Here is a 576,716-nt window from a genome sequence, read left to right as displayed (position 1 = left end):
TCTCTGCTTGTCTGTTACTGGTGTATAAGAATGCTTGGGATTTTTGCACATTAATTTTGTATCCTGAGACTTTGCTGAAGTTGCTTATCAGCTTAAGGAGATTTTGGGCTGAGACGATGGGTTTTTCTAAATATACAATCATGTCATCTGCAAACAGGGACAATTTGACTTCTTCTTTTCCTAACTGGATACCCTTGATTTCTTTCTCTTGCCTGATTGCCCTAGCCAGAACTTCCAACACTATGTTGAATAGGAGTGGTGAGAGAGGGCATCCCTGTCTTGTGCCAGTTTTCAAAGGGAATTTTTCCAGTTTTTGCCCATTCAGTATGATATTAGCTGTGGGTTTGTCGTAAATAGCTCTTATTATTTTGAGGTACGTTCCATCAATACCGAATTTATTGAGCATTTTTAGCATAAAGGGCTGTTGAATTTTGTCAAAAGCCTTTTCTGCATCTATTGAGATAATCATGTGGTTCTTGTCTTTGGTTCTGTTTATATGCTGGATTACATTTATTGATTTGCGAATGTTGAACCAGCCTTGCATCCCAGGGATGAAGCCCACTTGATCATGGTGGATAAGCTTTTTGATGTGCTGCTGAATCCGGTTTGCCAGTATTTTATTGAGAATTTTTGCATCGATGTTCATCAGGGATATTGGTCTAAAATTCTCTTTTTTTGTTGTGTCTCTGCCAGGCTTTGGTATCAGGATGATGTTGGCCTCATAAAATGAGTTAGGGAGGATTCCCTCTTTTTCTATTGATTGGAATAGTTTCAGAAGGAATGGTACCAGCTCCTCCTTGTACCTCTGGTAGAATTCAGCTGTGAATCCATCTGGTCCTGGACTTTTTTTCGTGGGTAGGCTATTAATTGTTGCCTCAATTTCAGAGCCTGTTATTGGTCTATTCAGGGATTCAACTTCTTCCTGGTTCAGTCTTGGGAGAGTGTAAGTGTCCAGGAAATTATCCATTTCTTCTAGATTTTCTAGTCGATTTGCGTAGAGGCATTTATAGTATTCTCTGATGGTTGTTTGTATTTCTGTGGGGTCGGTGGTGATATCCCCTTTATCATTTTTTATTGCGTCTATTTGATTCCTCTCTCTTTTCTTCTTTATTAGTCTTGCTAGCGGTCTGTCAATTTTGTTGATCTTTTCAAAAAACCAACTCCTGGATTCATTGATTTTTTGGAGGGTTTTTGTGACTCTATCTCCTTCAGTTCTGCTCTGATCTTAGTTATTTCTTGCCTTCTGCTAGCTTTTGAATGTGTTTGCTCTTGCCTCTCTAGTTCTTTTAATTGTGATGTTAAAGTGTCAATTTTAGATCTTTCCTGCTTTCTCTTGTGGGCATTTAGTGCTATAAATTTCCCTCTACACACTGCTTTAAATGTGTCCCAGAGATTCTGGTATGTTGTATCTTTGTTCTCATTGGTTTCAAAGAACATCTTTATTTCTGCTTTCATTTCGTTATGTACCCAGTAGTCATTCAGGAGCAGGTTATTCAGTTTCCATGTAGTTGAGCGGTTTTGATTGAGTTTCTTAGTCCTGAGTTCTAGTTTGATTGCACTGTGGTCTGAGAGACAGTTTGTTATAATTTCTGTTCTTGTACATTTGCTGAGGAGTGCTTTACTTCCAATTATGTGGTCAATTTTGGAATAAGTGCGATGTGGTGCTGAGAAGAATGTATATTCTGTTGATTTGGGGTGGAGAGTTCTATAGATGTCTATTAGGTCCGCTTGGTGCAGAGATGAGTTCAATTCCTGGATATCCTTGTTAACTTTCTGTCTCGTTGATCTGTCTAATGTTGACAGTGGAGTGTTGAAATCTCCCATTATTATTGTATGGGAGTCTAAGTCTCTTTGTAGGTCTCTAAGGACTTGCTTTATGAATCTGGGTGCTCCTGTATTGGGTGCATATATATTTAGGAGAGTTAGCTCTTCCTGTTGAATTGATCCCTTTACCATTATGTAATGGCCTTCTTTGTCTCTTTTGATCTTTGATGGTTTAAAGTCTGTTTTATCAGAGACTAGGATTGCAACCCCTGCTTTTTTTTGTTCTCCATTTGCTTGGTAGATCTTTCTCCATCCCTTTATTTTGAGCCTATGTATGTCTCTGCATGTGAGATGGGTCTCCTGAATACAGCAGACTGATGGGTCTTGACTCTTTATCCAGTTTGCCAGTCTGTGTCTTTTAATTGGAGCATTTAGTCCATTTACATTTAAGGTTAATATTGTTATGTGTGAACTTGATCCTGTCATTATGATATTAACTGGTTATTTTGCTCATTAGTTGATGCAGTTTCTTCCTACCCTCGATGGTCTTTACATTTTGGCATGTTTTTGCAATGGCTGGTACCGGTTGTTCCTTTCCATGTTTAGGGCTTCCTTCAGGGTCTCTTGTAAGGCAGGCCTGGTGGTGACAAAATCTCTAAGCATTTGCTTATCTGTAAAGGATTTTATTTCTCCTTCACTGATGAAACTTAGTTTGGCTGGATATGAAATTCTGGGTTGAAAATTCTTTTCTTTAAGAACGTTGAATATTGGCCCCCACTCTCTTCTGGCTTGTAGAGTTTCTGCCGAGAGATCTGCTGTTAGTCTGATGGGCTTCCCTTTGTGGGTAACCCGACCTTTCTCTCTGGCTGCCCTTAAGATTTTTTCCTTCATTTCAACTTTGGTGAATCTGGCAATTATGTGTCTTGGAGTTGCTCTTCTGGAGGAGTATCTTTGTGGCGTTCTCTGTATTTCCTGAATTTGAATGTTGGCCTGCCCTACTAGGTTGGGGAAGTTCTCCTGGATGATATCCTGAAGAGTGTTTTCCAACTTGGTTCCATTTTCCCCCTCACTTTCAGGCACCCCAATCAGACGTAGATTTGGTCTTTTTACATAATCCCATACTTCTTGCAGGCTTTGTTCATTTCTTTTTCTTCTTTTTTCTTTTGGTTTCTCTTCTCGCTTCATTTCATTCATTTGATCCTCAATCGCTGATACTCTTTCTTCCAGTTGATCGAGTCGGTTACTGAAGCTTGTGCATTTGTCACGTATTTCTCGTGTCATGGTTTTCATCTCTGTCATTTCGTTTATGATCTTCTCTGCATTAATTAGTCTAGCTGTCAATTCTTCCACTTTTTTTCAAGATTTTTAGTTTCTTTGCGCTGGGTACGTAATTCCTCCTTTAGCTCTGAGAAGTTTGATGGACTGAAGCCTTCTTCTCTCATCTCGTCAAAGTCATTCTCTGACCAGCTTTGATCCGTTGCTGGCGATGGGCTGCGCTCCTTTGCAGGGGGAGATGCGCTCTTATTTTTTGAATTTCCAGCTTTTCTGCCCTGCTTTTTCCCCATCTTTGTGGTTTTATCTGTCTCTGGTCTTTGATGATGGTGACGTACTGATGGGGTTTTGGTATAGGTGTCCTTCCTGTTTGATAGTTTTCCATCTGACAGTCAGAAGGACTCTCTGTTGGTCTGTTGGAGATTGCTTGAGGTCCACTCCAGACCCTGTTTGCCTGGGTATCAGCAGCAGAGGTTGCCAAAGATAGAATATTGCTGAGCAGTGAGTGTACCTGTCTGATTCTTCCTTTGGAAGTTTCCTCTCAGGGATGACTCCACCCTCAGTTGAAAATGCAGAAATCACCGGTCTTCTGTGTTACTCGTGCTGGGAGTTGGAGACTGGAGCTGTTCCTATTCGGCCATCTTGCTCCGCCCCTCCCTGTTTTGTTTTTAAAGAAAGGGTCTTGCTCTGTCACCCAGCCTAGAGTGCAGTGACAGGATCATAGCTCACTACAACCTCAAACTCCTGGGCTCAAGAGATCTCCTGCCTCGGCCTCCTGAGTAGCTAGGACTTAATCTGTATTTTGTTATAGAGGCCTCTGCCATGAACCTTGCAATGGACAAGAAATTTCTCCCTTACACTAGGACTAATCCTACATTTTAAATGTGTTTATTGGTGCAGGATACTATATCTGGAAGTAATTTTTTCCCCATGAGCCATTGCTACTCTTATTTTGTCATCAATTTTACCATAAACTGACATAATTATGAAAACTTTTTCTGTTTATTAAAAAACATATAAAACAATAGAGAGTTGGATCTCTTCATGCTTGAGTGAATCTGCCTAGTCTCCACAATCATTTCGGCTTTGATGTGTTGAGTTTATTACTATATGAACTGTACTTGTGTTGAGGTTATTTTAGAACTTTCCTAAATAAATAATTAAAAATTATCTCTTGGTGATAATTTTTATTATCAAAGATGAGCCAACCCTAGTATGTGTTAGGTAATGAAGAAAAATAGATGAAAACTATTGCACAACCAATAGAGTTCCATCTCTATTGATCTTACTCTGATTTTGAGTTGACACCCAGAATAAGGGTAAGGTGGATGGAGATGGACGGAAAAGGATAGATGTGAGAGACACTGAGCAATAGAACCCATAATGATATATGACTTCCTGGATATGAGTAATGATAATAGGAAGAGGTCAAGGAAGATTATGAGGACTTAGGTTTGACCAAGTTAGATAGTGGGGAAATGAAAAATAAACATTTAATGAATGAAAATAAAAGCCACATCTACCTAAGTTCAACGTAAAGTAGGCAAGGGCAGCAGGACTAAGTCGGTGGTTCCGTAAAGTTGAGAATATTGTCAGTTACAGACATTCGAACTCTTATGTTTGATTTACTTGGAATAAAGAGAAAATTATCATTCTTACAGAAGGCAACTTACAGATTCCTGCTTTGAGATGCACCCTTGTGTTAGAATTAGCAATGGTGGCAGGCTGGGCATGGTGGCTCATGCCTGTAATCCCACCACTTTGGGAGGCTGAGGTGGGCAAATGCTTGAAGTCAGGGGTTCGTGACCAGCCTGGCCAACATGGTGAAACCCCATCTCTACTAAAAACACAAAATTGTCTGGGCACGGTGGTGCGCACCTGTAATCCTGCTACTTGGGAGGCTGAGGCAGGAGAATCGCTTGAACCCAGGAGGTGGAAATAAGTATTTAGCGTCAATTTTTAAAATCTAGTTCAAAAAAAAAAAAAAAGATACTTAAGTAACTTTTGTTCAGCAAATAATTACTTGATGATTTAGTCCTAGATTTGAGCTGGAGTTTCTCTCAAGGGGAATTATAATTATTCAAGAACCCTAAGACAGTAGAGATGAAGCCGATTATTGTAAGGAAAGTACAACATTGAACCAAGGCTTTCAAATAAGGTTACAACACTTTTATTTAGAGATATATAGAAGAAAAATAATTGGAAGAAATGGCATTTATGAGGAAAATTATGCTCTGCTCCTTACCCAATGTAAGTCCACTGCCTTAAGTCAGCTGAAAAGCTTGTCTCAGGCTTGTGAACACCTAAGTGTGGAGATTCAAAGGGTTTAGAAACATTTACAACAATTTGAAAATGTGTTTTGGAAGCAATAACAAACTGGAGTTGTGTAAGTTTATATGTGTTGTGCAGTATTGTTGTTGCTTTTTGTTTTTTGTTTGTTTGTTTTGCAATGTTGGATTACCGCTAAATAGAAACTTGCAAAAACAGTCTTCCACTACAGGAAGTCTTTTTAGAAGCACTGTTAGAAGACAAATAACATGTCTAGGCAGCCATGGTGGCTCACACCTGTAATCCCAGCACTTTGGGAGGCCGAGGCACGTGGGTCACCTGAGGTCGGGAGTTCAAGACCAGCCTGACCAACATGGAGAAACCCCGTCTCTACTAAAAATACAAAATTAGCCAGGTGTGATGGAGCATGCCTGTAATCCCAGCTACTCGAGAGGCTGAGGCAGGAGAATCACTTGAACCTGGAACACAGAGGTTATGGTGAGCCGAGATCACACCATCGCACTCCAGCCTGGACGACAAAAGCAAAACTCCATCTCAATAAACAAATAAATAAATAAATAAATAAAATAACATGTGCACTTAAACATGGGGGGCATTCCAAGGTTTTTGTAAAGCAAAGCATTGTACAGGTTGTAGAAACTCAAAGTCTAGTTTCATTGAAGTATAATGTATGTAAACGTTTAAAGAGAGAGGTGTAAATTAACTTTAGGTTATAACTTAGGAAGTCTTGAGTGCTGTAGTTTAATTAGTAAGTAGTCCCAGAAATCTTTCCTAATCTTTAGGCAAGAAAAGGTTATTACTGAAAATAAGACCATAATGTAGATAAATATGCTAGTTCTAGTTGCAAATTTTTTGTGAAGATATAATTCTAACTGGTGATCTTTCCTTTCTTCTCTCTCACTCTCCTACCAACAACACAAAGCCTGAAGGAACAACCAATAACAAATAGTATGTTATATTCTGGTACATTTCCCTATATAGCCAACGAGTTGTAAAAAAATTATTACTTCAAACCCAAGTTTCACCAAACATCTCAGAAAATGATGTTTTTAATAGCTCCCCATCAGATATTAAATATAAGCTCAAGTCATCCCATTACTTTTTCATACCAGAGAAACATTGACCCCCATTCCTCTTCCTTATTGCTGAAAAACAACTTATTAATATTAAATTTGGGGAAAAAAAGGCTTATAATCTTGTCCTGGGAGGATTTATTCTGGTTTATTAAGATGTGCTATATTTGACTGATGGCGGGGAAAAAGAACTACCAAGAAGGAAGGAGAAAAAACGTTTCAGGAAGCCAGATTCCTAAACACTCATGATTTATCAACTGAAGCCCTTAGCATAAATCTCATTCAAGTGAATAGTTTGATATGATGTAAACTTCAAAAATATGTTCTATGATGTATTAGCTGAACTCAGATCTTTCCTTTACTCTTAGTCAAAAATACCTATTGGAGAATATGTAAGCTGTAATGAAGCAGATGTATTTTAAAGAACTAATTCAATAATCTCCAACATTCATTTATTTTTCTTTGGTTCTAACTGTGATAACATTCATTACAGTGATGTTGCATCAAAGGATACAAATAGAAGACTTCTTTAGAAGCAATCATGACGTTTCCTACCTGAGTAACTCCTTATATTGTGAAGGATTAAAGGGGAAAAAAAAATCTAATCCTATATCTTTGCTAACCAATGGTTTTAATTATAATCTCAAAAGTCGTGCCTTCAGCTGAAAATGAATTTGGAAGAGATTCAGCACAGATATTATTTTGAAAAACTGCAAAAACAAAACCAAAAATACTTCTGTATTGATGCTAATAAAAGACACATTTTTTAAAAGTTGGCATGATAACTTGTATAAAAACATAAAATGAATACGTGGCAAATATTGTATTGAACTCATTAGTGACAGCACCAGTAAGATGTTACTATGGGTTCATAGATTCAATTGTTTACGTGTATACAGACAATCAAGAATGCTGAAATAAATTTGCAAATGAATGTAATATCCACATGGCAATAATCAGTTGCATTCTACTGGACAAAATTTAATAATTTGTATAAACAAGAATGATTTGTGTTACTAAATAGCTCAAAGATGTAAGGTACAAGGCCAAACAGAACCAGATCACCAGGAAAGGTGTGTTACACGGGACACTCAATATCTTTTGGGTTTTGTCCATTTCTATGCCCTTCACAAATTTTTCCCTACAATGCTGTCAACTGGAGCCTTCTATTTTTGTATATTGTGTGCTACTGCTGTTCTTGTTGTTATTCTTTTCCCAGTGTATCCTAACACCAGAAGAGACAGATGGTTAAGCTTCCTTAAAAGTGAAATGTCCATACAACTGATTTTCAAAAAGCTTAGATGCAAGGCATTTGAGAAGGGGATCTATCAGGTCACCTGACTCTGTGCCTATTTTGATGACATGTATAAGCAGCCATGTGCTCTATGTATAGCTTTCTTTGCATTCTCCATATGAAAAAAATGCATTTGTTTTTGATCCACTATCATTAATTGGTGCTTAAAAGAGCATGCTTGTTTCAGGAAATCTACTTGACAGTCTATGGTGCCGAAGAAAAATTCCATAGACACTTTGCTCCACAAGCAGAGTGTAGAGTAAGCATATAGCCTTTCAGATTAGGGACTGAGTGAGCATCTAGCCTTTCAGTACATGGGAGTGCTAGAAAGCAGTGGGATGAAATGGCTTCTGTGGCGGTGGCCCATACCTTACTGTGGCTACTCTATCTTATACTGTCAATTTAAAGCTCTGACCGAACACAACTTAAAGGTGATTGGGCTGGGCACGGTGGCTCACGCCTGTAATCCCAGCACTTTGGGAGGGCAAGGCGGGCAGATCACGAGGTCAGGAGATCGAGATCATCCTGGCTAACACAATGAAACCCGGCGTCTCAACTAAAAATGCAAAAAATTAGCCGGGCGTGGTGGCGGCGCCTGTGGTCCCAGCTCCTCGGAAGGCTGAGGCAGGAGAACGGCGGGAACCCGGGGGGCGGAGCTTGCAGGGAGCCAAGATGGCGCTGCTCAGTCCAGCCTGGGCGACTGAGCGAGACTCCGTCTCAAAAAAAAAAAAAAAAAGTGATTGGTGCCCTCTGAAAAGGAGCTACTCATTTCCAGAAAGGCCCTATTAAGCAGGCATCAATCCTTCCTGGAAACTTGAAAGGGATACCACAAGCCTGAGGGTCCTTCTAGCTTACTCCTCTGAGCCTTCTTGGTTGATTAAGTCTGAGGTTCTTGTGTGAAGTGCTTTGGGGCAGTCCACACTGTGAGGCTGGCAACACAATACTTCTTTTTGTGATTAACTTCCCCAGGGCTTTCAACTCAAAACCTTGCACTTGCACTCACTTCACTTAAAATTTTACAAAAGCCAGAACCCCTGAGGTCTCATTGCCTTCTACTGAAATTTGTCTTTTCTGCCAAAAATTTATCTTCTTTAACAGAAGCCTATTTCCTCCCACCCATCCTCCCTTTGGGAAACTGTCCAGCTGTGGATCAGACCTCATATGCTCTTCTTCTGATATCCAAGATAAATCTGACTTTGTGCGTACAATCATTCTGATTCAAATAATTACATGCTTGGTTTAGTAGGGGATGCCAGCCACAAATGTGATAATTTCTTCTTCCTGCAGCCTCACACAAAGAGGTAATTTGTTCCATGCCCCCAGCAACAGGTGAATGGCACAAAACATGAGCAATGCGTGCGTGGAGAGAAAGCCACGTTTTATGGATAAAATGGGTGACAGAGAAATGATCCATGTGCACAATTACTAAATTTGCATTAATCGTTTTGGGATGGATGCTTTCATTGTATGAGTCTTGGGAAATTTGGCAGAGGAAAACTGTTGCCTAGAGAATAAAAATAGCTTTGTTCTTGCCGTCATAAGCCTGAGCACTGGGGGATTCAATTCCCTTGCCAACTTTTTGAAACTCCAGCCCAAGGCACTGGAGTGTCACTTAAAGCTCTGCACTTCTTAATCAAATTCCAAGTTTTTTCATTTCCCAAATACTTAGGTTTTATTTACTTTCCAACAACAGTATCAAATAAGCTTGGTTTTCATTCTACAATTATATTCTGTTTCTAAACTGGTATGAAAAAAAGTTAAAAGGTATCCCTGAGGTAAATATTCAGGTGAAATATAGTTATTAGTGTTGGTTTTTTTGGAAAAAAAAGCTTTTATGTTTCTTACAAACCATTCATTCTAGTTTATAAATTGGCAGGAAGAAATGGTCACTCACTTGAATGTCACCGAAACCAATGCTTAAGCCAGGTGAAAGTGAAATAAAATCTATGCCAGCAAGCTTGCATGAAGAAAAGTATGTATTTCCAGCTGTACTACAACTAAATGTCAGCATTAAAGGGCTTACAGGAGAACAAACTGAAACATTATGGTTGGTGAGTTAGGGAACAAATCAGTATTTATAATAGTTGTATAAATAAAGGTTACTATGGTTAACTTTCTCTTCCATTAATTATACCCAAATTGCAGATCTTTTTTTTTTTTTTTTTAACTTGGGGTATAGTTCTTTCCATGCCCACAAACTCAGACTGTCATTCTTGAACATCTTCTCCATCACTCCTACAAGCTCACAGCCTCTTCTTGCCTTATCATGACCTGTCTTCACTGCCCACACACACATATTTCTTTAAGGCTTTTTTTTTTTTTTTTTTTACCTCCACCTCCTGTATTTGCTTGTATCACGTTTGTAAGCACTGGCATAAATCCTTTCCATTGGATCCAGTCTTTTTCCATAGACATTCCCCTAAAAAAAAAAGAAAGAAAGAAAGTCAAACTTCTTCCGTTTGAGGTTACTCTCACTTGCAAACTGAACTTCAGTTCTCCTGTGTTCTGCCTGCCGATAACATCTACAGTAGGCCAAGGAGACGTAGGGTGTGCCAACAGCATTTATCACCCCTTTCAACTCCAATGTGTTCCTTCCTCTATATCATTCCCCAATTTTAAAACTTTTTTTCTCCCATGAAACTAGCAAAGACAAGCAATATGTACTGGTAGAAGGGATGGTAAAGAGGGGGAATGCTAATATTTTACAAAAGAAGTTAGACTATCTTCAGTAGGTAGAATAAAGGTTTTCAGCCAATCTAAAAGTCATAGCTAAGGCCCACAGATGAAGGCACCCAGTTGAGATCAGTAAAGCTGCCTGCCCATCAGGGAAAGACACAGATGAATGATGGAACCCAGTCATAACCAGAAGAACTGCCAAGCTAAGTCTCATCTAAATTGTCAAACTGCAGAATTATGAATTAAATTCTTACTGCTGTAATTTACTAAATATTAAGGTGATATTGCACACCCATAGATAAATAATATAACATTTGCATCGCCATCATATTACTCCACAAGAAGAGTTTGCATCTCTGGATCCTTGCATACCTACTTCTTGCATTCACAGAAGTTTTTCACAAGCAAGTTGGTAATCTTTGCTAGTTTAGCTCTCAAACTGTTCATCTGTTAAAAAAAAAAAAAAAAAAAAAGAAGGTGTTTGCTGGGTGCAATTGCTCATGTCATAATCTCAGTGCTTTGGGAGGCCAAAATAGGATAAACATTTGAGGCCAGGACTTTAAGACCAGCCTGGGCAACATAGTGAGACCCCATCTCTAAAATATATATATTAAAAATGAAGGTACTACCATGTGATTTACAACACCACATTAGCTCCATGACTCTAAGAATAAAAAGAAAAAAGGATTTTAAAATATCCTTTTCTTTAAAAATAGAGCATGGCTGGTACATGCACCAAAGACTACTACTTCTTATTTAACTGGATGAGTAAATTTTAGCAACTTTTAAAATGAAATTAATCTCTGAGCTGAATATATACGTTTATTTCACACTTGCTTTTCTCATTATATACTACCACAGCGAAAGAAACTGAAGGATGTGGTATAGTAACAAAAATAAACAGTAAACAATAGAAAAAGAAGGAGTGTTTGAATGATCAAACATCGAGCCCCATTACTAACCCCTAATTAAAACACACACACACAGAGCACTGTAGTCTCTGTTTCTATATAATATAAATTTAATAACTTTGTCTTTGTGTTTAAACATTCTAGTAAGTTACTGTGATAGTTCATACGGAGTGTCGACTTCATTGAAGGATACAAAGCACTGATTCTGCGTGTGTCTGTGAGGATGTTGCCAAAGGAGATCAGCACTTGACTCAGTGGGCTGGGGAAGGTAGACCCACCTTTAACTGGGCGGGCACCACCTACTCAGCTGCCAGTGAATATAAAGCAGACTGATAAACGTGAAAAGGAGAGACTTGCCTAGTGTCCCATGCTGGATGCCTCCTGCCCTCAAACATCGGACTCCAAGTTCTTCCGTTTTGAGACTCGGACTGGCTCTTCTTGCTCCTCAGCCTGCAGATAGCCTATTGTGGAATCTTATGATCATGTAAGTTAATACTTAATAAACTCCTCATATATATATATATATATATATATACACACATATATATATATATGTTCTATCCCTTTAGAAAACCTTGACTAATACAGTTACTTTATGCTTTCTAAAGTAGAGTTAATCACAACAACTAAATTTAATAGATGCTTTGCTTTAAATGCAAGATAAACATACATTTTGTGTGCATTGTCAATTTATTTCCTCTCAGCTCCAAATTTGCGTGTCTTGACTCTTTGTGATGTTGAAGCCGGACTCCAATGTCAGTTTCCTCAAGGTAGCTGGCACAATGTTAGGCTTTGTCAATAGAGAGTGCTGGCGGGATGATGAAAGACAAAATCGAGGAAGGAGCTTCTCCTCCTGGTTCAGAAGTTTCATCTGGCCGGGTGCCATGGCTCAGGCCTGTCATCCCAGAACTTTGGGAGGCCGAGGCTGGCAGATCACCTGAGGTCAGGAATACGAGACCCGTCTGGCTAACATGGTGAAACCCTGTGTCTACTAAAACTAAAAAAATGAGTTAGGCGTGGTGGTGCACACCTGTCATCCCAGCTACTTAGGAGGCTGAGGCAGGAGAAGCACATGAACCTGTGAGGCAGAGGTTGCAGTGAGCTGAGATCCCACCACTGCATTCTAGCCTGGGCAACAGAGCAAGATTCTGTCTGGAAAAAAAAAGAAAAAACAAAAAAAAGGTTCTTGGTACAGCTCTCAGTACTTGGGTACGTAATTGAGCCAGCGCAATCAGTGCCTAGTTAGTTCCTAGACCACAGAGGTAGGACACACAGTGAATGCCACAGTGTTGCGCCTGATCCTGTGGGTCAGCTTAGTCTGCTGACTCTGCAGCCAGTCCCTCTGCTCCCAGCTGGCTGCTTTCTGTGAACCAACTCCAGCTTTTAGTGTTTGTATTAACTAAGTTACACAATAAGCAATAAGTGCTATCATATCATTTTGATCCTGTCTGACTAGCAGTCAACTATTACATAGAAAAAACACGTAAAAATTAACAATTCATATATGCTTTCTAAAGTTTCAAAAATAAACTTCATAGTGGACAGTATAACTGCTCTATCAAATAATAAGCAAATGAAGGGAGCTACATCCAGTCTGACTTTTTTTTTTTTTTCAGGAGAATGTAAGTTCATTTACTATAGTAGAAAGAAAGTAACATTATTCTCAATATGTAAAATATCAGTTATGGTTTTCAGAAGGTAACAATCTAAAATAATATTAGTACTGTAAACACTTATACAGTCTTATAAATGTCATGGAATTTTACTAAAGAGGACTAAATTCTCTAGAAATTCATTGTGGATATGGACCAGAAGCAGTTGCAATTTGGCTCATATTTTTTATTAGACCAGGTTCCCCAGAAGCAGATTCTAAGAAAAGGATTCTTTTGCTAGTGATGTAGTAAAAATGTATCTCCAGAAGATGACTAAGAATGGCGATGTAGGGAGGATGGAATTCGAAGAAACATAGGACAGAGAAGAAGCTAACAAATGGTGCTGTTGCAGACAATATCCCAGAAGGGTGACATCGACCTGCTACCACAGAATTCTGGCATATTAATCGTAAGCTAGGCTGTCATAATCTTGTAAGTTCAGTAATTGGCTAAGGGCAATTGAGCAGAACAACAGTGTGTGCTACTTAGCAAAAGAAAATAATTCTTCTGTCTTTCTTGGTGTCTTTATTTCAGATGCTTGTCAGAACTATTCTGAACAACATAGAAAAAATAACTTATCAAAAGATCAGGCACAGTGTAAAATCGTGATGATCGGAGATGGATTTAGCAGTACCATGGCACTCTCTAAGTCAAGACCCCTTTCTTACAAAACAAACAGCCATGTTCTGAAGAAACAGAGTGAATCATGAAACTCGGATATTACATTAAGTTCTGTTTAAGTATAATAATTGGAGGCTATAAAGGTGGTGGGGTTTTCCAGGGACCTCTTGGGCCTCTTTTTCTTAACCGTCTCACCTTATGTATTTGTTTGGGACTCCAGGCTGAACGCAAATATTTAGGTATGTTTTCCAATTTTGGTTCAGAACATTTCTCTTTGATTCTATGCAGCCTGAATCTTAATCATGTCAATCCTCTGACAAAGGTATAAACAATGAAAGTAAAAGAGTAGACAATAAACTGCTGAGCCAGAGAATAATAGCAGGGAAACAAGGTTTTGTAAAAGGCTGCAGCTAAAAAGAAATTTGGCAACTGATAAAATTATGATATGAAAGATCTGAATTTTACTCTCTCGTAAATGAAATATGAGGACAGGCAGGATAACTTCAGCACAGTTTAATATGACTAGGTAGGGATAGTTAAGAATTAGAGAGCACCAGTATCTGTGTTTATGCCAGGTAATGAAACATCAGTCATATCCAGAAAGTGCATTTACCTGAAAATAAATCTCAGTTAGCTTAAAATTACATTCTAAGAAGTTAGATACACAATGAATGCCAAGAATGATGTGTTACAATGTCAAATGGTTTTGTTTCTGCCAGATTTTACCCTACATAAGGTAAATAATATGTATTTACAGTTTCATCTTTGGCAAAAAAAAAATGAAAATGAAAATCAGATTTCACTCCTTTTCAAAAGAATTCAGGATATAGCAAGACTAATCAGGGAAGTCAAACAAATCAGGAAAACTCAGTCTCAGGTTCACAAAGGTAAAATAAAAGAAACATTAATGACCTAGGAAACAATGAGAGAGTTTGAAATAAGAGAAACAGCAAATAGAAATTTAGTTATACTATAAAGACATTTATTTATTCTTTTTTCTCTCTTTCCCCTTCTTCTTCCTTTCTCTTTCCTAATGAGGAATTAACTACATACAATAAAGTATACTAAGTGCACTAACTTTTAGCATACAGCTCAACAATTGAATTTCTACACACACACACACACACACCCCATTTTCAGCATCCAGACACCCAGTAAATTTCTCTAGATGTAATGATTATTCTGATCTCTATCACCATACATAAGTTTTGCTCCTTTTTAACTACTTGTAACTTGAAGCATACAGTACGTATTATTTGGGTCAGGCTTTTTATAACCCAGGATTATATATTTAAAATCATCCATGTTGCAGCATGTACCAGAAATTTATTACTTTTTATTGCAATGTGTGTTAAATTGTGTGGATATACCACATTTTAACCGTTTTAATTAGGAAGAAATTACAAATTGTTTCTTTTTGGGGGCTAATATGAAGACTGCTGCAATAAATATTTTTGTAAATGCCTATTCGTATACATAAGACTCAGTTCTGTATGGTATAATCAGGAGTGAGACTGGCAAAACAGAGGGCATGAAACTTGGATTTATAGATACAGACAAACAGGTTTCCAAAGGGGCTACTTTCATCTCTACTTCCACCAGCAAAGTATCAGTGTTCAACTAGTTCACTTTCTTTTTGGCACTGGTATTTCTCTCCAAGTTTTTTAACCATTCTTATGGATTTAAGTGGTATAACTTTGTGTTCATGATTTGAATTTCCCTTGGACTAATGATATTAACCGCATTCTCATGTTTATTGACTTTTTTGTTGTTGTTGTGTTTGTTTTTGAGACAGAGTCTCGCTCTGTCACCCAGGCTGCTGTAGTGCAGTGGCGTGATCTCAGCTCACTGCAACCACCGCCTCCCAGGTTTAAGTGATTCTCATATGTCTCAGCCTCTGGAGTAGCTGGGATTAGAGGCATGTGTCACCCTGCCCAGGTAAGGTTTTTTTTTTTTTTTTTTTTTTTTTTTTTGTATTTTCAGTAGCCACGGGGTTTCACTATTTTGGCCAGACTGGTCTGAAACTCCTGGCCTCAAGTCATCTACTCACTTCAGCCTCCCAAAGTGCTGGGACTAGAAGCGTGAGCCACCACGCTGGTGGCTGTTTGATATCTCTTTCATGTGGTGCCTGTACATAATATTTGCTCATTTTTAAGTGTATTGTCCATCTCTTTTTATGATTTGTTTATCCTGACTTGGCTAAGGGATGCCCAGACAATAGGTCAAACATTATTTCTGGGTGTGTCTGCTAGAGTATTTCTGGAAGAGACTACCTTTTGACCTGGTGAAATGAGGAAAGCAGATGGCCTTCCCCAATGTGGGTAGGCATGCTCCCCATCATCCATTGAAGGCCTAAGTTAAACTATTAATAGAAGGCTGAGGATGGGCCAATTTCCTCTGTTCTTGAGATGATATAACCATCTTCTCATTCCCTTAGACATTGGTGCTTCTGTTTCTTCAGCTTCTGGACTAAGGCTGTGACTTACACCACAGGCCCTCTAATTCTCAGGCCTTCGTACTCAGACTAAATTACACCAATACCTTTCTTGGTTATCCACCTTGAAGACAGCAGATCATTGAGACTTCTTAGCCTTCATTACTGTGTTAGGCAATTTTGGTATGCTATTTCGCTCTTTCAATAGTTTCTTTGTAAGAATAGATGTTTTTAATTTTAATGAGGTCTAATTTTCTTTTATGGATGGTAATTTTATCACCCGATTTAAGAAAGTATTGCCTACCAAGTACTCATGAAGATATACCTCTATTATTTCTTGCAGGCAGTTTTTTATAGCAATGTGAGAATTGACTATAATAGAAAATTGGTACCATGAGTGTGATATTGCTGTAAACATACCTGAAAAATGTAAAAGCAACTTTGGAACTAGGTAACAAGCAGAGGAGGGAAAAGTTTGGAGGGCTTAGAAGACAAGAAGAAGAGGAAAAGTTTAGAACTTCCTAGACACTTGTAACCAAAGTTACACTTGGTTGTGACCAAAATGTTGATAGTAATATGGACAGTGAAGTACAGGCTGAGGTTGTCTCAGTTGGAGATGAGGAAATCATTGAGAACTGAAGAACACTCTTACTTTTGCACTGTGCCTTTTCTCTAGAAATCTGTGGAACTTTCAACTTGAGATACATTATTTTGGTATTTTTACCTGGCAGAAGAAATGTCTAAGCAGTAAAGTGTTCAAGAGGTGACCTGGCTTGTTTTTAAAGCATACAGATATACATGCTCACAAAGAGATGGTTTGAAATTGCAACTTATATTTATAAGAGAAGCAGAGGAAAAATTTGGAAAATGTTTAGCCTGACCATGTGGTAGAAAACAAAAACTCATTTTCTGGGGAAGAATTCAAACCTGCTGCAGAAATTTACATGATTAAAGAGGAGCTGAATTTCAATAGACAAGACACTGGAGGAAAAATGCCTCCAAGGCATTTCAGACTTTTGTAGTAGCCCCTCCCATCACAGAACTGGAGGCCTAGAAGGGAAAATGGTTTCATGGGCCAGGCCCAGGGCTCTGCTACTCTGTGCAGCCTTGGGACATGATGTCCTGTGTCCAGCCTCTCCAGGTTCAGCTGTGGTTAAAAGAGACCAAGGTACATACAGCTCAGGCTGCTGCTCCAGAGAGTACAAGCCAGAAGCTGCCAAGGCTTCCACATGGTGTTAAGCCTGTGGATACACAGATGACAAGAGTTGAGGCTTGGGAACCTCCACCTAGATTTCAGAGGATGTATGGAAACATCTGGATGTCCAGTCAGAAGTCTGCTGCAGGGGTAAAGCCCTCATGGAGAACCTCCTCTAAGGCAGTGTAGAGAGGAAATGTGAGGTTAGAGCACCCACACTTAGTACCTGCTGGGGCACTGCCTAGTGAAGCTATGAGAAGAGGGCCACCATTCTCCAGACCCCAGAATGAAGCTGTAAGATCCACTTACAGCTTACACTATGCACTTGTAATGGTCACAGGCACTCAACACCAGCCCATGAAAGCAGCCAAGGGGGCTGTACCCTTCAAACCCTTCTATTGACAAGGGTCAGGGTTGCCCAAGGCCTTGGGAGCCCACCCTTTGCATCAGTGTGGCCAGGATGTGAAACATGGAGTGAAAAGATTATTTTGGAGCTTTAAGATTTAATGACTGCCCTATTGGGTTTCAGACTGGTATGGGTCCTGTAGTTCCTTTGTTTGGATGAATTTCTCCCACTTGGAATAAAGGCATTTACCCAATGCCTGTACCCCTATTGAACCTTGGAAATAATTAACTTGCTTTTTATTTTACGCGCTTATAGGCAGAAGGGACTTTCTTTGTCTGATAAGACTTTGAACTAGTACTTTTGAGTTAATGCTAGAATCAGTCAAGATTTTGCAGGACTGTTCAGAAGACATGACTGTGTTTTGAAATGTGAGAAGGATACGAGATTTTGGAGGGGCCGGGGTGGAATGATATGGTTTGGCTCTCTGTCCCCACCCAAATCTCATGTTGAATTGTAATTGTTGATGTTAGAGGTGAAGCTTAGTGGGAGGTGATTGCACCATGAGGATGGTTTCTAATGGTTTACCACCAACCCCCTAGTGCTGTTTTGTGATTGAGTTCTCACAAGAAGTATGGTGGCTTACACTTATAATCCTAACACACTGGGAGGCCAAGGTGGGAGGATCAGCTGTGGCCAGGAGTTCCAGACTAGCCTGCAGAAAATGGTGAGAACCTGCCTCTATAAAAAATTTGAAAATAAAAATTTTATAGCTAGCCAGGCATACTGTCATATACCTGTAGTTTCAGCTCCTTGGGAGGCTAAGGCAGGAGGATGGCAACACAGGGAGATCCCATCTTTTTAAAAACAGCATAACCAGGAGATATTGCTCAGAAAGAACTAATACCTTGTTGTTTAAAAGCATGTAGCACCTACCACTACACTGTCTCTTCTTCCTGCTCCAGCTGTGTAGGATGTGCTGGTTTCCCGTTCGCCTTCCACCATTACTGTAAGTTTCCTGTGACCTCCCCAGCTATGCTTTCTGTATAGCTTGTAGAGCCATGAGTTAATTACACCTCTTTTCTTTATAAATTATCCAGCTTCAAGTATTATTTTTAGCAATGTGAGAATGTACTAATACAAGGTGCTCTAAACACATCAGTGTTTATACACACAATGCCAAGAAAAAGACTGGTGTAATTTGGGGATGATTTGTATAATGTTAAAATTTAAGCTTTCATGCTCCTTTGTATGTGGACCAAATTTTTTACTGAAGACTATAAATATATGTAAAGTTAGTATATAACTTTATTCCTTAATTGAAAAAAAAAATTCATTAGTTACCACCTAGCACCAAAAATAAGAAAGAAGAATCTGGAGCTGGAACTACAGGTATATGACAGTATATCTGGCTATCTATAAAATTTTTATTTTCAAATTTTTTATAGATGTAGGTTCTCAAGATTTGTGCAGGCTGGTCTGGTATTCCTGGCCTCAAGTGATCCTCCCACCTTGACCTCCCAGTGTGTTGGGATTGTAAGTGTAAGTCACCATACCTGATACATATGAGCTTTAATATCCTGACATGAGGAATAAGTATCTCATTGCCATTTTCTCAAAAGTAGGATAGCTTCATTTATGGTACTGAAATAAACATGGAATTAGGGTACAAAATTGGAGTTTTCGCTTTTTTTGTCCTTGTTCCCTTTCAACTCCTCACTTGATGGTGTATTAAAAAGGTACAGACCTTCACTTTATGTTCAATATATATTAAACTTTACAGAATATGCTGGGCTGCTGGAATTCAAAAAGGTTCTTAAAACATCTAAGAACTTCTTACTGAATATTTAAACTTAACTCTTCAAACTTTAATGTTTCTTAAATTATTTTGAGTGATTTTTAAAATATAAAATTATTATATCAAAATGTATATGTATTAGTAAGAGGAACAATATGAAATATTAATTTATTTTACTCTTATGTTTATACTTTTTGGGAACTAAAGAACAAACTGTAAAATACTGAAACACACCATATGCAAATATATGCACATCACTCTACTAAATATAGGAACCAAAGTAATCTATTTAGAGAAAATGTTGGTATAATCCAATAAAACAAATTTGGGGAATATAATAATAATTAGGCTCATAGTAATAATGATGTAACAATTATTAAAATGATGAGGATGACAATAAAACCATCTGAAAACCATTTAAAGCTAAGCACATACAGTTAATTTTCCATATTCATGGGTTTTGCATCCATGAATTCAAACAACTGTAGATCAAAAATATATTTTTTAAATCGTGTCTATACTGAACGTGTACAGGCTTGTTTCTTGCCATTATTCCCTAAACAATACAGTCCAACAATTATTTACATGATGTATGAGTTCATTCTCTCACTACTATAAATACCTGTGACTGGGTATTTTATAAGGAAGGGAGGTTTAGTTGACTCACAGTTCCACAGGCTGGACAGGAAGCATGGCTGGGGAGACCTCAGGAAACTTTCAATCATCGTGGAAGTTGAAGGGGAAGCAGACAAGTCTCACATGAACCCTAGGAGGAAAAGAGAGAGAAGGGAATGTGCTACGTGCTTTCAAACACCCAGCTAACATGAGAACTCTATCACAAGGAACGTAAGGGGTGTAATTCCACTCCCATGATTCCATCACCTCCCACCGGGCTCCTCCTTCAACACTGAAGATTATAATTAGATATGAGATTTGGGTGGGGACACAGAGCCAAACCATATCACATGGCATTTACATTGTATTAAGTATTGTAAGTAATCTAGAGATGACTTAAAATATAAAAGAGGGGCCAAGGGCCATGATTTATGCCTATAATCCCAGCATTTTGGGAAGCTAATGACAGAAAATTACTTGAGGCCAGGAATTTGAGACCAGCCTCTAGAAAAAAATTAAAAATTTAAAGAATTAGCCAGGTGTAGTGGCACATACCTGCAGTCATAGCTACCTAGGAGGCCTAAAGAAGGGAGATTGCTGGAATCCAGAATTTTGAGGCTTCAGTGAGTAATGATCATGCCACCGTACTCTAGCATGGGTGACAGAGAACCTGTCTCTACAATATTTTTTTAAAAATTAAAGATTTAAAAACTAAGGCATACAGGGAGACGGGAATGGTTTATTTGCAAAAGCTACACCGTTTTTTATGAGATGAGCATCCACAGGTTTTGGTATCTGAGGGAGTTGTAGATTCAATCTGCCAGGTACCGAGGGACAACTGTGCCAGCATTTTACGTTATTCATTTATTTCTCCTACAAACCTTAAAGGTTATGTATTATATAATGTTTATGTCTTTTTTGTATAAAAAGGAAAACTCAAGCACAGAAAGGTTAAGAAAGGTGTTCAGCGTCACATAGATACTTAATGTTACAACCAGCATCTAAACTGAGGATCTTACGGTACATAAGAATGACTTCACGTGCCTATACTCTTAACCATCACTCTATATTACCACTATTTTGTCTACTTGTATCCATTGTTTTTAAACAGTAAATAAAAAATACTACCAATGACATCTCCTGTTTGATGACTTCTCATAGAAAATAAGGTTTAAATATGTGTGTGTGTGTGTGTGTTGGTGATGGTGTTATTACAATAACCTGACCCTTATCTACTGGGTTTATAAAACCAAACATTGAACTCTACTTAGGGATTTAAGAGCCTATTCTTCATCTTTTCTAAGCTTGGAAATAAAATGTTTCTTTCTCTTTCCCTTACAGGGGTGAGAGGTGGCCTTTTTACTAATCTCCAAGAGTGCTTGTGAATTAATTCAAACCTGGTAAAACCTTTCATTTGAAAGAATCAAGGTTGTTATGTTATGGGACCTCTGTTAAAGAAACAGAGGCTTTGAAGGCACTGCCCTGTCTTCGCAAGTTATTTATTCTCAGGAAGAGAACATCAAAACTGCTCCAATTCCTTTCAGAAAAAGTGCTTATTTTATGTGTTTTATTTTGAGAACCAATCTGCCAAAATGACTTTAATCTTCTGAATCATTCTTAAAAACTTTAAAGAATTAAATTCTAAAATATTCTCTTTGAAAAGGAAAAGAGAATGAGGTGACAGTTCCATTGGGCCATCAAGGAACCCTTCAAATAGGACACTCAGGGCGACAAATGAGAAACATTGTATAATTAAAACTTTACTGATCTTCCTAAATGTGGTCCTTTAACTTCCATCAGTTTGCAAATTTGCATTTAAAAATGAACATAACCAAAGAATTGAAATAAGATTTTTTTTTAAAAAGACAATCAGTTGAAACTCATATTTAAACAAATTTCCCAAGCTCTGGGGCAGTTCTTTTTCAGTGTGAATTATTTATTTTATTTTTCCTTTGAATGACACAAATTTCCACATGCCTACTTTGAAATTGTGAGAAAAACATGAATGCTTCTGTTTTATGCTAAATGAAACAAAAAGCTAACTACAGACTTTCAATTTTTAATACTACATATTCCCTTACAGTTATGTCAAGTGTTTTCCGCAATAAATAATATTCCTTCCAAAATTGAAAAGTACTACCATCTCCTGGGTATTCATAAAAGTTGCATAAATGATGAAAGTGTTCATTGTAACAACTCCCAATATATTAAATATAAACTTGTTGATTCCTCCTCCTCTGGGAGCTCTCATCCCAGTTAGCAAGAAGCCACAATGCAAAATCTGTGTTGAGACTTCCCCAACTTTTTCAATCAGCCTGTAAAATAAAGTGAAATGATTTCACCAGTTTCAGCTAAACACTTCCAAGTAAATCAAAGTATAAAATGATTGTTTTTAATCCCAAGACATTTTCAGGTCATGTAAAAAATGTTTGTCAAAGATAATTGTTCTCTGTCCCTTTTTAAACATCATGGTGTTTGGCTTTGAAATGTATTGACTATACTAAAATTGACAGTACACAGCAATTTATATGGAGATTCCAAAACGGGAGTACAAAGACCCAGAACCTCAAAGAGAGCCTGCAAAATATAATTATAAGCTGGAATAGAGAGTATCCTCAGTTTCTGCAATCTACCTAGAGATAGTACTAAGTAGGAATATAATATAGGATATTGCAAATATTCAAAAAACTACTCCTGGAAATGCACTTCTATTTCTAAGCTGCCTTTTCCCACTAAGGAAGCTATCTTTGCTCTTCAGGCATAAATTATGTATGTAAAAATAATACTCCTGTATTATGTGTGCTGTATAAAATACACTATACACACACACACACACACACCACACACACACACACTTGTTTCTCAGTATCCACAAGGAATTGCTTTCAGGACCCCCCCAGATACAAAAATCTGCAGATGCTCGTGTCCTTTACATAAAATGACGTATGTAGTACTTGCATATAACCTACATAGTTCAAATCGTATCTAAATTACCTATAATACCTAATACAATGTAAAAGGTATCTAGATAATTGTTATACTATATTTTTTATTTGTATTTTTTTATTGTTGCATTATGTTGTATTAATTTTTTGAATGTTTTTGGTCATGTTTTACAGATCTGGAACACACAGGTATGAAGTGTGAAACTGTATAAATGCAAAATTTAGAACAAAATTATTTGTGATTGATATTATTAATCCCATCTCCAGATGAGGAATCCAAGGCTCAGTAATAATAAATTGTCTAAAGTAATGTAATTAGTAAATGTTAGACCTGGATGCAAAGTTAATCCTTTACAGTTGAAATTCTATGCACTTTCCAGTATACCAGTGAAGAAAAGCTATCTTAGACTTACTAGTTATAAAGACATGTTGGTACAAAGAGGCAACCGAGAAGATTCCGGAAATAGAGTTAAAATACTAAAATGTCATACGTAGGGGTTGCCACTGCTGAAATGTCCTTGTAAAAGCCACCTTTTTCTACTTCCTCACCAATCAGACCTGCAGTCTAAAGTGATTGCACAGAAAGGTGAAGGAGGTAAATCAATTCTTAAAACAAACCACAGGTGAAACTATACAAATGACTACTTTCAAAGGTTAATTATCTCTCCTGGGGAAAGACTAGAATCCCAGAAGGAATTTGGAAACCCTAATATATCATGGATTAAATTCATGCCTTCTGAAACTGGAGTGATTTTCTCCACCCAAAGATAAGCTAAATGGAAGAACACGAGAGGAGACAAAAATAGAAACTGGATTTACCAATTTTTTAAAAAATAAAAAGATTGACTCTGCAAGCTTTTTACTTAATCATCTCCCATTGACAAACGTAAAGGTGTAAAGTGTTGCAATGGGAGTCATGTTCAAAGATTTACAAATAAGTCCTGGTTTCAAGGCATATCATATATTTCACATCATTCATGCTCTTCACTGTCAGAAGTTGTATTCTCATCTATTCGATCATCAGCTGGATGATATTTATTGCTCAGAAGTCAATCATCCTTCAGCCATTGTTCCCTTTAGAACATTTACAAACATCTTTCCTAGCTGGCCAAAAAGAAAGAGGTCTAAGAGATTAGAAAAAAAAAAAAAAATACTGGAGAAGCGATGCATTTGAAATTATACCAACAGTTTGACAATTCATAAATTTGTGTGAAATGATTCTAGTAGTGTCCAAGATGAAGTAAGTTTACTACAGCTTATAGCTTGCCATGATAATAACTAAAACTCTTGATGGAATACAAAGAGAAACAATGCAAAGACTTTTAAAAATAGGCTGTAACAGACAGATTGAGTAGGAAAGTCAAAAATTGAATAAAGTCCAGTATGGCAGCAAGTTAGTAGGGTTTTTTCCTCCTTTATCTCTGACATTTGATCTGAAAGTAAGCTGAGACCAAGAACTTCACAGAGAGCATGGGTAGCACATTATCTTAAATAAATTATATTTTTAAAGCAAAGGAAATGGGAAAAGGAAATTCTTCAGCTACAGAATGCAGAAGAAAGCTGGTGGGTTGGTTGTTTTTTCTTTCTTTTATTTGGTTTTTGTTTCTTCCCTAAACCTACTTTGAGTTCAGCCCAGTTGTTCTGTTACAGTAGCATAGACACCTCAAACTTTAAGGGAAATGTATCACTCATATATTGCTGGTGGAAACGCGAAATAGTACAAACACTCTGGAAAGCAGGAGAGTAGTTTCCCATTAAATTAAATATGTGCTTACCACAAAACTTGACATTTTCACTATAGAAATGAAAACATGTGTTTACACAAAAATTTGTAGAGGAATATTTATAGTGTCTTTATTCACAATGGGCCCAAATTACAATTCAAATATCCTTCAAAATAAAACGTTTGGTACATCCATGTTAAGAATACCACTCAGCAATAAAACAGGAAAAAGGTAGTAAGAAATGCAACAAGCTGGATGGATCTCAAGAGAATTATGCTGAGTGAAAAAAACAATCTCGAATTGTCACAAACTATATGGTTCCACTTATGTCACATTTCTTCAATGACAAATTATAGAAATAGCAAATAGATTAGTAGTTGATAGAGGTTAGAAAGCAGGGGAGAGTAGGACTGGCAAAAGTAGCTATGATTATTAAAGGGGTAGATTACAGATTCTTGTGATGGAACTGCTCTACCTCTTGTTATAATAGTCATACAAATCTACACATGTGAAAAAAATTGCATAGAAGAAATGCACACACACAAATTAGTGCATGTAAAACAAGTGAAATCTGAAGAAGACAGGTGGATTATCTCAATTTCCTAATTGTGATAACGTACTCTAGGTATGAAAGATGTTACTATGGGGAAAAACTAAGGAAATGGTGTATGGGATTTCTCTATTACTTCTTACACATTCATGTTAATGTACAATTAGATCAAAAAATGTTTAAAAAGTAACCTCTGGGAAAAAATCTGTATAGCCATGTAGAGGTAATTTCTTGCTTAGCATTGCCTTTACTGCATCCCTTAGGTTTGGGTAGTTGTGTTTTCATTTTTATTTGTCTCTGATTATTTTCTAGCCTTGTGATTTCTTCTTTGAACCACTGGTTGTTGAAAAGTATGTTGGTTAATTTCCATGTACCTGTGTATTTCCAGCTTTTTTCCTGTTATTTATTTTTAGATTAGTTCTACTGCAGTCAAACAACATAGTGTATATGATTTCAGTCTTTTTAAAAAGTATTGAAACTTATCCCATGGTCTATCATTTATCTTTAGCATTTGAAGTTGTTTTCTTGTGATAGCATACATTTTATCTGATGTGACCATCTCTGTATCTTAATTGGTGTGTTTCAAGCATTTGCATTTATTATTACAAGCCAGTCCTCCAATGTATATGGAATCAGGCATAGAAGAAATAATCTTGAAAAATAACAAAGCTGGGGGTCTCACACACCCTTAGTTCAAAACTTACTATGAAGCTACAAGAATGAAAACAGTATGGCACTGGCATAAGGATAGACATATAAACAGATGGAATAGATTTGAGAGTCCAGAAATAACCCCTTACTTCTATGACTAATTGAGTTTTTTACATTAAAATGTGCATTTAATAACATCTATGATATGTTAAGTTGAACTTACAGAAATAAAAAGTAAAACATTTGGAAATTAATCTGAGAATACAGACAGATCTATAGGAAGCAAACTATAAACACAAAACCCAACGAGTTTGGTGGTGACAAGAATTAATATTTAAAACTCAATTTATATTCTAATGACTCTAATTAGGTTAATTGCATCGTAGAATGCTCCATATTTTTCTTCTATGATTTGTATAATATTTATACTGTGAACAAATGTGAACCTAAAGGAACCAATCATTCAAGATGGAGCCCAGGTGGCCAAATGAGCCTCAATTTTAAATAGAGCCAAGTGGCCATTTGTTGACTAGACATCACACATGTATTCTTTCTTTGAAAAGAATTCTTTGAAAATCCACATGTCTGTTTAACTTTGAAACTTCAGAGATCACCTTTACCAACCACTCAGGCCTCAGTTTTATCAACCAATCAGGGCTTAGTTGTATAAACCAACCATTCAGAACTAAGCAGGTTTGAATTCCTTATTTGAATAAACAGACCTCATTGGGAATCTAGGAAGGAACTTTTGCTACAAAAACTGAACCCTCCCTTTGTTCTCTGGAACATACATCTTCATTTGACATCAAAGGCTGCATCTCTCTGGTTTGTAAATCTTTCAATGGAATAAAACCCCTTTCTTCCAAATTCCTTTTCAGAGAACTTTTGTTCACAATACCGAGCAGAAAGTTTCTGGGTCTAACCAACAAGTAATTTTCTGTTTATGTTTCTTTGCAGTGGAGGTTTATTCATCCTTCCCAGGATGGACTGGAAAATTGGCAGTGCCCAGGTTCATCACAGGACAGACACTCAGGACACACTGATCTAGGAGAGCTGAAGGACCAAAAAAAAAAAAAAAAAAAAAAAATGGATATGGCAGCTCCTCAGAAGAAACATGTGGGTGTAAGGATTTGGGATCCATCTTCTATTTAGGAAAATAATTTTTTTCCATGTTCATATCCAAGAAAATCCCCATTTGCTGTAACTTGGGGTCCACATGGGGGACAGGCCTTGTATTGGCAAAGAAGTAGCCTCCTGCCCTCAAACTCACAGTCCAGGATCCACACTCTGAAGTGTAATCTTTCCTTGTTGATCAAGAGATTTGTTGCAAATTGCCAGGTCCCATTCTTTGCCTGTTCCCATACCCACCTCCCAGTCACGGTCACCAGAAGTAAAAGGAGGAGAGCCCAAGACACAAACTGTGAAGTCCAATCTCTCTGCAAGCTCTTGCTGATTCTGTCTGATATGCTTACATGGGATGCTCCAGAGGTCATCCGAAATAGTAAGGAAGTTATGGGCCGTGCCAGCATCCAAGGTCACATGCACTTGGAACTTCAGCATTCTAGGGTTCATCTGTAGAAAAGCTTTCAGCTGGGGCTCCATTTCCTTGATATTGGGCATCAGCTTTCCTAGCTGCCAGTTGTACCTGATGTCATTTTTCTGAGAAACCACTATGCAAAAGAAGAACAATAAATCTTTTCCACAGGGCTCTTTCTGCAGTGAACTGACACTGTTGAGGCAGAAGATGCATCCATGTTTCAGGTACATTGGTTTCTCAAGATAGGTTGACCAGATGGGACATCTGCTTAAAGCTTGTAAGAGTTTTGTCCACTCTTCTGTGCTAGAATCTCCTCTATACTCCATTTACTTCCACCAGTAGTTTAGGTCTTGTGAGGAGGAGACACAGGGGAGCCTTTTATTGATGAGACTCATTCCTGTCTCTTTAGCCACACCCTGCCATGCCTCTTTCCCCTAATCAGATTTTGATTTTTAATTATATCGGATAATTAGGGCTTGCTTATATTGTATTTTTTGTTGATATATAATAGCTGTACATATTTTGAAAGTGCAGGTAGTATTTTCATACATATATACAATGTGCAATGATCAAAGAGGGTAATTGTGTTATCCATCACTTAAAACATTTTTCTTTGTGTTGGGAATATTACAATTCTCTTCATCCATTTTAAAATATACAACAAGTTATTGATAATTATAACTTCCCTATTGTGCTAATTTATTTTTAACAAATTTTCAGAGTTTATTCAATGAGGCAAGCATAGTGACTTCAATTGATGATACAGGGCCAACTGGATTTCCACATGTAAATGAATGAATGTGGATTCTCACCTCACGACATATATAAAAATTAACTAAAATTTTATTACTAATGTAAGTGTAAAAACTAAAACCATAAAACTCTTAGAATAAAACATAAGAGTAAATCCTCATGACCTAGATTTGGGCCATGAATTCTTAGATATGCCACTGAAAGCACAAGCAAAAGCAACAGAAATAGATAAACTGGACTTCATCAAAATTAAAAATGTTTTCGTATTAAAGATCAAGAAGTAAAAATACTACCCAAAGAATGGGAGGAAAAAATTGCAAATTACATATCTGATAAGAGTTTCATTTTCATAATAGCTAAGGAACTCCCACAAAACAACAAAAAACACAAAATCCATTAAAATATGGCCAAGGAGCTTGAATAAACATTTCTCAAAAAAAGTTACAAAAATGGCCAATAAGCACATGAAAAGATGCTTGACATCATTAGTCATTAGTGAAATGTAAATCAAAACCATAATGATATACCATTTGATTCTTACTAGAATAGCTATAATTAAAAAACACTAAGTGTTAGTAAAACTGTAGAGGGATTGGACCTTTGTACATTGCTAGTACCTTAACAAAAACTTGTTAAGAGGGTAGATCTTATGTTAAGTGTACTTACCACAATTCAAAACAAAAAAGAATGTAATATGGTATAGCCACTGTGGAAAACAGTTTGCTGGTTCCTAGAAAAGATATTCAAAATAGCCAAAAAAATAGAAAGTATCAAAGTATGTATCAACAGATGGATGGATAAACAAATGTGATAGATAACATACAATTAAATATTACTCAGAAATAAAAATGAATATCCGATACACACTACAGCATAGATGAACATTGAAAACATTATTCTAAGTAAAATAAACCATACACAAAAGGACAAATATTGTATAATTCCATTTATATGAACTATCTAGGATAGTCATATTGCTAAATACTTCAATGATTTCCAGAGAGGCTTCCTTCATCGTATGATACTCTTTTTGTTTTACTGGGACCATTTTCTTACAATATGAAAATCTTTCCAAATGATATGTTTCATTTTGGGGAACCTTGGCCATCTTCCCAGTTTATAGCTATAATTTACAGAATGTGCACCCAACATATAGCAATTATAAAAATTGAACAAGAATATTATTATTAAGTAGCTCATCAAGCCAAAGGAATTTCATGATTTTCTAATGGAATGGGTTGGCTCAATCTCTAACAGTCGACAGGCCAAGTCTATCATCATATTTAGACTTCTACTTTGCCTCAGGTTCAATTCTGTTCCTTTTAAAGGACAATGACCATTGGTGCTCTGACCCTTGTCATTAATCATTTTAGAAGTTATGCCACTAAAATTTTTAATAATTTCCATAAGACTGAAGAAGTGCTCTTTTTCTGCACAATGATGAAACTCCAGCTATTTTCTTTATTCTGTTTCTTCCTGAAGATTCATGAGTCACATTAACTGTAACTATTTCTGATTTTCCATATTAGGAGTAATCATTTTTCTCCCAATGTATTTTTAATAAGTCCAATAGTGAGGAGTATTACAATTTCAATCCTTTCAAAGTGTCTAAAGCGAATAATGGCCATGCCTGTCACAACTGTCTCTAAGACTTCGAGTTCTTTACCTGACTAGAGGTTCAGTTACTTGCAACTTCCAAGACACTCCCTTTTTTCAGGAAATTGTTCTATATTCCATCTTCCAATTCCACTAACTTCTCCTGCCTGTTCTCTGCAGCAGAGCTTTCACTACTGATGCAAAATTCTTCTAGAATTGCCCCTTGGGACTTAATGTTTCCAAACTTACAGGATATGCAAAAGTTTAGAACCAATATAATGCACTCTGTATTTACTGTGATTGCTAGTCACTCAAAACCAAAAATCTAACTTTTGTAACTAAGAATTGCATTGAAGTCATAAATGTTCCTTTCAATACCATACAGAAACATCAATCATCATTGGTCTCACAATAACCATACAACAGGAGATTTGTAGTAGTAGGTGTGACCTTGGATGGTCTGTAGTAAGTATGTCGTATTTATTGAAATCCCACTGGAAAGAAAACTCATGTGTATCCCTTTCCATTAGGTAAGATTCTTTTATTTGAAATATTGTTCACCAAACTAAAACTATGCATAGTGGTTTATTGTACTTCGTGTATAGGTTTTTGCAGTTATAATCTAATGGTAATAGAAGCAGAGTTATCAACATGCACTAACGGTCTTGTAATATTTTCCTCTGTCTTCTGAGGCATAGGCCTATTACAACACATTTACATCTTACATTTGAAACCTTTTAAATTATGCATTACATATTCATAGCTTTTAAATTATCTGCATCTACTTGAAATAATGTAGACAAATGTTATAGTCCCCTTTGGGTTCTTAATAGATGTTCCTCTTCCCTACCACTGGGATTTAAACAAAGGTCCATAGCTAGAAATGTCTACCTATATGTTCTTTCTGCATTTGTCATGCAGGGACACACATATACCACACCACTCTAAGTGTAAATGTAAAATAAAATAAGGTTTATTGGGGAAACTCACAAGCAGAGATGCAGCAGAGTGCATGACTCTTCCATTCTCTTGACGGCAAGTAGAGAGGCATGCTTGGGTATAGCACAGCGGGACAGCCTCTGAGCTTAGCTTCTGGTATCAGACTGTTTTACTAAGTCAAAAGTGTTGTGCCAGCCACTTGCTAAACCACCAAAAGTGTGTAGGTGTTTGTGAGGGGGATTTGGGAGGAGGATGAGCCTCAAAAACATCCAAAGTTTTTTCTCCTCAGTCTATCCCGTGGCCCTTGGTGGTTCATTAAATGTGAGCCTTCCTACTAGCTCTAATGGATCCTGAGTCAGAGTCATTCTTGCATAGTTGTCTGGGAGGTCTCCTGCTGCCTGGATAGCAAGTCACTGCTTAAAACATTGTAAAAAATCATTTTGGCCTTTGCATCCATTTGTGAAATGGGAAATTTACACCCACTGCACACTTTCTGGGATCAGAGATATTAATGCCTAAGGTCTGTCATCCCTTTTTGATTAAAAGCCAGGCTTTATATATACTTTTAAGGAAACAAACAAACAAAAAACGTCCTGCAGGGACTCAGGAATCATTCTTATTGAAAACAATCTCTGGGGGTAAAAAATGTAGTTGTACAACCATAAGAGGCAATGTCACTATCTAGATTCATGTCTCTTCAGGTATCCCCAGACTGAGCAACATACACCACCCATCCACCCACCAAGGTCATATACCCATTTACCCACCAAGGTCATACACCACCCATCCACCCACCAAGGTCATACGCTGCCCATCCACCCACCAAGGTCATACGCTGCCCTTCCACCCACCAAGGTCATATACCACCCATCCACCCACCAAGGTCATATACCATGCATCCACCCACCAAGATATATGCCACCCATTCACCCACCAAGGTCATATATCACCCATTCACCCACCAAGGTCATAGACTGCCCTTCCACTCACCAAGGTCATACACCACCCATCCACCAACCAAGATTATATACCAGCCATCACCCACCAAGATTATGTACCACTCATTCACCCACTCAGGTCATACACCACCCAACCACCCACCAAGATCATATACCACCTATCCACCCACCAAGGTCATATACCATGCATCCATCCACCAAGGTTACGTATCACCCATCCACCCACCAAGATTATGTACCACTCATTCACCCACTCAGGTCATACACCACCCAACCACCCACCAAGGCCATAGGCTGCCCATCCACCCATCAAGGTCATATACCAGCCATCCACCCACCAAGGTTATATACTGCCCATCCACCTACCAAGACCATACACCACCCATCCACCTACCAAGGGTCATAAACACTCATCCACCCACCAAGGTCATACACTACCCATCCACTCTCCGAAGTCATAAACCATACATCCATGTACCATTGTAAAAGCAAACATAAATTCTGAAAATATTGAAGATGGCCAAACTGTTTCTGCTCAAACTGTCCTGGCTTATTACCCTATGAGTCCTGGATATACTGTTGCTCAGCTAAGACAGAGGAGATAGGGCAGTATACAATTTTTACAGAGCAGGAGGGAGCCAGTTCAGCTAACCTTTTAGATGTTATTAATCGAGAGGCTAGAATGGGTGACAAATACAGGATTCTATTAATGTCAAGATATTTTCCATTGGTCATCCTAGTCAAATATGGTAGCTCTGTTACTATGATGAGTGCAAACCTGGGTAAAACAAGCAGGGGTAGAGATGATGGCCACATATATCTGTTCGGATTTTTCAGCACAAACTGCAGTTCTCTGCATCAGCCCCCTGAGTAACTGTGTTTACAGGTGCCTGTCACCACACCTGGCTAATTTTTGTATTTTTAGTAGAGATGGGGTTTCATCATCTTGGCCAGGTTGGTCTTGAACTCCTGACCTTGTGATCCACCGCCTCAGCCTCCCAAAGTGCTGGGGTTACAGGCATGAGCCACCACACCACGCTCAAATTATTTCTGTTAAATGTGGTCACATCACATGGACATGTACACATGTAACACTAAGATTGAGTTCATGATTGAGTTGTTTCAATGAGAGGTAGCTGCTAAAGGCAGCACTTTCTTGCCTTTAATAGTCTAGTCACGAGTGACTCAAAGCCAGACCATATATTAACGTACCATGTCTATAATAACTATACCATGTATCTATATAGATTTTTATTTCAGTCAAGTATAATAACGTACCATGCATCTATATCAATTTGTATTTCAGTCAATTTCAGATGGACTATTCCATGATCAAGATGACAAAAGTTTAATTTATTGTATAGAACCACAAATGCCGTGAGTTATCAACAATTTACCATCATTATGTTTGGCAGATGATTGTGTCATTGCATAGGATTTATCCACCTTGGAGAAAAGTTTTTTTTTTTTTTTTTTTTTTTTAAGTCAGTGACTCATGCCTTTTCCAAGGTGCAAAGTCTTATTGGCAAAACTCCTACTGTGCTAAGGGTTTCAGTGAACAATCTTTCAAATTTGGGTAAAGGTGTGGGTGGGACAATTGATGAGAAATGAGTAGGGAGTTGCCTGTTCATAAAGCTGATTCAGGCTCAGAAACCAAGTCTAGCTATTGATCAGTTGTATCATGTCCATTTTCGACAGATTATTTTTGGGCTTACCTTACCTTAAAATTCTTACATCATCTTTGGTTTGGTAAGAATGCTTTGCAGGTAAAAGTCACAAATCTTCCTTTAGTGAAAATGATTTGACTTCAGTAGGGCCCAATCCCAAGCTAACAGTTGTTGATAAACATCAGAATAAAGTTCTCAAATCCAAGAACCCAGAAGCCACTGAACACTGGTGGAGGTTATCATTGTTTTCGTTTGCTTGTTCTTGGTAAGGCTCTAAATAGCTAAAGATTGGTCTTAGGAATAAGCAATTTGGGCCCTGAAGTAATTGATAGCCCAAGAACAGGGTTTGTCTCACTGATTAAGGAGGATTTTCAAGGTTGCGGCCTGCCCATCACGTTTGGACAGTACCTACAGCCTTGGGATACAGATTGTAGTAACATGCACAAGTATAGAATTCATTTTCTCCAATATCCAAAGAGGTCAAACAATTGATGGGCCTCCTTCTTTCTGGGGGGAGACAGAAAGGTCATCAAATGTAACTTAATAGACTGAATTATCTCTAAGGATTGAAGTCTAGTTAGCTCCCAAGTGTGCCAGTCTTCCACATTTAAGGTCTATCCAGATGTAAGGTCCTATGCATATTTAGTCACTTGGGCTTAGATGCTATGTAATGCAATGAGAAGAGGTTTTTCTTTTTTCATTGGCGACAACTATCAAAATAATACCCATACCCTGGAATGTTTAGACCTCATCTATTAGTCCACAATGTATTCAGATTTGTCCAGTTTCACTTGCCAGGGAAGCTTGGACAAGTAACAACATATTGTGTTGCTTGTCAACTAAAGAGAAACTGATGTGGGGGTTTTATTAAAGGGGTATGGAAAAGAGAGCATTAGCAATACCCAAGGATACGTATAAAATATCATAGGTGACGGCTATTGGTTCAGTCATTGTAATGAGATGCTGCATTACAAGAATAACAGTTTCTTATTTGTAAGCCTCAACAGACCACAGTGAATCTCCCAGTACCAGTGACTTTCAATGACTTTCAGTGGCCGGAATAGGAGATTGGTTTTATAGCACCCTTGCCTCCAGTGATGCTTGGATGAGAAGAGTACCTTTTTGTTTTTTTTTTAAACATCTCGCCAGAAGTGACATTGTTTCAGTGTTACAACCATTGACAAGCTTTAAGCTATTAAGCAGTTCTGAGCCAAGCATTCAGCTACTAAAGAAGCCACCAACACCAGTCACAATGAATGCACCTGATCAGTAGGTCCATGCGCTCAGAACAATCATACTGATCAAAGGCAGGATTAACAGAGAAGAACAAGCACAGTTCAGAGCCCCTCCCCTTTCCAGGATCCTCCTCCAACAAAATGATCAGTAGCCAATTGAAATGCGATTTAATCAACATTTCCTTAAATCAAATAGTTCAGGTTTTCACTTCAATTCATTGAGTTGTCTGCATGTTTCACAGAAGAGGCAGCCAAATACTTTCCAGGCACTCAGGTCAATCAATCTGGAAGCATTTCTGAGCAGCTTCTGTTCTTGGCTTATACCTAGTATTTTCATTCTCTCTAAAAAGCCTCGACCTTCCCTCCACCAAAGTGTTGCTAGTTTTTGTAACATTTAAAAATACCTTTTAGTTCCCCTCATCCTCAGCCACTGCCCTCAGTGTAGCTCCTCTCTGTAATTGTATCAGCCATCTGTCTTTAACTCATTTACAACCCAAGTAACCACTCCCAGCCTATCACCCTTCCTGACCATCTCAATGCTCCTGAACCCCACCTTCTTCCTACTAGTTACCTACAGCAGCCTCATTATGTTGTGTTGTATCTTTCCCAGGAAATCCTCACTCTGAGATTTCAGGTTGTGGATTTTGCTGCCACCTCCCAATCACTGCATAGATCAGACACTACAAAGAACCTACTGCCTTTCACACTTGGTACACATTACAGTTTAACTCATCCAATCTGTGTCTACAGAATATTCAGTCATCAGCCCTTCCACTTTTCTGCCCCAGAGAAGGAATAGAGCTGAACTCTGCTATTTCCAAGCACATAAAGCCCAAAATAGAGTGTTGCATGTTCCTTCATGGTTGCCTGTTATACAAAAGAGTCATTGACCCACCACTCAAATGTAACATAAAAGCTTTTGGGGAAAACTTGAAGACAGGGAGAGAGAGGAGGTGGAGAAATTGCAGGCCATTTGTATTTAACGGACTTTACCCAATTAAAGAAAAAGTAAACTTTCTTGTATCTTCATAAGAGGTAATAATTTTACAACTTGGAGCAAGGTATTTTCTGCTTAAGTTAGGATTCAGCTTTCCCAGAGAGAGTGGAAAATAGAAGCAGTTCTATTTTCTTTTTTGATGATTACATTTCAAAAGGGTGGCTCCCACGTCCTTGAGAAAGATATTCCTGGCTTATAAAAAATGGCAAGAAGGTTTAAAAAGATTTCTATCTAGAAGGAGCAGAAAAAAAATTACAATTACAATTTTCTAAAGTAAATGCTCTAAGAAAAGGGAGGTAGGGGCCTAGAGTTAAGAAGAAGCTTGTCTAAAATTAAGCTGAGGGAAATGTTAAGGACTTCTTGGTCACCAGGTGTCCTTCCTGGACATAACAATCATCAACTTGGGGAGCTATGAATGAAAGGAGACCAGCTCCAGCTCTAAACTATTCAAATAAACATCTACTATTCAGACAGACACCATAGACGGAGCCAGTGACACTAAGCCTAGGAAAGAAAATGAGTAAAGAAAAAAGAAACTAAGGAGCGCGCATCCAAAAATTAGCTTCTTTGGACAGAAAATGGAATGTGAGCCAAGCAAGGGACCCAGATATTAATATGACCTCTTCCTGACTCAGGCCACTACATTATTCTGCCAGCCATTGGATATCTCATCGATGGCAGGTGTTTAAAGACTCTGGCATCAAAGTAGTTTCTCTTCCCAGGGATGTAATAATTCACCACCCAACAGCTGCGTTTCCTTTGACTGGAATGTCCTTGACCTGAAAACGTCTTTGAAAAACACTGGAACTGATTCATCTGCTTTGTGCTGACAAAGTTCTCCATTTACTGAGTTTCACACATTTTCTCCAATGCTACCAAGCAATAGAAACTGATGCTTTCCTCTGAGGCAAGCCAGGAGTCAAGCACAAGTCAATAGGGCATTTGGATGGAGTAGCCAGAATTACTGGGAAAACAAAATTAGCAGATGGGCACATGAAGTCAAGCAGAAAGGGAGTAAGGCACGCCAACTGCCACCCTCTTTTTTATGGCACTCATCATTACCAGTTAAATCAGCTGACTCTGTAGTCATTTTTTCTACCATAAATGTATTAAAAACATTTAGTTTTACCTTATCAAAAACTGAATATTTAATAACCTGTCTTTCTCCTCAATTGACTCTCAGTGCTGCCATTTAGCTTTTCAAACCTTGGAAATATTCCCATCATTCATTTCTGTAAAAGTTTTAGTGTCTCTTCTCAACTTCAGAATAAAGTCAACACCAAACCCCTTAACCTAGCAAAGAAGATTTAAAAATCTCAAACATATGTCTTCCCAATCCCACACTGGTGGGGGCTTCATGTACTTATGGACATACGAAAGGCAATCACTAGAATTGTGCTGTACAGTGAATATATCCAACAAATTTTTTCCAACCATTTCCAAATGGAGCTGCCTTCCCTCTCACAAACTGTTACTATATTGAAGCCAAAAAAAGAGTTTTCACGGTTGGGGTCAGAGTCTCTCATCTGATCACCCAATGAGCAGAATGTAACCCCTTTAGGACATGGATATGTTACATTCATTTTTATTGTCCACACTACCTATAAGACAGAGCCAGACTTAAAGTTGATTCTCAGTGAAAATGTACCAAATGACTGAAATTAATTAATTACAAATAAATGAGTGGATAAATGACCATGAAGTGACCACTTGGAAATAACTTATAGCTCTGAAAAGAGAAATGTAAATCTGCACTGGAAGGGATGAAAGTTGTGGTGTTACCCTAGATTAATTAGGCTGGACCACTGAATTAACCAACCACAGATTCATCCTACCAAATACATAAAAACACTGCATAGGATACATGGCAAAAATGGCATGAGGATTATTTTATCTTATTCATCAAGTTCTCTGGAAAGTAGGAGAAGGCATTCTGTTTCCTGAAATTACTTTACTTCAGAATCTTTTTCAGTCTCTAGTATTGACTGATCTTCATCAATTTTAGCCTTGAAATGATAAAAAGGGTGAAACATAAACAAAGAGCCACCTCCACAATTTAGGTGGAGAACATTCATCAGTGTGAACAGCTCTAACTTAAAAGCAGTGAGGAAGAGTAGTCTCTCAATGCCGAAGTATAGTTCTCAGCTTTAATGAAAAAGAGACAATTAGAACAAAGGCACTTGCTCAGTTCAAGTCACAATTCATCAAGCTGTCAAAGACAACAAAATGCTACATACCTAATCTTTCCTGTTAACCATAATGTAGGCAATGCAATTACATTGTTGCAGCAAATTGGCAAGAATTAGAGGAAGAATTAATGTAAAAACCCTGTGAAATTTTCTGTTCCAGTAAATGGTGTCATTCATATTTAAAAATCTGCTAAAGCAATATTAAGTGTAAAGTGAATTAGCAATAAATACTTCTTATTAGGCCAATTTTCTTTCTCAGCAGTTTTAGAGACATGTTTTTAAGTATATAAGCAAGGAAAAATCAATTAGCACTACAAAGTTCACTATTAAAATTAAAACCTAGTGATAATTAAAACGTAGGTGAAATGGAAAGTAGTAACACAAATACTTTATAATACATGGAAATGAGAGAGGACAGATAAATTTAATTTCAAAAGTAGTCAGAATGCTTTGAGGACACTTTATCCGTAAATGGTGGTTTCACATGCACACAGAACAGGAAATTATAGATGACTATGAAATTGTATTATTAAATGTAAAAAGCATTCTAAATGACCTCTGTTTGCAAAACTCCGTTCTGTAAGGAACACAGAAAAATAAAACAAGTTTCCATTCTCTAAAGGCACAATTATTTATTAAAGACCTAAAAATGCTAGGCCTAGGGATTAAAAAGATGAGGAGGGGGCCAGGCATGGTGACTCATGCCTATAATCCCAGCACTTTGGAAGGCCGAGGCGAGGGCATAACCTGAGGTCAGGAGTTCGAGATCAGCCTGACCAACATGGAAAAACCCGTCTCTACTAAAAATACAAAATTACTTTGGCATGGTGGTGCATGCTTGTAATTCCAGCTACTCAGGCGGCTGAGGCAGGAGAATCGCTTGAACCCAGGAGGCGGAGGTTGCAGTGAGCCAAGATCTTGCCATTGCACTCCAGCCTGGGCGACAAGAGCCAAACTCTGTCTAAAAAAAAAAAAAGAAAAAAAGGAAAAAAAGGAGGGGTCAGGTATAACCCAGTGGAGCCCCAAATTATCTGAGGATGTATGAATAAATCATTGCAATTTATAGCCTTCTTTTCATGTATGGCAAGAAAATGGAAGACATTTATTTTCACATTTGATCTAATCCTGCCTTACATTTTCTTCTTGGTGCACAGCAGTGATGAGACTGGTTCTCCAGGTTTATTTGACATTGTCATTTAAATTTGCTCATTATGGAATTAATTCAAAGTTTAAACCCCATCATTGCTGTTTCTCCTGGTTCCACCTTTCTCACCCACCCCCCCCAGCCCCCACAAAAACCAATGCCTATTTAGAGACATGGGCTCTATTGCTAAGTCTAGAGGACTCCAGTAATGTGGACACTCTCTCTGAACTGCATTCTGTCCAGTGGATTCTGGCTCCACTTGCAGAAGGTTCAGCAAACTGATTTCTCCTTTGCTATTTCATCACTACTTCGATTCTTGCTGCCATTTGGGTTCTCTCTGTGTTCTCACAGCCTAGGCCATGTGTATACTTTGCCCCACCAGATCAAGCCTCCCCTTTCATTTCCCTCCATGGCAAGCGTATCAGCCAGCAGTATCAGTCACTTGCATCCTGCAAAAACCATGAAATAAGATCTATCTATCCTTTCCACATGTACCAAAACCATCACTACTAGCTCTAGCACTATTTTTTACTCTTACTTTCTCTGTCTCTCTTTCTCTCACTCTCACTTTCCGTCTCTTTCTCTCTCCTTGCTTAAGTAGAACACATGTCTATTTCTACTCAGATATATCTACATCATGTTGAATTTTCGTTTTTGAGTTCCAAATAGAAAGTAGAACAAAATCATTTCTTCCCTTTTTTTTTTTTTTGCTTTTCTTCAATAAAACACTCTTACCTCTCTCGCTCATGTGTTCTGTAATTCCCCTCCTTCTCTAGACAAAAAGAATTGCTTTCTGATTATATTTTCTGTTAGCAGATACATACCACATGTTTACTATTATTATGTTTCTTCCAGGGAGTATAAATCCACATACTTTAGGGGTTATTATAGACAGGTTTCAAGGAGATAAAACACTTCTTTCTGGTGAGCAAAATATTTACAGAAGTTTATCATAAGAATTGTCCCTATTAGACTCATGATCTTATTATAAGTATGGCATAAGAAGATAATGTTATGCTGTGAAAACATAAATAAGAGATTAGATTAATTTAAGAGACTGAAGAAGGTTCAGAAAAACCTGAGCATTTGATTAAAATAATAAGGGTGAGCAGAATTTCCAAACATTGAAAAGACAAATATTATAAATCAAAGTTCATTTATATCTATAGACATACTTGTTGACCAACAAAACGCAAAAGTTGTATGGTACAGCTGCCTGCCAAGATGCCAGCCCCCAAATATATTGTGTCCTGCCCAAGAACCAATGCTACAGCTGCCGCCACTGCTGCCTCCACTGGGCCAGGATGGAGAAGGGAGGCTGAGCATGCTCAGCTGTCCGGAGGACAAGTATCACCGCTAGTGCTGTGGGCTGCTCTGCCAGGGAGTCATGGGCGGGCTGTGTGCCACACAGCTGCCTGTCTGTGCTGCTTCCACTGAGAATGACCCTGCCCTCACCAGTGGCAGGCCTTCAGTGCAGCTGCCACTCTCCCCACCTAAGCACTCAGCCAGCAGCCTAGGGACCAACCTGCCCCTGCCTTAACAATCAGTACCTGAATGAACGACCAAGGGGCCTGACAATAAGTCCACTGCCTGGTCCCATCTCCCTAGTACATAAGCATGACATCTACAGACCTGGAAACTGCCCAGACCAGCCCACAACTATTGGCACTTCAGCACTTTCCCAGAGTATAAGTTTGGGCCAATGCAACTTGTGGATACCATCAAAGTTGGCACCCACTTAGATGTGCCACCAGTAGGTCACAGGACTGGTCCCCCAATCTGATATAGCCACTGCCAACACCAGCCTGGACAGCTTGGTTTCCAGTGGGTTGCCCTACCACTGGTACTGCCATCACCCACATTATGTACATTGCCCGGGAGCCCAAGATCCCCCACCCACATGCTCAGCCCACTGCTGCCATTACTGGTATTTAAGCAAGCCACCTGGAGGTGCAAGAATTGGTGCACCTGGACCCATTAACACTGGATCCAGTAAAGCATCCTGTCCTTCATGCTTGGGACTGAAAGACAGGCACGCTGAGCTCACCACTGCCACCACTGGGGCCCAAAGACTAGGCCACCTGGAATTCCAGTCCCCAGCAAAACTTCCTCTCAGCCTCCACTAATAACTGCACCCTAAGCTACCAAAGAAACAGCAAATGCCACTGACACTGTTTACACTATCCAATCAACATCACAGATACATCTTCAGGAAAAAGTCCTTCCCTAGATAGAATATTTTAAAAATTGGAAGAAGTGGTTGTTACATCAGATGTGCAGATATAAATATAAGGACACAGAAAACGTGAAAATGCAAGAAAATGTGGCATCTCTAAAGGAATAATAATTCTTCAGCAACAGATCTCAATTAAAAATATTTGCGGAATCCCAGATAAAGAATTCAAAACACTCACTTTTAAAAAGGACTGCAAGATACAAAATAATTCTGAAACATTATACAAAACAATCAGAAAAACCATCCAGGGTATGAATGAGATTTTATCAAAGAAATAAATTTAAATTAAAAAAGAAAACACTCACAGGAATTCTGGAACTGAAGAATTCATTGAATGAAATGAAAAATTCATTTAAAAACATTTAACAATAGAGGGTATTAAGCAGAAGAAAGAACCTCAGAATTTGAAAGTAGGTCATTTGCGATAATACATTCAGATTAAAAATAAGGAAAAACAAATGAAAGAGAATGGGCAAAGCCTTAGTGACATTTGGGACAACATAAAGTGACAAAATATTCAAAGTATCAGTGTCCTTTAAGTCAAAGAGAGAATGAAAGGATTACAAAAGCGATTTAATAAAATAATCAACAAAAACTTCGTAAGTCTTGCAAAAGAATTTGGCATTCAGACACAGGAGACTTGGAGACCCCCAAGTAGGTAGAATGCAAAAAAAGATCTTCTCCATGGTACATTATAGTCAAACTGTTTAAAGTCAAAGACAAAGATAAGATTCTAAAAACAGTAAGAGGTAAGTATCTACTCATCTACAAAGGGACTGCCCATTGGACCAAAAATGGATTTCTCAGCAGCAACCTTACAGGCCGTACGGGAGATAATGAGATGGCATAATGAAAGTAATGAAAGAAAAAAGAATTGCCACACAAGGACACTACATCCAGCAAAACTATTCTTTACAAATGAAGAAGAAATTACATCCTTGCCAGACAACAAAAACTGAAAAGATATATTATCACTAGACTAGCCCTACAAGGAATGCTCAAAGGAGTCCTACGCCTGGAAGCTAAAGTATGACATTATCATCATGAAAGCACACACACAAAAAAAACCATAAAACTCACTAGTAAATCAAACACACAAATGAGAAAGAGAGAATTCTAGTGGCACCACTGTGTAAAACCATCAAACTACAATAACAAATAATAAACTTTAGAAAAAAGGACACAGAATATACAAAACACACAGAAAGTCATTAGCTTGTGTGTCAGGACATAACCTCACAAATGTGACAGGAGCATAATATGACAGGAACATAACCTCACAAATCAATAATAATTTTTAATATAAATGAATTAAATTCTTTACTCAAAATATATAGACTGGCTAAATAGAATTTTTTTTTTTTTTTTAAAACATGATCCAACTATATGCTGCAGACAAGAAATGTACTTTACTATGAAGACACTTAGAGATCAAGTAAAGGGGTGGAAAAATATATTCCATGCAAATGGAAACCAAAAGCAAGCAGGAGTAGCTATATTTAAATAAGATAAAACAGACTGTATGTAAAAAAACAGTTTAAAAAAGACAAAGAAGATCATTATATAATGATAAAGAGATAAATTCAGCAAGAGAATATAACAAATCTAAATATACATGCACTCAACCCTGGAGCACTCAGATTTACAAAGCAAATATTACTACATCTAAAGAGAGAATCCAATAAACTAACAACATCAGAGAACTTCAACACCCCACTCTAAACCTTAGACAGATCATCTAGTCAAAAACTCAACAAAGAAGCACTGTTTTAAAACTGGACTTTAGACCAAAGGGATCTAATAGATATTTACAGAACATTTTATACAAGGCTGAAGAATACACATTTTTCTCATCAGCACATGGAACATTCCCCAAGATAGACCATATTTTAGGCCACAAAACAAGTCTCAACAAATTTTCAAAAATCAGAATTATATCAAGTATCTTCTCAGATGGCAATAAACTAGAAATCAATACAAAGTAGAACTTTGAAAACTATACAAATTCATGGAAATTAAACAACATACTCTTGAATGACCACTGAGTCAATAAAGAAATTAAGATGGAAATAAAAATTTCCTGAAACAAATGAAAGTGGCAACATACACACCAATATTTGTGGAACACAAAAACAGTGCTAAGAGGGAAGTGTATCAAAATAAATTCCTACGTAAAAAAGTAGAAAGATTTCAAATAAACAATCTAATGATACACCTCAAAGAACTTGGAAAGCAAGAACAAAACAAACCCAGTAGTAACAGAAAAAAGGGAATAATAAAGATCAGAGCAGAAGTAAACAAAATGGAGGCTAAATAAACAATTAAAAGGATCAGTGAAATGAAAAGAGGTTTCTTTGAAAAGACAAAGAAAGTTGATAAACCACCAATTAGACTAATGAAGAAAAGAGAAGACTAAAATAAACAAAATCAGAAACAAGAGACATTACAATAGATATCAGAAATACTAAAGATCAACAGAGACTATCATGAGTAACTATATGCTAACAAATTGGAAAACTTATAGGAAAATGTTAAATTCCTAGAAACATACAATCTACATAGACTGAATCAGGAAGAAATAAAAAACTTGAACAGGTCAATAACAAACAGCAAGATTCAATGAGGAATAAAATATTTACCAATAAAGAAAACTCCAAGACTGTATGGATTCACAGTTTAATTCTACCAAACTTATAAAGAAGAACTAATTTCAAACCTCCTGAAATTATTTCAAAACACCAAATGGGAGGGAACCCTCTGTAATTCAATCTATGAGGCAAGGATTACTCTCATACCAAAACCTGAAAAGGACAAAATTTTAAAAAAGAAAAATATGGGCCAGTGTTTTTCATGAACATACATGCAAAAATTCTCAACAAAATACTAGCAAACCAAATCCAATTGCACATTAAAAAGATGATACACCATGACCAAGTGGAATTTATACCAGAAATGCAAAGACAGTTTAATATACATAAATCAATAAACAGATACACAAACAAATCACAAACATACGCAATTCAATAAACATCTCCATCAACAAAATGAAGGACAAAACCATGCGATCATCTCAATAGATGCAGAAAAGCATTTGATAAAATTCAACATCACTTCATGATAAAAATTCTTAACTAACTCTATAAAGAAGAAACATACCTAAAACAATAAAGGCCATATATGACAAGCCCACAGCTAACATCATACTGAATGGAAAAAAGCTAAAACTTTTTTACTAAGATCTGGAAAAAGATAATGATTCCTGCTTTCAAGTCTCCTATTCAATATAGCACTAGAAGTCCTAGCCAGAGCAATCAGGCAAGAGAAAGAAATAAAAGGCACCCAAATTGGAAAAGACAAAGTCAAATTATCCCTCTTTGCTGATGATAGGATCTTATATCTAGAAAACCCAAAAGATTCCACCAAAAATTCCTAGATTTGATAAATAAATTTAGTAAAGTGGTAGGATACAAAATCAGCATACAAAAATGAGTAGTAATTCTAGACACCAATAACACACTAGCCAAAAACGAAACCATGAAGGCAATTCCACTCATAATAGCTACAAAAAATTAGATACAGCTTGCTATAAGAAAAACTATAAAACACTTACAAAAGAAACTGAAGAGGACCCAAACAAATGTAAAGATATCTCATGCTCATGGATCATATTAATATTGTTAAAATGACCATATTACCCAAAGAAATCTACATATTCACTACAATCCTTACCTAAACATCAACATCATCTTTCACAGAAATAGAAAAAAAATCCTAAATTTTGTTTGAAACAAAAATAGAGCATGAATAGCCAAAGAATCCTGAGCAAATAGAACAAAGCCAAAGGGTCACACTACCTGACTTCAAACTATGTTACAAGGTTATGGTAATCAAAATAGCATACTGGTATAAAAACATACATATAGACCATTGGAATGGAAGAGAGTTTAGAAATAAGTGCACATATTGACAGCCAACTGATTTTCAATAAAGGTGACAGAACACACACTGGTGATAGGCCACTCCCTGTGATTACTCTGGGAAAACTGGACAACCAATAACTATATACAGAACAATGAAACTGGACTTCTAACTCTCCTCTTATCCGTAAATCAAATCAAGATAAATTAAATACTTAAATGTAAGACTTAAAACTCTAAAACTACCAGGAAAAAAAAAAAAATAAGAGAAACATTAAAATATATCAATCTAGGCAAATATTTCATGACCAGGACTTTAAAAGTACAAACAACTATAATAAAAGTAGACAAACGGTACTATGTTAATCTGAAAAGTTTCCATACATCAAAGGAAACAATCAGTAGAATGAAGGGACAATCTGTTACATGGGAGAAAATATTTACAAACTATTTATCTGTCAAGAGAATAATATCCATGATATGCAAGGAATTCAAACAACTCTACAAGAAAAAAAAAAATTAAATCCATTAAAAAGTGAGCAAAGGGGCCAGGCACAATAGCTTATACCTGTCTTCTCAGTGTATTGTGAGCTGAAGCAGGAAGACAGCTTGAGACTAGGAGTTCAAGACCAGCCTGGGCAACATAGCAAAATCCCATTTCTACAAAAAGTTAAATATTGAGCCAGGCATTGTAGCGCATACCTGCTGTAGCCCTAGCTGCTCACAAGGCCAAAAATGGGAGATCACTTGATCCTGGAGTTTGAGGCCTCAGTGAGCTGTTATTGTACCACTGCCCTCTAGCCTGGATGACAGAGTGAGACATTGTCTCTTTAAAAAATTAGGCAAAGGACAGTTCTCCTACGACATTTCTCAAAAGAAAATGTACAAATGGTTAGCAGGTATATGAGAAAATGTTCAATATCATCATACCCCAGTTACAGTGACCATTTTAAAAAGACAAAAAATACCATGCTGGTGAGAATATGTAGAAAAGAGAATTAGTGCACTGTTGGTAGGTATGTACATTAGTCAGCCAGTATGGAAAACAATATGAAGACTTCTCAAAAATCTTAAAACAGAGCTACCGTATGACCCAGCAATCCCACTACTGAATATTTGTCCAAAGGAAAAGAAATCTGCATATCAAAGAGATACCTGTGTATTTATCACAGCACTATTCACAGTAGCAAAAGTATGCAGTCAACATAAATGTCCATGGATGGACAAATGGATAAAGAAAATACGGCATATATACATAATTGGCTACGAAATACTATTCAGTCATTAATAAGAATGAAATCATGTCATTTTCAGCAACATGGATGAAACTGGAAGTCGCTATGTTAAGTGAAAAAAGCCAGGCAGAGAAAGATAGATATCACCATATTTTCACCCATACGTGAGAGTTCAAAAAGTTAATCTCATGGATATAGAGACTAGAACAATAGATACTAGAGAATAGGTAGGGTGTGTGGATGGTAGGGGGAAATAAAGAGAGGTTGATGAGTCGGTACAAATATACAGTTAGATAGAAAAAATAAGCTCCAGTATTTGACTGAGCAGAGTAGGGTGACTATAGTTAGCAACAACCTATTGTACATTCCAAAGTGGCTAGAGGAAAGGGTGTGAAATATTACTATCACTTAGAAATTATAGATACTCAAGGGAATAGATACCCCCAAATACTCTGACCTCATCTTTACACATTCTATGCATGTAACAAATACTCACATGTACCCATGTAAAATCTTTTGTATCTTTTTTTGGTTTTCTTAGGTTCTGTAGTAAACACAGATCTATGCTGCCCAGATGCATCCCTTCAAGAATGGACTTCCTGCACATTCAGTAGATAGTCCTCAGCTCTCTGCTTTTTCAGTGTCTACCTTAGTTTCAGAAGTCACACTGTTTCTGAGCCCAAATATAATGACTAAGTAAGGTGAGGGCATAAAGTCCCAGGAATTCTGCTCTGATATGACACAGCCTGATGGCCGTGACTCACTCCAGAACTCCCTGTCACATTGGCTGGGGTTTTCTGGGTCCTTGTGGTTTAACTACTTCCATGGCCAAATTTTGCCTCCCCCCTTTCTTTTCACACAAATTGACCCTTAATATATATCTTATGCCCCAAGCTCCACTTCAGCACCTGCAAAAACAGCCATGGGGTTCCAGAAAGTAGGCCATACAATGGGAGTTTCAGGCTGGATGACTCAGCGTCCAGCAGACAATGAGAACATTATCATCAGTGGTAGGTCAAGAATATTTATCTAATAAGGTGATAGTTCATGCTGTATTAGCGGTAACTTGAGAGGGTATACCAGAGACACGGGGAATAAATTCGCACATGTAAGATCAACCATTGCAATTTAGGAAGGATCTAGAAGGTATAAAGATACCAGGATAGGATGGCTGTGGCTAAACACCATTTATGCTCTATTTAGAAAGATAACATGCAGTTAAAGTAACAAGTAACCAAAAGCCAGGTGTGAGAGCCAGAGGTTTGGATGTCTACAAAGAAGCTCTAATGACCTGCAGTGGCAGGTCAGAAAAAAGCTAAAACTAGCTACAGGACCTAATAGACCAAGTGGTTAAATGCCCAGAATCAAGCAAGGGTAAGTGCCCAACCAAGGCCAGTCAGTTTTGCCACATCAGAGCTCCAATTAGGAAAACCTTGGATTCTGACATGTGAAATGGTGCAGCTGTCCAAAGAGAGTTGAGGCAGAACCTAGTGAGGCAAGGGGTATGCTGTAGTAGATGCGAAGATGTGCCACTCAGATCATTCTTAAATGAAACACCTTCTGTGAAGACTGTGCTCAGCACATTATCCAACTGTCAGTCTCTTCAATATTTGTCTCAACTGTAAAAAGCAGCCTAGTCTGGGACCACACCCTTTCCAGGGCAGCCCACATGCAGTTACTGAGGGAGAAGGGGGTGTAAAGTTTAGGCAGTTCAGCCTCATGTAAAACACTCTAACGAATTTGCCTCCAGAGCCATCTGCTGAATTGCTGGAAGCTTTGTTAAGTCCATTCCACTGTTTTCTTTGCCCAAACCAGCCTCCTCTCTTTTGCTTTAATGGGTGTTCCGTACACATACTGAATCCCAAATGCCAATACATTTTTCTGATGATGCCAAGTTACAACTCAAACAGTTCACAAAGAAAACTATAGTTCAGGCATTAAAATGCAATTAGAAAGTATTTGTTTTGTTGTCTCTAGATTAAAGTTAATGAAATATTTGATAAGGAAGTATTTGAGATGATTTCTTGCATATCTAAGAAACGGAATTTTTGGCATCTACAAAAATTATCAATTATTTTAAGTGCTAAAACAAAATATTGCCTTTTAATCTTCCATTTTAATTATCCTTTGGTGTATTTCTATGTCTTTAGTTCAGGCTTAATATATTGTTCATTCCTAGCCTGAAAATCAGCAAAATATATTGATTCTCTGTTGTGTCTGAGCTAAGTGGAATAAAGTTCATATTTATAAAGTAGATAATGCATAAGAATTAACTGAGATACAGTATTTGCTTACTAAATCATCCAATTATTATTTATAATCATTATCTCTAAATATCTTATTGAGGTTCAACAAATGAAGCCATAAAATTGGACAATATTGCAAAGGGGGTAAGCATAGAATGAAAAGAGAAGAAATCTATGGTTTTTCATCATTAAAACATCAGGGAGGCCGGGTGAGGTGGCTCACGCCTGTAATCCCAGCACTTCGGGAGGCCAAGGCAGGCGAATCCCCTGAGGTCAGAAGTTTCAGACCACCCTGGCCAACATGGTGAAACCCCATCCACCAAAAATACAAAAATTAGCTGGGTGTGGTGGTGGGTACCTGTAATCCCGGCTACTAGGGAGTCTGAGGCAGGAAAATCACTTGAACCCAGGAGTTGGGGGTTGCAGTGAGCTGAGATCACGTGAAACTGAGAATGACTAGCCAGTGAAGAAAGGGTGAACCAATAGAGAACATGTGTCATAAGCCAAGTGTACAAAACACTTACAAAGGAAGGACTGGTCAATCATGTAAAATCCTGTGAGATGTAAACTAAGATAAGAATTACAATAGGTAATTGGATTTTGCAATGTGGAGGTCATTGCTGGCCTTCACAGAGCATTTTTTATGGTATAGTGGAATTAACATATTAATTGGAACAGATAAGAAAAGATAAATTAATGCATCTATAAACATCTCTTTTTTGGATTTTTGTTACACAAACAGGACGTAGAAATGGGAAAGTTTGCTGAGCATAAAATAATGGAAAACACTTTCTTAAAAAAGATGGATAGAAAGATGCAATAAATAAACTAAGTTCCTTCGCAACTTCAAGATTCAGCATTCTAATCGTATGAAGAACAGCAATGCAAATGCGCTATACTGCCTTGCTAGGTCATTTTTTTTTAATAAAGAAATTTTAACAAAGACTTTAATACATAAATGTAATGTTTAAAGATTCCTATTCTTCAGTCAAGTACTTTAAATTATGATCCGCTCTCTTAAACACCTGCTCACTTGTAATAGTTTCAAAACAGCTCATTGTTAAACACCCAAGTTAACTTAACAATCTCTTAACAGGTTAAACACTAGCACTTAACTCGTAAAGTATATTAGCTACAAATTGAACATTAAGTAGAAAGCACTCAAGGCTATTTAAGGCTTTAGTGCCTTCTTATAAAGGTATGATATTTGCAATCACGTATGGTTTTCATTAGCTATTACGGAAATAAACCACAGAATTTAATGTTTCTAATTAGTATTATAGGGTAATGTGTCTCTGTAATCTGAGCATTTTGGGGAATAGAGGGGGGAGGATTGCTTGAGGCCAGGAGTTCAAGAGCAGTGTAAGCAACATAGTGAGACCCCCGTCTCTCTACAAAATTACAAAAATTAGCTGGGCATGGTGTGCACACCTGTGGTCTCAGCTACTCAGGGAGGCTGAGGCAGGAGGATCACTGGAGCCCAGGAGGTTGAGGTTATAGTGAGCTATGATCACACTACTACACTCCAGCCTGGGCAACAGAGGACCCTGTCTCAAAAAAGAAAAAAAATATATATTTCTCTTTAGTCAAGAGCTGAATCTAATCAAAGGTTTAGGTCGAAGTAAATAGATCCCTTGCCCTTTCAGTCAATTTATTTTTGTCTCTCTCTGGTTATTTGGCCAGGAATATGCAGGGACTCTGGAATGCAGATGACATTTAATTGGCCATCCTTATCAGTACTTGTTTGCTTCGGGAGCAGGTGGGCGTCTGAGCACCTACTGCCAGAATTAAGTACACATCTAACTATTCCTTTAGCTCCTGGCAATAACTGCATTACCACTCACCTTTCCAATTCCCCACCCTGCTGCCCAGAGATGAGTTCTAACTGCCCAGGGCTCAAGGTGAAGAGATTGAAGCTAAGGCGAAGAGTTATCCCAATTTCCAGTGAATTTGTATTGTTAACAATTTAACTTTTCAAAGGATTTTGGAGTAAAGCAATCAGCTCTCTGCTGGAGCTGGTCAGGACACGCGGCTGAGATTGCTGAATCAATATGTGGAAACCTGACTGACAACTTAGGTAATTCAATGCAGGATTTGGGACAACAACTGGAGATAAATTACTTAACACAGTTGGGAACCAAAATTGTGTTCAGAAAGAGAGACGTGTTTTCCTCAGAAGAGTGAGGAGAATTGTACTGACAGGAAAGTGACGGGAGCAAACAAAACTCTTACAAACATTATTCCATATGCAACTGTAAATGTTCTGGTGAATATGCTTGAATTGTCTTTGTAGGGGGTGGGGAAGTATTGTGAAATATATGTAAATCAACAGTGATATGAACGTCTTCTGTTTAAAGTATGTAACTATAGGAGAGTTACATACTGAATTGTAAGAAAATACTTATTTTGTGGAGAGGAAACTGCAGCATACAAAAAAATATTTTTTTTACTTTCTGAATCATAATGAAATCCTTTCAGAATTCATTTTGACGTAACTAATCTGTGTAAAAGTTCTTTTATTAAAGTTTATTTGAATTTTTAACAAGCTTGTATTTCTGTACTAAAGGAAGGTTCTCCCTCTTCACACTCCCACCCTCACCCACTAACCTAACATCCCCCTGTAATGTGATATATTCAGTATTTGCAATAACCAAGATGAATAGATCTGGCCACTTGGTCACCCCTAGAATGTGTGAGATGAAGAGGAGGGAAAGGAGAATGCAGAAAGGGGCAACCTCAATTATTTTTTCACGGTCACAGTCACTGCCACCTGCCAACTCAGAGAAGATGCTTTCTTTTTCACATTCACTATGATACAGAGGACCATAGTTGACTGGCCCTAATTCTGGCAATTCCATCATGGTTCTCCATGAACATATCTGTGTGTGTGTATGTGTATGTGTGTGTACGAGAAACCTCATTGTGAGCTCTCCAACACTTGTGTTACCTTTGACCACTTCCTTTAATGTCTTTGGCAACATGTGCATATCATTATGGTAGCAAAACTGAATCCTTTCCTTTGCTTCCTTTCTTGATGAAATTGATCAAAAAGAGTACAGTTACAGATACCAAATACCGAGGAATTATCCAAAGACCTTCCTCTACTCTACTGCCTTTATCCAAAAATTCACCAAGTCTTCGTGATTATAGCTTCTAAATATCTCTCTAGTCCAGCTGCAGGACCCCACCTCCACCATCACTGCTCTGGATGATGGCTGTTTCTCATCTGAGCAACTACAAGAGCTGCCTGATAGCTCTGTTCATAATTACTTGTGTTCCTTTCCATTCTATTCCTCACATATGGTCACCAGAACAATCTTAATGGAATGATAATTTATACATCTCACATCCTGTTTTTAACACTTTAGTAGCTTCCAGAGGCCCTAAGGCAGTGTCCAAAATCATTAGGTGCCCTCTAAGCCAAGTAGTCTGAGATCCCTCACTTAGCTCCTTATTTCACATAACATCTGTAGTCCATCCACACCTTCAGCAAGGAGCTATGATTCCTTTCTTCACAGGGCCTCTTTCGCTGCTTTTATACATTTTGCTTCATAGTCCCCTCTGTACTGTTTTCTAATTAACTCTTAAGCATCCTTCAGATATCAGCTAAATATCATGTCCTCAGAAATCACTTCCCACTCTTACTGACTAGATAAAATCCCCCTAGTATGCTCTTTTTAGAACACTAAGAATTTATGGACACCAGCTATCCCAGTTGTATTTGTACTGTAGGATTCTTTGATTAAACATCACTCCTTGCCACTTCCCAACAATAGAGTACAACTTACGTAAGGGCAGGGACTGAATCAATCATTTTCATCATAACCCACCCAGCCATAACCCACCCAAGATTGTTACTCTTCCAAGAACCCTGCTGTGTTTCTTGCCTTTATAGCTTTTGGGACTAGCTAAGTCCCAAAAGAACTAAGTTTAGTGTCTGACACTGGTGTTTCATACTTGGTGATGAGTGAATAAGGTCAGTCTTTCTTGGGAAAATATGAATTCCTTGAGAACAGGAAATAAAATGTCTAACACAGGTACTCAAAAATATGGTAGTTAATATATCTTCTACTTGGATTCAGTAAGGAAATTTTTCACCCTGACCACTGACAAAGGTTCTAAACATTTTCTTTATTACTCAAAGTCTTGTATACATTTTGGACACAATCTGACTTTCCATAACTTTAAAAAACAAATTTATTATCAGACTCTCATTACCGAATCAGGGTCAACAAGCCAGGCATGGTAGTCAATAGTCTTTCTTAAACAGTCCATGATACTATTTTTCTTTCAACAGGGAACATTTTAGAAAATCTGAAATAATCAACTTTAGCAAAATGATTAACTTTTCCTCTAGCAGACAGACTACTTTATTTTAAATGTTTCTTAATACATTCTTAAGATATTTAAGGAAAATCCTAAGTTACATAACAACCCTACCCCAATTAACTCTCAGACACGCGCCTTTGATTTTCTGGTGGCAATTTAGAAGTATAGATTTAGACTAAAATCTCAGCCCCTACATCCACAGTCTTCCCAAGGACCCCTGTGTTTGATGAGCCTCACTTGATCTGCTCTCATTTTCCAAGATTTTCCCTGGTCCTCTGATGCTAGCAAATGTTGGCAATTGTTTCTGACTGAAGGTTAGCCACCTTTCCTTGTAAATAGTGGTGGCTTCATTCTACAGACAGGCAAGTCTCTTTCTCTGGTCATATTAGTCCTTACTGAATTTCAGAAAGATTCAAAACCAGAAAACACTTAAGTAAACCAAAAGACTTTAAAATATTCATATGATTCTTAAAGCCAGGAAATATGTTTGTATTGTGTATGTTACATAGTAGGCTCTTAATACATATTTGTGGGATTAATAAAGAATCTGTGAGCTACGTCATGACTCCCATGTCTTGTTAATTCAAACCTGCTCTACAGAACTATTTCCCAACAGCTGGATGAAATAGAATGCTGACTTCTCTCCCCCACAACTCTTAGATAATAAAATATGCTATGAACAACCAATTTTTAAGAGCTAAACATATTTTGGGGTTCTGTAGTCATGATAGCTTATCTATCACAGCTTATGCTGATCTCCTCCGCCTATCACAATTGCATTAGAGGGTATCTTCCTGGAGCTCCTTTGGGTCAGCAGGAGTCAGACCTCCAGATGACATGCACATTCTTAGAGACATCCTGTAGGCATTCAGGAAAATGAATCTTGGAATAGTTGGCTGTGCTTTTCTACAGGAAATCTGGGAACTTTACTAGTTAGTATCCACATGGCAGTGAGGACAGATAACCCATTTGTAAACTGAGATTTAGCTTTGCTTTTATCAGCAAGAAGTATGTATAAACAGTATCGGCCCTCATTTTGTGTTGCTATAACTAGAATATCTGAGACTGAGTAATTTATAAAGCACAAGAGGTTTATTTTTAACAGTTCTGGAGGTTAGAAGTCCAAATCAAGGAGGCCATATCTGGTGAGGATATTCTTGCTGTGTTTTCTCATGGTGGAATGTGGAAGGGTAAGAAAGGAGAGAGAGAGAGTCAGTCAGACAGACAAACAGAGAGAGCACACATAAACCCAAGAGATTGAACTCACAGCTTACAGTCCTTTTACAACCAGCCCTAATCCATTCATGAGGGAGGGCCCCTCATGATCTAAACACCTCCTGCTAGGTCCCACCTTCCAACATTGTTTCATTGGGAATTAGGTTTCCAATACATGCTTTTGGGGGACACATTTAAACTATAGCAGTATCTTTCAAGAGTGAATTAAAAATGTCATTCTTCCCTAGTTCCTTATCAGTGTTAAACTGGACCCAGTGAAAAAGACTAGGAAAAGCTTTTACATTAACTAGTTTTATAAATCATTGTACTAATTTTATAATTCATTGTCATTCAAGATTAAGCAACAGCACCACAGATACTCTGTGGCATAGGCCTCAACAGGCACTGATAAGAAATATGGAAACGGGGTTCCAGTCATCTCCCACAAATAGAGGGCTTTCTCCCCTATTGGAAGGGGGATGTCTGGCAGCCTGGGGTTTTTTCATCCTGGAAATCACAAAATCTATGATTTCACAGCCCTATATTTATTTTTGCTCCTTGCTACCCTAGATAACGAAAGTAGATGCATAAAATGTTCAGAAGGAAGATTCACAGTTCCAAGTAGCAAGAAAGAAGTAGTAGTTTTCTCTTAGTAGATGTACCCTTTTTTTAATTTAATTTTATTTTTTTAAGACAGAAGATATTTACCCCAGAGACTGGAGTACTTTATAAGGCTACGGTTTTAGCATTGACAGCCATATTGTGACATTTGTACCTGAAGGAAGCCAAAACAAAGATAAGGAAGTCAAAAATATATAGAATATTTAGTTCCTCATTAAAGTTTCAACCCCAGACAAAATTGTTCCCAGATCTATTCAATAATGTGAGCCAAAATTGTTCCTTTTGTACTTACTGAAGTTTTAATTGGTATATTAGTCTCGAGTATGATAAAGACATACTCGAGAGTGGGTAATTTAAAAGAAAAAGAGGTTTACTGGACTCACAGTTCTACATGGCTGGGGAGGCCTCACAATCATGGCGGAAGGTGAAAGGCACATCTTACATGACAGCAGGCAAGAGAGAAAAATGAGAGCCAAACAAAAAGGGAAACTCCTTATGAAACCATCAGTTCTCGTGAGACTTATTCACTACCACGAGAAGACTATGGGGCAAACTATCCCCGTGATTCAATTATCTCCCACCGAATCCCCCAACAACAGGTGGGAATTACGGGAGCTATAATTCAAGATGAGATTCCGGTGGAGATAGAGTCAAACCATATCAATTGGTTTTTCAGTTCTATGCATAACTGACTTACGATCAGGCATGAATGTCCAAGGGAGACATTTTCCAGTTGACTAACTGTTGCCTAGAACATAGGCTTTACAGTTATCTTACCCTCAACTCCAAAGACACAAACCGTCTGCCAGACACAGTGGCTCATACCTGTAATCCCAGCACTTTGGGAGACTGAGGCCGGCAGATCACTTGAACCCAGGTGTTTGAGACAAGCCAAGGCAATGTAGTGAGACCTTGTCTCTTAATACATTTTTTTTTAAAGACACAAACCTACTCACCGAAGAGCTAAATAGTACCACCTCTTCCAAGAACTCAAAGAAGGCCGCTAGAGGGAAAGCGTAACAGGAAGGAATCTTCTGCCCCTCTTCCTTTACTTCCAACCCTGATGGTGAGGAGGTCTTTTGATCCTGCAGTTTGATTATTTCGAAAGATACAGGCCTACTCCTAACCACAGACACGAGGAATCGTTTCTGTCACTACTCAGGTTACGCCTGAATCTATGCAGGATTTTCTTCATGACCTTGACGTTAAAGCTCCCAGACAGGATGACGTCAAGTCCCTAAGATTCCAGTGCAGAGGACACAAACCACTGGATAAGACGTAGAAGAAACTAGGGTGTCGGGTGCAGGGAGAGGTAGAAAACAGTAACAGCTGTGAGAGAAGGAGATGGCTTCAAAGTGAGCTTCTTATCTAGGCACCCCTGGAAAGGTGACAATGTGAAAAGGAAAGAGTGTTTTATATCAGCTACCTGTTTCCATGTGCACCTTTTTTTGTGAAAAATGAGATTGTTTTCCCTTTGCTGACAAATTGTTACTACAAAGCCTTTCAAATTGTACCAAAAATACCAGAGCAGTTAGAAAACAAACGGTCCTGGAACGTGTTTCAATGTCTCCTCTCCATTCTTTCAGTCTTGAACCCCATATCTGGCTCCCTTTGGGGGTGACTCTGCCTCTTTACAATAAATCAATTACTACATGTAAAGGCTCTATATGTCATTCTTTCTAGTAAAAGCTTAAAGTGGGAAAAAAACTACCTGTTACAGTTTTTGGTTTTTACATTCTCCAGGTGTCCATCATAAAATTTGTGCTGGAATCTACACTTACTCTAGCTTAGGAAGGACGCACTTCTCTATGTTTTGGGCAAATTTCTTCCCATTCATCCGCTTGTTTAATACTTCCTCTCCACCCCTCCCTGCCTTTCAGAGTTGTTATGCAGTGGGATTTTACTTAGAAGCTAAACTAAGTCATCAATATTTTATTGCTGGTTTAAACTACAATAATTAAAATTAAAATAACTATACATATAATGTTCATTAATAGCTCAACATTTTACAGAAAGATATTAAAGAAGCTTTTCCCAAGGAGCAATGAACATTTAAATTACTTTCAAATACAGTTACTACTGATTCCTAAAAACCTGGAATGGGAAGAAAGGAAATGGGAATATATTGTCTGTCCTGGGTCTAGAGGGCAATTGTTTTTTCCCCACTTGCCAAGAAGAGAAGTGAACTGAAAGAATGTGCTTACCCAAAGCTTCCAAATACCTTTGGAATTTTTCCAATGATTTTAACCAAATATTCAAACCATAACAAGTATTCCCTGTGGCATCGTTGAAGCACGCTGCAGTTGCACATTATAAATGGAAGCCAAATCACACACTTGTGTCAAATGAGTGGTATAGCAGAAAAACAAGTTATGTATTTAATAAGCAATCTCAAGCTTGTAATGTAGTGAAACCCACTTGTAATTTCTTTCATATTTTTTTCCTTCTGCACACACTGTTCATTTTTAAAGCTCTCTACAAGGTTTTTATAAAAATCAACTTAGCCAATAACCATCACTCCAATTTTCTTCGCCCATTCCTTTGAAAAACTGCACCCTGCTCATGAATATTTGTCATATCACAATGCATGAAACGCGGTTGTACAGCATTCCTGAAAGCATGGTTTTTACTCATGAAATATTGATGTTAATGAAAGAAGCCCTCAATATGTGTTTATATTCCATATAGGCATGCTTTCTATTTTTTCAACCTGTGGGATACTTTTACAAACAAAAGCCATTCATTCATAGCTTGTCTACCAAATGAGGGTTATTATAGTTTCTCATACTGGCATTTACTGACCCATGACTCTGATTGCCTTAATAAAGTGGCATCATGGGCATTTTTGCCCATTAAACATAAGGCTATTGTTAAACATTCAAATATTGGATAGAGCAGTCAATTCCAAAACAGCCTAATCTGAAATCTCGCCAGAAAATAGAAACTGTCCGTTCAAAGATGAAACTATCTATTGTTGCCTTCGGCAGACCCTTTACTAGTTGGGTTCCCTCTCTACTAAATTAGTTTATGGGTTCCTGTGACATTTCACATTTCTTTAATTAGATAATTATCTAACTCCATTGGAGCTATTTGTAAATGTGTTTTCATGCATCCAGCTCCTCAGAATGTATTGTATTGTTTAACAGGCATCCAAACACACTGTCCTGTATCAGACACGTTTAAATATTATACTGATACTTTCCCCATGAGATAATGTTAGACTAAATTTTTCTTTAATCAACTTTGATTGAAAATAAAACAAGACAGTATTTTACCAGTGAGGGCATATTGGCTTAGGTATTCACTGCATTTTAGATCTGTTTTTAACCTTGGCTTTATGTTTGAGCCAAAAAAGATCATCCACTTCCTGGGGATTTTTCTCCCCTTTTGCTGATTAGCTATAGAACGAGAAGAAGCACCTGACAGGCCACATTAAGAAGGATGCTAAGCCGTTTATAAGTCTCAGTAATTAATGACTATTTTTATCACAAAGAATATAGACTGGCTTCTTCCATCTACCCGAAACTCAATGTAAGCCCTTATAAGCCTCAATGCAGCATAATTGGTGCAATAGAGCTGAAAATGAGATGGAGGATATAATGCAGCTTCAGTAATCCTGCCTTTAGCTAAAATGGAACAGTAGAAGCCCCCGGCAGTCTCCAATGTGGCTGCCACTAACATTTAAAGCCAGCCAGCTGTCTACAGCTCCTTGTGAAACACGCATCACTGTTTATATCCTTAAATAGAGTTCAAATGTTGAAAATAATTATATTTATGAGAATGATTTACTGTGGTAAACAATGTGTTTCTCAGTCTTTTGGCTGTAATTGGATATTTTATCCAATTAGGAACAATCATGGACTGTGTACTTGTATCAGTTTTTATTCGACCACCGTGTGCTTATAATGTGTTCTCAAACCTCTTGGGATGAACAAATGGGTTTTGCTTTCTCAGTGTTGTTATTTTAAAAACCACTCTCTTGTAAATCATAATATGCTAATAATAGGTCTGGGGACTCGGTTGGGAAAATGAGAAAAGCTTCACACTCACGAAAGCCTGCTAAGTGAGACCACAATAAGTGCTGGGTAATGTGTGTGTTTTAGATTTGTGACTATCGCTTCAATAGCCTGGATAGCATCTCATTGTCTAAACTACCCACAATCACAAATAAACTCCTGACAGGTTTATACCACATGGTTGAAAAAAATACTAACCCCCCCCCCCAAAAAAAAAAAAAAAGAGACGGGGATGGGAATTTCTTCTAGGAGATTCTGAGACTAGTTAGGGTTGTTTTCAGCAGCCTGTCTGAACAGCATATAAGCATTTCACTCATGTTCTTCCTCAGAGTACCAGCACCACCCACCATAAAAATAAAAGACTGGTTTCTTTAAAAGAAGGCTACATCTGAAGATCCACTAGCAGTATCTTCCATGAGTGTTACATAACAGCTGAATGCCACCTTTCTCGAACGTTAGAAAGTCTTTCTGAAAAGTTTCTCTTGAGATATGTTAAATATCCAGAAATCAAAAAAAATCATTGAAGAAACCAAATAGAATCCGATTAATCCGGAGCACGGAGCACCCCACCTTCAGGGGTCTATGGTGGTCTTAGTTAACCAGCATCACCAGAGGGCGACTTTCCCCTTCCATCTGAGTCACTTTCAAAGTTGAATTTTAGGCACAGTCTGGTGTTCAGGCTGCTTGTGCTGGCAGCACCTTTTCAAGACATATGGTGGGAACAGACCAGGGGACTGGGCCGGAAGCAGTCAGAGGTCAGATGACAGTCAGTCACGGAAGAGTCTCAGTCTGGAAACCATTATCAAATTTGGGGGATTTTTCTCCTATTCTGACACCTATATTCAGCCTGGGTCAGTTACTAGATATTTCTTTCACAAAAGGACTTTAAGCTATTCTAGTAAGTGTGAACTTTATTTTAAGCTTCATCAAAGTTGCATTTGTGCTCAAGTAACCTTGTCTATAATACAATCAGGTCACACTGACCACACTGTTATAGAAAGCCCACAATCCTTGGGTCAACATTGGAAATCTTTAGGCCAGGTTACATCATGTTACTAAGCGACACAGAGTGCAGGCCCTGGGAGATATATTAGTGGGCCTTAAGGGTTTCATTAATCTTAAGGCTCTGATATGTCTCATAGTATACTGCAGTTAGATTTAACGTCATAATATGGACAAATCTAACGAGATGGAGAAACCAGTTGTAATTCAAATCTTTTAAGAATAACTCTAAATGATGAAATCTTATGCTTGAATAGGAGTCCAAAACACTACCTATTGCATTACTACCTATTGCATTACATTACATGTGACAAAGGGCTTTCAACATGAGTTACAGTCTTCTAATATTGTTTATTATCTACTTCACATACTCTTTAGTAGGGGTAACAAATTTCGTGAGATTCATAGATGAAGGTCCAAGAATGACTCCAACTGTTAAACAAATAGCAAAATGAAACAAAAGTAAAATCTCAATTCACTCATTGCAAGCGGGACACTAACCATAACAAAACAGATTAGGTATTAACTATTATTTTCTTTTGACTATTCTTACCAAGTTTAATATTTTGCTAATTGAAATTACATATTTTCCTGAAATCTAGATTTGGACATACAACATTTTATTCCTCCTAAACATAAAGCTGAATAGTATTAAGATCCAGAGTGATCACATATAGGCAATATTACACAGGAGATGTAGCAGAGTGATGAAGGGTGCCGGACTCTGGAGTTAGATATCATGGGAGTAATTTCTAATTCTTGCAATTACTAGCTATGTAATCTTAGGAAAGTTGTTCGTTTTATCTGTAAAAATGGGGATAGTAGTGAAATGAGCTTATTAGTTGATGCATAGAAATACTTAGAATGCTAAAAATGTATAGAAATAACTCAACAACTATTAGCTATTATCTCTGCCAAAAAAAGGTATTGCTAAATATTTCAGTGTCTGAGTATATGTGTATATATGCACATGTGTGTATACTCTGTATATATGTGTGTGTATATATGTGAATATATATATATGCCCATACAAACCCCCACTGCAAATCACATTTTACATATATTATTTGATCATCATCAACCAACAAACTTACAAGACAGTAAGCATCAATATTATTTAGTAAATGAGTAAATAGAATCATAAATATGCATGTTACTTTCCCAAGATCACATACTCAAAGTAGTGGAGGCAGCAGCATCGGCATCCTTTCATTCTGACATGTACTTCAAAGTACTTTCACTTAAACCCTGTCACTGGTTTTCTTTTTTTATTATTTCCATAAGTTTTTGAGGAACAGTTGGTGTTTGGTGACATGAGTAAGTTCTTTAGTGGTGATTTGTGAGATTTTGGTGCTCCCATCACCTGATCAGTATACACTGTACCCAATTCATAAACTCTATCATTGGCTCCCTAAGGGTGCTATTATTTTGGTAAGAGTAATTCTGGTGATGGCAAAGTGCAAGTGAATGTAGGAACAAGCAGTTAGGAGGGGGAAGATTAAATTTCCCTGAAGCAAGTCAGAGAAACTGGTTCCCCTTTCCCAAGGTGGGTCACAGAAACAAGAGCACCTCTTTCCCAAAGACAACCATAAAAATTACAAGTTTTACGTTAACTTTTTCCTACCTTTGTGTTTAGGAGCTGGTTATAAAAAAATTATCTTGTTTGATAGGTCGTAAGACCCTCATTTTAGAGGGGTTCTCGTTTATACTTGGGAAGAAGGAATGCTACATCAGAGAGGCCAGTAAGAATCTGAATAGACAGGCGTTGCTGGGTTTATTCACTCAATCTATTAGTGTCAAATCATACCCTTTGTCCATCACATTTCTATATGGTCCATTCTTCATTCAACCTAACCATAAAAATGGATAGTTTTCCCTGCATCTTTTTATCTTCATTTGGCTTCTGTGTCACATAAAACTTCAGTTAAATGAAGTTGCTGGGCTATTCTCTTATTAATCTCTCTTTTGATATAGGAGTGTCAACTATGACTCTTACGATGGGTAAGGAAAGCTATCACACCCTTTTCACTCCTCCACTGTCAAACACTGTTTATGCCAAAAATAGATTTTATTGTTTTATATTCTCCAATGTCATGGAACATTTTGAAAATACTAATTTTTTCAGTTTGGTACCCCTGCATCCGATGTAAAGTTATTTCCTCACCGGATAACCTTGGCTACGTCTGACACAGAAACATTCTCTGCGTTTTCTATAGGATTGCCATGGTATTACGTAGTTCTGTTGCTACAATGCTATTGCATTAAACTAATAATGCACCCCAGATAGGATTCCAAATTATATATCTTTTAAGGTAAGAAAATAAAATCGTTTTCTCAACCACTCCCGAATAGAAAAGGCTCATAAATTTATTGTTATTTGTGTTTAGAATACCTATACATCTAGGTTGAGTTTTCTCTACTCCCTTTTCAGTCTCACATGTTATATTAAAATACTTTTCACTTTTGTGACTCAATCTGGTTATTACAGAATTGGAATCAATGGGTGTTAAAGAAAGCAAGTATCTGCTCGGTAATAGAGGATAAAAAACTTAAAAATTATAGTGGTCTTTGATTGACATATATACACATGTGACTTATCAGATCAGGTGTTCTTTGCTATTGGAAATGTTTAGAAGAAGCAACACATTTATCTATCACCAATATTGTAGTGAGGATTCCTGACTCAGACAAAATGTTACTCAAAGGAACTTCCAAGATTCCGTGATTCCAAGGAAGCTCTCAGTAGATCTGTCTCATGAGATGGGCTAAAAAGTTTTCAAGAAAATAAATCATAATTTTCAGTATATTTTCCAATGTATATATATGTATACACACATAAATGTATATATACACAAATATGTAGATATATAGTGCATGTATACATCTATGTGTGTATATATGCATATTTCAAAACATCATGTTGTACACCTTGAATTTATACAATAAAAGACATGTAAAAAATAAAGGCAGTGATGTTGGAGGGTGAAATTATTGGATCGTAACTGTGTAAAGGCAATGGCCAAGGACTCTGGAGTTCTACGGACTTGGCTACGAATGCCCGCTCTGACGTTTACTAGTTATACAGAATTGGGAAATTTACTTAACCTCTGTAAAACTCATTTGTGATTGGTAAAATGAGATTAATACAACACCTATTAGACAGGGTTAATGTAAATACTGAAACAACATTTTTAATGCTGATACCAATCTCAGCATAAAGTGAGTGCAAATTACAGTTGCTATTATAACACATAAAGCAATGGAAATAAAAGTTTTAAAAAGCTGTATTAGCCAGGCGCAATGGCTCATGACTGTAATCCCAGCACTTTGGGAGGCCAAGGTGGGCAGATTACTTGAGGTCAAGAGTTCGAGACCAGCCTGGCTAACATGGTGAAAACCTATCTTTACTAAAAATACAAAAATTAGCCAGGTATGGTGGCACACACCTGTAATCCCAGCTACTCAGGAGGCTGAGGCAGGAGAAGCACTTGAACCCGGGAGGCAGAGGTTGCAGTGAGCTAAAATTGTGCCACTGCACTCCAGCCTGGGCAACAGAGTAAGAGGCTGTCTCAAAAAAAAACAAAAAACAAAAAAAAAACCCCAAAAAACCTATATTAGTGAGATTGTTTGTAAAAGTCATAAAATGCAATTGTGCCATAGTTGTGTATAAAAATTGTTCACTTATATATGAAATGATTAAATCATTTTTATCAGATTAACACATTTATTCTTGTGTTTCAGTTATGACTTCTTGATCTGTTAATATTTCTTTCCTTGTTTATGGAATCCAACTCATTTATCTTGACATCCTCTGAAATGACTTTAAAATGAATCAAGCAATGTGTTTTTCTTGTTTGGCAGTTTTACCTTTTTGAGCTATAAATTCATAGATTATTACCTTTTGGTGGAGGATCTGAAGGAAGGAGGGTGGGGTAGGGAAGGGGAAATAGAAGTGTTCACTGGGAAAAAATGTGTTTAGTGTTGAGTATGGAAAGAAATGTTAGCACATACAAAATGAAGATGCTAAAAAAATGCAAGGACAAAAAAAGCATTAAGACCCCAAACACTAGATAGAAAACTAAAAAAACTGGGAACCCAACAAAAATAGCAAAAAGGAACTTATTGAATATTTGGTTTAGGCTGGGGATTGTGATCTTTTGAAACGTGAATTTTAAATCCATTCACTATTATATTTGGATCATAGAATCTTAGCATGAAACTACCCAGTCAGCCCTTCCGCCTACATCAAGATTGCATGCTCTGTGGAGACTGATGAACGCCGGCCTCACAGTGGGTTACAGAGAACATTTGCCTTGACCCTAAACCACTGCAGGAGCTACTTGTTTGAAGAAAAGCTACTTAATCTCAGTTTTACAAATTGCCATCAGATAACAGTTATTTTTTATTTACGTAAGCGGTAAACAATAAAACCTTATTATTTTTATAATTTTTCATTGATCTTCCTAGTCAGCCACTGTTGAAAAGAAGGGAGATAATCAATGTCTCCAAAGAGCAGTTATCTAGTGTCCTCTATTAAAGAAAGTGAACTTCACTTAACCAGAATACAAACTCAGATTCATATCTTTTTTTACATTCTTAAAAATTCATTTCTTTCTGAGTTCCAGTCACCAAATGTTAATAAAATGGAAATAATTTGTTCTCTCTGATCCTATACTGAATTCCTTAAGTAGTCCATTGCTGATACCCACTGGCTTGCATACCTCTTACGATCTTCAACTCTGTTCACCCATACTGGTGCCTGAAGTTTGTGGATTTTAAAATAAAAATAACAACAATTCCAGTTTTTTCCTATGCCCCCCCCACTAAAGATGTTTTCGGCTCCGCCTGCCAAGTTTGTTCCTTTATCTCAAATAATACGAAATGTTCCAAGTCCAAGCAGATCTTTGCGTTACTGTGACACACAATTATGGGAAGGTAAGAGAATGAAATTGCACTGGAGCATAAAATATTAGGGAAGACATTTTGCAGGAAATTTGGATGTTGAGGGTTGGTACTGGGCTTACTAGAGGCATTTAGGAGAGGAAGTGTTACAGTGGACCTTATATCTTCTTCATGGAGCTTGAGACATGTAATCAACCAACTTCTTTTCTCTATTGCTCTCTTTCTTTCTGTCTCTCCTTCTCTTTTTCTTTTTAACACATAAGCCTTTATTCTTTACATGATTTTTATTGTATAAATCCAAGGTATACAACATGATGTTTTGAAATATACATATGTATACACACATAGATGTATACATACACTATATATACCTACATATTTGTGTATACATACATTTATGTGTGTATACATATATACATATATACACACTATATACACACACTATATATACCTACGTGTGTATACATATACATATACATACATGTATATGTATACTGGTGTAAGAACAAGGGCAGCAGTATCATTGTTAACATAATATGCCCCAGACTAACTCACTAAAAGAAAATCTAAAATCTTGATTGATATAAAACAAATTACCCTAACAATTAGGGTTTTTTCCCAAATGCAAATAGTCAGAAAACTTAAACTCTTAATTTTCCCCCCAAAATATATACCTATATACATATATATGTGTGTATACATACATATATACACGTATACACATGTATATAGGTATATATAGTATATGTATATATAGTGTGTACATATATGCACACACATATATACATACATATATGTAGGTGTGTGTATATATATATAAAATGAGTACTAAAGGTAAACAATTTAACATATCCATCATCTCATGTAGTCATCCTTTCTGTGGCAAGAGCAAGTAAAATATACTCCTAGAAAATTTCCAGTATATAATACAATATTATTAACTATAGTCCTCATGCTACACTTTAGATCTCTAGATTTATTCACCCTACATAACTGTACATTTTTACTGTTTGATCTACATCTTCCAATTCTCATCCTCCTTTCTTCTCAACTCCCCACCTCACCTCTGATAATCACCATTTTATTACATTTCTATGTATTCAACTTTTTTAAAGATTCCACATATAAGAGAGATCATACAGTATTTTCTTTCTGTGTCTGGTTTATTTCACTTAGCAAAATGTCCCTCAGGTTTATCCATGTTGTCACAAATGGCAAGATCTCTTTTTTAAAGCTGAATATTCAGTTGTGTATCTATACACTTAGATGTATACATATATGTACACTGTGATTTCTTTATGCAGTCAGCTGTTGACAGACATTTAAATTTGTTCCCATACCTTGACCATTGTGAATAGTGATGCAATGAATATGAGAGTGTAGACTTCCCTATGATTTCATTTCCCTGGTATATACACCCTCAAATTAATTTATTTTGACATTTTCTTTTAGTGGCCAGTCTTTGTTTTTCTTTACCCATGACAAGGCTAAAGACCACTTACTTGAATCATGACTATATTATTTATATGACAACTGCTTTCTAATGCCAGTATATTGAATACTATTATGTGTATGGGATGGGTAGTAGGGGTTAGTGGAGAAGAGTCATAGCCAAAATCTATCATATTGGAGCAATAGCAAAAAAAGAACCAAAATTGGTTAGAGAAGATATTAAAAATTTAAACATGTAAATGAGAAACTGTACAAGTCGGCAACAATACAAAACTTGTGAAAATAATACAAATCCAAGAGAGAAACAATCAGACACTGCATAAGATGTTTACGTCCATACAATTGAAAAATGAAGAGAACCATAAAGAATGTAGAAGTTGAAACATGTTTGTGAGATTTTCAGTAAAGACTTCTCAATGCAGACTCCACTCCCCTTAACTGTGACAATGGTACCCATCTGTGTGGCAATGCTTTACTAACATTGCCTCAAAATTCAGTGCATAGTACCGGTTGAATCACATGGGGTCTATTTAGATCCACCACTGTGGGTTAGGTTTTGAAATGAGATAGCAGGGATTTACATTGTAGACAAAAAAGAAAGTTCATTATGAAAAGAATTTGAGTTAAGTACAAGAAGGCCAAGTTGCACCTGTAAGTTCAACTGAGCTCCAAGGCACTGTGCACAATGTTCTTTGCTCACTGACTCTGGTCATATCAGTACTCAAAATAAATTATGAGGTTGTATACTCATGAAGTTTCTCGTGACCTACTGGTTGGCATCTCTGCCTGGAAGGAAAACCCGAGAAATGAGAAATGGAGAGATTTATCTCTTCTGAGGCCTTTAAAAGTAGTCTAGGATGAGAGGAATTGGCGCATCTTAACTTTTCTATCACCTAAAATGTTAATGGGAATAGAAACTGACAATACTCCATACTCTTCACATATACCTTCTCCTTTAACCTCTGCAACAAGCAAATGCAATATGTATTGTGTTTTATATTTTATGAATAAAGAAACTGTGGCTTTCAGGAGTATGTGCTCCAAATCACTCAGCTAGTTGAAGGCCAGGGTTGAACTAGGTCTAACAGAGTGCTTTCTTTTTCTTTTTCTTTTTTACATTTCTTACTGAACTACCTCCTTTCAGATTGCTTTTCTTTCAATGATTTACTATCTATAAGAATATGTCTCCCTAGACTTCATGCTCCTTTGTGTCAAAACTGTTGTAAAAACAAGGGCAGCAGTATCATTGTTAACATAATATCCCTCAGACTAACTCACTAAAAGAAAATCTAAAATCTTGATTGATATAAAACAAATTAACCTAACAAGTAGGGTTTTGTCCCAAATGCAAATAGTCAGAAAACTTAAACCCTTATTTTTTCCCCAAGATTACAATACTATTAATGAACATCCTAAACTAATGCAGGTTTTCTAAGTGACTTGGAAACCAATAAAACATTAAGGTGTCTTGAATACAGCATCAGTGTTACGTATATTTTATTGTGTGATAATACTTGGAACAACTTTCAATTTATTTATGATGCATATTGTTACTCTCAGCCAACTTCCTAATCATGATGTGTAAAGGAAAGTTTAATAGAATTATCTTTATTCAAAGCTACAGGGTCGATTGGCTCCTTTGCTGCTTTTCTGTACTAACATACCCACTTTTAAAGTCCTAGAAAATATAATACATCATGAGAAGAGAAGTGTTTCTTCTACCAGGGTTAAAATGTTTCCAAATATAAATCTAAGTAGAGGCCGGGCACGGTGGCTCAAGCCTGTAATCCCAGCACTTTGGGAGGCCGAGACGGGCGGATCACGAGGTCAGGAGATCGAGACCATCCTGGCTAACACGGTGAAACCCCGTCTCTACCAAAAAATACAAAAAACTAGCCGGGCGAGGTGGCGGGCGCCTGTAGTCCCAGCTCCTCGGGAGGCTGAGGCAGGAGAATGGCATAAACCCGGGAGGCGGAGCTTGCAGTGAGCTGAGATGTGGCCACTGCACTCCAGCCCGGGCCACAGAGCGAGACTCCGTCTCAAAAAAAAAAAAAAAAAATCTAAGTAGAATATGCATAAATATCTAAATGCTCCTTGGCCTGTTACTAGCCTTGTGTTCATAGTATGAGATTCATCTATGAAAGAAATCAAGGCACGAATTTGAATTCTCTACAAGGATAATTACCCATTGCCTCTAATTTTAAGGGTAAGTTTTTAAAGAAATTGGGGCCATCTCATAGAGGACAGACATTAGCAAAAATCAAGGTATGGCCCGTCCTGTCCTATTTTAAGATTAATAACTTTATGAACACCCTTGTGGTTTTTTTCACTTGCTTTCTTGCCACATTAACCAACAAGTTTCCACAGTGTTGACTGAGAACTGATATCTACTCACATGCAGATTCTTACTGTGAGAAGTTATGTGGTCATGATTCAGAAATAATCCTGGTAGGTGAATGTGGACATACCAGTATTCTCTGGTGATGTTTTAAGAGATTCTGAAAGGGTCTGAACTCACAGGCTTTTAAAGAATTTCGAATCTGTATCTACTCCTGGATGCTGTCTGCCAGCTTCAATTTCTTTACTTTACAGGACTAATCTCCTTTTCAGGAAGGGCATTAACTTACGAAAAGGGAAACGGTGTGCTTGTAGTGACAAATGAACATGACTCTTCTCTTCTATTTGATAGAAGGGCACTTGTTCTGCTTAAATTGTGTATTCTTTTGTAAATAGACTCTCCAGCCCTCCAGCTAGAGGAATCAGTGTCCTGTGCAGATGGTGCCAGACCTTTACTTAGAAATGCATGCACTTGATTTATATTAAAGTTCTGATATTTAACCCTCTGTCTTTACTTTAAATCAGGGCCCTAGGGCAAGGACAAATGTTTTCATCTTTTTAAATTTAAAAATTTGTTTCACACTATAGAAGGGAAATTAAATCTCAGAATGATTTGAGTCTGCGAGCATAAAAATAGCCCTCTAGCATAGTATGCATTTATAACAAGAGTCATAATCTGAGGATCAGTCTCTCAAAATGAGAATGAGAATCAAAAGAATTGGAGGAAAAAAGTTGTGTCTGCAGAAAGACATATATAAAGCCCTATGAATATAAAAACCAAGCCAACCTAATTAAAATTCAAGCTTTTTAAATATATCTCTATACCAATTCCTCCAACACACATACAAATATACACATAAAAAATACAATACAACCTAAAATTATGCTATTTAGAATTTTTTAAAAGTAATTATAGGACTTAACTCATATAGCAGCTAGAAAATTATCACACGTTGTAGCTACTGCCACCATAAGAATTGATTTCAACTCAGTCTTTAATGAGATCAGCAATTTCTATTCATTTTCATGTGCACCTACTCCTATAATGAAAAGGATTAATTTGAAATTACTAGGAATGCATCACCTAGCTCATGTTGGACGGTTGCTAGTCTGTGGGCCATAAATATAAATTCTTCAAGTACTAGGTTGACTATTTCATCAAAACTGATGATGTTTCAGTATTTTATATGCAGAGCCATGCTCAGGTTGTGTAAAGCGGGGTTTTAATATAGAATGTATTTGAGGTGAAAAAGTTGTCGTAGAAAGGTGATCGTCTGTTACTCAGAGATGCACTAGTGAGCATGCAGGAATACTTCCTTTGTGCAGTAAGTACAAAATAATCTCTGAATCACAGAGATTATCTCTTCGGGATAAAATAGGCCCAGGGAACATAGCCCCATCTCTAAAACAGACAATTTAAAGTCAGAAGACTTTATGCCATAGCTACTCTTTGAAGCCAATGATATTGATTTATGTTATTTCTCCCTAAGTAAAAATCATAACGGTTGGAGGTCAGGGTTATAGGTTTGAGAGAAAGTAATATACGTATTGTGGAACAGGCTACTAGTCTGTCCCCTGTGAGTTGGCCCCTTACTGTAAGTGAAGATTTCCCCGTAGTCCTTCTCCAACTCCATAACTAATGCCATTCAGATGGACGATTTTGACAATGGCAGCCTACTGTCAAACTAAATGCGAGGCATGCTGCAGAATTTTCAGCAGGCCCACAAAGCACAAGTCCACTCAATTCCTGAAAAATCAGCCATGAGCAATATCCCTGGGTAATGTGAATTATGCACATACAATGATCAAGCAAATAATTTAATCCCAATTTGATCAATTCACCGAGGAAGAAAAAAAAAAAGATAGCCAATTGGGTTTCACAGAGAAACAGGAGCAATTCGTCTTCTGGATGTTTCACATTTCAATTAGGAGTGTTATAGACAGGTTTTTCAGATTTCTATTTTACGTTAAAAGAAGAGTTCATTAGAATTTTGAGACTCAATCATTAAAAAGGCTTAAAATACCAAGAATTATTTGTAAAATGGTGACACTCTAATTTTTAAAAGTGAAAATCATGCACAAAATGATTAAATGTATATTTCTTTGAAAATTATTTTCAAAGAACGTAGTACTCGTCATTTCGCCAGTGGAATAACAACATCTAATGAGTCTCAGCCTTGCTGCAGAAATCTCACTTTGGGATCAGTAACCTCTGTGACATCCATGAAGTAAAGATAAGACAAGATTGCCAATAATGATGTCCTGGACAGCAATCTGCCATAATGCACTGAAGTCCATCCAGGGTTATTGTTCTCCCGGAGCCAGACTGGTGAGAAGGGGGATGCGTAAATGATGTATGAATCCTTCTGTTGTACCTAACAGAGGCAGGGTGTTTATCTTCCAAAATATGTGTAAGACTCCTGTCACTTAGACATATAACACTGCAGGAAGACAAAAGGAAGAGGGAAAAAAGGAAGTTTTTTTTTTTTTTTTTTAAAGTAACTTTCAAGTCACTGTGCGAGGGAGTGTGGAAAAAGAAGACTGCCAAGTTTAAGTAGTTCTAGGCTCTTCAGAGGACGTGTTTATGTGAAATAAAAACCACAAATTAATTCAATGAGAAGAGAACAAAAAACTCTTAGTTATTTCCAAAATTCAGCCCAAACCACTGGCTGACATTTTTTATTCTCAAGTTTTCACCTGGTTTGTTAGTGTCATGCTAATCAAAGCCATAACTGATAGAATATTATGTGCAAAGGAAAAACATTCTTCTTCTCTTAATGTCCAAACTTGTATGGACCTTGATTTTTAAAAGAAACATTTATTCTACCTCTTGCTTAGCATAGTCCTTTTTACTAGTGACCATGACGATTTAGATTCTTAAAGGGCCTGTAAAATTCATCTCATAGAATTCTGCTGTTTGAAAGAATTTGAACGAATATTTAGATAACATATTGTGCCATAATATCTAACTCTACCTCAATCTAGAATTAAGAGAAGGGCACAATAACTAAATATAACTTTTAAAATAAATTATTTTTGCCCATGATATACAATGCATAAGGCATATAAACTTTTCTCAGTTAATGGTTGTGTACATTCTTACAGGTGCAAACAGTAGCCCCATCAGCATTTATGACCTCTATATTGCCAGTTCATTTAAGTGGCTCAGGATGATGTATGTAGTGATAAAATCTGGGTTTGATGTTAGACCTAGTTTCCTAAAACTTTGCCCCCAGTTCCTAGGACTGTAAGTTCAGGCAGTTAGTTTATCACTCTGCCCCTTACTTTCCATCGTAAAATGGGATAAATAATTCATAGAGTGGCTCTAAAGATTAAGTAAAGTAATATATGTACAGTGGCTAGTGCATTGCAAACACTCAATAAATATTAAGTGTCACTATATTTTTATTTCTACAGGCACAAAATATTTTAGCGAACAAATCAGCAAAAATAAACTTTTCCTAAAATTTGTCATTGAGGCATGTGTCAGTCACAATTTGAAAAACATGGGACAGAAGATGAGAAGAAACTGAAGATCCAGATACTGTTACTCACTATAGTTGAATTTCCATATGTGATTGAACTTCGACTTCTTAATAATTGACAGCATACTAAGATAATAGGTCATAAGATTTGTTGTGCCTATCTCCACATGTAAAGACTGGTTATTTCCGGTTTCAAGGCACCAATGTGTTTATATTATACTTTACAATTAGTTAGAATCCTAAGATCAGCTCCTAGTTAATATGTGAATATAGGAGAAAAAACTTGATCAGTTGCCATCCTAAACAGCTTGCTTTCTTATACAGTTAGTCACTGCTTTAGCAAATGTATTTTGAACGCATATGCTATGTGCCAAACACAGTGCTAGTGCTAGCAGGAGAGACAATACAGTTAATAAAACAAGATAGGGTTTACAATTGACACATATATTCTCTCACACACATTTGTAATAAATCGAAAAACAAATACTCAACAAGATTATGAGCTACAGAGTCCAGTGATACAAAAGAGATACAGTAGATACAAAAGAGAAGGGAATTGTTAAGAAAAGTTACGTGAACAAATATACAGAGAATAGAAATATGAGGTCTGGTTTATTATTCCCTCCTTATCTGTCAAAATCCTACTCGTTCTTAAAGGCCTAGTACAAATTGTAAACTGACTTCTAATTTTCCCCCACACTCTTAACTTTTGTCTTTCCATGATGCTTTTTGCTTTTTTTTTTTTTTTTTTTTTGCCTTACTTAAGTGTTCATCTAAATCAGGAACAATGACTTGGCAAGACTTACTTCCCTAAGACCTGACATGGTGCCTCCCTTCATATATTATAATTCAATAAAATGTTCTCATCTTAAAATATGGGAAGTGAGGAAAAATGAGAAGTCAGGGTTGCTGCTGGAATTTTAATTTATGTCTAGAAAGAGCACAGAAATGTGGAGTCCCGGAATAAAGGGGTAGTTTAAGTGTTTAGGAAGAAGAACACTTATTGGTGATTTTCGTTTTGATGACGACCCAACATCTGAGCAGAGGAGGTTCTGACCAACGTTTTCACATACAGGATTAGAATTTTAAAAGAGATCATGACTTTAGACAGATATATAAGAGTCATAACTGTGTGTAAAAAAGATGAGGAGTGATCTAATTAAAAAATAAACAACAAACAAAAAACAAAAACAAAAAAAGCCCTAAGGAACAAGTCTATTTGGGGAAGAAAATGAAATGCTAGAACAGAAAATTGAGAAAAATTAGAAAGAGAACTAGGAGAGCTTATTGTCAGAGGACTCCAGGGACAAAATGAAAAGAAAGGAGAGAGATCAAGGAAAACTGAGAAAGAGCTGTATCTAACGTATCTTACATCACAAATCTATTGTGACGTAAGGGATCACGGGTACCATAAAAAATTATTTGGGACCTGAATGAAAGTCAGTTTATCTGAAGAACTTTTTTTTTTCATGTTGCATACACTTACTTACACCTATGAATACCATCAGATCACTGAATAGAGTCTGTACAAAGTAGTATGATATATCAATGGCTTTATGAAAGGTGAAAAGCAAGTGCTTATTTGAAGCTATTTCAAGATATTACTGTGATTTCCACATAGCGACCTCATTTTAATAGTACATTAAATAATTTTGCACTTATTTATGACTTTATAATATGAATTATTTAAAGCCTATCATTGACATTTCTGAAAGTTAGGAAATTTATACTAACTATCACAATTAAACTACAGCAGGAAGTCATTCTTGATGCACGAATAAGAAGCCCACATACTATTCTAGAATCAGTGGTTACTATTTTTATGAAGAAAAGTGGATGTATTACAAAATGCAGTAGGAGGAGAATCAGACTAACCAAAGGTAAATTAGCTTGTGGGTAGTATGAATGCTTTGTATTTTGGAAATTATGTATAGGTTTGGAGGGTAAAAGTAAAACATGAAGAAATGAATATAGATTACCGGCTTCCCAGAGAAACTGCCTGATTCAGTTTGCAGAATGTATGTAATTACAAAGGATGAGATCTGGTTGGTTGAGCTAGTCTTAAAAAGACAATAAACGCATACTGAAGATGAAATTTCTCTCTCTATTATTATATAATGAGAAAAGAAAACATTTGCCATAGTATATGGAAATAAATACATTTTCATAGAGGAATTAACTTGGTTATCTAGATTCATACTCTGTCAGTATATTATCCCTTTTCCTTTTGGAATATAGATATTCATCCAATCATCCACTAATTTCTCCAGTTAAAAAATAATTGAATGCTTATTATAAGTCAAGCACTGTGATAGGCACTGATCACACAATCATAAATAAGACTTATCCCTTGCTCTCAAGAGCTGAAAACCTAGCATTCTGTATATATTTCAAAAATCAAAGAAAATTTATAGAGTGACTTTAAAAATCCAATACATATGCTATTTAACACTACTTAAAGCTCTCATGATATGCTATTTAACAGCAATTAAAGATCTGATTAGCTTGACATCTATTCACTCTATAGTATTATTCATATCTGATATCCATATATCATATCTGGTATCCAAAACTTACGGACTTACACCCAAACAAAGAGGGGAGGGGCAGTATTATTGGTTTTAGGTTAATAGAAAATTTCTAAAGAATGCATATAACAAATTATTACATGAGTTCTCATTAGAATCTTTTTTTTTTTTCTTTTTTTGAACGGAGTCTCATTCTGCCACCCAGGCTGGAGTGCAGCGGTGCGATCTTGGCTCACTGAAACCTCCACCTCTTGGGTTCAAGGGATTCTCCTTCCTTAGCCTCCCAAGTAGCTGGGATTACAGGTGCCCCCCACCTGGCCTGGCTACATTTTTTTGTATTTTTTTTAGTAGAGAGAGGGTTTCGCCATGTTGGACAGGCTGGTCTCAAACTCCTGACCTCAGGTGAGTCACCTGCCTCAGCCTCCCAAAGTGCTGGGATTAGTAGGCATGAGCCACCGTGCCAGATCCAGTTTTTTCTTTTCTTTTTTTTAAGAGTGCCATTCAATGATAATTTTCTATTTCAATTTTCCATAAGACAATATTATAATACTTTATGAAAATATTAAGTTTAGGCTACCATTATTCATTTTTAAAAAGTGTGCTAGAAGGCTCCTCTCGCCAACTTCCTTCTTTTGATAAAGGTTAACTTCCACATTAAGACATTGAAGATGAAAAGCTGTTGGAAAAAATCTTCAAATGTCCAAATTTGTTTATTTTTCTTGGCAATTTAAAAATCAGAGCAATTTAAAATGAATACACATTAAGTTAGTGTTTCATCCGTACTATACAATTGTTATTATATAAGGAACTGCTCTATTCAGTTCAAACCTAACGAATACCACCAACATTTCCTGGCTTACTTTCCTGATCAGATTTAGCATATACACATAATGTTGTTACCCTTTTGAATATGCTTTGAAAAGTGAGAATATCACAGTTCACATAAAGCCCTTTAAAAACCTCATGTCACCAGTGAATAGTGACAGCACTCTTCTTAGGAAGACCCTCTTGACAGAGAAGGTCAATACTAAACAGGTTACAGAAACAGAAAAAACAACCACAATTTTTAGTACCAGAAACATTACCAACTTGCATGAAGTCCAACTGTCACATTTTTAAATAGTTTGAATTTGAACATATATGCCATGGCACAGAATTTCAAATTTAATGATTAAATCAGGTAAATAATGATAGTTAACAATTATATCCTGAAAACAGAAGAACCTAATGTAAGGCTTAATTTCAGGTGTGACTGTATGATATTATTTTATAGCATGTACACCAGACCTTCATTTTATTTGCCAGGTGCATTTTTTCCTCTGCTAGACACTTAAACCACTAATGCTGCTATTCAAATTTGTAGTTTGAAATTTTTGAGTTACTCTTAAAAACCAGTCTTACTTTGTGTGTTTTACTTTTGGGTAAAATCTGTCTCCTTTTCACCACTGTTAATATTCAGAATAAGTTTTCCTCCCCAAATCAACTATTTATTATATTCTAAAAGGAAAAAATATGTAATCCCAGCACTTTGGGAGGCTGAGGCGGGTGGATCACGAGGTCAGGAGATCGAGACCATCCTGGCTAACACGGTGAAACCCCGTCTCTACTAAAAATACAAAAAACTAGCCGGGCGACGTGGCGGGCGCCTGTGGTCCCAGCTACTCAGGAGGCTGAGGCGGGAGAATGGCGGGAATCCGGGGGGCGGAGCTTGCAGTGAGTTGAGATCGCGCCACTGCACTCCAGCCTGGGCGACAGAGCAAGACTCCGTCTCAAAAAAAAAAAAAATTTTACCACCATTAGGCAGACTTTAAAAGTGAATCTAGAGTCAAACATGATTTGAAAGGTGGAGTTCTAAAAATGTTTTGCATAAAAGCCGTATCCCACCAGAATGAACGTGAAGCCGTAACATTTCATTATTTGGAACAAATAATACCCATTTAGTGTATAAGAAAAATTAGTTTTATAGTTATACCTTATAACTCTTAAAAGTCTGAGAACATAGCTAAGTGAAGAGCTTTGAGTGCCAGCAAAGCCAACTTTTTTTTAAATTAATCAACCTACTAGCCATCTAACTTGCACTGGATAGAAGGCGTTTTCCTCTGCCAGCCACAGACCACAATCCCAAAGATGCAGGGAAAGAGCATAAGGCTGTTATATACCAACTGCTTATATAGATGGATATCATTTTGCTACACTGAAACAGAAAAAGATTGTTTTGCCTCTCAGTTTAAAAAGGACAGTAAGAAGGGATGATCCAAATTACAAAAAGACAATCCACAAGAACCAAAACTACCTTACACATGCGCATACGTCAATTATCCTATAGAAACTAATGTATTTGATGTGCTACATAACACCACCCAAGCTCTTGGAGATCACCTAATGTGTTATTTAAACTCTGTGCTTAGGTGAATATTTCACTTAAAAGCACAGGTTTCGTTGGATAAAAATAAGAGCTTGAAACTTCATAGCCCTAAGGCCCTGTTTTTCGCTTGCTTCTTAAGCACAATACTTTTCCCCAGTTGATGGATAGAAAGTACAAAAGGGAGTCATGAGTGGGGTAGCACGTCCCTGGAAAAGAATGAGATATCAAAGTTTGAAAATTCAGTTCCTGTTTTAAAGGTTGCGTTATTTAATTCTCAGTGATTCCGGGTACTGGTAAATGTTTTTACTTGGAATGTACATCCTTGAATAATACATTGTAAAAATGCCTAGAAAATGGGTTCTGAACAAAGCCATTTTCTACCACTATATACTAATAAAACAAAGTAAAACAAATGTATTTATACACTCTATGGTTTATAAAACTACCACGATATCAGTTTTGCCTGTGGAATTTTTATGAGAACATTTTCATGTTTTGCTTACTCACACCAGACCACTTAATCATCCCATTTAGTCCCCAGTCATTAGCAGGCTTACTGACTTAACTTGATTACAACATAAAATTTAAAATAACAATTTATTAAAAACAAATGATGAAGAAAATTCTTTGGAAGGTTTTCTCTTATGAATCTTTGTGCAAAATTTGGAAGAACTGATATACTCAGTTATTTGGCGTAAAAGAGATTATACAATTCAAATTATGACTTATCTCTTCCATTGTTACTCTTCTGTTTTATCCCAGTAGTGGACTTAATAAAATAGCCACCTTATGTAGCTACCTCCTCTACTTTAGCTTTAAATACAATTGTTTTGTCAAGTTTCATTGACTCGTTCTTTCTTCATCTCCTTCACAATTCTCAAAGCTACCACCCAAGTCAAGGCCCTCCTTGTCTGACACCTGGATGAGGACAAAATATGTTGAGTATTTACTTCAACTTTTGCATCCTTTTGATATCCACAATGCACCACAACACTTTCAGACGAATCTTTTCATACATTGTTTTCCTCAGTTCATTCTTCTGCTTAAGAATAAAGTGGCCGGGCGCGGTGGCTCACGCCTGTAATCCCAACACTTTGGGAGGCCGAGGTGGGTGGATCACAAGGTCGGGAGATTGAGACCATCCTGGCTAACACGGTGAAACCCCGTCTCCACTAAAAATACAAAACATGAGCCGGGCGTGGTGGCGGCGCCTGTGGTCCCAGCTCCTCGGGAGGCGGAGGCAGGAGAATGGCGGGAACCCGGGGGGCGGAGCTTGCAGGGAGCCAAGATGGCGGCGCTCACTCCAGCCTGGGCGACAGAGCGAGACTCTGTCTCAAAAAAAAAAAAAAAAAAAAAAAAGAATAAATAAAGCAACCTAGTGATAACATCATTTATCGAAATGCCTCTTCTTATTCCAAGTCTTCCTTAATCTCTTTCCACCCAATCATATAGTATAGTCTCTTCTAATCTGTTTTTAAGTAGCTAGGGATTTGAATGTATAATTCCTTAAGATCAGCATAAATCATATAACTTAAAGCAGAGATCTGGAAACTACGGCCTGTGGACGAAATCTGGCCTATCATTTGTTCTTATATGTCCTTATGGGCTGAAAAAAAAAAAAGTCAAAAGAATAATATTTTGTGATGTGTAAAATTTATTTAAAATTCAAATATATATATATATATATAAATCATGTACCATCAATGGATTTTTATATGTAAATACATACATATATCTTTTTTCTTCCTTATTTAGTAATGTACATTAGCCATGTTACATTCTATTATAATGAGCTATTATAAGCATGAATCTCTTTTTAGCAAAATTAGAAAAAGTATTTGCAGGCCGGGTGCAGTGGCTCATGCCTGTAATCCCAGCACTTTGGGATGCCAAGGTGAGCAAATTACCTAAGGTCGGGAATTCGAGACCAACCTAGCCAACACGGTGAAACCCTGTCTCTAGTAAAAATACAAAAGCTAGCCCGGCGTGGTGGCAGGCACCTGTAATCCCAGCTACATGGGAGGCTAAGGCAGGAGAATTGCTTGAGCCCAGAAGGCAGGCTCACTGTAAGTGAGCCAAGATTGCACCACTGCATTCTAGCCTGGGCCACAGAGCACGACTGTGTGTGTGTGTGTCTCTCTCTCTCTCCCTCTCTCTCTCTGTCTCTCTCTCTCTCTCTAGATATATATAATGAATATATATAGATAATGAATATGTATATATATAAAATAAATATATATATTCATTAAAACCCACTAATAGTTCAGATTTAGTGAAACATAACAGAAGAAATGGGAATGGGAAGAGAACAAAAGATGAATTTAGTGAGAGAGAAAGGTAAAAGCGAGCAAAAGGGAACAGTATGTAGAGACATGGAGAAAAACTGAATCGGAGTTGTTAAGGGTATATAGAAGCAGTATGCCCACATTTAGCTATCTCCTCCCCTGTGGCTTCTTCTCCTTGTTAAAACAAAAACAAAAACATTACTTTTTGGCTCTTTTTTGTAAGATTTAATTATCCATCTCAGTTAACCCTCACAGCAACCCTAATCAAGACAATAATACTATTCTAAGTTATAGATGAGGAATAAAACTGAAAGACAGTGACCAAGAGATGGCCTGTAATCCTAACTTTGGTACGATGCTAACAACAGTTATTCTAACACCGCCTTGGTTTTATTCTTCTTCAATATTATCCTTCTTACGAGTGTGTATTTAGATCTTTAGAAAATCACACATTTCAAAAATTGCTGTAGAATACTGTCATGTTGAAACTCAGCTTGCCTCTTACACTTAAAGGCCTCAAGATCTTGTAAAATGCAGGGGTTGATTTTCACTTAAGAGTCTCTTGTCAGGGAGAGTAATAGAGATTTTTGTTGACATGGGGAAATAAACTACAATGGTAGGTTTCAAGGCTATTGACTGGTGAATAAATATCATTCTAATAGTGAACATTTATTGGCCTCTTATTAGGTTTCAATCATTCTTTCCTCACAATAATCCTGAAGGGTATATACAGTTATTATCCCTATTTGCATCATAGATCATTGCATCACAGAAAGGTTTAAAGTAACTTGCCAAAAGTTATAGAGGTAGTTGGGTAGGGGAGCTGGATTGTGAACCTCAATGGTCCAATTCCAAAGCCATGCAATTAACCACTATGCTAGGCTGAGTACATTTTTTAAGAATCTAAATGTATTGAGACTTATAAGCAGCTAAACATATTAGACTTAAATTTGTGGATTCCATTTTCAAAAGACAACGAATTCCCTTCTCTTGCAGAGGCAACAATTTGAACATATAAGACTATTAAAATATATAAAATGCTATCTTTGAAGACAAAGCCACAGAGCATCCCACCCAGCAAACACACATACGCACACATATATGTGTACAAAAGCATGCACAGATAATTACAATCACAGTGGTAAGATGTGCTCCTGTAGTCAGAAAAACCTCACACTGCATTATGATGCTTATCAACACCTACCAGTAAATAGAAACTCTTCCTATGACAAACTGCATGTGTTGACTGTGGAGGAGTTGCTTTAAGTTCAAGAAGTGTCTTTTCTTCAGGCAACGCTCACAACCAGCTTTCCTCATCATAAGATCTTGGTACTGTTAACATAAAATGGTTGCTATCATTAGTGGCTGTGAATGGTGCATAATGAACACACAGCCTCCAGTAGCCACGATTCACGTGGTCCCCAAACACTGACGAGCACAGAGATTGAGCTATCTTCTCAACCTTATTACTGTTTTTAAGTCGATTTCCAGATATAAGAGGTCCCTGGAATGAAGAGGAGGAACTTCAGTGCTGCTGGCACAACGTTTGGCAGTGAATTGCCTTGGGCATTTTATCAACACAATGCACTGCGTTTCCCAGGAACTAGGTTACTTTCAAAAACAAATTCTAAAATTATATTGTAATATTTAGACGTTCTTTTCCTGGAGGTCAGTGTAATGACACCAGGTACATTATACCATGACGTAAGATGCTTAAAGACAAAGGTACGTGTTATCACTACGAGATAATTTTATAGGAATTTCTCATTTCTAAGAAACATTGTTTTCCCTCATTTAGGGATTCTGACACCTTAACATCCTGAAATCACATGTAAATGTGCACATTTAATCAGCTGACACCCTCCCCCAAATGTTGATTTTAATTCAAAGTTACCTCTTAAAAGAAGGTCTCTTAAAATGGAAGAAGTGAAATAATCTAATACTGGTATGGCATAGACGTAGTTTTTAAAAATTAAAAAATGCTTTTTCAGTGTTTCCCAGTCCTGTTAAGATATAACATGTTTGCCCAGATCACGTGGAACGCTCGCCACCTCCTCTTGACAAAGCATGAATAACGGCAGCAGCCACACATCTTGTCTGTCTTGCTGCCAAAACCATCACCCTGTGATGTAGTGAGAATTAAAAGTTCAAAACCTTCAACTCAGTTGATTGGAAAGTTTTCATTTGAAGTAAATTCTATTGTGGCCCCATAACCTACATTTTAAAGCACATTAAACAAGGCTGTTTTAGCCTTGATGAGCTGACAACTGTAAAACATTCATAAGAACACAATTGCAGTCTTGATAAATGCTTCCACTGTGTAATCTATCGTAGCAATGATCTACGCATTACAACTACTTCTTAAAGTACCAAAACATCACAAAATCACATTGTTTACATAAACACACACATATATAGATTACATATGTATCTAAGGATGTAATAGTAGGCCTTACTCTTAGCTTTAGATTGATGCCCTTCACTTTTATTATCAGGGAGTTTTTCCTTCCATACTGTTATAATTATTTAATATGAATAATTTCATTTTTCCATCCATCAAACAGCACTACTCACCAGGAATGCAAAGAACCCTAAAACAATCAATCTTGATAGTGAAAAAAATGTTAATCATCATATGCACCCTGGTACATTATCAACTTCTAATGTATTGTTTTCCTTTTTCTCAAATACTATAAAAAAAAAAAAATAAACTGGATTGCCTAAAAGATTTCTTATAACATAGCTACCAAAATGATTAAGTAAGAAAAAAAAGAAGCAAACTTGTGTTCTTTCAAGATTAAAGTGCCAACATTTGTAATGTCAAGTGTAGCTTCAGTAGTAAGTGAAATGTTCTCCTTTTATCTTAATCTTCATTTAATACATTAAACATATACATATCAGGACATTAGGTTATAGAAAATGTTTCTAAAAGTACTTTCCAAAGTATACCCCTATAGACCTCTAGATGGCAAGCTTTAGTAAATTTTTATGACTGGCCTGAATTCAGTTTCTTAGCAATTCTGTGTAACCCACCTATTGAAATGATTTTCAGTTTAATAAGCTACTCAGATACATATGTGCTTTTAAGGAACAAAGCATTAAAAAGTGAATTACATTTTTTTCTAAAATTTAATCTTTTTCTTTGTGATTACCTAATTGTAAAAAGATGGTGTCCCAGTGACTTCTAGCAGTGTCTCTTTAGTGTGCTGGATGTTCTGGAAAAGTTTTACCTAATTAATGATTTCAACTGGCTTCTAAAAAGAACTATTCCTTTATAATGATAAAGATTAGTTACAGCTTTTGTTATAGGAATTTTGCAGATCTCAAAGGATAATAATAAAAGTCCTTTGAGAAACATAAAGTAGAAGATAGGTGCGTGAGTCTGTCATTAGAATTTTCTCCACCTCAAACATGTCCTTTACAAAACAAATATCTCACATGGCCAATTTCCAAAGAGTACATGTTTTTATAAGATATTATACATATCTGTTCAATTCTATAATCACTGCTATTCCTTTAATCAAGGTTAGTCATATTTATTTTCAATGCTAATTACATTCAAGGGTTGTCACGGATGAACTGAAATAAAATTAGTAGGAGATGATAATTAAAATTAGTGCAAGTGGCATGAAAACGGACAAGTTCACTTTGTGTGTCACGTTATTAGCACTAATGTTGAAGAATAAAATCCAGTTATAGCTGGGTACACACGTTAAAGTTGTACAATCCCCTAAAGTTAACACTGCTGTGGAAAATTCCTAGCAGACTGAATGTTGCAGAACCCTCTATTCTAAATGATGATTCCTCCCCCATATACATGATAACTACAGGGACAATATTTTATTGTGATATAATACTGGCTGCCGACTACAACTGGGTATCTGACCCAATTGGCATAAGCATTTGACAAAAGCTGGGACAAAGTTCTTTTCAAATTCCAACTTTTGTCACCAGGCTAGGTCCCTGACCCAATATGGATAAATAAGAGTGTTTTCTAAAGATTTATAAATCTGTGGAAAAGGAGAACAAGTATCTCTCCAGTGGCTGAGGCCTCTCTCCAGTGACTGAGGCTGTCATATATATACATTTTATGAGTTAGTGGCAACCATATTTTCCTCCTGTGGGGGCTGGAGAAGTTGAGGAAACGGAATGAAAGACAAAGAGAAATATTAAAGCAGGTGGCTGGAGTTTCTTGGGAATTTGGCTCCTGATTTCAGTTATTTCTGAGGCTGAGCCTTCTTATCTTCCAAACTGTGAGAGAGTCTAGCAGCCACTTATTAAGTTACCAATTTGCTTAAGCTTGGACAAGTTCTATTTTGAACACTTGAAACCAATAGAATCTTAACTAATGCTCTTTGTTCTTTTTTAGCTGTGTTTTGAAGGAAAATCATTTCAGAGCTAAATTAAGTTGCTAGGTTTCTAATTCATAGTTATACAAATACTGAGAGTGAATACATCTTTTAAAAATACGACAGATGCAAGATATATACCTTCTTATAAAATCCAAGCACTTTAATTATTAATGGGTGATAAATAAAACAGTACCTTTAACTTAAGAGACTTCCATGCAAAAAAACATTGTGCCATAGAAATGTAAACAGAACCCAAATAAAGAGAGATGAGATTTTCTTTTATTTATAATTATAAATATAAATCTGTTCTTTTGGAAAATATGTGCATTTTTCATCCAAGAAATATACAAAGACTGATCAAATAGTGCAGGTTAAACTACAATGAAATACAAAAGGGAAACTGGCTTGAGTTTGGCTCTCTAATTCATAAGCCCCAGATGCTCTTTCAAAACTCCTTATAACTCAGAGTCACATTCTTTTCAGGCCTTAGACTTCCTCTTTTTCAATGCAAAACCTTGAGTGTTGCTTTGCAAATGCTTCTTAGATGCTCACGAAATTTCTTTTAATTTTGGATGGTAACAACTGCCGATGGTTTTTACTAGGAGTTCCTAAAGCCCGGCAACATAGAGAAAACCTGCCTGAGTAAAAAGTCAATTCACGAGACGTGAAACAGGTGAAGAGAGAGGCAGTGTCACGAGGATATCACTTGAGCACATGGATCCACTCATGCCTGAAGCCTGTCCTGCCGTTTGTCTTTACGTTTATGTGAGCTAATAATTTTCCATTTCCCCCAAACTAGCTTGTATACAATTTTATTAGGAACCAAAGTAGGCTTGACAAATACAGAGTCAAACCCTACTATCTGACTCATACTTTTCAATGAATCTCATTCTTCATGGTTGCAAAAGGCAGAAATCACAAATAGAAGAGAAAAAATTGTCTTCAAACAATTAATATAGATGTATTAGTCCACTCTCACGCTGCTATAAAGAACTGCCTGAGACTGGATAATTTATAAAGGAAAGAGGTTTAATTGACTCACAGTTCCACAGGGCTAGGAAGCCTCAGGAAACTTACAATCATGGCAGAAGGGGAAGCAAATACGTCCCTCTTCACACGATGGCAAGAAGAAGAAGTGCTGAGCAAAAGAGGGAAAAGCCCTGTATAAAACCATCAGATCTCATGAGAACTCACTCACCGTCACAAAAACATCACCATGGGGTTAACCATCTGCATGATTCAATTATCTCCACCTGGTCCCTCCCTCAACACAGGGGGATTATGGGAACTACAATTCAAGATGAGATTTGGGGGAGGGACAGAGCCAAACCCTATCATTAGACGTGTAGAGGAAACCTTAATATATTGATGTCTGGATGGAATCACACACATAGAAGCAGCACACACTTCCACAGATCACATATAGAGATGATTGTGTTCAAAATGTTATTGGCATACAGTGATTGACAGAATAAAGCTTTCAGAAATCTTGAGGAACTTAAAGAAAAAGTGGATTAAAACTTAAAACATAAAATATCAAAAAGATTTATCTTTTGCAACATAAAATTAGAGTCCCACCTAACAAATCTTCAAGTGAAAAATACGGAGGAGTTTTAGATTACAGCAGAGATGTTCAGTACAATTAATGCGACTTAATTGAAGTATACATTAATAACATTTTGACTATTTTTCCTCGGTTTCCATGTTCTGTAATGTGCTAAACTCTAGGTACCAAAATATTCATAAATTTAATATTTGTGGAAAAGTATAATTGAAAGATTATATTAAACATACTTAGGTAAAAACTGGCTAGAAAAAGAGACACCTCTGGAAAATATTTAAAAAGAGACATGGGCCAGAGACCTGAACCAAACTTCTTGACCTGTCAACTGCAAGAGACACTGTCTTCGATAAATTGCCTCATATCTCTAAGTCTCAGCTTCCTCATCCCTAAAATTGGATTGATATAATAGATAGTTGTGTGCTGTCTCCCCAGCAGCCTTTCCTAGAAACTATCCACCAACCATATGAGATCTGCAACATTCCAACTCCACTTGGTTGTTGCAGGTAAAGAAACATGATCCTGGTCTGGCTATCAGGCCCATTACTGAAATTCATGAACCAGAGAGGGCAGAGGGTCGTCAATAGTCTAAGCTGGAAGATGAGAGCTAAGAAGCTGCTCTTGGTGATAGTTACTATCAAACAAAGAAGCCAGCAATAAGAAAGATGCTGATAGAGAGATACAGTTAAGAAACAGTGAGTCACTTTCTGATATCCAAGTCATTGTGAGCTCATCTGCAATACCTGTTGCTTGGTTTTCCAACCTTTCCTTGAAATCACTAGGCAGCACACTTTCTTTCCTTCATCTTGTAAGTTGGCATCTATCACTTTCTGCAAGGAAAACTCCTAATCTGATTAGCTTCTCTAATTTTACATAAGTTTTTTTTAGAAATAAAAGATGAATATAACAAGACTTTAACAACTTTGAAATACTACCCAAATATAAGACAGAGTTACAGTAGTTATTATCTATAACTAACTCCAAATGTTAGAGGGACTGTCACATTTTTTTAAAAAATGATTTCTTAGTAGTAGTAGTTTCAAATGGCAACACCAGAGAAAATGGTTTGGCAAAATTTAAAGGAAAGAGGATTTCAGCTCTGTGTAAGAAAGGACATTTTAAAAACTGGAGTTTTCTACTTTTTTAGTGTTCAATTTCAAGATTGTATGGCACTACATCTCCATGACTCTGTTCCAAAGACTGAATTCCTTCTAATTTACAAAAATATTTCTTTAGCTCTATTTTTCTTTGGACAAAAATCCACCCTTTCAAGTTCTGTATCACCTTTGTTTTAATATAGAAGGACACACAGCATACATTATTGATAGATGCACATACACGCATGTTACTTACATACATTTTAATTTAATCTAAATTTATTTATGTAATATGTATATATATAGTTTCCAAACCAGTGTTTCTCAAAATGGTAAAATCAATGATTGATTGCATTTTTTTCCCCCAGCAACTACTTTCCCTTCTTTAGGCAAGAGCAAACAATTATGATTTGAGGGAATCATCCAACTCGATTCTTTGGCCATGTTTTACAAGTGAAGGTGAATCCTGGGCTGGAATTGTTCCGGTGTAGAGGACACAATCTCTATTAAGCCCATTTATGTACTGAATTTCCTGCTCATAGAAATTGCTAAAGAGACAGACACAATACCCAAATTAGACCAATTAATGCAAAAATCAGAAAGTTGCTCTGGACCAATTAAAGGGGCCGTCAAGACCTTTGCTGGGAATTCTGGGACCAAGATTCATTTTCTCCCGTTGTAAGCATTTGGCCTTGAGATCTACTGGCAGTTTTTATGTGACCATGGGGGAAACAATGGCAGAGTAAGGGCTAATATCTTAGAAACAGAGTAAAGAAATGAATGCAGCTGGGTCCTTGGTGACCAGGTTGAGTCACTAGATTAAACCTAATGTTAAACCTGACAAAGGTAACTTTTATATTCCCATTACGTGTTTAAGATAGTTTGAGTTTAGTTGTCTTTAACTTGTAACTGAAAGCATGACTAATGCAAGTGAGGCGATTAGAGGACAAGATTGCTCCTCATTTGTTTGTTTTATTTTAGACATGGGATCTCACTATGTTGCCCAGGCTGGAGTGCAATGGTTATTCACAGGTGTGATGATAACACACTGTAGCCTTGAGCACCTGGCCTCAAGTGATCCTTCCCCTCAGCCTACCTAGTAGCTTGAAAAACAGGCAAGTGCCTCCATGTTCAGCTTTCAAAGTGCCGCTACTATATTTTTTCAACGGCTACATATCTGTGCACTCAGACATTTTACTCTAGTGACAACATTCACAAAATCCACCATAGCAAGGGTTGAGATGGAAAATTTTTTTAAATAAATATTTAAAAGTTTGCATAAAATATTTACTGACCTGTCCGTGAACTATGAATTGCCTACTAAACTGACTGAAGAAAATTCTGAAAAGTCTGGAACTCTAGGTAAAATTATGTAATACATAAAATTTGGCTTCAAAGCCGTATTCATCCCCTATCACTCTCAATCAACGTCCTCCCCTCCAAAAAAGACATATACAGAATATTTATCTTTGCCCATCAGTAGCCAACACATATTATGAATACTTTATGAATTCCAACATTTTTTTTTCTCTGCAACATCTTCATCTGGAAAAGCAATGGGGTGGGGAAGGATTTTTATGTTTTAATTCCCAGAGTTCTCTACACTCTAAGAGTGGATGCCTATGTGTACTGATGGGAGACACACTCCTGCAACAGAAGTTTATAAGGACAATTATAACGGAATATAGTACAAACTACTGTAATAGATCTGAATCTCACAAACCACCAACTCAGGTATAAAATTTAAAAAAACAAAAAGAACTTTCTTTTCCATCACTTAATTTAATTTCTACCTTCATTCCTCATTCTGCCCCATGACAAAAAAACGGACTATATTTTTGCTTACTCTCTGCCTTCTACTATTATCTTCCAGGAGCAGGGGAGAGGAGGTTGTAGATGCCAAAACTAATTTAAAAAATAGTTCCAGGAGGCCAGGCGTGGTGGCTCACGCCTGTAATCCCAGCACTTTGGGAGGCTGAGGTGGGTGGATCACCTGAGGTCAGGAGTTTGGGACCAGCCTGGCCAACATAGTGAAACTCTGTCTCTACTGAAAATACAAAAATTACCTGGGTGCTAATTGAGTGCTAATTGAGAATTCTCTGTTAATCTTATTGCTACATCTAACTGAAGCTTTATCTTAATCTAATATTCTATTTAAAGCCTCACTTTACCAAAATAATAGGGGTGTTTGGATAGACTTGGAAGGACAATGCTCAGGAAAGTGAGTAATGCGTGAAATCTCCAACATCAGTGATTAGAAGACAGGAAACATAAAATTCACTGTATGCTAATGGAATGATTCAGAAAAGGGGAGAGAAAGGAAGGAATGGTTTTCAAAGAGAATGTCTGAGAACCATAATTTGCATATAGTTTCCAGAAAACAGGTTTGATAAAGCAAGAACAGAAGATAATGAGCTGGGACATTTTCTCCTCTCCTGCAAGTCTGTGCAACCTCATCAAGATCAAACATAACCTGGCCTGGCTAGAAGTCAATTGGTAAAATAAATTATCAAAAATAAAATTAAGTAAGCAGAGAGGCCTGGACAAGCTTCTTGGACTTTCTCATATCAAAGCTGTAAAAATGGAGCTTTTGGGGGTCATTCTATCAAAATCACTAACAAAGCCTACATCTGGCTTGACTCTGAGCAAAGATCACTCCTCGGAATCAATTAGGGTAATTACAAACTAGTGGTGCACAAGGGCACATCTGCGGTTAATTGAGGAACACACAGTTAATCAACCTTTCTGAGTAATAAGTATGTAGAAAATCAAAATCCCTGGTGTCCATCTGTGCTTTGTCTTAAGCCCTGCTACTTAAAATCCGGTCCGGCTCTTTTATGGATATGAAAGAGAAAATGTGTGAAGGAGGAGAATGGACAACACAAGATGATTTTTGTGGCATGAGGTGCCACTGGGGAGTCCACTTCCTATCACTACTAAACATTTTCTGTCTCAGAAGACTGCCTTTGTGCTCTAGTAAGAGAGCAAAACAAAATTAATCAATCAAAAGCAGCTAATCTAGAAACTGTATTGGTCAGTAAGCTAAATGTGAGTTTTGATCCAAAACCCTAGCTCTTAGAATTTTTTACAAGAATGCTAATTTATGATCACTTCCCTTCTGAAGATACATTCTGAAAACTAAGTTTAAAAAATAATCCTTAAACATTAACTTAGGTGAGCACTCCCTTTTATTTCCAGGATATTTCAAGAGGCACAGTCCATGGAGTTCTTGCTAACTTAAGAGAGCAGAAAATACAACTCATGCTGGAATCCAGCCATCTCCAAATGATATTTCAGAGTCATTCTCCAATGTGTCTGGTTTTCTTGAGCACAGGTTTGTTACAGAAATAATAGCCAAAAACTATTTCTACTGGCCATGGGGGAGGGAAGCTTAGAGCTAATTATGAGTTTGGGTTAAACCATCAAAGTGTATAGATTGTTACCCAGCAACACAATTTCTAACCTAAACTACTTGCAGAGTGAGCTCCTGGTGTCTATGGAAAGTCTACCTTCTAATTGTTATTTAAAGCACTGGACAAATAAGCCAGAACTATTTTAAAGAACCCAAACAGCTCACATTCTTCACCTGCTGGGTATGCTTCTAACAAATTGGCATTAGCACACACCTTCCTCTGAATGGAAGAGAACAAAGAGAAAGAACAAACGCGATATAACACAGAAAACAAAAATGCCCTAGGGTTGTTCTGAACTCCAACGGCTCAGCCCAGGTGAATGGTGCTTCATCAGCACAGTGGGAAGTTCCCAAACACACAGGTCCCATGCCCGAGAAAATGTCTCTGATGTGGCTCTCTAATCAAATTAAACAAGAATTTTAAAGAGAGGATGGAAGAAAAAAAGTGTCGTGTTTTTTGGGAAGAATATTTCTTGCCCTGTCCGCTCTGGAATCAGTACTCTGGCACCACATAACTGTCTGGAGTGTTCTCTCCCAGCAAAACAAGACTGGAATTATTTACGATTTCATCGTGTCACATAACGTGAGGCTACAATGCATAATAATCCACAAAAAGACGCCTCAGGTGACACAGATGGTAGCACCAATTGTTTAAGAAAAAAAATCCTGATCACAAGCTTTGCATTAAAACTGCTCTGAAAAATGAAATCATCATCAGAAGAAAATAGAACTTTGATTGAATAATAATTCTAAGTAAATGTCAATGTTCCCCATATCCAGATTCATCTTTGCCGTTAAAGATGGCTTCTGCATAAAATAAGGAGCTCGTTCCTTGTTTCACATGAATAGACATTAAGCACTATATGACCTTTTAAGAATCAAGACTCCCTGCAAGGTGTAGAAGCGGTCACATTTTAGAAAATAGGAGTACATGTATGTGCAGCTTATCAACATGCCATCATACTCTTCATATATGCACTGTTTCTAAGTGTTCAGTCTCTCAGATATGTGGGAAACAGAGGCCAACAAGCTAATACAGACACAGGGACAAGAAGATGCTGACTTCAGCTTAAAGATATTTTCTCATTTTTTTCATGGCCTACATGGAAGTGTTAGCTTATATAAAAATAACAGATACATAGAGCATTTAAACAACCTTTTCTGAAATGGTTGCCATCTCATGCTGAGAATGTCATTTGTATAACCTTAATATTTAAGATGTCTCTGCAACTCTTTAGTTTCACGCCCTTTATATTCAACAATACACAGATGACAGTGAGAATATCAAATACAGCTGTCATGTTTGATACATAACCCAGGGTCCTTCGAAACCCTGGGTTCAGATGGATATAACCCTGTGTTCACTGCTACAGGCTTCCTGGGCAGGTCTTATCTCCGGGTCTGGCCCTGCCCTTTGCAAAGCCATCGTAGCCTCTCTGTTATTCTCTTTCTGTCTGTCTGCTTCTAGAGAGCTAAGCCAAAGATTTCTCTTTGGTGAGTTTTTTTAGGTTTTGTTGCCTGCCGTTCCCAGTCTGCCCCTCTTTCATACTATCCATAAGCGATTTCGGCATCTCGCTGCCTTCCCTCCCTCGTGCGTGACTTGCCTCGTGAAGCTCACTTTACAGCTCTACATTCTCCATGCGAGCTGACAGGCTGAGCTGTAGGATTTCATTTTTAGTGAGCATTGTGGTACTTGATGTCCCTGCTGATGTAAATAGAGCCCTGAAGTTTCTGGGGGGGGGAAATGGAGCCTTGTGAGTAACGGTGGAAGGCTTAAAGGAGATGAATGAACTAGTCCCACCCAGGAATTCTTCCCCAAATGTACCCAGAGTGAAAAGTGGGCATCCATGACCTGTTCAATTGATTCATTTTTCACCACGTTGAAGGGCAGTCTTGGGAAAGGGAATAATGTTTAATAACCCCCATGGATTTCCAAGCTATTTTTGTATCCCCAAGCACAGCCAGAGCCTCTTCTCTCACCTATTGCCATCAATAATTATTTGTCAGAAAGCTTACGAGGCAGCAGAATGTCCCATATGACAGACAGCTTTCATTTCTGCATCTCAAAATCATATCTTCAGTATTGTGAGTGGTCACCATGGCGTAAGGTGGGACTGTGATTTCAGTCTTCTTGCACATGAAGACTCTCTCCTATATGACGCTGGTGTGTATGGCTGGCTCCACACTCCCACTGAGGTATCATGTATGCAAAAGTGGTTCCTGAGGCGTTAAAGATACCCATAATTTTTTTTAGCTGAAAGGTCTTTCCCCAGAGGCTACATTTATAATCTAATAACATAATCATCATTTTTCATCTCCCTAAACAGACTTTCAGAAAAAGATGTTTCTGAAGCCAAATCTACACGTTACGCAACACTTCCACACCATTAGTAAAGGAGAATGGCCCTAATACAACTCCTGAGTTGTCATCTACAAGGCCATGTCCTCATGTACTAACTTTGACTCATAATGAATTATACTCACATCCATATCCATTTAGCAGCACCACAATTCTGGCTTGCTAATGATTGGAAATATGTCAATGAAGAGTTCTGAGAGATGTGTACAGACTATTCACATGATTCTTTGCATTTCTCTCCTATCAGGAGGATAATGTTTTTACAGCAGGCAAAAACAACAAATGACTCTGGAACAGTAATTTAGCAGTGCTCAGTTACCGACTGAAAGCAGCTCGTTCAGGGATTGTGCCAGTGCTGAAGAGAGATGAGAACTCCAGACGACTGCTGCAGTCAGCATTTTGACTCTTCTTTACAGATGGTGATGATGGTCTTCCTACATCCCAAGGCACATCGCCAGTGCTTTATGGGAAGAATTCTTCCAGATGTCTGTGAAATTATTTTCTTATTTAGGAATTCTTGGCAAGGATGTCGTAAAGTCCAAGGGCTTCACTATTTTTTACTTTGCCTGCCTTGTCAAATTCCGTCAAAGTTGAATATTATCCTTTGCAACTTCTTGAGTATTCTGTATCATAGAGAGCCTCGTGCATAATGGTAGAAGACTTTTAGGAGATTGATAAATTATTACCACAAAAAAAATCCTTCTCCAAAGTTCGTCATGCTGAAGGGGTAGAATGCTTGCTCTTTCTGTACCTTGATTCATAAGATGCTCCACAGTACCAATTAATGGCAGCCCAAAAGATGCAAGTGAACATACGTAAGAGCCAGAAATCATGAAAATGCAGTAGGTTTTAAGGTTAGTCTAAGGTTCCTTAACCCTTGAGGGTCTGTCAGGCCTGATCTGCCTGTAGGGAATGGCTCTCTGGATAGCTTCGAGAGGAAGTGAACTTGGGGAAGGCGATTTCGGAGTGAGGGCATTTGCTTTGTCATGAATAGGCTTCACCTTCTCAGCTTCTAAGTTTTCATATTTTAGTAGAGGATATTATGTGTGTCTATCTCTGAAAATTTCTGTCATCATTACTTTTCTAGTTATGTAAATGTGCTTAACAATTTAGGATTCTGCCTAGTTCTCAGTTTAAAAGAAACATATTATTGAACAAAAATGATAAAACATTAGTAATTTAACAATCCTTCATAGATATATAGAACCACACATTATGGTAAACATAAACATAGCATAACATTCACCAAGGGACAGAGTAATGGGTAAGTTTATTAAACAAGATCTTATTTGCACATAAAACAATAAGTAAAAATTCTTAAGCATTTATTCCATGCCAGGCACAGTCCAAAGTATTCTACGTGTATTCACACATTTAATGCCCATAACAAAACTTATGAGGTATAGGCTATTTTCCACATTTATAGGTTAGAAAACTGTAGGATTTTGTAGGTTAGTATTTTGATCGACATCGAACTGTTAGTAAATGGAAAAGATGGGGTTAAAAGTCAAGCAGTCTAGCTTTGGAGCATGCTACCTGAACTATTATTTTAGACTGCCTACGGTCAAAGCAGTTATACTGCTTTGCTTTTAACAGAAGTATTGCTGGACTAAGTTTACCAGTGACCATGGGTGTTACCAGCTATACTGCGGCAATAATGCTGCATAATAGACCACCCAAAACTTCAGTGGCATGTAAAAATTAGCATTGATTCTTAACATCACTGATCATCAAAGAACTACAAGTCAAAACCATAATGAGATACCCTCACATGCCAATCAGAATGGCAATTATTAAAACGTCAGGAAACAGTAGATGCTGCTGAGGCTGTGGAGAAATAGGAAGGCTTTTACACTGTTGGTGGGAGTGTGAACTAGTTCAACCATTGTGGAAGACAATATGGGAATTCCTCAAGGCTCTAGAACCAAAATTACCATTGACCCAGCCATCCTATTACTGGGTATATACGCAAAGGAATATAAGTCATTCTACTATAAAGACACATGCACATGTATGTTTACTTCAGCACTATTTACAATAGCAAAGCCATTGAACTAACATAAATGCCCATCAATGATAGACTGGATCAAGAAAATATGTACATATACGCCATGGAATTCTATGCAGCCATAGAAAGGAATGAGGTCATGTCCTTTGCAGGGACATAGATGAAACTGGAAGCCATAAATCCTCAGCAAACTAACAGAAGAACAGAAAACCAAACACCACATATTCTCACTCATAGGTGGGAGTTGAACATTGAGAACACATGGACCCAGAGAGGGGAATATCATACACCAGGGCTTGTTGGGGGGTGGGGGGTAGGGGGAGGGAATTTAGAGGATGGGTCAATAGGTAAAGGAAAAAAAATGAGCATTTATTTATCACGCATCAGTGGGACGTGGCTGATCTATACTAGGCTTGGCTGGCTTTGGCTGAGCTCATTCATCCTCCACAGAGTGGTTGTGCTCCATATGCCTCAATTCTTTGCTTGAATTTTGTTTGCCAACGTTCCATTGACCCAATGCAAGCCACATGGTAGAGGTCAAGAGTCAGAGTTGAAGAGCTCTGTGAAAGGTATATGGCAATGAGTATGAGTACAGGGAGAAGTAAAGAATTGGGTCATTATTTCAATTGAGTTTAATTAGTTACAAGGAAAATGAATTGGGTTGGAGCTAAATTGTATTCTACTCCATTCGTTTTTTTTTTTCAGTAAACTCCCTTCAGTTTCATATATAAGCACCATCTTTACATCTTGGGCATACCAAGATAAAATTCTGGTTGCTCCTTCAAAAAGGCTTGCAATCTTATGGGTAAGATAAACAAGTCAACAGTTACAACACATCATAGTATTGTAAATAGCATTATAAGAGCAAAAAACAGAGTCCAAAAAAGGTTGTATTTCAGCTGAGGAAAAGAGAAAGGTTTGGGATGACTCCCTCAAGACATTGTTTGTGCTGAATCCTGAAGTGTAGATGGTTTAGATTAGAGACTGAGAATAGCAAATGTGCTTAAAGCATTCATTAGATGCAGCAGGATGTCAAGAGATGAAGATATGACAGTCAGACCATAAAGAGATGTGTATATCACCCTAAACAGCCCAGAATATATCCTAAAGGCAATGGGAGGCTATGAAAGATTTTAAGCAAATTACCAAATTTTGTATAAAAAGTATACACAATGACTGACAATTTTCTGATGGATACTTAAATAAGAAGGTAAATGGTATTATACAAAGGAAAGCCTTCTTCAATATGTCTTCATTTTTATATCCCCAAAGACTCTTCCCTTTTTATGTCTCAGAGTAGCATCAACCCCTGAAGGACTGATCCACATTTAATAATCAATAACATGGGAGATATATACCAAAGGGTTGATTTACATGTATGCACTGAAAAATATCACTTTCACACAAATCACAAATATTTGAGTCAAAAAGGTTGGTACATTGACTCTCAGTGGCCAAATTATGTGGTCATGCAGTGATCATAATAAAAGCCTGTTTTATTAATTTACTGTGAAATATTATAGTGACAAGAACCACAAAATAGAAGGGAGGCAAACTTGGGAATCTGATTTCTTGATGAGCATGAAATCAAAATAATGACAAGTAGATAAATTAAATGTTTAATGTTAACAGGCGAGGATATCTGATGTTTTCATCTCACGATAGAGTTGGTCTTTTCACTCAGATTAGAAAAACTTAAGACTTCCTGGCTCCAAATCCAAGATTTAGTCTTGCCAGTGGGACATAAATAACTTGATGTCCAATGACAAGTGTACCCTCTCCATTTTGTGATCATTACCATTTCTTCAAATACATGGCCCCTTTTACTTTATTTCCATGGTTGACTGATGCCCCTTCTGTGTGGCACCCTTTATCTTTAAACATGTTAATACTTCTACCAGAAGCCATCTGGCCTGCCCTAAGTCTACTGATCTATAATCTAATATTGATTTTATCATTTATTTCCAAGAAAGGCGATTATTTCCTCCATTGTAATATTCCTAGTGGGCTCCTTATTGTACTCCCTTAAAACTTAAAAACACAGACACTAGAAGGAGCTGTCTACAACAATTATATAAACATACATATGCAGTCAAGTGAAAAAAAAAAGAAAACAGACATTTTTGGTTATTTAATATGGTACTCCTCTTGTGAATTTTGACTTGCAATAAAAGCACATATTTTCTCTAAGGTTTTTAGACCAATATATCCAGGAAAACATGCCTTTAATACTTATGAAATTTTAACTTCAAGTCTTTCTAATTATATAGTAAAGGGCAACAGATCCCTCCAGTTAATCTTTGAAACAGGAAAAGAATTTGTTTTTTCTCTGATTTCCCATTATTTTTTCTTGTGTTCTTTATTACCATAATCAAAATATTTGAGTGAAATAGAATTTTTATTTATTGATGACTGTCTTTTGTTAATGTTGAGAAACCCTTCTGACACCTAAATAATACTTTGATTACAAGATTCCTGTTTTTTGGCAACAAATTAAGGAAAGGAAATAATTAGTCTCCAAATTACACACTGATATTAGGTGTATATGGCTTTAACTATGTTGAGGCAGCATAAGCAATTAAAATTAGGTATTGCATGCACCCACGATATATGAGTTAGGCAGAAAGTCAGAAGAAGTTAACACCTGTGTAGAAATATTGCTACTTTGGTTTCATTTCTGTTTTTTGTTGTGTTTTACATCTGAGTTACGGATTGAAAGATGCAAGATTACTATTTTTAACAGAATGCTTTCATTTAAAAATAGTAGAAACAACTCAAACAAGCTTAATTAATATAGATAATTTATTGCTTTAGTGATTGAGAATAATTTCAGGTAGTGCTTTAATGACAGCTCAAAAGAAATTCCCAGGACGTGTCTTTACACTTTTTGCATTTCTCAACTTCTCTTTCTGGGTGTTTGCTTCACTCCTTGGAGGCTTCTCTCTCTTGATTCAAGATGAATGACGGTGGCTCCCCCAAAATCATAGTTCTGCATTGCTATGAAGCAAAAGCAAAGAAGGACATTTCTACCACAGTCTCCAACTACATGCTCTGAGATTCACTCTGATCAAACCAGCTAAACAACAGGCCATCTGGGAACAAATATGGCTAGGGAGCCCACGTGCCATGACTGTTCCTAGCAAACATGTTCAGTTTCTTGTAGCACATGGTTGTCGTGGGAGCAGGAAGGAGACGTTCATTAAAATCAGAGTAGTGTACCAAGATAAAGGGAATAAATTTAGAGGTAGATAAATGACCTTACACTCTGCTTTTAATATCAAATATATGCATTAAAAATATTTCTGCCCAGAGATAAATCGACACATTTGTGATCAGTTGATTTTTAACAAAGGTACTAAGAACACACACAAAACACGGACAGTCTCTTCAATAAATGGTGTCTGGAAAACTGGATATCCACTTCCAGAAGAATAAAACTAGACTCTTATCTCACACCATATATGAAAATCAGCTGAAAATGGATTAAAGACTTAAACACAAAACCTGAAACTATAAAACTGCTAGAAGAAAATATAGAGGAGAGTTCCATTGGTCTGGGCAATGATTTTTTTTTTGATATGACTCCAAAAGCACAGGCAACAAAAAGAAAAATAGATAAATGAGATTATGAAAAAAAATAGTTTCTGTGCAGCAAAGGAAACAATCAGTAGAGTGAAAGACAACTTATGGAATGGGAGAAAGTAGTTGCAAACCATACATCTGATAAGGCATTAATATCCAAAATATATAAGAAACTCAAACAACTCAACAGAAAGAAAATAAATAAACTGATTTAAAAATGGGCAAAGGACCAAGAGAGATATTTCTCAAGAGAAGAAATATAATGGGCAAGAAATATATTTAAAAATTCTTGACATTACTTAACATCAGAGAAATGTAAATTAAAACCGCAATGAGATATCACTTCACAATCTTTGAATGGCTGTTATGAAAAAGACGAAAGATAGCAAGTGCTGTCAAGGCTTGGAGAAAAGGTGATCCTTGTACACTGTTGGTGGGAATGTAAATTTGTATGGTCATTATGGAAAACAGTAAGGAAGTCCCTCAAGAAATTAAAAATAGAGCTATAGTATGATCCAGCAGATCCACTACTGGGTATATATCAAAAGAAATGAAATCAGCATGTTGAAGAGATACCTGCACTTCCATGTTTATTGCACCATTCTTTACAATAGCAAAGATAAGAAATCTACCTAAGCATCCATCAATGGATGAATGAATAAAGAAAATGTGATATATAAATATGACAGAATACTTTTCAATCTTAAAAGGAAGGAAATCTTGTCATTTTTCACAACATGGATGATCCTGGAGATTAAGTGAAATAAACCACACACAGAAAAGTGATTACTGAATTTCCTCACTTATATGTGAAATTTTAAAAAGTTAAACTCATAGAATGATGGTTACCAGAGGCTGGTGTAGGGGTGTAGGGGCTTGGAAGATTTTGATCGAAGTACAATGTGGGTTAGATAGGAAGAAAAAGGTCAAGAGATCCACTGTAAAACATGGTGACTATAGTTAATAACAACATATTGCATTTTGAAAATTATATTTTTCTCTTCTCACCATTAAAACAAGATGTTTGTGATGTAATGCACATGTTAATTACTAGATTGAGTCATTCAACAATGTATACATATTTCAAAACATCATGTTGTACACAACAAATGCATACAATTTTTATTTGTCAATTAATAAAATAAAATATTTTAAAATTTCAATTCACAGTTAGTATGTTTAGGTAATATGAATAGGATACACAAACCAAAAATAAAATTTTAGTAGATTTTTCAATTAAAAAATCCCATTAATCTAGTATAAAAGGATTAACTAGATTGAAATTATTAATATATGCTTTCACCCTCAACAGAATGCCAGAACCACTGCCTTTTGCCCTTAGGATATCTCCGAAGTACCACTGCTAATCAAAAGCAATTGAGACTGCTAAGTTCAGCTTTTCTTTCTAGAAAGCCACAAACTCACAAACTCACTCTCCAGTTTGCTGTCTTCTGTCATTGCCCTTCTCCATGATAGTAATATGGTGAATAATAAGTAGCCAGAAAGAGCGTGAACACATTACCAACAAGGAACAAATGGCTCACCCAGCTCCAGGGTGCTGAGCTTGCAACCCACTTGTGATATTGGGTTATTTAGAAACTAGAAAGCAAATAACACACGCAAATTGAAACATATATTTCTGCATTGTAATGTTCTCTGCCTTTTTGCTGTTTTCTCCATGTTTTAACTTGTTTTATATTGGCTCTATTGAGAGATTTACATCTCACTTTTTTTCTTTTTCTTTTTCTTTTTCTTTTTCTTTTTTTTTTTTTTTGAGATGGAGTCTCGCTCTGTGGCCCAGGCTGGAGTGCAGTGGCCGGATCTCAGCTCACTGCAAGCTCTGCCTCCCGGGTTTACGCCATTCTCCTGCCTCAGCCTCCCGAGGAGCTGGGACTACAGGCGCCGCCACCTCGCCCGGCTAGTTTTTTGTATTTTTTTAGTAGAGACGGGGTTTCACTGTGTTAGCCAGGATGGTCTCCATCTCCTGACCTGGTGATCCGCCCGTCTCGGCACTTTGGTCTCGGCCTCCCAAAGTGCTGGGATTACAGGCTTGAGCCACCGCGCCCAGCCCCATCTCACTTTTTTTCTAAAAAACTACTAATTATCCTTTGGTAGCAACTAAACCAAATATCTGGATCTCCTTCTCCAGGGATCTTTAGATCTGCTATATATTTATTTGTTTCTGTTTTCTAGCATTTATTCTATTTCAAGTGGCATAGACACCTTACTGGCTTTTGCAAAAGTAAATATTTTATCCCCTTTCAAGATGAATTGCAATTTTCTACCAGCCTTGAGCGGTGAGAAAATTTAAAGATGTCCACCTTATAGCATCTAGATTTCGACGAACTGAACCATCAAATTGTTCTGTGCATTTAATAAATTGTGCATTGCCAATGAATATTTCTCTAGTCAAGGTTGGTGTTATAGGAATTTAAGATACAGGAGCTCAGCAATAAAATGTATATATAACCAATGGCCTTGGAAAAGAATTGATTGAATGTGGGTTTAAAGTGAGGTTTACTACAATCTTATGAGTGTTTTAATGAATTATTAGGTATTTTATTATAACAAAAATTTAACTTACATGCTAAATAGCCAAGGAAAGATATATTTGCTTCATATTAATATTTCTATATAATGGAATTTAACTCACTTTCAAGAGCTCCTTTTTAAATCACTACCCGCTTGTGCATAATAAAGGGGGAAAAACATATTGTGAGTTACAGTTAACTATTTGAACTGGTAAAATATTCTATTCCTTAATCACGACATAAAACTCCTGATCTGTAAGTATTTGTTGTAATCATAGTTGACTTCAGAGGAGTTGTTGATATTAAAAATACTTAATTGTATGTGTAAGGTGAATAGTTGATATAAAGAAAAGGCAATAAATGTAAAAGAAGCTTCATAGTCCATTTTCATAATTAATATCCGAATACTTTAGTTTTTCCTCTATGTCCTTCCAACTAAAACTGCTCTCAGTATTTCTAACTAAAAATAGAAGACACTGCGTCTCGCCTAGACTTTCTGACTTTTCCTACTGATGAGGCAGTGGTAGGACCCTTATTTTTCTCCTGCAGGAATGAGAGACTCGTTTCCCAGTTGCTGAATTACTGCTGGCAACTTTCAACTGAGTCTGCCTCAAAATGTCTTGAAGCCCGGACTCTCAAACTTTGAAGTGTGTTGGTTGAGCTTAAAGCTCAGATGGCTGTTCCCCCAGACTTCTGATTTAGTAAATCTGGGGTGGAGCCCAATATTTTGTCTTTCTAGCAAGCACCTGGGTAATGCCGATGCTACTGTTCTGGGAAGCACACTTTGGGAACCAGGGTCTTAAGCTGAAGAAAGCTGCTCACCCAAGGTGACACTCCCATCTGGAGCAGCTCAGATCCACTGTGGGTGCATAAGCCAGGCCTCCTTGCCTCAAAAGGATAAAGCGAAAGGACTATCTCAGCTCCAGCTCTCCCACTGAAACTGGCTGAGCCATTTATTATCATTGTTTGGCATTTCAACAATTCTCTCTGTCCAATCCTACTTCCATCCTCCCCCTTCCTTATAGGTGTTGATCCTGTGGGTGCGAGACCCAAATCAATGTGTTTAAAACATTTATCTAACATTTTAATGGCTGGCCAGCATTTGTAGAAAGCCATCCAAACTTGTGTCCACATTTTGCATTCTCCAATTCTAGGCGGATAAACTTCTCAGCTTCTACTGGCTGTGGAATGCGTCTACAGAAACGTGCACAGATTCCTAATGTGCTGATCAAAATGAGTCCCACATGGGTGAAACCAGAGTCCCTGTCCAGGTAGATTTCTCTCCTGCTCTTCCCACTAATATCTTTCCATTTTCTTCCTGCTTCCTATTCCACCATTTCTTGACACACTGTCAGAAGATGGCCAGTTCGTCTCTAGTTACCTAGTTACCTAGTTACACACAACAGATGCCAAAGTCATCACCCACCTCTTCTTTCCCCTTATTCTCCAAACCTAGCCTAATATCCATTTCTGTTGATTCTACCTAGAAAATCTCTCCAATATTTCCACACTCTTCTTTCTAACTGTCCATTTAAACCCTAGTGCAGACAAATAACATTAATCACTAGATAACATTAAAGCTTTCCTAACTAGACTCAGGTTTTTTGTTACCACTAATCTATTCTGTACCTTGGCAATGTCTCTTAAAAAAATCTGATTTTGTTTCTTCCTTTTAATGCATTCCTTTTATCCTCTTCTACCACAAATGTGCCCACAGCCCACACCCACTCTACATACACAAATTGATCTCTGGATAAAGTTCAAAATTCTTAATTTCAGGCCTGGCGCGGTGGCTCACGCCTGTAATCCCATCACTTTGGGAGGCTGAGGCAGGTGGATCACTTGAGGTCAGGAGTTCCAGATCAGCCTGACCAATATGGTGAAACCCCCATCTCTACTAAAAATACAAAATTAGCTGGGCGTGGTGGTGCATACCTGTAATCCCAGCTACGTGAGAGACAGGCAGGAGAATTGCTTGAACCTGGGAGGCAGAGGTTGTAGTGAGCCGAGACGGTGCCACTGCACTCCAGCCTGGAAAACAAGAGCGAAACTCCATCTCCAAAAAAAAAAGAAAAAATCTCAACTTAGATTACAATCCTGCTCATGATCCACTCCCTCTTCTATCTCTTATCTCATCTTATATCCCCATATACAATACAATATGCTCCCATTATGCTAAACAACTGGAAGTTTCTGAGCCTTTGCAAAGCCACTCATCCAGAAAAATGTCCCTGGATTACCCAGGCTAAGACAACAAACAAACAATGTTTATGGAAAGACATTTTAAAGTTTTCGTTTCCTTGATAATGAATTAGATCCTGAGAGGCTGGTCATAAAATCCTCAGTTGAGAAACACTGGCATAGATACAATCCTTGAATATAAAAGCAAAGGCAAAGAATTATAGCCTTCGGGGGCTGGAATGGACTTTAAATAAAAGCAAGGCCAACTCCCTTGTTTTCCAAATACAGAAAATGTTTTCTCATAGAAGCTAAATGGACTTGTTTGGTGGATAGTAAAGGAGTCGGAACAAGATCAGAATGAGTGTGGGTAAAGTTGAAGGAAATCTATAAAATATCAAAGAACTAAAAAAAAAAAAAAAAAAAAAAAGATGCTTATGGAGGTGTCACCATTAATTTTGAAACTCAATACAAATACACCCAAAGTGTGTATGGTGGAGAGGGGGACAAACTGGGAGCCCAGAATCCCACACTGATTTCCAAGGTTATAGTCTCTTTCAGAAGGCATTGTTGCCACTGTTTCTTTATGGAGGGCAATAGAGACTGAGAATGAGGGGTTTACATATATCTTCATCTCTTTGAGTGTGCCAGTTGTAACTCCAATAGCTCATGTCTCAGGAAGAAAAGTATTTAATATTATTAACTTGTATACACATGTGAAGCAAACATTCTTATCCACAACTAAATAATAAAAAATGTCATAAGCAACCTCTAATATTTTCTACTCTATTTTATTATATGCTAAACCATTAAGAAAAGGACTGGCTGTGATCTGCTTAACTGTTTTCTCAGTCTAATAGTGGGTTGTAAGCAACAGTTTGAAAAATAATGTGTTTAATTTCTCATTATTTGACCCCTGAATTTGTGGTCTTCTTTGTGTTCTTTTGTCCGTAACATCAACGATGCTTTTTAAATAGTACCAACATATTTTGCCTTCTTGGTAAATTGCATTGGTCAATTAAGATTAAGCCATATAGCAGGAAAATAGAATATAATGTTTCTTACTCAGCTGAGACTGCCATAACAAAATATCACAAAGGAGGTGGTTTAAACAACAAGTATTTATTTTTTTTTCACAGTTTCTGGAGGCTGGAGTCTGAGATCAGTGTGCCAACATGGTCTGGTTGTGAGAGCCCTCATCCTCGCTTGCAGATGGCCTCCTTCTCACGGTGTCCTCCCGCAGCAAAGACAGAGCGAGAGAGAGAAAACCTCCTGGTGTCTCTCCTTACAAGGGCGCTGAGTTCCTCCTGAGCACCCCACTTTCGTGACTGTCACTAAACTTATTCATCTTCTCAAAGCCTCCTTTCCAAATACCATTACATTGGGGGTTAAGGCTTCAACATATGAATTTTAGGGGAACACACTAGTCCATGGCATCATGTAAACCAGCTTACTTCCACATGGAAAGGGCTTTCCAGTCCCGGAGGGAAGAAGGACCTGGGGAAAGTGGAAGTGAAAGGTAGCAACTAGTGTTTCATCCTCGGAATCAAAATTCGAGGAGAGGTTGTTAGAAATACTTTTATAAATGGAGGAGAGTTTATTCCTTATTTTCATGTTAAAGTTCATAAAATTTCAAAAACCCTTGGAGAAACAGCTTGACAACATAAGGTAGCTGCCACAAAGCATTAATGATGACATGATGTGATTAGGCAGAGAACAGATCCTGACACGGTGACCTCTCACGCTCCACAGCCAGGGAAAACGGGAAAGAAATTCAAAAGTTTTTACATGACACTCAGTGGGTGTTTGGTAGATAGCTCAGAGTCAGACACTTTGATATCCCAGTGTCACGAATCCTGGCAATAACTGAAGTGTGTGTCCTGGGTAATAGAAGGAAATTTTCCTGCACAGACAAAGGATATTGATACACTACACAGAAGATGTAGCAAGGACAGAAGCCAAGGCCTGAAAGTAAGCAAGATTGATGACATCTCAGCTGGAGGTACCCAGAAGCCAGTAAATAAGAACAACATAACATTATGTATGTTCTCATGGTACCCAAACATCACCCAGAGACAGAAGTAGGAGAAGAGGATGGAGAGTGATATGATTTGGATATTTGTTCCCTCTAAATTCCATGTTGAAATGTGATTCCCAAATGTTTCAGGTGGGGCCTAGTAGGAGGTATTGGATCATGAGGGTGAATCCCTCATGAATGGCTTGGCACCGTCCACTTGGTGCTGAGTGAGTTCTTGCTATATTAGACCCCAGGGGAGCTGGTTGTTGAAAAGAGCTTGGCACCTCCTCCTTTTCTCTCTTGCTCCTTCTTGTCATGTGCCTGGCTGACTCGCCTTCACCTTGCACCTTGATTATAAGCTTCCTGAGGCCTTCCCCAAGAGCAGATGGTGGCACCATGCTTCCTGTACAGCCTGCAGAATCATGACCAAAATAAATTCCTTTCCTTTATAAATCAGCCAGTCTCAGGTATAGCAGAGACAAAGTCTCAAGTCCAGGTATTTAGCACAAAGATATTGAGAAAGGCAAAAAGAAATTGTTATTAAACTACAACAGGCTGCAATATATTTAATTATCAAGTTTGTAACTTAAAATGTGACACTGTTATACTTCAGTTTATTTTCCTTTTTTTTTTTGTGTGTGTGTGTGTGAAAAGGAGTCTCGCTTTGTCACTAAGGCAGAGTGCAGCGGCCTGAACTCGGCTCACTGCAAGCTCCGCCTCCCGGGTTCACACCATTCTCCTGCCTCAGCCTCCCAAGTAGCTGGAACTACAGGTGCCCGTCACCACGCCCGGCTAATTTTTTGTATTTTTTAGTAGAGACAGGGTTTCACCATGTTAGCTGGGTTGGTCTCAATCTCCTGACCTTGTGATATGCCCACCTTGGCCTCCCAAAGTGCTGGGACTACAGGCGTGAGCCACCATGCCCGGCCCTGTTTTCATTATATACTCCCTCTCCATTAAAATATTTTGACCTGTCATTATAATTTAAGAAATGTATAGGGTGATTTCTAAAAATATAACGTGGGTTTTCGTGAGACACTTGGGTCAAAAACTATGTGATTTTTGTGCTAATATATTTAAAACCAAGTAACTAACTCTTCCCCTTTCTCTAAAGCTGATAATGGACTAATCTATACGCCACATGTCGATATCATACTTGTTGCACAAAGTTTCACACAGTTATTTATTTATTTGAGGCAGGGTCCAGCCTTGTTACCCAGGCTGGAGGAGTGGCACAATCTTGGCTCACAGCAACCTCTGCCCTCCTGGGCTCATGTGATCCTTCTACCTCAGCCTTCCAAGTCGCTTGGATCACAGGTATGCACCAACATGCCTGGCCATATTTATTTATTTATTTATTTATTTACTTACTTACTTACTTACTTATTTTTCGTAGTGACGGGGGTCTTACCATGTTGCCTAGGATGGTCTTGAACTCCTGAGCTCAAATGATCCACCCACCTCAGCCTCCCAAAGTGCAGGGATGATAGACGTGAGCCACCACAGCCACAGCCAGCCACAGTTCTCATTTATAAAACAAATGTTCTTCATACTATTTTACATAAATATTATTCTTTTCTTGGAGTCCTCCAAAATATATGAAAAGAAACATGTATAGCAAAGGCTAAGTCTGAGATAAATAGTCATTTCTGGATAAATCTGTAACTAAGAATAGGATAACCTTCATTTGGCCACAGAGAATTGTAATACCATAGTACTATAATTGTCATGCTATGCTTAGCTATTTTTAAGTGATTGTTGACTTTTACTATATGCCTACCTACCATATACTCATCACTGAGCTACGTAGGCTCTGAGAATACAGACTAAACCGGGCAAATTTTTGCCCTGTCAAAGCTGGTTGCCTAATTCATGAAAGAAAATTAAACATTTACAAACAACAATGCCAACTGTGGCATGTTTTGTATGTTATAGGAGCGGCGGGGAGGGTCTTTTTAGTTGTGCAAGGGGTCTGCATGGGGGAAATTGTGAGGGATAAAAGACAGTTACCCAGGTGGCCTTGGACTGTCCCTGTTCTCCCTCCTTTCTCACTTATAGTTCCCAGGAATATCTGTAGAATGTGCTGTGAATGTAGTATCATGAGACAGATGGGGACTGGCAAGCCCTGGTTCCGTTCCAGTCTCCCCCACTAGAAACAGGATGTCCTTTAGGCTTTATAGCTAAATGAGCCCTGTGGCCTGGGACATAAAACCCAGGGTGGGCTGCCTTCCTGGGTCCCTCAGCTGCGGTACAAGTGGGGCACGTGCAGGTCAGACTCCATCTGTACTAGACAGCTTTCTTGAAGCTTGGGGGAGTGGCTTCTGAGTCTTAGGTTTCTGTCATCTTTGCTGCCTATCTGTAAGTAATAAACCCACTTCATGGCACTTGCATGCGACTGTTTCGTCTCACCAGACTCTGACCACTTGGTAACCAGTGCACCGTGAATATGCTTCACAGTAATAACTGGGCTCAATCTTAACTTATAAATAGGAATTTTGTGTGTTTTTAAAATATTCCTTTCTTACACTGCAGAGGCCTGACTGAATCTGCTAGAAATATTAGAATGGAGCAAATTGGTGCCACAAAAATATCCGAGATTTAATTTTGAGGTTTTACCTCATGATTTCATATGTTGGGCACTAAAATAAGTCATTTAAACATAACTTTTAAAAGCCAGGCAGTGGTTGCTTATTTTGAGGAAATTGCAATATGTGCCTACAAATATGGATAGATACCAACGATCCTAATATTATCAGAATTGCTCCTGTTGGCTTGGAAGAAAATATCCACAATGATCACATACCAATTCAAATTTTTTTTACTTCAAAATATTTGGACAGGTCTGAACATGAGGTAACTCAGAAAATCCCTTGATCATTCAAAAATTGGCTCGTGATGTTGAGGGGATGAGATTACAAATGCATGAAACCCTGACCTAGATTAGACCAATCGGATTCACTCTCTCAAGAATTTTAAGTTCCAACAGATTCCAAGTGCTGAACTCTAAAGAACTTGTAAAATAGGACTGGACGAACCATGGTTACCTATCAGCTTGGTTGTAAGGCAAGCAGTGAAAGCTCACCTGCAGAAGAGTCAAGTGCTGAAGAAATTCGGATTAAAGGTCAGGTGGAACCAAGAGAGGCAGGGAGAGATTGGGATAACTGGGTTGTGTTGGTTTCTGGGTTGCCCTGATTGTCTTGTTTGGGTGCTCTGAATTTCAGTCCCTTACAGGGCCTGGCTGCACTTTTTGTCCTTGGATTTTATGGGATCCACCAAGATTGCTCCAGGTACTGACTAGATAATTATGAATGACTTTTGTTACATCCAAGCAAATGATTAACACGTTTGTACTAAAAAAAAAAAAAAAAAAAAAAAAGAAAGAAAGAAAATGAGAAGGCAGCCTAAGACCAAGTAAGAAAAGGTAAAATGTTCTGTAGCACAATATATACATCTTTATCACAGTGCTATTTACTTCTGGACTCCATTGAATGAAAAACAATAGAATATAAACCAATTCATATGCTGCCTTCATATTCCTCTGGGGTACACAGTAGCACTAAAATCATATGTAATTTAGCTGAGTGAGATGGCTCCATAGTTTCATCCATGATATTCAGTTGAGAGAAAAAGTTATTCATTTTATCATTTCAATGTTTACTCTTTTTTGAAATAGATTAATTTAAATTGCTCAGGGTGATCTTGGAATATCATTTGACATGATGATTTTTTTCCAGTCTGCAAGAAAGTTTAAAACAACAGTAGTTGCTAGCCATTTATTTCCAAATGCCCAAATATATTGGAAGTCAGATTGAATTTTTTGATAATTATCCAGATGTTGAACATATGTAGAGTAAACGTTAAAAATAGAATAAGCGACTGCCACTCAATAGGTCATAGGTTAGGGCAGCATTTGGAATAGAAAAATCTTTGAAGAGCCAAAATGTCTTTAATGACATCACTGACATTTTTCCATTGAATGCCTGCCCTCACCATCTTATTCCGTTATGCAGTAACTTTATAGAGGCTCTCCTTGCCAGTGGCCCCCTCTAAATTCCTTTTCTTATTAACTTTTCAGAAATTCTTTCACACAAAAGGGATTGACAGTTGCTCACTGTAAGCTCTCCCAGGAGAACTGTCATTTTAAGCCTTTAATTAAACAGAGCAATCTTTTACTTTAGGATTTTACAAAAAGTAGTCAATAGAAAAGGGAACGTTTGAGGAACAAAGAAGTTTCCTTGAATCTCTTACATCATACCAGGTAGGTGACTGTTCTATCCAATCTCCTTAGCAAATCAGGCCTTGCTTGGCAAAAGAAGTACTAAATAGAGATAATTCCAATACTTATTCAGTCTTATCTTCATGATCATTATCATTGCTATTCTCCTTCACGAATCATCTTTTTTTCTTTGAAATCTTACATATTTTCCCCCAAGCAGAAGAAAACAGAAAAGTAAAATGAGCTCAAAGAAGCATTAAACATATTCTATCAAGGAGCTATGTTAGCAGCAGCAACTTTTATGAACACATATAAAATAAAATAATAATACAAACAATAATGTACATACACTTATTCAAACATTCTCTGCAAGTTTTAATGAAAGTTAAAATATACAAGTGCTTAAGGCAAATAATGTTGGCAGAATGCTAAAGTGGTGAATAGATCACCTCTGCCACATCAACATAGATTGCCTATCTATGGGATCTCATTGGGGGTAGCACCACAGATGGACTCTAGTCCATGATTAAGTTAGGAGAGGACCTGGTGCTCCCTAAACTAAGGCAGTAGAAGTGGTAGGTCATGCCATTACTTAATACACCAAATAGCTGCAGCCATAAGAGTCAGACTCCTGACCATGACAGGGAGAGGATCAGTGCTTTTTAATCATGCATCTTAAAACTAAACAAAATTAAACTAAGGCAGCAGAGTGGTAGGTCATGCTATTAGTTAATACACTAAATAGCTGTAGCCATAAGGGTCAGCCTCCTGACATGACAGGGAGAGGATCAACGCTTCTTAATCATGCATCTTAAAAATCACACAGCATTAAGAGCTGAGATCTCTCTCCCAAGTCAGATATCTGTCCTAGCCAAAGTGCAATGGACAACACCAAACCCCACATCTGCTGCTTCTATTACTTTGTGAATCTTCTCTGAAGAATTCTTCCTACCATAAGATGAGCATGTATGAGGTCTGGCAATTTGCCTTTGTTTTTATGAAAATATAAAAATATAACATACAATGAAATAATTTAATAGATGTATACCTATATTGATATATCATATACTTACTATTCATTAATCTTTCAACAAATAATTTTTGAGACTAAGTCTGTGCCAGAAACTGTATGTAGAACATATACACAGCATTGGGATATAAGATAAAGGTCAAGACTGGGCTTTGAAATTAGGATGACTGAGTTAGAATTCCAGTGTTACTTGTGATTAGTAGTGTGAGGTGAGCAAGTTCTACTCTCCGACTCACATTTTTTGTTCCATAAAATAGTTACATTTGTGAGGTTGTCATGGGGATTAATGAAAATGTATGAATAGTACTTCATATAAATATGACAACTATAAAATTCCACTTTGGTCAATATATTATCACACTTTTCTTTGAAAAAGAATCCTGATAATGAGGACACATAAATGAATTCTTAATTTCAAAAATGCAAATGATTAAGCAATAAGTTAGAAGAATATTAGAACCAGATTTTAAACAAACAAACTTCTTAGTAAAACACGGGGGTGTCCCTTATTAAAATAGTCTGTTTAAGCATGGATGCATAAAACTCACACAGTATGTGTAAATATCTTCGTCCAAAATTCACACTGATAATCATTAATTATTAGGCCATTTATCAGTGGGAAAAAATATCAGCTCTCAGTGACTAAAAACAAAATAGAGGGGGAAAAAAAGGCTTCTCCAGTAATCTCCTCCCATGCAATTTCATAGAACACATCTAAATAAGTCAGTTGTGTAGGTGGGTTGCTAGGGAATGCTGTAGTTTAAAGGACTTATATGATAGCTTTGAAAACATGAGTCCATGTAGAAATTAAATTTTAAGAATTAAGTGGTCATATCCAGTCACAAGCATCCATTTTGAAGACATTACATAATGTCAGAGATTGTACGGAATATCCCACTGGTAAGCTGTAATAACCAGGTGACTTCTGCATGATAGAGACACCCATGATAAGGCTGAGAGGATGTTATTAATAGAATAGCCTTTACCATGTCTTGCTGTAGATGCTGTTTAAAGTTCCTTTAATTGGCCGGGCGCGGTGGCTCAGGCCTGTAATCCCAGCACTTTGGGCGGCCGAGACGGGCGGATCACGAGGTCAGGAGATGGAGACCATCCCGGCTAACACGGTGAAACCCCGTCTCTACTAAAAAAAATACAAAAAACATTAGCCGGGCTTGGTGGCGGCGCCTGTGGTCCCAGCTCCTCCGGAGGCTGAGGCAGGAGAATGGCGGGAACCCTGGGGGCGGAGCTTGCAGTGAGCCAAGATGGCGCCGCTCACTCCAGCCTGGACCACAGACCAAGACTCCTTCTCAAAAAAAAAAAAAAAAAGTTCCTTTAATTTAAGCAAATAAGCCAAAAGCTTCTAGTTCAGAGCTCTGAACACAAGGATTATGCCAGGAATGTTATGTAATAAGTTAACTAAACTGGTTTGTTCCTGAGGATGTTATTCCTTTTCCTATATATTCCTGAGGAATGTACTTCTCTCCCCATACCCCACCCTCAGTAATGGAATAGAATAAAGTGGCTTTGAAGTATATGCAAGGGAAAGCATAAGAAAAAAATGTATTTTTAAGAAAAAAAAATGAATTACGCTGGTTTCCTATTTTATGAGTTGAACTTACTCCAGAAACAAGACAAATACTTTCCTAGTATGCTCTTTGGGGAAGAAATTTAAAATTTGAATAAATAGAATACATCATCCTCACCTAAGTACTAAATGTAGAATAAATGAATGAAGGAATGAATGTTTCCCAAGTATTAGATGATTTAAATACATGATTCAATTTCATATCCATCATAATTCCATTTTAAAGAGAATGAAGCTGATACACAATGACTCTTACTCCAGAAGGCAGAGATGGGATGCCAGAATTCTAAACAGAGCCATATCCTCTAATCAATCATCTTTTCAATGGCTGTAGGTTGAAATTAAGGACAATTGATAAGATACATAAAATATATTAATGCAATCTAATCATGAAGAAGATTACTAAAACATATTGCCTGTTACTGAGACAGAGTAAAGAAAAATGATCCAATAAGCAGCGTCTAACTTGACTGGTGAAAAACAGAACAGGATGGAAATAATTGAACTTCTATATGAATCTGCATAAGCTGTACTTGTAGAGGTATTAGGTATTGCTTTTAAAAACAATGAGTTTCACCTTGAGGCATTGTCATCTATTCTGCTTCCCTCCTTAGCTGAAGATAGTTAAATAAGTTACTTTTTCCTATATTAAAATAAATTTTGTAAAAAGGAAAACTTTTTAAATTAAAATCTATAATAATGAATGAATTTTACTGTGCTTCTGTAGTTTTACCATCACTTCCAGTGTATACAACTAAATTGCCTGAAGATGGGAAAAAATCACTCCAGGGAGTCATTCGGCATTGGCTAAAGACACAAACCATGTTTTAATGTTTCTTTGACCGTTGTTGATTTCATCACTTGTTTTGAAAATTTGTTTCAAAGCCCTTGGAAATCCTGACTTCTCAGTTTCTTTCTTGAATTCTATGGGACTGCAGAATAATTTAAGCTTTTCATCTGAGTTAGAATCTGTATTTCTGTAGTTTATCAACCTCATCTGTCACGTATATGTCACTGAAATGAGAAAAACGTTAGAAGGCAGAAAAAAATTAAAAACAAATTAATGTGGGAAGATGATATAAATCAAGTGGTGAAGCCAAGAGTGAATTATCAAAAGATCTTTCATCAGAAGTGAATACATTTTCCTCTCTCTCAAGAGGAACCCATTATGTGTTTTTGTTTGCACTATTGTACTTCAAGTGGCATATTAAAGGAATAGATTTTTTAGGATTTAGAATGTGTTTTACTCTGATAGGAAAGAATAGTGGTCTTTTAAATTTCATTTGAAAAGACTTAAACCTTGAAAGTCGACATAGGCCCTGGCTAGTAATGAATGCCATGAAAAACAAATACTGTTTTTAACTTAAAATACATGACTGAATCATCCCCCATAAGAAAAGAAAATATCACAACAAGACCAGCTTAGAATTAACATTATTTATTCTATCTAAAATCCTTATAGTTTATTCAGTCAAATATGACAGTTTGACATTTTTTAGCAAACGCATACTCTGTTTACTGAGAGGGAAAAGAAACAATTAAAACAAGGATTGCTTACATTTTCTAAGCTTGTTTCCCTCCGAGTTAAACTAACTGGCTTTACCAATGGGTTTTGAAAGACACATCTATGTCAAAAAGAAATCTCAATAAGGGGTTTGGAATTGCCAGGCAATGAGGAAAGATAAAGATAGATAGAAATTCAACTATAAAGAAAAATTTGTTTTTTAGTAGCTCACCAACCACCACATCTGTATTTTTTTAAAAATCAGAGAAACATAAATTGCAATATTGTAGTTTTTTTTGGAAGAGAGAGAGAGAGAGAGAGAGAGAGTGTGTGTGTGTGTGTGTGTGTGAGACAGAGAGACGAGAGAGAGAGAAGAGAGGATGAGAGAGACGGACTTGTTAGGAAAGCAATGTCTGGGCATTTACCTTGGCCTAAGATACTAATCAGTGGTATGATTTGGGGAAGGGAACCGTTGTAATAGTAATAACGTTCTGATCCTGAGATCTGCAAATGTCTGTAACAACAGGCAGAAAGGCATTTTTTCTTTTACAGACAGGAATAAATAAGGCTAGAAACAACCAGGCTTGGAAAAATGGGATAAGGGGGACCTGGTGAGATCAGAGAGGTCAGCCTATTCGTGGCGGGGGTGGGTCCTAAGTGAGCAGTTGTATGCTGGCTCAGGCAGAAGGTGCTTCAGACCAGGTTCGAGGAAGAGGGAAGGAGAGAAATGTCACACATTTGGGTAGGGAGAATTTTGTTCTGATTAACCAGTTGTAACAAGTTGTTCAACTAATCATTTATGAGTGTCTGGCCTAGTCATAGGTAAACAAGGGGGCATCCATGAGTTGTATCTAAGGTAAGTGGGGGATGTGGGGTTCTTTGCAGTGGACTATTTTCTGGAACACAAAGGATGGGGGGATTTCTTGAATGTTCACTCCTTTCCAGGACTGAGTTAGGGTGAAATTCAACATTGTCAGTCTTGATGTCACTCCCAGCTCTGAGCCTTTTTTTTCTTGCTCTTGCCCTAAACAAGAAAGGTTCTTTCTTTTCCTCTCTTCTCACAAAGATCCTGGAAGAACCAGGTCACTGCATGGAAGTATTAGGGCAAGGGCTGGGGAGGAAGAATGACATGGGAACGTCTTTAAAGAGGAAAGAAACCATCTGGGACAACAACAGCTGAGCTGAGAATGGTCTCTCAGGAACACCTAAAATCAGACCATGAAGTCCCTCGGCTAATGGGAAGGTCCTGGCTGGATTCTGCGGTTCGTTTCCAAAGCTCTGAGCCTAAGAAGGGCGCCCTCTGGATGGGCTGAAACAGGAGAAAGTAGCATACAAGGTGGTAAGTGTATGTCTGAAGCTCTTCCAGACAGATATTGGCACCTGTGTCTGGCCTGAACATAAAGGGTACATCTTACAGCAGATCTCATCAGAGTGAGAAAGTGACAGTATACACTAGTGATTCCATCGTGCCCCATAGGGTCAGGGTGAGGAGGCACGTGAAATTAAGTGGGTGGTGATTTTTTCCCTCCTGGGAAATGGTGTATAAATCTGAAGTGCATGAAGTTCATACATCTTTGGACTCTGTCTCATTTTCTTAAATCAAAAATGCTACTTATCACCTTCATGACTTGTAAGTTTCTCCTGTGAAATCATAGGACAATAATAACTTGAGAAAAAAAGTTCTTCCAAACAAGGCACCATGGATTGTTACCGTTATACATGCTACTACCATCAAAAGCAGTGAAGATACATCATACATTCTGTAATTAATTCCATAACAGTGAAAAAAAATTAGTTCTGCTCATCACTGACAAAGTGCCAATAACTCTCATTTAAATTTACTGTTTAGGAGCGGTCAGATCTTTTATCACTATTGTGATAAATTAGAAGTGGGAATGAAGCCTGTGTTTTCTGTAATTAAGTAGTAATAATGCCATTTCTGACATACTTTGTCTCTGTCATCAAGGTAATATGATTTGCTTCTTCATTACACTTCTGGGGAAAGTGAAATAACAAAAACAAACACCAGTGAATTCATCTCCTTATAATACATGTTACAGTGAGACTTGATTAATGCTAAAGAGGTAGCAAGGAAAGAGGCCTGGTAAACCACATTAGATTTTCTCTTCCTCTTACTTGTCCTAGTATACAGGATGTTATTATTCTGCATTCCATAAATTACATGTAATTACATGTTAGTGTCATCTCCATTTCTCAAAATGTTGAAGTGTTCATTGTAGCTTACCAAGAAGCCTTCAATGTGGGTGCATGGGAAGTGGGATGAACAAAATGATGCTAATCTTGATTTCTATATGCTATCATCAAAGCTCCATTTAACCACTCTTCTAGAGGTGGGGCAGTCACACCTGAATTACACCATCGACTAATGGAGACCACCTAGAGAGACTCCAAAAGTCTTATGGGCAGTAATTTTTAGAGCTATTCCATTATGCTTTAGGCAGCAATATTCACAAGACCCATCTTAGCATCTGGTGAATGATTCTGAATCTGAAGGTTTATTTTCCCCCTTCTCACCTAATCATAACAGGTAAGTTCTGTCACCCTCCGGGTCTCTTCTAAAAGCTGCCACATCTTTGTACTGCTTACAGCTTTGTCTCCAGCAAGCAGTCCCAGCAACTAGAAAAAGATCTTTTTCCTCCTCCACATTCCCAGTTTGGAAGAGCCAGCTGAGAGCAATATGGTGGAGTGGGCTGACCTCCGCTGACGCTCTGCAAACATTTGCTTAGCACTGTGCTAGATGTGAAGAGAAATAAAGATAAATAAAAATAGGGCCCAAGCCCTTCAGAAGCTGGCAAAGTATTCATTCACTTGGGAAGATTCTGATAAGTTTATTCACACTAAACTGTTATTAGCTGACAAGTGTTAGTTCCGTCAGGTGTTATTACAACAGGTTCCTTAGCAACCCAGTTTCTCCTTGTGTGGTTGGTAGGAAGCAGGGGGAGAAGCTGAGGTACTAGGGTATTGCTGTGTGGGAACAGCTTTAGAAGAAATCTGTCAGAGAATTATAAAGTTGCCCAACTGAAGCTCCAGAGAATCACCTGCCAACCTATTTCATCCTGGGGCTTTTATGGAATGGGCTCCCAGGAATGTCCCTTCACAGATTTGCTGCCAACCAAGAAAGCAAGTATGCAGAGCTGACCTCAGAGCCAGGAGCTTTGGGAGGTTCATTTTCTGATTAAGAATTGTATTCCCTTTAAAAGCACCATAATGTAGCTTGAAAAACTGCTTTCCTTTAAGAGCTTGTTTCATAGCCTGATACTTTGTGGAGTAATGGCCACAGAATTTAGGTTCAATTCACAGTGATCCTAAAGGGCACCACCGTATCAAATGTTTAGAATGTTAGGAATTTTAGGCTAGAAATCAAGTGGCCTCCTGAGTGAATTTCACATTTCAATGAGTGTATAAATGAGATGTGCCCTGAAGAAAGGTTTGGGGTGAGGGGGGTGCGGTGGACAAATCTTAGCCTTTTTACAGGAAATGTCTGTATCTATTTCTATCTATCTATCGACAGATATTTGTACATATAGCATATGTGTGTATACATACATAATTTCTTATATTTAATTTGTGATTATATAACAATGAACAATTGAAAATCAGGGACCAGTCTACTCACACAAAAAATTATACAACATTACTTTTATTAATTCTATAATCATCAAACAGTAAAAATGAAAACTAGGGCTCAGAGTACTTACAGAAATCTTCCTGCAGAAAATTATGGTGACTTCTACTATCATTTAGACAGGATTTTAGTAAGTTCGGGTTTAAAATATATGAGGCATGCTTTGAAGATCAAGGCCTGGGCCCGTTGGCTTAGAATAAGGTTCATCTGCAAACATAGCGATTCAGTGAACTGTCACTAGCCAAGGATGGATCTTGCCTTCATCTGCCTGAGCACCAGGAGAAAATTTATTTAAGGAGAAAGAAAACAAGAATAAGGAGCATTCTGTGGCTTACATGTCTTGTAACTTGAGATGACATTTTCTGCATACTTTCTGCTGTATAATATCCAGTAGAAGACATGGGATGCCCAGATCTCAGTGGCTCAAATCGCAAGCAAAAGGCAGTAATTGGATGTCCACACTGTCCATCATCTCAAGGACAACAAAGACAGGTGGACAACCTCAGGTGCAGAAGCCAGATATGGTGAAGGGACTTGAGAGGCTATGAATCATTCTTTACTGAGGAGGGGTGGGGTGGGGTGAGCAGTGAGGATGAGATTGGCATGTATTTCCCATTCTGCTTGCAGTCTTTTCCACCGTGGGATTAGCAATGGGCATGGACCATATCTGAATATTAGTAATTTACAGGATAAAATAAAGGGATGCTAGGAAACTCTTCTGATATTCTGTCTCCTGAAGTTCTGAAGATTTCACTCACGGTCTTAAAAAGAGAAAATATTATCAATCAGAGCCTGATGAGAAGAAATGAGAGTCCCGGACCTTAACTAACAAGTTCCATGGAACAATAGTATATGTAAAAATAAATAACACGTGATAGGCACTCAAGAAATGTTTTCACTGATAATAATAATAGACCACATTTTGGTGGGAACTTACATGTGTCAAACACTTGGCTAAACAGTATACTCATGTGGTTCAAGCTCTGAAACTTATTTTTTTTCCATAACTCATTTGGCAACAAAACCTGACTCTACCTGAATTTGTGTGATGCCAGAACTTGACGTGAACTGCTGTGCAGCTATTTCTAGTGTTTATTTATTCAACTTAGTGGAAATATTTCTATATTTCCCTGTAGAATTTTTTTTTTTTTTTGAGACGGAGTCTGGCTCTGTCGCCCGGGCTGGAGTGAGAGGCGCCATCTTGGCTCACTGCAAGCTCCGCCCCCCGGGTTCCCGCCATTCTCCTGCCTCAGCCTCCCGAGTAGCTGGGACTACAGACGCTGCCACCTCGCCCGGCTAGTTTTTTGTATTTTTTAGTAGAGACGGGGTTTCACCGGGTTAGCCAGGATGGTCTCGATCTCCTGACCTCGTGATTCACCCGTCTCAGCCTCCCAAAGTGCTGGGATTACAGACCTGAGCCACCGCGCCCGGCCTCCCTGTAGAATTTTTGATGTGTCTGACTATGAGATGTTTCCCAAACTCTATTATGAGGTATTGTTTAATATATAATATATACTCCATATAATCTTTCCATAAAAAATAAAAATTTCTTATTCTAGGGTACATCTGGTCTCAGAGGGTTTAGACAAGGGTTGTAGAGCCTGAGTCTTTTCAACATCCTTTGATTCAGCAATATAAATTATGTTTATTTTGTGGCTGGGAGATTGAAGCACAGAGATGTTAAATAGTCTCTCTAAGGTCACACAGTTGATACTGGTTGAAGATACAACTTGATTATAGTCAGTTTGCCACTAAGGTTATGGTCTTAAGTCACTACTCTGTACTGCTTCTTGTATGGATAATGACACATAATACAGAAACAATCAAGTTAACTAGTAAGGTAATGGAAATGCCTACAAATAGCAGTAAGAAAATACAGTATTATGAACAAGCAAATATAGTTCCTGTCAGATATTTGTCAACCAATCTAATATGTTGACTAAGAGCTATAGGCACAAAAAAGCAATACTGGATAGAAAAGGAAAGGGGCAAAGTGTACCTTATCAGTGGCGGGGCTTGGGAAATTCAGGATGTCAAACAAGAAACAATACCAAAAACATATCTTTGGAATGTTTGTGTTAGAGCCTGGGCAAACCCCGAAGCAGGCACGAGGACAGGGATCATGGCATTGGAAGTAGGAGAGCCACAGTCCTTGTGGGTCTCAAAAGACATTTGAGAATCTCTGCTTGCTCTGTGACCTTCACTTAGAAAGGGATCTTCCACTTGAGGAGCCCATCACATTGGGAGTGTATGGGTCACAACCAGTTTGCTACTGGGCGCCCTTCCTCTTATTTTCTTCTGCCTGGTAAACAGAGTTTGTGTTAAGGAGCACTGTCAGTGTAGAATGCTCCTCATTCCTTGCATATAAATATCATAATCTGTGGAGGCTGATACAGAGGTGCCTGGGAGAAATAGAGAGAGGAAGAGCTTGCATGTTATCTATATTTCATAGGTAATATAAGTCTATACCTAGAAAACCCCATAGACTCTGACCAAAGGCTCTTAGAACTGATAAACAACTTCAGCAAAGTTTTGGGATACAAAATCAATTTGCAAAAGTCAGTAACATTTCTATACACCAATAACTTCCAAGCTGACAGCCAAAACAAGAATGCAACCCCATTCACTTTGTGAACATCTCATCGAAAATGATCCCTTCTAGTCATTTTTAATATCTAGGCATATACTTAATATAATAAAAATAAAGAAGAGCTTCAACAAGTAAAACATTGAAACTACATACCTCAAAATGATCAGAGCCATCTCTGACAATCCCACAGCCAAAATTATACTGAATGGGCAAAGACCAGAAAGATTCCCCTTGAGAACCAGAGCAAGACAAGGATGCCTACTCTCAACACTCCTATTTAACACAGTACTGGATGTCCTAGCCAGAGCAACCAGGCAAGAGAAGGAAATAAAAGGCAGTTAAATAGGAAGAGAGGAAGTCAAACTATCTATTTTCATAGGTAATATAAGACTATACCTAGAAAACCCCATAGACTCTGACCAAAGGCTCCTAGAACTGATAAACAACTTCAGCAAAATTTTGGGATACAAAATCAATTTGCAAAAATCAGTGACATTTCTATACACCAGTAACTTCCAAGCTGACAGCCAAATCAATCAAGAATGCAATCCTATTCACAATAGCCACAAAAGGAATAAAATACATAGGTATACAGCTAACCACGGAGGTGAAAGACCTCTACAACGAGAATGACAAAACACTACTCAAAGAAACCAGAGAAAATACAAACAAATGAAAAAACATTCCATGCTCGTGGATAGAAAGCATCAATATTGTTAAAATGGGCATACTGCCCAAAGCTATTTACAGATGCAATGCTATTCCTATGAAACTACTGGTGACATTTTCACAGAATTAGAAGAAAATATTCTAAAACTTATTTTGAACCAAAGGAGAGTCTTAATGGCCAAAGCAAACCTAAGTGAAAAGAACAAAGCTGGAGGCTTCACAATACCTGACTTCAGACTATACTACAAGGCTGTAGCAACAAAAGCAGGTTATTACATGATACTACTACACAATCAGACAATATAGACCCATGGAACGGGTTAGAAAACCCAGAAGTAAAGCTGCACGAGTACAACCATCTGATCTTCAATAAAACCAACAAAAACAAGCCCTGGAGAAAGGACTCCTTATTCCACAAATGCTCCTGGGCTAACTGGCTCCCACAGGCAGAAGATCGGTACCGGCTCCCTACTTTTCACCGTACACAAAAATCAACTCAAAATAAAGACTTAAATGGAAAGCCTAAAATTAAAAAGGCCCTAGAAGAAAATCTAGGAAATGCCATTCTAGACATTGGCCCAGGCAAAGACTTTATGACAAAAAAACTCTAAAAGCCATTGCAACAAAAACAAAAATTGGCAACTGGGATCTAATTAAACTAAAGAGCTTCTGCACAGCAAAAGAAACTATGGACAGAGTAAACAGACAACGTACAGAATGGGAGAAAATATTTGCAAACGATGAATCCAACAAAGGTCTAATATCAAGAATCTATAAGTAACTCAAATGAACAAGCAAAAACCAAAAGCCCCGTTAAAAAATGGGTAATTTTAAATAAACAGACACTTCTCAAAATAAGACATACATGCAGCCAATGAGCATATGAGAAAATGCTCAATACCACTCATCATTAAGGATAGACAGATCAAAACCACAATAAAATGTCATCTCATGCCAGTCAGAATGGTCATTATTAAAAAGTAAAAAAAAAAAAAGCAGATGCTGATGAGGTTGTGGAGAAAAAGGAACACTTACACACTGCTAGTGGGAATGAATATTTTAGCTCCACTACTGTGGAAGGCATTCTGGAGATTCTTCAGACTTAACCCAGCAATCCCATTAATGGGTACATATACCCAAAGGAATGTAAATTGTTCTATCATAAAGACACATGCACATGTATGTTTGTCACAGCACTATCCACAACAGCAGAGACATGGAATCAACCTAGATGTCCATCAGTGGTGGTCTGGATAAAGAAAATGTGGCACTTATACCCCATGGAATACTACACAGTTATAAAAAATGAGTTCATGGCCTTTGCAGCCACATGGATGGAGCTGGAGGCCATTATCCTAAGCAAACTAATACAAGGACAGAAAACCACATGCTACATGTTTTCACTTATGAGTGGGAGCTAAACACTGAGTACACATGGACATAAAGAAGGGAACAATACACACTGGGGCCTATTTGAGGGTGGTGAGCAGGAAGAGGGTGAAGATCAAAAAACTACTTATCACGTATTAGGCCGATTACCTGGGTGACAAAATTATTATATACACCAAACCCCCATGACACACAATTTACCCATGTAACAAACCTACACATGAACGTCTTGAACCTAAAAGTTGGAAAGAAGCAGAAAAAAAAAAGAGATAGAGAGGTTGAATGAGTCAAAGGGATGTTATTTAAAACAATGGAGAAGCAAAGGACTCTTTCAATATAATTGGTGACCATGAAAGCAGATATGGGGGCCAAGCAGGGGGAAAGCTGAAAAAAGAGATGCTAATGGCAATGAGAGAAATTAGTGTTCCAGAGAGTTCTGTTATATTGCTCTGTGTTATAAAGCTGGAAAAGGCTAAGGTGAAATAACCCTACCAGTAAGAAAGAATAATTGAGTTTGCTAGTATCTGAGCTAAATGCTGGCCAAGTAGAATGAACTTTTTAATGTACCTTCTGGAGTCATTTTCACATTTTTTTGTGACTCTCAGGCCTTGACTATGAAATTAGGAAGGTGATTTCTTAAAACCAAATAAAGTTGGTTATTGAGGTACATAATGTTTTATTTTCCAGCATGTTTTTACAAAGCAATGGTGTTAGAAGATCACCCTTAGATTATGAGGGTGGTGATATATTATTTGGACAGTGATGTATTGCTGTAGTCACATTGGTCCACTGAAATATAAAACCATTTTATCCAGAGATCAAGAGGTGATGTTAGACCACGCTTGCTTAACCTTGAGGTAACGCTGGAGTTAATTTATATGTGAACCATAGGTGATTTGCATCATAAACTAAAATATAACTTCAAAAAGATTTAAACTCTCCGTAATCTCCACACATATAAAATGACCCTTCTCCTAAGAATTCTGATGAGTTTCTAACAGCAAGTTCTTACAAGGCTTACAAATCAGCTAAATGGACTTTTTTAATCACTATAAAAATGAAGCATACTTACAGCAATCAGAATGCCAATTATTTGATCTAAAATTTCTTTCAGAGAAATTATCTTATAAACTATCGAAACTCAGAATAGAACTGATTATAGTACGGTATTGCATTGGTGGATCTCTCATCAATGGCCAGGAAACATGACTGAACAGTCAAATATCCACAGTTTCATATTCTACCACATGTCAGAAGTTTTGAGAAGACAAAGGTGATATGATTTCAGTGTTTTCAGAAAAACTCCGAGGATTCATTTTATATCAGAAACCTATGGAATTATGTTGCAAAAAGAAACGTGCCATCTTCTTGTTCTGTGGTAGAAGGCAAAGAATAGAGGAAAAAATATTTGGCATAAGACTTCTTTTAAAAATAAGTACTTCAGTATGATTATCTAATTTAATGTTTTATCTGTTCAGCATGGATTTTTCCTTTTTATTACATTACTGTTCTATTTTTCTTTACAAAAACAATTTTGGTAAATCTGACTCCAAACCATCTTGCTCTGAGGGATGGAAAGTAATCTATATCCAAACAGACTTATAATGAGAGGTTCAGGGACAGGCGTGTGACTGCACCTGAACTATGGTACAGTGAGTTAATCCCAATCCTCTTTTAAGTTTTAATTTTTTTAGAGATGAATGTTTCACCATGTTGCAACCAACTTGGTCATAAACTTCTAGGCTGAAGGGTTCCTCAAGCCTCAGCCTCGCAAGTAGCTGAAACTACAGGCACACATCACTGCATCCAGCTAAGCCCAAGATTCTTTCAGATATCATTGGAAAGACAAGTGAAATTCCTAAGTCAAGACCTGCCATGGGTCTCTGTATAGTTAGAGCGCACCTAAGAATCGAGCCAACACAGAACAAAAGAGCTAAGAGATGGATAGAGGGAGGGGGTAGTGGAGACAGGAGAAGGCTGATGAAGTACTGATGACATTCTTTGCATATAGATCCTCCTGACACTGTCTCTCTTACTGCTGGATTTTTCTATTGTGCAAACTAATAATAACCCTTTTGTGTGTAGGTATTGTTATTGCTGTAAGCACATTTATAATGGGAAATATGTCACTTAAAACTTAAACATTTAAGTTTACAGAAGTTGATACTTCAAGGTGGGATAAATTATATAATTTTGAATTGACTGAGTCAAAGCGTAATATGAGGAAGGTACAATTTGTCTATACCAGGGAGACCACTGACATTACCTGTAACGCAACAATAAAGTAGTGGGCTAAAATATACTTTGTTATATTTTAGGACTCTGGTGATGTACCCACTGTAACTGGAATTTTAGGTTAGTAGGCATAAAAATGTCAGTAAGACAGCTAGCTACATCTTTTATCCTACATCCTTAAAGAGAGACCAAGGGTGTGTCTCCAAATCTGACACATCTGAAAGCAGAAATGATGGGAAAATACTGTTATTTTTAATTTTTTTCATTTAGTCATTTGTTTGTTTGTTTGTTGCTATAAAGCTACAATTATCAAGTCAGAAAGATACTGGCAGAATAATAAACTAATAGGTTAATGGAAGGGAAAAGAATGTGCAGAAATAGATTCGGCTTTCCCTCAAAGTCACACCCAGGCCATTCAGTGGAGATGCTAAGTCTTTCACCAAATAGTCTGGAAAACTGGGATAAACATATGGAAAAAAATAGCAATTTCAACCACTAATCTCCCATTAGCAAAAATGTAATTTAAGACAACTGTAGACCTAAACATTAAACGTATACTGTAACATTTCTACAAAACAACATAGACAAATATTTCTGTAAACTTGAGTTAGGCAAGGATTGCTGGGAAAAAAACAAAAAGAAAAAAGAAAGCACTAACCACAAAAGATGAAGAAATAATACATTATATTTCATCTAAATTAATAAAACCTTCATCAAAAGACACCATGAGAAAACAAAAAGGCTGGAACAATATTCATAATACATATATCTGACAATAGGTTTGCAGCTAGAATATCTAAACTACTGCAACTAAGTAATAAAAACCCACAACACTTAAACATGGGTAGAACATGGAAACACACTTCACAAAAGAAAAATTTCTAGTAGCTAATAAGCATATAAAAAGATACCCAATATCATTAGTCATCAAGGAATTGGCAACTGAAATCACATCATGCCAAGCAGAACACAATGGAAAGAACTGATAATAGCAAATGTTGGCAAGGATGTGGGGCAACTGGAACACGCACCCGTTGCTGGTGAGTGTGAAATAGTATAACCACTTTAGAAAACTGCTGGACATTCTTATGAAGCCAAACATTTGCTTACCCTATGGTTCAGAATCTTCTCCCTTCAATATTTACCAAATAAAAAGGAAAAAATATTTTTAAACACAAAACATTGCATATGAAATTTTAGAGCAGGTTTATTCCCAGGTAACCTCAAACAGGAAACAGCCTAAATGCCCCTCAGCAGATATATGGAAAAATAATGTGTAGTCATAACACTGGAATACTTTTCAACAACAATAATAATGATATCAATACAGAATTACTGATGTATGTAATAGTAGTAAATTACTCTCAAAGATATTATGTTAAACAAACAATAAAACCCTGACACCAAAGATCATCTACTGTGTGTTCCCATCTATATGAAGTTCAGGCAAGGGTTGTTTCTATGAATCACGTACCTCAAAGCACTTAGCTTAACCCTAACCCTAATCCTAAAAATGTTACTTCCATTTCAGGTTCAATTGCATTCAGGGACTTTCCTCTGCTTTACTCAAATTAAAATCTCCCTCCTGCTTCCATTCCACCCACTTCCCCGTATATCATACCCTAGGGGAAAGGAGAAAGAAACAGGAAGCCTTGGTTTGTGTACCCTGTATGACGGAGTTTGTAAGATGGCCAGCAATGGACAGCCTTCACCCTACATTAAGTAGACATGTTTTTGGGGGGGTGTGAGCAGCAGTAAATCCTTACATCTTTACTATTTCTGACCTAGATAAATTAGCAGGAGCAGAAAGCAATAAAACTACTGACCTATGGTGATAAAACCAGAACAGTGGTTGCCTATTTTAGGTAGGGACTAACTTGAGAAGGGTTCAAGGTAACTTTCTGGGGTTATACAAAGGTTCTAGACTTTGACTAGGGTGTTGGATATGTAAGTGTATATATCTTCAAAACGTACTGAATTATAAAACTAAGATTTTTGAATTTCCTTATATCTAATTTTTTCTTCACTAAAAAATGAAAATTGTTATGATTAACAATACAATCTTCCTTCCTTCTTTCCTTCCTTCCTTCCTTCCTTCCTTCCTTCCTTCCTTCCTCCCTCCCTCCCTCCCTTCTTCCATCCTTCTCTTTTCTTTCTTTCTTTTCAGAGGTGATCTCACTCTGTTGCCCTGGCTAAAGTGAAGTGGCACAATCATAGCTCACTATAACCCTGAATTTCTGGGCTCAAGCAATCTTCCCACTTGAGCCAAAGCACTGGGATTACAAGTGTGAGCCACTGAACCTGGCCATTAACAGTATTTTTTTCTCAGTGTAGGGAACAACAAGCAAATATAAGCTCTTAAGACCATAGGTGGCTGTTTGTGGCCAGTAATCTGTGATTCCTGAAAATCAGGTAATGTTCAGTTTTATTGGACTGGAAACATTGAATTCTTTGTGAATAATATAGTTAGTTCCGAGAGAGAAAGCAGGATATTAGGTTGAAACCAAGGAAAGCAGAGCTTGGATCTCCATTCTCATTCTTCTGTAAAATTCCTACTAGAGAAGTTGGTGGAGCACCACATTTAAATTTCCGAAATGAAAAGGCTTTCAGCCTAACATCTATATTCAGCACAATGATTAATACAGTGAATGTCTGGAATAGAAACATTTTCTGATATGGAAGAAATGAAAATTTAACTCTGAAGAACCCCTTCTTAGGAAGCTCTTTGAGAATGTGCTTCAAGGAAATGATGTTCTTAGGAACACACAGGATCCCCTCTGACCCCACGCAGGATCAAGGAAAGAATACAAGAAAAGTCTCAGCATGGCCATTGTGCATGCCAGGAGATGAAGGCATCCAGTTTCAACTGAGCAGGATGAGGGCTGTGGGAGAGGATTCTCCAAAAGCGAAACAAGTGTGTGCCAGGGGGTTGGGTTAAAGGAGGGGTTGTGTCATGAGATGACATCAGAAAGAAGGTTTCTCATGTCAGGCAACTGTGCAGATTGCAGATTACTGCAGGCCCTTCAACAAAGCCTTTAATGTGATCCCCAAGAGAATCAGCCTGTGAATATCTGCCACACAGAAGACACCAGTGGCTGGATTACAAAAGCACCGATGATATAAGACATTTGCTACATTTCCCCCAAACATCTCACTCCTTTGCAGGACCCAGGAAGTATGGGGTTGGTAGGACAGTTGAAGGAGAAGGGAAAGGACAGACTCTATTGTAAGTCTCTGAGTCTAACCTGAGAGAGCCTGAGCTTGTTTAGAAGGGAAACTGAGAATTCCAAATGATTCAGGTTTAACTTGGAGTAGTCTGGACATAATACGTAAAGATAGTCATAGTTAATTTTTCTTCTAAATGAAAGTAACTGGAAAGGGATGGGGAAGGAGAGTTGACAGATCATGTTTAAACATAGTGGTTAGAGAACAAATCACCTCTACTCTCCCTCGCTTTCACCCACTGAGTTCGAATTATTCAACAATCTACTTACAGTCTCTGCCACCTGCCTGTTCTGATGATCAAAGAATAAGCATTTTTTTCTTCTGTTACAACCAGCCATGTTTCATTCCCGGTCACCAAATGGAGGTACACCACAGCATCTGACTCAACCATATTAGCTGTTTACATCATTGTGCCTATGTAAATATTGTTCTTGTGTGAATCTACATAGACCAATATGATCACATTCTCAATCTGATAAAGCTTTGCACTTTCCTTTAGTTATATTTTGCCTTAACTTTTCAAGACTCAAATGAGAAATCAGCAACTATGTTTTTAGCACAATAAAAACTGGTAATAATTTGTTAAAATACCGAAGTATGTATTAACTCACTTGTGTTTATTTGTATTGTTTATTTGCCTGCTTGTGTTTGAAATTATGGTGTTGTACATTCTGAGGACGGTGTAGTGTTAGGATTTTGATTTTTTTTTTTTTTTTGCTTAAACTTAACTTCTGCATATTTTTGTTGGTTTATTGAGTGAAATAGAGTGAGTCTTCTTACGTAGGCTATACGGTAGCCATGTTTAACCAGTTCTGCATCTACTTACATTCTGTGACCAGCAAAAACAGATAGATGGATGATAGGTAAGTAGGTAGAGATATGTAGGTAGATAGATATAATATTTAAATGTAACAATAAACATAAATATTTCCCATATATGTAATATAAATTGTCTAAAATCGAGGCAAGTTACTTCTTAGTATTGTGAAGATTTATTGAAATAATTTATATAACAATATTGCCTATCAAACAGGTGCTCAAAAATATTGCTTGTTATTTTCAGAATAATTACGCAAAGTTATTCTCTCATCCTATAGCACATTAAGAAATATGGACACATTCCAATTATAAAAAAGTGGAAAGCACAGTATTGGGATTTAGAAGAACTAATTTTCAGTCCTGCCTTCTGCAACAAGCTAAATTTATGACTCTTACCAAAATGGTAAGATTCTATGGGCCATAATTTCTTCATCTGTAAAATTAAAGGGCTAATATATACTTTCTCTCAATGTTTACTTCAGCCTTAAATGTCCATGATTGTATTACTTTAATAGCTTTTCACTTAGAGAGGTTTTGTTAAACCGAACTAATTAAAAGGGAAATTTGGAGACAAAGACTAAGTTAAAGAAATGTATTTTTTCATGGCCATATATGCAATAGACTTGGGCAGAACAGATTAAACAATAGCTTGGAGTTGTTACATTTAACAAATATTTACTGAACATTTAGTATAAGCAAGATTATGTAGTAAAAGACTAGACTCAGAACTGGGACACAAAGGGATTTCTGCAAATTTGGGGCACCATATCTCCAGTAAAGTAAAAGTAAGATTCTGTATTTATTAGTAATTTATCTGGAAAGCTATAGCCACAGCACAGCACCTTATTTGCACAGATTTAGCACTTTATTTGTATAGCCCTAGTACCTTAAACTTAGACTGATATGGGAACTAAATGCTACTCGTGAATATGCTTTTCTCCCTGGTGACATTTTGGAGCCAAGTCCATCTGTCAATGGCCGACCCTGTGGCAGCTGAAAAACCACTTTGGGAACACTGCCAGCTCCTGCTTCTGGGCTGATTTCTAATAGATTTCCTACCTTTGTGAATCCCCCCTCTTTACTTCAGCTGCCATCCTGTCCGCTAACAAAAGGAGCCTTTCAGCTATTTAATGTACGTGTGGAAAGCCAGGTGGCCCAGAAGATGGAAGCACATCTGGATTACCATTGCCTTTTCCCACGACATGCACACATGTAGTACCTCATTGCAGCTTGCTAGCCTGCTTCAGAGTTGCTTGTGAAGGGCCAGGCAGTTTGATAGGTTTAATACAATGACTTTGGGTCATAGAACCACAGAAGTGATGTTAAAGCATTAGGATGGATGTAAGATGTCATGACTCAAACACTTCACAATTGACCACACACAAAAAATTTACCTGGGATAACAGAAGTACTCAAGTGAAGAAACTGAAGCATTCAGGAACAAAGCACATCTGCTCCCTTTGGAATTTGATGACACCTTCTGATGAGGATGTGACTTCAGATTCCCATTTTTAGGAAGGTTTCATTAACACCACCAAATGCGGGCCAAAAGTTAAAATAAGACATGTTTATTTCATATGGCACATAATTTCATCTGGTAAATGCTGTGTTCTCCCGCAGCTTGACAATAAGTACAAAGCTAAATAAAAATGGTAATTATTTTGTAAGCTTTCCTCCAACTTACAAAAAAAAATGAAAGAAGATACCTTGGGACTTATTTTCGAGATACAGATTCTTGAAATTCTTTATTCTTTCATCAGCTCTGTTGCCCAAGGGGAAATCTGTACAACAGGCATCATATGTCTTTAATAATGAAGCAAACTACTGTAGCTCAAATCTTTCAAGCAGCTAAGAAACTCAGTTGTGTGTAGGAAATGCCAGAAGAGTTTGTTTTACTAGAGCTATAAACTCAGCAACATTCAGGGTGTAGGCTCATTTCAATCGAAGGCAGCAAGACAACACTGATGAAAACATTTTACAGGATAATCCATATGGACTGAGTCTGAGGGAGATTTTCCATGAAGCAAATACCTTCCTTATAAACCAGAGAGTTCTAGAACTCTCCTACTCCCTTTTTTCCATGTGTCTGTTTAAAGGTTCAAACTCCATAGGACTTCTCAAAACAATTAAAGTTTCATCCTTCTTGAAAAAGGGAAAGGATATATTTTTTAAGTGTCCTATAAAATTTCTTCAACTGATAGGTTTCCCCTATGATCTAATTTACAAATCTGCATTTCAGATTGAAATTGTGGAATTGCAGTTAGCAACGTGACAAGATGCTGTTTCTAATCACACTTTATTACATGCGACAGCACATTATATGTCTTCCTGGCAAAGAACAATAACTAAAGGATGTTATTAAATAAAATAGATACATTGAAGATAAGGATAAAAATAATTGTATTTAAAGCATTTTGTATACATTTTAGCCATCATTTCCATATGGTCTTCTATGATCTTCAAGTTGATGTTCTGTTAAGTACTATCCTTTAAGATTTAAACTAATCTCAACCCAAAAAAGTCAATTCAGGGTACTATACATTCAAACTCACTTTTCTTTAAAAACATCCATTCAGCAGAAACATGTGTAGTTTTAACGAAACAAAGGAGCAGGTTTACTTAGATATTTTTATATGGGAGACCTCGGCACTGTGGACAGCATCGTCCTGAAAACAGACCAGCTTTGTCCTTAGCTGGGTCAATTAGGGAACAGCATTGAAACTACTTGGTGCCTTCGGTAAATTGAAAGATCATGTGAGATCTTAGCTAATGTGCTTTCCAGCTTTAAGACTCATCATAGGTCTAAAATTTACATGTCACTTGACAACAAGCCTAATTCAGGGCAAAATCCAAATGAACTCAATGTAAATACTGCTCAAAATAATACCTTATTTTGAGAGGTTAATCAGATTTAAGATTCCTTTTACAAGTGACCTCTTTTATAACTTACAAATGGTAAGACTCTATCTGTCCTAAAGTATCTGGACAGCCCAACTGAAATAACTCAGTGTTCCTGTTTCAGAACTTAGTGTATTAGACAAATGTCCTTACTAAAAACTTTTTTAGATACAGTTCTAAAAGGCATGCTTATTTGACTTTCTAATCTAGAATAATTTAGAAGCAGAAAATTAGAAGGGGGCATGACCGTATTGGCAGGCCATCAAAGAGCAGCAAGAAATGACAGCTGACAGCCTGACAGAAAGGGCCATGTCGGAGGAACCATAATATACACAAAATCGTTTTAAAAGTAAGGACAACAAATTGACCCCAGTATTTGAAAAGCACAGCCTTTGGGACAAATGTCTCCTGGAATAATTACTTTACTAGATACTATACAATTGATATGCACAATGATGACCCTGAGTTGTCAGAAAAGCATTACGTTATGCACCCTGCTCCAATAAGGAAGGAAGTAGTGAACAGGTCAGAGAAATATTCTTATCAAAATACTTAGCTTACTTTTTATAAGCATCAGTAATTCAAGAGGTTTATTTTGTGGAAAATCTCATTCCCAATGACATTAGACCACTAAGAACCAACTATGTTTACAGGAGAATATAAGATACTTAATATTCCTGCCAGATGCTGACTCATAGCTCAGGAAATAAAAGGAAAAACAGATGATTTATTCGTAAACTAAAAAGTGAAATACAGCTACAAAGTCTTCATAATTGTAAGATTTAGTATCTTCAAAATATTTCTTTGAATACCTGAACATTCATTTTGCACTCTTCTTTGGTCCATCACTTATGTTGTTTCCAACAGCGTCCTAACTGAAACTATGCTATCTATCTCAAGATGCTTTGTAGAATAAATACAGAAGAAAAGGCCAGAGATAAATCAGAAGGACACGTGTTTGTTTAGGTAGCTATGGAAAGGAAGGACAAGTTTCCATTCTCTTAACACAGTGGTGCTGGCTTTGTTTCTCCGTAATTCCTCATCTGTGCCAGACCAGGGGCATTTGGAATGGCTCCCTTCATGGTTGCAAATGCCTTTAGCAGTTCCAGCTTCCCGTGTCCACAAACCAAGATGTGTCACAGAGCAGAGAACATTTTCTTTTCTTAATTCTCTCTCATAGAGGCTCAGAAGACCTCTTTTCTGTTATCCTCAAAAAGACTCTCTCCAACTGCACTCTCATGAATTACATAAATCCATGTACCTGAGGCCTGTGGCTGGCAGAATGTCACTCGGTAATTGGCTTAGGTCTGGATCCTTGACATAATCACCATGCTATGTGGCATGAGATTTGCCTGAGACATTCGATCCCACCTTTGAAGCTGTGGTAGGGGAGGTGACCCTGGAGGAGTCAACATCTGTCTAAAAATTGGGTTTTTGTGAATTTGAGGGGAAGTCTAGGTAGCGACAATCATTGATTGCTGCAATAAAATAGACATTGTATGTATAGAATTTTCCCTTTCCTTTTGATTTTTTCTTTGGTATGGTTTGCCTTACATAAGAAAAAATATTTTTGATTTAATAATGGGAATTTCTTGGGTCACAATGACTGGAATCCATTTAAATTGTTTAAGCAAATGAGGAAACACTGGAGTATAATTAAGATACATTGTCTTGTTTTCCAGAACAGTATACTTTCCCTTTTTCTAGGGAAAGTATGTTTCATGGGAGCAGCCTTACTTCGTTTTGACATGCACTTACACTTTTCCGGTAACAAGCACTGGTTGAAAGAGGAACAACTGATTCAAACTCAGCCAATCCTAGTTTCCTCTGTCCCTGCCTGGATTGTAATTGAGGGCATATACACATGGTCCGAGCCAATTCTGCCTGCCTTCCAAAGAGTTTTATAAGTAGGAATTGTGAAACTTGAGGGAGGGTGATTGAAAGCCCATTTTGTTTTATCTTGAAAAACTGTGCATGCCCAGAGCTGCTGGTGGTCATTGCTTCGGCCTTGTGGAGAAAGCAGCTTTCAGAGAATAAAGCCAGAACTCAAAGATCAGCAGCAGAAAGAGGTGGAACAAAAGAATCCTGGAGATATCGCAGCACCTGATTCTAGTTGTTCCAGCAGCATTCTTAGCCTTCCAGTTTATTTGGGTAGGCAGTTTCCAGAAGAATCTTTTCCCTTTGTTTCTTCTATAGATTGGCTACATATTGCTAATTTTCTTTTCTAAAATACTGAACTAATTTACACCATTACTGACATATTTCATGATAAGTCAGCATGGGTTTATTTTTTAAAAGATTATATACCGGATACGTTTTAAAATGCGTGTATTACAGAAAAGTAGTGGTTGTGAAGGAAATCTTCTGTAGCAAAATATACATAGCCTTTAGGGTCAGGCAAGTCTGAATCCAAAAATCATATCCTCCTGCTTGCTAACCACATAATTTGTGGACAGTTACTTGAGCTTCAATCACTTCCATTACAAAAATGGACTTATCAATGCCTCGCCCGCATCCAGTTAAAAGCCCAGTATTTAATTAACACCTCTTCCTTTCTTCCTGGAAGGTAAAGATCTGTTTTATTTCTACTTTAACCACAGATTTTTTTATCTAGGGAGTTCATGTTACTCACCTTTCTGCACATCATCTTAATTTTTACCAGAGAGATTTAAAACTCTCTGTAAAACCTATTTTTATAATGTTTAATATCTCAAGATTTTTAAAACACTGTTATATCTTAAATTAAAAGTGATTCATTGGACCAGGCTCCTGTAATCCCACACCTATAATCCCAGCATTTTGGGAGGCCAGGGTGGGAGGATCGCTTGAAGCCAGGAGTTTGAGACCAGTCTGAGCAACATAGTGAGACTTCATCTCTATAAAAAAATTTTTAAAAATTAGCTGAGCATGATGGTGGGCACCTATAGTCCCAGCCACTTGGGAGGCTGAGGTAGGAGGATCACTTGAGGCTGCAGTGAGCTATGATCATGCCATTGCACTCTAGCCAAAGTGACAGAATAAGACTGGCTCGAAAAACAAATTTTAAGTGAACAGTTTGTATCAATGCAAAAGAAGTAGCTCTTACCTTTAAAATTACCATTTGGAGAATAATAGTACTTTTTGATATTATTCCATTGCTTTTTGAACCATTCATGAGTTAGACTTTTTTTTTTTTTTTTTTTTGTTAGTGTCATTAAGTCAAGTACAAGGTGACAAAACGGACTGGGGCTTTGGTATTTCCAAGAAAGCCACTCCCAATCATCAACCAGCAAAAAACCTCAGAGACAGGCTCTCCGGAACAAATTACTTTATTTGGGAATAGCAGAGGGTTGCAATCCAGGATTTCATGCTGTCACCAAAATAGGCATATTCAAGGGAACAGGAGCAAAAGGAAGATTTGTAAAGCCAAAAAGAATAAATCCACTTAAGTTGCTTTAAAACAAAGTTCATAGGTCATAGAAATCATTGCAGCTATTGGCATTTGGTCAAAAGTGCACCCAGCCATTGCTAGTTAAGTGACCTTGTGCAGGTGGCTTATCTGGAATATGACAGTCTTGAGGAATTTCTTGTGATAAGTGCTGCTACTGGTCTATGTGCAGAAAAGTCTTGTGAAAAGTCCTGCCATAGGCATATATGCATGAAAACTCCCTGCCATAGCCTCTCAACTCCACTTTGTTAGAATTTGAAATAAGTGACTCCATTCTGGCACCAGTAACTTTCATGTAATCTTTATATTCTCTTGGCTTTGCTCAGTAACACTTTGTTGCAATAAATTGGTATCTTTGGATATTTAAGGGTACACTTAGAATAATGGAAAATCTACCTGTGTGAAATCATTGGCTTTGTGAGGTTGCCAATTATATACTAAATATGTATATAACCATATAAATGTCATGTATTAATGAACTTTTATAGCAAAATCATGACTCTATATGATTTATCAGAATTCCTATATTGATAGTTATGTCTTTGTAGACTTTTTAAACTTAATTTGCAAGTTGTATAGGAAATATTCATTAGTATATATTCTTGCAGTTTGAATTATTTTTAAGGGTTTAATGAATCATTTCAGCAAGTTCACTTTAATTCAAAGAGAATACTTTATTGCTTAGCCTTAAATTTTAAATTTATACGTATGCTCACTTCAGAAAAGCACCTTAATTATTTAAAGCTTTTCTTAACATATGCAGATATAAGACAATAGTGTTTTGAAAGCCGAAACATTTTTACATCAGAAGAGACTAGAAGAAATGGTTAAGAGTAGAAACACTGCTGGTTTTCATTTCCTTAACAAGCATTTGTCAGCTAAAGGCTACTTTTCAGATCAGGAAAACTTGTATGCTAATCCCTTCTGATGAGAGAATGAAGGAACCATGTTGGGACGGTGGCTTTTTTAAGTAAAAGAATATTGTAATATTCAGAATGGTACAGATGTGTGTAAATATAACCTTACATTTGATTTAAAATTATTTTCTTTTATATTTTGGGGAGGTATAAATATCTGTAACCCACAAATATATACACATATACATCTTTAAACTTATCCTTATTTTTTTCATTTACCAAATTTTTCTGAACAAGGAGTGAAGTTTTCAAATCTCAAATCTCTTTGTAATTATTTCACCATGACACTTAATCCAGAAAGCCTCTAGACACTTACTCCAGGAGAGAAAGGATCAGATATTACATAAGGCTAGAGTTGTACTCAAGAAACTTGAGAAGTAAAAGGTATTAGAGGAAATCGGAAAAGGGCAGAATGTTGAGTGTTACTTGACACTAAAATAAGCAATTTGATTTCTCTTTCATTGAATCCTTATTCTTCTCGAGAAACATACATACACACACGCTTATATACATGAACATGAACTCGCAGAAATCACTGTAATTATAGAAACCTTAGCCAGTTGGCAGTTTGCTGCTTTTTTTCAGTGGGCAGAGATAACAAAAGTGAAAGACATATGTCTTTAGTTTTTCCTCTAGATCTGTTTTTGAATTTGAGGAACCCGCTGAGGTTAACAGTCATGGATATTCTCATTCTATGTCTCAAGTAGGTAAGGAGGAATGGTAGATTATGGCATACATTCAGGATGGGAGTTTTGTTTCATTGGTATCGGGGAAGTTTGTGAGGAAGTTAAATATAAAAGTAGTTATGAGTGTTTTTGGTAAAGGCAAAAGCAACTGGTAGTCACTGAGAAATTATTAGCATCAGGAGGAATATAGGTGTGAGTGAGACTGAAAGAATGAGAGACTGTGATCATAAAGGGGTATATGGGATTTCAAGATTTCCGAAGGGTAGCAGCAGCTCCTCTTCCCAGATCTCAGTATGTAGAGGAAGCAACGACTGTGGTATCTACGCTTCAACACTTTTTTTAGAGTAATAGAAGATTAGAAAATGACAGCTATGAGGAGGGGTAAAATATGGTATGAGACTCAAAGAAGTAAGGGGCTTTGCCCAAGGGTAAAAGAATAAATGTTTGGAAACTGCAATGCTTTCTATCATAATGAAAATGATTTAATCTCTGTTTTGCAGTCAGGAGGGGCATTCTGCAAAACATAATGGGTATGCATTCTGTTGTCTGAGAGTAGTGTCAGGTGAGTCCACTTTCCTGTTATTCGCTAGCCTCCTACATACTGGCTTGACGTTGATACATTACCTTTTAATGAATACATTCATTGAACAGTCAAGATGGCGAAGCAAAATAAACACACTGAACATTTTATTACTCATTAGAGATATTTGGTCATTTGTAAGGTTGGCATATGGCTGTGTTTTCACTTCCATTTTCTTCAGCTAAGTCATAATGCTTAATTGTGTCTTCCTTCAAAATGTCTCTTATATTTATACATTCCTCTCTTTTCTCTTTTTCTCAGGAGTAGTTCAGTTGGAAATCTGAAACTATTTTCTCCAACTCTCACCTTTCTTCCCTTTCAATAATTTTAATGCATTAGTATGATTAATCTTTGCAGAAGAATGATGTCATGATCTAATTTTATTGCTCAAGAACATACACAGTATTGATTCTCCACTGGGTACAATATTCATTTCTATTAAGTCCTTCATAAATCTATGTCTTTAGCCTTATTCCCCACCACACCCCACTAAGCATGGTCTACTCTACTTTGGCTGTTGCTCTCTCTGTCCTGTGGCATAAAATGTTTACATTCTCATTTGTGCATTTCCTGATCCTATGTCATCTCCTTCGATTCACCTTGCTTTTCCCATCAAGGAATTCAAAATCTGCTCTGCTTTGTGTCCTAATTATTGGCCTGACTAAAAAAAAAAAAAAGTCATTTGCAATATTCCCACCTACCATGACCTTGTCTCACTTTTATGCATATAACTATTTCCTTGTTTTGTCTCTCAGGATAGGTTTTAAGCTATGTGAGGGAAAGTGCCATCTTGAATGGCACAATCGTGTCTACTGCCATTGTGCTTAGGAACATGATATTGGTGCTATATAGGCAGTCATACAGAGCTGTTATTATGTTCTCAGTTCTTATCATTGTGCTCTCAGTATGCCATTAAAAACATAACATATTTCTCGACTAATTGTCTTGATATTTTTCAATGAGTTTTATCAGATGTTGACTGCTTAGTATGACATTTGTATGTTGCCTGATAATTTTCCATATCAGAATTTGCCAAAAATGACTGCCTCTTCTGAATTAGTCACCTGCTAAAATAAGCTCATAAGAAAGCCATCACTAAAATTACCAAAGCCAAAGCACAAATGGACTTTGATTACAGGTGGATGTGAACATTCAGATAAAAAGTTTGACTATTCAATTTGTAAGTCTCCATTAAAAGACACTCCAATGACCTCAGCCTTAAGCTTCAGGAAAGCCAATTCAATTTGTAGTTTCATAACCTAAGAAGCCAGACACTAGGCTACTCAGTGCTATGGCAGAAAGTAATATTCAGAATCATCTGAAGGTCAATCATGAGTAAAAACTCTGGTTCAATAAAAGAAATAAAAAATGAATAATTTTAAAGCGATGCATAACATAGCATTTCGTTGCAGTTAATTCTATTTTCCACCTCTTCACTAGAAGACAGTCCAAACACGAGAAATTATAATTCTCTTTAAACCCGGGAAAACATTTTTGTGAAGAATTAAGTGTGAAAGTGACTTAGGTTCAAAAGTAATGAAATTATTCCTATGCCGCAAACTTATATTGAAAAAAAATCAGACAAACTAAATTTCTACAGTCAGGAGAAGGGAAGTCAGGCAACACATTTTGAGGTAGAAGACAACTCTGCTTAAGTTTTGTGTGGCGTTTGCTCTGGCTGCTGCCATTCTTTTTCTCCATTGCCCTTCCATAAGTTAGAGTAATCTGAATAAGCATTCTTGTGTCCTCACCTGCAAAATGAAATAGTTAAATCTGCTCAGCCCTTCTATAATGAGCCACTACGTAACAAAAATTTGATTATCGTTTCAGTATGTTGGAGTTAGTGAACTGCCTTGCATGAATCTTTTGTAAAACAGGCAAGTAAAATACGAAGGGGTAAACTATATGTTTGGGTACAAATTCTTCTATGGGAAAAACTATTTGTCACAACAGAAATTAATTGAGCATATTCTCTGTACAACCACGTGGCACTGATATGGTTTGGCTCTGTGTCCCCACCCAAACCTCATCTTAAATTGTAATCCCCATGTGTCAGGGAGGGAGGTGATGGATCATGGGGGTGCTGTCTCCATGCTGTTCTCATGATAATGAGTGAGTTCTCACGAGATCTGACAGTTTTATAAGCATCTGGCATTTTTCCTGCTTGTACTTCCCTGTCCTGCCACCAGGCAAAGAAGGTCCTTCCTTCCCCTTCACCTTCTGCCATGATTTTAAGTTTCCTGAGGCCTTCCCAGCTGTGTGGAACTGTGAGTCAATTACATTTCTTTTCTTTATAAATTACCCAGTCTTGGGTATTTCTTTATAGCAGTGTGAAAATGGACTAATACAGATACACTGCTTTGTGGTTGGGAAAAAAATGAAAGCAAGCCATGGAATATAAAGACTTGAGCGCTAAAGAAAGAAGACACACAAACATGAAATAATCACAACAGCGAAAAAACATTGCTTAAAGATAAGTCACCGAGACATGTAACATGCTATGAGTTCATGAGTACAGGAAATCTGTGGGTCAAAAGACAAAATTCATTTCACTTATTGTGTTGAAACACAGTATTTGTCTATGTGCTCGATGCTCATCTTATCTCCTTTGAGGGAATTTAAAGTGGGCTTTGAGCAGGAAGACTTTTCGCACAAAAGGAGTCATCAAAATCTGAGGTCTGCAAGAGGGAGAACAGAAGCATAAATAGGCTAGGTAGAGAAAAGAAAAGTTTGGAAACCAGGGGAGTGTGGAAATTATTCAGGAGGTGAATGCAAAACTGCCAGTTCCTTCAGGGAAGCCAAATGATTGTCCTTCTGAGGCCCCTTCACCAGCTCATCAGTTTTGCTGTTAATTTTAAGGCATCTTCCTGGATTTCAAAAGCAGCACAGAGTGAGTGTCCTTTCCCTGCAGCTTTATGCAGCACACACATAGCAACTGACACATCCAAGGCAGCTTCTAACCAAAGCTTTGACTACTTGTGAATTGCTGTGTAACCCAGTGGTGAACATGGGAGAGGTTGAGGGTTGTACCTAAATAGATTTATTGTGTGTGCACATTCACTTATAATTTTATTTATTGCCCTTAAGCCATTTCTTTTTTACGCCAAGTCTCTTGATCTGCGGCCTGAGCATGGCCATCTTTTCCTCTCCCATTTTCAGTGTCATTTCATTGTGCTGTGAAAAGGATTTCTCTACCCACATGCAAAATACATTCTGGCAACAGAGTCGTTGAATATGAAAGTCACTGGTGTATCAGCTTCAGCAATTATATGAGGTTCTTAGGTTGACCATGACTATTTCCACTTTTCTTGAATATATTAAGGTTCTAGTTCTTAACCTTTAATATTTAATTCTGATTATAAATAATTTTTTGGTCAGTCTCCAGTTTAGGACTGTGATGTTTTAAAAGAATTAATTTTTCTTTATATTCCTTGGCTCAGAGCTTAATTCAAGTTAGGTTTCTTCTTTTAATCAAGTATTTTCTTTTTTCTAGGCAGTTTCAAAGCAAGAATTGTACACTAGTTGATAGAACTGATATATGTGCATCCACACCAAACTCACACAGTGAACAGATAAGACTCAGAGCCAGTTCATTGTTTATTAAGAACCATATGCCCAAATGGAAATAATTATATAGAAAGAAAGATACTTATAACTTTTTCCAGTTCACTCACCAAAAGGCACCAAGCTATTAGATTTTATTTCTTTTAAAAAATGAGGCAAACTCTTTCTTTTCTTAGAATAATAAGTTGGATTTTTTTCTCCACTCTGGAAAAATCAATTTGATAGAAAAGAAATTATACACTGAATAATGTCAGAAATGAGCCCACGGGAAAAAAACCTTCCCAAGAAAAAAAGCAGAAGATCCAACAGTCTGACAAAATTCTCAGAAAAAAGATAAGTACAGGTAGGGCTGAAGAAGCAGGCTAGAGTATGAATCTAACAATGTATTTGAATTTGAAGATAAAGTACTCGACACTGGTAAATATCTACAGAACTCTTGTAGACACAGACTTCTTTTTTAAACAAACAATGGCTTGCCACTCCTTAATAAACTTGGTATTGACCATCACTCTGTAGTACAGTCACTATATATTCTCAATCCTTTCCAACTGGTTTTACTCCTCCTATGCAGACACCCTTTTTAACAACGCTGTTTCTAACACGAAAAGATTCCTTTCCTTCATTCCACCTCTCAGAACTTTTCTTAGCTAAGAACTAAAATCGAAAAAAACATAACAAAATTTTGGCTTATCCATGGGTCAAGTTCACGCGATTTAACCTACCAGTTGAGATAAAACAACGAGACAATTATTTTAGCTATGTGTTATCAACTCCTGTAGTGAATATTGCAAATCATTCTCAGCTCTTCACAAGTTCTCAATTTGATCCTCCCTCTTCCTCTTGGTGCAATGGACCTCTCCATTCAACTTTAAGGTGAAATGATATGCCAATGAAGGTCCACTGGTTTTCTGCTTCATCACCCAATAATCTAAGTTGACACTTCCTCCTTTTTACCTCCCTCTCAGGAAGAATTGCCCTCCTCCTGTCCAAGACACCCTCAATCCGTTCTCTCAATCCCAACCCTCTAGCTGGGTTCAGTGGACCACACCGGCAATCCCAGCCACTCCAGAGGCTGAGGCAGGATCACTTGAGCCCAGGAGTTCCCGGCTGCACTGAGTTATAATTGCATCACTGCACTCCAGCCTGAGGAGCAGAGCCAGGCCTCCATCTCTAAAAAAGAAAAAAAAAAAAAAAAAAGACATTTTAACTCTCTCAATCTCTGCTGGACTATCATCCTCAAATTTTATCTCTCTACTATCTCAAGGTATATTAAATTTTCTCAAGGTGTATTATAAAGCTATCCTTTCTTTCTCTCTAAAAGAAAAAAAAAATTAAAAAATATAGTCCACATTTTCCACATTTGCCAGTCATCAACTGCTCACTCACTTCTCAGATCTTTTCTACCTCCTTCTTTTATTTCCAAGCATTTTATCATCACTTTTCTATAAAGAATCACTATTAACACTCTAAATGGTAGATTTAATGAGTTTTTACTTAGGACTTATCCTACTTTTCAGCAATATTTCTTACCATTGCCTGTCTTTGTTATTATTGCTGTTACTTTTGTTCTAAAATTCACTGCCCTTTGTTACATAACTTTGCATTTTCTCCATTCCTTATGTCTCTCTTCATACTACCATCTACCCATTCTCTGGGCTTATCTGCCTCATACCATGTACTTGGGAGCTACTGGAAGGGTCTGAGTTCAGCAGTTTTATTTCCTAACTTCACTTACCACTTCTTTGTACATGGCATTTTCATTTGTAGCTCTAGTTCCTGACTCTCTTGAGATGGAGATTGAAACTTTAGCAGCACGCTGGGTGTTTCCACATGGATTAGCCTCATGCACTTAAAATTTAAGAAGTTTGAGATCAGACTCCTCACTGATCCTTGACTTTTGTACTGCTTGTCTCTATGTCAATTATTGGCATCAGTATTCTTCACCTTTAAATTTAACGGTTATTGTTAATTTTTATTTTCCTCAAAACCTCTTCTTGACATTTTATACAAAGAAAGAAAAAAGGCTAATTGTCATTGTTTCTGATGGTTTAAACTACCATGTACTAAATAAATGTTAGTTTTACTATTTTCTCATTTTCCTATTTTTTTCATTTTCCTATTTGATTTTTAACTGATAATAACAGACTAATAGTTTGACAAAAATGTTTAAAGGTTGTGAAGCAATTACGTCTTTTTTTCTTTTTGATTAAGATCATTTTGCATGGTTTTAGCTTATACTGTCATTTTTATAATTCCTCATTACTCTGCAAAGCAAGAAGGCCTGGGTGCACTCTGAATTCCGTTTCAACAGTCTTTGCACACGTGCTGCACTGTGCATGGGGTGCCCTTCCTCAGCAACTTCATGACTCTTTTTAGAGGAAGGGCATCTGCAGATGGCAGAAGGGAAGTTTCGCCATTGGCTTTCAACCATCCTCCTGAGAACTAACCACTTCGGTGCTGTAGGCAGCTGAGGTAATCAGCAGCAGCTTCTAGCAGTATCTGGGCATCCTCCTGAGAATCACACTGGCTTTAGTGTTTCAGAGAGCTATATTTATTAGCAATGGTTTTTCTGTAGTTCTGTCATTTCTGGAATTTCTGAAAGCCAGAAGTAACTTTTTGACATTTGCTTTACCAGCACTTCCAACATTTGTCTCTATGCTCCTATAATAAATCATGTTGTGTTTGTAATACCTTTAGTGATGTCTGTTTTCTTGTCTGCCCCTGACTGATACACCATTTGGCATCAGAAGCACTTCCTAGGTAAAGAATCACCTGAAGACAGTATTTTTTATTGGCTATTTCATTTAGTGAGATTTGTAGGCAGTAATGACTTTACCATTGGTGGAAAATGAGATGAAAGTCCATAAAATGCAGACAAAACAGTTACTTAAATTGTCACTTGTAGTTACCTGGCATACAGAGCCTAATGAAAGTGAAGCTGGAGAGTCCAAGTGACTTGGAAAAGAATGACAAGGAGGCGATGAGCACAAGGACTGTGGGAGAAGATGTCTACACTGAAATTAAAGGATGAAAATGCTCAGGATTTTAAATTCTCAGCTCAAGGCATGATCAGAACACTAGAATGCCTATACCTTGACTGGAATAATCTTTTAGCTTCTGTAGCCTCAGGACTGATGTATTAAAAAATCAGACCCAAACTTTGAGGCTGCAGCCTGCAAAATTACCATGCAAGTTAAATTCACAGCCTCAACAGCTCTCTTCAGTAAAAGGTAGGGCATTGACCATGAATAAGTCAGGATGCAACCAGAAACAGAGAAACTGTTCTGAGAGCTTAAAGCACAAGGAATTAAAAGCAGAGGTTTGGTTACGTTGTTGATGAAAGCGGCTTAGAATCTGTTCAGGGTCACTGATACACATCCCTCACTGTGTAGCTCCACTGAAACGTCTCTGCTTTCAGCCCATCACCCTCTCTGGTAGAGCAACTGACGTAGGTTATCATTGGTAGCCCAACCCCTGACATTTATTTTCTTCAAAGTACATTTCAGAAGATCTTAAAGCACATCTCTGATTAGCACCGCAGCATAATACAGAGATTGGCCAGTGTTCTGTAGACCTGTGGTCAGGTCTTAACTCACAGTGGGATGATGGGCAAAGACTTCTCTGAGTCAAAATTTTCCAATAAATAAAATTTTAACATTGGCATAGATTGGTAGATTTCAAATACTATTCACTTTGGAATATTTTGTTAGAAGCATTACTATGTGGGATTATAAACAGATTAAAATAGAGTTCCTATGAATGAGGGCTCTCTGTGCCGTGAAGCCATGCCCAGTAAGCAGCCCCAAACTCTGCTCCAGCCCCCTCCCTGCCAACCATGTAGGTGTTAATGAGGATGTCCCCCAGCATATTTTGAAAATCACTACATTAGAGGATTTTAAGCTTTCTTCAGCTCTAAATATTATTTTTCTCTCACTTTGTAAACAGTCTTTAAGGACTTTATAATCCATAAGAAATTCAGTCTTCTTAGCTTAGACATTGAAGGCTATTTATAAACTGGTTCTAACTTACTACACCTTTATTTTTAAATCATTTTCTTCACAGACATTGTGCTTCCATCATTTTGGACTAGTTCATGTTGAGGGAATTAATGTATGTTTAGAAAGCATTAACGTAATCTCTTAGTTCTAATATACTCATGTGCCTTCTTTCTGTGTGCCTAGAGCCCCGCTAATCTACCTACTTGAATCTTATGTATCCAAGGTCAACTTCTTGATTGATTTATCAATTGAGATCATTTAGTTTCCTTGATAAGTGAACCATTTAGGATTGTATTGACTGCAAGTAACAGAAAATCCTAAATATATTAGTAAATACATAAGGCCTTTTTTTTTTTTTTTTTTTTTTTTTTTACGTATAAAGTGGGTAAAGGCAGCTCATAATTATATGATTAGTTTAAAATTATCGGAAATCTTGCATCCTTCTATCTTTCCCATCTGCCACCGAGCATGTAAAGTTGTCTCATAGCTAAGATAGATATAGATCTCCAGCATTTTATACACATTCCAAGCAGCTGAAGGAGAAGCTTGTTAATAGTAAATGTTCCCATTTTCTGTTTTTCCTTTTAAGCAGTAATCCCAGAAGTCCCACCCAACTTCCTCTTTTGCCTAGAATTTAGACACATCGATGAAACGTGTCATTTGGCACCTGAATAATGGTTCTATTATTGTGGAAGATAGAAGAATGGACATTAGATAGGTAACTCTTAGACTCTGACACAATAACAAATCTATTTGCTCCTTTGTGACTAGTCAATTTACAAAACTGTGAAATTCTATCTTATTTATCTTTACATTCCAAGAACCTGGCACAGTATCTCAATATATGAATGAACAATAATGAATCAATAACACAATTGTCTATTTTAAACTGACATTTGACTAGCTAGTCAGAATGTCAAGAGTAGACCCAGTTTATGCTTGTACTAGTTCTATGAGAAGCACTAGGAGTAGCTGTCCAGGAGAGACAAAAATAATTTTTATTTGAGAGTGATTCTTCAAAAGAACAGAACAAAAGCTGAACATTATTAACTTCATTTTTATGACTGCCTGTCAAAAAAGGCAGGGTATAATATACATTCCTGTATCCAATATTATTTTTATTTTGTCCCATATTAAGAGCTTCTCTTAACTTTTCATATATATCTATGTAAATGATATGTAACACATTTTTTAATGATTTAGATATATAAAGGAAGTTTGATTAAGCACATATAAGCATTTATTATTTTGCCACACCCAGAACATTTATTATGTTTTGTATAAACTTTCCAACGTTTTACACATTAGAGTGAGATATCACATCCTGTTTTCACAACATTAAGCAGAAATCTCCATGATTTTAGAAAATCCAGGTTTTATCCTAATAAAATATCAAGGGAAGCGCCTGCACTTCTCTCTAGCTTTAAGTGGTTCCTCAGCAACCAGTCACAAAATAACGAAACAGATCGCTGTGGACTATGTCATCACCACAACAGAAGCCATATTTAAAACATCTATTCATCTGTCTCTCTGTATATCTGTGTACCTATCTATGATCTATCTATCCATCATCTATTTACTACCTTTCTCCAAAAATAATGCAAATAGTTTACAAATATACATATACTGCAATAAGTGATATAAAAATGAATTTTAAAATATAGGCAACAGTAATCAACAAGAAAACATTAGGCTGAAAAAAAAGCAGATCAATCCAGCAATTAAGTAATTAAATGAAATGTTTACCCTAATATCCTACTCTCTTTCTAGAAAATGGCCGTTAATCTGGTTTTCAGATTTCTCATAACCCAGGAACATTCATTAAAGAGAACTTTGAGGTCAGTACTTGGGGATCCAATTAAACACCTCTCATGATCCCATAGAGATAGAGAGTAGAATGACAGGTACCGTAGAATGACAGGTACTGGAGGCAGGGAACGAATGTCTGGGGAATGTCTGGGGGCAGGGGCAGAGAGACTGGCTAATGGGTACATACATACAGTTAGATAGAAGGAATAAACTCTAATGTTCTATAGCAGAGTAGGGCGACTCTAGTTAACAACAGTGCATTGTGTATTTCAAAATAGCCAGAAGACAGGACTTGAAATATTCCCAACATATAGACATGATAAGCGCTCAAGGTGACGGATATCCTAAATTCCCTGACTAGATCATTACACATTCTATGCGTGTAACAAAAATTACACGCACTCTATAATATACTGTGTACTAATGTTATTTATCAATTTTTAAAAACCTATCAAGAGATTTCTGAACCTAAAGAAATAAGATCGTCCGTGAACAGTTAAATCACGAGATCATCATTCTAATAGAAATGTTGACTCCTAGATCAGGTGACCATGAAGGAAAATGGACTGCAAATGCACAACACACACAAAAAACGGAGTTAGAAGGAGGGAGTTATTGGTCATAGACACACTAGAAAAAGAGAGATAAATTTATCTTTGTGTTACTGTATACTGTGTTTAGGAAAATACAGCTTTATACCTCCAAGATGATATTGATGTTCCCTGTGAATGAGGACTGAGTTGAACACTGTTCAATGAGTTTGGGAAATATTGAATTAAACAATACTAGAAGAATTTCCTTATTTTAGGAATTTTCAAGGCCTTTAATATTTAATTTGCATCATGATTCTGTGAGGGGGAATAAATATGTAAGATTTCCCAGACTTTGTCGGCAATGACGGCAGATGGCATGCTGTTTTCACTGCGCGGCTTTCCCTCTTGGACACTGGAAGACCCAGTCCACTCTGCAGTTAGGTCAGGACAATATGAATGAGTTTTGACTGACAGGATGGGACAGAAGGGACAGTGGGAAGAGGACAAACCACTTCCACGCCTGGATTTTTTTTTTTTTTTTGAAGTTCTTCAGTTTTCTCTTTTTCCATTATAACTCTGGAGGCAATAGATTAAAGAGAGCATAGCTACAGGATGGATGAGAGTCCCTCGCTATTCGGTAATGAGATGTGATATAAATGAAAAATAAACTTTCGTTTTGTCCAGTTGTTAAGATTTTAGGATTTACTTGTAAATTCGTCCTAGCTTCTCCTAGCTGAGAATTGCAGTCACAGTTCCTAATTTTGAAGATTTACAAACATCTTGTTTCTTAACATGAAATGTAGCTCCAAGATACCTGGCTGAAAAGTATACGCCCTAGAAGCTGTTACTCTTTATTTAAGTTACTTAAGAGTAACTTAAATGTGAAAGAAATTTTACCAAATATCCTGAGTTTTGTTTCAGAATGTTTTTATTTATTCACCTGTAAACCAATACCCAAATAATAAGCACAACATCTTAAAGGAAGTAATCCAACACAGATCAACAAGAGGCCTAAATTTTAGACATTTACTTTCATGCAATCGTGATTTTAGACCTTTGCTTTGTCTGTTGGTCAGGGAAGATGTTGAAAAACAATTGGCTGTCATTTTTCCAGTCACTTCAGAAAACTGTGTTCAGGCTCCTGATCCCAGTGTCTTTCAGCCCTGGTTTGTCTCCCTGGGACATCGGATGTAATTTGTTGTAACACTATACTTCTCCAGTAAAGGAGAACTATCTATTCAAGTACCTGTTTTTATTTTACACACACACACAGTTAAATTCCACATCTGATTTGGATTTCACTAGTTTCCATAATGTCCCTTTTTTGTTCCAGAGTCACGTCTAGGATACCACATTACATTTAGTTGTCATGCCTCCTTAGCCCCCTCTGGACTGTCTAGGACAGTTTCTCAGACTTCCTTGTCTGGCATTTCTTTGTCTGGTCAGGTATTCTGCAGAATATTCCTGTGATAGTTACTCTTATGTGTCAACTTGGGTAGACTACCATGCCCAAGTATTTAACCATATCCCCATCTAGGGGTTGTTGTGAAGGCTAACACCAATGATGTTGTGGCTAACATCAACCATGAGTTGGCATTAAGTCAAAGATATTACCCTCGATAGTGTGGTTGGGGCCTCATTCAATCAACCCACTAGTTTTATTAAGCTTCAATTAACAAATGAAAATTATATATATATGATGTGCAATGTGATGTTTTGATACATGTATACATTGTGAGATGATTAAATTAAGCAAATTGACATATTCCTCATCTCACAAACTTACCATTTTCTTGTGGTGAGAACATTTAAGATCTACTCTTTCAGCAATTTTCAAGTATATAACAACCTGATATTAACTATAGTTACTATGCTATACAACAGATCTCCAAAACTTATTCCTTCTAACTGAAACTTTATATCCTCTGACCAACTTCTCCCCACCCTGCAACCATTGCCCCAGTTCCCAGAAACTACCATTTCACTCTGCTTCTATGAGTTCAACCTTTTTAGATCCCACATATAAGTGAGAACATGTAGTACTATTTGTCTTTTGTTTGGTATCTGACTTATAATTTTGTTTCTTTATAAATGAGTGGAGTGGGGAATTTAAGTTGAGAAATAAAGATAAGATAGAAGCATCATTCTCAAAAATTTTTTAAGAAATGATGAGGATAAAGGAGAACCATAAACAGTAATTCCCAGTTCTTATGGTAGAGACAATAAAGAAAATGATAATGACTTGCTGAGGAGTCAAACAACAGTATACAGTCATCATGAGGCAAAATACCCAACAAGTAAATGAGGCAGAGTGTGGCAGCATGGGCTGAAAATGGTGAATCAATGCAGATAGAGGATGAGCCCTGGCACAAGCTCTCAGTCTTTGGGGCAGTCCTCCAAACTCATCCCTCACCATCTCACAGCAAAGTGGGGCATCCCACCCTCCCACATGGCTTCAAGTGCCACCCTGTCCTCCAGCAAAGACATTCAGATTCAATTAAAGGCAAACAACCAAAAGAATACAAAAGAGACAGCCAACTTTTGATCCCTGATATAGAGATTTCCGGTGATCCTTTGTGCAAATAGCATAAAAGGCAGCCGAGAACAGTGAGATCAGCATAACCTAGACAAAAGGGGTGCAGTCATAATAATTTTGCAGTTTAAGAATAAAAATGTGCTCAGCACAGGACACAGTAAAAAGAGAGGGCTCAATACATGGTAGCCAATACAGTATGTCTTTCAAAAAATAGATGTTTCAGTCAAGAATTAGGTATTCTGCTGCTTTTTCTACATAGAAAAGTTCCAGTGAGTGATGCCCACTTACCATAAGAAAGAACAAGAGGGAATATAGAGTGACTGTGTGTCTGCATGTGTGCAATATCATATGATCAGTTTTAATCAATAACTGATAGCGTGGCTTGGGGTGTGTGTGTAATGAAATTGCAACAGTATTTTTCATGTATACTACTGGAGTCAATGGAAAGTGACACTACAAACAGTTAAAAAAGAATCCTTATTGGATATAAATAAAGAAGTGATAAAGTTATTTCAACTGCTCCTCCTTCCTTTCTAAAGGAGAAATAGAAGACTCATAGCTAAATAGTTTGAGGTGAGAAATTTCTAAAGATTTGAAACATATATATTGCATCTAGAACCTTCTTTAAATCCAAATAAAATCATTTGTTTGGGTTTGATGCTTGTGTGTAACCAGAAAAATACCTAAAATTGAGAACAAGTATCACACACAGAGATCAAGTGATTCATTTGTTCAAGTTAAATATTAGAATTAGTGGACTTGGTGTGTTTTCAGTTGACTTACAAATTATATATGTCTATCTGTGTTTTTTCACACACTTATATGTGTTATAATATGTATGTTGGATGAGTTTGTTCACACATTTGCAGCTATTTCCTGCATTACCTTAGACAAGTATGCATAAACAATTTGAACACTTCATTTCATTCAAATTCTTGTGTGGCAAAGTAATTTGGTGTGATAGCTTTTTTTGGTCAGTTTTCTGTTTTGTATTGCCTTACTGTTACTATCAGACGGCTGTTGAAATTTCAGGCCAACGGTTGATATCTCTCCCCCATCTTCAAGAAATTAACGTCTAGTTGTATAAACATTTATTAATAACAATGTGTTCTTGCGAGTACAGACTTTCATAACAAAAAAAGTTGAACCAAATTGTTTCTACCTATGAGCTCTCTTTCACAATTCTTGTTTTCTCTGTCAATTATTCCTTCTGCCTGTAGTCTAGCTAGGTTGTGCGTTGGAGGGAAGAGGGAAAGAAATAGAGAATCTCAGCACTCGGTTGCTATGATGGGGTCTAGACTATTTCATTTTGTATATAGTTTACATTGCCCTCTTGGTTACTGTAGAGAGACTGTTAAATGCCCTTCACAAGGTTGGGCTATATTAGTGCAGAGCCTGAGAGTAGCTGAAACACTAAGGGGCATTACACTGACCGCAGGGGAAAGGAATTCACTGGGACATCTGTATGTTCCAAGAGGAAACAAGCAATGAGGAGGCACTGAGCATGAAGAGCTGTAACTTGAGCCCACGTCTCCTGTCCACTGTATCACATTATTCTTTTAAAATACAGTTCAGGCTTCTGGGTAAAACAGTCTACACAGCATATATGATGGCTAAACACCTCTCTCTGGTCCAGCAGAAATAACAAGAAAAACTGTAAGTCAGAAGTAAGCTTCTGAATGACATGTCATTAGCATAAGCATATCTAACACAAAATATATTTTTTAATGTATATAAACGTTGCTTCCTCTGCACAGTTTTTGCTGAGAGTTAAAATCCAGATGTAACATCTTATGGAGACAAAAACACTTACAGCTACTGTGTGATAATTCCTCACACTACCAGTTAAGAAACTCTGCCCTAAAATATGAATGTTTCTCTGAAATTCTCTACAAATCACCATTAATAAGATAATAGAGTAGAAAAATTAGCAGGGAGTTCATTTGATTTTTTCCCCCCTAAAGGCTGGCTTTAGTTAGAAAATTTATCTACATTTCTATTCTAACACATTGTGAATGATAAATGAACTCCACTGCATAAAGGACATGACATTGCTATGCTATTTTCTTTCATCAGAATATTCTACCTAGCAAAGTTCATAGCTCAGTGCTTGTCCCCTTATAAGGAATAGAGAAAGAAATGAAACTCACTACTCTGAAGACCTCAAGCTTAGGGCATGACTCAAAATAGCAAAACGAAATAGTCTGAGAGGGACAAGGCCAGCCAGCAAGCTGATTCACTGTTTTGGTCTCTATCAGGTCTGTCTGTTCCAGCTCATTCTACATAGGAAAACCAATAAGAAAGCTATTTTACATTGCTTTCATCAACAGATTCAATGGCTTCAGGACCAGAGACAGTGAAACGGTGTTTTTCCAGAAACTGAAAGCTGAATGCGAGAGGAAAACACATGACCCTTCATCGCTTTCCTCCAGATCTGTCTGTACTCTCTTCCGTATTATTTGAAGAACAGGCTTCTTATTCAGACAACCTCCTATATGATCCCCATAGCAATGGCTATAACCCTGATGGGTGATAAATGCTGAATTGAATTGGTATTGCTAAGGGGAGTGCGTCAGTCAGAGAGAAAAAACAACAACAACAAAAACTTGCATTCTTTTATAGCTGCTACAAGAAAAGTCAATTTATTGTCACTGGTTACTTTTTGAACTTGAGGAACATGGTGGCTAACTCCCTCATTTTAGGTTAGAGATAAACACGTCAGCTAAGAACAGGGTAAAGTGAGAAACATTATACTTATAGAAAAGAGAATATGAGAGAAGTTGACCCTCAGAGTTCAAGTGGTATAAAGTAGGAACCATTCTAGGAGAAATGTTTGCAATTCAATTTTTGGCTATTACGAGCTGTGGTATTTTCTGAGTAGGCTACTTATTAAATGAAAACCTTATGCATCACTAGCATTAGGTGTAAATCCTATTATGGGTAATAGGGCAACTACTAGAACTCGTTTGCTAATATTAGAAAATGATGGCAAGAAATCTGTACTCAAGTTTTCTAGAACATAAAAAACTGAAATAGCAAAATATTTATTTTTAAAAAGTCAACAAAGACAGGTCACTCTCATTTCTGATGTTGGTAATAAATATGTCAGAGAAAAAAACAATATAAGGCACATTATAAGAGTAAAATGTTGCAACTCTCTGTTTTGATTGTTGAAACACTTAGCCAATAAAGAACTTCCCACAAGATGACATAACAATGAGAATGTTACTGATACGTAAATGAAAAGTCCTATAGTAAAATATATTAGAATATTAGAATGTTCCATAAAGGTCATCTATGCTGTGATATAACCCAACTGCTTTCCATTTTGGACTCTTAATATTTTATTTGCTTGTATGGGTTTTTGTAATTCCTACCTAGCAACATGCATTTATTGCTCTTCTGGGTGGGGGAGAAGGGCACTTGACAGGGGCAATTAACTTACATTACATTGTTAAATCCTAACTTTAGATTCTGAAATTAAAGAACCTTTTAGCAAAATCAATCAATATAATACGAATATCGTATATAATTAGTCTGGTCTTCCTCACTCTGCCACAGAGGTCAAAATGAAAAGTAAATGGGTTCTAGATGTTAAATAATTTATTGTAATTTAAAAACTATACCTAATAAACGGTATATCTCTTCATACATAACACATGCAAAATCAAGGAACTAAAAATTAGAACATGATAGATATATCATGCTTCAGGGTTCTACGCTGTGTTTTTATCAATGATAGTCACAGTACAGAGATCATGCCAGTGCGAAGATATTAATAATGTCTATGCAATGGGAAAACCATTACAGATGACTTTCAGTAATTTTCCCCAGCACGAATCATTATCAGCTGGCACTGCTGATTCTTTCAGGAAATCAAACCACTATTCTGTTTAGAAGTTAAAGTAAATAACACCTTTCACACTTAGATGCTCAAGGCTTTATTTAAAAACAGTTTAAGGATGATGGTTAATACACAGTATAGAGTTGGCTGTAAAAATGTTTATTGCTTATCTCTCCTACTGAGTTTTTAATGAAATAACACATTTCTAATTAATCACAAATAATCAGGCTAAAAACAAAAAACACGCAGTCAGTATTAATATTAGGGAAAATTAGATCTTTTTAAAAAAGTAATAGATACTTTATGTCCCATAAGTACAATATAATCTGTCAGTTATGAATCAATGATCTTAGACCTGTCTTGGTATTTAATTAACCAAGGGGTAAATTCATGAAGAATTATTCTACTGAGTTGAGATACTTAATTTAGCTTCTAAAAGTGTTCGGGTTTACAATGAAGGAGTAGCTTAGATATCAAAATTGGTTAGTGTGATTTCAAGTTACAAAATTGTGCCTAAAAAAAAAATATTAATCTCCATGCTTCCTAGTCCATCACGTAGATGTGAATGTATGTGGAGAAGGTATTAGAGTTGAGATAAGGCACAATAATATTCATTTATAATCAAGCCCTATAATAGTATAGCAAAATAAACATTAGCAAAGGCAATTTTACAAAAGCTTTTTATTGATTGAAAGGAAAGACATTTTCTGAAATGCTACAATTACCATTTCAGGGCTTCAGAAAGACTGGGGTAATGGCATTTAACAAGATACTTAGTGGACAAGAGATCACAAAATAAAACTTACACAAAACGAGACATGGATGAGTTCATACATAATGGCTTTTATATTATCTTGGATATAATTCTTTATTTTGTATCACTATTGCATATTTATTACAGTATTTCTAAACACAATTCAAAAAGAAAACAACAAAGAAACAATCTTGGTACCTCATAATTTAGACCAAAAGATATCAGAACAAATACAGCCGCCAAATATCCATCTTAAATACTGTGTACATTTAACAGAAAAAATCATACATGACAAATGACTGAAATTAGAATTTAAAAGGATCAAATAATTAGCCAGGAAAGCAAAATGTTTTTAACATATTATATATAACACTTCCATTTGAGAATCCTAGCTGCTAAGATGACTTGAAAATATGGTCTAGGATTCCTAATATTTTAAACATATTCTCCCATCTACTTAAAGAAAAGTTTGCTGTATTTGCATAAACCAATATTGAACTTCAGATACCTGACGGTTTGGCTAGACAACTGTATTCTGAAAAGCATACATGTTATAGCTGTGTGACAGTGATAACAAGAAAGCAAAACGCAAATCTGCATCTGGTGGAGCCGAAATCAGGCCTCTTCAATTCGGCAGATCCACATTCTGAAGGATGAGCGCCACTCTGCTTGGAATGTACACCTACGTCAAAACAATTATGTCAATGCAATTGAAGAGAGTACCAAACGGCCTGTCATTATGTCAAAGAGATATAGGCACGATGCAGCCTCACATCGGCCTAAAAGTTACAGTTCCCTTTACAATTTTACATGCTCTTAGAAGGCTCAATTGCGCAGTTCCTACAGTTGTGGCAGCAACATGACTATCATAAAGCAACCACCACTAGAGGGCTCCATACGACTTAATGAAAACCAATGCTCCTCACACAGGAATGATGTAAACGGCCCTGCTACTGCCATGTTTAGGCTCTATCAGGTGGTGAAGGAAGGCTGCCAGTTTGCAGTGTTACTACTTCAGTTAGATGAAGAAAAGCAATATACAAAGCACTTGTTTTGCATCAAGACACTTTTATTTGTAATCTTGTCTCTTTTTGTTTCCTTACAAGAACAAAAACTGAAATGTAATATAAGGAATCCTAACTCTCAATTGAAACCAATGACTAAGCTTGCCATTGCACTTCAACTAGGATTCAGATTCTCTCCATGGTGTGCACAGCCCTGACTCGCTCCTCTCTGCCTACATCTGGTATCCCAGCTCAGCTACTTGCTTGCATCTTCACCCACTACACTCCAGCCGCAGGAGCCTTTCAGGTCCTTGGACACATCAAACACTCCTCTTTTGTTGAATCTTTGCCTATGATGTGCCTTCTGCTGTAAACACTCGTTGCCTTGCTGATTCCTTATCTCTTGGAAAAATCCCAGCTATATGGAGAGGCTTTCCTTGACAACCCTAGATATGGTAAGTTCTTCTTTTCTAATCATGGCAGCTTTTTTGTTTCTTTCTGAACACTTAACAGAATTTGTGAATGATTTTTCAAGTTTACCATCTGTTTCCCTCATTAGACTATGAGTTTTAGAAAGGCGGAAGTCATACGTTTATCTTCTAACTCTCAGTTGGTGCCATTGGACAAGGCAGATGTTGATGATGACTGAATTAAAAAAATGAACAATGAACAAAGGAATAATAGTGGATCAATAGATGCGTATTTAACAAGATACTCTCTAATATATCTGAAATCTTTTTATAAAATTGAGAAGTGATTTGAACTGCTTAATGCTTATTTATATGCTAGTTCAAACAATGTATCTAAGTATTAACAAAGCAAACAGTAAAAATAATATTATAGATGGTTGTCATTGTGACAATCTCTCTTCATTTCTGACTTTGCTGATATTTTACTATTTTCAGTCACTTTATCTCTAAATGAAAGCTTGCCTGATGGTTAAAAAAAAAAAAAAAAAAAAGGCTTTCAGAGGTTAGAACCAGAATGAAGGCGCAAAGCAAACATGACTTTAGGGAAAAAATAATTAAAGAAACAGAACAGTTGATTTTCATTTAATGAGACTTGTATGTCCAATACATCTCAACTCTGCAAATGAACACAATGTTTTCTCTTAAGGTTTCACAATAAAGAACCAATACTACTCAAAAAAATCAGATATATTGATACAGTTGGTTAGTTTTTAACATCAAAAGTTAAAGCAGGTTTAAAATGGTGGCACTTAAAGAAATTTATATTTTGGATTTAATGGCTAGAGAACGGTTTTTCTAATCTTCAATTCAAAGTAATAGTGATTTAGGAAATGAAGATCATCTGAAAAAGATTAACAAATGCTAACAGTCGCTGTGTAGCTCAATGTCTCATGGTCTGTTTTGCAATACAGTATTTCCAAAAAGATAAATATTACATCCGTGCGGTCACTAAGTGTGAGAAAACCATGTATTTCAGTGCTACAAGCTGTTTCCCTATAGTTTACACATTGTATTTTATATCTTATAACTATCACACCACATCAGAATTTCACTGCTAATGCAATCCTTTCTATGCAACATTTTCTCTTTGTCATACGCAAGATGTTATGAGAGTGAGTCAATAAAGGGAAGCTGGAGTTATCCACAAATAAAGCAGGACTATTACCAAAGATCCTGACAGACCCAGTCCAAAGGAGAGCACATTTCCATAATGAAGCTACAGACAAAATGAACACAACCCAAAGCAAAGAAGGAGAAATAAAAACAAACAAACAACAAACAAACAAAGTGTGATTCAACCCATTCCCTCCCTACATCTTATCAAAACAGGTATAAATTGAGAAAGTGACCTACCCTTCTAAAGGAGTTTCCCATGTACTTATCAGGGGGTCTAGTCTAGTCTACATATTTCTTTCTTTCTTTTTTTTTTTTTTTTGAGATGGAGTCTTGCTCTGTCACCAGGCTGGAATGCAGTGGTGTGATCTCAGCTCACTGCAATCTCTGCCTCCCGGGTTCAAGCCATTCTCCTGCCTCAGCCTCCTGAGTAGCTGGTATTACAGGCACGCAACACCATACTCAGCTAATTTTTGTAATTTTAGTAGAGATGAGGTTTCTCAATGTTGGTCAGGATGGTCTCAACTCTTGACCTCATGATCTGCCTGCCTTGGCCTCCCAAATTGCTGAGATTACAGGCGTGAGCCACCGTGGCTGGCCATAGTCTACATATTTCATTTTGGGGATCACAGTAACTGGATTTAACTAATCAGTGGGACAGAAGGTTACAATTTGAATGGTTCTGAATTGTTCTGCCATGAGCAATCTAACACTGAAAACCAATCTAAATATTTCAGTAGAGCCAGAAACTAGACAAAATAATTTCAGTTCCCTCTACATGGAAAACATTTCTCTTATAGAGTATTGTCCTACAATGCAGGCAAAAAGACTCTGATAAGTCCAAGGTTCCCAGGAAAGTTGCAATGAAACACATTAGTCAGGTCTAGGATAAATAATGAGAGGTCTCTGTAAGTGCATGTTATAGTGCTATATCTCAGATTTGGATCCTAAGCAATTGTGATATCTACTGTTTCATTCATAACCTCATTATATCATCAATGAAATATAATAATAATTACATAATGATAATTTAGAACCAGTCTTACTCTTTGATGTTTTGGCATTTTCACTTGTCTAAATTTAAGAGGTTTTTTTTTTTTTCTTTTTAGGCAGATTTTCACTCTTGTTACCCAGGCTGGAGTTCAATGACGCAATCTTAGCTCACCGCAGCCTCCACTTCCCAGGTTCAAGTGATTCTCCTGCCTCAGTCTCCCAAGTAGCTGAGATTACAGGGATACGCCACCACACCCGGCTAATTTTTTTTTGTATTTTTAGTAGAGATGGGGTTTCTCCATGTTGGTAAGGCTGGTCTCGAACTCCCGACCTCAGCTGTTCCGCCCGCCTTGGCCTCCCAAAGTGCTGGGATTATAGGTGTGAGCCACCGCACCCAGCTGAGAGGTTTTTTTTTCAAAGGATGCCATAACAAAGTTCCAGGGTTGTAGTATATGCACTGCAATATATTGCCATTGTGGCATTTGATGGTTAAAAAATGCTTCAAGAATATTCACTAACAGATACTGGTCTTTTCATGTAAGGAGGTTTATAACGACACTTCCATCATACTTAGAGACCTCTTAATGCAATACGCTAAAAACAAACACCTTCGGTTCACAATTGTATAATATCATTAACAGAAATACTTTGTAATAATATACATATATTTCACTGCAGTGTTAGTCATCAGAATGTGTTTCTATGGCTCCAGAGCCCTTATGGTACAGGCAACACAGAAGAATTTCCCTAAGCCAGTGATTTTTCTTAACTATGGCTATTTATGGAATTTTGAGTTTTCTTCTGAGTATGTAAACCAATTTTTTTAGTGGTTAGGAAATTACTACTAATTATACTAAAGAACTTAAAACAATCAGAGATAACCCTTATGATGAGATAATTACAGACACGAACAATTTGGGGTTCCTAAAATTTAGTCTAAGTATTGGCTCTGTAATTCTCATTTTATCATTTTAATTCATACAACAGTTTTGATTAATATGGCAAGAGAAAAGAAGCATGAACACATTTAAGTAGATTTAAACACAATCATTTAAGTATATTTAAATATAAAAAGTATATTGACATACCTGTATATAGAAGGGACTTACTATGCATAACATGCATGCTGATAAACATATCTCCTATGTCCATTTATTAGCCTGTAAGCCCTAAACATTTTATATCTAGAATCACCTTAAGAACATGAGACAATGTAGTATATAGCTATGAGTTTCATTTTTTTCTAGCTATATTAATAGTCTGCTCTTCACAAAGAATCAGAATAGCACAGTACAATCTAATTCATTTATTAAGAGAGTCAAATGCATGCTAATCTACTCAGTTATTTTGATGACTTTAATGACTTAATTATTACACTAACCATGAGTGTGGCTAAAAAAACAACTGTTCACACAATGGTCTATTTTATGTCATTCAGGCAAAATGTTATTTTCCTCTAGGACTATATTTTCCTCTAGGACTAATAATTGACTTGCAAAATTTAATTACACAATTTTTGAAAACACAGTGTCAAACATTTTAAAAAAGAAAATTTTAAAATTAAAAAAACATTTAATACTTTAAAGGGTAATTTAAAAAATTCTCTTAGAAATTTTTAAGTTTAGAAATAGCATATACACATATAATTTTGGAAGAATGAAAACAGCATTCAGTGGGCCGGGCATGGTGGCTCACGCCTGTAATCCCAGCACTTCGGGAGGCCGAGGCAGGTGGATCACCTGAGGTCAGGAGTTTGAGACCAGTCTGGTCAACATGATGAAACCTCATCTCTACTAAAAATACAAAAATTAGCTGGGCATGGTGGTGTGCAGCTGTAATCCCAGCTACTTGTGAGGCTGAGGCAGGAAAACTGCTTGAACCTGAGACGCAGAGGTTGCAGTGAGCCAAGATCGTGCCACTGCACTCCAGCCTGGGCAACAGAGTGAGACTCCGTCTCACAAAAAAAACAAACAAAACATCATTCAATGAAAAAGTCATTAGATTCCTTCATAGTCTACATACACATTTTTTCATAATAAAAATTACACAGTCTTTTGAAAAATAAAAGATGATATAAAATAATTTTAGTTTTCACATACATGCTTTAGTTCATAAAATACTTTTTTAAGAAAAAATAAATTGTATTCTTTTATTCTAATTCTCATTATTTTGCATTAGGGTTGGGAGAAAAGTGATGCTAGTGTTTCTGTATAGAAATGTGTATTAGCTCATCTAACTTATATACATTAAAAAAGTAAACTAAAAATCAAGATTTTCTTTCTTCTAAAAAGCTATTTTCATAATTTTGAATAGAGCAAAATATATTTTCCAACTGTTAAGCTGTATTAAAACTTACAAGTGAGGGGCAATAAAAGTGATACATCTATGCCAAATCCTACATTTAAATCAAGTCTACTTTTGAACCTCCAAATTTAGAATGAGAGTAAATACATCTACTTCTTATTGATAGGAAGCCTAATTGTCAAAGTAATTAGTGCTACATCTATTGCTTTATTCTCATTTTCATCATCATCATTCAGTTAATGTAAAGAAATCGAATTCATTTAAGGCTCAATAATCTCTTTTCTCCCATTTGTGCCATGGAATTGGATTTTATGAATCAGAGGAGGGAAAGGAAGCCCCCTGCCTCCAGTGCACTGATTAACATATAGGTTAACATATTAGGTTCCTGTATCAGGAATCAAAATATAGAGAAATGATTATGCTAACATGGAGTTTCCAATAACTGCCAGTAAAGCAGACTGGCGGAGCTCTGTCCCATCGCTTTTGGACATTTGTGACATACTCTGACCTTAGCAAATACGTTTCAATGGCTGTATACATGCAGTTATCCCCGGCTTCACAGTTTCAGCTGAGGGAGCACACAGAGACAAGGCTAGAGCAGTACCTGCTGATGCTGCAGCATGTATGGCTATTACAAAATTCCTTTGAGCTGTTTGTTGCTATCTTTGAAAACAGATTTGACACTTATTCAGCGATCCTTTGGATTATTAAGCTTGCAAATTAAGCTTTGGCAAATGCTGTGTACTAGTTATGATGGGAAAAATTTCATAGAAGGAAAAGTTATATTTTGTTCTTCCTTCCTCCTTTTAGTCTGCGAGAATAGGAGGTATGAGTGATCTCACTGGAAGAGGTATAAGACCTACAGCACTCATGATCATGTTCAAGCAACTCCACTGGATCCCAGCACATATGACTCAGTTTAATAAGGAGTTCCCTTATAATGAAGCATTATTACAGTAGGTACATTTGTTAATGTGATTTTTTTTTTTTTTTCTCCTCTGGCTCTTTGCTGAATAACTTAGGTAAAAAGAAAACCTGTTTGCCTAGATTTTCTGTATTTTACTAGTCTGTGTGGACTCCCTTAATCTGACATTAAAACGAGTGATCTTATCATCTGGAGCCTAAAGGTGTATTTAAAGGAGTAATTCCTGAAGCACTGTAGTCATGGAAAACAAGATGCCGCTGCTGGGAAGACAGGGCTAGCCCTCACCTCATGGGCTGCATTGGATTAGAGTTCTGTTGCAGGCAGTGTTCAGCTCTTCTCTGTTGGCCATGTCCTTGCAGGGCTGTCCTCCTCTACGTATTATTGATACTTATGAGATCTTCTTTATTCTATCTGATAATTTACAACTGCATTTTCCACATTGGTGAGATCAATTCGATTAGTGCTTGAAAAGTAATCTCCTGATGTTGCTGTCACTGGTTGGTTGGCTTGTTTTAATTATGCCAGCATATCTTCACTCTTACAAAATTGAAAGGATGTCAAGATATTTTCTGCCCACCTCAAAAGAGTCTGAGCTGTCGCCTATGATTATAATTTCCCCAAAGTTGGGAGAAGGTATTCTTAATTACGTGTCCTCAAAACACTTAGTATTTTGACATGTTTAAACTACTATATAATAATTGCCTATCCATGACAATAACACCTTTAAAAAACATATGCAGTAGCATTTTACAGTTTCCAAAAACCTTGGGCATGTTAAAGAGTTTCTGCTTCCTAAGAATCTCTTGCTGTAGGGAAGATAATATGAATAATCTTCATTTTACAAGTGGGGGAAACTGCAGTGCAAAAAAAAAGTTAAATCACTCAATTTCTCAGTGAGTAAATGGCAGACTAGGGTCAGGATCCCAGGTCCTGTGCCGCGGCATTTTGTGATATTTTCACTATACCTTCAAGTTTTTTATAACAGAACCCTGTTGGGGTACACAGACATTTAGAAAAGCTGGCTATGTAAGAATTTTGCGGTCTGAGTCTTTCCAAGTCCTTTCATTCTAGTTCCATCAGTGAAAGTTCAGTTTTATTGCAATCAGTTGCTCCTTCCCCATGACTCCCCTTTGTGAGCTGAATCATCTTTCCGAAACCCTAAGGGCATCTAACTCTTTTGATTATTTCAGAACTTTATGGTAATTTTCTTATTCACTTCCTTGATAAAAAAAACTATTTTTATCAATCTTATTTTACATGTCAAAATTGAATGTTCTCACAGACTACAGTAATAATTCCTTGAAGAATGTGATAGCACCTTTGAGTCCTCTCTCTTAAAAATATATATCTTTCTCCAAATATATCTAAAGCTGGATCAATGTCATCATCAACACACACTCATATGCACACACATACATTTAGGGCAACACCTAATTCTCATAGGACTTTCCATTGCACTTTCCTCACAACCCATAATCTAACAACTCACTCTTTGTAATCCCTGCTCTTTTCAGTGATTTTATGCTGTGATCTTTGGGATATCACTTTTATGTATAATATGGCAGCTTTACGAAGCTGAGTGCTGGCATCACTCTGAGAGGTGGGAAAACAGTAGAAAGATAGAAGGCCGAGGGGTACCATAGAGATTCTCATGCCTGACTTCTATCTCAACTTTTGAAAAGTGAGAGAATTTAATGAAATAAGAATGTTAACAGCTATGGTAAAGTCATGTATTTGTTAGGTGCCTCCTAGAATTAGGAATGGTAGATGTGGTTTTGAACCTACTATATGGCCATACATTAAATAATGAATTCCTCTGAATCTAGAAACTTACTAAATTCTACATATTTTAAAGAATTTAAACATAGTAGTTTAAAGCAACATTCTAACATTCTATTTGTGTGAACACTACAATGTAAAAATTAGTTATGTCATATAATGCTTCCTTTAGTAATATAAAAAATCCAGAGAATTTTATAGCTAGAATGAATTCAGTCTTCAATTTACTACATGAAAGAAAAGAAAGATACATTTTTCATTGACTCCTTTAAGGTGTTTTAAATTAAACTTCATTTGCTAGTCCATAATGTAGAAATCTGCTTAATATAAAATGTTATGGAGAAAACAAGAACAGAAGGAGAGTGAATTGTTGCATAAAGAATAGAAATGTTCATAATTGAAAGAAAAATAAAAAACTGCCTTCTGCTCATTTCTTGAGAAATAGTTTTGAATTCTATTAATATTTAATTTTTGCCAATTGTCCCCTAAATATCCTTTACTATTAGTTTTTCCAAAACACAATTTAGTCCAGTACCACACATTACATCTGGTCAAGCGTAGTCCCCTCTCCCTAATCCCTTTCCTTCATGCTTTTACTCCATGTTGCTTATTTGAAGAGTTGTTTATTTGAACAAAAACATTACTATAAGAATAAAAGAGTAAATTAAAATAGCAGGAAATACGTTGAGAAACTTACTTACCAAAAGAGAATAGGGACGCCCATTATGTTCAAAAGCCTCAGAGAAAAAGTCAGTGCTGTGGTCGAGTCTCTGATGCCCTCCGTATTCCGCTGCATCTGAATCTAGCACAATTTTGAATGTACGGCTTTTAAGGAATTCACAACAGATGAGGAGTTGAATGAGACATTGTAAAATATGTGCTGAGACAGCAATTTAAAAGTGAGTTTTTGAGCAGTGTTAAATCATAATTTGTACTAAGCACTCATTTCTTCTTGTACAGTTTTATGTTTGAAAGGGGCTTTACCGGCTATCTACTGCACACACCCATGAGACCCCTGTTATACTCCCAACATGACTCAGCAAGTGATCACCCAGCCTGGGACGAAACCTACCTAATCCACTTTTCTCTTCAAGCAACCTATTCCACTTGTTATAAATTCTTCTCCATACTGAATAGAAATTTTGCTCTGTAAGATTATATTACTTCTACCAAGACAAGTTGTAAATAATAAGTCCAACATGTAGTCACCTTTTAAATATTTACTAATAGTTATACTATCTCCATGTGTCTGCTAGATATATTAGTAAATACAGTCAGTCCTCCATATCTGTGGATTTTGCATCTGTGAATTCAATCAACTTCAGATAAAAAAAATTCAAAAAAGGAAATGCCTCGTTGCATCTGTACTGAACATCTGATTTTTCACAATAAGTTGTTAGATGGTATTAGCATATTTACAGCAAAATTAAAAGCTATCATTATGTTCAAATTTATTAGGCTCAAAGTATCTAGAAATGGCACTTGATACAAAAATCTACAATGATATATGCATTGGTATCTTAGAAATCTTAAGTTTCTTCTAACCTTAGTAGAAATGCAGATAGTTTAAGTGCTTTTTGTTTTGATTTCCTGGAAAATATATCATTAATCTCAGAAATGTTAGTATATTACCATTACTGCAAAAATTATCACATTAATAGAACCTGTGGGCAAGGAACAATGAGCCATCATTGTCAACCCTTGAAAATCTTTGTCTAAGTCAGAAGTGAAGATGGACATGCTACGGAAACTCAGAAGTGAAGACGGACATGCTACAGAAACTTCTGCTAGTAGTGTTGCCTCCATTTTAGTGAATCCAGGCCAGCCTTCTCTAATTCAAACTGAAACTGATAATCAGAATATTACTGTATTGAGAAAGAAAGACCGAGATTCAAATGATGACTACTAGGCACAGGGACATTTAAAGTCACTCAGTATAGCTGAACATGATTTGAGCCTACCAATACATTTAATGCTGAAATACGGATAACGAAAATAAATAATCAAAGACATGGCAAATAATGACTACTGTGGAATAAAAAAAAGACTATTCAAATAGAAGTTTAGCTTTTGTTCTTCATTCCAGTTCACTAAATACTGGGATAAATCTTCCGAAAACTAAAACAGTACAGTTTAGAGAGTAATGTTCTGGAATACTTTAAAAACAGCTGAATTAAAATATCAATTAATGAATTACTGGTTGACAACATAGGCTTTTGATAGCAGTGGCTAAATAAGGCAAGCATATCATCAAAAGCAATGGTTTCCAACCTGACTGGTAGTCATGTTATTGTAAGTTCTCACTGAGTGAGTAGTTATGTGATTGTAAGGGGCTGGGAATTTATATACGATTAGGCGTTGTCTAAAGACTAAATTATGTCATTATACACATTTGACACTGTGTTTCAAAGAATGTACATGTTTTTACTATTAAAATGCAGATTATATTGTTCCCTTCTTTGTGTCCATGTGTACTCAATGTTTAGCTCACATTTGTGAGAACATGAGGTATTTGGTTTTCCATTCCTGCATTATCAGACACCAGAGCCTACTTGAGGGCAGAAGATGGGCGGAGGGTGAGGATGGAAGAACTACCCATCAGGGACTATGCTTATTACCTGGGTGACAAAATAATCTGTGCACCAAACCCCCACGACATGCAGTTTACCCACTAACAAACCTGCACATGTATCCCCTGAACCTAAAAGTTAAAAAGAAAAAAAAAAAAAATTAGGTCCAAACATTTAATGTGCCTTTTACACAATGAATGATCAATTATGGGAATGTGACAAGACACAAGAGCCTGTGCTGGGGGCAGTCAATTGTGGGAACACAATGAGGAAATATATGGGGGAAATTGATGGAAGACAGGGTTATTTTAGTAGGTTTGTTTGTACCGGTCTATTTTGACTTCCCAATCTCTGGTGATGAGAATGTCCTCCTATTCCTGGCACAGGAAAGACACCTTTTTCACGGGCAATTTTATGATTTGCTTTTTGGTAGAAAGGAGGAGATCAAAGAGCTCTTTCTGCATCTGTTGTTTCTCAAACAGATTCAGCTCAAAATAATCAGTAAACCAAAGTGGCATATTTTGGGGTAGCACGTTCTGAACCCCTTCCTAACCAACTTCAACTTCTCACTAACACTAGAGATGACTATTTCCTCCTATGAACACTTTCATTTTAGTCACCTGAATTATAATTTTTAAAATGTTATAGGAAAATTATTCAAGGTTGCAAAACTAAAAATAATAATTCCCTCATTTATTTAGGGGCATTTTTTTTTTTTTTTTTTTTTTTGAGACAGGGTCTGGCTATCACCCAGGCTGCAGTGTAGTGGCGCGATCTTGGCTCACTGAAACCTTTGCCTCCCAGGCTCAAGCAGTTTGTCCCACCTCAGCCTCTCAAGTAGTTGAGACCACAGGCACAGGCCACCAAACTGATTTTTATATTTTTTGTAGCAATGGGGTTTCACCATGTTGCCCAGGCTGGTCTCGAACTCTTGAGCTCAAGCGATCTGCCCACCTCAGCCTCTTAAAGTGCTGGGATTAGTGAGCTATCATGCCTGGCATGCCTTTTTTTCTTTTTCTTAATAAAGGAGAATGTTCTCAACAAAATTATTTTTCTGAAACAGAATTAAATAATATTTAAATGTTATTTTCAATGTTACAGTAAAATAAAAATCACATGTCCATCATTTTACATGCTTTTCCCACAATAAAGTACAGGCTGAGCTTCGCACACCAAAAAATGCAATTTTAAAGTCACAAAATTTAATAGTTTTTGTGTATACTTTTTTCGATCAAAGGACAGTAAAAGAACCATTGCTATACAAGGATTCATTTCTCTTTGACACTGAAAGAGATCGTCATATTGAAAATGTTAGAATCTACTTACTTTATATAATTGGTAGCCATACAGGAAAAGCGTATAAAAGCCATAGAGAAAGTTTCAAAACATCGGTTTAGACATGTTTTTCTGGCCTATAATTTAAAGAAAAAATTTTTCTGTGTCCAATCGCGCAATCACTCAGTTCTGTGTCTATATTACCCAGGGAAAACAATAGCTTCCTTTAGAAAATGTGGCCTTTAAAATCCAGAAATTTCTACCAATTTAAACACTAAACAAGAGGTGATGTGTGTGAAAGAGCTTTATAATCATGAACTACTGCCATATATTATTCAAGTATCAGGAAACTACATGTTTTAGGAATGCTGCTTAGAATCAGAACAAGCCTTTTCAGAGAGATTATCTGAGCAACTGATTTGTTTGTTTTTCATGTTCTCTCTCTTGGGTACTCCCTCACTCTCTCATGTGCATGCACATACACACAGATGCACACATATGTACATACATGATACGGGACACACACAGCACCACAATTCCCACATCGTCCTTTTTCGGTGAAAATTTACCTCTGAAAATATGACTCAAAGCCAATTTATACTTATTTTCAACTACCATCATTATATGGTTTCCAATACATAGTACACAGGATAAATTTAGCAGGACACCTTAAAAGGTCATCAGTTATCCATAGCTACCTCCATATTCCTAGCAGAGGACCTTCTCATAATAGGTTCCCAATAAAACTTGGAAACTGATATTCAGAATGACAACACTGACTTACCAAGAAAAGCCAAATTGCATATATTGTTTTTTATAATTGAGGAAAGTACAGTAAATTATCTTTACTCCCCCATTCATTTACTAAATACATACAATGTACAAGATATTGTGCAAGAAACAAAAATAACTAAGATATGGTCTTCATTTACATGTAGCTTACAGCCTGTAAAAGGAGATTAGGCATACATATGAACCCGCACAAGTAGAGCAAAAAGCAATATGCAAGGAAAGAGAGAGTCAAGGAAGAAAACTATGATGGCCAAGCTGTATATGAAGACTTTTGAAGGCTGGGCTAAGGTCTTAAGACTTATTTTGTTAGTTAAGTGTGATAGTGTTTAAAATTCTTGAGAAAGGGTTTTACAATCAAAAAAATTAACCTGGAGGTTGTAAGCAGTATGAAACAGACAGTGGAAAGACTAAGTCGGGGAAACCAGTCAGCAGTCTAACAACAGTCCAAGGATAGTTATGTATGTGTAATCTCTGACAGTGGGAAAGGAGAGACATAGACTGAGTTTTAGAAGTACAAGTGACAGTACTCAAAAGTAAGGAAACTGAGGCTGAATTAGGGAAACAGAAGTGGAAGGGGAGACGAGTTGGCCCAAAGGCAGACAGCTTGTTAAGTGGTAGAGCTGGGAGGTGTGCGTAAGTCAAATGTAGATCTGATTACCTTACTGTCTGCATGTGGCACCAATTTTACGCCAAGAATAAGGCAGTGTTTTCATATACAGTTTCTTGTTTATTTCTCACGTTGAAATTTTTTATATTGTTATATTTGAGACTTTGTAATTCATAAAGGAAAGGGGTTTATTTTGGCTCATGGTTCGGCAGACCATACATACAGGAAGCATGATGCTGGCATCTGCTTTTGGTGAGGGCCTTAAGAAGCTTACAACATGGCAGAAAGAGAAGGTGTCCAGGAATGTCACATGGCAAGAAAGGGAGCAAGGGAGAGCGAGGAGGAGGAGTGAAGCTCCTTTAAACAACCAGCTCTCATGTAAGTGAGAACTCAGTTGTTACCAAGGGGAGGGCACCAAGCCATTCATGAAGAATCCTCCCTTGTGTTCCAAACACCTCTACCAGGCCCCACCTCCAACACTGGGAATCACATTCCAACATGAGATCTTGAGGGCACAAATATCTAAAACATATCACATTCCAAGCATAAAGAGGACAGAATGAATATGACAAGAGAAGAATACAAATAGGAAAGTCAGATAAAATGATATCCATTTAAGTTACTGACAGAATCAGATATACAAGATTGCCATTTCTAAAAGTAATGTTGAGGTCTGAATATCTGAGATTTACTATACTTGTTCTAGTCCATTTCTTATTGATTTGATCCATTTGATCATTTTATTAGTAAATACAAAACACTAGGCCATAAAATTTACCTTGTTCAACGGGAAAAAAATACAGTAGGGAAAGAATGACTATTTTTTAATAGTTTTTTAAAAAGGAGATCAAATAGGTCCTTATCAATCTGGATAGCATTTAAAAATATTATGATTTCTTATTTTAAATTCAAGAGCTTCCTAAGTATTTGATATATCTATCAACAGGTTGAAGTAGATAAGAAGTTTTCAGCCATTATTTTATAATCCAAGTCCTTAAATTTGAACCAAGGAAGAGCCAGTGTTCTGAAGGAGGCATGTACTAATAAGATTAAAGAACAGTGAAGGCATGAAGACTCTTAAATTCAATGGCTCTTCAAATACTTCAAAAGCTGCTGTGTTTGCTCAGCCACTTGATAAAGTGTCTGTTCAAAGTATAAGGATTTTGATGTAAGAAGTACTATCATTTATATCATTCTGCACTAAACTCACTTCACTCCCACTGATGAAGCTAAGGAAATTTATTGTAAGGTACAACCCTTGAGGTTTCAAATTGAGTGACAAAAAGACGAGTTCTCCAGTGACTAGATGACTATAACGATAGCAGAGTGGGTAAGTTACCATATATCTTCAAATCTAAGACATCATCCATTTCAAGATGAATTATTTTCTATATCTCTAATAAAGAGAAAAAATATCACTACCACATCAATATTGTAAGATACTTTCCAACTGAAGACAGGCTAAAATGTGAAAAAATGCAGGTTTTTGGAATATGAATTTAGTATAAGTTATTTTATATCTAATTCTTTAATCAATCCATTCATATTACCATGATTAAAATAATGCCCAGGAGCTAAGTGACCCCAGGAAAGAGAATTTATACTGAAAGTAGAAAATATTAGGTTCAAAATTCTAAGGAATGTTTTAATTAATGTAAATGTGAACAAATGTCTGGTAGGGTAAGAACAGCTGCTGAAAAGCAAGGAAAGTTTTATGATTTTAGTAATATGAAGAGATCTATACAACACAGGGCTTGCCACAATGTTCTAACACGATCCTTCCCTTTTTATGTTACATGGATTGAATTTTATTTATTGCTGGTTATAATCCACAAAATCTAAGGTTATAGCTATCTAGCATCTCAAATAGATCTGTCCATTTATTTTATAAACATAGCTAAATTATGCCTACTTTATTGTCCTGAATCACAGAAAAGGCTATAAACTACAACTTTCAGTTTCTCTCTCTGTTCTCTTTCCAAATGCAGGAGTGGCAAAGACTTGTGATAAATTGTTATATATATATAATGAATGTGCCAGTCTGTTAGTGTGTGGTGGAGCGGTCTTGTAGGGGTGTGTGTGTGTGTGTGTGTGTATTTGTGTATCTTATTTAGGTAATTCTATCTTTACTTCTGTGATCTAAAATATACATTAAACTTAAACAGTCATCATGAAAAATGTTAGTTCTGCCAGGTAACCATTTGTAGAACATTGAAACTGGACTCCTCCCTTACACCATATACAAAAACTAACTCAAGATGGATTAAAGACTTAAATGTAAAGCCAAAATTATAAAAACCCTGAAAGACAACCTAGGCAATACCATTCAGGACATAGGCAAGGGGAAAGATTTCATGATGAAGACACCAAAAGCAAAAACTGACAAATGGGATCTAATTAAACTGGGGAGCTTCTGCACAGAAAAAGAAACTATCAACAGGGTAAACACACAACCTACAGAATGAGGGAAAATTTTTGCAAACTATGCATGTGACAAAGTTCTAATATTCAGCATCTATAAGGAACTTAAATTCACAAGGAAAACAACAAACACGTTCATTGAAAAGTAGGCAAAGGACATGAATAGACATTTTTCAAAACAAGATATACACATAGCCAACAATCATATGAAATAAAGCTCAACATCACTGATCACTAGAGGAATGCAAATCAAAACTACAAAGAGATACCATCTCACACCAGGCAGAAAGGCTATTATTAAAAAGCCAAAAAATAACAGACGCTGGCAAGACTATGGAGAAGAAGGAACACTTATACACCATTGGTAGGAATGCATATTAGTTTGAACACTGTGGAAGACAGTGCGGCAATTCCTCAAAGACCTAAAGACAGAAATACGATTTAACCTAGCAATCTTATTACTGGGTACATACTCAGAAGAAAATAATTCATTCTATTATAAAGACACATGCAGGTGCATGTTCACTGCAGCACTAATCACAATGGAAAAAATCAGGTAATAAACCTAAATGTCCACCAATGACAGACTAGATAAAGAAAATGTGGTACACATACACCATGGAATACTATGCAGCCATTAAAAAGAATGAGATCATGTTCTTTGCAGGGACATGAAAGGAGTTGGAGGCCATTATCCTTAGCAAACTAACACAGAAACAGAAAACCAAATACTGCACGTACTCACTTAAGCAGAGCTAAATGATGAGAGCACAAGGACACACAAAGAGGAACAACACACACTGGTGCCTTTCAGTGGGTGGAGAGTGGGAGGAGGGAGAGGATCAGGAAAAATAACGAATAGGTACTAGGCTTAATACCTGGGTGATGAAATAATCTGTACAATAAACCCCAACAATGCAAGCTTACCTACGGAACAAACCGGCACTTGTACCCATGAACTTAAAACATAAATTTAAAAAAATGAGAGTTCTGATATTTTAATTACTTTTCAAAACTATTTATGGCCATGTGACCTTTATGATTATATTTCTTTCAATGGAAAATATCCAGTTAATTTTTTTAATCTCCCTGACTTTAGTTTTAAAAAAATCCCTCAATATTATAATATTTGTAAAATAAAATTTATAAGAAAGTAATGTGGAATTAAAGAGAGAACTTACTAATGAATGTAATCAAAGCAAATTTTAAAATAAAACAAAAGCCAAATCCACCTTTTTTCTTTATATATATATGTGTGTGTGTGTATATATGTGTATATATATGTTGTTATTAGTTTACCTTAAAATTTTAATGACCTTGAAAAAAGCAAGATCTTCATGCATAAGCTTCATGCATTCAAATTTGTGAACACTGTCTTCATTAAAAGTTTATATAACAGCTGTACATTTTACTTAAGTGCAAAACAGAAACATATTTCTATTATATTCTAGGATGTGCTCATTTTATCAACAAAAGCTTTCTGATTTTAGACTACAAAATAAACTCCAATCCCTGCAAGTATGCTTCTTCGGCCATACATTTTTAGAAACTGTACAATGCAAAAATAGCAATAAAACAAGCTCAAAGGATGAGGGGCTCAAATGTCATTATCTACCAGGTTAATTAATGGATTACCATGCTTTTTGAAATGTATTTTCATGCAAATTATTAGTTTATTTTTAAGCATGCTTAATGACACACATCAGTAAATAGCAAATCAAATGGTAATACAAAATACTGAGTACTACATATTTCTCTCTGCAAATAGGACAATTATTCTAAAGACTTTACAGAATACTTCTGACAACCTACTTAGAAACGTTTCTGTATCCTAGAAGATTATGTAACTTAAACTAAAAAATGTCACTGTTCCTCAGTAATTTGAGAAGGAAGAAAAATAGAAAAATAGTGCTCACACTTCTGCACTAACCTCTCCCCAAAACTGTTGCTCTCTGTGCTATTAGGATTATCCAAAGAACTTGTAAATTCAATTATCTGATGAAGCGATGGCAACTATTTAGAACTGAAAAAGAAAAAAATAACAGATTTTTATTCACCTTTTTAACCACATCTTTTATTATCAAAATGAGTTTACACCCTGCAGACTCAACACTTTAAAAAAAAAAAAAATTGTGCTTTTAAACTCAAAAAAATTTTGATTCAGGCTATAAACACCTTTCCCCAAACAAACTTACTCTGTGAATAGCCTTTAATGTAGTCAAGTGCAATATATCTAAATAAAAATACAATTGGAAATGGGGACGTCTCTGAAAAATAAAGACAATCATAAGCAGTAAGAAAGCATTATCCGAGCCATTTCAGGCAGAAAGTCAGGGATAGGAGATAGCATTCTAAAACACTAAAATATGGTGAGTGCCTCCATGAGCTTTAGGGTCTAACAACTGCATTCTCATTCCAGTCCTACCAATTACTAACTGTGTGTCTCTGAGCAAGCTACTTACTTCCTGGAGGCTCAGTCTCTCATTTGTAAATGGAGGTAACACATCAGAGGATGGGCGTAGACATTAACTGAAGCAATCTATTATTGAGTGCTTAACACTGTCTAGCACCGGGAAAAGTGCTCAAATTATTAGGTGCTGTGGCTATTATTACTATAGACCCTGGCTCACCTAAACTGCTGTCTCAAGAGATGAAAAATATAGAAGTGGTTCTATTAATTCTTTATTTTACTTTTTATACTTGACTTGGCCTCTTCTTCCTTTATGATCTTTATTTCTATTCCTCTTTTTCTGTGTCTTTGTTCTCACTAGAATTTGCTATTTAAAATTTTTTACATTAAAGTTTAAACATACAGCACATAGAACTCTTTGAGGACTAGAGTCTTTTTTTAATTTTGTCTTTTTTAAAAAAAAAAACACAAAAAACAAAACAAAAGAAGGTACTTCTCAAGTTTATGAGAAATACTGAGAGAGCTCTTGGTGACAATCCTACCTGAAAATTAAATACCTCCACACACTCTCCTGAACCTGCCTTGATTTCTCACCATAGCATTATCAGCTTTTAACTTATTATAAATTTAATCATTATATTTTTGCTTCTCGGCCTTTCGGCTAAGATCAAGTGTAGTATCTATTCTCATCAGTTTAATTTTTGTTTCTCATTATTAAAATACAATCTATATAAGAAATTTCTTTTTTTTTTTCTCTGCCATATAGGACCTAGATTAGAACCTGGCATTTGGTGAGCGCATCTTTTCATTATTTTCCGATTGCAGTTTCCTCCTTGGGTTTTAATTTTTAATCTATGCATGTTTTTGCTAAACTTTAAGAAATAATTTCATACCGCTTTGGTCATTAAAGACCAAACTTGATTTTTCCCTTTGTTTCATAGAGCTAACGTGTAAGATCTGTATAAATATAACTTCTATCACAATTCCATTTCATTACCTATAAAGTTTAACTTAGACATTTTAAAAGATTTCATATTCTTTATGAATTTATAATAGAATATTTGTAATACAAAAAATCCTTCATTTTGGATAATTAATAATAAATGCATGTCACTTTGAAGCAATTAATTCTCAAGTTAACTACTCTGATTGGTATGAGCCTTGAAGATAAACATTTTATATAATTCTTAGTTGACATGGAACCATGATTCCAGGTTTATTCAAGTCAGCACAAACTCAAAGACTTTCCATATCTACTTTACTGGTTAGCTTTCTCTATAAAAACAACTGAACTTAAGCACAGAACATCAAAGGAGTTTGTCAAAATAATATATCCAATACTTTGGCAGGGCCAGAATATGCTCTTAGGTATAACAGTTTCTACCACTCTACTACCATCTTCCAGATAAAGCTTGCAAATTTGGAAATCTGATGATTTTAGCTGTGGTGGAAGAAACATCATTTTTCTTTATTTGAAGTCTCAACTTATTTGGAGTAACATATAGTTACTGTATAGTCCTCTTTCTCTTTTAAGACTAGATAGAAAATCCCAGTACAGGTCTCACTCAGTGCTTCAGAAAATCAAAGAACAGGGCCTAAAGTAGTGTACCACGAAAAAGTGTAAAGCAAAGCTTGCAGGTGCGCATATCTGCACCATCACTTCAATCTTTCTGAGCACTTCTGGGCACACAGCCCATAACTACATCAGATTAATTATTGTCAGGAGAAAGATTCAAAGTAAACATTTCCCCACATGCATTTAAAAAACTGGGTACAGTTTATACTGTTTGGCTGATGGGTGCACCGAAATCTTAATCACCACTAAAGAACTTATTCATGTAACCAAACACCACCTGTCCCCAAAACCTGTTGAAATAAAAAATAAGGAAAGGGAGTTTTAAACACATATCCATGGGGATACTTTAGTCAAAGGTATACACTTTCAGTTATAAGATGAATACGTTCTGAAGTTGTAATGTACAATATGGGGACTACGGTTAATAACGATGTGTTATACACTAAAATTTGCTGAGAGTTGACCGTAAGCATTCTCACACACACACAAGAAAATGTTCACTATGTGAGGTGAGGAATATGTTAATTAACTTGATTGTAGTAACCATTTCACAAGGTATATGTATATCAAAACGTCACACTGTACTTTAAATATATATAATTTTTATTTATCAGTTATGCTTTAATAACAAAATAATATAACAAAAATAAACAATGGGAAAAGGACTCCCTATTTAATAAATGGTGCTGGGTAACTGACTAGTCATATGCAGAAGAATGATAATAGACTCCTACCTTTCACCATATACAAAAATTAACTCAAGATAGATTAAAGATTTAAATGTAAGAACTCAAACTATAAAAACCCTAGAAGAAAACCTAGGAAATACCCTTCTTGACATCAGTCGTTGCAAACAATTTATGGTTAACTCATCACAAGCAACTGAAACAAAAACAAATAGTGACAAGTGGGACTTAAACTAAAGAGCTTCCGCACAGCAAAAGAACCTATCAACAGAGTAAACAGACAACATATAGAATGGAAGAAAATATTTGCAAGCTATGAATCTGACAGATGTTTACTATCTAGAGTCTTATGGAATTCATAAGGAACTTATGAGTTAAACACTCAACAAGCAAAAACCAAATAACCTCCTTAAAAAATGGGCAAAAGACATGACCAGACACTTCTTACAAGAAGACAGACAAGCGTTCACCAAAAACATGAAAAAAAGAAAAATGCTCAACATCACTAATCTATTAGAGAAATGCAAGTCAAAACCACAATGAGATGCCGTTTTACACCAGACACAATGGCTGTTATTAAAATGTCAAAAACAACAGATGCTGACAAGGCTGCAGATAAATGGGAACACATATACTTTTGGTGCGAAGTAAATGAGTTCAGCCCCTGTGTGCAGCAGCTTGTAAATGTCTCAGATAACTTAAAACACAACTACCATTCAACCCAGAACTCTCACTACCCACCATATACCCAAAGGAAAATAAATTGTCCTACAAGAAAAAAAAAAAAAAAGACATATGCACTTGTATGTTCATCACAATACACAATACAATTTACAATAGGAAAGGCAGGGAATCAATCTAGGCACCCATGAATGGTGGATTGGATAAAGAAAACGTGGTGTACATACACCATGGAATGCTACACAGCCATTGAAAAGATGAAATCATATCCTTTGCAGCAACATGGATGCAGCTAGAGGCCATTATCCTAAGTGAATTAACACAGGAACAGAAAACCAAATACTGCATGTTCTCACTTATACGTGGGAGCTAAACATTGGGTACATATGGACATAAAGATGAAAACAATAGATACTGCGGGTTTCCAGAGCCGGGAGAGTGGGACACAGGCAGTGTCTGAAAAACTACCTATGCTCACTACGTGGCTGATAGGATCATTTACAACCCCAAATTTGCAACATGCAAACAAAAACAAAAACAAAAAGCAAACAAACAAAAGAACCTCATGTAACAAAAGTGTACATGTATGCTATAAATCTAAATAAAAGTAGAACTTAAAAAAATATATATACATATAGTTGAAAACATTTTTCTACTTACATTCATCTGTGCTTTTGAGTGTCAGAAACCAGGATAGTATTACACTGCAGAAAAACATTTAGTCAAAGGCATCATTAAACTCTACAAATATAAATTGAGAAAAAAACTAAAATTAGTGAGACACACTTCATGTACTTCAATGGCATTTCTAGAGGGCAACAAAAAGATGAATTACCTGGTGACCAAATGTCAAACTGTACTGAATTTACAGAAACTAGATTTAAATCACATTTATTCAATTACTAGAAAGACGATCTTGTGAAAATTATAAATCTTTCTGATCCTCAAATGTAGACTGAGGACAGACGAAAAATGCTTGCCCAACCAGTATCACTGGAGATGATGTGAGGACAGGTGGGTTAATGTAAATCAAAGTATTCACATATTGTAAATTGCCATGCAAATTTAACTTTTGGTACTTATTTTGATCTCTTAAAATAAGCTTATAGATATCTTAACCCAAGTGATTTTGTTTAATTTGAATGGGCTGAGCTAGGTTACACTAGAGTTTTTCAGTTTCAAAAATTTATAATTCCATGCTGCCCAGTTTTGCCTAAGAGTTATTAAACATCATAAAACTGCCCACTGCTTGGTGAATAGGGCATAGGTCAAGGTGGGGAGAATCATTAGGGAACATCTTCATAGAGCTAATAGTTGAAGGGTGGGTGAATTTTTCAGGGAAAAGCACAAGGAAAATGAATACATGGATTTAGATCTAAAAAAAAACCAAGATAACACAAAGAATGGGTGGAAAGAAAAAGAAATCAAGACAGTGCTGCAGGATACAGAGAAAGGGAAATAAGAAAGAAAGGTGGGCAAATAGTACAAGAGTGAGGAAGGGATTTAATAGGGAACAGAAGAGTTTCAATTCCAGTAGTGTGAAAGGACTGAAAGGAATCACCGTGTCGTGGTGAAATGGGAACTAGGACATGCGAAAACACAAAAATCAAAAACAAAACAAAAAGTAGGACAAGAGGGTGAAGACAACAGACAGGATTAGTACCTACTTGTCTTTCATTTTTATGAAAATTCCCTTTTATTGTAAAATTTCTAATGCATTTTTAGAAGATGATGACAGTAAGGATGTCCATTACCCTTACCACTTGCTAAGCTCAAACGCAGGCGACACTGTTGTTAAGCCTTGCATGCACATTAACTAATTTAATTCTGACAACAATTCTATGAGTAGGTGTTCTAGAGATGAATAACCAAGAAACAGGTTATTTTCAAAACAAAACTAAGTGGTAGACATGGAACTTGAACCTCAGATAGTCATATTCCAGAGCACAAGCTCCTAACCACTATCCTTGCAATGAGAGCAAATTTCTTTGTTTACAAATATAAGAACAAGAAATACCTATTATCTCTGGAGACCTGTGTTACATGAGTCAATGGGAAATAGAAATGTTAGAATAAGAGAACAAACTGAAGAAAATAATGTTTCAGAATTAGAAAATAATGCTACTACCAGAGAAGATTATTTTTCCTTTGTTTTCTTTAGCTGGAAAAAAGGAAAGATGTTAGTAGGGAAGCCTACAAAGTGAAAATTGGCTCTCTCCCTAAATAGTAAAGAACACATGACAAAAAAAAACACACACACAGTAATGTTTATAATTTTACATACAAATATAATTTTTCATTTTAATTAATGTTCTGGAAATAAAATGATCATTGTGTGACAATAAAAGGTACTGAGTGTAATCACTTCATTAAGTTATATGTTAATTAAATAATTTTATTTGATATTATCTAAACACTTTCCTTATTCAACAGCTGATACCACATAACTACAAAAAATAACCATAATTAATCTTGCAAATTAATTCTTATTTATGGGAATTAATTATGCATTTTCCCATCATTAGGCCAAGAGAAGCTACATTAATAGAAATAGAGATGGTTCTTACACATGATTACAACTGAATCCACTGCTTCCAAGAACACACTGTTTATGGCTCTAATATTTCCAATTTTCTCTGAGAAACAGAAACTTATTTTGGTTGTAGCTTTCAAAAATGCTTAGGAGCCCTTAGGTAATTTTAGTGAGCCAGTAATTATATCATGCCTTAATTTTAAGAAATCATCTGGGATACTCAAGTAATACTTTTATATAAATAAAACACTGACCACTCAGTTTGATCCTGTGAGATTCTGATTAAGAAGAGCTTAATGGAAAATGTCAGAAACACGAATAATATCTCACTTAGGCAGGCAGGAGATACTCATTGAAAAAGTTAATTTTTACTGAACAGAAGGAAAAGTAATATAACATCCATGTTAGAAATTTAGTTTAGACATAGAATGCTCTATTTAAAAAACACTGGTGTCAGGTATAAAGATGACTTATTTATTTTTTAAATAGAAAAAACCATATATTTTGGATAAATTAAGTAAAGCCTAACTTTAAAAGGAAAGGCTCAATGTGAAATCTTTCAGGCCAATGATACTACTGCACCAGCATAACTCGTTTTACAGCACTTTATTGCACTTTACAAATACACATTTTTACAAATTGAAGATTTGTGGCAACCCTTTATCCAGCAAGTGTATTGGCGCCATTTTCCAATAGCATGTGTTCACTTTGTGTCTCTGTGTCACATTTTGGTAGTTCTTTCATTATTTCAAACTGTTTCATTATTAATATATATTAATACATGACTGTTTATTCATAATTATATTATTTTTACATCATCATTATGTCTATGATGATGATCTGTGACCAGTGACTTTTGTTGTTACTATTATAATTGTTTTGGGGCACCACAAATCATGCACATATACAACCACAAACTTAACAAATACTTAATAAATGTGTGTGTTGACTCCTCCAACCTACTGGCAGTTCTCTTGTCTCTTCCCCTTTTCTTGGGCCTCCCTATTGTCTAAGACCCTCTTGAATTTAGCCCAATTAATAAACCTACAATAGCCTTTAGGAGTTCAAGTGAAAAGAAGAGTAGCATGTCTCTCACTTTAAATCAAAAACTAGAAATGGTTAAGCTTAGTGAGGAAGGCATGTTCAAAGTTGAGACAGGACAAAAGCGAGGTCCCTTATGCCAAAGAGTTAGCCAAGCTGTGAATGCAAAGGAAAAGTTCTTCAAAGAAATACGAAGTGCTACTCTAGTGAACACATAATTGATAAGAAAGTGAACACCAGCCTACTGCCGATTCGAAGAAGTTTATGGTGGTCTGGATCTAAGATCAAACTAGCCACAACATTCCCTTAAGTCAAAGCCTAATCCAGCAAGGCCCTAGCTCTCTTCAATTCTGTGAAGGCTGGAAGAGGTGAGGAAGCTGCAGAAGAAAAGTTTAAAGCCAGGAGAGACTAGTTCTTAAGGTTTAAGGAATAAAGACATCTTCATAACATAAAAGTTTAAGGTGAAGTAGCAAGCGCTGATCTAGAAGCTGTAGCAAGTCCTCCAGAAGATCTAGCTAGGATATTGATAAAGGTGGCTACACTAAACAATAGATTTTCAATGTAGATGAAGCAGGCTTCCATTGAAAGATGCCATCTGGGACTTTTGTAACTACTGGGAAGACAGTGCCTGGTTTCAAAGCTCCAAAGAAAAGGATGACTCTCTTGTTATGGGCTAATGCAGCTGGTGACTTTGAGTTGAAGCCAACGTTCATTTACCGTTTCCAAAACCAATGCCCTTATGAATTATACTAAAGTCTACTCTGCTTGTGCTCTATAAATGTAACCACAAAGCCTGGATGACAGCATGTCTGTTTATAGCATGGTTTACTGAGCCCATAAGCCCAAGCTTGAGACCTATTGCCCAGAAAAAAAATTCCTTTTAAATATTACCTCATTGATGAAGGTCACCCAAGAGCTCTGACTGACATGTACAAGGAAACTAACGTTGTTTTCAAGCCAACTAATACAACATGAACTCTGTACCCCATGGATCGAGAAGTAATTTCAACTTTCAACTCTTATTATTTAAGAAATGTATTTTGTAAGACTATAGCTGTCATAAGCAGTGATTCCTCTAATGAATCTCGGCAAAGTAAATTGAAAATCTTCTGGAAAGGATTTACCATTCTAGATGCCATTATGAACATTTGTGATTCATGGGAGGAGGTTAAAATATCAACACAATAGGAGTTTGGAAGAAGTTAATTCCAACTCTTATAGATGACTTTGAGGAATTCAAGACCTCAGTGGAAGAACTAACTGCAGATACAGTGGAAATAGCAAGATCACTAGAATTAGAAGTGAAACCTAAAGATGTGACTGAATTGCTGCAGTCTCATGATAAAACTTTAATGGATGAGGAATTGTTTCTTACAGATGAACAAAGAATATGGTTTCTTGAGATGGAATCTATTACTGGTGAAGGTGCTAGAGATGGCAACAAATTATTTAGAATATAATATAAATGTAGGTAATCTTTATCAACTAAGTGGTAGGTTTGAGAGGATTCACTCTAATTTTGAAAGAGTTCTACTGTGGGTAAAATGTTACCAAACAGCATCACATGTTACAGAGAAATCTTTCATAAAAGGAAGAGGCAATCCATGTGACAAACTTCATCATCGTCTTAGCCACCACAACCTTTAGAAACCCCATGCTAGGCCGGGCGCGGTGGCTCAAGCCTGTAATCCCAGCACTTTGGGAGGCCGAGACGGGCGGATCACGAGGTCAGGAGATCGAGACCATCCTGGCTAACAGGGTGAAACCCCGTCTCTACTAAAAATACAAAAAACTAGCCGGGCGAGGTGGCGGGCGCCTGTAATCCCAGCTACTCCGGAGGCTGAGGCAGGAGAATGGCGTAAAAACCCGGGAGGCGGAGCTTGCAGTGAGCTGAGATCCGGCCACTGCACTCCAGCCCGGGCGAAAGAGCAAGACTCCGTCTAAAAAAAAAAAAAAAAAAAGAAACCCCATGCTGATCAGTCAGGAGCCATTAACATCAAGGTAAGAGCCTCCACTACCAAAAAGATTATGACTTACAGAAGACTTAGATGATCATTAGCATCCTTTAGCAATACAGTATTTGTAAATTATGGCATGTACATTTTTTTAGACATAATATCGCATACTTATTAGACTACAGTATAGTATAAACACAACTTTTATATGTATTGTGAACCAAAAAATTTGTGTGACTTGCTTTATTGCAATATTTGTTTTATTGCAATGGTCTAGAGCCAAACCTGCACTATCTCCAAGGTATGCCTGTAGACTGCCTTCTTCCATATTTGCAGTCTAGGAAAAGAAATGGTTAGCTAATGTGGTAATGACTGTAAAGTGCTTTCAGAGAGCCTAACATATAAATTTATAAGAGATGGTAGATCTTATTATGAACATCTGCTCAGCAAGCACATCATAGTATAATATATTAATTGTGAATTCTATAAAATTATGGTGTATTTTATTGATAATACCTTATCAATTTTTATATGATTTGATTAAATTACTGTTTTAAGCGAGAAGCAAATCATTTTAGTACTATTTGTGTTTTAATGACATAATTTTAAACCTTCAGGAGTTATTTCACAACTAGGTAGCTACATACTCCATTTATCCATCCATCCTTCCATCTGTCAGACCGTCTATCAGTTCATCAGCCCTCTATACATCCTCCTATCAGAGATTTAGCTCTCTGTTTACAGGTGCCTAGTGTATTCTAAGTAAACATCATTGTTGATATATGGGTAATTCTCTGTCTTATCATTCATCTTGAAGTCTACAAACACATAATAGTTTCACCTTTTTTAAAGCTGGTGAAAATGATCACCTTGGGCACAAATGTTCCCCCTACTTACCCCAATGAAGGATACTATTACTAGGTTATTATGCACTATCTTTAAAGGTTATAATAACATTTCTGATTTATTTTTCCTCCAGAAGGGCAAGAAACAGAAGACAGAAATTTGACTGGGCTATTGTTAGATGGTTTCTGAAGTGAAGAGACCATCACTGCACAACTGAGCTATGAAACAAAAAAACAGAAATGCTGTTAAATATTGGACAGCACTGTGATGGCTATTCAAAACAGGACCCTGAACCCCCTTCAAGAAAAAAATCCCCAAACTAAATACATTTGTGTGCAGTAAGGGCTTACTCATTATTCATTACTGCCTATGATCTTATGAATATATATTAAGGCAATCTAAAAGTGTTATAGCGTTGCAATATTTTAATCATGCAAAATATTTTTCTTACTTGCTGATTCATCCCTAACTCCTGGGTAGAGAAATGAAGCTAAATCATAGGCTTTTTATGACCAAGGGAGGGGAGGGTACTGGTCTGTCATTATCATTAAATCATAGGGATTGTTAGACAGTGTTTAGCAATGAAAAAAATGATTAAAAGGACCTCTGTGTTTAAAAGTATTAGTCATTTCAAAACTAAAGAAAGTGAACCTGAGCAATGAGCATACATTCATTATGAAGCTATTTTTAAATAGGAGGACCTATATTAAATATAAAATTGTTAGTAGGATCATCTGTCTCAGCTCTCATAAAGCTCATCATCAATAAATTGCAGCATTAACATAAAGGAAAAAGAAACATGCTTGTATCTGGTGAAAGTCACTATGTCAAACTTTTGGAGAAAACCTTGAATTTGCTTTTTACCAAAGTACCTACAACCTGGAAAACTAGAAAGTTGAGATGCTCTATTTAGTCAGACCAGAAATTAACCTTTACATATATAATCTGGATAGAATGTGGTAGTTAGCGAATCCTAAATTAAGTCCTTTGTTTTTATTTGTTGCATAAAGCATAGATTCTCATAAACATAAGAGTGTTACATCACCACACTTCAAAGCCTTCTGTAAACCAAGCAACTCACAGCAACATCTCTGCCTTCAGCAATCACACTCCAGTAAATCATCCAAGTGACCTTATTTGCTTATTAGAAACTCTGTGTACAGGTTGCAAATGTCAGAGTATGAATTTACATTTTAAAAAGTGCATCTTGCAGTGGCTTAATGAAAATATTTCAACAATCTCAGCTCAAATTCAACTATTTATACCTCTGCTCCCTTGGGTTTAAAGATTTTGTCCTAGATTCACATATTCTTCACAAGCCATACTTCGTGACCACTCCTCTTAGCATGTCAACATTGTAACAGTTTGAAATGCCATTTGGAAAGGGGGCTGTTACTACACTACCATTTCTACTCCCACCTCAATAGTATGCTGATAAATAACTTAAACATTTGATTCTTGTGTTGTTTATGGTCTCAGTTTATGATATTTATCTGATATACCAACACAAATACCTTATACATAAGCTGGGAGGTTTTAAATTTATATTGTATATCATGTATTAACTTAAACTCTGAAAATAGAACCATGATACCTTCATATTCTACTCTAGAATATAGAAAAAAAATCACAATAATTGACCTTCGTATGTATGTTTTGCTTTAAAATTATTTTTCTTCTTGTGGCAGGTGGCAAAAAAAGATCATTAAGAAGAATTTCTGGGGACAAATTTGTCAGGGGTTATGGCAGGGCAGTGAGAAAAGTGAGTGGATTAGAAAGAAAACTGCCTGGGCCGTAAGTCTGTATGTAATTTTCTCCTTCTACCTATATTCCCAGAAGTATTTTCAACATTATTTTGAACATTAGAGAAATAAATCATCAATAATACCACCATTGCTCCCACCCCCAACCACATGTACATACTCTGGGAACAGAAAGAGGCACCGGCGTGTCACAGAAAGAACATGGGCTGTGGAATACACTGCTTACCTTTACCTGCCATGCGCTGAAGGAAAGCCTTCAGTGAATTACAGGCCTCAGCCTACAACCTGCCGTGTAGTGTGGTCCGGAATACAGTCACAGGTTGTTTTACGCACTTCACTTTCTTGTGCTTTTCAGATACTGCGTTTTTCTTCAAATTGCAAGTTTGTGGAAACCCTGGTTGAGCAACTCTGTCGGTGCTGTCTTTCCAACAGCATATGCTCACTTCATGTCTCTGCATCACATTTTGGTAATTATCGCAATGTTTCCAACTTTTTCATTATTACTACGTTAAAATGAATACTTTATAAAAATAATTAGCAAATAGAAGGCCCGCAAAAGAGGGGTCCTAATACCTTCTCCCCACATCCTTTAAAATGTGGTATAATCATTTGTATTATTCAAATGGACTTGAAAGAGCACTCTGGCCTTGGGAACACAGTTTTCTTTCTAATTTAATGACAACTTGATAATGTCCTAGGTGAAGAAATGCCACTAAAGAAATATAATAATGATTCTGATGATATAAAAGGCACTATGTTCCTTTCTTTACAGCTCAACAATGTGAAAACTTAAGTGAATATCACACATCAGGAAAATGTATTTTATCTTTCTAAGCATGAAATATGAAACCTGCCTATTTATTAAGTACATTTAGGTCTCAGCATTACCCACATTTCTATCTATTGTATTAAAGAATGTTGGTCATTATTACACTAAAGATTAGCAGCTAAAAAGACAAATGTGAGAGTATATAGGTAAAAGGTTGTTGCTGTTGTTTTGGTTTTTGGTTTTTTCCTAGAATATGGCTGTAGATTCTATTGCAGAAACAATAAGATGTGCTTTGGCAGTCACCATGAAGGCCACATTCAAAGCCTTATTGATACAAATCCGTCTTGCCTCTCAGTTTTCCAAAGGTATCCTCTTATTTTGAAGAGACAGTTAAAAGCATCATTAAAGTGTTTCTTCTACCTTGCCTGGCATTACCTCCAAAACGGCTCCCCTTCCAACAGTTTTTGGGATGGCAGTCACCATCTATTCTCCACAGATTTGAGTGAAAGTTGATGTCTTGCTAGTTGACATACAAGATCTACAGATTCAAAAAAATGGAACTGCTCAAAAATTCAGACATGTTACCTATAGCAGGACTATATTTCCTAGTAACAGAGGAAGTTTAAGTGGCTTCTTTAGAAAAGTTAAATTTGTTCTGGCACCACATCCTGCTTCCCAGGGAATTAAAAATTTGATGAATTTTGTTACTTGATTAACACATGCAATCTTGTCACTGTAGACTCTTCACAGTAAAAATCTGTATTCAATTTACTTGCTCAGTACTTAGAAATACCAATGGCATAGAATATTTTGCCAAAGACAGAAAATATACCATTGAAATCCTAATTTTTAATACTTTGTATATCTGAATTCATTCTATAATAGTGAGCTACACTGTAGGTTAAAAGAAGAAGAAAAAAGTCAGAAAGATAAAGGGCCAAAAACAAATGAGACAAAAAAATGCAAGAGAGAAGAAAAAGGGACCTGAAAGCTAAGCTTGGAACAACAAGTTAAAAGGAGAGATCCATTTGCCGGCTATTGGAGATGCTACAGTCCTAACAGATTCATGACAGAGAAGTGTCCTGTAATACTCTTTTATCTTTTCTAATATGTTAGAGGGTCAAAGTTAACATTGTACTTTTTCATGTTTAATGTTAGATTTAGGGTTTTAGGTTGAAATTATTAACTGAATAAAGAAAAATGAAGATATGACATAATACTAGGATACAAAAGAAAAACTCAAGATTTTTATTTGGATACAAATACAATGGGAAAGGAAAATGTGATGGCTGCCAGGAAAGCTGATGTAACTTTAATGATACAAATAAGAGAGTAGCATCACGATAAAGGAAAGTAATGGGGCTCTGTATGTCATACTTGCCAGACCGTATCTAGAATACTCTGCTGTTAGTGTAGGAGGATTGTGAACAATGCTGGGTGCATTTTGATAAGGGAGATGCAACGGTAAGACGTCTGGAAAGTATCATGAGAATTTATTTAAGAAATTAGTGGTATCTGGTCTGGAAGAGGAAAAACCAGGGAGAGGTGGTAATCTAAGAAGCATGTTAAAAACCTTTCTGATTTGAATAGCTGGCACATAGAACAGGTGTTAGCCCCAGAGTACAGAATTAATGCATTGATTTTAAGATAACATTTTTAACTATTAAAAAATAATACTGTTTATCTTGTGAAATAGTGATATTCCTGGCACTGCAAAGTATTCGAATAACAGGTGATTATTTGTAAGAAATTTCTAGATGGGACTTCTGCACTGAACTGGGAGGGTGGAGCAGAGTCCCTCACAAAAGGAAGATGTTGTGATTTCAATCTCAGAGTTATGGCTGGCGTTATTAAAATATACTTAATTAGAAGGTGTGTTGTAAATTACGTTGGAAATGCGCCCCTGCTTCCTTCCTGCTCCCCAAAACTTAAAATATATAAAGTAAAAAACATGATACAATTCTCCCACCACCTATATAGACCATTACATCTTCAATACTTTGTGAGTATTCAAAGAGAATTATTAAAATGGAAATGTTCTCAGAGAAAGCAACAACATATGTGAATTTACTACTTGTTAACAGAAAGACATGGAAGAGATGGGTGGTAAGAATAAGGTCCAAGTGGGCACAAATCTGTAGCAGGCAAAATGTAGGAAACAGGTCAGCAAGGTTTCTTCATGTTTCTCTTGGAGACCAAATAGATGACTGAGGATCCAACTATAATTTCTATAAAGACATGGCTCAGTTTTCCAATGTCTGTATCATTACAACTTATAACGAGTACAGCTTCCAAAAGAGGTGACTTATGTAAAAACATTCAGTATTTATTTAAGTAGAAAATTTTCGTGTTAATAAGTACCTATAGACGTTTAAGCAGATAACTAAATTTCAAAAAGACCGAATTTGTGTCAAGATTTTCAAAACCGAACCAGGCTTTCAAATATAGTGTAATTCTGTGTCAGTATATATAAACTAACATTTGGGGGTCTTACTGACTTATAGGGGTCACAGTAATACCCTATACTATATAATATAAATATAATACAGATATTACTATGTATGCTTTCATAATATTCACTACTTGTTAAAGTTAATATATTAATGTATTTTAGACAGATCCTTACAGCTTGCCCCAAGATTTTTCTCCTAAATATCATCATGGAAAACTCTATACATTTCCATTTGTTGACAATGATGAAATAATTTTTTAATTAAAATTTAAAATGTTTATGAGTATATAGTAGGCATGTATATTTATGGGGTGCCAGAGATATTTTGATATAGGCATACAATATGTAATAATCACATCAGGGTAAATAGAGCATCCATCATCTCAAGCATTTATCCTTTTTTGTGTTACAAACATTCCTATTCCACTTTTAGTTGTTTTAAAATGTAGAATAAATTACTGTTGACTGTAGTCACCTTGTTGTGCTATCAAATACTAGGGTCTTATTCATTCTGTCAAACTATGCTTTTGCAGCCATTAAGCATTCCATTTCCCTCTCACTAGCCCACTACACTTCTCAGCCTCTGGTAACTATCCTTCTACTCTCTTATCTCCATGAGATCTACTGTTTTAATTTTTAGCTTCCATAAATGAGTGAAAACATGCAAAGTTAGTCTTTCTATGCCTGGTGTATTTCACTAAACATAACGACCTCCAGTTCCATCCATGTTGTTGCAAATAACAGGATCTCATTCCTTTTATGGCTGAATAGTATTCCGTTGTGTAAATGTACCATATTTTCTTTATTCATTTGTGTATTGATGGACACTTAGGCTGATTCCAAATCTTGGCTAGAGTGAACAGTGCTACAATAAAAGGGGAGTGCAAATATCTGCTCCATATACTGATTACTTTTGGGTATATACCTAGCAGAGGGATTGCTGGATCATATGGCAGTTATATTTTTAGTGTTTCTGAGTAATCTCCATACTGTTCTCCATATTGGTTGTACTAATTGATGACCCCACCAACAGTGTATGCGGGTTCTACTTTCTCCACATCTTCACCAGGATCATTATTGCCTGTCTTTTGGAAAAAAGTTATTTTAACTGGGGTGAGAAGATTTCTCACTGTAGGTATCATTTGCACTTCTTTCGTGATCAGTAATGCTGAGCACCTTTCCATACACCTGTCTGCAATTTGTATGTCTTCTTTTGAGAGATATATATTCAGATCTTCTGCCCATTTTCAAATAAGATTATTAAATGTTTTCCTATACTTTGAGCTCCTTATATATTCTGGTTATTAATCCTTTGCCAGATGGATAGTTTGCAAATATTTTTTCCCATAATGTGGATTATCTCTTCCCTTTGTTTACTTTCTGTGCAGAAACTTTTTAACTTGCTGTCATCTCATTTGTACATTTTTGCTTTGATTACCTATGCTTAGTTTAGGCATAAACTATGTCTAAGATTTCAGCCTTTAATCCGTTTTTTCTTTTTTTTTTTGTATATGATGAGAGACAGAGGTCTAGTTTTGTTCTTCTGCACATGGATATCCAATTTTCCCAGCACCATCTATTGAAGAAACTGTCCTTTCCCCATTGTATGTTCTTGGTACCTTTGTTGAAAATGAGTTCACTATAGATATATGGATTTATTTCTGGGTTTTATATTCTGTTCTACTGGTATTTGTGTCTGTTTTTATGGCATTACCATGCTGTTTTGGTCACTATAGCTCTGTAGTATAATTTGAAGTCAGGTAATGTGATCGCTCCAGTTCTTTTCTTTTTGTGCAACATAACTTTTGCTATTCTGGGTCTTTTATGTTCAAGTAAAATTCAGGATTGTTTTTCCATTTATTTGATGAATATCATTGGTATTTTGATAGGGATTTGTAATTTCTTTCTTGACCTAGCCATGGATTGGTATGGTCATTGGTATACGGCCATTCAGGAGCATATTGTTTTATGTGCATGTGTTTGCATAATTTCTACAATTATTCTTGTTATTCATTTCTGGTTTTATTCCATTTTGGTCAGAGAAGATGCCTGATATTATTTCATTTTTTTTTTAATGTTTTAGGACTTGCTTTGTGGCCTAACATACGGTCTATTCTTAAGAATATTCCATGAGCTGACGACAACATGCCTTTTACAGCCATTGGATGAAATGTTATCAGGTCCACTTGGTCTATAGTGCAGATTACATCTCATGTTTCTTTGTTGATTTTCTGTCTGAAAGATTTGTCCAAAGGTGAAAGTAGGGTATTGAAGTCTCCAGTTATTATTGTATTGGGGTCTATCTCTCTCTTTAGCTCTAATAATATTTGCTTTATATATATGGATGCTCCAGTGTGGGTGCACATATAACTGTTATATTCTCTTGTTGAATTGACCCTTTGTCATTATATAATGACCTTGTCTCTTTTTATAGGTTTTGTCTCAAAATCTATATAATCTGATGTCAATGCAGCTACTCCTGCTGTTTTATGCTTCTCATTTGCACAGAATGTCTTTTTCCATCCCTCTATTTATTAGTCTATGAGTACTTTTATGGGTGAAGTATGTTTATTGTAGGCAGCAGATATTTAGGTCTTGTATTTTTATCCATTAAGCTACTCTATGTTTTTGGTTGGAAAGTTCAGTCCATTTACATTTAATGTTATTACTGATAAGGATTTATTGCTGCCATTTTGTTATTTGTTTTCAGGTTTTTTTTTTTTTTTTTTGTCTTCCTTCTTGTCTTCCTTATTGTAAAACTGATTGCTGATATGTTTTAATTTCTTGCTTTTCACTTTTTTTTTTTGTCTATCTGTGTGGAAGGCTTTTTGATTTGTGATTCTCATGAGGCTTGCAAGTAACATCATATAACCCACTATTTTAAACTGATGACAACTTAATTCTGATTGCAAAAACAAACAAACAAAGAGAAAAACTGATACCAACTCTACCCTTTAACTTCCCCCACCAGTATTTTAACTTTTTGTTTGTATTTATATCTTATTATAATGTCTATGTCTTAAAAAGCTGTTGTAGTTAGTTCATGCAACACAATTGAAGCCTTATCATATTCCATATTTGTCTGTGTACTTATGATAACCAGTGAGTTTTGTGCCTCAAGGTGATTTCTTATTGCTCATTAATATTCTTTTCTTTAAGACTGAAGTACTCCCTTTAGCATTTCTTGTAGGTCAGTTTTAGTGTTAACAAAATCTCTCAGCTTTTGTTTGTCTGGGCAAGTCTTAATTTCTCCTTCATATTTGGAGGGTATTTTTGCTGGATATAACATTCTAGGATAAAAGTTTTTTTTTCCTTCAGCACTTTAAGTATGCCATGACACTCTCTCCTGGCCTGTAAAGTTTCCACTGAGAAGTATGCTGCTAGATGTATTGGAGCTCCTTTATATGTTATTTGTTTATTTTCTCTTGCTGCTTTTAGGATCCCTTCTTCATCCTTGACCTTTGGGAAATTGATTTTTAAATGTCTTGAGGTAGTATTATTTGGGTAAAATCTGCATTGTGTTCTATAACCTTCTTGTCCTTGAGTATTGATATCTTTCTCTGGGCTTGGAAAGTTCTCCATTACTGTCTCTTTGAATAAACTTCTAACGGAATCAATCCCTCTCTCTTTCTCTCCATCTGCTTTAAAGCCACTCACTTTTAGATTTGCTTTTTTGAGGCTATTTTCTAGATCCTGTAGGCATGCTTCATTCTTTTTTGTTTTCTGTCTTTTCTATGCATTTTCAAATACCTTGTCTTCAAACTCCCTAATTTTTCTGCTTGATCAATTCTGCTGTTGAGAAACTATGATGCGTTCTTCAGTGTGTCAACTGACTGTCAGCCCCAGAATTTCTGCTTGATTTTTTTAAAAGTATTTCAATCTCTTTGTTAAATTTATCTGATGGAATTCTGAACTCCTTCTCTGTTAAATTGCATTTCATCAAGATGCCTCAAAACTGCTATTTCTTTTTTTTTTTTTTTGTCAGAAAGGTCACCTATCTCTGTCACTCCAGGATTGGTTACTGGTGATTTATTTACTTTGTTTAGTGAGGTCATGATTTTCTGGAAGGTAGTGATGCTTGTGGATGTTTGCCAGTGTCTGGGCATTGAATAATTAGGTATTTATTGTAGCCTTCACAGCTCAGGCTTGTTTATATTGGTCCTTGGGAAGGTTTCCTAAGTATTTGAAGACTTGGGTGTTGTGATCTAAGTCTTCAGTCATTGCGGTGGTATCTATATTAAGGGGCTTCACTCTTGTTGACTCATAGAGGTACTACCTTGATGGTCTTAGTTAAGATCTGAGATAATTCACCAGATTATCAGGCAGAATCTCTTGTTCTCTTCCCTTACTTTCTCCCAAACAAAGGTCGTCTCTCACTCCATCCTGGAGCTGCCTGGAATTGGAGGAAGGGGTGAAACACGCAAGTTCATTGTCAACACCACTGGGACTGTGCTGGGTCCCACTTGAAGCCAGCACAGCACTAGGCCTCACCCGAAGTCTCCAGTGACTATTGCCTGGGTACCAGTGATGTTTATTCAAAGGCCAAGGGTTCTTTAGTCAGCAAGTGGTGGGAGAGAGCATCCTGCCAGGCCTGGGTCTTTCCCTTTAGGGCAGTGTGTTCCCATCTGGCCCAGGGTAGGTCTAGGAATGCCATGCTGGAGCTATGGCCTGGCACTAGGAACTTTAGAAACCTACTTCATGCCATATTTTACTGTGGCTGAGGTGGCACCCACATTGCAAGCAATGTCCTTTTCACTCTTCTCTTTCCTTTTCTCAAGCAGAAGGAGGCTCTCTCACCATGGCCACCATCACCCCAAGGCCATGGCAACCACAGCCTGGCTACTGCTGATGTTTATTCAAAGTCCAAGGGCTCCTTAGTCAGCAGCTGGTGAATTGTGCCAGACCTACGTCTCTCCTTTCAGGGCAGTGGGTTCCCTTCTGGCTCACGGAAGGTTGAGAAATGCCATCTAGGAGTTAAGGCCTAAAACTGGAGACTTTAGGAGTCTGCTTGGTGCTTTATTTTACTATGGCAGAGCTGATCCCCAAGTTGCAAGATAAAGTCCTTTTCACTCTTCCCTCTCCTTTCCTCAGGCAGAAGGAGTCTCTTCTCATGGCCAGCATGCATATCTGGGAATGTGCTGGGTTACAACTGAAGCCAACACGGTTCTGGGTCTCATCAAAGGCCTGCGGCAATTGCTACCTGGCTACTTTACCTCGGTCATTAGGTAAAGAATTCTGCCAGGGCTGTGTCCTTCCCTTCAGGGAAGCAAGCTCCCTTAAGGCATAGGGTGGGTCTAGAAATGTCCTCTGAGAGCTGGGGCCTGAAATAGGGGCTTTAGGTCTCTGCTTGCTGTTTTATTTTACTGTGGCTGAGCTGGTATCCAAGTTATAAGAAAAAGTCCTCTTCACTTTTTCCTCTCCTTTCTTGTGTACCCCATGTCCACTGGCTCTAAGTCCAGTACGACACCAGGACTTGCTCAGGAACTGCAGTCCTTGTGGCCTAGACTTTCAAATTTATCTGGAACCCCAGGGTACTTTAGCGTGCAGTGCTGGGCCTAGCTGGAACTTAGGTTCTGAATGCTGGGACAGACAATACCCCTCTGGCTAGGGCTGGGCTAAAGGCTCTCTTTGTGGGTGCTCGCTGAATTCTGCCCATGTTGTCTTCTGCTGTGACAGGGCAGCAATGAGTTCCAATGCAAAGTCCCACAATCACTGTGCTTTCCCTCCCCCAAGCAAACAGATTCTCTCTTTCCATGTCCCACGTGGTGCTGCCAGGGCGTGGGAGAGGGTTGGGATAGGGAATTCAAGACAGTCCTTCTTACCCTCTTCTGTGCCTCTTTGCTTGAAATAATGTTAAAATGAGGTGCTGCGATTGCTAACCTGATTTCTGGTTCTTATGAAGGTACTTTCTTATGTGGATAGTTGTTTAATTTGGTGTTCCTGAAGGGAGGACAACTGTTGGAGAGTTCTATTCAACCATCCTGCTCAAATTTATATTTTCTATCCCCCCAACTGGTTACTTCTCCTGGCTTTGCTATCCTCAGGAATAATACCACCAGCATTCTTTCTATTGTCCAAAGCGAAACCTTACATTTTCCCTTCTTTACTCCATGTTCAAACAGATCCTGAGTTCCTTTACTACAAGGGCTTCATAAACTTTTTCTATTCTGTTGCCATTATTTTAGTTCATGCCTTAATTATCTTTTAGGTGTACTGCAGTTTCTCATAATTAATATCTGTACTTCCAATCTCTTTCCTCATGAAAGCTCCCTTACACACTGGTACATGAGAACTTTTACTAAAGCCTACATTTTTATCAAGTAGCTCCCTAGTCAAAAACCTGCAGCAACTCACTATAAAATCATAGAAAAAAGACTAATTAATATGGCATTAAAATCTTCTATTATGTGATCTCCATCTATGTTTTCAGCTTTATCTCTTAATACTTCTTTCTATAGTCATCATTCTCCAATTAATCCATTGTACTGTCCATTATCTAAGAATAGTCTATGATTTCTAATAGCTGAAATGGTTTTCTTCATTTTTTCCTGCTATAATCTTGTCCATTTCCCAAATCTAGGCTTAAAAGTCTTTGTCTTAATCTCAGTATCTCTCCCCTCCTCCCCTGCCATTTATTTTTTCATTTTTCTTGTCCTTTGTTCTCCCATGGAACATTCTCGCTCCTTGTTCCCTTTCTATTTATTGCATTAAGACTTACATCACAGTTTGGGTTTCATACATCTCTTTCCCTCCACTTAAGGGTCAAGGACAGTGCTGCAAAGATATAATAAAGGTTGCATTAGATACCAGGTATTCTGTAAATGTACTTTGGTTTGATTATATTACACTACCAAGTATAGAAGGGTTTAGTCTAGGAGCACTACTTTAGCACTCTGGAGGTGAGAAGGATCGCATACAAATTGCTACATGTCTAGTATTTGTTTGGATTTTTTCATGGAAATGAAGAGGACATTTGTTTCCCAGAATAGTACTGTACTCTTTAGTGTAGATAACCTATCACATTGATTTATTTGTAGGCATAAAGAGACAGACAACACAGCACATTCTGTAGGTTAACTGGGGCACATTTGTGCTATCTGTCACGACTACAGCTTCCTCTCCTAGATGCTCTGATGTTATGTGGAGCTGGGTGGGAAGAAAGTAGGGAACCATCTCTCTCTGCCCTCAATGTCATGAGCAGCACAAGGTGGTGCAGGCTACTTACTAAAAAGCACTGGCTCTTTTCTTCTTACTGTCAGAGTAAAATTCTGTCTGGGTGTGTTCACTTTACCAAGGGATGTCTTCCTGAGGCTCGGGGGTAATTCCTGATTAAGCTACTCATGGTAATAATCATTTTTCTTCCTAGAAAATTTTTCTGGGAGATGTAAGACCCAACTCTGGTCAATAAAATATGGAAGAAATTTTGCTAAAGAAGTAACTTCACTGTTGAAGAGATACACACAAAAAAAAATCTGTCTGCATTTTGTTGTGTCTGAAGGTGGGTGACACTTGGAGTCATGGCTCTTATCTAATGATTATTAACAGGGGCCACCGTTTGGACATTGCTGGCACCCTGAGAACTGAAAGCAAAAAGAATGAACTGGGGAACCTGATACTGTCACAGTGCTGGGGAAACTAGACTTTAGGATTTTTGTTAAGTGACAAACACATTTTCCTTATTATTTGAGCCAGCTGAGTGGGAGGGTTTCTTTACTGTAGCTGGAGACACGCTCACACATAGGACTTCATGTGGGCATCAGGCCCCTTGCTCAGGCAGCAATGCTAATCACTGTTAGGGCTTCAGGGCACAAGCACATTACTTCTACTGCATGCTGGAAAAATTGGGCTGATTTGTTGCTAGGTCCTGAATCTGTCATTTTTTTCATGGATCTAGTAATGTGTCTTTAAAATATACTGTACATTTCCTTTGTAATAATTATCAAACTTACAATGACTAATGTTTATCTCCTTTACTAGTTGAAAAGCTCTATGAGGGCAGTGACTGTATCTGCTAGGAGAATTCCTGTATTTACAGTAATTAGCTCAGAGTCATCACAGAGGTGTTCAGTAAATAGGTACTCAGTAAGTATCTGTAAAATGCATGAAAGAAAGAGTAAATGAATACACAGAGAACATCAACAACATTCTCCCTTCTCCCTGGTTATTTCTATTGCTCACACCTCCCCTGCCTTGCCTTCTTACCAATTCAGGCCTACAAAGGTATGCCATGTCTTGAATTTTAAGGGAAGAAACAGAAAAAGGAAGGAAGCTATCATTACAACTATTGTTTGCTCTCTCCCACCGAGTGGAGGAAAGAAAACAAGTCTCAGAGGTAACTTACAAAATATTTTCATAGAGTAAAACTACAGCCGTATCCCATATTGCTTACTGGATCTAAACAGCATTTAAGAAATGTTATTTAAGAAATGTTCAGTTACACTTTTTAAAGCCTGGTCCCCTAAGTCCAGAGCCTCTGTTATTGTCTCAGGAGACTTACATTTGCTGTCTTCTGTGTTGGTGGATGTGGGGACCTGGACAGCAGGGCTCTGTATTGAAACCTTCAAGACAGAAAGATCCACAGCTCTTTCCTTTGATGTGAACCACGTCTGCACTAACCTCTCTGTTTAAAGCTAAAAGGAAGCTTAGGAATAATTCAGTATAACTGAGCTGAGCAAAGATTTATCCATCGACTGTTTCAAGTTCCTCATTTTTCAGATGAGGAAAATCAATGTTTCTGTCATCAAGAACAACCTTAGTCTTTTTTTTTTTTTGTCCTATAATATAATAAAGAAGTGAATGTGGACAGTTATATTCACTTGTAACAAAAGGATATTTCCCTGGCAATGCTGTTCCAACTCGGTAGTCAGTGTAGCTCTTGCTCGGATGGAAGTTGAAAATGAAAAGAAGACCTGCTCTTTCAAAAGCAATGATCTTATTGCCTTCATGTTTTTCACTCACATAGGCCTGCAAGAATTAACACACTTGTTACATTTAAATAATATCTAGATGCTGCTACAAGTACCTTATTTTTCGTCTTTCTCAACAGTCTGGTTATTAAACCCAAAATGAGTATTTCAGAACACTATACATTTTTGAACATGTTACAATTTTGCTATACCTAACTGTGAACCAAGAACAGTCTCAAAAATTGCTTAGTGGCGTAAACAAAGCTCACTAACCACTTGCCGACCTCATAGCTCAAATAGAGAACTAGTATTGTGGCTCAGGTTTTAAGTAAAACCATGGTACGTATACATACTACAAAGTGTTTGTATATATTAGATCTACTTATAAGTGAATTTTCTTTAAGACTTTTAGTCTCGAGCTTACTGCGGTTAGGTATATAAAATTACTTTTCAAAATTCAATGTAACATTGTTATTTTAACATAGTTTCTGAAATTATAGCTCTCTTAACCATTTTCCATTTTTACCCAACTTTGTCAGATTCAATGGCAACTAAAGTCAATTACAATACTTTTTTTCTTAATAAAAAGATAAGGTCTGAAAAGAAATTATATCTGTAAACTCTCTTCTTTTATTCATCATCATGTATTTTCAGTTGGCTGTGAAAAGCCTTTGCTTTTCCAACATCATCCTCACTCAGCCCGAGCTCTGAGAGGACTTATTGCCATGCATATCATCATCAGCAGCACTCTTGGTAATTCAGAAATGTGAACTAAAGCTCTAGAGTAAATGGGGTGCCTTTTGGTATTCAACATTGTTCCTATTTTTTTTTGAAAAGATCAACAAAATTGACAGACCGCTAGCAAGACTAATAAAGAAGAAAAGAGAGAGGAATCAAATAGACGAAATAAAAAATGATAAAGGGGATATCACCACCGACCCCACAGAAATACAAACTACCATCAGAGAATACTATAAACACCTCTACGCAAATCAACTAGAAATTCTAGAAGAAACGGATAATTTCCTGGACACTTACACTCTCCCAAGACTAAACCAGGAAGAAGTTGAATCCCTGAATAGACCAATAGCAGGCTCTGAAATTGAGGCAACAATCAATAGCCTACCCACCAAAAAAAGTCCAGGACTAGATGGATTCACAGCTGAATTCTACCAGAGGTACAAGGAGGAGCTGGTACCATTCCTTGTGAAACTATTCCAATCAAGAGAAAAAGAGGGAATCCTCCCTAACTCATTTTATGAGGCCAACATCATCCTGATACCAAAGCCTGGCAGAGACACAACAAAAAAAGAGAATTTTAGACCAATATCCCTGATGAACATTGATGCAAAAATCCTCAATAAAATACTGGCAAACCGGATTCAGCAGCACATCAAAAAGCTTATCCACCATGATCAAGTGGGCTTCATCCCTGGGATGCAAGGCTGGTTCAACATTCGCAAATCAATAAACGTAATCCAGCATATAAACAGAACCAAAGTCAAGAACCACATGATTATCTCAATAGATGCAGAAAAGGCTTTTGACAAAATTCAACAGCCCTTCATGCTAAAAACACTCAATAAATTCGGTATTGAGGGAACGTACCTCAAAATAAGAAGAGCTATTTATGACAAACCCACAGCTAATATCATACTGAATGGGCAAAAACTGGAAAAATTCCCTTTGAAAACTGGCACAAGACAGGGATGCCCTCTCTCACCACTCCTATTCAACATCGTGTTGGAAGTTCTGGCTAGGGCAATCAGGCAAGAGAAAGAAATCAAGGGTATTCAGTTAGGAAAAGAAGAAGTCAAATTGTCCCTGTTTGCAGATGACATGATTGTATATTTAGAAAACCCCATTGTCTCAGCCCAGAATCTCCTTAAGCTGATAAGCAACTTCAGCAAAGTCTCAGGATACAAAATTAATGTGCAAAAATCCCAAGCATTCTTATACACCAGTAACAGACAAGCAGAGAGCCAAATCAGGAATGAACTTCCATTCACAATTGCTTCAAAGAGAATAAAATACCTAGGAATCCAACTTACAAGGGATGTCAAGGACCTCTTCAAGGAGAACTACAAACCACTGCTCAGTGAAATCAAAGAGGACACAAACAAATGGAAGAACATACCATGCTCATGGATAGGAAGAATTAATATCTTGAAAATGGCCATACTGCCCAAGGTTATTTATAGATTCAATGCCATCCCCATCAAGCTACCAATGAGTTTCTTCACAGAATTGGAAAAAACGGCTTTAAAGTTCATATGGAACCAACAAAGAGCCCGCATTGCCAAGACAATCCTAAGTCAAAAGGACAAAGCTGGAGGCGTCATGCTACCTGACTTCAAACTATACTACAAGGCTACAGTAACCAAAACAGTATGGTACTGGTACCAAAACAGAGATATAGACCAATGGAACAGAACAGAGTCCTCAGAAATAATACCACACATCTACAGCCATCTGATCTTTGACAAACCTGAGAGAAACAAGAAATCGGGAAAGGATTCCCTATTCAATAAATGGTGCTGGGAAAATTGGCTAGCCATAAGTAGAAAGCTGAAACTGGATCCTTTCCTTACTCCTTATACGAAGATTAATTCAAGATGGATTAGAGACTTAAATGTTAGACCTAATACCATAAAAACCCTAGAAGAAAATCTAGGTAGTACCATTCAGGACATAGGCATGGGCAAGGACTTCATGTCTAAAACACCAAAAGCAACGGCAGCAAAAGCCAAAATTGACAAGTGGGATCTCATTAAACTAAAGAGCTTCTGCACAGCAAAAGAAACTACCATCAGAGTGAACAGGCAACCTACAGAATGGGAGAAAATTTTTGCAATCTACTCATCTGACAAGGGCTAATATCCAGAATCTACAAAGAACTCAAACAAATATACAAGAAAAAAACAAACAACCCCATCAAAAAGTGGGCAAAGGATATGAACAGACATTTCTCAAAAGAAGACATTCATACAGCCAACAGACACATGAGAAAATGCTCATCATCACTCGCCATCAGAGAAATGCAAATCAAAACCACAATGAGATACCATCTCACACCAGTTAGAATGGCAATCATCAAAAAATCAGGAAACAACAGGTGTTGGAGAGGATGTGGAGATATAGGAACACTTTTACACTGTTGGTGGGATTGTAAACTAGTTCAACCATTATGGAAAACAGTATGGCAATTCCTCAAGGATCTAGAACTAGATGTACCATATGACCCAGCCATCCCACTACTGGGTATATACCCAAAGGATTATAAATTATTCTACTACAAAGACACATGCACACGTATGTTTATTGCGGCACTATTCACAATAGCAAAGACTTGGAATCAACCCAAATGTCCATCTGTGACAGACTGGATTAAGAAAATGTGGCACATATACACCATGGAATACTATGCAGCCATCAAAAAGGATGAGTTTGCATCCTTTGTAGGGACATGGATGCAGCTGGAAACCATCATTTTTAGCAAACTATCACAAGAACAGAAAACCAAACACCGCATGTTCTCACTCATAGGTGGGAACTGAACAATGAGATCACTTGGACTCGGGAAGGGGGACATCACACACTGGGGCCTATCATGGGGAGGGGGGAGGGGGGAGGGATTGCACTGGGGAGTTATACATGATATAAATGATGAATTGATGGGTGCTGATGAGTTGATGGGTGCAGGACACCAACATGGCACAAGTATACATATGTAACAAACCTGCACGTTATGCACATGTACCCTAGAACTTGGAGTATAATAAAAATAAATAAATAAATAAATAAATAAAAAAGAAAAGGAGCATCATTTTGATCTCTCTTCTGGAAACAGCATTACTAAGAAACGTGATTAGGGCATTCATGTCATGGAGCAAATCTTACTGAATATATAAATACCTTTGCTCAGCCATTAAAAAAATAATAATCATAGACACCAAAGTAAAAACACATCAACGGTAATTTCAAATAGCCCCAGTATAAAGTAAATGGATTATAACAAAGACGTATTATATGTTAATTTTTGCCAGGAAAAAAAGAAGCCTGTATAAAATTTTCACTTGTTAATTACATTTTCTAAAATTTGTTGAAAACTGAGACGTTAATTCAAGAGGACAGACAGTCTCATGAAAAATACAAAACAGCATGCAGGTATAATGGCATCTATTGAAATTACAAGTTAGAGACCAGTAAAGAAGAGAAAAAAAAAGGAATAAAGAAATCTACATGTTGTCAAAGTAGTTTATGACAGCATAATTATTTACATAAAAAAGTGGTCAAAACAATTAAGATGTTTCCACAGCAATTTCCAAAATGGGTTCCCTGCAGAACTTTTATTGTTTATTTTAACCAATAAAAATACAAATTACTAAATTTAAATAGTAACAACAAACAAACCAGGAAACTAAGCAGGCCATTATGTTTAAGATTTTCATGATCAATTGGAGAGACTTCAGTGGCATGTTTTGACAACCTGAAGTATGTTACAGGACACTACACACTGAATCATCAAATGCTGTTTAAAAGACCTGCATATGGATTTAAATCGGTTACCATTCTAAGCATGTTCATCATTGGTGACTAAAACACAGCATTCAGAGTCAAGAGCTTACCTGTGGAGCTGAAAGCCAACCACATCTTTCTTCCAATCTATTCATATCCCTGTCAAAATTATTTAGGAACTTGTAGCGAAGAAGGTCATCATCAGTTAAATGAAACTGCCGTCTGGCATAATGGTAACTCTCATTATTTCCTTTTCTTGGGAAGTCTAACCATTCAGGATGCCCAAATTCATTACCTGCATTAAAACACAAACGCAAATGTCACCTTGTAATATTAGAATTTCTTACTACTAATAAATCAATAATTACATGTTTTTAATGTTTTTAAAATTCAGTTTAGGCTATCATTTACTAGACCTGTGTCCTGCGAATGATGTACAGGTGTAGCTCAAAAATAGCATGGTCTAGCACAGACAGCACCACATTTGGACTCAGAAGCCTGGGGTCCAGCTTCAGTTTGGCTGCTCATTACTTGTGGCACATCTTGGTTTCCTCAAGCACAGACTGAAGACAATTATTGATGCCATACTTATTTCATTTCTGAAATAAACTCTGAGCTCTCAGAGTAATTTCTGAAATCTCTATTTCTATAATCTCTGAAATCTGTACAACGTTTGACAATTGCCAAAGGCTTTGTATGTAGGTTATTTTTTGATCCTCAGAGGAACTCTCTATTATATTCATTTCACAGATGAGAAATCCAAAGCTCTGGCCAGTTAAAAGACTCGCCCAACTTCACACAGTGGGAAAGCAACCATTAAAATTGAGTTCCTCTCATTAAAATCCAGTTTTTCCTACCACATCACATTAGGCAAATACCTTGTAAACTTCAGCTGCTAAGGAAACTCAAGCCATTACTTTTATTATTAATTTTCCATATTTCTTTTTCAGATCTATTTGTTACTACTAGATATGTACCTTTCATTTCAAGTGTGCCCGCATGCTTACGCTTATTCTTGTGTGTGTATAGCTGAGACCCCTGGCTGGGGATCTATATAATATTATCTCTCACTATAATGATCAGAACCAGAAACCCAATAAACTTAAAAAATAAAATAAAACAGTAACAAATATGTAGTTTCCATTCTGAGAAGCAATTTTAGATATTAGTCATCTAATCAATTGGTTCTTATGGCTACCCTCAAGTTCCATTTCTACTTTAAGCCTTCTTTTCTTTCCCTAAAAATTAAATGCTACTTTCCAAAATTTTCTTTCATGTGCTACAATTAATTATTGCTGTGATTTTCTAATTAGTGCTACAAATTTCTAATTAATGCTGCAAATTTCTAATTAATGCTATAAATTTCTCCAATGAGTCAGAAAGTATCATAGCCAATACAAACGTGTCCTACTTCAAATAAACTGCATATTAATATTATAATAAATAAAAACTAATAAGCTAGGATGTAATTCAAAGTAATTTACTGCAGAGGTGCTTTAAATAGTGAAGTTTGCTAAGAAATTCTGCAACTTACATTTAACTTTTCAGGACCACATTCATCCAAACAAAAATATCATCCAAATAAATAGGTGTATAGCAGTTTCTTAAAAAATTAAAGGGTCTACAAACATTTTGCTTAATTCCAATTTCAGTCTCAATGATATTTCTTATGATGTTGTCCACAGCATGTCATAGCAGAGAGCCGACTTTATGAGGCTATATTTACTTCTGGATGCTTTAAATTGACATGAGGAATGTCCCTCTGCTATATTTAAAGGTCCTGCCTAGGTCTAAAGTCTGATTCACACCAGCCCAAGGTATACCCATGGCACAGCTTACTCCTTCAACCATGAAACTAGCAAAAGAATGTACCTCCGGAATTGCGACTGGAGCAATCTTTACTGATAATGAAGGGACTTCCAGTCTGGGAACAAGTATATGTCCACATGCCAATCCAACGACTAGTGGGATTTTAACTAGTCGGTGATTTACGAGAGACTAGAAATGCCATGAGGTAGCGATAGTATGTTAGCCTACAAACTGGATCCAGGCTTCCTATAGGCAAAATACTTTTTTGGGGGGACAGCCATGGATCTCTGGGTTGATCCCAGTATTAATAAGCAATTCCTCTAGCCCTCTTCCATGGAGACTGGTACATCATTGTCATCATGATGACAGTAGAAGCAGCAGCACAATAAGCAATTCCTTTAGCCCGTTTTCATGGAGACTGTTACACCATTGTCTTCAGGATTATAGTAGAAGCTGCAGCACATGCTTAATTTCTGTTTAATATGTGCCAGGCACCATTGTAAGCACTGCACATGAATTAACCCTATCTTCGACAATTGTCTAAGGTAGGTAATATTATTATTTCAATTTTACAGATAAGGAAACGGAGGCACAAAGATGTTACACAGTAATTAAGGAGTTGGGCCTTGTGAACCAGACAGTCCGGTTTCAGCCCCTGACTCTTAATTACTACTATAGCATGTTGTGCCCAAGTAAATTCTATGGAAATCCAGGGCCAAGAATGACCAACTTCTCATACCTGGACAGAGATTCCAAATTAGTGGAATGACATGCACAAATGTATCAGAGTGAGAAAGTGAGATGTAGTGAAAAGTTTAGTTTAGCCACAAAATAAGACTTGTGGTAAGGAGATAAAGCAGGACCATTAGGATGAACTGTATACATTTCGTACTTTACATTGCAGGCATTAGGGAATCAAAGGCTATTTTAAAGTAGGGACATGAGAATTTCAAATGTGTTTCTTATTAAAATATTTCTGGTACCATGTGGAAAAAAGACTGGATACCAGGGAAAGTTGAAAGGTCGGAAAACCAGTATGGAATCCAGTGTAAAACAGATGATGAAATTCTGTGGAAATAGAGAAAAGAATGATCGATTCAAATGGCATTTCTGAGATGGAAATAACAAGATTTGATGACTGACTGACTGAATAGAGACGGTGAGGAAAAGGAAAGTCGGAATGCAGTTTTGAAGTTTTGAGTTCAGGGGGCTGAGTAGTGACAGCGTTAGCTACATTAGAGGAAAACGGTGACAGAAAGTTTGGGGTAAGAAGATAATGAGTTCAATTTTAGGCCTGCTAAATTTAAGACGTGAAGGATACATCAGCATCTGTAGATTTAGAAGAATGATAAAAATAAGGTACTGAAACTCGAGAGAGAATTGTAGGTGGGGAGAGAGAGTAATTTATAAAGCCTCAATAAGCAAAGATAATGAGGGTCACCAGAGGAAAAAGGCCAGGCCAGCACACCAAGGAACTGAAGGCAGAGAGAAGCCGTGTTCGGGAAGACTGAGAGCAACGGTTAGCAGGGTAAAGGGGACATTAGAAGAAAACACAGAAGGCTAAGAAGAGTCCCAAGGAGGGTGGTCAGTAGCATTAAATGCTACCAAAAAATAAAATCATAAATAAGAACTTGCTACATGATCTCCCCTCTGAGGCAGAAATAAGCTGGTGTAAAGCTATGCTTTTCAATCTATATTACATTCCAGAATCACCAAGGAAGGCTGTTAAAAATGTTCACCCCCTACCGCCAATGATATGGATACATTAATTCTGGAGTGATTACTAGGCTGGAATCTATATCTTATCAACTTTTCCATAATCTTCTGAAAGTAGTCAGTTATACAACACGATGCCCATGAATGCAGATTCCCACATCAGCAAGACTTGGGTTTAAATCACAGCTATGCCACTTATGAGTGATGTGAATATAGGCAATTTAATCTCTCCAGTGCTCAGTTTCCTGCTCAGTTTCCTCATCTATAAAATCATCATTCTGAGGAGAGAATCAGCTGCCCATACAGGTAACAAGGATGAATCCAAAGAGTAGCTAGCTATTTGGCTCTTCTTCATATAGGTTTTCATGGAATGGCCTTATTCCTTTCTTTAAACTGCTGAAGTTCTGCACAGATGCATTTATTCATATTTTAATAATACAAACACATATCCCAAAGTCAACTATTAATGTGCTTTGAATCACCTACTGTTTTAGATCTTAAATGACAGAATTGAAAATAAAAATAACGTTGTTACAAGATACCCAGACTGATAGGGTAAATCAGATAACTATGTTAGGAATCCCATATCCACCCTCATGGAAGCTAGAACACTCCTGGCACCTGCTGACCTCCCCAACTCCCGTTTCTTCCTAGCCTGCTTGAAAATGTGGCCTGAGGTCACGCTGTTGCTGCTTGCTATCTTTACCAACTGCCTTGGGCAGATTAATGAGGTGAAAACAACAAATTCATTTTCACTGTATAGTTTCACTTGCTCTTAGTATCTTGCCTTGGTAGTGGAGTTTTCAATAGTAAAGAAACGAATGGTGAGTTTGACTAAAACTATCAGAGGAGGGTATTAACTCATCCCACAATCTGATTAAAAGCTAAGTAACTGCTCCCCAGGAAAAAACACATACACACACACACACACACACCATGATACAGCCTCAGAGGGTCCATGGACTCCATAAAAATGTGAAATCACATTATTATTTATTTCTAACATTCCAGTGTGAAACATTCACATGCTTATAATCTACAGCATAAATAATGGTGATGGGCTGCAATTTGCCCCCTCCCCCCCGCCCAAATTCATATGTTGAAATACTAACTCCTAATGTGATGGCATTTAGTTGATGGGGCTTTGGGAGGTGACTAGGTCAGGAGGGTTGAGGCCTCATGAACAGGATTGATGTTGTTATAAAAGAGGCCCCAGAGAGCTCCCTTGTTTCTTCTGCTGTGGAGGATACAGTGAGAAGACAGCCATCTGTGAACCAGGAGGTAGGGCATCAGCAGACATCAAATCTGCCAGTGCTGCGATCTAGGACTTCCCAGCCTCCAGACTAGGAGAAATAGTTTTTGTTGTATAAGCCACCTAGTCTATGGTGGTTTGTTACAGTAGGATGAACAGACTAAGATAATAAGGACTGAAGAGTAGCAAAATTACAATTAAATAGGTAAGGCATGTAAATTATTTAGAAGCATATAAGATACACGGTATATGCTCAATAAATATTGACTTCTATTATAATGTTTTGTTTTTCTTTTATTTATTAATTTATTAAGTAATCAACACATAGAAATATTATTAAAAATCACAATTACACACACAGATGTTACAAAATAATCTGTTTTTCTCTTGGTAAACATTGTATTTATTTTTGTCTATATCCACATCTGTATATTTATATCTATATCTATAGTGATAACTATACATACATTCATACCTATCTACCATCTACCGACAACTTGTTTTTGGACAAAGATATATTATTTTGAAATTTAAAATGAGCATTTTCCATATCAATAAGTAAGCATCTCCATGATAGTATTCCATTGTGGACCATGTAATGCAATTTTATTTAACTAATCACCTTAAGTTAGTAATTTTGACTTTTGTAATATTTCCGTATTATAAAAAATCACCAGTCTTTTAAATGTATCTTTGTACACCTGTCTGATATTTCCCTAACAGAAACTGAATAAATATAATATCTGCTCAAAGGCAAACAGCAGATATTCTAGGATCAAACATTTCCTAAGTTTTGAACACTACTCATGATTCGAAGATACAGGCACAAATTAGCAGATTGCTCCTGAAAATAATTTTCAACACACAAATTATATTCCATAATGTATATGTTTAGGATTCTACTTTAAAAGTATTTTTCATCATTTATATTTAATGTTTCATTTTAGTGCCCTCTAAGATATATCAATTTAGAATATTCATGCAATACCATATAATGGTATTGAAAAATTAGTAAGCATTAAGAAAACCATTCATCTGGGGACTACTAGAGGAAGGAGAGTGAAAGCAGGGAGTGCTGACAAACTACTTATTGGGTACTATGTTCACTTCCGGGGTGATGGACATTCATATCCCAAACCTCAGTGTCATGTGATACATCCACATAACAAACCTGCACATGTACCCCCTGCAGTTACAATAAAAGCTGAAATTATTTTTAAAAAGTAACTTTTTTTTTTTTTTTTTTTTGAGACGGAGTCTCGCTCTGTCGCCCAGGCTGGAGCGCAGTGGCCGGATCTCAGCTCACTGCAAGCTCCGCCCCCCGGGTTCCCGCCATTCTCCTGCCTCAGCCTCCCCAGGAGCTGGGGTACAGGCGCCGCCACCACGCCCGGCTAATTTTTATTTTGTATTTTTAGTAGAGATGGGGTTTCACTGTGTTGGCCAGGATGGTCTTGATCTCCTGACCTCGTGATCCGCCCACCTCATCCTCCCAAAGTGCTGGGATTACAGGCCTGAGCCACAGCGCCTGGCCAAAAGTAACTAATTTTTAAATGGAGTAATTTAATTACATGAGGTTAATTTAAGTACTTGGAAAAATCTGAGAACAAGAAAAAAAGCACACAAAATATTTGGTAATGTAACTCAATTTAAGACATTGTTTATATTTTAACTTTTACTTCATTTATCTTTTTCAAGCATAAATTCACTACTTTAAAGAGAATCTCAAGAAGCATATTCATATAATGTGTAATATGAAATTAAATTTCTAAGTTAGAAAATAGAGCTTTAATTAAAAAAATTCAAAATAGGGTTGATTCTATTTTATTAGAAAATCATTTATTAATTTCTATTAGACATTTAGGTTTTCTGAAAATGTTCCTTCAGAGAGGCCTCTTTTTAAACTGAAAAATATAGAAAGTTACATACAACAAAGAGAGACAGAAAAATTGTATCAGTGATTGTAGACAAAACATTCTGCAGGTGGCTCTGAATGTTTTCTCTGTTATAAACGAGCTGACAAGGGGCAAATTAAGTTTAATGCACACAAACGCAACATTAAATTTCATATTTGGTTCAAAACCATAAACACAAGCATACAATAAATGGAAGCAAATCACAGAAAGACTTTCAAAGTGACCTTGGGATAATAGTGAACCATTCTTAAGTCTGGAGAGAGAAAACTGGAAAATGCCTGCTAGTATCCTACACTAGCTCACAGCTCACAAACCTAATGAAGAAAAATACTATCATTAAAACAAGTTAAGAATGTTCTTCTCAGCTATGGTCTACAAATTACTTAGGATACATGGCAGTAATTGAGACAGTACAGTGAAATATGGTGACCCAAATGAGCCTATAAATAAGGGCTACTGTGTATAAAAATGGATCAGAAATCTAAATTTATTCAGTTGATGGCAAATAATGTAATTGATGTAGTTTAGTATAGATAACCTGACAGAATGCAAACAATATGATCTGAATCTGCATTTGAATTTAAGCTATATATTCCTAAACTATATATGAATATGATAGGTATACATATGCACATAATATTTTTACATGTTCCTCAATGAATGCAACAGGTGTCCACAACTTGGGTTTCATGCATTTCTACTGATTTTCTAACATTTTATGCAAAATGTTGTATGTATGTTCACATGCATTTTTCAGAGGAGAGAAATGTGTTCTTTGGATTCTCCAGGCATCCAAAGATTAAATGCATTTGTGAAAGAACCATTCACTATATTAGAATGTCAGCAACTAGAAGAATGGGTCACAAGTAAGGGCTTTTAAGCAAAATAAAAAAGAAAAGTAGAAAGCTAAATTAAAGGAAGCATTTTTAAAACCTTTGGCTGGTTTATTCAACAGATAAGAGGCTTAGAAAAGTCACATTTAAACTAACTGTAGCACACAGAGGCAATGACTGTGACACTTAAGAACAATAGTTCGAGTCCAAAATACGCATTACAAGTAATCTGGCACTAACCATCAAAGCATGATCGTTCTGCTCATTAAATTATGATTATGATCAGTAGTGTAATACATAGAATGTTCCTCAATTCAAAATGAAGGGAGGATAATAATTTTTTGAGCCATCACTTGGGACCTTTTCTAAGAGAATTCAGAATTCATGACATGATTCATTGCACTCAATATAGTAACAGAACTGGGTGCTTCTAGAAATGAGAAGTCTGAAAACTTCGGTTAAACCTCAAAACAAAATCAGGGAAGCAGGGGACTAATACTGCTATAGTTAATGGTTCTAAAACAGTCTACCAAGTTCCTTCTCTCTAGTTTCATTTCTTCTTTACACAGCCCCATTCATATCCAGTTAACTGTGAAAAACCTCTAAGTGCAAAATTCCTATTGGGACTCCTTCTCCTGTAATTAATTTTTTTGCTGTTTGATGTAAAGGTCCAAACTATAAATTGACAAGAAGCCAGCTGGTACAGTGATGAAATTCAAGGCAATATAACTAATGAAAAAGCCCCAGCTCTGTTGGCTGAACATTTTGATTAGCAGGTTTGTGTATTTTGTTTCTCTAAACTGTAATGCATACTAATTTTACCTAGGAATTAATTAAAGTCTATCAAAGCCTCCATGCTGTGGATGCTACATAATTTGTTATTGTTTCCAAGTTTACATGTATATAAAAATAATGTATAGTCCTAATGAGAATATAAAAAGGTTAGCTCCTACTCCTCTTTACTGTACTAAAGACTAACTTTTAAAAGAAAATATCTATATTAAAATGACATTCTTTGGCTTTTCTCTGGTATTGCAGTGGGTACTTAACTCACCAAAGTGTGAGGCACAGCACAAAGCAATTTTTTAAACCAAGGCCTGTGATTTTTCTTTTTTAAAAAAAAAATAAACTTGCAGTCACCGCCCCTGCTCCCTTTGATACTAATCAGTATGGTTGTGGGAAGGGGCCACATCTAATGTTTCTCTTTCATTCTCCACAGCAAGCTCCAGTGCACTGTACCTGCAACAGAGTCTCCTTAAATATTTGTTAAGGTTTGATATTTTCCTCTATAATTGTTAAATGTCCAACGTAATTTCTCTGGAGGCACAGAAGCAAAATATAGTGATCAGATCCAGAAGATGAGAGAAAGGATGACATGCTAGATATGGCCAACAAAACAGAACTCACTGCTCAAGAGAACAGGATTTATCACTACAGTCTGTCACAGCCTCCCTTTTGCCTCCAGACTGTGAATGGTATGTAATTCTTTGTTAATATCAAGCGTGTGTGTGTGTGTGTGTGTGTGTGTGCGCATGCCAGTTGTACAGCACCAGTCCATTCTTATCCATGGTTTCGCTTTCCATTGTTTCAGTTACCCATGGTCAACTGTGGCCTGAAAATATTGAATGGAAAATGCCAGATTCAATTCATAGGTTTTAATGCATGCCCTTCTGTGTAGCATGATGAAATCTTGTGATGTCCTCCTGCATCCCACTCCAGATGTGAATCATCACTTTGCCCAGCATCTCTGCACTATCCACTACCTGCTCATTGGTCACTTAATAGCCATCTCAGTTATCATACAGACTGCCATGGTATTGCTGTGCTTGTGTCCAAGTCACCTTAATGTTATTCTGAATGGCCCCAAAGCACAAGTAGTGATGCTGACATACTGTTATAATAGTTCTATGATAAATATCTATATTTATATCTATCTTTATTTATTATAGATATTTATATATTTATTATATATTATATATAATATTTATTATAGATATTATATATTTATTATATATTATATATAATATTTATTATAGATATTTATTATTGTTGTTAATCTCTTACTCCACATAATTTATAAATTAAACTTTATTATAGTTATATATGTAAAGGAAAAAAACAGTGTATATAGGGTTCTACAACATGAAGTTTCAGGCATCCACTGAAGAACATACCCCAGTGGAAAAGAAGAAACCACTGTACACGCACATACACACACACACAAACTCACACACACTCACTTTAAATACACACACCTATCCACACTTATAGGCAACAGTACTGCTGAGAATATTAAAAACAAAATCAAACACCTAACTCCCATTCCCCTTAACTGTACCAGGTTTGTCAGGGGTGTCTGAACCAGAGCAACTCCATCTTGAAGAGGGGCTGGGTAAAATAAGGATGAGACCTAGTGGGCTGCATTCCCAGAGGGTCAGGCATTCTAAGTCACAGAATGAAACAGAGGTCGGCACAAGACACAGGCCATAAAGACCTTGCTGATAAAACAGATTGCAGTAAAGAAGCCGGCTAAAACCCACCAAAACCAACAGGGTAATGAGAGTGACCTCTGGTCTTTCTCACTGCTACACTCCCATCAGTGCCATGACAGTTCACAAATGCCATGGCAACGTCAGGAAGTTACCCTCTATGGTCTAAAAGCGGGAGGCATGAATAATCCACCCCTTGTGCAGCATGTAATCAAGAAAATAACCATAACAGTGAACAACCAGCAGCCCTTGGGGCTGCTCTGCCTATGGAGTAGCCATTCATTCATTCCTCTACTTTCTCAATAAACTTGCTTTCACTTTACTCTATGGACTCTCCCTGAATTCCTTCTTGCCTGAGATCCAAAAACCCTCTCTTGGGGTCTGCATCAGGACCCCTTTCCAGTAACATCTTTCTGGCCACCATAGCAGGCACAATACTAAGGAAACTCCTGACCCAAAGACTAACTTTGGGTAAGTGGTGGGGTCCAGTAACATCTTTCTGGTGGTCCATGGAAAAGATCAAACGAAAGAGATTCCCAAGCCAAAGGAAAATCACCTGCGTGTATCAACTGGCCAACTTTGGGTAAGTGGGGTACACATACCTGAGTGAAGAGTGGGGTTGGATTAGAGGCCCAATTTAAGGGAGTCAGAGTCTCTCCTGAGACAGGTTTAAAGGCTCCTCTCAATAAAATGTAAGGGCACTTGACTGAACTTGGGTTCGAGGCCCAACTTAGGAAGGTTAGAGTCCTTTATAAGATTTAGGGGTTAGTGGACCCTCTTAGTAAAGTCATTCTCAGATAAGAACGGGTTCAGCACTATGGGATGTTAATTGCTATGCTCTTTGGAGTAATCTGCCTTGCAGTCTTTGCTGACAGTAGTGGGTGACAGAATTACACAAGTACCGGATCATGGGACATGAGGAGTTTTATCGTCCCTCAAAGAGAAAACTTGATGATCTTCCTCTTTGTTGCAGCTTGGCCGCCAGGGCTTTGGTGCAGTCAGCCGGGTCACTGGGGCCACTCAGGGAAAAGGAACCCAGAAGCCTGGCATGCCAGCAAAATGATAAGAATTTCTTACTATTCAAACATCACTATTTATCTCCTTTGTAAAGTTCTGATTAATGGAAAAAAGGATATGAGAGGCTAATCTTAAGCCGTAGTGAATCTGGCGTGCTTTTTGTGTCTTTCTGTGTTGTTCAGTCATAAAGAGGGGTATCTTAGGATACAATGCTGGCCTAGTACCCCATAAGCCTGCTGTTGAAGATGGCCCAGAAAACTGGTCAGTTACAAACTTCGCTGCAGTTCCCTGAAACAAAACTGGATGAATTTCTCCTCTTCTCTTCTTCTATATCCTTGGGAGCTTGACCTTTTAACCACATGGCAGTACTTTCTCTTGGTCTCCACTATCACAATGCCTGCCCAGGTTCAGGGTTCAATTCTTGGCTTAGGAAATGGGTTCTTTTTTTTTTTTTGAGACGGAGTCTTGCTCTGCTGCCCAGGCTGGAGTGCAGTGGCCAGCTCTCAGCTCACTGCAAGCTCCGCCTCCCGGGTTCACGCCATTCTCCTGTCTCAGCCTCCTGAGTAGCTGGGACTACAGGCGCCCGCCTCGTCGCCCGGCTAGTTTTTTGTATTTTTTAGTAGAGACGGGGTTTCACCATATTAGCCAGGATGGTCTCGATCTCCTGACCTCGTGATCCGCCCGTCTCGGCCTCCCAAAGTGCTGGGATCACAGGCTTGAGCCACCGCGCCCGGCCGAGGAAATGGGTTCTTTCTGGTTTGATATCGGTGTGACATTTGCCATTTTTTAATTCTCTTCCCCTCCAGGAACCAACTTTGGAGTAATCTGCCTTGCAACCGAAATTTGGCTCAAAACAGGTTTTTCTTAGAGCACTAAATAACCCTTTAACAAAAAATTGTAAAGATTATAAAAATTGAAAGGGTTAAAAAAGGTTTATGAGTATCTTACCTTATGGTCAAACATTAAAATTGGGTGGATATGTCAATGAGTTTTATTAAGAATTGGTTTTAACATTAATAGTACACTAATATAAAGGTGAAATTTGGCTTATTGGTACAAAAATCATACAGGAAGCACTGTCAAATGTGAAATAGTGTTTGGCTTTCTTTGGACTGTGTTTGTGTAAATATGTTATTGGTATGTGTTCCAAAATTATGTAACATTCCTCTAATTCTGATAGGACTTACTGTATGTTACTGTAATTGTTATGTAAAATCATCATATGCCACAAAGGTAACCAAATTTCTTTGTCAATCATGTTTTTAACTGTGGCTGCCCTAAAACATTTTGTCATTCACAGAAAATTGTTGTGCTGTTTTGATTCTCTTCAACAGATGGTTTCATAATCAGCTACAGGACTTTGATAGTTGCTCTTAAATGCAGGTTTCTGATTACTTTGTATAACTTTAGAAGAGAGAAAAAACATTAAGGACTCTCATGGAGAGCTGAAATGTTTATGACTATCAAGCAGAACAGGAGTTAACTGCATGGATTAAACTAATGTAAGATTAAAAAAACTGTTTTGACATTTTGCTTAAAACATTGCTGATCCTTTGCTTTGTTTTTCAGAGTCAAGGTAACTTCTTTTAAGCTACTTGCAGCTTTTAACAATTAAGTAAAGTATACTCCTGTGAACAAAATTTGGAGCATATTTGTTTCTCTCTACCTAATTTCTCCAGAATTTGGAAACTATTTATAAGTATTCTTTTTTTTGTTTTTTTGAGATGGAGTCTCACTCTGTCGCCCAGGCCAGACTGCAGTGGCGTGATCTCACTCACTGCAACCTCCGCCTACCTGGTTCAAGCGATTTTCCTGCCTTAGCCTCCAGAGTAGCTGGGATTACAGGTGCCCACCACTATGCCCAGCTAATTTTTGTATTTTTAGTAGAGATGGGGTTTCCCCATCTTGGCCAGGTTGGTCTCGAACTCCTGACCTTGTAATCCACCCTCCTCGGCCTCCCAAAGTGCTGGGATTACAGGCATGAGCCACCATGCCCGGCCAGGTATTCTCAACTTATGGCAATACAGTTATTTGCATAAGAGCAAGAAGAATCTGTTTTCTTTTGTAACAGGACACAACTGGAGAAGCTGGTTATTTTACCAAGGCATTGACTGGAATGGTGTGATTTCCTTTAAGGAATTGAGCTTGACTTTAAAGACAATAAAAGCCTTTTGGGAAAACTGGCCTCACACCTTGTCTACACAGTCTCCATACAGGGTTCTTGAACAGCGATAAGCAAGAATGTCACTTTCTGATAAGCCCAGGAGCCCCAAGCTATCTTGTGACTTCAAGAGTAGAGGAATTTATCCAGCTCATAGATGTTTGAGGTTACAAATCCATGGCTGGGCTCAACTTAAAAAATAAAAGTCTTATGTGAGATTCCTTGTGCAACAGAATTCCATCAAAGCCAATTAAAAAGTCTGTATCAAAAATAATTATTCTTGCTGTACTTTATACAAATAAACAGGACCAATATAATAAAGCAAATCAGTCTTACCATAATTTGTCTCTAGTAAAAATGGGAAACTGGAGAGAGAAATTAAGTTTCAAGAACTATAGTATACCTGTTATTATTAATAGATTCTAGTCTCATCAGTTGTTTTGAGTTTTTTCCTGCAATTTAGGCTGACACTGCTTAATCCTGTAAACCAACCAGTGATCTCTGGCTGCTGCTCAAAAGAAATAAAAAGGTTGAGTAATGTAAAAATCTGGAGTCAATATTCTAATTCTGGGCACACTGGAACTGGCTAGCAACCCCATAACGGCTTAGTTCCAATAATTGCCCAGTTCATGGAAAACCTTCTAATTCAGTTTACTTGGGATAATTTTACTTATTTTACCTTACTCTTGTGGAATACATTGCTGTTTTACTCCACGTGTAGGAATGCAGGATAAGCTTACTCAATGTTCTCTTAAACTGAACACTTATTAATCTTCCAGATATCACCTTTTTTTCAGAACTCAAGAGTTATGAATGGCTGTCACCATACCATACCAATGCTTTCTGACTGAGCTCCTCTCTACCCTGAATGCAAGAGATCTAACAGTTAGGCAGAAATATCGTTGTCCCTATTCAGCCTGAAGAAGTTACAGAAGATGGATCTTCATCCCTCTATAACGCTTAAGAGTTCTCTTATAAAATGGAGGGAGAATATATGTCAGAGGTATTTGAACCAGAGCAACTCTATTTTGAATAGGGACTAGGTAAAATAAGGCTGAGACCTACTGGGCTGCATTCCCAGATGATTAGGCATTCTAAGTCACAGAATGAAACAGAGGTTGGCACAAGAAACAGGTCATAAAGACCTTCCTGATAAAACAGAATGCAGTAAAGAAGCCAGCTAAACCCCACCAAAACCAACATGGCAATGAGAGTGACCTCTGGTCATCCTCACTGCTACACTCCCACCAACACCATGACAGTCTACAAATGCCATGGCAATGTCAGGAAGTTACCCTAAATGGTCTAAAACGAGGAGACATGAATAATCCACCCCTTGTTTAGCATATCATGAAGAAATAACCATACAAATGGGTGACCAGCAGCCCGTGGGGCTGCTCTGTCTATGGAGTAGCCATTCGATCATTCCTCTACTTTCTTAATAAACTTGCTTACGTGTTACTCTATGGACTCTCCCTGAATTCTTTCTTGCCTAGATCCAAGAACCCTCTCTTGGGGTCTGTATAGGGACCATTTTCTGGTAACAGATTCACTGTTTTAATGCAAAATGCTTTGGTCTTCACGTTCTCTCATGTCTTTCTCAGGCACACTCCTCCTTTAAAAGATACAAGCCAAAGAATATGTTCTAAGCCCCTGTTTGTTAAGGTGGTCATATGTTTAACTGTAACAGAAGAATACAACTTGAGAACTACTTAAGTGTATCTGCGTATCAGATAACATGCTTACTCGCTTAATATACATCAGCATCATCCTGTTCTCATACAATTTAATAGGAGAGATTTTACACAACCATAAGAATATCCTGTCCTATTACAATTTAATAGGAGAGATTTTACACAACCATAAGAATATCCATTTCCTTAACATGATTGGGGGTAGTAGACGAGAGGGATCAAAAGAAGGTTTAAAGGATCTGTAAAAGTTAAAGAAAGTAGTAGGAGGGTGTGAAAGGAAAATAAACCCTGGGGCCCCCAAACCACTAAGCTAAAGGAAAAAGACAAGCTGGGAACTGCTTAGGGCAAACCAGCCTCCATTCTATTCAAAGTCACCCCTCTGCTCACTGAGGTAAATGCATAGCTGACTGCCTCCTTTGGAGAGGCTAGTCAGAAACTCAATGCAAGCATTTTTCTCTCATCTACCTAGGACCTGGAAGCCCCTTCCCCACTTCCAGTTCTCCCACCTTTGCTTCGAGTTGTCCCGCTGTTTTGGATTGAACCAATGTTCATCTTACATATGTTGACTGATGTCTCATGTCCCCCTAAAATGTATAAAACAAAACTGCTCTGACCACAGGTCGTCAGGCCCTCCTGAGGCTGTGTCACAGGCACACGTCTTCAACCTCGGCAAAATAAACTTTCTAGATGAACTGAGACCTGTCTCAGATATTCAGGGTTCACCGTGATATAAAACAAATGCTCCTGTTCCATCCAATCATGTCATAGTGACAAATATCCATATCCTCAATTTCAGAAGAGCTGAAAGGGGACAGGAAGGTGGTGCTGAATGTTAGAACAAGGGAAGTGTGCTAGGTCCATACCCTCACTCTACCCCTGCTCTCCCAGTCCTCCTCCTGATAAATTATGTGTAACACCTTGAGGCAATAGTCAAATGAGCTATGGGCACTTGGAAAACAATTTTCAACTTGAACTTTGGTTGATCTGGCCAAACTCATCAATCCCTTATGTTATCTACATGATTACAATTGCTTTGGGTGGTTACGTTCTTATCAACAAGGCAAAGAAAGGATAGTAGGTAAAGTAAAAGTTTAGGTCCAATGTTAAGAAGGTTGTCAAAACAGGTCAAGCGTGGTGGCTCACACCTATAATCCCTGCACTTTGGGAGGCCGAGGCGGGTGGATTACCTGAGGTCAGGAGCTCGAGACCAGCCTGGCCAGCATGACAAAATCCTGTCTCTACTAAAAATACAAAAATTAGCTGAGCACGGTGGCAGGCACCTGTAATCCCAGCTACTTGGGAGGCTGAGGCAGGAGAATCACTTGAACCCAGGAGGTGGAGGTTGCAGTGAGCTGAGATTGTGCCACTGCACTCCAGCCTGGGAGACAAGGCAAGACTCTACCTCAAAAAAAAAAAAAAAAAAAAAAGCTGTCAAAATAAACAAACAAAAAATGATCTTCATCAGCAATGTCCATAAGTGCAAAATCAGATTTCTATATTCCACATAAATGTGATAGAATGAATATAAACACACTTATAAACCAGTTTTATTTGAAATGCTAAAGACTTATTAGCATTACTATATTGAAGGGTAATTATACATCTCTTAATACTTGTTTTTTAAATTAAGAAAATGGAATATGATTTTAAATAAATGGAATGTAAAATAATCACAATATTACAATAAAAGCAAAGTCATTTACTGAGAGCCTCCTGTATACATGGGCTGTGTGCTACAATTATTAACAGTTACTTCAAAAAATAATCTTCACAAAAACCCTTCAATGTGGGAGGGAACATTATTTCTGTTTTCAGATAATACATCAGGAAAGTCATGTGACTTTCTAAGGTTATACCATAGGAAGTATCAAAATAGCATTGGAACTTACATCTCTCTGTGTATTTTTCATTGTATTGGCAACTAAGTACATAATTTGAACAACATTAACTAGAAATCTATTATGAATGTACACGCATTAGGGAAGGTCATGAAAGAGCTATAAAAAGATGTGTAAGAGTGTACTTCCAATTCCATTATCAAGTGTACAAATGAAGTATATTTATTACTGACCTCTGCTTTCTTTGTACCTTGCATGTCCTGCTACTGTTGGTGTTATGATTCCATGTCGCAGCTGTTTAATCTCTTGAGAGTTTTTTTTTTTAACTCCTGCAAAAAGGCTTTAGTGTTCTCCTGTGCTTCCACTTGAACTTGGGTATATATTTTTTTCTTTACTAATGAAAGTATTTAAATAGTGTTATGCTGTGTTTTGTATGTGTGTGCTTGCATTGTTTTTGCCTATCTTTCTATTAGACTGGGGACAGATAGCCTATATTTTCATCTGTGATTTCTACTACAGCAAGCACTCAGTACACACTCAAAGATTTATTAAATAAATGTTGAAAAGAAAAAAATAAAGTAAATAATGTCTGCTTCCATTAGTAGACTATGTATTCCTCATGGAAAATGTCTTTTTTTTTTCTTTTGAATACCCAGTTTGAAGTATAGAGACAGATAAAAAAGTGTCTAACAAATGTTTCTTTACAGACGCAAAATTGGTTTTTATGTGAGCCATAAGGAAAACAACAACAACAACAACAACAACAACAACAAAAACAGACAGAAAGTGCAACGGGGTAGAAAGGGGGTGGATACAGAGGAACATATCTATATCTATACCATCAGGGAGAGAAATATTTAAATCAGAAGAGGACAGATAAAGCACTTCAGTTGTCTATCAGAGGTTAGGTTTCCTTTTCTGAATGCCACACTAATAGCAGATACAATTTCAAATGTTCATGTTGCTATTGATACCTTGACCTATATGCCATTTTTGGCACATTTTAAAATTTAAAATAAATAATAAAAATGTAACAAAGCCAAGGATAAGACAATGAACAAAGAAAATGAGACTAAATCAAGAATGAGTGTTATACTTTTGCAAACAATGCTGTAAGAACTAGATATTATTTTCTTAATACACATTTTCATAGCAACAGTAATGGACTTTCACCATTCATTCTGAAGCCATTTTGATACTGCATGAAACAGAAGACTCAAAATGCTCTTTTGGGAGAAAATTAGCCACACAACGGAAACGGTGGGGAAAAATGTTATTTTACAAAATTCAAACTGAATCCAGATTTTTTGCAAGTAAGTTAAAAATGACTCCGAAAATAATTTGCTAATGGAGAACCTTGTAAAAATGTATAAATGTTCTATATGTGAATAGGGCACCAACTGAAGGATTCCACACCATTTTAAGTAGTAGAAAATAAGGCAGAAAAACTGGATATGAAAGCAAGGAATAAATTAGCCAACTATGAAATTGATTCTACACATGTGGCTTTGTGGCTATTGTAACTTTAGGTTTAGACTCAAAAGTTTAGTAGTGAAGACAGACTGTGCTACTTTGTTTGCCTACAATTAGGATATGCTACTGCTAAGTCAGAGTGAGTTCCTGTGGTCACAGCAAATACACATCGTGACAGAGGTTAACAAACTTCCCTAGTCAATTACTCTTTTAGAGCTAAGCACAGACATTTAAAAGGGAAGCACATAGCTATGGGGGGGAAAAATAAAAAAGATTAGTAAGAACATGTTTCCTTAAATACTCAGAATTTGATAACTGACGTCGGTTTAACTGAACACTGGTATCATTCCAGGCTAGTGGAGTGTTTTTGTAAGAATCCAAGGCTTGTTCGAGGCACAGCCGGCTGCTACTTTTCTAGGTTTCCATCTCCCACAGCCTTTCTTCTGTAGTCAGAGCTCTAACTCCCCAAGTAGAGAGACTTAACTACCTGCTTATAACTTAATCAAAGAGCCTGTATTGGTTTGCCTTTGGATGATGCTTCTATTGCTCCAGGTTCCTGCCAACAGCTAGTTAGCCTTGTCTGCTTCCCTGCTATCAGCTCTTGCTTCCTCTCAGGCCACTGGTGCCAAAGAAAGGAGAAAAAAGTTCCATAGCAGCATGACAGCTGGTGGGAAACACTGTGAGCTCCTTCCCACAATAAGAATAAAAGGTTCTCAGTGTTTGTACTTGGCTTGCCTCAGCCCTCTTCCTTTGCTCTGGGTAATGCTGATTTTGATTTTTGAAAAATGTGACTATAAAGTTATGAATTGGGCTATCAAATGGCTTTGAAGGCAATAAAAGGGAGAATTCAAACATATATAGGTTGAACATACATAAACAAATAATCTTAGTGTCTTCAAGATAACAGCACTTGAACACAAATCTTTTCCCACAACATACAAAGTACCACCCTCCAGACAGGTAAACCATAAACTCTTCCATATGGCTAACTCATTCTTTGTACATCTACAGGAGACAAAGTTCTAAATGAGAGAAATCGTATAGCGAAGGAAGGAACACAGATGTGAAGCAATACAGTTAGTAACTTAATGGGTGTTGCATTTAACTTTTGTCATATCTAACCGTTTCCTTACTTAAATTACGCCATTTGGAGATGCTCATCTCTACTACTCACACCGGGCTGAATAAAGGTTCTTCGCTATCTTTGTACTTTATCGCCCAATATGCAGACCCTGCTTCAAAGATGACATGTAGTAATCTGATCAGGACCCGAGTTTCCTGCTTCTAAGCCTTCTCTCCAGTTAGTTCTTTGACTTGCAATGCCCCGTTTTGCCTACAGAAATTCTGTCCATTCTTTACTAACCAAGTTAAATATCCCCTCCTCTGACTGAGACTTACCTTTCCTTCAGTCACAAAAACATAATTTTTTTTAGCTGGATAAACTGCTTTCTAGAGAATAGCCATTTCCTGATGTCCCTTTATGGCTCCTTGTCTTCTCCAATGACATACAAACAGGGTTGTTATGTGAAAATTATTTCAAAGGGAGCTAAGTCCAATGATAAATAGTCTCCTTTTGCTCCTCTTCTTCCTTACGGTTTAGAACTTTGATCTGGACTATGTAGCAAGGACATTTCAGTTTTGTGCCTTACTTTGTACGGTGAGACGTTTTGTACATGTAGATATACAGTAAAGTCTAGTTAACATAATTGTACCAAAACTTGTAAATTTCCAGTCTTCCAGTAAGAAACCTGGGTCGTGCAGAAGGAGACTTAAAATATGCTATTACCACAGAACAAATATCTTATGTATTTAATGTTTACCTAATGTCAAATTAACATAATATATTCAACTTTAAACAAAATAAACAAAGCTATTCATAGATAAATGCAATTGCTCACCTAGAGAGTAAAAAAAATATCCAAGAGACTTGAATTACCCTAAAAAGATTAAAATAAGAATCCAGAATTATGGCACAACAGTTGTTGGAGTGCCTCATAAATTGGCAAACGAATGTATAAAAAAGAAACTTTAACAAAGTTTTCCTTCTTGAAACTTTACAAAGAATCATTAAATGTGTCAGGTATTGGGGGTAAAGAGAAACTTTTAACACTCCAAGTGACAGATGTCAAGACTCATGAATATCTAAATATTCATAACTCAGGAGACATTCTAGACTACTATCCAGGAATACACACATACATACTTCAATGTTATTCCTGAGATCCATTAAAGAAATACTTTGTAGGAATGGTGGGAGCACAGGGTATAAACATCAAGAAGGCAAACCCTGTGAAATGATTTATTTAATTACAAATTATATTGCAGTTTTATACTTTCAAATAATTTTCTGAATATAAATTAGTCCAGTCTCCAGTTAAATAAAGAATTTCTCCTATAGAATTTTTTAAAAGGCAAAATGATGTGTCATACAGTGGGTGAGGCATGGAATATGGATACAAAAGACATAAATTTTAGGACTTACTTAAAATTTGTAATATGGCATTTACAATGTGTAACCTCCTGCTGCGTAACTTTTCGTTTATAGAACATTTATTAAATAAAAAGCATTAACATAAACTCTTAACATCATTAAATATGTTAATCCTTACAAATGCCCAGTGAAATAGGCACCATTATAATCCCATCTCAAACGATGAAGTTGAGGCACAGAAAAATTGAGTAACAAGTCGAAAATGATACAGCTAGGAAGCTAAGCAGCCAGGATCGGAATGTAGGCAGCGGCTCCAAACCTGAACTTTTAACCATTAATTTTTGCTGTCCCAAAATAAAAATTATAAAAAAGACACTGGCCTTGCAGGTTTTTTTGTAAAAAGTGACACTATGCATGCAAAAATGCTTCATAAACTGCAAAAGTCTATACAAATGCAACAGACATATAAAATTATGTGTAAGTGTGTACGGGGAAAGGGTCACGAAGAATAAGGATACTGTGACTTAGCTACGGGCTGGATGCTAAAAACAAACACAGATAAAAGGAACAACTAAAATGACTCCTAGATTTCAATGGTTAATTATCAGAATAATGAGGAGAAAGAAGAAAGAAGAAAGAGGAGGAAAGAGGAAGGAAGAGGAAGAGGGAAGCAGGAAGGAAAAGAAGAAGAAAGAAAGGAGAAGGGAGAAGGACAAAAAGAAAGAAGAAGAAAGGGTATCAGGATTTATAGGGAGGATGACTTCAGTTTTGGATTCAGTGACTTAAAGGAGCCAGGAAGATAACCAGGGAGAGATCTCAGGCAGCTTCAAAATTTATGTTTGTAATTCAGAACAAAAGGTTGGATTTTGAGATAATGATATAGGAGTTATTTACATTAAAGAAATGGTCGAAGCATAAAAGTAGATGAGCTTTCTGAGAGAGGTAGGGAAGCAACAAAAGAGAACCAGGAGGACACCTGAGAAAGATGTATTAATACATTACAGAAGAAACTGAGGAGAAGGAGTCTGTGAAGGAGACAGCACAATCATAACATAACAAAGAAAGCCCAGGAGAACCTGAGGAGTCAAACTGAACCCAGAGGTCAAAGGAGTTCAGGTAGTGGGTGCAGAGATCTACAAGTCAATGATGATCTTAGAAACCAAAGTTTCTGAATTGTGCGACGGCATCAGGGAAAGTGCAAGGGTTTGAGAGGTGGGTAGAGTATGAGGAAGCAGGATCAGCACACATAGCTATATAATGAAGTTTGGCAAGTAAGAGAAAAAATGATAAAATAGTTATAAGCTTTACAGGTTGGTAACCTATTTCTCAATTTGTAAAGTATGCATTCTAAGTCAATGTGTGTGTGTGTGTGTGTGCGTGTGTGTGTGTGTGTGTTTTATAGTTTCTCAGGTTCATTTCCTAGTTCTTTTATTATAATTACCAAAACAATTAAAGCAAATGAGTATTAAAATCATGGTTAAAAAGAACCATCTTCAGTCCAATGCTTACTGCTAATATTGCATATTTTAGCCACCCTAAAAAAGAAGACATTTACTGTTTTATTTAATTACAATTTAAAAACAAAAACAACTTAGGTATTACATATATATCATCTATCTATCTATCTATCTATCTCATCAAGTTGCAAAGGTAATTCTGGTTGTTATAAAATATTTTTTGCTAAGGGTCAGAAAATAGCAAAATGTCTGCTAATTAGCAAAATTCAAAAATTCAGTTTTCTAACTTTAATTCCTAATAATTATATCAGCTTCTTACAATTGATCTTTCCATGATAAAACAAGACAGCAGTTATGAAAGTATGTGTGACTCATTAGGAAACAAGTCTTGCGTGTACCCAAGGTACTGATTTTAGGAAACAAAACCATGCTTCAACATACAGATTTCAATATATTAAATGTTGACATGTATAATGATTATTTTCTTCACTAAAAAATAATTTCATTATATCCATATAGTAATATTTTTTATTAGACCTTTTTATAATTTAAACATGTGACCTTGAAGTCAACTGATTAAAATGCACAGATGTCCTTGTCTTTTACTCAAAAAATGATGGGTGTCTGTAGGAAAGAAAATTAGAATTTAAAAGTATCAGCTCTTTATCTTAAGCTGCCTGGCCTTTGATGTTATATTTGCTCAGGCAACTCGTGCCCTCATTTAGTTGGAGGCAGCATATATTAGCAAGAGAAGGAGAAAAGGAAGGAAGGATAAAGGAATTACGCTGGAAGTAGGCTGGCCGTCATTGAGATTTTTTTTTTCATTTTCAAACTAGTAAAACATATCTTAACTTTTAGCTACTTGAGAAGTATTTTCCAGAGAATAAGTATTCTCAATGCCAATGTAAGGAACAATATGAGGACAAAGTCTTTGTTTAATTTTACAAAGTAGAACATTTAGTAAAATGCGAATGCCTAGGCTGGGACTAAAATCTTACCCTTCTGCTCTAAAAGAAGAATTTACACATCAAACTAGAAAACTGAAACGATTACCATTAAGGTACTATTTTCAGGTAATCAGACTCTAGTGGGCAACCCTTGAGTAGAAGGCCCAGAAATGACAATATGAATAATGCAGTGTTTCTCAATCCTTTTTTCATTATGTATCCTCCCTACCTACTCCCTCACTTACCCTGCAGAAACCTCTGTAGGCATTTTTTTTCCAAATTGTGCCCAACCCATGAAGTTTTGATGCTCCAAATACTACTGCATATCTGTTTATATGCTGTGGCACTCTGGAGAGCCACACACTATTGTATTATCTAAGGTTTTATTTGTTCTACCAGAAAAATCAATTTTTGCCCCTATTGGGGTTATCACCCTGCTGAGGATGCACAGATGATATACACGTGAAGATAGCCACGTTGCTGGAATTGGGTTTATACACCCTGCTTTACGTGTAGAGGAGGTGCTCTGCCTGCATCAGGTAATCAAGTAATTGTTTGATTATACCTCTTCAAAGGGAATACAAAAGGAGTATACCATCAAACTCTCTTTAGGAGCTATCAGAAAAGTCTGCTCCAAAAATACTTGGGATGACTAATGAATAACAAAATGGTAGCTTTCCAATGTTGCAAGCAAAATAACATGTTCAACTTTTCATTTATTCTACTAGTATCTATTTGGCCTCATTTATAGTACAGTCCATACACAAAGGATTTTAAAATATCCTAATTAAAAGAAAGAAACAAAGAGAGATCCTCATATGTTCACATAGCTTTCATGAGAGTCTTGCTTTAATAAATAAAACGTCCTCTAAAAAGTCAATAAATGGATTTCTCAGAATGCACCAGGCTTATGAATGTTTATTTGTTCAACACATAATAATTAAGTTCTCATCATACCACAATTTTAGTCTATAGGTAGGTATCAAATAAGCTGATCTTAAAAAAATATTTTTAAGTGCACAGCATTTCTACATTATAACAAAAAGGCAAATAAAATTTTAAATGTGGAGAAAGTCGTAGTACTTTAAAATAACCTTTTTAACCACATAGATCAGATAATGTTTCTTACTAAACTATAAAAAACATATTGGAATAATCTAAGCTATCTGAATGTCTTCTTGTTTATAGAAAGGTGATAATACAGCTGACTACTATGCTGGGAAGGAAAGACTATAAAAATAACTCAGTGTAACAATTTCATAATAAATTTACTTGCCAGTTTTATCAATTTGTTATCAAGTATACCATGGAAGTTTTATCTATGACCCACATAAAATGAAAACATAATGTAAAAAAGATTCAAGCACTGAAAAGGTATGCATTACCTAGGCTTTCCAGCTCATCTTTGTCATTTCATCTTTTTACCTCCACATGGTCATCTCTGTATATTTCAAAATGGTATCTCTGAAGGATGGTTGTGTGTGTGTTGGTGAAGCTCAAGCACCTATCACATTTGGCTTTCTTAGATTTAACTTGGAAGAGTCTATTAGACAATTGTGTGCAAACAAAGTTGAAAAGCTGTTTCTGGGTTGTTTCTCTTATGCTATAAAATTCCTTTGTAAAAACTGAAATTAGGCTTATATTTTTAAGCTTAATAGTACAGTCTTTTTTGTTAATTGTAGATATATTTCCTAAGTGTATTTTTAGAGGAAAGACAAGTATTATAGGCATTTCTACAGAACTGTTTATGGTTTTAAAAGTTAGAGTATTTTTTTTTCTCATTTATAACTTATACTTCCATGGGTACAACTTACTTTAAGAAACATAGTTATATAAAATGTTTTTTACAAAAGATAAATCAGGTTGTAATTTTTGCTGTATTACAAAATTCCTTAAAAAATGAACACATTTTTCAATTGCACCTATAGTTACTCGGTTTACAAACACCAAATTAAAAAAAATTACCGAGGATAACGCATAACATGTTATACCTATACTACCTTATGTTTTTAAAATTGCTTAAATCAAGTAGCTGTGTCAGTTTAGAGTTGTGAAATACAATGCAGAAGATGATTCAAACTTGTACAAAGAAACACAACTCGTCTCATAGACTAAAACAATTTTCTAGTATTTGATTACCTAGAATACGAATATACAGCAAAAATAATTTACCTGAAATAATGTAATGGTATTTTATTCTGTACATGATAAGTTAGGCACAGTTAATGAATATCTCTTTTATTTGAGTCAACAGAGGGATCCTAGTATTAGTGAGGCCCTGGAAAATAGAAACTTTATTTCCTTCGTAATCTTTAGCGAGATCTTATATTTTTAAAAAAATGAAGTGGGTGATTTCAAACTCATCCAGAGTGGCGGTATATAAAATTTACTGACTGAAGTGAAGAGTGTGGAAAGAATTTAGACCCACAACTTTAAACCAATACGAAAGAATTCTGGTGGCAAAAGGTCTTTCATTTATGTATTTAGTTTGAGGTGACAGCCCCTTCAAATCCGTCTTTTGCATTATCAATCAAGTAACATATCTAAACTGTGGGTCTGACCATGCCGATCTCCTGCAAAACCCTTCAAAAGCCCTCTATGATCTGGCCTCTGCTTCTAAGCTCAGCCTTTTATCTCATCATTCACGATCTCAATTAGTCTGGCCTTATTCTGTTTCGCCTTCTCAGCATTGTGTAGCCACCATTTCAATGATGGGACTACACAGAGGATCAGGATGGAGGTGAAAGGGATACTTGAAACTTAACCTCTTCTTCCAAACCAGTCCTTTCTTCATGGCCTGCCACTTCCTTGCCTAAGTACTGGTTTCATGCTCTTCTTGAAGTACTCACAGTGCTTTATGCAGATCTTGAAGGTCAAATTTATTACCTAACACACTTGCATCTGTCTTGCTCTGTTCCCTCTCTGGAGAGTGAGCTCCTTGAGTTAAGACTAAGTGTTCTCTTCTGTTACCCAGTTCCTAGGATAGTGCCCAGCTCAACAGTAGGTGACAAATTAGAGTAGAATGAAGAAATAACTATCACAAGTAAACAAAGAGAACCATTAAGTAGTGTGTAACACTGGTTCATAATTTGGAAACAAATTACTTTCTCCCTTGATTTGTTTGATAGACCACAGCACAACATAACATTTGATCTGCTGTTTTCCTCTTTGTAGCATCTCCTCTGGATGAATGACTGTAGCGATGCACCAACACCACTACTAACATTAGCATTCATTTCAGGCAAAATAACACTACTGTCTTATACAGGGTAGTGATGCAGAGCCTACATTTTGGAGACAGACCAGCTGGGTTCAAATTCTGGTTGCTTTATAAATCTGAAAGCCTTAACCTTACATTTCCCTAAGTGTGAAGAGAAGGGAATCCTACCTACCTCTCAGGGGTATGACAAAGTTTTAAATGAGATATTATATGTAAAGCACTCAGTGTCCTGCCTTTCTCTGAGTAAATTATCAAGAAATTATAGCCATTTTTAGAGTAGTAGGGTGCTAAAAGACTGTCAAGTTGAGACAAGTCATCGAAATAATCTGTATCCCCTCAACCTCTCAAAAAAAAAAATATATCGCCAAAGAGAAACCTGTCTCTCTTAGTGAGAAGGAAAAATGAAAACTAACTGTATTTTCCAAGTAACTGAGAGATTCTCTTTACTATTTTGAGATAGTATGTATAGGTCATTTTCATCTTTTTTTTTTTTTTTTTTCTTTAATGGGAGGTGGGCCATGTTGGAATGGAGAAGTAAGGACTCAGGTAATAATCTAAAATTTTAGAGGCAGAGAAGTTCATCTTTTAAACTCCTAGTCTCCCATTGTCGAATTGTTCCGGAGAAAGGTTGCCAGAGCAAAATATCTGTGTTTAGAGCACTCATCACTACATTCTATGAGATGACAGTCAAATAGCTCACCAGTTTCACAACACATCATCAATGACATTTTTCAGCCTATGGATTCTCCCAGCCTGCATGGATAACACCGGCAGAGTCAGGTATTCAGTCTTTGAGCTAAAATGAAGCCTCTGATAAATTCTTTTTGGAAAGAAGATCTGTAGGTTTTCTGGTAACCTCTAGAAACTTACAAAAAGTGTGCTAAGTGGCTGTGAGCCAAATAACGAGCACTACTAATATAGTAAAATTAGAAAGGCGAGAATTAGTGAAGGTGAGAGATGATTTAAGAACTTAACAACACGGCAGAAATACTGTGAAGGAAACCCATACCATAGTATTCTGTAGAGTGATGTGGGGGAAAGGGGAGGGCTATTCACTTATTTGCATGTCCAACAATAAAGTGAGGCTCTCACTCAGGTGGGTCTTTAGGATCAAATCAAGGGAAGGCTTAATTGAAGATGTAAAAAAAAATTACAGACTCAAGGCTGGAATTAGTGCCCATTATATATTAATGTATCTTTATTCCTAGGGTAGCAATCTATTCCCCTGACCAGCCCTTAAAGGTGACCTATCCAGTTCCCTGTATTTAAAGGAATCTTTTGTGAGTCACTGGGGCTCATGGTTAGAAAATGAAACTTTGAGGTGCTTATAAAATGCTAGGTAATTAAGTAATAAATAAGGCTTGATAAAAATGTATATATTTCTATATAATTGTTAAAGTACACCGTATCTCCACTCTGCAAACTCAAGTGTCTATAACCTAACAATGGAGCTGGAGAGGTTTAGATACTACAAGTATCCTTCTAAGCCAGAGTTGTGTGGATAATGAATACATTCAGCCAGGGAGAGAAGGGAAAAGGGAGGGAGGAAGGGAGGGAGGGAGATCGAGAGAGAGAGAGAGAGAGAGAGAGAGAGAGAGAGAGAGAGAGGAGAATTGCTATAGTTTAAATGACAATGTCCCCTCTAAAATTCCTGTTGAAATTTAATCACCAATGGAACAGCATTAAGAGATGTGGCCTTTGGGAGGTGATTAAGTCCTAAGGGCTCTTACATCACAAATGGAAAAAAACACCTTTATAAAAGGGCTCAAAATTTAAAGGAACACTTTCTTGCATCTCTGTCCATTTCTCCATGTGAGGATACAATGTCCATCCTCACATGGACATTGCCTCAGAGGCATAAGAACAGAGGTGGACCTAGCTTACATGGATGAAAAACAGAAAATATCTGCACCAGGTCACATCTGGACACTGCAGTGGGTATATTCCTGTGGCTTCCACTCTGTCTTTAAAAGGGCCTCAGCTGGATACAGCCCAACTGAGGAGAAATTCAAAAGGAGTCACCACCACAGCCACTGACAATCCCAAATATCCCAAAGGAAGAAATGTAGCAGTATTTCCTGAGACCAAGCCTGAAAGAATTAGAGATAGTTCAGTTCAGCTGCTTCTTTTTTTTTTGTCTCCAGAATATTAGTATAATCTTTTTATATTTGTAAAAGATTTTCTGTATTCAGTTTGGTAAATGTGGGTGGGTAGAAAAAAATGTGGGTAAGTTACATAAGCAACGTTCTCTAAAGTGACTCTTCTCAAAGGTTATGATCATCAGGAAGGATCTGAGATGAAATTGCTCTTGTGAAAGCTAACCTGGCAGGAGTTTTTCAGTAGTGGGCATTTAAATCACCTGGGAAAGAGGGCTAAAGACATTCTCTCGCCTGGCTTCCAGTGATTCCAGCACAACCCAGGTCAATCTGTCTCTGGCCCAACCTTCATTTTTGCATGTTCTTCCATCAGTGGATCTCTATGTTGTACCTTCACGAATTAAAATCATTTGGTGTGAGTTTTCAAAACAACTACTGCCAGAGCCTTACACTCAGCAATTCTGTCTCAAATGGTTGGGATCAGGCTCTTGGGCTTCAATATGTTAAAGCTCCCCAGGTAATTATAGCAGCACTTCCTTAACTCCTAGTGCAATGTCATGCTCATGTTAGGTTCTCATTAAATGTCGGCCAACCTTGGTTAACAATGTGCCGTGAATCAAATTAGGGCCATCACTTTTAAGTCTGTGCCATTTGGAATATATGCTATTTGTATCTCTGAGCATTTTAACAGAGCTTCAAGCCATTTACAACTGCTCATATTGAGAATTTTGCAGTTTTTTACAGCTCAGTTTTATAGACTTCTATGAGTCATGTTACATTCAGTAAACTTGCCTCAACAAGCTAAAAGAAAATGCCAAAAATTAGCACTCCCACTGTTCTGGAGAGTGTATTTTGTCTTTCTGTAACTGCCTCAATTCCAGCACTTAGCAGGAAGACATTTAAATCTTTATTGTATTCCTGTCTATCAGAAAAATAGAAGAATTTACAAGTTTGACACTAAACAACCACAGATGGAAGATCTGAAGTAAGATCACACATTTTATACTGAAGTCTAATGTAGTGATCAACAAATGCAGACTGACACTTAGGACAAAATCCATCTGACTTCCCCTGTGGCTTTGGGGAGAATGTAACATATTCATTAAAGAATGTCCTACAGAATTTTCAAATGTCAAAATACAATATAATTATATTGAGAAAATCCTTTAAATTTAGTAATGGAAATTTCTTAATACTGCTGAGAGAGAAAATTGCCAGTTGGTAATTATGCCTCTTTCTCCACAGGTATCACTCATTACAGAAACTAGAATAACATCATGATAATGAGAGTCCTAAACAAGAAAGCTGGAAAAACATATGTACACATGTCAGATGACCTACATTATAAACAAAAAATAGTTTGTTCTCTATCGCCATGAATTTTGTTTGTATATAAATCTATTGACACACATTTTGTATATATTTATATACAAATCTATGTATATACTAAAAATATAAGGAAGGCAGAAAGGCTTCTGATTTAAACCTTATTTACTGATGAAAATATATTTTAGAAAGCTTCTCGATAATACCCAGCAGCAGCCCCATTGGGGTTAGCTTTGTTTGTTACGGGAAATCCAAGTTCAGCCTCCCGGCCAGGCACTGATAATTGAACTCATCACATATCACAATCTGAACTTTTCTTCTCTTCCTCCAAAATCCTCTCGCTAATCTCACTATAATTTCTGTTCTAAAACTGGAGAACTTTCCTATACCTTTCACGACCTCTTAAAATTCTCTCTTCACTTCCTAGCCTTAAGAATCACCTGGGAATCATTTTAAAATTCTTTTTCAATGCCCGAGCCATAGCCAAGACCAATTAAATCATAATTTCTAGGTATTTGTCAAAGACGTCAGTGGTGTTGAGACTCCCCAGGTGATTCCAATGTACAGGCAATTTTGAGAACCAGCTGTCTATTGGTTCTTTAATATGTTAGCTATTTGCTAGTACTTTCAAAATCTTTCCTTTTTTTTGACAGGTGGGTGCCTGACAAAACTACAATCCTTGATCAACACTAGCCCTCTAGGAAAAAAAAGGCACACAACCAAGAGGCTGGATCAATTTGTACTCCTGACTACAAATATCTAATGAACACGCAATATCACCTGGACATCCTACTATAGTTCTCTCGTATTTCCACTCCTAGAGATGTCTATTTCATACCTTGTATTCTTTTTTCAAACATCTCTTATTCCTTCCTCCTTTTGCTCTCAAGTGATAATCTCACTGAGAATATAAAAGTTATCAAACATGAACTTTTTCATCTTCACAAAATCTCACTTACAACCAACCTGCACCTGTATTCATTTTTGTCTTTTTTCTGGGGAGAAGGAGGACTTCTAATAAACATTTACCTCTCCACTTGTGCTTTGGAACTACAGTTCTCCTTTAGGCAGCCCCTTTCCCTTCTACATTGATCTTGCTCTCATCACGGAATCATCCCCTCTGAAGAGGCCTTTTCTGAACACAAACATGTTCTTATATTTCATAAGAAAACAAACCTCTCTTGATCCTCATCCCACTCCAACTGCTATCTTATTTATCTGCTGCCTTTATTAGACAAACACCTCAAAAGAGCTGTTTGCAAAAGCATTACTTGACTTTCACTTTTAAACCCACTCCAGTCTGGCTCTCACGCTCATCATCCCCTCAGAATCATTCTTGTCTAGTTCACCACTGGTAACTTATTTGTCCTCATTTCATTCAGCTGCTCAGCATCATTCACCATGGATGGCCATCTCCTCTTTATTCAAATACTATATTTTGGTTTTCATGGTGTTGAAATCTCAGGATACGTCTTCTTTTTGCCCTATCATTCCTTCTCAGTCTGCTTTTATGCCTTCTCTTTGTTGAGATATCAGTGTTCCTCTGGGATCGCCTCTGGACTTTCTTTACTTCCTGGTTCACGGTTCTCAATTCCAGGAGCTGACCTCATTAGTATCATGGCTCTAGCAAAATTCTTATGTTGAGAAATACCAATTTTATTCATCTGAGTTCAAACTGTTTGCCACTTCATGAGTATTTCAAAGAAACATGAAGATAATATACCTAAAACTAAACTCCTCAGCTTCACTTCTAACCTGACTGTAGACTTATATGTTTCATACAAAGTGGTACCAACAGGTAATGGCTGCTTAAGCCAAAAACCTGAAGCCATTCTTTGATTCCTCTCTTTGTCTTATGGCCAAAGACTATTACTAAGACTTCTTGATTAAGTCTACCTCCAAAATTATATCTTGATTCTTTTCACCTCTTTCTATCTCCACTGCTATCATTGTCACTCTTTTGATTACTTCAACCACCTCCTGAGTGGTATCTCTGCATTCACTCTTAGCCTAGTCAATCTTTAAGAAGCAATAAAGGTTATCTTTGCCAAACAGATTGCACCTTCATATGACTGTCTTTAAAATGCACCTGAAGCCATAATGCAATGTCCCCTAAGACCTACAATAACCTTTATGATCGAACTCCTGCCTGCCTTTCCTATTTCTTGAGTACTAAGTTACAGTGACACTAGTCTCCTTTCATTTCCTTGAATTCCCCAAGCATTTTCCCCCTTCTGAGCTTTTGAACATTCTGTAACCTCTCTTTAGAGAGTGTTTTTCTGTGATCTTTACAAAATATGTTTCAAATATTTAAAGATCTAGTTTACAGCCATCTTTGGATTCTCAATTTTTTTTTTTTTTTTTTGAGATGGAGTCTCGCTCTGACTCCCAGGCCTCTGCCTCCCGGGTTCAAGCGATTCTACTGCCTCAGTCTCCCAAGTAGCTGGGACTACAGGTGCGTGCCACCATGCACAGCTAATTTTTGTGTTTTTAGTAGAGATGGTGTTTCATCATGCTAGCCAGGTTGGTCACCAACTTCTGACGTCAAGTGATCCACCTGCCTCAGCTTCCCAAAATTGTATTCTCAATTTTAACAATATTTCTGTTTTTTTTGTGTCACTTATCATTTGCAGTTTTTTTTTTTTTTTTGGCCATTTCTCTCTATTGCCCCTAACAGAAATTAAGCTTCCTGAGGAAAGAGACTTTATTTATCCTGACCACTTTGCATCTCAAGCATTTAGTAGAGTAACTGAAACAATTCCGAGTACGAAATGTATACTTAGTAACTATCTGAGTTAATGAATGAATGAATGAAAGCAAGCATTCCAAAAGTTCCCAAATGCTTTAAGGACTGTTTAAAAGATTGACTTAAGGGAGGAAATAATACTTTAAAAATATTGTGTGTCTATGTCTGTGTTAGACATGAATGTGTGTGTGTATGTGTGTATATATGCATGTGAGTATATGTGAAGACATATATGAGTATGTATGTGTGTGTACATATATCTACACATATACAAATGGAGAGATAACATTTATACCAGATTGTGAGCTATCCAGAAGAAACTATTGACTATTAAAATACCGTAACATTCCAGCTACCGCCCCCCAAAACATGAATGACATTTTAAAGATCTAAAAAAAATACCGAAGGAATAGCATGTGACGAACATTAGAAAGGAGCTACACTTAACATGTTACTTCAATTCACTAGTGACACAGCTGTTTTATGGAACATTTATATTTATATGATAAAAATGTAATGTTTCCCAAATGTCCAAATTACATTTGAAAACTAATTTTTTAATGTTTTGAGTATAGTTATTATTGACATTCGTATTAATAAGGGTAAACAATAGGGGAATTAAAAAAATTAATTTAAATGTAGGACAATAGGAATTAAATTTTACTTTGGTTTCAGCGCTAAGATAGAAAATGTTATAGGACATGGAAACTGTGAAATATGCCATTTAGAAATATTTCTCTTATAACAGTAATACATAGCAATATGTAAAGGCCAGCTAATATTTTTTGACCTTGTTGTTCTGCCATGTGCATGATATGGTACTCCACCAGTGAGTAGAAGAAGATGTGGCAAGGGGACAGATGCCTTGCCATTTAAGAGCATGGCCCAGTGGTTGCACATACAGCACTACCATTAACATCCTACTGGCAGTAACTGCTGGTCACATGACCTCAGCAGGCTTCCAGACAACCTGGGGAATGTGCTTGTTATTCTGGGCATCCATGTACCCAGTTAAAATTTGGAGGAAAAGTGTTAATGGAGAAAACTAGCAGTCATGACCATAGCAATGAGAGAGCAGATGGAGTATCTATTATACACATACAACACATTAGTAAACACTTAACTGAAAAACTGTTTCAAACATTGAATTCCAATAAAGAAAATAATTGCCACTTTTCCTTGCTTATTATATTTTATTTTTTTAATTTCAAGACTTTCGTTCTTGTTGCCCAGGCCAGATTGTAATGGCGTGATCTTGGCTCACTGCAACCTCTGCCTCACGGGTTCAAGAGATTCTCTGTCTCAGCCTCCCGAGTAGCTGGGATTATAGGTGCCTGCCACTATACCTGGCTAATTTTGTGTATTTTTAGTAGAGATGGGATTTAACTTGCCAGGCTGATCTCAAACTCCTGACCTCAGGTAATCCACCTGCCTCAGCCTCCCAAAGTGCTGGTATTACAGGTGTAAGCCACCACGCCCGGCCTGCTTACTTATTTTTATAAAGCCAAAGACAATATTAATTTTCAGACTAAAATATATGAGTCAGTAGGTGTTTCTTTTACAGTGATAACTTCTAATTAACCTAAGAAACAGAATGTTAAATTAGAAAAAAAATTCTTAAAAGCATGCAGTTGACATATTTTACATAAATTTATGGGATTAAGAATTTGTACCATTTGTTCAAAGTATCCTGATTGCCAACACTGATTCAGAACTTATAATTGATCTATTGGCTCCCAGGATATGATTGTTGTACTAAAATTTCAGATGTTTCCCATAAGCGTGAGCAAGATGTTATGAATCTCCAAGCATGAAAGATATTCCCAAATCTTAAGAGGGAGAAGATGAAGGCTGATGGATTTCACACAAAGTAAAGTTGCATAAAGTCACCACATGTGTTTTCAAAAAGTGCATGATTTTTATGATTTTACGCCTGCCTACTTTTTACTTCCTTTGTATCAGGAAATGAAATGGAGACTGGGGTAATTGTAACTCAGTACTTAAGAACTAGGAGGCAGAAATATCTGGGTGGAAAGGTAGGCAGTAGTTGGATCATAAAGGATGTTATAGGCCTTCATAAAGGGGTGGGCATTGCATTATAAGTTCATTGATCATGTGTATATAGTATGCCTTTAAAAGTCTGAATTGGAATACCACTAGTTCTTAATTCTCTTAATTCAGTTAGAATAAAAGCAAGTATGGGTTTCTAAAGAGCCTAAAAAACCATAAACATAATTATATTTGTAAACGTGTTCCCATAAATGCTGGAAAGTGGAAAAATAACTCCATTTTTATTTTCTACCAAGTGCCCTGTATAAAAGATAATGATAACATGATTGCTTTTAATGGTAGGAATTAGGCTTTTAAAGTCAAGACAGTATACACTCAGGATCTAAAGTCTTTCACAGGAAAAGCAACATATTACTCTGAAACAAACAAAAAAAAAATGGAGGGAAAAAGGAGGTAAATTCGAGGTGGAAGGATAGGAAAAGAGACAGAATTCCAGGAGTCTGACTTCCTACATCACCTCCCAGAGCGTTATCTGCACACACAGTTCCTCATATACCTTTTTACTTATGTCCTCCTTTTATTACTTTTCTCCGTCAGACAGGGAAGAGATTAGGCATGGAAATAATGAGTTTGATTTGAATGAATTAAGGAATGAAGGAGCAAAGAAATAAAGCAATGGGCTCAGTTGATTCCAGATTTCTTCTGATATTTCAACTTATGTGTTAACATCTGATGTCACGGGGAATATGTTTTATGATGACAACACAGATTTTCAGTTATCTGGAGCAATGAGCTACATTACAGAAGTGAAATGTTGCTGGTTTTGTTTATCTAACTGATAGTTCAGTATTTATTTAAACGAGAAATGTGAATCATTTATGTTTCCAGGTATACATGGAGAGTTACACAAAAAGCATTAAATTTCAGAGTGAAGCGTTACTCATTTAAAAAGTCCTCTTCTATAACACTATAATCCCCATGAGGAAGAAGAAAATGACAACTGATGAAAGTAAAGCTTCTGTTCCAAGAATAATTTTTACTTTAGTTCAAAGGTATTCTGAAGAAGTGGAATATTAACATGACAGTACTAAAAGTGATTCAGGTCACTCTACGTTTGAATCTTTACCTGTACTTTCTGAAACTAAAGAAGGAGTCAAACCAGGGTGGAAAACAAAACAATTTTTTTTTGAAACCAACTGGCAGTAAGCCATTGATAAAAAAGACTGCAGTACCCATAAAGAAACCTAAAGGTTATTTTTTAAAAAAGATTCTTAAAGTAATCAGATAAGAGACTTGATTACTTGAGAACTGATATGGTTACGCTTTGTATCCCTACCCAAATCTCATCTTGAATTGTAATTCCCATAATCCCCACATATCAAGGGAGAGACCAGGTGGAGGTAACAGAATCCTGGGGGCAGTTTCTCACATGCTGTTCTTGTGACAGTCAGTTCTCACAAGATCTGATGGTTTTATAAGGGGCTCTTCCACCTTTGCTTGGCACTTCTTCCTGCAGCCTTGTGAAGGGGCCTTTACCTTCTGCCTTGATTAAGTTTCCTGAGGCCTCCCCAGCTATGCTTAACTGTAACTCAATTAAACCTCTTTCCTTTGTCAATTACCCAGCCTCAGGCAGTTCTTTACAGCAGTATGAAAATGGACTAATAAAAGAATGAAGAAAACATGTGGATTTAGCTGTCCAGTATAACTTTCTCCTTAGTATTGCCCAAAGTAGTACAAAGTTATAAAGATCTTTCTGAGAAGCCAGAAAATGTTTCACAGAATACCATTTATGTCTCAATGATAGCAAGATTTTTAAGCAGGTTAATTTTTAAATTCCCATTTAAAAAGCCATTAGACATTATTTCATTTTCAAATTTATGATTAATTTTTAAATTCTGTTTAGCTAGCAGATTCTTAAAATTACATTCTAACTTTCCTGTCAATATTTAAATCAGGAAGATATGTTCTTAATTCTTATATTTTAATTTATGCTTTATTTGATATTTTAAAATGTCTGTACATGTTTATATATTTAAAATGAATATAATATTTGGTTTCTTCTCTTGTTTTTTATAATTCTATGTAGTGTTTAATATGAAAATCCTTTAATGCCCTTATTTTCATATTACATGGAATTAATATTGTAGTATCTGGGTTGGTGTTTTTTTCCCTAGTGTGATCACTGGATATAGTAGTCAATTTGCCTGCCTAAACCAACATGTCCATAGCAACATTCCTGAGTTCATGTATTAAGGCCACATGACTCTAATCCCTCTGCCTCAGCTGACTGAATTGGGAAAGGACAGCATTTCCATGATGACCAAATAAGCTCCAGAAAACTAAGCAAAATACATTCACTGAGGTCATCCTATGCATAAAGTTGACATGTTTTATTTTATATTTATTTTTGAATATGAAACATACTCCGCCAAGGATTATTTAAAAAAAAAAAATCATAATGCCACATAACCACTGATACTAGTTCTAACTGAAGAGTTAACAATATTTTAAAGTGATTTAAAGTGATTGAAACGCATCTTTTCATTAAACTTACCAATCAGAATGGCATGTAAATTCTTTTCTTTAGGCCCCAGTTTTTTTCATTGATTTAAAGTTTAATAATCTTAACTGGTTGTAATCTCAAATTATCAGTCAATTGCTTCAAGTCTACTCTTACTTAGATTTTTACTGATCTCATACATAACTTTCTTGTGGCTTCCTATTCCAAGTTGGTTTGGCTAAAGCATCTCATGTATTTCACCAACAATCTCCAAAACAAGTTTCCTACATATTTACACAGCATTTTCTGCTTACTTGTATCACTGACCTAGTGCATGTATTAGTATAAAGATATCTGTCTATTAATTGCCTGTATTGCCTTTTGGGTTTTAAGGCCTTGAGGGCAAGAACTATTTTTCATCTCTGAATATATACAACTTAGTAATACTTGATATATCGTAGATACATATAAATGTCTTAAGCATAAAGAAATTTTATAAACTGTGTTAAAACACATTTTAGAATGCATTATGAATATATTAAATTTATAGTTTAAATTAATATATACCTCAAATACACTAAATTTTCAAATTGAATTTGCCCTAAGTCAATCTGCCTTCTCTCTCTCTCTCTCTCTCCTCTCTCTCTCTCTCTCTCTCTCTCTCTGTGTGTGTGTGTGTGTGTGTGTGTGTGTAGAAATTCTGTGCACAGGTACCATAAAAACAGTAAATTTCATCTGATGCTCTATCTGATGCATATATACACACATAATTATATACACACAAAGCAAACAGTCAATTCATAATAAATGTTAACTGATGAACATGATATTGGCTTATCCCAAAAATTAAAACAAATTGAGGCAACCCTCAGACTTCCTCATATATGAAAGCTAAGGCTGTTTCAGCAGCATCATTCAGTAGAAAGTCATTTCACCCTCAAAACAATCTTATGAAGCAGGCACCCACTTTATCACTGAGCCGATGAAGGCAGAGTTGATACATCTCACCTAGATCACACAGCTAAAAAGGGAAACGCATAGATGCCAACCCAGCAGTATTCTTAATCACTCTGCTCTACCTTTTTTCTAAAAAGTATTCATAAACCATGTATTTGTGGCTAACTAATCTAGATACTGATCTAAGAGTAATTTTCATTCCAATTTTCTCAAATTGGAAATCAGACCAGCTGCCGAAATTTTCCGGTTGTGCAAACTAAGGCATGTCCCTATATGTCTCTGAGTCGAAGTTTTAGCAAAATGCACTTAGAATGTCTACGTAGCATACCTTATTACTCTTTTAATTTTTGGCCCCAGGTTTCTTTTGAACAAATATCTGGTATAAAAAATAAAAAAGAAATAGAATGTTCAGTTAGATTATAGATATGAAGTGTTTCAGAAAGTATAGTATGCGGCTGGGTGCGGTGGCTCACGCCCGTAATCCCAGCACTTTGGGGAGCCGAGGAGGGCGGATCACGAGGTCAGGAGATCGAGACCATCCTGGCTAACACGGTGAAACCCCGTCTCTATTACAAATAGAAAAAATCAGCCGGGCGAGGTGGCGGCGCCTGCGGTCCCAGCCACTCGGGAGGCGGAGGCAGGAGAATGGCGGGAACCCGGGGGGCGGAGCTTGCAGTGAGCTGAGATGGGGCCACTCACTCCAGCCTGGGAGACAGAGCCAGATTCAGTCTCAAAAAATAAATTAATAAATAAAGTATAAAATGCTATGTCAATGTTACTTACTTTTATTAGTATTTATTATCTTTCTATGATTAATGATATAAAAATACAAAAATAATTTAGTCTGATGATCCCCCTTCTATATTCAATTATTTCATGTAAGTATATGATAGAAGAATAAAAAATACAAATCTATTTCTTCCTAAAACCATTCAAAATAAGCTAACAAATCAAAAATGCATAGTAAATATTTCACAGCTATAACCAGAGTAAAAGCATTTTTTTTGAAATTCAAAATTCGAATACACAAGACAAAAACAAAACAAAACAAATCAGCCAAACTGGTATTCTGAAAAAATCTACATTAATCTTAATGATTTTTGATAAACAGAACATATATCTGAATGCCTGACAAATAAATTTACGTAAACATGTTTTTATAAAAACGTGCTATAAAAATGTATAGTTGTTTTATATCTTTTGACTCACTGTTTCTCTTCTGGAGGGAAATAAAAAATAAAATTCCAGAAAATTAACAAGTTTAGAAATGCCTAAAAGATGAGTAAACAATCAAGTTGCTTCTTAGTTTTGGAAAATTTTCTTAAACTGTTCTTTTTAAATATTAATTTCTATATGCCATTCAAAAACATTACCTTGCTTATAACTAAAACTGGTTATTGCAGTTAATGAACTAATGCTAAAACAGTATTACAAGGCAATACTCCATATACACATGCACACACACACACGTATATACTATATATGTGTACATACACACACACACAAACACATACATATGCAGAGTCATTTGATGGAGGATAACGTTTCAGTCAACAGTGGATCACATATATCTCGTGTGTGTGTGTATCTTTTTAAGAAAACTGGCCGGGCGCGGTGGCTCAAGCCTGTAATCCCAGCACTTTGGGAGGCCGAGACGGGCGGATCACGAGGTCAGGAGATCGAGACCATCCTGGCTAACACGGTGAAACCCCGTCTCTACTAAAAAAAAAATACAAAAAAAAAAAAAATTAGCCGGGCGAGATGGCGGGCGCCTGTAGTCCCAGCCACTCGGGAGGCTGAGGCAGGAGAATGGCGTAAACCCGGGAGGCGGAGCTTGCAGTGAGCTGAGATCCGGCCACTGCACTCCAGTCCGGGCGACAGAGCGAGACTCCGTCTCAAAAAAAAAAAAAAAAAGAAAACTGTGAGAGCCTTGTGATGTGCTAGATACTGTGCTAATTCCCAGATACATAAAATTGTAAATAAAACAAATAACAACTGTTTTCACTGGGTATTAAATTGACTTAAAATGTCATGTATTCAATAGTTTTCCAAGTACAATTTTCTTAAATTCCATGAAAGGTAAGGAGATACTGTATAAACATGTATTGCAGGGAAAATGAAACTAGTTTGAGGCTTTACGGAAGACTCCCTCAGGAAATGACACTTGAAAATAAAGGATTTGGTCAGGTATGGCAGGGAGTGTTTGAGTGGGATGATTCCAGGTAAGGGATCAGCAAAATGTAGAGTGCAGAGTGGAAGAAGGTTTGTCCATTCAATGAACGGAAAGGCAGCTACCATAGCTGCAGCAGAGTGATGAAGGGGGAGACCCATGAGAGAGCTTTCCAAGGCTCACAGGTCAAGTGGAGAGCATAAGGGTCACAGAAGGCTTTTTAAGCAGGCCATGATCAGAAAGGGAAAAATATATTTAAAATCATGACAGCTCATGAGGACATATTGAATTTCATAAAACACCACCAGTAATTAGAAATTATTCATCCATTAGAAGATTATTGATTTCAAAGTTAGTAGAGAAACACTGTATTTAGGTAAGATACTAAGAAAAAAGATTTAAGTTGCTATAATGGAATTTAACATATTCGAAGGTATTTGTTTCAATGACAAAAGATTAAAAGATTATACAAAAGTATAATCTCAAAATCCTATTTGATGTAATAAATATGGTCAATTTACAAACATAGAAAGATAGATGGTAGAAATAGCTATATTTGTTGTATTTTGTTACTATTGAAAGTTCCATGAGAAGAGTGTCTAACACTGAACAGACGCTCAGCCTGCCCTCAGTTGAAAAGATACAGTTTAAAGTGATATTAATATAAATATTTCTGAAATTTTATAAAGTTTCTGTAGATTTGTCAATGTCCTAGCTCTCCAGAACATGCTTTATCCTAGGTAAGACACTACCCAAAAATCAAGAAAATAAGTCACATTATAAAATATCATTAGGACTTTCTTCATCGACAAGTTACCAATTTTACATTGGCCATGACCATTAAATGTCTGTCATGTGCAGATAGCTTGGTTTTACTCTGATGCTTGCTTGGAGGCTCTGCTGTGCACCAAAGGCCAGATCTGATATCTTCAACAAAGGACAGCATCAGGAAAAGGAATCTATTAGGTACTTCCTGATAAATTCTAGACTCTGGTTGAGGCATCTGAGTTGATGTCACTTACATAGCTTCCAGACTAGAGCGAAAGACTGAGTCAGGATTGCTCTATTTTCACATGTAGTGGGCTACAAGGGTTAATGCCTGTGTGAATTAGGTGTCCATTTTATTTTGGTTCTTTGAAAAATTGTTTTAGTTTACAGATATATAAGGATTTCCTTCTGTAGGTTACAGTAATTTTGTACTTTTGTAAATGAAATAAAGCATTTAAAATATCTCACTAGGTCCTCAGTTTCCTTACTTTACATGGTGACATGGTTATTTGCATAGGTTCATAGAGTCTACTTATTCATCAGGATATAGTTAAACAAGTAGGTTGCATAACTAAGGCCTTATGAAGGTGCCCACATTGGAGAATGATGCATACTGAGTCAGGTAGAACCACTGCTTTTAAGGAACCAAGGCTGACTTTATTTATGGAACCAATCATTGCAAAGTCCATCCAGGAAACTTGACCTGATACCTGGCTGGCGCGATGCAGGCTCACAGGTCAGGAAGGTCATTTCCTGGAAGGCGAGGGATGGTAACAAATTTCGGCGACCCTGACAATAGAGATACACCCAAAGGCACAGGTAGCACAGGTGAAATCTGTGTCTGCTTTTTGGGGGTTGGCTTCCTAACCTCCAGTTAGTAAACAATAAAGGCTTTTAAAGTTCAATCTGAGATTTCTTACAAAAATTTCCAAGTAGAAGTGAATAACTCAAAGATCCAGGGCTTTTTTAAAATTAGAGATAGGGTCTTGCTTTGTCACCTTAGTTGGAGCGCAGTGCCATGATTATGGTTTACTACAACCTCAAACTCCTGGACTCAAACAATCCCTCTGCCTCAGCCTCCTGATTAGCTAGGGTACAGGCACGTGTCACCACACCCAGCTCATTTTCTTTTTCTCTCCTTTGGTAGAGATGGGGCTTTTCCATATCGCCCAGGATGGTCTCTAACTCTTCGCCTCAAGCCATCCTCCTCCCTCAGCCTCCCAAAGGACTCAGATTAAAGGTGTGAGGCACCACCCACCCTGAGTCTTCTATTGTAGAAAAATAAATCAGCCTTTCATATGTATTCCCCAGTCTTTGTGTCTTTCTCTAGTCTAAAAGCTGTAAAAATTTCCTAAAACTCGAATGTTTCAATGTCTGCTGTTCACCAAACAGAACAATTTTTATATTTCATTTCAAGAGTTTCAGACAAAAATGATCTTTCAGTATTCGTATTTTTCTATTTAAAAAAATAAATTTCTTTTTGTCCATCACAATATCTCTGAACCTAAGTTTACACATTTATAACACAAGTATACTGGTATAAAATTATCTCAAAGAATACCAATAATACTAGCTTACTATACTATAATATGATAATTATATATTTTTTAGATTTAATGTGCAAATATTATACTAATAACATTAACTCAGAATGATTAAATTCAGAATAATAATTCTGGATGTTAACAGTAGGTAAGCCCACTTGACAGCAATATTCAATTAAACATCAGCTTTTAGACTATACTTTTGTATCCTATATGAATATAACAATAACCTTATAGTGATTTAATTTTATTTTTGCAATTTACACATGACAGTATATGAAATAAATCGTTGTAATTTTATATTCTAAATCTGAAAAGCCAAATCAAAATATTCTACATGATTTATCTCACTATAAGTTAACATGTTAAACACAAATTGGATATGTGTTTAACTCACACTTACCCATGAAATTGAGATAGCCTTCTCCACCAAGCCCATGAGTAATGAGTCGAATCATTTTATGAAGCTGTATTCCACGATCAATAACTGGAGTAAAAGGAGTCAGGACACTCATGTTTGTATACATTTCAGCATCCATCAACCAAAATGCCACCGTCTTATCCCCAACCAATGCCTACAGAAATAAAAGTAATAGCAATAAATGAAAAAAAAAAAAAAAAAAGCGCTAAGTAGTTGTGATTTACAATAGAACAGCACATGGTTATGAATGATAGGAAACACTGTAGTTGTGATTTACAATAGAAAAACACATGGTTATGAATGATAGGAAACACTGTAGAAGAAGTGTGTAGATTAATATTAATTTCAGGTATTTTCCACTGGTGATTTTCTAGGCTCAAGGTAAGCTGGTAAAATATGTTAGAAATCAACACATTTGTTTTCAGGACTGATTTTTATTTTTAAAATAGGTTGGTGAAAGATTCATGATAAGGTACCTGAATATCTGTTATGTTTGAGCTGACACCTCACATCTTCTGAAACATTTATTATAATGTTGAGAATATTAAATAGATTTTTTAAACAATTTGTATATAATGATTTTATTTGCTTTGAAAGAAGTTTCTGAAAAACATTGATATATATAATATGCATATTATTTTGCTCATATATATGAGTAATGTAATATTATATGCGTGTAACTATATCATAATAGTCCCTTCCTGCCCTCAGCAGAGAAAATAAGTTGAGAACTTTTATTTAAACATAAATTTGCTTTCTCATTTTATTTGCCATTTAATCTAAAATTAGTTTGTTTTACCTGAAAATGTAATAATTATTAACTGGGGCAGGTAACTCAGAAATGCCCTGAGTAACAGAAGAGAGACCTCCTAAAAATCTGAATTATTTACAGTTAAAAACATCTAATGCAGTGTTCATGATGGACAAAACAATAAATAACAGAGAGTAAAATGTGTAATAGAAATTAACCCATAATCTCAGTACCCTATTACAATTCTTTTCATTTTCTAAAAAATATTTTTGTTTACAATCTTTTCTATCTTTAACTTACTTTAATTAAAATGACTTTTCTTTAAATATTGTTGTAAGATTTGTATCACTACTTCTTAAACACTTCACCTTCCTACTTGCTTTGAATTCTTTAATTATGTTTTTAGCTATAACTATTTATTTCTATAATCTCTGATTCTATTATAAAATTATTTTAATAACTTTTGATCAGATTCATAGATAAAGCTTATTCTCATATCAAGTTGCCCTCTTACAAAATCCTGTTGAGATACTGGTGAAATTAAGTTAAAATCCTGTTGAGATACTGGTGAAATTAAGTTAAGTTTACAAATTTAATTGTTAAGGATTATCTAGAAAGTTTAAAATAATATCCACAAACATTTTTACTATAAATTATATGTTTATTCATTTTTATGTATTCATATACATTTATATTTTTTATCTGGCTTAAGAATCAAAGTACATTTGCTTTTAGAAAGAACTAGGCACCTTGTATTATTTCTGCTATCCTGAGAATTCCTGAAAATATGAGACAAGATTACCTGAATTTTTAAAGTATGAAATAATTCTTGGTAAATCTGTTTCTTTACAGATTAGGCAGAAAGTTATGTAAGAAATCTATCTGTTTCATCTTCCATTTGTTCATGCCACTCACTTGTTCACTCTCATTCATACAAAATAAACATATGCTGGGAATTCACTCTATGCTGCAACTTCGAGGAGTTTGCAATACAAAGCTATAATTTATGCATACATTTTATTTTTCAAACTGTTGTGTATTTGGTGAGTTTCTCCCTCCCCACCCCCATCACTCATCTATTAAACTAATACTATTCTTTTCTAGACTGGGTTCTTCCTTTTTAGATAACTATTTATCTTATCTGCTCTATGGGCAAGGATACTATAAATTTAAGTTGATAAGAAAGCAAAGCCCCAATTTGGAAGATGCAAAATTTAACATGCGTTTACTTCAGAGGTCATCAAGTTTCTCTAAAGGTGAGCCACTTTCTCTGTCTCAACTACTCAAATGCATCATTTTGACACAAAGGAGAATATGTAAACAAATGAGCATGGCTGTGTTCCAAGTAACCTTATTTACAAAAACAGGCAGCAGGTAGGACTTGGCCCCTGGGCCTTGGTTAGCCAACCCCTGCTCTGCTTACACTTTCTTAACAATTACAGGAGACACCTAAAAAAATAATGTTTGCATTAAATGGCTAAAATCATAGAGAAACTTAGTTTCAATTTCTTAATAAAGATACTTTAAGTAACTTCATTCTATTGTCTACATTTTAATCTACACAAGTAAATTTTATGTTGATGTGTATGAGGATGAATATGACTTTGAATAAGTGGCCTTCTCCATTTTAAAAATATATATTAAGTGATTACTAGGATCAGTCACAGTGCTAAAGGCTGGAAATAGAAAGACAATAAAAAAAAAATTCTGTTCCTAAAACATCATGGAAACTTGAAGGATGGGACAACTTAACTTTTCCCTACATGACCCAAGGAAGGTTCATATAGAATGTGATGTCACAGCCAGGCAATTAGGTCTGAGCAGGAACTTCCCAGATGCAGATGTGTGGGGGGAAGCACAAGATTGGAAAAAGCTGACCTATTTGGAATGGGTGGGGGTTTCCAAGTACTGAAGAACAGGAGGCTTGGAGAGTTGGGCAGAGAATGATGCTGGAAACTTCCGCTTGGGCCAAAATAGGAATGGCTTTGAATTACAGGCTTTGAACAATATATCTGGGTTGACAAGATGAGCTTTCCTCTTTGGAAAATACCTTAGGCTGTATTAGAGAAGACAGGCTAAGGCTGGAAGGAACAGGGGTCAGGGAGGTCAATTAGCAGCAGACTTCAGTGATTGAGGGGAGAAAATGAAGAATGCTTGTCACAAGCATACAATAATACCTCTAGACGGCAGCCTAAGATGGAAACTAAAATAACCCTGGTCCAGCACCAATACTCTTCATTTTGACAAGGGAAAACATATAATACTTGCAACTACAATGTCTAATCTATTAATTATAGTTTGGCAGGACAAACATACCACTGCATTTTGAAACTGGAGTTTCTCCATCTACAAATTTAACATTTTTTCCAATATACTTAGTTGTCCTGTAAAGACACATATTGATATAAACACACACATACATTATAGTAACTACAGAGGTTTATATTTTGGTATGTTTATATTTAAATGTTATTAAGGAGAGGGAAAGAGGAAGAGAGAGAGAGAGAAAGAAAGAAATGAATTTATGCACATATTCATTTACCTGATCATGGCTCTCTGCATAAGCAATGCACTTTTCAAGGTAGCGCCTGTTTGTGAGAGTGTATACTATGTCGCCCATATTCCAGTCTTCATCTTTAAACTCTTTAAGTAGCTAGAAAAAAGAGAGAAAAATAAGCTTCTGAGTAAATCATTACTTTTCTTATTTTAAATCCCAATCTGAAGGGATGCATTATATCTGTGCAAACTATCCGATATACACATATTAGCCCACCCACATAGCAAAGTTATCACTGTTTAAACTTTTACTGAAATCACAGCTTTTATACACAATGTCCAAATGACAGTGGTGTAGACTGTGTGTGTGTGTGTGTGTGTGTGTGTGTGTGTGTGCGCGCGCGCGCGCGCTTTTGTCCAGACAGTTTAATCATTATACTTTAGGATCTTTGCAACTTTTTTTCTGTAATAACTGCTACCTCTTGATTAATGCCCACAGTAATGTGTTATTGCACGGCACGACTTTCTATAACTTGCACACGGTAGAGATATACTTGTTACATTTTTTGTTTATATGAAAAATATTAGTAAAAAGAAGGTTTCACTTCATTTTTACAAAATGATAAAACAAGAACTGTTTCAAAATTTAAAGCTAATTATCATGAAATAATTACCCTCTTAACAGACCACACATTTTGTGTCTGCATTTCAATTTCTATTCAGTCTTCAGTCTGGCTCTGTTCCTCTAACACTATACTTTTATGCAACTGAACTTGCTGAGGTTAAGCTTGTGGTCTAAGCTTAAGTTAGTAATTGCTCTCTCTGAAGTAGATACTTGCTATACATATTGACACTGTCCTATCTCCTGCCCATGAACTTCTCTATGAAACTACGGTTTTATATTGTTTTGTTTTTTTCTGCCACTCCTGACATACTGTAAATTCTCTTCCTCTGTTTGTCCTATAAAGGCTAATGTTCCTCAGCATTATGTCCTACATTTACTCTCCCTCTTTAATGCAACACACTTATACAATTATGAGAACATAAGCAGTTCTCATAATTGCAGTGCAAATCTTTGGGCACCAGAGGGCAGAACGTGGAAGGCAGAAGAGCAACCATCCATAAATCCCTAATCCACGAGAATCTGTCTAAAAAGCAGGCATGAGGGTCAAAATAAGAGAGAGATTTAAAGATGGTATACTGCTGCTTTGAAGAGAGAGGAAGGTGCCATGAGCCAAGGAACATAGGCAGCTTTTAGAAGTGAGAAAGGCAAGGAAATGGCTTCTCCGTTAGAGCCTCCAGAAGAAATGCAGCCCCATTTACGCTTTGATTTTAGCCCAGTAAAACCCATTTCATTTCTGTAACACATAGAACCGTTGTGAATTTGTGCTGTTTAAGCCACTAAGTTTGCGGTAAATTGGATATAGGAACAATAGGAAACGAATGTATAGACCTACACAAATGTGCCAGACTTATTTTTGACAAAAAGGCAAAAGCAATGCAATGGAAGGAGGGCAGATGTTTCAACAAATGATGCTGAAAGAGTTAGATACTCATGGGTAAAAAGAGAAAAATGAAGAACCTTGAGCTACGCCGTATGTATTGCACAGAACTTAACTCAAAATGGATCATGGACTTAAATACAAAAAATAAAAACTACAAAACATTTAGTAAAAACCATAAGAGAGTCAAAGTTCTTAAACTTGATACCAAAAGAGAGACCTATACAAGGGAAAAAATGATAAACTGCCTTCATCAAAATGTTTAAACAATTGCTCTGTGAAAGCCAATATGAAAAAGATGAAAGAACAAGCTTCCGACTAGGAGAAAAAATTTGTCAACCATACATCTGACAAAGGAGTTGAATCTAAACTATATAAATAACTCTCAAAACTCAACGGTAAAGAAACAATGAAGTCAGGAAATGGTTAAAAGACATGAACAGAGACCTCACCAAAGAGGACATGCAGGAGGCAAATAAGCACATGCTTGGTATCCAGCATTATAAATCATTCAAAAAATAATGAAACCACAATGAGATATCACATACGCTGATTATAATAGCTAAAATAAAACACACTGACAACACCAAATGCTGGTGAGGCTGTAGAGAGGCGGGTCTCTCAAACACCACCAGTCGGAATGTAAAATGTTACAGCTACTTTGGAAAACAGTTTAGCAGTTTCTTAAAAAATTAAACAGGGAATTACTATATGGTTCAGTAATTGTAGTGTTTGAGCTTTTATCTCATAGTTATGAAAACTTGTGTTGACAAAAAATGAGTACATATACGCATACAGTAACTTTCTTCATAATAGCCATAAGCTGGAAGCAACCTGGAGGTTTTTCAGTGGGTGAATGGTTAAACCGTGGTATACCCCTGCCTTGGAATCCTATTCAGGGCTGTTGAACATGCTACTGATACATGCGACAAGAATGCTGGATGTAACAACATTGGAGGTTTTCTTGGATAATCTCAAGAAAATTTTGCTAACTGAAAATGCCAATCCAGAAAGGTCACAAACTGCATGATTCCATTTATATAATATTTTTGAAATGATGAAATTATAGGAATGGAGATCACATGAGTGGTTACCAGGGGTTTAGGTGTTACTAGAGGCAGGCAAGATGAAAATAAGTAGGTGTTACTCTAAAGGCAACGTGAGAGAATCTTGTGGCAAAGAATGTGTTTTTCACCTTGAGTATATCAATGTAAGTATCTTGGTTAAAATATCATCCTATGGCTTTGCAAGAAGTTACCACTGGGGAAAACTGATGAATGAGCATACCAGATCTCACTATATTATTCCTTACAACCATATGTGAATCTACAATTATCCTAATATCTCAAAAAAGTTTAATTAAAAAGCTATATTTATCTTAGGTGCTCAGTAAATATTTGGTGGAATTAACAGATCAATGAATGACTTCATTAGACACATACATCACCTTAACACAAACACCTCAAAAATGATCAAATAAAATAAAAGGAAATACAACAAATTTGGCATAATTTAGATAGTCAAATATTTGTTCAGTAATTGATTAAACTAAGAATGATATTTGAAACTAATGATTTTGAAATAATACAACTAGGAAATGATACATAATTTGCTTTTGAACTACAAAAAAATGAATAAAATCTAGCATTCTAATCTAACTCACACTGTATGGGTAGACAACATCGCAGGCCATATACATTCTGAGTACAATTGTCATCTGATTTAATAACTCTTGAGTGTTTTATTGACATGTAAGGAAAATGGGAGCCACTTACTGAATTGTTTTTACCACTTATAAAAGTAGAGGAAAATCACTGTGTCTAAGGGTTTTGTTGTAATACTATTTTAACTTTAGTTTTATTAACTAAGGGGGGGACCCAATTTGGTGATACAATAAGAATTTTAAATAATTACATAAAATAGAAGATGATAACTGCTTTTACAGAACTTACAATCTAAAACAGGATGGTCATATCCTAAATTTAGGATAAAATATTTTTCTATTTGATAACTATGATTATTATAGTTATCATGTATAATTAGTAAGTATGATACATTGCCTAACACATTACCTTCAGCATACAACGTAATAAAATGTTTATTAGGTTAAATTTCAATTTTTTAAGCTGCCATGAATACTGAGAGAGAAAATATCTCACTTTGTGCTATTACTGACTGAAAAATAATTCTAGGTTGATGTACACCTTAAAAGATTATTGAATGTGAACAAAGAATGATTAAGGCTTTTAGCAGGAGGTTAAAAAGTAAGATTTGTCACTTGTGAGGGAAAAAAATCTACATGAAAAAAACTAGAAATAGTAAGAGATGGGGCCGACAAGGAACCTTATACCAAGGTGAGAAACTTGAAGACCACAGCATTTTTTTTTAAAGTAACAAATACAAGGCTACTTTCCCATGTATGAAAGAAGAATACTCCTTTGTTTGTTTGTATGTTTTCTAAGTAATAATCTTTATAAAATATTTGCTTTTGGATCTGATAATGTTTAAGGAACCATTATAAATGTAGGAGCAGAAGTTATGTTGATCAAAGTCAGTAGGCTCTATGGTTTTTCTACACAAAATTAAGCCCTTCCACAACTGTGGTCTCATGGCACCAGTTCATGTCTGAAGTAAAGGGCTCATCAGAAAGCTATGATTATTTATATACAATCTGACTCCTTATACATATTCAGCCCATGAACATCGACATGGCTGCTAAGAAATGCTCTGTATCAAACCTAAGTCTACATAATGACTTTAGTCCTTTAGGCAAACATTAAATGAAAAAAAAACCCAAACTACTTGAACTGTCATTAAATTTAATAAAATTGTATTGATAAATGACGTGCAAAGTACCATGTATTCATTCCTAGTGTCTGACACATGGTAAGGACTTTTTAATGCTGAATAAAGGAATGGATGAATCCAATCCAAATCTGTTGAGGAAAAACCATACTATTAAGCAAGTACTGGGAATTAAGGAGTAACTTTTACATTAATGCATGATCTGTTGGCATAAATGAATGCTTTAATGAAGTCTAATGTGTATTAAATATAGAGCACTGAAGTTTCATATAATTGCATTGATAATGCAAAATTCCATTTATACAGCTAACATTATATTAATCATATTTTCCCTTTGCCTGAATAAGTATGAATACTTTAAATCAGAACTTTTAACATTTTGAGAAGCACCTTATTAAATAGCATAAGAATCGACAGACTAATGAAATAATTTAATACTTCAATTATAATATCTGTAACTAATGATCACAACTAAGAAATAAAGATAAATGAAGCAACATAGTATTCGCAGAAACAAAAAATATTTACATGGACTCTTACCTGAATCCACTTATCTGGAATTGCCATGGCTAGTCGATAGTCAAAACCACCCCCTCCCTGGGAAATTGGAGAGCACAGAGCCGGCATTCCTGATACATCCTAAAACAAAGAATGGCAGTTCATCATGATCAAACTTTTAGTAAATATTCTGACAGTAAAGCCCAAGTCAATAAATGAAAACAATAATGGGGCATATATTTTGGGGCCCCTTTGGTAACATAAAAGTCGATAAAATTGTGATAGCATATCTCATTTCCCAGAAAGATTTTTGCTTAATGTTTTCACTCCAGGCAAACTTTGATCTCATGAAGCTATTTGTTTCTTTTCTTTAGTATCACCTAGAGAACACAAAAGAGTAAAACTATTATTGCTAAAACATAGTTTCTTATTTTTGAACTACTGTAGAACATTTATTAGTTTTGTTGCTTTCACCAAGCACCACAATACATGTGGCATAAATCTGTTACAGTTGTTCTTTCTGTACATAGCCTGATAGGGAGTGTATTTTTGTGAACACTAGCTTTTGATGAAATGGAATGTAGAGTTAGTACATTAACAGTGAAACAGTGCAGCAGCTTTTACTAAAGTAGGTTGCACTTAGAAGGGGTCTTTGAGATTAGGTAGGGATTATCTTCATTTAGCATATATAGAAACTGAGGCGTACTGAGGTGAAGGGATCTCGCAAGATAGACAATCCTTTTTTTTTTTTTTGAGACAGTTTCACTCTTGTTGCCAGGCTGGTATACAGTGGCATGATATGAGCTCACTGCAACCTCTGCCTCCCACGTTCAAGTGATTCTCCTGCCTCAGCCTCCCGAATGGCTGGGATTACAGGCGCACTGCCACTCCCAGCTAATATTTTTTATATTTTTGGTAGAGATGGGGTTTCATCATGTTGGCCAGGGTGGTCTTGAACTCCTGACCTCAAATGATCCACCCATCTCGGCCACCCAAAGTGCTGGGACAACAGGCATGAGCCACCACGCCCAGTCGAGATAGAGGATTCTTAATGTAGAGCCAGATTCAGATATCAGGCTTTTTGACAGAGGGTCCTTTCAACTCTAGACAATTAGTAATCCAATAATTAATCAAATAAAATTAATTTAAAAATGGGTTTCAAAGATTGGTACAGGGACTCACATGTAACAAAAGATAGTATTAAGACAATATTAGGAAAATATGCACTAAGTATTATCAATTCTAATTCCACAATATCTTTCAAATAAGTTACTTTCCTTTGGTCCATTACCACAGCCACAATCTTATTTAATCTTCATTACTGCTTGCCTAGACCATATTCCCCACCCCCCAAATGGCATTCCCCACCTCTACCTTCCCTTTATACTAACTGTTGCTAAATTCATATCTTATGAGACATTCCGCCCTTCAATAGATTTCAATAGCCAACAACTGAAAATTCAAATTCCTTAGCTTAAGATTCAATTCAACAATTACACATTAAGCATTTACTATATGATTTACTATCCAATTAGCTACTCCCCTACTCCCTGTTCTAGTGTAAGATCCACGAGGTCAAGAGTTTATAGTTGTTGTTCACTGATATACCCCAAGAATCTAGAATAGTTTAATAATACTTGGCACAAGCAGGTTATTCAGTAAGTATCTGTTGAGTGAATGAGTGAGGTGCTCTGAAGGATTAAAAGATAAGACATAATATCTGACTTTCATAGATTAATAAACTGGGACCTAAATACACATAAACATACTTATAATTATGAACTGACAATGTGATGTAGTTGTGATCATTAACTAAACTGCGCAGAAAGTGAAAGGAAAGACATCTTTCCACCATTATTTCCTACTATTTCATTTTAGTTACTAAGTACTTCAGCCACTTTGAAATAGTCACCCTTGAATGTACTTGTTACAAGCTTTTCTCTCTCTGTCAATGCCCAAAGTCTTCCTCAGATTATGATCCTCACTTCCTGTAAAAGACTATTAGATACCATAAGCTCTCTGAGACTCAGGTTAAATGCCTCTTTTTTATTTTTATGGAAGGAAGGTATAAGTAAATATATTATATGGTAGAATACATCCGTAAGAAATTGTTTGTCAGTAATATCTTATTTCTGCATAGCTCTTTATGGTTTATAAAGTAGAAAAAAATGATCAGTAGAAAAGAAGCCATTTCAACCATTCTATTTATCAAAATATAAGTCATATTTCCACAGACAGGATTGGATGAATATGTATTAAATATCAGGCACCATATTAGGAACTAGAATTACAGACACAATGCCTTCTGAAAAAGAGTTTCCAAAGACCAAACTGTCAAGAATGACTGGTGATGGGCTGGTATTAAAGATCAAGACAAATTTTCTCAAGAAAATACTAAGGCATGTTCTATATCCAGTCTCAATGTAGTTTTAGGAAATAGCATCTGCTAAGAAAAACATATGGTCATCATGAAACCTAATCATCCCATAGATAGATTTTTTGGATAAACGTAGAAATTAATCCTTTTGAAAAGCCTGAAACCTGTATTTCTCTCTCAAGCTTCTCAAAAAAATGTATCAAAGAACTGAAGTTCACCAAATCACAGCATGCAATGAGATGCCAGACCAGTCATTCCTCATGATTGCTTCCTCACCCCTCTCTAATTCTGTTTTCTTACACATTGTTACATTTATTTCTTACCATATAAACCTCTAATTTTAGTTGGTCAGAGAGATGGATTTGAGACTGATCAAAGTCTTCTCCGGCGATAATCATTGTCTCAGATAGGCTTTCTGTGCAGCAAGCAGCAGGACCTAGACTGCACCCCTGGTGATTCGGTAACAATCATATGGTCTTGACTCCTAAATCTGATTTCTAGAAAGCTGCCTCATTAATGCATATGAATTATTTTGGCCCTCCTTTTGAAAGTGGAAAGTTAGTGACTGTTCTTTTAAATTTTTTAAGAAAAAAAGGTAAATCATAAAGATCATCAAAATAAACCTACTCTAAATATAAAACAATTGATGCCTACTCATATGGCATATGAAAATGATTCTGTGTTTGGGATGAAATTAAAATAGTTCTAATTTTTTACTATATAAAGAACACTTACAACCATCCCAGAGGGAAAGATATATCAATCAAAAATGTTTTAATATAGCAAATATAATAATGTAAAATGGTAGATACGTTGAGCAAAATACAAAAAGAAATTCAATTTTTTGTTATTGTCATTATAAATAAATTCATATTTCTACTAAAGGAATTTAAATAAATTTATATTGCTTATCCATTCAAACACATTCCTTTTCTTAAAAAAAAAAGTTCATGGGGATCAATTCTACATTTGGAAGAGACTCCCACTAGACAGAAAAGCGATGTACTGAAATTGAAGTCGTTTTCAATTTAAGTAGAATAAATTGAAAGTACATCTTGTTTTTAAAAAAATCTAAAACCAAGTAATATAAAGTAGGCTAAAGTCTCAGTTTCATTGGCAGAAACACTGATAATCAGACCAGAGCTCCCTAGATGATGAAACTATTTTACTTGAAATGAATGGAAAGATCAATGTAACAATTTTAACTTTCATGTATTAAATCATTGCTTCTTTTCCTTCAGTACCCACTTTTCATTTGTGCTGTCATTAATTGTAATTAATTGTAATTTGTCATTTGTAATATCTCTTTGGATTGTCATAAATATCACTGACAAACTAATTACATTTTTGATGTTTGACAAATAAAATTCAAATATACAGAAGACAAAAGTTTAAAATACACTGAATGACGATAAAGATATTCAGTGCAAAAAGAATTAGCACAAGTGTTAGTAAGATGTGCTGTGATCAAATGTAGGTAGGTCATGACTGTGAAGTAATACTGGGTGTCTAAATTGTATGATAGGTTGTTGTTTTTTAATTGTACATAAGAACCAATTTCAGGAATTTAGGGCTACTGTTCTATTCCCAGAAAATACTTAGAAAGTAAAGTGCCTGAAGGGAATAAAACTATTCTCCTCTATTCAAGCAATGAAATCATACCATTTATAAAAGTAGAGATTTCTGATTTTGAGAAATGGTGTATATAAAAACAGTCTATACAAAAAATATATACTACAGGAAGGAGACTATTTATTCCATTTCATGCCAATAAACTAAACGCCGACAATGTAAAAACACACCTTAATTCTAACTCTTTTTAAAAGTAGTCTTACTATTTTTATATGCCAACCACTATACTTTGTATAGAACAGTTTTAACACACTAAATTCAATTTTAATAATAATTCCTAGTCAGAGAACTTAGAAAACCAGAGGGATTTTAGCACTAAATCTAAATTAGCATAAGCATTTAACAAACTTCTTAATTTATCACATTTATCACCAAGAGGGGAATTGTCAATTATGCATATACAGAATTATATCATTACAGTGCAGCTTTGGGACAGTTAATCATGAACCTTCAAGAATCATGAATAACTAGTGAACATTTGGCAATCTGAGAGCAATAACATAAACAAGAAAGGTAATCGCATCAGAACAAGAAAGGCTTCAGAGGAGCTTGCAGGCAGCGATCCATCCTGTCTCTAATGATTGAGCCAAGAAAGAAAAAAAATAACAAATGGACAGACACACATTAATATTCAATTCTTTTCTCTGCTGAAGGTCTCATAGTGGAAGGGCCTGTCCACTGATTAGGACATTTAACTTTCTAACCACTGGCATTTTCTTTTTTAACAAAAGAATGGTGACAAGTAATTAGTATACATTATCTTCTAATAGGGAAACAGTGAATTCTAAATAATGTGCCACCCATACAAGATAGCTGCACTATACACAGGGTAGAATTTCATTTATGCAATTATTGACAACACGAGATTGATTAGTCAAATACTGTATGCTGACAACATGCTCTCTATTAAAGGGGGTCAGAAATTAAGACTTCACTGTGGCTTTACCTCAGCTATTGTTATAGAATCTGGACACAGTGTGTGAACCAAATGATTTGCCAACATGAGGTAAGTCAAGGCATCTTCATCTACTTGTAGTCCGAAATATTCACTGTAATCACCTGAGAAACCTTGACCTTAGAAAAAGAAAATCAATACGGATATATTATGTTAAAAAGCAAGTCTTAACTCTGCACAAATACATCCACTAATTAGTTTTTTACATGAATTTTGTTATTGTAGCAGTTTAATAATATAAGTATGAGCAAATATACTGACTTAGAAAAGTACTACACGTCAACATTCAGAGTTCAGACAATCCTGCAAATCAATTTTGTTTGACAAATGCACAGACATGAGAAAAACAAAGCACTTTAAAGGTTTAATTTAATTTTGGCTAAATTATATGGCAAAAAAGTGAAATCATACTAAAGGGAATTCTAAATATCAAATAATTTTCAATACATTTTCTGTCACATTAAGATGTTAATGTTAGCTTGTATTAAATCCCTTTGTGGTAAGGAAAAGAAAATAGGAAAACCATCATAAAATTGAGCACAATATTTACATTATTTCAAACAGGTACTTCAATTTATGCAATATGGAGTTCCCTATGATAAAGAGATTATATATTCTCAAACTTCCTCCTGCCTCCTCTTCTCCCACCTCCTAACCTTGGTAGGTTATAGCACAACTTACTTGGGTTATACCATTTACTTTCTATTCTTTCAGTAATTTACTCTTATTGTTATAATAAAATCAAATGTGTGCTCAACATCAGCCTTTTACCCTGTTTCTCTATGTCTACGTTCCATTGATTTTTTTTTCTGTTTGCCGGATTCTATCGCTGAGGGATATTTTCAAGTGTAATCATGGAAGTCTTATTCTTCAAGTTCTTTCCTGTTTGTATTTCAGCAGCAATATAACTATCAAGTTTCTCACTTTTGTTTGATGCTGTTATTCTTTAATTTTAAAATGTTTAATTGACAAATAAAAATTGTATATATTCAAGGTTTCCAAGGTACTGATTTGATATTGGTATACATTGTGCACTGATTACTATACTCAAATTAACACATCCGTCACCACCCATAGTTGCTGTGTGTGTGTGTGTGTGTGTGTGTGTGTGTAAGGATACTTAAAGTTGGCTCTCATCAAATACCAACTAATATTATTAACTATAGTTACATTAGATTCCACATAGCTTATGCACCTTAAAACAAAAGTGTGCCCTTTGATCAACATCTCTCCATTTCCTCCACTCCTCAGCCCCTGGCAATCATCATTCAACTAGCAAATGTTTGAGTCAGACTTTGTAAGAATTTGGCAGACATTGCTTCTGCAGATAAAATACTATGAGTCCAACCATTTTTTTTTTCATGCATGCAAGTAAATTGCAGGTAAATTCATCACCTCTTGATAAATTTCTCTTTATTACTGAGTTTATAAATTAAATACTGTGCTTGATATTAATTGCCTTATCTCAACTTTTCTGGTATTCTATTTAATCTTTTGCTGTGTGGTTTCAGGAATTTTGTTTGTTGCTTTCTCCCTCATTCCAAGGGAGAAAAAAAATGTTAAATAACTCAGAATGTTTTTCTTTAACCATTTCTTGGATTCTCTATCCATGAAAAGCACATCCCATATCCATAAACTTTGGTTCACTCCTCTAATACCACGAGTCACCGGAATATACTCCTCTCTCAGTGAGGTAGTTTCTGCAGGGGCATGTAGGTGTTTAAATCTAGGAAAAGATTTTTCTAAACTTTTGCCATGCTTGTCTTTGCATACCATAAGTCAGCTTCCCCGAAACTGGAAAATGGATATCAATGAAATCTGTTGTGTTTTACAGATTCAACTTCTTTCCTAGGAACATTTCAAGTGGGCAGCATCATGAGTAAGATCAAGCAGTAGCACACTTTGAATGTTTAGCTTCTTTCCTTGGCAGTCAGTTTTCAAGATTTAGTCAATTAGTCAAGTTTTTCACCCTTTTTCAAACTTTTTTCTGTTTATTGCTGGTGAATATTTGGCCATTGAAAAACAATAATAATTGACTGGGTGCGGTGGGTCACTCCTGCAATCCCAGCCCTTCAGGAGGCCAAGGCGGGCAGATCACCTGAGGTCAGGAGTTTGAGAGCAACCTGGCCAACACGGTGAAACCCCGTCTCTACTAAAAAAAATACAAAAATGAGCCGGGTATGAAAACAGGCACCTGTAATCCCAGCTACTCAGGAGGCTGAGGCAGGAGAATCGCTTGAACCCAAGAGGTGGAGTATGCAGTGATCTGAGTTCACACCACTGCACTCCAGCCTGGGCAACAGAAAAAGACTCTGTCTCTAATAATAATAATAATTGTTCCCATGTCATCTATTGAGGGATTAGCAAATTCCACTTCTTTGTCCAACTTTTATTTTTATTTTTTATTTTATTTTTTTTGAGACAGAGTCTCACTCTGTTGCCCAGGCTGGAGTGCAGTGGCCCAATCTTAGTTCACTGCAAGCTCTGCCTCCCAGGTTCATGCCATTCTCCTGCCTCAGCCTCCCGAGTAGCTGGGACTACAGGCAGCCATTACCACACCCAGCTAATTTTTTTTTTTTTTGTATTTTTCGTAGAGATAGGGTTTCACCATGTTAGACAGAATGCTCTCGATCTCCTGACCTCGTAATCCGCCACCTTGGCCTCCCAAAGTGCTGGGATTACAAGCATGAGCCACCACGCCCAGCCTGTACAACTTTTAAACTGAGAGTGATAAATACTTTTAATTTCAAATTAATTTATAATTTAATTTTAACCAGGTAAATCTATAATTAAAATACATATTTTATTCCATGTGTAATATGTAAAAACCTATGCATTCACAACTGTTCTCATCTATTATTTTTTATTTTAATTGGAAGTGCTGTAGTGTTCACATCCTGAAGGTGTTATAATAAATGGTTTCGTCAAAAAAGTTTTAAGCTACACAATAATGACAGCATATTCAGTAGATAAATTTCAAAGGAAATGATTATCTTTTGTTTACTTATAAAACGTACTTATACTCTACCTATTGCCAAAATGGGGTAATAAATTACTACGAAGAGAGCATATGTAACGGAACTAATAAAAATCAAGGCATAATGGCTATTGCAGCTTCTTCAATTAACCCCAAACCTGATTATATCAGGTTACCCACCCATTCCATGGTGATGATAAAGCATGGATGTAACACCATCAAAACGAAATCCATCAAAGCGATATTCTTCCAACCACCATCTTATGTTTGACAGAAGGAATCTTAAAACTTCCCAGCTAAAATATAAGAGAAATATGTATTTAAGCAAAATGTAAAGAGCATTTTCCTTAATTGTTATAAATGTTTGCTATTAACTAAAATTATAGGGCTCTATCTCAAGAATCATAATGTTCAAGAAATATAACATATATAAAAGTCACGAAACTAATAAGAATCTCAGTTGGCTGATGAAACTCATTCTAAAAGGAAAAATTATTAATTTTTATAGTTCACAAAGTCACTTAATATCTAAGAAAACTTAAGGAAAAATTTTTTTTAACATGAACTCCAAAACCAGAGACTCCGTCTTATTCAATGTCGTGTTCTCAGCAACCACAAAAGTCATTACTATATAGTAGTGCTCAAAAAAAGCAAAGGAATAAAATCTATTACCAGTCCCTGAATTTTTAAAAAGGATTTTCAGGTAATATAACCATAATTATGTGATTTTTTCTCCTTTCAGAAAATGCATTTTCATTATCAGTACAAAAAGTACTTTCAATGACTTTTTGCTTAAAATAGTTCCTGCTGCTACAATTTCAAACAGATATGATTCAGAATAAAAAGTAAAAGATAAAAACAGAAAATCAACCACATGGTAAGCAACATTACATTGACTAGACTGTTGTTTCATGGAGGTAAAAAAAGAAAACCTAATTACTAAAAAACACGTTTAATAAAGTCCAAAGTTTTACGAGTTTCAGAGTCCTACATCCATAAAAAGAGAAGGAAAACAAAGACACTGTATAACTCAATTAAAAACACCACACAAAACAAGTCTGCCTAGGACAAGTGAAAAGAAGGCATCATCAATTAGTATTTTCTTTAGTCATAGAGTATGGTTGAGTTCTCTATCTTATTATAACTGTGGTTTTAAGACTTTAATACCTCATTTAGTTTAATGACAAAGCTCCGTAATAGTGTACATGAATCTTTACCCCAGTTGAAATTTATGTATTTTTTAAACTTTGCATATATTAAAGAACAATCTGACATAAATGAAGATGAAGTCATCAAAATTAACTTCAGAATTGTAAATCCAAACTTTGGGGGAAAATGAGTGTTGTTAGTAATTAACTGTTTTAAATAAGTTACTTTGAGTTTTGAAAACTTACTAAGTTAAAAAAAAAAAAAGAAAAGAAATCCAAGCAATCTAATAGATATAAAAGGGAGACAGGAGGCTCAAGATTTTAAGGTTAAGCAATCTTGAAGGTAGTATTTACTTATGGTTCTATAATTGCACATTCATAACGGTTTAAGGGGGAAATCCTGTTTAACAGAAGAAATGAATAGAAACAAATAGATACACTGAACTGTATAAGATCAAAATCACTCTATTTTGCATAGGAATTTTCATTACTATATTGTTTCTAGTTTTCTGATAATTAATAAATTTTATTTTTCAGAGTTTTCGATTCACAGAAAAATTGAAAGGTAGATACAGAGAGTTCCCTGTCCCCAAACATATATCTATATTTTGTAACAAGTTTGCTATGAGAATTTCAGAAAGAAGACTTGAATACAATTGCATACAAATAATCCTTTGAAAATAATTTTTTGAAAATAATACATTCTTCTAAGTAAAAGGAAAGATAAGTGAATTATATTGCAATTCAATGGAAAACAGAAGAAGGAAACGATGTGAACTTGATCATTGAAAAGAAAGAATTGCCTAGTGTCACAGCAGGTTTCATTAAAGTCAAAGGCAATGAAAGTCCTATTGATTCCTTTTACTACAATATTTAATCTATTCTATTCTTGATCAAAACAGGAAATAAACTGTGTTTAAAATATTAAAATAAACAGACACATTTGGGGATAACTATGTCACTAGACAGATTCTTGGCGTGTATGAACAACAAAAAAATTCCCGTGACAATCAGAAAAGAAACAATAGTGACCATGGAGCATCTAATTGAAAAGTTCTCATGGGTTAAAAGCTGCATTCTATTCTTCAGATCTCTGAAATACTGTTTCACATTGTCTAAAAATGATAAACAGTCTTTTAAAAACTACTACAAGATTAAAGTGATAAATCAAATTTTTACTGCTTTTAATGTCTTTTATATTTTATGAATCATTAATGAAATAAAATAGACAAAATTTTATGAAAGTAAACTATCTAGAACAAAATAGTAAAGAACAAAAATCCAAAAAGTTTTATTTTCTAACCAAATATCAGGAAATGGATTTAGGAAAAAGCCAAATATAAAATTTTAAAGTCAGTAGCAGCAAGTACAAAGCAAAAGTTTAAAGCATGAATTCTCTGGCTAAGTCGACTTTCTAAAACTAGATTATTAGTATCAGTTATGCAAAAATAACCAGTCTTATAAGGGTAACATTTTATAAATAACTAGCCTTTGTTGTATAAGAAAAAATAAATTGTCAGTTTCTAAGGACAGTAGTCTTAGTTATGCTATGTTAAATTTTCTGCACGAAAGTACAACCTTTTTGTATATAATTATAAAATACTTAGTACACATTACTGGAGAAAAAACTTCTTCCCTAATCATTTTGTCTCATAGGTACCCAGACCTCAAAATCAAGTGGAAGATTCTTAAATTCACATTAAAAATCCAAGGATGGAAGGACATCCAGCAGAGGTACCCTGTTCTGCAGCTCACCCTCCAGCAGTCACATGGACCATGACAACAATAATCTCATACAGGAAGGAACTAGTTCACTGAATCTAAGATTTGTCTTTGAAATAGAGCAAGCTTAAAGAATAAGTCACCAGTCAAAATACTGATTTCTGAAAGACGTTCAATATTACTTCTACTCTCATAATTTCCAATTTCAAGCTCATAGATTCCATTTTTCCTTTTTGGGGTGTTGACAGAAAAAGGAATACGAAGTATTCCAGACTATGACTGAATTAGAAATACTGTTCAGTGTGCTCTCTAGTAGTAAATGAACTGAATCACCTCAACCCAATGGTTTGCCTTGAGTCAGAGTATGACAATGTCTGGTAAAAAGTACAATAAAAAAGGCAATTTACTTTTTCTACCTCAAAGTGTCATCAAACAGCCCATAACACAGTTGATATATCCAGTTGATTAGAATCTCATAAAAATATACAGCAGAATTTAAGACAGTTTTATTTTGGTGTGTTCCAACAGACAAGCCTGGACTTAGATTACTCCATTGGCATACAGCGTTTAAAGCCTGTCCTTACAAACCACTTACTGGCCAGAAGCCTAATTTCTGAACAATTGGAGGAGCTAGATGCTAACTTTTAGATGGTGATGCCAAATATATATATATATACACACACACATATATACACACATACACACACACACACACACACGCACACCTCATTGGGCAAAATGAATGTGTTTAAGAAGTAACCCATTTTAGTTCTTAGCTTTATATCTTAAACTAATTAACACATATATTAGAAACCAGCACTGCGTTATTCATATTGTGCATAGTCAACTGATTAGAGCACTCCCAATTTATTTTTTGGAGCAAAACAAAATCTCTAATATCCAGCAAAAAAAAAATGAAATGCAACTGACTTTCTTATGAATCATAAACCACTAAAAAAATGTTTAAAACAAAGGTGCCTAATATAGAAACTGAATACATCGATGGATAATTCATACATTTAAGGATTTCTGGCAATCAAAATGATCATGATTCTAATTGGCTTAGATGTTTGAAATATTCAACCTGTAATCAAGTAATGAGGATTTATTAAGGAAATTTTGTCACACAGATAATTCCAGTATTAAGGTTTTTAGGAAATATCCCTAAAATCAAAAACTGTTGATTGTCTCACATTCTGTCAATAATCTTTATAATGAAATATAGACAAATTTTCTCAGTAAGCAACTATCATCAAATAGAATGACATTTATTTAATAATGTTACATTTTGTAATCCAAGCTTATTTGCCTAATGTTCTATTTATTTGTGGTCCAGAAAAACCTCTGAGATTTTCAAAATTTGCAACTTAGTTCACTGGATGTTACTAAACCTACTAATGTTGTACATTAATAAATAAGAGACATTACTAAGCAGCCGCTAAATATCAAAAAAATATAAAGGAAAAAATGATGTTCCTCTTAGATATTCTGTAGGCTTTTAGGCTGAATGTGTATTAAACAGTACATCATAAAACCACGAATCCAAAACCTCAGGTTTTGATCTGTGTATTTCAATTGAAGCAGTAGATTGTGAGGAAAAATGAGAAAGGTATAGAATGCCCAAAAAAAGCCTTAAATTATAATAAAAATGACATATTTTTAGAAAGATATTCTAAAATATCACCGTTTAATATAATAACGGGTAACATCGAACTACCGGGTTTACTTTAAAAAATTAAAAGAATTCATTAATCAACTTAATTTTAATTAAATTAACCAACAATTAAAAATATTATGTTTTGCTCATAATTTGTGTAAGTTATATTACAAACTCAGCCAACTGGAATTAAGAGAAAACTTGAAATGATCAAAAAGTAGTAATTCATATCCAGTAGCAGATAACAGCATCATCAATAATAAAATAAAACATATCTAGATTTTTAGACACTGAGAATAGAGGCTATTGTATATATTAATTTCAAATACTATTAGATAATGAGTAGCACAAAACTCTAGTGAGACAAACTGTTCATTCAACTACTAAAAATCTGTAATAATGGAAATTTCAGAATGTAGGTAGTTATTATAAATTATGGTTTTGAAGTTCTTTTCTATATCACATAATTTTCTGGATTTTATTCTGTGCAACTTTATTTTATGTAAATTAATATATTGTTTAATCAGATTACATCCACTGAGCTCCAGTTATCTATATCCATTAACAAAATAAAGCATTTTCTTCCCATAAGGCCTAAATTGTACTTAGCATATTAAATACTTTATTAGAATTAACTCTATTTGTATTATATATAATTCCAATCAGGTATTCTCCAGGAAATAAGTAGAAAAGGATGATACGGTGCTTTCATAGGCTAAAAGATTCCAATCAGACTTTTACTAAAATAATAAAATACTTGAGAAATTTCCAAGTCATGTTCTTCTCTAATTTAACCTGTATTCTTAAAAATTGGTTATCTGTCAAGTAAGATTAGCAAAAGGCAAACCTGAAGTGTCTGTGATGGTGAGTGTGTGAACATAAAGAGTGTGTGTGTGTGTGTGTGTGTGTGTGTGTGTAGGAACTGACAGTGGACAGTAGTGGGAACAAAAGTGAAGGCTAATAGTCTGATATGATGGAAAAAGACAAGTGTAAAAGGACAAATAACCCACTCTAATAGAGCACACCTATGCAAATCTAGATGGGCTAGCCTACTACTGCACACATAGGCTGTATGGTATATAGTATATTGTGCCTAGGCTGCAAACCTGTATAGCATGTTACTGTACTGAATACTGGAGGCAATTGTAATGCAAGGGTAAGCATTTGTATATCTCAACAGAAAAGGTACAGTAAAACACAGTATTATAATCTTATGAGATCACCATCTTATATGTGGTTGCCTGCTAAAATGTTATGTAGTACATGAATGTACATACATGTAGACATAGGTATACACAGACACTCATGTTTTTCAAACAAGTTTTAAAAAATCCTACTTTATCTATAAAATAAAGCGAATGACTAGTTCAAATCAAGTGACAGTGACTTGAACATATGTAATATACATCATGACAAATCTCATATTAATACCATAACTGGTAATCAGCTTTTAAGAGCTTACTTTAAAGGTAAAAGTTTGGAAACATTAACAATTCATAGACTCCTTTTTCATTTTTTCCCTTCTGATTTATTTCTAATAGATTAACTGTCATATTTAAATAAGCGATTGGCTGGGCCCAGTGGCTCATGCCTGTTATCCCAGCACTTTGGGAGGCCAAGGCAGGAGGATCACAAGGTCAAGAGATCGAGACCATCCTGGCCAACATGGTGAAACCACAGATACAAAATTTATCTGGGCATGGTGGTGCACGCCTGTATTCCCAGCTACTCCGGAGGCTGAGGCAGGAGAATCGCTTGAACCTGGGAGGTGGAGGTTGCAGTGAGCTGAGATTGTGCCAATGCACCTCAGCCTGGTGACAGAGCGAGACTCCATCTCAAAAATAAATAAATAAGCCATTAAAATAATTTTATGATTGAAAAAATATATCCCTCAATTTGATAATTTCCCATTATCTCACTTAAATTTACAATTTTGTGTATGTATTTATTTACTTATATTTAGCCAGTTTTATTTTAAATGATGACTTGAGGCAACTTACAGAAATACATATATCTCAACAGTATCAGCCTCCCAAAGTGCTGGGATTATAGGCCTGAGCCATGATGCTTGGCTCTAATCAGCATCAACAATAAATTAGAATAAAGATCTTATACAAACATAAAGTATCTGGGAACTGATTTTTATTCCAGTCTGAAATAATTATTTTACAGACTACTGACTTTAAATATACTACAACAGGATTTTCCTTCACTATCACCTCAGAATGATATTTTAGGACAATATTCAAAGAAAACTCTATTATAATGCATACAAAGATGCAGACATTTAGGATAATACTATGTAAGTTATTTTAAAGATGCAACAATGTAGTTTGAGACCAAAAAATAGATAAGCATTTTAGAGCGGAGATGAACTGGGAAAAACTAGCTGTACAGCAGTTGAGGTAGGGCAAGGTGAAAATACAAAGGCACTTAGTTCTTCAAAAAATGAATGGTGTGTGTGCGCATGCATGCATGTGTGTGTGTTCTAGGAGTGGGAAATCAAGGAAAATATATAGGGTCTGCTAATGATTATATTTAAATTTCAAACATCACTCTTCAATGGTATTTTGCATTAGCTTTGCTAAATAATATATATCTTTCTAATTATATTTGGATACATTCCCACAAGCAAAAGGAGCTAGCTTTCAGTGGGCTTTCTGGAGTGGAGCAGAATAGAAAAGAGAAATGTGATATTATATAGAAAGAAAAAAGGAATTCAAAGTCACCAAGTGTCTACTAGCTTCCAGACTCCACATGTTACACAGCCTCATTTAACAAGGCTGTGATATGGTATTTTATAGTTTGGGAAACTGAGATTTAGAAAAGTTAAAAAACCACGTCCAGGGTCACTCAGGTAATAGATACAGGTGCAGCTCAACCTTTTGAATCTAAAACCTTGCCTCTTAACTACAATTTTATACTCCACATTCAGTGTGACTATATTAAACATTATCTCTTGTTTTTGGCAATTTCCCTGGTACAACATCTTTTAAAGCCCTGTAATTCCCACATATCCATAATTTTAATATGTGGTCATAGCAGCTGCATTAATCTTCTCTAAGCCTCAGTTTTCCACACAGTAAAATGGAAGATAATTTCTGCACCCTCCTGAATGGGGATTAAATGGAATGGGTATAATGTGATGGCAGTGTTTGATATACTGCCAATCCATGAGAGTTCCTATCAAATAATAAAGAAATTTTGAATATTTGTTTATTACATATAAATTACATTTATGGCTGTAATATATCAACTTGTTCTATTAGTTCTGATTTTCTCATCCTGAAATAAACCATAAAGATAAGCATGTTTTAGCTAATATCAAAGCTAAATAATCCCTTTTTAAAATTCAGCATTTACTTTTCCTAGAGTTTTATTGTATTTACCTATTTGTACATTCAACATGCATTTCCTTAACTACCTGCCTTGTACCAGGCACAATGCTATGAATAGCAAATACATAGTATCAATGTGTGCTGAGTTTAGGGTCTAACAGGAGAAACAGACGTTTTATAACTACAAACACAAGCACATGTAATTACAATGGTGATAAATAACACAAAGAATAAACACGGCAGTGTGAGACCGCATTGAGAGAGAAACGGTTAATCTATTCTGAGGAAGTGAAGCTAAGCTTCTCAGAAAGTGATAGTGAAAGTTGAAGCCCATAGGATAAATTGGACAATATAACACTCATTCAAAGTTATTGGAAATCACCTTACATTAGTTCAGAAAAGCCCCCGATCCACTTTTGACAGGCAGAGCAGGAATATATTTTTATTATATACTATCAGTTCACTACTGTAGTCCTTAACATAGGACTTCCTTTAAAGATAGATTCAACATGGTCAACAAAATCAGATTTTGTGGAAAGGTATCTATTAAATTACCCATCTGTCTTAGTTTAAGTTCCTATAACAAATTGCCAAGACAGAGTGGGTTATAAACAACAGAAATTTATTCCTCATAGTTCTGGAGGATGGAAGTCCAAAATCAGGGTGCCAGCATGGTCAGATTCTGATGAGGATCATCTTACGACTTGCAAAGTGCCCACTTCTCACTGTCTTCACATGGTAGAAAGAGAGTGAGGGAGCTCTCTGGGGTCCCTTTTCTAAGAGCATTAAACCCATTCAGAGCGTGCAGCCCTCCCAAAGACCCCACCTCCTAATATCATCGCCTTAGAGATTAGAACTCCAACATACAAATTTCACAGGGACAGAAACATTCAGAAACAAAAGGAAGCGAGGAAGAAGAAATAAGAAAGGGACATTTTTCTTTCTGTGTTAATTTTGTGTGACTGACTCCCTACATAATGCTTGACTATTCTTTCTTATTTTAATCACATTTCTCCAGAATTTTTCTATTCTAAGAAAATACTTCTGAGACAGTCTTTCCAGCAGCAAACATATCTAGGAACTCCCCACTTGATACTCCTTCTGTACCAAGTCTCATCTTTTCTTGGCTGACTCATGCCCCAATTCTTGCCCTCTTCAGCTCAGACTCTGCTCACTTTCTGCCTTGAGAATGCATTCCTTCCCTCCTTACTCCCTGTGGCTCCTCTATTCCTGAACTAGCTATCCATATGGTCTCTTATTCTCATTCCTTCCTTTTTCCTCTTCTAACCTCTTCTCTCTTCCTTTTCTCTTTGTTAGCCTCTCTTCCTTCTTAATCTTGATTGCACAAGCAAATGTAAAAGCCTGTCAAGCAATTCTAGGAATTGCTTATAATTCATTAACTATACATATTTATATATGATTTTGCAAAAATAAAGATATCAGGTACTCTGTCTTGATGAATTTCGTGAGAAAATTATGTTCTACTTCACTTAATGAAAATTAACTAAGCATTTCTAATACACAATGAAATAACACTGAATTAGAAATCAAGAAAATTATGTTTTAGCCAATTTTGCAAAAATCAGTATATAAACAGATAATCTCTCTGAATGTCAGTGTGATAATTTTTGAAGAGGATACTGGATTATTTGATCTCCGTCGTATATATTTTTATAAATTTAAATTTATGTAATTTTATTTATTTATTTATTTATTTATTGAGACGGAGTCTTGCTCTGTTGCCCAGGCTGGAGTGCAGTGGCCGGATCTCAGCTCACTGCAAGCTCCGCCTCCCGGGTTCCCGCCATTCTCCTGCCTCCGCCTCCCGAGGAGCTGGGACCACAGGCGCCGCCACCACGCCCAGCTAATTTTTTGTATTTTTAGTAGAGATGAGGTTTCACTGTGTTAGCCAGGATGGTCTCGATCTCCTGACCTCGTGATCCGCCCGTCTCGGCCTCCCAAAGTGCTGGGATTACAGGCTTGAGCCACCGCGCCCGGCCTTATAAATTTAAATTTATTTTATTTTGAGACAGTCTCGCTCTGTCGCCCAGGCTGGAGTGCAGTGGCACGATCTTGGCTGCAACCTCTGCCTCCAAGGTTCAAGCGATTCTCTTGCCTCAGCCTCCCAAACAGCTGGGATTGCAGGTGCCCAACCACCATGCCCAGCTAATTTTTTGTATTTTTAGTAGAGACAGGGTTTCACCATATTGGCCAGGCTAGTATTGAACTTCTGACCTCAAGTGATCCACCCACCTTGGCCTCCCAAAGTGCTGGGATTACAGGCATGTGCCACTATGTCTGGCCTATAAATTTAAATTAAAACTGAAAAATTAATTCAATATTAACATTTCTGAGTTTTAGCATACAGACTAATTTGAATAATTTCACTATATTCTACTAGAATACAGACACAAAAGTTTATGACACTACATGTGCCTTAGACAATGACAGACTAGGCCGGGCGCGGTGGCTCACGCCTGTAATCCCAGCACTTTGGGAGGCCGAGATGGGCGGATCACGAGGTCAGGAGATGGAGACCATCCTGACTAACACGGTGAAACCCCGTCTCTACTAAAAATACAAAAATTAGCCGGGCGAGGTGGCGGCGCCTGTAGTCCCAGCTCCTCGGGAGGCTGAGGCCGGAGAATGGCGGGAACCCGGGGGGCGGAGCTTGCAGTGAGCTGAGATCCGGCCACTCACTCCAGCCTGGGTGACAGAGCGAGACTCCGTCTCAAAAAAAAAAAAAAAAAAAAGACAATGATAGACTAATGGCCTGAAAAAAAATGACATCCACACTCAAAAATATTATAAAACCAAATTCGACCAGCACTGCATCCCACAATCTCAACTGAAAGCCCAGCACAAGGTTCGCAAAATCTTATTTCTTACGTGAATGTCATGTGAGAGACAAGAGACAAACTGGTTCATGCAAGTAAGTCCTGTTTCCCCAACGTAATCATAAATTATTGTCTAAATGTTAAGAACCATATCTTATACCTTTTCTTTATGTTAGTTTTAAACAAACTGACCTGAACTAAATAATGTACATAGAAATCTAAGACACTCACATAATAAAACATTAACTTTTTTTTCTTTTTTTTGAGAAAGGATCTCACTTTCTAGCCCAGGCTGACGTGCAGTGGCACCATCTCATCTCACTACATCCTGGACCTCCTGGGCTCAAGTTATCTTCTCACCTCAGCCCCCAAGTAGCCGGGATGACAAGAGTGCACCACGATGCCAGGCTAATTTTTGTATTTTGTGTAGAGGCAGGGTTTTGCCATGTTTCCTAACCTGGTCTCGAACTCCTGGACTGAAGCAATCTGCCTACCTCGGTTTCCCAAATTGCTGGGATTAATTTATCTTTTAAATACAACATTAACTCTGAAGCAGTAAAAATAAACAAATTAAAAAGTAATATATAAAGTTAATGTTTTCATAGTCATTGGAAATGGAACTGGAAATTAAGAACAACAAAAGTCTTCACTAAAATAAAGGCAGATAAGCAAAGATTATGATACTTTTTGGAAACCTACAAAGGTCGTATTTTCATGAGGAAAACTTAAATAAGAAATTATTTAATTGAAATGTCCAAATAATAGATTTTCTTCTACTTTTCTTCCTTTCCCCCCACAGCTTACAATTTCTCTTAGACCTTTCAGAACATGTTTAACACTACAAGAAGTAAAATCATTAAACTCTTCACTGATCGCCTTTCCTCATTGTTTATCATAAGTTTTAACACACATGGGCATTCATGCAAACATATACCTCGATTTTTTTTTAAATCAAAAAAGAAATATGGCCAGCCTCTAGTGAGATTAAGTTCATATTGGTGAATGTATGGCCTACATTGGAATAAAAATGCTTATGATTAAATATTGAAAATTTCCCCAAATGTAATATAATTCTCTGGTGACGACAACAAAAGGAAGAAACCACAAAAACATCAGTATCCTTAAGGAATCATCAGCTTCTTTTTGTTTGCTCCAGTTATAAATTTTGCATTTGCACATTGCTGCCTAGATTTTCAAAGGGTTCTGCAATGATTAATTTAACAATCTACCCATATTGCTGTAATATAACCAAAAACTTTTACATATATATAATTTATAATATCCGAATCAAGGATAAACTAGTGGCCAAAATAGACGTTCCAACGTCCAGGCATGTTATTAATGCAGAAATGGCCAAGTGTCACCAAAATATGGCTACTTAAAAAAATACTCCTTAAGCTTGGGTGCTTTACCTCTAAAGATACACACGTAACAGTGCATATTTATGACAGTCAATTTGACCTGATTATTTGACAGTAAAAAATGAATGTGTAAAAATTCTAATACCTACAAATATATATTGAATGCTTACTAAATAAATGGCAGGCCTTGTACTGAGTGCATTGCATGAATTATTTCATGTAATTCCCATAATAACCCTCAAAGGTGCACATAATAATAGAAATTGGCACACTTTTTTGTACAGAGCTAGAAAAAAACATTTTAGACTTCATGGCCATGTAAGGTCTCAGTGTTGCATGACTCAACTCAGTTGTGGTAGGGAAAAAGAGGGCATAGGCAACATGTAAAGGAATGGGTGTGGCTATATTTCAATAAAACGTTATTTACAAAAACAGGCAGCAGTCACACTTGACCCATAAGCAATATCCTTTGCAGACCCCTGCAATTAAAATTCTCATTTTACCACTGTTAGTATGTAACATTCACATGCCCACACAGCTGGCCAGTGAACTCAGGTCTCTTATTGCAGAATCAAAGCTGCTAACTACTACATTTATCTGCTTCTTGCCAGCAATTTAAACAGCTATTCTATGGTAAAATAAAGACAAATATATTCCGGAGTAAAAGGTAAACTGATATGTTTATAAAAGACAAAACAAAATATTAGAACAAATCTTGCATTTACAATGCTAGTCATGCAAAATCTAGGAAATAAAAGCCTATGCTCCCCAAAACATCAAGATATCTGATGAAATTTAGAGAATGCAGTCTATGCTTTAAAAATGAGCTTTCTTTAAAAGGTTATATACTTTTTAAAGCTCCATGGAATGTTTTAGGGTTCTTCTTCACATATAATGACACAGGAGGAATGGCTAAAACCATGCACCAGGTGCTATACATTGTCATCAATGTCCATACCCATTTGCAAATGTACAGTGTATGGCCAGATTGAGAATAATGATTTTGCAAATGTACAGTGTTATGGCCAGACTGAGAATAATGATTTATGTTCAGGTCAAAATCCTGCCCAGGCAGGAAGACCCTGAGCTATTTAACAAAGTCCAATTTCACTTGGAATAAAATCCAGTCCACAGTCCTGGTTACAGGTCCAGTATAATCTGATCCAGTCTAATATTTCAACCACTGCCCACTAAGCACCAGCTATAGTGCCCTTTTTTCTGTTCTTGAAGCACAGATAAGCTCATTTCAGCCACAGGTACTTCTTACCAGCTATTCTCTCTGCCTAGAATTCTGTTTCCTTGAGTCAGACACCAGTCCAAATGTCAATCAGAGTTCATGCAAATATGATCTCTTAGAGGACTTCTCTGGACACCCAGCTACTCTGCTAACCAATCACTCTCAGTTATGTTTTGCTTAGCATTTATGTGACCTTTTTCTGGTTTATTATTATTTACTTTAAGTTATGTGCTATTATGTAGCATTTGTTAAACTGATTATCAATCTTCCTCAATATAATAAATCTATGCTGTAGAAGTATGGATGTCACATTTATTTAGTTGCTGCTGGATTCCCAGAGCCTAGCAGCTAGCCTGGTGCTTAGAAACCACACAGTAAATATTTGTAAAATGAAGAAATGAATGACACATATCATTGTTCTGCAGGCTACACCATATTGCCATTTATGGTTTTATTCACTTTATTATGGTGAATCATGCACAGAAAAGAAAAAGTTGTTTCGAATCTCACAGAAATTGATTTAAAATTCACAGTGCCTTATTTTATTCAAAAAAGTACAAATATTATTTTTCTTTTTAGAACTGATAGTTGCTGCTGTCTAAAAATGGGGGAGGGGGAACTCTTGTTTCTCTCTTTATAAAGTTTACTTAAAAAATAAATATGGCAGGCCAGGAGTGGTGGCTCACGCCTGTAATCCCAGAACTTAAAAAATAAATGCGGCAGGCCAGGAGTGGTAGCTCACGCCTGTAATCCCAGAACTTTGGGAGGCCAAGGTGGGCGGATCATGAGGTGGGGAGATCAGGACCCCACCTCTACTAAAAATACAAAATTAGCCAGGCGTGGTGGTGCACACCTGTAATCCCAGCTACTCGGGAGGCTGAGGCAGGAGAATCACTTGAACCCAGGAGTCAGAGGTTGCAGTGAGCCAAGATACACAAGAGTATATCTTGCAGTGAGCCAAGATACACACCAGCCTGGCAACAAAGCGAGACTCGGTCTCAAAAACAAATAAAAACAAAAACAAAAAATAAATAAATATGGCAAATAATTCTGCTGATTATTCATTTTGTCTTGTATTATTTTAATTATTTAAAATTTATGTATTTTTATCTTTATTTTGCATAATGTTACCCTATTCATCATGTAATTTTGTAAAAATGTTTCTCAGTTTAAAAATCATTTTATGTGACCTTAGTCAAGTCTAAAATGTCATCTATTATGCAATTGGGAACTATTTAATTCTTTTTTCTTAGCTCTTTTCTCATTGAATTTCCCAACACTTAAGCTTTATTTTAATCCAACTTCTATGTTAGAATTTTTATCATTTATTACTTTTTTTGTATTTGTTATTATTTTTAAAATTTTATTGTAGGACAGCATACAAAGTATAGATAAATGAAGATCATAGATAAGAAGAGCCAGGCTTACACAAGAAATGTTATGCTCCTGTTCATCTATGATTAACTGCATATTAGCCCCACAAGTCATTAGAACTAAATCCTCTTATACCAAAATTCATGTTGTTGAAAGTCACCAAACTGGATACTCACTGAAACTGATGCACTATTTCAGCATGTCAGCCTGTCACTATCCATATAACCATTAAGGGTTTTCTGGGTCAGTGTTCAGCTTTCCTATGCTAAACCACTGATTTCCAATAAGAAGGAATTTGTAACCTCAACCCTACCACCTCCTCCTCTGTAATCTCTGCTTATGAGCTATGCCATATGTCAGTACCTTTGCACAAGGAAAGAAGGGGGAGACACCACCTAGTTAAATCCACTGTCCTTCTTCCATTGAAAACCCTTCTTGAGAAGTATTTTATTTAAGAAATATACATTCTGAATGTTATTATTTGATTAAATCAGGCATTTAGGAAAGCCGCTTATTTGTGCAACGCTATCTTTCTCCTTTTCAGAAAAGCCCTCCTATATTACATTTTCAAAACCTCTTTCAACCTTCACTAAAGGTCACGGAATATGTTTGTGATATTTGCTATTTCACTGACATGTAGAACTGTCACTGTGAACACTTCCCACAACATTATTCAATGACCCCCAAACAATGCATTACATGAGATAACAACTGTCAGTTATGATATATCTGTTAACTCCTTAAGATGATTTCCTCTCCCCTTTGGCTGCTGGCAGTCTGCATGCTGGGATAAAGAAGAGAAAGCTATCCTTTATTGGGAATCCATAATGTGTCCAATGCTTTATCCATATAATCATATTTAATTTTCTCATTACACTTTTGGTAGGGTAGAGGGGAGGCAAAATCTTTACCTTTACCTGTTTAGGGTATCCAGCTGGGTCTGAGAGTTAGATTGACATAAGACAGATTAACAGGAGAAAAGCATACAAATTTATGTAATATAAGAGCCTTCATAAGGAAATGTTGACTCAAAGAAGTAGCAAAACCTGAATGCTTATATGCTGGAGAATCACAAATATGGAAAAGTAACTAAAACAAATGAGACACTAAAGAAAGAGTAGAGTTATTTTTAACAAGGTCTGTTTGTACAGAATTCTCTAGTCCCATCTCTGGTAATAAGAACATTTCTTTCCTCCTGGTATAAGGAGGGCAGCTCTTACATGAGTTACATCTGCTTTCAGGAAGAAAAGGCGGGATGAAAGTGTCCTTCTTGTGCCTGTTTTTCAAGTGTCTTTGACTGAAAACTCATAACTAGCAATATGCCAACATGGCCAATTTTGGGGTGACACATCCTGAACCCCATCAAGGGGTTATTATCCTCTAATTACTAATGAGGAAACTGAAACAGATATTAAGTGATTTTCCAAAATCACTTGGGCAAACAAGTGAAGGACTGGAACACTGGTCTACATCTGTCTGTCTTTCCACCCTCAAAAACACTGCTCAAAGTCAAAAAAAACCAAAAAAAAAAAAAAAAAAAAAACTTTAAAGTCGAATTTTACTCTCAGACATGGAAAATATACCAATGATTACAGTTACCATAGTTCTAGACTTCTAAAATCTTATTTTCTAATGTTTGCTCTCTAGGACTTTTTTTTTTTTTTTTTGCTTTTTTGCTTTATTTTGTTATTTTGCTTGTTATTGATATATTAGTGAAGTTAATAAAGCTTTGGATGTTGTCACAAGCAGCTCATGGACTTTATGGCAATCCTCCTAAACTAGCCTTTTCTAGAGCCCACTTATTCACAAATGTTCTCTTTTCATTTATACCTTCAAAAGTGTTTCACTGTTGATATTGTTGGTTGCTAATGGTTGAACCCACTTTATAAGAATTGCAGTATTAGAAAATTTTAGTGCAGATGTTAGAGATTGTAAACATACAAATTTTTCACAGCGGAGTCTCGTATAGCTCAAATTTGGCACTCAGACTTGTTACTAACATAAAAATGTGATTGAAATTTATTGACAGTCAGTTACAAGAGGGATAAATGAGGAAGAAAGAGTAAAAGGGTACTAAAAATAAATAAATATATAAATGTGAGCAAATAATGCAATAGGCACAGAAACATGTGAAAATGTCAAAATAATGGATTACACAAAAATTAGTATTGCTCTAAAGTATAAAGTCTTCTCAAAATAATCTTACTTTTCCAACGATTATGATGTCACATGTCTGTCCCATTGGTTCAAATTTTGAGATTTTCCCTAGAGCAATAGCAGTACTAAGTCATCATCATCCAAGGATACTACCCCTGACCTTTGATATAGCATGTTAGTCAGTGAATTATTTCAAGAATCCTTTGTTTTACAGACACCTGTTAGTCTTTGGCAATAGTTTAACAATAAACCGAAAAGTATCTCTTTTAAAGTTGAAAGAGTACTAAGTAGTTGAAGACAAATATGTTCTTGTGAATAAAATTTTGTCCATGTTCATAAACAAAAGGTCTACATTGGTTTCTCATAATCCATAAACACTTCATAATTTGAAAAGAACTCTTTGAAGGTTGATGATCTTATGAAAACAGGAAAAAGAATAACATTTTTGAGAAATTGGGAGTGGCATATATATTTCTAACGTGACTTTTGAGAGACAAGGTTTGAATATGGCCCAGCAACTTTAGAGGTACGGTCATCACAATGGCTGGCAGAAACAAAAATATCACAGTTCTCCGAAGCTCCAAGGTTTGCGGATAACACCTGTGCCTGCAGGTGGCTCCATCTGAAAAGAACTGCACCACTTTCCTCTTCAACGGTGGGCACCATGTTCCACAGTGGGTCAGAGGTGACCAGGGTGCTTTCAAGTTTAGTTTTATAATTTTGAAGAACTGGATCGTGAGCACTGACAAGTTCTCCATTTAGCCTGTTAAAAACATAAAAGTGGTCGGCTTTCCCTCCTTTCACATAAACCTTCATTCACTCACTACAGCAGGAGATTTAATCTAGTGACCTTCTTTCGAAATCCAATTTAAATTAAATGATTGATTTTAAGACTTTGCCAGACATATACTGAGGTTTAAAAAAAAAAAAGTAATCTCTATAGTACTCTCAATGGAGATTAAATCAGGTTACAAAAAAAAAAATTGTCACTAAAGAGTGATTTTTTTCCCTCCTACCTTGTATACAAATTATTTATAGGAGTCTAGAAGACAGAACAGCACCAAATCTAAAGATACTGAAAGTATTTTGACACAATTGCACTTTTCAAGTACAAAATAGCAAACAAGGATGTGATGGATGCATTCCTGTACTGGGCAATGGCTAAGAAATTTCTGACTAAAATATAATATGAAAAGTCAGAACTCATCTGGTATAGTACATTCAGTTCAGTATTCCACATTTAAGAGGGATACAGACAAATTCAGGTTTGTTAATAAGTAAGAATTCAAAACCAAGTAATGCAATAGGAAAAACAATTGGGGGAAAATGGAAATGCACATTCTGGAAATAGAGGAAGCCCCAGGGTGTAATATTCAAAGGCACACTACGTGAAAAAGTTACTGGATCTGCTTTGTGAGCTTCCATGGGTTACAACTTGGCAGACAGATTCTAAACTCAATATAAAAAAGAATTTTCTAATGGAAAGACCCGTCCAAATATGAAATGAGCTATCTTACAAGATCAGTTTCATCTTCTGAAGACATTCAAGGAAAAGGTGAATTATGGATTCTAAAGAAAAGACTAAAGATTAAACTATAATATTGAGGCCCTTTCCAAGTCTAGAGTCTGAATTTTTTAGGATGAGAATTGTCTATAATTAGACAGCTCTCAAATTGATAAAGAGGGCATGTCAAAGTAAAATACCAGTATATAATGAATAGCACTAGCTAGTAGAAGAAATAACTGTAACTAAGACATAGTTTACAAATGCTTTTTTGATGAAGAGTCAGGGAATATCCAAACACAAGCAACGTGACAAGTTTTTGAATTGTGAAAAACAGGAAATATTGAAGAAACACAAGAAAAACCTCAAGAGAAATCATATTGGGGGAAAAAAGCATTTTTGATATCATGCCTAGTAAAAGTAAATACTGTTACTAATCTTACTAATATGCATTAATCAGTACTAATTTAGCAGTGGTGGGAAGAAACAAACACTAGTTTAAGAATGCAAACTTTCTAATTATAGGACTATTAGAACGTTTTAGGCAGGAATGGTTCACAAGACATTAACTTTATCAAGATTACGTATCTACTAAGATCATGCCACTCTTATAGTATTAAATCCATGCTCATTTAAAAAAAAAAAAAACCTTAAAGCAGCATTCTGGTTCCTCATATTGCCTCTTCCTGCTGGCTTTATTCTGTATTTGCCTTGAACGTTTCACCAAACCCTTTCCAGATTTCCATTTGATTTTGGTGGACTTTGAAGACAGATCACCACTCTCACTGGGATGAAATTCTTTGGGAAGAATTTTATTTTCAAAGTAAGGATTTTCATCAAAATAAATATCTATTCTGTAACCTGTTTTAGTGTCTTCAAAGTCTGTCACTTCAACTCTGGTCAAATAATGCAGTGCCTCTTTGTCCTCCTCCCCAAGCAGTGCGAACACTTGGTGGATGGTTGACAAACATTGTTACCCCCAAATTTGGGATTTTGGCGATTAATTCTGACCTCTTCTGAAAAAGTGGATAGCGGAGTTTGTTACATTTCTATTCTACTTTCAAAATCTTCTCACTGGCTTGTTCATTAAATCTCTTTCATTTTGTACTTCATCAATGTGTTCAATTGCTTCTTGCTGGGTTTTTTTGGTCCCTTCTTCAGCAAGCCTGCAGAAGCAGATGTCTCCTTCGGTCCCACAGCAGGAAGCAGTCCAGAGAGCTTCTTTACCTGCTTTACTGACCATTCTGATGCACGTAGTGTGGATGAGTTAGGAGAGTTCCTCAAAGACGGTATCTGGCCAAACCCATGACAGTACTACTTGGTTCCTGATACGGATGATGAAGAAGGAGAAAAAGATGATGATGATGATGATGTTGATGGTGATGCAAAGGAGGAAGGATTAGAAGATACTGATGAAATAGGGGATGAGCATGAAGGTGAAGAAGATGAAGATGATGAAACGGAGGAAGGAGAGAAGGATGAAGGAGAAGATGACTAATAGAACATTGATGGATTCCAACCTTCCTATTTTAAAATGTTCTCCAGTCCCTGGGAGCAAGCTGCAGTCTTATTTCTCTCTCTCTCTCTTTTATTTTTCTCTTGTCCTCAGTCACTCTGTTCTTGAGGTCTCTTTTCTCTACACCATGTTTCTCAACTTATTTTGGGGAAAATACCTTGAGCGGAATACAATGGGAAGAGTCTCTACCCCTTTCTGTTCAAAATTCATTTTTATTCCTTCCTGTCTGAACAAAAACTGTATGGAATCAACACCACCGAGCTCTGTGGGAAAAAAGAAAACCCTGCTCCCCTCGCTCTGCTGGAAGCTGGAGGGTGCTAGGCCCCTGGGGAGTAGTGCATAGATTTCTAGCTTTTGTCCTTCTTTCTCTGTATATTGCAATCAGAGAGTACACTGTGTCTCTATGGGAATATGGACAGTTAGCATATACCAACATGTATCTGTCTACTTTCTCTTGTTTAAAAAAAGAAAAACAAACTTTAAAAATGGGTTTATAGAAGGTCAGCAAGGGGTGAGTTTGAGATGTCTCGGTGGGTTAAGTGGGCATTTTGACAACATGGCTTCTCCTTTGGCATGTTTAATTGTGATATTTGACAGACATCCTTGTAGTTTAAGATGACACTTTTAAAATAAATTCTCTCCTAATGATGACTTGAGCCCTGCCACTCAATGGGAGAATCAGCAGAACCTGTAGGATCTTATTTGGTATTGACATTCTCTACTGTAATTTTGTTCTTGTTTATTTTTAAATTTTCTCTTTGTTTCACTGGAAAGGAAAGATGGTGCTCAGTTTTAAAGATTGAAAGTGTACAAGTTGCTTTGTTACAATAAAACTAAATGTGTACACACACACGCACGCACACACACACACACACACACAACCCTTAAAACTACTGATTGCATTCACAAACTCTGGAACAAAATCTGAGTTACCGTTTTTGTTTTTTTAGAGTTAGGGTCTGGCTCTGTTGTCCAGTGGTATAATCATGGCTCACTGCAGCCTGAAACTCCTGGGCTCAAGTGATCCTCCTGCCTCAGCCTCCCAAGTAGTTGGGACTACAGGTGCATACCACCACTTTTGGTTCACAATTACTTTTAAAGCATCGATCTCATCTAATATTACTAGATCAACAATTTTTAAAATTCTTTCTCTATAAATTTAGTGTGTGTCCCCTATAGTCCAATCTAATCTAAGGGGGAAAAAAACCCTACCATCACTTCTGAACTGTGAAATTGAAGATTAGTTCTGAATCAAAATATTCTTAATTGGCAGTGATGTCCTAAGTGACTGCATAAGCAGCAGATGTCCCTGATTTGACTAAATTAAAATACAAGTTGCTTTTTAAGAATCTATCTGAGGCCAGAAATGGTTCATGCCTGCGATCCCAACACTGTGGGAGGCCGAGGCGGGGCCTGGGGTGGGGAATATTGCTTGAGCCCAGGAATTCGAGACTTCTGTTCTACAAAAAAATAAGGAAAATCGGTGCCATGGCTCATGCCCATAATCCCAGCACTTTGGGAGGCCGAGGCGGGCAGATCACAAGGTCAACAGATCCAGACCACCCTGGCCAGCATGGTGAAAACCCTTCTCTACTAAAGATACAAAAAATGAGCCGGGCATGGTGGCACATGCCTGTAATCCCAGCTACTCGGGAGGCTGAGGCAGGAGAATCGCTTGAACCAAGGAGGTGGAGGTTGCAGTGAGCCAAGATCGTGCCATTGCACTCCGGCCTGGAAGACAGGGTAACGTTCCATCTCAACAAATTAATAAATAAGGAAAATCAGCTAGGTGTGATGGCATGTGCCTGTGTTCCTGTTACTTGGGTGTCTGAGGTGGGAGAATCATTTGAGTCCAAAGCCCAGGAGCTCAAGGTTACAGTGAGCTGTACTCCAGTACAGGTTACAGAATGAGATATTTTTCTCAAAAAAAAAAAAAAAAAGGTTTGTTTTGTTTTAAAAATAAAGAATCTATTTGAAAACGTATTAGCTATGTCAATAGGTTTTTGAAAATGAAGACTACTGCCAAATGCTGTCAAGAGGGAATACTTAAATCATTATTAATCTCAGGTGTATTTTCTTCCAGCTGCTTTAGAATTTGTATGCCAAACCAAAATTCTTAAACTTTTGATCTTGAGAAAGCTGTAGATGTATATGCAGTTATAAGAAATGATACAGAGGGGTACTGTGTTCACTTCACCCATATCCCCAAATAACATCTGGAAAACTATGGTACAACATCACAGCCAGGATATTGGCACCAATACAGCCAAGATACAGAACAATTGTATCACTAGAAGGAATCCTCCTCTTGTCCTTAAGCACTCCTGTTTTCTCACCACTACCCTTAGCCCTGGAAAACACTAATTTTTTCTCCATTTCTTTGTCACTACAAGAATGATATATAAATGGGATTAAACAAAATGGAGTATGTCCCTTTGGGGACGAGCTTTTGCTACTCCACATAATCCTCTGGAGATTCATTCAAGTCGTGTGTCTACTCATTTTTATTGCTGAGTAGTACTCCATGATATGGATGTACTACAGTCTCTTTAATATACTGAAGAACATGTGGGTTGTTTTCAGGTACTGGCTATGATGAATAAAGTTGCAATGAACATCTAAGTGAATGTTTTTGTGTGAAAAAAGTTTTAATTTATTTGGAATACATAATCAGCAGTGCAACTGCTTGCTGGCATGTACGACAGTTGCATATTTAGTTTTACAAGAAACGACTACACTGTTTTGCAGAGTGATTGTAGTATTTTACATGCACGCCAAGAATGATCCAGTCTTCTTGAATCCTCCCCCAGCAGTTGGTGTAGTTACTATTTTAAGTTTAGCCGTCTGATAGATACGTAGTGATATCTCATTGTAGTCGTAGTATCCATTTCCCTAATGATGCTGAATATATTTCCATCTGCTTATTGGCCATCTATCTATGTATTCTGTTTTCTCACCATTTTATGATTATTTTAACTGTGTCATTTTGACACATTTATATATTGTGGATTTGAGACCTCTTTGGGTACACGCTTTGCAAACATTTTCTCTGAGTTTGTGCTTCTTGTAATTACATCCTCTTAACAATAACTTTAATCACAATCTTGAAGTAGTCCAATTTATCAATTTTTCCTTGTATTGACAGTATTCTTATGTCAAGTCTAAGAACTCTTTGATTAATCCTACGGCTGAAGATTTTCTCCAGTTTTATTTTTCTAAAATTTTTCCAGTTTCACATTTTACGTATTAATCCATAATCTATTTTAGTAAACTTTTGCATAAAGTAGAAAATTTAGGTTGAAGTTTATTTCTATGGATGTCCAACAGGTCTGGTATCATTTGTTGAAAAGTCTATCATTTCTCCACTGAAATGCTTTCGTACTTTCGTCAAAAATTAGTCGTGGACATTTGTGTAGGTCTATTTCTGGGTTGTCTATTCTGTTCCATCAATTTGTCTGTCCTTTCACTGATACCATACAGTCTTGATTACTGTAACTATATGGGACTAAAAATTGGGGAGACTGATTCCTCCCACTTTATTCCACTTTTACGAGGTTGTTTTAAGTGGTATAATGTCTGTCTTACCATACAATTTTGAAATAATCTCTATGGCTACATCTATAAAAATGTCTTCCAAGATTTTGACAGGAATTGTCTTAAATAGCTTTTGATTTGGAGAAAAATGACATATTTATTAATTTGAGTTGTCCAATCTATGAACACAATACGTATCTCCATTTACTTAAAATTTTCTTCTTTCATCAGTTTTTTATAGTTTTCATTATACATTCCTGTACATATTTTATCGGATTTACATCTTACTACTTCTTTTAAGACAGAAAAAACATGAAGAGAGGGATGCAGGAAGGGAAAGAGAGAAGGAGGGAGAGAAAGTGTTTATAAATAGTATATCTTTTAATTTTAATAACCACTTGTTCATTACTAGTATATAGAAATACAATTGCTTTTTAAATAGTTTTCTTGTGTACTGCAACCTTGCTCATCTCATTTATTAAATTCTGGAGAGGTTTTGTTTAGATTCCTTGGTCTTTTCTATATTCTATATATACAATCATGTCAACTAAAAAGAGAAAGTTTTATTTATCCATTTTGATCCCTATGTCTTATTTCCTTTTCTTTTTATTTATTTTTGGCTTTATTTCATTAGCCAGAATTCCCAGCACTGTGTTAAATAAGAATGGTGATAGTGCACATCTTTGTCTTGTTCCCAAAGTTAGAAAGAAAGAATTTAGACTTTAGCCACTAAGTATATTGTTACATTTCAGTTTTTAATAGATCTTCTTTATTGAGACATGATAGTTCCTCTCTGTTCCTATTACTCTGAATCATTTTATTTCAAATAGGTGTTTAATTTGGCAAAACACTTTATTTTTTTATTTTTATTTTTATTTTTTGAGACAGAGTCTGGCTCTGTGGCCCAGGCTGGAGTGCAGTGGAGCGATCTCAGCTCACTGCAAGCTCCGCCCCCCGGGTTCCCACCATTCTCCTGCCTCAGCCTCCCGAGTAGCTGGGACTACAGGCGCCGCCACCTCGCCCGGCTAATTTTTTGTATTTTTTAGTAGAGACGGGGTTTCACCATGTTAGCCAGGATGGTCTCAATCTCCTGACCTCGTGATCTGCCTGCCTCGGCCTCCCAAAGTGCTGGGATTACAGGCGTGCACCACCGAGCCCGGCCTAATTTGGCAAAATACTTTCTCTGCATCAACTATTATGATAATTTTTTTCTTCTTTAGCTTGTTATTATGTTGGGATTTTAAATACAAAACAAGCTTAACATTTCTAGAATAAACCTTACTTGGTTATAGTATATAATTTTTATATATTGCTGAATTGTATTTGAAATATCTTAAGAATTTTGCCTTTACTTCATGAGGAATATTGACCTGTAGTTATCTTCTTATTACCATCTTTATCTAGTTCTAATATTAGGGCAATACTGGCTTCATAAAATGAATTGGGTAGTGTTCCTTCTTTTTTTCTTTTCTGGAAGAAACTGTATTAAATTAGTGTGAATTCTTCTTCAAATGTTTCAGAAAATTGTCCATTGAAAACACTTGTACATGTAGGCTTTCCTATGCTACATGCTTTTAAATTACAAATTAAATTTTATTAATAGTTACAGGGTAATTATAATATTTCAGATTCAGTGAGTTGTGGTAGGGTGTTTTTAGAAATAGATCCATTTCATCTAAATTACCAAATGTACGTATGTAGAGTTATTCCTAGTATTCTTTTACTATTATTTTGATGTCTGCACAGTGACATAAGTTAAAAATTAAAGAGAAGGAAACTTTATTGTATTTAGCCATATTTTCATTCTTTCCATTTTTCCTTTTCTATTTCATGGAATTTCAATTAACCATTCTAGGATAAGTCTGCTGGGAACAATTTATTTTAGTTTTCGTTCATCTTAGAATGTCTTAATTTGCCCATCATTCTAGAAGAATATCTTTACTGTTTTCTAATTAATAAACTTGTAAGAAATATCTTAATACACAAAGTGTTTTCAACTTATAGTAGGCCTACAGCCTTAGAATAAATTACTTTATATTTAATAATTCAATGATTACGCTCTAGGACTTATTAACATAAGTACTCTCAAATTGTTTTCCAAAAAGCTTGCAGAAAATTAGACACCATGAAAAAAACTAAAGAAGTGATCCCTAGTTGGCCTCAGAAAACTCAACTCCACACTCCATGACTCTACAGGATCCCATTGATTTAATTTTTAGGCAGGACAAAGAGGAATCAACTTTGAATGGCAGTGAGAAGTTTCTTTCGCCTTTGACATTCTAAATCAGGACCTGTTTCCTCACATTCCAGTTGACCTTGGCATTTTTGCTTCACTTTTCTGTCACAGTTCAGAAATTTCATTGAGGATGCATATCCTATCCTGAATTTCCCTTTGTATTAAGAGGTTAGAAATGAATTTAGGCCACCTCTCATATTACACATGTAGAGTAAGTCCTTGAAAAAGGAGAATTACTTAGTTACTTGCATACTTACTTGAAAAATTAAGAGTAGAGCTAAAGGTATTGATGTTCCTTTACCGATATTTGCTCTTCATAAATCTACTCATCAGTCATTTTCTCAGCCTGAAAAACTGCTATACACCCAGAAAAGATACTGTATCTAATATACTTTTGGAAATCTTTGAACTTATATATGAGATTCTTTATAAAAAATGACTCTTTATATCAAAATAATGCAAACATGTAGAAAATTACTATATAATTTTGTCATCGACTGCAAGGAACATGTAATTTTCATTCATTTATTTTTTAAAAGGGATCTCTGATAAAATCATGAATAATATTGATATATTCAGCATTTGTCTCTTCTCTGTAAAAAGAAGAATAACAACGATATTTTGCAGACCCTCAGCACCACGGCTAAACTATGCATGTAGTATCCATTCTATAAAAAAAATTGCCCTTCATATTATCCCAGCCTTTATGAACTTGATCCAAGTTTATCTTGAAAATATATCTACACATACATATATGTTAAGATAATCTACGATTTTCTCACTTAGATGGAACAAAATGGTTTTATGGTCTTCTGCTATATCTGTCCATGTTGAAATTAGAAGAAAAAGAAACATATTTCACATATATTAAGGGTACAACTATAGGTTATCATGCTCATTTTTTAAACTGACAATTAGACTGTTTATTTCATTTGCGTGTATATGTCTACATTTGCATTTTAATTCCATGAATCAAGAGAAAATAAAACGAGAGGCTGGAAATTATTTAACACAGCACGTCATTTCATGGAGGCTCATTAAATAGAGGCTCAAAGTCATGACTACGTGGGATGGAAGAAAATTATAAAGCAAATAATTATGTATATAATTGTTTTAAAATTATCCTCTAGGTTGGAGACACTCACATTCAAAAATTCTTTAGGGACTTAATTAAAATAGAAAGAATTATCACTTTTCAAAAATATGACCAAGAGATTTAATTTTGGCTTTTCACATGTATTTTGACATTTTAAAATGCATTTTAATGTGAGGAAACAAAACACCATTTTACATCTGAAATGAAGTTTTTCTTTTTACTTTTTTTTGTAGATCTCTTAGAGTAAAACTTTTCATAATAAGTTAAAAAGCGTACCATTAAAATGTCATCACCATTAAAAAATATATAAATTTATAAGCTAAAATATCTCCATACTTTAAAAAAATTTACTATGCAAATTAGTTAATATATTAAAAAATAAATCATAATTTTTATTTAAAAGTATTGCTTTCATAAATTGCTCAGGAAAGTAAATTAAATCAATGATATAAAACATAGCAATTTAAAAGGCTGTCATATATGACAGCATGAGAAGACTGAATTATTTTTGACATGAAAATAATTCTTTTTGTTTTTTGAGACAGAGTCTCGCACTGTTGTCCAGGCTGGAGTGCAGTGGCATGATCTCTGCTCACTGCACCCTCCACCTTCTGGGTTCAAGTGATTCTCCTGCCTCAACCTCCTGAGTAGTTGGGATTATAGGCACCTGCTACCATGCCGGGCCATTTTTAAAAATATTTTTAATAGAGACAGGGTTTCACTCTGTTGGCTAGACTGGTCTTAAACTCCTGACCTCGTGACCCACCCACTTCGGCCTCCCAAGACATGGAAATATTTTTTAATAACAAAAGCCAAAATTAATGGCAGACCATCTTGTTTTAATATATGAAATTTAAAGAGCACTTTGTATAAATACTTTTATTTTAGAAATAATTCTAAATAGTTAACAAGCATTTATTTGAGAGCAAGCATATGCTACGGAAATAAAGTCAAAAGGCAAGTCACTGAAATGACATGTGGTCCAGCAAAAAGACTAAAATGGGGAGGATTTTTTTGGGAAGTGTACTTTATACAATATTAGATTTGTTTAAGTAGATTATACTTAAACAGTATTTAAATAAAAAGGGGAAGTCCTGACTGAGTTGTAATGAGGTGGCAGAGATGAATGTCAACCATGCAGGAATGAGGATGAGGACAGGAGATCTTCTATGAAAGTTTCTTATAAGATAAGAAAGATATCTGGTCTTAAAATATAAGATAGTCCATAAAGCAAAGAAGAGGAGGGAGTGCATTCCAAATGAAAGGAAACGTCATATGTAACGTCACAGAGACTCAGTATATGAGAGGACAGCAACACCTAGGAACTCTGCAGGAGGATGCCATCAGCAAGAAGGACCTCACAGAGGTGGGCCCCTGATCTTGGAGTTCTCAGTCTCTATCAGTGTAAGAAATAAATTCCTTTTCTTTATAAATTACCCAGTTTCAGTTATTCTATTATAAGTAACAGAAAAGACAGCATTGAATGTTTTACATTTGTGCATCACATGTCCAATTTGCATTTAAGAAAGCTTACTCTGGTAACACTTTGGAGAATACATTTGGTGATGGATTGAGTGTATTCGAATCAATTGTCTCTCAAGGTTGCCTTATAATTATACCTCCTGCTGTGGCTTATTATTTAATACTATAATTTAATAGATTCGACCTAGAAAATCGTGAAACTTTTTATTGTTGTTACCATTTTGGAAAAGTTAAGTATATGACAATGTAAGGAAATGGCAAAACACCACTGTCATTCGAACATTTTTGAGGGGATCTTAAGAGACTGCCCTCCTTCTGGCTTTCACAGAGCCCTGGGTGTGACTTAAGGGAAGTCACAGCATGCTTTGGTCTCCTTATAAGGCTGCTCCATAAGCCAAAATATTCAGCGACCTCATCCAACAATTCCTCACCCCCCAACAGAAAATTACTCCTAACCACATCTTTTGCACTTACTATCCTTCCTTCGGCGGTCCTGTACATGCTTATCCAAATTAGAATTCTCATGGTCTACTACCCTAATCATTCCTTTAGATCACTCTCCTAGTCCTAGCATAATTCCACCTTTAGTTAAATTTGATCACTAAGGAATTCTATCACATTGCCTTAGTGAACTACTCTCCCACCCTTGCAGTGGACAATACCATACTTCCTCTCACCTGGAATTTCCAATACCTCTCCCTCCTTCACTTTCACTGGATGACCTTGCCTTTTATTTAAACGAGAAAATGGAAGCAATTAAAAAACATCAACCCCGAATCATATCTACGTCTTTCCCTTCATAAAACCAATATATTTCACCTACTTTTTTATTATATCAGATAAATTACCCCTGCATTTTTCTAAGAACCCTATCAGCTCAATCCCATCAGCTGAACTATCACCTACCTTAAAAGAAACTTTTTGACTTTTGACCTCATTCCAGTTAACCCACTTTTCTACTACTTTTTAAAGAATATCCTCTCTATATACATAAAACTTTTCCACACTTGCTGCCTTCACTTTCTTACTTTCCATTTTCTTCTTAACCCATCTGAATCAGAATTTCAGCCCAACCATTCCAACAAAACCATTTTGAGTCCAAATAAATGACCATCATGCTAAATCAATGGTCAATTCTCAATCCTCATCTAAATTAAACTCTGCAAATGCAGCTGGCATTTTGAGCACTAACTCCTTCCAAAACATGCTTATTTAAATAGGTCCTCCCGTTTCACCTGCATATCCTTCTTTATCTTCTTAGCTCCCAGCTTCTGATTTTCTTCCTGACCGCTTTATGAGTAACTTGGGGCTCAGCAGCTCAACCACACCTTTCTTCACACACACTCTTCAGATGATCTGATACAAGCTCATTGCTTTGAGTGCCTTTTAAAAACAGATGATTTCTGACTCAAATTGCCAGTCCGAACTGCTCCACTAAATTCCAAGCTTATATTATCATTATTACTAATATTATTATTATTTTATTTATTTATTTGAGACGGAGTCTCGCTCTGTCTGTCCCCCAGGCTGGAGTGCAGTGGCCGGATCTCAGTTCACTGCAAGCTCCGCCTCCCAGGTTCACGCCATTCTCCTGCCTCAGCCTCCCAAGTAGCTGGGACCACAGGCACCCACCACAATGCCCGGCTAATTTTTTGTATTTTTAGTAGAGACGGGGTTTCACCGTGTTAGCCAGGATGGTCTTGATCTCCTGACCTCGTGATCCGCCCGTCTCCGCCTCCCAAAGTGCTGGGATTACAGGCGTGAGCCACTGCGCAAGGCCAATTCCAGGCTTGTATTTTTAAGTGCCTACTCAATATCTCCACTTATATAGCAAACATGCAACTCACACTTGTGATATCCAAAACTAACCGCTTGATTTTCCCACAAATCGTTCTCCTCCCAGTTCTCCATGGATCTGTGAATGGCTACAGTGTACCTTATGCCAGAAGTCCCATTTTCAGAGGCCTATTTACCTCTTGGTCAAAAACTTAAGAGTTAATTTCCTTCATATACAACCAATCACTCAGCAAGTTTTTTTTGTTTTGTGTTTGTTTGTTTTTGTTTTTGTAAGTTATACTTTCAACATGCACTCTATGTTTAATTTAATTAATTATTAAGGCCCCTGATGTTACTGCACTGATCTAAGACAGCCTCTCACTGGACTTCTGCAATCCAAATATCTTAAATCTGCTCACCACTTTTACATCTGCCCAACATCGCTCTTCCTTCTAGAATTAAAAAAAAAAAAATGATCTTTTCAGTAATGTCATACCATTTCCCTGATCCAAATCTTTAAAAAGCTGTTAAAACAGCTCCCGACCAAACACAGAATAAACTGAATAAAACAGAAGAAAATCATATCTCCTTACAAGGGCCTACAAGGTTTTATACGACCTGACAACTGCCATATTCTCTGGAGTCTCCTGAAATTTTCCCTCACTTACCAATCCATATCTCCTCGCCTTCCTTTCAACACACCAACCCCCATTCCCCCTGCGGGGACTTCACAACTGCTTTTCTCCTCACTGTTTGCTTATTCTCAGAATATGATATTGTACGTCACTTCATTCAGGGCTCTGCTTAAATATCACCTTTTCAGAATGCTTATCTTGACCACACACTAATAGAAGCCACTTTACAACACAACACTGAATATTTCTGGCGGGTTGTCTTTTTCTTCATAGTACTTGCTGCTACCTAGAAATGCACTTTGCATTGTTGGTCTTCCTCACCAAAGTATAGGGCTCTGAGGGTTGGTGTCTCATCTGTTTTCCTCACTGCTTCATTCCCAGGGTTCAGGAAGGTTGGGTGTCCAGTAGGTCCTCAAACTTTTGTTAAATTAGCTAATTTAGCATCTGCCGTATGCCAGACATTATTATTATTATTTGAGACAGGGTTTCACTCTGTCACCAAGGCTGGAGTACAGTGGCACGACCATGGCTCACTGAAACCTCCTGGCCTCACTGCAGCCTCCAGGTTGCCTGGGCTCAGGCAATCTTCCTGCCTCAGCCTCCTGAGTAGCTGGGACTTCAGGTAAGAGCCATCATGCCTGGCTATTTTTGTTTTCATTTTCTTTTATAAAGATGGGGTCTCACTAAGTTGCCCAGGCTGCTCTTGAACCCCTGACCTCAAACAATCTTCCTGTCTTGGCCTCCCAAAGTACGAAAATTACAAGCATGAGCCACAGTGCCTGACCCAGACTTATTTTTAATATAGGATCTGTATTGGTCCATTTTCATGCTGCTATAAAGAACTACCCAAGGCTGGGTAATTTATAAAGGAAAAAGGTTTCATTGACTCACAGTTCCTCATGGCTGGGGAGGCCTCAGGAAACTTACAATCATGGCAGAAGGTGAAGGGGAAGCAAGCACCTTCTTCACAAGGTGGCAGGAAAGAGAAGTGCCAAGCGAAGGAGGACAAGCCCCTTATGAAACCATCAGATCTTGTGAGAACTCACTCACTGTCATGAGCAAATATGGGGGAAACTGCCCCCAAGATTCAGTTACCTCCACCTGGTCTCTCCTTTGACATGTGGAGATTATGGGGATTGTGGAGATTACAATTCAAGATGAGATTTGGGTGAAGACACAGCCTAAGCATACCAGGATTCTCACAAGCGTATTACTTAGGCATCAACATTTGTTTATAAAGCCTCCTGCTCCTAACACGTAATATTCATATATTTAATACAGAAACAGAGTATTCCATACGTATTTTTAAACTAAACCTCTCACTTGCACAGTCTAGAAATGTATATTCTTTCCCGATTGTCTATAAATGTTAGGTGTGTTGAGATTATGAATTGCAGTTATCAGCAAAAAACCAAAATATTAAATAATATATGATCAACAGGTGTAAACTTTTGGACTTTAGATGTGATACACACACATGCATACACACACACATAACATGTAAACAAATAAGAAAATAACCTAGTGGATATTTACATGAGCTAGCTCATATCTATAAGGTAACATAACTTAAAACACACAATACAAGAAGCAGATCTCCACTTTCTACGGGATGTTAACGCATCCTGAAGAAAGAGTGGAAAAGAACCAAGTCTCCTTCTGGTTTGTTCCCAGTGTGTCTGAATTAGCTACATTTATGCTCAAATAGCCTAAAATATTCACATTTCTTAAGGAAACTTTCTAGCAGCAGCCACTTTTTTCTACCTGCTAAAATAATCAGTGCAGCAGGGAAAAGAGCCAACCACAGGGAAGACAAAGAGGAGGGCCCTAAAATACAACCAGGGCTCCACTTTTCCTGACACAGATTCAGATCCCTCCCCGCCTCAGAACCCTGCCTGCCCTCATGTTATTGGGGGGAGGGGGGAAGGGGGATGAGGGGGAGACAGAAAGGGAGAGGGAGAAGGAGAGGGAGAGGGAGTGAGGCCACGGAGGGAAGACAAACAAAGAAACCAACAACAGAATGCTTCACTCCGGCCTTGATAGGAGATATTTTCGGGTCTTTATCAGTTAAGAGAATACTATCTAAGAGTCTAGACACTACTGATAGCTTCTTCTCAGGATATTTGATTCTGACATTCCTACTTTTGAATTGGTTAAGCTCTTTTAATATTTTACACTTCAATCACTGGAGGCACCTGGAGTCAGTAAATTAAGACTTTTAGAAAGAACATAGAGACAACTATTCCCTTACATCTTTCCTCAAATTGATAAGTACCAACAAAAAATAAAATCCTGGGCTTTTTTTTTTTTTCTTTTTTTTTTTTTAGACTGTGTCTCACCCTGTTGCCCAGGCTGGAGTGCAGTGGCATGATCATAGATCACTGCAGCCTCGGACTCCTGGGCTCAAGCAATCCTCCCATCTCAGCCTCCCAAGTATCAAAGACTACAGGCATGCACCACTAGGCTCAGGTAATTTCATTTTAATTTTGTTGTAGAGACAGGGTTTTGCTGTGTTACCTAGGGTGGTCTTAAACTCCAGTGCGTAAGTGATTCTGCCACCTCAGCCTCCCAAAGTGCTGAGATTACAGGAGAGTCACCACGCCTGACCCTGACTGTAATTGTTGGTTTTTGGCTATCTTCTTTCAAATATCACAAAGCTCAGTCACCAAATGTACAGCTGGTATCAATTGGAGTATGGGGAGAAAGGGGAAGGGAATGAGGAAGAATGAGAAGGAGAGGAAGAAAGGCAGCCAGAGAAACTTCTGACGGGCTGATGAGGAAAGGCTGAAATTGTGTTTTAATTTAAAAAGTGCAATTACTGAAGCAGGTTGCGCTATTATCTTCTGCTAGAGAAATAACCATAAAGAGACTTCATTTCCTTAACTTGTATGTTGTAAATAAATAGTACTACATTTTGATGTTACTTTCCGGGTGGTAAGATTTCAATCAAGTAAACAACAAAACAATGCCAGCACTGCTCAGTAAGGAGCAGCTCACAGCTCAGAAACAGCAGAGCCTGAATGCCAAAGCGCACCTATTCTAATTTCACTCCCTCACGAGTTCATGCTATCATCACTCTATCTGTATCGGTTAAGGCAGTAGTAAAACATTTCATTTTCTTTCAAGGACATAAGGTTCAAACAGGATGTTCTTTGCAAAACAAAAGTAAAATGACCATTAACAATGTTTATCATACAGATTTTACATATGTACACTTATGCAATGGAATAGCTCCTAAAGGTGAAAGTCAAAAGAAAAATAGGTAAGTTGTAAGTATTTCAGAATATAAAATGCAAAGACAATCACAACTTTTAACTACAGATTATAAATAAGTGAAGAGGAAAGCCTTGAGCAAGCATTCCCGACAAACTGATGTTAGACTGGCGAAGACAAGAAGGGGCTTTTACACTGAGGACCAGAAAACAAACCGGAGATGGATACCAGGGAAACACTGCAGACAAAAAAAAAAAAAGCATGCACAACAGCCCCAGTGCCGGAAAAGCACTACAGTGACTAGAGTTTAGTAAGCAAGAGAAAAAGGATGTCAAGATGAGACTAGAGCCAGATCCTTGAAAACCCCTTAAGCCATGTTCAGACTCCTTTAACGTGCTTCAAGGTCAAATACATTTGAAAAATGAAGTATTATTGTATAGCACTTACTTGGAGATTCAAAATGCATATTAGCTAATCAGATCCCAAGAATTTTGATTCTAAAGAAAGGTGCTCAATATGATTTAATGTGGGGTGTTCCAACTGTATTTGAGCACCGAACACCTTCACGTACTACACTTCCTGATTTCCTGCTGAGCTTTCCTCCTTAGTGGATTATTTCCCACTTTCCCAAAGAAGTTAAATGGAACAAAGAGCTATAATAAACCTGGATGCCACTGTTCACTGGCATGTTCACTTCTTGAATGAAGTGAAACACCATTTTCTATATCTGCGTATAAAAGGACCTAAGCTATTCAAAAAGTATTACTTCAAAAAATAATGGGCTTCATTTCTACTCATCTGGACAAACTTTTGACAGTCTTGCAGACTTGCAAACTTTTGACAGAACTCTTGCAGGTTCTGAGGTACTTGCTTAAGGAAGAGGATTGTAAGATCTATATTCTAATTTGGAAGAACTAGCACAAATGTATTCATTTATTTATTCATTCAACAAATCTGTGTTTAAATGTGTCACGCACCATTCCAGTCCTGAGGAATAAAGCGGGAAACAAGATAAACATGGTCTTTGCCCTGCTGAAACTTGTATTGTTGGCTTAGTATAAAGGAGAAAAGCAATCTAAACATAATAATAACGCAATCCAATAACTGGTATAATAAAACACATACTCACATGGAAGAGAACAAAGAGTGGAGGTGAATAATAACAGAATTTTTAACACAGGGTGGGGAGTAAGAAAGAGAACCCGGATTTGAAAAATCATGTGGAAGCGAAATAAAGAGGGGAGGAATTGTAACAGTTAAATGATTGTATGTTGTTTATATGATACATCAATTCGAGCTCAACGGAGAAGTCTAATTTTAGAATAAACCACGGCAGTTAAAAGAAACAGTACTAATTCTTATAATATGCCAAGAACTGTTATAAGAAAATTATATATTATATATATATTTGCTGTTGTTGTTGTTGTTATTTCTACTTTGTCACCCAGGCTGGAACGCAGTGGGCAGTGGTGCAATCATACCTCACTGTAACTTCAAACTCTTGGCCTCCAGTGATCCTCCCACCTAAGCCTCCAAAGCATGGGGGCAACAGGCTAGGATTACAGGAGTGAGCCACATTGCTTGGCCACACATTTTTAATCTTTTAAATCTTATAATAGCTCCATGAGGTAGGCACCCTTTAAATTAGTATTTTAAAGAAGAATCTCAGACACAGAGAGTTTACGTGACTTGCCCACTCCAAATCAGAGATAGGGAGGGGCCATTTGTTCCAGAGGCTTTTATGACAATTCCACTCCCCTTTCAGACTCAGGCGGCCCTCCTATATGTATCTTCAACTATCAATATGTCACCCTGGGTTGCATTAGCATACATATTGTGTATCATCCTCTTTAGACTTTTCATTTCCTGAAAAAGGGGCCATGTCTTTCTCTTCTTCAAGGTGACCAGGTGCAGCATAGTCTCTACAACAAAAAGGTACTGAATTCTTGAAAGAATGAATATCATGGCCATGAAGGAGAACTCAGGAAAAGCATAAAGATAAGAACATGAAGAAGATCCTAGATGGAATCTTGTGGACTCTAACAGTGAGAGCAAGAGCTCTGGGAAATCTGAAAACTGATTTATTCATGAGATCACTGTGGAATAATGGCAAATGATAGAAATCAAACATTCTGATCAGAGTTAGGCAAAATGCCAAAGAGCCAGTAATGAGTTTCTTCATTACTGCTAACATTGTTTTCTCTATGTAAATGATCATGTCATATTTACAAAATTTAATTAATGAAACTTCTTTGAAAATTCATGACAAAACTCAATTGAATAGTCTATTTCACCACATATTTATATATTCTACCCATTATTTAAGCAAATAGCCTACCCTTTAAAATATAAAGGAGAAAGAACAATTGCATATATATGTATATATGAACAACAGAGTATATTACTAAATTATTTATCTCATCTTAATCCCAGGATAACTAAATTTTATACAACTAATTCATTCATCCTAATTCACTTCTGCCTGAGTCATATTTGAGAGGCAAAAACAAGCCAGAATAATCACTTACATGTGTTTACTGGCTGACAAATTGGTGATTTTACTGAGAGTTGTATAAAGCAATTCTTGGCAATTGATTAATAATTAGTCACTATTTTGTTTAAGTTACATGTCTAATTTCTTGTGAAAGAGACATTTAGTACTTTTCATAAAACATATACTTTTTTAGTTTATTGCTACTAAAAGTGTTTATTGAAAAATAAAATGTTATTATAACCACCTAACTCAATAAATGGACATAGATTTACCCAATGTAATGATTACAAAGCCATAACAGCAAGAGCCTTCAGACTACTTGCTATACTTGTGTCATTCAATGCAATTCACATGGGGCTACTGAGCCCTGGAAACCTGGCTAGGGAGGCTGGAAAACTGGATGTTTAATTGTATTTTATATTGATGTAGATTCAAAAACTGACACTCATTGCCATTACTGCAAAACTTAAGTATGTTTGAAATAATTCAGGTAGATGAATCAACTTTTTGCTGTAAAATTATGAATATTAAATACATATCAAGTATTTCTGATGAAAACTTAACATCCAAATTGAGATGTGCTCTAAGTGCAAAATATACACCAAATTTCAAAAACTTAATACCTCTAAAATATGTAAAATATCTTGTTTCTCAACTGATTTTTACATTTGTTTACTACTGATTACGTGTTGAAATAATACTTTAAACACATAATCAATAGAGTTAAACTAGTCAATATTATAGAAAATAGCTTAGGCGTTACATGAAAAAAATTTCACCTAACTCCATTATTGAAAAAGACAAAAAATTTTGATTCAGAGTAAATGTTCTGAGAATAAAATCCTGTTTTCCTCTCAGAAAAGAGCATCATAAAACAGGATCCTAAGAAATACGTAAGACTTTCCCTAGGCTGTGCATGATGGCTCATGCCTGTAATCCTAGCACTTTCAGAGGCTGAAGTGGGAGGATCACTTGAGCTATGCAGGTAGAGACCAGCCTGGGCAACACAGTAAGGCCGCATCTCTACAAAAAATAAAAATAATTAGCCAGGCATGGTGGCATTTGCCATTGGTCCTAGCTACTCAGTAGGCTTAGGTGGGAGGATTGCTTGGGTATGGGAGGTCAAGGCTGTCATGAGCCATGATTGTGCACCACTGCACTCCAGCCTGGGCAACAGAGGGATACTCTGTCTTTAAAAAGAAAAAAAAAAAAAAAGATATTCCCTGATATAAAATGCAAAATAAGCAAGGTAGTCAATTCAGTAACTGATTAGTAATATGCCTTTGGCACCTGCACATTTAAAACATAAGTGGAGGAATGCTTCATTTATTCGACATTGGAGGGAAACAAAGTAGTCCACATAAAATCTACACAGTAATCTTTCATTAAAACACAGTAGACAGGTAACTTTAACTTAATCCCTAAAACAACATTTAAAAATTTAACAATGACCAGGCATGGTGGCTCACACCTGTAATCCCAGCAATTTGGGAGGCCGAGGTGGGCAGATCACAAGGTCAGGAGATCGAAACTATCCTGGTCAACATGGTGAAACCCCATCTCTACTAAAATACAAAAAAAAAAAAAAAAAAGTAGCCGATTGTGGTGGTGTGCACCTGTAGTCGCAGGTACTCAGAAGGCTGAGGCAGCAGAATCCCTTGAACCTGGGAGGCAGAGATTGCAGTAAGCCGAGATTGCACCACTGCACTATAGCCTGGCGACAGAGCAAGGCTCTGTCTCAAAAAAAATAAATAAATAAATAAATAAATAAATAATAAAAATTTTTAGTGGAAACACTTTGAAATTATATTTTACTTTTTCAAATTATACTTTAAGTTCTGGGATACATGTGCAAAATGTGCAGGTTTGATACATAGGTATACATGTGCCTTGGTGGTTTTATATACCCATCAACCTGTCATCTACATCAGGTATTTCTCCTAATGCTATCCCTGCCCTTGTCCCCCACCCCCGAACAGACCCTGGGGTGTGATGCTCCCCTCTCTATCCTCATATGTTCTCCTTGTTTGACTCCCACTTATGAGTGAGAACATGCAGTGTTTGGTTTTCTGTTTCTGTGTTAGTTTGCTGAGAATGATGGCTTCCAGCTTCATCCACGTCCCTGTAAAGAATATGAACTAACTCTTTTTTATGGCTGCACAGTATTCCATGGTGTGTATGTGCCACATTTTCTTTATCCAGTCTAACACTGACGGACATTTGGTTTGGTTCCAAGTTGGCTATTGTGAATAGTGCTGCAATAAACATACGTGGGCATGTGTCTTTATAGTAGAATGATCTATCCATCTGACAAAGAGCTAATACCCAGAATCTACAAGGAACTTAAACAAATTTACAAGAAAAAAACAAACAACCCCATCAAAAAGTGGGTGAAGGATAGGAACAGACACTTTTCAAAAGAAGACATTTATGTGGCCAATAAAGATGGGGAAAAAAAAAGCTCATCACTGGTCATTAGAGAAATGCAAATCAAAACCACAATGAGATACCATCTCACACCAGTCAGAAAGGTGATCATTAAAAAGCCAGGAAACAACAGATGCTGGAGAGGATGTGGAGAAATAGGAAGGCTTTTACACTGCAGGTGGGAGTGTAAATTAGTTCAACCATTGTGGAAGACAGTGTGGCAATTCCTCAAGGATCTAGAACTAGAAATACCATTTGACTCAGCAATCCCATTCCTAGGTATATACCCAAAGGATTATATATTTTGCTTTTTCCTGGCATCTTAAAAGAAATTTTGAACATGAAGTTTTTTTTTAATGACTCAGACTCATTATCATCAATTATTACACTATACTGCAGTCTAACGATGCCCCGAGGGACAATTACACTATGCGGAGCTGTTTGCCGCTGCACCTAAGTGGCCTTAGAATGCTGTGCATTCGGTTTTGGTTTCTGACCTTGATGCATTTTCTCTTTCTTCCATTGTTTTTAGCAGTGACTTCTCAATACTGTTAGATGTTGATCACAATTGGTCAGTTCCACAATTATTCTTAATTTTGTCCTTCTACCAAAAAACAGCTTGACATCCTTTTAAAAATAGTGTGATACAACAATGAACAAATATCCATAAACATTATGGTACACATTTTGGCTCCTGAAAAAAATACTATTACTTGTTTTCATGCTTGTAGTTGTGTTTCAGAGAATGAGGCTGGCTAGGAAGTCTGACCACCGACAATCATGACAAGGATATTGCGATGATAGTGACAATGACAATTACCGCAACTAACCGAGACACTGGGGGAAGTGTGTAACGAGCTCTTCACAATTATATGAGGTAGATAAACTATAATCTTATTAATATTTTACGGGGGGGAAATTAAACTTAAACTTAGAAAGATTAATCTGGCTGTGGTTACATGCTAGTAAGTGGTGAACTGCTACTTGAGCCCAGGCCTACACCGATTCTCTATACTCCCTGTAAGATCAGTATCTATATTTATATTTTAAAAAACAAATTAATGGCAACTCAGATGCAAAGCATTAAAAGAAACCAGGTTTCCAAATTTTAACTATGTAGATTTATTTAATAAATTTGTATTTTGCTTTACTGAGCCTGATATTAAATGACACTTATTTTGTTTATTCCTCTACTACTTAAAATCAAGGAGACATTACACAATTTTGCTAAGCAATAATATCATACTAATAGTTGAGGTTTATAAAATTATCATTGCTAATTCAAAATAAATTGAGTATTAATACTGTATTTAAGCTATGAAGTTACAGCTGTCCTTATTAGATTTGACTTACTGCTTAATTTATTTGGTAGTTTGGTAGAATCTGATTCGTTGTGCGTCTCCTAAGGCACATTTTGAAACCCAGACATAGCCTTAGTGACTGGTTTTTATCCATCCTGCATGTATGTTGCTTTGGTATGCACAGTGAATGAACACTTTAAACTAATTGTATGAGATTTTAACATGTGGAGGTTTCATATAAAATGTGGGTTCCTGACTTAAATAACCAGAAGATGTGGCTCCATGGGTGCACATTCTCAACACGAAAGCCACTGACAATTGTATTCCAAATGGTTTGTGAATGGCAGCCACCTCGGAGGAGATCCGTTTGCCAGGTTGCCAGTAAGAACCACCTGGCCTGCTTCTCTCGGTTACCGCCCTCGTTTGCGAGTCCTGCTTTTATCCTTTAGTAAAACTCTGAAAGTATAACTCCAAACTTTCCATGATATTCTATATTCTAGCTTGTTGCACATTTTCAATTGTGTGATTTTATGCAGTCTGAACCACTGCCCTATGCACATAAATAATAGCATTATGAGTTCTTTCTACATGAAACTGAAACTCAAATGTAAGCAGCTTGTTTCAAGAGCAGAGAGGTAAAGATCATCCAATTCTAAAACCACCCACCTTATATTGTGTATTAAATCATCAATTAATCTTAATTCTATATAGTATACATGATTATTGCTATTATTCATGTTGTAATTAGTATTTGGGGGGAAACATCTTGTGTTGCTTTCTTCACCGTATTCAGTACTAAAGAACAGGAATCTATCGTATCACTTTGCAGTGTTGCCTCTATGGCAAGCATGATGGTGAAAAGTTTATGAGAGAGAGAGAGAGAAAGAGAGATCAAGAGACAGGGGAAAAGGACAGGTATTTTACTGCAAATAAAATAGATTCCATGAGACACAATAAATTATTAAATTTCCTTTCACATTTAATATGGAAACAACAAATATTAACTAAAATTAAAAAATAAACAACTATTCCAAATGTCACATGGTGGGAAAGACAATGGAGAAAAGTTAGTGAAGGAACATGTGACAGGGAAGCACAGGAGGGACTGGATGAATTATTTTATATCAAGTGGTCTGAGAAGCATGTAAAGCACCTAATGCTTCAAAATTGCATGAATGAACGTAAGATAGTAACCATCATGAATATCATAATTTCACAAAGACAAGAGGAACCCACCTGGACAGCTCATCGGCCTCCTTCACTACTCTTAACACGGTGTTAAGAGCACAGCTCCAGTCTCAGAAAAGTTGGCTACCATGCTGTTTTGTTTCCTAAAGCACTACGAGAAAATGTAACTGTAACTGCCCCCAAGTTTTCCTGATGCGTTGAGTGGACACAATTTGAAAGGGTATACGGTAAAAGTCTTATCTTGGGGAGACAGTTAAACCCAGAAGTAGACAACGAACCAAATCCTGTGGCTATTGGCTTCTCTTGCATATGGTGAAAGAAACAGAAGGAAGAGCAAAGATCCAAGTTACAACTCAGTAGTGATGATTCAACATTATACAATGTGGATGGGAAATGGAAAAGTTAGATAAAAATCTGCCTGATCACTAATCTAAGCTAATGGGAATAAGGTCCTCAAAGACGAATAATTTTGTATTACTTATATATGGAAGCTTTCAAAATTATAAGAAATACCTATATTTTCTGAAAGTAAGTGGCTCAATATGAGTTACTTATTTATCTGCAGCATAACACTAAGGAAATCATTCAGCTAGAAAACCATGAAATATCTCTTCATAACTTCAAAACTGCTAGTCCATTCTGTAGAAAACAGACATGCTTAAACAAGCTGTTTTGTTATACCCAGACAAAAACAGAAAAATTGATTTTTTCCCACTTTTAACCTGCTTATTTTAAAAGGTCATAAAACCATTATTACTATAGATCCCACATAATTCTCAGACTTAAATGGTAATCACTTGAATAGGGACCTTAAGACCATTTTCACAAGCACGCACCAACCACTGTTTCAAGCGAAAGAGAAGAAAACAGAGAGATGTTTTAGGGCAATGAGCAGCATTTAAACTTAAGGTAAACTACCCAGTAGAACTGTCCTACTTCAGCATAAGTCTGAATTTGAGAAGGTGAACGTTATAGGTGAGTCAGACATAAATACTCAAGATACTTTCAAAATATCCCTGTGCACCTAAATTTTAGGCTTGTGGGGAATAAACGAGGCAGATAATACCAGGAACCAAGTTTATACAAAGACGGTAAATCCTTACTCCTGTGCTACACTCTGCATCAATAGAAACTTTTCTGCTAGACTGAGTAATCTCATAAACCCCATGAGAAGCTATATTTCTACCATTCAAACTCAAATCCAGACAGATTAGACTGATATAGCAACTTTCTTAATCTCTTTTACAGAAGAGAATTAGTCTGTCTGAATTTTGAAGCTAACTCTACTTTATTTGAAAGAGTAGTAGATTTAACTGTTCTCCTTAATCAAGCTGAAATAAGATTCCGGTTTTAACAAGGAATAAATGCTGAAAGGGAAAGAAAAACTACTAAGAAAAAAAGAAGACTTTTAATGGGACACCCAATACTCTCAAAAGTTATTAACAATCATACTGTGAGATTATAATATTCTCAATGAAGAACAGGCTATAAGTTACTGCTTAGTTTTTACTGTCTGACTCCCTTTGGAATAGTTAGCTGTTTGCTAAACTATGTCCAAAATGTCTTTTAATCATTCATCATTTGTTTCTCGGCTTTTTTTTTTTTTTGAAAAGGAGTTTTGCTGTTGTTGTCCAGGCTGGAGTGCAATGGTGCAATCTTGGCTCACTGCAACCTCCGCCTCCCAGGTTCAAGCAATTCTCCTGCCTCAGCCTCCCAAGTACGTGGGATTACAGGCATGCACCACCACATCCGGCTAATTTTCTAGAGACAGGGTTTCTCCATATTGGTCAGGCTGGTTTCAAACTCCCAACCTCAGGTGACCGCCCTCCTTGGCCTCCCAAAATCCCGGGATTACAGGTGTGAGCCACCATGTCCAGCCATCATTTGTTTCAATAAAGCATATAAGGCAGGTGTTTATACGCCTAAAAAGATGCTATATTACTTCAATTATAAAAAAAAAAATTCAGTGCTTTGAAATCTATCCAGTGAAATTAAAAACAAATACATTAGCTCTCCCTTATTTTTAGTAGATACAGTCCAAGACTGCTAGTGGATGCCTGAAACCATGGATAATACCAAACACTATATACACTGTGTCTTTACATATATATACCTATGATAAACTTTTATGTATAAATTAGGCACAATAAGAGATTAACAATAACTAATAAAATAGAACAATTATAACAATATACTGTAATAAAATGTATGTGAATATCTTTCTCTCAAAATATTGTACTGTACTCACTCTTATTCTTGCGATGCTATGAAGATGATACAATGCCTACATGACAAAATGAAGTGAGGTGAATGACCTCATTGTGACGTAGCATTAGGCTACCATTGAAAACTAATCAAAAATTTATGAACTGATTATTTCTGGAATTTTCCATTTAATATTTTCAGGCTAAAGTACTATGAGTAACTGAAATCACAGAAAGCAAAACCACTGATAAATGGGGGAGCCTACTGTACTCTGAAAGGAGTGATTTTTTTTTAACTCTATCTTTCCAAAATTTCTGACAAACATATGCTCCAAGCATATATACTGACTAATGCATCATAGTATATATCTCTCTCTAACTTTACCAAATAATGCCAAATTGTTTTCAAATGTGGTTGTATACATTTCTCCTTTGTATGCTATTTTTTCTGTATTTTGTTTGTTTGTTTTTGTCATTGGGTGAACTGTTCTTTTTGTAATTCAATGACAAACTCAAAAAGTAGTGCATGGCTTAAAAATCTTCTTAAAAACATTTTAGAGTTTTCCATTCATGTCATGGTTGCTTAGTTTTTAAATAATCTTGCTAATCATGATGGTGTCATATATTCATTTGCTAGTATACTGATGCATAATAATCCTCAAATTAATATTTGTCATTGAGAACTGATTTGGTCATGATGTAATATCCCATATAATTATGCTAAAATCTTGTTTAGAATACTGGCATCTATGGCCACGAGGGTTTACCTCAGGAATGCATGGCTGGCTTACCATTCTACCTCAATTCTAATTAACCACAGAAAAGCCATATGGTAAGGTATCATAGAATAATTACCTCAGACACAAAAATCCACTCTGAGCAGGGAGAACCCGCTGAATTTCCTTCCACACTGTAACTTGTAGAAAACGCCTACCATAGTTAAGAAGCCCCAAATATTATATATAGTGTCTATACTAAGGGTACTTTATTCCACATACTTATGACCCTTAAAAGGCCAACTGGACTCATTTTTGTTTCTGAAAACAACTCTAGTTGCTCAAGAAAAGAGAATATCTTTCAGCCTAACGGTTACCATATTATGAACTAAAGCTGATGAAATGTAACTATATTAATTTTGTGTCCAAACATAAGTTTAAAGAGGAAAAACATGAGCATTAGATCTACTTTGCTATCTCCTTTAGAAGTCAGTATTTTATCTTTGAAAGAAATATTTAACAAACAAAAGATATTCATTTGGAGATCTAGTAATGGTTACGGCATAATAGTTATTTAAACCTAACAAATTTTCATTGTCTTAAACGTGCATTTATATAGTGCCAGAGGAATATGCAAACAGAATTTAAAACTGGGGCCACTACATTATATTCATTATTACTACTTCTAGAAACTCTTGAAACTTATGGGTGACATACTTGTCAGAAAGTTCTCTTTACCAAATAAAGGACAACCCAATCTCTGTTATGAACTGTCATTACTAATTTAGCAAAACTAGAAGGCAGTTCAGCCGAGTAGACAGAAAATTAAAACATGGGCAGCTCCTGATTGGAAATTTATTCATAGCAGGTAATGAAACAGCACAGTCAGGATCTCTGGTATTACTCAGAGTAAGAGATTTAATTCTGATAACTTTGATGATGGCACTTGAATCACAGATTCTAAATGGTGACAGGTTGTGACATATAGATAGGATAAAATGAGCATCAGTAGCATATCTCTACAGAAGCAATTCTATAACATCAATTTTTTCAAACAGTAAATATAATAATTTCAAAAATTATGACAGAAGTTTTCAAAGAAGAGGCTTAGGTCTTAAGCAAGCCATGTGCCATATTTATGTCTCTTTGTCAGTGGGTTATAAAATTAATCAGCCTAACAAATGTAAGGGGTGGAAATATTCATATTTAAAATATGAAATATAAATTGTAGTCTCTGATTTCATCTGAATAGGGAACAAACTCAAAATTACAGGCAGAGTAGCTATTTTATGAAGAGGGTGAAAGTGAAGGATTGGGTTATATATTTATATGCATGTAAGGAATATTCATTAAATGCATTCACATATAGCTAAATACAAGTACGCTGTTCACATTTTTTAAATATAGTTTTTTATTTTGAATTTTGTGTGCCTTTTAAAATTTTCTAATTATCTACAATGGCATTATTTTATAATGAAAGGTGTATTTTTTTTAAAAAAATTGCCTATTTCAGACATAACTCTCTGATATTTCTCATAAGAGAAATATGGTTGAGTAAATAATATTTCCACGTGAACAGGTATTTCAATACATCTCTTTTGAATTTGTAAAGCGGCATATTTGTTGTGTGTGCTTAAAATAACTTAACGCCCCTTCAAAGGGAAGGGTGTTAAGGAATTTTAAGGCTATGTGCAAAAATGTCCATATCTAACAAGTTTTATTAGATAAACTAACAAGTTTTCAAGTTTTCTTGAAACTGTGATTGACCAGTAGCTTTCAGCAGAAATGGCACTCTGCCAGGTTCTAAACCCAGACCATATAAAATGGCAGCTTGCACATCCTGTCTTTTGGGACTGTCACTTTTGTGAGAAAGCCCACGTTGTCTGTGGAGTGGGCTAGGAGGAGAGGAGCTAGGGTCCTCAATCTCACAACCAAGGCTGAGCTCCTAGCTGACAGCACCAACTGTACAGGCCATGTGAGTACCAACTGTAGGCCATGTGAGTGAACCATCCTGAAAGTATATGCCCTGTCCCCTACATGAGCCACCCCAGGTGACACAAGGTGAAGAAAAGAAGAGCAGTCCACACTGAGGTATACCCAAATTGTGAGTTTGGGAACAAAACAAATATTGCTGTTAAGTCACTAAATATTTGGCTTGTTTATTAAGCAGCAATAAATAATCAAAAGAGCAAAGTAGGACTTTGATAATGTATGCTAAGATGTGTTTGTTTAAATGAATTTATATACACTGGCTTTGGAGGATTTTATCCATATTGTTTAATAATGTCATAACTAATTGTGATGGTTAATTGTGATGGTTTATACTGACTGTCAACTTGATCGGATTGAAGGATGCAAGCTATTGTTTCTGGATATGCCCGTGAGGGTGTTGCCAAAGGAGATTAACATTTGAGTCAGTGACTGAGAAAAGCAGACCCACCCTCAATCTGGGTGGGCACCATCTAATCAGCTGCCAGCACAGCCAGAATAAAAGCAGCCAGAGGAACGTGGAAAAACTAGACTAGCTTAGTCTTCCAGCCTCCATCTTTCTCCTGTACTGGATGCTTCCTGTCCTCGAATATCAAATTCCAAGTTCCTCAGCTTTTGGACTCTTGGGACTTTCACCACAGACTAAAGGCTGTACTATTGGACTAGCTTCCTGGCTCTTCAGCTTGCAAATGGCCTACTGTGGGACTTTACCTTGTGACTGTATGAGTCAGTTCTCATCATAAACTCCCCTTGATATACATATAGCTTCATATATATATATATATATATATATATATATATATCCTATTAGTTCTCTCCGCTAGAGAACCCTAATACGTTAATAGTATAAATCTATATAGAAAATACTAATTCTATAAAATGGGAAAAGTTCAATATTGGTCGAATAGAATGGCATGTAGGATAATACAAATGCAATTTAATAAAACTATATTTACAGAGGACTAAGCCTATATGACAGCAGAAAAAAAAAAACAAAATAAACCATATGATGCTTTATTTACCAAAAGCATGCACATGAGAAAGATTAATAGCTAATTCAATAAAAAAGAAGACAAGTATTAAATAACAATGTTGAGTTTGTCTCAATTTCTGTAATAGAAATGTTTTGGAAAACAATGATGTATGATCCCTTTTGTTTAGAAAATTGGCTAAGTTTAAATGCACTTTGGTACAGCAAGGTACACTAGGATAAACACGTGCATAAAATAAAAATGTTGTATAATATAAAAATCCATCCACTTAATGTATTTCTTTTTAAGGTATAGTTCTACAGAATAATTATTTTAAAACATAAAAATCTAACTACGTAATAAATATATTTCTTTCATAAGGCACACTTCTACAAAAGAGTCAACCCTCATTTATCCAAATATAAACCAGAGAGTTCAATTAATTGAATTTCTACTTCTATAAGATTTACTCAATGATGTAATTAGTAGAGTTATGTAATTGCAGTTTTCTGCCAATAAAAGTAAGGACAAAAACCACAATTACTTTTGCACCAACCTAATATATCACAGAATTAATGAAGATTTAGTCTTTTTTATTTGCTATAAATCTGTGGCATAAAAATTAATGTTCAAAAGGTGACATGAATGCAAAATACCTTCATGAGCAAAATTATATTAGCCCCCAAACTCTGCCTCCTTCTATAATAAAAAGCCTGAGAATAAGAATGATTAATCAGTTTGTACCACAGTGAGGCTAGGCCAGGAACCCTGCTACCATCTTGTTTCTTATCTCACCTATTACACTGCCTTATCTGGCATGAGTGTTTCCTGAATGGTATGAAATATAAAATAATGCACAATATCCAGAAACAATGTATGAATTTCCTTCATATGCAAGTCATCTAATTTAGGTTGAAAAATGAGACTTCTTCATTTTATAAAATTATTTGCTGAGACATTTTTCTATATAGCCTATTTTCCAGGTATATTTATGTTTATGTATGTTGCAACACTGGAAAGAAAATTCATTTTTTTCAAAAATACATATACATATATAATTATATATAGTATGTATATAATACATATACATATTTCATATATGTATTATAAAATATGTATATGTATTATAGAAATATATATTATACATTACTTGATACTTTGCTACTTTTTAATATGCTTGACATTTTCATTTTTTCACTTACTATAAATAATAAACACAAGTTCATGGTTTTTTAATTTTTCTTTTTAATTTTTGCCATAAGCTATTTAATCACCTAAAACACCCTTCTCCTTAGATGTTAGAAGAGGTCAGAGATCTGTTTGATCTTAACAAATGGTTTCAACACTAAGCCTTAGTTTATTTATCTATAAGATGGCTATAACAATAGTGTTTACTACATGTAAGTAGAGTTGCTGTGTAGATTAAATAAGATAAAATAGGTAGCTAGTATATTTAAAACACTTGGCACCATATATGAAACATATTATATACTAGTAACTGTTGTTTTATAGTTATAAATTTATTTAGCTGTAATCAAAAGCATGTAATTTTAAGATATGAAGCAATGAAGTAAAATAGCCTACTTAAAACAATGTATTTCTCTAGTAAAAGGAGACTGGCTTGACAAAGTTGCCTTTTAGATAAAAAAAATGATTCACAGCAAAATTTTTAAGTGACCATATAACCAATATATTTTACATGGCATAAGATATGTAAAATTGAAATTTAATGCAATATACCACAAATACATGTGCTATACAAAACAAGGTAAAATCCCCTGTAAAATAAAAATAAATCCAATTAAGAACATTAAGTACCAGTGAGAGAGTACACACACAATGAATTTAGTGAAATTCTTAAAAATTAATCTTAAACAGCAACAATAGAAAACATTTCTATATTGTATGTACCTACCTGGAGTAGGCAAACAATCTGCTATCCCAAAGATCATGAGTCCCTCTAGGTCCAGAATGAAAATAACAGGAATCTGTCCCATCAAACATATTCAATCCATCTGCTGAGTTTTTTGAAGCATGGCTGTGTACCACATCTAAGAGGACTATGATACCCATGGAATGAGCTGTGTCTACCAGTTCTTTCAGCTCTTCAGGTGTTCCATAACGGCTAACAATAAAGAACACAGCAAAAACAAGATTACATCACCTTTAGGGGACATGGTCAATCGTGCATCAACTGCTTCACCATCACAGTACTAGATACTTTAAGTATCCAAGCAGCATGTGATATGATACTTGGATACAACTCAGATTTGCTTCATGTTTGATATTAAGCAAATTTAAAACCATTAAGTTAGAAAATAATTTAAATCAAATTATTAAATCGGGCTATTAAATGTAGATTTATACCCCAACCAAAATTCACATTTTGAGAATGTAAATAATAAAACTCTGCCTCTCTATTCTCAGAGCTTCTGATTTCCACCTGCAAGTAAGTCACTCCTGCTCTCACGTTTGCCCATGCCTTTCAGTGTGTACATCTGAGATTGAGGGGCTCTTCAAGAATTTCTTTGAATATCCACGGTGCCTTGATTGAGGCTATCCCTCCCTCCTGCACTTACTCCAAAAATAGAGTGTCCACAGTTACCAGTGGGCCAAGACAATGTGCCACGTTTGTCACCACGTAAATAAGATGGGTAGCTCACAAGCAGGTGTGTTTGTGTTAAAGGTAGCCCCACAGTCTGAATGAAATAGGTAACAAAAATTACTCACAGAAGAAGGCCTTTCTTAACTTGTGTAAAATTTTGACGTTATAGTCATCCATGGCATCAACTTTGCCCTTTAAATAGTCACCCTTGCCTTCAATTGTTTACTGTCTCTCTTCCTCACTAGACTATATACTCCTTGAGGTCAGCAGCTGTTACTATCAGGCTCCTTATGATATGGTACGGTGCTAAGGATATAGCAAGTCTCCTGATAGCCAACTCCACTGAGCAGCAAGAGCTTTCTTTTTAAACTACAAATAAGATCATGTCACCTACTTAAAAATCATACTTGTGCTCCCATTGATCCCAGAGTGAAAACCATTGTCCTGATCATGGCCTACTGCACCATCTACTGGCTCTTTCCAATAATGTTAATTATCTTATGACACTCTCCCACACCCTCTTTTTATTCCAGCCACCTATCCATTTTCATACTCATTGAACAACATGGTCAATAATAAACAGCCTTAAAGATTTTTCATTCAGCCATTCACTCATTCCTTCATTCATTCCTTTATTTGTTTGCCAAATACTTACTAAAGTTATCTACCATGTGCCATGACATTTTCTGTTCTGGAGATACACTAGTGAAAAAAATAAACACCACTGACCATATGGAATTTACATTCCCACTGGGAGACAACAAACAAGCAAAATACATAGAATGTCAGATAACAGTAAGTGTCCTAAAGAAAACAAAGAAAAGCCACTGGTGGGAAGGGAAGGTTTGCTATTTTAAAGAGGGTCATAAGTTAAAACTCATGGAAAAGGCAATATTTGAGCAAGAAAAAAAGTAAGAAGCAGGGCATAAGAATATCTAAGGGTAAGAGCATTCAGACAGAAAGGAACAGCAGGTGCAGGGCACTGGGGTAGGGATGAGCCAAGAGCATTTGAAAAAAAGCAAACAGGTTACTGTAACTGGAATGATCAAGAAAGAAAAGAGGTGAGCTCTAAGAGTCAGCCAAGAAGCACATCAAATGAGGCCTTGGGGACCAGTGTAAGGGCTTTTGCTTTTATTCTGAACAAGACAGGGACTTATTAGGGGTTCTGAGCAAGACAGCAACATGATCTGACTTTAATTTTTAAATGATTACTCTGGCCACCAGGCAGAAAAATTGACCATAATTGGTAGACCAAAGGTAAGAGAAGGGGAAAGAGAGCATGAGAAAACAGAGTGACCAGTCAAAGAGCTATTGAAACAATCCAGGTAAAAGATAACCACAAGTTGGACATGGCTGGTGGTAGTGGGGGCAGTTGAAGCAGCCAGATTTGGGATCTATTTTGAAGTGACAGATGGCTAGATTTTATCATAGCTGGCGTGTAGGGAGGAACAGAAAGGGGCAAGTCAAGTATAATGCCAAGATTTTGGGCTTGAACAACTAGAAGATGAAAATGTCATTTACTGCAGTAGAGAAGATGGCAGGGGGAGGAACTTTGAAGTTAAGATCAGAAATTTAATTTTGGACACATGAAGTTTGATATAAGTATTAGATACCCCAACATCCAATATATACTTTCTGAAGTTCATAACATAGGTCAGAGAGACATAAGTTTGGGAGTTAACATATAGCATATATTTAAGCTACAAAACTGGATGAGACTTGATGAGATCCTCCCATGTATTTCATGCAGATGAAGAAGAGAATGGAATTGAGTACTGAGTTCCATTATTTAATGGTCCAATATATAATGGTCATAAAGATAAAGAGGAAGGAGCAAAGGGAATTAACAGTAAGCAAGAAGTGAGGTGGGAAAAGCAACAACAGGAGGTTAAGCTATTCTGGAAGCCAGAGAAAGAAAAAGGTTTCAAGAAGGTGAGAGTAACCAGCTGTGCCAAGAGGTGCTGACAGTTGAAGTAAGTTAAGAATTGCCCATTGTCCTCAACAATGTGAAGGTCACTAATACCCTTGACAAAAGCAACTGCAGTGAAGAGGCAGACAGCATACCTGGAGGGGGCTCAAGAAAGAACTGGAGTGGAGGATTTAGAGACAGTATTATAGATAACTTATTCAGGGAGAACTAATATAAAGAGAAACAGGTAAAAGAACCAGTATCTTTTTTCTATGCCTAGAATGTCACCTATTTATGCCCTCTTCACCCCTCTCCCCAGTTAACTCTTAGCTGTGTTTTAGATCTCACTTGCAGTATTTGTTCTGATCTATTCTAAACTGATCAGACTTCTGATTATAGCTCCCTGTCATTTTCATGTTAGCTTTTATTACAGTTAAAAAATAATAATCTGTATGAATGATGATGGGAGCAATGTCTATATGCCATATGTCATAAACTCCACAACACTGAGAGTGTTGGACTTCTTCAGTCTGTGGTCATTTAGATCAGCACCTCGTTAACTGCATAGAAGCCCGTGGTGTCTTCCCTGTCCAGAGAACCATATTCCATCCATTTCCGCCTGGAGGGAAGGGCAGTCTTTCTGTGAGTAGTAGTTGTCCTACCAAGGGCCTCTTCAATGACCTTCCTAGATGAGTCAGTCTCTTTCAGGAAAACGACGTGCTCTCTCACAAGAATGGCTTTCATAGGACAGGATTTTCTGACTAAACCTTGGGCCTCCAAATATGTGACAATTTCAGCAGGTAACTGGACATTCTATATCACAAATCATCCCACGAACAGCAACATAAAATCAAGGACAATTTCTAAGGCTGGATGGGAAGAGAGTGTATGGCCTTAGTAAAAGAAAACGTTCAGTTTCTATTAACTCTGTTAACCTTAAAATGTTACAGAATGTTATATAAAATGTAAAATTTCATTTTGTTTATTTAAATTATTTGCTCAAAATAAAAATGAACATAATGAGTCTTTGATTTTACCTTGAAGCTGCAAAGAAGCTCGTGATTTGGTAACCAAAGCTGGCATAGTAAGCATGCTCCATGATTGCCATCAACTGAATGCAGTTGTATCCTATGTAAGGCAATGGTCAAATATAAATTAAAAGTCACATTTAAAAAAAAAGTAATGGGGAAAAAAAGCATCCTCATTCCAAATACATTAAAATTTACAATCTAGAAGCTTTGATCGTCTTGAAAAGTTCTACTACTTTAACATTTTTTGTTTGACCTTCTAACAACATTGGATAGTCTCTTAGAGCTGTATTCTGACTAGCTATTTGATATACCTTCATTTTAACAAGCAATAAATAATATGCAAACTTGCTTAATTTGGTTTCAGCATATTAAAGATGGCAATCTCTATATGCTAAACATCAGTTACATTTGTAATATTCACATTGAAGATTATGAAACCTAAATAAAAAAAACCAATTGCATGACATATACTTTTTATTTTGACTCTTTCTATTTATTTCTATATATTTCAGTCCTTTTTACCATATAGCATAAGAAATAGCACCAAACCCACATTTTTCAGAAGTAGCTTTTTTTTTCTTTTTCTTTTTTTTTTTTTTTTTTTTGAGATGGAGTCTCGCTTTGTCGCCCAGGCTGCAGTGCACTGGCATGATCTTGGCTCACTGAAACTTCCACCTGCCAAGTTCTCCTGCCAGGCAATTCTCCTGCCTCAGCCTCCCGAGTGGCTGGGACTACAGGTGCATGCCACCATGCCTGGCTAATTTTTTTGTGTTTTTAGTAGAGATGGGGTTTCACCATGCTGGCCAGGCTGGTCTCGAACTCCTGACCTCAGGTGACGCACCGCCTCGACCTCCCAAAGTGCTGGGATTACAGGCATGAGCTACCCACAAGGTAGCTTTCATGCAATTAGCATTAATGCTTCTACTTTCCACTATATAACTTGCACCTATAAAATTATTTCCAAGTGCAAATATGCATGTATGTGCACAAAAACACATCACCTTACTTTCTCCATCTGGGTATGTTTTGCTCTAACAGTAAATAAAGTGACTCAAAAAAGTAGATATTGTGTTTTAAAAATACATAACATTAAAAAAATTCTAATATTTTTAAATATAAGCAAGTAATTAGGGGAAAAAGTATTGGTCTTAAAAAAGCTAAGAAAAATAGGTTTTTCTTCTTGAAGTATAATTTGGTAAAATGATCAAATATGATTTAATTACTTTGGAAGTTACAGTTCTGTAACATACATAGAAAATATTCTTATTCTGCTCTCAAAGTCCAATTCATACAAGCTTTATAATTTTCTTAAGGTTTATATAAGTTCATTTTTAATGGCAGTTCATTTAAATATGCAACTATACTTGTAAATGTACTTATAAACAAAGGTATCAGATTAGTTTCATTCTTCTGGGTTGGTATCTTGTATCAAGCACAAATTTATAGTTTTATTCTTTTTTTTTTTTTTTTTTTTTTGAGACGGAGTCTCGCTCTGTCGCCAGGGCTGGAGTGCAGTGGCCGGATCTCAGCTCACTGCAAGCTCCGCCTCCCGGGTTCCCGCCATTCTCCTGCCTCAGCCTCCCGAGTAGCTGGGACTACAGGCGCCGCCACCTCGCCCGGCTAGTTTTTTTTTTGTATTTTTTTAGTAGAGACGGGGTTTCACAGTGTTAGCCAGGATGGTCTCGATCTCCTGACCTCGTGATCCGCCCGTCTCGGCCTCCCAAAGTGCTGGGATTACAGGCTTGAGCCACCGCGCCCGGCCTATTCTTAATTTTAATGGCATTAATCATTCCTGTATTCACTTTTATTCCAGGTACTAGGCTAGGGAATTCAGACACAAAGATGAGTAAGAGAATCCTTGTGCCGCTGAATGTTCTGCAAGAACTGGGTCATAAGCAATTTATTACTCCATAATACAAAAGAATATCTCAAATATAATAATTTAGCATAATATCTATTAATTACAATTAATACTAAATATTCTATATATTTAATTAATTTTGGTTTCTGGAACCTGACTTTACCATCACAGATAATCCATACATAACTGAAAACTTTAACCATGGCTTACAAACCTTTCTTCTAGCCAAAATTTGGACTCCCTAGCAGAAGTAGTATAATTAAATGTGCTTTATCTTCCTGCCTAGCCACTGAAGCAGGTGTTAAATATACTGTCAAATTATTTTAAATAGCATTACCTATAAAAACAACAGATTTAAAACACACTGAATCAATAATTCAGCAATATATTATTCACTCTCCTGCTTGTTATGAAGACATGATCTGTGCCAGTACAGTTCAATATATGAATATCTAGCAAAATGTGTCTCACATAGATATTCTATAAATGTTTGTTAAATAAGTCATCCAGGCAGGGGCTATATAAAATAACTCCGATACAAAATGAGCTCCAGGCACATTACAAATACAAGATTGTTTTCCTTAACAGACTAAAATGAACAGGCTATAATCAATGATCACTTAAATTGATAAACTTTTCCTCCAGTAAGAAAGTAATTATGCTTACATATTTATCTATAATTTTGGAAGTCATCCGTTCACATTACTTAAAATTGAAATTGGAATAATATCTTTAATTTTTATGCTCTATCTTATTCCATTTCTCCTTTCTATGCTATCACTATTACAGGGCAATTTGAGAAGCCTAAAATAAAATGTATTTCTATTACATATTTAATCTCCTAACACAAAAAAGAGACACTTGTAATTAGCTTTTCTAATAAGAGAACAGACTCATTAAAATTTTATCTGAATAAAAATCACAGTTATTACTTACCAAGGTCTTTGATTCTTGGTAGTACATTGCACGTAAAATGTTTATAAGAAGCTACTTTTCCTTCATGGGAAGAAATTCCCACATGAGATTCATAAATTCTTAGACTTCGTGGCTTCTTTGGTCTGGAATGCTTAAACTACAGAATATAAATTACATACAGAATTAAACCAGGAATTCAGGTATGACACTACCTGATTAAGTATATTTTTAAAAAGTGGTGAATATACTTAAACACTTGGAACTATTCTCACATATAAAAGGCACCGGCTACACTCACTAAATTTTATTTTAGGAAAAAGTCCTTATAGTCCTGTTAGTGGACCTATTTTAAAAGATAAATCATGTAATAACTTATGCCTTATCATTGAGTAAAGATTTTTTTTTTGAGCTTAGGCCTCAGAGAAAATGTAAGATCCATGAAATACAGACGTAATTATCTAATGCAAAGTATATATCAACAAACTCCAATGATTTAAAGGACAGAAAGTGAGTTCAAACATACACAGAACACTTGTCAATAATATGGCGGTAAAAATTACCCTAGTTAATACATTCATGAGATGGTCTTCCCTATTCCATGTTTCTAAGGACAATTCAAACCCATGACACTGAGAAATCACTAGTCTCTGATAAATCAGAAATTGTAGTTAAACAAAAAACAAAAAACACAGTATCCCTTACAGATTAGTATAAAGCAATTTAGTATTCTGTTTTCCTTAACCTCAAAAACAGACTACACAAAAACTAGCTTCTATATGTTATTGGCTACAGAAGACAGACTGATACACGCACAGTGTAAGAGGAATACTGTGATGTGAAATACTCAACTGTCAGTGAGGAGAAGCATTGAACATTACTATAAAAGTTATAAAAGTAAAAATTAACTTTCCTAGAAGTATTGGAACAATAATTTATTTAAAGATTTGTTGTTCTCACTTCATATGAGTGTTCTGGATCCCAGTGTAGCCAATCATAATTCACATTAGCGCCTTCACGGACCACATACTTCGCCCACGGTGAAATACGATACAAGGTCTCTCCGCTTTTACTAGTAATAACTACCTAAAAAGAGAATGAGATGTTATTGCTTTAAAATACGTCCAGAACTCTGATAATACATAATGGTTTAGGAGCACTGCTACAAGTAGGAGAGGATGAATGATCTTCAGAATCTAGACCACCATACAGATGTGTGCTTCAGGAACATAATTCTATCAATGTTGGTTTTCTCATCTGCTGTTACTATATCATCCTTAAAGTAACTTCCAGCGTGAACGTTTTATGGCTTTCTGGCAATTTCCACCACTGCAAACTAGCCATGAGAGTGCTTACTTAAACGAACAGTAGATACTAAAAAGACAAGAATATTATTTGGAAGCTTCTGTCAATAAATCAATCAATGAGAGAAAATCATCTTACTCCATTAAAAAAAGGAATTAGTGAGTTATATAACCATCTATTTTGTTTCCTTTCTATAGCAACTAATGAAAACATGTTCAGGAAGCTTAAGAAGAAGAACAGGTTTGATTAACACTTACAAAGTGCACACACAGACACATACAAATATTTTCCACACCTTCTCAACTTCTTTTACCTCCTATTTGCTGTATTCTTTACCATACAAAACCAAGCATTAGCTCCTTTAATCATCCGTTCACATATTTGCCAACAATACCACTACTGTTTTTGATAAAAAACAAACAATAAAATTTATTTTTTTACTGAATCTACTATTAAGACTTAGAACGAAATAAATGATTTTGAATTTATCCAGCCATATAAATGGAACTTCCAAATGATTGAAATGGTAGCTTTTTGTTTATTTATTTATTTATTTATTTATTTATTTTTTGAGACGGGGTCTCACTCTTGTCACCCAGGTGGAGTACAGTGGTATGATCACAGCTCACTGCAGCCTCGACCTCACAGGCTCAGGTGATCCTCCCACTTCGGCCTATCGAGGAACTGGGACTACAGGCATGTGCCACCATGCTCAGCTAATTTTGCGGGGGCTGGGATATTTTGTGTAGAAATGGGGTTTCTCTGTGTTGTCCAGGCTGGTCTTGAACTCCTGGGCTCAAGTGATCCTCCTGTCTCAGCCTCCCAAAGTGCTGAGATCACAGGCATGAGCCCATGCACCAGGCCGAAATTGTAGCTTTTACACGAAGTTGTCTTTTTTACTAAACTTTCTAAAAGGAGGTAGAATATCATTTTTAAAATCCAGATTAAAAGCTATATGATGCCCTCATCATTGAGGAGAACGTACTCTTCAGTCTCCTCTAACAGACAAAAGCTTAATTACTCACAATTCTCAGTAAGTAAATATTTGTATAATGCTTTATAGTTTGTAAAGACTTTTACATTCTTATCTCACTTGATTCCAGAAAATCTTTGTGACCCAAATATTAAGTGAGATTATGTAAACTGCCAAAAGTCCCAAAATAACCAAGTGGCAGAGCCAAAAGCTCAACACAGAGCTTCTAATATTCACTTCTCTTCTCTGAACAGGCTTTCACAGCACTTCCTTCAGATGCCAAAAAAATAATAAATTATGGCTTACAATGGAGAGGCTGGGTAAGTGGTGAAAGGAATATCTAACTTACATGAACACAATTATTTCTCCTCCATTATGCTTCCCACCTATTAAAGCTAATCATCACCAAGTGTTGCTATTATTCAAGCGATTATCACAAAACATGAAGCAATAAGACCAACCTACTTCTAGATTATTTTAACCTAAAAAAAAAAAAAAAGTCCCTTAACCTACATACCTACATGAATCTGTAGTATAATGTACTACAGTAATATGTTTCAGAAAGGGCCTTCTGCTCACTCATCAACCTAGAACAATGTATGAGGAAACAAAATACTATAAATCAGTTTTCAGTGACTATCACTTTGGCTAATCTATCCATCTATGCTTTCTCTGTTTTGTAAATGGCCTGCAAAAGGCAGATCATAAACTAATAATCGTTTCTGAAGGTGTCTCTAGGCAGAGAAAATACTTGCAATTTTAAGACATTAGAATTTTTACTACAAGCTGAATTTAACTCCCACATCCTTTGGAACACTAATTCCTTCATCTTGCTGTACACAGAAATGTCTCCAGAGGCTAGTGAATGATGGGTGTTGAATGTTGAAAGGAACAGGCCCTGCATGGTTCTCAGAAGCTCTTACATCTTTTGCTGGGTACACCAAGATGGCAAGACCCTGACCATTGTTAATGGCAGCCATTTCTTAGGGCTGTCCTTCTAGCGAGCAACCTTCAAGGACAACATAACGACACCCTTGAAGGCATAGAGCTGCTACAAAAGAAGGGATTCTCCAGGCTCAATATTATCTAGCTATGTTGTGAGCAGCACAATACTATCTAGCCAATGTGTGAGCAGCAGTCATCTGGGTCATACAGTGTCACCCCTACGAGGTTTGAGGGACAAGGGGAGCCAATGAAAAGATGATGTCTACTGTGCCATGAGTAACAAAATAATTTATTTCTGTTCTAGGAGTCCTGGGCCAGAATCGATGGTATGATAACAGGTTAACTTCTAATTTTGTAGGCAGGGTAAAATCAAATCACTGACCTGACAAAGGAGTATTTGCTCATTCAGTGAATAACGTCAATATTTTGTTTCCAAAAGTTCTGTCTTCTCCTACTCTAAGAGTCATTTCTACTAGGGTTGCTTGTTGGAGGGGAGCATTTTAATTTTCCCATTTTCTCCTTCTCTCTTATGAATGGAATTGCACCCAAATGTTAAGTAGAGCAAAACTTTCTACCAGATCCGGAACACTGACCTGTGATTGTTACATAATACATATCTCTACTCTTTAGGCCTCTGAATTTTGCAAGCATTTTTTTTTTTTACAGTAACTTAGGTTTTCCTTACTAGTACACCTGTCTATAGTAGCCATCCCACCTTGCTTTTCACTTTCTGTTCCTAAATTGTTGTAATCTCCATAACTAAACAAGAGTATCATAATAAGTAAATTTAATTTGAGAGACAATGCAGAGAGTAAAGATTACACCCTTTATGCACTAAACTTTGCTCACAAAATTCTTTAGGTGAGGGGGAGGGTACATCCTGCATCTGTGTTATGCTCCAATGAGTTCGAATTCCAGTCAGAAAAATTTTTAGAGAAAACTTTAAGTCATTTAACTCACAACCTCAAAATGTCAGCATGCTATGGAGCAAATTGAAAGAAAGAGTTGGCTTGATTGATCTTTCAACAACAAGTCTAGTAGCTAATGTTTAAAAGAGTTCACTTGATACTGTCAAATGGGAGGTCTGATACACCGCTAGTGTGAGCATAAAGCAGTATAAAATTTCTGAACAGCAATTTGACAATCTGCATCAAAAGCTCAGAAAAATTAATTCCAGGTCAGTTACAGTGGCTTACACCTACAATCCCAGAACTTTGGGAGGCTAAGATGGGAGGATCACTTGAGGTCAGGAATTTGAGACCAGCCTGGGCAACATAAGGAGACCTGGTCTCTACAAAATATTAATGAAAAATAAAATTAAATTAAATTAATTTAAATTAAACTGGCATGATGATGCATGCATACAGTCCTCGTTAATTAGGAGGGTGAGATGAGAGGATCGCTTGAGCCAAAGAGTTCAAGGGTACAGTGAACTATGATCACGGCACTGCACTCCAGCCTGGATAACAGAGAAAGATCCTGTCTATAAATAAATAAGTAAATAAATAAATAAAGTTAAAGAAAAAAGTAACTTCAATGAATCAGCAATACTAATTATAAAAGCTTGCCCCATGGAAACAATCAGAGATGTGCCCAAAAAAAACTATGTCTTTGTCTATTAGTCTTAGTGCTACTTCTATTAGCAAAGAAAGAGTGACTGAATAATGTATAGTTGTTAAAAAATATATACTATTTAAGCATATTAAAGACTGTAGAAGAAAATGTAAATGCACAAAAGCTCACAGTCTAAAGTATTTTAAAAGATATAAAAATATCAGTAAGGTTAAATATGGGTAAGGGGATTGTGAGTAGTTTTTATTTTCTAGCTATATGTTTTGATATTATCACTTCATTTACTGGTATAGATTCTAGATTCCAAAAATATCAGCGGCTTAGTAAGGATTACAGATATCTGAATCATGTAATCACACATACATCTGCAGAGTGTGCTCCTCCTTAGGGTGTACCTCTTGTGTACCTTAAGTATATTAACACATTAAGAAATACAACCTAACAAAATATATCAAATTACTTGAAAGAAATATAATAATGAAAATAATACCATAATAATACCAAATAATACCATAATAATCTTTTTTAATGAGCCAAATTATTTATTTGACTTATAGGAGGTTATCATCAAAAGACATTACTGGATTACAAAAGTAATTTAATACAAGAAACTTCTAACTCTGCAAAAGTCAAATTAACTTAGTGAATGGTTTAAAGTCAAATTTTATTTAGAACATGTCATTTAAAACTCAAATACACAATATAAAAAACAGTGAATGATGAAGACAAAAAAGTGTGTGTGTGTGTGTGTGTGTGTGTGTGTGTATTCATTCATGCTTGGAATATATTTTAAAATGCTTCTTGCAAAAAACAAATTTTCCATGTACTGGAAAATTACTGAGATAATATGTTCCTTAGGTGGCCAACAATTTTATATAAAAATATCAGATGTGTTCAGCTGGTTAGAAGTAAGTGTTAGCATACTCTGAAAGATGGTAATGAATGTAGCTTTAGGTTTCATGAAGGAAAGTGTAGCAGGCTAACAGAAAAGGCACAGTTACTGAATCACATAATTCAAATTGCCCCAATTATACTACAAACATCTCCTAATGTTGTGAGGAGAAGCTTTTCTTTAAAAAATTTTTGCTTAAAGCAGAGTGAAAATATATATATATTAATCAAGATAACTATCTGATAGGCTACAGGTCAAAGTGAATTATCAAACAAGTGATTTCTAATTTATAGAAAAATACTACTTCCACTTTTTTATTTGACTTTTAAAATTTCAGCTTTATTGAGTTATAATAAACAAAAATCATGTATATTCAAGGTGTAAAACAATGTTTTGATATATGTACACATAAACCCAACATATTTTAACAACATGTATATGTTTCCACCAATCAGATGAGATGATGGTCACAGAGTGCAGGCCCCCTCATTTCCCAGCTGTTAATCCTTTAGTAGCTGTGTTGTCTTGAGTTCTGGAAGTTCTGTAAGAAACATGAGGGTGGTAGGAGTAGTACTAACAAAGTCCCTGAGCGGTACCTATATATCAAATATTAAAATATTTTTATTTTAATAAGTATAGCCATACCAGTGTACAATGCTAATCATCAGTATTCTGTGTGCATATGTATGTATATGTGTATTTACAATGAGACTGAAACACACACAGAAACAGGAATATACAGGCATACATACATATTATAATTAATTTTTTTTTTTGAGATGAAGTCTCGCTCTGCCACCCAGGCTGGACTGCAATGGCACAATCCCGGTTCACTGTAACCTCCACTTCCCGGGTTCAAGTGATTATCTTGCTGTAGCTGGCATTTATAGCCACATGCCACCAGGTTTGGCTAATTGTTATTCTTAGTAGAGAAAGGGTTTCACCATGTTGGCCAGGCTTATCTTGAACAACTGACCTCAGGTGATCTGCTCACTTCAGCCTTCAAAAGTACTGGGATTACAGGCACGAGCAATTGCGCCCAGCCTATAATTACTTTTTAAGTAATTTATAGAAGAGGGTGGAAGGAACATAAAAAAGAAAAAAGTAGTCAAAAATGTGTAATTAAGTAGAAAAGTACGTGATATTCCAGAGGAAAATCTAACAATTCTACCAATGACCTGAATCCCAAAGAAATAAATGTGTGGGGTTTTTTTTGTTTTTTTGTTTTTTGAGATGGAGTTTCACTCTTGTCACCCAGGCCAGAGTGCAATGGTGCCATCTTGGCTCACTGCAACCTCTGCCTCACGGGTTCAAGCAATTCTCCTGCCTCAGGCTCCTGAGTAGCTGGAATAACAGGCACCCGCCACCATGGCCAGATAATTTTTAGTAGAGACAGGGTTTCACCATGTTGGCCAGGCTGGTGTTGAACTCCTGACCTCAGGTGATCCACCCGCCTCGACCTCCCAAAGTGCTGGCATTACAGGGATGAGCCACCACACCTGGCCAAATGTGTGTTTTATTAAAAATATATATCACAAATATATAGTATAAACATTATTTTTAAATGCATAGAATTTGTAATCACTAAAACTTTAAAATAACTTAATATAATTTAAAGTAAAGCTCATGAATTTCATTGTAACCGAATTAATCTTTTACTACTTATCCTTGTTTTGTTTTGTTTAAAACAGGACCTATTTGTATAAATTCTATTCACAGTTCTGCTTGTTATTTCTGCTGAGCCAATTTAACATTCATTAAGCTTCTGTGAAGGCTGTATGGGAAAGAATCTCTTTGCCACTGTGCGAGGCTGAAAACGGCCTCCCAAAAGATATCCACATCCTACGCCATGAATCTGTGAATGCTGCCTTCTGTGACAAAAGAAGGCCTTCGCAGATGCGATTAAAGTACGTATCTGGAAATGGAGAGATTCTTACTCCATTTCCAGATTCTGCAGGGGAGCAATCACAGAAGGAGATTTTACATATAGAAGAGGAGAAGACAATGTGGCCCGAGAGGGAGAGAGTGGAGTGACGCGGATACTAGCAAAGGAATGCCAGCCCCTACCAGAAGCTGAAAATGTCATGGAACAGATTCTCCCTGAGAACCTCCAGAGGGACAATGGCCCTGCCAACAACTTGATTTCAGCCTGGTGATACTGATTTTTAACATCTGGACTTCACAGTTATGACAGAACGCATTTACATTATTTAAAGCCAACATATTTATGCAGTAGCCTTAGGAAACTAATACACCCAATAAGGGAAAAATTGGAAACAATAATTTTTCTATGAATAAAATGGAAATACAGTTAAACGTAGTTGAAATTTGTCAGTATTGGAAAGAGTTAAAAGATATAAGTTATCTTCATGAATAGTCTAAATAATACATTTGTCTTGTGTTCATTTCCTACTCCCGAAAAGTAGACAAATATGTACTAATACATTACAGTGACCTTCACTAAACAAGGTAAGTCTCCTTGACGATTCCCAGGTAAAGCAAACTCCTTCAAACTAAACATTGCTGAGTTCCAGACTTGATAAAAGAGCTTTTAAAAAAAAAAAAAAAAAAAAAAATATGAATTGTGGTCAGGTGTATGGCTCACGCTTGTAATCAAAGCAATTTGGGAGGTCAAGGCAGGTGGATCAGCTGAGGTCAGGAGTTCAAGACCAGCTGATCCATATGGAGAAATCCCATCTCTACTAAAAACACAAAAATTAGCCAGGCGTGGTAGCAGGCACCTGTAGTTCCAGCTACTTGGGAGGCTGAAACAGGAGAATTGCTTGAACCTGGCAGGCAGAGGTTCCAGTGAGCCAAGATCACGCCACTGCGCTCCATCCTGGGCAACAGAATGAGATTCCATCTCAAAAAAAAAAAAAAAGTAACTTTGTAATACACAGTTTTTATACCTAACCTTATTCCAACGTAAGTACTTTCAAAGATTAGACAAAAACAATCACTGCATACGTGATGTAAATGAAGGCTCTAAATTTACCATATGGAAAAGCAAAGGGAATATTTTTTTCTACCTGACGTATTTGCTTCATTAAACAGAGATGAAACTATTTAAGTAAACAGATAATCAGTGAACAAAAAAATATACTTATTGAAAAAATTGCATTCTGAATTTCCTAATTAGGAAGATGAAAATCGGAAACCCTCTTCATAGTAACTGCTAGTTCATTGTGAACTTTGAGTTTATATTTCTATTAATGGAGAATTAAAGACATCACTAAAATTATCAAGGTAGTTTTCTAATAAATAATAGACCTTGATATATAAAGGACCAATTCCTGGGTGAATTTTTCTAAAATCATATTAGTTGATTGCTAAGATTATATAAATGAGGGTAATATTTAGGCTATAAATGACATTATATATTATTTATAATGACATTATATATAAATAACATTATATATTAAGCCTGCTATGGGTACCAAATAAACATAACTGTTTTCTTGAAATTATTTTAATTTTCCATTAATTTTATCTGGATACTAAACTTCATATATTTTAGAAATCTCTTTCTTTGCCTCATAATTTAGTTCATAGTTTTCAATTAGTCAAATAAACTTATACAAGACATATGCATATAAAATCATCCTTGTGAGGCTCTTTACATCTACAACATTCAGGAATTGAGAGAGGTGGATAGAGAGAGATGAAATGATCAGATTAAGCCCCTGAGCTCTTATGTTATGCAAGACTGGACACTACACAGGAGAAAAGAAGATATCCTTGCTAGTAGCTTAACTAAAAAAGGATCGAAATTAGTTGAACTTCTAAAGCAATAACCTATAGATAAAATTTCATTAGCTCCCATTGTTTTAGATTTCTTATTTTAAAACATGCCATCACAATGTATTATTTTTCTTCAATAAAAAACAAGAAACCTTTCCAAGGCTGAATCCATAGCAACAGCTTGAATAGGATAGTTAAAGGATTTCTCTAACAAAAATAAAAACTTACTAATCATAATTTTAAAACTTCATTAAAGGAAAAGACTGAGCATATTAGCTATGAAAAAGAAATCTGTAATGTGATACAAATGAGTGTCAGATCAATTTATACGAAACTTTGGGATAGCAGACACCAGTGCACAGAACAAAAACAGACTATTTTTGAGGTATAATACACATAGCTTCTTTGTCCCTGACAACACCAATTAAAGAATTAAAAATATATTACAAACTCATTTCTGTAATACTTACACATGGGAAAGTAGAAATTGCAGAATATTGTGAAAGTAAATAAAGATCAGTAGTCACTTCTAAAAGCAGGCCCTGACTTAGAACAATTTAGAGAGACAGAAGTTTCTGCACCTATAAAAAGGAGTATTATCCCCCAAGGTTTATATCCTAGTTCCCCTATCTTCTAGCCTAGTTAAGGAGTATTACAATTGTAATATGTTTTTCTTTCTCTGCTTTTCTACTGAGACAAATCTTTAAAGAAATAAAGAAACAACTAAGTAGGACTGATAAAGTGCTTGCGTCATTTCAAGTACATTACCTGAACAAAAACCTTACAAAGTGAGGTCGCTACAAAAAGACAAAGTCCAAAGGGATTATTCGAGATTTAGGAACCAGGCATTGAAAACGATATCCCTGAACAAGTGAGAATAACCACTCCTAAGTGAAAAGAAAAGGAACAATGCTGAGATGTTATAATCATGTAAAGATTGATTAGGTGTCTTAGACTAGAAAACGAATGAATTACACATGATACAAAAATATGGGATTTAAACATCCAAGATATTGAAAGATCAATATCGTAATAAAAGAAAAAAGCTATGAAAAGGGGAAAAAATCAGTGAGTTTTCATTACTGAAAAAGTGTGCTTCAAAGAGACTCATCCGTGTGCAGTGAAGGCTAGAATTCTATTAAGTAAACAGAGTTATAATTTGGTATAAAGCCAATAAAAAAAATCTAAGAAGTATTTTCAGAAGTGATAGGATAGGGGAAGCACTATTGTAGGATGAGTTGAAGTTCTTTTAAAACTATTTTATTAAGTATAATTACAAACGTCTATCTGGTGATAAATTCAATCATTTGAAGAAAAGAATATGATTCCCAAGCAATCATTCTTTTTTATTTATTTTTTATTTTTTTGAGATAGTCTCAGTCTGTCACCCAGGCTGGAGTGCAGGGGTGTGATCTTGGCTCACTGCAACCTCCGCCTCCCAGGTTCAAGGGATTCTTCTGCCTCAGCCTCCCAAGTAGCTGGGACTACAGGTGCATGTCACCACACCCAGCTAATTTGTGTGTGTGTGTGTGTGTGTGTGTGTTTTTTAGTAGAGATGGGGTTTCACCATATTGGCAGGTTGGTCTCGAACTCCTGACCTCGTAATCTGCCTGCCTCGGCCTCCCAAAATGCTGGATTACAGGCATGAGCCACCGCGCCCACCCCTAAGCAATCATTCTAAGTGCCACTGCAATTAAGTAAAATACACAGCATGGAGGAAAAAAAAGAAATAACCCCTAAAAGAAATCTAGAGAAATTCCAAAGATTACACACAGAATACATAATTCTAAAAACTATAGGATCTTTTAAGAAAACATACAATTATGTATTTAATAAACATTAAGACTATTACATCCAAGAATATAGTTAATGACTATTAAATAAACAGTTAAGGATGAGATGAATTCCTCTTGAATCTTTAAATATTCTTTACAAATTAAGGTCTCACAGGTTGGAACACTATCATTCTTTTCTCTCCTTTCTTCTACAAAATATCTGTCTTTTGCAAGGTATAGGTGATATTAGAGGAAAAAGAACTGGAAATATGTATGTACAATGATGAAAGTAAATACAACCATAAAGAAATAAGAAAGTGATGAAATAGTTTGTATAATGGGAAAGAGATAACGACTACCAGCAGCACTAGATATGCATTTGGATAATTTCTTGTCAATTGATTTTCTTTTTAATAGCATTCCAGTAGGTTATAAAAGATGGTCAAGAATTGGAGTGACCTTTAGATAAAGGACTCAGGCACTAGAGGTGGAAACAGTGATGATGGGAAGAAACAGTGGTAAATAATAGGGTTCTACACAATAAACCTTTTTACTTTCATCCTTCCTTGTTCAGGTATATCTAAATCTTTAAACATAAATGCCCCTATCTTGTGTAGATAAAGCAAAGGCACAAGGCAGCAAACTTGAGCTTGATCTCTAAGTGTGATAACCTCTCTGGAAAAGTAGAGAAAACTACTGAATAAACTAGTGAATATAATTCAGTCAATAAAGCACAGGCCTGGGAATTACTCACCTGACCAAAGAGTGAGGCATGGGGAATATTCATAAGATGAGACGCAGTGACCTATGGCTGACTGTTAAAAAAAATTGTATGTTCATGAAAAGATATAATTTTCCATTTGAGTACTAGTCATGTGGGGAAATGTAATAATGCTACTGACATATTAGGATGGATAAAGATGAACATACTGAAGTGTAAAACATACACACACACATGAAACCACACACTTTAAATTGAAGAAAGTTAAACATTAATTTTGACATTTAACATAAACTTAACTGTGGTATTCAATAAAAGAACCCAGCTTAAATGTAAATGTTTAAATCATGAATGAGATTGTATAGTGTGCACTTTGTCAGGAGAAAATGGTTATTTCCTGTAGGTATACCTTTATTCATTATTGTTTGAAGGCATACTTGGCCAAGGTGCAAATACTTTTATTAAATATAACCAAAAATAATGCCCAACTAAACAGTCACAAACTGTAATTTTCTTCCTTTTTCTGGCACGGCAATAAAAGATCACATACTAAACAAAAGCTCTCTTGAAAAAAAATTGGATGCTTACATAATTTAGAAGAAAAAAGCATGAAACACTTTTAAAAAAAAAGTATTCTTAAAGAAAAATGTGAGAAAGTGCTCAATTTTCCAGACTTTATAATCATATTTAAAATATACTATGCACACATTGAAGGAAGAAAGAAAAAAAGTTGATAAAATACAACATATTTCACAGCACATAGATACAAGGAAAATAAGTTTGCTAATACATTTAAAGTATCCATGGAATCAACGTTTACATTAAGGGATCAATCAGGAAACAGAACTTTATGGACAGTGTAATTTTTTAGATAATCGTGATTCATTTGTACAAGCATTAAATAAAATAGAGAAAACGAATGCTTTTTATAATTACTTTTCTAAAATGTCTCCCATAACCACCTGTGGCATTAAACACTTGTTAAGATTGATTTGTATACTCTGACATGCCTGGAATACAAACATTTCCCCCTTAATTCAGTAAGAAAGTATTAGGCTTTTACATGTATCTTTGACAGCAGTTTTCAACCTGAAAAGCAGTAGTAACTCCTGAGGAAGACCTGAAAGATGCCTGAGCCTGATTTCTAACCACTGCCACCATCCTACCAGTTGCTCTTGATTCAGATTTTGGGATCTGCAGTCTAGGGCTTCAGGAGATAAAAGCTAGACCTGAGAAGGTAAAAGACAGTAGCTACAAGTACCAGTGTTCCAGTAATAAAATGATAGATCTGTATTTAAAAATATAATAATAAATTATCATAGAGGTTTGAAAACATCAGGTTACAGGGAATATATTTCCTAAAACCCTGGTAATAATACTTTTGCAAATCATAAATATTTTGCAATAAAATTTGTCTCAATCTCTGCTTTGCATTTTAAATGTATTTCTTATGTTTTAACAAAAATTTACAATTATATTTAATCCTTCATTGCCTAATCTTCCTACTAATTTACTTATTGTATTACTTTTATTTATTTATTTTTTAGACGAAGTTTCACTTATTGCCCAGGCTGGAGTGCAATGGCGGGATCTCAGCTCACCACAACCTCCACCTCCCGGGTTCACGCGATTCTCCTGCCTCAGCCTCCTGAGTAGCTGGGATTACAGACATGCCCCACCACACCGGGCTAATTTTTGTATTTTTATAGAGACAGGATTTCTCTATGTTTGTCAGGCTGATCTCGAACTCCCCACCTCAGGTGATCCACCTGCCTCAGCTTCTCAAAGTGCTGGGATTAGACGTGTGAGCCACTGCACCCGGCCCTTTCTACTAATTTATTATTCTCAAAAAATAAAATTTAAATATCTTTATCAATTTAAGTTAATCACATTTAAATCACTGAAGGCTTCCATGCTGGCTCAGAATTTATCCATTTGTGGTCCTGAGCATCCCTATGATTGTCCTTAAACTCACATCATTTACTTATGAGAAAGTTTCCACTATACTTGGGAATGCCATCAGAAAAGAGCCTGGTAAATTTACTCAAGCTTCTGATCTTACCCTGTTGTTCTAACCCATTAACTTTTTTTTTTTAATTTCGCAATTTCCATACTATGGAGCTGATAAGTGAGTGCTAGGAAGGGAAAAGTATGGTCCCTTTAAACAATACAGACGAGGGAAAGGAAGTGCTGGGTAGAGAAAGGTGGGTCCCTGGCTAGGGCTCCACCCCCACGGACCTAGGTGAGGATGAGCACTCCTGCCTTCCAGCCCATTCCAGGTTTTCCAATACCACCCTGACCCGCCACGAACCATCATGGGCATATAAAAACCCAGGACCCAACGGGCAGACACACAGGTGGCCAGACGTCGAGAGGACCACATCAGCATAAGCAGGTGGAACCCAGGAGGACGTGGAGGGGGCATGCCAGCTGCAGGGCACCCTAACAGACACCAGCATGCCCACAAGTCATATACTGAGGGACAAGGCGGAGTTTGGCCCGGGCAATCTGAGGACAGCCAGAGCCACTGAGGGGCCCAACTCCAGGGGAAAACCATTTCCGTACTAGCTCCCCCATCAGCGGAGAGCTACTTCCACTCCATAAAACCTTGCACTCATTCTCCAAGTCCAAATGTGATCTGATTCTTCCAGTACACCAAGACAAGAACACAGGACACAGAAAACCCTCTGTCCTTGTGACAAGGTAGAGGGTCTAACTGAGCTGGTTAACACAAGCTGCCTATAGACAGCAAACTAAAAACACATGGTAGCACACGCCCACTGGGGCTTCATGAGCTGTAAACATCCACCCCTAGCCACTGCCGCGGGGTTGGAGCCCCACAGCCTGCCCCTCTGTGAGTTCCCATAGAGGTTTGAGCAGCGGGGCACTGAAGGAGTGAGCCACACCCTCATCGCACACCCTGTGAGGGGGACAAGGGAACCTTTCCCATTTCAATGTCACCGCTAATTAGTTCATGACACTAATCATTTCTGTTTGTACCTTCCCACACATAATTATGTGCACATTCGGAATCAGCTTTTTCATGAGAAATAATCATAAAAAGGAGCTGTGCATGGAAAAAAAAATTTTCTCTGTGCATTTGATTTCAAAATTCAAATTTTAAAATGTATTTTTTTATAAACAGTTTATTACAGTTATCATGCAAAAAGAAACAGAGGTTGGCAATACCTAGGATCACTCGGGGCAGAGAGGTTGAAGAGGAGGGGGGATCTGCATTTCAACTAAGATGAGAAGCAGTACTCTTTTTTTTTTTTTTTTTTTTTTTTGAGACGGAGTCTCGCTCTGTCTCCCGGGCTGGAGTGTGGAGTGCAGTGGCCGGATCTCAGCTCACTGCAAGCTCCGCCTCCCGGGTTTACGCCATTCTCCTGCCTCAGCCTCCCGAGTAGCTGGGACTACACACGCCCGCCACCTCGCCCGGCTAGTTTTTTTTTGTATTTTTTTAAGTAGAGACGGGGTTTCACCGTGTTAGCCAGGATGGTCTCGATCTCCTGACCTCGTGATCCGCCCATCTCGGCCTCCCAAAAGCAGTACTCTTTTTATGAAAAATAAGAACATAATTTGACTTAACTTAGGACATCATTTCAGAAGAACACAACACATCTGGAATATCAGAAACTTTGGAATCAAAGTAAGTGTTAGAAAAGAAGTGGAATAAGGTTCACATGAGCAAAAGCTGAAGGCAGAACCTGGACTGAAGCCATAAAGAATGGTAAGGAAATGGCAGAGCCTGGAAAATTAAATGGCAAAAGCAGAAAACTTGAATGTGTCAAAAAAAAAAAAAAAAAACAAAAACAAAAACTGCCAGCACTACAAAGACAAATAGTACAGGTATGTCCAAACCTGAGAGCATCTGGGCCTAAAATGCCTATTTTGAAAAGAAAAAGAAAACCAACAAAATTTCTTCAGATGTTAAAATTATTTTTATGTAATAACTCATTATTAATTTTAAAATGAGTTCATGTCTCAGGATCAAGTGGAAAGAGCTCCTGCTCAGCTGAGAACAATGTGTTCATGAGATTGCTTCTAGTTCTATTCACATGAACAGATATTTGCAAAAATCAGCCACTGTAATTACCAGTGCAAAACATTACAGATTATTATTTCATTATTATTATCACTTCTAACCTCTCAACATGACTGTAAATGTGACTTCTTAAGTCAACGACATAGAATTAATTGGCAATCACAAACTAACTATATTTAGCATAATGATAGAGTAAACCCTGTTTAATATAAATATGCAAATGTCAACATTATTGTTATTTACAAAGACAACAAACAAAAACCATATATTCTTCAACTTATATTATTTCATTACATTCTAATTTGTATATGAAATAATGCCTATTCTGAGAGAATTTTTTAATTCAAAGGAAGTTTGCAACAGTGTTTCATAATAGTAACACATATTTATATATACACATGTATATATTCACATATATTATTATACTACACATCCATTTAATTTCTGTAGGTTGAGGTAGTGTTTTTAACCTCTTACAAATGCTGATTAAATGAGTTCTTTAAGTAATTTATGAAAATTAAACAAATGAAAATTACTAGATTGATGTTAGACATGAGACTTGTTAAAGTAAAATAACCTACTGTTGGCTCTTGTAAACATTTTCTTCCCACATTACATGTAAGTGGTCTTCTTGGGATATGCCAATGGTTAATTTTTAAATTTTAAATCTGAAGCACTTCTCCTTTATAATCTGTAGGCAAAGTTACAAAGGAGTACACAATAAAAACAAAAACTATATCCAGCAAAATACTCAACATTGTTGAACAATTTACAGGGTAAATTCAGAGCACTTCTGTGGCTCAAATGCAGGAAGCAGGGAGCGTAGAAAACAAACATTTTGTTCTTCTAAGCAGTGGTAATGAAGGTGGAGCCCTGATTTTAATACCTCAAGAAAGCATACAATTGTTATAAAATTATGTTAGTTTTATAAGAAATAGACTTGAGTGATCTAGAATAAGTATATTAATAAATTTATTTCTTTTTATAATAGTCATTCATATCAAAGTAGAATGCTTAGCCAGAATAAATATTAATTTATACCTTGTAGACATCACTCTATTAATAACGTGTATAGACTTGACCCAAGTAACTCACATAATAATGTACCTTTTGAGATTTTCATGATATATTGGGGGGGTGCAGCAAACTGAAGACTAATAGGCACAGTATAAATCACATTTTTATGATAATAAAAAGTATATAAATACAGGGAGGCAGAGGACAAGGGCAAGGACAGTTTATAAATGCCTAAAAACAGATTACGAAGAATACCCATAAAATCTATCAAGAGTGGATGCTAGCCTAGAGGGCCAGGCCATTAATGATTATAAGAAGGGCTACTTTTCTTTCCTTTTTTTTTTTTAATTAGGTCCTATTTTTCAAACAGACATTATGAATCACGTTGCATAATTACAGAAAAAGTAAAACTGACTCTCTTCAAGTAAAAATAAAGGCATTTCAAATATCAAAATAAAAAGTTTTCCTGGGTTGAAACACATGTCAAAAGTCCTATCGTTTTCTACACATCTAAAGAAATATACATGTGCATATATATATGAAAGTTTAACTTTTTATTAATGTAAAAAATTTCCAAGGAAAATCTATTCCAGAGAAAAAGATTATTTTTTAATCTGTACGTTCAGGAAATTATGTAAACTGAAAATATGAAAAGAACAATTTAAACTCAATCAAAATGCCATTCCTTGGCTTTCCAAAAGAGGGAGATATAACTCCACTGCCACAAACATATCAATTTGATACATAAATGATCTATTCAAATACACAACTTATCAAGAAAATAATTTTAAGGAAAAACTCTAAATTATGTGTTTATTTTAGCCTTATGATTTTAATTGCCTAAAAAGCACAGTTAAATCCATGAAAAATATCATGATCTACAATAATAAAATGAAAGCTGTTCCAGCTCCTTTACAGAGAGCTCAATAGTAGAATATAAATGTGACAAAAGGCCGGGCGCGGTGGCTCATGCCTGTAATCCCAGCACTTTGGGAGGCCAAGGCGGGCAGATCACGAGGTCAGGAGATCGAGACCATCCTGGCTAATAGGGTGAAACCCCGTCTCTACTAAAAATACAAAAATATTAGCCGGGCGTGGTGGCGGCTCATGTGGTCCCAGCTACTCGGGAGGCTGAGGCAGGAGAATGGCGGGAACCCGGGACGCGGCGCTTGCAGTGAGCTGAGATCCGGCCACTGCACTCCAGCCTGGGCGACAGAGGGAGACTCTGTCTCAAAAAAAAAAAAAAAAAAATGACAAAAGACCAAAAAGACTTATGCTATTTAGATTTTGAGAAATAGGTTTAGAGATGACAGATGTCAGTTACTAAAATTTGTACCTCCTGATTGTTATTTGAAAATTAAAATTTAGTATTATTCTGAACTAGAGAAAGAATGCTACCCATTTCTTACAATGATGATTAAAATTTTCTTTCCTTGAGCAGTGGTCTGTTGCTCTCGTTGAAGAGGTCCTTCGCCTCCCGTTAGCTGTATTTCTAGGTATTTTATTCTCTTTGTAGCAATTGTGAATGGGAGTTCATTCATGATTCAGCTCTCTGCTTGTCCATTGTTGGTGTAAAGGAATGCTTGTGATTTTCGCACATTGATTTTGTATCCTGAGACTCTACTGAAGTTGCTTATCAGCTAAAGTTGTTTTGGGGCTGAGACGATGGGGTTTTGTAAATATAGAATCATGTCGTCTGCAAACAGGGACAATTTGACTTCCTCTCCTCCTTTTTGAATACCCTTTATTTCTGTCTCTTGTCTGACTGCCCTGGCCAGAAGTTATATGCTATGTTGAACAGGAGTGGTAAGACAGGGAATACGTGTCTTGTATCAGTTTTCAAAGGGAATGCTTCCAGCTTTTGCCCACTCAATACGATATTGGTTGTGGGTTTGTCATAAATCGCTCTTATTATTTTAGGTATGTTTTATCAATGCCTATTTTATTGGGAGTTTTTAACATGAAGGGATGTTGAATTTTATCAAAGTCTTTTCTGCATGTACTGAGATCATCATGTGGTTTTTGTCTTTGGTTGTTTGCATGATGGATTATATTAATTGATTTGCATATGTTGACCCAGCCTTGCAACCCAGGGATGAAGCTAACTTGACTATGATAGATAAGCTTTTTTGATGTGCTGCCAGATTTGGTTTGCCCGTATTTTATTGAAGAATTTCACATTGATATTCATCAGGGAAATTATTCTACTATAAAGACACATGCCCACATATGTTTACTGCAGCACTGTTTACAATAGCAAAGATATGGCACCAACCCTAATGCCCATCAATGATAGACTGGATAAAGAAAATGTGGTACATATACACCATGGAATACTATGCAGCCATAAAAAGAAATGAGATCATATCTTTTGCAGGGACATAGATGAAGTTGGAAACCATCATTTTCAGCAAACTAACACAGGAACAGAAAAGCAAACACCGCGTGTTCTCACTCATAGGTGGGAGCTGAACAATGAGAACACATGGACACAGGGAGGAGAACAACACACACCAAGGCCTGTTGTGGGGTGGGGGTGAGGGGAGGGAACTCAGAGAACGGGTCAATAGGTGCAGCAAACCACCACGGCACATGTATACCTGTGTAACAAACCTGCCCATTCTGCACATGTGTCCCAGAACTTAAAGTAAAATAAAAATAAAAAATAAAAATAAAGCTATATCAATCAAAAATTATAATAATTGAGATAACAGCTATACTTACACTGGTACTGTTCAGGCAAAGTCAAACGTAGGGTGAGCCAGTAATAATAGTACTTACTGTATCAAGTTCTTGCAATGAGTCAATGATAAAATATATGTAAATTAGTTAGCTATCAATGGGAAACATTCAATAAGTGGTAGCTGCTTATGTTGGTATTTTTCATGCCTCCTACTTTGGTTAGCAAAGCAAGAAAATCAGTGAGCTGTTTATTCTTATCTCTTAATAGATGATGCTGGGTCTAGTAATGAGGTAATGAGTGTTTAATAATATAATCATACAGAACTCTGTTTGAGAGGGAAAGGAGCTTTATGTCTATTTAGTTATGTTTATTATAGTGATTCTCCACCCAAAGGAGGAAAATCTGTTTTTCCAATTTAAGAACTTGAAACAGCCCATCGTGCCTCTTCCACAGACCTAGCTCCTGAGCTTGGCAGTTACTTCCACAGGAAGCCACTTCTACTGACTGGACTCTCAGTAGAGTCCGAGCTCTTGGGCTTATTGGAGCAGATAAACATTAAAAATAACTAATTTATTAGATTATTTCCTTACAGGAAGTAATGTTTACAATTCTGATTCCCTGTGCATATTATAGTAACAGGTACATAGAAGATACTCAATACATATTTGTTGAACTAGTGAAAATATGAATAAATAGAACTCGGCAGCTAAAAATCAACCTTATGAGGTGATGGCCTGCAACCAAAGCTCCACCATGATTGGAAACTTTCCTGTGCTTCAACTAGAACATCTGAGTGTCACAGAATCAAGGAGTTCAGGGATTTCACCGCTGCAGCTGGTGCCAAGCAGCTGTTTGCGATTTAGATTGGTGCCTTTAGTTAATTGATTATAATAAATAAAAACTCAGTAAAGTTAATCTGCTAATTATCTCAAAAAAATAAAAAAGAAAAAGGCAGAAAAAATTTCCGCAACACTTTTTAAAAAGTAGTAAGTTCAGTTCTTAAAAAAAAGTTCCGGACCTAAAATAAAGGTTAAAAATAAAACAGCCATGAAGACCTAAAGCAGCAATGAAAACAATAATAGTTGCCTTGCCACAGTTTCTGTAAAATTAGCCCTTACAAACTATCGAAGAATCAAATTGTTTGATTTCCTCCTTCAAAGACTGGGTCTCAAAATGGCTTAAGCACTCAATACATATTTTTTTTTTTTTTTTGAGTGTCTACTCTGCCACGCACTGTTCAAAGAATTGAGAGCATACAGGAGAAAACAAACAAACAAAAAAAACACAGCAAAGACCATGCTCTCATGGAGCTTACACTGACATGGAAAGGGGATTATTTCTATTAAATTTTAATTCCTCTTATCATATACTATCGGTATCTTTCTCTTTTTTACTATAGATTAAGAAGAACCTTGACTGCCATCTCTTGTTAAACGTCTTCTTATTCCAAACAATATTATTCTCTGCTTATTATGTGTGGCAATATCTTACTAAATTTTATATACGCTTATAATTTCATTATTTATAAAATGTTTTTAACAACTTACAAAATAAACATACTGTGCATTTTGATTTAATATATTTAAGTAACTCTGAGTTAATACTGTTAAATAACAAATGCCAATAAAAATAACAACTCAATCATAGGATTTATCATGGTCAATGTCCGAGGAAGAAAGACACAAGGGACAAGGAAATATTATACAATTATACGACCATGGAGTAAAATCAAGCAAATGTGGAAAGATTTAGATCGCTTCTCTTGTAAACAAATGCCTTAAATCTGTAATCCAGACTTTGGAGCCCATCCCTCAGACGTCCCTTGATGAGACAAGAGCAGCCAACTCTAACTGCTCTGCAGACCTTGAATGCAAAACCACATGGTCAACCAAGGCAGAGGGAGTGTGGAGAACACTCAGCCTGCCTCCAACAGAGAGACCCCTGGGCTAATTCAGGTGGCATTATCACAGAAGAATATGATAAACAAGACCGCACCACCACCATGTCAGAGGCCAGAAAGAGGAAGAACCAGAAGAAGCAGCCTCCAAAATGCATGAGCGTCCAACACAGCATCCCTTCCCACATCAATTTCATCCGACTTCTTTACAGATAAAAATCCTCTCTACTTTGGCTGATTTGAAGACAGGTTTCATTTTTCCATTAAACTTTCTGTTTCCCAAGCTAAAGTTTTACAATTACTCAAAATCACTTTTAATATATCATTTTTTATATAAAGTTTCTAAACTTGTGATAATAATACAACTAAGTTTTGTTCCTTACCAAACAATTCTACTCTAACCCAATTCAACTCAGCAAGACCTTCTCCTAAATTTTCCTCTATTTGTACATTTAGACTGTTTCTCCCACAATTATCCTTCATCAGTTACACATTCTAATAGTTTAAATCAAACTTGGCAAACAAGATAAAAAGAACATGCTAAGTTCAGGAAAAAACAGGAGGGAGGAAACTACCTTTAATTTGGATCCATGAGGCACGAGTACAGATTTATTCTGCTTTGGTGGGATATACAGCTCCCATTTTCCATAATCCAGTTTTTTATATGGGTATGAAAATGGATTCCAACCATCTAAAAAAATAAAGAAGATCGGTTAACAACAGCATGATAGGACTAACAATTAATGAATTTCAAGGAAAGCAAAATACCGTTTTACTTGCACAAAAAATCAAATTGTCTAAAAAATTGTATTCTAAAGTTTTCATCAAAATACTAGTGGTTTAGAAAAGGCAGATTATTCTTAATTTACTTCTAAAATATGCATTTTGAAGTGTGCTTTTGCATTTTATAATTAAATTAAGACTATAACATTTTCAGTTGTGGTTTCAACTCTAATGCTTCTGTCAATAAACAGAATGCAAAAGAAAATGATGGATCCTTTTTTTAGAAAACATCATCAACAAAAAGACACATTATGAACAAACAGAAAGGTAGATGTCATGGTAGAAAAACAATGAAAAACCATTAAAATCATATAACATTTAGTGAATTTCATAAGAGTGTGACAGAGTTGATATAAAATCTAAAACAATGCCTTAAGCAAGAAAGGCAGAAGGTTATATAAAGCGTAGGAAGTAAAGAAAAGGTGGAATGCAGGATGTGGAAGAAAGGAAAACAAGCAAGAGCAGACCCACACGCACGGAAATTAACATATCATAAGGGAGGCTTTAAAAACCAGTGAGTAAAGGACACACTATTAAATCAGTGGTGCTGGAACAACTGGTTGTCCTTATGAAAATACAATGAAACAGATCTCCATCAACTAATATGTCCCCAAATCATTTGAACATAGATTAATATTTATACCTGATAGGCAGAACCATAAAATGCTTAGAAGAAAACACAGAGAAATGCATTTACAATATTGGAATATAAAAGGTTTTTTAAGTGAAATATTTTTTAAAACTATAAAACTTTAAGACTGGTAATTCTGACCATTAAAACTGTAAACTTATCATCATAAATAGATGAATCAATAGAATGACAAGACAAGCTATAAACGGGGAGAATACATTTGTAATGAATATACCAAAAGACAGACAGCATCCACAATACATGAAGAACACTGTAAGTCAATGAGACAAAGAAAACAAACCAAGAGAAAAATTGACAAAAAATTTATTCAGGAGAGGACACTTGAATGGCCAATAAACATATGTAATGATACTCAAGCTCACTGTTTAATCAAGCAATCACAAATCAAAACAACAATAAGATACCATTTCGCACTCAGGGCATTGGAAAAATTAAAAGTCTAAAAATATCATCTAGTCAGCAACCATATAAAACATTGCTGCTGAAGGTAGTATCATTGGTAAAAATAACTTGACATCACATGTGATGCTGAGTTGAAGACATCTTAACCCCATAACCCAACAATTCTGTTCCTAGGAAACAGCTTAGAGGAATTCTTGTAAATATGCACAAGAAGGCATTCAAAATTATTCACTGAAGAATCCTTTGTCATAGCCAAAACACTGGAGGCTATCAAAATTTGTGGAGCCACAATATGGGTAAAACTTTGCAACATCATTAAACAACTGGATGCTATACAATGGTATAAAATGAATGGATTAGAGTACCAACATATACCAATATCCCACATACAAAAGTTAATTTTAAAAGGGTACAGAAGAATAGCATTTATATCAAGATCAAGAACTATCAAAACATTATATGTAACTTACTGATACATATGTATGTAGTAAAAATATTAAATCAGAAATAGGAATATGAAATACCAAATTCTATAGTGATTCCCTGTGGGTAGAAGAAAGGGAACACAAGAAGCTTCAATAACATCTGCAATATTTTTGTTAAAGTGAGTTGTATACACATAGATGTTTATTACATAATTTGCTATTTGTTTGTGCCTAAAATATTTCATGGCATTAAAAAAATCAAGGAGCCTCATGGCATATACTGTGTTGCTAAGACATTACATTCTCAACTAAGGACATAGTAAAGGAATAATCAGGAAACTCATCTTATGCCATGTTTTCTTCCATTACACACCAACATTTTCACTCTTCTCTCTCAGCCAGTCTGAACATCGGGGGGTAAAACAGGAGTAAGAAATAAGATTTAAATAAAGGTTCTTCTAAACAGATTCTCCATCATGAAGACAGTCTGAAAATGTCTAACAGCAGTTTGTCTTCAAGGGCAGCTCTACAAGTTTGGTGCTGTTATACTTCTCTTCACCTAAAAACCTCAAATACATCGCACCTAAATACGCTGTGACATTCCATTACCAAAACAAAGAGTTTAGTCCATAATTAGAGAAAAAAAAATAAACGTTTGCAATATAAAAATCTAGGTAATAGAACACTATATGATTACTGCATTTCTTTTTAGCTAATAACTTAAGACAAACAGCAGATCTTTTCCCGGTTAGGTAGATCTGAAAATACAGGGTACAGTTCATTAGTTCATTCATTCATTCATTAAATATGTATTGCATGCTTAATGCAGGCCTTGTTCAATGCCAAACCAAATTTAGCATTCCAAATTAGTCATATCTCATAAAGAAAAGGTTAAATTGGGCTATAATAGACCAATGTAAATGAGAAGTACAATGGTATATCCACTAAAAATTTATTAAAAGATTCGGATATTTTGAAAGTGAAAATTCAACGATAGGTGAAATTTAGATATGCAGATTTATTTGTAAGAGCTGTTTCCCCACTGTGAAAATGGCTTCCAATATCAGTTTTCGAAAATTGATGAACTAATTCTTTAGCTTGATATCAACTATTATTTTAAGACTATTTAAATAAGCAAAGTATTAATATTTGGTAAAAAAAAAAATTCTTTTACTATGTCATATTTTTCTTTTATAATTGTGTAATGATATAAAATCTCCAAAAGCATATGCTGATTATTTGTAATTATACACTGTGAAAAACATGTTTTCTTTGCATCCTCAAGAGTTCCATTTTAGTAATGCCCTTCTCCTCATGGGAACTCTGGTGTTGGCTTTCACTGCAGGTACTCTTTTCTGCCAAACACAAATCTTTAAAGCAAGACTGAGAACATCTTCACATATTTACCCCCACCCAAAAAAATCCAGTACATTAGCCATCATAAGCTATGTAGAGCATTCTAAAGATTTCGTATGGGAGAGAAAGAAGAAGGTTTGCAAGCATATACATATGAAATTACTTAAGATTTTTCCATTACTCATTTTTCTCTCCAAAGAAATCTCTCTTCAGCTACCCCACCATCAGATTTTCCATCTCCTTGACTCTTTCTCTAGTCATTGCAAAGCCCTAAATTTTCCTCTCTCATTCCTTTATTAGTGTTTCTTCTTTCCATTAAAAACATGGGCACCAACCAAAATATCCACTTCTACCATACTACATCACATAAAGGAATTTTTCCGGTAAAACCAGTTCCTGCCTAATATGAGTTTCTCAAAATACCCAATAAAAACAGCTTTACTCCACAGAATACACATATCTCAATATCCAGAAACAGAATAATCAGGAAAATCACTGGATTTGGATCCGTGCTTATAAACTTAACATTAAACACTTAGCTAAGAAAGAAGGAACTATCATGAAGATGTATCCAGGTGTGACATCAGGAACCAATCATGGAAGCACAGTTCAAAATAAACACATAAAATTCAACTTCAAATTTTTGGTATAAAAATACTGAAAATTGATTTTAAGTAAAATTTGATTTAGAAAACACAGAAGGCAAAATAATATAAGCTGGTAGACACATTTTAGGGAAATGCATGTCTTGAGAAATAAGTTATGTGACTCTACTACAGAATATAATTGAAAATAAAGTAATAATATTAATAACAATAATAAATAGTACCAAGCCATATCAGAGCCTATCTAAAGACATTTATAAAACAAATCAGGTCACTCAAACATTTTTCATTTAATCCTGCACGACTTATGCATTGCTATGCAGACCTGAGGATAGAAACAAACATGACTTCCTCATGTGTGGCAATCATTTGCTTCTCTATCAAGCACAGAACTACACATAGAACTAGAACGGTCTCTATCTAGGTCAGTGGGTTCTCAAACTATAGCTCACATGAGAATCACATGGATTTGTTAAAATACAGATTGCTGGGTCCCAGTCCTAGAGTCTTTTATAGAGATCTTTGGTGAGGCCTAATAATTTGCATTTCTAAAAAGGTCACAAGTGAAGTTGATGCCAGTGGCCTAGGGACTACAGTTTAGAAACAATTGCCCTGGTTAAATCCACTTAACACTTTTATGAGTAATTTTCTAGATGAAGTTAAACTAAAAGGCTATCAAATAATATAATACATCAACAGCTCAAGGGACTTCTGAAATCAAAAATGTCATAAGTAATCCTTTGAGGTAAGTGTTAATCACATGAAATATAGGATTTCAGATTTAGGATTGACTGGGGTTATACAGCCCAGGAAGGGTGACCAGGGAGAATCAGATTAGAGACGCAATTTCAGAGATCAAGGAATTTAAATGTATTAATGTGAGGGAACAGAAATGACAATCAGAACATGAAAAGACAACATGCATTAAAACCATTATTGAATATACTATTATTAGTGTCTATAGATAATATTTTCTATAATATTCACACCAAAACACAGTTTGGTTAAAAAGTATAAGCAACTGATAACAAAATGAATAAAAAATTAAAGGTTTATTTTTCCCACAGAAAAGTGATGATATTAAACCTTTTAAACATTAACAATATTAACTCATATTCCTGTCTACTCTTCATTATCTACCATAACCTAGATATTGCTAGGCTCAAAGTTAGGTACCCCCAAAACAAGGTATGCTTATTTTTTCAGTTTTGGTGAAATTTTAAGAACATGTTTCCTACATGCATAAATTATTTTATTACAACATCTGCTAAAACATTTGATGCTTATCGAGTACAGAAAACCTGATACAGTTCTCTGTTTTAATGATAAAATGTTAAAAATTTATTAAAACTTAGGTACACAAACAAAGACTATACAGGTGCTATTTACAATTGAGATACATGTAAACAAATATAAAGACCTTTATGATGATCCACTTTCATTAATGAATAGTAAATATATTTTGTCATGATTTTTCTTAATAACATTTTCTTTCCTCTAGCTTACTTAGTTGTAAAAACACAGTATATAATACACATAATATACAAAATACATGCTAATTATTGGTAAGGCTTCTCGTCAACAGCAGGATATGAGTAGCTAAGTTTTTGGGGAGTCAAAATTTGTACTCAGATTTTGAGTATGTGGGCAGTAGGCATGCCTAGCCCCCACAGTGTTCACAGATCAGCTGTACAGTCTTGGAGCATTTAGGAACTCCAAGAATGTAGAAAGGATTCTGATGCTCTTATGCCTGTCTAGTTTCTCTTGATAGAAACTTTTGGAGTGGCATATTAATGTTTTTGGTGAGATAGTGACTAAGTAGCATTCTTGGAGTTCAGCGTATTTTAATTTGCAGTCTTAAGTCTGGAATAAAGGTAGATTTTAATTATAAATTAAAGTAAAATATTTCTAGGAATCACTTGGCAATTAATACGTACTAATTACTCTTTTAAAATAAAAATACATACAAACATAGTATTTGAACCTCTCTTACTAAAGAAGGTCTTATATAGCTAATTTACAATAATTATTTTTTTTGGCCTTCTGTATTTTTCTTTCTTTTTTTTATATTTTACCTAAGTACTGGGATACATGTGCAAAACATGCAAGTTTGTTACATAGGTATATGTGCCATGGTGGAAAATCTGATACATTTCTAAACCAAACATTTTAATAGGTATTTTATTATTAACAGGCTTAAATTCATCATATGTGATGAGGCATAAGAGTCTATTTGTCCAGAGACTCAAAACAAGCTGACAAAATTTAAATCGAGATATGGAAAAGAAACAGTGTGATGCACAGTTTAATATGAACTGCAAACACATTCGGCAAAGGTGATCAAACATTAACTAAGGTCACTGTATCAGGCACACAAACTCTGTGTTTATCTCATACCCAACAACCTTTCCTTTTCAAATGTACTAATCCTCACATAAAATTCTCAAATGTCAGCTTCCTTCAAATATTCCCAAACTCTTTGATTCACAGTGGAGTACCACTCTTCATCAGCACTTAGCCACTTCATTTCTGCAGCGTTTTTGAGTTTACTATAAATTTTCCTTATACATGACTGAAATGGTTCCAACTTAGTATGTAGGGTCTTCCATTTTTCAGGAAGATTCCAATGTGCTAAAGAGTTTGGTTTGCACTTGGGCCAATCCCTGCCACACCCGGTGAGGTAAGATGCCTGGTAAATGCAACAGGCAAGGCTAATATACAAAGGCTAATATAAAGTCAGTACTAGCCCATATGGCAGATATCAATCCTATCCCACCTGAAAGGATATCCTCAGGACAAAACAGTTGTTAAATATTTGGAATATCACCACTTTGGAGCAAGGAAACATCCTTCCTCACCATATGATGTCATTTAATTACTTTGTATCAGGTAGAATGTGTAAGAAATTATAATGCAAAGGCTTATCAAGATTGAAGTTTGGGGACTTTGCTTGTATCAAGGAAAATCTTGTCATAAAGTACAGAGCCGGAATTTCCTATGGCATTGTTCTTACCCAGCATTATCAGGGAACCACACAGTGTCTGGTGGGTGACAGACAGTAGTCCTTTCTGCCATATAGCCCTGAGCTGTTTGATTTTCTCTCTTCCCCTCCAGATAATTCTTCCTCCTCTCAGCTGGGTGCAAAGGAGTCATCCTTCTTCAACTTCTGCTGGCAGCTACTACCCTGGGAAGGACCGTGATAAGACACTTCCCTCCCTATCACTATTACTTTGGGGAAACTACTCTTAACACATATTAGTTTAGCTTAGGTGTGGTTTTCAAGAACAATCTCTAAAGTATATCAGAGTGCCACTAAATTCAGAACCAATGGAATACTAATACCTCATTATTTGAAGAAACAGTGCTCAGTCATGTAATATCCAGCTTTCTGGAAATTAGAAAATAAATCAAATACAGTCATTTGTTCATTACTTAACAATGGGGATACATTCTGAGAAATGTGTCATTAGGTGACATCATGATGGTGTACACATTGTAGATTACACTTATGCCACCCTATATGGCATAGCCTACTACACACCTAGGCTATATGGTATAGTTTATTGCTCCTAGACTACAAACCTGTATGACATGTTATTGTAACAAATACTGTAAGCAGCTATGTCGCAATGGTGAATATCTGAGTATCTAAACATTAAAAAGGTACAGTCAAAATATTATAATCCCATGGGACCACCTTTGTATATGCAGTCCCTCATTCACCAAAAGGTCATGCAGCATATGACTAAGAGCTAGAGCTTCACTTACTAAATTGTTATTTAAGGGATTATGGGAGAAAAGAATTTTATTATCAAAAAAGTGTGGTTTTAAATAAAAGCATGTTTCTTTATTTCTAAAACAGTATTTACATTATGGTACTTTCTATGTAACAAAGGGGATGATAAATGGATATACATCATTCCTTGTCATTTTAAATGAAATTAATAATGTTTCATCAATAAACAGTATTTATACTATGATTCTTCTTATGTAAGAGAGTGATACTCTTGTTTAAAATTTCCAAAAGCATAAAATACAGCAAAGAATGAATAGAAATTACTCTGATACGAGAAGAAAACGCACAGATTAGTAGTCTTCCAGGATTGTACTCATTATATTTTGACTACAAAACCATGTAAATAATTCATAAAATGGGAAAACGTAATAAGTTAAAAAAGAAAAGAAAAGCCCTTAAAATATAAATAAACTGAAATAAATGAACATAATTGCATATGAATAGTAGCATATCAGGCAAATCTGACTCTAGACTGAAGAAAGTATTGATAATTTTATTAAGGATAAGCGTTATTATGTTACCAAAAACATCTACTGATAGTAAGAATTGCATAAAAAAGTATTAATGACAAAACTGTACACTGCCTCCAGTTTGGTTTAAATTATGAAAAACAAAACAACTAATGTACATGAGGCAAGGGAACCAATGAAACAACACTAGCTAACTACTGATAAGCCTCAAAGCTGGGTGAAAAGAATATAGAACCTTATCTCTATTATTCCACAGAGCACAATATTTCTGTAATAAAAACTTAAAAATGAATGTTATGAGGTCTCTGTGCACAAATACGTGTCCAAATCTCTTTTCTTGCTATCAATTATAAAAAGTGGTATTATAAAGCACAGGGCATAAGGTTTAATACACTTACGGTTCTGAATACAGATTAACAAACTACTTTCTGGATAGGTAGTTTCCATTAATACACCAATCAGCCGGATATGAGGATGTTCCACTACCCATAACCTCATCAACTCTGAAAATTATCATCTTAATAACAGGGCACACCTGCCTTGATCAATCAGGGTTCACTAAGAGAATTAAGCCCTAATGTTTTAAGAATCCATTGTATGCAATAAATTAACTCCCCTTCAGTGCATCTAGAATCGTATTAGTTACACATAGTCATTGCGAGAATTTGGAAAATAGGCACTCAAATAATTTTCTGTGTTCTGTGGATCAGATGCAGAACCTCTCATTATTGTTCTAACTGTAACCAGTAACTTTCGATACAGTTTTCATTTCTTTTCAAAACAGACTATAACTGTAACTCTGATTATTCTCGCCAATACTATTGTTATTTGTGAAAAACTGTATGGTGGGTATTATATTTTCCTTAGGATTTTTTCACTAATTTCTAGTTTTATTGAAATGAAGTTCGTCAGGAGGCTTACTTTGTAGCTCAACACAGCGGCAATCAAACCATTTACTTATTTACCAACCTATTTACTTGCAGGAGTAGAAACCATTCAATGATCTCAAAACAGATTTTACGGAGAACTCCAACATTAAAACTACCCAAAGCATATAAAAGCAGAGCTGAGCTCGTTGAAACGCCTCTATCTGGCCGCGCTTTCTCCTCACTTCTTACCCTCCCTCCAGAGCCCACCACATGGAACTCAGTTCTAAAAAGTGCTCCAGTGTATAATCTATCTTTGTAGATGTTTCACAGATCCTTGAAAGTATGTAATTTCATTTTATTCAAATTCTCCATTTATTTTCAGTTTACTTGATCCGCTGCAAGCTAACAATATATTAAATACTACCATGACAAGTGAGTTTGAAATGTTACCCAATTTCGGCCGGGCACGGTGGCTCACGCCTTTGTGCCCAGCACTTTGGGAGGCCGAGGCGGGCGGATCACCAGGTCAGGAGATCGAGACCATCCTGGCTAACACGGTGAAACCCCGTCTCTACCAAAAATACAAAAAACTAGCCGGGCGAGGTGGCGGCGCCTGTGGTCCCAGCTACTCGGGAGGCGGAGGCAGGAGAATGGCGGGAACCCGGGGGGCGGAGCTTGCAGTGAGCCAAGATGGCGCCGCTCACTCCAGCCTGGGCCACAGAGCCAGACTCCGTCTCAAAAAAAAAAAAAAAAAAAAATTTATCCAATTTCACACAATTCATGCCATCTATAATTGACCCAAAATAAACATTATTTAGGATCTAAGGATAATGACATTTATCTTTGCTGTGGCTTGCATTATTGATCACTTTTTGGACTGAAAATTTGTATGCCCCTCAAATTCATGTTAAAATCTTAACCCCAAATGTGGTAATATTTGGAGATAGGGACTTTGAGAGGGAATTAAATCATGTGGGAAAGCCCTCATGACTGGGATTAGTACCTATATTACAGGAAACCCAGAGAGCTCTTTCTGTCGCTTGGTCATGTGAGAACACACTGTGAAAAGACAGTGTGCAGCACCGGAGAGGGCCCACACCAGAATCCAACCATGATGGCACCTTGATCGCAGGCTTCCAGCCTCCAGAACTGCAAGAAATAAATGTCTTTTGTTTATATGCCACCCAGTCTATGGTACTGTGTTATAACAGCCCAAACCCACTAAGATACTTGGGTTTGGTTTGGGTCTGAACATGACTATCCTTTCATTTTGTAATTTCTCAGTAGACCAGAGGAAAACTAATGGGTACAGCTGGAAAGTGAGGCATTATTTGCTTAGAAAGAACACAGAAAGGATAAAGTAGGAAGGAGAAGAAAGGTAAGAGACTTGTGAATGCCATATGGTCTATAATCAGAGGTAGCAACAGTCATCCTGTGGGCCAAGAATGGCTCTCAAGTATGTTTTCAGTAGCTAGCTATCTCTCCATTTTCCCAAACATTTGGGACCCAGTAGGGGGACTCTTTTTAGACAGGGAGCACACTTTAGTTCCCTATTAGATGCCATATCACTATCAATTGCAACTTAACTGATTCATCACTTTCTTGGTTTCAGCATGTATCTGAGTTTAGGAACTCTCCTCTATACCCTAAAACACAATCTTCTACCTTAAGATGCCCCACCTGACCCAGTCCATGGTGTGGGAGCATGGCAATGGTTTACAGCAATCAAGAAGGGACCTACATAGATCTCCCTCCTAACCCTATAGCCACGTATGAAAATACACCAATAACGTTAAAATAATGGTTTCTAATATAGCTAGCAATGTAACAGATAAAAACTCATGTGTCTCTGGCCAACTGGTTTTCAACAAGGATGACTAAGACCATTGAATGAGAGAAAGAATAGTCTTTAAAACCAATAGTTCTGGGACAACTGGATCTACATAAAAAAAAAAAGAATAAATTTTGATTCCTGTTTTGAAGCATATACAAAACTAACTCAAAATGACTCATGTCAGAACTAAAACTAGAAAACATACGTCAATCTTTGTAATTTCTGTTCTTTAATATCACACAAAAAGTACAGGAAACAAATGAAAAAACTGATAATCTGACATCTTCAAAATTAAAATTTTTGTATGTCAAAGGACACTATCAAGAAAGTGAAACGGCAGTCCACAGAATGGGAGAAAATATTTTCAAATCATATATTTGATAGGAGACATGAATCTAGAGTACATAAAGAATATTTAACAATTAAATAAAAAAGACAACCCAATTTTTAAAATGAGCAAAGGATCTGAATAGACATTTCTACCAACAAGATGTACAAATGGACAATAAGCCTACAAAAGGATATTCAAGGGCTGGGTGTGGTGGCTCACATCTATAATCCCAACACTTTTGTAGGCCAAGGCAGGAGGATTGCTTGAGGCCAGGAATTCAAGACCACGCTGGGCAACATAGCAAGACCCCATCCCTACAAAAAATAAAATAGCTGGGCACGGTGGCACACGCCTGTAGTCCTAGCTACTCAGGAGGCTGTGGCAGGAGGATCGATTGAGCCCAGAAGGTCAAGGTGGCAGCAAGCCATGATCACACCACTGCACTCCAGCCTGGGTGGGAGAGTAAGGCTCTTTCTCAAAAAAAATAAATAAATAAAAATAAACATAGTTCTAAAAAAGGGTATTCAACGTTATTAGTGATTAGGAAAATACAAATACAAATCAAAACCACAATGAGATACCACTTCATGCACACTAGGATGGCTAATGGATAGTAAGTGCTAGCAAAGACACGGGAAAATTTCAAACCTCAGGTGCTACGGGTGGGAAGATAATACGATGCAGCCCCTTTGAAAACGCTGCAGTTCCTCCAAAGCTAAGGTCGAGTTATCATTAGACACAGCAATTCCACCCCAGCCGAGATACCCAACTAAAATGAAAACACAGGTCAACACAAAAACTTCAATACAAATGCTCACAGTAGAATTACTCACAATAGTCAAAAGGTGGAAACAATCCAAATGATCATGAATAAATGAATAAACAAAATGTTGAATATTCATAGAATGAAATATTATTTGGTCATTAATAGGAATGAAGTACTAATACACACTACAACATGGAACCTTGTAAACATGCTAAGTGAAAGAATCACACCACAAAAAAACACATATTATATGAGACCATTTATATGAAATATTGAACACCAGCAGATTTATAGACACAGAAAGTAGATCAGTGGTTGCCTAGTGCTGGGGAAAGGGTAGGATGATGGCTAAAGGGTATGGCATTTCTTTTGGGGTGTTGAAAATGTTCTAAAATGAACTATAATAATGGTTGCACAACTCTTTTATTATATATACTAAAAGCCACCAAATTGTACACTTTTAAACGGTGAGCTATATGCTACATGAATTATATCTCAATAAGGCTGTTAAAAAATAAAACTTTTTTAAAAAGTCAGGTAGCCTTTATTCATTCACTTCTACTGAGCTTTTGCCCTAGAATAAAATCAGGTTCTGTTGGAGATACTGTAAAGGAAAAGACCACATAGTGAGACAGATAAAAATTTAATGCTGAACGGTTAGCTTGGTCAATAAGTAAAATAAAGACTCAGGATGGATAGCTGAAGACTCTATGAAGAAAAATGATTAAAAATTTCAATGCTTTGCCAAGGTAGAACAACTTAATCACATTTGAAACTACAAACAACAACAGTCTCTTTACTCAAACGAAAATCGGTATCCTCTTCTCAAACCCTGATTAGTCGGTGGTAGCTTTACAGGTGACTACCAACTTAAGCTAACGATGATGATGCAAGAACTTATCTTTTACTCTGAATGAGACCTGTAAGGAACACAAATCTATAACTTTTACGTAGCACCCAAATGTTTTGCTATCCGGACACAGGTTTGGTAACCAATGGCCTATGTTATTATTTAAGAAACCTGACAAAGAATTGAGGGAGGAATTTTCTTTCATTTTACATACACATTTCATATATATTTGAGGAAAGAGAGCTGTGAACAACTTTATATCAAATAATATACTCCCTTTAAAAAAAAATTTGAGCAGAGGCCATCTCAAAACTAATGATATGGAAATGAAGAGTCTTATTGTAACAGAAATAACAAAATCATTATAACAACAAAAAATAGGAAGATGTGGTGACACTGATTCCAGTAGCAGTAGTTATGGATTGTCCTTAGTGCTTGACATTCAACATCTAATTCAATTACCTCAAATGTCCCATAAAGTATTACAATTTTCATCTGATGGATGACAACATATGCTTCAAGAGGGAGAGTAACAAAGACCAAATCACAGAGCTACTACATGACAGGCAGTATTTGAATCATGTTAGTCTGACTCCTGCTTCTGTCTGTATGTGCTCTTATCCTCTACGACACGTATACAACAATCTAGATCCAGCCCAGCATCTATCTACTGGGTAGAAATGTGGATAATACCTGTCTTAGCCAACTCAAGCTGCTATAACAAATACCACAGACTGGGTCACTTAAACAAAAAACATTCATTTTTCACAGTTCTGAAGGCTTTGGAAGTCTAAGATCAGGGTGGCAGGACAGTCCAATTCTTGATAGCTGTCTTCCCAACTTGCAGAGTACTGTCTGCACGTTGTCTCACGTGGTGGAGACAGGAATCCTCTCTCTGGAGTCTCGTATAAGGGCACTCATCCCATTCACCAGGGCTCTCCTATCAAGATCTAATTACTTCCCAAAGCCCCCACCTGCATATTTCATCACATTGGAGATTAGGGCTTCAACACAGGAATTTTGAGGAAACACAAAGGTTCACTCCACAGCAGAAATTTCACTAGATTTTATGTTTGCCCTCTCAATTAAAGCCATCCAGGAATCTTATGCTTTAGCAATCCAAATTTTTCTATGGAATTTTTTTTCATAGAAAAGCTCACTAGGACATTTTTGCAAGCCCTGAAAACATCAGGCATGTCAATATAGCAGCTACACCAGAAAGAAAAGCTACATCAGTCTGTCAGAACGCAGGATCCCCTCAACCACACTGCTGGGATAAGCTACACCAGAAAGAAAAGCTACATCAGTCTGTCAGAACGCAGGATCCCCTCAACCGCACTGCTGGGATAAGCTACACCAGAAAGAAAGCTACATCAGTCTGTCAGAACGCAGGATCCCCTCAACCACACTGCTGGGATAAGCTACACCAGAAAGAAAGCTACATCAGTCTGTCAGAACGCAGGATCCCCTCAACCGCACTGCTGGGATAAGCTACACCAGAAAGAAAGCTACATCAGTCTGTCAGAACGCAGGATCCCCTCAACCGCACTGCTGGGATAAGCTACACCAGAAAGAAAGCTACATCAGTCTGTCAGAACGCAGGATCCCCTCAACCACACTGCTGGGACAAGTCACCATCCCAGCCAAGTAAGTGACAAGAGCATGATTCAGGCCACTCTCTGGATATTCCACCTTAAATGACAACAAAGTCTTTTGTTAATCTTTACAACATGCCTAGCACTAATCTTGGTGTTACAGCCTTGTGGAGGATAACAACAAAAATATCATAAAAGAGAATGACAGCAAGACAGAGAGACAGACAGAGCAAGAAAATAACAAAAATAACTCATGTTACCAAGTAGCTTCCAGTATCTCCACAGAGAGGTAAACGTGTGCACTCTACTTCCTTGCAGCAGCAGGTGTTCTATTTCACAGAGAAAACTGGAGCCAGTAGACAAGAACTTCCTCAGCTTTCCACTCTCAAACCTATGAACTGGGAAGTGCAGGCTCCTTTACCTCCTTTCCTTCAGTCTGTGAGAAAGACATGTTTTTCTCGTTGTTGTTTTGTTTTAGTTTGTTTGTTTTTCTCTTGTTCAAAGCTAATCATTTGATTCCATTCTTCTTTTTTTTTTTTTTTTTTGAGACAGAGTTTCGCTCTCATCCCCCAGGCTGGAGTGCAATGGCAGGATCTCAGCTCACCGCAACCTCCGCCTCCCAGGTTCAAGCAATTCTCCTGCCCCAGTGTCCCAAGTAGCCAGGATTACAGGAGCCCGCCACCATGCCCAGCGAATTTTTGTATTTTTAGTAGAGACAGGGTCTCACCATGTTGGCCAGGCTGGTCTTGAACTCCTGACCTCAGGTGATCCGCCTGTCTCGGCTTCCCAAAGTGCTGGGATTACAAGCGTGAGCCTTCACGCCCAGCCGATTCCATTCTTTTCTCTTTCGTACAATTTTTTTCTAATGTTCTGTTGTTTTCAAACATGCTCTCAACTTCTTTATTCTCAGCATTCAAATATGATGCATTGATGCCTTGGCTGAAAGAACATTAGCAACAATGAAGAAAACCTCTCCTTTTGATTCAAGTTATTCTCTGGCTATCCTACCACTGACAGACCGATTTCCTGACTGCCATCTCTACTTCCTCATATCTCTTCAGCTGACAAAATGTTTCTGAAATACTCTGGCAAAGGTCACCATAGCCTTGTAAATTTCCAGTCCCAATAGTTCTCTCCGGACTTCAAGTGGCATGCATTTTCACTGGCATTTGAAACTCCTGGTTCCTCCTCCTCGGGCTTCAGTGATACCCACCTCAGTTGGATCTCTCAAACAACAACAATAAAGATGGGGATGAAAATGAAGGAGTGCATTTGAAAGCTACTTCACAGTTAAATTTGGTAAGACGACTGTTTGGTTATTAGGGGTGGCAGAGAAAAATAATGTTTCGCTTGAGTGGTTCTGTAAATGGGACAGAGAATACAAAGTAAGAGAGAAGGGAATTTTAAGAAACCAGAAGTAGTTATCTACAGCATCTACTACAACATCTACTACTGCAGGAAGATAAAGGAAGAAAAGATACCCAAACGGAGGAGGGAGGGAAGTAAGATAAAATAGCAAATGCAGGTACGTGGGGTACTAACCTCTACCATTATTTTTGTTTCTTATTGCAAAAGAAGGATATATTCTGCATGCAAAAAATATATATAGATAAATTTTAAAGACACTGGCTGGGAGCAGTGGCTCACGCCTGTAATCCCAGCACTTTGGGAGGCTGAGGTGGGCAGATCACTTGAAGTCAGGAGCTTGAGACCAGCCTGGCCAACACCGAGAAACCCCATCTCTACTAAAAATACAAAATTACCCATGTGAGGTGGCGCATGCCTGTAATCTCAGCTACTCTGGAGGCTGAGGTAGCTTGAACCTGGGAGGCGGAGGTTGCGGTGAGCCAAGATCACACCATTGCACTCCAGCCTGGGCAACAAAAGCGAAACTCTGACTCAAAAATAAAATAAGATAAAATAAAATTTAAAGACACAAAAACATACTCAAACCACATCCACCTCTACATTATTAATGCCTTAGTATAAAATCTTCTCATTTTTTATTACATAGGTATTTATATGCATATGCATGTTGTCTATATAGTATAAAATATACATAAAAGTATATACATACTTCTTTTAACCTACAATTTTGTAACCTTTTGTCACATACTACACAGTCAGTGTCACCCATGTTAATACATATTCATTTATTACAGTAGTTCCCCAACCTGGTTATCTTTAAAGTTCGAAAACAATAAAGACACTACGATAGATCCGTCAATCAGATCCAGGAGTGGATCTTTACTTTTATAAGCTCCCTAAATGTTTGCTATGCACACACAGGTTTTGTAACCAATAGTCTATGGTATCATTCTAGAAATCTGACAGAGAAATGAAAGAGGTATTGTCTTTCATTCTAATATATTTAGAGAAGAAGAATGATGAGCAACTTTATATGCAGATGGAAATAAAGCAGCAGATGGAGAGGCTGAGGGGAGAAGAAGAAGTAAACAGATGTACAATATTAAGGACACAAAACAAAATGGGATTCAAAGTATGGATCTGTGACAGTAATTTCTTCTACCAACTTTTGAAAGCACAAGGAAAGGATAAATAGAGACACACAGACATTTTTCAGAAAATGATTGGGAAGTCAAAAATTTTGCTTTCTGGTGGCTTCTCTTTTCTCTGAAAAGTCAAGGCAACTATTATGTGAATGAAAAATGAGGAGGTAGTAAAATAAGGGATTCTGAGGAGAGTGGTGAAACTGAAATAGCTACCATGGAGAAAGTAAGAAAGAGCAGGCTCGGGGTGTGCAAATGATTTCTGTGCAATGTTGATGGCCATGAATCTGTAGAAGCAGCAGTTCACATCTCTATGTGATTTCCCTCACTGTTCCCAGAAGCTGTGCAAAAGCAGAGAAAAAAACTAGACATTACAGGTTTACAAGGTGAGCACGGTGGAAGCTCAAAGTTCAAAAGAGATGAAACGTTCAAAAAGAGATCAAGGGGTCTGGAGTAGCATCAAAGAAAAGTAGTCATGTCACAAAACATCGTAGATGGAGACGCCCCATTCCGTCCGGAGTATTTAGCATCACGGAGTTTCAAACAGAACAATTCTGCCCTAGCAATCTTTATACCTTTCACACAATAAAGTTTGATAATGCTTTCCAAAATTCTCCTCATCACTCACCAGCAGCCTCATTCCACACCAAAAAACCTTGCTTGCTACTCCATCACCCTTCCTAAGCATATCAAAACCTCTAAAACAGCAGAGCCATTCTAGCAGATCCGCAGATGCATGAGTGGAAAATAAACGCTTACTACTGTTACACGAAGTGTGGAAACAGTGTGCTACTCAGCACTACTGTGGATATTGCCGGCTCGTGTATCAATTAAGACTGATAACTCCCTCGGAACTCCCACAGTAGCCTACACCTACACCTACCATAGCACTTACTAACAACACTTAATACATTTGTTTATATGTAGCACTTACTACATTTGTCTATATTGATTTGTTTTTCCCTTCTTTGACTGCCAGCTTTCTGAAGGTAGGGATCAAGTTTTATCCTTCTTTGCACCCCAAAGCCTAATACAGAATCACCCACAGAATAAGTACCCAACAAGTATTTACTAAAATAAATTTTCACCTTCTTATGCCAAATGAAGATCATATTAAGCTAACTTGGCAACTGAACATGTAATAAAGAATACAATTCACCCCAAAAAAATTTCTTTTTAGTTCTGCAAATGAGCATAAATAGTATTCTTTTAATAAGACTCCATTATACACTAAGATTACATTAATAAGAATTATACCTGGGTTTAGCAAATAATATAAATGATTAAAATGCACAAAAGATCTAAGTAGTTTCTTTTGTTAATCTTTTCAATTAGTATGGGTCACTAACCAAATTATGTAGACAGAGATTTAAAAGCAAAATTACAGTAATTTTTAAAAACATGAATGACATGAATGTATTTACTTGTATTTTAAAACAGATCTTAATTTTCTCTTTTATGTCCTAAATGCCAAAAATAATATATATAATATATATCTAATACTATATATAAATTACACATGCAATTACTATTATGTATATGAGCTATATCCATTCAACATATTAAATATCACCATTTAAAAAGAGGAATTTTCTAAAATGTTCAATAGGCTATTAATCTAAAAAATCACAAAATGCCAAATTATCTATGCCCAAACATTAGCAGCATCTAAAATAAACCTCTATATGTAATTTCTACATTTATTAGACATATAGGACATAATTTATTAGACTATGTTCCTTTTTTTCTGAAATCTAAAATCCAAGAAAATTGAATCACTTTTAAATGAACCAATGTGTTTATTAGATCTGCAGGGTGTAAGAAAACTTCAATGGCTACTCTATGTCATGCTGATACAGGCATAAACTCTCAGGTTAAACTTCTCTCTTTGTAGTACAAGTTTCAATTTGGATTTTAAAAAGCTTGAGGCCATCAATTTTCACATCTTTCCTCACTCTCATTTCAGAAATCAGGGACCCGATTCTAGGAAAATACTGGAAAGTTATAAGGAGGCTTAACATATTCAAGAATAAATCTGACTGCCATTAGGGCAATTCCATTAAAACAAAGAACATTTAATCCACCAACAATTATCATGTTTTCTGTCTTTAATGTAATAGCCATTTGTTTAAAGTCGAACTAAGTAAATAGTCGTATTTTCCTTAACTACTCCACTGATTAGATTTTAAGAATGCTTCAATTTGAAACAAAATCATTAAAATGCTTTGTCACTTTTAACTACTTCATAGAATAGCCTGCAAGGCCCTACGTCATCATCTCATAGACAGCCTCGCATCACTGGCGGGCGAGTCCACTCTACCAGTTGTTGAACTAAGCTTCTTCCAGCCTCTCTTGACCACTGGCCATATTGAGGCAGCCAGCGGGGAAGGGGTCCCCAGAGAAACTCCCACCAGTCTGCGCCCTGGGAGGAGTATGCACTGTGGTATGTTCCTGCTGGGATGTTAGTGTTGTTTGCAGTGGGGAGGAGCCTGGCCCTTCCTCTTCCTGGGTGGAACCAGGGATTCAATTCAAAGCACACCAGCAGGGATTCTGGCTTTGTGGAGGATCCTGTTTCCCATTTTTTCCCTTTTTACCCAATAAAACTGTGCCTTACTCACCCTTCACATTGTCTGCAAGCCTAATCTTTTGTGGCTGTGTGACAAGGCCCTGTCTTTAGCTGAACAAGGAAAAGTCATGCAACAAGAGGTCCACTACATAAACGTTATAAACTGAACACTCTAGAGACAGAGAACTCTGCGCGTTCTCTGTGCCTACCCCAGGTTTCTAAGGAGCACAGGAAGATCTTCACAACTGTGAAGTCCTGCCAGAAATAACTGTGTCCTCCAGAAATAACGTGGACTTCAGTTCTCCGACATCAGCTAGACACTCAACACCAACCCAAGTCAGATGTACATCCCCTCAGTGCTAACTCTGTGTGTGCATACTTCGTCTCTAAATTCCTCTTATTAAGCTTCCCAAAGAAATGAATAAACTACATCTCAGTTGTAACACTATCAATCAAATAGGACAGGAAGAGCTAGATACAAAAACACCGACCAAAAAGCAGTAAGACAGATAGATACTCCTCCAGCTCTGGTACTGGGTCAGGCACACAGCAAACAATAAATGTGCATTAAATAAACAGTTACCAGAACTACTCACTATTTTATAGTTACATGTACATGCCTGTTTAAAACTACAATAGTAAATTTTTCCAATATATTTATGAAACATTTGCTAATCAATTAATTGAGATATCATTAGCACTTATCCTAACAGAATGAATAACTCCAAGCCATTCCCAACAGCATCATCACCACGAAACACAAATTTAAATGATGGAAATCCTCTTTTTTGCTGTTTTGTTGTTTAATAAAAGGGTTAAACCATTTATGACCGTCTTTATTGTGTTTCTATTTTATTCCACTTTTTATTGCCTTTATCATCTTGCTGTTTTCATTATTATTGTCTCATTTTATTTATGATTCTCTTTATTGTCTTGCTATATTATTGTCCTATGCTAGACATTACAATTGTCTGTAAGCATAACTAAGTCCTACTAACACAAAGCAAAAATGAATTAGTAAAGAAACATTTATGTGAACATACTAGATTCTAGGAACTATGCTAGCTCTAGCACACACAATTTCAGTTCATTGTATTTCCTATGAAGCACTGCACACAGAAAGCTATTCCTATATGGCTGATGATGAAGATTGGCAACAAAATAAAGTCCAGATGAGGATAATCCATCTGCTTGCAACAACAATGGATTCCAGTTTTCTGTATGCCTAACATGACCATGCCTTCTTGTTCAGCCTCTGAAAGTGAATGAATCTTGATCTTAAATGAGAAAAGATTAACAATTCTATAACGTTGCAATTTCCTTCCAGTTAATGATAATATATTTACAGGAGATTTCAGGCTGTGATTCCTCATCCAGTGAAGAGGAAGAAAAAGGAGAATAAAAATGGACTATTTTATAAAAAAGCTTTTCCTTTAAAAATGAAATGAAAATTATAGTAAATAGACTTAACTTTTAACAGTTTATTTTGGTTTAATATGTACAATTACTCTGAGATACGTTATGCTAGTCAGCATGACCTAATCGTTAAAATATTAATAATAAAGTTTGAATTCTAAAGTTGGTTGGATGCAGTGGCTCACACCTAGAGCCCAAGGAGGCTGAGGCAGAAGGAGGCCGTGGAGGGAGGGTCACTTAAGCCCAGGAGTTCAAGACCAGCCTAGGCAACATACCAGGACACTCCTCTCTATAAAAAATAAAAATGAGTGGGGTATGGTAGCACACGTCTGTAGTCTCAGCCACTCTGGAGGCTGAGGCAGAAGAATCGCTGGAGCCCAGGAGTTGGAGGCCACATTAAGCCGTGATCATGTACACCTTCCTAGGTGACAGAGCAAGACCAGGTCTCAAAAATAATAAATAATTAATTTTGTAAATAAAATAGTACAGTTGAATCAAGCACCTAAAGTAATATTATTATTCATCTGGGTAGATCTTAGGCTAAAGTAAACCAATAGAAGAGAAAACCCCACTTCTGACTTAGTAACTCTCAGAGGAAGGGATCTATAACGAGTTGACGGACAGGAGCCAAGGGTGTGATCATAGATTGGGGCTGTGGCAATTGCTCTGAAGTTTATTACCCATGCCTACTCCTATGACTTTACTCGGGTGGCAAAACTGCCATGACCCACACAGCCCAGACTTCAGCATCTTCTCACAGCAAGGGAGACCCACATCCTGAAACCAGGTGATGCAGAGCCAGGAGTACAGTGAGGACTGGTAGTTGGTCACACATCCTTCTATATTCACCATATTTTTATTTTTAATGCCTTGGATTAAAAGTGCTCAATCAGATAGGATCACAGAATAAGTCTGGAGCCCTCTAATTTCTTCTAATTAACCTAAAATGATTACATAAAGGGGAAGTTTGCAATTTGGTCAACTCATGTGCACCATATACAGTCTCATTTATGTTTGCTTATCAACCTCAGTAACTTTATGCTTCATATGCTTTCACTTCAGAAGAACAATGTCCATTGGGCAGTATTATGAATAAAAACCCACCCCATCTGGTGAAAACATTAAAACACCAGGAAATATAGCTAGATGTGCTAACGAGCTGTTAGGAGTTGAGAATGCAGAGCCCCCTTTTGCTCTCAGTTTTTAGTTTGGTTTGTTAAGTTTGGTAACGTTCTCCATCAGGAAAAAAGTGAACCATATTTTGATCCAATATACTGTTATAAAATGCTTTCAGAAACGTTCTTTATGTGTTCATTGTAATAATTCAATTAAAATGTGCCTTTTTTGGGCTAAACTTTATAAAGAATTCCTATTAAAGGCAAGTACTGAATACAAGTTCAATACAAACTATAAATTTAATTTAAGATTTTAAACCTATTTCTAACTTAAAGAAAGGTTAAAGCAATCTACTTTTAATTAAATATATCTATGGCAACTTAATTTTAAATCTTAAGGTTTTGCAACCCAATTTTTCACGATAAGAATATTACTAAAACTCATCTGCATTGAATGACAATCTTCCATTCCTCTCGGCTCTGACTCCATTATCTCTCTCATGGGAATGAATGCTTTGCTATGACTGATGATGAATAAGATATATAGGACAAATGATGCACTTTTTCATTTAAAAGACTAAAAAGGAAATTCACTTTAGTCTCCTCTCTGCCTAGTTTCATTAAAATCTAAATGCAGCTATTCTAAGAGGTTTTTTCTAGCTCAGATCAGCTTGACAAAAAAGGTCTCATGTATCATTTAAATCAATTACAGATTCTCTGGAAATATACCTCAAACTTTCAGTTCAACAGTTTTGGTTTAAAAATAAACACATGAAATATTACCAAAAAAAAAAAAAAAAAAAAAAACGCAATCAAACACAATCCTCAAAAAACAGTATCCTAAAGGAGTATATTGCTTATAATTATTATTAAATTATATTCCAAGATTTATTTTTTGACTTTAGAAAGTACTTAGGAAAGTATCCATTTATAATTACTTCCTAACATATCTTTATAAAAATGTATCTATTTTTATATAAAAAAATCATAATGGCCACAACTACTTATAATAACATCAAAATTTCAATTTAATGGTATTAATATATGAGCTCAGGCAATGACTGCTGATTAGGAAGAAACCATCCATTTCCTCTGCTAGGTGAGAAGGTTATTGTCCCTCTTGTGCATTGCTTGAATTTCCAAGACTTACTTAGCACAGTATTTGGCACACAGAAGGGACTCAATAAATACTGTTATTTAAGAGAAGGAAAGCAGGAGTAGATGAGAAACAAGCTATTGAATTTAAATTCTGGATCTTTCATATAGTCTTCTAATACCAAGAACCCTAACAGATTTCTGAAACATACAAACACACATACACAACCACCTATATATCATATATATATAAACTATATCTATAGTGAATTAGATGTGAATATCAACACTATTTGGAGGAAAATACAATTTTAAACAGAGTAAGCACCTTATTTTAAGATTATATTCTGTAACTACAGGAAAAAAATAACAGAATAAAACTTTGATATTACTTGTCTAGAGTTTAGGTGTATTGGTAATCATGTATAAATTGTTTTATGATATTTTAGAAGTCTGTGCTAATTGCTACAAAGTTAATTTCTTGCTTCATGTGAATTAAGAAATAAAGTACCATCTTCTTTTCCCTAAGAACCCAGAGCCTTTCTGTAAGCCTGAAACTCTTTTTAACACTAGTTACTAGGCTTGCTGAGGATTAAGATGATCAAAGCGATATCTAAGAAAAAGGAAGGATGGAAGGAAATGAAGGAAGGGGGGAGAAACAGAGTCGAGGTATAGAAGGAAGAAAAAGAGAGGAGGAAAAGGAGGAGGAAGGGAGGGAGAAAGGGAGAAGGTGGGAGAGAGGAACAAATGAACCAAAAATGTTTTCTTCCTCTTTAAAGAGAAAGATACATAACAGTATGTACAAATGTAGCTATTTAAAGAAAGTAGGGGTCACTTAGAAGCAAATAAAATCAGAAATGGCTCTGGTGATTTATGTTCTTTTGACACAGCTGCTTCAAGAGGCACAGTCTTACTCCAGACTGCAAGAATGAGCAAAGGAGGAGGGGAGAATCCTCCAGCTCCCCGCTCCGTCTACTCTCCAGTCTTCCACTAGTGCTACCCACAAAACCAACTCAACAGAAGCAGAAGCCACAGGAGCGCGGCTTGGAAATGTGGAGAGGACGGCAGAGAAGGATGAGTGAAAGGATCACAGGGCAAATAAGGAAATGACCAACACGGCAAAATAGATGAATTTGGAAACAGCATCAATAATCAAGACAACCCAAGAGAATCAAAACTATATTGTTACCCCGTGTAATGCCTATGTGACATAGCTGAATTTCTACCCTGCCCTCACTCTGCTTATCCTTAAGAAACAGGATGCCTGCGATACAGTTTCCTCTGTAGCCAGACTAGCCGAGACTGGTTAGGACCAAGACAGCCAATGGAAGGACGTCAAAAAGACCTCAGGCTTCCTTATAATCTCATTTCCATGCTAAATGGCACCCCCATCAGTGCCATGACAGTTCACAATCGCCACGACAACGACTGGAAGAGGCCATAAAAGGACAAAAAAGGCAGCACTCCAGTTCTGAAATGTTCACCGTCCACTTCCAGAAAAATCGTGAATATTCCTTTTGCTTTTAATGTCGAATCCCTTCATTAGAAAAACACTACATTTTAACCCCCTCATCCTTCACTAGTCAAGAAGTTGATTTGTGAGCCAAGCTCCCTCTTCTCAATTCCACAGCCACTGAATAAAGCCTGTACTACTTGACACCCACATTAAGTTTGCATATTGGCTTGGCAGCGCCAAACATGGAAAGACCCCACTTTTGGAGGGGACTGGCCTTGTCAGTAAGCATACATCCACACAAAAAGGTGTGCGCACATTTGCATAACAGTATAATTCACAACAAACAATAGAAACAACCCAAATGACCATCTCCTGAGGAATTAACAAACAAAATGTGGACTACCCATACAGTGTAATTTTATTTGGCCACAAAAAGTACTGTTACATGCTACAAAATAGATTAACTTTAAAAATATTATGCTAAATGAAAGAGGCCAGACACAAAACCCACATGTATGATTTCATTTATATGACATGTCCAGAATAGGCAAAGCCATGGAGACAGAAACTAGATTCGTGGTTGACAGGGGCTGGTAGGAAGAAGAGGGGAATTGGAACTAACTACTAACGGGTATGAGGTTTCTTTTAGGCTGATGGAAGTGTTCTGAAACTAGACAGTAATAATGGTTGCACAACATAAAAAGTATAGTAAAAACCACTGAAGTGTGTACTTTAAAGGAGTGAATGTTATATGAATATCCTTTAACTTTTAAAATATTAAAATGAAAAAGAAAGAAACAAAATAAATACAAAAAGCGAGTCTTAACAGGCCTGCAAGATTTGGGTTAAAACTCACGTATGTGTTCATGGTTGTTAAAAGGCAATGGCATCCATACTGAAGGTCATTCATTCCTGCTGAAAAGAAATGCGGTATTATTTTCACCTTCCTAATCGCTACATAACACATTTGAAGCAATTCTGCCACTGATTTACAAGCGAGTAAGATGGCTGTCATTTTTTCAGGAGTCCATAATGGGGGGGGGGGGGGAGTCTCTGGCAGCCATAATTAAAATGAATGCTTTCGCAGTTTTACATGATGAACTGGCAAGCTATAATACAAAGAAGCAAATGTTTCCTTCTCCCCCCGCCAAGATCTATTCAAGCTTAAAAGTACTCCTAGTTTTTCTCTTAAAAGAAAATAGTTCAACAGGGGTTGAAAATATAAAGAATACAAGACAGTAATAGGGAAAAGAGGAAAATAATTTGATATGAAGAGAGAGCTACAGATTCAAGCTTGACAATAAACCAGACCAAGCGTCAAGACGAGTCAGTGAATTCCAACTCACCTGCATGAAACAACTGCCTGGATGAGCAAAACAAGCAACGCTGTGCACCTGGGACAGACTCACCACATTTCTGGAAACCTCTTCACAACGCAAAATGATACTCAGACAAGCTACCCGTGGCATAAGAAAGAAATTATCAACAAATTAAATGGAAACTGCCTTAAATGTCTATCATAAGTGACAGCTTCTTAGAATAATGCAATCTGAACTTAAAATGAATAGTTTTGTTGTGATCAAGATACAAAAAATGTTGATATAAGTTGTAATCAGTCACACTTGGGGCTAGATGTGACTGTTATAAAATAGAACATCACTTCTCTAAGAAAACATCTAACTTGATAAGAGAATATGAATAATGCACTTTCTTTGTGTAAGTAAATGGTGAGCTTCACAAAGCCAACTTGATAGATAAAATTATGAAAATTTAAAGACAACTGCTAAAGAACAACCATAAACAAGGTAGTTTTACAGACATTAACTACAAGGGAAATACCAACACTGAAACCTAACAAAAAGCCCTGTATTATCTACAGAGCAGAAATTTTGAACAGAATATTTTTAAAAAGCAATATGAGGCTAGAAAATTTCTATTTATGTTACACAGTTCAAAATCCACTTTCTAGCATTAAGGTACCAGGAAAAACTCTCAAACCATGTTTTACCTGTACTCTGACACCACAACAATCGTCACCACAGAAGAAGACTTCTGTGACCAAAGATATGGGAATTTCTCCCCACCAACAAGCAGCAGACACCAACTGGGTATCCTTCAATTCAATCCTGACACAATCTACCAGGAGACAGAGTCAGATCCCACATGTTGGGGGCTCAGTCCCCAGGGCTGCCCCTCACACCAATAAACACCAGTCACAAGCCTGGGCCTCCGGTACTTCAAGTTGGGATTCCCATGGTCCCCTCTTTGGGTTCAATTAGTTTGCTGGAGTGGCTCACAGAACTCAAGAAGGCACTTACTTACGTTTACCAGTTTTGTATAAAGGACATTGCAAAGGATACAGACAAAGACATGCATAGGGTAAGGTATGGGAGAAAGGGCAGACAACATCTTTTTTTTTGAGACGGAGTCTCACTCTGTCGCCCAGGCTGGAGTGTAGTGGCTCCATCTCGGGTCACTGCAAGCTCCGCCTCCTGGGTTCACGACATTCTCCTGCCTCAGCCTCCCAAGTAGCTGGGACTACAGGCGCCCGCCACAATGCCCAGCTAATTTTTTGTATTTTTAGTAGAGACGGGGTTTCACCGTGTTAGCCAGGATGGTCTTGATCTCCTGACCTCGTGATCCGCCCGCCTCGGCCTCCCAAAGTGCTGGGATTACAGGCGTGAGCCACCGCGCCCGGCCCACGACAGACAATTTCTACGCCCTCTCCGGGCAAGCCACCCGAAGGTGTTCAGCTCTCAGGAAGCTCTTAGAATCTAGTTCTCTTGGGTTTTTATGGAAGTATGCCTCCCCCAGGGTATGAAGCAGGACCCTCTCAGGGTAGAGTCTTAGCAAACACAATCAGAAAGGTGGGGAAAGATTAGAGTCCTGCCTTGGAGTGAGTGGAAGGAAGGCAGAAGAAAGATTCTGTTTCCTGAGGCCTGCCCTTAAAGGCTAACACACCCAGCATTTTAACGAAAGACTGTAACAAGAGATACGGGAGTTATGAGCCAGGAACCATGGATAAAAACCTAATATATATAATTATATATTATATTTTAGGTATTATATCTTAGGTATGATATCTATTACGTATATGACTATTATATATTATATATATAAAATTTTATATATAATATATATTGGGCAGAGATATAGATATAGATATGTATATATATCTTACAACACCACCAGATCTCTAACAGCAATCTCCTAAAATCCCAGAAGGTAAAGATGCTTTCAGTAAAAATAATCCCATTAGGCATTATAACAAAGCTCCACGACCCAGCACAATTGGGCCCAGAAGTTGGTATATATGTTGAAAATATTAGTTAAAAGAGGGAATAATAAAGTACGTATATACATACACAAAACAGTAAACATGCTATTTTAACTTAAAACATAAATATAAATATACATTCACCCATCTTGTCACAGAAAACTAAAGTCTGGGTCCTCTGATAAGGATTTTGGAACATCTTTCTTGTATGAACATACATCTCCAATGCAACATTTATAATTCCCAACTCCCTATGGACAAAAATGAATGAAAACAAAAAGACTCATGTAAAATAATCTACATGTAAAATTCAACTAGGTTTATAGATCTTTTTTTTAAGTTCACTTAAACATACTTAATTCAAAATACTTTTTACAACGTATCCTTACTGAGATTTTCCCAATATGCAGTAACTTTCGTTCCTGTCACATTCATAGATCATCACTTTATGTAAAATTATGTTATAGAATTATAATGCGAAAAAATAGCATTGATGGGATTGGGGTGAAAACCTGATACACGATATAACTGGTAGAAGCAGAATTGTATGGGAGAAAGTAGTAGTAGACTATAGTCTACTACCTGTGCTCAGTATTCTCCGGGAATCAGTCAGCAGCACTTACAGTGAAATCTGTTAAGCAGAAGTAAGTTCACTATGTCTAGTAAACTGAGATTGGTTAAGTAAACCTCTGTTGTACATATACTCCATTGAAAGTGAACAATCCATTAGGTAAAACAGATTAAGGTGGTGAGAGCAACAACATCAGGCTGGAAAGCCAAAGGAAGTACTGAAAAACCTTCTACAAAACAATATTTGCTGAATACTTGCTTTAGGTTCATACACGTCAATGAGGTCACTTCTCAGCATAGGTACTGGTTTGGTTAACAAACCTAAAGCCTTCTTTTTGCACCTTGTAGTTTGCTACCACTTTGCCAAAAGAAATAATATCTAGAATCCCAAGACTGCCTCCAAAAACTTTCTTTCTAAGAAAAATTTCCAGTAAACCTAATTGAAGGGAAGCCCACACGACAAAAATGCATTAACAGAGAACCCATGGGGAGTTGAAAATGTCTATCGAACAAAAGACTCCTTGAAGATCCATCTGAGTTCACAAGTCAAGAAATCTTCTCAACAATCCGTCTGGATCGCTACCCTGCCAAAACAACTCTCTTCCCACAAAGACTGTAAGATATTTAGAATATCAAAAAATCTGGGAAGTTGACACTGTATATTACAAAGATGGATCATACATTATTATTCCCAATTTTTCATGAGCCTTATATTAGTCAGGGTTCTCTTAGAGGGACAGAACTAATAGGATAGATACATAAAGGGGAGTTTATTATTAACTTACGCAATGACAAGGTCCCACAATAGGCCATCTGCAAGCTGAGGAGAAAGGAGAGCTAGTCCGAGTCCCAAAATTGAAGAACTTGGAGTCTGATGTTCAAAGGCTGGAAGCATCCCACAGGGTAGAAAGATGTGTAGGCTAGGAGGCTAGGTTCATCTCTTTTTCACATTTTTCTGCCTGCTTTATATTCACTGGAAGCCAATTATATTGTGCCCACTAGATTAAGGGTGGATCTGCCTTACCCAGTCCACTGACTCAAATGTTCATCTCTTTTGGCAACACCCACACAGACACACCCAGGATTAAAACTTTGTATCCCTCAGTCCAATCAAGTTGACACTCAGTATTAACCATCACAAGCCTCCCCATAAAAGATGATTTGGCTTCCATGCCTCATTGACATAAGGCTTAGCCATGTTATTTGGCTAATGAAATGTAAGTGCAAATCACATACGTTACTTCTAAGCTGATGTTTTTAGAGCCATCCCAGAGTTTCTTCATTGCTCTTTCTCTCTCTCTGATGTTATCAGTGTATCCCCATATTGGGATTACTCCATTAACCTGTATTCTGCAGTGAATTTGAGAGTTATGGGAGAGGCACAGCTGACAACTACAGCCAACATGAACAAGAAAGAGGCCTTTGTTGTTGTAAGCCATCAAAACATTGGAGTTGTTTGTAAAATGTCAGGCCACAGTGAAAGCTGACTAACAGAGACACAAAAGATTAGATGAAGAAAGAAAATCCAAAAGAAGCTGGTATCAGAATTACATCCTTGAACCAGAAATGGCTTTAAACCAATAAATAATGATCACTAATTTTCATATCAGTGTTTCTCAGACCATGATTATGTACCAATTAACTTTCTTAAAACACTTTAATTTTACCATACACTAATAATTATGTAAATAAAATTAATTATTCAAAAACTGAAAGAAAAAAGTCTTCAAACTCAAGCCCAAATTTTTGTATTATAATTATTAGATTCTACAGAAATAAAATGAACCTGCCAAATCTGCTATCAACATTCCTAAATGCTTATTCCCAATTTCTGATAATATCACTGAAAACACATTACAGTTCGTAGAACCCACTGGTCCGCAGAGCACATGTTGAGTAGCACGGTTTCAGAGCAAGAAGGATTAAGAAATATGAAGGCTTTTATGACACTGAAAACTTATATAACTGAAAAAAAAATTACAGACAAAATCGGCCCAAAAACACAGGTAAAAATTTCTTGCTATCTTTCCCACTCTGCAAAAATATCAGTGGTTCCTTTTTCTATAGGTATAAAAATCAGGGTTTGTTTCTTTTTTCCTTTCTTTCAGTCTATCAGTGATAGACATTTAGGTTATTTGAAAGGTGCCTAGCTCCCACACTTAGTAATTTTAAATGAAATGCTTTCCGTTATAGCAAATAGGAACCCAATTATTTTATATTGACATATGTAGTTTACTGCCTTTCTCTCTTATTATCATCTAGATACTGGAAAGCAGCTAGTTATTTTCAATTATTTAGCAACCTGCAATAAACATGATTTAGAACCAAAACTCCAAGTATATTTTAAAGCACATCTAATTTTCTAAAGAATGGGTCTTTCCTGTATTGCAGATGATTCAAAGTTTTAGAAATTCATCTCAGCCCTTTAAAGAAGTTTCTAGTTTAACCAGAAATACTTTTTCAGTGGTAAAAGTCCAATCCTGATGAATGTCAATATATGTATACCGTCCTTCTAGGTTGCTGCGGCAGCTGTTAGTTAAAAAAAAATAGTTGTTTAAAAATGACTGGAAGAAAAAGAAATGATTGTTGTATTTTCTCTCAAATAAAGAAAAATACATGTACTATATTTAAAGTGAAGCTGTTTTCCAAGTAGTGTTTTAAAATGTGGATGGTAAATCTGCCTGAGTTTTGGCAAAACACACTATTTTACTTTTGCAAGGCTCAACTGCCTTTTGAAATTAATAGTAATTTTCTGAAATAAATAAAAAGACCTTTGCAAGTAAGAGGTTTTTTTTTTTTTTTTAAATCTTGCCAATTAACATTTCTGTAGCACTGATTAAGGTACAAAATTTCTCACATTCACAATCTAGTTAGGAGCAAACTAGTTAGACAGTTAAAACAAACATCATCACATTAAACCCCAATGAGCCAGAGGAAGAACCATTGTTTAGAGAACTCAGCTGTGTTTTCGAACTCTAAATCCCATGATGTTTTATTTTACACACCAATTCATGAAGATTTCTTTATTTTTTAATTTGTATTTATTTATTTATTTTCTGGTAAAGGGTCTCTGTTGCCCAAGACGGTCTCAAACACCTGAGTGATCCTCCCACCTCAGCATCCCAAAGTGCTAGGATTACAGATTACACGTGTTAGCCACTAAGGCCAGCCAGCAATCTATTTCTTAAGTAGCATTTGTATTTGATTATTCTAAGTACCTGTAACTAAAATAGTCTCAGGTCAGTAGGTACAAAAAAAAAAAAGGAAAAAAACTTTCTTTTTGCTCAACTATTATTAGGAAAAAATGGATTTTATGTTAATAAGGGAAAAATGAAATACGAATCCCTGAAGAGTGTGTGTGTGGGGGTGTGTGTGTATGTGTATAAGGCATGGTTAATTCAGTTGTCTAAGAGTATATTTTCATGTAGGTTGTCATCACAATAAAAATTCTGTGTTCACTAAAGTCACACTGACCCATGTGTATATCTTTTTTTACAAAGAAATCTTCTAAATGCATCATTGGCTCAGAATTCAGACTCCACTCACAATTTTCAAATTGTTTGTTTGTTTGTTGATTTGGTTGTTTTTGAAAGTCAAAGCCCATTAGTGAAAAAAAGTTGAGATCCCATTCCCAAAGAGACTTTGAGATCCTATAACTTTGGGCATAAAAAGAGACATCCTTTCATCTAAAAAAGAAAATAAATTAGACATTTAAGTTTTCCCAACATACTGCCTGTCCTTAACTATTTTCTATCACAATTTCATTTACTGTAGTCTTTGCTTATCTCTTCAATAAAAATAAAGGCCCACTGATTACATCTGCTGCTTGTTACTAAATATTTGTTGACTGAGAATCATTAAATGAACGTTATCACAAGGATCCGGAGAAATTTTAAATGACGCAATACATCTTTATAAAGAGTGGAATTTTAAAAATCAATGTAAATTGGGAAAAAAAGTTAACAGGGGACATTTTTGCAATAAAAATATGGGCCGGGTAATTTTAGTTTTCTATTTACACAATATTTTTTAAATTACTGTACTTTTAACATTTAAGCATTAAGTCCAAGAACATACAATTTTTAAATGCAATTCTACAAACACATACAGCACAACTTTTAATAATGAGCAACAGTCATTATGACAGTTCACAAATCTAGTTTTCATATAGTCCCTTTTCTATATTTTTATATTTATAGAAACTATTAAGTGGGTTTCATTATAGATGTGGAGGTAGGGAGACCAAATGCAACTATCAGATATTAATGGTGGTTCTTATAGTAGTTGGGTATCTTTACATAAAAATTTAACTTAAACATTCTCAATATCCTCAACCTCTACCTGGAATTTTAAAAAAGAAAACTAGCAAAATATAATGCCTTGATTATAGGCAGATTTCTAAGTGGTCTAGTAACAAAAAGTCAAGGCAGTGACGTAGAGAAGATGGGGAAATACCTGTGTTTATGTAAAAGAAAAATTATTAATAACAAACATTATTTAAGTGAGTAGTCTCTTATCCTCAAAATACGTTGAATAATCACCACCAGACCAAGCTAATCTGAATTATTAGATCTCATGGTCTTTTACAAAAGTGTCCATGAAATTTTCCAACAACTTCCCAGACACTTCTAATTTTGGGGACTACACCATGAACTATTTTCAGTCCTTAGACCTGTACTTTCTAGTATAGGAGCCAGTAGCTACAAGAGGTGATAGAGCACTTGAAATGAGGCTAGTGCAACTTAGAAACTGAATTTTATATTTTATTTCATCTTAATTAATTTATTAAATTTAAATTTTAAAAGTGTTATTCAAGTCAGTTACTGGAAACCTCTTAATTTTTTTTGGAAAAAAACTGGGTATATGAACATACTTTTAAACTGAAAATTTTATTAAACTTAAATTTAAATTAAGTGCAGTCCGCCCTCAGGTTGCACATCTATTGATTCAACCAATCTTAGATTGAAAATTTGAAAAAGGAAAACGGATGGTTGCATCTGCACTGAATACTGAAACAGCCTTTTTTTCTTGTTATTATTCCACAAACAATATAGTATAACAAGTATTTATACAGCATGTACATCGTATTAGGTACTGTAAATAATCTAGACATAATTGAAAGTATAAGAGAACATGCATCTAGGTTATATGCAAATACTACATCATTTTATACAAGAGATTTAAGCATCCTTGGATTTTGGTACCCACGAGAAGTTGCAGAACAAGTCCCCCATTGATACTGAAAGATTACTGTATTTGCAAGGAAAACTTACCATCTGAATTAAGACTTGCTGTACCCAGATTTCAAAGATGTGGTATAATAAAAGAATAAAAATCTCATCAATAAAATTTACATTGATTAAATGTTAAAATGATAATATTTTTATATCCTAGGTAAATATAATTTATTATTGTTAAATTTTATTATACTGTTCTCCTTTCACTTTTTTAATATGGTTACTAAAATTTCTGAATTACATAAGTTGCTTGCATTTTATTTCTGTGGGACAGTGCTGTCTTAGACAATGCATATTAATGTAAAACCCAAAGTTTTGTTAAGTCAAGTTCCTTTAAGAATAATTTACATTGCATCACAATTTGTTCTATATACATGTACAGTTCTATAAATTTTGATTAATTCATACAGTCAGGTAACCAGCACCACAATCATGATATGAAACATTTTCACCATCCCCAAAAGTTCCCTCATGTCCCTTTGTAATCAACCTTTACCCACCACCCCAACCCCTGAAAACAATGATCTGTTTTCTGTCCCTACAGTTTTGCTGTTTCTAAAATGCCATAAAAGTTGAAAATACAGCATATAGACTTTTGAGCCCAGTAAAATCAAATTTTAAATATTATACCATTCTATGGTATTAAAGGATTATAATCATTTTGATATTCCTTTCCCTTGTATCAAGAACCTTTACCAAGGCCTATTTTTTCCAGTTATTCCACTTTCAAAACTGAACTTTCTTCCTTGTCATCATTCTAGTAATGTATTTACCCTTCGAGAATAAAACGTAGTAGATTGTATTACAGTTATTTACATTACAGTCCTTCCTCCCACCAGACTCTAAGCTAGAAATCTGACTTTGCTTTCCATAGCATTAACTCTGTGTAGTGCAGCTAACATTGTAAATGACAAGGCTGAGAAGAGATTTCCCATTGTGTTCTAAAACAAGGTAAAGGAAAAAAAGAAATGAGTGATGGAGGTTACTCTCCAGATTAGGTATCTACTTTTATTGAAGTCTCCGAAAAGAGTATAAGGCTATACAGAGGATCCAAGAACTATGATTCCAGCCAGCCAGGTGTGAATGCTAGTGGAGCTTTAACTATGCCAGTATTTTTACCTGGATTGCTACTTGTTTTGTCATAGCTTGCTAACAAAGTTGAGTAAATTTGGAGTTGTCTTCCTAATAGCATTTTTCTCAAAAACCTTGTTATTTCTAGTACATGATTTTACAGAACAGAAAGTCAAGAATACACGTATCACATTATAACAGAAACAGCTGCACCACACAAAGAGCTTAATAAATTACAAGGTTCTATCTGAAAAGTCTGATATTTATTTGTAATCACTAATGTCCGTATGGTTAAATACATGAAATATAAGAAATATATGTATTAAATAGTTAATAAGACATCACTATTTAGTTCAATGCTTTCAAGTACTTACTAAAATCTCCAGTAAGAAAAACTCCTTCTGCTCCTGGGGCCCATTCTTTGCAGTATAAACCACCATCAGCACATCTGTGGACGCCAAATGATTCATAGCCTCTGGAAAACTTATCAATACCACCTTCGTTTTCTCCAATGCTGTTCAAAATTTGGCTAAACTGTTTATACCTTTGAAGAAGTGTGAAAGAAAATAAGTTAGAAAATTAAATAGTCTTCTAGAAAAGCTACTGTAAGTAACTGCTTTAGTCTTATTTAGGGAAAAAAAGGACATTATTAAAGAGGAATAATATAAATAATTTCATTTATTAGTATAGGTTACCTGGTAGGATAAAATCACTCTTATTTAAAATAAACTGAGCTAATCTAACTAGCATTTTTGGTAACTTCAAGCACTGGTATGAGAGAGGAAATATGATGGTTATACTATTTCATGAATTTTTTAAAAACTAGCATTATAGCAACTTCCATGTCAAGACAGTGTAATGAAACAGAATCTCTACATCTCTCTCCTCTGATTCCTAAGGAAATGAAATAACACAGTCAATATTCAGCAAGAAAAATATAATTAGCCTACTGCAGGGTTTGGCAAACTTTTCCTGTTAAGGGGCAGACGGCAAATATTTTAGGCTTTGTCAGCCATATGGTCTCTGTCACAGCTACTCAAGGATGTCTCTGAAGTATGAAAGGGGCCATGGACAAAAAGTTAATGAGTGGGTGTGGCTGTGTTCCAGTAACACTTTATTTCCAAAAACAGGTGGTGGGCCAGATTTGGCCTGCAGCCTTTTCCTTCCCTGAAGCAACTAAGCATGGCAAGAACATACATCATATCAAAGTACAAAAGCCAGTGGCCACAAGAAGAAATCACAGATTCCTAAGCAGGACCAAGAACAGCACATGCCTGCTCCTGACCCTCTCCCAGTTCCCCTGGATCAGGTACTGGTACACCAAAATTACTACCCTATTTTCATTAGTATCCCCTATATCCAGTAAGAAACAAACTAGGAAAAACTTGGTAAAACTGGAGAAGTAAACCATGTGGCAGGTGCTCTATGCCAGAAGTGAAGGTTCCAGAACTATACAAAATTGTATACAATATTGTATACAATACTATACAAGCCAAGAGGCTTCTCTATACCTCCCCATACCCTCGGGGTAAGCAATCTTTCCCTGAAAGGTGGCAGGAATCTAGGTAGGATAATCTAGGATAGCCAGGGAATATACAAAATTTGAGATGCAGAATAATGAACAATATCTCAACTTAGCTACATAGAAAGTTGACCTTTTTACAAATGTTTCACATTACACAACTTAATTAAAAATAAACTCAAAAGAATAAGAGCTGAAAGATACGACAAGAGAATGAAAAGTAAAAGACTGTAGACTTAACGAAATAAATGGAGGAATAAAGTATATCAATAGATAATGATGAATAAGTTTAGACTCAGCAAAAAAAAAGTACATAGTATAGCAAAAATAGCAAATTATTAAATGAATAAATAATTGAGAATTGAAATAATTAAAGAAAAACAATGAATTTGAATATATTAAAGAGAACCTAAGAGACACCTAACATAGACAAAAAAAATATGATCCAAATATGGATAGCTGCTGACTGAAAAATAAAACTAAATAAAATGAACATAGATGATATAAAACTGGAAAATTTTCCTAAGGAATTAAATCCACATATTAAAAAGAGCATACAATTTTTTAAGAAAAGTTTGGGAAACAAACACACACAAAATACATTCCAATTTAAGCAACTGAAATTCAAAAGATAAAAGAAATGAGTCTATAGACAACCAGGCAGAAAAAGGCAACATCAATTAAAAATCAAAAGATAAAACCAACTCCACACAATTCTAAGAAGGAAAAGTAGTAATCTAGGAATATCCTAGAAGCCAAGTTTCTATTCATATCTAAGGAATTTTTTTAAATATTGTCAAATTTAAAATTGAGTTTTAGTCAATGACACTAATGAACCATTCTTGAAGAAAAATCAGCTACTTTCCATTTTTCTAAATGGAAATTAAAAATTAAAAACAAACACAAGAACGAACAGTTATTGTAGGAGTGTGTCTAAGAACTGACTCCTTAAATATAGAACCTTGGCTAGACAATCGTGGAACTGTGTGAATGTGATCATGAAAAGGGATCTCAGCTGACAAAGTAAAAACATTATATTTAAAAAAAGAGATGAGTGAAAGGAGGATGAAATTTTATAGCAGAGAATCACTCAACACAGAGTAAAATTTAAGGTTGTCATCATTATACTCTTTCATGTCTTTATTAATCTTAGACGAGCACTGAAATAAAACTTTACAGTAAAGAAAGTTGTATATGAATTCCAATAATTTCTTTTCATTTCACTTTAATTTCATTGTTTAAATTAAAGTTAACAGACATTTATTTTCTCATGTCTCATTATAGTATTTCTATCAAGCATTTTCTCTAACCTTCCATCTAAAGATAGGCATATAAAAATATCAAGAATTATATACCCTTAATATCAGTGAGGATTATTTTGGTGACGTTTCTTTTTACTTTCTCCATTGCACTGTTCTACTTATGTATAACAAATAACTACCATTTAAAGAAAAATGAAGTACAGTTTTCCTAAAACTATAATTTTTCACATAATTAAAACAGCAACATAATTTTATATAATAGTTACAGGAATTTTACTGAGTATGTAAAACTAGGTTTATAAAATTCGAGGAACTTAAATCATTTGAAATACATCTATGGAGCAAAACCGAGTTTCTGAAATAGTATTAAGCCAAAGTAAAAATTCAATACGTGATGAAAGGGCATTTCAAAACAGTAAGAAAAGGATAGCTTATTCAATAAAATATTGAAATCTATAAGTCTGTCATAAAAAGTAGATCACTAAAGCCAAATAACTTACAAAGAGATCAAACTTGTAAACTTTAATATTTTAAAAACAAGTCCAAGTGTTCATGAAAAATGCAGCACAGGTAGCCAATAAACATTAGAAACAATGATCAAATTCATATATAACTAAAGAAGTGCAAACCTAAACTTCAAAATGCAATTTTCCACCTAAAAGACCCAGAAACATATGATAGTCTATACGGATGGGATATGGTTCAGGAGAAAAGACATTTTCAAATGCTCTTGGTTGAAGTATCAATTAGAAAACAATTTGACAACAGCTATGAAAATTTCAAAATCACACTCTTCAAGTAAGTAACTCTAATTTTAGAAATGTGTCCTTTGGATATACGTCACACACAGATGCAAAGACATCTATGTATACACTACTATTTATTCTTTATGGCATTATTTATAATATAAAACCATGGAGAATAAGCTACCTTGGCAACAATGGGAAATTAGGTGAATGAACTGTGGAATATCCAAATGATAAATTATATGACAACCATTAAAAAAATGAAGTAGGGCAAAATATGCTGATACGGAATCCTGCCCGAAAGAATCCCAGTCTCACAAGATAGTTTTTATTCAAGGGGACATAAACTGAACCACCCCAAGGCAGCCAGGCCGGTGTAACAAATATGAGGAGCTGACAACACACAGGAAACACAAAATTGCAAAGTTGATGATAAAATAATTAAGGAAAACAAAGCAGAAACTGTTGAGATGGAAAGTACAAGCCTCATCTAAAAGCACAGCCTCTATTTAATAGTTACAGCTCATTGTTACGTAGCACATTTTGTCCAATCGTGTAATTACTCAAGAACATTAAAAAATACAGATTTTTCTATGAACTCTTCCTAATGTAAACAGTGGCAACTGTTTCAAAACACTTAAAATACTTACCTAGACAAACAAACTAGATATGCAGGCCTGATGGAACACCATATGCAAACTCTTTAAATCATATGAGAAAATGTTCTGTGTGTGTGCGGTTTTTTTTTAACCTCTTCCAGATATCAGTCAGCTATACTTCTTGGAATATGGAAATGCTAATCCATATTAAATTATATAAGTAATAACAGGCAATAAAATGATCAAACAGTGTGGAACAATCAACAAAACAAAACTTGAACTTAGGGTAAAAGATAAACACACACATACACCCTCATAATAAAAGGAAAACTACTGATTTCCCAAAAAGGTATATAACGTTGGGAGGGTAAACAAATGTAATCATTTTACTTTCAATGTTGGTATAATACCTTATGATAAACTTTTAGATTTATGTAAAGTTTAAGTTTAAAAAACAATCATTTTCTAAGAAAGTTTCTTAAAGTATTTTCAAATGTCCCATTTAGTAAAATTTCAATGGAAACACGATTATAGCATTATATTACTTTAAGTATCTTGACTTCCCTCAAGGTCAGCCCTACAGCTTCTGATACAGAAATACACATTGCACTTTGAAATCACTGTGGCTCAAAAAGGAAAATGCCTGAGGATACAGCAAGCTCATCATGCCTGTGGCCTCTCCTACTATAGTCATCTCTCTTAATATTTTGCAATGAATTTAGAGGATATTTAAAAACTAGGTCAAATTTTTGGTAACCAAGAAGACAAAATGAAATTAGTATAGGAACTAGCATTTTGTATAGTTATAAAGAACTGTTATAAAAATTACCAGATGTGACCTCTATATCAATGTTTTAAATCCTCTGTTACATAGGAAGAGACAGAGGCAAACATAAATAAATAAATTGTCCAAGATCAAGAAGGTAATAAGTAATAAGGACATCACATCATTAATCACAAAAGGTAGATTTCAAGTTAATTCTCAAATTAAAAGTCATATTTCACTTTTAAAGAAAGTTATTTATGTTTTACTCTTAAGGTAATTTATCTTATAATTATATTTAATCTTATAATTATATTTAATTAATTTAATCTTATAATTAAGAGAATCAGGGATAACTGATATTAGCTTTATTTCCAGAAATAGTCTACTTTCAAGTCCTGACTCACATACACCATATGTGACTCTGAACAAGTCCCTTCATCTCCTTTTTCCTGATTTTCTTAACACATCAACTGGGGGCTCGAGGGAACCTCACGGATTGTAAGGAATCAATGAAACACAGTAGGAGCATTCCCCACAGTGTTCAATAAACGGTAGCTGGAACTTTTCTCCACCTTGAAGTGGTAACACTATAGTGTACTTTTTACTTTATCAATTTTCTTTTACTTATTACACTTGCTTAGATTTTAAAACACATATCAGCTATTAGCTATGTTACGATTTTTCCCCTCAAGTTCCAAAACTGTTTAAGAATGCCTTCCATTTTTTTCCTGGAATAGAAAAACACAAATATACCAACACATAATACATATCACACACTCCAAATTCATTTGAACATATGAGTTATGGAAAGTTTGGAAGAAAATGAAGTTGACTAGACTACCCAGGGTGGGGAGGAGGGGCAGGGGGCAGTTTAGATAGTCACGAAAAAAAAATGAAACAAGCTAAAATCTTTGCTCTCCTGGAAGGCAGTTGGTTCGTCCTAGATCAGTACTGAAGCTCTAACTTCAGACAGGACTGTGAACACAGGAGATATGTCAGTGGAGATGGATCATCCCTTCCCTGGAAATGTATTGGGTATAGAATCCATTCTCAAGTGCTTCTGAGCGGGCCAGAAACCCAAGAAACCCATGAAGAAAATCCTTTCTTAATAGCTTATTTTTAAGATTTTATTTTGTCATTTGCTTCCTATGGGAGACTTGGATTAGAAGCAAGAAAAAGCACAGAAGTAAGAGTTCAAGAGAAATTTTTAATAGCTCAAAAGGGGGGAAATAGGGTTAAAGGAGTGGAGAGTTGAGAATCTTTGGAAGGATGGAAAAGGTCTTCAACTCAATCTTTGAAAATACTGCAGGTGTCTCACGGAAACTTTCTTAAGTGAAAAATAACCAAAATCTATAAAATTATTCATACATTAAGCCTGTCAAATGAGGGTTAAGCATTAGAGACTTTAAAGTGAGTATTTTATATTCCTCAATCAGGGCAATTATTCAACAAAAATACCCTAACATACTTATTGCAGGATAAACATATTTATTGTGTGCTAATAATTGTTACATAAAACAAGACCCTTCTTGTAAGACGTTCATCCGTGCAGTGGGAAACACTGTCCCACTCACGACAGGACAGGCCTGAGATAAGTAAGTGCTCACAGAATGAGCAAGAACAGGAAAGAACGAGTGATTTTGACTGGAAGAAGAGATTGGGAGAAGGCTTTAGGGAGTAGCTGGCATTTGTGCTGTATCTTGAAGGATGAGTAATATCTTTTGACAGCTTGAGAAAAGACAGAGAAGGGCATTACATGTGTAAAAACTGGATGCTTCTTGATGACATGACAACAGGCTGTGTGTTGTCAGAGCAGGAGAAAGTGGAGTATTCCAGTGGCCAATTGGGATGAAAAAGATTGTCTGCAATCAGATAATATGTGGAATAAAAAACAAAATCCTTAAAAACTTTACAGAGGAGATAACTGATGTGATCAGAGACATGTTTCACAGGGAGCAGTTTGAAGGATGAATTTTGGATGAATTTTACTAGGCAGAGTCCATAAGTTAATAAAGTATTTATTAAGTAGACTATTAAGCACAGATACTGGCAGATCCTCCTGTTATACAAGAGTGAGCAATGAAAAGAACTTTTTTAAAGGACATCATGGTACACATGGTTTCTTATTTTTGAAAACTATTTCTTATTTTTAAAATGTAAATGTTATCAAATAACCAAATGCATCTATTTTCAAAATCCTACATAAATTTTCAGTGGCATTTCCAATCTGTATTCAACTTGGCATACAATGTTCACTTCATCTATCAGAAAACACTAGAAATGAAACTGTTTCAGCAAAGGTGACAAGGAATAGTGAAATCCATCTATTTATTATACAAGCATTACAGAGAGTGTACTGTACATCCAGTACTATGCTAGTCACTGAGAATATAGAGATAAAAGATATTACAAAGTCTATGACTTGAAGATATTCTCTGTTACGTATGGGAGACCGCAGAAGAGAAAGCAAGGAGTAGGAAAGCGTTACATAAGTTATTGATAAAGACAATCAGAAAACAGAATGTAATTCTGAAGTAATTCTTTCCTTTTAACTAAACTAAATGGAATTCTTTGCTTTGAAATTACACAGAGTGGGAAAATTACCTAGTTTGAACCCTAATATCTTCCTAGTACGTAAAATATTGGCACATAGTTAAGTATTCAATGAACAAATATTTAGTGAGCACCAATTATCTGTCTGATTCTTTCTAGGGAATGGTGATAAAATGGTTAGAGTTAGGTTTAAGATTATAATTACTATGTTTGAATTTGAATCCTAATCCTACTGCTCCCCAACTGTAACTAAATTTTCTAATCTGAAATAAGAATAATGGAACTTACCTTATAAGTCTGCTTTGAAAATCAAATGTAATAATGTTTCTAATCTTTTTATCATAATATCTTTCATGTGAAATAATGGATACACAACGTATTCAATAAGACTGATGGAAATGAGATAGAGAGAAAAATTAATAGACTATTAGAATATAAAAAAGATCTAATTCCTGTAACTATATTAGACATAATATAGGTGGCTTCCTGATTTACTCAGTCCCACTGGCTCTCCTTGTACATAGAGGTTGTAGCTTGCAAGCAGCTATCTGAAGAGGCCAGATACTGCATGTCTTGATCAGTTTGAACTGTTATAACAAATTATCATAGCCTGAGTGGTTTAAACAGCAAGCATTAATTTCTTACAGTTCTAGAGGCTGTGAAGTCCAAGACTGAGAACCAGCAGATCCAGCGTTTGGTGAGGGCACTCTTCCTTGTTTTCTGAGGGCCACATTCTCATTGTATCCTGACATGGTAGACAGGAAAGGGAGGAAACAAGCTAAACACTCCCCAATCTCCTCTTATACAGCCACTAATCACGTCAGGAGAGGGCTACTCTTGTGATCTCATGAATCACCTCCCACAGGTACCATCTCCAAATATCATCACATTATGTATCAGAGTTTCAACATTTACGTTCTGAGTGGATATAAATATTTAGTTCATAGCAAAATAAAATGAATGTGTACACAAATAAAGGCTTCAAAGGACAAATTTTGACTAACGAGAGACAGAAAATGGGAAGAAGTCCTTAGATAAATTCCTCACTCTTCCTCTTTAACATCCTGTGACCAAATGACCAGCTATAAAAGGAGATAGTATTCTCTCACTTGAGAATTCAATTCATCAGCTTGGGTGTATATCAAGATCAAATGTATACAGATCTGCACAGGTGAATAATAAACTGCGGATATGATGACCCAATGGAGATCACCTGCTTCCAGAAGCGAAAACACAAACCTCTCACTGTTCTTTCAAATGATGGCAAACTACTCTGTGCAAACAACTCCTGATTAAAAGTGAGATTCAGACAGTTAATTTCCACCCTTTCACTTCTGCTCAAACTGCCGGTCTTTGGTTTTTCACTCAAGCAACTTTTCTCACTATTATAATCTTTATCAATGCCTAGGTTCATGAGATTTGAAACTAGCTATCAAATGAGTTGTTTCATATGTCTAGGACTAAATGGTATATACCACCTACTACGTGCCAGGCATGGTACTACACAAGAAAGAATAGATTTAGAAATAAAAGACTGAGTTATATTTCTAGTCCCCTTAGCAACTGACCTTCAATTTTCACTTAATATCATTGATGTCAAGGTGGCTGTGCTTATATATAACTAGCTCACAAAAAATAGATTATTTTATGAAATGTTACATATTTCCTTTTTAAAAAAATAAGAAATGAAGATCTCATTTAGTTGTAAATTATTAACTACTTTCAGCAAATCATTAGTCTTCAATTTCTAAGTAGAAAACTTAAAACCTTGAAAAATTTGGAATTGTTCTGCTATGCTAATTTTCATACAAAAATAAAATTTAAACATTAATCCCATTACAAGCATACATTGTGTGATTAATTTTAATCTTTTTAAATTTTATTCACATTGTACCATCTCTAAAACACAATCAAATGCATTGTGACCAATCTAATAAACACATCTTCAGTCCACATTTAAGAAAAAATTCAGTCTCTTATTTTCTGATGTGAAGCAATAAAAGCTAATTAAGTCATAGTTTTGTTCTTACTTAGTTTAAAGTTAAGTGCAATGAAAATTCGCTACTTTCAGTCTCAAATTAATAAAATATAGAGAGAAATTATGGTTATAAAGAGATCATTAAGTATTGGGGGGGGAAGTATGAGGTAAATTCAAAACTATTATATTTTAAAAGTTGCTACCATTTAAAATAGTATCCCAAAAGTAAGTAGTGGCTATTATTTGTTAAATATTCTTTCTTAATTTCTGGCACTGGGCCATAGATGTGAGGGGGTCAAGGGAGATCATTGCTAAGATCTTTCTAGGTCTAAATCCTATAAAATCAAGAAAATAAAAAGAAATGTTCTTATTCAATTAACAAAAAACTGGACAAAGTCCATTTAGTGATGTCATTCAGAAATCCTTAAAACTCTCCATTTCTTTTAATAATAAACTATTTATTTATACTACATTATTCTACATTCAGAATCATGGAAATACTATCACGTTTAACGACACAACTTCAAAAACCTACTATAAGGCCATTAATATAAACATATTTTGACTTAACAAATTAGAATAAACTTAACAAAATATAACTAGAAATTAATTTTAATCACTGTGCCTTGTCTCTTGGTTACAAATAAATTAATAATATATTGCCCTTACAGTTTACTGAGGTATGATTAATGGTCAATATTAAAATTTCTAGAGTCTTCTGGCAAAGTGAAAATCTGACTGCCTAACAGACACATATACACACACACATCTGAATACAATAAATTAGAGTTACTGAAGGTAAGCCCTGTGAGATGGCCCATCTGGTCAGGCCTGGAAGTGTCAAGTATTGTCCCAAGCACTTTAAGCTGCCAGCCTCTTTATCAGCCACTCGCTTTCCAGTCACGCTCCTGTTCAGGTCTTTGCTACATGCTCTGCTGATTACCTTGGAAAAGGGCAATGCTGTAACTGTTCAACTGACCTTTCAGTTTATTTTCTCTTGTGTAATATGAAACATGAGCTAACACAGTCTTAGTCTACTGATTTCTAGGAAGAATTCTGACTTAATGTTTCAACAGCTCCTGGCTCAAATAATACTCTGCTCTTCTGTATTCAGGTTTCTCTTTTTGGAAAAATTATGTGGCAAAGACCAAAGGTGTGGGCTAGAGAGATAGAAGCTTTAGGTCCTCTGCAGAGTGGACTACATCTGCACAGTAGTATGCTCCTGAGAATGTATGGTCAACTAACTTGCTGAGAAGCAATTCCAATCTTTTAAGTCATCACTAGGATATTGTTCCAAATGTGACTTTCATTGTAACCATGAATAGTTTTAAAGTGACGATGCTTATGTCTTTTCTATCTTTCAATATGAATGTTACAGTTACTCGAACATTGTCAAAAATTGTATATTCACCATGGGAAAAACAAAATAGACAGGGAGGTTAAAGAATCGAAAGATACACATTCTAGACCCAATTAAGGTACTAGCGATGTGACCTGTGGAAAGATAAACATTCAAAGTTTCAGGTTCTTCTTCTATAAAATGAAGAAGTTGAATTGAAAGGTTCCATCCTATAATCCATACTCTAAACTTCTTTGATTCTTAGTTGGGTACTAAATTTTCCCAACCCAGGAAGAAAAAAAAAAGCACTTCAACACAAAGGTTACTTTGCACATTTCCCACATAAACCAAAAGGTATATATTTTACCATGTACAAGAAACATAATGCTACATTTATATTTTTTCTTAAAATAAAATGCAGGGTATAAACTACATATGAAATATAATAGACACAGGAAATTTTATTTTATTTATTTTTTATTTTATTTATTTATTTATTTTATTTATTTATTTTTGAGACAAAATCTCACTCTCTAACCCAAGGTGGAGTGCAGTGGCACAATTTCTGTTCACTGCAACCTCCACCTCCTGGCTTCAAGCGACTCTCCTGACTCAACCTCCCATGTAGCTGGGACTACAGGCATGCACCACCACGACTGGCTAATTTTGTATTTTTTAGTAGAGGTGGGGTGTGACCATGTTGGCCAGGCTGGTCTCAAGCTCCTGATCTCAGGTGATCCACCCGCCTCGGCCTCCCTAAGTGGTGGGATTACAGGAGTGAGCCACTGTGCCTGGCCAACACAGAGAATTTTAAAAAGAGATATAATATGGACAGAAAAAATAATAATAATTTATAAATATTACAAATTGTAAATTACAATGATCAGTACCTTATGGAGTACTTACTATGTTCCAGGCATTGTTCTAACTTACAAATGAAAGCTTAAACTCTCACAGTAATCCAACATCGGAGGAAGTAGTATTATTCCTATTGCACAGATGAGAAAACTGAAGACATTAAGCAATCTTGCTCAAGGTCACACAGCTAGTATGTGTGTGAAGCTGAAATATAAATCCAAGATTTCACCTCCAAAGCATTGGTCCTTGACCATTCTTAATATCACCCCAATGTTTTTTTTGTTTGTTTTGTTTTGTTTTTTTTTTTTTTGAGATGGAGTTTCACTCTTGTTGCCCAGGCTGGAGTGAAATGGCAAAATCTTGGCTCACCGCAACCTCTGCCTTCTGGGTTCAAGTGATTTTCCTGCCTCTGCCTCCCCAATACCTGGGATTACAGGCATGCACCACCACACTCAGCTAATTTTGTATTTTTAGTAGAGACGGGGTTTCTCCATGTTGGTCAGGCTAGTCTCGAACTCCCAACCTCAGGTGATCTGCCCACCTCAACCTCCCAAAGTGCTGGGATTACAGGCATGAGCCACCGTGCCCGGCCCACCCCAATAAGTTTTGCAGTTTACAGTTTCCCAGCTGACTTAATCTTCTATACTAAATTTAAATTACTTGTTACTTAGCATGTCTTAAATAGTTTTAACAAGTTGAACCATTGAAGAAAACAAAATTCTGCTATAGGTAAGTGTGATACAATTGGTCGAAAATAAAGCTGGCAGAAAACTAGCTTGAAAAACATTAAAATACATCATTTACAGTACATGAACAAATTCACAACTATTTTAACTTTTCTTATTTTATTTTTGGGATTTTTTTTTTTTTTTTTTTGAGACAAAGTTTTATTCTGTCTTGCAGGCTGGAGTGCAGTGGTGTGATCCTGGCTCACTGCGAGCTCATCCTCCCTGGCTCAAGTGATCCTCCCACCCTCTCCCGAGTAGTTGGGATTACAGGTGTGTGCCACCATGCCCAGCTCATTTTTGTATTTTCAGTAGAGATAGGGTTTTGCCATGTTGGCCAGGCTGTTCTCAAACTCCTGACCTCAAGTAATTCGCCTGCCTCGGCCTCCCAAAGTGCTGGGATTATAGACATGAGCCATTGTGCCCGGCTTTATTTTATTTTTTAAAATCAACAAAGAGAAAGAGACACATATGATTTTAATTGCCCAGGGAATTTTTATTTGGGGAGTGTTCCTGTCACAATGAACTTGAATTAACCGACCTGAAGCAAGATCTGGAAACAAATACTTTTTCAATATACAGTTCAAAACATAGTTTGAAGTATTGTTTTGATAGGTAGTTTGAAACTATAACAGAGATATAAGAATTTATATATTTATTTATATCTCTCTATATATATCTCCATACGATATATAAAGATACATATTTATGATATAGAGATACATCTTTATGATATATAGAGATTTATATCTCTATATATATCTCTATATGATATATAAAGATATGTATTTATATATCTTTATGATAATAGTTTCAAACAAGATGGTTATATCAACTGTAAAGTAAAAACTAACACTAATTTTTTTACCTAAAACAATAATCAAAGATCAGAAAACTTATATAAATAGACACTTTGCAAATCAACAAACCCAATCACACTTATGAATTTATTAAATATAGCCAGATAGCCATGGATGTCAGCCTTGTGAATGTTTTTATATTAGGAACAGGATAAATGAATCAAGTTATCACTTTGACAAGGGCATAGGACACACTATATTAATATATAATAAAGAATCTCAGGAGATAGATGGATTTCCAACAAAAAAAATCCACATCTTTTGGACTAAATAGTGGTGAAATATCAAAGATCTATCAAACACTCTGACAGTTCTTTGCCTTTACTGAGAGAGACAAAGGTTTCAAAATTCTGTCAGGCACAAAACTACAAAGATCATAAGAGCTTTCACAGTGACTGCCTACATATTGGCAAGATCTCTTTTAATTTATAAAAATTCAAGACATATCTACATCTATCTACACATATATCACATTGTATAACATATGCATACACACACATACACACACACTGTATATATATCTATATAGAGAGATATATGTCTTATATACACAAACCCATAGACTTTACAGCCAATAACTAACACCGATGAAACAGATAGGTCTGGAAGCACAGGTACAGTTTGGCAAGTACAGTGGTCCTCCGCATTGTGTGCATGTCTCAATCTATTACATCTTCTCCATTGCATATTTTACTCTTTTAACTATTTACCCAAATTGAAATTGAGATAAGGGGCCGGGCGCGGTGGCTCAAGCCTGTAATCCTAGCACTTTGGGAGGCCGAGACGGGCGGATCACGAGGTCAGGAGATCGAGACCATCCTGGCTAACACGGTGAAACCCCGTCTCTACTAAAAATACAATAAACTAGCCGGGCGAGGTGGCGGCGCCTGTAGTCCCAGCTCCTCGGGAGGCTGAGGCAGGAGAATGGCAGGAACCCGGGAGGCGGAGCTTGCAGTGAGCTGAGATCCGGCCACTGCACTCCAGCCTGGGTGACAGAGCGAGACTCTGTCTCAAAAAAAAAAAAAAAGAAAAAAAAAAGAAATTGAGATAAGGTATTTAAATGTTACTGAGCAACTCTACTCTGTACGTCTTGTAATGATGTAATGTAGGAATGTAAAATAACATTTATAAATTTCACTTGCCATATTATCAAGTTCCTCACCAAATGAAACTACTAAAACCAAGAGCATAATGCTACAAGCATATTTAAAAGAAAACCCAAAGTTAAATTTCATGTAAGTACAACTATATCTGTGTGCTAATAATGTCATACTGATACTTAATTTAGGAGCCTATTCAACATCAGTAAAATGGAAACTTTAAATTCACCTAAGCCTTGTATTGCTTATGAGGAACAGTTTTTCAATTCTGTGATCCCAACGTACTCTGACCAGACATACTGATACAGATAATTACTGTTTTGGCCTATTCATAATTAAACCAAGTGAAACAGTGAACTCACACAGGCACCTCATTACTTATGGGTCAACCTTTCCCAAGACTGAGTTCACGGAGAGCTTTGGCCAAACTGCCCCAATGGTGTAATTATACAGTATTATAAATTTCTCTGCTGACATATTTTCCCTACCAGATTATAGGTGCCATAAAGCCAAGGATCATGTTTTGTTTATGTCCTCAGCATCTAGTACAGCAACCATTAAGAAACAGAGATTGAAAAAATGTTTCTCTCAGCATGTTTCATCATGAGATGCTTGTAAGAGTAGAAAATTTCTTAACAATCTGGGGTGATTTCAATAACTGATACCGATGATTGCATTGACTATGTACCTAGCATCGTGCTAAGTGCCCCCCAAACAACAGCTAATTCTATCTATTCTGTATGTTAAGAATTCTGTACTTGTTGCACAAATGAGGAACCCAAGAATCAGAAAAGTTAAGTTACCTTACTAAGGGCACTCAGCAAGTTATTAGCAGAACCAGAATTTTAAAAGATCTTTTTATTTTAAAGTACCTTAAAAACAGTCAGTCATCATCATCATCGTAATAACTTGTAACAGTGGCTAATTCAACACAATTTCAAATCCCTTTTAAGAATTCTCAAAATTCTTATGGGAAAACTTAGCTGTCAGAATACTCATGTATAATATCTTCAAATTATTAAGCACTGTCCATGCATATCACGGATATAATATTATTGACTATGTGACATTCATACATTTAATATTGAAGTGTTGGATCTACATTTAGTGACATAAAAAGACGTTCATAATACACTAAGTGAAAAAAATAATCAAGTTTAAAGAGTTTTCTTTTGCCCATTTAATTATGGATGTACACTAATATATAGAAAATTTATCTGATACATTGTATATCAGAATGTAACTATGGTCTCTTGATAATGGGGTTAACAATGATTTTTCTTTGCTTTTATCTATATTTCTCTATTTTTTCCTACTGTAAACATGCAAAGACAAAATATTAAGTAAATTATGAAAGGATCTATAATATTACTTTAAAATTTATTATTTAAAAATAATTTAAAAGTTTTAAGGTAGAGCATGTTTAATCAAATTGTCTACTTTAACAAAAGTTTGAAAGTTTATTGAAAAGTAGATGAGGAAGAGATGAAGACAGCCAAACAATGAAAACTTAGATCTCATTAGCAATTCTACTGTTCAAATCACTATAATAGTAGTCATAACTGTCCTAATCCAAATGGCCAGCTAAACCTGACCATTCTGCTGAAATGGAATGTATGAGACCCCTTAAGGCTTTGATGATTCTGTCTATATTCAGTTTTCCCACCCCCTTTAACCCACTTATTAACTCATTCCAAAAATGTTTAGGCTCTAGGGTATGTGCATGGGCACACACACGTGTGTGTGTATATATATATTTACATGTACATAGGTACAAGTAAATATATATATGTACATGTACATAGGTACAAGTAAATATATGTTTACATATATACAAGTAAATATGTATATGTACATATATACATATGTAATCCCATACTTGCATACATATAATCTATTCAAATCTCTAATACCTAATCAGAGATCTAGCAATAGTAGGCACTCCTGAATAAAATATCACTGGAACAAAATAAAAATGAATAAAATGTGGTGCCTGTCTTCAAGAAATTACAGGTTGGTAAGGCTTCTCTAGTGTTATTTGCTCACAGTATCATATCCTCAAGGATATAACATATCTAAAGCTTTCTGATCTTCCTCATTCATTTTCAAAATGTCAACCCCACCCTATAGCAGAAACTGACATATATCCTTGGTATTAAATGAAAGTAATTTTTAAAAAGAAGTCTGCAATATCAAAGATGCCATATTTAAATAAAAACTACCACAGAAAGGATAGTAAGATAAACCATTTAATTTTTTCACCTTAGATTTTTTTCTTAAAAAAAAGAAAAACAGTGAAATACATCTCAAATTACTTCACTGCCTGTTGCACAGAGTCCCAGTGATAGATCTAGTTTATTATTGTTTGCTTCAATACCTATTTTCCTTCTTTCTTCTTACTTCCAGCAACATTCTCAAAACCATGCTCACAAACAATAAATACTAAAAGCAGTGGCACTGAAGCATGACACACTCATTCTCTGCTAAGACTGGTTACCACCAAAGCACAAAAGTCCAGCTCTGCACCCTCAAGAGCAACATTATTTCTATTTTAAAACTCCCAGAGAAGACAGAGGCAGCCATGTAATTACGTATCTGCAGGCACTCTATCTGCTTTGCTTCCTGCTCACGGCCAGTATGCAGTACTATGAAAAGCATTAGTCATGCAGCCTCAAAAATCAACTTCAAAATCAAAGCTTGAGCTTTGGTCCTGTGTTTGCTTGTTTTGCTTTCTTTGTTTTTATTTCTAATCCTTGGAAAACACAAGGTTTCAAATTCCCACCCTTTAACTTGCTACTAGCATCAACACCTAAACCACAACTGCTGAGAAAAGTATACTTGACATTTTTCTCCACAAGACTCCATTCTCAGTCCCTGTACTGGTTCAGTGAACATGGCTATAACTGAAAACGCCCAAATGCAACAAAAGATTCATTCCATAGGAAATATATATGTATATCTTTAAAATATTTTCTATAACTCATTGCAAGTGGAACTAGATTTGTCTCCAAATTCACATTAAAGATCGTATTTACAAGTATTATCTTATTAACATTCTAAATTTAAAAGATGGAAATGCTTCCCAATATGATAATAAGTGCACTAAGATACTGTTCATTAATTATTTCCTACAGTTCTATAGTACCAAGATGTGTATTAAAATTATGATCTCTAATCAAATTCACCCCTGCTCCAAGATCTTTCTAGTCAATAAAAAGAATCACAGATTTTTCAGGAAGGAAAAAATCTTTTCTGCAGAAAAATAAATAAATAAAAGCTCTAACTTACTACAGAGTATTCCAAAACTTCTATTTCCAGTTTCCATAGCTCCTTTACATCATTCTAAACCCCTTTAATGGTCACATCTTAGGTTAACAAACAGTGATTTAATGATTTCATTCTTATACATGAAAATGTGATGTCTTTCATTGAAAGAAAAAAAATTTCATTCACCAAAAGCAAAAATTAGTTTTACTAAAAATACAAATCTAAAATGTGAAAAAAGTAAAAGATGTCTTCATACCTAAACACTCTAAAATAAAATGCTAATCACATACAGTCTGTAAAGCCAACAACTGCATTTAAACTTACATATTACTCTCAAAAAGTGTGTTTCTGTGTTGTCCATCTGCATCTCACTCAACTGAGCTATTTGTCAAAATCAAGATTTCTGAGATGCTTGCCAAAATGCCTGTTACTACACTCAATTTCTGGACATAAGGCCTAAAAATAGGCACATAAACAAAAACCTTTTCATATCATTAGTATGTACACTAAATTCTTTTAAATGTCTGCTGGTATACGTGTTGCTTCTGTATCCTACTAAAGACTTTATAAACACTGTCACTTAGGCTACACTAAATTTATATTTAAACATTTTTTATTCTTCAGTAATAAATTAGCCTTAGCTTACAATAACTGTTCTATTTTATAAACTTTTTAATTTTTTCTTAACTTTTGGACTCTTTTGTAATAATATGTAGTTTACAACACAAGCACATTGTAAAGCTGTACAAATATATTTTCTTTCTTTATATCTTTATTGTCTTTCCTTACATCTTTTGGCCTACCCAGGGTCAAGATGATCAATATCACTGTCTTCCACCTCCGTATCTGGTCCCACTGGAAGGCCTTCAGGAGCAATAACACACATGGAGCTGTCATCTCCTATGATAACAATGCCTTCTTCTGGAATCCCTCCTGAAGAGCCTGCCTGAGGATGCTTTACAGTTAACTAATTTTTTAATATACATAGTAGTAGTACACTCTAAAATAACAATTTAAAGTATACTATAATAAATACATAACTGGTAACATTTATTATCATTATTAAGCAGTATATACTGTATATAATTGTATATGCTCTACTTTTATATGACTGGGAGCACAGTAGGTTTGTTTTCATCAGCATCTCCAAAAACACATTAGCGCACTGCACTGTGGCATTATGATTGTGACGTCACTATGTGATAAATATGTTTTCAGCTCCATTACAATCTTATGGAACCACCACTGAAGATGTGGTCCATCACTGACTAACAAATCTTCACTAGGTCATAACTGCATATAGAAGATTCTCAGCAATACTGGGGCATGACATGAGCGGTGTTTCAAGCTTGTACCAACAGAGGGATTCTTCCAAATGTTCCAAGCAGTCATTCCCTAGAGTTGATGATGCTCTCTTGGCTTTGAGCACTAAACAAAGTAATGCCCAAAATGCTCCCATATTGCTTCTTAATGAAGGTTACCTGAACTGATAATCAATAGGCTTTTTTTTAGTTTTTTAGAGGAATATGAACCACATTAATAACTCAGTTTTACTTGGTGTCCCAAGTTTGGTAAAATTCAAATATATTTATTTTTCATAAGACTGTATTTCTCCTCTCAGGATTATAATCTCTAATAATACATCCCCCTTCAGGATGTTGCTCTAGAGGGTGCAGAGCTGGACTTCTGTGCTTTGGTAGTAACCAGTCTTAGAAGAGAATGAAGATGAGTATGTCATGCTTCAGTGCCACTGCTTTTAGCATTTATTGTTTGTGAGCGTGGTTTTGAGAATGTCGCTGGAAGTAAGGGGAACACAGGAAATGGTTATTGAAGCAAACAATAATAAACTAGATCTATCACTGGGACCCTCTGTGCAACAGGCAGTGAAGTAATTTAAGATGTATTTCACTGGTTTTTAAAGAAAAAAATCTAAGGTGAAAAAAATAAATGGTGTATCTTATTGTACTTTCTTTCTTTGGTAGTTTTTATTTAAATATGGCATCTTTGATATAGCAGACTTTTTTCTCGAACTCCTGACCTTGTGATCTGCCTGCCTCAGCCTCCCAAAGTGCTAGGATTATAGGAATGAGCCACGGCGCCCGGCTGATACTGCAGACTTCTTTTTAAAAATTACTTTCATTTAATACCAAGGATATGTGTCAGTTCTTGGGTGGGGCTGACATTGTGACTACGTGTCTACGTCATAGTGACTTATTCAAAGTTAGTGAGGGGTGGAGGAGGGTAAGGGGTCCTGTTTCCTTTTGTTCTCTTCCCTAAGGCAGAAATGATAGCCATAGCAACATCCAGTCAACCTAATTTCCAAACTGAGAGAGTTCAATGTCCAGGATACTTGATATTCCTTCATAAAAATATGAAAATGCAAACATGCTTAATTCCTGGGCAAAATTCTCTTCACAAGTCCTTTGATCATGCAAATGTTATACATTTTCTCCACTTGATGTGATATTTGTAAAACTTCCTAAAAGAGATCCACGGATCTTATCACTGTTGAAGAATAAACGAGAGACACAAATTACTAATCTACCATGAGAAAGGGGGAAAAAAATCATTAATTATATGACAGCAGAAGATCTTTAATCCAACAGATGGGAATTTGACCAAAGCATTCCTAGAACAGCCACTTTTTAAGAAGGGTTATCAATCCAGACTTGTTAAATTTCTACACTTTTTTTATTTGAATTTTTATAGATTTTGGAGGCACAAGTACAGATTCTTACATGCGCATATTGCACAGTAGTGAAGTCTGGGCTTTTAGTGCACCGATCAAATTTCTGTAGTTAAGCGTTTACAATTAAGTAATTCTGAATCAGCTGTCAATTAGCATTCATTGCATAATGTAAAGCCAAATGTCTCCAGTGGAATTCTTCAAATTATGAGAAACTTCAACAAATTTCAAGCTAAAGTACAAAAGAGAATATGAATGTCAATATAAAATGAGACTCCAAGTAAAAATAGGAAAAAAGTAGGCAGTATATTTTTAAGCTTCTTTTGGAAAATAAATTCATGCTGAATAAATTGAAGTGACATTTGGTTTCTCATAATTCCAGCCTGTCCTGATGGCCTCCAAAGTAACAGATTCTTAAATGTAGCCTTCTTTCTCTAAAACTGACACCTAGCCAGAATTATCAAGGCAAAAGATTATTTTTAAAGCTGTTCCTATATTATTTAGAATCAAATTATATAATTATATAGAATTATCAATTAACCCTCCCAATTACCAAAAAGTTTTAGCAATAAAAATTGGTTGCCTGGCAGTACCTATTTTATTTGTATACAGATTGCTGTTAAATCATTAACATTATAAAACATGACAAATGAACCAAAAGACATAATAATACTGAGGGGGAAAAAAGAACGATGTCAAACTTCCTGAATTTAAAATGTCTCGAGCAAGAATCTGCCTCATATACATATCATAGAGTCAAAAACGTCTGTCATCCTAAAGATAAGTAAATGTATTGAAAGTAATTTAAACTCTGTAAAAGAAAATACAAAAAAACTTAGTAATTTCTGAAGTAGGACTCCTACAGAAAGGCATGAGGAGGAACTTTAATAATGTAAAAAATGATATAATCAAATTATAGTCATATACTTTCTAGTTATTCTGACCACAGATCTATCCTAACAGAGACAGATAACAAAAATAATGCAAAATCACATCACCCAATTTTTCTTCTAAGGGCAAGAGAGGCAGGTAATAACAGAAAAGAAACTGGACACAGTAAATGCGCTAGCATTGGATAACCAGTCTAGTCTAGAGCTGAGACCTTTAGTTTAGCCATATATTGCAATGGATTATACAACAAAAATATATTCTAATTACTACTGGAAAGAGAGGAAGAGGAGAGAGAAGAGAGAGTGGAAAAAAAAGACAAGAAGAAAAGGAAAAAGAAATAAATATCCCTGACCAAAAAGAGTACAATGTGAAAGATCAACACAATAAAATTAAATCAAATTCTAATCCCAAATCAAATCACTACTGCTGCCTTCTTATACAAAAAGATGTATAATAACAGAAAAGCTAATTAAATGTTTCTCATTAAAATGCTTCAGTGTTCAAAGTCTATCAAGTATCATCCGTTGGCCCCTCCAAATTCACCCCTCTTTTTTTTTTTTTCCGCACACCACTCTCTGACTCAAGAAGCTGGTATGTGGGGACTGCATTAGAGTACCCACGCTTTTCTCTGTAGACAGGTACTCTCTCTCAAAGGCAGTTTTTAGCTTACTAGATGCTAGTAGAGATTAACTACCTGCCCACTAAATATTAAGTGACTATTTAAACTGCCTGTTTGGAACTCAGCATTACCTGTTCTATCAAACAAACCCTCAAAATTAACTTGCAAAATGAAATTCCACTATAAAATGGAAATAGTATATACACCAGACCAAAGCATGTTTAGAAGGCACAAGTAAGCTAAACTACCCAAACAAGTGACTCGGACTCCAAAGTCATTTGTTCCTACTATGTTTCCACCTCTCCCTTAAACCCCCAGGTTTGGTGTCATGGGCAGGTCCTGCCTGCATAAGTTAACAGTGAATTGTAAGCCCACTCAGTGGCAGCCTCTCCAATGAGCAGAACTAGGTTGTACATGTGGTTTTCCACTTTGGAATAAAAAGTAAACTAGAAGTACAGTTCTGCATTGACTTATGAGCTAGAAAGTGCAAGTTCTGGCAAACAGCATAATCTTGGGAAGAAAGTAATTTAAAAATCAGTGACAGATATTGACCTCTAGGAAGAAGTACAGAGTAGGATGACATTCATGCCCATATAATTATCCATCATAGAACACACAGGCAGGAGTGGCCTCTTGGACATCAGATGAACACTGATGGTCAGTTCAGTGGATGTCAGTCAGCCAGTTTCCCCAGTCAATACATGCTTTGCTTATGTACAAAGTTACTAGGGTGGCAAGAATGGATGCTATACACGGGTTCATGGTCTTCCCCTCACCATATCTGACTACCATATATGCTAAGTATAGAGCCAAGAAAGAGCAGGATGACCCTATAAATCCTCAGAATGCTACCATTCTATGGATTTATCAGTCAACTACCTGGGAGCAAGCTAATACCACTGGATACCCCACATGAAGGGAAGGGGAATATTTGTGTCCTCACAAGAAGAAATACTTATTCTGGGTGTAGATTTGTCTTTGTTGCCTACAGTGTTTCCAATACCATCAACAGACTTCACTTATCCTTTGCTAACTGCTGTGTTACACGACACAACAGTGCCTGTGACCAGAGGGCATACATGATGAGCTTATACTCAAGGAATTCACTGGTATTGCTATGTGCTCCATCACCCAGAAACAGCTGGCTTTATAAAATGGTAGAAGAGTCTGCTGAAGTTTCAATTATAATGATATTGGGTAGGAAACAGCTTGAGGGGTTGAGGTTCGAACGAGTAAGATACAGTATATGCTTCAAACTAGCAGCAAATATATGGTGTTATCTCCCCATAGGAAGAATGTGGGTCCAGGAATGAAACAAGAGGTGGGACTAGCCCTTTTCACTGTTATAACTGATAAGCTACTGGAAGAATTTTGCTTCACTCCCCAGTTTTAGGCTTGGTGAATTTGGAAGTCCTCACGTTCAAGGAGAGAATTCTTCCACCAAGGAACAAGGTCATATTTTCAATTAACTGAAAGCTAACACTACTCTGTGGCCATTTTGTGCTCTTCATGTCACTGAAGCATGGAAAGAAAAAAGCAACTTGGGTGGCAGTTTCACAGTAGAAGCCAGGAGGACCGCTGAGAATCAGAAAATATACCAGGAAGCCTTTTAGTTTCAGTAAAGGAAAACTGTAGCAACCTAATAAAAACACAGCTGAAGACTGAGATCCTGTAGGAATGAACCTCTTAAAGGTTAACTTCATAAAGAACCCTGTGCAGCCAATATGGAGGCAGCTGTGATTACAAAGTGAGCCTTGTGACCATCTACAGACATGGAGTCTGTAGCAAATACGTTTATATTACTTAAGTCGGTTATTTTTTCTTTGCTGCTGTTCCACCTTATATGAAGAGTACTAGTGGTAGTCAATATGTCGTTCCAGGTGAGGTATAACTGGTTTTACGTCGCTTGATAATAGGGTAGCTGATGGGACTTTGTGGATTACCTGAGTCAGGATCCCAAATTGTTAACCCTGAAAAAGGGTAATATAGGCTGAGAGGCAACAGAGAAAGGCTGTACCAGACATCTTTAATTTACCCCTTCAGGCCCATTTCCCATCATCCTATACCATTTTCTGCCCTGGGAACACAACCTGTACGGACTATATCACAGACCTCCAGCCTGAGCAGGGTTTGGCCATTTGAAAGGTCCAGGTAGAGATCATGGAGAAGTGGAGTAGATCAGGACACTTACTCTCCAGGTCCCTCCCTGCAATTGAGTTGACTATGTCCTCTGAACTAAGATCATTGCTACTCTCAAAATCAGTGACTGTACATGATTTTCTTGTTTCACATTAGATGGATGGCTCCTTCTTTTATTCCTTCAGGCCTACAGGTATCGGCAACTCAAAAGCTAAGCCACTGGCACTATCCACCATGCTTTCCCTATTACCATATCTTTACAAATACTCACTTTATAAATTAATACTCCTTAGATGACACTATTTGGATTGTCTTTTGCCTCCTGTTGAAGCCCGATATGGTTTGGATTTGTGTACCCACCCAAATCTCATGTCAAACTGTAATACCGAAGGTTGGAGGAGGGGCCTGGTGGGAGGTGACTGGATCACAGGGGCAGATTCCCCCTTCCTGGTCTCATGATAGTGAGTTCTCATGAGATCTGGTTGTTTTAAAAGTGTGTAGTATTTCCCCTTTCACCCTCTTCCTTCTGCTCCAGCCATGTAACACGTGCCTCCTTCCTCTTAACCTTCTGCCATGATTGTAACTTTCCTGAGGCTTCCCCAGTCATGCTTCCTGTACAGCCTGCAGAACCATGAGCCAATTAAACCTCTTTGATTTATAAGTTACTCAGTTTCAGGTATTTCTTTACAGCAGTGTGAGAACATACTAATACAAAGCCCTACATAAATAAGTCTAAAATCTCTTCTTAATCCCCCCAAAAAACACTAATTTTTGTTTCTAATTATTATACAAAACTACCATAATGGGAAAAAATCAAAACAATAACAAACAAAAACTTCAGACAATGATTACAGCCCCATGAAGACAATTGTCTGCTTTATTTATTCCTATAGCCCAGCACCTAACACAATATCTGACATATACTAAGCATTAAAATATAGTTATTACAACAATGAATAGACATAACACTATCAGAATTACATTAAGCCACGTCAAAAAATAAAATGAAATAGAAAGCCTGCTATTAATCAAGATGACTGTCCCTCAAAAATGTGATATATTAGACTATAATACTATAATATTTTATATTAGGCAAACATATGCAGCACGTCCACATCCAACTAACATCCCAGATTCAAATACATTAAAAATACTACAAACAAGTGTGGTCTTTGTCCCTACAATCTATGAGATTTATACATTTAAATCTGCAAGCTATAAATATTGAGATCCAAGTTATAGTACTGTTCCTATAACTAACTAAACGATAACCCAGCCCAGGTCACTTAAATTTTTTCCTATTGCTCATTCCAAAAACTTTGAAGTTATTCTTGATTCTTCTGTTTCTCTCACATCTAATCCATCAGGAAGTGCTTTTGACTCCGCTTTCATAATAGATCCAGAAGGCATTCAATTTTATTTATTACCCTCGCTCCTAAGATACTGATTCAAGCCACCATCATCTCTCATTTGGATCACATAATGGTCATAACTAGCCGTCCTGTTTACACCTTGCCTCCTACACTCTATTCTCAATACAGTCACCCAGAGTAATCATTTTATGTGATAAGTTCATGTCATTTGTCTTCTCAAAACTCGTCAGTGGCTCCCCATGTCACTCACAGTAAAAGCCAACGAAAGTCTTTACAGCAATCTACAAGTACTCGTGTCATCAGATCCTTCCTCCCTTATCTTTCTTAATGTCCTTCCTTACCATTCTGTCCCTAGCTCATTCTGTCCCATACAAACTCTCCTATTTGCTGTTTCTTGAATACTCTAGGCCAGGGGTCCCCACCGGTGCCCGTTAGGAACTGCGCCGCACAGCAGGAGGTGAGTAGCAAAAACAAACACAAAGAAGCTTCATCTGTATTTCTAGCCACTCCCCACCGCTCACATTACTGCCTGAACTCTACCTCCTGTCAGATCAGCGGTGGCATTAGATTCTCATAGGAGAATCTAATGGGGTTCGCATAGAACCGTATTGTGAACTGCACATGCAAGGGATCTAAGTTGCGCGCTCCCATGAGAATCTAATGCCTGATGATCTGTCACCGTCTCCCATCACCCCCAGACAGGATCATCTGGTTGCAGGAAAACAAGCTCAGGGCTCCCACCAATTCTACATTATGGTGAGTTGTATAATTATTTAATTACATATTACAATGTAATAAAATAGAAATAAAGTGCACAAAAAAAAAGTAATGCACTTGAATCATCCCAAAACAATCCCCCTGCTCCCCATTTATGGAAAAACTGTCTTCCACAAAACCACTCCCTGGTGCCAAAAAGTGTGGGGACCCCTGCTCTTGGCAAACCCCTGTGTAGAAGCTTTTGCACTGGCCATTTCTTAGGTCTGGTACACTCTTCTACTAGACAGTGCCTGACTAATTCCCCTGCAGGTCTTTCCACAAATGTCAGCTTCTCAACAGTTCCTAACCTGAAATATGCCTATTTAAAACTGCCCCTCCACACTCAATTCCCACTTTTATTATATTCTTCTATGTTTACTTTTTGCCATAACATTCATCATCCAATATTTGTGATGTTTATTGAGTATCACCTGTCTCCTGCTGCTGGAAAGTAAGCTCCTCAAGTGTATGAGCTTTATAGTCTCCTCGTTCACACCTATATTCCAAGTATCTATAACAGTACCTGGCACATAGTAGATACTCAGTAAATTGCTGGCATGAATTCTGTTTCTTCACTTGAACAAAAGGTGAGCGTTGTACAAATTTGCCTCTCCTATCTTAAAGTACTTATTTTCTGAAGCCATCTGTTATTTTGCTAAATATAAACAAGACTTTATTTGATTAAGAGCATTGGGTATAATCAATCACAAACAACTTGAAGGCAGAAACTCTGGTTTATTTCTAAAGTTTTCCAAAATAACTTTTGTTCTTACTTTTATATACAAAGCATTAAACTGCAGAGCTGTATTTTTAAATTTATATTAACTTTTACATATGAATGTATGTGTGTAAAATAAATACACTAAATTTCCTAAATGTATTTTCCAGTTGAAAAACTTCAATTAAAAAAATCACCATTCAAAAATAAAGCTCAAGTGAAAACGCTACAGAGAAATTTGTATTTTAGAGGTTTGATACTGTGCAAGTTGTTCAAAGCAAGCATCCTCTTTTCAAATTACTATCAAGTTCTTTGTTTTTCTTTATTTAATTAAACACTCGTCATTTTGGGGAAAGAATCTATAGACTCAATAGTGTTGAGCTGACATTTGAACACAGTATTAAGTTTTGCAAGATAACCAACTTTAAAGCATAGAGTTTATCACCCAACATCTGGCACGTGTGAGTCCTACTAAACCACCTAGGCTACTTGCTGCTTCCTAATCATCAGATTCAAAAGCATGTTTGCTTTAGGGGACTAGTTTGAGATGATATTTTCTACGTATCCAGATGATCAAGGTCTCCATGAGCCATATGATGACAGAGATCAGAAGACTTTTATCACCCTGCCCTAAAACAATGAAGGTGCTCAGTTCTCCCCGCTAGCTGAAGACAATGCGCCTCTAATCTAACTGACACAGCAAGAAAAAAAAAGATGCCATATCAGTTGTGGCATTCCAGGTGCAAAGGACTACAGGAGTCACCCCCTTTCTGCAGTTTCAGTTACCGGAGATCAATGTGGTACAAAAATATTAAATGGAAAATTCCAGAAGTAAATATTAATAAGTTTTAAATTGTGTGTCATTGAGAATAGTGTGATGAAATCTCACACTGTCCCAGCTCCATCTCACCTGGGATCTGAATCACTCCTTTATCTGATGTATCTACACTGTCTATTCCACCTGCCAATTAGTCAATAAGTAGCTACCTCAGTTTTCAGATCAAATAAACAGTATATACAGGGTTCAATACTATCTGCAGTTTCAGGCATCCACTTGGGGGCCTTGGAACATACCCTCCATGGATAGGAGGTAACTCTTGGAAAGTAAAGCAACTAAGAATCACTCTCTGATTAGGATTACATTACTCCATAGTTGATCTCCAAGATCCACTCATCCAAGATCCAGTCATCCAATCAGCAAATCAAAAACAAATGTTATACTCTCCACTGAGAGTGAAGTCTGTGAAGGCAGCCCTACTCTGTGCAGTCTGTAGGGTGTAGTGCTGCTTAGTCCACTGCGAATGAAGTCTGTGAGGGCAGCCCTACTCTGTGCAGTCTGTAGGATGTAGTGCTGCTTAGTCCATTGCGAGTGAAGTCTGTGAGGGCAGCCCTACTCTGTGCAGTCTGTAGGATGTAGTGCTGCTTAGTCCACTGCGAGTGAAGTCTGTGAGGGCAGCCCTACTCTGTGCAGTCTGTAGGGTGTAGTGCTGCTTAGTCCACTGCGAGTGAAGTCTGTGAGGGCAGCCCTACTCTGCGCAGTCTGTAGGATGTAGTGCTGCTTAGTTCACTGCGAGTGAAGTCTGTGAGGGCAGCCCTACTCTGTGCAGTCTGTAGGATGTAGTGCTGCTTAGTCCACTGCGAGTGAAGTCTGTGAGGGCAGCCCTACTCTGTGCAGTCTGTAGGATGTAGTGCTGCTTAGTCCACTGCGAGTGAAGTCTGTGAGGGCAGCCCTACTCTGTGCAGTCTGTAGGGTGTAGTGCTGCTTAGTCCACTGCGAGTGAAGTCTGTGAGGGCAGCCCTACTCTGTGCAGTCTGTAGGATGTAGTGCTGCTTAGTCCACTGCGAGTGAAGTCTGTGAGGGCAGCCCTACTCTGTGTAGTCTGTAGGGTGTAGTGCTGCTTAGTCCACTGCGAGTGAAGTCTGTGAGGGCAGCCCTACTCTGTGCAGTCTGTAGGATGTAGTGCTGCTTAGGGTTTTGTCTTCTGTTAGTGAAGGACAGTTTCAGGGGCTTCCACGTAGTCTTCCTAAATAGTCCTCACTCCACAAGGGGTCCATGTGAAAACTGCCAATTTCCAGGCTTGATGAAATCAAGCACTCAGGAGGGAGGAAAATCACAGATTAGTCAGCCAAGCTATTGGACCCACAGCGATGCAGATGCAGCTCAAAGTCAATTTACCAGTTTACTTCCATAAGCCTTGACTCGAACTGATATGCCACAGTGGCACTGAAGTCCCCCAAGGATTAATCCAGGACCCATTTTTATTCATTTTCAAAAGTCTGGGCTTTTTCCCAGTAAACAGCAAGTCCCTTTAAGAAAGCCTTGGGAGATTTAAAGTATATATTAGTGGTAGTATTTCATGTCCTTTCTCAAGGGAAATCAGTCTCACCTTAACTCAAGGGGCTCCAAAGGGCTCCTATATCAGTAACAAATGTCAAGTTTCTCCTCAACACAGCTAGGATTTCCCCAGTTACAGAGATCAAGTAAAAATTTGGTAAAGGCCAATTTATTGTATGCTTAAGGACATTATAACCAATTACCCACAACCACCAAAGGCTGCACTTCAAAAAACTGACTGCCACTCCACATCTACGCCTATTATGAAAATGATAGCTACCTTATCCGTGAAGCTAAAGCACTGCCAAAAAAGCCCTTTGCCACTCCAGAGCCCCATGATCCCCACTGAAATCAATTATAGCTCAATGGCGGCATATCCCAATGAGATTTCCCAGCTGAGAGATACCATACAGGTCTGCTCTCCTCACCAATACATTTCTCAATTCTTAATCATGGGTATGTCCTCTGGAATCTAACAAGGGTTGGAGTGAGGAGGTATAGGAGAGGACTGCATATAATAAATGCATTCTGCCACTTCACTTTCCTGTGCCTTCCTCCTACCTGCACAGCTAGAGATGTTAAGGGATGTCAACCACACAGAAATGTCAGCCATTGCTGAACCCAAGTTTGAATCAAATAACCAGGCAAATGGCTGGAGCCATATCCAGGTGCTGAAGTTAACACATTAAATCCAGACTCCTGTTAAGAACACTCCTATACATAAATTTGGCTCCATCCGAATTAAGTACACACATATTTGTATGGTGCATCCTCCTTAGTCTACTTAGAATCCAACCCCACACATTATTTCTAGATTGCTGCTAACACAAATTAGGCTGCTACCCGATATGCCAATCATCCCCATGGAAGACCGGGATCTGGTTCAGTTTTAAACCAGAAGGAAAAGATAGGGAAACGTACAGTTAGAGCACTAAGGGAATAGTATCCCTTTGGCTACAGAGCTTCCTAAATAATCTCCAGCCGCTGATTTATTCCTTCTTAATCTTAATATCTGGCAATCTCTCAAATCAGAATTTTTAACATTTACACAACCACCACCCCAACTAAGCTATTAGACCACCCATCTGGAGTACTGCCTCTTACCGACTTGAAAATGTAATTGTTACATACCATTCACCCAAGGAAACTGTAATTAAAACATGAAGCCAATAAAAGGTTATAAACAGATTTACATTTTTAGAAAACTCATTCTTGTAACTCTATGCAGAATGGAAGAAAGACGATGGAGTAGTGGAAGCAGGAAGGCTGGTATTAACTTATATCAGACGATGGTAGCTTTGGACTAAGAAGCTAGCAGTGAAGATGGACAGAATGACAAAATTCAATAGGACATAAATGATGGATTGGTTGGACAGGTGAGGAGGAAAAAGAGATAATAATAACAGATTTCTACTGAGTAGAAATAATGCCATTAGCTAAAAGAGAGATGGTCATCTCCACAAGTAAATTGAAAGGCCAGAGAAATGGTCTGGGGTATAGATATAAATTTTGAAGTAAATGAATATATATATTTCATATTGATATTTAAAGCAATACTACTCAAATGTGTACCACAGACCACTGCTGAGTCGCCAACTGTTTGTCACTGGTCCATGGCAACGTAAGTACTGAAATTGAGAGTAAGCATTTAGAAACTTTTATAGCAGTTTTACAGAGAATTTTTATAGCTGTTGAATCTAATTTAAAAACGGGTACTTTTATATGTCTTCTTTTTTAAGTTAATTTTTCTAGTAACTCATTTTTGTTGAATTTTATATAAGTATCAGATTAAAAACGTTTTTGTTTTTTTTAAAAAAAAAAGACTCTTCACCACAAGTTGGAAGGCACTGACTTAAAGCTATTATAATGAATGTAATTACTTGCAGAAAGAAATCTAAAGAAAAATTCTTTAAAAATTCCATACCCTGGAATGTAATTCCTTGGGTCATTTTACTGTCCACATCTCCTTAGCACAACTAATAATACTTATAGAGCACATACTTCTTACCAGCCAGTCTTTCCATGGATTATTCCATTTAATCCTCATAAAATGTAAATAAAGCTGGTATTATTATCCTCATGTTATAGATTATAAAATGAAGGGTTAGGAAAGTTAAATTACCCATAGTGTCAGTCCATTCAGGCTGCTATAACAAAATACCTTAGACTGGGTAGTTTATAAACAAAAGAAATGTATTGTTCATAGTCCCGGAAGCTGGTTAGTCCAAGATCAAGGTGCCAGCGGGCCCCATGCCCGGCGAGGAATCTCTCCGGATTTCATGGTTGGTGTCTGTTGTTGCTTCTTCACGTGGTGGAAAAGGTAAACGAGCTTCTTCACGCCTCTATTATGAAGGTACTCATCCCACTAATGAGGGTCAAACCCTCAGGATCTAAACACTGCCCAAAGGCCCTGTCTCTTAATACTATCATCTTGGGGGTGAGGATTTCAATCTATAAATTTGGGCAAAGGGCATACAAACATTCAGACCACAGCACATAGTGAATAGTTAGGGAGCTGGGATTTGAACTCAGGCCAGCTGACCCAAGTCTCAGCTTTTAATCACTGCAGCCTACACTGTCAGCCCCACTATCAGTGATCTGATCTATGTAAAGCAAAATATTTCAGGTAAGACTCGTCAAAACTTCCAAGTGTGCAACATTGAGACCCAGAAATTTATTTTGAGCGTATAACATCTTAGTTATCAAGTAAATTTTATATACTATCATTTATCACTGGATTATTCCTATTACCTCCAACTAGCCAGTAAATTACTCAAGAACAAAAGACAGGAGTGTACTTTCTAGAACATAACATATTGCCTGGCAAATACTGAGTGAGCCAATGCCTGTCTCAAGAACGTTGGGACCTAAGAATTTATCTTTTCTTAATAGAAAACTAAAATATCTTACCCTGTCCATCAGCTTAGGTAACACAATAACATGGTCACGGATTCTCCAGTTACCTTTTTTTATTGAGAGGTTTCATTATTGACTTGAGTTTTTTCATGAGGCTTCCAAAACTCGTTAAGTTTTTACCTTGTCTTATCCTTTGAAAACTGACATATATTCTATTCCTTCAGAAAGCATTTCTGCTAATTTTCTTACATTTATTTTTAACCAAAAACACATATCCAAACATTATATAAATTACACATGGCTTTTGATTAAGTTTCGACAACTCCTTTCCAAAGCCCATAATAAACAATTAAAAATAAAAATTGAGCCGGGTGTGATGATCACACCTGTAATCCCAGCACTTTGGAAGGTCGAGGCAGCAGGATCACTTGAGCCCAGGAGTTCAAGACCAGCCTGAGCAGCCTAGCAAGACCCCATCTCTACAAAAATTTAAAACTCAGCCTGGGGAGGTGGCAAATGCTACTCAGGAGGCTGAGGCAGGAGGACTGATTGAGCCTAGGAGTTCACGGCTGCAATGAGCTATGATCTTGCCTCTGCACTCCAGCCTGGGCAACAGAATGAAATCCTTTCTCAAAAAAAAAAAAAATAATAATAATAATAAAATAATACATTAACCAATACACATTACATTGTATTGGTTATTTATTATTTAATCTGTTCTTTTCCACTTTCGTCTAACTCACACCTGAATTTTGTCTTAGCTCCAAGAAAATAAGATTTTCAGCTATACATAGAGGATTTCCTTTTTTAAAAAAAAAAAAAAGCTGATATCTACCCATATGTAAAGCTGGCCTTTAACAAAAGCCAAAACAAAACAAAACAAAAAACAAATAATCATGAACTACATGGTCACATGTTGGAGACCACTTCACTTCTAATTACTATTTTTCTCATACACGCACTAGGGAGAAGAGAACTAAAACTGAGGGAAATGGCAACAATCGCCAGCAAAGGCCAGTCAATAAGGCCCAGAATTGAAAATGAGGAGTCTAAGATAGTTAAAGCCATTATGAGATTCTGCTGTCTTTCTCCAGCTACACAAACTGCTAAGGATAGTGCCTCCGTATCGCCTGTCTGGTGGCTGAATCTGGAAATTACAACAAGCTCCTACTGTATTGCCTAAGAACGTTGGAAAGCGCGCACAGGCACCCATGCATGCACACACACACACACAATTTGTTTAAAATCAAATTTTGTCTAAAAGAATCCATCACAAACATTAAAAGCTAAAAGGAGTCTTAGGGAATTCACCTTCTCAGTAACTGAACTGAGGTCCAGACCACTAATTATTCAGCCCCAAAATCTCTCTCGCGCACACACCCATACACAAAATGCCAACTGACAGGGATTTAAAAGGTTAAGAAAAAAGAGAGCACAGAGCCAACATAAGTGATACAGCACCAAATCTGGCTATATATGGCTTATTCAAATTTGTAGTATTTCCTGGATTATAACTGAACCTTAAACTTAACTAAAAATCAAAATAAAATTAAACCACAATGTCATTAACAAATGACAACTAACAATAACATCTATATAAAAACATCTTTGATGCCATAAAATATTAAGTGTCTAAAACTTTAACATTTATCATTGTATTTTCAGCCAGATCTTTCCATTAATACAAAAATGGTTGTTAATAATGTATAATAATCAGTAAGGTTGCAAGCTTAAGAAATACTTAGTTCAACAAACCGTTTGATTTTTTTTTTAAGCCAAAGAAAAAGTATTCAGACCTGGATTGAATCACAATGTGATACAGCCTTGGTTGCATTTAAAAGTGTCAATTCTGTTTTAAGCATTTCCACTCCACTTGAGAAAGAGCAACCACAAAATTCCCAAATGTCAACACAGATGGAAGTCGAGAGGAACAGCAATGAAATGTAAAATGCAAACTATAACCTAAAAAAGCAGTACTCTTCCATTCTCCTTCATGTTATGATGAGTATCCCCAAAGAGAGGAAAAGCCCCATTTTCTCCCATGTTTGTACATAGAAATCGGCACGGTTAAGGGGAAACATTCCAAACACTATGAGGCATAATATAAAAGCCATGTATACATCACACAAGTTATATGTGTATGTGGCATATACCCAACACAAATATACACACATAACATGTATGAGATATACAAATGCATAACATTCTATATAAGAGTATTTTATATAATATATAATATATATTATAACCAGAGTTCTAATTTTAGTTTAGCCCTCCATCTTCCCATCTATATTCCCTAGAATCTCTTGAAAATCTTGATATTATAAAAAGATATTTCAAAACATACCTCAATATAAACCAGTAGTGCCTTAAAAATAAGACAGCAAAGGTTTTCTCTTGTATGTTTTTGTTTGCCAGACTTCCCCCCATTAAGAACCTAAATCCTTCTAGATGAGGTCATTAAAATCAACTTCAGACCCAAAGAGTAGCTTCAAGAGCCTCTACTTAGAATGCTGTCTCCTCTCAACCCAAAATTCATAACTAATTCATATCCATTTGGGATGGAAAGGCAGACAACCTGTTTCATTCACTTTTAAAATACAACTTTCAAAAGAGAATTTGCTACCTGTTAAATGAACTGGAATTTTTTTTTAAAAATCAGCAAATCTGTCTCTTATTCTAGTGTGAATTCTGTTGTTCAGGAAAATGCTATGAACAATTTTAAAAGTTCAGGTGGACAATTAAAATTCTATTCACTAAAAAAAGGATGGTTTAGGACATAAAAAATTGAAACAGATTTGAAATAAATATGAAAACTGGGCATATCTTCCCCTTAGTAATAAAAATGAAATATTTTTGTGAACCAAATAATATCAAAGAAGGCATAGGCACCTCATCATTTGCTATGCCATAAACACAAAAAGGAAACCTTCTTAGGAAATTCACATCGAATTTTAACAGTGAAGGTGAATGAAGCCAGGAAGGATAGAAATTACTACTGGCCTGGCTGGAAAAGCACGTTGGGCCTGAGGCAAAAGAAGTTTTTTCAACAGGAGAATGTTCTGAAATAGAAAGCATGTTAAACAGAATTGCCTGAGGACTGTTAGGAAATGAAAAATTACACTAGCTGCATTGGGAACAGCAACCTGATAAAAGCACAATGCACAAATTACAATCTTCTTCACGAGTAGTATTAGACACGAGAAAGGTTAAGCTGTATGTGAGAGAGGTTTTGCCCACCACAGGCCACTACATGATAAGAGAATTACTCCCAACCGTTTCTAGGGACCCTCTAACAACTACAGTAATAAATATTTCCAGATTCCTAATATTACAGAACAAGCTAGACCAGACCCCTAGTCAATATACATTTGCAAAACACCCCTGAGTACAAACCTCTATTCTAAATTCTATAGAAAACACCAAAAGACAATAATGTGTTCCCTAAGTACATTCTTCTCTTCTTAAATTCAAAACACACAGCCAGTGTCCCAGAGATGCTCAGTGAGTCAGCACGTACTAAACAGCGTCGTGTGGAAAACACAACACGGATGAGAGCAGAAAAACAACATTCCACTGGAAGAACGTGACTGATTGCTCATGAAGGCAGATACTTTTACAAACGGCAATGTTTTTCCTATGAGTACGAGGTGAACTATTAAGTATTTAAAATGAGATAAGCAAATGTAATTAAAAAGTATGAACACTGAAGAAACTACCACCTAGTGAAAACAAGAAAAGCACGTCATGAAGAAAAGAATATGAAAAGATACAAGGCACACACATAATCATGAACACACACGCCCCCCACAATATCATCACTAGTTTTCAGTTTAACAGAGAATCAGTCTTTCCAGCCTCCCTCTCTTACAGGCAAAGTCCAACTCAAAAATAATGCAAGTCACAATGAGTCACCTCACTTTAGCCAGATTCTTGGGACAACGAAGTTAGGAACAGCTGTTAATTTGGGCTGAATCCAAGTGAAGTTGGAACATCCAGAAAGGTCTAGGGCTATTAAAGCAGACAGCAGTCACCTGACCTCAGTCATTTTATCAAGAAAGACCAGATTTACTTTGGCCCATGTTTTTGTTTTGTGTTGTTTGTGTTTTTGCCTTAAAGGATGGACATGATGCATTTAGCATTAGAAAATGATATAAATAAGAATTACCTCAAAGAAAAGGTCAATGTGGACTAGCCATGCCAAATAACTTGGGGCAAACATGACCACCTACTTAGCCACAGTTAAGCATGCAGCATATCTCCATGTTTACACTTAACATATCATCTATTCATTTACCTTCAAACATAAAAAAGCCACCAGTCAATCATTGCTGAGTCCCTATCTTAGGCTAAGTCAGAATCTCTTTGGGTCTAATTACCTCTGTTATGAACACAGGGCTGACAGAACCATTCTCCCTCCTTAATCTTCCCCTTGAATCTCTTTGTGGAGTGATACCAACTGTTTTTCCAAAAGTTTTTATTTCAAATACCCACCTGCACTGTCTAATATGGTAGCCACCAGCCAAACATTGTTATTAAGCACTTGAAATATGGCTAGTCGTAATTGAGATGTGCTATAATTGCAAAATACACATCAGATTTCAAAGACTTAGTACAAACGACAGGTAAAATATCTCATCAGTAATCTTTTAAGTCACATGTCGAAATGATACTTTGAGTACATTAAGTTGAATAGTGTAAAAATTAGTTTATTTCTACCTTTTTTAATGGGGCTACTAGAAAAGTTTAAATTACCTGTGTGATTTACAGTATATTTCTATCGGATAACATTGGTCTGGGCAGGACACTTAACATGGGATCAGGAGGAACGTGAGCATTCAGTACTCACTCGCTTTTCTGGAAACCTCCTCTCCAGACAACACTCATAATGTCCCCCTGACTCATTCAGGAATGCAGCCATTTAGCTTACTCAGGAATTCCTCATTCCCATTAAAAACAGTCCACTATCCCTTCCAAAATGGGTTTATCTGTTATAAAGAAACATGTTGCTGTGCTTTCAGATATGATTTACAGCTATTTTAGAGGCTTCAGTGCTCACACAATGTGGCAATTCTTACACAAGCACATTTTGCAACTGAACCAATTTTGCAAGTAAACTTTCACTTTAAGTAACCAAGGCTGTATAAAAGTTCAAATGATACCTTCATTAAATGTTTTAATGAAGATTAACGTCTTAGCTATTACAAAACTCATAGACTTCCACATTCTTAAAGACTCGTTCTAATTTTAATAGAGAAATAATTTTGAGAACTTAAAGCAATTCAAAAGAACTTCTTTGTCATATATGTATTCTCCCCTTCCTTAACAGAAGAAGATATGCTTTCATCTGTACTACACTGAATTTTGTGACGAAATATCTACTCGGTGTTGATTTGCCTAACTGAGCTCCTGTTAGGCAGGAAGGCTATCTTACTCACATTTGTTCTGCTGTCATACAGAAAAGTGTCTGTGCCAAAGAGGGTGTTAGGAATAAATTTCTTACAAATCTGCAACAGTAAAACCCATAGTACAGATGTAAGAAAAAGCAACTTTGATCATACTAACAATAAAACCCTTTTTACCTATAATAAGAGTTAGAAAACTTACTGTGACCACCAAAACATTAAGTAACTTGGTTAACCGCATCAGTATATACATGTATTACTTATTTTTAAAAATTTGAAATACATACTTATAGCTTACATATTTACAGAATAAAATTTAGCCCTTTGCTAACTCCATTTTGAAGAGCGGTATGGGACCATCTGCTACTGAAAGTATCCTCTGGGAAACGGCAGCATCAGCATCACCTGGAAGCTTCTTAGAAAGGCAGACTCTGACCCTTAGGCACATAAAATGATGTATACATAAATTGTAATAATAATAATTATGTAATGATGGTGATGATGATAATAATTATTATCAGTACAATTGGTAGAAATCACTTTTGGATGTTCAGTGCTTCAAATTCATTATAATGAGTTACAATTGTAGAATAAATATTTCCTCAAAAACTTAGCACAAACGACAGGTAAAATATCTCATCAGTAATCTTTTAACTTACATGTTGAAATGATACTTTGAATACATTAGATTGGATAGTGGAAAAATTACTCCACTTTACCTTTCTGTTTAAAGGTGGATAAATTTTTAGCTCTATTATTCATAAATTTTCTAAATTTTGCCAAATAAGCTACAAACAACCTCCATCTCTCAACAACTAATCAATTTCTATTTGGAAAGTGGCATGCTATCATTTCTGATATATTTATAGGATAATGAACCCTGATAAACATCAAAGAAAATATTAATATTGGAATAAACTGAAGGCCAATTTCATTTAGATAAAATAAACTAATTTTGTAAAATACTGACATTAGTTGAGATTTAACCAATTCATTCTTACAAATAAAATCATAACACAAAATATTAGATTTACTTGTCATTTAAGTCACGTAAACAGACAAAATGAATGAAACTTATTTTTAAAAGTAATAGGTGTTTGTTTTTCCTCTGTACTTCAATGGATATAAATAAAGGCAATCGTTTTCATAATGTAGAAGTGAAGACTGATACTGTGAAATGAGAGGGTTCTAAGAATAAAACATAAAATTTTTTTGGTTTTTTTTCTCTTTTTTTTTTTTTTTTCTGAGACAGGGTCTTGCTCTGTCACCCAGGCAGAGTGCAGTGATACAATCTGAGCTCACTGCAGCATTGACTTCCCGGCCTCAAGCCATCCTCCCACCTCAGCCTCCCAAGTAGCTAGGGCTACAGGCGCTTGCCAACTACACCTGGCTAATTTTTATTTATTTTTGGAGAGATGGGATCTCACTATATTGCCCAGGCTAGTCTCAAAACTCCTGGGCTCATGCAGTCCAACCACCTCAGCCTCCCAAAGTATTGGATTACAAACATAAGCTACCACATCTGGCCAAGAAATGAAGTTTTTATAAATAAAAATCAAATTAAAATGATAACCACTTTGTATATATTCACACAGATTCATATGAAGAAACGTTTGGAATATAAATCCACAATGTTGTGACATGATAGAAAAAAAATGAAAGTTAAAAACTGAAAAGAAAAAAACCTTAACACGAGACACCTACTTGAGAATAAATTACCGTATATATCACAAATTTTTGCCCGGCTTCCTAAAGTTTTGGGTTTGTCAAAGCTTAAAATGAGATCTCATAAATAAGAAAACTGACAGTTTGTTTCCATGCTTTCAACAACCTATAATATGTGTAAAAATTATCACTGCTTGTACATTTTAGTGACACCTGATTAAAGATGAGTGTAATTTTAGTCAGGTCACTACTCAGTACAAGTTTGTCAGTTTATGATCATTAAAAGGAAGCAAACACACATAAGCAATAAAATAAACCTGGACTTAAACCTGAAACATTACAGAAAAAATTAATGCACAGTGGAACACACACTTAAATGTAATATGTAAAACAGTAAAACTTTTAGAAAAAAAAAAATAGAGAAAATGTTCAGGTCCTAGAGCTAGGCAAAGAGCTCTTAGACATGGCAACAAACACATGATTCATTAAAATAAATTAATGAATAAATTGAACTTTTTAATTTGACTAAAATTTAAAAATTTTGCTCTGTGAAAGACTCTGTTTAGAAGATAGAAAGACAGGCCACAGACAGAAAGAAAATATTTGTAAACCACACATCTAACAAAGGATTTATGTGTAGAACATATAATGAATTCTCAAAACACAAAAATAGGCCGGGCTCAGTGGCTCACACCCGTAATCCCAGCATTTTGGGAGTCCGAGGCAGGCTGGTCATTTGAGGTCAGGAGTTGGAGACCACACTAGCCAATGTGGTGAAACCCATGTCTACTAAAAATACAAAAATTAGCTGGGGCATGGTGGCACACACCTGTAAGCCCAGCTACTAGAGAGGCTGAGGCAGGAGAATCACTTCAAACGGGGAGGCGGAGGTTGCACTGAGCTGAGATCACGCCACTGCACTCCCAGCCTGGGCAAGAGGGCAAGACTCCATCTCAAAAAACAAACACCAAAAAGTAAAAAAAGAAAAATCAAGTCGATTAGAAAATGGGCAAAAGACATGAATAAACATTTCACCAAAGAGAACGTACAAATAGAAAATAATGCTTTAAAAGATTTTTCAGTGTAATTAGGTATTAGAAAAATGCAAATTAAAAACACAATGACATAGCACTACATACCTATCTGAGTAGTTAACATAAAAACTAGTGACAGCTGGGCGCGGTGGTTCACGCCTGTAATTCCAGCACTTTAGGAGGCTGAGGAGGGCGGATCATGAGGTCAAGAGATCGAGACCACTCTGGCTAACACGGTGAAACCCCATCTCTACTAAAAATATAAAAAATTAGCCGGGGGCCGGGCGCGGTGGCTCAAGCCTGTAATCCCAGCACTTTGGGAGGCCGAGACGGGCGGATCACAAGGTCAGGAGATCGAGACCATCCTGGCTAACCTGGTGAAACCCCGTCTCAACTAAAAATTACAAAAAACTAGCTGGGCGAGGTGGCGGGCGCCTGTAGTCCCAGCTACTTGGGAGGCTGAGGCAGGAGAATGGCGTGAACCTGAAGGGCGGAGCTTGCAGTGAGCAGAGATCTGGCCACTGCACTCCAGTTTGGGCGACAGAGCGAGACTCCGTCTCAAAAAAAAAAAAAAAAAATTAGCCGGGCACAGTGGCGGCGCCTCAGTCGGGAGACTGAGGCAGGAGAATGGCATGAACCCGGGAAGTGGAGCTTGCAGTGAGCAGAGATCGCGCCCACTGCACTTCAGAGAGGGGGACAGAGCGACACTCTGTCTCAAAAAAAAAAAAAAAAATAGTGACAATACCAAATACTGGCAAGGATGCAGATCAACTGCATCCAGTGGAATGAAAACTTGTACAGATACTGTAGAAAATATCTGGAGGCCGGGTGCGGTGGCTCATGCCTGTAATTCCAACACTTCGGGGGGCCGAGGTGGGTGGATCATGAGGTCAAGAGATCGAGACCATCTTGGCCAACATGGTGAAACCCTGTCTCTACTAAAAATACAAAAATTAGCTGGGCATGGTGGTGCGTGCCTGTAGTGCCAGCTACTCAGGAGGCTGAGACAGGAGAATTGCTTGAACAAGGGAGGCAGAGGTTGCAGTGAACTGAGATCACATAACTGCACTCCAGCCTGGTGACAGAGCAAGACTCTGTCTCAAGAAAAGCAAAAAGAAAAAAAAGAAAAAGAAAATATCTGGAAATTCCTTATAAAACTAACAAATGCTTGCCACTTGACCCAGCTATCACAGCATTCCTGTGCATTTATCTCAGAGAAATAAAACCTACACATATTCATATATTAGGTTTATTGTAATATTTGTAATAGCCAAAAACTGGGAACAATCCAAATGTCCTTCAACAGGCTAATAAATAAACAAACTGGATGGATGGTACACCCACACAATGGAATACTACTCAGTGACAAAAAGGAACAAACTACTGATACATGCAACATGGAGAGATCTCAAGGAAATTATGCTGAATGAAAAAAAAAAAAGCCACTGTCAAAAACTTATATATGATTTCATTCATAGAACACTCCCCAAATGAAAAAAATTACAGATATGCAAACCAAATCACTCACTGGTTGCCAAAAGTTAGGGATGGATGGGGGAGGGGCAGTTGTGAGTATAAAGGAATAGCAGGACAGCATTCCTTTGTCGTGATGGAACAGTTCTATATCTCCAATGCAGTATCAGTTACATTAATATATACATGTGATAAAATTTATAGAAGTATAGACACACACAAAAAAGCACATGTAAAAACTGGAGAAATATAAATAAGGTCTGTAGTTTGTACCAATGTCAATTTCCTGGTTTTGATACAACCACTGCAGTTATGCAAGATATTACCAGTGGGGCAAACTTAGTGAAGGGTACAGGAGCCTCCTCTAAACTCTTTTTGCAACTTTCCGTGAGTCTGTAATTATTTCAGAATGATTTTTTTTAATATAGTCTAACACGATTTACAATTGTCTAAACAATCTCCCCTATATTTTCAAATGTCCTCTGACTTCATAGGTACTTGGAACCTGCTAAAACCAACCCTTAGGTTTGATAGTACTCTTATATCTATGTACTTCCTGTTTATATGTTGTATTTGTGAGTAGAGGTTTGCCTAATACTGCATGAGTACCATATAGTTTTTAATTAAAGGCACTTTGGAGAAGTGAAGCAAAAAGAGATCTGTTAGTTTCACTACACTCCTATCACTAGTGAGCACAACTTAAACCACAAAAATAACACTGCCAATCAAAATGGTCAAGAGGGTGGAAGACTCCAAGGTGTAAGCAAAAAACAAACAGGCAAACAAAAGTGTCAGAGTATTTTAATGCAGAAAGAGAAAAGCTGAGACAAAATAATAATAAAAAGCACAGAAATGACAACCATGAAGACTGATAGTTACACACATTACGCTTTAAAAAGAAAAGCACAGAAAGGTATAATGTTAAAGCCTCATAAGCTTGTGTGTAGTTAGGTAAAAAATAATTCATGCTTTACTTTAAAGACTCAGCATAAATTAATGGACATTTTTAGTTTTGTTCTCCTTTCCTTTTTAATCACACAAATTTTCTGTTTTCCAAATAACTGAAAACTGATCATTTTTCAAGAGCCCAAGATGAAAAAAGTATTAGTAATTAACAAACCAATTTCATCTCAAAACATTCTTTTTTTTTTTTTTTTCTGAGACGGAGTCTCGCTCTGTCGCCTAGGCTGGAATGCAGTGGCGCGATCTTGGCTCACTGCAAGCTCCACCTCCCCAGTTCAAGAGATTCTTCTTCCTCAGTCTCCTAAGTAGCTGGGACTAGAGGCGCGTGCCACCATGCCTGGCTAATTTTTGTATTTTTAGTAGAGACAGGTTTCACCACATTGGCCAGGCTGGTCTCAAACTCCTGACCTCGTGATCCACCCACCTCAGCCTCTCAAAGTGCTGGGATTACAGGCGTCAGCCACCGCGCCTGGCCACATTCTTATATTTTCTAAGAATATTCATGAAAGTGAAAAAAGAAGATAGTGGAGCTAGGGCCAAGTAGCTGAAGGGACTGAATCAGCTTAAGACAGAGCAGTGAAAAGTCTCTGTATTCTCCCCGCACCCCACCCCCACCCCGCCAAAAAGAAGAACCCAGAAAAACAAAGATCAGGTCTAGCAAAGTAAAATCCATAACCAGAGGTTGGTAATACTGAGGGGTGTTACTATAGACTCCTCTCAGGGAGGGTAGGAATGTCTGGATCCAGCACAGAATGATTTCCGCATAGATGTGATTTTAGAGGACTACAACATGATCTGACTGGGGCTTTTCATCTTCTGCCAGATGTAGTTTCCTCTCTGGAGAAAGGAAAAGAGCCCTGGGAAGTTGTGATGGATGAGACAAAAGGATACATATCAGGAAGATGTGCGTGCACATGAAAGCCTTGATAATCCAGGCTCACTTTCAACTAGGGATGACGATGGGACATTTCTGATCAATAACCTGGAAATGGGAAGAACTAGTTGAAGTTTACAAGAAAGCTAACATATGCTTCACTAAAGTAGACACAGTAAGCTAGCACGTGTTCCAACCAGAAACGTGGATGTAGTGCCAAGCTGTGTCCAATCATCTTCCAAGCATAAGAAAGGAGACCATATGCTAAGGGTAATATGCTAAGGATATGCTAAGGATAATATAGCAGAAAGATAAAGAAGGATGCATTTATGCTAAAGCCCAAACCACTGACCTTCACTTTTCTTCACAAGCCTCTACTTCTACAATTCACTGCTTGTGGGATATTCTGTTAATTGAAAGTGTGCTGGGTTTTCTATGACATGAACCTAAATGCATAACTAATTTTATCATGTTTCTGTAACAGTGTGTATATCTGTATTGTGTAGTTATTCATAATTAAATATAACCTGTGGCTAGGCGTTATTTATGAAAACAAAAACAGATTGATGACATTGAGTATCATGTGATATCACTGTAACAGTGTGTATATCTGTATTGTGTAGTTATTCATAATTAAATATAACCTGTGGCTAGGCGTTATTTATGAAAACAAAAACAGATTGATGACATTGAGTATCATGTGATATCACTGGTAAAACAAACAGTTAATTCTTTTTGCTGGGTATTTGGAAAACCTCACTTCATGCAAGAAGTACATTGGTATATTTGGTTTCTGATTATCATATTTTGAGTTGTAGAACTAGTGTATAAACCCAGAGATTGTGTCTCATTAAAAGTAATCATTCAATGGATCTACTAAAATACATATGAATATTCATTTGTTTTATGCATCTTATGGCAAAATCAAACATATTGAAAATAACTGCAGTCATCAAATATCAAAAAGCAAGGGAGAAAAAAAAGAGAAGGCAGAACATTGGATTTAAAATTTATTCTAATTAATATGCACATATGATATGTTCAGATATCACTAGAATAATTCTTTCATTTTCATACTTTTATGCTACTATTATATATTTTTTCTTCTTCTACATTAGTCTTATTTTCAAAGTTACTCCTGCTATTAGTAAATTCAGTATGACCATTCCTGTAACCATCCACAGTTCAGGAGGAAGAAAATCCCTGCAGCTGTTTGATGCCCAAGAATATGAACACTTAGCAGTCAGATGAAAGAAGAGAAAAAGACAGAAAAGGAAGATCAAGAGAAGAGTGATTTTGAATTTCTGCAGGCTAACATTTACCTCTCTCAATAAAAGAAGCTTTGTGCTCATTATATCCCAGGACTCATCTTGCCTTCAGCTTATAGTAAACGGGCAATTGCTTTATCATTTCCTCTCTAAATTAAGGATCAAAGTTTAAACATATTCTTCTCCATCTCTATTAGATTATGATTCAAATTACCACCTGCCTCACCTCATTCACACAATCACTCTTACCAAGAAAAAAAGAAGGAGCCCCCTAAAGTAAGGCACAGTTAACTAGCAAAACAAAGAGTTGTAGGGAATTTCTGGTCATGGTATTTATCTGATAATTCATTTCAGAATATACTGTTAAAGAAGCAAACAACACAATCTTCTGAAAATAATACTCTAGTAAGTATTTAACTTGATATATTAGTTTGCTAATATTATCATCAAACTATTACTTATTTACTGAGCATCTTTACATATATTCCTAGTCCTCAAGACACCCTACAAAGTGGATTCCATCCATCTTTTATAGATGAAGAAACAAGTTCAGAGCAGTTAATTAACTTTCCCTAGGACTCAAAGCTATTTAATAGTTATGAGAGCTAAAATTTAAGCCTCATCTTGCTTTTACTTTAGAACATGGTCATTCAGCAATATGTTGTGTATACAGACACACACACACACACACACAGAGGGAGATATTTCTACATATGAAGAAACTAAATTTAGTCTAAATTATTCTCATCATTTACACATCAAGTTTTATAAGTTAGTTACCATAACTTAAATCATGTCAAATAAGCTACAATGGAATTGCATAATAATGAATGCAAGATGTATAACATATTTTACAACTCTACATAATAAATTAATGAATGTAAGATGCATAACATATTTTACAACGTAGAGCCCTACCTTTTGTCAAGGTACAAACAAAGCTGGGGGCATCACACTACCTGGCTTCAAAATTTATTATAAAGCTATAGTAACTGAAACAGCATGGTACTGGGATAAAAACAGATACATAGACTAATGGAACAGAATGGAGAATTCAGGTCTAAATACACACGTTTGCAACCAACTCATCTTCAACAAAGGTGCCAAGAACTTAAAATGGGGAAAAGACAGTCTATTCAATAAATGGTGCTGGGAAAACTGCATAACTATATAAAGAAGAATGAAACTAGACCCTTAATATCTCATCATACACAAAAGTCAAATCAAAATGGATTAAATAAAGACTTTAATCTAAGACCTGAAACTATGAAAATAGTAGCAGAAAACATTGGGGAAATGCTCTAGGGCATTGGTCTCTTACAAAAAGATTTCTTGTGTAAGACCTTAACATGGGCTGTCAAAGCAAAAATAGACATGAGAGTATAAATCAAGCTAAAAAGCTTCCGCACCACAAAGGAAACAATCAACAAAGTAAACAGACAACCCACAGAATAGGAGAAAATATTTGCAAACTATCAGATAAGAGATTAATAACCAGAATGTATGAAGAACTCAAACAATCAGATAGCAAAAGAAAAAAAATCTGATTTTAAAATAGGCAAAAGATCTGAACAGACATTTCTCAAAAGAAAACATAAAAATGGTCAACAGGTATATGAAAAAATGCTCAATATCACTAATCATCACAGAAATGCAAATCAAAACCACAATGCAGTATCATCTCACCACAGTCAAAATGGCTTGTATCAAAAAGATAGGAAATAATAGATGCTGGTTAGGATGTGCAGAAAAGGGAACACTCATACGCTATTAGTGGGAATGTAAATTACCATAGCCACTATAGAAAAAAAAAAAAACAACCGTATAGAGGTCCCTCAAATAAGTAAATATAGAACTATGATATGACCCACCAAAGCTACTACTGGGTATACAGCCAAAAGAAATCAAATCGCTATGCTGAAAAGGCATCTGCGCCCCCATGTTTATTGCAGCCCTATTCACAATAGCCAAAATACGGGATTAACCTAAGTGCTTATCAATGGATGAATGGATAAAGAAAATACAGTATATATATATATATATAATGGAATGTTATTCAACCATAAAAAGTAATGAAATCCTACCGTTACAGCAACATGGATGGAACTGGAGACCATTATGTTAAGTGAGATAAGCCAAGTACAGAAAGGCAAGTATCACATGCTCTCATTCACATGCAGAAGCGAAAAAGGTGTTTCTCAGGAAGACAGAACGTAGATTGGAGGTTACCAGAGGCTAGGAAGGAGATTGGGGAAGGGAGATAAAGGAGGAAAATATACATAAAATTTGTTTATTACCACTGAACTGTGGTTAAAAATGATAAAAATGGTGAATTATATATGTACATTTTACCTCAATACATTTTTTTTTAATTTCTTGGGGTGGTTGCTAACATACCAAATCCAAATTGCTTTCTAATTCCAATTAGATACCAATGTGAAAATTATTTTATTTCTAACCAAGTAGAGCTCTTCACTGTAATTGTAACACTTAACATGGGCTCATAAAAACCCTTCTCCCATTCTTGCACACACAGCTATAGCTTGACATCAGATTCTCTCAAACTGACTATTCCTTCAGAGATTAAACTTTTAGTCTCTGATGAGTATGAAACCAACTGATTAAGAAACTATTTTCTTGATTTATTCTGGTCATCTTTAGCTCTTTAACTGAGCATATATTCCCCTTCCCCAGATTGTCACATGAAATCTCTAGTAACTACTCCTGTTCTCTGTTCATCTACCTGAGTAATCCAGATATTTTTAGCTCCAGGTGAATTGACCTTAGACTCACTGGTATGCCACAAAGGAAAAATAAAGTCAGAAGACATTCAGTCAGCCACTGGCTTATTCAAATATTATGCTAAGTATTTACCATGAGGCAGGTCCAGTTCTACAGACTGAGGACTACAACGGTGAATAAAGAATATACACATAGTACCCATTCATGAGAGCAAACAATCTAGTGGGGAATACAAAGAGTAGAAAGACAACTCTATTACAGTGGATGAGCATCCATAGGATAGTGGTCCAAGGTGGCCGAAAAGAAGAGGGACCCTTCAACCAGCCCAGAAGAAGCTTCGAGATAGGGTGAAGTCAGAGAAAGCATACAATATATCTCTAAGCTGTGTCCCAAAACAGGTACAGGAACTATCCCAAGGTAGAAGCAAACAATGCTTAGGCAGAAGCAATAGCAGGCACAAAAGCACAGCCTCACCGAGAGTTAAACCAAAATATGTGGCATCTAAGACAGCAGATTATGATCTCACACTTTCCAGCTGATACTCAAACATTTGTGAAATGTTTCTCTTTCATGGGGTAGAGAAATTATTTTATATTAAGAAAATATTAAATACAGGAAAAGATTCACTTATTTTACCCACTCCTACTAAGCTAGAACTATCACTCTTCTGATAAAGATCAGAAAAGTTTTCTAATTCTTCATCTTTCTTATCTTTTATTCAGTGATTTTTTCCAGACACCCCAATTTCTTGTGTGTGGACAAAATATGAAATGAAAATCTTCAATATTCAAGAAAAAAGGAATGCATGTGGAAAACGGATATCATGTTTCTAATTTATTGTACTGGTATTCTAGTACCTTTAAAGAATGGTCCCCAGAGATCCGAGCTGCCCCTCGCCCTTTACAGCCCTCTGGTTAGATGGTACCGAGAGGGAGGCTGAAAAGGCCAACAGGGACCAGATAATGCAGAATCTTGTAAGTTATGGGAAGGAGGCTGTACAGAACTCAAGAGAAATGAGGAATGGTTGAAAGGGTTTAATTAAGCAGAGTAAGTACCATGATCAGATTTGTTTATTTCAAAATCCATTCTACTTGCTCTGTTTTTGCATGAAGAGGAGTGGAGAAATTAGAATGGAGCGAAGATTTGGAAAAAGAACAACCGCTATGAAGCAGTTTCTGTAAACCATACTAGAGATGCTGGCAACCTGAACTAGGATAGCAGCAGTAGGAAGGCAGCATGGTACATACTTAAAGGAGTCAGGGGCTACAATTGACTAGACTCAGAGGTATAAGGAAAGGAGGGGAGGAGAGGGGAGTAAATGAGAAATCACTCATTGCGTTTTAGGTTTGAGCAGCTGGTAGAGGAAGATCCCAGACACTGTGATTCGGTTGACAGGGACAAACCTGTTTGGAATGAAAATCTGTTAAGTTCAGTTTTATACTTGTTGAGATTTGTATTTATAAAACATTAAAATGAAGATACAAATAAGTCCAAGATCAGGAGAATGATCTAGAGTGGAGACAGATGTGGGCAGCCTCAGTAGATAGATGGAATCCATGGGATGGATGAGAATGCCTAGGGAGAAAATATACAATAGAAATACATAAAGGATCCCAGGAATGTGCCCTAAAAATCTCTTACATTAAATGGTCAAAAAGAGGCTGAGAAAATGAAAGAAAAGCAAGATCATGGCTTCAAAGAGCCAAGAAATAGTCCAACATGTACAATGCTAGAGACAAAGAAGAGTAAAGAGGCATCCCTACATTATCATGAAGTTATCTGTGAACTGGCTGAGAACAGTTTTAGCAAAGAAAGATTAATCAAAGGTGCAGCACTTGCTTATGCCATGTATGCTCAAGTCCATCACTTAGTTTCTTCACCTGTAAAACAGGAAAAATGCCCACCCTGTCTACCTCATGGTTTTGTTATGAGGATTACCTTAAATACCATATCTGAAAGCGCTGTAAAAACATTAAACAGAGGGTATAAAGTAGCATCATTAACATTGTGTTGTTCTGACAGTTTCACAAATGCCAATCCTCTGTTTCACCCACATGGCAAGCTGATGTGCACTGGCCAGTGTAACATTATCAGCAGGATGGACTCACTGCTAGGCAAAAGCTGTAAGAAATAGTGCATAGTTCAACATGCTTCTCTTTGCCCTGCCACTACTTCTACAAAAGCAGGTTTCAAAACAAACCCTTCATAAGCCTAGACTTTTGAGTGACTGCCATGAGGACAGCCCTCTGGCTGACTCATGCTGACAAGTAATATGGGGACAATTAAATGTTTTAAAGCACTAAGATTTTGGAATTATAACAACTAATTATAGTGTAACAAGAAGTAAATAACTAAATAAAAGGTAGACAAATCTAGTGGAAAATGCTATTTTGGGAGGTCATCAATGAGAAAACATGGAGGTAGTCGGTCAGTCATGCTAATAATGTACTACTTTTTATTTTATAGCAGAGTAACTCATTAATCTTCTATACTTGATTCAAAATTCTCACAGGTACAGAAGGTGAAAGAACAACTAATGAAGGTGATATGGTTTGGCCGTGTCCCCACTCAGATCTCATCTTGAATTCCCACGTGTTGTGGGAGGGACCTGATGGGAGGTAACTGAATCGTGGGGGCGGGTCTTTCCCGTGCTGTCTCATGATAGTGGGTACGTCTCACCAGACCTGATGGTTTTAAAAAAGGGAGTTTCCCTGCACAAGCTCTCTTCTCTTGTCTGCCGCCATGTGAGACATGACTTTCACCTTCTGCCACTGATTGTGAGGCATCCTCAGCCACTTGGAACTGTAAGTCCTATAAACCTCTTCCTTTTGTAAATTGCGCAGTTTCAGGTATGTTTTTATCAGGAGCATGAAAACAGATGAATACAGAAGGAGAAAGGCCAAGATAAAGAAGGGAAGGAACATCTAAAACATCCTAAGGGAATATCCAAAAAAATTCAAATGAAAAGACATCTGCTGGGGAAGGATGAGACAGTCCATCAAAGAGAAATTTCCTTCTTCATCAATATTGTTGTTTGTACCTCAAATTTTCTTCACTCCTTAGTAAGCATACTTTGCACCGAAGTGTTTGACTGGTTATGTATTTGTGTTAGGCCAAAGACACACAGTCCAAATGGATTATCAGAAATAAATGGAAAACTGGACAAGGAACTAAGACCAGATTGTATGAAGGAAAAATGTTTTATTCTTCGAGTGTTAACAACAGAAGTTACCAAATAGTAACTAGATACCAAATAGTAAATAGAAGTTACCAAATAGTAATGCCAAATTACTGTTTGATATGCCTAAATGGTACACGTGTGCTAGCAAATGGCCATTACTCAGAACCAAGGACAAAAGTAAAATCCAGATCAGAGTGAGGCATGAGGGCCCACTGGACAAGACTTTTCACCAAGCACACTGGATTCTCTTCCCTTCTTTATCTTGGCCTTTGTCCCCTTCATTAGTTTTGGCAAACCATGAAAGAAGATTATAAATGCTTCAATCCCAGTGGAGTTGGAAATAAAGTACATGAAAGAAACACTTAATAAAGAATGTTTATCTGTGTGTGTCATTTTAAAAAGAAGGAGGGAGGTATAGATAAAACATTTCCACAACTCTTCTTTAATAAATATCTTAAGTGTCATTTTACAAAGCACACAAGTAAATTAATGTCATGTTTACAAGGACATCAAAAAAAAAAAAAAAATCTGACCACTACCTTTAATCACTATCCTTTTTTCTAAAGTTTTTCTATTTCTAAATCAAATCCAACCTTAAACCTATGACGATTATGTACTAAGTTTCTTTGAAAGCATATACTGTAAATTCTGAAAACAATTGCATAAGACTGCTCCCCAAATGGTTTATATAACAGCACAATCATCTGATTAAGTGACGGACAGCTCAAGGTGATTATTTCACAAAGGGTTCATTCATTACTATATACAAGCTCAAGAATGCAACTTCATATCCCTTACAATCCCTAGGGCAGTGTTTTATTTATAGCACTTCCTCAATAAACACTTGCTGATTTGAATGCATTTAATACCTGAAAATCCTAGGACACAAACAAATTGCTGGGCTTTTTTTAAACTCCAAATAAACCCATTTTCATTACTCTCAACGCTCCTTCATGCCAGTTAACTAGATGGATGTTCTCCATCACTTGAAAAATTGGCCATGTATATTCTATTGCCAGGATAGTTTCCATTCTGCAGTGTCTCTCCTAAAAGGGGAGAAACTATTAAATCAAAATGGGGTAACCTCACAAGTATAACTATTACAACTTGTAAAATAGCTCTTTTGCTTAAAACAACAACAACAACAAAGACCTGTCTGTACCTTTTTAGTGGAACTTATTAACAGAATCATTAGCCCAGTAACTAAACTGGTATGGTACACAATGGTAGAAGACAAGCTAAAACGACATTGGCCTGTAAAAGTTTTACTTTCCTGACCTTTCTCCCTCTTCAAGATGGCAAAGTCAAACAGGAACAAATGTTGATGTGCATTGAAGTTATCAATGTTAGTCCAAGGGGAGAAAAAATTGATCAATGTAGGTGTAATCTTCCCCTAAATGAGGAATATTGGCAAGGAAAGAATTAGTGCAAGGATATAGTGTCTGCCTGAAGGAATCCTGTTAGATATAAAATCACCATATTTGCTATGAAATAAACTAGAAAGTTTTAAATGCGTAGTTACACGTGCCAGGAGTTATGCCCACGTTACTCCACGGGCCCACGCTAGTGCGTGCCTAAGTCAGAAAACCTGCAGTGGCGTTGAGTCACTCCCCAGCAGCACTAGGGGAATTAAGTGTTGGAGCCAAAGCACGTATCCTATGGCGCAAGACCGCTGATTACAACAGAAGGGAAAGGGGATGAGGAAAGAAGTTTCTTCAACGCCCGCTCCGGGGACCGGAGCTGTCAACCTGCCACTACGGAAGCCACAGAACCCGGTTACCCGCGTCACCCCGAGCCCCGCCCATTCAGGTTCCTCCCCGCCTGGGGCGGGGTCGGCGCTCTAGGGCCGAGGGGCGGCCCGGAACCGAACCGGCTCCTGGGAGGCGGGCTGCCCGTGTAAGTGGGGGTGGTGGGAGTCCGGCGGTACCTGCGCTGGAAGTCCACGGCGTAGGGCTTCAAGTACGGGTCGACCTCCAGGAGTCTGGCCAGTTCGGGCACGTCAGCCAGGGCGGCATTGAGCGCCGCCTCGGAGTCCTCGGCTCGAGCCGCGGGAGTCACCGGAGCCGCCATTTTCCAGCGCAGTCCAAGTAGCCGAGGCCCGAGAGGGTCGAGTGGGGCCTGAGCGGGCACTGGAGCTCGAGCTGGGACGTGGCGGCTAGGGCGGAGCCGGAGGGCGCCTAGGCGTGTCGCGGCGAACCGAGGCGAGCCGCGGCCGTCCGAGGCCCTTTATAGCCGGGGCGGAAGGCCGCCTGCCCTTTCTCCCCCCGCCAGCGGGGAGGAGCGGATCCCGGGGTGATGCCTGGACGCACGTCCCGAGCGGGTAGGAGGCACCGAGGCCTCTCCGCCCACTCACGCTGCTGGCACCTGGAGGCCGCAGGGACCTGCCCTTTCCTCCCGTTAACGGTTTTTTCCCTGCCGGCCGAGGTCATTCTAGGAGGTGGGTCCCGAGCTGACTTCGCTCAGCCTTGGCCTTCCTCACCCTGACCTGTTCTCGGCTCCGGAATAGATGCCGCTGTTAAGTACCCACTTAAACACCCACTGACAGCGCCCCCTTCAAATTGGACATACGGGGTGTTTTTTGGAAGCGACCTTATTTCTCAAAGTTCTGAGACTTTTGAGGGGCAGTATTTCAAACATATATAAACTCACAGAGAGGTGAACAGTCAAGTGTAGCTAGAGTACTACTGCCGAAAATGTTAGTACCACTTACACCAGGGCTCTCCTAAGCTTGCCAGGTCACGTGAATTTAAAATTGAGACACAGAATGCTGGAATACCATTGTAATTCGCTGTTCTGGTACTATTTTCTGCATCACCAACAGCTAAGATTATAACCATGGGAAGAACTTTTCTCATTCTCTGTGAGGCCAAAAAGGAAAAGGCATTTGCCTGTGTTTGTAATCATTACAAGGTTTTCAACGATTAAACTATCTTTGATAACACATGATATGATTGAATTGGAACTCCATTCTGCCACTTAACAGTGATAAGGCAAGAAGCCGCTCTTCCTCCTGGCTTGGGAGCTCCCACTTGGAGTTCCCTTCTATTGCCATTAACTGACTGGCTTCTATTTCAATACTGGTTTTTAAGAATACAGAATCGGACACCAAGAGAGATGGACCCACCAACCCGGGAGGGTCCAAGCTGCTTTACACCTAGAAACCGGAGAGGATTGAGGATATTTTTCTCGTTAAAACCTTGGACTGGAGGATCCTAGGGGATATGGAGGAGAAACAGTATTAATCAGCTTTGGGCCTTGAATTCTAAAATATTTCAAAGGAAAGTTTTTCTAAGGGGTTTAATAGACTTGAAAGATAAGTGGATATGTAGACAGACCTCAATGTGAGAAAGTGAAGGACCTGAGCGACTTTAAGGTGTGCCTTCTTTTCCATAAAGATGACAAAAAGCATGCAGATATTTGTAAAATATAAAGCACTAAAAAAGGAAGAAAATTAAAAAAAAAAAAAAAAACCCGGAGCAGGACAACTATTAATAACAGACCCACAGATCTATATCTCCAAGCCTAAACTTTTTTCAGAAACCCAGGCTTGTATCACTGCCTGTCTACTGAGATCTCCATTTAGCTGGCTAGGAGACCTAAACCAACTGTCTGCAAAACATAACCTACAATCCGTCTTCTCATCCTTCCTGCTGTCACTCGTATGCAGGCCACTGTCATCCTTCACTTGGACCATAACGTAGCTCTCCAATTGACTTCCCCTCTTCTGCCGTTTCTCACCTCTACGCCGTTCTCTGTACCAGTGCTTCTCGCACTTTAATGTGCATATGAATCACCTAGGGATCTTAATATGGTTCTGGAGTGGTGCTTCAGATTGCATTTTTAACAAGCTCACAAGTGATTCTGATGCTGGTGACCGGGGGCACAGTTTGGTTAGACTCTACACTGAGTAAATCGGATGATGTCATTTAGCAACTTGCATGGCATACTATGTCACTTAGGGGAAAATAGAAACAGCTAACCATTCTCTAACAAGGCTTGTATAATCTGGACCCTGACTACCTTCCCAGCCACTTTTCTCATCATTTTCCAGTTTTACTATGCTCTAGTCACACTGACTTTCCTGGAACTCAGTGAATTTATTGTATAATAGCCTCTAAGATTATTTGCTTGCTGTTCTGTTGGAAATTCTCAGGAAGCTGAGCTCTACTTGCTTAATTTTTTCCCAGCCTTCATTCCAGCCTCAGCATAAATGTAAGCTCATACCTGAGAAACTTCTGATTATAGACTCCTCAGTGTCTTCTATGTAACTTCGATCTCTTCTGTGCAACAGTTAACAGAATCTAGGTGTTTGTTTTTCTCTTATTTATTGACCTTTCCCTTTAGAACCTAAGCTCTCCAAGAGCAAGATCCTAGTCTACATATCTGCCTACCTAGCTGGTTCACCATTGAGCACATATTTATTGAAGTCCCATGTGCCGACCATTTTCCCACATACTCTAGATAAATGATAAGACAAGTCCCAGTTGTCATACTCAACTGGGAGTAGGAGAGAGAGGAGACACAATTACCAGTGAAATACATAAAATAATACAAAACAGTGTCAGATAGTGGTAAGTGCATTGTCGAGAAATCTGTGTTGGTTATGGTAGTCAAGAAAGGCCGTTCAGAACTGACATTTAAGCTGAACTGTGATAACAAGAAGAAATGAGCCATGAGAGGAAGAGCATTCCAGAATGGCAGAGTTCGTGCAATGGAGGAATTGAGTTGGTTTAAAAAAAAAAAAAATGGCTAGCATACCTGGTGTGTAATGAGGAGTAGCAGGAATTGTGGTGCGAGAGCTAGGCAGGTGTTTGATCATACAGCCCCTTTAATGTCCATTTAAGGGATGCTATTGGAGAGTTTTCAGCAGAACACTGATGTGATATGGTTTCATTATTAAAATATTCTGTGTGGCAAATGAATTATAAGGATACAAGGATGGCAATGGGGTGCCCTTCTTGTGGCAGACAAGGAAGACAATTAGGAGGTGATGAACATTGCCTAGGTAAGAAATGATGATGGCTTGGTCTGGGGTAGCAGAGAAAATGATGAAATAAAGATTTGGGATGCATGATATAATGAATGCCTAAACTATTATGAAGTCATTTAGTGTCTGTATTAGTTACCTAGGGCTGTAGCGATTAAGTACCATGCACTAGCTACTTTAAGCAACAAAAATTTGTCACCTTACCCTAGTTCTATGGGCTGAAAATCAAAGTGTCCACAGGCTTGGTTCTTTCTGGGGGCTGGGAAGGAGAATTGTTCCATGCCTCTGTCCTAGCTTCTGGTGATGGCCAGCACTCTTTGGCATTTCTTGGCTTATAGATGCATCATTTGGATCGCTGCCTCCTTCGTGACATGGCATTTTCCTGTGTCTCTGTCTCTTCACATAGTGTTCTTTTTATAAGGTCACCAGCCTTACTGAATGAGGGACACACCCTATTTCAGTATGACCTCATCTTAACTAATTATATCTGCAATTATTATATTTCCAAATAAGGTCATATTCTGAGGTACTGTTAGGTTAAGGCTTCAATGTATCTTTTTGTGGAGAAATACAGTTCCACCCATAACATTTTTGACACACCAAAACAGAGGAAATATTTGAGAAATAGAATTTGTAAGATTTGGCAACTGATTGGATATGAAAGTGAAAAGGGAATTATAGATTGAGCTTCTGAGCCTGGGGGAATTCTGTCTAGCAAAAATAAAGAAGTCTTTGAAAGAGGGAGAACTGAGTTCAAGGCGTCAGCTCCTGGATACCCAAGTCAATATGGCACCTGGAAATGTAATTCTGGTGCCTAATAGATCATTCAGGAATGAAGATAGCAATTAGAGAATGACCCATGTGTGGTTACTAGCTAACAGTGGCAAATAGGAGATGCTCAATAAATATTTTGAAACCTCTTTTTCTTGATATTTGAGTCTCATGTCACATGTTTGCTTTTCAGTAGTTTGCATTATAAAGCCAAAGAGTTACTGATAATGTGCTACAACACAGTTGAACCTTAAAAACATAGCAAGTGAAAGAAACCACTCACAAACGACCACATGTTATATGATTCCATGTATATGGAATGTTCAGGATATACAAATCTACAGAGAAAGAAAGATTTTTAGCTTCCTAGGGCTGGAGGGCAGGGGAAATGAAGAGTGAATGCAAGTGGATGTGGGATTTCTTCTTGGGATAATGCACATTTTCTTTTTCTTTTTTTTTTTTTTTTTTTTTTTTTTTTTTTTTTTTGAGGCGGTGTCTCGCTCTGTCCCCCGGACTGGAGTGCAGTGGCCGGATCTCAGCTCACTGCAAGCTCCGCCTCCCGGGTTCACGCCATTCTCCTGCCTCAGCCTCCCGAGCAGCTGGGACTACAGGCGCCCGCCACCTCGCCCGGCTAGTTTTTTGTATTTTTTTTTTAGTAGAGACGGGGTTTCACCGTGTTAGCCAGGATGGTCTCGATCTCCTGACCTCGTGATCCGCCCGTCTCGGCCTCCCAAAGTGCTGGGATTACAGGCTTGAGCCACCGCGCCCGGCCGATAATGCACATTTTCTAAAATTGGTTGTGGTTATGGTTTCATGGCTCTGTGGATATATTAAAATGATTTAATTGTACAGTTTAAATGGGTGAATTGTATGTGAATTACATCTCAAAGCTGTTTTTAAAAAGAATCTGAAGGATAAAATAATAGTAAATATGCTTTTTAAAAGGCAAACGATTTATACCAACTAAAGATAAACTAGACTATATAAATATACCTTTTAAAATTACATATCCCCCTCATTGAAAATCATTAGTGATGAAAAAGAAAATCAGGGAGCTGAAAGAAAAAAGAAGTAACTTTTTTTTTTTTTTTTTTTGAGACGGGGTCTAGCCCTGTGTGTCACCCGGGCTGGAGTGCAATGGCACGATCTCGGCTCACTGCAACCTCTGCCTCCTGGGTTCACGCGATTCTCCTGCCTCAACCTCCTGAGCAGCTGGGGTTACATGCACACACCACCACACCCTGCTAATTTTTTGTATTTTTAGTAATGACGGGGTTTCACTATGTTGGCCAGACTAGTCTCGAACCCCTGACCTAGTGATCTGCTGGCCTCAGCCTCTTAGAGTGCTGGGATTACAGGCATGAGCCACCATGCCCAGCCAAAGAAGTAACTTTTAAGAACAAGGTAATGGTGATAAAGGAGAATGTGGCTTCTAACAAGAAAAAGGAGAACTTTCAGAAAAAAAAAAGAGTGCTCAGTGATAACCCTACTATCTTTTAAAATGTAATAGAGGACCCAGGTTCTGGTTGTTTCATTTTCTCATCGTATATGCTTTTGACCTCAAGTTTGTCTCCTTCTGGTCATGAAATGGCTGCCACAGCTCTACACATCAGTCCCCCATAAGGCCACAGAAAAAGTAAAGAAAAATGCATTTCTTCTTTGTCTTTGCCAAGAGGAAAACTTTTCCCAGATGTCACTATCAAACTTTCTTGTATCTCTTTGGCCAGAACTAGGTCACATGCCTGCCCTGAAACCAGTGGCATAGAGTAATGTAACTTCTTTGAGTAGCTTAAACTAATTGTGATTCACTGCTTGAGTTGGGACAGCCTTCCATTACTGTCCAACATATGAATAAAGTGGTGGTTCTGTTCCCATGGGAAAAAAGGATGACTAATCAACATGTGTGCCACATTTTCCTTTTCCATTAATTATAGATTCCACTACCCACGCAACTTGCCAGTGCTATTAACTAATTTGTCCCCTTGTGATTTTGCCATAGTCACATGACAAAACCCCCGTCTGGGACTAATCAGTTTGCCTTCTCCATTCTTGCATCCAGAGTGCTATGAATGTCACACAGACACACACACTATAATTGTAAGAACTAATTTCATTTAAAATGTACCTTAGCTTTAAAAATCCTTTCCTCACACAAGACCCCTACAGTTTTACAGGCCATATACTACATGAGGTATGCCCAGCAATTGAAAGCATTCACTCTACCCCCACCACACCACAAAAGTGCATCCTGCTTCTCAAGCTATGAATTCCTTAGAAGTGTATGAACCTGCCGGATGTGGTACTTCATGCCTGTAATCCCAGCAGTTTGGGAGGCCGAGGTGGGTGGACCACGAGGTTAGGAGATCGAGACCAGCCTGGCCAACATGGTGAAGCCCCCGTCTCTACTCAAAAAACAAAATACAAAAAAAACCAGGCATGGTGGCACGCACCTATAGTCCCAGTTACTTTGGAGGCCGAGGCAGGAGAATCGCTTGAACCCAGGAGGCAGAGGTTGCAGTGAGCTAAGAACGCACCACTGCACACCAGCCTGGGCAATAGAGCAAGACTTCATCTCAAAAAAAAAAAAAAAGTGTTAACCAAGAGAAGGCACCTTTTTCTAATCTACACAATGGCACAGTGTAGGTGATAGTAGCCTTGTCCTTCTCTTCCTTTCTCTTTCTCTCTGTCTCCCTCTCTCCCTCCTTTCCTCCCTCTCTCTCTCTCTTCTTGTTTCCTCTCTTGCCCCTCTCCCCTTTGCCCCTTAATGATAACACTCTTCTTTCTTCATTGCCAGCCATGTGAGATATTATCCTATTTCAGTTGTTAGTGCACTGTGGGCTGTCTGGGCTGTGGCTATGCATGGCCACTGTGAGATAGGATAAAGAAAACAAAACAGAAGATTCCTGAACAATGGGGAGAGCCCAGCTGAGACTGGACATCAATCACCTCAAATAGTGCTGTGTGGCTGAATCACTAGATTTTGTTCGCCGTTGCTTAATAGATTGAGTATGTCAACTCAAAGTATAAATATTTGAATGAAACTAGGGTTAGAAATGCACAGGATGAGTACAGCAGAAGGTCAGGAGGGCTGAGAAACTTCTGACACTTGTGAACATGCCATACAAATGCTTAGTCATGGAATTCAGCTAGTAAGGATGGTTAAAACAGTAAAGGAATTGGCGGAAATCTTTGTTAGCACTGGACATTGATTTAGCAAGGATGAGAAAACTGGTTGGTAAAATGAAAGTTGTTCTTAGATGTCAGCGAAGACTCTGGATCCAGACTGCCTAAATTCTGATTAGCGCTTCATCATTCACAACCTTGTCAAGTTACTTTACCTCCCTGTGGTTTTGCTTTCTTAACTGCAAAATGTGGTAAGGATTAAATAAGAATATTTAATAATTTAATAAGTTCTTAGGATAGTGCCTAGCATATCGTCGATACTATGTGTCAGCTATTATTATTATTAATGGACTATGAACTACTTTAAAAGGAAATGTGGCTTTTTCAGCACTGCATATATAACAGACACTCAGATTTTCCTATAATAGTGTTTAAATTTATTCAGTGATTCTGGATATGAAATACTTAAACATGGAGGAATTATGAGGATGGATAACTTTATTTAATATGAAGTATTACATACTTCATATTAAATACTAAATGAAATATTTAAGTGCCTACCATGTGTGTGGCATAATGTTAAAGCATTATGATGATATAAAGACCTGTGATATGATCCACTAAGGTATTCACAATATTAGACATTTTGTAAATAAAATGTCTACAATGACAGCTCCAAATACTATACAGTTGTATTAAAATTGTATTTAAGGTTTAATCATATTTTTAATCCCATTATTTATCTCTCTCTCTTGCTCTTTTGTTCCCCCCCCTTTCCCAAATGTATTAACTTCTTTGAAATTAAATAATTTGAGTATTTATTCCTTTACATTCCTCCACAAAAAGGTCTAACACTGGATGAGGCAATGGTTACACAATCTATACATTTACCAAAAATCCTTCAATTAGACATGTAAAACAGGTGAATTTTATATATGTAAATTATACCTCCTAAAGCTATTTTAAAAATGTATCCATAAAGCTGTAGCTCAGAATCTCCACTGGAAAGTAGATTTAATGCCTAGTAAGTGTTGCTTCCCCATCTACAAACAGCCACTTATTTTCTTAATTCACCAGAGGTTGTGACCACCTACACTTCCCGTGTAACCTTCCCCTCTAGCACCTACTCAGCTTCTCAAGAGACCCTGGGGAAAGAGACTGTCATTCCGTCTTGAGACCTCCTCACCCTCTAACATCTCTACTTAGCCAAGTGACGAGTGTTCGGGGTGATGGGGATTTTTGCCACCTGAAAGCCAGAGTAAAGCAAACAGCCTTTTCCTGAGATGGTACTGAGTAGTTTATAAATGATAATGATTTTCAATTACTTTTGTCCTACATTGAATGAGAACCAGTAACCTCAAGGTGAAAGGGTCTGACTGTGATGACAGATCCTCTGAGCATCTGGTCCTCTCCCTTAGAGCAGAAACAATTTCCCTGAACCTCAAACCTACCTGAAAAAAACTGGCAATTTTTATTTCACTCAAAGTTACAGGCTTCCTTTATGCCTCTATGTTATCTCCAGTGATTATTTTATATCTGAAATTTTAAGTACTCCTTGGTTGTTCCTTCTTTGAAATATTTGCAAACATTTTAGGCATAAAATTATGTAAAAATGGATTTGATAACTGAGCTTATCAAGATGAAGTTATTTTGAAAGAAGACTAGAGTGACTCTTTAGAATAATAGCTAATAATACACAGTGTCTTCTACAGTCTGAGCACTGTTCAACTGTGTGTGTGTGTTTTAATATAAAGTTAAGTATGTTTTTGTGTATTTTAATATAAAGTTATATTTGTGTGTATTTTAACATAAAAGGGTGTGTGTGTGTGCGCGTGTGTATAGGTATGTGTAAAATCCTATGAGAAAGGTACAGAGTCAAAGAAAATTGCATAAAGTGGTGGACCTAGCAGGAGTCAGGATTTGAACCCAGGCAGATCTTTTGCACATTGCATGCTCTTAAGAACTGTTTTATACTGCCTCTCAGAAAGGTGAATATGAAAGATAATAGCATATTTGCTAAGTATTTAAGACAAAAGTCAGACAAGCAAAATTTAAAAGACTATGAATCTATTAACTTTACCTGAGTGAAGCCCAGGTCCCTGACAAACTCAGCCAATCCGGAATAAAGCAAAGGTCCAAGAAATGTGGTGGTGATAGTGTGTGTGTGTGTGTGTGTGTGTGTGGTGTGTGTGTGTGTTGTGGGGGGGGTGCAAATTATCACATAAAATTTAAATCATGAAGCCCATGAATTAAATCTCCATTCAATGTACTAATCAGAAAATGCTTCCAACTATTGTCACTTACTGTAGTAGCTGGAATGATGGTCCCCCAAAAATATATCCACATTCTAACTTCTAGGACCTGTGAATGTTACCTTATTTGTTTGGTTAAGCCTCCATGGAGTCAAATTCTTACCTTATTTGGTATAAAGATGTAATTAAGTTAAAGATCGGGAGATGAGGAAATCATTTTGGATTATCAGGGGTGGTCTAAATCCAATCACAACAGAAGAGACATGCAGAGGAGACAGAGACAAAGAGGACTAGGAGGCAATCAAAGATGGAAGGAATGCAGACACAAGTCAAGAAATGCCAATGGGAACCTGAAGCAAGCAGAGGCAAAGAACAGATTCTCCACTAGAGTTTCTAGAGGAAGTGTGGCACTGATAGCACTTTGATCTCTGACTTTTGGCCTCCAGAAGTGTGAGAAGATATGTTTATGTAGTTTGTTCGGCAGCCTCAGCAAACTTAACACATGTGTTTAGTCTTTTTAAAATGAGTTCTCAGTGATTGTAAGACAATCAGTAGAAGTGTACCAGCTCAAGGCAACTCAGTGAATGTAGGAGGGAAAAGCAGAGTTGCCCGATTGGAGCTATTAATATATCTAATAAAAGTCATAGCAAGTAATCTTCTTCGTCTCTTGCTTTACCCCAATAGGAGGATTCGATGCAGTGCTCTAATTGACCTGCTAAAAGGACAAACAGCTCTGATAATATTGAGATGAATTATAATTATGATAGATTAAAGTGTGTTAGAATACTGCTTCTGTGAAACATGAATCATAATCATCTTCAGAATCAACTTTCGAACATTCCATTTCTAAATTCCACATAGCTTATAGTAGTGTTTTGCTCAAGAGAATTCTCTTTAAAACTATATTATCACTGGAGTGGAGAAACAAAAAAAAGCTGACCTAAGTAAACTTTGGAAAACAGTGTTTTGACTGGACACTGGAAAGCCAAAAGCAAGAAGAAATGTACATAAACACTGTATTCTAACTGGCAAATTTAGTTTTCACAGGGCTATGGGCTAGGAATTCAGAAGCTACTCTTCAAGTGTACTACAGTTGAACAAGTAAGCTGGACATGACAAATAAGCAATAGGAGACAAATAGTATAAACCCTGTGGTGCTAAATTAGAATCACATAGCTGTATTAACTCGCATACACACAAATAGGTAAATCCAGAATATGTGTGTGCATGTAGGTGGGTGGGTGGGTAGGTGTGGCTGTGTGTACACCGGTTTGTATAACAGGCATATTTCTTAGCTCTGTCTGCTGAGACCGTATAGAAGCAGTGATAAAACAGTGAAAACAAGTGTAGCCAGCACCCAGATCTTTACACCGTACTCTATTAGGGGAAATGGCTAACTCTAGGGCTAGGTAAGGAAAGTGAGAGATGAGTTTGGGTTTCATAGGGACAGAAAGTAAAGGTAAAAGGTGTTTATACATATTTATGTATATATTCCACATGCACACATGGGGCATGAACACAAGAGTCAACCCAAAAGAGTCCCCGTGGCCTAAGCAGAAATCATTTGAGCAACAAAATAAGTAACAGTAATATTAGATTATAGCCCAAAGAGTAAAGTAAATATGTATGAATATATTCTAATAAAAATAATAGATTAAACACATAACTAAATGGGGGAGAAAGAAAAAAATTACAGAAAAATTCCAAATTTATATAGAGCCTTCCTGTTCAGGAGATGGAGCTTAATTCTGCTCTCACTTGACTGTGGACTGGACTTAGTTATGTGCTTCCAAATAATAGATAATGGAAAGAGAAAAACGTAAATTTATAGGGGAGAAACTTGTCAGACTCACCTTAACCAAATGTCAATATTAACAGCACCAGTGATAAGACATGATATGACATAACGTTTGATGTGATGAGAAACACATATCACCTCTGAGATATTCTCCCTTGACGTTCATTGATACTTTTTTTGTTTGTTTGTTTGAGACACAGTCTCCCTCTGTTGCCGAGGCTGGAGTGCAATGGCGCGATCTCGGCTCACTGCAACCTCCACCTCCCAGGTTCAAGCGATTCTCCTGCCTCATCCATCTAAGTAGCTGGAACTACAGGCACGTGCCACCACACTCGGCTAATATTTTGTATTTTTTAGTAGAGACGGGGTTTCACCATGTAAGCCAGGCTGGTCTCGATCTCCTGACCTCGTGATTCGCATGAGAAAATATCAGACAAAACCAAACTGAGGGAGATTATGCAAAACACATAACTAGTACTCCTAAAAATAGTCAAGTTCGGCCAGGTACGGTTGCTCACGCCTGTAATCCCAGCACTTTGGGAGGTCGGATCAAGACCATCTTGCCCAACATGGTGAAACCCGGTCTCTTATAAAGATACAAAAATTAGCTCGGCGTTGTGGTGTGCACCTGTAGTCCCAGCTACTTGGGAGGCTGAGGCAGGAGAATCGCTTGAACCCAGGAGGCAGAGGTTGCAGGGAGCTGAGATCGCGCCACTGCACTCCAGCCTGGCAACAGAGCAGGATCCCATCTCAAAGAAAAAATAATAATAGTAAATAAAAAATATTTTAAAAGAAAGGTCAAATTCATGTATGAAAAACACAAAAGACACAAAATGTCACTGATTGATGGAGACTAAGGATGCATGATGAGTAAATGTGAAGCAGTGTCCTGAAATGGATCCTGGAAGAGAAGAATGGGTTAGTGGTGAAATATGAATAAAGTCCGTAGTTTACTTGATAGTATTGTTCTGATGTCAATTTCTTCATTTTGACAAATGTTTAAGGTGCTAGCAGAAAAAAAGTTGTGTGAAGGGCATATGGGAACTCTGTGCTATCTTGCCAACTTTTCTGTAAATATAAAATTATTCCAAAATATATTTTAACCTATAATATTAACTGTGATAAAATCTTAATATTTATCAGTTTTGGAGAAAATACATGCAGGTTTAGAAAAATATTATTTCACATATTATTCTATGTTTTTTTAAAACAAAAGATATTACAATACGAATTTTCCCCTTTTCCAATGATAGTTTGTCCTTACATAAACCTTAGTTAATATTTAAATGAAAATATGTAAATATTTTAGTAATGTCATAGTTAATCAAAAATTTCTGTCTTCTAGTGGAATTAAGTGTAATGGATTTTCTGAGTTTCTATTAACTCTTTGCATTTACAAGGCTGCCACTTAGTTATCTGGTGGCATAGTGTTCTGAGAAATTTAAAGGGACTGCTACAAGTACCTAATTAATCCTTACAAAGTTGAGATAATCTGATTCATTAAAAGAACAATGTGTGCCTGGCACTGAACTAGAAATTTTTAATTACCATTTTGTACTTTGCCGATAACTTGATCTTCAGTGAAGGAAAGCCACTGTCTCTAGGTGATATATCAAAATGTTTAAGGTGCTGAGCTGCAGGAAATATAGCAAATCACAGGCAAATGACCTAAATTTTAAGAATGTATTTTTCACATGTTGAAATTGTATTCTTAGGCTATTTGATTCTTAAGACACTTTGAATAAGAACTCATTCTATCTTTTTAAACAGTTATTTCATTTTAATAGTTGACACAAAATGTTCATAACATTGAATCACTTAAGTCATTGAACAATTTGACATTACTTTCCAGTCTGAATTAATTATTCCACTGTTTGCTTCCACCTATTTTCTTTAAAATGTTTTCATCTTTTCTAGAAACATTTCTCACTTTTTAAGATTTTTTTTATCATTAGCAGTTGTAATAATGCCTTTTAAACTTGAAAATATTAACTGTGCTCAAAGAGAATGCAGTGAAAACTAGAATATTGGGCTTGATATTGAATATTAAAGGGTTTTTTTTCCCCAAAGATTCTGTTCTTACATAAAACTAACAATCTAGGTATAAATTTACCTATATCAAAACTTCTTTCAAGAACTTTGTCAGAGATAACTAATTTTGCAGATATTCCTGCATACCCTACATTTAAAAACACCTACCAAATTAACTCTTATTGGTAAGATAATATTTCAGGAGAGGGCTTATCATTTTACCTGACTCAATATTCTATTAGTTACACTGTACTTTTGAGAGAAAAAAAGTTTGACAGAGGAAGATTGAAACTTTTTCTCAGTAGGATGAAGTCAGAAAATTCTGTAAGATCTAAGAATAGCTCTCATATAAAAGGATTGTAGAGGCTGGATTTGAGGTACACATTTCTGTGAAGTTCTCACTACTTATTAAATGACAGATACTCTTATAGTATCTGTTTGTTTGTTCTTTCTTTAGTTAACACAATTAAATTTCTTGCTCATTAAAATTGATACTTCACCAGAGTATGGGATTGTAGTTTAAATTTTAAAAATACACACACATATATATATGTGTGTTTTGTGTATGTAGAAGTGTATGTAGAAGAAACTTTGATTCACTATTTTACCGTAAGCTGTATTTTCTACAGAAGAACTATATATAGAGTGTCTTGATCCGCCTAGAGCTCATTTCCATTATTAAGATCAGCTGAGACTTCAGCTTTCTGCCAAGATGGAGTAACAAGGACGTGATTTATCCTACTGCATAAAAAAACAACAACAAAAATATCAAATCAAGATACTGGGCATCAGACAACCAAAGACTGTGATTTCTGAGGATGGAAGACAAATGAGGTGAGTCGTGTAAATGTCTTAGCTTACTACAGTGAGAGAATTTCAAGCTACCACTCAGGGAAGAGGAACATAGGGAGAGCGTGGCCTGATGAAGCTAAGAGTTCAGAGAGAACAAGCTGACTATAGTGCATAGGACAGACTATCAGAAAGGAGAAAACTTCACAGAGAAATAACCTGAGAGTCATGCGGAAGGTACCCACTGAGTATTCAACAGAGTACTGATCACTGTATTCATTTGAGGAAACTGCCAGAAGCTGTGAAAGAACCATCCAAAAGAATTATAGAGAACAGTGCTTAACATTCACACAAGGCCAAAGTACCTGTTCCCTACAGCCAGACTGGGGGATTGGATAGAGTACTCAAAAAGGTCCTGTCTCAGTAGCTGAAAGTAATTTGCTCCAGACTGGGTGATATTCTGAACCCGCTAAACAAATCTTACAGGAAGTCCCTAAAGGATCTGCTTCCATGTAACTTAATTGCATAAAAGTTACAAAGTTTAAGAATATTTATAGAAATATAAAATATCTACTCAACAAGTAAAATCCACAAGGCATGACATTCAATCAAAGATTTACAGACCTACAATTAGACAGGAAGATATAACGCATATTGAGGAGGTTAATTAAAAATGACAGAGGTGTAAGAATTGGCAGACCCAAAGATGTAATTATTATACCTGGTTTCCATATGTTTAAAAAGTTAAGTAGAAATATTGAAGACAGGAAAAAGGTCAAACTTTTAGAGATGAATGCTATAATATCTGAAATGAAAATTCAGGGTAGTGAAGAAATACCATTAGAAATTATCCCAAATATAAAACATAAAAATAATAATAAAAAAGAACACAAAGAACATGAGTGAATGTAAAACAACTTTCACTCATGTATACAAGGTGATATGTAAGGTGATATATATATGGTTGCTTAAAGTTGTTTCACACTCCTTCAAGTTCTTTGAATTCTTTTATTATTATTTTTATATTTTAAATTTTGGATAATTTCTACTACTATTCACTATCCTGAATTTTCATTTCAGATATTGAAGTATTCATCTCTAGAAGTTTGACTATTTTCACATCTTCAATATTTCTGAATATATAAACATATATATATATGCAGACATGCAATAAAACAGGCATATATATATATCCCTTTATATATATAAAGACATGTGTATAAGCCTTTATATATATAAAGACATATATATATACACACACATATACACACACATACACACACACACACGTAATTGGATCTTTGAAGGAGGGGAAAGAGCACACAAAAAAATAACTGAAGAAATAATGGCCAAAATTTTCTAAATTTTATGGAAATTGAACACACACATTCAAGGAAGGTAAATGAGCCTAAACACAAACATCATGACGTAAACTACACCAAGGCACTTTATCATAAAATTACTCAAAACCAATTATAAAGTGAAAATTGTAAAAGCAGCCAAGGGGAAAAAAAGATATATTATGAAGAGACAATGATTGGGAAGACACATTTCTCATCAATAAAACTTAAGCAAGAAGACAGCGGACCAACATCTTTAAAGTTGTGACAGAAAATACTGACAATATAGAATCTAATGTTCGTCAACATATTGTTCAAAACTGAATGTAAAATAAAGATAACTCAGACTTACAACAACCTAAAACATTCATTTGAGAAGACCTACACTACCAGAAGTTTTCAAAGAAATCTATCAGATGCATGAAAAGTAACACCAGCTAAAATGTGCATTGAAAGCAATGAACAGAACAAGGAAAGGTAACTACATGGGCAAAAAAATAGTAAGACGATTTTGTTTCTTGTAGTTTAAATTTCTTCTAAAGATAATTGAGGCTGGGCATGGTGGCTCACGCCTGTAATCCCAGTACTTGAGAGGCCAAGGCGGGCGGATCACCTGAGGTCAGGAGTTCAAGACCAGCCTGGCCAACATGGCGAAACCTTGTGTCTACTAAAAATACAAAAAGTAGCTGGGCAGCAGCAGACACCTATAATCCTAGCTACTCGGGAGGCTGAGGCAGGAAATCGCTTGAACCCAGGAGGCAGAGGTTGCAGTGAGCCAAAATAGTGCAACTGCACTCTAGTCTGGGTGACAGAGCAAGACTCCTCTGTCTCAAAAAAAAAAAAAAAAACCATAATTGATTGTTTACATAAAATGTTACATGCAATTGTTAAAAAATACTTAATCCAAAGGAAGGCAGTTTATAAAAAAGAAATACAGAACAAGAACAGATAAGACATGTAGAAAAGAAAGTGAGAGATTTAGACCTAACTCTGTTAATAACCATATTCAGTATAATAGGTCTAAACAGTCCAGTGAAAGCAATGTTTGTCAGATTGGATGAACAGGAAGACTCAGCTCAATGCTACTTAAAATGAATTCACTTTAAATATAAAGATACAAAAATGATGCTATACTAACGCTATTCAAAAGGAATACAGTTTTTAAGAGCATGGGTTCTGGCCAGGCGCGGTGGCTCATGCCTGTAATCCCAGCACTTTGGGAGGCTGAGGCAGGTGGATCACAAGGTCAGGAGTTCAAGACTAGCCTGGCCAACATGGTTAAACCCAGTATCTACTAAAAATACAAAAATTAGCTGGGTGCAATAGTGCGCACCTGTAGTCCCTGCTACTCGAGAAGCTGAGGCAGGAGAATCACTTGAATCTGGGAGGCAGAGGTTGCAGTAAACTGAGATAGCACTACTATACTCCAGCCTGGGTGACAGAGTGAGACTCTATCTTAAAAAAAAAAAAAAAAGAAAAGAATGAGTTCTGAAATCAGATTGTCCAGATTTGAAAACTGATTTCATCTTTTAAAACCCTGGCAACTGTGGGCAAATTTTTAAATCTTTCTGTCCTAATCCAATGGGGATGGTATAATAATAACTATATCATGAGTTCTTGTAAAGACAAAGTAAAAGCTTATCACATTGTAAGAGTTGAATAGATATAAGCTATTATTAAAATCCATACATCCGCTTGAGAAATTTGGCCCTGAAAGGCAGGAGAAAAATAGAAATATTTCTCCTTTTTTCTGGGTCACACAGTTATGGAGAAATTTAAGGACTTATGATGTTATAGTAACAGATATCACACCCTAATTAGAATTTTTTACAATTGAGAGTAGTACTTCACCAGACTCCTGCTTTTCTGTCCCTGACTTCTGAATCAGGAGGAGAAATTTCTCTGTTGCCCAGGTGCCTCACCAAGTTGCTATCCTGCTGTTCCCAACCCTACACACGGGTGCCCATGATTCTCATAACTGCTGACCGCCAAGATAAGGGCATGCAGAATGAAGGGCATGAGGAGGCTGTGCTAGTCAGAGCTTAGTTTTGAATATAAACATTCCCATTAATATATATCATTTTCAATAAGAATCAGTCTAGGAACGGAATATATTCTTTATTACTACATTTATTAAAATATATTCATAAGAGAAATATATTTATAAAAGAATACATTTATTGTTTTGATTATACTATTTTTTGCCCCTCAATCTTTCTTTGCTTTTCAGTCTCCTACTGCAGCAATAGAGATAAGAACAGAGATAAAAAAATAAACATCCTTGAAAATACACAAAGTATTGAAAATACTTTTCAAATACACAAAATACTTCAATACAATTACACCAAATCATATCAACCATGTACTCAGTTGCTCAAAAGAGAAAAAGCATACATGACTGCTTTTTTTCATTGCCCACGTAAATCTTAAGCCTACTTCCAAATCACTCTCAGGCTTATCCACTTTTCTCAGCTCTACTGCCAGCCACCCTACTCTGATTCTCAGTGTCATTTTCTCACCTGGACTACTACAATGGCCTTCTAGTAGCCTACTGTATACAACTGATCTCTTTTCTAATCGATTCTATACTCTTCAGCTAGACTGTTCTAAAAGGAAAACGTGTTTAATCATATTAATAACTTTCCATTTCTCTTAGAATTAAGTCCACATTTCTTAAATGCCTTAGGAAGAAATGATTTCCCACAATGTGGACAGTCCCCACCTGTATCTTCAACTTTACCCCTTATGCATTTCCCTCTCTGTGTTTTATTCATGTTTACTCTTTTTCAGCTTTAGCCCATAGGCCAGAGAGCTAATAGTAGTAGTATGGGACCTCCAATGGACTGATTCTCTCCTGAGCTTAGAAACTACAAACCATTCCCTGCTTTTCCCTAGCTAATATGCACCCACCTTTCAGGTCTCAAATAAGAGGTCATCTCCTTGACCCCTGCCAAACACTACGCGAGGTTCTATAGCATCTTGTGCATACCCTTTATAATACCTGTAACACATAAGTATCTACTTAATGTCTGTATTCTCTGCTATATTATAAACTCCATGAGGGCAGAAATCAAGTCTATTTTATTTCTATATTCCTAACATTGATCACAGGCCAGGTTGATATTAAAGCTAAAAACTATTAAATGAATGAATAAACAATAAATGACTTTTTCCCCATCATCTACTAGATGACTAGTATAAACATTTTGAGATTAAGCAAATGCTTTCCCCAAATCTGGGCTGGTTCTTGGCATTACTGGATTAGAGTTACAACTGTATACTGTGGATAGATATAAGGCCCACCTTTCCCCAAGTATCTTACCTGGTAACCTGTCATAGCTTCTTTTTCTTGCTGTTTGTTCTAATACTCCCCTGCCTCTACCCACATTCACCTGGGTCCCATAATTAAAGGATACAAATATTAATTGCCTTCCAAAACACCAGTGTTAAGTGCATGCCATTTTTTTTTTCCTGGGGGCAGAGTCCTACTTCCCTTTCTTCAGCCAATTGGAAGGATTATATTATCAGATTTGCTAATTGCTAAACTACTATCCCTGAGAAGATGAGAGAAAGAACACACAGCTATTAGTAAGGGCTGTGGTCTTCACCTAGAATAATAAGGCACCCTCTAATCTTTGCTGCTTTGGAATATGAAGAAAATTGTTCATCAGAAAGAGAGATGACACTGAAGACTTTTCCTCCTTCACAATTTTGTGGAAGTAGTCCAAATGTGTTTAAAATTGATAGGTATTTTTGGGATAATCCTTTTAACCTGGAAAAACAGAGTGGTTCCAAGATATTGAACCCATATGCTAGCTTCACTGATATCTGTTGTTCCGTATCACTGGCCAACTAAATGCAGAATGAATGAGATTAACTCCACAGGAGTAAATGGTGCCAAGTTCTATGACATACTTTGGAGGGAACCCAAACACAGGCCTTAAGCTACATCCTAAAATCAAGGCAGAATTAGCAGAATTACTTGCGCATACATTTGATTTGAAAAAAAGTAGAGAGGAAAAAAAGGCAGTAAAGTAAATATAATATTCTTGATAGTTACACTAAAAGTAATAGAAGGGGAAAAAGCACATACATATATATAAGCTAACCACATTTTATCAGTTCTGCGGTGCTCCCCTTCTCCACATTTTTCATCCGTAAAATTGGAATGCATGTTACAATTCATATTTTGTCCAATTTAATTAGAAACATGTTTTCTTTCTTAGTAGTACACATAACGGTGTGTCTTTTAATCAATGACATCTTAGATTGATGAAATACAGTATTTGCTTATAAATATATACTGATAGCATGGGCTCATTACCATATTTTCAAATCATGTTACAATTGGCCACTTTTGTGTATTTGGCAGACTTTCTGCATAAGTTATAGCCTGAGAAAGACATGAGAAACTTATATAATAGGTATGTCTGATGGAGAATTACAACATGCCAAAACCTCCACGGATAGCAACAACCTAGAAAAGGATAATAAACTCTGCAGCATCAATTATCATTGCATAGGTTAGTAAAGACCCTGTATGCTAGAGAAACAAGTCATTGAAGAGACAGAGATAGAAACAGAGACAGATGGAGGTTGAGATATGGGGTTGGGGTGGAAGGAAGAAAGGTGGGTGGGGAGAGACATACGAAGAGTGAAAGAGAAAGCCAGTGAAGAAGAGAGAAAAAAAAACATGATTTGCAGATATGTAAAAGCACAAATATACTTTTCTTCTATTTAAAGATGATAGGAATATCTATGTCGTTAGGCAGAAGAAATTCAAGACTTTTTTTTTAACTGAGGACTTTCTTTTTTAAAGTTTACGTTGAGTGATAATGTAATTAGTTGAGTGGGAAAATGCCAAATGAAAATGAAAATCCTAAGACATGCTATATATGAATGTCTTGGGAAATTCTTGCAGATTCCTTTTTCTTCTCAAGCCGTGTATGTCAGTGAATTGTGCCTAAAGAAAAAACTATCAAACTGGTGGCACCAAAAATAATCAAAATATGTCCAATGGTACTTAAGAATTTCAGAGGAAGGAAGAAGAGCTTTTTGTTTAAAAAAATAAGTTTTGAAAAAAAGCTAATCTTTTGATGAACACAAAACAAGAACTGTTCACCAGAAAAACCCCTCTATGTTGCATTATCACAAATGTTCCTTACAGTGCAGTATAACGTTACTTTACAAGTTACTATTGATCAAAAGTCACTTTCAGTAAGGTGTACTATAGCTGACAAATGGCTTACTCTAGTAGATTTTTGGCTATTTGTATATATTTTTTCTGAAAAACAGTGGCAAGAGTCTTAAAATATTTGTTTCACATATTGCAGAAAGTTCCAGAATAAGGCGGAGAAATTGAGCCCAGGGGGAAAAAACTTGCTTTTTTCCAATCAGATTAGATTAAACACTGATTATAAGCCTTAAAAAAAATAAAGACTCTGTTTGGGATGCAGAACACCAAAAAGAGAATGGTGGTACCTGCTATTCATTATCCCTAATGTCCTCTCTTTGGTTGCAATGCGTGATACTCCAATGCATGAGGCATGGTCTTTGCCTCACTGTGCATGTGGCTGGTGATTGCTTTGCTGGCCATAACTCCTGTTGGACCATGGATCAGCTGCTTGCTTGTAGTTCATTAATTTTTTTCAGTTTTTCAAAATAGCAAGATCGCCCTGTATGGATATCACTTCCTGGCCAGGAGAGCAGGATTCCGTTTTTGTATATACTTGTAACCCTAATTTTTCTCACTGGAAGAATGGGCTTCTCTTCACATATTCATCTCCCAGAATGTTTTAGGTAGGAAATGAGGGGTCAGGTGCGGTGACTCATGCCTATAATCCCAGGACTTTGGGTGGCTGAGTTGAGAGGATTGCTCGAGCCCAGGAGTTCGAGACCAGCCTGGGCAACATGGGGAGACCCTGTCTCTATAAAATATACCAAAAGTTAGCCAGGTGTGGTGGTGCACACCCGTAGTCCCACCTACTTGGGAGGTTGAGTTGAGAGGATCACCTGAGCCTGTGAGGTCAAGGTTGCAGTGAGTCATGATTGTATCGCTACACTCCAGCCTAGGGAAGATGGGAGGATTATTTCTCATTGGCTTATTCACTAAGTATTATATAAGTACTAAGTATACTTATATAAGTATGCTAAATATTCTAATAACATTTGTTAGAAGTGAAGCCCCTAATTTTATTTGTTGTTTCAATTGATTTATCTTGCCCAGTGAAACAAAGTTTAGGAACATTAGCAAATAAAATATTCTTTGTAATCAGCCTTTGTCAACCCATACAAGGTTGTTACTTTGTTTTTTTGTTAAATCAAAATGCTTCTTATCCATAATAGTTTGGTATATATGCTCTCTTTTTCTCATGTTTATCAAAGAGATAACACCAAAAAAAGTCTTAAAATCCCTTATATAGATGCAAATTTTAAATTTCAGATGTGTTAGCATCAATAAAGGAAAAAATGCCATCATTAAATGTCATAATTTAAGTGTTTTACTCCAACAAGATGCTTAGCACAAATGTTAAAGAAAAAAAGCAATTTAATATGTGTGACTACTTTTTATTAGAAGTAAGAAGGATGACATATACCTTTTTAGAAAAATTAATTTTAATGGCAATTAGCCGTAAATCATAGTTAATTCAGATGAAATTGTTGTGACATCACTTTCAACTTGATAGGCTAACATAATAGGGACCAGCTGACCTTCAGTCAACTTTTGGAATTTTACTTGAAAACTCTGGAAACTAACCTAGCCCTTTTATTGTAACATCACCTCTGTATTAGCCTCCAGGATTTGCTGAGCTAATGTCTCAGCAGACCTACTCTGTAAACTGTTACTTTTCCATTTCTGAAAACTAATGTTCTTGGCCAGCACCATATGATATAGATTAAGCATTAGACTCAGCACCCTCTAACTACCGTATATGTAATACAGCCCTTAGTTGGCAAACCCTGCTTTTGACAATTGAAAACATAAACATAACAAATAGGATAATAATACACACAAATCAATTAAATTGATTTGAGCTTGCAAAGTTGATGCATCATTCAGTTCTTCATACAGATATCCTTAATCAGACAGTGCAAGAGCATCTTTTGGTTCCCAGTGAACTTTTTCTTAGAGCACTGAATCTCAAATATACTTTAGCACTACATTCATTTTAATAGTCATTGATGATGCTTGGATTTAAAGAGTGCGAGCATTCAGTTGTAATGTTCTCAGTAATTTAAAAGGGCTTTGCGATTTTTGCTTTTGAAAGGAGGAAAGGGATTTATCAGAGCTGTCACAAATCTTTCATACCCTGATACCCTACCCACTTCCCTTCTCCAATCCACAGATCTGTTATTAAATTCTACTACATAGGAAATATGAATAGTCATTGAAACTGTTTCACTGCCAAGATTTGAAAGCTGATGCACTGAGAAATGTTCTCAGTGTATATTAAATGAACACCAAACTCCTTGGCAATAAGGGGACTGATATGAGACTATGACACAGTTAAATTTAGAAACAGGGTTAAAAATAGTGCCATGGTTTTCATTTCGAGGTCATTCACAGACACACTCTCAGAGCCCTGTGGATTCTATCACAATCAGATTTCATTTCACTTATGGGTTGTCTTTTATCTATTCAGACTATTATGACTTTTGAAGATATATTTTTAAAAACTAATATTTAGTAAGCCTCTACTATATTCCTGAGATTCTGCTAAATGTTTTTCTTTGTATCTAATAATAATAACAGTAACAATATAAGAATAATAATATTTGCTGATATGTTTTGGACACTGGAGAAAGACAATATGTGAAGTGATTTCCATTCCTAGTTATGCTTTCTCTCACCAAAAGCTTGTGAGTTTTGCAAATAAAGAAATTCATGTTTACAGAGGTTCAGTAACTTGTTGAAAGTGACTGACACTTTTACTAAATGGCAGAGCAAGATGTGAGTATCAGTTCCTTTGTCTCCAAAGCCCATATCCTCAAAAGAATGTCAGTACAAACATTTTGGAACCAGATTGTGTCTGAATGCCTTCATTTGTGAAATGCTGATAACAATAATACCGACACCAATAGATTGTTGTCAAAATATAATTCTGGAATACACTTAAATTTTTTATAATGCTAGTGTCTGGCACATGGTAAACATCCAAGAAACATTGGCTATTAGTATTTTTGTTTAATGACAAAAATAATTATTAGGCTATTGCATTTCAAAAGATAGTGATATTGTCTTTACATCCTTATTTTATAATCATGTAGCACTAAAAAAATATAAAAATGTTTTATGTCATTCTAACTTCCAAATACTACTTTAAAGTAGTAGTATTTGCTACTTTCAATTAGCAAAGTTTGGAATATTTCTGCAAATATTATTTAATTTAATATTTCTTGGGATCTATGGCCTGTAGTGTAAAATCAACATGTCATAGATAAGACACATCAAAAGCAACATCCACTAAAAGCTTTGCCATTTTATCCTCAAAACACTTTCATTTTCAAAATTTATTCTCATTCTAGAGAAAAGGGGAAATTAACTTAAGGCTTCCTATGGAACTCTGCTGTTCGTTCCTTCCACGCAGATAATATGCTTGAAGTTAACACAATGCTGCATTTTTAAAGTTATCCCTAAAATCCATTTCTTTCATAACCTTAAGGGGAAATTGTTTCAATATTGAAGACTTCAGTCTGTTTATTTGTTAGTTACACATTATCTAGTAGCTGCCAGACAAAAAGGCGTTCTAGCAGAATAGCTGACATTAAAACGGCTAAGGTTTCAACGACATCTTGATAAAACATCTTTTAAGGCTGAGATCATTCTCAATTTAAAACAACGATAACAATGTATAATACTTGCTCTTCCCTTCTCCAGACCTTTGTTTCCCAGTAGAGCTGACCGCTTGCCAATAGCTGACTACTCTTGCTGAAGTGTTTTTGTAACTGGCATCACTCAGTCACTTCAAATACCACTTTTAATCCAACCTTACCATTAGTAGAAGGCTTTGGAAGTGCACCAAAATGTTAGTAAGACACTCCAGCAGAAGGTGGTTTCTTTTACTCTGCTAAGTCAGGAAAAGTGATCTGTTAATATTACTTTTCAGTGATGGTTGTGTTTCAAAGAGGTCAACACTAAATGAATTATTCAATCAACACTAGTTGTCTTTAAAATAGTAAGGTTGATGGTACAGAGTAGAAATCCTCAGTGCTGTTCAGCAAATATTTCTAGTCTTTGGCTACCTACTAGCATTTTCTTTCCTGGCGTACTTACTTTTGTTTGTTTGGTTTATGTGGTTGAGTCCATAGGACTAGTTCTGACTCATGGAGTCATGAACAAAAGTAACATGGGTCACTCCTGGGTCAGAGCATTTAACTGTCAGAGTAAGATCCCTCATGCACTGTCTTTCCGGCTTCCACAGTGATTGACAGTACTCTAGATTGTGCCTATACTATCCGTTACCCTGGTTTCTCAAAAGCACTGAACAGCAAGACCCTCAAGCGACCTGCACTGGAAATATAGAGTGAACAAAACAACAAACATTTGTGCTATCCACTGAGACTTTCAGGGTTGTTTGTTACCACAGCATAACCAGTCCTATCCTGGATGATGCACACAACAAGAATTACAAATGAAAAAATTGTGATAATTCAAATGGAAAAGGTAAACTGACACTTAAAAAATTACTTTTATAGTCTTGAATGGCATACCTACCCTTGTCGGCAATAGGCTATCAATTTTGCTTCACAGAAATTTAGATTCTAAAATTGGATCCATGATTTATGAAGTCAAGACTTGAGTAGCCACTATGAAGCAAGCACTCACAATGAATGCAATAAAGCAAGCACTCACAATGAATGCAATATCTTAAACATGTTTCTAAAACATGTTTAACTTCGTTTTAAATATACATGTGATTATAACTAAATTTCTGAGACTGAAGAACTAGAATGTTTACGTAAATCAATTATAACATTGCACTGAAATTAGTATTTCTTTAGATTATTCATTTTCATCTTGTGAAAACAATTTTTTTTTTTTTTTTTTTTTTGAGGCGGAGTCTCCCTCTGTCGCCCGGACTGGAGTGCAGTGGCTGGATCTCAGCTCACTGCAAGCTCCGCCTCACAGGTTTACGCCATTCTCCTGTCTCAGCCTCCCGAGGAGCTGGGACTACAGGCGCCCGCCACCTCGCCCGGCTAGTTTTTGTATTTTTTTTAGTAGAGACGGGGTTTCACCCTGTTAGCCAGGATGGTCTCGATCTCCTGACCTCGTGATCCGCCCGTCTCGGCCTCCCAAAGTGCTGGGATTATTATATTGTCATAATTTTAAAAGAAACAACAGTGAAAAATTACTCTTCATCTGTGCAAAATTCTGTCTCTGACAGGGACACCAAGTTATGGTTGCTCTCCTTGCTTTGATCAGAAATGTACTTCCTTCAAACTTCTCCATTTTGTGCAATAATCCAATTGTGTACTATCATTCATCACATATCTAAATATTGCATGAATTGTTTTGTATTTTTACTATGTGGTACCTCCTAAGGATGATGAGTTACTTATGTTTGAAAATTTACTATGAAAAGCAGTACTTAAAAATGTTTCTTAATATTATTTTCTACTTGTCATCTAATTCTACAAGTGAAGAAGACCCACTTGTAGAATTAGACCCTATTACTACTTGCCACATTTTAATGTATTTCAAACTACTTCCCGTTTATTTTCTACTTTCCACACCTAAGGGCACAAATATTCATAGCCATTCAATTGTGATGCCATAGTCATTTTGAGCTGCTATAACCAATACCATAGGCTGGGTGGCTTGAACAGCAAACATTTATTTCTCACGGTTCTGGAGACTGAGAAGTTCAAGATCAAGATGTAGGCGGATTCAGTTCCTGGTGAGAGCCCTTTTCCTTGCTGTATTGCCACATGGCGGAGAGAAAGGGATCATCTATCTTGCCTCCATTTTTTTATAATGACACCAATCCCATTATGAGGACTCCACCCTCTTGATCTAATGACCTCCCAAAGCCTCACCTCTTAATGCCATGACAATGGGGATTACAGCTTCAACACGTACATTTGCTGGGGACTGGGGGGAGGTAGTATAACATAAGGCGTTCACTTCCAATCCTGCATCATTTTCAGTAAAACATTCAAAAAGTAAACAATGACCAAGTTTCAAAACCTGTAGCTCATAATGATGCACAATTATGTTATGTACAGGAAAGAACCTATGATTGTTAATTCTAAAATAATTCATAACCATTAATTTTATAGTTTTATAAGTCCTATTGATTTAGGCAGTATTTTCCTAATGACCTTTACTAATACTTGCCCTCAGAAAATATTTTTTAAATATTTAATTTTTCTCTCTCATGCATGTAATACATGAATACATGATTTTTTGTGTGTGTGTGCAAAGTGGCATAACATAAAATGTATTAATGGATTTTGCAAATTACTATAACCCATAGTAAGGTACACACTATGAAGAAACAATCTTCTGGTTGTTAAGAAATGTGCTGGGTGCAGTCACTCCTGCCTGTAATTGCAGCACTTTGGTAGGCGGGGGCGGGCAGATTGCCTGACCTCAGGAGTTCGAGACCAGCCTGGGCAACATGGTGAAACCCTGTCTCTACTAAAAAAATACAAAAAAAAAAATAGCTGGGCATGGCAGTGTGTGCCTGTAATCCCAGCTACTGGGGAGGTTGAGGCAGGAGAATTTGCTGGAACCCAGGAGGCCGAGGTTTCTGTAAGCCAAGATCTCACGACTGAGACTCCCTCTTCAAAAAAAAAAAAAAAAGAAAAGAAATAAAGTGACTTCACCTTGGATGACTCAACTTAAGTTGTGTGAAATTAACTTATTTAACAACTGAGGCTGGGCACAGTGGCTCACGCCTGTAATGGCAGCACTTTGGGAGGCCGGGCTGGGCAGATTGCCTGACCTCAGAAGTTCGAGACCAGCCTGGGCAACACAGTGAAACCCTGTCTCTACTGAAAAAAATCCAAAAAAAAAAAAAAAAAAATTAGCTGGGCATGGCAGTGTGCGCCTGTAATCCCAGCTACTGGGGAGGTTGAGGCAGGAGAATTCGCTGGAATCCGGGAGGCAGAGGTTTCTGTAAGCCAAGATCGCACCACTGAGACTCTGTCTTCAAAAAAAGAAAAGAAAAAAAGAAATGAAGTGACTTCATCTTGGATGACTCAATATAAGTCGTGTGAAATTAATTTATTTAACAAATGAAACCGGGCGCAGTGGCTCACGCCTGTTATCCCAACACTTTGAGAGGCTGAGGTGGGTGGATCATCTGAGGTCAGGAGTAGGAGACCATCCTGGCCAACGTGGTGAAACCCCGTCTCTACTAAAACTACAAAAATGAGCCGGGCGAGGTGGCGGCGCCTGTGGTCCCAGCTTCTCGGGAGGCTGAGGCAGGAGAATGGTGGGAACCCGGGGGGCGGAGCTTGCCGTGAGCCAAGATGGCGCCGCTCATTCCAGCCTGGGCGACGGACTGTTTCAAAACAAAAAACAAACACACAAAAAAACCTGAAATTTGAAGTAAGGTATCAAAATTTAGTTTTTTCGTGGAAGGGTAAACAGTGATTTCTTTCAGAATATGTGTCTTACTTTGATTAAAATTCTTCTGTTATGCTGCACAGATGAAAGTAACAACTATTTTTGTTGTACTTGATGCTAAAACTAAGCCTAGAAGCTCAGATACAGATTTCAAAGGATAGTACACATCTGTGCACTAATGTTGGTTCTTAAACCTCCGTACCACAAGGTCATATGAAAGTACCAATTTCTATATTCTGTTCATTGTTGTGTGAAAAAACAGACTGGCAGTGGCTATTAATATTTCCACAGTTTGTTCCTATGCAAATTTAAAAGCATATGCTAACTACAACACAAATGTTATGTTGAAATATTGACTCATTTCTGCTTTTACCTGATTATTTTTTAAAAACCTAGACATCTATCACCTTTATTATTTTTTAGTATACTAAAATAATCCATGTATATAAGAAATGATACCTTAGACATATTCAGTTATCACCTATTTAGGATTTTAGAAAGTTGAAGCAATGTAGACAGTCCACACGTATTTAAAATAAAAACCTTGTCATATGTTTTAAGTAGGGTGAAGTTAAATTTTATTTATATAGCATATGCCAAATATGACAAAATGAAGCAGTTCAGAAAGGTCCAAGATAATCAGCCATGCATTCCAACATTTTCCTCAGTAATCTTCAAAATAGAGAATCTATGTGTAAATAGTCATAAGGTAGTCATTAACCCATGTATTTTAAGTAATTTTGAGGTGGCTTGTAATAAAGGCATAGGGAGGGAATGCAAGACCATTAGTCCAAAATTAAGAAAGAAAAATCAAATTGTAAAAGATCAAGAAGGGGAAATTAAGCAGAAAAATATCTATGAAATAACTTCCAATTAATTTCGTATCTGAAGAAAAAAGACTTGAATATCAACCAAAAGATTGACAAATAAATGTACATTTATGTTTTAAGTTTAAAGGCTATTCTTATTTGTGTGTATGTAATATTTTATAATTTCCATGTTTTTCAAAAATTGCAGTCAACCAACCAATAAGATCCCAATTGTGTAAGAACAAGAGGGTACTGAGAAGTGTACTGTGGTGAGGGGGGAAAATAGTAGCATAAAACTTAGTTCTAAGCAGAAGTGAATACACCGTGTAGCTAATAAAGCTTAAGCTTCAGAGCTCTGAACTTTGATGAGGCTCTTTCACAGCCTTATACCTAATTTTGTATTCATAATTTTGAAGTTTTATTTTCTCAAACACAGCTCCCCAAATTGTAAAGACTTGAGGTTTCATTAAGGTAAGATTGGCTTCTGGCCTGTCAAGAAAAAATGTAGTTGATAGTAGAACTCTCAGTGCTTAATAATAGGAAAATCCCCAGTTTATAATAATGAACATTTTTCTAGTTGATGTTCTCACAGAGAAATTTAATATTAGATGCTTTATGTGAAAAAGATGGAACACTATAACAGAGTGTAGACCCTTATCAATGATGTTACAATATGGCAATATATCACAGAAAAATGCAGCACTATTCTACATACAGAGTGTCTTTATGTAAGCAGCAAGGGCATGCTGTTAAAGTATATTTCACAAAGTGTGTGGGTTTTTTTTCAGGATGGCACAAAGGGACTCTGGAATTGGGTTTGGCAGGAAAGTTTGTTATAGGGGAGAGGGTGGAAAAAAGTAATAGCAAATGTCAGGGGGACAAGAGACTACAGTAGAAGGAGATGAGCTAAACGAACAATCCAGCCACAGTAGAATAGAAAGATGAACCATCTTGTGGAACTGTAAGATTCAACAATTTATGTAAAATTTTCCATTGTCATCATGCATAAAATTAGAGCAATAAAATTAAAGCATTATTAGTAATGAGGAAACTGGATTTTCAATGCAACTAACTGACAAGATGATATGAAGGTAATTGGTCATGAGAATGTTTAGCATTAGTAATGGATTGTCTATTTTTGAAATTGCCTTACCATAATTAAACTACAAAAAGTCACTATGTTTCACCGCAGAACATTTTTACATACCATATTAAAGAAAAAAATAACCATTTCCAATGAAGTATGGATATTATTTCTCAGTAATAAGCGTTAAAACCAGGATTTGTTCATTGCTTTATCACTGGCACCAGCATATACCAGACTCTGAGTAAATATTTTTTAGTAAATAAAAAATTCACATCTAACAGCCATAAAACTCTAGAAAAATGTATGATCCTGCAATTTTATGCTGAAGGGTACAGTATGGGTATAGATATACTTATTAATCACAGTAATTATTAGAAAGAACTCAATATGCAATAAGCTACATATACATAGTAAAGAATCACAACTTCATATGTTAAATTTAATACATTGCAAACTATTAGCTAATCAAAATAACCATGAATTATACAATGCAAACGTAAATTACAAAATCAGTAGTTTTTTTAAAGATTACTTGTGGGGGGGAATAATTTTTTTTTTTTTTTTGAGATGGAGTTTCATTCTTGTCGCCCAGGCTGGAGTGCAATGGTGTAATCTCGGCTCACTGCAACCTCTGCCTCCCGGGTTCAAGCGATTCTCCTGCCTCAGCCTCCCTAGTAGCTGGGATTACAGGTATGTGCCACCATGCCTGGTTAATTTTGTATTTTTAGTAGAGACGGGGTTTCACCATGTTGGTCAGGCTGGTCTCGACCACCTGACCTCAGTTGATCCGCCCACCTTGGCCTCCAGAAGTGCTGGGATTACAGGCGTGAGCCACAGCACCCCGCTGGAAATGGTTTTGACTGTTTATATCACTTTCAAAAGCTGTCCAAGAAAGTTTATCTGCCTTCACTTTCTCATATAGCAAGTAGAAATATTTAGATATCCACTAGATTCTATACAAGCACTAACATTTGGGACAACTTTTATAGACTTAACTATTGATGTATTTAAGCCTTCATGATGTATTCATTTGGGAGACTGGAGAAATCTTTCTTGAGGATGTTAATGTTCCTTTTTTTTTGTACCTCTAGACTCCTGAAGAAAAGCCTTGAAGGGTAAAAGACCTTAGGAAAGAACTAAAACTACTTCTTCTGAAGTGTGTGTGGAAAGTAGAAACATAATGGCACAATCGTATTGTGGCAATGATTGGTGCCTCTGTGCTCATTGTATGGTTTTGTTAATGTAAGCATTCCCTGAAAGAGCCAGTTTCTTATCCTCTATTCTCTTGCTAGGTCCTTGTTTAGTGTCAGCAACTTGGAACTCTATTTTAGACATTATGAAATAAATTAAATGTAGAGTTATTTAGAATGAATCAGTGGAGATACCAGAGACTTTTAGTTATGATAATTAGTTCCTATTTAAAACTTATGCTCTAAGGACTTACTCTTCCAGCCACCCCTTTTCTTTCAGGGCTGGAGAAAACCTCTAGATGATATACCAAAAAAGAGAAAAAATATATAAAGTATTTTTCTCATTTTTATATTCCTTTTACCGATTAAAACATTTAAGATACCAATATGTTTTTTTTTTTAAGTGCAAAAAACAAATTCATTAATTACCACCTGGTTCAGCCATCTGAACCTTTGAATTTAGTCACTTTATACCTGAATTTACGTTTTACCTACAGGACTTGTACATCTGCAGCAGTTATCTGACTATACTTTTCTAATTTTGAGTTATGGCAGATGACATATCTTTAAGTTATATAAGTGGAGCCTGTCTATTCTTGTTCATCTTGATAATTAAAACTTTTGAACATATTTTATAAGGGAAATTCTAATTCACATTATTTTGGGGAAAATTATAGATATTTAGGAACAAGAATATGCAATAACAAGAGGATTGGCTATATTTGACACAACATGTTTCTAGCTTGAATCAGAAATAGAACTACAAGTGCATCATTCTGTTATTATTGGGAGGCAATTGGTGAATTTTGAAGTGTAAGACCAGACAAAGAAAATTAAAGAAAATTATCAGCTAAAGTAAGGTACTACTTAGGTGCAAGGAAAGGACATAAAACCACAAGAAAAAGCATAGATAGGCGGGAAGTGCACATGGTAGAAATAATCTAGGGGCTAAGAATAGGCACTTTCCTCAAGCAAATACAGAATTAATCAAAAGAATAACATCCAATTACAAGAAAGTCCTGGGCTAACAAATATAGAGGCCTAAGAAAAATAAGAAACTTAACATTTAATCTGAAAGGGTTAACCTTGGCCATGATTATCTTAGAAACTGAAATGGAAGTGTTTCTTCCTGGCCATAATGAATCAGTCCGAAAGTCCAAAGCTGTTCAGGACCAAGGACAAAGGCAATTCAATACAGCCACGTAGATTTTCTCGTCCCAGTTGTTGCAGAATCATGTGTAATTATACAGCTGGACATGACTGCAGAAGCCATCCAGGCCAACTCCTTTATTTTATAGATAAGAAAACTGAGGCACAGGAGTATCACTAACTTCTCCAGTCATCCTCTTAATAAGTAGTAAATTTGAGCTTCGAATCGATGGCTGCAGATACCTAGTACAGCATTCTCTCAGTTACACAAATGTATAGAATCACATGCACAAAAGATTTTGAGTGATTGTTTTCATATTAAAAAGGTGATTCATATTTGACATTTCTGTATGTATTTCTGTGTGTGTGTGTGTGTGTGTGTGTGTGTGTGTTCATGTTAATAACTTAAAGGCAAAGCAGGACATTTTGCTGAACAGTATGCTCTAATCGCAATTGATCAGATTGTTTCACACCAAATGGACCCTTCCTAATTTTGATATGTGTATTTAGAAATGGTCAGAAGAAAGCTATCCAAGTTCAAAGTGTCTCATCAGACCTGTCTTTCATTTGTGTAGCAATATTTAACCTAGTATCATGGTCTTTTGAAAATATTTTAAATAATTGCTTATTATTTAAATCTCTTTATTCTGCAGTTGCCTAATGTCTGAGGTGTCTTTCATGTTTGTCTTTGTGTGTGTGTCTGACTTTGTATTTTTGTATTGTTGTCAATTTCAAAATGTAAATAGTTTGCCAAATTGATTTTTTTCTTTTGAAGACTTGGTCAAGGAGAATTAGAATTTATACAAATTAAATGATTGCTGAGATTTTATGAGAAAAAAGTAGTCAGGGAAAAGTTGTGTTGCTGTTAAAACTATTTTGCCTACTTTTAGGCAGAGGTATCAAGAGGAACTAAAATAAAGTTTAAGAGATAGCCGAAAATCAGAGGCTAATATTATGATACATATAGTCACCCTAAGAGTAGACCAAATTAGAAATTTAAAGATGAATCCTATTATGAACACGTTTTTTTTAAAAAAAAGTCTTTGACCTGCCTGGGGAATATCACAACTTCTTGATACAGTGAAAAGTTTGTGAACTCTGGAGTCTGAATGCAAGATTGCATTGGGAAGATTTCTTAGACTCTATCAGCCTCAGTTTCTCCCATTGAAAAATAGGGATATTCTGTTGGACAGCATTTATCTCACATGTAGACATATCAGTCTTTCCTGATGCAGACCGTGACACTTACTGATTATGGCATAAGTTTCTGTCCTGTCCTCTAGATGTCCTCCAGAGCCAGCTGGCTACATTAGATCCAGTCCTTCAAGGTCTTTGGACTTGATCCTATGTGCTATGAACTCTGCTGCAAGGTAAGAGAAATCTATGAAGATGTAAGATCCAGAATTTCCCATCACCAATCACCAGTCTGCCCAGCCTGAGCTGTTGTGGTGATAAACTTCAGGAACCAGGTGAATAAGTCTTACTTTAAACATAGGTTTCCTCAAAAAACAATCTGGTGAACTCTTACAGTGTTTAAGATCTATTCTTGGACTAAATGTTGGCCAAAGATTTCTACCTGTTTCTCCATGAATCTCTAATTTCTTTTTTTCTTTTCTTTTTATTTCCATTTTTTTTTTTTTTTTTTTTTTTTTTTTTGACGGAGTCTCATTCGGTTACCCAGGCTGGAGTGCAGTGGTGGTCTCAGCTCACTGCAACTTCCCCCTCCCAGGTTCAAACGATTCTGATAGCTCAGCCTCCCGAGTAGCTGGGACTACAGGTGCCCAACACCATGCCCACTTAATTTTTGTATGTTTTTAGTAGAGACGTGGTTTCACCATGTTGGCCAGGCTGGTCTTGAACTCCTGATCTCAGGTGATCCGCCCACCTTGACCTCGCAAAGTGCTGGGATTTAGAATGTGAGCCACTGCGCCCGGCCCTCTAATTTATTTCTCAATCCTTCTAATCTTGCTACCTCCTCCCACCTTGTTGTGGGTTTTTGCAAGGACATTAGCTATTGAAATGCACTTGATTATTGACCAAAATACTTCATTTTGCACCAGATACCCTTTGTATCTTGGACTAAGTTGTTTCTATATTTCAAGCTATCACAATTTGGACCTGATCTACATACAGTTAATGAACACCATGTGGAAATCACACTCACTTTGCATGTTTTTCCATACATAATAATAAAAATAAATGAACATTAATTCTTTTACAAAACCCCACCCACCCTTTCATTTACGAAAGGCAAATCAAGCAAACAACTTTAACGAGAAGGCAATAGTAGAATTTCTTTTTCGATTTTGTTGTTTTCCTTTTTTTATTTTGTCCAGATTTTAGCAGGACCATTCATTGGATCGTTTGTACTCAGGTTGGTCTGCCTATTTGTGAAAGAGTATTCTTCACAAATGGGATGTAGTTATGCAAAAAGATGAGACCTGAATTAATACTTCGGCTTTAAAGTTGAAATGTTAGTTTACATTATATTTCGTAACTAGCTCAGAGAGAATTGGTGCATGCAAGTGCAATGAAGCTTGGATTCCTAATGTCAAAAAAAAGCTTTCACTTCTCACATTCTTATGTCTTGATAGAACATGTTTTCATTTATTCATTCCACTAATAATCTGTGAAATTAAGATATCTCCATCTCAAAAAAAAAGAAAGAAATTAGAGATTCATGGAGAAACAGGTAGAAATCTTTGACAAATTATTTTCTGAAATCTTCATTAGAAGTTAATTCCTGAATTGATCATTGCTTTTACATTTAAGAAAAACATATAGTTTTAACTACAACAGATGCTCCCACATACATACATGAAATTCAAACAAAATTGTGAAAAAAAATCTAGTTGAGTCTGAAAAAAGCAAAAAGCAACTATTTAAAAACTGTTCACCAGCACAAAGAAGAAGAAAAAGCTATAATATTTATGTTTGCTTCTACATATCATTGTCACATTATCATTTGTTATCTTGAGATAATTCAGGATAAAGACTTTTGTGATTTTCTTTGCTTACAGATTGCATACCTTCTTAAGCACATTAAAACTTCCCTGTTTCAGTTCTTTTCCTGAATTTCACAGCTGAAATTGTTGAAAGTTATTTTTTCCCTTATATTTAGCTAAAATCTGCTTCTCTGAGTCTGTACAAATTGATAGAAGGTAAAAAAAATTCTCTACGCATTGATAGAAGGTAAAAAAAAGTTCATAAATTCAGAAGTCAGTAAGACTGGGGACACACTGTTATTATCTCCAGCAATGTAATATTTTTAGGTTTTAGCTTCCTTATCTGTAAAATGGAAATAGTAGCAATTGTAGTGCCTGAATGTGGACTATAATAGGTGTTTTCTACATCCCAACTCCTTCCCCTACTCCTTTTTTTTCCCTCCCTCAAGAGTATCTGGTATCATTGAAGCATCAAGATGGAAATAGTTGACTTAATGTATGTCAGCATGTAAGTGAGCATTAAATTGCTACTATATCTAAATATACATGTTGGGGCCAGGTCCAGTGGCTCATGCCTGTGATTCCAGCAGTTGGGGAGGCTAAGGCAGGGGAATTGCTTGAGGCTAGGAGTTTGAGTCCAGCCTGGGCAACATAGCAAGACCCCGTCTCTACAAAAAATTAAAAATGGCCAGATGCGGTTGTTCATGCCAGTAATCCCAGCACTTTCAGAGAATGAGGCAGGTGGATCACTTGAGGTCAGCAGTTCAACACCAGCCTGGCCAACATGGTGAAACCCTGTCTCTTCTAAAAATACGAAAATTAGCCAGGCATGGTGGCATATGCCTGTAATCCCAGCTACTTGGGAGGTTGAGGCATTAGAATCACTTGAACCTGGGAGGTGGAGGTTTCAGTGAGCCAAGATTGTACCTCTGTACTCCAAACTGGGCAACAGAGTGAGACCCTGTCTCAAAAATTAAAAATTAAAAAAATTAAAAAATAGCCATGCATGGTGGCATGTGCCTGTAGATCCAGCTACTCAGGAGGCTGAGGCTGGAGGTTGACTTGAGCCCAGAAAGTCAAGGCTGCAGTGAGCCATGACCATGCCACTGGACTTCAGCCTGGGTGACAGAGTGAAACCTTATCTTAACAATAAATAAATAAATACATATGCATGTTGATTTGTGGTACATATTATAGTACACATGCTGTGAATTCAATTTAGAACTCAGTATGCTTCAAAAAGATTGTAAGAATTTTCCCTTAAATACTTCCTTGTCCTTCTGTTTCTTCTTTCTCTTTTTATAGCCACCCCTCTTAACTGTTTCTCTACTCTCTGTTCCCCATATCCACAGGTATCAATTCCTACTGACTCTATTCTAGTGTTGGTGCACGTTTGACCCCATATTTTCTTTTCCACTTCCAACTCTACTCCAGGCCCTCATGAACTCTTCCTTCCACTATAGCATTCCTTTCCCAACTAGCCTATTTGGCATGAGCTATGTCCTTTTTCATTCGTTCTATAGACTCCATCTGGCTTATTCTTCCGAAGCAGAACTCTGATCAGAAAATTGCCTTGCTCAAATACTCTCAATAAGTTCACATTGCTTAGAAAATGAAGCCCGAGCAGCTTTTCTTGGAAATTAATACTTTTTATGACCAAGTCTACTACATCGCTTACAAACTCTATTGCGTTGCCAATTTTGATATTTGCTGCTTTCCATCTGCAGTTTCCCACTCATGTCTCTGTGCAATGTTTTTGTCTTCGATCGTCTTTTCTTCTTTCTAGAATTTTTATCATCTTTAAATGCAGATACCATTGATATATTAAGCCTTATTTGATGTCCTTAACTAAATCTTTCTCTTTTTTGTGATTCCATTGCCTATTGTGTCCCTCTTACAACACTCAATCTTTTGCCCAATTTATGTGAACATGCTTAATCTCCCCAACTATATTTTAAACTTCTTGAGAACAGTCTTTCCATCTAGCACCTTAGCTGTCAGAGTCTTGTACATGTAATACAGATTCCTTTTTTAAAAAACTGGGAATACCATTGTGAGTTGGCAAAACAGAGTCTGTTTCACAAAGGCAGACAGTCTTTGAGTTTGGGCAGAAGGGAATTTAAGGAAAGACTCTTCGTGACAAAAGTAAGTATGATAGAAGGTAGTCATCCTGAGTGAAGATTTGTTTGGGAAGGAGAGTTAGGAAAAAGTTTAAGTAATGTTAATAATGAAATATCATCGTAGAGATCTTGAAAAACGAGAGTTTAAAAATGTATAGGATGGTGAAGCAGAAAGAATGTTATGTCAGGAGACCTGGGTTCCAGTCACAGTTTAACTTCTGATAGGTTCTGAGGCCTCACTAATGACTTTTATGGGTCTCAGTTGATGCTGAGTAAAATTAGCAGATAAAACTCAATGATTTCCAGTCTATGCTAGCTTTAAATTCTCAGCCTATAAAGAAATAATGGACTACTTTATGTTTTTGAGCAATTAGTGGCATATAAAATTGTACTTAAGGAAGATAGCAAAAAGATCAAAGAGGAGAAAAACATTAAAAATACAAAATTTTAGCAGCTTTATTATTTTATACAAGTTAAATTAGTTAATTAATTTGGAGATGTCTAATTATATAAATAAAGTGTTAAAGGTTAGAGTATATCATTTTTTTCAGTTTATTGTTTACTGTTTGAATAATGTAAATTCTTACTATAGAGCTATAATAGTCTTGAGAAGTTGCACCTGTTATGCAGACCCACACTCAAACTATTTCATAAAAATAAGGTTCTAGCTTTAATTTTAAATGCCTCGAGGCAAACAACACAGTCTTTTTCTGGCTCAAATAGATCCAATTACCTCTAATGACCCTGCAACAGTTTATTGAGTGTCTATGATCCAGGTGTTTTTGCTGAAGTCTAAAGTCACATTTTAAATCATTTTGTGAGAAGTCATCGACCAAACAAATAAAATTTACTGAGACTTTTCTATTACTATTTCTTCATGTAAATATTTATTGAGCTCCTACTGTGTGTAAGTGAATATGTTAGCTCCTCATAGAGAAGAGAAAATAAATAAGACAGTCTTTGATCCCAGGGAGCTTATGCTTTGTTACAATAGAGCAAACATGCAAAATAGACTGAGCTTATAAAGAGCAGGAACAGGCTCCTGACACGTGGCAGGTACTCCATAAATGACTATTGAGAAATTACACAGAAGGTAGACTCTTTTAAGTACCACCAGAAGTAGGGATGGGGTGAGGCAATGGGAACTCACAGTCTTGGGGTTATCAGAAAAAGTTTGTGAGGAAAGTCGTATCTGAGTTCTTGATAGGAGCAAATGTTTGGAGGTCAGCAGGGCTGTGGATAATAGGCAAGGAAGTTTCTTTTAGAGGGAACAGCCAGAAAAAAATTAAAATGGTGGGATAGCCTTGGACAAGTTTTAGCAACAGGGAATGGCCTAATTTGGCTGGAGGATAGGAGAATAGGGTTGATAAAGTTAGAAAGCTAGATGGCTGAAAAGTACTTTCTGTAGGTAACTTGGGAACACTGAAGATTTTTAAGTAGAGAAGTACTACAAAAGATCTTTGGTTTTTCTTTTAGCCATTATACTTTAATATGACTTAGGGTGATTCTTAAATAACACATTTCAACGTTTAAAAATTCATGTACTAAAAACAGGCACCAAAAACAAAGACAAAATCAGAATAAAAAACGGTGTAACAGCCTTTTCATTTCTCACCGCTCTGGGCAGTAGTGTCAAGAATCAAATGGATTATTTATAGTTCTCAGTTAGCCCTGGAGGTGGGTGCTCAGAGAAGTGCTGCACTTGGTGATGTGCTGAAATAGTCATACACTTTACACTCCAGCGTACTTGAGTTTCTACTGAAATTAGATCTACTACGTAACACAATTTTATGGTAGAACATCATATAAATCATATTAGAAAATATTTTTTGTTTACATGTAAGAAAAATGTTAGATTTCCATTACTGCCTGCTCTTTGCCCTCAGGTATGCTACCAAAAATGTGATTTCCAATCATCAAGAGGAAAAGGTACATTATTCAAACAGTGTCATCATTAAATAATTTTTCAAATGATGTTGTCATATTCATTTGGTTTGTTCTGGGAGATGTAATTTAAATGCACTCATATGTTAAGAATCCAATTAATTGTTAAATGTATATTTAACCTAAACTCTTAATATAAACTGGCATAAATTTTGGCTAAATTTTCATTTTTAAATTATTATTACAAGTAGATTATTTTACCTTAATTATCATGAGCTTATTCCTCAAAGTGTGCAAATATATTTATGAAGGTAAAAGTTAAAAATGTCTACTATGATGTATTGCAAAAATATTGTAGAATATTATTGTCCCCAATTCTTCATTCTTGTCTTGTTATAGAATTGCACACCCCTTTGCAAAGTGATTTTGTATTATCTCCTTCTTACTAAGGTAGATGAAATGTATTTCTCCACTTTATTGATGTTGGGCTTGGCCATGTGACCTGTTCTAGCCAACGTGAATGGCCAGAGAATGAACAGGAGTTTCAACGTGCCAATGTGACTAGGCTTGAGTTCTTGTGTTTCTGCTCCATGAGAAAAATATGCTTGAGTAACCTCTAATCCCAGAGTGATGAAGACAGGTGCAACAGATTTGAACCCAGTCCCAGGCCTGGAGTTTAGCCGAGCCTAGCCGAGTCCTGCCTGGAAGCCCAGCTGAAATTAGAGGATCTGCAACCACCCTACATATTTGTAAATGGAAACAAAATAATGTTGGTATTTTAAGCCATTGATATGATAGCAGTTGCTTATTATCCATCATAATTGATTATTGATTATTTATTGATTACAATTGATGATTACATACATTATTTTATAATATTTTGATAGCTATAGTTACCCAAATAATGGTAAGAAATAAATGAATAAAGCATTCAGACTATGGGATTTGTTATACTACATTAAATGTTAATTACATGTCCCAATATAAATATGTCTCAGTAATGATGATAAGATTTTGATGACTAAAAATATAGTCCTCTTAGGAAACCATTTTTAGTCTTTTGAGGCCTACAAGAAAGTTCAAAATGAAAACACTGGGCTACGTAGTTTTTATATAGAAAAACTTCAATTCATCTGAAAATTCCTACTCCTCAAACTAACATTTTAAAAATTTTTCTTTGTTATCTTAAAGTGTAGCATTAAAAATTGCTCATAAAATTACATCATTTATCAACCGTACACTGTAATCTCTTTATAATTGAGTTTTTAGTGAACATAATGCAGTGTATAAGTTACCTTTGTTCTACTGGAGACTTGTTTAGAATTAGTGGGCAGAAGAAAACATTTTGTAACTTTAAAACTATATACCAATGCTTGGCAGGAAACAGTTCCAATGTCATATGAGGTTATGTTTAGGAATAACAAATCCAATTGAGTAAGTTTCTCAATTTTAATGGATGGCCTACACTATTCAAATAAGCTCATCTAAAATTTTTAGCATGAATATATATATATATACATGTTAAAAGTTGTGTAATTATACAGTGAATATTTCCATTTCAGATGTCAGAGACTTCTTGTCAAAAGCCAAGAACTATGAGTAAGTGGATTAAAATACTTTGCTTCATAAACAAGTTGGCCTATTTTATTTGGCCTACTTTTTAAAAAAAAAAAAAAGCAATTTCCTTTCATAGATAAGATAGCAATTGTTGAACAATTAGTCTCATAAAATATTATTTCACAATAAGATGGGAAGAAATAAGAGATACAAAGACCATTTTCTTTCTATGAGATTAAAACCATTTTCTACGTATTTGTCTATCAATGGCAAAATGGACTCATTAACATTTCATTGTTACATAGCATCTCTAATTCAAATTTCTCAGTTTCAGAAAGAAAATCTTTTGACAATATTTTGAACAGGTTCTCAGTAGAAGATTTTTGTTTGGTAAGATTTTCACATTAAAGTTTATGTATGATGTAAAATTGATTTAGTAAAAGCTATATTTAGTTAGCTGGTTAATTATTGGATGGAAAAGAAAATAATTATAGCTAGATACTTTGCTTTTTAAACATGTATTGTTTTCCTGGATATTTGAAGATCATAGTTATTTGTTTTTCTTTTTGCAGTATCATAACAAGCCACTTCTCTCCATCCTCCAATTAAGCACAAATATTTATTTAATTTTGTAATTAATTATATATGTTTTTAAAATATAAAGCTTGCAGCACATAAGACAACATTATTAAGGACAAAGAAGACAAACTCAACTAATGAATACAGAGTTGAAAAATAGAATTCCGAAAAATTAAATGAACTCTTGCTTTGCACATCAGTGAAAACCTTTTGTTATTTTCTGACAGGATCTGGATAGACAGAAGCTTTCTTATGTATTGACAGAACTGCAGAAAGCCCAATTAATTCTTCAGCTTCACTAAAGTCTGTTTTTTTTTTTTTCTTTTTCCGTAGGAGTAATTCCAAACAATTCTAAAGCAAACAGAAAGTATTCACAGTATAAAAAGTTTGGGAGTACTTTGGCTTAGTTTTATTTTGGACTTTACGAAGGGAGTCAGAGAACGTCACTAGCTCCAGCTTTAGACAAAATCTGCAGCACATTAGGCTTGGCAATTTACTCACATTAAAAAGATGAATTGTTAAGGTCATGGGAAGGAATTGCATGTACTGAGAGTCAAAAGAGGAAGGTAGATGAAAACAAAATTCTACAAATGTATAAACGTGTGTATGTTTTAGACTGCATGCAATTTTGGCATTTAATTTATATGGCACCTGCATTTGTGCCCTACTGTTTTAAGTATAATAGTCATCTTCTCAACAATAGTGTAAACTCCTTGAAAGAGGCTTTGCATTTTATAGTCTCTCTAACTCTTAACAAAGAAGTCTAGTGCTGAACATTCAATAAGTAAATATTGATTAATTGATTAAGATCATAATTCAAGTTTGCTAGGGCAATGCAGTGTTAGAATGTTCATTGCAAACAATACATCAGGGGTTCAAATTGACATGATATGGATAGGTTTAGGCCACCTCAATATTGTTTATTTAATTTCTAATTTTAAGTTTGCTTTACTTGCCATTGAAGACAATTTTCACTGCAATTAAGTATTTCTTTTCTTTTTAAGTGTGTTCTGAGTATTTCTCTTTACTGTCTTTTTTTCCTTTGGTTTTGTGCAAAAAGAAAAAAGCAACATTATAAGTTCTTTAAGAATTGCTTTCTTCACTTTCAGACATACATTTAAACCCTGTGTAGTGAGAAGACTCTGCCTTTTTAGACAATCCTTTGATCCTCACTCTCCAACTAAAGTTTAGGAAGAAAGACACTATTGAAATTCAACACAGAGTTTTGAGGATTCCAGCCTTCATTCCTCTTGGCCCCATCTAGGAAGAGCGGTAAGTCAAAGAAAATCCTAATGACAGGCGGTTAGCATTACTCCATGACATTTCAAAGTTAGAGGAGAGAGAACATTTAGCGTACATTTTGTTAATGTGTTCTGTATGCATTAAAGTTTCACCTTTGCAGCCCAGGGGAGAGAGGACATGACCTCTCTCAGACCAAGATCTTGTCATAAAGTTCTAAATAGCAGTATGGTTTTAGAAGGGCCACCCTCTCTTCCATGCACCATTGTATTCCTAGGAAACGTTTTAGTAGACCTTTGACTTCCACGTTCTATGTATTGAAATGTTGCAACTTTGTTGCAGACATATATAATTGAGTTTGGCTCTAACCTTGCCTCTGTCTGACTACTGCACTGGAATTGGGTTGCTATTGGAACACAGCTCTCTTCTGTAGGGTCTATGGAGTTGCAAAATCTTGTTGAGACAAAGGAATTGACTTAAGGTATGTTTTCTAAGCCGTGAATTATTTTTACATAACCTTGTGATAGGGAGTAGAATTTTTACAAAAGGAGTCATAATTTTTATTAAACAGAACCTCTGGCCTTATTACGGGAGAAGAGGATCCTTGGTGATTGTGTTGTTGGTTGTACTTGGCTCTAATTCAGGGGATATTGCTTTGGAAAAAACTACTGCTAACAGTCCCTGGACAAATATTTTCTGTGTCACTAATCATTGAAAACCTGCCATGATTTCAATGTATAGTAAGTGGCATATTAACCAACATTCTCATTTATTTGAGAATTCCACATGGATTATCTTTTGGTTCATTGGACATAGGTCAATTAAAAGTGAGTATTGCTAGTACTAGGGAGCTTTCTATGCTTTATATCTTTAAGCTCAATGAATCACTCTAACATCCAAATAGCATTGCACAATTTATACTTTCTAATCAGGAATAGAATTTCACAACATTACGTTTGCAGCACAACCATAGCATTGTAATTTAGCGTGCATGTTGTTAATGTGTTTTGTATCCCATTAAAGCCTCATCTTTGCAGCCCAGTGCCATATGTTAGCAGTCTAGAGTAAACCTCTTAAGCAAAAGGAAATGTAAAGGGGTAACATTGCACCATGACATGTGCTATTTGTTACCTACCAACAACAAGCCCCATCTTCTTACTTCCTAACTGAACCCTCATTTTGTTCAAGTTTGGGGAAAATGTGCTAAGCAAAGATGTGCCCTACTCCCAGCACAGGGTACGAAACATGAAGGATATATGTCACAACCTCATTCTGCTTTCATCAGGGATTCATTTGGGGTTGGCCTTTGACTGAGGTCTGGCCAATAGGAGCTGAGAGAAAGTTGATTGCAGGACTCCTGGGAAAGGTGTCTTCCTAATAAAAGAAATATGCATGAGGAGAAAACACTTCCATCTCTTTCATTTCCTGCCTTTGGATGCTGTTATGAGGATGTGATGCATAGAGTTCCTACTGCGTAGGGGTTGGGGATGAGGAAGATTGAAGACACGCAGAGCCTTGCCAAGCAGGGAGGTTAGAAATAGCTTAGGTACTTTAAGGCATTGTTCGGCTGCTGAGCCAATTCTTTGATCTGCTTCTCTCTGGACTTCTTGCTGAATGTCATAATAAACACTCTTATTGTTTAAGCTGCATTTAGCAGGGTCTTCTGTTACTTACAGACAAAAGCATTCTGACTGATAAAAGAAGTTAGTTAAAAGAATGCAGCTTGTTCCAGTATGGCTGCTTCTCTCACGGGCAGATGCAAGGCAAAAAAAAAAAAAATTAAAAATTAAGAAGTGTGTAACTGGTTTACTCATGAGCTTTTTGTGGAGCTGGTAGTTTAGAACTTGAAATGAATTTTCCCCACAGAAATGTTGGTGTCTGGGTTCCCAAGGTAAGCCCATAAGGCCTATTTAATCCAGTAAAGCCATAAAATCTGTACAGTCTAGTAGAATTGAATCACCTTGTAAAATAATGTTTCCTTTGGAGCAAAAATTAATCGAGAAAAAAATTCAAAGATCCATCTTGGAGAAACAGAAAGTCATCATGCTAATAACAATAAACTCGAGGACTTCTCACCCCTCAAGGATTGGGCAGTAGGTACAGTTATTAAGCCAAGTCCCAAAGGCAATGATTATACCTGGGAGTCAGCGTAAGAGGTCAAAGGCTGGACAGTAATACAGGAGAAAGGTAGAAGCTTGGTAAAGGGGTGGGGAGGTGAGCGCTAAATGTTTTATTTTCCCATTACTCTTCAGTGCCAAGAGTTTACCTGCCTGTTTCTGTTGGTTTCTAATAAACCAATCGTCTTACTCTCTTTTCCCAGAAGTATTCCTAACTTATGACACTTTAAGGCAGAACTAACAGTATTGTGTTGGTGTCACTGCTTACCTGGTTTTGTCAGTCTGAATACCAGATCCTTGATGTTGATGGTGCGGTATCGGCCACCACTTAAGGTATCTATATATAAAGGTTATTTAACCCAGTATGCAGTGGCAAGATATTTTGCTGATATTAATTTGTCGTATGTTCTCACCACATGAATCTGGAAGATATGAGAAGTCTTGCTCATCACTTCTTCCAAACACTCGAGAAGGTTATCAGATTTTGTGCTGTGTTCTGAACTCCTTGCCTTGTGAAGGTCTTGACCCCTTTTTGTGGCAGGAACAAATGCTAACCTGGTCAGAGTCCCAAAAGAAAACTGTGTCTACTCTTTGTTGGACTGTTTTATCTTTAAAGCCTAAACTTGTGGAGGGGGAAGGTAGACACACTGGGGAGAAGGGCTTTTCTGAGTTTCCTCAGAAGCTTAGGGAGTCAATGAGGATGTGGGGTGCCTTTTGTTGACGGACAGAGATCTGAGGCCGTTGCCCACTCAGAGCCCTTGAGATGTGAAAAGATCTTTAATGAAGTAAACATTGGGGTATCTGGAGAAAAAAATGAATTCTTGTGATAAACAACAAAAATTATTAAAATGATAAAACTATACATAGTTGATCAAATGTAAATTATATCTAAAGGCTATGTATCCAGTATGTCCCTAAAAACTTCTATGATATTTCCAGTGAATTCCTGAGCCCTTATAAATATGAGGAGGATTTCTAGCACATCACACTTAAAGTCTCCTTCATACACAACCCAGTATTATGAGGGTTGCTGCTAAATATTTTTTAACTGAAAATAACTATAAGAAATAGCAATGTGGATTAGGTGAATGTTTTCTCCTTTGCTCTTTCAACATGTTTTCTTTTACTTAAACTTTCATTTCTATCCTCTATAATTGCAGTAGCTATGTGTCCGCTGCCTCTAAAGGAAGGGACAAGAATGAGCTCCTTAGAGATTTGAGGGCTGATGAAAAAGAGCACTCAGACACCTTATGTCTTATAGAATTACATTTTATGCAGTAAGCTTAAAGTACTTTCTCAGACAAACATCTGAGAAAATATTATGCTGATGAAAGTTCCTTCTCCAGGATCCTAGTTTCTTCACAGGAAATGTATTTGGGTCCCAGCAAGGGTCATCTGCCTGTCTGAGGTGGAGCCTCCCAGGTCAGGGCCATTCTTGGTGGGGGTTCATCAAGAGTAATATTGTAAAAATGTTCTATTGCTAGGTAACAAATTACTTCAAATTAAGTGGCTTTAAACAACACATATTTCTTGTCTCACATCTGTGGGTCAGGAGTCTGACCATGGTTTAACTAGGTCCTGTGTTCAGGGTTTTATAAAATTGCAATCAAGGTGTTCAAAGGGTTGTGTTCCCATTTGAAGGCTTGACTGGGGAAGAATCTGTTTGGAAGCTCTTTCAGCTTATTGGCAGAATTCATCTTCTTGAAGCTGTATGACTGATGCAGGTTTTGCTGAGTGTCATCTGGAGATCACCCTTAGGTTCTAGAGGACACTTGAAGTTCCAGTTTCTTGCTGTGTAGGCTTCCTCAACCATGGCTGCTTACTTGCTAAGCCAGCAAGGAGAATCCCTTTCTCTAGCCTGCTAACACTGAGCGTTATGTAACATAACATAATCATGAGAATGGCATTCTGTCACCTTTCCCTTATCCTATTGATCAGAAGCAAGTCGTAGGTCCCACATATACTCAAGATGGGGAGGTTACATAAAGGCATGGACACAAAGAGACACCAGGAGGTGCAAATCATTGGAGTTTTCCTTAAGTTCTGTTCATCACACCAAGTTTATTAAATCCTAACCACACTCTACATCTCTGAAATAATTACCTGGTATAACTGCAAAAGTTGCCTTTATAATTTCTACCAGATCCAGGTTCTGTATTACAATTTTTACTTTGTCGTTAGCATTATCTTGTACCATCACATTTCAATGATGTAATACTAAGAAGTCTGTACACAAGTACAAATAAGGTGAAGAAGACATTGGATCTTCAAGGCTTGGGCTGGGGCTACTACATGTCAGCCCTGCTTCTGAAAGCCAAGTGGAAGAAGTATACCAGATGGGTATAAGCAGTTCATTGCATCTTTGCTACTGTAGGGTTACTATTGAAAATTATTGGTTCTCTAGTGATAATACATTAAATGGTTCAGACCCTTGGGCAAATTATGCTGGCACTCCATATTTGAGCCCCAAATCATAGCTTTCTGTCACTGTTTCTGCAGTTATAAATTAGAACAATAAGGAATTTCTCTCCTTAGGAAATTCCACTGAGCCCAAGTCAACCATATTTACTCTCTCTCTTCTCTAGACAGCAAATTCTCCTTAGGGATCTTATGTGTCGGCAGAATTTAGTCAGGGCTATCTTCCCCTGGGTTTTTCCTAATTTAAATGGCTTTTCCTAGTTTCCAATCTCAGGAAAGTGGTTGAAATTTTGCTTTCTTTATTTGCCAAGAGTGTCTTATGCAAACTGGTGCACCCATTTTGGGGGATCTGATTACCAAGAGTTAGGCGAAACCTGCTAAATCTAGTGGAAGATTTGTTCACTTAGGAGTGACTTTATGCCTTACATTTGCATAACTATGTAACTGCACAGAGTAGAGAAGATCGGCTCCAAGACAGCTTTCTTTCTTTTCTTTTTTTTTTTTAACCTCTGCCTAAACAGAGGAGCAGCTGGTACTCTGCTCAGTAAAACAGATTAACGTCCTACCTCACCAGGCATTGCAGGCTCCCTGTTACACTGGTATTTTATTATACACAGCCTCAAAGCGGTCTTTAATACCGAGTCTTTATCAACTGAATTCTATGGGAGGTTTTACTCTTCTCCATTATGCTCTGCCAAATGCTGGCTGGAGCTGTGTGATGCTACAATTCTCTGTCATTCTATCCCCGAAATCTTTGTGTGTGTTCTTTATGCATGTTGTGGCTATGGGAGCAGTGTTGTAAGGTCTCTTTGGTGGAAAAAACCCAAACTAAAAACAGCTACTCGACTGGGCAGAAACAAGGAGGTCATGAGCTTTCTTTTTGGCACGTTAAACAGTCATTCTGGGAGGCAGTGGACCAAGTGTTACTGTTTACCTCTTTCACACAGTCTGATATCATGTGGGTTACACAAGCACGTGAGACTTTTGAGATATTTTTCCAGGGCCTTTAGTGGCTAATAAGTACAAGTAGGATAGGGAAGTTGGGTAAAAATGGTCCTGCTATGTTATTTATACTCTTTACTCACCCCTCTCTCCAAAAATGCATGAACGCCTAAATTTTAGATCCATTATTTTCTATTTAGATCTATCTGTGAACACACAAATAAATGTTAATGATGGCTTTTGAGTATTGAAGTTAGATGAATTTCTATTTTAGAATGAAACTTGACTGAGACTTACCGGGGAATTTGATTACATCAGAGTCAAACATCTTGTTTATGAAAAGGTAAGAATGGGGAGGTAGAACAAGTGTCTGACTCTAGAATGCCACTCCTTCCCTGATAAGAACCATACTCTAGAACTAGGGGACTGGGCTAGGTGGAATGAACATAGTAGTTCATCATAATCTTGATGCTGTCTACTCAGCTATTATTGGGTACATTTAAGAGAAAATTGGGGTTAAGAGATAGTCACAGGAAGGATTAGTTGAGTGGAAAAGAAAAGAAAATTGAAAAAGAAATCTGAAAGCCACAACAGAGGACAGTGAAGGGGGTGAGAGTTTCTGTAGGCACTACTCTTCAGAGATAGAGCTGTTGCCTTACAGCCTTTTATATATAAGATGAGCTAGCTTGTGTGGAGCCAGCTCACCGCCTGCACACACACACACACATACACACTGCACACACACACACAAACACACAGCTAGCTCACTTAAAACTGCCTTGGGTATTATTTTGACTGATATAGCTGATGCAATTCATAATGGTCCAAGTTTTTAGTTACAGACAACAGAATCCACTCTAGTTAATGAAAGCAGAAAGTGATTTATTAAAAGATAATGGTAGCTCATAAATCACTGGGAGAGTTGAAAATAAGTTTGAGGCTAAATGCTGAAACAACTCCCCAAACCATTTCACAGAAATGGAGTACCCAGGGAGCTGCTGCCTCTGCTGTGATCAAGAATTTGCTGAACCAGGGAGCTGTTCTTGTAACTAGGTACTCTAGAATAGGTACTTCTGCCAGTAGCTATATCAGTAATATGGTGTATCAGTAAGACGGATTTTATATTGCCTGCCTTTTCATGTGACTAAGTTCTAAATTAGATACTTATGCCAGTGTGCAAAACCTAAGTCATATCTTTAACCTTAGCTGCAAGGGAATCTGGGAAGTGTTATTGTTTTTTCTTATTCTTCTAATCTCTGCATGCTAGGAATTAAAAATAAGTGTTTTTTTTTTTTTTTTTTTTTTTTTTTGAGACGGAGTCTCGCTCTGCCGCCCAGGCTGGAGTGCAGTGGCCGGGTCTCAGCTCACTGCAAGCTCCGCCTCCTGGGTTCACGCCATTCTCCTGCCTCAGCCTCCCAAGCAGCTGGGACTACAGGCGCCCGCCATGTCGCCCGGCTAGTTTTTTGTATTTTTTAGTAGAGATGGGGTTTCACCATGTTAGCCAGGATGGTCTCGATCTCCTGACCTCGTGATCCGCCCGTCTCGGCCTCCCAAAGTGCTGGGATTACAGGCTTGAGCCACCGACACACTACTGTATTCTGCCACTCTATGGAATTTAGTAGTCTACAAAAAGATCCTTATTCAAAATGAAAGAAAGGATGACCAAATTTAAGTAAAAGAACAACAAGGCAAAACAAAGCCAAAACAAGAAAGACTGGGAAATGTAGACTAGATCTGAGTTCCTGACTTACGTAGATCCACCCATCAATAAGAAAGAGCTATTTTGGACTTTCTGTGAGAAAAAAAGAAACTTCTATTGTGATGAAACAATGAAGTCTGGGGTTATCTGTACAGCATTTAACATTACTCTAGCTAAGGTGTCCCGGTCATTGATGTTTCTCCTACTAAGCCTACTGTTCACTAACTTGTCTTCTACAATCTAGCCGGAATGATGTTTCTGATCATGTTGTTAGCATGGCACATAAACTCCTTTGAGACCTTTTCCCAGCCTCTCTCTCCAGTATCACTTCTTCAAAATTCCCTCCAGATTTACTCCATGTTTCAAAGGATACAATTACTGACCGTTCTTACTGGTTATTGCTCCTATAGCTTTGTAAATGGTGTATCCTCTTCCCAGATGCTTTCCTGATCGATATATTCTTCTCTTCAACAACATTAATTTTCCATCCTCTACAGTAGAACTTTTTCTGAGCATTTATTATATTGTGATTTTATTACTTCTTTACTTATGCTTCTCCTCTATTATAAAATGATCTCCCAGAAGACAGATATATCTTATTCAACATGTTATCTCAGTACTTAATGTAGTGTTAGGTAAATGATTGATTCTTGTTAAATTCATTAATTCATTAAACATGTTTGGATTATATTTTGTAGAAGAAGACAGGCAATAAACATGCACATAAATACATAAAAAAATTTTTAAAGTATAAGTGTTATAAAAATAAAAATTCATGGGATAGAGAGAGGCTGAAGTTCAGGTTGGGGATTGCTTGATAAGCTTAACACAGTTTGAATCCTTTAAAGTCTGTGCTTTAATTTCCTCATCTATTAAATGGGGATGATGATAGAACATATATCATCAGTTCTTGAAATAATTAAATGAGTGTATACATCTAAAATGCTTAGTTCAGAGCCTGGCACATAATACGTGTGATACAATTGATTGCTATTAATTATTGTAAATTTATCTTCTTCATATAAATTAGAAAAATGTGTCTTCTTCCTATAAACTAAAGATATTCAGCCTCGTCATGTAAATTTTAGTTTTAGCTTAAACCAGACATAATTAAGACACTAAATGTTATCATATAAACTCTTTCCCTCTTGCACAATTAGATACTGATTTCTAAAGCAAGTTTATGTGTATATGTGTACAGTATGTATATGCCAGTGTAATGGGGTGCCTGCAAGTGTGTATGTATTTATACATGCCATGGTTTCTGTGTTAATCTGTTTGCATTGCTATAAAGGAATACCTGAAACTGGGTACTTTATGAAGAAAAGAGGTTTATTTTGGCTTATGGTTTGGCAGGGTATCCAGGAAGCATGGGTTGGCATCTGCTTCTTGGGGGGGCTCAGGGAGCTTACAATCACAACACAAGGGAGAAGGGAAGCTGACACAATATATTACATGGCAAGAGGCGAATCGAGAGAGAGGGAGGAGGTGCTAGGCTCTTTTAAACAACCAAATCTCATGTGAGCTCATAGAGTGATACCTCAGTCATTACTGCAAGATAACTTATGTTCTGCTTCCTTTTTAATCATAAGCTCCAACTTTAAGTCATTTCTTTGCTCCCACATCTTATCATTGACTGTTAGAAGCAGCCAGGGTACTTCTTTAACACTTCGCTGCTTAGAGATTTCTTCTGCTAGGTATCCTAAATGATTCCACAGATACGTTAGGCAGGGACACAATGCACCCACACACTTCTTTGCTACAGAGTGAAGAGGATGACTTTTGCTTTCATTCCAAATAAATTCATCATTTCAATCTGAGACCTCTTCAGCTTGGTCTTCACTGTCCATATTTCTATTAGCATTTTTGTTATAACCATTTAACCAGTCCCTAAGAAGTTCCAAAATTTCCCTCATCTTCCCGTCATCTTCCGAGCCCTCCAAACTCTTCTAGCCTCTTCCTGTTACCCTGTTCCAAAGTACTTCCACATCTTCAGATATCTTTATAGCAATGTTTCACTTCTCAGTCAGTACCAGTTTTCTATGTTTGTCCATTTTGTGTTACTATAAAGAAATACCTACGACTGGGTTATTTATGAAGAAAAGACATTTATTTTGGCCCATGGTTCTGCAGTCTATACAGGAAGCATGGTGCTGGCATCTGCTTCTGGTGAAGGCCTCTGGGAGTTTCAGCCATGGTGGAACGTGAAGAGGGAGCTGATGTATCATACGGCAAGAGATGAAGCAAGAGAGAAAGGGAGGAGGTGTCAGGCTCTTTTAAACAAGCAGATCTCATATGAACTTATAGAGTGAAAACTCACTGATTGCCATGAGGACAGCATCAAACTATTCATGACTGATACATCCCCACGACCCAGACTCCTCCGAGGAGACCCACCTCCAACTTTGGAGGTCACATTTCAAGGGGAAAAAAACATCCAAACCATATCAGCTCCTGTGGAAATAATATGGTTTCAGGAGGAATCAGACACTGATTATTACATTATTTTTATAGTAAAAAACATTTATTTTCATATAATTTTAGAAGTCTATTTTACAACTTAATTCTAAAATTTGAGTTAGTGATAGCTAAAATTTAATACTAAACTTTGAGTTGGTGAACTAAAAATGTCAAATCAAAATCAACCCTTACAATCAACCATTGAATAATTTAATGTATATATTGTTCTTCAAAAGTAAATCACATGAACATCAGGAAATCTCCCCGTTAACATCATCCTTCCAATCATAATACATGCTTCAGTCGTATTCATGCATTTACAATCTTCCCCCACCATGTTGAACAGGTAGAAGTTGTTTCCATTTAAACTTATACAGATCGATTATTTTGTCTTTTGCGGGTTTCTTTTAAACACAATTACCTTGAGGAAAAAGATTAGTTTATGAAAGCTCCAAAGGAATTTATGCAAAAAAGAAAAAAAAATGATGCGCAAGTTACTTTTCAGGTTTAGAGGTTTTTTTCTCCATATTTAAAGACTGCATTATGTAGTCATTCATTCTGTAAATTAAACCTTTGATTCCTAGGAGCATTATGCAAAGCTAGTATATTGTACCTATTTGCAAATACATTATATTAGTGAATGGTTTCTTTTTCTTTGCCCAAATTGCCAAAATGTTTCCACAATATACAAAGGACATCTTAAATGTTACCAAAATAGAAAGTTTTTGTGTGAGCCGTACAATGTAGAGTGTAGTCACTCCAGGTGCCCAAAGATATGTGGAACTATGGAATAAAAGAAGCAAAAGCCCTCTGAAAAAGTTAAAGGCACACTATATAAATATCATGGAAAAGTCGCCCAGGGACACCTAGTCACTGAAGAACAACTACTGAACACAAACACAAAGTGTGGTTTCATAAAACTAGGCTTTGAAAAAAATGTTCCCAATCCTACCCTTTCCTTGCTCCAAAAGTAACTGTTGGCACTTCAGATTCATCTCTTTATGATGGAAAAAATCATCGTAAGCAGAGCAGAGGAAATGGGGCAAAGCTGCAGTTGCTTAGAAATTCCAGACCATTTTGTCACTATATTTTGAACAGCAGCTGACTTAGAGTGTTAAGTCTTCCTCTTGTATTCTCTTCATTCTATAGATTGTATTTTCATTGGACAGCACACAATCTCAGAGATGGAACAGAACCTGAAAAGATGTGGCATTTAAACAGCTAAGATATTTCTCTATCTCTTTATCTAGTCTTAACCACTGTCTTTAGTAAATAGAGAATTAAAAAGAAAAAGAAGGCCTTGAAAAGGCCTTTATACTATTTGTGAATAGACAATGGAGTTTTTCAAGGGGGCAAGCAATCAGAAAGAAGAAGAAGGGACATTCTTTCTCCCAAGAATTGAAGAAGAAAATGGACGTGGATGTGCTATTTATTCTAAAGTGTTGTCCAACTGAAGGTGTGTTCATAGGGTAAACATCTTGTCAAACACACCTACATACACACAACAGAAACTCTGAAAAAACACTTGTGTTAGCAGACAGCTACTATTAAAATGAAACTGTATATCTACCTAAATAACTATTTATTATAATATTTGTATGTGTAAGTGTTGTAAATTAACTAGTAAGAGAAAAAAAGAAGAATGATGAACAATCTAATATTCAATATTATTTTTACGATGTGTATGCATATAAAAACAAAGCTTACCCTCCTGGGTGATTTGACCATTTGCTGTACAAGACCCTTTCTCACATTCTCTTGGAGTTCTCACAGCAGCTTTAATCCACATAATTTGCCTTCTTTATCTCTCAGAGACACTGATGAGGTCCACTTTGTTTGTTTTTGAGACAGGGTCTCATTCCGTTGCTCAGACTGGGGCAGTGGTGTTACCATGGCTCACGGCAGCCTTGACCTTCTCCACTCAAGGGATCCTCCTTCCATAGCCTGCCAAGTAGTTGGGACTACAGGTGCAAGCCACCAAACTCAGATTTTAATTTTTATTTATATTTTTTTGTAAAGATCGGGTCTCACTATGTTGCCCAGGTTGGTCTCAAACTTCTGGGCTCAAGCCATCCTCCTGCCTCAACCTCCCAAAGAGCTGCAGGGGAGGTCACACCAAAAAATCTGCTTTCAGTGATGTCTATACATGTGACAGAGGACAAATGAAAAGAATACTTCAGTCTCTTGGGCAGACATTGATCACCACAGGCCTGGGTATGACCTTGCTAGCCCTTGAGTGGCCAAAGGCCCTAGCAGGTCTACTTTGGTGTTGAGCAGTGTCTGTTTACCTCAGAGTGCAATACAAATATTACCATTTTAAGATAGGAAAACGTTGCTCTAAGGAAGCCTGATTTTCCAGGCTTAGAGTTCCTTTGTATTTCTTTATTTTATGGAGATAGTCTTTGATTATACTCTGTTATATCTACCTCTATCTCTATTTTTATCTGTATCTATTCCACAAGTATTTCTTGAGCATATACAATACACCAGGCACAGTACAAATAAACAAAATATGATTTTGATGAATACTGTGCAGATAAGCAAAGCATAAAATAAAAACAGTGTGTGTGATTGTGACAAGTAATGACTAGAAACTTTGTTTAATTTATACCGTATTTCTGTATGCTATGAAATAAGTCTTTTTCTTTTTCCAAAACTGCATCCATTCTTTCTGTAGGTCAGTTGAATCTCCTTGCTCTTCTCCTAAGTATGAAATGTTGTTCGTTGTTTGCATCTATAAACTAGAGTACACCAACTGGATTATCTGTTACTCTCAATATTATTGATTTGAAAGATCCTCCTCTTGGTGTTTCTAATGAAACAGCCAAAATATCCTGGTATTTCTGTTTGTGATGATTCAAAATCAATGAAGCAAGCTATTTCCCTTGAATGCTGTTATCCATAACAAAGGAGCTAACTGCTTAATTCCAGGGGTCTGTTATTTTTTGTAAACTGGTTCTTAAACAAGGATACTTAGAGTTGCCTCTTGCTCCAGATGGTACCATTTAACTGCCTGTGTTACTCATGAGTGATTTTCTGCTTTAGCTTTAAACAAATACTTAACACAGCAAATCTGTTATCAAGAATTCTCTCTCAAAATTGGAAAAAAATCCTGAAGTGCTGCATGAAGTGGCAGCACAAGCAATTTCCTCATGGGTTAAAAATAAATGGAGCATGACCGTGCTGGTAGGTTAAAAAAAAAAAAAAAAAGGAACTGTAGGCAACTAGAAAAAGAAAAGACCTCTGGTCTGTCTGAAGACCTGAGTGGAAATCTTCACTTAACTCATTACCCTGTGACCCGGGTAGATGACACAAAAGTAGGGATTAGGTCATTCTTTTCATATGATTTGTTTATGAACTAAATAAAATAATATTTCCCGACACTATTCTGATGAATGTTAATAGATGTTTCCAGAAAAAAAAGTTTCCGTGGTTGTAATCATTTGAGAAACATTAAGTTAAATGAGGAATTAAGTTTTTTCAGTGAAATACTGCTCAGTCTTTACAATGCTCTTATGTTTTGTGACTTTTAGAAAAGACATAGGTGACGTGTTTTCTAAACATATTTGGCTCCCAGCCAGCAATATTCTATGGAACACACTTTGGGAAATGCTATCCTAATCTCGAAAGTGCTGTTCAAATGTAAGCTGGTAAAAATTTAGATGTTAACAGTACACACCTGCAGCCTATGTTTTACTTATTTGTGTTTGGAAATATCTTATTTTTTAAAAAATGATTCCTTTTTTTCTTGAGCTGCCATAGGTAAGTTTAACTTCCTTTTTCTAACTATGAAACTTTGTTTTTTGTCCATATCTGTGAACCCAGGGTTAAAAAAAAAAAATTCCTACCTGATTATCAAAATAAACCCATTATATATAATATTTTAAAATAAATTTGTTAGCAGTTGTGATATGTAGTACATCAAATACTTAAAAATAAACACATGAAAAGGAAAGCAAAACAAAATGTATTTGTGTCTGCAGTTCAGAGAACACTAGCTGTAATTCTCCGTTTTGTGCTTAAAATGTAACCAGGTATTATTTTGCCTTCATGGAATTTCTACTCTACAATTTTATCAAAATGTAAGCTGAAACTCTGTATAAATTTTAATGTTATTTTGCATTCCTCTTGGCAATGCATTCAAAATATTAGAATATTTGAAAAACAGCTCAAGTACTGGGTAAAAATGTTGGATTCCAATTCTAAAGGTCACTTCCTCTCTCTATGATTGCTACAATTTACTCAGCCTCAGTTTTCTCATGTATTAAATGGTTATAGTGATATCTACCTTCTAGAATAGTTGTGAAGCACAAGGAAGGAAATGTTTAGATGACACTTACTGACATGCATTTGTTACTCTTGAGGGATAATAGAATAGAAAGTAACATGTGTACCTACTGAAATAAAAATGACTTTTGGTCATTTTCTGAATTAGGAAAAAAATGCTGAGAACATCCATTGCTGATAGTATACATACATTTCTGAATTAGGGAATGACCACAAATGCCAAGTTTTTAAAAATTAGAAACAAATATATTTTTATTAAAGCAATTCTGACAATGCAGTGAATTTCAATGTATATTTCAAAGCACAATGCAAAATAGCTAATCTATGCTGCATATCCATGTCTATGGAAATATTCCTTTTAATCTTTCATATTTCTCTCTGTGCCCTTTGACATGTTCATTGTTACTTAGCTCACGTAATAGGATTTGAATTTTGGTACCCCTCCTTTAAAAATTCTAAACTATCTTAGTTTTTTTTTTTTTAATCGATATATAATAGTTGTACGTATTTTGGGGATACATGTGATATTTTACATGTATCCATGTAAAATGTGCAATAATCTAATCCGGGTAATTGGAATATTCATTGTCTCAAACATTTACCTTTTCTTTGTGTTGGAAACATTCCAATTCTTCCCTTCTATTTATTTTAAAACATACAGTAAATTACTGTTAACTACAATCTCTCTACCGCATTTTTAAATTCTATAACCCGTTTCTTTTTTTTTTAACTGGAATGTTGTATCCACTTACCAACTTATCTTTCTCCCCGCTTTCCTCTCTACCCTCCCCAGCCTCTGTTAACTATAATTCTACTCTCTACCTCCATGAAATGCACTTTTTTAACTTCCACATGTGAGTATGAATATGTGAAAATTGCCTTTCTGTGCCTTGCTTAACATAATGACCTCCTGTTCCAACCATGTTGCTTCCAATGACAGGATTTTATTCTTTTTTTATTACTGAATAATATTCCACTGTGTAGATACACTATAGTTGCTTTATCCATTTACTCGCTGATGGTTGATTTCATATCTTGGGTATTGTGAATAGTGCTGCAATAAAAACTGGAGTACAGGATCTTTTTGATGTACAGATTTCTTTTATTTTGGATGTATACTCAGCAGTGGGATTGCCAGATCTCATGGGATATGGTTTGGTTCTCTGTCCCTACCCAAACCTCATCTTGAGTTGTAATCCCCATGTGTTGAGGGAGGGACCTGGTGGGAGGTGACTGGATCATGGGGTGGTTTCTCCCATGCCGTTCTCGTGATAGTTTATGAGTCCTCAGAAGAGCTGATGGTTTTAATGTGTGACATTTCCTCCCTCTCTCTCTTTCCTGCCGCATTATGAAGATGGTGCTTGTTTCTCTTTTGCCTTCTGCCATGATTTTAAGTTTCCTAAGGCCTCCTCAGCCATGCAGACCTTTTTTGTTTATAAATTAACAAAAGTCAATGAAACTTTTTTTGTTTATAAATTACCCAGTCTCAGCTAGTATTTTTACAGCAGTGTGAAAATGGACTAATACAACATTGTAGTTATATTTTTAGTTGTTTTGTGTTTCCATAGTGGCTGTGCTAATTTGCATTCTCACCAACAGTGGACAAGCAGTATCCCCTTTCTCTGCAACTTTGCCAGAACCAATTATTTTTTGTCTTTTTGATTATTGTCATTTTAACCGAGGTGAGATTGTGGTTCATTGTGATTTTAATATGCAAATCTCTGACGATCAGTGATAATGAACATTTCTCTCATATACCTGTTGGCCATTTAATTTTTATGTTTTGTTTTTGAGAAATGTCAGTTTTGGTCTTTTGCCCATTTTTTAATGATTATTTTTTGTTATGGAGTTGTTTGAGCTCCTTTTGTATTATGGTTATTAATCTCTTGTTGGATGGATAGTTTGCAAATATTTTCTCTCGTCCTGTAGGTTGTCTCTTTACTCTATTGATTGTTTATTTTGCCATGCAGAAGCTTTTTAGCTTGACCTAATTTCATTTGTCTGTTCTTCCCTTTGAAGCCTATGCTTTCAAGGTCTTACTCAAAACATCTTTGCCCAAAACAACGTCTTGTTTCTTCTAGTAGTTTCACAGTTTCAGGTCTTCCATTTAGGTTTTTTATCCATTCTGAGGTGACTTCTGTATACGGTACTGCATAGGGCTCTAGTTTCATTCTTTTGCATATGGAAATACATTTTTCCGGCACCATTTATTTGTTAAAGACACTGTTCTTTCCCCAATGTATGTTCTCCACACTTTCGTCAAGGATCAGTTGGCTGTAAGTGCGTGGATTTATTTCTGGGTTCTCTATTCTGTCGCGTTCATCTATGTGTGTGTTTTTAGGCACATACATAGACCACTGTTGTTTTGAATACTATAACTTTGTTGCATACTTTGAAGTTTAGGTACTGTGATGCTTCCGGCTTTGTTCTTTTTGCTCAGGATTGCTTTAGCTATTTGGAATATTTTGTGGTTCCACATAAATTTGGGACAGTTTTTTTCTATTTCTATGAAGAATGTCCTTAGTATTTTGATTGGTATTGCATTGAATTTGTAGATCACTTCGGGTAGTATCTACCCAGATACTAATTTTAACAAAATTAGTTCTTCCAATCCGTGAGCATAGGATATCTTTCCATTTTGTAAGACCCTCCTTAATTTCTTTCATCAGTGTTTTATAGTTTTCGTTGTAGAGATCTTTCACTTTTTGGTTAAATGTATACCTAAGCATTTTTATTAAATCCTAGTCTATCTTATTGCCTCTTTTAATGTTATGTTTCTGATGGTGTCAGGAATAATAATGGCTCTATTAATTATTCTTATTTTAAAATTATTGTCTGCATCTTGATACTTTCTTCCAGTTTCAGTGTCTGCTTCATCAGTACAGTGATCGTTGGCACATTTGAAAATCATTGTGAGCATTGGTACAGATTATAGGGGCAAGCACTGAGCTCAGGGGGAGATTTATAACTAACTGTCGTGTTTTAAGATGTGAGGGGAGGTTGTTCTCAGCGGTCATGTGTTTGTTTATTAGTAAGTGGAGGTCAGCTAGACTATGACAGCACCACCTCTGGTTTCTCCAGCAGTGATGGCTGCCAGATTTGAGAGTAAGGGGTTGGTATGGCTGTTCCTTTGCCCCTTAATGAATTTAAACCACCTATTTCCCTCATTTTTCTGCCTATTAGACTAGATTTTTCTGGAGCTCTGATGGCAATACTCACTTCATAGCAAATCTCTCTTTTTCCTGTATGGCACCAATGGTTACTTAGATCTGTTAAATTTTCCCATTGGTTTCCAGCTCTTTGGTATATTCAGAAATTCTTTTGCTTTCTGGTTGGTGCTGCTATGAATTTTTCTAATTTTCGAATTGCTTGTTATTTCTTTCCAGTGGGAATTTTTATGGGGAGCAGGAGAGGTAAAGTCTTGTGCTAGTCATCCAGCTTGAGCTGGAAAACCTTAAAATTATTTCCTTTCTATTCTATTGTCCTTTAAAAACCATACATTGTTACAATGGAAACTTTCTTTTTACTCTCCTTAAAGCATATTTGACTACAGTCACCAAAGAAATTTATTTCTAAACTTTTGGTTGATTTAATCCCTCAACAGAATAAATTCCTTTTTGTAGTTGAATATGCGTTGCTCATTCATTCATACATTCATTAAATACTTGCTCAGTCCCTCTTGCATGTTAGATTATGAAGAAATATAGACACAGTCTGGCCAGCAGCAGAATTATACTTCAATGTGCAAATAAAGAACAGGTTTTCTTTATTCTTCCACAAGAAGAGTGAATCTGTCTTTACCTTTCTGCTAATTTAACTTATTAGCATAGCATGTGTTTATTTATGTTTAAAACATTGCTTACTGTTTGTACAGTAAAAATCTTCATTTTAACTTGGCAACCACTAAAAAAAGAATATATAAGATGAAATATGAAGCTTCAAATACAACAGAAAATTAATCTGATGTTTTAATTTCACTGTCAATAATACCATGCATGTTCTAGATATTCGCATAGGATTGTTGCCATCATGTGAGATATAACTGATGGGCCTTAGTACAAGTGGCTTTTAGTACAAGTTTTAGATAAAATTTCTGAATTTATTCCTTATAGGTCTCTCAGGATATTTAAAGTTAAAATACATATTGCCTATATTGAAAACAGATCTTCATAATATTAGACTAGGGTGAATTTCCAAAACAGTTTATGGAATTCCTCTTCTGCAGAGACCATGGAGTCATCTTTGTTCTTATATGTCTGTCATAATTTAAATGTGGTTGTCCTTGAAGGTCAGAGACAAGACAAAGTACCCTACCAAACTTCCATTTAATATTATGACCTGTGGGCAGCTAAGCTTAGTCATCCCCAGTAAGTGAAGTGTGTGAGAAAATGACAGAATACACAGGAAACTGCATGCGCAATATGGAGTTGGAAATGGAATATAGAAACCAGGTGAGGAAATGGCTTATTGATCCCGGAAATCTGTGCTTTTCAGACTAGGACATGCATAACCCCAGAGGTACAGAATGTTATGCCACGGAACATTTGAAGTTCTAGAATACACATGATCCATCTTGCTACCATGTTGATAACCATAAAATAATGAGAGAAAACTATTTGTATTTAATTTTCTTTCTATTATAACATATAGTTGCATTGTAGAGTAAAACCCACAAATTTTGCATTAATTTAAAAAATAAGACATTAGATTTCAAAATAATTTGGGGCTAATTTGGACTGATTTTCTCTAATGATGCTCCAGGGGCACTTGTTACCTCTCCTCTGCTATCGTTTGTTGGAGATGGTCATAGAGCTCATCTGTAGGTGAAAATGTATGATCTAAAATGCTGACTTCATTACACAGATTATTATCACAGTTTGAGTAACAATAGTTTTTAATGCTAGTGGTTAATTTATCTAGCTAATCAATAAAAAAATTTGCTTTGAGACTAGCTTATTAAAAGCTGATCTTTTAGATGTTTGATAAAATCGAGCCATAAACTAGCCTCATTACTATAGATTTATTGGATATTTGTTTTGATAGATTAAATACTAACATCTGTTTGAAATTTAATTGCCAAAGTATTTCAAGCGTGCAAAATTGTCCTTAGCACCTTTATTAGACTACACTACGTGTAGTACGTTACCAACCTAGCATCTCAGCTTTTCTTCTCCACACTGATTGTAACCTATCACTCTTTTTTCATGTGTGAGCCTCCAAGTTATCATCTCAAGGCTGTGAAAGCTGAGTCTCTACATGTTACTAAAATATTCTGAAACTCACAAAGAAGTTGGAGATAAAGTGCAAGCATATTACAATTACTCAAATGACAGCTTTATTTTTAGCTAATTTTCATTTCTGGATGTCTCTCAAGTTTCTATCTGAACATACATCGACAAAGGCATGAATTCAGGTGATCTTTTTCCCTTTCTGACATTTATTTTAGAGATCTCTGCAAATAGAGAAATCTATCAATATGACTCCACCTTGTTAACCTCACACCTTTTCCCACCGAGAGTATCTAACATTTAAGCCCGCAGCCAAGGCCAGCACCAGATCGGAGGGGAGAGCAGGCACATTATTTTTCTCACTTCTCCTGTTTCTTCTTTGTCTTTGCTTTAGAAGACCACTGAGAAATAAATGTTTATTTACCTTCTGGCTTTCTTTTTATTCCTGTGGGGGACATCAGATAGATGAATCTATTGTAGTTTTGGTATTTCTAAGCTTTTGACAGTAAATGAAAGTACAGAGATGTTTACTGTTCCACCTAGTTCATATTTCAGCAGCCCTGCAATCATGGGCTCAATAAAAATAACTTCAAGTATGAATTTTGGAATACTTGACTTGAAATCATGAATCAAAAACCTGTAAGTGCTTGTTCAAGGTCTGAGAAAAGTAAAAAAATACTATAAAAGTGACTATTATTCAGACCTTAGAGTCGGAAGGCAATGTACAGGTCAACCCTTCTCAGCAGTTCCGATTTCCTTTTACAAAACCCATATCTAAGGTCATTCCACCTCTTCTGGAACATTTTTATGGAAAAACTGTCTATTTGGATATTTCAGTGAAAACTCATTGCCCCAAATAGCTGCCACATTAGCCAATTTCACTGTTAAAAAGTCTGGGCTTAAATCTGATTCTAAATTTTCCATTGTATGTTTATATCTACTGGTCCTGGTGATGCCCTCTGGAATAAAACACTAAAGTCTTATTCTCCCCCGTGATGTATCTTTAAATATTTGAAGAAATCATATCTTCCATTAATCTAGTCATTTGTTGGAACTGGCTTATACCAGGTTACAAGAGCCAATTTTTAAATTTTCCAGAAACTTGCAAGCTGGTTGTTAAACTGGTCATTATTAAAAAATAAATTATGTAAATTTCCTGTTAAATAAATTATATTAAAAACAAAGATCATAAATACAGCTCATTATATGGCTATTTTACCACTATCTATGACTCAAGTTATTTATACCTATATCTGCATGGTATTAATAGAAACATTATATATTGATTGCTACATGCTATAGACTGAATACTTACGTCCTTCCCAAATGTATAAGTTTAAAACCTAATCTCCAAAGTGATGACATTAGGAGGTGGGGTCTTTGAGAGCTGATTAGGCCTTGAGGGCAGAGTCCACATGAATGGAGTTGGTGCCCTTATGAATAAGACCCCAGACTGGGCACAGTGGCTCACGCCTGTAATCCCAGCACTTTAGGAGGCTGAGGCAGGCAGATCACCAGAGGTCAGGAGTTCGAGACCAGCCCGGCCAACATAATGAAACCTCATCTCTACTAAGAGTACAAAAATTAGCTGGGTGTGGTGTTGTGTGTCTGTAATTCTAGCTATTTGGGAAGCTGTGGCTGGAGAATCGCTTGAAACCAGGAAGTGGAGGTTGTAGTGAGCCAAGATTGTGTCACTGCACTCTAGCCTGGGTGTCAGAGTAAAACTTTGTCTCAAAAAATAATAAAATAAAATAAAATAGACCCCAGATAGTTCCTTTGCTCCTTCACTATGTGAGGAAACAACAAGAAGATGGCCACCTATGAACCAGAAAGTGGGCTCTCACCCAGCACTGTATCTGCCAGTGCCTTTATCTTGGGCGGGCTTTCTTTCTTTCTTTTCTTCTTTCTTTCTTTCCTTTCTTTATTTTTTCTTTCTTTCCTTTTTTTCTTTTCTTTCCTTCCTTTTTCTCCTGCCTGCCTGCCTTCCTGCCTGCCTTCCTTCCTTCCTTCCTTCCTTCCTTCCTTCCTTCCCTCCTTCCCTTCCTCCTTCTCCCTTTCTCTCTTTCCCTCTCTGTCTCGCTTGCTTGCTTGCTTGAGATGGAGTCTTGCTCTGTCACCCAGGCTAGAGTGCAGTGGCACAATCTTGGCTCACTGCAACCTCTGCCTCCCAGGCTCAAGCAATCCTCCTGTCTCAGCCTCCTGAGTACCTGGGACTACAGGCACCCACCACCATGCCCAGCTAATTTTTTGTAATTTTTGTAGAGAAGGGTTTTTGTTTTGTTGCCCAGGCTGGTCTCAAACTTCTGAGCTCAAGTGATCTACCCACCTAGACCTGCCAGAGTGCTGGGCCTAAAAATAAATATCTTTTGTTTATAAGCCACCCGGTCTATGGTACTTTGTTATAGCAGTCTGGAAGGACTAAGACACTGTAGTACTGATTATTTCTTACCAACTCTGTGATCAGTGATGTCATCCTGATGGTTGGAAATTGGCTATGGTTGGAGTATTTATACCATGGAAATTAACAAATCCTAAAAATTAGTACTTTTTTTCTCTCTCTCTCTCTCTTTGTTTTGGAAAGCCAGCTGTTGAACATTTCTCAGCACACTACTTTCCAATCTCTTATCTAGCCTAAAAATCTTATGCAGTTTCTTGTATTTACCGATAATCTCTCAAAATTCATCTCTCTTGTGATTTTATTAGCAGCTCCACTCTCCAACAAATCCTCCTCCAGAGGTCTGTCAGTTTCTCTTAGTACCTAGAACCTAAGACAAAATTCTGAACATCCAGTAGAAGAATTCCTGCTGATGATTAGGACATTATGATTTTTTACAAGACCTAAGGAAACAGTTACTGTTTTTTTTTTTTTTTTTTTTTTTTTTGAGACGGAGTCTCGCTCTGTCGCCCAGGCTGGAGTGCAGTGGCCGGATCTCAGCTCACTGCAAGCTCCGCCTCCCGGGTTTCCGCCATTCTCCTGCCTCAGCCTCCCGAGTAGCTGGGACTACAGGCGCCCGCCACCTCGCCCGGCTAGTTTTTTGTATTTTTTAGTAGAGACGGGGTTTCACCATGTTAGCCAGGATGGTCTTGATCTCCTGACCTCGTGATCCGCCCGTCTCGGCCTCCCAAAGTGCTGGGATTACAGGCTTGAGCCACCGCGCCGTTACTGTTTTTAAATAGTATGTAGGTGTTATACATACATAAAAGTCTAAAAATATAGGTTTCTACACCTACCACCAAGATCTTTGAGGGACTTTAGTGACACGCATAAAAAAGTACCATGAAAACCATAATGTTACATAAATATACATGATTATTAGAATTTATTATTATTATTATAGAAACTGTGTCCAGGTCACAGAAAATGATATTTCCACTATGTGTTTCAATAATCAGAACAAATGTCAAATATTGTTCTCCATCTTGGTGTCTTGTTTTCATAACAACATGGGTAAGTGAGGGGACGTCTTCAGAAGCATGTCCAGAATGGCAAGGTGCCTCATTTTGATTCTGTTATTCCATCACAGGCTTAACTTTCTATGTTTTAGTTAATTAATACTAACATTTGTTTACATTATCTGGTGAGTCACTAACATTATTAAATATTATTTCATAATTAGATAATATACACATGAATATCTGAGAGTGGGTTCTGTAATACACCTACTTTCTAACATTTTTTAAAATTTAGCTAAGTAAACCTTTATTAAAATTAGTTTCAGTTTCTACCTTCACATTTTAAAAATAATCTTCTATATTTTCAGGGAAAAGAGAAAATCCCCCATTTTTTATTTTTATACTTTAAGTTCTAGGGTACATGTGCACAACGTGCAGGTTTGTTACATATGTATACATGTGCCATGTTGGTGTGCTGCACCCATTAACTCGTCATTTACATTAGGTGTATCTCCTAATGCTTTCCCTCCCCCATCTCCCCACCCCACGACAGGTCCCGGTGTGTGATGTTCCCCACCCTGTGTGCAAGTGATGTCATTGTTCAATTCCCACCTATGAGTGAGAACATGCGGTGTTTGGTTTTCTGTCCTTGCAATAGTTTGCTCAGAATGATGGTTTCCAGTTTCATCCATGTACCTACAAAGGACATGAACTCATCCTTTTTTATGGCTGCATAGTATTCCGTGGTGTATATGTGCCACATTTTCTTAATCCAGTCTGTCATTGATGGACATTTGGGTTGGTTTCAAGTCTTTGCTATTGTGAATAGTGCCGCAATAAACATCCGTGTGCATGTGTCTTTATAGCAGCATGATTTATAATCCTTTGAGTATACACCCAGTAATGAGATGGCTGGGTCAAATGGTATTTCTAGTTCAGATCCTTGAGGAATTGCCACACTGTCTTCCACAATGGTTGAACTAGTTTGCAGTCCCACCAACAGTGTAAAAGTGTTCCTATTTCTCCACATCCTCTCCAGCACCTGTTGTTTCCTGACTTTTTAATGATTGCAATTCTAACTGGTGTGAGATGGTATCACATTGTGAAAAACCCCAAATCTTTTACAAATATGGACACCTAGTCCTTTTGTAGCAGAATAAGAAACATCAAAACATATTCTTTCTAGTGCTATTATAGTTAATGAATACAATCAGGAATAATTATGATTTAAAAAACCCACAGAAGAGACTGTGTAGTATACAAAACAGCTCATAGTAATATATACTACAGAAAGATAGGGACATGAGCTCTTTGGCAGAAATGAAATGAAGAAGACAGGGCAAAAGGTACTGAGAGCTGGGAGATGAAGCCACAAAGATGTAAATGCTATGAAGGAATAGGCAACAGACTTTGTTAGCAGGAGGAGCCACTCAAATTTTTTGTTTATTTGTTTTTAGCAATTGAATAATCTGAGACAATTGTTTTACCAGATCACACTGGCAATATTGGGGGCTGAAGGTCAGGTTGCAGAGTAATTACAGTGTAATAGCCAGACCAAATCATATGGCAGTTTTTAGGAGTGCCAATGAAAGTTGAAACAATTCAGATTTAGCAATCTACATAAAGATGGTCGCTAAAGTTATAAGACATAAGCATACAAACAAATAAAATCACCAAGGGAATAAGTATAGAGAAAATATTAAGTATAATGATCATAATCTTAGGAAGAAGGTAAAAGAAAATACTTAAAAGAGGCATTACAATGTCAAATGTCAAGAATCAGAAGCCAAATAGCATATATGTTTTATTTGAGCAGTATTCTCTATATACTTCTTCATAAATATTGCCATATTTTAATTAATATTTTGACTTGATTCTTTTCTTTGGATTTACTTAACCTACGTATTACTATTATAAGTAGAAAAATCATAAATAGGAGATAACTATAAAATAAATAGAAAACTACTAATAACAAATTAGAGATTATAATATGTCACTGAAAATTGACTTCTATACAATCAGTGGTTCATGTACTACATTTTGGGAAATTCAAGACTAGGAGAAGCCACTCTTGATATATAGTGAATACTTAATGGAGTTAAGTTATTTATTTAAAAATTAAATTATTTGGGAGCTGGTTTGCTCTTGAAGTGAACTGTAGGACCAAGAATGGGGGAGGTACCTTTGAGAAACAAGAACTGAGGGCCTGCTGATACTGAAGCATGGAGTTTGGACATTTGCATCAGAACCTCTGAGAGACGGAACTTTTCTTTTCAAGCATGTTGTAAAAATTTTGCATTTCATATAGTGGTATGTCTGACGCAACTCATAATAATAATTTCCCACCACCACTGGGAAATTTGTCTTCTTGCAATGCGTCTTTCACTGAACAAAAAAAATAAAAGCTGTTCCAGTAGAAGACTAAACAAATCAATCTATAGTGTAAAGCAGTAGTTCAAAATTTAATTTAATTACATTGCATGAAATTGGTTTTCTTTATGTAATGTCAAAGAATGCAATTACAAATAAAGAAATTTTTCCAAATCACAATTTTTTTTTTTCATTTGAAATATAATTTGCTTTCCATGGGAAAACAACCTCTCCTTTCATGGCTGTTTGTAAAGTTGAAAGAAGAAGAATCTTTCATGGCAAGAAGATATGCTGGAATGTACATGTCCTCCCAAATGTTAAAAACTTATTTCGACTTGCAAAGAAATTGTCTTCATACAATGAAAACCCCTCAGGAAGTCCAACTACTTATTTGTTTGTTCTTTCAAGTGAAACAAATCATCATTAAAGAGGTTCAGCTTCAAATTAAGACCTTTTAGAAGCTTAGAGGAACTTGCTCACAAAGGTTCAAATCCCTTAGAAAATGGCTCATTGCTGTCTCAGAAAGAGAGAAAAATAGCTACTGATGAGATTGAAATTATTCTCTATCTTCCCTTTCATTAATTTTAAACATAATTCATAGGCCATTATGCTTCAGAAATCAAAATAATTATTCCTCATTGTAGCCCACCATTTTTCATCATTATACACATACAATGTCCAATTTCACCTCACTCATTCAAAATGGCGCTTAAAGCAGGCAGAAAAGATTATCTCCGATACTTACATTTGGCTTTAATTCATAGCTTTATAAAGAGTTTTACTAGTCTAAATATGTATTTACACAATAGAATATGATGAGTCATTTCTGAAATGTAAACATACTAGTTTTAAAAATTGCTTAAATATGTATTCTGCCTGAGATTTTCTCAGGATAGCCCTATGAGATTCATAGCAAAAAACTCCCTTGTATTTGAATAACACTACTTCTCAACACATTACAAATGATAAGTGTGAGCAAAGGGTAGGGATACCTCTCAAAGTAGTCAAAATATTTTAATCCTTCATCTTTCTTCATGTTGAACAGTCATGGAAGCACTGCCTCTCATTTCACATAGAATCGCCTGCAATCTGTTCTGACTATGCTTGTAATAGTGTCAGCGGGTTGCTGTTTAAAGTCTCTAATAATCAAACACCCGGGCAGATGTTTCAGAGAATAATAGTGTTCTCTTTCTATAAAGACAAATACAGCTCAGCACAGTGGATTCTGTTCTTGGCTAGACACACATTTCACTACATCATAAGTCTCTCTTTGCTTTTCAATGGTCTGTTGCACATTAAAAAATACTTGAAATCTTATTTCTTGTTGCTAGTGAGGATGATGATGAATATCATTTTGGGGCCAGTGTCAGTGTCATCATATGTCTGAGGCTGGTATCTCTGTATTAACATGCCACTGCCAGTACTGATTCCTATCCAAGATGAGTAATAATAAAACTCTAGTCTCCCACACAGCCTGCTCTGCGTGAATGACTCTTTCTCTCTTGCAATTCCCCTATCCTGATGAATCGGCTCTGTCTGGGCAGAAGGCACGATGAACCCTTTAGGTGATTACAATTCTTCTGATTATCCAGCTTTCCCTTTTGGATCTCCACTACCTTCGCTTTTCTCACAATTGTGTAAGCCTAATTCCCATGATAACTCCCTTATCCCACCTCTATAACGGCTTCGCTTCTCTTATTGAATACTGAGTGATAAGAAATCAGTACCTGAAACTGGATGCTACCATCACAGAAACTAAACCATGAGACTTTGGAGCAAGGAATGAGCATCAATAATATTTATAGAAAACTCACAAAGTTTTAAAGGGAACTTGACTACAAAACATACCATGTAGTTGAACCCCAAATGACAGAAACAGTTCAAATTAAGAAGAAGGTTTTGGGCCCCAACTTTACATAAGCAGGAAGCAGGTTGAGATAGTTTCTCACATGAAAAGATGGGCCCTTTTTTAGGGAAAAAGAAAGATCTCTCAGAGGGAGGTGCTAAGACTCCAGAGCTGAGAACAATGGATTAAGGAATTACTCCTAGAAAGCAGAATTAGCGCCTCATCAAGAAACAGTTTTTGTTTCTGATGGATCTGGGGAACCCAAAACATGTTCCCAGCTGTATTTTGTTTTATTTTCTTTGTCCTTTTCTCTTTTCTTTTCTCCTTTTGTTTGCCCACCTGCAGTTTTGGAATTGCTGTGAACTCATGACTGTGATTCCTATTTCCCTTTCTCTTTGCACAGAAGTATCTCTTGCGGTTGCTATGTTCCTGTCTTGCTATTCAATGTTGCTTATTTAAAGGTCACATGACTTACATTTTTAAGTTCAAAGTTCTTTAGGCTAAAAGGAGTTCCATCTGATGAGCCTCATCCATATCTGTGCCTAGCTTAAATCATAAGATCTTGCATTTTGAGTCAGAGTCAAACGATAATAATGTGGTTAGATAAAACTTTAGGGATCTTATTTGGAGATTAATATATTTTGCATAGGGGAGGAATGTGAATTTTGGCCAGGAAACAGTTTCTTCCAAGCCCAGGCGTGCATGCCATTTCTCTCATGAAGAGGCGGTGGTCTATCTTCCCCTTCTTGAATCCAGGCTGGCTTTATGACCTTTGTAAATCAATAGAATGCAGGAGAAATGATGCAGTGCCACTTTTGAACCTAGTCCTTATTAAGCCTGAAAGCTTTCATGTTTGCTTTCTTGGAGCCCTTGTAAGCAGCAGTGAATCCACATGGGTCTGGAGCAACTTTAATTCTTGCCTCTTCAGAAGAAAGAATTAGACTGAGGGGCATAAGGCAGAGTGAGAGACCGAGGCAAGTTTTAGAGCAGGAGTGAACGCGTATTAAAAAGCTTTAGAGCAGGAACAAAAGCAAGTAAAGTACACTTGGAAGAGGGCTGAGTGAGCGACTAAACAATCGTAAGTGTGTGGTTTGACTTTTGAATTGGGGTTTTATGTGTTGGCATTCTTCTGGGATCTGTGTTACTCCTCCCCCGATTCTTTCCTTGGGGTGGGCTGTCTCCCAGTGCAGTGGCCTAGGAGCGCTTGGGAGGGGCCCTGCACAGCGTGTTTACTGAAGTCATACAAATGCTCACTTGAGGTGTTTTCCCCTTACCCGCCCAGTGTTCCTAGAGGAAGGTCGTATACCAGTTGAACTCTTCCACTTTTGCCTCTTAGTGGGCTTGTGCCACAGAAACTTTGGGGATTCCAGTTCCAGCAAATCCCCTGGTGGAATGCAACTTCCTAAGTGACCCCAGCCAATGCTACCTGGAGCAGAAAAATAGCTCAGCTGACCCCAGGCAACCCACAGAATGATAAGAAATAATAAATTATTACTGTTTAAACCGCTGTATTCGTCCATTTTCACACGCTATAAAGAATTACCCGAGACTGGGTAATTTATAAAGAAAAGAGTTTTAATTGACTCACAGTTTTACGTGCCCGGGGAGGCCTCAGAAAATTTAAAATTATGGCAGCAGGCAAAAAGAAAAAAAGCAAACATCTTCACAGGCAGCAGGAGAGAGGGAGAGTGAGAGCGAGGGGGGAAGTACAACACTTTCAAACCACCAGCTCTTGTGGGAACTCACTGATTATCATGAGAACAGCACGGGGGAATCTGATTTAATCACCTCCCACCAGGACTCTCCCTTGACAATGTGAGGGTTACAATTTGAGATGAGATTTGAGTGGGGTCACAGAGCCAAACCATACCATTCTATTGCTGGCCTCTCCCAAATTTCATGTTCTTCTCACCTTTCACCACACAATTATGCCTTCCCAACAGTCCCCCAAAGACTTAACTCATTCCAGTGTTAACCCAAAAGTCCAAGTCCAAAGTCTCATCTGAGACAAGGCAAGTCCCTTCTGCCTATAAGCCTGTAAAATCAAAAGCAAGTTAGTTACGTCCAAGATACAATGGGGGTATAGGCATTGGGCAAATGCTCCCATTCCAAATGGGAGAAATTGGCCAAAATAAAAGGGCCGCAGGCCCCATCCAATTCCGAAACCCAGTAGAGCAGCAATTAAACCTTATAGATCCAAAATAATCTCCTTTGACTCCATGTCTCACACCCAGGGCATGCTGATGCAAGAAGTGGGCTCCCAAGGCTGTGGGCAGCTCTTCCCCTGTGGCTCTGTAGGGTACAGTCCCTGTGGCTGCTTTCATGGGCTGGCGTTGAGTGCCTACAGCTTTTCCAGGTGCACAGTGCAAGCTGTTGGTGGAGGTATCATTCTGGAGCTGGAAGACAGTGGCCCTCTTCTCACAGCTCTACTAGGCAGTACCCCAGTGAGGACTTTATGTGGGGGCTCCAACCCCACATTTCCCCTCTGCATTGCCCTAGCAGAGGTTCTCCATGAGGGCCCTGCCCCTGCCACACACTTCTGTCTGGACATCCAGGCATTTGCATACAACTTCTGGAATGTAAGTGGAGGCTGCCAAGTCTCAACTTCTGACCTCTACACACCCACAGGCCTAACACCACATGGAGGCTACCAAGGCTTGGGGCTTGCCCCCTCTGAAGCAACGGGCCCTAGCTGTACCTTGGCCTCTTTTAGCCAGGGCTGAAACTGGAGAAGCGGGGACACATGGTGCCAAGTCCCAAGGCTGCACAGAACAGCAGCTGGGCCCTTGACCCAGCCCATGAAATCTTTTATTCTTACAAGGTCTCTGGGCTATGAAGAAAAGGGCTGCCATGAAGATCTCTGACATGCTCTGGAGACGTTTTCCCCATTGTTTTGGCTATTAACATTTGGTTCCTAATTGTTTATGCAAATTTCTGCAGCGTTGGTTTGAATTTCTCCCCAGAAAATGGGTTTTTCTTTTTTACCACATGGTCAGGCTGCAAATTTTCCAAACTTTTACTCTGTTTCTCTTTTTAAACATAAGTTTTATTTTGGACCATCTCTTTGTGAATGTGTATGACTGTATGCTTTCAGAAAAAGCCAGGTCACATCTTGAATGCTTTGCTGCTTAGAAATTTCTTCTGCCAGACACCCTAAATCATCTCTCACAAGTTCAAAGTTCCACAGATCTCTAGGGCAAGGGCAAAATTCCACCAGTCTCTTTGCTAAAACATAGCAAGAATGACCTTTGTTCCAGTTCCCAACAAGTTCCTCATCTCCCTCTGAGACCACCTTAGCCTGGACTTCATTGTCCATATCACTATAAGTATTTTTGTGAAGACCATTCAACAAGTCTCTAGGAAGTTCCAAACTTTTCCATATCTTCCTGTCTTCTTCTGAGCCTTCCAAATTGTTCCAACCTCTGCCTGTTACCCGGTTCCAAAGTTTTGTCTACATTTTCAGGTATCCTTATAGCAATGCCCCACTTCTCTTAGTACCACTTTCCTGTATTAGTCCACTTTTACACTATGGTAAAGAACTAGCTGAGACTGGGTAATTTATAAAGAAAAGAAGTTTGATTGACTCACAGGTCTGCATGGTTTAAGAGGCCTCAGGAAACTTACAATTATGGCAGAAGGCAAAGGAGAAACAAGCACCTTCTTCACAGGGTCACAGGAGAGATTGAGAGTGAGAATGAGGGGGAATTACCACATTTTAAAACCATCAGCTCTTGTGAGAACTTCACTATCATGAGAATAGCATGGGGGAAACAGCACTCATGATCCAATCACCTCCCAAGAAGTCTCTCCCTTGACACGTGAGGATAACAATTCAAGATGAGATTTGGATGGGGACACAGAGCCAAAGCATATCAGCCACTAATCTGGGGATAATTTATTATGTAGCAATTGATAATTGAAAGACTTGTGAATAAATAAATGAAAGAATGAAAGGGTAAATGATTGGAAGAAACGTCTCTATAAATGGAGGTAGATCTTATTACTGGTTGTGTTACCTTTTCCTCCCCGGCTAGAGGCTTTATACCTGTGATTGCCTATAGACACCAAGGTGCTTTGGAAAAATTCTGCACCTTTGTGTGTGTGGAGAGAAAAGTAAGAGAGAGAGAAAGAGTGTTGTTGACTTGCCCCCCAAGGGTTTAGATCCAGATGCTTGTCTTTTCTTTTAATTACTTTTCAGAGCAATATCATGCCCATTATTATTTTTTTGAACCCTTCATTTCTAAAAAATATTGAAGTAATTAAAAAAATAAGGTAGGGAAACTTAAAGCCTTAAAAGAAAAGACGTGGGAAGTATAACTTTTATACTGTGGGAGAAAAAGACTTCTTTTTTTTTTTGAGACGGAGTCTTGCTCTGTCGCCGGGGCTGGAGTGCAGTGGCCGGATCTCAGCTCACTGCAAGCTCCGCCTCCCGGGTTCCCGCCATTCTCCTGCCTCAGCCTCCCGAGTAGCTGGGACCACAGGCGCCGCCACCTCGCCCGGCTAGTTTTTTTGTATTTTTTTAGTAGAGACGGGGTTTCACCATGTTAGCCAGGATGGTCTCGATCTCCTGACCTCGTGATCCGTCCGTCTCGGCCTCCCAAAGTGCTGGGATTACAGGCTTGAGCCACCGCGCCCGGCCGAAAAAGACTTCTTAAACAATAGCTAAAACAAATTCAAAGCAACCAATACAGTAAAACTACCAAAATATCATCGATGGTTTTCATGTCAGAGCTGAATGAATAAACTTTTTAAAAAGCATGGAATAGAAGCAAAGTGATAAAGAAAGTTTACTTCAAAATAGAAGATCAGCTATACCCTAGCTGAGGATTTTACATTTGAAACTGGTTGTTTGGTGTCTTAGTACCTCAGTGACTCTGGAGCATGTAAATGATAGACATAAGGAAATAGTGAGGAAGGGAAGAGATAGGCTTTATAGATACTACTAAAAAAGCAATAATGAGGAATGACTTAACAAAATTCAAAGGTTTCAGATCATTTGAGAGCCTGAAACAGCAGATGGCAAATATAGTTCAATTCAGACAAACATTAAAAAAGATGCGTAGCAATAGAGAACTACAAACGAGGGCTGTGGAAACACATTTCAATGGACTAATCACCCAGTACACCAACCAGAAAATATTTGAAAACTTTTAAGTATCAGCTTAGAGCAAAGAAACTGTCTTCTAAGATGAAGGGCAGAATAAAAATAGTGCTTTAAGTTTCTAGCCTTAACTCATGGGGGAGGGGAAGAAGTGGGGGTAAGAAAAAAATACTTAGAAGTAGGAAAAGATAATGATACTTTATGAAGCATGAGACTCTTAGTCACAAACTGCAAGAGATTTAATTTCCTCTACGGAAATAAAAAAGCATTTTGGTAGGTGTGTTAACTTATTTAATAGGGTACATTTTAGTACCTTATGTAAGATGGCATCTAAAAATAGCCAGGGGAATTTTTCCCAAGTGGAAATAGATTACATAGTCTGTAAACTACCAGTTGTTTACACTGATAGTCAGGATTCCTATACATTTATATGGCTGAGTCAGCTGGAACATTTCCCCCTTAGTATAAGTATCCTGTTACATGTGGTTTTATACTGAGGTAGTCACTTCTCATATAAAAAGCTCAAGGGGAATCTTGAAGCCTTCATCCCTACTCTGTTAACAAAAATCTCATTAGGCTGTTCTTCCACAGTTTACCCAGGACAACCAAGTTTGTCCCTCTAACTGTAGCATCTTTAATGTGTTGTTAAGTTGACAGTCAAAAAAAAGATGATGTAGGCATTTAGGGGAAGCTAAGTGCTCAATCTGGTTGGGAAACCCTATGTATTTGGAGTTAAGGGCAGAGTTCCTGGAGAACCAAGAAATAATCTTTATTCTCCACATCACTCTGGGTTCTTTTGCAATTTCAGCAATATATGACTAAAAATTATTTTTACTCTCAACAAACACTTTGGAAGAAAATGGGGCAAGCTCATGCTCTTATCCTTCTTTGAAGACAATTTTGACACTGGTAAGAATATTAGTTATGTGTTCCTGAATTAACCTATGATGTCATAGTGCATTTGGGTGTGGTGTTTTGGGACTTAATCTAAAACTATCCTATCAGGAGTATCTAGAATTAAGACACTGAGTGGGAAGATAGATACAAATATATCCATAGAAATATGGAAGGTTTTAAGCCAGAAAATCCTTAAATGAAGGTCTGTAGGAGTATCTCTCCAGATATTTAAAAATATAGTGATCACCAAAATATGCTATAAATGTTTAAAATGGACTCCTATCTGAAGTTCAGAGGTTAAAGATGATGGTGTTTATGGTACTCCTAGGAATTGATTCTTCTTTATTTTTTCTTTTTGTTAAGAGTTTAATTGCCACAAGAATTATTTTCAAGTTAGGAAGATAAGAGGATTGACTTTTTAAACTTCAAAATGAACTTCCCTGCTATGACTGACTATATTCCCCAGTATGGAGAATTGTAAGTTTTCACAATGAAATCATAAACTTTTAGTGTGCTTTCACTCTCTGCTTTACGCTTCATCCATCTGCCATATAGGAACATTTTAGTTAGTGTACTGATAATAGCTTACATGCTTACCAGGTACAGTTTTACACTTATTATTTATCATATAGAAATTGAAATGATATATATGTTTTAAAATATATTCTTATCTAATAAATAATAAAAATGATGACACAAAATCTAATTTTAGGATCTTTAAATAAGATATATTTGGGATTACTATATAGAGATTATCTACTTAATTTAAAAAATAAAGTTAGCTGAAATTTTTGTTAGCAAATTTCTCTTTCCTTCAGTTGCCATATAGGTCCTTGTAAACATTGCTTCCCCAATTGAAAAAGACTATGTTTCTGACCTCACTAAACTTTTCCCCATTATAAAAGACCATGATTTTGATTTTCCTGAAAGCAGGTTTCTTGTCACTTATTTTTAAATTCTCTGTACCCAGCACAGTGCTGGGTACAAATGATAAGCTAGCAAATAGTTTTAGAAGAAATACATGAATAGTAACATAGTACTTCCTAATGGTTTCAACTAATGGCATCACATTTAAAATGCACACCAACTAGAAATTAAACTCACTAAAAATTTTATTTTACAAAAATTTCATGTATATTCCACTCATATGAAAAGAGAGAGAGGATCACAAAAAATCAGAAAATACTAGGCAACTACATTTTTGACAAGATCAAGAGTCACTGAACTCATAGAGTAACAGGAAGTTATATTTAGAAATAGACTTAAAATATGACAGTTCATGACATGATATTTATTATTGAACACACTTCACATATGGGAGTTGGCTTTTTGCTCTAGTATGGCTTGCCTTACACCTCTTTTATATAGAACAAACAAAAGTGCTTTTGTATATGACATTGTGGCAGGGATTCTCAATTCGATTCTCTGATCTATTTATAAGAAAGGTTTTCTACTGCATAAGTTACCGTTTCAATATTCATAAAAACTAAATATGAAATTGGTATCCACAGTGTATTGTTTCTAAAATCTTATTCTTGATTTTTTTTTCTTCTTTGATCATACCCCTAGCACTCACCTAATACTATTTTCACGGACCACTGTCTTAATCAGTTCAGGCTGCTATAGTAAAATATTATAGACTGGGTGGTTTATAAACAACAGAAATTTATTTCTGACAGTTCTGGAGGTGATAGCTCAATATCATGGTCCCATCACGGTCAGGTTCTGGTGAGCGCTCTCCTCTCGATGGCACACTGATGACTGCTTGTTGTAGTCTCACATGGTGTAAAGAGTGAAGAGAGCTCTCTAGGGTCTCTTTCATAAGGGAACTAATCGCATTTGTGAGGGCTCCATCCTCAAAACTTAATTATCTCCCCAAGGCTCCACCTCCAGATACCATCATGTGGGATTAGGGTGAATTCTGGGGGGATACAAACATTCAGTTCAATGCAACCAACATCTTCATGCTCTTGTTGCCTGAGGGTAGAAATAGAAAGATGTCCAACAAAATATTTTCTCCTATTCTTTCATAGTAAATTTGTTATTGGGCCTGTAACTGCCTAGCTAGAGACAACATTTCTTAGACTCTCTTCCAGTTAGATGTGGTCCTTTGGCTACGTTTTCACTAATGGAATGCAACTAAAAGTGAAAATGACACTTCCAGCTATAGGTCTTAAAAATATTAGTCAAGCAAATGTTTTCATACGTTCCCTTTCCTGTGAGCTGCAACATGGCCATTTCTGGGATTTAGCTATGGCCATACAGATGAGAACAGCCTTGTCGATGGCAGAATCACAATGAAGGAACGTGAATCTCCAAATGACCTCATAGGGCAGAGCTGTCTGCTTACCTGTGACACAAGAAAGAATTACAGTTATATTTTTTAACCTCTATCCTTTGGACAGTTTTATTATAGTGACTTAGTCTTCATCCTCACTAATCAGTTGGACCTGCAAAAGTTTTAACTCATCTTAGTTCAGGATGCAATCAAACTCATTATTTTACATGCTGGCACTTTTCCTTCCGAAATAAAAATCAACAGATTTACTTTTATCCATTGATTAGTGCATCATATTAAAGGTGATATGTTCATTTAAGCAGTGGCCACATGAAAACAATATTAGTTTGTAGTGACTATTGAATGGAATTTCAGCCTATGTTGAGGTGAAAATAGTTAGGTTATTTAACAATGATCAGGTGTGTATAAACAGATTCCATCTTGTAAGATACTGAGGGATCCACCATTACACAGTGCCGATCTCCAAGTGAGTGCTGCTCTCCAACAGTGACACTAAAAGGTAAAAGCCAAAAAAAGAGTTGGTACTTTTCATGGTCTTTACTTCATTTGTCCTAGAAGCTCCAGATGATTGATGGTCTTCTCAACCCTGACACTATCTATCAATTCTATTTTGCTCTGGGCAGTTGTATGAGTTATCATCTGCCTGACTTTAAGCAGACAGGTATGAAGTTCAGTTAATAATGTATGCATTCATTCAACAGATGTGTGATTGAGGAAGGAATGAACAGGTATTTACTTATTGAGTTTATCATGAGTTAGGCATTATTCCGTTAACCAGAGATTCAGCAATGAATCAAAGGGACAAGTTTTCTTCCCTGGTAGAACCTGTATTTCAGTTGGTGTAGAGAAAAGCACATACAAGTAAACAAACAAGTCAATGAATAAGAAATATTTAGGTATTGATAAATAACATGAAGAAAATAAAAGCAGGATGATAAATTAGAGAGTGACTCAATGGAGATAAACAATCTTAGGACAGGTGCCCCCAAATTCCTCTCTGAGAAAGTCATATGGAGCCGTGTCCTGAATAACAAAGAGATGGCAGACATTGGAAAACTAAGGGAAGAGTGTTTTAGGCAGAGAGACCTCTGCTAAGTTACTCAAGTCCTTAGAATCTTTACATTCATTTTTAGATTCCACATATATGCTATATACCCAATCATCTAATAATAAATAACATGCTAGTGATATGAAATAAGAATCCAGGGAATCGATATTTCTGTAGAGAGCAAGGACTGAAATATTCAGACCTCTGTCTTCACTCGGTTTAGTAATAGATGCGATGTGAATCAGGTATGCCAGTTTCCTAACTGCTGGCAAAGGGTTATCACCTAATGTGGATTCAAACAAGGGATCTTGTGTACCATAATAGTTTATTTTACTTGTATTATTTTTAGTGGGAAAATGTAGGCCCCAGGTTGTGTTTGGCAGGTACCATTAGGAAGTAATCGGCTTTGACTAGTAAAATCTCATGAATTGTTGTGACTTTACTTTTGATTGAGTCTAAGAAAGAGGCTGGAATGATTGAATAATAAAAAGCTGAAGAGGTCTGATGCTTTGATGCATAATCTAATAGACACAAATGTAATTAAATAATACAGACAGTAACTTAGCAAAAGGAGGAAAATCGGAAGTCCCTCCTGAGCAATGCTTATTAGGAATCACTGAAAACATGCTGGAAATACTGTTTCTCCGTAAAGATTTCCAAAAACCTGAACTTTAGCTCTTCTGAGGATAAACCTATTAAAATATCACAAGAAATGTAATCAGTATCTTGTGGAAACTAGTAAGGACAATTTCACTGCTGAGTAGAGTATCTGTGACCTGGAAAACAATATAAGGATTACAAAAAATGACTTTCAATAGTTCTTTTAATAGGTTCAGGTAAATTGGAAATCAAGTGTGCAATATGGCACTTACGTTACCTCTATATCCTGTCTGCAGTGCATGAAAATATCAAAATGATATTTGCAATAACACAACATGAGCCAATCTATGAAATTTAATGTCCCAAAAAAAGATTCAGCATGTCTGAACAAGAATACAATGAAGAAAAAGTTACTCTAATTATGAAACTTATGACCATTAAGTTACTTATGTTGTATATATTTGCTGCCTCTTTTTTGTAAACCTTTAAATAAGCAATCTAAGAAAATAATTTTCTGGGAAATGACTGAGATAACCAGAGATAAGAAATTAAAAGGAATTATTTGGCAGCCACTGTATAGTAACAACAGATTCAATTCTACTATTGAAATTGTCTCTGTATTGTGAGCAGTTAGAAAACACTTTCTCAAATGATCAACATCTATTTCCAAAATTGTAGTTATGGATAATATGCATAGTTACAAATGATCATGGACTTCCTTCCAAGAATCAATTCAAGGAGAGGAATTCAGACAAATAGGTGCCTTTTAACAAGTCAAGTTCCAGCTGTGAACTTGAAGGCAATTATAAGAAATAAACATAAAGAGTCCCAGCATAATACAAAATAAATAAGTCCTATAAAATTGGAAATTTGCAGGGTTCTAAATCTTTAGGAATCCACATGATGTTTGCAAATGCATTTGGAGGGCAGGACTTTCAGAGCTAACATAAAATCGGACTCATTATCTTTCTGTAATTTAGTATTTCCTCTTATAAGAATTCTAAATAGAGGGTAGCTAGAATAGCTGAATTAATCTAAACTTCTTTTCCATCAAAAGTTTGCTACAAGCGCCCTTGGCTCTGTTCTCATCTCCTTCATGCCTGCACATCTCTCCTGCATGACTTCAAAGAGAACCCTCCACACAGGAGATAGGAATAAGAGGCTGGGGGATGAGAACCGGGCCACCTCGGTTAAAAGAGAGGCTTAATTAAGTACATATTTGAAGAGTGCCTTTCACATGAAAAAGCAGTAAGAAAACTCAGTACTATTAACACCACAAGAAGTGCCTGGTCCTGGGAGCAAAGCCTTACTGAGATTAAGGAAAAAGTTTATATTCTCCTCCTCCAGGCAAGCATTTTTCAATCGGGTTCTTTATTGATCTGTCATCCTAAGAGAGTCTGTAAATCTAGCATCTGCATATTGATTCCTAGCTGGTTTGGAAGAAGAGGAAGCAGAGAGTAAAAGACACATCTTTCTTAAGTCAGAGTAAAACTGCAGCAAGCATGCTTGTAAATGTGCACTCATTTTTCTGCAAAAGGACTTATACTACATGTAAAATTTGGACGCAAACAGTTTTTATGTGTGTAATGAGAGGATCGTTATTTTCATTTGTTACTTAGAAACTTAACCAGCATGATTTATTATTAAAATGACCAATGTTATTGTAACAGCATGTGAAATTGGAAGTTTAGAATGAAGCACCATATTTTCACAGATATAAAGTCCTGAAGTGAGATGCCAGGTCGACAGACAAATCCTCTGAGAAAAATAACTGGCTAGAAGGCTCTAATTCCCATAATAAAAGGACTGAGTAAGAAAGTAAAGTAAAATATACATTTGCAAGAGATTTCCTTGAAGGGAGCTGGTGCTGGGCTCTAAATCTCACCACCCCTCCCAAGGGTGAGGAGTGGGAGTCCATCCTCCTCAACCTGAAACTTAGAAAGAGGAGCTTCATTGGGAGTCTTTGGAAAGCTTGAGAAATGGTTCCATCATTTAGGGAACTCTGGCCTACTAACTGACAAATATCCCAGCATTCTTCAGGGGAAGGTCATGACTTCTGAGGTAGCATGTTCAAAAGAAAGAAGAGTTTGTTTGTATAATAACTGCATTCCCACTAGTAACACAGCAAAAACCCATTTGCATTTCCTGTACACCAGATGTAGATGACAAGAGTGGGAGTGCATTCTAGAGCCATTTGCAATCATGCTTGGCGGGACTTCCAGGATAAGGAAATAGCACTCTAATTGCTAGAGTCTGTGTTTAAGAGGACTTTGGGGGAATTAAAACTAACGGAGAAGTAGACATCTGAAGGAAAGGTACTGAACAAGCAGTCACAGATGTTGTAGCCAGGGAAGGTTAGCTTCCAAGGTCTGCAAAAGCTTTGAACATCTGCCAGGCCAAGTTCCTATAATACCATCTTGTGATAGTACCTGCCCAGGTAAAAACTCCCTGTCTACCTTTGGCCTCCATTCCTTTTAATTTCCATGAACAGGTGAGTAGAGGAGGGGATGAGTTAGAATGACCTATTCCCTCCATCCTCTACCACTGCAATGGCTAGTCTACAGTCAGGCTCTGACTGAAGAGGGGAAAGTTCAAGGTTGTAGTTTTGATTACTGCGGACCGAACAGTGTCATTTCTGAAATAAGACTGTACTTGTGACGTGAACGGATTGAGGAAAATTCCCCTAAAACCAGTAAAAGATCATGAAACCTTCAAATGTTTCATACAGTATTGGAAAACGACCTGCAATAGAAACAGTAAGACGAAGTGGGTTCAAAAAAATAAAGTTTTGTCTTCAGCTTACCCTTTGAATTGTGCTTATTAAAGAGCAATAATAAGCCTAAAACCAACTGTTTTTTCAAAGAAACTGCAGCTAAGAAGCAGTTGGTTAAAATGGAACATATCCGCCATTTTGCTAGGTAATCAAAGTAATCACCATTAAACACAAACATTATTATTATAAGTAAAAATACAAAATTCAAACTCAAAGCGATCATAGTTGAATAAAATATTCACCAAGACCCTCAGCCGTATCTTCAAAGATGTTAAAGCAAGAATTAGTCTATTTATAATTGTACCTATAAGGCCAAACTGTTATTTAATGTCATACCAATAATTTAAAGATAAATCAAAGCATGGATAAATATTAACTACGATTTGTGCAATTTATTAAGAATGTTAGACAAAAGTTTTTCATCAGAAGTGAAAACTTGGCAGATAAATTCTAATGGTTCAAGTAGACGTACAATCATTACTTGAAAGGTTGATTAGATGCGTCACTTATAAAAAGGCTCTCAGTGTTTCTATTTCCTTGTTTGAGTCTTCATTGGAGACATTAATAAAAAGGAAATATCTATTCATGTAAATCTAAATATTTATTAGTTCAGCCATGCTGTTTGGGCTGTAAACTGGAGTTAGGTGAAATCTCTTTGCCATGATTTGTCAAAAGTAGATCTTTGTAATAACTTGAGTAGATTTTGTTTTCTGAAATCAATTTGGGCAATTATGCTTCAATTCTACTGGTTAGCTGCCTTGGCCCATTAGAAAGTTGAGTTTCTGTCCTCCATTTTAGAAAGCAAAGACTAGGACAAAACAGGACATTACTGTAGTGGTAGTGAAGATAAAGTCTGAGCTACAAAGAACAGTTTCAAAAAAGTGATTGTGAGCAACCTTCAGTTAGTAAATAAAATCTGTGCAAATAGCTGTTTGTGAAACTTGTTTTATTTTCTCTTTTTTGAAGTTATTTGCAGGACTGATCCAGCACTTAGAAAAATGACTGACAGATGAATCAGTTTTGAATCTCTCAGTTTCTATTCACACTGTCTAGATCAAACCTTCATCTTTCAACTGGGTTTTGACAATACCTTCTTTTTTCCTAACTTCCCTTACTTCAATGTTGCTCTCCTCTAATGAACCCTTCATTATACTGACAGATTATTTTTAAATGCAAATCAGTTAACATTTGTTGTTGTTTAAAATAAATTGTTAGACTCCCATTTCCTAAAGGAGTGTTTCTCTACAATTTTTTTCTGCCTTAACATGCAAGATAGCTGGTATTCATACAAAGGACAAACAGCGTGGACATACATAGCTTTAGTGTCATTAGCTATTTACTCCACTTTTTTCTTCCTATTCACTCAAAAAATCATATTGAAATGCAAGAAACTGAAAGGGATGTAAGACTAGAACTGATTTATTAGAAACGGTAAACAAATTTGTACTTACTGCTATTATTAACAAATTATTGACATAATCGTGTATCAAGATACTACAGTTAAAAACCCATTGGACTACGAGATAAACCCAAACTACTAAATTTGATATCCATAGTAACAGCCTAACTCATTTTTTGCTCCTTCTTCAATTATATTTGCCTCTGACGGGGAAAGAATACAAATTATGCAGGAGGGGAGAATTTCTTAGGAGAGGAGAACACGTAGAGATGTGAGAAGCCAGAGAACAACAAACCTCTGGACTCCACAGTTCACCTAAGGCTAGTTTGGATCCATGAATCTTCTCATACATTCTCTGGACTATCTTAACTAGGCTTTGTTACATTATTGACAGTCTTTCAGTTTATTACTTTGATAAAATAATATAATTTAAAATATGGATCTGTGATATAGTTAAGTCACTGAACTTGTTAGTAACTCAGGAGATTATAGGTTTATAATTTAAATTTCATAGTCATGTACATTTTTTACTACCATGTGAACTTTTAGAGGGGCAGAAAGTCACAATCAAATAAGTAGATTTCAGTTATTAATATTAGATTTGATTACCTTATGTATTTTAAATAAAAATATAAAGAATTCTACACCTATGAGATTTATAAAAATAAGATTAATTACTATATCTGCAGGTAGAGCAATTCATCAGAGCAGAGAATTGATGAATTACTGTCTCTAAGATAATTTATCTTTGAAAATTCTGTTCTAAACTGAATGTGTAAAATTTCCCATCCATTTTTATAGCAGAGCACTTTTCTTAGCCATGGATTCAGTAAAACTAGAATATCTTGTGCACAAATGTCTAAGTTATGATAAAGAAAATCTCACATTCTTAAATTCCACATATATCTTTTTAATATAGGTTTTTTCTTTCTAGGTTTAATTTTCTTTCTAAGCCCTCATTTGACAATTATGTGTCACCTTGAGTATACTTTTTGATGAAGTTTTCTGTCTTCCTAGCTAAATTATGGTTTTTTAGAGGAGGAAATATGTATTCTCTCTCTTTGTCTCCTGAATATATAGCACAGTACTTTGAGGATACTAAGGCAGACTTAGTTTAGAGGAAACTAATTTTGAGAGGAAAATTTATTAGCTATTTTTTCAAAGTGACAAAACCATTATCAACAAATATTCAGATGCAAACACTCTCCTAGGTATGGCATATGTTTTGTGACACTTGCCTTCAAAGTCCTTTTACAGAGACAAGCCACATACCCAAGACTCATTTACAAAAGACCTAAATAAGTGAAATATATATATATATATATAATATATTGATATTTAATACAAAAGACCTAAATGAGTGAAATATATATAATGTATATTTAATTATATATAATTAATTATATTCAATTATATATTTTTAATTTAATTATATATAATTAAATATATATTATATATATTTCACTCATTTAGGTCTTTTGTATTAAATGATATTTTCTATAATTTTAGTATATAGAATAAGTAGAGTTTTTTAAAGATGACTTTACAGAAAGACTGTACTTGCACGTGTACCTTAGGTAAAGAGACAGTTTGAGCTCACTGTCCCTGTGAGAAAAGGCTTCCCCAGGCACAGGTTTACATGTATTTGAATGTATCACTAATATTACTTTGAGAACTAGACTCCTCTTTTTGTTTCTGTTGCACAACCCTATTTCTTAATAAGAAATCATGCACATTTTGTAATGTAGTTTCATATTGAAAAACACTCAAATTAGAATCATGGAAGTACTGTAACAAATTTACTGCTACTTTTGCTTTGGCAAGTAGAGAAGTTCAAAGGCCAGAAGTTGAAGAAAAATAGTGGTAAAGGCCACTATTTACAAAAATAAATGAAAATAAATTATATCCATGATAATGTACAATATTTCAATAGTCTTGCACTGTCATGGCTAAGCCTTGTAAGTGAGATAAGAACAAAGGCCTCTGATTTGCAATTTTAGTTTTACTAAATTACAAGGGAAACTAAAGTTCTGAGAGCTCTAACCCTAGATCTTATTTCATTTGGATGCCAGTTCTAGTCTATTTGAATTCCAAACCCATATTCTTTCCACTTCACTGTATTAAAGTTTCCCTGACCACTTATGCATACATGTATATGTATGTACACAGACACACACACACACACACACACACAGGTTTAATTTTCTTTCAGGTTCGGGGAACAAGTTTGGCACCAGACATTTCTCTCGGTTGATCAATACTATGTTAAAAATTACATAATAAAAATTCCTGCTTTTCCTGTTGCATCTTTCATTTCTACATTCATAAATATAATTTACTCATTTATATATTCTGCTAGGTACTGAGGATAAAGAAGACAGTCCCTATATTCTAGGAACTTACTGACCAATTGAGAAAAACAAGTATGTGAACAAATATGTATTACAGATAATTAAGATGAAATTAGTTTTCAGGGTCAATGAAGAAATAACAAGGATGAGTGGACAATTCATTATATGTGAGGTCTAGTTAACTGGAGCCTCTGCTTTCTGAAATCTGTTCTTTGTTTGCTGTGGAGATAAGACAGTCTTATTACAGGGTCCTTTTCATAACTACAGTTTACCAAGTTCTTGGAAGGTATCCAGCAGTGACCCCTCAAACGATGAATTTAGCTCTTTTGCTTGTGCCTTTCTTTAGCCTGTACATAATTCTGTCATAGATGTTGAAACATTTTAGTCTGTATTATTTATTTCTTTGTATGTTCTAACTTATCTAGACTTGCACCCTAAAGCCAGTGTCTTTATTCTCTGTTTAGCTAAGTCCTAACACAAAATCAGGCTTATACAAGGCATCCAATAATATTTAGTAAAGTAAATGAAAATAAATATGAAGCATTTGACAATTTATAGTTTATACATTTACAAAATACATGACATATATTTAATACATATATATGAATACATATGTATACACACATATATGTAGGTATATGTAGATGCGTGTATGTGTACATATATCTACAATATATATTTATCATTACTATTTTAATACAAGGAAGACATTGCATAAATAAGCAATATTTTATCTGAATTACTGAATTTTTTAAAATTCTGATAGTAATAAGCAAGATAGGCAGATCAAAGACTAATAAGTTTATTTTCATCTATTAAGAAAGTGATGCTTTGAGAGTTTGTTATTAAGGCAAGTTTGGGTGGAAAGTCAGAACTAGGGCACAGGTTTACTGACTTCCAGATCAATGCCCTTCCATTTTACTACGCTAGTAAATGCACTAACACAGGAAATAAGAATAATAACACCTATTTGTTCCTTTTACCCAAGGTTCTCAGCATGCCTTGCTAATTGTATCTACAGTCAGAGAAAATAAAGCTCTTACCCCTTCAGGATTTTGTCTAATTCATTCTGCAGCCAGTGGCTGAGCCCAAACTACAGCCCTTCTTTCATTTTGACCAAAAGATCATATTGGTTATGCCAACCTATTAGTGTCTAGAGAAGCTGTGAGTTAAATTTCTGTGCTTCAAACGATAAAAAGCATTATTGCTGTTTTGAGATGGTATTAAAAAAAAAGATTCTGCATGTAGGAGGTTCATTCAGCACACACTTCTAACATACTTTTAAATCTATCTTAAAATAGAAATCTGTCTAGTTCCTCTGGATCTCTTAAAAATTGCTAATGTCAGTGCTAAGAATATGTTATTTAGTTTGAACTTTTAAAAGCAGTATGGTTTATAAGTTAAGAATTATTACATAAGATCTCAATTGGATAATGCAAATGTTAGCTTTTAAGTGCTTATATTTTTCATCCTTGTATCAGTTTTTATAAAAGATCATATTTATAAAAGAGATCATATTTATAAAAGATGGTTGTCATACTGCAGCCATTCTTTAATTCAGTTCTTTGGAGCAAGTGATGAATATGATCAAGCATTTATAGATAATATTTCTGGAAATAAATGTGTGTAATAAGGTTAAATAATGAATCAGATTAGAAATAATGATTATAGCTAAAATGGTGGAGAAAGATTTACATATTTGAAATTTGGGGGTTAAACCTACTATAAAATATACATATTTAAAAAATTTTAAATCTTACTCTTTGAAACTTTTACTCAAAGCCTCTATCTCGTCTATATTTATTCAACCATTGCTTCTTTATTATATAGGAACTTTGGGTTCTGCAGCTCTAAGACAGTTCTCCTTTTCAGAAATTATTATATAATCATCAAATACTTACCTGGATTCCCAAATCGCCTGATGGTTACAGTAGCAAAAATAACAAAATTGTTGTTTCATGGTTTAAGTACTGACACTGTTACATTATCTAATTTATTAATCTATAAAACTCTTTGGGAGTCTCTGGTTGGTATGTTGGGACTTACTGCTCGATCTTTAACGACATCTGTTAACTTTCAGAGCTGGTAGATCCCCATAATATGATCCTTTCTGTCAAGAACATCCATTCCAACACCAGCCCTCGCTCTGCAGCATTTTTAAAGATGAGCACAATTGGCTAATCAATTTAATAACTATAATTATTGAGTACCTTAAATATGACAATAGTATTGTGTTAATTGCAAGAATATAAATATTACATGCCATGTTCTCAAAGAACTTATTAACAGAATACAGAGCATCTTTAGCACAGCTACTGTACAGGAAAGTTCATGGCAAACAAATTAAGGGGAGTATAAATTGAACAGGAATACATTTTAAAAAGCTAGATGTAAGATTCAGAGACAGTACAATGTGTTACTTTTGAATATTGTTTCTCTAATACATCCATTTAAATTACAAGTTAGCCAATTAGTTGTTGAGTGATTTTGGGCAAATTTCTTGAACTTACTAACAGATATTTATTATGTGTTACTTCCTTATTTGTAAACTACTGATAACAATAGTGTATTAAAGATTTATTGTTAGAATTAAATAAGTAAATAAACATAATAGTGTCTGGCACATGGAAAGACTATATGAGTGTTAGCTATTATTAGTAGTAGCACTATATAGAAGAATAAGTAAGATAATGTATCGTACATGAAGTGTTTAACAGAATACCTGTTTTATAGTAATTAGTCAAAAATGTTACTTCATTATCAGCATTATTATATGTGCTGGATTGCTATGCTGTTTTTGAGAAAAGTAAAACCAAACCAAATCGAACCAAACGAAAAAATATATGCACAGAATGAGTAAGGACTGATAGATTCATACAACTCTTCATCTAATTAAAAACTAAATAATGTGTTTTGATGTGTTTAAGAGATAGATTTTGAAAGTTATATGGAAAAGGGGATGAGGGATGGTCTAGGAAATTAATACCAGAGTACATCTCAGGGTGAGACACACAAAAGTAAATAAAAACCACCAGATCTGGTATTGCTTCTGTATTCTGACTGTGCTGAAAGTCAACTCCCAATATTAAACCTTAATCAGTTGCCGTATGCTGGCAAAATAACTATTTTTATTCCCTGAAAAATGGCATAAGGGCTATAATGGTAAGATGAGTGCTAAAAAAGAAAAAAAAAAAAAGCCACTGGAATCTAGAACTTCCTCTCCCTCTCAAAATAGCAAATAAAAATGAATATAACATTCTAAGTAAGATTGCATGTATTTATGCCTCCAACAAAGACTTACAAGATACATAACTGTTAACTTGCCTATTTGGCAGAGAAGTCAAATGAATTTTGGAGAATGACAATAGGTTATCATAAACATAACCACTAGCAATTCCAATTTCTGTTACTATTCTAGATCTGTTCTCTTTATTGGAACAAATCAGTGCAGCATCTGGTAACTGGTGTGCAACTACTGAGTTAGTGAATGTTTTATTTTCTATGCTTAAAGACTACCAAAAGTGTTTTGAATTCATTTGGCAGAGTTAGCAGTACTCCTACTGTCTCAGTCCATTTGGGCTGCTATAACAAAATACCAGAAAGTGGATAGCCTATAAACAACAGAAACTTATTTCTTACAGTTCTGCATACTGGGAAGTCCAAGATCAAGACACTAGTGTGTTCAAAGTCTGGTGAGAGCCTGTTCCTTGTTGCATAGTTGACATATTTTTTGCTACAGACTCATATGGTGGAAGAGGAGGAAAAGCTCCCTTAGGTCCCTTTTTATTTTTTGGAGATGGGCTCACACTACTTTGCCCTGAGTGGGCTTAAATTTATGATCCTCCCACCTCAATGTCCCAAGTGGATGGGACTACAGGAGTGTGCCACCATGCCTCACTATCTTTGGCCTCTTTTTTTTTTTTTTTTTTTTTTTGTTGAGATGGAGTCTCGCTGTGTCGCCCAGGCTGGAGTGCAGTGGCGTGATCTTGGCTCACTACAACCTCCGCCCCTCCAGGCTTAAGCAATTCTCTGCCTCAGTCTCTGGAGTAGCTGGGATTACAGGCTCATGCCACCACGCCCGGCTAATTTTTTTGTATTTTTAGTAAAGACGGGGTTTCACCATCTTGCCAGGCTGGTCTTAAACTCCTGACCTCGTGATCCGCCCGTCTCGGCCTGCCAAAGTGCTGGGATTACAGGCGTGAGCCACCGCGCCCAGCCGGCCTCTTTTGTAAGGGCATGGATCTCATAAAGTCTCTGTCTTCATGACCTGATCACCTTTCAAAAGGCCCCACCTCCTAATATCATCACCTTGGGAGCTAGGATTTCAACAAAGGAATCTGGGAACATACAAACATTCAGATTATACATAGCACCTCCTCTGTCTAAATTCTAACTTGTCATGTTTTCTGTCATAAACTAACGGGATTTTGCTTAGTCTGCCATTTCTTAGAACATCATGCTGATCTACTACACCTAAAGGTATCACACATACTCGGTCTGGTGAGCAGGACTTAGTAAATAACCCATGCACATGGTGACTGATATGGTTTGGCTGTGTCCCCACCCAAATCTCATCTTGAATTGTAGTTCCCATAATCCCCACATGTCCTGGGAGGGAGCCGGTGGGAGGTAATTGAATCATGGGGATGGTTTCCCCCATGCTGTTCTCATGATGTGAGTCAGTTCTCACGAGATCTGATGGTTTTATAAAGGACTTTCCCCTTTGCTCTGTTCTCATTCTTTTTTCTACCACCTGTAAAAAGGACATGTTTGCTTCTCCTTCTACCATGATTGTTAGTTTCTTGAGGCTTCCCGAGACATCCTGAACTGTGAGTCAATTAAGCCTGTTTATAAATTACCCAGTCTTGGCCGGGTGCAGTGGCTCACACTTGTAATCCCAGCACTTTGGGAGGCCTAGGTGGGTGGATCCCCTGAGGTCAGGAGTTCAAGACCAGCCTGGCCAACATGGTAAAACCCTGTCTCTAAGAAAAATACAAAAATTAGCCGCGTGTGGTGGTGGGCAGCTGTAAGCATAGTCAGGTGGGAGGCTGAGACAGAAGAATCGCTTGAACCCAGGAGATGGATGTTGCAGTGAGCCAAGATCACGCCATTGCATTCCAGCCTGGGCAATAGGAGAGAAATTCCATCTCAAAATAAATAAATAAATAAAAATCACCCTGTCTTGAGTATGTCCTTATAGCAGCATGAGAACAGATTAATACAGTGCGTTACATACATGCCAGAGAGTAGTAAATAAACACATTGGAAATTTAGGGGATGGCACCTCAGCAGTGGAAGAAATGTTTCACATTGTGGTGGCAAGAGGAAGAGTAGGTCAGGGCAGGCGTTATGGAAATTTGAGTGGGGTCTTAAAGAGTGGATGAGTCTTTTGAAGTCAGAGATGGGGGAAAATGATGTCATTTCTAGTAGAGAGAAAAATATGAGGGAAAAACACGGAAATGAGAGAGTGGAGCAGCACCAAAGCTGTTTTGGAAATGAACAGTAAAACCTGGAAAATAATGTAAGTGGAAATGAAGCTGAAAAGGCAGGTTGGGGCTTGAATTGCCAAGCTAAGAGTTTGAATGTTATTTTTGATAATGAGGTGTGCATTTGAACTAGAGGAAACGTTTCCATAGACCTGCTACCCTACAAGAAAATGCAGGAACTGATGGGAGGAAGTGGGTGTGAGGGGAACATCCTGTCATTTTTTTCCCTTCCCCAACTCACTGACCTCAGGAGTCTGATGGATTATTATTGACTCCAAGGTAAGAGCTGTACCTTTAATTAAACACTTCCAAAAATCAGGTAGGTTTCTTTACTTAGACGTTTAAAATCTCAAGTTGCAGAAGAAAAGACACAATTCCAAATCACACTTTCATCAATGGTAATATCCACTGCTATGGCAGTTGCTTTGCCTGTTAGTTTTTAACTCTTTGAATAGCCAATCCCTTAAAAAGAGAATAGATAGCAAATCATTGATTGGATTTCTTACTTAGAAATGGCCTGAAAGAAAAGGAATTATTGATATTTTTGCTGTATAAAGAAATGTTTTCGTTAGTGGGCTATATAGAAAGGCGTCACTCGTCCACTCTCAAGGATATTTGCAGTTTAATAGACTTCTCTTGGTTGCAGGAGTAATAGTGATAGCGACAGTGGTAGTAGTAATAGTGGTAATACTATAGGTCATATTTATTTTGAATTTCCATGTCAAAAATGGAAATGTCAAATTTCCATGTCAAAATAATTCAAAATTTATTTTGAATTTCCATGGCAAAAATGGAGTTCTCTCAATCCTGCCAACTATAGCCGTATGAAGTCCTTGCTATTATTATTCCTATTTTACAGATGAGGAATCTGTGGAACAGAAAAGTCTCTGACCATAATCAAGGTCATACAGCCAGAAAGCATCCGAGCAGGCACTCCACACTAACCAATGTGGATTCAGAGACTGCATCCTTCATGACTGTGTTGTTTGATGATACTAGCGGTATGATTCGTCATTCACAAAAAGATAATAAGTCTTGGGCATAATTACTGGAAACAGATTATCGTTGTTTTTGTGTGTTTGTTTTTGATGGGTGAAAAATAACTAGCCTATATTTAAATATGTGATCTCTGCCCTATTTGAATGTTTCTCTAACTCCAGCCATAAGGAATCATAAAGGTGAATATGAATTATTATCATTCCTTCTTTTTTAATCAAGTCACAATAGTTGTTAGTCATTTTTTAAAGTTTATGGCATTATTTTGAAAAGTATAGTTACTGTAAAATTTCACGATTATTCTGAAGTCATGATTTTTTTGTCAATTTACTTCCAATATAGACTTCCTTACATTACACAAAAGACTTTACTTTTTTTTTTTTTTTTTTTTTTTGAGACGGAGTCTCGCTCTGTCGCCCGGGCTGAGTGAGTGGCCGGATCTCAGCTCACTGCAAGCTCCGCCTCCCGGGTTCCCGCCATTCTCCTGCCTCAGCCTCCCGAGTAGCGGGGACCACAGGCGCCGCCACCTCGCCCGGCTAGTTTTTTGTATTTTAGTAGAGACGGGGTTTCACCGTGTTAGCCAGGATGATCTCGATCTCCTGACCTTGTGATCCGCCCGTCTCGGCCTCCCAGAGTGCTGGGATTACAGGCTTGAGCCACCGCGCCCGGCCAAAAGACTTTACTTTAAGGTGTTTGGCCTCGTGACCAATTACGTTAACACTTTGTTCTCTGTACTTTACTTCATGTTAATGCTATTGCATTTGTTATAGACATGTGATTGTATGGCTTTTGATTTTTATTTTTCTGTGTTCAAATATTTAAACCTCATTTGTGAAGCCTGTTTTTAGTTCCATTATATAAGATAGCTCAGGGCTGGGCCCAGTCAATCTCTCCAAATTCTAATCATGGTAATTCTTATCTTGTTTGATAAAGGTATAAACTATGCCTAAAGGACAGTGTTCCCATGCCAGAAATAGGGAGGACCAGTTAGTAAATGAATGACTCATCTTTTTGTTTATAATTGACTTCCACAGTCTAATTTTGTTTAAGCAATACCTTATGCTTTAATCATGAGGTTAGTGTATTAAAGTAATGGTTGATTTTTGGCTCCTCCCATATACTGTAAGACATGATATACTAGTATATTCAGAAACCTAGGAATAGTTTCATTTATTGCTAGTGATAATGGCCAATGATCAAGGCATAACTTCATAATAAGCAATTCACTTTCAGAATGAAAACACATATAATATAATAAGTTTTAAATTTTCTAATTGTTGTCCTCTCCTGCAGATGATAGTTAAACTCTTGTCAGCTATGATTTATAAGTACAGTGCTCATTATGTTCCTATTCCTTTATATTTTACTATATTCTTTTTACTTTTCTCAAATGGGACATTTCTTCAAGATAATGTATATAATTATTCTCATTAAAAACTAGTACACCTAGAGAAAATACTCTGTTTTTATTACTGAGCAAGTCTTTACCAAACAGGTGATTTTTTGAAAACATTTAATACTCTTGTAATAATTAAAGCCTTTCTGTTTCATTCCGATAACATTTCTTAGCATTTCTCTCTAGGTGAGTACATTTTGTGTTTTTAAGCTAAAAAAAATGCAACACAGCCTGCCATATATCATATTTGTTATTAAATGCCTCAAAATTTTAATTGCATTTTTATGTTAGAAAGCAAGCACGTATTGCAGAAATCTGAGGTCACCTTTAAAGTTCAAGAGACTTTTCAGAATGGGAAAATGAATATAAACTCTAAAAGAAATGTCAATTTTATTCTATACAATTACTGTTAAAAATGAAATAGTTAAGGATAACATGGTTTTGAAAATTAAAAAGGAAAAGGGAAAACACAAAATTATATTGCTTTTCTGGTGTTACATTGACATTGTTGTAATTCTACAAGGTTTGTTATATGTTAATTTTTTTCCTTTCTTTATTTTCTCTTCTTTTTACATAAAAAATGTTGTTGTATTCCAACATGAAATGGGCAGTTACATATTAGAACCAGCTGTTTCATCTCTGAATCTTTTGCTTATCATTGCTGGGCAAGAAGCAGTCTTCAGTGGGACAAAATGAAAGGTAGTGTTATGAAATAAAAACAAATTAGAGAAAGTGAAAGGACTTTGGGGCAGAGAAGCCTTATGGATTAAGGATGAAAAGGGCCATGTTTAGGTTTCAAGTTCATAAAAAAATTTATTCTGATTACATGGACATCATATGACTTCTGAAATAATTATTTAAGCATGTAACATATATAGTTTGGCTTCTCATTAAGGAGTAAAGAATTGAAAGCTCTTTAGCGGAGAGTTGAATAGAAGAAATGAATCTGGCATTTTAATAGAAAAATATTTCTAGCACCTATGAGGTTTTCCATTTTATGTTCATTGGCTTGCCTCAACTCATTTTTGGTTGTTTGCTTTTTGGTTAGCACTTTCATGAATCAAAACTTTCCATATATGGAGGTTTATGAGCATGTCCTTTGTGAGTAATTGTTACAGGTATAAGGTGCATACAGGTAGATGTGAAGAAGGCAGTGGAGGATAACAGGAAAATGGAAGAGAATGAGAAAATGTATGGTTCTGTGGAAGGAACACTGGAATTAAGGTCAGAGTTCTCAGCTTTAAATTCATACTGCACCCTTATGAGCAACTGTAGACAATTTCTTTAATGTTCTTTTGAGGTTCACTTTCTTCATCAGCCTGTAGGAGAATACAGGGTCTGGAAAAAAAAAAAGTTTGAGATGCTTGCCTCATAGGCTCCCGCATAAGATGATGTGTGATGCTGGCTCGTAAGTGGGGACACATTATTTAGATATTAGGGGGTATTTGCAAACGAGTGCTGCAAAATTTGGAGCTCCTAATACATATTCCAAGATGTCTAATAGTTTCTCTGAAACATAAACACTTATGGTGAACAAAAAACTTTTGAAATCCTAGGTACAGTTTCGATGACTCAAATTTAACAAAATGTCAACGATTTCCTATGTACTTCCCCAAACGTAAGAGTTGACTACAAAATTTAAAAACCTGTCTTTCTTCTTAGATTTCTATAAGAAATGTTCAATGCTGTTGATTTGTTCTTTGACTGATTTTACATGTTCTCGTTTTCTTTTTATAAAGCACATGTAAGAAGAAAGAAACCTGAATTAAGATTTGTGCTTTCTCGTATAATTTATGTTTTAGCAGGCGTCAACTCCGGGCAAGGCTGAATCCAGGTTTTGTGGGGCCTGAAGCTTAATCAATATGGAGGACCTCTTTGAGGAAAAGCATGCAAAATTACAAATACAAAATTAGGTATGAAAGTGGAATTTCATGTAGAATGAGAGAACAAATTAAAATAAATCACATCCCTTTCTTCTCAGATCTTTTTAGGCTATTTGTTGGAAGTGCTTACATAAAAATGCTTCATGATTACAAGCTGACTTTCCCTCCTCGTGTGGAACTTTCCAAACCCCAGCAATTCCTAGCACCACATGGGCTGGTGCAAGGTTTATCTGACCCTGACTGTAAGGAGAATCCGTTAAGCTCCCTTCGTTCTCGTTTCTCTACCATGCATGTCTTCTCATGCTTTATAAAGAGCTGTGTACCAAAGCATCCTACACAACTCTTTAAAAAGCACGAGAAGACACTTTTCAAAGGATTACAGTCTTTTACCCCTTCAGCATAAATGCTAAATGTTATCAGGCAACAACCACCAAAGGGTTCTTCATGTAGTTTTTTGTTTGTTTGTTTTTTGTGTTTTTTTGCCTATGAATTTTAATAAAATTTCCTAGAGGTTAGACGAGGAGGCTTTGAATGATCAGTTGCTTTCTACCTCAAGGTGATTTGTATTTTGTTTTGTTTTCCAACTACCTTTCGTCCTTCCTCCTCAAGGCTGGTGCAGGCTTCATTTACTTATTTATTTTTAGTTTTGTTTAATTTCATGGCATGTAGTAGCCATTCTCAAACTTGGCTGCCCATCATCTGGGAAGCTTTCAAAACTACTCACATGCAGTTACACTCCCAGAGATTATTATTTAATTAGTCTGGGGTGATTTTGCCATGCAACTAAAGTTGAGAACCATTGTCTAAGATCCCAACAATCTGTATTTCCTTAAGGTCTATCTTGATTTTTTTTTTTAAGGGGCAGAAATGGCTGAAAAATCTAGTGGTAAATATGCATACAAGGCCCATTAATTTGACACTGTTTTGTTTAAAAATAAGAAGGCTACTGGATTATTTTCAAATAGTGAAGATAATTGTTATCTTACTGAATAATTCTTAAAATCAATTTGGACATTGCAATATCATCTTAACCACTGAAAACAGGCAGAATTTAGAGGTTAACTTCATTCCGGTCTGTAGATTTACTAACTTTTCTAATTTTATTCAAACTAGATGACTCCATTTATCAGGCTAGACATTTTTGTTTTTTTAAGATTTCTTAAAACTTTATACTTCATGATCCCTTTACTTGAGGAGAGTCAATGGCAGATTACAGAGTACACAGCAGGGTCAACATAAAAGAGAGGGCTGAAAGCTGTGCTATACAGTAGAAAGGCTCTAGGATGGGGAAGGACAAATGGGAAAGTTGGTGTGAGGTACTGATTCTAAAGTCCAAGTCAGGCACTGTGCCGGGTTAGAGGATGTGAGCAAGTTTCCCTGTCATTCTGTGCAGGGAATGTCAGTGTAAAGACTTACGTTGTGAAATCAGTCTGTTATTTCAGTGATGGGACTAAGGTGAAGAGATATCTTTTTAGGTTTTCTCAACAACCCAACAACTGAGGTGGGATGCTGATCCGAGCGTTTTTATTAGATTTTCTGATGTGAGTAGATGTGTCCAACCAGAGAGCATGTTTGTTTTTTGTTTTTTTTTTCCAGAATGAGGCAGGATTCTGTAGTGGCTGGGATTGAAGCAAAGGTCACATCCTTTTGTGAGTAACACAATCAATTTAGGATGTTGTGACCAGCACTTAAAAATAAATGAAATTTAATAGAACTGGTAGAAAATGCTATGGGGTAGCTGCTGTTTCACAGATCTCAAATGGATGAACCTAGACTCAGTGTGTGGGATGAACTTCCAACTAAGCATACTTAAGACAGAAGAAACAGAACAAAGGAAATTCTCACAGTAGCTTGGTGCTTCTAGTTTTAGAATATCTGAACGAAAGCTAAGAGTTGTGAGTAGGGTAGTGGAAGGCTGGGGATTATTCCAGGTGTATCCTCTGGGAGTTAGGGAGAAAATGGGAGAAGTATGGTATTTTGAAGTTCTCTGTGAGAGTACTGTGGAACTAGGGTGTCTTGGTAGAGAAAACAGTGCATCTTGGTGTAAGAAAAAGTTTTACTGGTTTGAATATTAGTGAAGAATGAAGGTAGCCATTAAAGGAGGAAAAAAGTATACTAGGATGTCTACATTTCTAAGAGGAAAAAGAGGAATACATAGCAGTTTGATTAAACCAAACACACTAAGAAATAGGTAACAATGTATGATAAATGATAAACATAAAATAAGATTTAAAAAGTAAAATAAATTGTTTAAATCTTTATAAAAAATGTTTAAGGTAATTCTTCTGTCAACCTAAAGAAAAGAACCAGGGCAAAATTAATATAAGTCAAGAGTTTATTTGGGCCATGTTTGAGGACGGCAGCCTGGGACCATCGGTTCAAGGTGCCCTAAATATATACCCTGATTAACCACAGCTATAAGAAGGTTTCTAAAGGAAAAGAGGAGACAGTTCCAAAGTGGTTTACCAAAAATTTATATTAAAATAACATAAGCTATTATTGGTTATACATTGTTCTTTGTATCACAGATTTCAGGAACATGAAGATAATGGGCGAGGCAGCTGCTCAGGAACAAAATTCCTTTAAACAATTACCCCAGGATATGGGGAGAATGTGTCTGAAGTCCCTACTCCCGTCTCTCTGGACCTGATACATTTTGAATAACTCACATAGCTCAGAACACTCTGCGCTATTTTCCTTTTCTCACTTCTATTGAAAGGAAAACGGACAATCAGCTAAATAAAAACAAAAACAAAAATTCCAGTTAAATACAGCTTATAAAAATAATTGAACAAAGTAATAAATTATGCCAGTAAAAAAGATATATCTAGCCAGGTGTGGTAGGTCATGCCTGTACTGCCAACACTTTGGGAGGCCAAGGAGGGCAGATCATGAGGTCAAGAGATGGAGACCATCCTGGTCAACATGGTAAAACCTCGTCTCTTTTAAAAATACAAAAATTAGCTGGGCGTGGTGGCGGGCACCTGTAGTCTCAGCTACTTGGGCGGCTGAGGCAGGAGAATCACTTGAACTCGGGAGGCGGAGCTTGCAGTGAGCCGAGATGGTGCCACTGCACTCCAGCCTGACAAAAGACGGAAACTCCATCTTAAAAAGAAAACAACAACAGCCGGGCGCGGTGGCTCAAGCCTGTAATCCCAGCACTTTGGGAGGCCGAGACGGGCGGATCACGAGGTCAGGAGATCGAGACCATCCTGGCTAACAAGGTGAAACCCCGTCTCTACTAAAAATACAAAAAAAAAAAAAAACTAGCCGGGCGAGGTGGCGGCGCCTGTGGTCCCAGCTACTCGGGAGGCTGAGGCAGGAGAATGGCGGGAACCCGGGGGGCGGAGCTTGCAGGGAGCTGAGATCCGGCCACTGCACTCCAGCCGGGGGGATAGAGCAAGACTCCGTCTCAAAAAAAAAAAAAAAAGAAAACAACAACAATAAAAAACAAATAAAAAAAACATATCTTACTGTGTGTTATGGTCCAAAAAATTAATAGCCACTATTTTAGGTAGTTGGATAATTTCAGCCTGAGTGTTATGTGCTTGGTTGGTTGAGTCACTTCTTATTTCGTTTATTCAACAAATATTTATTAAAATCCTTAATGTTTTTCAAGTACTGGGGAAAATGTTTGCGTTACAAAGAAAATAAGAAAAACAATTCCTGATTTCATGGTGCCTACATTCTAATGGAGGAGATAAATAATAAACTAGTAAGCCAAAAATAACTTTCTGCTATAATAAGAGTTCTGTGGGAAAGAGAAGGGGTGCTTGCTATAGAATAACAGGAGGTGACATAATGTAGAACGTGTGAGCAGGGAAGGTTATTGAGAAAGTGACATTTAGTTGAATTCACTTCAACTTCTGTTGGATACAAGGTTTGAATTTTCACATCTGATATTTTACCACTAGTTTCCTGTTTCTCAACCTCAAACCTCACGTAACATTTATAAAGGGAGTTATTTCATTTCCCTCTACAAAATGAGGATCTAATTTCTACAGAATTACAATGGGCTCATCCACTTAATTAAATTATTTAGAATCGAATTAGACTTATTGTATTTGCCTTTAAGTTTAAAAATACATCTGAATGTGAAGGGAAGGAAAAGAACCTCTAAAACAAATCTCTAAACCAGTCTTCTAAAAATAACATCAAAAACCCAAGTAATTAGCTAAATAGGCTTCATATTCAAAGAGAAATTACCAATTAACCTTCCCCTGGCCCCCTATGAGGAAAGACAGCCAGAGAGTTGGAGAGGCAGGAATTCCTGCAGTGGGAGGATCTGATCCATTTTGCGGGACGCCCTTGCTGAAGGCAATACTCACTTGAAAGAAAATCCCAGCCACTGAGTCCACTTAAGTTTAGAACCTTTTAAGGGCTGAGAGGGAGAGCTTTGTTTGCTGAGAGAAAAACAAACATTCAAGATTCCGAAGGAGTTGGCTAAGGAAAGTCTGCCCAGAGTCAGGTCTGTTTTCTGTCAGTAAGTTCGGGTTTGGCAATAGATATAACCAAGACAATTGTTTTCTTTTGAGCTCACCACTGGTGAGATGCAATATACAAACACTGTCTGAGCTGTATAATCTTAATTTGCTGATAAAAAGAGGATGTTATGTTTGTGTTAGAATCAAATGCCTTTCTGGAATTCAGACAGTATGTGCCGACGGCTTCTCCTTGGTAGGTTAGGCTGTCCTTACGTGACTTACAGAAGTAGCATATTTTTAAAAAATCCTTACCTGAAAATTGAAAATAGAAAACAAACAGCTGGGTGTTCGCTTTTCATTGCTCCCATAACACTATCTGTCCCTCTCTTTTTGTATTTAGTGAATAGTTTTAACACTGCTTATAAATGTTTTCTTTTAGATTATGAACTCCTTGAAGGATCTTGTATTTTCTTTCCTTCCTTCCCTCCTTCCTTCCTTCCTTCCTTCTCTCTCTCTCTTTCTTTCTTTCTTTTTTTTTTCCCCTCCCCTCCCCTTCCCTTTCTTTCATCTTTTTTTTCCCCCTCCCCTCCCCTTCCCTTCTTCCTTCCTTGTCTGTCTCAGTCTGTCACCCAGGCTGTATTGCAGTGGCATGATCTCACTACAACCTCTGCCTCCTGAGTTCAAGTGATTCTCATGCCTCAGACCCCGAGTAGCTGGGATTACAGGCACATGCTACCATGCCCGGCTAATTTCTGTATTTTTAGTAGAGCTGAGATTCTGCTATGTTGGCCATGCTGGTCACAAACTCCTGGGCTCAGGGAGCTTACCTCAGCCTCCCAAAGTGCTGGGATTATAAGCATGAGCCACCACACCCAGCCAGATCTTGTTTATCTTTGTAATATCAGTGTCAAACCATTTCTGACCTACTTAGACAATGCTGAATTTAAAACAAAATTGGGGATACTTTATCAACCTTCCTTAAAACGTATAAACTCAGTCCAACTTGGGCTTTTGTCTCTTTCGCTATGATAAAATTATGTTTGCCAGTGACTTCCATGGCCTTCAGTGGCTGATACTGTACCTGTCGTCAGCATTGGGCATGATTAGCTTTGCTTTCCTTCTGGGACAACATAATTCTTTGTTTTCCTCCCTTCCTCAACCACTGGAGTGCCTCAGGGCTCAGGTCTAGGATCCGTTCTTCATCAACACTGTCCACCTGATCCACTGTCCACTGTCCAAGTCTTTGAATGTGGCATCCACATTTATTTTGAAACCCCAAGAGCTCCCCAGGAAACGGCTGTATCATCCTGCCAGTAGCTTTCACTTGCTCACATACCTGGGATCTCAATTGTATCTGGCCAACATCAAATCCTGATCTTTCTCCCTCAAGCCAGTTTCTCTGCAAATCTTTTCCTTCTTTGTAAATGGCAAGTCCACCCTTCCAAGGACTCAGGACCCCAAATTTGGAATGTCCTTCACTCCTTTTTCTGCTACCCCACATAACGAATTTACTAGAACAATCCTATTGTCTCCTCCTTCAATATATATTCAGAAACTGACCACTTTCCCCCACTGCTATTACTATTGTCCAAGCCAATGTAATCTCTCATTTGGACTAAAATTTGAAGCCTGAGCATCTAATGACAAAGTTCATGTTCCTTTCACCTTTTCTAGGTGGTTTTCAAACCTGGCTGTACATTAGAATCTCCTGGAAAACTTTGAAAACAACTAACGTCCAGGCATCAAATCACCTCACAAACCCTGATGTAATTTTTCCGGTGTGGAGCCTAGGCAGGGGTATTTTTCTTATTTTGATAATCTGTAGGTGGTTCAAAGGTATCGTTGGGATTGCGAACCACTGCTATATCATGTTGAAGGTGGGTGCAGGCGTTGAAGTATATCATAATGTAATGCTTTAAAAGTGTGGTCTGTGAACCCCAAATATCTGAGACAGGTCTCAGTCAATTTAGGGAGTTTATTTTGCCAAAGTTTAGTATGTGCACCCGTGACACAGCCTCAGGAGGTCCTGGCGACATGTGCCCAAAGTAGTAGGGGCACAGCTTGGTTTTATACATTTTAGGGAGATACGAGACATCAATCAATATATGTATAATGTACATTGGTTCCATTCAGGGGGCATTCAGGTCATAGGTTGGTAAGAGACAAACGGTTGCATTCTTTTGAGTTTCTGATAAGCCTTTCCAAAGGCAGCAGTCAGACATGCATTTATCTCAGTGAGCACAGGGATGACTTTGAATTCTGTCTGTCCTTTGTCCACAAGGAAATTCCGTGTAGCTTTTTAAATTTAGTATCTGTCTTTTTTTTTTTTTTTTTTTTCCTGAGACAGAGTCTCACTCTTGTCGCCCAGGCTGGAGTGCAATGGCGCGATCTCAGCTCACTGCAACCTCCGCCTCCTGGGTTCAAGTGATTCTCCTGCCTCAGCCTCCTGAGTAGCTAGAATTATATAGGTGCCTGCCACCACGCCCGGCTAATTTTCTGTATTTTTAGTAAAGAATATTGTTTCACTATGTTGGCCAGGCTGGTCTCAACCTCCTGACCTCATGATCCACCTGCCTTGGCCTCCCAAAGTTCTGGGATTACAGGTGTGAACCACCACGCTTGGCCATTTATTTAAAGAATAAAATGAGAGGCAGGTTTGCCCTGAGCAGTTCTCAGCTTGACTTTTCCCTTTGGCTTAGTAATTTTGGGGTCCCAAGATTGATTTTCCTTTCACAGGTCCAAGATCAACAGCATCAGTCTTCTCTGAGGACTTGTTACAAATGCAAAAACGCTGAATTAGAGACTCAAGGCTTAGGGTTTAACAATCTACATTTTAACAAGCCATCTAATGTATAGCCAAGTTTGAGAACCCTTAACCTAGAGATTAAGGGCCTTGACTTTGGGTTGAAAAAGATCTAGGTTTTAAATGGACTTTCAACACTAAATCAAGTAATTCAACACCTCTAAGCCTCAATTTACCTAGATATGAACAAAGGTAATGTTATTTACTGCTCCGAAAAATAATGAGAGAGTTCATGTAAATCACTTGGCCCGTACCAATTATTTAACACATAGTAACTAATACTAAGGGGTATTTTGGAAAGAGTAATGAGTCAGAAACTGAATCTATAAATAAGCCTATTTTTGAAGATCTGGGGAAGACAGTTATGGGAATATGAAGTAGGTAACCTAAGAATTGTATGAGTATATTATGCTTTAGAAGACACTCAACAGCTAATATTGAAAAATGGGCAAAAATGTCCAGCCCACGGAATACTTAAAGAGTTGCTTTCCTCAACAGAATTGGAACTACCTCAGGCACAAACAATAGTTATATACAATAGTTATATAAGTAATAGTTTGACTAACATTTCCTACTGTTTCTTTTTGTTAGATAAAGATATTGCTGACTTGCTTTTAGCATCATCTGTTTAAATACTCTTTGGATGTTTAGATAAGAGGTTTGGTCATGCAAAGTACTGATGGCAAATGAGTTAGATTTGAACTTTCCGGTTAAGTAAACTTCCTTTTTGAGCCAGGGCTCCCTCCCTCCCATTCTCCCTTAGAGATCCGGAGTCCAAAAGCATTTGTATGTGGCCAGCAGGAGGAAGGCATGTGTTGAGAGAAGGAAAGGATTCCTGAGATTTTAAATTAGATTCATCTGTTTATTCTGGAATTTTTCTTTTTTGGTTTAGTGACAAAGGACTTTGCATGTGTATGTATTTATGTGCACATGTGTGCATCTTTAAGATATCCGTACAAGGTTACCAAATATTATTATCTGTTTTAAATTACTTAGAATGACTGCATGTTATATCTATCTATCTATCTATCTATCTATCATCTATCTATCTCAATCAATCATCTATCTGTCTGTCTATCTATCTGGGGGGGTGTGTGTATACGTCATAAAATAGTAATTGCCAGTAAATGGTCTTACAGTCTTTTAGGGTGTTTGCAATTGGATTTACTATTACCACTGAAATTGTCTTAAATTTGAGGAATGTGAGGTGTTGTACAAGAGAATTGAACTCAGGCTTGATTCCTTTGCTTCAGAAGATGCTTAAGTAGGTTAGATAAAATCCTGGAGGTGCTTGAAAAGTTTTGAAAAACAATCAGAATTTAAACTTGGAGATAGGTAGATAGAAAGATAAATTATTGGGCAAGATGGAAGTATTGATTTGAAAACATTTGCTGAAAAATGTGAGTGCAGGGGATATTGCATAATACACCGGCACATACACATGAAGAGAGTCCTCAAAAGCATGTCACAGTGTTGGAGAGAAAATGCCAATAATACTTTTCCCATTAATCTAAAAGTTCAGTTTTTGGTTTAATATTTCTCATGAATTTAGGATAAAATAATTGACCTTACTAATTGGTTTATGTTTAAATACAACTTTAACAGGATTCTGTCAGGATGTAAAATTTTTATTCATGGAGCTTAGAATATGATCATGTCACTTACGTGAAAAAAAAAAACAGTGAATCAAAAGATATACTATAGTATAGCAAATTTTGAATTGTGATTCTGGCATTCATTTCATAAAAATTTCTTTTATTGAAATGAAAAAATAATATAAGTAGATATACATTTCGATCATCAAAAAGGGAGAGAATCTCAGTTTATGCATTCAAGCAGTTTTCAGTAATACATTACTGCAGAATTTATAATACCATGAATTCTAGATCAGTACTCTAAATGAGGCAATTACACCTTCGTATAAGTGCTGTGTCTTTCTTCTGAAAAAAAAAATCGGTCGCTAATTTTGTGTTTTATATTTGTTAAAAAGAAAGCTTTATAGTTTAATTTTACCCTGGTTAACCTTAACTTGTCAATGATTATTGAAGATTTGTAAGACTATTTACTCTACTAATCCATAAAAAATGAGGTTACCATAGTAACTAGTATGTCTTTAATACTCGGCTTATGTAACCTCTGAGATTCAGAATAGTTTTTCATCTGAACTCTTCTATCAGCTACACTGATTTCCGATGCTCTATTGAACTTTGTACTATAAAGGGAAGTGCTTTCTTTACTGATTATGCAAAGCCTGGGTATTTTTAGACAATTTGTTCATAATATAGTCCAAGTGCCTTCGATGTTTGGGAAATTTTAAAGGCGGAAATAATTTAAAAGCACTTTCAAAAGACTTTGGGAATAGCAAAGGGGTGGTGGTGGAATATTTGTTTAAGTAACTGTGGACTTCAATTTTCAGAAATGTCTTGAAGTAAAAAGGATCAGTCGTTTGATGCGTATGTTATTCTGAGAAATTCTTCTTTAGGGAGATTACATCTTGTTATTGGGAGACTCTCTTACTAACTCAGATCATGTAAAGAAATGCAAATCTTGCTTACTTCCTAATAAGTTCTGCTATATACATGATTTTGGCAAGGAATGAGCGGAATTGAGATTCTGGAAATTTAACACACTCTTCATATGGCTCATTTTCATGCTGGTGCCTCTATTTGGAATGATTTCATCATTTCTGCACACCTTCATCCATATCATGCCCCTAACATTTCATGGTTTACTCTTATTTATTGTTTACATCTTATCTGAGATGTCATATTCTCAGGCAATATTGCTACGTTAAGACTTTTTATACATGCTTGTACAATGTCTCTTGAAGATAGTTTCATGCCTAATTGTAATAGTTGGTTCACTTGTCTGACATTCACTTGCTCAGGTGTCCTGAAGGAAAAGGCCAAGGTATTATGGCTTGGTCTTGGTGCCGTGGGATTAAAGACCCATTTAGTGCCTTCACTCATAGTAGGTTTCAAATAAATATTATGTCAGTTAGCTGTATTTAGTTTCCTATGACTGCCATAACAAAATACCACAAACTGGGAAGCTTAAAACAACAGAAATTTATTTTCTCCAGTTCTGGAGGCTAGGTGTTTGAAAACAAGGTGTTAGAGTTGGTTCCCGCTGGAGGCTCTCAGGGAGGATCTGTTCTATGCTTTTCTGCTAGCATCCTTGCAATGACTGGCAATCCTTGGTATCCCTTGGTTTGCAGTCATCACATCACTTTCATCAATCTCTGACTCTATCTTCACTTAATGTTCTCCCCTGTGTCTTTGTCTGTCTCTTCTCTTCTCATAAGGACACCAGTTACGTTGGATTAGGTCCACCCTATGACCTTATCTTAACTATGTCCCCAAATACCCTATTTCCAAATTAGGTTACATTTACAGGTATCAGAGTTTAGGACTTCAAGACATCTTTTAGGGGACACAAGGCAGCCTGCAACAGTAACCATCTAGTGCATTCTGCCTTCAGGACTGGATTGATAAACAATCTTAACCAGGGGCAGGTTAGTCACTAAGTTGCTAACTAGTTCATTGCTTAGTCATTTTACTTAACAGGATGACATTCACAGAATGAAAAGTACTTGGTCTGATTATTTGAATTGTCTTGACATCCAGACCTGATAACTACTTAGAGAATTTTACGTACTGATAGTAGACTCTGTGACTCTGTCAGCAAATGGATGAACTAGTTTGCTATATGGATACAACTTCAGCAGTTCTTAAAAGGATAAATTTATTTGCAGCAATTTCAGAATTAGGCCCAAGGAACTGTGTTGTATTCAGGGTTGTTAATTCTTATGTATAACTCAAAGTCTCACATTTTTAATTTGGGTCATCTTTATTTGGCACCTACTGCAAGGCATGGGGAGAGGAGGCAGCAGAAAAGTTATTTCTTGGCATTTAGAAACTAGTTGATTAACATGCAAATTTTATTCAAAGTAATACAAAATATGCATCTATTATTTTTGGTTCATCAGATTGAGTTATTTTTAATTTTAATAAGATGCAACAATAATTAAGTGATTTAAAATATATAATTTAATACTGAACTAGTTTTCCAGTAGCAATGATTGCCAGGTTGCATACGAAGCTCCGGGTACAGGATCGGCTACAAGATCCCACAGGCAACAGGCTGAGAATGGGACCTGGAAACCAGCCCATATTGGTGACGACTAGGGAAGATTTTAGAGTTCCAGGGAGAGGATAGCAAATAAACTCGAACTAGCACTAGGCAAGAGAGGGATTTTTACACGTGTGTGTGTGTGTGCACGCATGTGTGTGTGTGCGTGTGTGTCTGTTTCCTTTTTAAATATTGTTTTAGGTTAAAAGGTTAATGTCGTTTGGATCTAATTGGGTGTGATTGTGGACAGGGGGAAATGTGCATGCATGTTGACGGGTCTGTGTATTTAGTACATAAATGGATATTGCAGCTACTGGTAGATGCTTTGCAACTTCCGAAAGATATGCGTCCTAGTTCTCTAAATTAGTAAGACATTAGTGTTTTAGAATATGAAAAATTATCACAAAGGGTTTTCTTATTTTTATTATTCCACTAAGCCAGCAGGGGGAAGTCACACATTACTTTTTGGTGGGCTTCAGAACTATTTCTTCAGACTTTTTCTTAAAAAGGTCCATGCTCTTAGTAAAAAAAAGTAAATAATTTAAAATAGAGAGCTTGTAGTTATGATTCTCATAAGCATGCTAGTATCCATTCTAAAAAAGAAGGCTTAAACTTTAATTCTTTACCTTTTCTAAATAAAAATAAATGAAACACTTCAATATTCCCAGCAGAAAGTATTAAATAATTACCTTGTTGTTGAGATATGAATAATGTTTTCAAATGGTTAATTTTATTTATAACATCAGTAATGTAATCACTGAATTTAAATGACACTGCAAAAAGTAAAGGAGAATCTCTTCGTCAATATTTAGTGCTAGAGGTAAATTATTTTGATACATGCCACTGTATTCTTCATCTGGTTTTTTATTTTTTGCAGTTTAAAAACATCTGACGAAGAAAGAAAACATTTTAACTTTCAAGATACAAACAAGAATAGCTCTTTGCCAACAGAAAACATAATATGGGGACTCTATGGCTATTGTTTCTAAGAATATAAGAGATGATTACATCACATTGTGTATTCTGTAGGAAAAACACTGTCATGCAGATATGGCTAATAACGGAATGATCTAAGTCAATATATTGCGCAGTTTTGAGTGACATAGAAGAATTACATCATTATTCTTCGTATTTTGATTTCTGTACTAAGTTAATCATGTTCACTGTTTCATCATCAATTATTCACTTGTTTTGTAAAATTTTAGCATCTGCATTTAATGTTACTGTATTGTTTCTGTTTACTACAGCTGGTTGCAATAGACTCAAATGACAATTTCAGAGCTATGTATAAAAGATCACAAAAAATAAACATTCAAAACAGAAATATCTTACTTCCAGAAAGTATAAAATTTAAGTACAAGATGTCAAAAGTTATGAAAACTGGAATGTGTTCATCTCATTATATGTAAATTCATCTATTTGAAAAATGTATTTTTTAAAGTAAATCATTAGGTAACATTTATCTTAAAAATCATAAATTCTCCATCATTATGATTGTTCTATGTTGCCAATTACATTTAAATGTTAAATTACAGAGAAAACAAATAGAAAATAATCATCACATATTTTAAAATTTGCAAAAACATAAAAAGTTATAAAAAAGATTCAGTTTAAGAAGTAGAACAAAGGGCATTAAAATAGTACTCACTATAAAGACAAAACTACGTAATTTATATAATGCATACTTTATAGAATTTTAATTATACTACACACACACACACACACACACACACACACACACCCCACACACACAAAATGCTAAAACGTGGAGTAAAAAATTCTCAGTGGTAGGGCAGGCAGAACAATAAGGTGACAAGATAGCTATACCTCCAAATCTGTATCCGCCATCATCAAGACTTATTTCAAAGTGTTAAACCTAGAAGTGAATCCAGTAACCAGCCTTCAGAAGGAGATTTTTTCCAAAGTGCTGTTGCATTAAAATCACAAATGGCTAATGGAATAGGAATGAAATAATTATTTTCTTTCATTTGCTGGAGAAAATACTGAACTATGAACTTTTCTTTTCACTACTGGGGTTAAAATTTTAAGCATTTTATTCGTAAAGTAGTGTCTTTTTTCTAAAGATTGATGTTCAGTAGCTGAATTTTAAAGCTGTGAGAGCACAGCAGTTGTATGTTAAGCCTAGTGCAAACCTGACCTAGATTATTTTCATTGACTAAAAATTATGAAAAATATCAATAATTTTATTGGCAAAAAGATACATAGAATAAGTAGTAATCTTAAGAACTAAACAAGGCATCCAGACGTACTGAAAAATTTGGGGCAAAGCAATTAGAGAAAAATCAGTCATTTTCTTCTAGATAGATTATATATTCTTCAACAGTAAGGTTTATGACTATTATTTTTATTTCCCCACCTGCTCTTCCAGGAACAGCTGCATATGATGGTTACTAAATACGTATTTTTTAAATGATCATGTAACATTTTAATCTGTAAATGTAATCACAGAAAGTCACCTCATTTTTAGCTTTACTGATTGGTGATGAGAATTGATATTACGATAAGAGTGATATAACATATGGTGGACCTAAGTGCATGAATTTTGTATTCCCAGGTATCCTTTCAATTTCCTGTCATTTTATGTTGTTATTTGTAATATCTTTGTGTTAACATGCCTCATGGTAATTTAGGAGCAGTGACATAGTCTTACTAAAAAAATGCTAGGGCACTTGGCTTAAAATGTTCACTTGCATTTAATATTACAAAAATGTACATGTTGGCATTAAGTGGCCTGAAAATGTAAGATGAAACGGAAGTAACGCAACCTACTGCAATAATATTGTGCCAATATTCAGGCAGGGCACAGAGGAAAAACACAACAGGTTTTGAAACCAATCAAATTAATCACAGCCTAAGCTGGGCAAGAGAGAGGGAATGATTGCTATTCATCAGATCACGCTGTGATGATGGAGGAAACAGATCTGATAATTTGGTTACTGGGCTATAGATAACAGCATTGTGGAAACCTTTCCCAAGTAACTAACTTCTGGGAATGTGTGTGAGTATTTCTACGGCTTGGAAGTAGGAGTCGAATCGCTCTTAAAACTCGTAGTATGTTTTAAGGTGAGCAACCCAGACACAACAAAAACTGTTCAAATATGAGATGAAGCAATAATTCATGATTCACAGAAAACAGTCAGGGAAAGGGAGCTAACAGTATGAAACTGATAAGCAGAATATCAGAGTAGTAACCCTTGAGGTATTACGAGCCAGAGATCTATAAACGCAATTATAGGCTTCCACTTTTTAATGTCATGTTAACCCCTTAAAACCTTTTATTTGTGTCCAATAGAATCAGTGTACCTAATATCATTCAACTCACAGAGTCTACCTCAGGGTGGTAATTTGAGAGCCTGGAATGCCAGCTGAGGAAAGACATGGGAAGACAGCCAAGATCAGCACTGCCTTTCTGTCAGCTCCTACTTGATTTTCCTTGCATCGATGGTGCTATCTAAAGAAATTGCTAAATGGAGTGATGGATGTATTTGTTAATAATGTCTTTATCTGTATAATGAAGTGATGGTTGGTAATCCTGGCCTCTGAGAATTTTTGAATCCAGATTTTGTAAAATATATAAGTCTTGCATTACTGTGAGGCAGCAAGACAGTGTATCTCTTTGAAATGAAGGTGAACTTGACTAAAATTTCAGATCTAACATTTTCTAGCTGTATGACTTTGGACACCTCACTTACTCTCTTTTCCTCACTTTCTTCGTTTATAAAATGGAGATGTTACATGTCCATTTATATGGTTCATATGACAAACACTTCGTATGGTTGCTGTAAAGAGAAAATGAAATCATATATGTGAACTGTTTACTGGCATACTGACAGGTAGAAGATGCTTACTTCTTAATAGCTATTTCTATGGCCACAAGATGCTCTTCACTATTTAAAAGCTTCATATATTGGAAATGAATACTATTATTTAAACTTGGGAGCTATCAAATGCATTTCATATTTTCTGTTTGAAAAATATGATGTAAAATAAGTTAATATCAAGGAAATATTGGTAGTTCACAAAGTCATTTGCAATAGTCTCCAAAGACTGAATGCTGCATTTTAATGAGTGAAGCTGATACTATAACTTTTTAAAGTAATGACGTATTTTCATGGCTCCTGTCTCTGTAAAAGCCAAGTGTTCAAAGAAATGCATTAAAAAATTAATGGATATACGAATGCTTTTGGTCTCCACTCTCTTCTTGCAATGACAAACAAAACAACGGGTGAAAGGAGAGCTTATTATTTCAAAGAGATAATACCTTAAGTTAAAATGGCAGTGTTTTCTGTCTTTCTTAGGATTTCCTCTTACAGGAAGAGTTAAACACCTATTGTAGGCTGAATTTTGTCCTCTTCAAATTCATATGATGAAGTCCTAACTCTCAGCATCTCAGTATGTGAACTTACTTACAAGTATGGTTGTTGCAGATGTAATTAGTTAATATAAGGTCACATTGGAGTACAGTGGGCCGCTAATCCAATAAGACTAGAGTTTTAATTTTTGTTAGTTTGTTTTGAGACAGAGTCTCGCTTGTGGCCCAGGCCGGAGTGAGCGGCGCCATCTTGGCTCCCTGCAAGCTCCGCCCCCCGGGTTCCCGCCATTCTCCTGCCTCCGCCTCCCGAGTAGCTGGGACCACAGGCGCCGCCACCACGCCCGGCTCATTTTTGTATTTTTAGCAGAGATGGGGTTTCACCGTGTTAGCCAGGATGGTCTCCATCTCCTGACCTCGTGATCCGCCCGTCTGGGCCTCGCAAAGTGCTGGGATTACAGGCTTGAGCCACCGCGCCCGGCCGAAGACTAGCATTCTTATGATTTCATAAAAAGGGGAAATGTAGACACAGACATGCACAAAGAGAGAATACCACGTGACCATGAAGTCGGAGATCAGGGCGATGCATCTAAAGGCCAAGGAATGTCAGTGGTCGCCAGCAAACCACCAGAAGCCAGGAGAGAGGCCTAGGATGGATTCTCTCTCACAGCTCTGAGAAGGAATCAACCGTGCTGAAACCTTATCTTGAACTTCTATCCTCCAGAAGTGTGAGACAATAAAATGCTGTTGTTTAAACCAGCAGTTTGTGGTACTGTGTGGCAGTACCCTTAATGAACTATCACCAGATAATTAATTAGAATATGAATTCTGGGGAACAGTGTATCAAATTGTATCCGGCTTCACAGAGTTATTGCTATGAAATAAGTTACCATGATTAAGTAGCTTATAAGAACACACGTTTATTATCTGACAGTTTCCATAGGTCAAGAGCCCAGGTACAGGTTAGCTGGATTCTCTGTTCAGTTTCTCACAAGGCTGCTATCAAAGTATTAGCCAGGCTACATTCTTGTTGGAAGGCTTGGAATAGGGAAGAATCTACTTCCAAGCCCATTCAGGTTGTTGGCAGAATTCTTTTCCTTGTGGTTGCATGACAGGTTCCCATTTTTTCCCTTAATTGTTGCCTGGGGACTAGTCTCTGCTCCTAGAGGCTATCTGCTGTTCCTTACTTGGTACCCGCTTCACAGCCAGTTCACAACATTAGCTGTTCACTTTTTCAGGGTTCTCTTACTCCATTCTACTAAGTGTAAGCCTCCAGTGGAGCCTTATGTAATGTAAGGTAATACTGGTAGCATCTCATCACCTTTGCCATATTTTAATGGTAAGATACATTCACAGATTTTATGCACACTCAAAGAGAGATTGACTACACAAGGATGTAACTCATTAGGAGTCACTCTAGGGTGGGCTGATAAAAGATGCTGTTTTGTTTGTTTGTTTGTTTTGTAACAAAAAAGCACCATCAGAAAACCAAACACTGCATGTTCTCACTCATAGGTGGGAATTGAACAATGAGATCACTTGGACACAGGAAGGGGAACATCACACACCGGGTCCTATTGTGGGGAGCAGGTAGGGGGGAGAGATAGCATTAGGAGATACACCTAATGTAAATGATGAGTTAATGGGTGCAGCACACCACCATAGCACATGTATACATACGTAGCAAACCTGCACGTTGTGCACATGTACCCTAGAACTTAAAGTATAATAATAAAAAAAAAAGTACCATCAGCATTCACACGTGCCCATGCGCAGGAACAAACACACACACACACACACACACACACACATACAGACACAAGAAGCAGATCAGCTGTTCAATGAGAAAATCATCATAGCATAGCAAAGCCTGCAACTCCATCATAATCAAGTCCTAAAGACAGGGTTATATTGTTATATTGACCTGAGGAAGATTAACCACTACAGACCAAGCCAAGATACTCTAGGATTTCCATTGCCATTCTTTAAAAGGCTCTTTAGTTTTTCAATATTTCCCAAGCTATGATTAAACGTATTACCATCTTTTATATACACAAAAAAGATATATTTAAACACCTCTGGTCTACATGTGAAATAAGAATGAAATGTTTAGCATTATATAGAAAAAACTAAGAATATGTTTGAATTATAAGAATCAAAAGAAGGAAAAATAAAACTGACCAAAATTATTGATGTATTTTTGATTAACTAGTTCTTTCAATGAGATATACAACTAAATATAGTTAATAAAGGGCTAAAATACTAACATTATAGATAAAATTTGGAAATTTTAATTAAACATAATTGGAAAAATATTTTCCAAGTCCTAGATCTATTTATTCTGAAAAAGTTTAGACATTGTGATTCAGTTGTAATTTAGACATATACTACCAGGTAAATTGCATTTCCATTAATACTATATTTTTCTAGGTATACGGTTAATAGATAAAAGGGAAAACATCTCAAAATTTAACTCAAACTTATATATTATCTGAGTTTATATTAATATCATGGAGTGTATTCTCTTACTTGTATTTTTACATTTGTAAAGATTTTTTTGAAGTTATATGTTGATTAGGTTAAACAAACATTCTGCAGAGTTAAAATTAAAATGTACATACCATAAAAGAGGGTCAGTCAGCAAGGATTGCTTTCTAAATTTTATGTCCCCAGACAGCCATCAGGCAGCCAGCAGAAAAATGCCTTTTGTAGCCATGGACTCTCCAGTTTATATCTCTGACATTATGTTGAGGTTCGACAGATGGAAGCCCAGCAGTAGACATGCAAAGTGGATGCCAAATGAGGCACATATACATAGCAGAGTGGTGCCCCACCCAGGTGGTCATCTTCTCCTTTCCAGAACCTTTCACATGGCTCACTCCAAACTTAGACTATGCTGTAGCGATGTTGACACGTTCTTCAGTCATTGGTGAATGTCAGTGGGCTCTTGGCTCTCTGCATAAGGAATTTTAGCATGCTCTCTGCTCTGTACATATGTCCAAGTTGGCAGTCACTTGGCATGGTTGCTGAAGTGTCTCTGTCAGAAATCCTCCTCACCCTTAGGACAGAGATAGACAATATGAGTGTGTCAGCAAGAATGCTATCATTGGCTGAGAAAGGATGTCCTTGGAAATAAAAATTTTGAGGTATTTTAGAAGCAATTTTATAAGTTATCTCTACCATTTAAATCAAGGATCTATTAATCTTCTCTAACACAGGAAAAATCCAATTAAAACAGAAAAAAATTAATGACAATTTTAGCCAAGACTTCCATAATCTTTCAGAATTCATTATCATACCTTGAGCAATTGAGCCATGAGGAGAGATCAAGCTTATGGAGGACTAGAACAGATTTCTAACGTAACATTATGCAAGGTATTAAAAACAAACTAATAGCCTATATTTTTGATAAATTGAAATTATATGAATAGATTACAAGAAACAGAATTATGCAAGTAGTCTAAATCAAGCTTGTCTAACCTGCAGCCCCAGATGGCTTTGAATGTGACCCGACATGAATTTGTAAACTTTGTGAAAACATTATGAGATTTTTTTGCATTTTTTTAAAGCTCATCGGCTCTCATTAATGTTAGTGTATTTTATTTCAGATCTAACATTTTCTAGCTGTATGGCTGAAGACAATTCTTCTTCCAATGTGGATCAGGGATGCCAAAGATTGGACACCCCTGCCTAATGTTCACTAATCAGTTTCCAAATATCTTCAGCAGGATGTGTAAGTTTCTGCTATCATATGCACCTATGTCAGTGTTTCCATTTATTCTCCTCATCACCCAGCTAATGGAAGACATCCAAATCATTTTGCTTCAAATTTGTTAGGTAACCTTGAAATAATTGGTTGAACTGGTTCCATTTTAAATGAACTTCTCTATTATCTTTTCATTTCAGTAATGTTATTTTTAATTGTTGTATTCATTCATTCATCTATTCATACCAACAACTATTTACTGAACTCACGACCTCCTGTTCAACACTTAAAGAAGTCCCTCCAACTATGATCCCTAACTAATTACATGAATCACCATCTACTCACTCAAGACAAAAACTTGAGAAACATCCTTGACTTTTTCCTTTTACTCATGTCTCACATGCAATCAGTTCTTAGTCTTCTAATTCTACTTCCTAAATGTCACAGATCAGTCATCCTGTTTCCAAAGCCAAAGCAGTATTTTTTGCGATGTATTCAAATAACCATGAATAGCACTGTTCAACCTAAACGTTGGAAAATATATCAATGTCATTCTCTTTTATGATAGTAAGGACACATTTTTCACAAAAGGATAAATATTACCACTTCTAGTCATTCTTGGAAGAATAATTGTGAAATAGTATAAGTAGGGATTAGAGCAAATTTTGGAAAGAAATTTTTCCTCTTGCATAGGAGTGGAGGTGATGGACAACTGAGTCTCATTTTTATATGTGGAAAAGTTGTTTAAATGCTCTTTAAAAAACTAAACTTATTATTTCACTGACATGCCTATATCAGGAATGGAAACCTTAAACTTTTGCTTTTTTTTTTTTTTTTTTGGTTTTCTTGACATGACAGAAACAGCAGAAGAGAGATTGCTAAGTCCCTATGCAGCCTGAATCTAGAACATTTCTGGTCTACTACAGGCCAAGGGGACTTATCTGAGTTCCAGTTTGATGGGTGAGTAAGCTGCCCAATGCCCTCCAATAAACAATGAATCATAATACCTAGAAAATTCTAGGGCAAAATAAAGAAAGAGAGGAGTTGAAGTAAAACTGGACTTTATATTTACCTAGGCAAATACTGACTGGGATCCTGACATCAGTCATCATTGGTTAAGTCCTATGTAGTTGCAATGGAAATTAGTGGCCACAAACATGGGATCTGGGGGTCGATTCAGCCCATGAGCTTGAATCTGGATCCTCCTGGGATCTTCAGCAAAAAATTTACCTTCTCTCTGTCTCAGTATCCTCACATAAAAAGAGACATAATAATAATAATAACACCCATCTTGGAATGATGTGATGAGGTTTAAATGAGATAATACAGATAAACATTTAGAACCCCATTGGCCATGGAATAAGTGAGAAACAAGTGGATGATATATACTAACTCTGATTGCAATTCAGACCATATAGCTGAAAGTGCAGTTTATACTGACTTCACTTCCACATTCTACCTGCCTCCAGGTTGTCCTCTCTAACCCATCCTCCACCATTGCTCACATGATTGCCAGAATGTTCCCTAAAACTAGAATTAATCATGTCATTTCCCCAGCCTCACTTTTTTTGGGAACTCTTCGTAGCTTTCAGATTAGATCAAAACTTCTCAACTTGAAATGTCAGTAGGGTGACCATGATTTATCCTGGAGGGTTAAGAGTGAGAATTTGCACTTTTAATTACTTTGGAGAGCAGGCATAACTCTGGCTTATCCCAGGCAAACAGAAACATTAATACAAAGTCATTCTGTGGTCTGTTCTCCAGCCTCCCCAGTCAGTTTCCTGGTCCTCTGCTGCAGCCATACGGACCCAACAACTGCCCCTGAACTATCAAATTTTTCTGTGCCTTTGTATGCGTCGCCCTCTTTGCCTGATAACCATTACAACCCTCGCTCTCTCCTCCTCATTCATTCACAAAATTATACATGTTCTTTTAAGCCATTGCCAAGTTTTGGAACTCTCCCTGGATTCATGAAATCGGAATCATTTATGTTTCTATGTGTAATGCAATCTGCGCTTTCTTTATCACTGTAGAAATAAAACGACAATAGTTGCCAGATACATAATGTCTTCAATGCCAGTTACCCTAATAACAGGATGATTTTTTAAATTTGTGTTTTCTCTAAAAAACTCTGCAAAGTGTACTTATAATTTCTGAATTTTTAAAATTCAAAAGTCAGTGGTGGAGACAATGTTCAAGTTCAGGTAGATCTGTATCTAAGCACATCTTTTTGCCAAATTGGCCTCTCATCTCATCAAAACATTTATTACAAAGAATGGTAATAAGCTATTTATTATCTCTCTGCCTAAATTATACATTTCTTGAAGGTTAATATTATTCCTTATTCATTTTTTGCTTTAAGTTTTCTGTACCTTAGTCCAGTGTTTGTCACATGATAAGAGTGCTGTAAGTGTTTGATGAATGAATACATCACTAAGTCTTGACCAATTCCACGACTGTGAAAAACAGCCAGTGTCTTTCAGTTCAAATGCATGCTTCCTGAGTTGTCTACCGTTGGATACATTTCTCCACCAGGAACAGGGCTGTGGTTCTTATATCTCAGTTGACTACCTAATAAGGTCCTGGAATCCTAAAACCAGCACTGGGTTAAAGCATTTACAAAAAAATATCAAGGTAATCTTACACATATGGGAAGCCACAAAGGGAGTACTTCATAGGAGGAGAGCGGATCAGGAAAACAAAACACTTACTGTATGATGCATCAGGAATTTTAAATAAAGACTGCCTCCATTATTTTGTTTTAGAATTAACCAGAAATACTACTTTTCAACAGCTTGCTGAGAGCGTTAATGAAATGAAAGTTTTGATAAGGCTAGGAAAAGGAAGAATGAGAGGTAATTTTGGAGCATAAGGGTACTGTGGAGGAGGCCAGGTCTTAATGGGATTTTGAAGCAGGGGACTTTGGATAGCTAGATGACAATATGGTGAGAGTGACAGTATGGTGGCTCTGAGATTCTGGTGATTTGGAGAAGGGAGGGTCAGCTCATGAAAGAAGGGCAGTGGCACAGAAAAGAGTTTAGTCCTGTGAACACCCAAAGGCAAAGCGAATCTGCTGTTTGACTGTCATATTCCTGTGGACTGCAGGCTGACTGCTGCAGACACAGATGGAATACCTCCTAAACACGATTCCTTGTATTACGGAAAGAAGAAGTGTCTGAGCATACTTTATGACATGAGCGGCTGAGCATGCAAACCTTTGGAAGGATCTGTGAAAATTAGTGACCTTTAATGCCTTGGATCTAAAATGTTAAACTCGTACTATGCTATCTCAACACAACACAGAAATCCTCCCGGTTTTTATTTCTCCTTTGGTTTTACTTGAATTACAGTCCGTGTGATTATGCAATATCCATACCATGGAGAGAAACGTAGATAGTCAGAGCTAGAAGAGGACTTATGAACCCCTCATTCAATGACCTCATTTTATAAATGAGAACATGGAAGCAAGGAGACGTTACATGATTTGCCTGAAGTTACTCAGCTAGATCATAGTAAGCTAAGCTGGTCCAGGGCTCTGGTTTCTAGATTCAAGTTTCAGTTGTTTTTTTTTTCTGGTAGTGCACAGTTCCAGTGACAATTATGTTATCAACTTACTGCTCTCTCTACATTGATAAATGTATGATGAACACTTGTTACATATATGCATATGTGTGTGTATATATATAATATATTATATTATATATTTATATATTATATATTATATATAATATATTATATTATATATGTATATATATTATATTATATATATATATTATATATATTATATATTTATATATATTATATATAATATATTATATTATATATTTATATATATATATATATATATAAAGAGAGAGCGAGAGAGAGAGAGAGAGAGACTGGCTATGTTGCCAGACTCAAACTGCTGGGTTCAAGCTATTCTTCTGCCTCAGCCTCTCAAGTAGCTGGGATTACAGGAGAGTGCCATTATGCCTGGTTTGTTCATGCATATTTGAATATTTTAGAGCTTCATATAGTTAGGGAAGTCATGATCTTTCTGATGAAAAGGGGTAGACGCTGCTAAAGTTTATGTGTAACACTGAAATATGAAGTATTGCTAAATGTATTACTAGTAGATAGAAGTATGGAGGACAATAGCAACTTACAGGAAAATGTACTTCAAGGAAGAGGAATTGCTCAGTGATACAATTGTCTCTTATATTATATTCCTTAAAAAAAAAGCACCTTGTTTCTCAATATGTAGTCTACAGGGCAGCACTGTTGGCATCACTTAGCAGCTTCTTCTAAATACAGTTTCGAGTCTCACCCCTGACCTGCTGGACAGGAATCTGCATTGGAAACAATCAGATTGTGAGAAGTGAGAAGCATACTTCTAGAGTGCTTTTTTTTTTTTCTCACCTTGAAAAAACCCCAAGCAACTGATTTCCTTTTTAAAAACACCTGTCTCTGTATGAAAACTCAGATCAGGCTTTTAGGAGGCTACAAGTACAAGAGAGTGAAGGTTAGGGTAAGAGACCTTTATGTTTTCTTCCAAAAATAAAATCTGTTGATCTGTAAAGGAACTGAAGTTGGAGCAAATATAAACTGGAATTAGATCAGGGTTTTGGTCTTTTCTGGTTATTTTGGACGTGATACCAAAACAGTTTCTTTATTTGTTACAGGTGAGAGTCATCATTCCTCAGAGCCAGAACTCCTCAGTGAGGGGCTTCATGACCCTGAGAGTGGTGGCCTCTCAACCCAGCATCCTGGCCACCTTACTTGCCTCCTCCCAGGTCCAGCCTGCTATTCCTACACTACAGCATTCGTGTGGGAAGTGCATGAGGAAGGTATTGGAAGGTGCCATTTATTCTTCATTTATTCAACAACCACTCATTGCACATCCTTTATAGCAAAATAAATGAGACGTAGTCCAACAATGAGAACATCACAGTTTGGATAGTTCAGACGTGGCCTTCAACAAATCAGTCCTACCATAGGACCCTGAAACCAGAATTCTCTTCTCACCTCTGCCAGTATTGGACACATGATCTCAAGCAAATCTCTTGATCTTCTTGTGTCTTGATTTCCTCATGCTTTAACTGAGGGCACTATGCAGGATAACCTTCAAGGTACTTTGCATCTTTAGAAGCTTATATTATTCTTAACTATGCTAGAAATGCTGAAAAATCATGGAATTGTGGAGTAACCAGATCTAAGATAAAATCTTCAAATCACCACTGGGTAAGCTTGGGAAAATTATATCCACAGCTCATTTCTCATCTGTTAAGTGGAGTCACATTACCAGCCTCGCAGGCTTGCATGTGACTGTCAAATAAAATCAAATGTGTAGTTGGCATCATATCCATAAAAGGTATCAATAAATGGGAGCCGTTATCAGGACATTTTTAGAGGCTGAGGAAAGTCTCATTTCCTGTGAGAGGCATGGCAAATGGAAGGCTCAAGTTACTGTTTGCATTCTTCACCCGTGAAGGTGTCCATGAATTGAAATTAGCACTGTGTGTGTGTGAGCCTCATGGGATTCGAGTGTTGCTAAGGCAACCACTAATTTCCAAATCAGGGTAAATAGTTTCACAGAATGTACAGTTTCCTTTAACAAATTGGATTCCAGTGAATGGCATACCTTTCCTTCCCCTGCTGCTCTGCACCCCAGTTAGGGTTGTGCACCTGCAGCTCTGTGTGTCGGGGCTACTTTCATCTTCTGCCAACCACACTCTAAAGGTAACAGTCAGTAACAGAGATCCCTGAGGTCTGTCAGCTTTACCCAGTCTTTACCTTTTGTACTTTGTCAAGTTGGAGTCACTTTCTTGACTCACACAGTAGGGCACTGAAACAGCTCCTTGGCACATTCGTGTAATAGACTTCTAAGCAAAGAGGCCATGCGGTTCGCAGTCATGTCGTTCTGCCTTCCTTTCCCTACCTGGCAACAATCCTTATTTCCCCTACTCACTCATAGGAATTCCTGCAGAGAATGAACCTATTATTAAGCCAGCATTGCCTCTCAGCTACATTCTGGTGTTAAATTAGTCCTCTTCATTGTTGCAAATAATAGGCAACCACTTATATATCAATGAAAATTTACTGCACTGCTGTGGGATTATTGCAGCTCTCGATAAACTACACATTCCTGCCTTTGTTTATGGGGAGCGATTTTAAGTCTCTCTTGTTTCCTTTAAAATCTTTTCTTGTGGGAGGTATGGCCTATCTTCCTCATGTACTTAGCATATTTTCTCCTTGAACCCCTCCCAACAATGGATACTGTAACAGTGGCATCTTTTTGAGGTAATTCCTAGTGTTGGCTCCTGCTTTTGAATATGCCAGGAGCAAAGCATGAATATAATACTAAAAATACAAAGAAGCATGCTAATTACCTTCTTTAGAATATTTATGATTTTTTTTTTTTTCTTTTCTGGGCAAGTCCTGAAATCAGAAATAGCTTTACTAGCTTTTTCACAGCTACATTAGGAAAAGAGCTTGGTCGTTCACTTTTGCTGAGGTTCCACCTTGTGCCAGTCACAACATTAGGCCTCTTATGCATGCTATCTCCCTTAGAATTTAATGTAACTCTGCAAAGTAGGTATGGTTCTGTCCATTTTACTAATGTGAAAACTGATTGGAATTTTAAAAGATTTCACATAAAAAAATTTAGTCTGGAAAACTCGTGTATCTCTGTGGTGCACCAAAATTACTGATATCATTCACTAAGCCAAACATTTTTCCTCATGCTAAAAAAGGGCAAATATATGTATATCACACATAAAAGGGAGCATATACAACGTATATATTTACTGTAAAGAGTAAATAGTAAAACAGACACTTAGGTACTCACCGCTTGCATAAGGAAAAGAATTTACCTTCCTACTGTGCCTGTCCTGGGCCTGTTGGCACTCAGCTCCCTTGTTCTCTATCACAAGAGGGATGGCTCTTGCAGGTTACATTAGCCCAGTTCACTTGTACCTGTGTTAGGTCATTGTGATTCATGGCAGGAAACTGGAAGTCAAGGAGGAAGTGAGAAACCATGATGTCCTTTCCCCACCCATCTTGAGTAGCTTCCCTGACTGTGTTTTCTCCAAATCTCCAGACAGGCCCATGTGGTTCTAGTTAATAGAACCTGTTAATACAACCTCCTCTTTTTTTCTCTTTGACCCAGAGATTATAGTGAATTCCTGCTTTTGCTAATAACTGCATTATCTTACTCTTCTATTTGGTTCCCTAGCTCTTCCATCACTTAAGTCAGTAATTCCTGATTCAATTGTCTGTGATGCAAATACTTGAAAGATGCTTCTTTCTTTCATATTTAGATCCTAACTAATAAACCTTAGAAGCCCTTGTGTGCTCCTCCCTGATTACACCTCTTACTCAACCCCAGAAGCAATCATTTTTAGTCTTAGCATTCTCTTGATTTTCTTTATTGGGTTTTACAATATATGTATCCTTAAACTCTGTATTCACTGTTGCCAGTTTTGCATTTTATATAAACGGAATCACACACTGGTTTCTCTTCTGTGACTTGCTTTCTTCTTGCAACAATATGTTTTTGAAATTCATGCATATTGAAATAGGTGGTGGTTCATTCATTGTCACTGCTATGTAGTAGTCCACTGTATAAAATATCACAATTTATTTATGCATTCTACTGTTGATGGACTTTTGTCTGTTTCCGGTTTTCACTTTTATGAATATGCTACCATGAACACTTCAGGATGTGTCTCCTGGTACATATGTGCAAGAGTTTCTCTGGGATATAGGCCTACGAATATAGAGCTTCAGGGTTGTAGACCACATAGATATTCAGGTGTACATGAAAATGCCAAATTATTTCTCCAAGTAATTGTACCAATTTACAATCCCAACAGCAGTAAACCAGTGTCCTGTTTATTCCAAATTTTAGCCTGTACTTGGTTTTATTAAGTGAGTATTAAAGATTTATATACAGATACAATCTACAAAATATATTGAAGTAAGTTATAAGGTACACTTGTGGTGATACTATTTATGTATTATGCAAGCAAATATAAACATTTCCACAGTTTCTATGTATGAAACTCTTGCTTTTTTGTAGATAAGACTTCCATAGCTTGTTATGGTCAATCTTTTCATTTTATGGAGGTTAAATGATTTGTTAAACGTGGCTAGTTAGAGTGTAAGAGGCTGAAAAAAATATGGCTATTTGTAGTTCATGTTTGCATGAGGCTTCAAGATGAAGAGAAAGAAAGAAGAGAGAACAAATCCTTCCAGAATGAGGTTCTAGACCACTTACTCCTAACTTATTGAGGAGATGCCCCAAACAGGTTTTATAATTTTTAGCCCAACGCCTACTTGAGTAAATAAAGCATTGAGATTGAAGGGACTAAGAAAAATATTTCTTTGAAGAAATTTGTTGCGCTCTCATAGTATCCTCACCACCCACGGGGAAAGTTATAGCGTGCTTTTCTCTCACCTTATGCTGATCTGAGGCTCGTTAAGGGAACACCTTAAGAGCATGACTTGGGTTGACTGCATATTTAGGCACATAAGATGGTGTCAGGTCCATTTCTAGAAAATCCTAAAGGCAAAGGCTAAGACTTGGCAGTTGCACTGATGGGACAGTGAAGAGATAAGGCTGCCCTGGAAGCCACTTGTACTCTAAGTGTTTATCAAGCCAAAGGATCTACAGACTGCAGTGGGCTTGAGAGATAACTTTGTGCTAGAAAGTTTGACTGGACGTACTGTGGGATCCAGAGAGTCTGAGCAGGGTGGATTGCTAGAGGTTGAAGAGTGAGATGTAGGCAACACCACAGAGGAGAGTCTTCACTGTGTCAGCTGAGCTACATTTGGATGGTCCCAGGGTGTGTGGCTAAGACATGGGGGTGATGTCTTCCAAGTATGTGTAAAGGAAGCCCACAAGGGAAAGATTCACTTTTGAATGCTCAAGTTTAGAGAGCACCAACCCCAGATGGCTGACATACCAATAACCCAGTAAAGTAAGACCTTTCCTGCTCTCTACCGTCTTTCTCACTCCCTCTTCCCAGTCCCTGCAGGACCTGAGTTATGAATGACAGGAAGAAGAAAAGAAGCACATGGTGGGGAAATAGAGATAAAGCCTCACCCACCATGAGGTCCAGTGCCAAAGCTGAGAGAGAGGACAACTGAAAATTCACAGGAATTTCTCAGTTTTGCTGTTACCTGTACTGGACAACTTAATTACCTGAGTGAAAATGTTTTGTGAATAAGAGTGACAGGAGAACATTTGAATGATGAGAGAAATCATAGAGAGAGAGAAAAAAAGGCAGTTTGAATATAAACCATTGCCTTTTTGCTATATGAAGTGCCTACTAAAAGTTCTATACATAAATATTTTTAAAGATGTAAACCCTTTGGGTCAAGGACAATAGGAGAGGAGGCAATAGGAGATCCAGCAGCCAAAGTTTCCAAGCCTGTACGCCAGCAGGGCTACTGGTAACTGACAAAGCAGAGGCAAGAAGGCTCAATCGTACCGTTTGGGAAGGCCAACAATCTATTTGATTTAATTAGAGACTTACTAAAAGGCTCAGAAGTTGGGTAACACTAGACACCTGTGGTGGAGGTGAAGGTGGTAAAGCAGGATTGTTAAATGTCTGTTTAAATAGCATTAGGCTGCTTAGGTAGCCTCTAGATTGCTTGATGTCTTCCAAAGCCCTTGTATATCTTTCCATATTCCCAAATAATATACTTATATTCTCCTTTCTCACTTTTCTGTTTCAGATATTATCTTCGAAGTCCCAGCTATTTCCTTCCTCATACCTTTTTCTATCCCTGCTAGTTTTACTGTCATTTTGGATGTTTAATATATGTTATTTACATTATTATGACGGTATAAATGCCACTTACTACTAAGCCATTTAGGTTAGTTAATGATTTTTCTTAAAAATGTGTTTGTTTTCCATTGTATTAATATATTTTTCTTTTTAAAGTATTGATTAAGTATATATACACACACATACATGCACTCAGTGGAATAAAATGGTGAGTCATGTGGCTGTTCAGTGGGATAAGAACACCCACATTCACAAGATAAAGGAAAAACTTTAAGAAAAAACTGAATGTTGGTATCAGCAAAAGTGTCCAGAATTAGAACCACCAGGCAAGTTATATCAATTGACGGGGTTGGTGTCACTTTTGTTCAATTAATTTAATATATTATATTCTGCATAAGGCACTTAGAACACAAGCATACTCATTTTTATATATGATTCATGGCTCGCCTGTAACATTATAGTGTTGACAGAGAGACAAATAACCAAAAGTTATATCACAATGTATTTGAAGAAGTGTTGTGGGGGTGATGATAAATCAGGGAAAGCTTCTCAGAGTTGTGAGGCTTGTTAATTCTTATGAAACTGGTAGCAATTAACTAAAGGAGATTAGGAGAGTGGAGTTTCAAACAAAGAGTAAATATTTACAGAGTTGTTTAGTATATTATGTTAGAGAAAACATTGTTTAGTGTTGTCAAGGATGAATAGAGGGAGGGCAAGTCTGGGAGGAGTTAGATCAGTTTGGAGCTATGGTAATAGTCTAAACAGGGAAGGATGAGGGGAGAAACCAATACTCTGTTTTGCAGGAGAAAGAACACAAGAAACTGATTAGAGATTGTATTAGTCTGTTCTCACGCTGCTAATAAAGAGATACCTGAGACTGGATAATTTATGAAAGAAAGAGGTTTGGTAGACTCACAGTTCCATATGGCTGGGGAGGCCTCACAATCATGGTGGAAGGCAAAGGAGGAGCAAAGTCATGTCTTATATGGCAGCTGGCAAGAGAGAGTTTGCAGGGAAACTGCCATTTATAAAAGCATCAGATCTGGTGAGACTTAATCACTACCATGAGAACAGTATGGGGGAAACTGCCCTATGATTCAATTATCTCCACCTGGCCCTGCCCTTGACACATGCTGATTATTACAATTCAAGATGAGATTCAGGTAGGGACACAGCCAAACCATATCAGAGATCTTGTATAAAATTTGAATGAATAGGACAGTGTTATTACCTGCACATTGGGGCCACAGAGGACTCGATCACTCATGTTTTTGTTTGGGCTTGTGAGATGAACAATCACATTATTCACTGAGATATTCACACATAAAGCTGATAGGTTTGGGTGGAAGATGATGATTTTTAGATCTATTGAGTGCATATTATCTATGGGACATATATATGAAGAGAATGATGAAGTAGGGAAACATTTTGAGATGTAAATGATGTTTTGATATTTTCTCCTGGAATCAGTAGATCTCCTAGTCCAAGCAGCTGGGATATTTCATCCTCACTGCCGCAAGAGAAAAGATGACCAACACAGAGCAGATAAAAAGAGTTAATTCTCAAGTTTGTTTCCATTAAGTGTAAGCCCTGATGTAGAGAAAGATTTTTTTAGAAATGCATCATGAAAAAACATAAAATATTCCTTTTCCGTAACTCTCTTCTCCTCCTTAGACTAGAGAAAAGACTTACGGATTTCAGAGAGGAAAGAAAGGGACCTCTCTCATTTATCTTGAGTCTGGAGATTTGGCAAATTACGATGTTCTTGTACAACAAGCAAGGGCAAGAACAGGAACAAGTCATCTTTTGCTATGTCTAGGTAGACTGGCCACAGTGGGCTTCACAGATTTTCCCACAGCCATTAGTGGTTTGGGATCAAAAAAGGATTTTCCATATACCTTAGGATGTCTCCTACGTGGATGAAAGAGGGCTGAACTTCATGCAGTCAGCAAAGAGTCTGCAGCACTGGTTTTTATGGGTTGATGAACAGAGTACCAACAAGGAACAGGGACATCTCAGTAAATGACAGAGTGAGTATGTAAACAGATTGCTGTCCAACTCTCCCATGATCCCAGAATTTAAAAGCAAGTCTGGGGAGAACGCGAATTGTTCCTTCAACTTATTAAAATTAACCTTTATTTATCAGGTGAAATGGGTTCTTAATGGAAATAAATTCAATTATTGAAAAGTAAAGAAAGCTTATTTTGGGGGCATGTCATTTTGTGACCTGGGATTCATACTTGCTGTATACAATGGGTGTTTGAATATGCTCTTCTGAGTTTCAAATGATTAAGTTCATCTGGAGGTATTGACTTGGAAGTCAACAATGTACAAGAATCAGATTACCTTGGTAACATGTGGAGCAAGAGAGAACAAAGTTGAGGGTCAAATGTCTAAAGAACACCAAAATTCAAAAAGGTGGAGGAAGAGGATTCCTTAAAGAATACCAAGGAAGCATTAATTTTTTAAGAAGGCCTATGTCTAAAGGTCTTATGTTGTTGCCTTTGTCCATTTCAATTAGAAAGAGCTAGCACCTATGTGTCTAGGTATTATAAGAAATACTATGTATTGCTAAAATAAAATGTCTTTTCTGCCTTCTTTCATTCATACAATTAAGCTAAATGGCTTCTGGAATTACTTATTTAATATTAACTTCAACTCAGGCAGCAAGGAAAATGTGAGCATTGCTATATATAAACAATTTCATGAACTTCTATTAAAAAAAATCAGTGTCTGTCTCCCTCAAACAAGGAACAAACACCAAAAACAGTCTTCAAATAATGTGTATTAGATTATGGGAAAGCTATGATTCCTCATAAACATCTGTATTAGAGAGAATCCTGAAAATTCAGAAGTCTAATAGTTTGATAATTCTTGAGTCTTTATTAGAGTTTCAATTGCCTTCAAGTAAACCCATAGTTATGAATTTCCTCTGGCATTTATGCTCGAAGACTTTAGAGATGAAGGCTCTTATACAGGATGAAGCTGAAGAGACTGCTGATTCTTCATGTGTCAGCCTTGGTAAAAACTGATTGTTCATGTGTTTCTGTCCGTTGTCATCTGGGATGGATTTCAGTTGCCATTGTGAATATAAAAAGCTCACTATCCCATTACTAATTCCCATGAGTTATTTAGTCCTGTCTTTCTTTTTCTAAAGGTTAAACTCTTATCTTTCTGCTAAAAAGTTAGATAATTAACATTCTCACTTACAATGCTTCCATAACATCTGTAGATTATGCACCATTAATCAAGTTCCTCTGCAGGCATGATTGACTTTTTCAAAGCAACGTGGGGAATAAATCCTTTCTCTTTAGTAATAACTTTGTTGTTATTATGGTTTAAAAAAAAATCTCTTTCTGAGAAACTCAATTTAGAGTAACGGTCTCTAGCTACTTAAAATGGTTATCATGAAACCATGTAACAGAAATAAGAGCAAATGACGTATTTTAAAACCTTTAAGAGTGCTGACATCTCTTTGCATTCAAAAACTTTAGAATTTGTGATTTCCAAAGCATTGCATATTTATAAAATCATTTGTATTGACATTTAAATTCTCCATTTTCAAATGACAGAAGCTAAAATTAAGGACATACACTTTATCAGCATTTTAACTTGAATTTACAATAGACTTGTATGGAAAAGATACATCAAAACTCAGATTTTTAACATTCTAGAATTTCTGTGCCTGAATTATTTGTCAAGAACACCTGCACAAGGCAAGTGCTGGACATTTATAGAAAATATGTCCTAGAAACGATTTGCTCATAAAAAAATCTATTTTATATCTGTGATGTTTCCTTGACATTTTCTTTCTGCTGTAGGTTTCTCATAATGCTTCCTTGATCTGTCTGAGGAGATAAATTGTGAGAATTTTGTGGAAGATTTAGAGATCTATTAAACATAGAAATGAAAACTTTTCTATCATAAGACCCCTTTTTCAATTTTCTTTCTCACGTTACTTTCTCCTTTCTTTTTACTTCCCCTATGTAGGTGGTAGAAAAGATTTTTTTGAAGAAAATAAACTAATACAAGGGTTTCTTTTGTTGTTGGATAACAGAAAACAAAAATGAATTAAGTCAGTAAAGCTAATTGTAAATGTTTTATGCCCCAAATCATAAATGTCTTGGCCCAAATGACTCTTCCTCTAAATTTGGAATATAATCAAGATTTTCACAGAAAACAGATTGTTAACCTTGACACAGGGGTTTTTTTTTGTTTCTTCTTCTTCCTCAGAAGTAGCCACAGAGATAATTTTTTAGGTAGAAGACAGCATTATGGAGAGGGGAGTAACAATGAAAAGAAAACAAAGTGGTATCAGTAGATCATGATTAGTTGTACTGATAACATAATAGAGTTTAGGTATTTCCTAAAGGTTTTCCATATAATCAAGATCTTTGTACAAGACTCAGGTCTCAAAAAGATGAGATATATTGTACTACATTTACCAGTCAATCATGAGTAACTTGTCTTCTATATATTAAGAAATTTGCTTGTGAGAATCATTACATTTAGCGTTCAATTAAAGCTTGATCTCTAACCATTCTGGGTTATTCACAATTACCTATACATTATAAAATCTTTAAAACTTGGCTTATATTAACCTCTGCTTCTTTCCTACTTGATGAGCCTCTACTCATTCTTTAAGGGGTAATGAAATATCTTCTTTTTGAAGGTTTTGGAATCTCTTTATTCAGAAACAGTTTCCTCACTATGTGTATTAGTCTGTTTTCATGCTGCTAATAAAGACATACCCCAGACTAGACAATTTACAAAAAAAAAGAAAGAGGTTTATTGGACTTAACATTTCCATATGGCTGGGAGGCCTCACAATCATGGTAGAAGGCAAGGAGGAGCAAGTCACATCTTACATGGATGGCAGCAGGCCGAGAAAGAGCTTGTGCAGGGAGACTCCTGTTTTAAAAACCATCATATCTCGTGGGACTTACTCACTGTCATGAGAACAGCATAGGAAAGACCTGCCTTTGTGATTCAATTATCTTCCACCAGGTCCCCCCCACAACATGTGCAAATTATGAGAGCTACAAGATGAGATTTGAGTGGGAACACAGAACCAAACCATATCATAATGATTCTCTATTACTTGGAGCACAGCTTAATTAATCAGTTTGCATCTTACCTTTTTGCTTAGGTCTTTTGTTTCTCAATGTTAAATGTGATCTTGACAAGGACAAGGGGCATATCTCAGCCATCATATACACAGCAATGAGCTCAGTGCAGACACAAGCAGTCATAGTTCAAAAATGTATGTAATAAAAGTAAAATTTGTTTTAGAGTTAGAAATGAGAAGGGGCACAGTGAATATCTTGAGCACAGGAAATGCTTCTTTCTTCAGCTATATACAATCTTCATGATTTATTGTTACTTTCCATTGGGAACTAAATTAAGAGTAAAAACAGCTAAGAACTGAGGTTTAAGTTGTAGATTGATGACACTGTAAAATTTAACATTTTGAGGAATAAGTCTTGTGACAAATATTTTGGAAACTTGCACTTAAATAAACTATTATTTAGGAAAAAATGGGGAAAGACGAAGCATTTGGAAAATGAGAATGTATTTCTAGATTGATTTTACTTGAACTTTAGCAAATAAGCAAGCACAGTGATGTCAGAGTGTCTAGGATATCAATTATCAATTTTTACATAGAACTAATGACCAAGTAACCTTAAAAGTATATTGTACAAAGAATTCAGTACATACAGACACAAGTTAATTCTACTTGCATATTTGTTTTCACAACTTTGAATTTTAAATGTATGTGTTCCTTTTCACTCTTAGGTATTCTGAGAAGAAAGTTGACCAAAGAGATGGAAATTGTTCTAATGGTGCTTCTAATTTAAGCACATGCAACTCTTGCGTGGTTTTTTTTTTTCTCTCTCTCTCTCTTTCTCTCTGCCTCTCTCTCAAAAATCCTTGTTTAGACAAAGATTTTTTTTGGCGGGGGGTGGATGTAGTTTTTTTTTCACAAAATATATGTGACTGACACACAGTAGGAACTTGATAAATATTTGTGGACAGATGTATATTTCTATTCCACCAAGGTAGGTCATGCACAGAAACAGAAGACATGATTCTTACTTTGTAACTCGTGATACCTGCACAACTAGAAAACCTCTAATACGTATGCTCTAATCAGCTTCAGTAACATGCTTTCTGATAAAATTGAAAATATCTTCATTCTGTTTTCAATCTAGCATTTAATAAAGATAAACTAATTACAAGGCCCTGTAAGTAAGCCAGTGTTTGTCTCTATCCCTTAAGTCCAGAGACCAAATTGGTGTTATCATTGCCCACTCTGTTTCCTCTAATAGATCAGTTTGGACTTTGATTGTAACATAATAAAACATATTTTCTAGAAGATGTAATAATAAATGTTGTCAACGAGAGAGAAATCAAGTATTTATTGAGCTGTTTGCAGAGTTTCCATTGCAAAAAGAATGCTTAGCGGTAACAGCAATGTGTAATATTTATGGGTATCCAACAATCTTAACATTTTAGAGCTGAACTTTTTAGAGTTTAAAGAGTCATTATTTCCAGGACCTTACAGTTTTAAACAAGGAAATAAAATGTAGAGTGTTTGAGCGAGCAAGGACTCTCAGGTGGTTAGTCTCCAGAAGAGAATTCATAACTCCTGGCTCCCCATTTAGCACCCATTTCAGTGCACCCCTACTGTGAGAGTACCCCATAATTTAATGAAATCCACATTCACACAAACTGTTAAACTAATTTGGCCATGAATGTAATGGAGAAAGAAATGTCTTAATGTAAGTAACAATAATACAAGCAAATTGGGGCAAGAGGCTGTGTTTTTCGTAATTGATAGAAAACCACGGCCTCTGTATAATGCATATATCGTGAAGCACACGGTCATGTAGAAATTTTCAGAACGTCAGTGTAGATGATTCCATATTTCACAAGCCCTTGGCATTATCATAGGGCAGACTTTCTTGAGGGTGAGAATTTTAGTTATCCCAATTTATCTGCCTCTTTCAATCGAATTTTTGCTTGTTTGTTCATTTGTTGTAGTTGTTGTTTTCAAATCTAATGGGAATCCTTGACTATGAAGGCTATTTTGTGCCACCACAAACAAAATGGAAGACTCTGTGTTTGGGAGGCTGGTGTGTAATGTTATTATCGGATGTTGTGAATAATTTTTTAAAGCACTCCGGCATTTGAAAAGCAGTCTGTGAATCAATAAATAATTAAAATAATGATGATGATGACACAGGAAATCCTATGGGGAAAGTATTTCAAATTGAATCATTGAATTAGTCTTTCAGCATTTCAAGGTATCAACTAGAAAGGCAGGCAATAGAACATATACAAATTAATATCTTGGTGAGGTGGAGAAGTTAAAAAAGTCCTTTAATAGAACTGAAAGTGTCGCTATTGATTTCTTAGGAGATAGGATTGCTAAAGGCTGAATTGCTTCTATGATTAAATCACAAGCTTCAGCTCTGGCATCAGTGTTTCCTTCAGTCAAAATCACAGAGGATTTCTGCAGATCCCTAGAGCTGTTTCTCTGAGTAAACTAGTAAAACACAAATATTTCCCTGAGGGGTTTTAATCCAGTGCTAGATTAGCTGCCTGAAGTTGATCATTTCAGTTTTTCTTGGAGAGATCTATAGAAGCTAGTTACCCTCTTGACCTGCCCTTCTGTATCTGAGAATTAAAATGGATAACTGTTGAAACCTCTGCATTTATTTAGTGCACTGCAGGGCAAGATGGAAATGCAGGTTCCTAATGTATCAGCCTTCTACGCTTCCACCTTCTGGGTTAGATATTACTGCTTTTGGTGTTTGAAGAAATTATATCCTAGAAAGGGAATGTATATATTTAGAGTTCAGAGTTCATTCCCAAGCATCTTTTAAATCTTGTGAGTCAAATAAACCACCCTTAAAAAAGTGTTATGTAACACGTTGTACCTACATCAAATCCCCAAAACCCAAAATGCAGCTTGCAATAATGAAATGATTAAAATTAGTGGGGTGAAAGGGCAGCAGCTAAGGTTGTTAATCAAATACATTTACTGGGCAATCTCAACTGGTGGTATACAAACCCTGAGATAGTGGTATTTTCCTCCATCATTGCCTTCAACCATGCTTCATTGATTGTTCTTTTCCTGATCCTTAATGACATCCTGGGAGATCCTGTAGCTTTCCCATTACTTTCAGTTATTAAAAAGTGCAGCCTAGTCTTGTCCAATTTAAAACTTCAATTTCATCACCCTTTCTCCTCCCAGTGCTGACCAAGGAGCATTGCATTTCTGCTACTTTGCTCCTTATTGGATCAGACCACTCCATTGCAAATGTAGGAGGAGGCATTGCAGAAACAGCCAGTACTCTACTGGTGCATTTCACTGCTGTAAATATTGCTGTACATAACAGTGGCCAGCTATGGATGTCCTCTGGCAGGTAGGTATCAAAGGTTGCTTTTCCAGAACACAAGTGTAATTATTTGGGGGCCATGAGGTCTTTCTTTCCATCTCATAATCCCAGAGGCTGGAGATTCACTGGCTCTATTTCCTCTAACCTCCTTTCCTGCCTTTCCTCCTCCTCCATCCCCAAGGCTCCACTTCTATTCTTATAACGTCTGTTCTCCCCGTGGCCATCCCTTCTTGAAAGGGAACCAGTAAAATGGCTCAAATCTGGGTACTCTTTGTACTATCTGCTTGACTTATTAAAATCTGCTGAATTCTCACCACATTAAACTGTGGAAATTCAGGCTGCATCATTGTTCTTATCTCTTTACTCTGTCTTTTCTAGGTAATTCTCTTTTCTGTCTGCTAAAACAGGCCTTAAAGAAGATTAATGGGTTCGTGACATAAATCAACTTTCATCCAGAAAACAAGATGCCAATCTTTCCTTCTGGAAAAGATTGCCCCTCACTTGCCTATTGGGTTAGGGTGATCATATGTTTCAATGTCCAAACCAGGTCACTTTTGAGAATAAAATGTGGCTGTAGGCATAAACCTGTTTATTTTGGGGGAGAGGATAGGGTGGTAGGGATGGTTGGTGTGTGTGAACAAAGTGGGTTTGGCCACAATCAAGGTGTCTGTCTGCTTTAGTTTAGAATATCAGATGTTTGATGCCCTTCTGTTCTTAGATTTCAACTTTTCATATCATTTATCAAGTAAGAGGAAAAAAACATATTCAACATCAACTTAAACATAGACATTTAATTGTACAAAGTCAGATGTTTCAGGAGTCATGATTCACTATATATTTAATGTAACCCCATTGTTTTCAAGTAGCCACATTGTAAGAAGTATGGTCTCCGGGACCAAGAGCCTGGCACTCCAAGACTATTGCCTTCTCAATAACTTTCATTCTATGAATGTATATTTTATCTCCCACGTTGTCCATTATTTCCTCTCTACTGGCCAATTCTCCTCAACTTATGCAAATACTATAAAAGACATGATATCTTACCTTACTGAAAAGGTGATTCCACTTTTTGTGTTAACTACTGCACTATTTCTCTGCTCCTTTTCATTTCAGAACTTCTCAAAATAATTGTTTGTGCACATTGTCAAACTTACTCTTCATTTTATGTTCAGCCTTCCAAGATATCTCCCCTCTTCCCCACTCACATTGCTTTGTCATGGTTACTAGTGGCCAAATCCAGTGGTTACCTCCATGTTTTCATCTTGACTTCAGCAGAACTCAGGGAAGTTGGCCTTCCTTTCTGAATCTATTTCTTTATTTGTTCTCTGAAACATATATACTCTTGTTTTTCTTCTTATTTCAGTAGTAGTCCAGTTTGAACTTCTTTGGGGACGTCTCCTTTTCCAAATCTTCAAATTATACAGTGATTCAGGGCTCACTCTACTTTCCTTCTGTATACTCTTTTATTAGGTGATCCAGTCCTATAGCTTAACATTTGATCTCTATATAGGTGATTTTCAGCAGTACGTTACTAGCCCTGATCCCTCTACATTTGTATAGCTAATGGTGTTCTCCATACTTCCACTCTTGATTATCTTAAACCTTTTGTTCAAGACAGAGTTCTTGGACAATTTCCTCTGTATTCCTCAGATCAAGTGAATGAGACCACAAGCAGCCCAGATTAAATCTTAGGAATTAGTCCAAATTTTTTTCTTTCTCCTTCCTCCTATGTCTAATCCATCAGTTGAGTCCAGTAATTTGTATTCCGAAGTTTATTCATAACTTGTCCACATAATCTCTAGCTTAAATGCTAATACCTTAGCCCAGATATTATAGGCTATCTTTAGCCAGGTTATGTCATGGTATTTCTGGTCATATTAGTAGACAAGTAATCATTTTTATAAATAAAAAATTCTATACAACTCATTTCCCTGATATAAAAATATGGCTATTTCATGCTCTTTAGGATGACTTTTATTTTAACTTTTTATTTTCCACATATTCCCATAACTTATTTCTTCTTTAGTGGGTAAAGCAAACACAGACTATAAGCAAAAATCCCAAACTCCCTGGACCCAGGTTTGAGACTTGAAATCCTTTCATAAATAAGTTAGCTCTCATTTATTATTTATTATAACAGTCACACTTTAGGTTATTTATACCATTAAAAATCTCTTACATGTTAAAAACATTATGTGCTTACCTTGTCCTTTTATTACATAATTATGCCTTTTTACTTTTACCCTGACTGTAATGGAGAGGAGTAGAATAGGATATTAAGGCTTTTAAAACACAAGCATATGCATGATGCAAGCCAAAGTGGCATACATGTGATTGACATTGTGTTTTTTCCCCCAGGTCTATTATTTTATTCCTTAGTAACTCCCCATACAACTTCTAAGAAGTGTTTTGGAGGAAACTGGCTTTATCTTTGGAACTGGGGTTGGGTCTAGTTGGCTGAAATCTAAGGCCATCAACAGAAACCTATCATTAGAAAGGCACAGATTTGGGAGCAGTTATTTGATTCCATTTGGGTTAATGAGACATGAGAAGAGATTTTCCTGAGAACTTTTGGGTAGACAAATTGACTATACTTCTGAGATAATTTCCAAGAGTGACTATTTTGTTGCATTGGGGTTAGATTCAGAATCAGGTAGTCCTGGCAGTTGATTGTAGTCATCTTGTGTTGGATAAATCAACCTCAATGAGGCAGAAATTCTGGGAGGCGAATCCACAACAGAAAGAAAATGGATTCTTGATAAGATCATCCTATTATCCTGCTGTGGAATTAAGTCACCTCTGAGGCATACCATACTTTTGTACCTTCCAAGCAAGAAAACCAATGGATCTCTTTTTATTAAACAAATTTCAGCTGTGCTTTCCATTGGTTCCACTTGCTTACCTCCTAAAAGGTACAGCGAATTAGAGGAAAGAGTAAATAACTCTGTTTATTTTAGTGTGTCCAACAACCTGAGAGATAAAAACATTTTGCTCTTGAAAGAAACCAGAGCAGGAAAGAAATGAAGAAACTTGATAACTTTATGACTTCAATTCACTTGTAATGTTTTCACCATAGCCTCAATATTGTGTGAAGAATGAGCATCAGAAATTCGTGTTCATATGTTAATACAGGAATTATTTGACAACATTGAAACTGTTTTCCCATTAATGAATTACTTCCCATTAATGAATTTCCAAGTAATGAATTACTTTTGTTTGACCACGGTGTAACCTATCCAGAAAACTGATTGATACTGTTTGGCTTTGTGTCTCTGCCGAAATATCGTCTTGGACTGTACTCCCAAAATTCCCACGTGTTATAGGAGGGACCTGGTGGGAAACTGAATCATGCAGGCGGTTTTCCCATACTGTTCTCATGGTACTGAATAAGTCTCATGAGATCTGATGGTTTTGTAAGGGGTTTCTGCTTTCGCTTCTCTCTCATCCTCTCTTGCCACCACGATGTAAAGAGTACCTTTCACCTTCCACCATGATTGTGAGGCCTCCCTGGCCAGGTAGAACTGTGAGTCCATTAAAACTATTTTTCTTCCCAGTCTTGGGTATGTCTTTATCAGCAGTGTGAACATGGACTAATACACTGATCAAAACTCGAAAGAAAGCACCGCCAAAAAACAGGCTATTACTACAGAAATAAAAAATTGTAAACTGAAGTTGAAAGTATATTTTAACAATATGATAAAAATAATGATATTGCTGAAAGCACACCATAATCAACCCCCATGCTTTACTGGCTTTGATTAGTGGTGAGATGTCTCAAGAGCTATAAAGCCAAGCCTCTTAATCCAACATTTCTTCTCCTCCAATCTGTTTGAACCTTATGTTCTTTTGAATGGGAAAGCCAAGTCATATTAATATTCACTTTTCTCCATTAATAGTATAAATTTAAAATTTTGAGGCATACAGGGCTCAAAAAATTATTTCAGTAAGAAGACTGGTTCTCTCAATCAAATTTGGGGGCTTTGAAAACTATTATCTCTATTTTGGTTTTAAGAATCCATTTGTCAGTCAAGATCTAGAATATGATACTTTCCTTTTTTTCTTTTCTTTTTTTTTTTTGAGATGCTCTGTTGTCCAGGCCGGAGTGCAGTGGAGCCATCTCAGCTCACTGCAATCTCCACCTCACGGATTCAAGTAGTCCTCCCGCCTCAGACTCCCAAGTAACTGGGATTACAAGCATGCACCACCATGCCCAGATACTTTTTATATTTTTAGTAGAGATGGCATTTCACCATGGCAAGGCTAGTCTTGAACTCCTGACCTAAAGTGATCCTCCTGCCTCGGCCTCCCAAAGCGCTGGGATTACATGTGTGAGCCACTGTGCCCGGCCAGTGTACAACTGTTCCTAGTTTATCTCTCCTTGAAGTTAATAATTCTCAGCGTTAAGGTCTAATTTTAACTATGGAAGGACAAACCAAACAAACAAAACACTAAAAACACCTTTGGGTTGCTATTTCAAAATGTTAGCCCACTGTGGACACTTAGTTTATGTAAATCTGAGGTTGGATGGGTCATTCCTTCTCTTCTTGGGAGGAAGTGGACTCTCATAATACGCTAGGTAGTTAGCAGTGTAAACGTCAATGTCTCTTCATTTATCCTCCACAAATGTTCCTCTGGGGTATGGGTTTCTCCACTGATGCTCTTTGGGACTTTTTGGTGCTGTTGATTAACATTTGTATTTGCAAGTCATCATAGACTCAGTGGCTTTTCTTTCATGGCATTTTGGAGTACATGGATGGAGCAGAGCTCCTCCATTTTTGCACCTCGTCATGCAGCCTCTGAAAGGCTAATACACAAAACTGCAAGTATGTATAGTGGGAGAAGTTTCATAAGGATATTACAACAAAGAATGGAAAGAAAGCTCCAGACAATTTGAACTTTCTTTTGAACTGGCTCTCTGAGGTCTTTACAGATGCGTCTTAATAAGAGGGGCACTCCCATGGTTACCTCCTCCTTTCCTGATCTCAGTTTTGTTGTTTATAGACTTTGTCTACCCCTTCAAGTTTCCCTGTCTGAAATTGGCCCTATCTGCCTCTTGAAAGATGCTGACCTTCCTGACATGTTGTGCTACTAAATGCACCTGGCTGGGCACAGTGGCTCACACCTGTAATCCCAGCACTTTGGGAGGCCAAGGCAGGCAGATCACCTGAGGTCAGGAGTTCAAGACCAGCCTGGCCAATATGGTGAAACCCCATCTCTACTAAAATACAAAAAATTAGCCAGACATGGTGGTGTGTGCCTGTAGTCCCAGCTACTTGGGAGGCTGAGGCATGAGTATCACTTGAACCCAGGAGGCAGAGGTTGCAGTGAGCCAAGATCGTGCCACTGCACTCCAGCCTGAGCAACAGAGTGAGACTCCATCTCAAAACAAAACAAAACAAGAAAGCAAAACAAAACAAAAAGTCTGTATCTTTCCTGAGTCCCACAGTCTTAATGGTGCTCCCAGCATTGGATAAGTTATCCTATATGTTTGCAAATTTGCAGACTCCCAGAATCCAGTTCCCTGAAGGAGAGTTAAAGTGAATCCTTCAATTTTATGATCCTTCCCCCACCCCACCTCCCACTGGTGTTTTCACTGTTACACAAACTCTTAAGAAAGCTCGTCTTAGAAATACAAACTTTTTAAAATAATAAATGTAATTGTGTATATTTAAGGAATACAATATGATGTTATGGAATCCATATACCATAGATAGTAAAGTGGCTACTATAGTGATGGAATTTAACATATCCATTTTCTCATATAGTTACCCAATTTTTTTGTTTTTGTGTCAAGAGCAGCTAAAATCTATTCATTTAGTAAGAATAGCAAACACAGTATAATGTTATTAACAGTAGCCCTCAAGTTGTATATTAGATCCGTAGACTTGTTCATCCTACATATCTATACTGTTTTTTCTGTTTTACAGATAGCGTCATTTAAATCTAAATTGAGGAAAGAACATTTCTTCCATTAGTAAAGCTGAGTGCTGCCAGTGGGTCGACAGCATTGTACATTGGAGCCCTTGGGGTCTGGCATCAGCCCAAAGACCTTAGTAGCTTTTAATGGTTGCTTTCTCTGTTGAATGGGGAATGACATGAGTCTTAAATTAATTCCTGGGATTCAGATTTTCCTCTGATGCGAAGGAAAGGGGTTGTGAATTCCTGTCACCACATCTATATGGGAGTTCCTTTAAAGTCAAGCCAAAAGCTCATTTCACTTTCAAAAATATTGCTTTTATTTCAACACAAGAGGTTTTTGACCTTAGGCCATTTATATTACTCCAAACGTAGTTTTATTATTTAGCAACTGGCAATTATATAAGCTAGCTGTTCTCCAAATATTGGGAAGCATTTAATATACAGCATTTTGTTTGTACCTCTAACTGAATCTTTACCTCATTCTACCTTGCCTTGTAATTACATAATTAGTCACATATTAAGGATCTTTAATGAGACAATTTCTGCTAAGCACGAGGAGGGAAATACGTGATATTCCCACCGTCAGGGAAGCACGTGCATACGGATGTATTTTTCTCTCTTCCACTAGGTGGCGACATCCTCGAAATGAGGGCCTGATTAATTATTGTCTCTCCTACAACATGGAGCACAAAACCTTGTTCGTCATCAGTATCCAAAATAATTCAGAGATTAGCCACAAGAACAGAGGATGAAAAAATCATTTTCACAAAATGTGCAGGCCTATTACTAGAGTACATATCATCACACACTGACCTTTCTCTCAAAATGATCAGAGAATAGTTCAGATCTTTGACTCCTCTAGTCCAATCATAGACCTTGACATTTTAACCAGGAACAAAAATTAGTGTGGCTTTTGTATCATGGCTTGTTGCTTGTAATCAAGTTTCAGCCATAGCTTCTGGTCAATCAGAATTATCACCTCCCAGGACCTATAGGTGAGGGCTATTTTTTTTCAAAAGAAGTTCTCATAATTTCTTTAGTGTGTTTGTCTGGTTTTCTTTGTCTGGTCTGATACTTTCCAGGCTGTGGATGCTTAACAAATGTTAAATGATAATTCTTTATTGACCTGACTGGGTTTTGGGAGCTCACAAAATGTTCAGGGAAGTGTTTTAAATGTTTTGTAATCTTTAGGATTTTAAAATAGAATTATGATGACCTTTCCAAAGCAAGAAGGCAAGAAGTTGCTGTAAGCTTAAGGCCAAGCAGTTAAAACTAATATGATTGGTCTCTTTTGGCTCATTAATTGCATCTAAGCGGATACAGAGAGCTGAAGCTTTTGTTATATAACTGACACACAGTTCATTCCAATTCATAATATGTTCTGGGAATGGTATTATAATAAAGCTCAAAATGGCCTCCATGGTTTAAAGTGGAGTGCAGAGTCAAGCAATTGCTGCATAGAGAGTCAAACTAATAACTCAGATTCTCCCCATATCCTCAGGGTTAGTGTAGATGCCAATTATGATGCTTACAAGCTTATGGTGGCTTCATTACTGTCAAGACCATAGGAAAGCAGAGTCAGTCAACAGCCCTATACCACATGTGTTTTCTGTTGCTGCTGTAAAAAAAAAAAAAAAAAAAATTGCCAAAAATGTAGTGATTTAAAACCACACAGATTTATTATGCTACAGTTCTGGAAGTCCCCAAAGGATCTTCCTGGGCTAAAATCAAAGTGTCAGTAGAGCTGGATGTGTCAGTGTCTGGAGGCTTTAGGAAAGAATCTGTTTCCTTGCCTTTTCCAGATTTTAGAGTCTTCCTACACTCCTTGGCTAATGATATGGTTCCTCCATTTCTAAAGCCAGGAGTATAGTGTTTTCAAATCTGTCTCCTACTCTGACATCTCTGCCCCCTTCTTGTAGGGACCCTTATGACTGCCTTTGGCCTGATTGGATAATCTTCTGCCCTCAAGATTCCTAACTTAAATTACTTCTGCGGAGGCAACGTTTCTTTTGCCATGTAAGGCAGCATATTCACAGGTTTCAAAGATTAGAGCTTGGACATCTTTGATGGAGGGTAGGGAAGAAGGTCATTATTTTGCTTGTCATGTATTAAAAATAAAATTTCAAAGTATTTTAAAGAGTAATTTTATATTATGATAATTTTCCAAGATGTAAGAGCAGATTATTATTTCAATATCAAAATGATGAAATTAAAAATTGAGCAAATATGATGATCTGTGCTGTGGAAAAACTGGATTTCCAGTTGTCCAGGATTTTAATAATCTCAGTGCTGTGTATTTACTGTGTATATTTTCTGAGACAACGAGCTACAATGCCTGCCTCATAAGATTCTTTGGAAAGTCTTATGCTGTTTTTTGCACTGACACCTAGCATGGTAATTCTTCCTTAATATTAAGGGAGAACTAAAGTTTTAACCATTGATTCTCAGTCAATATATTTTCTGATGAGTACTTGAGTTGGTCAGTAAGTGACATCCATACTGGCATTTGGGAGGCCTTCATGTGGCCCTGAGAGGAAGGATGCATGAATGTTCTGTGCATACTATCTCTTATTTACTAGGATAAGATAGGCCAGTGAAAAAACAATATTCCATTTGACTAATTTCATTACTTGCTGGAAAGTTGTTGTTTCAAAGCCTTGATCAGAAAGAAATGCAAAGCTGAGTGTTTAATATCGGAGAGTATCAGGTCTATGATCTCACAGGTTAGTGACTGAACATTAATCATGTTAATATATTCAATTACATAGATTCTACTGAAAAAGTAGAATGAATGAGAGCCAAGATGGTGTTTTAGTCACTTAATAAATAGATTGTTTTTATATCCAGGACAAAATGGATAAAAATTGAATTGTACATGATAAAATATTATTAGTTTTAACCTTAAGATAGATTGTCAAGTACTTGCTGTCAAAAATTCTTTTACATCTAATTTTTCCCCTCTTGGTTTTGCCTGTATAAATAAATGGATTCCATTTCCTCTGTATTCCATTAGAATTTATCTAAAGTCTGAAGTCCTGATCTAATACTGTAATTGTATCATGTCATTTGATGTCAAGAGTTATTAAAATTTGTTTGAAAATACAGTATGCATGCTTTGGATGGCATCCTTATGTATCCTTTTAATCTAGAAACTTATTTTTTAATATTTTGGTTGGTCATAATTTGTCAAGATAAAATGGGCTATGATTAGTTTAGAAACTATATGTACTACTACATTTCTAATTTTAATAATGCATAAAATCATATGTATTAAGTATTAGGAGTTTTGATTGAGTGCTTCATGTAAAGGTTCATCTTATATAATACATTTTGATTTTGTTACTCCATCAGTTATATACAATTATTAATTTTTAAACTTTGAATACATTTGTGTAACTGTGCCATCAAATAGCTAATAAGGTATAAAGAAATCATTAGCCTTTCTTTGGAAAGATATCTAAACTGGTGAACTATAAAATTCTGAGTTCGTCTGAGTGTCACTGGGAGTTCTGGGGGTTGTCTGTCTTTTGAATTCAGAAATCATAAATTGAGTATCTTGATAGAGTTGAGTAAGCGGGAAATGAGCACTGCTTTTGCAATTGACTCATAGATATGATCCTAAGCAGGAGGACAAGGATGAAGAAGGTAAGAATGAATAATAAATGTGTTTGAAAATGAGATTTAACATTTAGAGTATTAAAATTTTTCTAGTACTTTAAAGAATCAATTTCTTTTTATTTTACCATGTTTCCTAAAGGATAGACCATATGACTGATAGATTATTATGTTCTAATTATTATTCTATCTTGAAATAAAACAGAAAGTCTTTAGAAATATTTCCTGCTGTAATAATATGCCCAAATAGGCTACATTTCCCATGGATAAACCCTTATTTTTCCTCAATAGTTTCTTCCAATAATATTTAGTCAATATATTTTTAAAAATATTTTCAAAAATTTACATAGTTATCTTGACACTGGAGCTTAGTGATTTCAATTACAAACGAGTGAACATGAAATCAGAAGTATATTTTACAGGGTGAAAAATTTCTTTACAACTTCAGCTCTTTTTCAGGCTTAAACTTTCCTTTCATTTTTTTTCTTTAAGGATTCTGAAGAATTCCAGCTTCCCTACTGTTGCGTCTTACATAGATTCATGTTGAATATGTATTTCCCAGCATCTAGAGATGCTGATTCAGTGTAGTTGGTGACAGGTGTCTCAATGACAAAGGCAGGAGGCCTTTAAAATCTTCAGTTTGGGAGCGTCAGGATGGGTCTGACATAGGCCCATGCTGACAATCTAAAATGAAGGCTCTTGGCATAATTGCTTTTCATTCAAAAGTTAAGAAATGCAGCTGCGTCCTCTTCACCTCCAATTCCTGCAATCTCTATGCATAGAATGAAGAATTGCTTGCTTCATTTCTGAATTCTCTTCCTTCCTTCTTTAAAGAACTAAAGATCAATGAACTTAGTGCTATTTTAGTCCTTACTAAACTTGGCCTGGCTAAAATAATCAATTTAGTTAAAAAAAAAAAAATCTAATATACTGAGAAAGACTCTGTGCTCTTATTTATAAGAGACCGAATGTCTCTTTCCTTCTAGTGACGGGGCACACGGGCACTGCAGCACAACCTCAGGCAAAAGAGAAAAAGAAAGGAAAGAGAAAACACTGCCTTTCTCCAGAAATGACTCATGATATTTATTCAGATGACAGGAAGAATAAATTAGTTGAAGATTTATAGGAGCCTATTAACTCTTGTGCATGAGTTGTAGGTTAATTGAACTATAGCAATATGTTAATCCATGAATTACTTAGAAATGCATGACCCCCCCCTCAAAAAAAAGTATGGATAAGCACATGTGTTAATCATTAGAAAAAAACCTGATTTAAGGAAAACAATAGTAGTCTGCAATGGGTTAAAAATCAGGGTATAATCAACATAGCGCTGTATTTCTTCACATGGATTCATTACTTACATGTTTTCTCTCTGAATTTCACTGTACACATACACAACACTTCATAATTTGGTAAGAAAGCTTTTATCACAATGACTTCCTGCACAGCACTTTGAATTGTTGAATAAAAGCTCTCTATAAATGAACATCATTATAACCTTAGGGCTTCTGGATAATTTGAATTAGTTTTACAATCCACAGTTGGGTGGTGTAAAAGGCGCCTCTGACGGCTGTAGGAGCAGCCTTGACAACTGTCAGCCAACCACACACCCAGTGCAATATCTGACTTTTATTGCTGTCAAGAGCAAATCATAGGTAAATGGATACCAATTCTGATAATGAAGCAGAATGAAATGGTCCAAGACCTTCTTACTAAATTTAAAGGAAGGCAACATCAGAGCCAAATAACTACTGCCCAACCAACATTTTTCTTTTTGATTACACTGTGGTAAGGCAGAGAGACAGGTAGGTTTACAAATGCACCGAAGTTAGTGGTGAGCTTTGCATACAAATATGTAACAAAATAAGTATCCTCATGTGGGCATTTGCAGGGTAAAACGGGGTAATTTGAGGTATATAACTCTTTAAGTCACTACTATTATCAACTACCTGTGGTTGGGTTAAATAACTAGCTTCTACAGAAAGAAAAGCTCTTACTTTTTGAGTAGCACATTATGTTTTGTGATACATAAATCAAAACCTCCAGCGTAATCCTTGAATGTTATTTTCCGGTGGTTCATTTCTTTCTCCCTTCCTCTCTCTTTTATTTCTATTTGTGGCAAGTGGCTATGATAGCTTGAGTATTAAGACCTGTGATTATGAAAGACTTGCAGATGGGATTGTTTATTTAAGTAGCATTTACAGATTTCGGTTTAGTAGATCCGGATAAGTAATCGTGCACTGACCTCTGTGACTGTGAACTAAACAGCTTTTGAAAAGGCCTTGAAGGTTTTGTATCAGCTTTCCACTTGGCAAATGTACTATCCTGTTGATAGATGACCAAACTCTGAGTCGCTTTCATTAAAATATAATAACGTCATCCAGAAGGAACTAAACCATAGCGTTAGTCAGGGTTTCTGTTATGTAATTTCAGAGGGCAAAGTCAACAGCTCTACATTCTCTCAAAGTGTGGATTCCAATGGACTATGACATTTGAGGAATGCTTTTGTACCCTGTATTTTTTCAGCATACCAGCTGCAGAGTGATTAGTGAATCATTTTAGGGTATTACGTACTAATTGCTAAAATGATTCAGGCTCTTTTCTCTCCTATACTCAATCCCTTAACCCATCATTTTCCACTTTCACAATTTAAACATAGATTATCCAAATTTTGGTTTACTAACATGCTCATTTAGCTGAAGAGAGAGAGAGAGAGAGAGAGAGAGAGAAAATAACTTTCCCTGCCTGGGGTTCAGACTTAGAGCTAAACTATCTCATCAAGAACTGCACAGCAGGTGCGGTGGCTCACGCTTGTAATCCCAGCACTTTGGGAGGCTGAGGCCGGCAGATCACCTGAGGTCAGAAGTTCAAGGCCAGCCTGACCAACATAGAGATACAAAATTAGCCAGGCATGGTAGCGCATGCCTATAATCCCAGCTACTTGAGAGGCTGAGGCAGGAAAATCCCTTGAACCTAGGAGGCAGAGGTTGCAGTGAACTGAGATCACATCATTGCACTTCTGCCTGGGCAACAACAGCGAAACTCCATCTGAAAAACAAAACAAAACAGCAACAACAAAGAACTGCACTGAAGCCTAAACCTGAAGAGATTACCGGTTTTCTCTTCCAAGAATAAACTTCATAACATCTTTACACTAAGCAACATTCTAGACAGATGGAGAGGGCAAGACAATTATATTTTTTAAAAACTATTTGAGAATCTCTTTTTTTTTTTTTCAAACAGTGGTTTTTACACAAAACATTCTCAGAATCTGAATATCAGTGTGTTCATACAACCCTGAAAATATCATACTCATCTCCAAAGATAAGAAAATGCTACCTCATCCTTGAGAGCCAAGAAAAAATTCTGCCTGATAAAATGGTCAAACAAGGCTTGATAACAATTTATTTCTGACCTTTTAATGCCTTCTGTTCTTAATGATTTTCTGTCATTTCTGTCTAGTCTAGACTTGAAACTCAGTCTCAGAGGTGCTTAGCTTTATGTTGCCACTTAACTTTCAACTTCCATTTTCAGCACAGAAAGGTAAATCAGTAATTGTCACTCTGGCTTCTCAGGGTTTGTCAGGCACCCGAATGGGATTATGACATAGATCTGAAGGGTGTTTTGTGTGACTTTTACTTTAATTTTCACGAAATCATGGAAATGCTGTAGGACTTCAGGAACTTAATTATCCTGATAGCTTCACTTCTTTTATTTGTATTTTTGTTGGACTACTTTGGTCCTTTCTGTCCCTGACCCATCAAAAAGTGATTAAGAAAAAAAAAAAGAAATTAAGGGACATCTTCACTGAATTGCTTTCTTGGCTGACAGCTATCTCTTTCTCAACGCTATCCTTTTTTTTTTTTCTTTTGTTTTATTTCCAAGGAGATGATGTGTGCATTTCTTTAGTTTGAGCCTCGTGGCACATACATAAAACTGAAGGATCCAGCCTCTGAGAAAGTGTATTGTCCTGTATTTCAGAATATTTTCAAATCTGATTTGTACATTATCAAATGGAGCCCTGTGAGACAAAAACCCACCTAGAGATCTTCTTTGGAAGAAGAGAGAAATAAGAAAAACGAGTCTCAAAGAAATAACCTATGGAGAGTTAAAACTTACGCTTTCCAATACATTTATCCACATTTATTTGTCTACAGATCTATGTATATAGACTGTTGAGTGTCAGTCAAAACTTCCTCCTTTATAAGTGAAAGGTGTTGAACTCAAACCAGCTTAAGCCAGAGCATCTCTGTGTATGGTTGGATTCAGGACCTCAAGCAGTTTGCTCATTCTCTCTTGTTCTCTTTTGCCCAAAACTTCCTCTTTCATTCTCCTCTTCTTGCCTGTGGGCTTCCTGTGTGTTGCCTTTATTCTCTTCTTCTAATGGCTGGCTCTGTTTATATAACAGGAAAGATAGCTGCTGGCAGCTCCAGTGCAAAATCAAGAGACCCTCTTCTCCAGGATTCCTATTGCCTCTTATAGGGAAGTACTCAAACTGGACCAGAAAGGGTTCCATGGCCACCCCTTGGCTCAGTCGTATTAGATAGGGGGGTGAGAGCCTGCATCAGGTGCTCCTCTCTACTCACAGGTGATGGTCTACACCTGCGATTGATTGTCCTATGATAAAGATGGGGAATGGGAGCTCAGCAAAGCGAGACTGGTCTGCTGCTTCCAGCCTGAGTGGTATGAGTATAACCAACCAATCACATACCTGAGGGGCACATTTGATTTTTTTTTTTTTTTACTTTAAAAATCTTTTCACAGGCAGGACGCAGTGGCCTACACCTGTAATCCCAGCACCTTGGGAGGCTGAGGTGGGCAGATCACTTGAGCTCAGGAGTTTGAGACTAGCCTGGCCAACGTGGTGAAACCTGTTTCCACTAAAAATATAAAAATTAGCAAGCCCTGGTGGTGCACGCCTGTAGTCCCAGCTACCCGAGAGGTTGAGAATCGCTTGAACCCAGGATGCGTAGGTTACAGTGAGTCCAGATCACACCACTGCACTCCAGCCTGGGCAACAGAGTGAGACTCTATGTCAAAAAAAAAAAAAAAAAAGGGAATGTTTTCATACAATGCATATATGATTATCTGACTTTTTGTCTCTAATGTATTTGGTGGCTATATTCTGTGGCATAGACATGGGAAAATTGAACTGCTACTTATTCTCATCTTTACTCAAATATAGACAACATTTACTGAACACCTTTTGTAGATGGAAAATGACTCCAGGCGCTACTATTTACGTTTTATCATAACAAGCAACAAGAACACTTTGCATTTTCATGGTGCTTTCATTTACTTTTCATCATAACAAGTAATAAGAAGAGTTTACATTTTCATGGTGGTTTCATATCTGTTTTCTTAAGAATTCTCCAATAAGTGTATTTATTCTGCTAAAAATAAAAGTCATGAAGTTATAAGGTGACTTGTTTATACCATAGTTAAAAATAGCTATTTATAACAAAAATCATATGAGATTTTAAAAGTATACACATATACATATAAGCTTAGTATTATGAATAATAGAAAAGGACCTTAAGATCATCCTGAACAGTTATTGCCCTTGAGTCTTATTTCGAGACCTCATTGATACATTGTTAACACTCAGATCAATAAACAATTATTGTTCCTTGTGAGATGCTGAGAGTAGATTTGGAGAGTTTACAGATAAGAGGCATCCTTTACCAGGAGCTGTCAAATGTCAAAATAACAACTAACATGTATTCTATCTATGTATCTATCTATGTATCTATGTATCTATCTATCTATCTATCTATCTATGTATCTATGTATCTATCTATCTATCTATCTATCTTCTATCATTTTCACCTACCTAAACTGTGTCTGTGAGTCCTGAAATATCCATATACATCTATTAAGGAAAGTTATATAAAAAATATTTGAATTGTTTTCTTTCTGCAGATTTCCACGGGGAGCAGAGCTGATTTTCCTGGCTCTGGGCCTCATGGCGAGTTGTAGTTATGATGGGGACAGCAGGCACCTGTACCTCTGTTTAATAGAAAGCACAGAACCAGCAGAGATTTTCTAACTCTGCATTTAAAATCCCCCCAATAGCTATTATTACCTCTTGAAACCATTTGAGCATTAGTACTAAATCAAGTGGAATAGTTTCATTTAAGTAATTTAAGGTGCTGACTGATGTTCTCACATTGGTTATAATAAATAATAATATTAATTTTGTGAAAGAGAGAATCAGAATATTGTGATTTTGGTTCTCTTTCAACTGAAAAGTAATTTGAAATGGATTAAAGGAGCAGATTTTCCTCCTCCAGGTTTGACTCCCCATGTATCCCACCTCTAGTCCTTTCGTAGAAGCCCCACCCTTTGTGTATGGCTCCGTGTACCTGCCCCTGCAGTGTGGCATCCTGTGGAGGGAAGGTTTGGTCTTCTGTGGAACAAGTTTATTGACCAGCAGGGTTTGCTCACTCAAGTGTAGGGACAGTCGGATTCTTTCCCTTGGGTTTTCTTTTCCTTCCTGAGAAAATCCTTATAAGGAATGCTTTTGCCTCTCTTATTGTGCTTCCAATCAATCTTTCATTTGATATGATATGAAAAAAAATAAAGGAAAAAGAATCCTAAGACAGCTCCAAGGAAAGAACTCTCTCCGTACAGTAGCTACTCGTCTTTGTGTACATGACCTGTATTTAATCTGTGCAGCATGGGATAGCCATCTCAACTCTATTTCTGAGAATAAAAGTTTGAGGTTTTTTTGCTCTTTTCGGTGCTGCCAATGAACATTAAAATATCACTATGTTTCTCAAAATTCTAATCACAAAAATTACTTGAAAATATAGATTTCCAGTGTCGTCTTTGAAATTTGGGATTAGTAAATCCAGTGTGGGGCTTGGAGTCAGTATTTAAGAATATCCCAGGAAAATCTTGTATTTTAAAAAATATCCCCAGGTGACTTTAGTTCGGAAAATATTGAATTACATTCAATAATTTGACAAGTGAATGACAGGTACACTAGCTGATGTTCTCAGGTGAATATCAGCACTTGTGATTTCTATTTTCCCTTCTCATATTTTAGGTTTCACAACTACCTTTGTAATTTCTCTTAGAGTCTTTCATTACAGAACTAAAGGTGCCTCTGCTCAGCTATATCCTTCTTTGAGATGAAATTCGAGGGTCTTTGATTACTCCTGACAGCCTAGAAGAGAGGAGAGGACAACCAGAATGAAAGGGCAATCGCCACAATATGGCTGATCTAGTGCTGAGGAGAGGACCAACAGGAAGTAACATGCTTTGATAAATGTATAATGAAAAATTTACTTGCAGAGGAAACAATGCTGGAAATGGCTAGAAGCCAAGAACATCTGTGTTCCTGGTATCCTAAATGTGTAGAAGTAGCAGATGTGACTGAATATATGACAGAGAGCCTGGCACAATTCCTAACCATGTGGAGGAGGGCTGTGGATATGCACAGACGACTTTCTGAAGCCCAGAAAAAATTAAAAAAAAAAATGCTGGGGAACTCCCAAATAATATTATTAGCTATCTTGAGGAGAGATAGATATTATTAGAGCAGTTTAATACAATGAAGACAGCTTATTCAAAGAAGAGAGAGGGAAGTTATTTATTGCACACAACTGAGAAGACTACTCTGGAAATACTTTGTATATAAATACAACAGTACAATTACAAGTAAGCATAAATATGAGATATAAAGTAAAAGACTTGCTTCTTCTACCCCCTATAAAACTATACGCTCTTTCAAGCCTAGCGCATAATCTTAGCTTTACTAAGTAGTTCATACTTTTCATGAACTCAGCCAATAGTTCTAAGAATGACTGGGCAGAAATACCTAGAAAATAGAATAAAATATAAAATACAATCTAGGAAGAGCCAGATGATATCAGCTGCTATTTTTCTTATTCCACTGTACCAAGAAAATTTTCCTTAATGCTTTTTCTAAATGAGCTTCGGGGTAGGCCATAGTGGTTGGCAGAATTTTACTATTGCATATGTAGTTAGGGTGGACACAGAAGACTCCCTCCCTGACTACCTTCCACCTAGGATTGGATTGGTCATGTGACACAATTCCGATCAATGAGAAGTAGGTGGAATTCTGTCAGGTTAGTTTTTGTTTTCCTGATAAAAACGGATAGACTACGTTGGCATGTCCCTGAGCCCCTCCTTCTTGCCTATGATGTGGACATGATACTGAAGGTGCAACAGTTATACTACGAGGTGATAATCAAAAGGGTGGACAGATAATCTAAACATGACAACCGGAACGTGATGGACTGGAAGGCTCTGCTCATTCCTCAATGACCACTGCACGGGCATTGGACTACTATCTCTGAACTTTTGTTTCTGTGAGAAAAAAACTCACTAATTTGTTTAAGCTACCCTTCGTCATTATTTCATAACTACTCTGTGCGAAACATTTTAAAATTTTGGGTTGGGCATATACTGCCGTATTCTTGTTTGCAAGAATTTTTAGTATTGAAAGACACAGTTGTGAGCCCAAATATCACAAAACTATTCAAAAGCTAATGCTCTATTTCACATAGAAGAAATGCAATGGTGGCAACCAAATTTAAGATAGTGGTGCTACTTTGGCACTAGGATATACTTGGAATGCTGCTTTCACATTTGGATAATCTGCCAAAAGGATACTGAAAAATCAGAAAGAATCCAGAGGTGGGATCAGGGTTGGTGAGGGGCTTGAATAGCATTTCAAAATGAAAACAATTACTGCAAATTGGGAAAGTTAAGCATTAAACAATGAAAACAGAAAAAGAAATAAAATTTTTAAAAAAACTTATAATTCTCAAATCCTTGAAATGATTTCAAATATAGGAAGCAACCTTCTTATAGTCTTCACTAAAGGGTAATATTAGGATAGATAAAAATAATGGGAAGGAAGATTTTTGCTAGATGATAAACAAATACTTCCTGAGAGTTATACCCTCTAACAAGGGATGTGCTGTGTCATCTTTTGAGATAAACACTCCACTGGATAAACCTTTGCTGTAGGAAAAGTGTGAATCTCATTGATTTTTGAAGACTAGGAATCCAACGTATAAAAGTTCCTTGATAATATCTATGTAATGAATGAATGGATTCTATTCATTTATTTAAGCGTAAGCTCAAATATCATTACAATCTAAATTTCTGTACAATCAGAATATATGCATACTAATTGTGAGATTCCCACCTCCACTGTCTGGTTACATTGCCCTATGTGGATATATAGGATAAAGCCTCCAACCAAGTGAGGGAATAAATGCATGCTGACTGCTCAGGAAAGAGCATTGCAGATGCCACACTCTTGGTAAGATTAGCCTTGGGGCTAAAGAGAGTATAAGCTCAGAATGCTTAAAGCAAGTCTGGAAGACATTTTATCTCTTAAAGTCCTACTCCCATATATCCATTATGGGGATTATGGCTCGTGAAAGGGTATAAAAATGATTATTATTTTTTTTCCCTATAGGCTCTATTGGACGTGAAGCACAAGCTTCAGTTGCTGCATCTAGTCTCAGAAATTGATTCAAAGAGTTACTTATGCTTTCAGGACATAATCCTCTGAAACAGTTCTAGCATCAGTTTTTGCTATTGTGTGCTGTCTATTATTTGGGTTTCTGTCAACCAGACAAGATGTCAAGTCATGTTTCCCTGCTTCAAATTGCTGCATATTACCTATCCCCTGGTGAACTTCTTTTCCACATGTTCATATTTAAGTAGGAATAGAGGTGAATACATAAAGTTGAATGCTTGAATTGTTTTTAAAAGGCCAATTCAGAATATTTTTAAAAGTATTTTAGTGTGTCAAATGTGAACTGACACACAGTATTTTGCTCACAGCAAGATGAAAAATCTTTAGTATATGAACTTTTTATATGACTTAGTAACTAACAATTCAAAAATGTAAACCTGACTGCTTTGTAATGAATGTTTTTGGAAACACATCTGAGATCTATTCTTTACCCAACAAGCTTGGAAATGAATGTCTTGGGCATTATCTCTTCTTCACTTGGCAAGCGTAGCTGCAGACAACATTTCCACTTGTCCAAAGAGTTTCTTTGTTGATATAACTTCCCTCAATTTTTAGTGAGGATTTTCTTTCTTTTTGAAAGAAACCCTAAATGAGGTTTAAGCTGTTTTGCAACAATGCTGGAGTTTATCATTAGTCCTCATTATCTGCATATTTGTCAAGACTGTTGCTTCCATTGGGGTAAACAATATCATTTTAGTCCAATATAGTTTTGACATTTATTTAAGAATAACCAATTCTCAATTTCCCAGACTAAGGTAGAAAAGCCCAGTCACAGATTAGCCAAGTAATGTATTAGAATATGCAAAATATGTTATTTAGTAATTAACATATTCATCATTCAAGTAGAAACTAGCATTCTGCAGTTTTGTTCAGCTATAACTGGAAAGTGCTGAAATTTCAAGTATAGTTATAACCATCAGTGGTATAGATACAGCAAAATGTATTTTTAGTCAAAAGAATACGAAAGCAATGATAAACATAACCAAAACAATGCTTTAAAAAACAATTGCTATCTATCTACTTTTTTTGTTTGCTTTGCACACAGCTGCTGGTGGGTTTTCACGGGTGAGGAAGTGGGAGGAAGACAGGTGGTATTATTATTATTCAGGCACTGACATGGTTGTCGGTGAGGGATGAGGGAAGAGGGAACCAGGAAATCAGACAGCTCCATAAGATAGGGATAGGGATACAGAATGACCTGGCAATGAATGAAAGCCATGGGAGAGAATAAGAAGGAAGAAAAGAAATTAAGGGTCATTGAGTATCTATCTGTTCTGTATCAATGCCTACATAGTACTTGATGTTTTACAATTGTGACCTCATTTCACAGCAATATCAACTCTTTGAAGTAGGTAGTCCCCTCCCCAATTTGGAAATAAGAAAATAATATCTCAGAGAGATGAGGAAATTCACAGATTTACAAAGCCAAGGGAAAAATTAAGATTAGTTTTTATTCCTATGAGACATCTAAACAGATATGATAAGTAGACAATTAAGTGTATAGTTGGGAATTAGGGGGAGACGTAAAGGATGGAGGTAGAAATTTGGGAGGTATCAGGGGAAAGATCATGATTATGTCATGTGGCTTGAGATCTTCTAAGGCGGGAATAGAAATAGAGAGGAAAACATGAACTGTAGCTCTCTCAGCCTGGTTCCAACGAAAGTTAAGCAATTCCACATAAACTCTAATATTATCTTGACCACTTGAGGATTTTTATTTTGAGTATGTGGAAGATTTCATTTTTCAATGCATATACTCCTCTTCCCCCTGCCTTTATTTTCCTATTAAAGAGAGAGGCACAGGCTGGGCACGGTGACTCATGCCTGTAATCGAAGCACTTTGGGAGGCCGAGGCGGGCAGGTTACCTGAAGTCAGGAGTTCGAGACCAGCCTGGCCAACATGATGAAACCCCGCCTCTACAAAAAATACTAAACATTAGCCGGGCATGGTGGTAGGTACCTGTAATCCCAGCTACTCGGGAGGCTGAGGCAGGGTAATCGCCTGAACCTAGGAGGCAGAGGTTGTAGTGAGACGAGATCATGTACTGCACTCCCATTTGGGTGATAGAGACTCTGTCTCAAAAAAAAAAAAAAAGAGAGAGAGAGAGAAGTACAAAAAATTCCATTCTAGTCCAATCTGTGCCCAACCTGTGTCTGGAAGGTGTGAAGGTTCATGGGGCTGGTGGTAGTGAGCATAGGACTCAGATTTAGCGTCAAAAAATTGTTTTCACTGTAACATATGTAGGAATTAAAATTGCAAAGGTGAAACTAGGGGATAAGCCAAAAGATGAAGGACAACAAAAGTGAGACAAAACAAGGTGTTATTACCAATGCATAAATACGACAAAAGGGAAAAAAAGACCCACTGGACAAAAATTAGTGATAAATGAATAACACGCTAGTAAGAAACATTTTCTGGCATGTTGCATGACTCTTAGTAAGACAAAGACAAATAAGGAGGTAAACCAGCTCTTCTCAGTATACATGAGACCCTATTACAACAACATCTTCTAGCCTGGTCTCTCCACTTGATGAAACAAGTTGGAAAATAATGGAGGAAAT

General features: G+C 36.5%; 1 protein-coding gene and 2 pseudogenes across 4 annotated transcripts; 1 reads left to right on the top strand and 2 right to left on the bottom strand.

Moving 5' to 3' along the window:
• Positions 1-152,455: 152,455 nt before the first annotated feature.
• GBE1 (1,4-alpha-glucan branching enzyme 1) lies at positions 152,456-425,610 on the bottom strand. Of its 4 annotated transcripts, none has more exons than XM_033211600.1 (16): positions 422,240-423,042; positions 370,134-370,303; positions 335,288-335,403; positions 314,107-314,232; positions 313,171-313,306; positions 310,380-310,470; positions 306,744-306,953; positions 257,896-258,011; positions 254,730-254,857; positions 249,817-249,915; positions 245,016-245,126; positions 241,705-241,876; positions 199,045-199,229; positions 194,344-194,474; positions 161,835-161,952; positions 152,456-153,227 (listed from the first exon to the last, which is right to left on the bottom strand). In XM_033211600.1, exons 1-16 carry the CDS (start codon positions 422,380-422,382, stop codon positions 153,171-153,173), a joined length of 2,109 nt encoding a protein of 702 aa, XP_033067491.1. In that variant the 5' UTR covers positions 422,383-423,042; the 3' UTR covers positions 152,456-153,170. The 4 variants fall into 4 exon arrangements, 2 of the variants coding, with proteins under 2 accessions (XP_033067491.1, XP_033067492.1); XM_033211601.1 differs by lacking the exon at positions 422,240-423,042 and adding an exon at positions 425,504-425,610 and having other exon boundaries at positions 152,697-153,227; XR_004437152.1 differs by lacking the exons at positions 152,456-153,227; positions 161,835-161,952 and adding exons at positions 174,875-174,892; positions 183,494-183,596 and having other exon boundaries at positions 193,460-194,474; positions 422,240-422,382.
• Positions 171,850-171,951, top strand: LOC117084765 (annotated as a pseudogene).
• On the bottom strand, positions 275,021-286,415 carry LOC117084520 (annotated as a pseudogene).
• Positions 425,611-576,716: the final 151,106 nt, after the last annotated feature.

Source organism: Trachypithecus francoisi, unplaced genomic scaffold, assembly GCF_009764315.1.
Source record: "Trachypithecus francoisi isolate TF-2019V2 unplaced genomic scaffold, Tfra_2.0 Lachesis_group0, whole genome shotgun sequence".
NCBI lineage: Eukaryota > Metazoa > Chordata > Mammalia > Primates > Cercopithecidae > Trachypithecus > Trachypithecus francoisi.
The sequence above is the reverse complement of the archived record's forward strand: the minus strand, read 5'-3'. Positions and strand labels throughout refer to the sequence as shown.

Bases quoted from the DNA above. Each gene is read 5' to 3' on its own strand.
- GBE1 (XM_033211600.1), bottom strand. From the start codon at position 422,382: ATGGCGGCTCCGGTGACTCCCGCGGCTCGAGCCGAGGACTCCGAGGCG. The intron at 335,404-370,133 runs GTAAGTACTTGA...TTATTTTTTTAG, and splicing joins TTTTCTTACTGGAGATTTTA to ATGGTTGGAATCCATTTTCA. The intron at 254,858-257,895 runs GTGGGTAACCTG...TCTTTTTCTAAG, and splicing joins TTATCATCACCATGGAATGG to GTCAAGGTTTCTCAGGTGAT.